The sequence below is a fragment of the Acinonyx jubatus genome, chromosome A2, assembly GCF_027475565.1.
Source record: "Acinonyx jubatus isolate Ajub_Pintada_27869175 chromosome A2, VMU_Ajub_asm_v1.0, whole genome shotgun sequence".
Classification (NCBI taxonomy): domain Eukaryota; kingdom Metazoa; phylum Chordata; class Mammalia; order Carnivora; family Felidae; genus Acinonyx; species Acinonyx jubatus.
In genome coordinates, this window is record NC_069383.1 from 63259560 (window position 1) to 63829430 (window position 569871).

General features: G+C 36.5%; 1 protein-coding gene, 1 long non-coding RNA gene and 2 pseudogenes across 4 annotated transcripts; 2 read left to right on the forward strand and 2 right to left on the reverse strand.

The window, feature by feature from the left end:
- Positions 1–2114: 2114 nt before the first annotated feature.
- On the forward strand, positions 2115–436439 carry THSD7A (thrombospondin type 1 domain containing 7A). 3 transcript variants are annotated; one of them, XM_053218410.1, is made up of 28 exons: positions 2115–2590; positions 173997–174828; positions 219610–219858; positions 221291–221472; positions 225601–225669; positions 263515–263670; positions 264931–265143; positions 329638–329832; positions 337972–338206; positions 342881–342996; positions 351672–351804; positions 353451–353554; positions 368100–368294; positions 369760–370023; positions 390674–390852; positions 394935–395068; positions 400001–400154; positions 401786–401930; positions 403242–403357; positions 407467–407584; positions 407815–407960; positions 408812–408986; positions 413403–413576; positions 423902–423997; positions 427255–427337; positions 427681–427891; positions 430308–430395; positions 431075–436439. In XM_053218410.1, the coding sequence occupies exons 1-28, from the start codon at positions 2413–2415 to the stop codon at positions 431157–431159; spliced, it is 5025 nt and encodes a 1674-aa protein (XP_053074385.1). In that variant the 5' UTR covers positions 2115–2412; the 3' UTR covers positions 431160–436439. The 3 variants fall into 3 exon arrangements, with proteins under 3 accessions (XP_053074385.1, XP_053074387.1, XP_053074386.1); XM_053218412.1 differs by lacking the exon at positions 430308–430395; XM_053218411.1 differs by lacking the exon at positions 225601–225669.
- On the forward strand, positions 352958–353089 carry LOC113603083 (uncharacterized; annotated as a pseudogene).
- Positions 423428–446448, reverse strand: LOC128314784 (uncharacterized). The gene is made up of 4 exons (XR_008296826.1): positions 446274–446448; positions 431172–431239; positions 427646–427777; positions 423428–424034 (listed from the first exon to the last, which is right to left on the reverse strand). It is a non-coding gene; the product is annotated as an uncharacterized LOC128314784 (long non-coding RNA).
- Positions 446449–526650: 80202 nt separating this feature from the next.
- Positions 526651–542588, reverse strand: LOC106983053 (centromere protein V-like; annotated as a pseudogene).
- Positions 542589–569871: the final 27283 nt, after the last annotated feature.

Genomic DNA, 569871 nt, shown 5'->3' on the forward strand with positions numbered 1-569871 from the left:
AATTATTACATAATTATGGATAAATATAAACATCAGATTCTTAACTTTTCTTTTGACCATAAGCTATTATGTATAGCATCCAATGGCTTCTTGTAGGACTAATTACCCTGTACATTAAATTGTACTAACTTGACTGTTTAGAGTCTCTGTCTTCTGTTATAGAATGAGTTTCTACTTGGTGAATTGGTTTGGGACTCCCTAAGAATGCTTAGAATGGACCGTTATTAAAACAGTGCTTCCAGTTCGACATCTTCCCTGTGCCAGAGTTGGAGGAATTCAGGATAAACCTGCAAGGTGCTAACAGTAGCTGAGAAATAAGCACAGTCAGGATAGGAAAGCAGTGCCATTGTAGAGAGATACTTTGTAGAGTTTGCTCTCAGAAGACAGAATGAAGGAAGCAATAGCAGGAGCTATTTTCTTCATTGGTGTAACTGTTGAAACAAGTGTCCTTTAGGCAACCATACATTTGTTAGGATCAGGCTGCCTTTGTATGCCTTATCAGCCTATAATCTTTTGATTGTTGCCTGTGTGTGTGTGTGTGTGTGTGTGTGTGTGTGTGTGTGTGTGTTTATTTATTTATTTATTTTTAACCAGTGAAGGAATAGTAATCCACACTAGTTTATCTCTCCTAATCACAGACTCACAGAGCTAGGTTGCTCTGAGCTTTTAATTCCCTTTTAGAGGCCTAACAGAGTGGAAAGTAAACAAAGAGCAAATTTGCAACCTTAAACATTGCTAATTTCCTCTGATGTCAGAATACTTAAACAGGCAGGACCTCGGAATTATTTGATCAAACCTGCTTTTAATCTAATGCATGCACAAGGGCTGTGTCTGGAATGATCTGCAAAACGGCAGGCGTCCCAAGAGAGCTTTATGGAAGATTTCCTCTGTCAGAAACCGTAGTTTCCTCATTTTAAACTCTGGAGTTGGCTGTGTTTTTGGAGTAAAGTCATAAAGAGTAGTTTTCCTGCCTTTTAAATTTTATTTGGCCAAGTATTGCTGACCGGATGTGGATAGTTTTCTTTGGCTTTCTGTTTGCTGACTTTTTAATTGGCTACATGCCTTATTATTTTAGCTTTACTAGAAAATGAATTAATAAAAGGGTATTATTGAGGGAAAGAAAGAAAGAAAGGGCAAAGCATTATCTGACTTCATACACTTTGTTTCATTGTGTACGGTTTAAGAAAATAAACACAGAACAAAAGACCCCAAAGCATTAGGTTATTTAGACTATGAAGCATTTTTCTACAATAAGATTCAGAGAAATTAATGCCTGGGATTTTTAAGTAAAGAGTGTCCTAATTTGGAGATACCCAAATAGTGGAAACCCAGTTTTCCCTTTCATTTTACTTACAGCTGTGTGGATACTTAAAGGGGGCATACTTTTGACAGAAGTAGATAAAGGGGATAGCACTTTTATTCACTGCGTGTTTGAAATACGGTTTTAAGATGGGTGTTTGTAAAACCTTATCAATGTAACTAGATAGCATTGTGAATGCTTATTAAGTACTAATTCAGTTTTAAAGACTGAAAACACAATGTACTTTGATCTGTCACAGGTCAGTATTGTTGGTATTTCTGTTGAGAACAGATTAAGTTAAAACGAAACATTTAAGAGAGTGTTCAAATGCTTTTCAATGGCAAGTAAACAACTCTGCTCTTTGTGTTTTTTACATCTGATCATAAATACGGCTTCCGACACAAAGTAATTCAGAAGCCACCGCTTAAAAATAAATTATACACACTGATGCTTTGTGTAAATACACACTAAGAATAGCATGCCACGAGATGTAGCATTTGACTCCTTGGGTGCCGATGAATTTCAATGCCTGTTATTTGTCATGCTGAAGCCTGTCGGGTGATGATTCTTTTCATTGGTGTATCCTTCCAAACATATTTCATCGCACCATGTGCACAGGAGTTCTCTGGGCGGGCGTGTTCGATCTGGGTGCCCCCTCTCCCCTTCGCTCCTTCCTTTCTCGCCCTGGCGCTCTCACCGCCTCCTGCCTCCAGCCCCCACCCACCCCCCCTCGCTCCTTTTCGGCTCACGCCCCCCTCCCCTCTCTCCAGCTGGCGGAGGGGGTTGCGCTGCCTCCCAGACCTCGAGGACCTGCTCAGTCAGCTGGGGCCCCCTGCGGCCGGCTGCCTCCCTCGCCGCTAGGACCTGCCACTCTGCGCGGAATGGCAGCCGCAGCAGCATCCCTGCCAGCGGCAGCGGAGGCTGCAGCCACGGCCACCGCGGACGCTATTGTTCCCCGGTGTTAAACGCGCTTTCGCTCCTTTTCATCTGAAACGAACAATAGCAGGGAAGAGCTTTGCTTTCTGTAGTCCTTGGGAAGACAGAGTGAGGGCGCAGAAAAATTCCCTGCCGACCGCGTTCCGGATCCGGACCCTGGAGCGGCTGCGGGCGGCATGGGGCTGCAAGCGAGGCGCTCCGCGTCCCGGAGCCCAGGCGCCGCGGGCCCGCGCCCCGGGGTCCTGCCGCTGCTGCCGCCGCCGCTGCTGCTGCTGCTGCTGCTCTGCCCGGGCACCTGCGGGGCTGCGGCTCCCGGCCAGGCTGAGGCGTCCACTCCGTATCTGTGGAAGACTGGTAAGTGGCACAGAGTTCTCCCTTCTTCTCCTCTCCACCTCTGGTCTGTATTACAAAGCTGCTGGGCTTCAAGAGGGACCCCGGTGCATCTTGAGAGCCCCGGTGTAGCGGGATCCTAAGGTGAAAAGTACGAGTACTAGGAAGCAAATTGGGTCATGCCCGATGCTATTAGGAAAGAACAACCTAGCAACTAAGAGGCATGAGAGAGCCACGGGAATCGTGTTTCTCTCGCAGCTCTGTAGTTAATGAGGACACCCAACACGGTGCTTTCATAATGAAGTGGGTTCTTAACCTCTGGGCTTTCATTCTACCGAGAGTTCCTCAACTATATTTCTGGCAAAGAAGAGGCAAGCAGCTCACACCCGGTCTTCATTCTGTCTTCAGGCACTTTCTCAGTGCCATGAAACGTGTGGGTATAGAGTTGAATTTGTTAAGTATAGCTTTGTGAAATGTGGGACACGTGGAAACAAGCCAGATGAGGGCAGTTCTAACATCCAAAGGCAGATGGGGCTCCAGTGAGCTCAGGGAGAGGGTGCAAAGATCAATTCTTAATGAGTGAATGCTGTGATTTTTCAAGTGTGCAGTCGTAAGGATGTTTAGGTTTAAACTTTTCCTGCCTTGAGAATTCTTCTGCTTTGTTTTCAACCAACTAACAAAAGCAGCAACTAATTGTGCCTCAGAAGCTCCAGGCAAAGTGCTGACTTGATGTCCTGGTGGCACAGTGACAAGCAGGAAAACAATACCAAGTGAGGAATTAACTCCCTTTTCTCCAGTGTCTTTTTTTCTCCTCTAAAGGACGCTGAGAATTCTTTAGCAGACCTGAAACTTGGCATGTGTATACAAATGAAGTAGGAAACATTATTCCTGTTGCTTAGGGGTAGGGGTAAATTAAGAGTTCCTTGGCAATGCCTAAACGTTAAGAGAAGCATGCAGTAGAAGGGAGGGAAAAGATGTATTTGTCATGGGATTGCAAACAAGTTACACAGACTGGGTCTCTTTCCTGGCGGCAACTATCTGTAGCCCCCAGCTGCAAAGAGAGGCTAGTCTACTCTACAATTACACCAATATTCTGAAATTTTAAAGAAGTTGCATCTCTCCGGCAACTTGGGGAGAAGATTGAACAGAAATTTATTTCAAGCCAAAGTACCTAATTTGCTTCAGAATGTTGCAAGAAATAGCACACACTTTTAGGAAAGCCATTTGGATGTCAGTGTTAGCCACTCTTGTTGCCATTTGGAGTTTAAATATTAGTTGTTGACTAGTGGATGCAGATGAAATCATATTAATTTATTTCACATTCAAACAAAGAGTTGAAGATCTTCTCTACTTTAGCTAAAGCCATGGTTTTACTTTTCTGAAGCTTGGTCATAACAAAAAACAATAATCAAACTATAATTTACCATTAAATGGTATTATTTGGAGGTTTGGGAAGAACTTCTCCAGTAGGTAAGTACTAGACAAAATAGTACCTGCCTGCTTGAAATTTGTGCTGTTAAAGTAAGAAAACCCAAGCAGTAATTCAGATAGAATTAGAATCTAGGCAACATTCACTGTGCAGCATCTGAGGTGCCAATATATGTCAACATAAATGTCATGGTGGGAACACAAACCAATAAACCATTTAAAATAGTGGAAACCTCTCAGGAGCAAGGATATGGAGACCTTGGTTCCACTGCCAGTGCCAGCTCTTGCTGGCTAGAAGAATGTTGGCAGGTTCATTTAATTTTGACCCCTCGTTTTCTCAGCTGCATATAAATGCAGTGATACCTTCTTCTGACTATTCATAGTGTTACGAAGAGCAAATGAGTGAGTTATGAGAAAGTAATCTATAAATTTCAACGTGATATGCATGTGAAAATATAAGCTAGTACGATGAGGGTGATAATGTCATCTCTTTTATGGTGGTCCTTGGTTTGGTGGGGAAAAAAGTGAAGTAAACTGGAGAGGAAAATTTTTCCTCTTTATTTTTTTTTTCAAGAGGGAAAGGAGGCTTTGCTATTATCTCTAAAGAAATTGAGAGTTGTTATCAGATGAATTAGGAAATATTTAAAGGAGTGGGATACACTGTAAATGAAAATGTAGAGATGAAAGAATTGTGTTTGTTGATGAAAATAGGAAGAGAATTGGGAGAGAAAATGAGGTGAGGTGAGACTGTCCAGGATGTCTGTTCCAGTTTCTTGGTCTTGGTACAGCAACTAATAGGGAGTTAAATTATTGGTCACATCACTGAATTACAGGGATGTAGTAAAAGGTCCACTGGTTGAGCAGCTGGGACAGGAACTCTTAACACTGTGTTTATCACTAACAAGCCGTAGAGCATTGGCACAGTCATTTAATGACTTTGGGTCTTGGTTTCTGAGTTTGTAATATTCATTGATTAGAAAAAATGATATGTAAGGGCCTTTTTGTGCCTTAACATGCTTCATATGTATGTATGTATATGCACATACATACACCATAAACGCATCTATGTACACATACCCATAGTTTATTAAGGTGTGTATATATATAATACATATACATAATAAATAGGTTTATAATACATTATGTATGATATATAATGTATAATATAGGAAAGTCTAAGGTATATATTATATGAAAGTTTTATTAAGTCAACTCACAACAAAGAGTTATCGAGGGCTCAGTTATGTGAAGTCACTGAGGTAGAGGCTGACTAGAATGTTGACATCCCTTCCCTCAAGAAATTCATAATTGAACAATACTGTAAATACACAACAGCACATGGCGTACCATAGTCATGAACAAAACTGTGAAAACAGGGAAGTTGTGTAGCTGATAAAGGGAGCTGTAGAAAGTTTTAAGGAGGAGTTAATATTGATTGGGGTTTTGGAAGATGAGAACTGGACTGTTTAGTCTGGGAGGAGTGGAAGTCTATTTCAAGCAGTGCAAAGAAAGAAAATAAAAGTAAAAGCATGCCAACATTCTTAGGTCTTGAAAGCACTGCAACTCAAGTGTAGGATGTTTGGTGGGAATGAATGGAGGAATGCCAATTTGATGAATTCGGGCAGGTTGTAAGAAAACCTTCAAACTTTGGTAAAAGATGTTGGAGTTTTAACCTAAAAGCAAGGGGAAGCTATTGGAAGCTTTATGCAGAAGATTGACATATTCTTTTCCCAGAATGGAGAGAGATAAGTGAAGAGGCTGGGAGGTCAATAAGGAGAGGGCCTGAGAGGCAAAGGGGCCCCAAACTAGGACCATAGAAGTGAAGAGGAGAGGAGGGCTAGAGATCACACTGCAGAAGTGTTACCTCAGCTTTAGATTGCAGGGAATGCTGTGCCAAGGAGAGGAGGAATTCATTCCATCAAGATTGCCATCATATCTGCACCTAGTTCCTTGAGGTAGAGGATATGAAAGAAGAAAGAGCCAATTTCCTGGGGTTAGAGAAGAAGAATATCAGTTTACTTTCAATATAGCAAACTTGAGGAGTAATCCATTCAAATGAATGTATCTGATGGGAAAACTAGTGACTGGATGGGCAGTTTAGGAGAAAGGCTGAGAGCATAGACTTGGAACTCAATAAATGTATAATATTTCAAAGCATGGTAGTTGGAGGGATGATTAAAAGAAAAGAAATACTTAAAAGAGGGGCCAGGGCACTTTACAGGGAATATTGATATTGAAAGGGCCATTGTTGAGGAGAGACGTGTGGAAGGGTGAAAGACAGTGTGGTCACAAGAGGTCCAAGGAAAATGGCAGTAGGTGCTAAATGGAAGAAGATGTTTTATGAAGGGGATGATGGCAAAAAATATAAGACATTTCTGGAAGGCTGGAAAAGAATTATGAAATATTTCAGAAATGATTGAATAAAAGGGGGAATTTGTAAGATAATTCTCAGTGTTTTGGGAACGGATGTTTTAACTGGAGTAGTAGAGTTAGAAACTTATTTGAATAATAAACAAGATAATGAAATAGGTATGATATTGATGAAGTCAAATAACCAAGGGGTGTTGACATCACTACACTTGTTTTTTAATAGTGAAAACCTCAGAATATGATACTAAAAATATTTATTAAAATACAAAATTAAACATTTTAACAGTTTTGTGTCAGATTTATTTGAGAGGTAATGTATTTGTGTGAATAATTAAAAAAAATTTCATAAACACAGATAAAGCGCTTTATTATTGGAAGATAAATAATTACTGATATTAGTTTTCACTCTTCAATATTCTATAACATGGAATTTTTCAGTAGTAATTATGACCAATAATATTTACCTGGCATTTCTCAATTAAGAACATGAATACGTTGCGTAAGATATCATTGACTTAACGTGAATAGGACAGAAAACAGTGAACACCTGCAACTTTTATCCACTTCTGTCACAGGTATATTTTCAGAAAGGTCTTAATGAAGTAATTGTATTTCTTGTTTTTAACTGATGTATAGTTGATATACCATGTTACATTGGTTTCAGGTGCACAGTATAGTGATTGGAACAGGTTTGTACATTAGGCTATGCACACCCTAAGTGTAGCAACCATCTGTACCATACAACCCCAAACCTTTGGTTTATTCTCTGTACTTATGGATCTGTTTCTGCTTTCTAAGTTTTGTCTATTCATTTGTTTTGTTATTTAGATTTCGAATAGAAGTAAAATCATATGGTATCTGTCATTTTCTGTCTGACTTATTTTACTTAGTATGTTACTGTCTAGGTCCATCTGTGTTTTGACAAATGGCAGGATCTCATCCTTTTTTGTGACTGAGTAATAGTCTATTGTGTGTGCTGTGCTCTGTGTGTGTGTGTGTGTGTGTGTGTGTGTGTGTGTGCCTTCTTTATTCATAGACACTTGGTGGCTTCCATACTTGGGATATTGTAGATAATGCTGCATTAATATAGGGTCCATATATCTTTTGAATTGATGTTTTCATTTCCTTTCTTCTGGGCATTTACCCAGTAGTGGAATTGCTGGATCATATGGGAGTTCTAGTTTTAATTTTTTGAAGAATCTTCATACTGTTTTCCACAGTGGCTATACCAATTTACATTTCCACCAACAGTGCGTGAGGGCTCCTTTTTTTCCCCACATTCTCACCAATGCTCATTAATTATTTCTTGCCTTTTTGATTTTAACTATTCTGACAGGTATAAAATCATATCTTATTGTAGTTTTGCTTACATTTCCTTGATGATTAGTAATTTTGAGCATCTTTTCTTGTGTCTGTTTACCATCCTGGCATGTCTTCTTTGGAAAAATATTTATTCAGGTGCTCTGCCCGTTTTAATCAAGATGTTTCTTTCTGGTGTTGAGTTATGTAAGTTCGTTATATATTTTGGATATTAACTTCTTATCAGATCTATCATTTGCAGATATCTTTTCCCATTCAGTAAGTTGGCTTTTCATTTTATCGATGATTTCCTTCACTCTGCAAAAGATTTTAATTTTGTTATAGTCCCAAATTGAGTTAATTTTTATATTAATGAAATTACACTGAAATCCAAGAAAAAGGTACACACTAACCATTGTTGAGAATTCAGGGGATTAAGGTATTTATCAGTGTGAGTTTTCTCCCAAGGAAATCACTTCTCACGTTAAACACTTTTGAACTAAGTTGATCCAGTGCAAGGCAATACTATTAACAACAATCACTGTGTCCTTTATGCTGTTAATTGTGTGTAAAATAATTCCTTACTTTTTCAATATAAAATAAAAATAAGGATTATTCTTTTCTTTCATGTACTTGTCCTAATATAAACTATTCTGTAATGCATATGGAAAAATATTAATCCTAATTCTGCCATTCATTAAATAACAAAGGAGGGAGGGATGTCATTCCCGGTAGTAGTAACATGAGGGTGGCATTATCCTAATAAAAGTGTTTTGCATTTCAGCTGTGCTTAATTTGGAATGTGGCATAGTTTGCTCATTAAATGCAAGACGGAGGTAGAGTGGACAGTGTGGGCGTAAAAGTCAATTAATACAGAGTAACATGGATCACAATGCTATATTTTATCTATGTTGTTAAATTATTTCATCTCCAATATGGCTAAATAATATGTATTACATAGAGGTTTTCTGAATTTTAATTAAATACGGTAGCATATGTAATATATTAGTGGAGTGTTTGATATATGTTAGAACTTCAGTGAATGTCATTTTTTTATTATTTTTATTATTCTAATATATAATACAGTGGCTACTTAATTTTATGACCTGGAACAAGTCCAGTAATGTGCATTAGCTTTCTTGAAATCACTTGTTTGGTAAATGCACTGGAAGTTACAAATTGATACAGTGTGAGATACTCCATCAGATTATAAGAAAGGCAGCATTGTGGGGATGGAAAGAACAAGGGCTTTCGGATCAGACAAACCACTATTTAAACCTGCCTCTACCTTACTGGTCAAGTTAGTTGAACTCTCTGATTTTGTTTTCTCACCTTAGCATAGTGACAGAAATTCTGAAGTGAGAGGCCATTTGCAAAGTTTTGACAGGTAGTAAATGGAAAGTGCCTAGCATAGTGCCCTAAATGTGATAGATGTGCAAAAAATGGTTTTTTCCATTCTTGATTTTTGTTCCCCCCAAAATGACATCACAAGCAGGAATTTTACAGATTCAACACATTCATCAGTCTTCTCCAGACAAGTGGCACCGTGAAAAACCAAACAAATCAAGGAAGAGAGGTGGTTTTATTATAGGCTCATCTTTTTTTATTGCTTAGACACTTAGATGTAGACAGTGTGGAGCACAGACCATAAAAATATTTTGAACAGCAAATTCAGGGTGAATTATATAAATAGAAATTTTTATACCTCATTTTGTGCTGTGTTTCAAGGGCTTTCTCAAGAATCTGAAATGTTAGATTCTTGAAAGTGGTCTTGTGACCACTGCTTTCCAAATTAATTGTTTTCACAGAATTGTTTTTATGTATTCGTTAATTATGCTTACTAGATGATCATTTAAATTCTTTTGAAAAATTAAGTTTCTTTCTTTTGTGAGAGAAAGAGAGTGAACACAGCAGGGGATGGGCAGAGAGAAGGAGAGACAGAATCCAGGTCAGCCTCCACACCATCAGTGCAGACCCGATCTGGGGCTTGAACTCAAGAAGTGTAAGATCATGGCCTGAGCGGAGATTAAGAGATGTTTAACCCACCATGACAGCAAGGTGCCCCTAACTACATTTTTAAAAACAAAAGTTTCTATCTTGTTTCCCTACCCTTCTTTCTTAGCGTATGTAACCCTGTTCAAAATTCATTAAGAGCTTATTGATTGCATCAAAAAGTGAAATGCTCAGGTGGTTTTGTGAAACTTTAATATCTTAATGGACTGCGGTAACTCAGGTCCCTCATTATGCAAATTATAGATGGCTACCTGGTTTGCAAAATAATAGAAGCCCCAATCAGGACTGAGGTTGAGTGCTATAGACCAACACAAACCCACATTCTTTCTTGCCTGTTACTGCAACCTAGAAAAACTGGTCTGATGGTGGTGGGATCAGATGCTGACATTCAAGGGGAGAGTGAAAGCCTCTGTCTGGTGAATATATAGAATAGGCTCTCTCGGAATTAAGTGGTCCTAAATGAAAGAAACCTTAGGGAAGTGGCATCAGGAAAATCTATTTTTTCTATCAGAAGAACATCACAGAGTGTGAGTTAGAGGTGCCGATGAGTCATAAGGTAGAGATTTTTTTTCTATTTCTTTGTCATCCACACTTCATACTTGACACTTTAGAGTGCATTAAAATGATGAAAAACAAAGGAATTTGCATTGAATTCTCAGGTATCTGAGCAATAAGAAAAACAGTGTTTAGAGGAAGTGATATAACAATTAAACACATGTTTAGGAAAGAGTGGAGGAAAACAAGGTAGTGCTGAAAACAGGGATACTAACAAGTAATCCATCTACTGCTTCGGATAACCTGGCCTAACCAAAAGGATGTCCTTTCATCTTCCAGAAGTACTGTTGAGCTAATTGATATTTTGCATAGTTTGCCATGTGAAGTTGTAATCTCTAGGGTATTACTTTCAGAGTTAATGCCATGAGAAAATAAATAAGGAGATGTAGGGAAAAGGCACAAATGTACTTCAGGACCATGTATTGGGGTAATGTTGAAGGGGGGACTCTACATCTGAGGAGCCATCAGAGATCATCCACATAGAATTTAGTGAGCCGTCTCCACAAATCCGGGAGAAGCTTTGCATGGCTCTAAAGACTTGGGGAGAAAATAAGACATTACAAGAGAGCAACACACCAAGGAGAGAAAGGTGGAAGCAGGCAAATCTGCCTTCTTTTACAAACTATTTTTAATAGGCTTTATTCTCTGAGCAGTTGTAGGTTTACAAAAAACTAAGCAGAAAGTACAGAGTTCTCACATACCCCCTCATTCTTCTCCCATTTCTCCCTATTATCGACATCTTGAATCAGTGTGGTACATGTGTACATGTGTACCATTGATGAACCAGTATTGTTAGGTTATTACTTAAAATCCATAGTTTATAGTTGGGTCAGTCACTCGGATACATTCTGTGCTTTTAGACAAATAGATAATGACATGTATCTAGTAATACATGTATCCACTGTTAGAGCATTATACAGAGTAGTTTCATTGCCATAAAAATCCTCTGTGCTTCACCTACACATGTCTCAATCCATCCCTCTATTTTTCCAAATCTCTGGTAACCACTGATCCTTTTATCTTCTTATGTCTCCATACATGTGCTTTTCTTGGAATATCATATAGTTGGAACCATAAAGTATGTGACCTTTTCTTTCACTTTGTAATAATGCATTAAGTTTCTTCTATGTCTTTTCATGGCTTGATATCTCATTTCTTTTCATCACTGAGTAATATTCTGCTCTATGGACATAGCACAGTTTGTTTATCTATTTACATATTGAAGGACCTCTTGGTCACTTCCAAGTTTTGGCATTATGAATAAAGCTGCTGTAAACATCTGTGTGTAGGTTTTTGTGTGGATATGTATTTATCTCCGTTATGTGGAGACCAAGGAGCACAATTGGTGGGTCATATGGTAAGGAGCACCTTTAATTTTGTAAGCAGCTGTCTTTCAAAGTGGCTGTACCATTTGCATTCCCGTCAGCAGTGAATGAGGGTTCCTGGTGCTCCACATCCTGGCCAGTGTTGTCAGTATTTTGAATTTAGCTGTTTTAATGTGGGTAGTTGTATGTTGTTGTTTTAATTTTCTATTCTTTGATGTTACATAATGTTGAGCGTACTCTTTTCATCTGCTTGTCATCTGTATGGCTTCTCTGATGAGGGATCTGCAGTCTTTCCAGCATATGAAGAGTAGCAGGAACAGGTGGAACCCTCAGGTGACTGAGTTCAAAGTCTTCGCCTAGCCTGAGTTGCGCATGCTTCCTTTCTTGTTACTCTGATGACTCATACTAACAAGCATTTTATAAAGAGAAAATAAACATGGAAGTTAAGTAAATAAACACCAAATGGAGATGGGCCTACACTTTGTCTTTTGTTCCACCTTGAGGGGAACACCTTGGGAGAGAATTTGGAAGTGATAAACAGTATCTTGAAGTGAAAGAAAAGGGTGTGACATATGAAAGGTTAAATGGAACCTGTAAGCTTGTGAGATTTCCTTTTTTTTAAAGTGGGTTTTTCACTGTTTTTAAAAATGTTTATTTACTTATTTTGGGAGAGAGAGAGAGTGCGTGAGAGAAAGAGCAGGAGAGGAGCAGAGAGGGAAAGAGAGAGAATCCCACACTGGTTCTGAGCTGTCAGCGCAGAGCCCGACGCGGGGCTCAATCCCATGAACTGTGAGATCATGACCTGAGCTGAAATCCAGAGTCAGACACTTAACCCACTAAACCATCCAGGCACCCCAAGCTTGTGAGATTTTCAAGTGCACTATGCACATGCTGGGTCTCTAGCTGACTGTTCTGGTTAATTACATAGTTGCCTATCTATTTTTCCTTGTTCTGGATGGAGGCTGGCAAAAAGTTGATGTGCAGTATCCCCCTGAGCTTCTGGGAAACCGTGAAATCCCTTGTTCTGGTCCCTGGTAAGTTGAGATGTCAAGGCAGCCAGCTGCTTAGCTTGCTCCCACAAACCTTTCCACAGACACAGAATGGGAGCATCTCCAGAATGAGGCTCAGAAGTGATCATGTGTGCCCAAATACAGTACACTACACAGGTAGTTAACTTAGAACTATATAGAGAGCTTGCTGGACAGTTAATTTTCCCAAACATATCATGCATAGGCAATGATTAGGCTGTAGGAATAATTAAACTCATGCTGTATGGCGAAGGCAGGACTTAACAAATTGTGCCATGCTGTCTGGAAAAAAAGTTATCCCTTGGGTTGTAATAGCAGTAGTGATACAGCACATACTGAGTATTGTAGATGGCATCTGAACACAAATATTGCCTATTTGGGTTGCACTATTAAAAGATTATTTTTGTTTTCTCTCTCAAAATGAGCATAACTGTAAGTGTCAGGGGAGTCTATCCCCTGTATTCAGTTACTTCCCCTTGACAGTGAAAGAGGTTAGTTGCAAAGAATTGAAGCCATAGCTTGAAATGAAAGAAGTACTGATTGCTGAGTAGTAAAATACATATTTATGTGCATTTTTGTGTGTAATACACAAAATGTTCAAGAATCAGCTTTTGAGACATAGGAACCTTGGCTTGATTTTGTACTTTATTAAGCATATGAACTTAATCTCTGTGTCTCATTCCTCAGCCACGCCCTAGGTATGATACTAATATCTCCCTCTACAGATTGTTGTAGTGATATCTTGAGACAAAACCGTAGAGCACTTAGATGGTGCCTGGCTCTTGTCTGTACTCAGTAAATCCTTCACTTGTTGTGATTCTGGCGTGAACTAAAATGCCTTCTCACAGCGCTAGAGTTTGTTGCTGGATCTGAGTCTCTTATTCTTCATTTTGATCCTCCTTCGATCTGCATGTGCATTTCAAGTTTCCCTCCATCTGGCATTATTTTGCTTTTACCTGCTGTCAGGGCCACGATAGTTGCAAAGCCCTCAGCTTTGCTAGTAGCAGAGCTGTTCAAAGTATGGCTTTAGAACACAGAGACATTACGCCTCAGTCTATTACTTTTCCCTGTGATTGTGCACATTTTTGCCATGGAGGAAATGCTGGAGGTGGGACTCTTTCGGCGGGACTGTGCATTCCAAAATTCCTTTGTGTGAAAGATTATTTCTGGCAAGACCTTTCTGCTCTGTGATGCTGTGAGTGAAAGGGTGTAGGAAATGTACAGTGAATGCTGATGTATACTCTAAGTCCTCTTTTTCTCTCCTAAAGTACATACCCCCGTATCTATGTATGAATGTACGCATGTCATGTGTATGCTCTGTATATGTATATGCATGTCATATATATCGATATCCTACTTATTTACCTCAAGATTTCAAAGTCCTCTGATAGAAACTGTTTCCATCAGGTGTTGACCTGTTACATGCCCATTACAACCTGTTTTATCTGTACATTCTCTAAAGTTAATGTGTAATTTGTGGGCTTTTGATAGAATTACAATACTAAATGAATACATCATTACAGGCATACTCATGCAAATATATGCACACATACCTAGATGCATAAATACATGCAAGTGCAAATAGTACAGTCATTTATGGCTTTTACCACACAGGACTTCATGATTTATTTGGCTTTATGGAAGTTCTTATACCACCTCGAATGTTATAGTGATTTTAAAGCACTGACGTTTGAAATTGTGCACAATCATGAATATTTTCACTAAAATATTAATTATTCAAAAAGTTATATTAACATTTTATTTTAAAAAATTTTATTTCGAACTTTATGCTCATTAAGACCTTGGTCTAATAAAAGCTTTAAGTGAGTGGAAGGTATATTAAGACCTTTTATCTTAAGATCCTTTTGTGTCTCACCATCTTCCTGTGTTTGCCACTTTGGTGCCTAAAAAAGGTCTTCAATCTGCAGTGCCTGCACAGATTTCCAAGAAGTACTTTTCCTTTCTTTTCTTTTTGTTTTTTTTTAAATGTTTATTTTTGAGAGATAGAGCGCAGGTGGGGGAGGGGAAGAGAAGAGAGGGAAACAATCCGAAGGAGGCTCCAGGCTCTGAGCTGTGCACAGAGCCTGATGTGGGGCTCGAACCCACGAACCCTGAGATCATGACCTGAGCCGAAGTCGGACGTTTGACTGAGCCACCCAGGCACCCCAGAAGTACGTTTCTTCTAATAGCAGCTGCCTGTCACCGTATCCATGAGCATCATTTATATGAAATATTAGTTGTAAGTTGTTTACATTGATTATGGTATCATTGAGTCAGTACTAATAACAGACCCAGGTAGAATATTATATATTAACTTTTTATTTATTTTTTTATATATGTGGGTTCTGTGTATTAAATGTGATTTCAAGTTGTGATATTTTCAACTTAAGATGTGTAAGATGGTTTTTTTGGGCCATAACCCCATCATAAATGTAGAAAGATCTGTATATGTGTGTTTGTGTCTACTTTATGCACACTTATATAAACTATGCGTTTTATGTATAACGTTTATCTTTTTCCTGGGGGAAATATAATTCATTCAGAGTTGCTACGTTACACAACTTCAGGGACTCCAGTCACAGAATTAGGTGACCTTTTTCTTCGTGTTTGTGTCAATCAGTTCATTTAAGTAAAACTAGCAAGCACATAGTGACTTTTTTTTTTTTTTTTTACACCGAACTTGGTGCTGGAGAGCAAATGTGAATGACACATGGAACCGCCACTCCTGAAGCTTCCTGTCACATGTAAATAAGTGATTCCTGTCTGGGAAATTTACAACAAAAATGGAAACATAAATATATGTGGGACAGAGAAAGGAATTATTATCTTGAAGGAGACAGGGAAGGGAAGATGTCATAAAACACAAGTTTGAAAAATACACAGCTTGCCAGAAGGACAAATGGCTAGGTAGAGTGGAGCTCTTGTGAAGAAATTAAATGGAATGTGTGTTCAGGGACAGTAAGAGGTTCTGAGGCATAAAAAATCGGCAATGAATTGGGAAAGGAAGAAGGGTGAGTATGTGTGTGGAAACCTGGTAGGACCATGCTCAGTGGAACACAGTAAGGAGCCAGGCTTTTGTTTGACTTACAGAATCTAGGACCCCAAATCTCTTTAGTTTGATAAAACATTGCCAAGAATGAAATAGTGTATTTGCAAATGTTAAGTGATATGTGAATTTATAAATTCTAGAAGATTGTTAATTGTGTAAATGAACTACTATAATTCTTGCAAACTTTCTATGAGAAACTGTCTTTAGATCAAGATAATTAAACATAGTCATTTCAAAGGTAGAATATCTTTTCCGGTTTATGCGTAAGGGTGATTGGGTATTTTAGTTTCCTGTGTGGTTTTGATTAGACCAATGTGAAAATAAACCTTAAATCTGTGTATTATTTCTCTGGGCGGGTCAGTGACCGAGAACATAAATGAGTGAACTGGGCCAGGCGTGGTGAGGAGGTGGGTGTGCTCACTCTTCTCTGTGTGGACTTGGCTAACGGAACAAGCAGCACCACTCCCTTACCCTATGGTGGGTCTACCATTTACCATCATTTAGAGATGGGGTTCATTTGTTTAAAAAATACCATAAGGGACAACTCTGTTGACCACATACAATACCTAATAAGTCACAGTTGGATTATGGGACCTTAGTTTACACATTTTGCCTCTGGCAATCGTATGAGGTCTTCAAAAGTCTGAAGTTTCAATGCAGGGGTGGAAAAGATATTAAAAAGGGACTTTTTCGAATTACAGAGAATGACCATGTGAGAATATACGGGATGCCAAAATATAATTGAAGTGTCTGGAGTCCTGTTTCCGGCCAACATCACGATTTCCCTCCAGCTCCCTACACGCTCTGCTTCGTTAGTTTTCATTAGTTAGCGAGCCCTGTGGAAGGAGAGACACTAACAGGAAGAAGGCCTCTGCTGTCCCGGGCTGGTGCATGTAATCACAGAAATGCGGCAAAGATCATAGGTTCAGTAGCTCTATAAAACAGCTTCTTCTGACAGTTTGCAGTGGTGACTACACATCTCTAACGGGAGAGTCATCAAAATGGATTTGGATTTATGGAATCAAATAATTCATAGGGAAAGCATTGCTGCTAAGATACATTTCTCTCTGTGTCTCTCACTGTAAGATTTAATGTAATTTCTTCAGTTCCCTTGGCTTGTTTTATAAGAGAACTGGCTTTGAACTGCTTCGGCTGTGAATATTCCACAAGAAGAGAATAAATATTAGCGGTCAAGGTGTTCTTTCCGACTTGGTTGATCAAGCACTACAGCACCATGGACATCATGAGGTCTCAAATGATGATGAAGGTTTTCTGAGCTTTCAAGAACATTCTTCTCTAAGTAATTTTCTATCTTGATAGTATGATCCAGAAGCTAAATTACTTTGATGTAATAAAATATGTGGAAATTAGAGGAGTGATTTCTTGTACTATATTATTATATGTAAGATGAATCTTCTTTGTTGGCAATATGCTGAATATTGGAATTGCTATCATAAAGCTGGTTTTTAAACAACTTGATCAGATATAAGAGTTGTGAATCTGTCATCACAGTCAATTTTAGAATATTTTCATTGCCCCCCAAAAAGTGTGAACCCTTAAATTCTCCATTCTGTCCTATCAGGCCCAATCCTAGGCAGGTACTAATCTACTTACTGTGTCTATAGATTTGCCTGTTCCGAACATGTCTTACAAATGGAATTAAACCTTGTTTGGTTTTTTGTTACTGGTTCATTTTACTTAGCATGTTTTCAGAGTTCATCTGTGTGGTATTGTGTGTCAGTATTTTATTTCCTTTTACTGCTAAATAATATTCCATTGTGTGGATACGCCACGTTTTATTCGTTCGTCGGTTGACAGATATTTGGGCTGTTTCTACTTTGGGGCTGTAATGTAGAATGCTGCTGTGAACAGTCATGTACAAGTTTTTGTGTGGACATATATTTTCATTTCTCCTGAATACATACTTAGCAGTGGGATTGCTGGGTCTTAGGGTAACTTTATATTTTATGATTTGAGGAACTGCTAGACTGGACTTTTTTTTTTTTTTTAATTGACCACAACACTCTACACAATATGTTTTCCAGTAACTTCAATTATGATATAGTTGTCATTCAAACGCACACTTTGAAGTTCCACTTGATTTAGGGGACCCAGTTTTAAGGACAGAAGCACATTTAGGAGGAAAATATGCTGAAGTCATCATGAGCACATTTGATAGGATGCCTGCAAAGAGCTCCTTTGGGGTTTTTGATACGATCATATAGTGAAGCCTTCAGTAAACGGAAAAAAAGTAGTGCGGATAAAGGAACTGTGATGACTCAGGCTGACTTAGTCACAGGTATTTAAAATGCACAGAGAAGTCTAAGTGATACTAATGAAAAATTCAGGTGTTAATGCATTTTAGAAGTTGCCCATTTGGTTTTTACAGCTTAGTGGATGTAATAACACAACCTGCTTGTGCTCTCCTGGTGTTTTACAGTTCTCCGAACATTTGTATCGCATGTTCTTTTACTAATTTCTCACAATTTCTTCCTTATTGTAGGGTAGTCAGTAACACCCTTCGTCTTTAATGAAAGAGTAAACTCAGGTACCTAAAACTAAGGGATTTGACCCAAACCGCCCTCTTATTATAAGACGAGCAGCCAAGACAAGCATCTTGGTGGCCTACATACACTAGTATTTTAACTGAAGATGAAAAATAGGGACACTTTAGGGAAAATCTTCAGTTGTATAGAGTAAGAGTCAAATATTTAAATTAGCATTGTAGTATAATTAATAGGCAATAACATAAATTTTATCTTAATACTTTCAGACAAGCATAGGTAAAGAAGTAATTACAGGTTTGTAATATTTGTAAATGTTTTGACTATTTGGTGTCCCAACTGAGCATTTGACAGTGCTTTTGAGATTTTAATGTTGATTTTTATACCTTTTTTCAGTTTTGTGACATGGAATAATATATATTTTACCTAAACAATTAATTGCCCTATAATCAAATATAAATATTTGTTCTTATTCTATGTTGCAATCAATCTTACCACTGAAAAATTAAAAGAGCTGCTTCAAGTGATAACTCAGTATCTAGTTTCAGTATATTGATGTTCTCCTGTTGTATCCCTTTAAAAAAGAAAGTGATCTATAGACTTAAACTGTGGATTTTCTTGACAGTATAGTACAGGAGTTTATACTGAACACCATATAACAAACATCTGATATAACAAACACACTAAACCCTTCTTTACTTTTCCTGAAATATCCCACAGAGCTTCTTTCTCTTTTCTCCTGCTCATACAGTCTCCTCCTATCTCTCGGTCGCGCACGCACGAATGTGCCCTTAGACGCAATCCCATTTCTCTCTCCTACGTTATCTTAATTTTTTTCACTCCCAAAGTTCTCTTTACTAAGCCCTTTCTTTCCCTTCTCTCCCACCTTCCATGTCTGACCATCTGTGCTGTGTTTTGGTACAGTACTGCAGTTTACCTTTATTTCAGGGAATCATTTTCCAAGTGTATAAACTGACAACATTTCTTGAATAGGAGTGTTATCAACAATAGAAGTGCTGACTTTTGCAATGTCCCGCACAGGGAGACTTGCATTCCAGCTGTAGTTTTCTTTCCCGAAAGAGACCCAGTAAAAACCTGCTGGCATCATTATATTTGTCTACAGGCAGCTAAACTGTGATATATTCAGTGTGGACTGCTCTATGGGATACAGCTGTGAAATGAGCTAAAATTTATTATTGAAAGGAAAAGAACTAGTGTGAATTTATTCTAATGAGATTCTTTGCAAACATTAAAGGAAATAGGCTTTGGAAACATTTTCATTCTGTCTCTTGTTCTTTAAAAATGACTTTTCTGAAGATACAATGTAAGGGCATGTGATAAAAGAAAGGAACATTAAGACTGTCAGTATTTAGAGATTTATGTGGATAGGTTTCTCCTACCACCAATGTGGTAACATTTTTAATTTGAGCTCTAATCTATGTTCATTTCTTCCTAAATATTGGACCAATATTTAGTCTTGACAGAGGGGATGATGACTTACTCCTAGATGCATCATGAACACGTTGTAGAAGCATCTTGTGCCTTAAGGATAAAGTATATTATCAGAAAGCAGTTTTACCCCTGAAGAAAACTTGGAGTATTTTTTCCATTTTGGAGATTTTTCTATAACTTTTGTATAATACATGCCCTTATTTTAAGTTACCCTGTGTGTGTGTGTGTGCGTGCGCGCGCATGTGTGCGCGCGCGCTCAGATGCAACACTTAATGTTTCTCTTGATTAATGTGCACAGGAAATTGGGCGTCTTAATCAAAGTCTGCTTAATGGACAGAAGAGACATTAAGTACAAAGTTTTAAAATATTATAAACGAATAAAATGTACTTAATCCTAGCACGTTGCAGATAATTTAATCTGTAGTTTATCATGATACATAAACGTCTTCAGAAGGTTGAAATGCACCAGAGTCTTGATTAGGGACAAAAATTTATTGCTGTAATAGAAGTATGAGGAAGTTCTGCAAGAAATTTTTATTTGGTGGCATGCTGAATGAAACCACATTTGAGGAGTCTTTGAGTCTTTTTCGTTTAATTTTGAATTACTTTTAAGGCATATTTAAAAGTGTTAGTATTTTCTGAGTGATTTTCTACATTCAAAAATTTAGAGACCCATATATCCTACTTACATCCACACTTTTGAGAGTTCAAATTAAACCATTCTAGGGCTGTGTTAATATCTTCAGAATTTTGCTTGCATGTACATGTATTTGGTTTTTCTTATTTTTTTAATTTTTTTTTTAACATTCATTTTTGAGAGACAGAGAGTGAGCGGGGGATGGGCAGAGAGAGAGGGAGACACAGGGTCGGAAGCAGGCTCCAGGCTCTGAGCTGTCAGCACAGAGCCCGACCCGGGGCTTGAACTCACGGATGGCGAGATCATGACCTGAGCTGAAGTCAGACGTTTAACTGACTGCGCCACCTAGGCGCCCCATCTTATTTTTATGTCATATTAATGGGTCTAGAATGGAAAGATAAATTCGAGGTCGAGACAAAGTACGATCTTATTTTTTGAGCAAAACTATTCTCCGCCCCCCTTTCCCACTTGAAAAGATGAATTAGTGACATCCGCATAAGGTGTCATGGCCTCTGAGCCTCTTTTTATACTGCACAAGTACTCTACTGATCTCAGCCCTAGATCCTCTGCTAGCTATGAGGAAACACAGACACATATGACTGAGTCCCTCAGTCACTGACGAGGTTGTATCTTTGAAAGAAATGCACACATAACTAAATCAACGTGATTGGGGCTACTGAGCAGGGCATGTTTGAAGTGCTCTAAGGACACTGATGGTGGAGGGATCAGTTCTTCTGGGCTGGGGAAGGGCAAGGACCAGGAAAGGCTTGCCAGAGTATGGGCAGTTGAGGTAAGTGTGAAAGGGTGAGTCAAAACCTAAGAGATGAGAGATGATAGGGTACACATGGTTAAGGCACAGAGGTGTGAATTAACAATCTGAATGGCTTTTATATTCTGATGAGCTCTCTCCCTACCTATAAATGCTACAACTTTCCTACTGATATTCTCCCCCATATCAATGATTACTCTCAGTTTTACCTCCCGTCTGCTGTCCTAAACCTGCTAGTTTTGTGCAACAACTACAGTTTCTCCCTCGTTTCTCCTGCCTTTTTCATTCTCTTTTAATGTTTCCATGGCATTGTCCGCTTGAATTCCAAATTCTGACTTTATTCCTCCCCCGTTACCTTCCTGTGTTCCTCAGTTTCATGCTGTTTAACTACATGGTCAGTTCATTTTGACTTCTTTGTCAAGCACTCTATGCTGGAATCCCCACCTTCAACATGAACCCCAAAATAGGAAGTAACTGACATTGGATGTTAGATACCACTTTCTGCTCCATTTACCTTAAATCGTATTTTATACCATTTATGCTTTTGTTACATATGAGACCCATTTTTGGACTTCAGTCAGAAAACCAGCTAGAATTTACATCTGAGTAATATGTTGTTAGTGTCTCTATTAGCCCCAGAAATTAAGCAGGTTCCAAATTTACTTCAAATAGTTCATTAGCGTTTGAACAATGCCTTAGTTCTGTCTTCTTAGTGATATAATAGTGCTTAATATAATACTGTGAATTCCCTTTGCTCCTCTTCACATGAGATACAATTTGATACATTTCCATAAGGCTATGATCATGACTGTGAAAACGTTCCTTCAGATGGCCTGCAATTTTGGTACACTCATAGGCAATGGCACAGAAAAGGAAGAATAGTTGTGCATGGTAACATGCATTATTTTCTTTGAAATTCCTGGTATATAAGCAGTAGATAGCCATGACTCTAAGAGTGGACTTAGGGAATTCAGAAATGGCCTTTGTCAAGACTTAGCCCAAATACCACTTCCTCTATGAAGCTTTTGTAATCTTCGTCTCTGATTTGTGGTAGCACTTTAACAATGCTACCGGATTTCCTTTGCTTATGTTTCTGTTTACGTAATATGTGCCTCCGCCGAAGTACCTGGGACTTTTTTTGTACTTTATTGTTTACATCTTTTGTTTCTCTGAAAAATGTGCACTCATTTAGGCAAGGGCTGTCTTAGTTTTGTTCCTCAGCATCTGCAGTATACTAGGTGTGAATACATGGTTGATTAGTAAATAAATTACCGAAACTTATTTTAGATTACATAATTCTGTATCACTTGGGATCAGGATTTTTGTGTTTAAGTATTTTTAGGAAATATTTTAATGGAGAGTATTTCCCATTAGATAATGCTGGCTGTTTAGGTCGTTTCCTTTTTTATCATGGAAAATGTGTGCATTTTATTCTGGTAGGTATATCATGTATTTCTCTGGATATATTTTGTTTTTATTTTGGTTTTCTAGAAAGGTCATTTTTCTGTTAAAGAGATGAACAGTTTTAAGATTTTTGATGCAGATTTTCAAATTATTACACCTACACCTAGTAGGCAATGGGGGTTGCATATTTGAGGTGACCAAAACTGGGTGTAAAGATTTAAAAACTTGTGCCCATATGGCAAATCTCAAGATATTTATTTCAATATTATTAATTTTTTAAAGCTATAAAAATTTGTAAAAATGATTAAATATATAGTTTTCTACTTTGGTAAATATTTTTTTTTTGTTTTTTGTCTTTATTGTTGTTTCTGGGTTCGTTGTGCTTTTCATGGTTTCTTTTTTCTCTCACTCTAAACCACCATGAAGAGAATGGAAGCAAGACATGAAGTACTCCAGCCTGGCATGATCAGAACAGTTCAGGAAAGAGAAAGAGGCTTCTGGGGAGCTGTGTAGGGGTAGATGGGTAGACAGGTGGGAGGTAGTGAGAAGTCATCTGTGGCACCTGGCACAGGAGGACGGGGGGGGCATCTGGAAGACAGTTATGGGGGTGGGTATCATCAGTAAGGTTCTGACAGTGTTTTCTTTGTTGATTATCATTTATTTTGGTATTACTTTAAAGTTACTGATCCTAGTTGAGTACTGGGAAAACAGGCTTCAAAAGTTAATTCTGCAGGAGACTCATTTTTTTTTCGGCAAAAAGAAAATATTAATTCTTCTATATTGTAGTTGTAGCAATATACTCTTTGATTTAAAACTCATGGCAGGTGAACTTTGATGGAGAGTGAACTGCCAGGACCAACCTGTAGGTGTTAGACATCTTTTCTTGAAAAATGTAAAGCAAACTATATTAATTCCTGTTATAAATCAATGCTGGGAATGATTCAAGTCACATTTAAAATGGTTGTTCAAAAATAAATTTGGGTTTGGGTGTGGCTAAAAATTGCATATTTAATGTTACTCTAATTTGGTTTCTGGTATTATAAATCTTCAAATGTTAAAGATGATAAAATCAATAACTTGCTTTATACTTTTACCTTCTTTTATTATTTCTTTCCATATCATATATATATTAACAAAGCTAGTTTTACTTGATAAAATATATAGCAAATAGTTATGGTCCTCTTGATACCCAGAATAAGTCTTATGTGGGAGTATCTCTCAAACACTTCCTTGAGGCTCTTTTCTTGACCAGAAGCTGACTGCTAAGTTGAAATACTTATGCAGGTAAATCCCTGCTTTGATATTTCCTCAGCTCACTCCCTCACAGGACTTAGACCAAGCTTATGTCATGTGATCCTTGTGGCATCTACCCACTTGGCCACAGTCAACTACCATGTGCAATTTAGAAGGTCTGAAGGTGTAGCAGACAGATTCCCACACATTCAAGTTAGAAAAAATGTGAAAGATACACCTAGGAAACATTGCTTGTATTAAAACATTTCAGAGTAGAAAGTCATTTAGTAGTGGTCACTTGGGTTTATATCATGTTAGCATAAAATCTTGAGGAAAATAAATTAGAAACTCTAAAAAAAGATGTGTTTTTATGTGTGCTAGAATGAGAGAGAGTGTGAGAAGGAGAGAGAACAAGCATGAGCTTACACCTGAGAAAGTGTGAATGAGAGCAAGAGAGAGAGGTTGAGAGGAAGAAGAGGAAGTGGGTGGGGGGGGGAAGGAAGAGGGAGCAAAGGAGGGAGGGAGACTAATTGATTTCACTCTCTAAAAATAACCCTGCCTTGTCGATTCGGTGCTGGTGAAGAATTATGTCAGAGGTCTTTGAAATTAATTTAGGGCTTTATTTCTATTTAGATACTTTAAAATACTTTTCGTGAAATTAAAATGTGTTTGTGGAATTTATTGTATAAATTGAAGTTTGAACATAATTAAAAATAAACATTTTAAAAATGCACAGTACTGCTCCAGCTCATGACCTGCAATAGCTCGGTCTATTGCACTCTAAGGAAGACATATGTGAATATTCAGGTGATCATAGAGCATCATTAGACTCTGTTTTGCTTTAAAAAAAAATTGCATAAATTATCACAAAGAAATCCTGAAATGATCAGTGTTGTGGATCAGAAAAGTGTGACGGTTGGAACTGCTTTTGATTTTTGAGTGAAGGTCAAGGTAAAAATAATGACTGAATAGTTGGCCATTTTGCCCTTGCAACCATCTGAAATCTCCCATGAGGCAAATAAAATTCCTATTATCCTTTCGCAGAATAAATGGTCTATTAGCTATAGTCACAACAAGTGAAATTTTAAGACTTATATATGTTATAACTATACCACATTTTTAAAATAGTAATACATAGATGATGTTAAATGTAAGCAGATTATAACTATTTCTGAATAAAATTGTTGTGGCTTTTGATATTTTAAATCGTTTAAAATTAAATGCGTCTTAAAGTGGAATCACTATGATTTCTTTTGCATTATAAGTTACTAGTTGACTTTTTCAAACCACATAATCAGATGTGAATCCTAAACATTAACAACAAATCATTTACTCTGTACATGATACAAGGAAATTACGTTTTCTAAAGAAGTATTAGAGAGGTGTTCAAAGATTTCTCTATTAGTCACCATATAGAGACCTTTAAAAGTCTATGGAGATACTTGTTTTATAAATATTTTTGTCAGAAAACATTGCATTAATAAGATAAGAGAATTGTAGCAATGACCAAGAATTGAGTAAATGAAGGTAATATTATATCATCACATTATGGTGTTTCTGTTGGTTCTAGAAATGATAAATACAGCATAATGTTTCAATTAATATTTTGATGACTGTGAGTTCACTTAAAGGGATACAGAAAAAAGATCATCTCCATTTCCTTCAAATCCCTTTAGCAATGAGAAGAAATATAAACATACTGTTGAGTTAGGAACATGAATGGAGAAAGTTTCAGTGGTAAATGAGAAGATGTATGGACCAAAGTTTAGGAGACTTGAGGATATGAGTGAAAGTGCACACGATGTAATGACCAAGAGATAGGCCCTGGCAGTCACAGCTCTTCACAGGGCTATAGCGTTTAAACTCTTTACCCAATTCCCAGAACTGAGGAATGGATGAAGGTTTGGAGATAGTGAACAGTGACAAATGCCATTACCAGAATTAATGCTGACTCTTTATGGAGTCACCAAATGTGTGTAGATTCTCTGATTTACTTTTCCACCATCCAAGGCAAATAGTTCTAGAACTAGGGTGGGCTCAGCCTGCAGATGGGACTGAGAGGCCCTAGTGTAGGGACTAACCAGTACCTATCAGTTCATTAAACAAATAGTGGAAGTCTTTAAAATGCAGCCAGAATACTTCAAGCATTAAAGATGCTTGTTTCTATTTCCTATGTTTCTAATCCTTGTTTCTATTTCCTATGAGAATGAGAGATAATAGCCTTAATCATTGACTAGGAATTGGAAGTCACATGGTATCATAGAAGCATAATTTATCAGCTTATAAGCATTCTTTTGGTCAATTTAATCCATGGTTATTGAAACACAATATATAGCATTTTATGTAGCACATTTAGCAAGTTCCAGAAACATTTTAAGTTACGTATATTTCAGTTGGGTTGGGTTTTGTAGTTTATACTTAGGTCTGGTTTTGTTTGTTTGCATTAGCATCCGTGAATGTGAGCAAGTTTGTTCTTCATGTGGTTCTTTACAGAAAACTACTAATTTTCGAATAATGTAAATCTAGTGAATATGTTTTCTGAAAAAGGGGAAAGAAATATTTTTCTTAATACTTAGTATTTAAACCCAAGAACCATATAATATGGTGCCTAAAGATCTTGCTTAAAAGGAAAGAATACCTAAACATATATTTTTAAAACTTAATTTTACTAATTTAAACTAAAAATGGTAGTGAATTTCAAACTTTTTTTTTAAATTTTTTTTAGCGTTTATTTTATTTTGAGACAGAGAGAGACAGAGCATGAACGGGGAGGGTCAGAGTGAGAGGGAGACACAGAATCTGAAACAGGCTCCAGGCTCTGAGCAATCAGCACAGAGCCCGATGCGGGGCTCAAACTCACGGACAGTGAGATCGTGACCTGAGCCGAAGTCGGACGCTTAACCGACTGAGCCACCCAGGTGCCCCGAGTGGTAATGAATTTCAAATAATTGTATTTAATAATAGAACAAACAGTCTTTAGTGGCAAAGAGATATGTTGTAAAACATCATTAAATATTCATTTATATTTTTGAAATAGAAAATGTAAAGCAAAATAATTTTAATATTCAGTTTCTTTAATTGCCTCTGGACTAGATAATTATCCCCCAATTACTCTACATACAATGTCTCTATCTGAACTTGTCATCTTGCCATTGTTGATATTTAAGAGGCCATATCCACTTAGTTCCTTTCTCCTTGTCTCCCCACCCCCAGTGATATGGAATTAGTTCCTTCCTGATGTCTAATTTCCCTTCCATTAATTCTGGAGAGGCCTTTTAGCATCATTTACGCTTTGAAATACATTTAAGCCAAAATGGAGAAAGAAATCATAGTCTTTGAAACCAAATTGATTAGAATTTCCACTTTTAGGTCTGTTACTTGCTACATTTCATGTGACTTTTGTTAAGTAATTAATCTTTCTAAGCTTCACTTTTTGCAACTAAAAAAAATGTGAAGAAGTGTAATGAGTTAAGACACAGTCTCTAGCCAACAGTTTCACCAAAACAAATATACATTTATAGTAGTCCCAATGTCCACTTGACTCCTACAGTGTACCACCTGTGCCTGCCTATAGCTCAGATTTTGAGGAAAACATTTACTCTCTCTATAGATTATTATATATTCTTTTAGCTTCATCTAATTCTCCCTTTCTAGAATTATAATAGTTACTTAATATCTGAGCACTTATTTCATTAAGATACGTGTTTTTCACAATACTCTGAAGTTTCTAAAAGATGCCATGTCTAGATTGTCTGATTACTTTTTAATGGCATAGCACAGAAGGTGGCACATTTTAAGAGGCAGATACTAGTTGAATATTTGGAGGATTGAATGAATGAATGAATGAATACCTACCACTGGAAATATTTAGTAAACATAATCATAGAAAGGTTGACTAACTTACCTAAGGTTAGGTTGATTGGAAAGCGCAGAACTGCAAAAATAAGTTATCTCCCACTCTACTGTTAACTCAGCCTGTTTCCCTCTATCCTTATATTTTATATTCTCAGTCCTCAATCCAAATAAGCTGTCGCAGTGTTAGCACATGCACAGGGTACACAGAACCTTTTTACTGCATCCCTACTTAGCCTCTCCTGCAGTATAGTGATCACATATTCAAGATAGCAGATTCACTAGTGTCGAGACCTCCAACATGCTGATGGTGTTTCTCAAACTTCTGTTTGTATCAGGAAAGCATGAGAAAATGTTGAAAATGCATATCCCTTTTTCCTACTCCAAGATTTTAGTTCAATAATACTGTGGTGAAGTCACGGTATGTACATGTATTTGAAATCCCTGAGTGATGATACTGCAGGTGACATGTTTATATCAATGTTGGAGGAGCTTAAACACAAGAAACTCCAATTTGGAGAAGGAAACAGGTTTGCAGGGGGTGCTTCTTAGGGATAGAGCAAGGAAGTGATACAATTGAGAAGATTCCTGTACTCTAAAAATAAGACATTTCAGCCTTGGGAAAATGAATTGTCATGTTGGAGACTAAAAAGTTTTGTAAAGAGCATAAATATGTCTCTGTGGTTAGAACGACATCATACACAGGAGACAGCAAAGGCAATATTTAAATGACTTTAAAAATCATACTGAAATACTGTCTGTGAAATAAGAAATCTTCATTTTGCAAAAATAACGCTGGAATCATTTATGTGAACTGTCTTAAATGTATTCCTATTAACTATGCAGTATAAAAATATGCATGTATATTCTTAAATGTGTCATTATAATTTTGTAAGTTTTGCCTAATTAAAATAATATACTATGTGCATAATATCACAGACTTTTGAAGTGCTTGCTCTTGAACCACTTAGAAAAGCGTGATTATAACTTATAGATTTTTGTGATTTTCGTCACTGCTTTTGTTGTCATTTGATTTTTTTTTTTGGTCTGGTACAAAAGGAAAACCTTAGAGCTACTCTTGTCCAAATCTTAACAGAATTTACACTTCCCCCCGCCTCCCCGTTTTTTAGGAAAATTTGAAATTATGCGGGTTAATTTCGTATGAATAGACATGACTTTAAAATTATAATTCGTTCAGTAATGTAGACTGAATTAATTTGGAATCTGTGATAATGTGAGGGGTGATGAAAGTTCTGAACTGAAATGCATCTGGTTTAAAATCCGGTTTCTGGCACTTTCTACTGTTGCTACCTTAGACAATTTTCTCAACCTCAGTATGCCTCAATTCACTCATCTGTATATCACGGATTTCCTGTCAGCATTAGGTAAAATATGTATGTGAAAAGCTTATGATGGTCCTTAAAAAGAATAGATCTCTGTAAAAAGGAAAGGGGTGGGGTAACATGATGTCTCACTATGTTCACTTACTATCACTTTCAGCGGCATAATTTTTTGAACTTCTGTGGGACATTGGGCTCCTCTTGAGACTTCTCTAGTCTTTACTTACATGCCAGCATATGCACTCATCACTCTTCGTGCTCGGGGTTCCCAGATATCCTATGTATGATATAATCACTTAGTGGAACCAGTTATCTTAGACTCTTATGGATAATTAGCCCTCTTCAAAAGGTTTTCGTATTTCAATATAAACACATGACAGCTTCATTCAATGTTATTTTTATGTATGTGTAGTGTAGTATCAAAATCTTTAATTCTGCTAATTCCAATGAACTGTATAATCTTCAGCTGCAAACAGTTGTAACAAGTGAAGTGAATTTTTCTCTACACTCATACCCAGCTTTTAAAATCTCTAATTCTGGGGGTGCCTGGGTGGTTTAGTCAGTTAAGCGTCCAACTTCGACTCAGGTCATCATCTCGTGGGTTGTGTGAGTTTAAGCCACACGTCAGGCTCTGTGCTGGTAGCTCAGAGCCTGGAACCTGCTTCAGATTCTGTGTCTCCCCCTCTTTCTGTCTTTCCCATGCTCATGCTCTATCTCTCTCTGTCTCTTAATCATAAATGAACGTTAAAAAAATTAAAATCTCTAATTCTGTAATGTTTCCTCAAGTAACAAACACTCTTCCTATATTGTACCAATTTAGATCTCATTTTGTATATGATAAATAATTAGTAAATGAAAAGTATGTTTTAAATATGCATAGGAACTTATAACATGAGAGATAAAACACATAAGTAGCCTTGTTTCTTCTACAACCAATAAACAATACAGTTGAATGTTTTAGAATGACAATTAGGAATATGATCTAATGTACGAGTGCATTTATACTGTAGGCATACTTATTTAAGAAGATTGGTGAAGCCTATTAGAATTAAAAAAAATCTTTAGTTTTGTAATTAAATACATTATTAGTTTTTCTTGTTATGCAAATGGAACAACTTTGTTGACTGAGCACTAATATTTTCCTAATGCACTATGGAGTAATAAAATTTAGAGCATGATGTAGTCTAAAATCAACATAAATAAAAACAACTTAGTCATGTACCATACTAAGTCATTACAAATGAAAAGAGCATCTGTATTGTAGAATTTTCTCCAAGGAAAACTAGAGAACTTACCTGATCATACCCATATGCCTATTCTAACCATTGTTACTGCTAAAAAAAGTGCTTCTTTTTTAACTATGTTTATAAAAGTTGTTCAATTAGGCTTTCAAATTTAAACCAGAATATAGATGTATGTTAAATGGAGAAACAGAGAGGGTGTTTTTTACATCATTTGCTGGTATGTTTAACATTATTCCTTTCATATAGCACTATTTTCCCAAAATTATGAATGTCATTGTTAATATGTGTGCATGGTGTTACTCTTGATTTGCTAAAATGAATGATTTAAAGAGGACCATCTGATTTGTCACTTTTTATACTGACTTCACATATGGATAACATAAATATATGTTCATATTTGTCAATTCTATCCTTGTGTACATTTAAAAAACATGAAAATATTACTCAAATCACCTAAATAATGGTGACACAGGTGTGCTCAGTGAATATTCAAGAACACATGGTTTGTATATATTTTTGTATGTGCTTTACTTCTACAAAAAGTAAGTAAAAATAATAGGTATTTCTGTTTTAGTAGTAAGAAGATAGTGCTAATACTTATGTCTTTTTCCGTTTATCTTAATAGGACAAAAATGGTTATATTAACATTATTAATATTGTACAAACTTTGTTTTAAAGTTTATTTATTTTTGAGAGATAGACAAGGTGCTAGTGGGGTGAAGGGCAGAGAGGGAGACCCAGAATCCGAAGCAGGCTGATAGCTCAGAGCCCGAGGTGGGGCTTGAACCCACAGCTGTGAGATCATGACCTGAGCTGAAGTTGGATGCTTAACTGACTGAGCCACCCAGGTGCCCCAATATTGTACAAACTTTTAATCATAACTGTGCATTAGTTCTGATAAATGCTTCTGTTATTGCCTCGGCCCCCTTCTGCCTGCACGTTGCTGACACTGTATTTCAGGATGGCTGAAGTAAATTTTCTGATAAGTTTTAAAAATATTAGTCTTTTAAGCAACATTATAAATTAAATACGAGTGGATGATATATTAATTGAGTTAAAATTTAAATCCTGCTAACAGTTATTTCTCAGGGTCATTCAGAAGAATGATACATGCTTGATTATCTGTTGAGATGATGTACTATTTCTATTTGTAATTTAATATTTTAATTAAAGTGAAATTCCACAAGTATCTGCTATTAATAAAGTTGTTACAACACAATGATGTGGAAATTAGGTTGACACATATAACATGTGATTTACATCTGTTTGCATAAATAGTATCAGTATGCATTGTGAAATATGAACCACTTAAATTTCAGAGCAAAATTTTGTGGTTCTCCTGGAGAAAAAAAAAAGTAAGGAAATAAAAATAAAAACACACATGAGGTAAATATTTAACTAGTCAAAGAGTTGTGATTGGCACAAAGTTTCTAACTGAGGTTTCCAGATTGTCTTTGAAGTTTAAAGTTGGCATCAAATAATGTTACCTATTAGTTGTTTCCTTTGAGAGAGAATGTTTCAGACTTTGAAGTTAAAAGAAAATTCTCTGCCACTCATTCAGCTTATTTACATTGAAATAACATCTTGTGTGGAAACTCAGCAGTGTTGTTTTAGTATGCATTTTAAACCATATTACAAATGCTGTGACTATATACCTATATAACCTAACATAGTGTAGCAGAATATTAACATTAATGGGGAAGTTTACTAAGTGGCTAGATGCAAGATAAACATACACAAATTAATAGTTATTTTTAAAGTGACAAGGCAAACCTAGAAAAGGGGAAAAAGTGCCTTTCTCATTATCTATGAAAATCACAATAGCAAACACATCAAATATATTGGGGTAAATTTAACAAGGAGGAAGCAAGACCTTATGAAAAAATAGGATTGTGTGATTGCATTCTATCAAAAACCATAAAACATGACTTGAATAAGTAGGAAAATATGCCATATTTTGAATGGAAAACTTAATAACAAAAATGAAAGTAGTTTCCAAATTAATAGACAAGTAGTGATGTATTTGTAATGACAATACCAATAGATTTTTATAGACACCTGTACAGAATTACTTTGAAGATGATCATAAGGGCTGGTCAGTGCTTGCTAAGTGTTTGCGTCATTACACCTTTTCAGGTATTATAACTGTTTTAAAAAATTTTACTTAATTTCAAAGAAGCACCAAAAATACATGTTTTAGTACAGTTCTTGGAAAGCAGTTGAAACAATTGGGAGTATTACAATTACGATGATATAAATTTTATTTGAAAATAACTGATGGGTTGACCTTATATAAAATTTTGCAGTTGATGAAGTTTTGCTTAGCTATTTGCTGGTTCTTCCTCTCAGGCTTCCTTGAGCTCATATTTTTTGCTGCTCTTTTTTCTGAAATGGCTCTCATATTTCTTAGAGCTGCTTATTCCATCAGTTCAGTGCATACTCTAGTCCATTGTTTCTAAAATTTTTGCTTTCCATCCAGGTCAGGAAAAATCAGGAAGGGGAGTAGAGAACACTCCACCAAATGTGTATTTATTTGTAAATTATATAACAGTTCTTCTGTTATATATTTGACTGATGAATACAACCACATTTTCAATGAAAGCTTCAAAAATATAAACTTACGGACTAATAAAATGTACCACCCAAGGCCTACGAATTGTGTTACATTTATTTATTTATTTTTTATCAAGACATTCCTAGAAGAGTAATGAAGGCCATCTGTGATTTGTAAAGCATGAATTTAATTGTGATTTCTTCTATATAGGGTAGCCTCATTTTCTTACAAGTTGCAAATGACTTGTTAATGGTATTGGGGATTGGGTTTAGGATTTTTAGAATATTACTGTGACTCTTGAACATTTAATATTTTTCTTGCCCTCCTAGAGGCAAGAGTTGTGTGTATGTATGCTTTTGTTTGTGGGTATGCATGTGTGTATATGTATACGTTCAAATATATTTCTAAAATTTAAAGTGTAATTTTCTTGAAAATATTTTAATTCCTTAAAATAAGTATGTTTTTAATGTTTTGCAAAACCCAAGGTTGGGCATTGCAGCCATAAAACAAACAAGAGCAAAAAACCCTTGTGACATTTTTTTGAAGTTTAATCTATTTAAAAAACAGCACACTGCTAAATCCTCTAACTTCTAGATATAAAAATGTTTAATTTATGGTATACATATTTGAAACTGTTCTAGAGGACAAAAAACGCCAAAGACAATGATAGTATTTATGAAGTGTATAATTTATTTCATTGTTCCTGACATTTAGAAAAATAAATCCTGTTTCTATTCCATTTGTGGCGTATTGCCCCTTAATATATCATTTTTTTTAAAGTAAACTTCTAGTGCAGGATTCTCTGACATAAAGAATTTGCTTCTATTTTGAAGAAGCCAAAGATGGCCTGTGTGCTTTTATATGATAGTAGGTAGAGTGGGTGGGATGGATGTTAAAAATGTCTCACTAGCAGAGACTTATGTTTCAAGTGATTTTACGAAGATGAGCCCCTCATTATTGATTCTTAGGTCTTAGGCAGTGATATTAAAGCTTACTGGAAAATTAAGCGAGCTTAAATACTGGTACAGACCCCTCAGCAATACTGCTTTTCTATTCACGCTGAGGATTAGTTAAAAGATTGACCTGAATTAAATCCTTAAATAGTATTGCCTGATACAAAGAAGCAGGCAGGAGAGAAGGAAGTGGGTATTTACAAGAGAAGAGATTTTCACTTTCCTTTATATCTGGTCTGAAAGGCGTCACTAATGATCATTAATTCCTGAGCAAAAGCTTGATGTGGATATGATTCTAGGCCAAGAGGACGCTATTCAGTTTGACTTCATAAGAAATTCTCAACTGAATTAGGCAGGGCAATAATGACAAGTGGTTAGATAAGCTCTGAATTAATGACTATAACTTTTTAGGTTTTGAATAAAATTCGTCTGTATGCATCTGCATAGTATATCCTTTACTTTTATATTAAATAAGAAAATGATAGGAGTTACACCCATGTATCTTGGTCTCACAAACTTCTTTATCTTTTACCCTTTGTGCTTTACTGATTTTTATGGAAGTCAAATATGTTAAAATATATAAATAAATGAAAACCTAACTTAGATCTTCATGCACTTGAAAATTCCTGTTTCTCTCATATGTGGAACTTGAGGAACTTAACAGAAAACCAGGGGGGAAGAGAAGAGGAAAAAATAGTTACAAACAGAGAGGGAGGGAGGCAAATCATAAAAGACTCTTAAATACAGAGAACAACAGGGTGGGGGGGGGACTGATGGTGGGGTGGGGTGGGGGAATGGGAAGATGGATGATGGGCCTGGAGGAGGGCACCTGTTGGGATGAGCACTGAGTGTTGTGTGTAAGCTATGAACCATGGGAATCTACCCAAAAAACCAAGAGCATGCTTTACACACTGTATGTTATCCAACTTGACAATAAATTATATTAAAAAATAATTTAAAAATTAAAAAAGAAAAAAGAAAATTCCTGTTTCTTCCAATTCCCTTCTTCTTTTTCCACATACTTAAATCAGTTTTTGAAAATGGAATCTAAAATTCATTGTGTTTTTCTTCCTGAACTTTCCAAAAATTGAAATCATTGTGCATTGGATAATATCATTACTGGACTGAAAACTTATCTGCACATTTAATTAGCTTTCATTTATTTCTGTTCTTGTCCTTTAAAATTTTTGAAAAAGAAAGGTATACATAAGGAAATAACAACAAATCTGTATTAGATATCCAAGGCAAGGTGGTTAATGAACATTAAGTGTGAGTCTTTTCATTCTGTTTCACTTAGAATGAATAAATAAATAAAAGTAGTTGGAATTTGCTTTTGATGAATTTTTTTAATGTTTATTTTTGAAGAGAGAGAGAGAGACAGAGCATGAATGGGGAAAGAGCAGGGAGAGAGGAAGACACCGAATCTGAAGCAGGCTCTATGGTCTGAGCGGTCAGCACAAAACTCAACTTGGCTGGAACTCATGAACCACGATATCATGACCTCAGCTGAGGCTGGACACTTAACTGAGCCACCGAGGCATCCCTGCTGTTTATAAATTTTTATGTCTGAGTTTTTGTACTTGAAACATGGAATCTAGCTTTTCCACATGACTTTTAAAAAGCCTCAGGGGTTCCTGGGTGGCTCAGCCAGTTAAGTGTCTGACTGTTGGTTTCTGCTCAGGTCATGATCTCCTGGTTCCTGGGGTTTGAGCCCCATCGGGCCCTGGGTTGGCAGCAAGAAGGCTGCTTGGGATTCTCTGTCTCCTCTCTCTGACCCTCCATACCTCGTGCTGTTCTCTGTCTCTCTCAAAATAAATAAATAAATAAATAAATAAATAAATAAATAAATAAATAGCCTCATATTATTTAATGGGTACATAATATTCCCTTTTGATTATTGTTGTAATTTTTGAAAATTATTTTTCTTTATTTTTGATCTTGAAACATTGTATCTTTGGTTTTAGACTATTTCATTAGTTTAAGTTTTTAGAAAGAAAAAAATAGAGTACCTTGTGTTATCATGATTTCCATATTCTTCAGTTTTTACTTATTTTTTTAAATCTAAATTTCATTTCTCTGAAACTTTTTCTGATTGATTCCTCAAAGACCATTTTTTTTTCAAGTTCACTTTTCATTTTGTGTGTTATAGATCTCTTTGTCACTTTACATTACATACTAGAAGGATTCTTTGCAGTTTTTCTCATGGCTGATGGTTTCAGGATCATTAATCATTCTGTTTTAGTGTTTGTTTTGCTTAAGGAGTACATACTTTGCCATTAATTTGGATGACCCGAAATACTTATTCCTCTTCAGTTTCTTCTTTTTTCTTCCTGTTGTCTTTCCATCTTGTCCATTTAGCTTCATTTCTCCCATGGTGGTCCTTTTCTATTGCATAAAGACTGTAATTCTTTTGTTCATTCAGAGACACCAGTTTTATGTCGCTTTTGTCTGTTTTCCAGTGATAATTTCTTAAACACAACAAAATTTTAATTGACCCATAGCTGTCTTACTTTGAAGTCAGGATGCTCTGATAAATTGCAGAGATTCAAAATCTATAGCCCACAGGCCAGACCTTTACCACAATCTGCTTTTGTAAACAAAATTTTACTGGCACGTGGTCATGTCCATTTCTTATTGTCTGTGCTGTCTCTGCACTGTAATGGAGAGGTGAATACTTGTAACAAAGATTGTATAAGCTGAGAACCATAAACTGTTTACTATTTGGCCCTTTACAGTAAATGTTCACTCACCTATGGTATAGTGAAAATTTTTGAAAAATTTTGTTATGTTTGCTTTTGACTCCCTACCCATTTCCGCTCCCTAAGAACTTTCAGTATTTTTTTACTGGAATTATAGCTTCCTCATTAGATACAGTTGGGAGATAAAGCAAGTACTCCACACTGAGCAAATAACCTTGGCTAGTTCATTCAGATGTACCATTCTTGGAATTTGTATTTGAATAGGTTGCATCCTGGTGAGGCTCTGGTTAGATTGTCTCCACCATAAGGCTTGCTACGGATACATTAAGGGAGAGCAGAAGTGGTCATAAACACAGGGAGATAGAGCTTGGAGTTAGGAGTCAGATTATTGAAGACTCATATACCATGAAGAGTAGTTTGCAATGGGCAGCCATCAAAGACTTTTCAGCTGGAAAATGACACCCAGACTTATGATTTAGGGCAGGCAGATTACTTTGCTGACCGTGGAAGAGCTTTGCTGTAAAGTTGAAAAACTCTTCCATTAACAACAGAATGATCAACCATGACTCAGAATAATCCAAACCAGAAAGGATAAGAAACTTCCGTCTAGTGATGATGATGGAGTGATAGCAGAGTGATGTTGAGAGAGTAAAAGCAATGACAGATAAATGGAAAGGGTGAGATCAAGGGAAGGGGAAAGACAGTTGAAAGGGTTCTAGTCTGGGCGACTGTGTTTACAATGGGAAACGCACAAAGAGTGCCTTCGTGACCACGAGTTAATGGTTCACATCAATGGTTAGATATACGGAGCTGAAGGGTCTGAGACACTTAGATGAGGTTATGAGATGGATAGACCACCAATAAGCAATAAAATGAAGAAAAAGCCTCTGGGGAAATGCCCTCCCACCCAAAGCAAGGATTAGGCACCCAAAGCAAGGATTAGGCACCCAAAGCAAGGATTAGGCACCCAAAGCAAGGATTAGGCAAAAAAGGGAAGGCAGCAAACAGGAAGAAGATGAGACACCCAGAGAAAAGAAAGGGTGTAATGCCTTGTTACTTTATAAACTCCATTCATTTCACGTGGTCTCCTTCTGTAAGCTTAGAGTGTAGAAACGATTTTTCATTTGCTTATATGAAAGAACAAAATAACTATTAACACCAACATTTGAGATCTAAAGTACTAGACCAAATAGGTTATGCCCTCTTTTTTCTAAATATATTCTTAAAACAACAGGAAATACCTAGGCTGCTAAATTTACTAAGGATTTTTCTCTGTGAAACTTCTGCCCCTATTAGCAGATAACAGCCTCACCTTGAAGGTTTTCTGTGAAGTACATTACAAGTGTGGCAATCAACTCATCTTTGGGAACTATGTTTCCTCAGTTCTTAACAGAGGATAAACATATCTGATCTTCTTGCTTATACTCCAGAATTTTCTAGGAACAGGCAATGATGTAGTGTATATGGGGGTGGGGTGGGGTGGATAACGTGTCTATTGGTATAAGAGAGAAGCAGTGAAACAATTTCCATAGTTGTCTATAATAAGAGATAACAAATACCGGTTTCCAAGTAAATTGGATGGAGTGCTGTCATTGATAATCAGAATAAGCTGCTGAGACAGGCAAACCTCAACATTTAGGTTGCAATCTAAAACTATACTTACGTATTGACTGATCTGTGCTCCATCAGGTTAATTAAGTACATATTCTTAAAGTCCCAAGAAGTAAAAGGTTCAAATGCAGTTTTATTTTATTTTGAGCTTATACATTTACAGTAGTAAGAAAATTATACAAGTCTTGAGTTGTTTTCAGTGTATGCTTCAGTGTATGTTTCATTCTTTGTAATGAGTATTACTTCAGATTACAGTGGAATATTGAGTTGGAATATAATAGGTTATATTCATTATAAATTATTTCTCAAGTTTTTTCATTTGTTTTGAGAGAATGAGCGAGCAGGGGAGGGGCAGAGAGAGAGGGAGAGAGAATCTCAAGCAAGCCCCATGCTGTTAGCACAGAGCCTGACATGGGGCGATCTCACCAACTTGAGATCAAGGCCTGAGGTTTAACCAATGAGCTACCCAGGCACCCTTAGGTTGTATTCTTTAAAAACAGTCAAAGCAGGGGCCGCCTGAGTGGCTCAGTTGGTTAAGCGTCCAACTCTTGATTTCGGCCTAGGTCGTGGTCACACCCTGTATGGGGCTCTGCACTGCACCCTGCAGTGTGGAGCCTGCTTGGAATTCTCTCTCTCCCTCTCTCTCTGCTCTTCCCCCACTTTCTCTCTCTTTCTCTTAAAATAAAATAAAATAAAATAAAATAAAATAAAATAAAATAAAATAAAAACTTAAAGTGGGAAGAGGTTTGTGAGTAGTCAACCAAGTGAAAAAAAAGTTCATTTAAATGTTTTTTTCTATAAAAATTGCCAAAATTAACAAATCAACTGTCGTTTCACTGACATGTCAGTGACCGTTGTCTACCACTTAGCATATGTATTATATTTTTTCATAAGTTTATAATTTATATTTGAGTCATATGTATGTACAATTGAATCTTAAAATTTTAAAATAAAGGTCTTTCGGTAAAAGCTTTTTCTAGACTATTAAATATGTCCTATTTTTATCAGTATTTGTCAGCCTAATATTCTTCAGCAAAAAGTTTTAAAGTTTTAGGAAAAATTTAAGGAGAAAAAAATCCCATGTTTTTAAATTTAATTTAAAATTTTCTCATACAGCAATGTTCCTTTGTTCTCTGATTAGGGAGATCTTATTTTATAAATTTTAATCCTACTTGCTGTGCTAAAGCAGTTAATGAACCAACATATAAGAATTTGAAGGGCTTGAGTATGAAGCAAAGGAAGGAATTAGTAGTTCTTTTTTGAAATTCTCCCAAATCTGTACAATTGCCTTTACTTCCTTCTCCAAACCAACTGCCTTTACTTCCTTCTTTGTAAATGTTGCCAGTCAGAGGATATCATTTACAACTCAGTTCCCTTAAATAGAGCATGTTATTATTTTATTATATGTTACATATGTGTATATATTTTATTATATGTTATTTGATTTTCTCAACAATATTGGTTACCATATAAGACAGCCCCATCCTTTTCTGTTTTGTTTTTATTTTCTGTACAGTATAACAGTATTTGAGCTGCTCAATTTGATTTTCAACCCCAATTTGGTAGCTTGTATTATAAACTACTCAGCAGTTTTAACTCAATCGTTTTGACTCCGAGGAGTCAATGAATATTTAATTTGCCCCTTTTAGACTTCAGAAACTATCTTTGCTTATAATTTCTCAGTTCACAATTTGTGTCTCCTTGCCTCCTCTCATTGTGTCTCAGTAAGACTTAATTTTCAAATAAATATTGAAGGGAAAATATCAATGCAGTACAAAGATTTTATTCATATTTTAAAGCATTTTAGTATTTGATTCTAGATAGGCAAAATTAGATATACAAAATTACTTAGGCCAGCAAATATTTTTGATGCAAAATTGATCACCCAGAAGTCCATATCACATAAATCCTGCCTGTAAAGAGCTTGGAGAATACTTAGGAAGAAGTGCACACAAATGAATAATTATACACCGCGTGCCATGAGGGAAGTACAGATAAATGGCTGTTTAAAGGAGGATTAGGAGAGTCTCTAAAACAAAGGCATTTTTTGAGATGGTTCTTAAAAGATAAAGATTTATTTATTTGGAAAAGGAGACAGGGGGGTATATTCTCTTTCCTGCTGGACTGCAGTGGCCTCCTAACTGGCCTGTCCTCTTCCATTTCTGTCCTCCATTTAGCAGAGTGATCATACTTGCCCTTGCTTGAAATCCTGTAAAGGTGTCCTTTTCCCCTTATAATAAAAGCAGAAGCCCTTACAGTGGCCTGCAGTGGCTTACATAATTGGTTAATCATTCATCTTTCTGATCTGATGTCTTGTCTCATTCTCCTTTGCTCACCAAAGTTCCAGGCACACTGGCCTTTATGTTCAAACTCATCACTTTGGGCCTTTGCACTTTGTTATTCCCTCTGCTTAGAAAAATGTGCCTTTGGATCTGTGGGGATCTGGCAACGCTTGGTAATCCCTGTCAGTGTTCAAATGTCACCTGTTCCGAGAGGTTTTCCTGACTTCCGATGTGTCTCCTCACCCCAAATTACTGTCTGTTACACAGCTCAGTTTAATATGCCTCATAGCACTCTTGCTATATGAAAATCATTTTGTTTATGTAACTTGTTGGTGCTTGTCTGGTTTTCCTCATCAGGCTATAGTAATAACAGCTGACATTCATTGACAACTTATTATTTTCTGGTACTCAGTTTGTCCTTATTCAGTGCTTAGTATTCACACCTTTAGTTTTCAGAACTACACTAGTAGTTGGTTATATTAGTATCCCCGTTTTACAGATAATTAAATCAAGTCACAGAAAGATTTAGAGACTCACCAAAGTGATAGAGTTGTGACTGTAATAAAGGCAAGTTGACTCCGCAGCCTGTGCATTGATCCACAGCTCCATGTTACCGTCCAGGAATTCTCTACACTGCATGCCCTCTCTGCCAATGTCTAGGAAAAAACATGCCTCATTGTCTGCCCTTAAATAACTAAAAATTTTAAGCTTTCTAGGCCCCGAATAGTATTCATGAGCATACGCAGCTTGTGTAGATGCTGAAGGGAATACATTTCCCCATGGTGGATAATGCCAAGGTGCTCTCAGGAAAGAAAATGAAGGAGTGGGGGGAGGTGTGCACAGGAAATATTGAATTCCTCAGAACTAAAATGTTTTTATGTTACGATGAACCTAGAAATCCAAACAAGTTACATTTCCAATGTTTTAGTATTGGTCATTAACTTGAAATTTATTATATAATCTCTTTAGAACTCAGTGGAGCATTTGATAGTGCTGATACTCACTGAGGGCAACCAGTTTGTGACCACTGCTTTGCGTGAGTGATTCGGTGACAAAATAGGGATAGCAAGCACCTATAGTTTCTTTAAGGGTTTAGTTTCTGTCACTTGGTTTGGAGAAGGGAGACATCAAAGACAGATATACATTAATATCCTATTGGCTTGCAAGTAACAAAAGTCAAACTGCAGTAGTTTTTATTTATTTATTTTTTGTATTTAAATGACAGCTTACTGTTTCATTAGCAAGAACTCTGGAGAATTCTGTACCTGAAAAATATATCACGGTCACAGGTGCCTTCTGCTTTTCCGTGTCACCTTTCTTAGCTTTTTTGTAAGGTCCTGGCTTAGGGTTATAAGCCAGCTCCTGCTGCTCTTATAGACTTCAACTACTACATTCTAGGCAGAAAGAATAGGGGAGGCACAGAGAAGAAGTTTATTTCTCCTGGCAAGTCTGGGCCTTTCTTTTGAATAGGAGATCTCTTTGTCACAGTTTCCTAGCTACATTTATTTGTCCAGACCCATACAGCATGGCTGTCTGTGATGGCATGGGAACATGCACAGTTGAGTAATTTGGTTTGCTTGTCTGTGTTGTAAGAGAGAACAGGGTTAATTATGGCTTCTGTATGGTTGGTCCAGTGTCTATCACAGGAGATGAATTAATGAGTGTAAAAATTAAAATGGTCTAGAACAGAATGAAAGATCTATTGGAGAAGGACCACTTAAAGATTTGGAAGAAAATGAAATAAAAAGTAAAGCAAAATATTCTTTGAGAAGAGAAGGGAGAAGGAAATTAATTAATATGCAGAGATACTCCATAATGGATAAACCAGTTTAAAGGAAATCACTTCAGATTGGAAAGGGAAATGAGATTGAGGGAAAGCAGAGAAATGTTTCAGTGATTTAGTGAAAGATAAATTAGAGATTACAAATTAGCCCTAAGAGCCCATTTAATTTTGAGAGAGTTATTTTGTAGTACAAAATAACTTTCTTCATTAAGGCTTGGCAAACCGGTAGCAACTGCATGTGAAATTCATTTGAGGGTAGGATATCTTCAGTGTTTGTGATTGAAAAAACATATGGCATAAAATATGTGAGTAATTATTCAAGGTGCTTATTAGAAGATGATTTTCATAATAAGTCATGGATTCCATGATATGGAAGAAATAAAGGCACAATTGGACGTGTAACGTGTGAAGGGATTGGAGCTATTTGAGGAACAAGATTAACAGTGAAGATTAAGAAGAATAGGTAAAAATGGGAATGACCAGGGGCACCTGGCTGGCTCAGTCTGTTAAGCGTCTGACTTCCACTCAGGTCATGATCTCACAGTTCGTGAGTTTGTCTGCACGAAGCCCACTTCGGGTCCTCTGAGGTGTCCCTCTGTCTCTGCCCCTCTCTCCCCACCTCTCAAAAATACACAAATATTAAAAAAAAAAAAAAAAGGAATGACCAGATGAAATAAGAGAGTATTTCACACACTGTGAAACACTGTGCTGTGAGAAGCTTCTCTTGACAAAATGTAAACGCTGAATAAAATGTAGTCTAACTTTAAAAGTAGGGGTAAGCTCAAAAGAATGAAAAGGAAATTTGAAGGGTAAAAAATGACATTGAAATTCAGAGTTGTTGCTCTACAGTTGAAGTCCGGATGATCTGAAGTGATTAAAAAAAATAGTAGTAATCCAGGGATTTGAATTTTTGTAAGACACTAAGGATGGGAGAAAAACCTGTGGAAAGTGAGAGGAAGAAGCAGTTGGAATTGAGACCTTCCACATGAAGCCGAGACATGCAAAGAGCTGTAGCCTTGCAGAAAGAGAGGTATGACCACAAACCCAGAATTGACACTATTGCTGCACTATGAATATTTGCTCACAACCTTAAACTGTAGTGCACACAAACAAAAACTCCCTATGACTAACATGTGAATCTGCAGACAGTGTTACTAGAACTCCAAGAATTTCAGTGTATGAAGTTATTGACCCCAGTCTGTAAAATATGCTAGGAATGACTAAAAAATTAAATATGGAATGAAAACTTCTGAGAATAAAAAAAGATACTATGCAAGAAGAACAAACATATTTGAGAAGAAAATAAACCTAGATACAAAAAATCGTAATAATTGAAATTAAGAGTTCAGTGGATATATTAACAGCAGATGAGATACGCAGGAATAGAGAAACTGGAGTTGACTGGAAGAAAATGAAGAAATTAAATTTAATGCATTAAAAAAAGTTGGAAATTATGAAAGAGGTCATCCTTAGATATTATGTACTACAGAACAGGGAAGAACATGGCTGCTGTTGACAAATATATTTTTCCAGTAAATACTTATAAATTACATTACATCCATGTATCTGTAATAGCAGTCCTTAGCCAAGGCTGATTTGGCTCCCTCTCCAGGGAACATATGTTTCTGTCTGCAAACATTTTTTATCACCATGACTTGGAGCAGGGGAAAAAATGGTGCTATTGGCATCTGGTGAGTTGGAGCCAGGGATGCTGCTAAGCGTACTACAGTACAAAGAAAAACCTTATGCAACAAATGTGTAGGGCAGAGTTTGGCAAATTCTGTCAGTGTTAAAAGAACTTGCACATTTAGTTTTAATTTACAGCTACTTAAAGTACTCAGATACAATTTTTGCATTACATTTTTGGAGATAGACATCTTTAACAACGAGATTTCAAACTAGAAAAGACAAATTCTGTTATCCCTGTAAAAGCAAATCCTACCTCACCTTTTGTTGTTTATTTGTTGGTATGTAAACAGATAATAAATATACAAGCAAGAGAAACGTGTGACATGGCATATATTTCTAATTTAGGACCAACCTAGGTCTTGGTACAAATGAAATTTGTAGCAAACACATGAACCATGTATGGAATAAAAAGGACTCTCGGGAAAGGTTGTTAAAATGAATTTTAATATGGGAGTACAGGTTGCAGAATTACCTTCCCTTTCTTTATCCCCTGACCTTGTAGGGGGTTTTATACAACATATGCTTTTCCTATCTCATACATTATATCTGTATTTTGATTCTCTGTCCAAGATTTTTTTATTGTTAAATAACGCTTCACTTAAAGCTCTCATTATATTAAATATACATTGCTGTATTAAAAAATTGTCTAAATTTAGTGGATTAAAGCAATAAACATTTATTATTTCACCCAGTTTCTGTGGGGTCAGGAGTTCCAGGAGTAACTTAACTGGATGATTTTGGCACAAGATCTCATGATGTTGAAATCAAGATTTTGGTAAAAATATAGGCATCTGAAGGCATGACTGGGGAGAGAATCTACTTCCCAAGTGGTTCACTCATATAGCCAGCACATTAGAGCTGACTGTTGGCTAGAGACCTCAGTGTCTCACCACATGGGTTTTTGCATAGGGATGCTTCAGTATCATCAAAACATGGCAGCTGGCTTTTAGCTGTACTAGTGATACAAAAGAGAGCAAGGTGCAGAAACCAGAATGTTTTTTAAGACCTAGCCACAAAAGTCATACTCTATCACATACACAATACTTGATTGGTTCCATAGGTCATCCTTATTCAGTGTGGGGAGTAACTATGCAAGACATGGCTATCTGGGGGTTGTCGACGATTGGGGCATCTGTGACCCTGGTGCCCATACTTTTTATATATTCAACAGAATATTTTATTAATTAGCCAAAGTTTTTATTTCCTTCTGTATGTTATAGAGTATGTTCATAAATTATTTACTTGTGTTTCATATTTATTCTGCAACCCATTGATTGATGACTTGAAAGGAAAGAGACTAGGAGTAGGGGAATCAATAAGCAAGTTAATAAAATGATTCATTCAGAGGAAGGTGAGGACCAGGCCTATGGAATCAGAAATAAACATTGAGTGGTGGGAAAATATTGAGGAGATGTAAGGTTGAATAAATAAACTTTGGATGTAAATTAGAGGTATCAGTAGCAGGTGATTCTGAGAATTTTTGCCTCTGTTTGTAGAAAAAAGAACATGACCTTAAGTAAGATATCAAAACACACAGGTAAAGGCTACTTTTAGATAATGAATCTAGTTTTGATCCTCATGATTTTCATATGTCAGAGAAAGAACTTTAGATAAAGATATCCATAAAGGAGCTGGAAACTTGAATTTGTTGTATGGGAGAAGGTACCTAATTAGAGATCTCATTTGGGAATTAAGCGCTAATAGGAATTGTTAAGGTGGATAAAGTTGAGGTGTTGGATATTAACACTGAGCAGACAAGGACATTTCTGAAAGATGGATGCACTATTTGTTGGTAATACATTATAGAACTGGGTGTGTGAATGCTCTTTTGCAATTGTAACGTGGTATAGTGAAAAGACATCACATCAGGTGTCAAACTGTCTCTGGTACTAAATAGCATATTGATCTTTGGCAAATCATTTAACTTCACTTATCCTTACTTTTAACACCCATTAGACACTTAACCTGGAAAATCTCTACAGTACATCAAGGTCAAAAAGTTAATTATACCAATTAGGTTTATATTTGTTATATGTGAATATTAATATTCTGCTCATAGGATTGGTGTGAGAACAAAAGGAGATAAAGTATGTGAAAGTGCATTATAAATTATTAATGCAGAGTCTGCATGATGTTTAAAAATTAATAAGAATATCATATATTTTGTCTATAGAGTTTATAGAATCATTGGCATATTTCTCAGGGAGCCTATGATTTCAATGTGAAAATTTCTTTTCGGTTGAAAATAGTTTCTAAAAACATATATGCAAGGTATAGGATTGTGATCTCTGGATATAAATGTCATTCTTCACAATTTGAGAAGTATTGTATTAGTTTTTAAAGATAACTGTATTCTAAGCCGGCGAATCTTCTAGGAACCTTCTTTCACTGCTTTTCCATCTGACTTTCTCAGTTTCCATTTGGTTTCATCCCCTCAGAAAGTAGACATCCAGTATGTTGAGCTTTATTTTTGTTGATACTGTTCAGCTGAGTCTGATTCGTTCAAAATAGATGTGAAGCCATAGTTACCCATTAAATAAGTGTTGCATCTTGGTCAAAACTAGAGCATCATCTGGTGAGGAGTGAGGAGTGGCTTTACGTTTGCGTCAGTTGTTAAAATGTGTTTGACTTCAACGCATTGACTTCACCAATGTGTTCCTTACTTCCATGGGATTTAAGTGGTAGGGAATTCTATAATTCGACTGCTTACCATAGATGAACATTGGAAATGTAGAAGACACACAAATAGGTAAAATGGAGGAATCATCTTCTCTGTTACCTCCTTTGAGCCATTATGATGGGGGATGTTTTGCCAAAAATGGGTAGACTTGAAATCATAATAAAATACTCCATACGTGCTGGTCACAGTTGGCTCAAACTGCAAGTTAAAGTGTGTGTGTGTGTGTGTGTGTGTGTGTGTGTGTGTGTGTGTGTGTGTTGAAAGAAGGAGAGAGAGAGAGAGAGAGAGAGAGAGAGAACAGAGAGAGGAAGAGAAAGAGAATTTATATTTGAAACATAGCTTTTGTTACAGCATTATGGCAGAATGGTGGTGGTCTTTCCTGTCTGTTTGTTGGGTCTTTTGGCTCTAAATCATTTCTGTGTTGTTGGACATGTGAGCATTATCTTTATTAAATTTTGGTCTTCTTGTGAAAAAGAGTGCAGTGAACCTCTTAAAAATGTCATTAAATGACACTGAATGTCCCCTTCTCTTGGTAGAGACAACTGTAAAGTTGCATCTTATAAAGGAAATGGGCTTTTCAAAAATTGAGCTGCATCATTTATATTACTTTTTACATTTCTCCTTTGTACATTATCATCTCTGGTGATTTGCTGTCATTCAAAATAAGCATCACTTTCCATTCTTTTCTCGAAAATGATAAAAAATTTTAATGCTCTTGTAACTGCCGAGAATATACACAGAATGAATGCTTAAATGAACAAATGTACAATGGTTAAAGTTTTTGATGTTAAATCTACTGAAAAATCTATAGCAATGTTTCAAAAGCTAATAGTGGTTGCCATGATGGTTACAATGCCTTAAATTTAAACTGGGCCTGATGAGAGAGAGCCAGTGATGATTGGCACTTCACAATTTTAAGTAGCTGTGGAATACTGTTCGATATGAGGACATGAAAACATTTTATTAATTTTCAGTTGTGTCTGGCTCTTTTAGAACACTTCTATAATGTTTCTGCAGTTTATCCAGCAAATACAATGTCTACATTTTCAGAAGCTGATGATTAAAAAGAAATTATAAATGCGGTATGAAGAATGGATTGACAAAATCCCATAGCAAATATTAATACAGAAGAATCCAAAAGAGACAAACATGATACAGTGCTTCATCCACCATAATATAAATTTAAAGTATTTTCTATATAAAGTCATAAAACAGACAACGAGATCTGATTATAATGGACCCACCCTCTCTATTACCAAATGAGGTTGTGAATAGTGACCAGATAATAAAGAAAGGGTTTTTCTTAATTTTCTTTTTGTCTCTAGGGAATCCAAAAAATTATAAAGCCTTCAACATTTTCCTCCCAGGCATTGTATTACAGCATGTGTTCCATTATTGAGACTGATTTTTTCATATGCAGATTCAGTCTCTGGGGCAAAATTTCATATGTGAGGTTACAGCAGTTTCTTCTACAAATTTGTTAGCTGCCCTGGAGGAGAAAATGAAACATATGCCCTAACTTTCATGTTTCAGATCTTTAGTGGTCTGGAAAGAGGCATTTTTCCCCCCAGTAGAAGCTATCTAGAGATTTATTTTCAGTTTACTTCATTGAAGTGACAACCCCCCTGGGCCGGCCATGTCTTAGGAAACATCTGCTTCACTTTCAGGAGAGGTCTACCCAGGAAGCCTCTTCCATGAACACCGTACCGCTTAAAAGTGATCTGATATCATTTATTTTATTACCAGATGTACCTTTATAATCACACTAATGAGAGCATTCTGGGGGAAAATTTAGAAAATATGTTAACTATCTGAATGTTCATAGGTTTTTTAATCTGTGGGACATTGAGTTTGATTCTTGTTTTTTCAAACTATGGTAAAATACGTAATGTAAAATTTACCATTTTCACCATTTCTAAGTGCACATTTCTGGGGCAGTATGTTCACATGTTTGTGCAGCACATATCATCCTCCATCTCCAGAACTTTCTTCATTGTGCATAAATGAAACTCTTTCCCCATTTAATAGGAACCCTCCTCTCCCCAGGCCCTGACAGCCATCATTCTACTTTCTCCATTCGACTACTTTGGATACCTACTAGAAGTGGAATCATACAGTAATTGTCCTTTCATGGCTGCCTTTTCCTACTTAGTATAATGTCTTCAAGAATCATCCATGTTGTAGCATGTGTCAAAATTGCCTTTTCTTGAAGGTTAAAAAACACTCCATTTTGTGTATATACCACATTTTACTTATCTGCTCATCCATTAACAGACCCTTAGGTTGCTTCCACCTTTTGGCTACTGTGAATAATGGTTCCATGAATATGAGCATGCAGGTGTCCCCTCAAGACTCTGCTTTCAATTCTTTAGAGTATATATGCAGAGGTGAAATTGCTGGCCATCTGGTAATTCTGTTTTTAATAGTTTTGAGGACAGACTATACTGTTTTCCACAATGACTGTATCAGTTTACTTTCTTTTTTTCCCTATCATTTGACTTTCTTATCAGCAGTACCCAAGGGTTCCAGTTTTTCCACCTCCTTGCCAACACTTGTTATTTTCTGTTTTGTTTTTTTTTAAGTACCTATCCTAATAGATGTGTTGATTTCATTTTTTATTACAAGTAATAGTGCAGTAAACAATCTTTTACTTATTTTTTCTCAGGTTGCATTTCTAGATAGATATTTGCTGGCATAAAAACAAGGCTATTGTGTGATTCTTAGCAAATAGTTGTACTAATTATATTCTAGTATATACTCTCGCTGGCAGTATGTAAGTGCCTTTTGCACCAAACAGTTGCCAATACTGATGATGATGATGATGATGATGATTACTTACGTCTGGGAAATTTAATTGTTGAAACTGTATTCTTTTAATTTTCAGATTATTATTGGGTAAAAATGGATTATTTATAATTTCTGGCAATTTCCTTCTGTCTTATGAATGGTCTCTTCATGCCGTTTGTTCATTTTTCTGTGTTGTTTATTTTTTTCTGTTAATAATAGGCTTTTTGAGAGCCATCTTATATACAGTTTTTCTTCTTAAAGTACATTTTCATTTTTTCACTAATCTTATCATGTAGAAATTCAGTCTTCTGCATTCAACTATGTTTGACTTTTCCTCCTTGTGTAGTGGTTCATTGTTTTTATGGTTAGAAGGACATTTCCCACTGTCTGTAATGATTGTTAAATATTTCTCCTAATGCTTTTATTGTTTAATATTGATTTACATTTAACTGTTAAATTTATGTGAAATTTATTTTGTGTTAACATGGACTCTACGGGAATGTCTTTGGATATCTCAAAAATAGTTATCCTTTCATTCTTTTAGATGCTTTATTTATTTTGCTAATATTATTGTTGATTTCTCCATGAGTATCAGTATTAATTGTGATTTAAAAACAACATGGATGGAACTAGAGTGTATTATGCCAAGTGAAATAAGTTGATCAGAGAAAGACAAATATCCTATGATTTCACTCATATTTCGAATTTAAGAAATGTAACAGATGAACACAGGAGAAGGAAAGGAAAAAAGATAAAAACACAGAGAAGGCAGACCGTAAGCGACTCTTACATACAGAGAGCAAACTCAGGGTTGCTGGACGGGAGGTAGGTTGGCAGATGGCTTAAATAGGTGATGGGCGTTATGGAGGGCACTTCTTGGGATGAGCACTGGGTGTCACGTGGAAGAAATGAATCACTGGGTTCTACTTCTGAAACCAAGACTACACTGTATGTTAACTAACTTGAATTTAAATTAAAAAAAATGTATTGAAAAGGATGTAGCCTCGTTGCTATACTTCTTCCAAATTGTCTTGGGTGTTGTCAGACTTTTATTGTTCAAGGTGAACTTTGGTTTCTTTCAAGATTCAGGAAAAAATATCCCTGGAATTTTGATTGGATTGCATAGAATGATCTGAGAATAGCTGCTGTCTTTATAGTATCAATTCAATATAGATGGAAATTTTATGACTACCACATCATTTATCAATGTCTTAAATAAACTATTTTGCATTGGTTTTATTTATTTTCTATTTATATATTGGATTATATGTGTGCACTAATTTTTTCACATCAGATTTTTCCGTGTTATAACATCTTCAATGGCTTCATATCCTGTCTTTTTAATATTTTTTTTCTAAAGAGCTTTACGTTAAAGTTCTTTGATTGTTATTCATCTTTATTATTAGAAATGCCTAGAATGCAATTAATATCCAAGTTTTACCAAGTTAAAAATGCCACTGTTGATTTTTATGATTAAAGAGAAATAATTATAAATATATTTATGAGGTTTTAATAAATCATAAAGATGTTTCATAGTATTAACTGTGACGAATAATCTTTTAATGGTCATGTTAATGTAGGTATTTTTTCCAGGCTTGACAAATTAACCTGTAGGAGAAAAATTTGAAAGGTATTATGGAATATGTATTTGAAGAAATTGTTTCCTCTTTTTTAGCTTTTATATCCCAAAAAGAAAAATGCAAAAATTTTAAATGGTCCTGTACTTATTAGGCATACTTATAGATATAAATGGATTTCTTCCTTCCACATAAAATTATTTTCGTTGATTAAAAAAAATACTACAAAGTTGATGTCTTTTACTATACCATAAATAATTTTATCTAGCCAAGAGCTCTTGACATATTTCATTATATTCCCTAGATTTGGTGATAAAGAGTATTAACCTATAAATATTGACCTTGCTCTAGCGTTATTTTTTTGCCAAGTGTACATATTCACTATTTTTTAAAAAGGAAGTGCTGTCATGCACATTTTTCTCAAAATATCAGAAGCTTCTTGAAACACAATATTTAAATCAAACAATCTAGAATTATCTGTGATAATACTATTTAAAATTCATTTTTTTAAAAAAATTAATGTTTATTTGTTACAGAGAGAGACAGAGTGTGAGCAGGAGAGGGGCAGAGAGAGAGCGAGACACAGAATCTGAAGCAGGCTCCAGGCTCTGAACTGTCCGCACAGAGTCCGACATGGGGCTCGAACTCATGAACCGTGAGATCGTGACCTGAGCCGAGGTCAGATGCTTAACTGACTGAGCCACCCAGGCGCCCCTGAAATTCATTTTTAATGTTGTATGTAGTCCTCAGAGTAGAATATAGAAGAAAGATCGGAGTAATGATGAAGTTCAAATGTCAGATTGAAACTATCATTTGTCAATTTCTAACTGATAATATTAGTCCCTTTCCTGGAGAACAGTGGTAAGGTGTGGCTAAGCATCAAGATTAGCCTGTCTCTTTAAAGCACACTCTTGACTTTAGAAAAGCAGAATATGTATTCCATAATTTTATGTATAGAATGATTTCATTAAGATCAGATATTAAGCAAACCTAAGATTAAACCAGATTATTGCATTTGCAGTTAAAATATAGTTCTTGGAATGTTAGTATTTCCACTAGCAAAACAAACATTTAGTTCTGCTTCCGAGTACAACTTTAATTATTTAAACACTAATTACTTAAAATTAACTTTGATCTAACCTTGATCCTTTTATTGATTAAATAAGTCTTTGAGCATGATAAAGTAGGATTCAAATAAGTGATTGAAAATAAAATAATTTTATAAAAATATTTATGATAACAATTTGATGCTATTCTTTCTTCAAGTATTGTTAAATTCTTAATTTTTAAAATACACACAAATAACACAGAATTGTTAATTCAGAATGTAAAAGAAAGAGCACATGTGGATTAGTGGCATGAATGTTTAGCTCACCACTATTTAGTCAACTTCCAACAGATCTTTTGACATCTTGTGTAATATTTCAGATTAGCATGAAGTGCAATAGTGGCAAGAAAGTACAATTTAAGATTAGAATAATACAAATGAGATATTCAGTTTTTAAAAGGTTGTTTATTTACATTATTTTTAAGATGTTTAACATTAATAATGGCCATATATTGTAAGTAGTCGTGAAGATAGTTTTAAAGTTAAGATGAAGAATCACTGAAATTTCTCATTTAGAATGAAGCTGCTAACAAGTAAAACTAAATGTGCAAATAATTATTGGGTATAAATAAATAAATAGAAATATTTGATACAAATAGGAAAGCTGCAGGTAGTACTTTGTAAGTAGTAGGGACTCAAGGTCTATTTCCCAAAATTGAGAAATCCGTTGAGATAAGATTACATAGGAGTAGTAAATGCCTAGATGTAAATACCAGAAGGGTTCTGGCTAATTATATTCAATAGGATTTTGCTTGGACAAGTGAGTTTCCCTAAGGACCATTTCTTAGGAGATAGGATCCTGAACAAAAAAGATAAATGTCTGGTTACACTCATTTATTATCACAAGCTAATGTTAAATGGCAGCCCAGTGATAACCTTATGGACTTGCTTTCTTAAGTTCCAACCAAGGGACCACCATAATTGATTATTTAATAATTAACTATTGTTTGGTTACAAATATATTTGAAATGAGTTCTCCAGAATAGGCTGCTGTATAAGTGATTATTTTAAAACCACTTAAATGTATTATGATAGGCCATGTGTTTGAAAACATAAATGATTGTGTTCTAGAAAATTTGTAAGCCAAGTGATTATAATTGGAAATATATATTTTCATTTAAATATTATGTTCTTAGATAAAGCTTCAAAAGCAAAGTTTTCTATATTATGAATTAATGCACAATAAGTTGTCCTTAATTTTAAAGATGTATATAGTCATCTACAATTTTAAAGTCATATATATATATGTGTATATATATATGTGTATATATATATGTGTGTGTATATATATATACACACACACACACATATATATATATATATATATATATATATAAAATCACTTTTGGTCATAACCTTAATTTTAAAGATGTATAAGACATATATATATATATATATATATATATATATATATATATATATATATATATATATACATACAGTAAATCACCTTTGGTTATAGCCATCACTAATCTAGGTAAGTACCACTAGGACCTAGGAAGAGAAAAGTGATAGTGTAATGCATATTCTGAAAAGAGGCTTTGAGTGTCATGCCTTCAACCTCAGGATTCCTAACCGTCTCTCTCCCATCTCAGTTTGAGTGATTTCACATTGCCAAAAGTGTACATTGCATGTCATTGATTTTATATTTCCCATTGTGTCAAGGTGGCTTGTAATTGCACAGGTGATGCTAGCACTTTTTAATAATATAGAGAACTTATTAGGTTTGCCTCATGGCAAGAATATGGTGTCATTTGCCAAATCCCTTGATATATTGTAGGACACGTAACACTGATAGGGGCCCAGGCTCTTTTGCAGATAAGCTTTGAAGACAGGTGACACATAATATCGACATTAACGTAAGTGTTATCGTTGGATTAGGATGCTAAGTAGTTAGACAAGAGTAGTCTTTTTATTTAAGTTCTGATTGAATATCTCTTGCTCATTACATATGAACTATTTCATGTTCATCTCACTGGCTTATGGTTATGCTAAACTTTCTGATTATAAATGAGCTTTCTCACATTACAGAATATTTAGAGGATATTTAATATATTTACTTCACTCCCTTTTCAACTCCTCATTCCTATTGTAAAAGTGACCAGATACCTATAGGATATCTTGAGGTCGTCTCTCATTCCAACTCCTTATTACTTGGATCTCTTCCCAGATTCTCCCTATGCTGAGCAGTTTTCTCTTTGGGCTTTTATCTTCCCCAACTCATTGAGTTCCACCACATAATTGCGCTCAGATCTTTCATTTTCTGACTTCAAGGAAAACCATCAAAAGTCATTCTTCATTCATTAAGCTTTCAACAAGAATTATTTAAGAATCTGTTATGTGCCACGGACTCTTTGAGGTTTTTCAGTGAATAAAAATCCCAAAGAACCATCCCTTTTGGAATTTACTTTGGGGTAATACATATAATAAAAGTGAAAATATTGTGTAATCAAATTTATAAAAATTTGAGAAATGATATAAAAAATGTACAAGAGGTTACTGTGTGTGCATCTGAGTTACAATTTTAAATAAGATAGGTAGATTATGTTCCATTGAGATGTCTTTAAGGAATTAGGACAGGCTGAGGTTACTGGCTGTGCAAAGTCATGCCTGCTATGTTTGAGAGACAATAGAAATGCGATGTTGCTGGAGTGAATTAACGAAGCGGGGGCAGTTGTGGGTACAATGATCAGAGAAATTAGGGACCACATCATTTTGGGTCTTGCAGCCCACTGTAAAGAATGGCCTAGTTCCAAATAAAACGGTGTACCATCATATGTTTTTGATCATAGGAATGCTTTTGATTTTTTAAAATTAAATCATGTAACCCCTGGCCCCACCCAGAGAAGTTGAAATAATATGTACACCTTTCCCCTCACTCATGAACTCTATTTCTTCCCACAGTTGCTTGGTCTACACATACACGCACACATGCATGCACAGTTCCACTTGGTCAAATTCTCACAAGTTGTCTACAGACATCATGACACTTCCCCCTAAGCATTTTAGTTTCCACTTCCCAGAAACAAAGACCTCTTCCTACAAAGCCACATCACCATTACCACATCTAAGACAATAAATAACAGTTTCAAATTTCTCACATTTTCACATTTCCCCAATTTTCCTTAAAATGTTCTTCTATCTATGTTGTTGTTCATTCCTCCTGAATAAACCAAGGGCCAGGCGCTGCATAGGCTGAGCTGTCTTTTTATTTTCCCTCCGTTGAGTTCTTCTACCTTTCTCTATTCTTCATGGCTTTTAATCTCTACAAGAATTCAGGTCAGTTGTCCTGTAGATCTCCTCTCATTCTGGATCTGTGTGATAGGCTCCTCATTATTAGATTCAGGGCATAATATCATAATATACCTTGCTTCTTTCCTAGATTCATTGCTTGGATAGTTTGGCGGAGAATGTTGACCTTACATTTCAAAGTGCACATGACACTCATTTGTTTAATCTCTATAAGGACAGATGTTGAACCAACAGTAGTATTTCTAAAATTCATATTTGGTTTAAATGATAAATGGGACTCTGGGGAGACTATATTCCTGAGTTCATTACCCTGTGAGTTTCCTTTGGAAAGTTGTGTCTTATTTACCTACTTCATTTTTTTCCCACAGGGCAGGCAGTTGATTTCTAAATTTTGGAACATTCTAGTTAGATGTGTTATTGATGAAATCACTGTTCAGATCTGATGACAATTTAATATAGAACACAACTGGATTGAGTGACCTTTGCTGCAATTGATGTTGACCTTTCTTCCTGTTAAGTGACTGGACAATTTATCTAACTTATAGAAAATATTGTGATTGCTAAATGGAGTGTCATAGATAAAGATATACACCATTCATCTTGAAAAGGTTCACCGGGCAGTAGTAATAAGAGAAGGTCAAGGGGCATGGGGCTTCATAAACCTTGTTTTAAAATTCATTGTCCTTCCACACATAAGTAGTTGCATTTTTTCACTTTTAACTCAGAGTGCAGTATCACTGCATAGACACTGTGCACACCCAGTGGTTAGAATATGTTTTGCTCGGCTATTACAAAGCCAAACTGTTTCGGTTTCCATCTGGGATAAAAATAGTCTTTGTTTATTCTTTGAGATGGGAACTCAGGCTCAGATGATAATTATTTTTCACTTAAGCTGCTCAGGTTCTGGCCTTTTTCTAAGCAAAATTGGATTTATTTCCTTATAGTGCCACACATGTTCAATATACATGCAGACCAGAAGCAACAGCACAGATAAGATGGTAGACTGTTGCTATATCCTTGTATGAATCTGCTCAAGGGTACCCATCTTTCTTTAGGAAAGTCAAAGTAAATGAAACGTGTAGTATCCTCACTTAGTGACAAAATGTATGACTAAAATAAATGAAGAAGATGTAGTTCAAAAGCAAAATTTAGGGTGGCAATAGCTGAAATTCTTTCCCTCGAAATGATGGAGCAGACCATGTGTATTTTAACTATCATTAACCTTTGCATGATTTACCATTCTTAATAGGCAGATGATGACTTCTAGGACTGACAAGAAGTTCTGTTCTTACTGCCATTGACTGGTTTGTCTCACTGACACATGCCAAAGTGGGGCAAGTTTTTTCTCGGTCTTTATACTTTTAAAGGACATTCATAATTCAAAAACAAAGTATCCTAAGGTAAGAAACCAGATTTAGATATGGACATCAAAAGTTCCTGTGTCTGTGGGCTGCGAAATGATGAAATAAGGTTTATCTTTGTCCTTTATATTGAACTTCCAGGGATTAAGTCCATGAACTATTTTCTGTTAATGGATCTATTTTCTTCTACGCCTTATTTACCCATTTTCAAACATGTTTCTCACAAAACTGAGTTTTTGTTTTTGGTGGATTTTTCCTATTATCTGCTTTGGATTAAATGCCTTACATATTATCCCACATATTTCTGTACAGTGTGTTTATACAACGTCTACCATCTCTCACTGTTAACGTTTAGAGTGTCTGTACAGCTAAATACATTAAGCCATTTCTTCCTACATTAGAGTGTGACATCCTAGCCTTTTGAAATCCTTTTTCCACTTTACATATTTTTAACTTTATATTTTGTGAATTATGTAACTAGAGAAACAAGTTTTCTGAAATTTAGCTGCTTCTGAATCACCTAAGATTTTTAATGTATTTGCCAGATGGCTCGAGTTGAATAAATTGAGTTCTTGAATTCTCCTCTAAGTACTATGATCTGTTAGTTTACTCTATTGGTTCACCCATAATTGTTCAACATTATGATGAAATCAAGATTTAGATTTTAATACTATTCAAGATATTGATGTGATTCTCTTTGGTGTTTTCATGAGAAACTACTTAAGATCATTATAATTTAATTCATTTTCCCTTATTTTCTTGTTTATCCATTTTTGAGCATGAATTATTTGTAAATATCATTTAACTTCAAATGATACTTAATAACAAAATAACCATGGTGTCAAATATTGACCCTGTCAGTCCATAACTTTTTTGCTTAGTGTAAATCATTCGATTTCTGTTATTTAAGGTAGGATTGAAAAATCATATTGTACTAAATTAAATCTCTTATAACAATAAATTAGTAATTATGTGTTTGACACAAAGATCTGCAGTTTTCTGATTTTCAGTTGCAAGGAAGAAAGAAAAAAGAGAGAATGGAGGAAAAACTTAATGTAATGAATAACTGATCATACAATTAAGTTGTTTTGAGAGTTTTGTAAAATCTTATTTATCCCTACTTCATCCTAATTTTAGTCTTATTGTAAAAATTCCACAAAGTAAATTTTATGTTATACTTCAACTCATGTTTTTTAAACATATTATCCTTAAATCCTGCTAAAATAAGCAGTAGCTTTGAGAAATAAGCTTTGATAGAAGCGAAAGCAATTATTGAAATATCTTTTTCCTGGAAAGGCAGGAATAATTTTTAATGACCAGCCATAAATAGTGCCATAATCATTAAGATAAATTGTGTTCTAAGGATGAGTCAAGGTGATAAAAACTGATTTTTATTGTTAAGCTAAATTAGAAGAGCTAACAAGACTTATTTATCCATCTACTTAATTTTTTGAGTAGACTGTTTTCACCCACTATATGTTACGTTTTATTTGTATTAGATAGTCATGTACATATGTGTATCTATATGTAAAAATACATATGTATCTGTGTGTATGTGTATATACATATGTACACATACACAAATAACGATGCATTGTAAAATATTTTTAATTCCTATGAGCACAAGGAGGAAGCGTCTTGCTCAGTGTATAGTTGTACATAAGGGCATCCACTAATTACCCCAAGGAGTGACATTTTAGCTGAGACCTGAAAGTTGAATATAGTTGGTCAGATAGAAGAGGATGGAGGTAGGAAAAAGCATCTGAGGTAGAGAAAGCAGCACGTGCATTTATCTGGCTGTAGAATGACTTGGTTGTCAGCAGGGTAGGAATATACAGTTGACCTTTGAACAACATCAGGGTTAAGGATGTTGACCACCCCATCAAAAAATCAGCATACATCCTTTGACTCTCCCAGTACTTAACTTACTGTTGACCAGAAACCTTAGTGATAATGTAGTCAATGAGCACAGATTTTAGTGTTACATGTATTATGTAGTGTATATATATACTTCATATTATATACTATATACTATAGTATATAGTATGTACTATATATAAATTAAGCAAGAGGGATGCCTGGGTAGCTCAATTGGTTAAGGGTCCAAATGTTGATTTTGGCTTAAGTCATGATCTCATGGTTCATGAGATGGGGCCCTGCATCAGGATCTACACTGATAGTGTGGACTGTTCTTGGGACTCTCCCTCTCCCTTCCTCCCTCCCTCCCTCCCTCCCTCCCTCCCTCCCTCCCTCCCTCCCTCTCTCTCTCTCTCTCTCTCCCTCCCTCCCTCCCTCTCTCCCCCCTCCCTCCCTCTCTCTCCCCCCCTCCCTCCCTCCCTCCCCCTCTCCCTCCCTCCCTCTCTCTCTTTCTCTCTCTCTCTCTCTCTCAAAGTACATAAGTAAACTTTAAAAAAATAAGTGAGAGAAAAGAAAATGTTATTAAGAAAATCATAAGGAAGAGAAAATGCATTTCCAGAATAGTACTGGCATAACTGAAAGCAATCTGCATGTTAGTGGACATGTGCAGTTCAAACCTGTGTCATTCAAGGGTCAACTGTAGTTACTTTTGAGGTAACAGTTAAAATGAAGATATTAAAATTATACAGAATGGTCTTATATGTCTATAGTGATTTTTTTTTTATTCACCGGGTTTTGTTGTTGCTGTTGTTTTTTGGTGGGTAATAGGACACAATAAAGAGCAAGGGGATGATACTACTTAGATGATTGTGATATTAATATGGAGAGTGGTTTGAAGGGTGTTTGTGGCAAGATAAGCTCTGAGAAGTTGTCAGTTTGAGACTCTTTTGCAAGGTGTTACTTCCCATAACATGTGAATACAGGCTTTTCAAAAACGTGCTTTGTATATGTAAGGAGATTAATCCTTTTTTGTATTTTGTGTTTTTTAAACATGGTATAAAAATCCTTAAAATAAATGACCCTTATAAAAAAAAATCCATGCTATAAACATCTTTGTGAAGTAAGTTCTAAGAAAATGTGTTTCTATAGAAGTGATTCAAAGATCTGCAAAGATATTATGTATTGACCAGAATTGTAATGCTCAAATGCGTTTTATCTTATTCAACTTTAAACGCACAGATTTTACATTTCTCGTACCCATAAAAAAGTATTGATTTTTATATCTTGTTTAACCACTAATGAAATATGCTTCATTAATGAAAACTCAGGGCAACTTTTGTATTTAGAAATGTGTTTACTTTTTAAAAAATTGAATATAAAGGTTTTAAACCCTGTGTGATGCGATTAAATTTTCCTCAGAATTTAGGAACAGCAATTAAGCCTTCCGGTTCTGCCCAAAGAATTTTCATTTGACATATTTATAAGTTTGTGTTAGACATGTTGATAGCTTACGATCATCTTACGAGTATGACAAGTTCGCATTAGAAACGTAAACGAGAACACTAGTGTACTTTTTGTGTTCCAAAATATGTAAAGTTAGTAGATAATTAGCTTTTAAGTACATCTAAAAAATGATTAGTATTGTTAGAACAAATTTAAGTCTCATAAATTATTACCAGTTAAAAGTAATAATTTTTTATCATCTGGTTTTTAATTGGTTGTTTGCTGTTATTATTAGCACAGTATGTGCTAAAGCCTCTGGTACAACATGAAGGCTGTAATAAAATCTACTGTAAACCAGCCATGAAGGGGACTTTTACAGATGTCGTGATTATGTGAGCCTAGAGGCTACATTGCTGTAATTGGCCTCCTGTGAGGCTGGTGTTCTGCAATTGTTCCTGGAAGCTCAGTGAACAAGAAGATTGTATTTCACAACGTTTACATTTAGTTGACTGATACTTTGAGTTAGCGATCCACAGAATGATGAATAGCAATTCAAGTTTGTCTCACTGTTCTTTGGATATGAAATGCAGAATTTATCATCTCTTTTCTTTCTTTGTTTGCACTTCATATTCAGCTATGTTAATATTTTTTAAGTGATCATTCAGTAAACATCACTGAATGTTTTTATTTTCCAAACCTTATTTTTATCCCTGCCTCTGTTCACATGTACTTACCTTTGCCTATAATCCTCTAATTTCCCCAGCCTCATACTTTGGACCTTCTAATGTGAAAGTTTTATACTTTACAACTATTTAGTGGTTATAATACTTTATCAGAAATACTAAGTTAACAAATTGTAAAATTAATAATTATCCTTTTCTTCCTTCTCCAAAGTGCAAATACCTTAGAATCCTTTAAATCTAATCAATCCTTCCTAATTTTTATGATGCTATCTATCACATTTAGTCTTTGCATTTTTTAATTTCTATATATCAGATGTTTTTAGTAATTCTTTAGTCAATAGTGGCTTAAGCCCACCAATATATGTGTACTGTTTCTCAGATGTTTGGATTTAATAACTTCTTGGTAAGGACCATTCTTTATAAGTTCTATTAGTGAGAATATGTAGTTGATGAATTGTTTCAATTTCTGGGTACCTGAAAATTTGTTTGGTTCGCCATCATCATGAAATAATGCTTTTCATAGTATACAATTATAGGTTGACAAATATTTTATCTTAGAACTTTGAGAAAATTTAATAGGTTCGTTTGTTCTTAAAGAGTTTCTTTTTTTTTAATGTTTATTTTTGAGAGAGAGAGAGAGAGAGAGAGAGAGAGAGAGAGAGAGAGAGAGAGAGAAAGAAAGGAGCAGAGAGAGCAGGAGACACAGAATCCGAAGGAGGCTCCACGCTCCACGCTGTCGGCACAGAGCCTGATGCAGGGCTCAAACTCAAAAACCGTGAGATCATGACCTGAGCTGAAGTCGGATGCTTAACCAACTGAGCCACCCAGGTGCCCCAGTAGATTCCTTTGTTTTTGGTGGTGTGCTTCTCAATGTGATTTTTTTTTAATTGTATTTTTAAGGATTTGCCTGATTTCCTCAACCTAAGAACTGGCATCTTTTATGAAACCTGAAAAATTCTTTGTCGTTATTTCTTCTGATACTTCCTTCCCTCATTCTCAGACCCCTGATTAGATATGTTAGAACTTATTCTCTCCTTTGTGTTCCATGTTTCCTGTCACAATATGAATGTGAATGTTTTCCAAAGATCAGTATCTCTCAGTTCATTAATCCTCTCTTCTGCTATATCTAATCATCTGTTTAACATTCTCACTGAATTTCCCATTTTAAGCATATCTTTTATTGTGATTATTTTATTGGTTTCTTTTCATTCTGCGCGGTCACTTTTATAACCTCTTTTTCTTTCAGCATACTTTTACTACATGCTGTTACCCTTAAATAAACATTCTTACATTGTCCTTTCACTATCTGTATCTTTGCACAGCTTAACTGTAATGTGCTAGTTTTATTGACATTTTGCTTATAGTTATTCCTTTCCTTTTGAACTCGTTCCTTGGAGCATTATTTATGGGAATTCTTTGAAGCCTGGGTTTGAAGCATTTTCTCCAGAAGCAATTTGTGTTTTCTTCTGCCAGGTCTCTGGATTGTTACCAGCGTGGAATCACTTAAAGCTAATTTTTCATTTAAGGTGTCCTTTTGGTTAGGGGTCAGTAAATTATAGCTTGCTGCCTGCTTTTATGAATAAAGTTTTATTAGAACATAGCCATGGTTACTTTTTGTCCTTGACTGATTTTCCTACTACAATGGCAAAATTGAGTGACTCCAACCGAGATCATATGGTCTAAAAGTCTAAAATACTTACTTTCTAGCTTTTTACAGAACAACTTTGCCGACTGTTGTTTTAGAACATACAGGTATAGGAATTCCAGTCCAACCTTTTAATGGCATGTTTGTGGTTGTAATTTCTCATAGGATACTGTTTTCCTTATTCCTTTCCAAACAGAGACAATGATGTGACAGACAGGTATCTTCAAAAACAAAAAAAGGGGGGCACCTCAGTCAGTGGCTAAGTCATTTAAGCATCCTACTTCCACTCAGGTCATGATCTCAGTTTCGTGAGTTCAAGTCTCACATTGGGCTCTCCGCTAATAGCTCAGAGCCAGGAGCCTGCTTAGGATTCTCTCTGCCTCCTCTATACCCCCTCCCCCCACTCACGCTGTCTCTGTTGCTCTCAGAAATAAATAAATAAACTTTTAAAAAATATTAAAAAAAATATTTGCCCCTCTTGATTTCTTGTTTTTGTTATCTTATTTGACAAAATGTCATTGTGACATTTTTCTTGTTCATTATAAGAGACCAAGTACCTGGGCAAGTTTTCGGCATATAAAAGGGGCCCAATTAATATTGTTTGAATAAAGGATTAACTCAAATCCATACTAACACAGACAAAAACACAAGAATTATCCCTTTCTCTTGCACCACACTTTCATCCCGATTCTGTGTTGTCTTTATGTTTAAAGCTTTTCCTAACCTTTCAGTGTGTTAGTAGTTACATGGTTTCACCTGTGTTTTTGTTCCACAAACATGATTTTAAATCTCACCATTGACTCCCTCCCAATGGCTTAGCCTAATATCGTCCTCCCTACTACCCTCCATCATGTTTTTCTTTCCTGGACTCATGAGCACGATCCAGATATCCAATGTATATGAAATCTCAACTTCAGAAGTGGCAATCACTAGTCTCTAGGTTGTCATATCAAAGTGATAGAATCTGAGGGCTGGGTGCCCAAGACAGGAATGGGGTTGACACATAATAAACTAAAGAACCTGTGCCATTAGTTTGAGGGGTAGGTACATAAAAAGTTGTGTTTACACTGCCTTTTCTACAGACTTTTACTCAGAGTCTAATATATGCTCCAGGAACATGGGAATTTTTGACTCTCTATCCCATATACTTAAAACATTACCTACTACATAGTAGGAGCTGGATACTTATCTCAAAAGTATAAATTGATATATTTCGAAGGTTAATCTGACAGCATGTGTGTGTGTGGTTAGGTTGTGATAAAGTGAGAATAGAAGTCAGTGAATGAAAGGATGGAGTTTTTATTTATGAGAGAATGTAGGCCGGAAGAGGAACAGATTTGTGGGTAAAGGGTCATGTTAAATTAGGGTTGTGTATGAGAGATCAAAGTGGAGTTGCCGGGTAGATACATGATTCAGGAATTAAGGAAACATATTGGGGATGGAGATACCAATTTGGAAGACATCCATGTATAGCTGGCTACTGGCTGTGCCATACAGTAAGGGATTCTCTGAAGGGCATTTGTAAGGGATAAAATGTGCTTTCAGATGATCATTTTGGCATTCGTGCAAAGAATGTAAGAGAAATGTAGAACAGACTATTTGAAACAGAAATTAATATTTTATGCAAAACAAATGTAAAAGGTAAAGCGATCCTGAACAAGAAAAGGGACAAGCGGAAAAGAAAGGCAGAAATGACTTTATGAACAATTAAGGATGTGGGAGTGTTTAGTTTTAGTAGCAATCTAGATATAGAGGGGAGAGAAGGGAGGGAATCAAAGCCTAAATGAGTAACCTGGTATACTGACTATGTAAATAAAGAAACTAGCATATGGTGTAAGGGATGATAAAATTGCTTTGAGTAGGTTGAGTAAAGTATCTTTTAATCATAAGTAAGTACATTTTTAGCTGAAATGTGAATATATATTCGTATGTTTAAAATTTTATTTTGAATGTGGCATCTTTCCAAGACTGCTTTCAAAAACATATGTGGCATTTTTTTAGTTCTGTAAAAGTTGTTATAAATACATAATTGCATAGTGACCTTTTCCTTTTTTATTTCAAGTTATTTAAGTAAAAATTCCTGCGTATGTTTCCAAGGAGTATTTCTTTGAAACTTAGATTAAAATGTTTGTCTACCTTGTTATTACAAGTGTGCTACACAACTCATATGCCTTTCATACATGCACTTGTTAACTCAGAAATACTAAATTTACTGATCCAACCTCAAAGTAAATAACACAGCTAGTTTTCTAAATAGGATATTCTCTTTTTATTTTTCTATTAGATAATATTCTTTCAACTGTGTTATTGAAGCTTCTAGACAAGCAAAAAGATTTTCTGTTGAATGATTTTCAAGTAACTATTTTGGTGACTGTAAAGGTATATTGCTCAGATCTCTCTCTCTGAGAGAACTTGCCGTAGGAAGCATGCTTCACTGTCAGCCTTACTTTTGCATCAACTGTGGGGTCAATGCCAAGACCATACTTCTCTTGGGCTATTCCCAGCCACTGCCTGTGCACAGTGTAATGCTAGAGCCAAGAATGCTCCATGTGACATTCTTCTAATTGGTATTTTTGGTCAAGCACTTCCCATTGGCTTAACTGAGACCCCCTCAGAATTGTGTGGGGGTCTAAGGCTTTTTCTGGCTAACTTTCTTCCCTATGTCTGTCTTAGGTGGGAGAATTCCATCAGGGTCTGAAAGTCTCTCCATGACTTTTGCTCCTTCCCTGTTAGCATTAGTAAGCATTTTTCTCCATAAATATCATGAATGTCGATTCTGTGTTGGTATCTGCTTTATGGAGGACCCAAGTTGACATGCCCATACTATGGAGTTCTTGACTTTAGGATTTTTGCCTGTCCTAGATTTGATGTTTATGCTTTTAGTTGGAACTATAATAATTCACTGTGGATGCTTGCTCTTTTCAGAAATATTTTATTATGGATTTGTTTGAACTGTCTACCTATCATATATTATGTGCCTAAACCAGGGTTTCTCGATGTTGGCACTGACAATATTTTTGGCTGGATAATTCTTTGTTTGGGCAGGCTGTCTTTTGCACTATATGAAGTTCAGCAGCATCTCTGGTCCCTCTACTCATTCATGCCAGAAGCACAGTTCTTCAGTTGGCAGACATTGTCAGATGTCTCCACATATTGCCAAATGGCCTTTTATAGGCAAAATCAGTCCAAATTATAGAAATACAATATCTGGTAGAATCAGTCACATCCTAGGAAATTTTGAGAAGCAATGATTATTACGGCTGAAATAGCAAGGAAGGTTTTAGGAGATGCCATTTAGACAAATTTTGAAAAATTACCAGAATTTACCAACTTTTTGAGCAAGATTAATTGCATGACATAAAATATAGAAGCAGAAATAAAAATACATTTGAAAAAGCCCTTTCTAAGAAGACGATCTTGACCAAATCAGAAGAAAAATCCACACTGGTAGAGATACAGTAGCAAATATGTAACTTCTCCAATAGTAATATTCTCTGGATCTTAAAGCTGTGTATTTGTTCTACTTCATTTATTGTGTCAGTTGCTAACTGAACCCTCTATGTGATCCCATCATGTCACTTAAGTGTTTGTTTTCTCCCTTGTGGTACAGGCTACTAAATCCATAATCTTTATACCACCATAACATTCCCTTACCTAGACTTTCTACTCCCAGTTACTTCCTACATTTAGTAAATCCATTCTCCTTACTGAAACTATTTTGTGAGACAATATTTTGATAAATTCCTGCAATCCTTTAGACCTGGTTTCCTTTTTTTCTTTAAACATATTTATAATAGTTGATTTAAAGTCTTTGTCTAGTAAGTTCAACATCAGGGCATCTTTGATGATACTTTTTACTGATTTCTCTTTTCTGTGTATGGGCCACACTTTCCAGTTTCTTTGTATGACTTCTAATTATTTTTGTTCAAAACTGGAAATTTAATGTGACAACTCTGGAAAGTGTATTTTTTCCTCTCCATAGAGTTGCTGCTTGTTGCTGTTGTTGCTGTTATTCCTGTTGTTGTATGTTTGTTTAGTGACCCTCATGAACTAATTCTGGATCTGATTCTTTTAAAATCTGTAGTGATGCCCCTTCTTTATTCTTGTTATTGGTAATTTGCGTTCTGTCTGTCTCGTCACTCTTACTAAGAGTTTATAATCATATTAATCGTTTCAAAGAGCGATTTCCTTTGTAGTCTCACGCCTCAGAGCAGCCTGGAATGCAGCACAGCTCCAAGATGAGCCCCTCTTTAATCTGGAAACCAGACCCAGATTAACAGTGGTGACAGGGGCAGCTACAGCCCAAACAGTGATGGCAGCTCTGGCTGAAGCCTTAACAGAGCAAGGACTCCGTATGCTGGTGGTGCTGAGACTTGCAGTGGGAGGCTGGCTTGTCTGTCCGTGATTCAATTTCATACCTACAGCATCTGTAAATATTAACTCTGTGTCTTGAGGGCTGGAATTGGTGGTTCAGCAGTAAACTTTGTCAATAAGTTAATAAAAAATAATAGTATATAAGTGGACATTGCAATAAAGTATATCAAGGAGTTAACGGGATTGTTCAAAAGTTTAGAATCTCTCATTTTGATAGCACCATATCATTGCAAAACTAATATACACAGGTTTAGAAACATAAATTAAACTTAAAGACCATCACATTTAGTGGAAAAGAACACCGTTTTCATATGGGCTTTGGATGAACCAGTTAAAGAAAAGACAGCTTTTAAAATATTTTTTCTCATAATTGAAGATACAGTGAAAGATTATATAAATAGGCACTTTGAGTTGTGTACAAATTATAAACCCACACCTAGTTTCTTGCACAGACTCCACAAGTTATAAGTTTCAGAGGAAACAATCAAATACTATTGTATAAATTTACCCTTAAATTAAAACTTACACTACACTGATTTCTATGGAGTTAAATCTTTTTAGAATTCTTTTGCATGTTAAATCACCAACTCTAGATGTTCTAAAATTTATATTTCAAAACAATAAATCAGAATTTATCCTAATGTTGCATCTTATAAAATACTCTTAACTCCAGTAACAGTTGCATCAGAAGGAAGATCTTTCTCAGAATTAAAAATTATCAAAACTTACTTGTAATTTTATATTGTCCAAGAGGGACTGACATTGTTATCAGCTTTCTTAATGAATAACAAAGTATAAAAGTACAAATTGTGATGATCTAATAAATGAATTTGCAGAAATATGAGCCAAAAAATGTCATGATCAAGAAAAATATCACATTAATAAAATATTATATAAAATTGTGACATCATTTTTTTTAACTTATGAGTAATTCAAGTGTCATGATTGCCCTAGTTGTATTTTACAAGTAATAAAATGTTTTTAGAGGGAAAGGGTTTCTATTGTAATACTTTTAACATCACTTTAAAAAAAAAGACTATTTTTCAGAACAGTTTCAGGTTTGTAGCATGAACCTGAACCTTCACTGAGATGAAGATTTAGAGATTTCCCATATACCCATGCCCCCACACAGACATAGCCTTTCCCATTATCAACATTACTCACCACAATGGTACAATGGTACATTTGTTACCAAGGATGAACGTATTTACACATCATAATCCTCCAAAGTCCATAGTTAACTTTAGGGTTCACTCTTAATGTACATACCGTGGGTTTGGACAGAAATAGAATGATATGTATCTATCACTATAATTTTGTTACAGAGTGTTTTCACCGCCCTAAAAATGATCTGTGCTCTACCTGTATATCCTTCCCCCAACTCAACCTCTGGCACTGTCTCCATGTTTTTGCCTTTTACAGAATGTCATATAGTTGAAATCACACACTATGTAACTCTTTTGTATTGGCTTCTTTTACTTACTGATATGCAAGTAGCTTCTTCCATGTCTTTTCATGACTTGATGGCTCATCTTTTTTTAGTGTTGAATAATGGTCGATCTTCTGGAAAGAAATAAGAAACCACAGTATCTTTGTTCCCATAAGCTTTTTTTTAAGTTTTTACTTAAAGTTTTATTTACGTTTTTATTTAAACAATCAGTGTAATATTAGTTTCAGGTGTACAATATAGTGATTCAACACTTCCATACATCGTCTGGGGCTCATAACCACAAGTGTGATCCTTAATCCCCATCACCTATTTAACCCATCCCTCCACCCACCTTCCCTGTTGTAACCATCAGTTTGTTCTCTGTAATTAAGGGTCTATTTCTTGGTTTGCCTTTTTCTCTTTTTTTCCCCTTTGCTCATTTGTTTTGTTTCTTAAAATCCACATATGAATGAAATCGTATGGTATTTGTCTTTCTCTGACATTTCACTTAGCTTAACACTCTATTTCCATCCATATTGTTGCAAATAGCAATATTTCATTCTTTTTTATGATTGAGGAATGTTCCTTAGTGTGTGTGTGTGTGTGTGTGTGTGTGTGTGTGTGTGTGTACCACATCTTCTTTATCCATTCATCAGTTGATGGCTACTTGGGCTGTTTCCCTAGTTCGGCTGTTGTAGATAATGCTGCTATAAACCTCAGGGTACATGTTTCCCCTTGAATTAGGATTTTGTATTCTTTGGGTAAATACCTAGTAGTTCAACTGCTGAATCACACAGTAGTTCTCTTTTTAACTTTTTGAGGAACCTTCCTACTGTTTTCCAGAGTGGCTGCACCAGTTTGCATTCATAGCAACAGTATAAGAGTGTTCGTTTTTTTTCCACATCCTCATTAATGCCTGTTATTTCTTGTGTTGTTGATTTTAGCCATTCTGACAGGTGTGAGGTGATTTCATATTGTAGATTTGTTGTGTATTTCCCTGATGATGACCGATATTGAACATCTTTTCATGTGTCTGTTGGCCATCTGTATGTCTTCTTTGGAGAAATATCTTTTCATGTCTTCTGCCCATTTTTTAATTGGATTTTTTGGGGTGTTGAGTTTTAGAGGTTGTTTTTTATATATTTTGGACACTAACCCTTTATGAGATATGTCTTTTGCAAATTTCCTCTTAGATGTTTTGGTTATTTCTTTCACTGTGCAGAAGCTTTTTATTTTGGTGTGGTTCCAATAGTTTATTTTTGCTTTTATTTCCCTTGACCCAAGACACCTATGTAGAAAGAAGTTGCTATGGCTGGTGTCAAAGAAGTTACTTCCCGTTAATCTTGTTCTAGGAATTTTATGGTTTCAAGTATCACATTGAGGTCTTAAATGCATTTTGGTATATTTTTGTGTATAGCATAAAAAAGTAGTCCAGTTTCATTCTTTTGCATGTCACTGTCCAGTTTTCCAACACCATTGGGTGAAGAGACTATCCTTTCACCATTGGAAATTCTTGCCTGCTGTGTTGCAGATTAATTGACCATATAGTTGTGGGTTCATTTCTGGGTTTTCAATTACGTTATATTGATTTATGTATCTATTTGTTGTGCCAGGACAGCTTTGTAATATAGCTTGAATTCCAGAATTGTGATGCCTCCAGCTTTGCCTTTCTTTTTCAAGATTGCTTTAGCTATTTGGGGTCTTTTGTGATTCCACATAAATTTTAAGATCGTTTGTTTTAGCTCTGTGAAAAATATTGGTGGTATTTTATAGGGATTGCTTTAAATGTGTACATTGCTTTTAGTATAGACATTTTAACAATATTTGTCTTTCTAATCCATGAGCATGGAATGCTTTTCTATTCCTTTGTGTCCTCTTCAGTTTCTTTCATCAGTGTTTTACAGTTTTCAGAGTACAGGTCTTTTACCTGTTGGGTTAGGTTGATTCCTAGCTATCTTATTGCTTTTGGTGCACTTGTAAATGTGCTGATTCCTTAATTTCTCTTTTGTTGCTTCCTTATTGGTGTATAGAAATGCAGCAGATGTCTGTACATTGATTTTGTATCCTGTGACTTTACTGAATTGGTGTATCCATTCTAGTAGGTTTTGGGTGGAGTCTTTGGGGTTTTGTCTATAGAGTATCATGTCATCTGCAAATAGTGAAAGTTTGCATCTTTTTTGCCACTTTGGATGCCTTTTATTGCTTTTTGTTGTCTGATTGTAGTAGCTAAGACTTGTAGTACCATGTTAAATAACAGGGTGAGAGTGGACATCCCTGTCTTGTTCCTGACTGTAGAGGAAAAGCTCTCAGTTTTTTTTTTCCCATTGAGGATATTAGCTGTGTGTTTTTCATATATGGCCTTTGTTATGTTGAGGTATATTCCATCTGTTCCTACTTCGTTGAGGGCTGTTATCATGAATGGTTGTTGTACTTTGTCGAATGCTTTATCTGCATCTACTGAGAGGATCATAGGGCTCTCATCCTTTCTTTTATTAATGTAGTGTATCATGTTGATTGGCAAATATTGAACTATGCTTGCATCCCAGGAATAAATCCCACTTGATCATGGTGAATGATTTTTTAATGGAATGTTGGATTCAGGTTGCTAGTATTTTATTGAGAGTTTTTGCATACTTAATCATCAGGGATATTGGCCTATAATTCTTTTTTATTTTTTTAAGTGGAGTCTATCTGGTTTTGGTATTAGGGTAATGCTGGCCTCATAGAAGGCGTTTAGAAGTTCTCATTTTCTATTTTTGGAATAGTTTGAGAAGACTCAGTATTAAATCTTTAAATGTTTGGTAGTATTTGCCTGTGAAGCCATTTGTTCCTAGATTTCTGTTTATTGGGAGTTTTTTGAATACTGATTAATTTTTGTTGTTGATATTGGTCTGTTCAAGTTTTCTATTTATTCCTGTTTCAGTTTTGGTACTGTATATGTTTCTAGGAATTTATCTATTCCAAGTTGTCCAATCTTGTTGGCATATAGTTTTTCATAATATTCTCTTATGACTGTTTGTATTCTGTGGTGGTGTTTGTTCTCCTCTCTCATTTGGAATTTTATTTATTTGGGTACTTTATCCTTTATTTTTGATAAGCCTGGCCACTGGTGTATCAATTTTAGTAATTTTTTCAAAGAACCAGCTCCTGATTTCATTGTTCTGTTGGTTTTTTAGTTTCTATATCATTTTTTTCTGCTCTGATGTTTCATATTTCCTTCCCTCTGCTGGCTTTAGATTTTGTGTGTTGTTCTCTTTTAGCTCCTTTAAGTATAACGTTGGATTGTTTCTTTGAGATTTTTCTTGCTTCTTAGTGTAGGCCTGTATTGCTATCTACTGTCCTATTAGGACCACTTTTGCTACATCCCAAAAGTTTTGGACAGGTGTGTTTTCATTTTCATTTGTTTCCATGTATTTTTTTTTTCATTTATTCTTTGGTTTCCTGGTTGACCCATTCATTGTTTAGTAGAATGTTGTTTAACCTTCATTTGTGATGTTTCCATATTTTTTCTTGTGTTTGATCACCTTCATTATCTGAAACAACCTTCATCTTATTTTCCTCCTACCCAAGCTTTACCTGAAGGAAACTTGATCTTCACAGTGGAAATTTAATCAATTCACCAAGTCCTAACAATTTTGTCTTTTAAACACCTTGGCAAATAACTCATCTTCCTCCATTCTCACTGCTACAATCAAGCCCTTCTACTTTCTTTACTGCAGTTACATTGTATGTGGCCTTTCTGTCTTGACACTATGACAAACTGTTCTTAAAAATCAAATTATAGGGCAACTGGGTGACTCCTGATTTTGGTTCAGGTCATGATCTCATGGTCATGAGAACCCTGCATTGGATTCTGCATTGGGCATGGAGCCTGCTTAAAATTCTCTTTCTCTTCCTCTCCCTCTGCCCCTCCCCCATTTGCGCATGCACACTCTCTCTCAAAAAATAAAAATAAAAATAAAAATTATATAAAACTACCCAGTTAGATTTTCTTAGCCTTTAGGTTAAAGTATAAATTCTTTCACATAGCATAAGTCCATTCATGATTTGGCCCCTGGTGTTTTCCTCAGCCCTCTTATCTGCAATCACCCCTCGCATTCTGTCATATGAAAACTATTTGTATTTCCCTGAAAGTGGCCTGTTCTGCATATATCATTTGCCTTCATGTGTACTTTTCTATACTTTTCTCTGCCAAGAATCTCTACTTGCCCATTGTCCCGCTGGTTAATGCCCCCTCAAGGCTCAGAGTATATGTCATTTTCTCTAAGATGTATTCATTGGCCTGAAAGATGAATTAAACTCTCCTGCTTTGGTGCCACACAAACTCCCCTTTTCTGTTTTTATAGCAGCTTGTATTCACTGTAAGATTATTGTTTGTTTACTGCATCTATCTACGTATACTAGGTAATCACTTTCTTACAGGTAGAGATTGTCTTTTCTATGTATTTTCTGTATAATTTGGTTTCTAATAATAAGTATACTTATGCCCTTTAAGAATTTGAATAAATTTTTCTGTATATCAGTATTCCTAAATTCTGTTTATTTTTAATTTAATCCTGCTTGAGGGAGAGGGAGAGGTTTGGAATCATAAGTAAACTTACCTAGACTTAGAGAGTTGACCAAGTGCACACTAGGCCTACCTCATAGGATATCTTTAGAAAGAACAGTTAATGAAAATGATTGTAAGAATTGCTCAAGTTATAAAACACTGTAAAATGTTTGCTAGTATAATATGATTTTCACATTCCAAGTAATCAAGTCTGCTAAAAGTATTTTAGATTCTCACTTCTGGGTGCAATCTCTTTACATTAAAATATGAAAACTAGGCATTTCAAAAGGGGAAAATGTATTTCCTCTCTCTTATGGAAAGCTAAAGAGACCAATAATTGGTGAGACCATGAAAAAAACTTCCTCTCCAAATTACTGTCTAATTACATACACTTATATATTAGTGAATGATACTCATCTCTGGAAAGCAGACATCATTGACATGAGGCAGTGGTGATAATATCCTATTTTAAATATAAGGGCAGGGGAGAAAGGACAAATCTTTGTGACTTGTTAGATTACCACTCCCCACTTCCAGAATGTAGAGTTTTGCTAACCTTGAGACTATGGGGTGAATTTAATGACTCATTTCCAAATAATGGGGGAAGGAAAAGGAAAAATAGTCCCTTTACAGTGGAGAATCCTGGCAAATGAACATCACCCTAACCAAATGATCACGTTTAACCTCCTTAGTGATGTCATATTGAAATAATCTAATCCTTACATACTGGGATGAGAAGACATTCCATCCCAAGGAATTGTCACAGTCTGGAGTATCCTAAGGAGATGTGACAACTAAATGCAGTGAGGAAATCCTAGATTGGATCTTGAAACAGTAAAAGGATATTAGTGGAAAAACTGGTGAAATCCAAGTGCAATCTGTAATTCAGTTCATAAGAATATACAAATGTTGGTTTCTTAGTTGTAATATATGTGACATTATAAGATGTTAACATCAAGGAAATTTGTGTAAAAAAAAGTCAATACGGTATCATAAAACTTGATACAAACACATATCAGCTACTTATTTTAAATGAAAACAAATACATAACCATCCATGAGACAATCACGATGTTAGGAAAAGAGCTTATAAGTTTGTTGCCACATGTTTTAGTACATGAGTCAACATGAATGTAGGGCTTAATTTTTTTTTTAATTTTTTTTCAACGTTTATTTATTTTTGGGACAGAGAGAGACCGAGCATGAACGGGGGAGGGGCAGAGAGAGAGGGAGACACAGAATCGGAAACAGGCTCCAGGCTCTGAGCCATCAGCCCAGAGCCTGACGCGGGGCTCGAACTCACGGACCGCGAGATCATGACCTGGCTGAAGTCGGACGCTTAACCGACTGCGCCACCCAGGCGCCCCTGTAGGGCTTAATTTTAATGCAACAGGTAAGTTATATTAAGGATAAAAAAGAACTCTCCTTCTAGACTGTTATTAACAGGACATTTATTATATCAAAAACATGAATCTGCAGCTCCCAACATAGAATGTGAAAACTTAGGAGATGTTAAATTTCTGGGAAAGCTGTGTGAATTACTTTTGGGTTCCTTAAAAATCAAGGCATCTCTCAAATGAAATAGCCCTAAGAACCTCCAAAGTGCTATATTAACATCAAGCCATATTTATCTCATCTATATTAAATATCTGACAGTTGGCTTACATTTTAAGTGATTGCATGGGGATGAATGTGGTAGGTGCCATCAAAAGTTAACAATATGGTCAAAGTTTATTTACTTAATAAATATTCTATCATTCGTTACTTTTATCTAAAACTTAACTTTTTTCTAAGTATTTATTTCAATTCCAGTTAGTTGACATACAGTGTTGGTGAACATAGTATAGAATTGGGCAGAGACAGATCTCTCTATTAATAAAACTGAGTGTTTTACAGGTGATAAATGAGTTTTCATATCATTTTGTACTTAGTCTTCTTGTGATCTTGTTGTAGTTTGTCTTGAGTGAAATAACAATTTCCAGGACAAACTATATTTAAAAAAAAAGCCACATTATATACTAAGAGGAATATATTAAAATGCAGTAACTGAAAATAAAATCTGAAACCAGCACGGTAATACAAGATTACAAAAGGGAGGGCCATGTTTATTTTTAATTATTGGTAGTCTCAGAGAAGCATTGCTCTCCTTTGAACCCATCCCCAAATTGATGAGATACTTAGAGAACATGCTGAATATAAATTTGATCTCTCAGACCTAGATGAATATTCCCAGTGGATGATAAATTTATTTCCACTTGCTATAAATTTCAGGTTTAAGAGATAGAGAAACACAGTACCAGTAAAAGTAGGTCTGGGGTTATATTCTGAACACCTCAACTATTTATTATTGAGCTGCCTTGTAAAGATAATGAAAGTCAATAAAGCATTGCTAAGTATCTCATCTATTAGGGCTATAAAATATTTGTATGCTTTCATAAATGTTAATGAAAGAGAATAGGTAAACAAATGTCACTGACTATAAATTAGAATTTGGAAAGGAAATAATATGTGGCACAGTGTTTTAAATCATAAAATTTCTTGACCTTCATCCTTTGAACGAACCTTGACATAGTAGCCAATTTCTTCCATCGAAGAGAGGAATTAGGATTTCTACTGGCAGAAGTACACTCCTAGCCTTAATGGTAATATTATTCAAGAAATATATTAGGAAGTAGCAGTTTGTATTGAAAACCTAAATGAACAAAATCATGACACAAAAGACAGCCATTAATTAAGTAAGAATTATGGTTTTAAAGCCCTGGCTGTGGAAAGAGAAATGCCACCTTTGAATGAATGGTTTCCTCTGTCTGATCTGACCTCCTCCCACTTACATGTGAAGGTGATAAATCATGAAGTGCAGTGACAGCAGGGATCCTTACTAATAGCAGCCTCCAAGTCTTCTGGCAATCATTGCAATACAAGTGACATGCACAAAGGTCTTCCTTTTCAGCTGAAAGGAAATGTGAATTTTCTATGAGAAGAAAAAGACACCAGAGGTAACAAATGCTGGCATGGATGTGGAGAAAAGGGAACACTTCTATACTGTTGGGGAGAGAGTAAATGGGTGGAGCCACGATGGAAAAAGAGTATGAAGGATCCTCAAAAAGTTAAAAATAGAACTACTATTTCATCCAGCAATTCCACCTCTCAGTATATACCCAAAGGTAACAAAAATAAAACTAACTTGGAAAGATACCTGCACCTCCAAATATTCATAGCAGCAGCATTTACAGTAACCAAGACATGGAAGACAACCTAAGTGTCCTCCAGCAGATTGAAGGGATAAAGCACACACACAGTGGAGTATTATTCAGTCATAAAAAAAAAGAAGTCCTAACATTTCCAAAAGTATGTATAGAACTTGAAGTCATTTTGCTAAGTGAAAAAAGACATAAAGACAAATACTATATGATCTCACTGATAAGTGGAATTCAAAAAAAAAAGAATAAACAATTCAGGGGGGAAAAAAAAGGACAGGGGTGGGAGGGGAATGGGAGCAAGGTGGCCAGAAGATGCAAACTTACAGTTATAAGATAAACAAAGGCTAGAGATGTAACATATGACATGATGACTGTAGCTAACACTGCTGTGTGATACATAGGAAAGATGTTAAGGGAGTAAATCATAAGAGTTCTCATCACATGGAGAAAAATGTTTTTCCTTTCTTCTTTTTATTGTATCTATATGAGAAGATGGATGTTAACTGAGCCTATTGTGGTAATAATTTTTCAGTATATGTAAGTCAAGCCATCATGTTGTACATCTTAACTGATACTGTGAGGTATATCACTTGTTTCTCAGTAAAACTGTAAAAAAAAAATAAGTTAAATGAATATAGAATTTCCAGGTCATGCATCTGAGACTTTTATCTATTGGACAGTGTAGGAGTTCTTAGAACATATGCTGTCAACACATCAAGCTATTATAAACAATTTGTATTGAAATTGTTATGTTATCATAATAGATATGTATATTTCTTGAAAAATACACTATTTAATTTACTTTTCTTTAATGGAAATAGTATTGAGGCAGTAGGCAAAGAATCTGATTTTTACTAATGACTTGGAAGAGGAGTCAAATTTTTAAATAACTAAATAACAAAGGAATTTATTTCTCTCTCCCCATCCTACTGTTACACTCAAAGACTGTTGAATATGATCATATTTCTTTTTAATTATATATATTTTTAGCTGTCTTTATGTCACTTGTTCTTATACTGCTTCTGAATTTCACAGCTTCCTCTGAAATCACAAACAGAAGTAGTGAGATTCAATTTTTTATTTTACAGCTTTTGGTACTCCTAAGGTTAAGAGCTAAGGTTTGCTTTGAAGAAATAGAAGGAATATGAACTTAGGAAGCCTACTTTAAGCCTTTTTGACCTTGGGCAAGTTACTGAGAATTAGTACCTAAATCTGTAAAATAAAAATAACTACACCAGCATTATGTAACATAAGAATATTTCTGTGTATCAGAATCATACAAAATAATGTATTCATGTGGAGCTTTGAATGCAGTAAATATGTCTAAATTTAAGGTAATTTTATAAATATTATTGCCAAAGAAAATTAAAATTATTTGAAGCACAAATAGTTTGGAAATAATATGAGAACTTTTGTTTTTGTCATCAACATAATTTTCCAAAAATTGTTTTATAGAGATGCTATATACATTACTTTACATTTTACCTTCCTTTTCCCATCCCAGAGGTCTTAGCCTTTTAATTAAACAAATAATTATTGGTGTCCTTGGTTGGCTCAGTCAGTTAAGTGTCCAACTCTTGGTTTTAGCTCTGGTCATGATTTCACAGCTTCGTGGGTTCTAGCCCTTGCACTGGGTGTCAGACTCTGCCCTGGCAGCACAGAGCCTGCCTGGGATTCTTTCTCTTTCCCGGTCTCTCTCTGTCCCTCCTCTATTCGCGCTATCTCTGTCTCTCTGAATATAGATAAATAAACTTTAAAAAGTCATTAAAAATCATTATTCTTTCAGATTTACTACAGTTAATGAATACTTACAACTTAAAAATTTAATGAAATCAATATTGGATTTCTACCTATCCAATATTTTATTATAAAGATAATATAACATTAGAGAACTTGACTGAAAAATAACGCATGAACTTATTGCCAATATTTATTTTTTCAGGTCGTATATAGCATATATACCCCTATAAAATTAGTCGTAAAGTGTGTTTAAATATTTTACTGGTAGGGGAGAGGTGGGGCGCAAGGTAATGAGTAAAGATTACTTGGCATGGCATGAATGTTTTTAGGTGAAGAGGAATCTGTTTTCCTCTTAGATATCTTAAGCAGGGATTAACTTTAATTCCTGCCAAAGATGAATGAAAATGATCTTTCCTTAGTGAAGACCACAGGCAAGGTAATTGTAAGAGAAAAAAACAAATATCTTTTACATCAGGAGCAAAGCTGTATTTAACACCTGGCAGAGTACTCAGGACACAAGGACAACGATATGACTGCTATTCTAGTGTAATTATTGATAGTACCTTCTTACAGTCTTCCAGTTTGGACAATGAATTATATGATTAATTATATAATAGGTATTTAAGAATTGTTAACGTTCTTGTCAGTCCTGGTTTGAATGATAATTTATATAGTGACCATTTAATAAATGGCAATTCCTTTTCTTCTACTGTTTTTTATTTTATTTTATTTTATTTTATTTTATTTTATTTTATTTTATTTTATTTTTATAAAAACAGTATTCTCTCAGCAAGTATTTGGTGAGTGCTTACTGTGTTCGGGATGATGGTAAAATTGTAGGAAACGACAAATTCTGACTTTATGGACTTTGCATTTGAGTGGAGAAAAGCAGAGTCTAGAGTAGTAAATAATCGAATGCATTCTACACTTTCAGGTATTGAAGAGTGCTATAACATAAGCTAAAGATAGGTAATTGAAAATAAAATGTGGAAAGAGGTGGTACTTGAAATAGGGAAGGCGTCTCTTAGATAACTTTTGGGAAAACACCAAATGAGCTGAGCGGGAGTACCATTCAAGTCCTTAGAGAAGGATGTTTCTGGGAAAGGAAACACCCTTCCTAAGTGTCTAACTGCTGAAAAGGAAAAGAAAGGGCTTGTTTGATTAACAGCAAGAAGACCAGCACAGCTGGAGCAAAGTGGGTAGAGAAAGGATGAGGTTAGAGAGATACCGGGTGTCATGGTAGAGTTTGAATTGTCTTATAAATGCAATGGGGAACTATTGGAGACGGACACAGTCTTAATTTAGCTTCTGAAGCGATCCATGTGCTGTGTGAACACAGCAGAGAAACGTATCACATTCCTCTGATGTGCCTCATCAGGTCCTCTCCGCTGCACCTATCTCAGAGGCCGTTGACCATGAGTTTCACTTTGTCACCGTGGCTTCCACAGTAATGTAGGAATGATGTGCCATTGCCTCTCCCAATGCTTTGTGCTTCTCACCTTCCTTTCTAGGGCTTCAGTGAAGCTATTGAGGTGTAAGATCTTACTGCTGGAAGCATGATCTGGGGTTGTAGTGGGGTTAACAGTCCAGGACTGTTACATTAGGAGAAGAGAGCATGTGGATGTTTTTTTTCTCCCTCCCTTCCTCAGGATAGATTGTCTTGAGACAGAGTTGCTCATGGGGTCTTTTAAATGGTTTTCTTGAAAGAATAGTAATCCATTGTGGTTGATGCCAGTCCATGGCCAGCATTTGTAATGCACCCTGCTATTGGCTCTTTGTCCTTCTCTGCCTCACCTGCCTCTTCCTTCATTTCCCCTTCCTTGGGACTTCGTAATACAAGAGAAACATGGACACTTTTGTTCTACCTCTACTTTTGGGGAAAACAAGGCTAAGATAGGAAGAAGAGGAGAGGTTAAAAGACCTGTTAGGGAGGTATTAAAGTAGTCCATGTAAGAGATAATGGCGGCTTGGAATGTAGTGACTGATAATGGTATTTTGTAATCAAGAATGTGATTTAATTAAAATATCTTCATTCTTTCTTCATCACCGTACTATCTTCTTGATTTTTTTCTTGTCTGAAAGACTGAAATGCTCTCCAAAATGATTTTCATTCTTTTCCTCCCTTTCCCTTCCTCTACCGAGTTTTTCATTTTTTCAATATGTCATTCCAGTGCTCCAGAGCTTTTATCTTTCATTTTATCACCATGTTAAGTTTCAGTTCTTTTGTATTTCAAGGCCCTCCATTTATTGGCCCCATTAAAGTGGTCCAAATTTATATCATATCTCTTGAAACACTATAATCTCCTTACTGTTCAAAGTATGTTTTTAGTCCTAGGATTTTTCTTATATTGTTACATTATCTACTGCCAAATTATGTCCATCTATCGAGGTTCACTTTCTTCATGAAACATTAACTATTTTTAACTTGGGCCGTTCAATAATAACAATGGGTCCAGCCCTGTTATATATGCTTTGCATCTGTTGTTTCTCTCAGAATCCTAATGATGAACCCATTACTACTGCATCATTTTCCTATTGCTACAGTAACAAATTATCAGAAAATCATTTAACACAAATTTATGATCTTAAAATTTTGGAGATCACAAGTCTAAAAAGGGTCTCACAACGCTATAATCAAGGTGAGTGCAGGACTTTGTTCACTGTTGAGGCTCTGGCAAATAATACATTTCTTTGCCTTTTCCAGCTTCTAGAGACCACTCGCATTTCTTAGCTCATGACACCTCTTTTCCTTTTCAAAGGCAGCTGTCTAGCATCTTCAGATCTCTCTGACTTACCTCTATTTCTGTTTCCCTCTTCTGCTTTAAAGATCCTTATCATTACATCAGGTCCTTCTGAATAGTCCAAGATAATCTCCCTACTGGGGACCTTAATTCCCCCTTGCTCTGTAACATCAGATAGTCACAGGTTCCGGGAATTGGGATGTCTTGGGGAGGGGAGGAGTAATTCTGCCTACCATGAATATCATCCACATTTTAGAGTGAGGATGAGGCACAGAGAAGTGAAGCAATTGGGCAAGGATTGCAAAGCTAGTAAGTGGAGAAGACCATCAGTTCCAAAACCTAGATGCTTAATGATTAAGTCATACTGCCATCTCTAAAGAAGAAAAAGGCATTGCTGACGTTTATATCCTTTTGATTATATTGTATTAACAAGTGTTTGTTGAGATACTATTTAGTTATATATATAGAGATATAGATATATATGCCTATATATACACATATATAGATACCCACACACACATATATGTGTAAAAATATGAGTGTTCTTATGGATATTGTGTTAAATGAACACAGATCCAGCATGCACAAAACTGGAAATCTAATGGAGGAGATAAGACATCAAACTATACCATTTGTTATATACATGTGTATAAACACAGTAAGTGAGACACATTTAAAGTGCTATAGGAACTGAGAAAAATGAGGTAGTCATGCAGTTTAGTCCATTTCTTCAGCTCCATTGCTATGGTCTTGTTGAGTCATGGCTTGTATTTTTTCAGTTGTCTGTCTACTGCTAAATACAGAGTCACGCTCTGTGATCATACTGGCTGCCTTGATTGGTACTATATCATTGAAAGTCATGATTATTTCTATTTTATAGGATTTGAAATGTTTGAAATAACTTCTGTGCTTTCATCTGTGGAGACCTTTTGAAATATCTTATTTTTAAACCTAGATTTTAATTTATACATAGAAAATGAAGAAATTATTATACTTACCCAGCGCAAATACTCCTGCAGGACCTTGTTCCTTGGAAAATATGGTACATTTGGCCCAAAGCTCTCATTTCAGGGCCTGTGAAACTTTGGAAGCCCTGTCCTGGATCTGTGAGTTTGTGACTCCTGCCTCACATTTCCTTCTGCTCAGGGCTTACCTATGCATAAAATGGTATCTTTTCACAGATTTTCTGGTAAGTATCTTTTGATGGGAAGTACTGAGTGAGTGTGGTAAATTTAGCTTTGTGAAATCTTGGGAAAGATCACAGGCCAGCACTCATACTCACCTTGCACGGACCACAGCATTATCCCTTACTCTACCCCTCATGCTTGGGGACCTTCCACATGCCCCCATCTGGCCAAACCCCCGATTATGTTTCTAGCAAAGCACTTTCCTTCCTCTTCTGGGTCTTGTCCTGTAACAACAACAACAACAACAAACTGCTCAGGTAATGGATGTTTCCTGTAGGACTGATGCCTTTAATAACCACTGAAAAACAGGAATGACATATCCCAGTTGTGCTATAGGTGTGAGTTACTCATCCCCACTTATGCAGAGCCCCAAAGAAGTGTAACCAGTTCTGTCTCCTAACGCCACTACCTGTAAAACAGCTACAGTCAGAAGCAGCTGCTGCTCTCCATCTGATATTACTTTCCCAGTGTTCTCAGATTCTTACAACATGTTCTCCTCACTATGTCAGCCAAATGAAACAAACACCAAAATATCTTCAAAAGTTTTGTTTTGTTTTTTTTTAACCTTCTTTGAGGGCCAAGAATGCCTTTTTACTTCACCATTTAGTGTTCCTTTGTTTTCGGCTTGTTTATCGCATTGTAAGCATAGTTAGCCCTTTTCTTTTGCATATCAAGAAAAATAGTGACTGTACTTCATGATTTTGGTACTACAAGAATAAAAACAGCATTAAGAGCTGTTTTATTCCAGTCCTACCATAGCTTTGAACAACCTTAGAAATGAAAGCCTAATTGAATTACGTGCTTATTACGTGCTTATTACATGCTTATTATTATGTGTATTAAATATTATGAAAGATGAAGCACTTTGCTCTGACTCCTATCATATGGACCTAGTTTATGGTTATTTTTAAAAAAATTGTAGATGCACCTATGATTTTAGCTAAATGATAGTTTTACTTATTTCCTCCAATTGTTTATCATTAGAAAAGCATTTTCTCAGTGTCTGTAAACACTGTATTTGGCACTTCTTTCCCTTGATTTTAATATAAAAATTTAGTTGTGAATTAGGAATAATAAAAAATGTATCATCAAACAAGAGCTATGCATTTATCATGTGTTTGAAACGTAATATATTTAAATATGCTCAGTATCACGCTTGATGTAATAAATACACGGCCACTTTAGTATGACAAACCAGGTGGTATGGATTCTGTTTTTCTGGTCATATATTTTCTATTTTAATACAGAATATTTTTATGTATATATGCATTTTCCACCTATGGCTAAGCCTGTCAAAACAAGTTGTTTACAGTATAAATAAGGTACTTGGCTCTTCCTGCCTACTCATGAATCAGAAGTGTCATTGACTCCATCCAAAAATGAATTGTAACAATTTCAACATTGTATTACAGTGCTTCAGTGTTTACTTCTTACCTATTCAGGTGAAACAAAAAAGTAATTTTGAGGCTAATCCATAAAACTTGTGCTTGAGAGTCAATTAATTATAATACATTGTTCCCTCCCCTCTTTAATAGAGAGACACAGCTCTGTTACTATAACATTATAGACACCTCAAAACCTCTCACCAACTAATATACTCTTAAATGTGATATAAGTAGTAAATTACCTTGACTATAAAAGAGACAAAAAAGCTGTCCAAAATGATTTAGGGACACTCCAATGGGGTACTAAGAATTTGAGCTGAAAATACACATGACCTGATCAACTGAAGAATGGAAGGCATACAAGATGGAGAATCTGAACGTGTAAGAAGACCTATTTAAAGAAACAGAGGGATTCTTACAGCAAAGTGTTGTTACCCATAAAGGTGGGAAGGTCCAATAAATTTGGTCTTTGGTAAAAATAAGGCAATCGTACCGGTTAAGGTGTCGTTTATGACTTTTAGAGCCATCAAGTAGAAATTCAACATTGGGGGTAAAAACGGGGCTGCTATTGACAGAACATGAAGGGGAGTAATTCACCCCTAGAGTACATGGATATGTCAGTCCTGTTTTTAATTTGCTCCTATAGGCATCAGTCCCATAGGAAACACCAATTCCCTGAGGGTTATTTTAATTAGAGGACAAGGCCCACCAAAGGAAAGAAATGCTTTGTTGAGAACATGAGATGGGATTGGTTTGTTTGTTGATGACCATAGAAATGTCAGAAATTGTCAATATATCCTCATACAAGTTTAAATACAGTTCTGGGTAACATTAGCTAATACTATTTGGATATTTATGTTTGAGGGGCAGTGTTTACTAAAAAAATACAGCTATATAGGATAGTTTGATGTTGTTAAATATGTGCAGGGTCATCCCATTGTACACATGTCTTTGAAATTACATTCTTTGAAGGCATTTTTAAAACTCTGTGTGAGGAGTAGAGGTTACAAACTTTGAAAATGTTTCATCTGAAGAAATAGGGTTTCAGCTGTGGTTCATATGCCCTCACCTCCATTTGATAATCTTACAATAAGGTCACTGCCATAGGCCTCTTACATGTACTTTCAAAGCCATGAAGATAATTAACTCTGGATCTAAGCCTGGGCAGTGTTCTGCAGAAGAAGTCGAAACTACATTTACTACTGTTGTTGTTGTTGCTGCTGCTTTGTAGTAACTGAAAGGTCTTCATTATGTGTGTGTTTTGTGTTTTACACATGAACTGTATAATATAGGCATAGTGTAAAATATCTTTGACTTTAAGATGTGCTGGAAATATTTTGATAGAAGAAAGAATACTGATACACAAGCTTGGAGGAGTAATCCCTTTAGGGTTAAACTCATGAATAAGAATTAATTTTGTTTTTAAAATGGTTTCACTCACTTTGCATTGTGTGTCCTGTAGTATGCCACATGGCTCACTGCACTTGATTTTCGACTTTATATTTCTGGATTGTTGTTCATCTACTTACATTTTAAGATCGCACATTATTATAGTTGAAGTGATGCATGATAAATTTTTCACAATCTCATTTTAAAGAGATTGTCAAAAAATGTGTGGATCTTCTATTAAAATGAAAATATGTGTTTATATTTAAAAATTTTTTAATGTTTATTTATTTTTGAGAGAGAGAGAGAGAGAGAGAGAGAGGGAGGGCGAGGGACAGAGAGAGAGGGAGACACAGAATCAGAAGCAGGCTCCAGGCTCTGAGCTGTCAGCAGGCTGCCTAACCCACTGAGCCACCCAGGAGCCCCTTTATGTGTTTATATTTTTAAAAAATAGTGCCAATGTGTTGCTCAATAAACAACACTATCCCTTTTTTTGTGGCTAAAATTATATCTCTGCAGTGAGGATTTTTTTCCTAGAGGAACACTTTTTGAAATCCTTAAGTAATAGTGCCATTGTTCTTAATATATGCCTAATTGTGTGAATACACATTTATTAATTTTACAAAAGTTCTTGGAATTCATCTTAACATATAAAACATTAGCGTATTGTGGATTCTAATGCTAAAGTAAGCTGGACCAAGGGTGCTATTACTTGTAATAGTAATTAGGGTGATCAAATATATACTTTTTTTTTTTAATTTTTTTATGTTTATTTATTTTTAAGAGATAGAGTGTGAGTGGAGGAGGGGAGATAGAGAGGGAGACACAGAATCCGAAGCAGGTTCCAGGCTCTGAGCTGTCAGCACAGAGCCCGACGCGGGGCTCGAACTCACGGACCGTGAGATCATGACCTGAGCCCAAGTCAGACGCTTAACCGACGGAGCCACCCAGGCGCCCCAAATATATACTTTTTAATAGCAGTTTTGACAAAGGATGGATGCCATGTGTCTTAATTCTTTGATCAACAAGATTTCTCTGTTTCCATGAACATAAATTCGATTCCCTTGCAAAGGCTGTCTGAGATTTAGTTTACAGCTTGATTTCTTCTGTCATTTCATCCACACTACTTTTCTGTTTTATAGGTGCTTTGATTGTTGTCTGGCTCATTGCTTCTGTTATTTGTTTAGATCAGGCAGTTGAACTTACTCTCACTCCACTAATGAAATAAAGTAGACAACTAGATGAAATAGTAATAGAAAAAAATGATCTTGAGGTATTGGAAATAAGACCAATTTCTGAACTCAAGCATTTGACTTTAAAAATTCACCACGAACAAGTTGTTTCTATGAATAACTCTGAGGCATTATGGAAGTTAGTTAGAACTCTTAATTTGATGAGTTATACAAAACATATGCACTCTACATACTTGATGAATCTTTCCCAAGTTAATAAGTTCTTGTTAAGAAGCGTGTGCTCTGTCATCACCATGGTAAGTACTCTCAGCAGTTATCGCTCCTGAAGGAAGTTCAAACCTCATAAATGGTTATTTTTATAAAAGACAACAAAATAATAGTAAAATGCATTATTGTGTATTATGGAGCCACAATACAATATGGCAGTGTGCTCAGCATAAGGTAATAAGTACAATGTCAAATTATCCGCATAGGGAATGAATATAGTAGGATTTCAGGAGAATAAGTAAGTTCAGCATATTGGAAAAGGACAAAGCTAAATATGACTGTCTTGAAGGAAATGTATTGGATATGCCCAGAGGCCAAAGAAAACACTTTTAAGGATGTGTAATGGTCAAAGCAATTTGCAAAATGAGACCATCTATGTACAGTATATCTTAGGGTAGGTGGAGAGACTGTTTGGACTAGCGAGTTCGTAGGAGAAGGAAAGATGAATGAACAACTCAGTTGAGATTGTCTTGGTGGGGGTCAACTAGGTGAACTGCAGTATAAATGTCTGAGGAGCTATCACTGGATTGAGACAATCTCAGGCGACAGAAGAGAAAATATAAAAGAGCGAAAGATACGGCTCAAAAATGGGTGGCCAACAGGCTGCAGGAAATGAGCCTGGATCCAAAGATAAAGTAACTGAATATGAGTTACAACTACCAACCAGTGTACAGGTTAAACATTTACTTAGCTAAAATGTTTGGGTGAGGAGGATAAGTTGAGGGCAGAAACATCCTGTACTTTGTTCATATTTTGAACCAAAGGTGAAGAATTGGGAAAATAAAAATATAATAGTCAATCAGTAACTGTAGAGTATTTGTATGACAATAAAATATTTTGCAATGTATTATACGAAATAAAAAAACATTAACCTTTATAATATAAAAATGTAAGTTAAAAAGAAAACAATGAGATTAAGGAATTTAGAGTACATCTCATATTTTCCAGAAGTTCCCTTAATTTGTATTTTGTTTACTTTATACATGATAAACAAAAAAATAGGAATTAAAAGGATATTACTCAATTTAGTCCCTAATTTCAGTATTTTTCTTTAATTAAAAATAAAACCTTCATTACTTATTTTAATTCCAGTTAAACATTTGGTAATATAAAGTTTCAAAGTGCTGGTTCTGAGTTCAGTTAAATTAATATTTAATAAGTGCAATTTGTCCTTGTGAAATGATTCTGCAACAAAACAGGTGAATCTCAAAGGAAAAGAGTGTATCATTGTTTGCTTTTACTAATAATGATGGTCGTTTCAAATTTACTCAGCAATTATAGAAAGTATGCTGATGTTGGTGTTGAAAATTTCAAAATTCATTAGCTGATTGTATCTCTGTCTTCACTAATGTCAATTAGTTGTGTGACAAACTGGAAGACTTTTTTTGTACTTTCAGAAAACAAGGCTAAAACCTACTAAAATTCTTTATTTCAAACATTTTTAAACAAGTGAGTAATTTTTTTTCCAAATAGATTTTTGCATAGTGTCCTTTGGAATTTAATTTGTTTAAAATATTATCTTAGAAAGATGTTAAAAATGTTTATAAATTTTACAACCCATCTACTAGGTAACATTCTTTTGGAAAGCCCTTATTTAATATATGTATGTAAGTGAGTATGTAGGCTTCTCACCTAATGTGGGGCTTGAACTCATCACCCTGAGACCAAGAGTTGCATACTTTACCCACTCAGCCAGCCAGGCACCCCTGGAAGGCAGTAAATTTAGATTTCTTTCTTTTACAAGATAAGACTGTCAGGGTACATTTGAATCTGATTCTTTTAATTATTTTACATGAGAAAACAGGCATTTTATAGTGTGAATGACATTCATTGTCACTGTCCATGCATCATTACAGAGTATTATTAAGGATTTACTATAGGTCTTGCTGTTTGCTTGCTTCTAAAACATCCTGTGGCACTTTGGGCCTTTGGTGCTTCAATTTTTCTCTTCCATAACATTGTCCAAGAAGGATATAGTAAAAGAAATTTAGTGCAGTATTATTTCTTGATAACCTTATTCTGCAATATATTTCATCACTAGTCCCATTTACAAATAGTAGTCCTTCACCACAAAGCACCACTTTTATTAAATGTCACGTACCACTCAGAGCATAACTTCCTTTATACACCTATTTATTAACTATCTCCCACTATGCTTTTCACAAGCTAACACAGGATAGAAACTTTCATATTTATATCCCACTATGAGCAGCCTTCCAAAATTAACATATCAATTATTTTAACATTTTGTTCTCCAAACGAATTCAGAAGAAGCATAGTAAATGAAGATACCCTTCTAATAGGCATTTTAATAGGCATTTCTACCATTGGATCATTGTTGTGAATTGCTCCTTTCTCATATTGTGGATGTTATCATTTTGAAATTTTATGTTCTCTCATGGTTAAAGAGAGCAGGAGAGGGTGTTAGAGTGACAATATGATGGTGTAGAAAAGAAGGTCAGAGAGGAGGAAAGGCAAGGAAATTTTGGGAAAGGAATGAGTGAGGGTTTGAGAGAATTGAAAATATCAAGTGATGTTGATAGTAATCTCAATGACTCAACTTCACTAATACGGATCCATTGTCTGCCGCATACCTAGCATAATGACAAGGTACAGTCCTCCTCTGGTCAGTTGTCACCTGCATTTTTATTAGACAATGCCTATAATTTGATGTGTAAATAGTGCTGGGGTCTCAAGATTTAATCCAAAAATGATGCCGATGCCTCTGAAGTAAGCCTCGGAGCCCTCGTCATCCAGCCAGTGGTTGATGTATCCTGTAGCTGTGGTCACAGCTCCAGCAGCCTTGTCAAGAGCTTTGTTCCAAACCTCTGGTGTTTATTACAAGAGAGGAAGGCTGAGATGGACGTGAGGAATTATTCTTAGATGACTGAAAAGGTAATCTAGAAAACATGAGACTCACTAGGCATGGGGTATTTTGTTTTATGACTCCCAAGTCAGTGCTGTTTTCTTCAGACTCTGTAGAGGATATGAGGGAAAAATAAGTTAATTTCAGCACTACTCATACAGCGGTCAGGATTCATATGGCACTCACAGACAAAAGAGCCAATGTGGAAAAAAATAATGGTCCAAATTGCATTTCTCTTTGATTCAGGTATGCCATGAGGGAGTCACAATCCATTTAGAATATCAGAACAGTCATTGTCCACCTCAATCAATTTAATGCAAAGAGGGGAAAGGGAATCATTAGGGTGCAGAAAAATCAATTCTGGGCATCTGTCTGCATGCAGACCTCAGGCCAAAACAGATTGAGTACCAAAAAGTAGACAAAAGGGAAATCCCAGATTTCATTGTGCAATTCTTTGGTGCTGCTCCTATTATGTGACTAATGAACCTTTCATTTTGAATCAGTGTGTTTTACAGCTGCACCTAATCATTATTTCTGAGACCTAAAACTATGATGTGTGGCAGAAGCTTTAGATGAGATGAGGCGTGATGGATTGTCATTGTCAAATTATTAATAGGAAGGTTCATTTTATATTAGAAATATAAAATATATTTTATCCATACCTCTTTTTTGAGCTCCGGTTCCAGTATCATTCAAGACTGCACAACTTTGCCAAGAGATATAGGGCATTTGGCAGTACATATAATAAATCCTATTTTACTTAAGTTCTCATGAAAACTGCCTTACATCATCTCATTTCTCCATAAAGCACAAGTAATTTTTTTTTTCTAAGTGAGGTTAAAGTGTGATCAAACCAAAGTGGGATAACCTTTGAGAGAACAATTTAAATTAGTGAGTCTTGTTTCTATGAAATATTCAGATTTTTCTAAGTCACTTTCAATGTATTTATATATGTATTGTAAAATTAAATATTGTAACACTATTAAATCATTATTATCTTCTGTAGATGAAAAGACAGACTCACAGAGGATAAGTAACTCACTTAAGTACTTGTAGCAAATAAGTACTGACCCTACAACTTGAAACATTGTCAATCTAAAAGCTGTGGGGTCAGAGAAAAGAAGAAATTTGGGCCAAAAATAATGCAAATGCTTTTAGATATTTACGTAAATATAATGTGTATATGCATATCTATTTCATGTGTGTATATATATATATATATATATATATATATATATATGGAAAAATACCATAAACTTCTCAACATACACAAGTCTGTTTCAAATATATGATGTAGCTTATTTTAAAAACTAACCACATAAAATTCAATCATAAAAATTACAAATCCTTTTCCAGTTTTATATGGCCCTATTGACATTTTATTTTCCAACCTGGATTCTAAACTAATATAAAATTACTTTACAGAATGAGAAAGTAGTAAATTTTAATAAATCCATTGCCATTCAAACCCAAGCAAGCTAAGGTTGCCTTTCAGAACTTTAACAACAAAACATTCTAGAAAACAATGTATCTAATACTGCTTGGTACAAGACTTTATCATAGAAACTGTGTTCAGTGTAAGCTCAGTTCCTGCCTACAGTTTCTGATGAGAACATACCAGGTTCAAGAATATAAACTCAAGCCTTTTAGTTCTATTTCATTACATGTGTAATCAAGTTAGCAAGTGGTATGAGGCATCCCTGGGAAGTAGAAAGTAGGATTTCTTTTTAATTAATGCTTTTGTATATTAAAACTTCAGCATTTTGTTTTGAAAGACCAAAGGGATGATGTTAAGACTCTAACTTTAAAATATTTTTCCATAAATCTTATTGGAATAGGATTTTAAATTTTACAGAGGTTTTCTGCTGTTTTATTTTGAAGTATTTCTTTCATTGATGCATCATTCTTGTAATAGGCTTTGCACTAAAAAGTTGTCTTTAGGGATTAAAAAGAAGTGTTTCCTTGGTTTCATCTGGGGAAAACATCTCAGCATTTGCTTTTTGATGACTACACTCGTAGCTTACATAGGAGGCTTGATCAGTGTTTTTCACATGTTACGTGTACTTCAGTGTCTTTCTTTTTGTGTTCGTGCACTGATTTGGGTATTCAGATACATATGTGATGAAGGTCTTAAATAAAAGAATTATTTTTCTTTAGCCTAAAAAGAATTACTTTCCCATTTAAAAACTTGTCTTTCTTAAATATCCCCAATAATTTGGAAATAAGTTGAAACGAGTTTTTAATCTACCAGGTATCAAAGTATTACTGTTTAGTCTTAAGTAATATATTGTTATGGAGGAAAAATATATATAAATCCACACAGATACACACACACACACGCACACACAGCAATTTTATTTTTTCTTTATTAAATGTTTTCCCAGCTTTTGATCCACAGTAATATTCCATAGGACCAGTTGTAAACAATGAAATCAGTATAGAGTGCTGCTCTCAATATCTCAGAGTAGGATCAGAGGAGAGTCACTTGAAAGGGTTTAATAAAGAGCTGCTTCTGCTGCCTATACCCAAGCTATCCTGACTCGACTACAGGAAGGCTTTGCATTATATTGAATTCTATGCTAGAAAGTATTCTAGTTTAGCTCCAGAACAGTGCTTAATATTCTGAATAATATCACATCTTATTAAATGGACACTTCATTCTATGTACTTAGGCAAAACACCCTGGTGTCATTAATGACCCCTCTCTTACTCCGATACCCACATTTGATCCATTAGCAAGACGTAGGGATTCAATTATCAGAGTATATCCCAGTCCGAAAACTTATACCATGTTCCCCTCTATTATTTCAATTCAAACCACTGTCATCTTTTATCTAGATATTGCAGTAGTTTCCTTAACTGATCTCCTTGATTCTACCCTTGCTGCTTTTGGATCTATTCTCAATTGAACAGTTAGAGTTGCACACACCTCTCCAGGAACTTCCCACTTCCCACTTCCCACACCTCTCCAGGAACTTCACTCAGAGTAAAATCCAAAGTTGGCATGTCTTTTAATGTCTTATATGGTTTGGCCTAGTTATCTACTATCTGACCTTATTTTCTTCTTAGCTTGCTCATTCTGCTCCAGACCTACCAACCTCCTTGTTAGGACTGAAATATACTAGTAGTCATGATTATGTCTCAGATCCTTTGAAGTTGCTATTCCCTCTACGGGAAATACTCTTCTCCCCTATAGATACATGGCCAGCTCTCTCACTGCCTTCATCTTCAGTGGAATGAAGAGCCTTTGCTCATAGCTTGAAATAAAACTCTGCAAAGCCAATCAGTCAGCCAACAGATAAAAGTGCGACATTTCCAGTTTGCCTTATCTGCTTTGTTTATCTTCTTAGTACTTATTACTGTTTAACATGCCCTCTAATTTACTTACTTTTTGTTTTGTTTTGTTAATCTCAACTAGAGTGCAAGCTCTGTAAGGGCATGGACTTTTCTTCATTGTCATATGCCAAGTATTTTGAATAGCACATAAAATCTAGTAGGCAATCAGTGTTTGTTGAAGGAATGCATTAAGTTATTTCCAGAACATAGTTCACAGGGATGGAAAGTACACAGGTTTCATTGCTGCATTTGTTTTGTACATAATCAGAAATGTTACTAAGATGTTTCAGAAAGGTGATAAAAATAATAATTGTATGGAAATTATAATGAAGGGAGATTTGGCATATGGAAAACATTTTAAAGGTATATATTTGGGTTTTGGGGGCCAGTGTTTTAAATTCACATTATTTGTGTATCTAAATACCAGATGAATAGTAGCTTCAGGTCTTCAAAGTTTTATGGAAAAAACACATCTAAATGGCTGACATAAGAAATAAAGGAAGCAAAGAGACAAAGATATACTACTTGGAAATGTAAATTAGCAAGAAAACAAATAAATTAATTCTATGACCGTGGGCAAATTATTGACCTTTTCTGGTTCAAATCTTACATACTTTCAAACTGGGGATGTTGAAATCAATTTCTTCTTAAACCGTTACAGCTCAAAGATCTTTCATTAATGTATATAGAGTGTAATCTTGTTCTTGTTTAAGATTTAACATACACACAGAAGGTAATAACAATTCACATACTATTTTATCAAAAAATGTATTTATTGAATTTCTGTTGTGTGTGAAATGACAGTTACAAAGAAAATCTGTGAAGAAAAAAGGTTTTCTGTCTTTGGTGAGTTTGCAGTTTGACTCAGAAGACAAATTAGTATGAAAAAGAAAAGTATGTAAATAAACCTGTTAATGGTATGATGAGAGTATACGGTGCCGTGGCTCTCTTTGTGGGAAGACCTAAGTGGATTGCGAGGGTCACGTAAGTTCTTCTGGAACAAAATGAATTTAAGCCATTAGAAGAGCAGGCAAAGAGGATGAGAAAGTTTTGAAGCAGAGGAGAGAGCATGTTAAAGGATCCTAGCAGCCAAAGATAGTAAGAATTTAGTATGTCTGGAGCATAGAGAGCAAAAGCAAGACTCCAAATAAAGTTGAAGAGCTGTAGCAGAGCAAGATATCAGAAGGCTTGGAATAGCTTGTGGATTTTACATTTTTACCTAAGACCATTGGAGAGTCATTGAAGGCTTTAATATAAAAATGCAAAAGTCAGTTTTCCAGTGTAGAAAGATTAGTAGGGCTGCAACTTGGAGAATAAATTAAAGAGGAGGGATAGTAATACAGGTGAGATACCTGTAGCTGCTTTAGGGTAGGGTAGTGGGAATGGAGACATCTGGCCTAATTCAGGATTCTTTAGGACCATTCAAGGAATCAGATTCTTGGGATAAGATGAATTTTGTTTTGTGTATGTTGATTGTAAGTTGAAAGTGGGGTTTTCTAACAGTTTCATATATTTGTCAGAAGCTTAAGATAAATGTCTTAAGAAAAATACTCGCAGTTCATAACCATATGCATGATAATTGAAGGCATGAAATTAGATGTAATCACTCAAAGGGAGAGTGTACAGAACAGGAATGGAGGAGCGCCCTAAATAATGCCATCAGTTAGGAGACGGATGTAGTAGAAGGAGCTAGCAAAGGGGAGGAGGAAGGAGCAGATTGGTAAACCAGCAATCTTACCAGCAATTCTTAGTGAAAGAATCTGAAATACATAAGAAAATATTGTTTACAGAAGAGAAAGTTGTTAAGAATGTCAAACAAATGCTGCTGAGCATCCAACAAATCAGGACTGAGAAGTATGCATTGGATTTTTCAAGGTAGATGTCCAAGATGACCATGACCATGATGCTACAAGCAGTTTCTGGGACATGGGAAATGGTTGGCAGCAGGTCACTTGTAGATAGAGGAGTGAGGAAATGAATAAATAGCAATTTGGGGTGAGTTAAGCTGCAAGAAGTATGTTAGGCAAAGGGCAGATACTGAAATGCAACATGGGATTAAGAGAGTTTTACTGTTTTTCTTTAGTTTAGCCTCCTTAAAATGAGAGAATCTTGAGTATATTTAAAGGCAGTGAAATTAGAATAGTGGAATGGTGATCATCACTAGAACTAAATCTTCAAAAAAAAAAAACAAACAGGGAGGGAATCCAGAAAATAAGACAAATTATTCTTATATAGAACGCATATTGCAGAAAATGAGATTGACAATGACAAACCTGGTTTAAACTATGGCAGGAGGATGGAAGGAATCTAGAAAAGAGGTTGAAGGAGTAAGGAAGTTTGTTAATCCAGGTTTTATATAGGTGACCAAAAGGCTTACTTTTCCTGGAGGATGAAAGATGTGATGTTTTTCCCTATGTGACATTAGGAAGAACAGACATACACAAACACAAAGATAGTATGTTTGTACAGGAAAGATAAAATCCAACTTTTTTTTTTTCAGTGACAGCTACAAAATTCCTTAATGAGTATGAGGTGGTAATACAATGCTACTCTGACACTCTTTTTGCTTTTCATAATTCCCCTATTTCAGTATCAGTCCCTATGTTTAGAACCTGTTCAGACAGAAAAGGAAATTTGCAATGAAATTCAAAGTTGTACATGCGCAAACTTCATCTTAAATTATCTGAACAAAATGAGGATGAAAACACGCCTTCAGGATATGATTGTTTTGTTTGAATTTGCATTAGAGCTATATAAATTACTCTTTAAAAGGACTGTGGATCATGAGAAAATTTCTTATCAGCTAATTCTTTAATCAATTTCTATCCTCAACAAATGCGCTCAATAGACTAATACTGTATCAGGAGCTATTGATTAAAACAACTCAGGCACAAATTGATGACTCATTTAAAAGGAAAGAATGTGGATAATTGTCACTCATTTAAAAGGAAAGAATGTGGATAATTGTCACAATTATGCACGTTATTTCCTTGTAGATCCTGACTGGAATGCTAGCTAGTTCCATGCAACACCATCTTAAATTTTTCATAAAAACTGTAGAATGTATCAGTATTCAAACTGCAAATATTTTAATAGGTTCATGTAAAATATGAGAATGTTTTGAGTATTTTATCAGAGTAGACATAGCGAAACAACTATAGTTCAAATTGTATATGTAATATATATTTTTATATATTTTTATAATATATACATAGTAATATATGTATGGTAAGTTAGTTTTGTTGGAGAGAACAAAGTTTAAATACATAAAGTTGTTTAAAGCATCCCTATAATCAAAAAAGCTCTCATACAAAGAGGCGTACAGATTGTGTTGCACAAACATGCGTTTGCTAATCTGTGCATAATTTTGTATTAGCTAAGCTGTATATCAAAGAAAATTAAAGTACTCTCAAGTGAGGATTCAGAGTGCTGTTTGCAAACTTGCGCTTAGGCTCTGATCCAAAACAATTAAATTTCCTCCATGTAAACTACTTCCATAATGATCACAGATATATTGTTGATAATCTTTGACAATACATAGAGACTAAAATCATGAGAAAGATAGTTGTCTTGAATTTCATAGAGAGAAATTGTGGATTTTGGAAGGTGCACAGTGGGCAAAGATCCTAGAAGAGATTATCCAGAAGGTACTGATTGCATTACAATCACAAAATAAGTAACCATATGAATATATGTATTGAGGGTCATAGGCACATAAGTGCTAGTTAAAGACATGGAAGTTTGGGACAGCTAGGAGACCAAAACATACAATTCATATTCACTTCTTAGATTGGGACCCAATAAGGGACAAGAGTCGGACAGATGGAGATAGAAATTACAGCTCTGTAGATCAAGGGAAATATGGCCACAGTGGGCTCCCTGATACTTTGCTGTGGAATTAAACTAACATATCCTCCTAGTTAACACTCACAGCTGGACAGTGAATAGATTTCTCCATAGAGGCAGACCGAATGTCAGAGAGCAAATCAGAATTTGCTATCCTACTGAAAGGCTGGTTCCAAGAAAGAATAATTGAAAGGGTCTGTGCTGGTATTGTGCAAATCCTTAAATTTGCCCTTCCCTCCATGGAGAAGACGAAATGAGGGGTGACGAGGTACTGGTAGGAGTGGTGGGGAGAGGCAGGAATGTCATTACAGAAGTTTTTCCACATGGAAGCAGGAGAATAGGAAATAAAGACTCGCTGTGATAAAAGTAGAGGAGGTTCCTTAAGAAGAGGAGAAACAAGGATGGCTTAAGAGAATCAGGTGAACGTGGGTATTGAAAGGACAGTCTAGAATATCGCCTCTGCTAGGAAGCCGTCTTTAACTTCTTTACCTCTGCCGGAAAGGTATCACCTTTAGTGCTTTCGTACTGTTCCTACAATCACACCTTTTGATTCAAGTCAAGGTTGTGTCTCAGGTTAGGACAGTTAACACTAGCAAGAGATCAGTGTTTAATAAGTATTAGATTCTAAGGGCGCCTGGGTGGCTCAGTAGGTTAAACGTCCAAACTTCAGCTCACGTCATGATCTCACGGTTCAAGGGGTCGAACCCTTTGTCAGGTTCTGTGCTGAGAGCTCAGAGCCTGGAGCCTGCTTCAGATTCTGTGTCTTCCTCTCTTTCTGCCCCTCCCCCACTAATGCTCTGTCTCTCTCTCTCTCTCTCTTTCTCTCTCTCTCTCTCTCTCAAAAATAAATATTAAAAAAAAAATTTTAAAAACCTCTTAGATTCTACCCTGTCTTTTTCACTTTGAAGAAAAACTATGAGCAAATGGTGGCCATGGAAAGTACACTGTTTCTGCAAGGAAGAGAATTGAAGAGTTCTTGATAAGAGTAGTAGAATATAAAATAAGAAAAGTGTTTCCATTTCATGAATGATCTTCATTGTTACTAAGGTTTTTTTCTGTCTTTTGCTTTTTGAGTTCCTTGTTTATGTGTTTTGGTTTGTATTATAATTTTTATTTTTGTTGTCATTACTATTATAGGAATGATATATGAGGTTTTTCTTTTTTTCAGAAAGAATCTACATAGAATAGATTGGATTGAGAGAAAAAATGTAGACATGTATATAAAAATGAAGAATTGGCTCATGTGATCATGCGATTATGGAGGCTGAGAAGTCCCATGATTTGCCATCTGCAGGCTAGAGATCCAGGAAATCTGGTAGTATAAATTCTAGTCAAGTCTGGAAGCTTGAGAGCCAGGGTTACAGATGATGTAAACTCCAGTCTGAGGACCAGGGAAGACTGATGTTCCATCTCAAGCCTGCAGGCAAGAAGGCAACAAGTCTCCTTTCCTCTGCTCTTTGTTGTATTCCTTAACAGATTGAATGATGCCCACCCTCACTGGGGACAGCACTCTGTTTTACTAAGTCCACAGTTCAAATGCTAATCTTATCCAAAGTACAGACACACCTAGAAATACTGTTTCGCATGGCAACCCCCCACCCCGCCTGTGGCCCAATCAAGTTGACACATAAAATTAACCATCAGAGATAGAAAAACCAGTTTGAAGAATGTTACAGGCAAGCAGCAGTGTAAGCTTTAATATGATTATGAGCAGTGAGTACAAGAAGAATAGCCTGAAGCATATAATGAGTTAGAGGACACCTACTAAATAGTCTGTTGGATTCTATGATTATTTTGTTGAAGAACTTAGAGATTGAAGTTTTACAGAGCCATAGGTGAGTTCCAAGATCTGAAAGCCCAGAAACCAGATACGGGGGAGGAAGTCAGGAGAGCCTGAATCAGTGGCTTAGGAGAGCATGAATGTAGAGGTCTCACAGCAGCTAGCTGCCTCTGTTTTTTTCCCCATAGCATTCTGCATACCTACATCACCTTCCTTGAAACCCAATACTATAATTTTTTATTTACTTCTTAATCCCTACTTCATTATTATCATCTTCTATGAGCTGACTGGGGAGATGAATTTGATATGGCCCTTCAGACCTGGAAGAGTCACCGAGTATTTGAGAAGAGAAAGTTGAGGGAAGGGTATTATAGGAAGCATGAACTACACGTGTAAATCCCTGCATGTGGAAGGGCATGGTATGTTGTAGGATGGCGAGGATTTTAGGGAAGAAATTAGAAAGGCAGCAGGTATGGCTAGAAAGGAAGGTAAGGTGAAATCAGTGTAAGCTGGGCATACTGCTTGAGGGCAATAGGCAGACAGATGTGCCTCACTGGTATTGTTACCACATCCTGATGGGTTCTTCTCTTTCTAGATTCTTAGTAACTCCACTTCAGCCATTCTGGGGTGCATGGATTTCCCCATATATTTCCTACTTTAATGAAAATGTTATTTTCATATGGTTGCAAAACAAACAAATTTGATTTACATATAAATATTTACAGTGTGGCTTCCATGTTATAAAATGTCCATCAGTTACTATCTTTCGTCTGTCTGGAGATTTCAAGGATGAGGAAACAGGAAGTGAATTAGATCCTGTAGAGCACCTTGTGCTATTTTACAGCCAGTGAAATAAGGATGGGTGTTCTAGACTTTGGCAGAAATTTAAATCCAAACATCCTGCATTCATATAACACCACAGCTTGGTTTAGAAACAAAGTAAGACTTTTTATTTTTAGTTGCACTCTGTGTTTTAAGCAAGAGACTATAATATAGCATAATGATTCTCATATTAAAATGTTATTGCTTTGAGAGGGGAAGAGAGAAATCTGAACAGCAGGTTGTATGCACATGAGTTATGCTTTATACACATGTATTTCTAACTAGTTTTTTTTTTTTCTTTTCTCTTCCTCCTAGAATTGGTATTATACTAAATCAGCAAATCCTAAACTGATGATGTTTTGCTTTGGTGTGTCCTTCTAGAATTAACCTTTGTTGTATAAACTGGAAGTCTCTACTTCTTCAAAAATGAAACTTCACTGCAGGGTAACAAGGGGTTTCTTTGCTTTCAAAAGAAAATAATCTGATTTTCCACACATAATTTAATTTGCATAACTTCAGTGTAGTTATACACTTCTTTTATACACAGCTCTTTTTTTTGAATAATGACTATATCCAATTTCTGACCCAATTTTTATTGATTGGGGAGAGCCAAGTTATTCCACCGAATCCTCCTTTGCTATAAAGAATGAGAGAGTGTTAGAAGCACTTGGCCAGACTTGTATACCCTAATATGAAGAAAGAGAATAGTGTGCTTGCTTGGCCCCCGTCTACATGTGATAATTCCTGGATTCTCTCAGCTAAGCTGGATACCTCTCCCAGTGAACTTGCTAAACAATCTTTCGTGGGTTGCAAGTTTGGAATTCTTCAATTTGAGAAGATCCAGTAGGAACAGGGGCATTAAACAGAGTAATGATACAGAGGACTCTATGTACACCATTTTCTGGCAAGTGCCAAATGGTTTTTGTTAGCTCCAGGTATTCCCATAGTTAGACTGTAATTCTGGACAAGCTTTTTTTTCCTGTGACATTTTTTTTTTAATTTTTATTTTTATTAACATTTTTTTAATGTTATTTACTTTTGAGAGATAGAGAGTACGAGCAGGGGAGGGTCAGAGAGAGAGGGAGACACAGAATTCAAAGCAGGCTCCAGGCTCTGAGCTATCAGTGCAGAGCGGATACGGGACCCAAACTCCCCAAGTGTAAATTCATCATCTGAGTCGAAGTTGGACACTTAATCGACTAAGCCACTCAGGTGTTCCTTAAAAATTTTTAATGTTTATTTATTTTTTGAGAGAGAGAGACTGAGCAAGGGAGGGGCAGAGTGGGAGGGAGACACAGAATCTGAAGCAGGATTCAGGCTCTGAGCTGTCAGTACAGAACCCCATGCGGGGCTGGAACCCACAAACCATGAGATCATGACCTGAGCCAGTCAGAGGCTTAAGCGACTGAGACACCCAAGTGCCCTATTTTATTTTATTTTTAAAGTTTATTTATTTATTTTGAGAGACAGAAAGGGAGCATGCACACAAATTGGGGAGGGATACAGAGAGTGGGAGAGAAAATCCCAAGCAGGCTCCACGCTGTCAGAGCCCAGCCCGACACAGGGCTCAATTTCAAACCATGAAACCTGAGCCGAAATCGAAAGTTGGATGCTTAACCCACTGAGCCATCCATGCACCACCCATGCATTTTAAAATTAAGAAAATCCTTTCATGTATTTGCTTAAAAAAGGATGGGGAGAGATATCTTTAATTCTACCATCAGTATTCTCTATTAGAGGAAGAGTCAGAATCTATTATTCACTTATAAAAACATGCATGTATTTGAAATTAATGCAATCAAATGTAATTACAAGAGTCTCTGATGTCTCAGTAACTCAAACTATACAAAGTCAAATATAAAAATGCTCACCTCATGGGGTTAGTGTAAAGATTAACTGAGAAAATATTGTTGACCCTTGAACAATGGAAAGGTTAGGGCACTGATCCCCTGCACCATCAATATCCGCGTATAACTTTCGACTCCCCAAAAACTAATAGCCTGATCTTGATTGGAAATCTTACCAATAACAATTAGTTCACACACATTTTGTATGTTGTGTGTATATATGCTGAACACTTTAAAATATTATACACACTTTAAAATACTTTATTAGAACACACTTTAAAATATTATGCTATTGTTAACACATTTGGAGATTATAATACTGCATAACTTATTACTTCGGTACTTTGCAAACTTTTTTGGTTGTGACTCTCATTAAAAGATACTTTTTTAATTAAAAAAATTTATTCAATATACACACATATGTATAACTTAAGCAAAGTTTCAAGAAATAAAATATTCATTTTATATGATTCATTTTTATTTTCTTCCTTTTTTAAAAATTTTAACTCCAGTATGGTTAGCATACAGTGTTATATTAGCTTCAGGTGTACAACATAGTGATTCACCAATTAGTGTTCATCATAGTAAGTGTATTTATCTATTTATTTATTTTAGAGAGCACATGAGTGGGGGAAAGGGGCAAAGGGAGAGAGAGAAAATCTTAAGCAGGCTCCACACTCAGTGCAGAGCCTGCTACAGGGCTTGATCGCACGACCCTAGGATCATGACCTGAGCTGAAATCAAGAGTCAGACACTCAGCCAACTGAGCCACCCAGGCCCCCCCAATAAGTATACTCTTAATCCCCTTCTCCTATTTCACCTGTTCCTCCACCCACCTCCCCTCTGGTAACCATCAATTTGCTCTTTCTAGTTAAGAGTCAGCTTTTTGGTTTGTCTCTTTTTTCTTTGTTCATTTGTTTCTTAAATTCTACATATGTGTGAAATTATACAGTATTTGTCTTTCTCTGACTTATTTCACTTAGCATTGTACTTTTTAGCTCCATCCACGTTGTTGCAAATGGCAATATATCATTCCTTTTGAAGGCTGAGTAATATTCCAGTGTGTGTGTGTGTGTGTGTGTGTGTGTGTGTGTGTGTGTGTGTGTGTGTGTGTGTGTATGTGTGTGAGAGAGAGAGAGGGAGGGAGGGAGGGAGGGAGGGGGAAGTTGTCTATTTATGTCAGTGGACACTTGGGCTGCTTTCATAATTTGGCTACTTCAAATGCTCCAATAAACATAGGGGTGCACATATCTTTTTCAACTACTGTTTTCATATTCTTTGGATAAATACCCAGTAGTAGAATTCCTGGATAATATGGTAGTTATATCTTTAATTTTTTGAGGAATCTCCATACTGTTTTTTTTATAGAGACTGTGCCAATTTGCAAGAGGGTTCTTTTTGTTCCTCATCATCACAAACACTTGTTATTTCTTACATTTTTATTTTAGCCATTCTGACAGATGTGAGGTGTTATCTCATTATGGTTTTGTGTTATGTTTCCTTGGTGATGAGTGATATTGTACATCATTTCATTTTGTCTGCTGGCCATCTATGTGTCTTTAGAGAAATGTCTATTCATGTCTTCTGCCCATTTTAATTGGATTATTTGTTTTGTTGTTAGTAGGTTGTCTTTTAGTTTCATTGGTTGTTTCTCCTGCTGTGCAGAAGATTTTTTTTTTTTTTTGATAGTTTCTTTTTGTTTTTGTTTCTCTTGCCTCGGGAAATGTATCTAGAAAAGTGTTGCTACAACTGATGTGAGATAAATGGCTGCATGTGCTCCTTCTGGGATTTTTATGGTTTCAGGTTTCATGTTTAGATCTTTAATCCATTTTGAGTTTATTTTCGTGATGGCGTGAGAAAGTGGCCTAGTGTTTTTCTATTACTTGTAGCTGTCCAGTTTTCCCAGCACCGTTTGTTGAAGAGACTATCTTTTTCCCATTGCATATTCTTGCCTCCTTTTTCAAAGATTAATTGACCATATAACAGTGGGTTTATTTCTGGGCTCTGTATTCTGTTCTTTTGACCTGTGTATCTGTTTGGGGCCGGTACCATACTGTTTTCATTACTATAGCTTCATAGTATATCTTGAAGTCTGGGATTATGACACCTCCAGTTTTTTTGTTGTTTTTCAAGAGTACGTTGGCTATTCAGGATCTCTTATGGTTCCATACAAATTTTAGGATTGTTTATTCTAGTTATGTGAAAAATGATGTTAGTGTTTTTATAGGGATCACATTAAATCTATGGATTGCTTTGGATAGTATGGACATTTTAACAGTATATGTTCTCCCAATCCATGAGCATGGCATATCATTCCGTTACTTTGTGTCATCCTCAATTTCTTTCATTAATGTGTTATAGTCTTTAGAGTATAGGTCTTTCATCTCCTTGGTTAAATTTATTCCCAGGTATTATTTTTAGTGCAATTATACATGGGATTGTTTTCTTAATTTCTTTTTCTTGGTCCTTCATTTTAGTGTATAGAATTGCATTAGATTTCTGTACATTGATTTTATATCCTGCGACCTTACTGAAGTCATTTATCAGCTCTAGTAGTTTTTTGGTGGAGTCTTTAGGGTTTTTTATATATAGTATAATGTCATCAAATAGTGAAAGCTTTACTTCTCTTTTACCAGTTTGGATGCCTTTTATTTCTTTTTTTCTTGTCTGGTTGCTTCAGCTGGGAGTTCCAGTACTATATTGAATAAAAGTGGCCAGAGGGACATCCTTGTTTTACTCCTTATCGTAGGGGAAAAGCTCTCAGTTTTGTTTTTTGTTTTTTTTTCCATTGAGTATGACATTAGCCATGGATTTTTCATATATGGCCTTTATTATGTTGAGATATGTTCTCTCTAAACCTACTTTGTTGAGAGTTTTTATCATGAATGGATGTGGTAGTTTGTTAAATGCTTTTTCTGGATCTGTTGAAATGATCATATAGTCCTCATCCTTTTTCTTGTTGGTTTGAGGTAGCACGTTGATGGATTTGCAAATATTGAACCACCCTTACATCCCAGGAATAAATCCCATTTGAGTGTGGCGAATGATTTTTTTAATGTATTATTAGATTTGGTTTGCTAACATTTCAGTGAGGATTTTTGCATTGGTGTTCAGAGATTTTGGCCTTTTTTTCTGGGGTCTTTATCTGGTTTTGGTATCAGGTTAATGCTGTTCTCACAGAATGAATTTGAAAGCTTTCCTTCTCTTTTTTGGAATAGTTTGCAATAGTTTGGGAAGAACAGGTATTTACTTTTCTTTAAATCTTTGTTAGAAATACCTGTGAAGCCATCTGGTCCTGGACACTTGTTTATTGGAAATTTTTTGATGACTGATTCAGTGTCTTTGTTGTAATTGGTCTGTTCAACTTTTCTATTTCTTCCAGGTTTTGAAGGTTATATATTTCTAGGAATGTATCCATTTTATCAAGGTTGTTAAATTTGTTGGCATATAGCTTTTTATGATAATCTCTTATAATTTTTTGTATTTCTGTGGCATCAGTTATTTCTCCTGTTTCAGTTCTGATTTTCTTGAGTCTTCTCTCTCTCTCTCTGATGAGTCTAGCTAAAGGTTTATCAATTTTTTGATCTTTTTATATTGTTTTTATGTTTTTTTAATTTTTGAGAGTGAGCAAGCATGTGAGTGTGGGAGGGGAAGAGAGGGAGACACAGAATCCAAAGCAGGCTCCAAGCTGTCAGCACAGAGCCCTACTCGGGGCTCCAGTGGACGAACCACGAGATCATAACCTGAGCCAAAGTCAGACACTTAACCATCTGAGCACTCAGGCATCCCATTTTGATGTTTTTAAAGAATCAGGTTCTAGTTTCATTGATCTCTTGTATTGTTTGTTTGTTTTTTACTTTTTATTTTATTTCTGCTCTAATCTTTATTATTTCTTTCCTTCTTCTGGTTTTGGGTTTTGTCTTTTTATAGCTCCTTTGGGTGTAAGATTAGATTGTTTATTTGAGATTATTCTTCCTTCTTGAGGTAGGTCCATATTGCTATTAAGTTTCCTCTTAGAACTGGTTTTGTGGCATCCCAAAGAGTTTGGATCGTTTTGTTTTCATTTGTCTGCATGTATTTTTTTATTTCCTCTTTAATTTTTTGGTTGACCCATTCATTGTTTAGTGGCATGTTATTGAACCTCTGTGTATTTATGTTTTTCCATATTTTTTGTGATTGATTTTTTTTTGTGATTTATTTTTAGTTTCATAGTAATATGATCAGAAAAGATACATGGTATGGTTTCAGTCTTTTTGAATTTTCTGAGACTTGTTTTGTGGCCTAATATGTCATGTATTCTGGATAATGTTCCATGTGCACTTGAAAAAATGTGTTTTCGGGGCGCCTGGGTGGCTCAGTCGGTTAAGCGACCGATTTCAGCTCAGGTCATGATCTCGCGGTCCATGAGTTTGAGCCCCGCATCGGGCTCTGTGCTGACAGCTCAGAGCCTGGAGTCTGTTTCAGATTCTGTGTCTCCCTCTCTCTGACCCTCCCCCGTTCATGCTCTGTCTCTCTCTGTCTCAAAAATAAATAAACGTTAAAAAAAATTTTTTTTAATAAAAAAAATTAGAAAAAATGTGTTTTCTGCTCTTTTAGCATGGAGTGTTCTGAATTTATCTATTCAATCCATCTGTCCAATGCGTCATTCAAAGCCACTGTTTTCATGTTGATTTTCCTTTTTTTTTTTAAAGTGTATTTATTTTGACAGAGAGTACAAGGAGGGGAGGGGCAGAGAGAGAGAGAGAGAGAGAGAGAGAGAGAGAAAGAGAGGATCCTAAGCAGGCTCTGTGCTGTTAGTGGGGTCAAACCCCACTAACAAACCATAAGATGATAACCTGACTCAAATCAAGAGTCACATGCTTAACCAACTGAGGCACCACGTGCCCTTGATTTTCTGTTTGGATGATTTGTCCATTCATTTAAGTGGGGGGTTAACGTTCCCTACTGTTACTGTATTATTATCAATTACTTCTGTTATGTTTGCTTTACTTAAGTATTTGAATGCTCCCATATTGAATGCTACGTAATTATAATTGTTATGTCTTCTTGTTCACTTGTCCCCTTTATGGTTATATAGTGTTCTTTGTCTCTTTTTAGAGTCTTTTTTTAAAAAGTCTATTTTGTTTGATATAAGTATTGCTAACTTGGCTTTCTTTTTACTTCTATTTGCAGATAAATGCTTTTCTATCCCTTCTCTTTGAATCAACATGTGTCTTTAGGTCTGAAATGAGTCTCTTGTAGGCAGCATATAGATGGGTCTTGATTTTTTATCTATTCTGTCACCTTATGTCTTTGGAGAGTTTAGGCTATTTATATCAAAGTAATTACTGATAGGTATGTAGTTATTTCCATTTTGTTATTTGTTTTATGTTTGGTTTTGTAGTTCCTCTCTGATGTTTTCCTCTCTCTCTTCTCACATGATTTGCTTCCTTTTTTTTAGTGATATACTTGGATTCCTTTCTCCTTATTTTTTGCATATATATTACTGGGCTTTGATTTATGTGTATTTATGTGATTTATAGTTACTATTAGGTTTGTGTAAAACATCTTATGCATAGAGCAGTCTTTATTAATTGATGGTTGCTTAAGTTTAAACCCATTCTTTATTTCTTCTCCCACAGTTTTGCTATATAGTGTCATACTTTACAACCTTTCATTTTGTGAATCCTTTGACTTTTTACAGATACACATAGTTTTAGTTGTGGAGAGTCTGGTCTGCCAGTCTCTGAGTTGTTTTCTGGGTTATTTACATTGATATAAGTGTTATCTAGTTGTATTTGTGGGACGATGTAAGCTTAGTATACTCCTACTCTGCCATATTCCCTAGAAGTCCATTTTTTTTTCCTTAATTTTTCTGGGTGGTTTTCTGTTCTATTCATTTTTTTTGGGGGGGGGGGCGGTGCGGAGGGCTGACCTTGATCCAGCTAGTGGTTGTCACCATTTGAAAAGACTGTATTACCAGCTTTCCATTTAATATAATGTGAGCCATGTTAAGAGTTCAGGACCCACTGACAAGAATTACAGTGTTTAAGTGACATGGGAATATCTGGCTTCAGTTGAATTTTCAGAAGTTTGCCAACTAGACTGGGAAATATGATCATGTGACCTCTGTAATACATGTTGAGGTCCAATTTTTTTCTTAATCCTTAAGGAGAAAGTTAGAATTTTCCATGCTTAAGATGTATTTAAAATTGCTTCCTGATACTTGTAATAAGATTTTGCCAATTACTTTGTCCAGAAAGTTTCCCTATATTCTGCACATACCTATTTAGGCCCTCATGAGTAATGTACTGAAGAAGCAGAATGACAGTAAATTCAGACCTCATTCTCAGAACTTGGGTGAAGGGAGTCTTACTTATGACAAAGAGATTAGTAATCAAATTATTTAATTTGAAAAAAACCTGGTAGTTAGCACTGTAATATGGCATCTCGTAGCCAAGCTGAAAGAGTCATTTAGAGAGGAAAGGAATGTAAGCATAAACTTGAGTCCTGAAAAGTGAGATAAGTTGTTTTTTTCTCCCTTCCTTCCCCCCACTCTTGAAGGAATGGGGGGGGGACACAAAATGCCACAGTTTCAGAAATTGAGTTTTGCATGACTTTACCTGGCGGCTAACTGGTTCAGGAGCAATGTGCTATGTACACTGTGTTAAGATGAGCCGTAGCTTTGGACTTAAAGATGAAGGCATTCTGTGTTGGGAAGAGATATGAAGATTATCTCTCCACTCAGTCACTCTCCATATGTATGGGCACACAAAGATCAATGATTGGTCAGAGGCAAGTAAAGATGTAATGTTGTGGAAGTTTAAAGAAAGGAGAAATCTGAAACTTATTCCTGGGCTAGGATATTCAAGTTTGAAAGGGACTTAAATTCATATAGGTTTTAGGATTACGGTCTGCTTTGTGTATGAATCATGACCTTTGCTTTGACTTCTCCTTTAAGAGACCTTGTTAGGAATTTGATGATTTTTACATGGGAAACAAAAAAAATGTTTTATTTTTATAATAACTTATTAATCATACACTTATATCACTTATTACCTCTTGGGCAGGAGATTTCATGTTAGGATTAAATAGAAGACACTTGTATATAGTGAATGTAGAGTCTAAATAAAGCTCATGGAATAGATCTGACCCTCAGCTTGGGCCATTGAGGCATCAAGTTCACCTAGCCATGGATACCTAAGATCTGGCCAAATAGCTCTGCTTATTGGAAATGAAAATAACTACTGATATTTCGGAGCGTGGGACATACCTAAAGTATCTAGATTAATGATCGTGTTTGTGCCATATCAAAATATTGACATTTTCAGGAAGTAAATGTTTCAGTAAATGTTAGGACTTCTTTGTAATCTATAAACTATAAAGCAAATGGCATTTTATGTGATGAGAGGAAAAAAACCTCATCCTTTCCTTTGTTCATGATTACATATTAATGGCTTACAAGCCCAAGCACAAACCAATAATGTATGATCTCTAGGTACAGTGGTAGACTGTGGACTGTAATATTAGTGTTTAATACATAAGATCAGCCCATCACCCAGGGACGTAAATGGACCTGTCATTTTGTATGATGCTGTCATCATTCTCTTTGGTTAAATGTACCATTTATAATAGTCCCAGTAATCAGCTGCAAGGTAATGTGAAACATACACCACAGACACAAGTTTTGTAGTTTTTCCCGTCCATAGTTACATGGTTTCCTGCGTAAGGTTTTCTTTTGAACGTTTCTCTTCATATGTTGACTCCTTAGCTGAAAAGAAGGTTCCCGGTGAGCATTTTTATTTCCTTTTGTTCTTTGGTAGGTGGAGGACTTAAAAATAGGCAGTTTCTAGTGACAAAAAAGAAATCCAAATTTCTTTGAGCACCTCAAAGATAATTTTAAGGCTTTTACTGGTATGAATACAAACGTGGCAGGCAACTAATTCTTAACTCAACTAGGGTATTCACATATTAATTGGCCTTTGACCATATTTCTCTTGTTTGCATTGTTACCCTTAGGATGAACTTGGAGCACAGCAGAGTTGTCTTTTGTCATTGGGGTCACAGGCTTCTGCACATTTTTACTATGATAGAACCAGCTAGTATTTTTTTTTTCCTTAACCAAAATTACCATGCTCAGTACCTACACTGTGCTGCATGCTGTAGCTTCACATTCATTATTTCACATAATCCTAATAAAAGTCTTACCTGGTAGCTAATCAGAGTGCCACTTTACCGATGAGGAAATTGAGAGTGTTAAAACACGGAAGTATAAGTGTGAATTTAATGTAAACGAAAAGAAATAGAAGAATAGAGAGATTAATGGAATTTTATAAAGGGGCACCTGGGGGGCTTAGTCAGTTAATAGTACACCTCTTGATTTTGGCTCAGGTGGTGATCTGAGGGTGCATGAGTTTGAGCCTCAGGTTTGGCTCCACAATGACGGTGTAGAGCCTGCTTGGGATTCTCTCTCTCCCTTTCTGTCTGCCTCTCTCTTTCTCTTCCTCTCTCTCTCTCAAAAATAAATAAACCTAAAAATAGAATTTAATAAGCACGTAAATGTCAGATACAAGATTAATGCAGCATTTCAAAACCTTCACTGTGTCACCTGAATGTCACCTGAATGGCATTGACACAACAACTAATAGTAGCATTCATTTGAACTCTGGGGTGTGTGATTCAAGTGTAGGCACTTTATGGTCTTCTACAAGCCCCTTCATTTACAGTACATGGAGTAGAAAACAAACTCATGGTTTGAAATGACTGAAACATAAAATCACCAAAAGTTCTTTGCCTATGTGTTTAGCTAATTACTTAGAGCCCATGTGCTTATCTGATGGATTTATATTCCTTCATCTTTCCAAGACTCTTCAGCAGTCTTTGGAGAATAAAAGAAGACATTATTGAGAATATCCCTAAAACTTTTCTACATAGGAAGTTAAACTGAAGATACTTTGTCAAATTAAAACTATTTAACACACATATTGTTTAATAAATATATTTAAGACCATTTAATACATGCATTTTGTTTGTATGTATTAATTTATTAATATATATAACTTATATATTACTAAGTATATTTAAGACCATTTAATAAATACTTTATTTTATCAATTTAAATAACAAGCACAATTAACATTTAAATAGCCAATTTGAGGCAATTAGATCCTGAAACTTGTGTTCAGCTCTGTATTGTCCTCTCTTCCCATTTTTTACATAACCTGCATAATACCCTGATGATCTAAAGTAGATGATAGTCTACAAATAGGGGCATGTAACAAATAGAAATTTAATAATGCAAATATATATTTTTGGCTTCCTGGGTGAAATAATAAAGCACTTATCCTCCTTAGAGCATTTTGTGAAGCTGATCAATCATGCTTTCTTGAGAAGTAGGTCAGCATGCAGATTTTGTCTTCAATAGAACTGAAGAAGTGCTTTTAATTCTGCACACAGGAATTCAGCAGGGGATATCTATCCTGGATTTTATGGTTACCCTCGAATAATTCTGGCCTCCACCCCCTTGGGACTTGCAGGTTAAAATTTTTGCTGCATGTTTTTGTAGATGAAGACTTACACTACCCATTGCTGAATTTCATCTGTGAGACAGCCTTGATGACTGGATGGCACAAAATCAGAATTACTTGGGAGTCTGATTCATGTTCCCCTAATAGTCTGAGAGAAAGAGGAGTTGCGGGAAGTACATGTATTTGAAATTAAAAAGCCATTGAGCAATAGCTCCATCAAAATTTTCTTTCTTTTTTCTTCTAAAATGTACTTAGGTTATCCCTGATGCACTGGTCCTCAAGTTGTGTTCTATGACCTACCAGCATCAGCATCACCTGGGAATGGATTAGAAATACAAATTCTCAGGCCTCATCCCAGACCTATTGTATCAAAATATCTTGGGGTGGAGCCAACCAATAAATATTTTAACAAGTTTCTATTGGATTCTGATACTTGGCTAAACTTTTTAAACCACTGCTCTAATGTATACAACAGACCCTTCAATTTTCTAAATTGTGCTTACGCATTTTTGTGTGTTTGTGGTAGTCAGATTATAAAACCAAACTTGTAATGAAAAGTCATGACTCTTAGGTACAGTAATATTAAATAAGTTTATAGATTGCACTTATATTTTATTTGCCATTTTAATAATTAGTGGCCAGCAAGCCTGGGTGTATAAAGTTTCATCCAAATAAGAAACCACATTTGCTTTGATCCTGTTGAGAAGCCAGAATACTTTCAGCTTTTATCTCACATGAAAAGGTAGCAGGATATAATTAGCAGAAAATAGTACGTCTCTTGACAAAAGCACTTGCTGTCCTGTCTCTGGCTTTCCAGTCATGGTTACCTTCTCATTCTAAGTGTTTATTTCCCTGTTGATAAGGAAGGACCATTTTCTGCAATCTCCAAGTACTGGTTCCTTCCAGGTATTTAATATACCATCATCACAGTAAAGTTAAATTACTTCATATGTGTGACGGTCTTGTTCTGGGTTTTTTTTTTTTATATGTATAATACGTCAGTTCAGAGTGAATTATAGACCAAAGAGACAGCAGTTGAAGATGGGTAGAGAAGAGAGTTCTTCTTGTTCCTTCCATCCTACCTATGAGTTATAGCCATAAAATTAAACATGAATCATAAGTGATTCAACTCACTGTAACTCACTTACCAGGCCAAACCATGAGATTAATAAGTCAGAAAGCACGCCAACCCTGACACTCATGTTGGTATGTAAGTCATGCCAGCAGATTTTTATTATCTGTGGCTCACCTGACTTTAGTGGGACATTTTAGGGTATAAATTCATGTGGTTAAGAGAATCAGTCAGTTATCCATTGAGTGCCTACTGTGTTCAAGACACTATGGGGAATATAAAGATACATTTCACACTGAACTTATGCAGCTTAAACAGAGAGCCTACCACAAAGGAGGAACTTAAATATTCTGATTAAGGGGCGCCTGGGTGGTTCAGTCAGTTAAGTGTCTAACTCTTGGTTTTGGCTCTGGTTATGATCTCATAGTTCATGTGTTTGAGCCCCCTGTCGGGTTCTGCATTGACAGTGTGTAGCGTGCTTGAAATTCTCTTTCTCCCTCTCTCTCTGACCCCTTCCCTGTTTGTGTTCTCTCTCAAAATAAATAAATGAACCTAAAAAAAAAAACATTGGAACGGGGGCGCTCAGTCAGTTGGGCATCCGACTTAGGTTCAGGTCATGATCTCACAACTTGTGAGTTCAAGCCCCATGTCAGTCTCTGTTCTGACAGCTTAGAGCATGGAGCCTGTTTTGGGTTTTGTGTCTCCCTCTCTGGCCCTCCCCAGCTCTTGCTTTGCCTCTCTCTCTCACAAAAATAAATAAACATTAAAATAAATTGTTTTTAATATTTTGAAAAAATGGTTCAAAGACTGTACAGCCTTTTCTTTGTCATAGACGAGCTAAGGTTACACTGGTGATTTTCATTAGGGCAGGGGTCATATTTTATTCAGTTTTATTTTACAAGACTTAATACAGAGTTTAGTATATAGGAAAGCAAACAGTGTATATTTATAGTTTCTGGCTGTTGGTGGTTATTTTGTTTTTTCAAACCTGTGAAAACATTCTCAAATCTGTGGAAAACATGAGCAAAATCATTTATTTATTTATTTTTTTAAAGTAAGTATGCAGGGGCGCCTGGATGGCTCAGTTGGTTGACTGCCGGACTTCGGCTCAGGTCATGATCTCATGGTCTGTGAGTTCAAGCCCCCCGTCCGGCTCTGTGCTGACATCTTGGAGCCTGGAGCTTGCTTCAGATTCTGTGTCTCCCTCTCTCTCTGACCCTCCTCCCGTTCATGCTCTGTCTCTGTCTGTCTCAAAAATAAACAAACACTAAAATTTTTTTTTAATAAAAAAGTAAGTATGATTTAATGGTACCTATGATTTTAAAGTATCACTGATCTATAGCAAATATTTCTACATGAGTTAAAGTAATGATTATACGTGATTACTTCTGAATACTAAATTATAGTGCTGTCCCTACATTATTTCTGTAATATACCAAATATCTTGTTTTGCTAGGTTAATTCCAGGCTTTAAAGCCAGGATTTTTTTTTTTTGAAAGTGGGCTTTTTTTCGATAGATAGTGCACCAGCATGGGGATAGTCAGAGAGAGAGAGGGGAGACAAAGAATCCCAAGCAGGCTCCGCACTGTCACCACAGAGCCCAATGTGGGGTTCAATCCCATGAACTGTGAGATCATGACCTGAGCCGAAATCAAGAGTCAGATGCTCAGTCGATTGAGCCACACAGGCACTCCTAAAGCCAGGCATTTTGAAGATGAATAAATTGTAATTAGGAAAGAAGTTGAAATTCTTCTCTGCCAGGTTACAGAAATGGGGTGAAAAAGAATATAAAAGGGGAAAATTGCAAGGAATATTTCAGTGACCCCTTGGCATTCTTCAACTTGATTCAGCTACATGCTGTTTTCATAAGCAGTTCATTGGCACTTTTTTTTAGGTATAAGAAATCATGGGTGAGGGGAATAAATAAAATATGCATATTCAAACTTTTGCCAGTCTGTTATGAGAAAAAATAAGTAGAAAACATAAAGAGTTCCTCGAGTAAACTATTTTATTTGTATCAGCTTCTTTAACTTTCAAGAAATATTTTGGCCCAAGCCAAATGAATTTCAAAGAAAACTCAAATAAGCATTGAAGAATGCAGACATAGAAACGAGAGCGCACCAGACACTGCTGAAGGCTTTAGAACAGATTCCTTTGGGTCTCGAAGCTTCTGGTTTCAGTGTGCATTTTATATTAATTAAAAATAAAAATAAGATATCTGTACTGCTGGGGAAGATCTTAGTGTCTCTGATGGGTTTGCCTGCCAGGCACACACAGTCTGAGGTTTTGCAGAAATTATAATGATAGAATGTATTGGTTTTAGCTAACAAATGGCAAAACAAAAATCATTTGGGGCTCCCCTTAAATAAATGCCCAAGATTCTCCGTGAATCCCAAGCCCAACAGACTTAGGTGTCCTGGTTCAGCAAGCAACCGACACACTTGGCATGTGAGGCAGGGTGTGGTGGTAAACAGAAGGTCTGTAAAAAATTAATAGCTCCATAACTGAGAGGCAACATTCAAACCAGGAGGGCAAAAAACTATTGTAAAGACAAACACTGTTATTACCTTCCAACTGTGGCTCCACAGTGACTTACATCTTCTTGGGCATCAATTCAAAGACAAGCAGTGGAAGGAATCAGAAATATTAATAATGTCATGGCTAAAAACGAGACTTCAGAGGTCTCTTTCAAAGTGGTTGCTCTCTTTCAGGGACGAGAAGGAATGACCTCATTTCTAAACTCAGTGTGACCCCCTTAGTTCAATGGTTAAATTAATTTGGAAACTCATTCCATTTTATATTTGAACCAGGTACATGTTTTGTGGACTACGTTTTCTCTAGACTGCACTTCAGTCTCCCTCTTTGGTTCATGTTTTTAAAAATAAAAGGCAATTACACCCATGAGACAGTCTTCTTGCACACAAAGAGCAAGCTGAAAAACCCTGATCAGAGCTGAGTGGATGGCTTGGTATCTGCTGTGTGCAGATAGTGACAAGAAGATGACTGATCACTCATTTACCAATAAGTCATTGGTTCTTTAGGCTCTGATAAATGTATTTTAATGATTTTCTGTTAAGCTTGGGTTTAATCTTTGAGAGTGATTAGAATACATTTCTTCTGTTTTGTCTTGTTTCGCCTGGTTTTTGATGAGCCTTGTTTTAAGAAGCAAATATGTTCCTGGCAACTGCTTAATATTTTTTGTTTTTAAATTGTGTCCTTTAATATGTTAAGGCTATTGTCAAAATCCAAGTGATAGAAATTTTTATAAAGAGTAACCTCAAGAGGCTTTAAGTGAAGATGTTAACATACTACTGAACACGGAATACTCATGTTCTGTCTTAGTAGACCAGCTTTGTAAATAACAGTAGATTGTGTGGCTGCCAGAATATAAATATTTTTGCAGACTAAGGCCATTTTGTTTTGTTTTGTTTTACTTTCTGAGGAACTGTAGCCTCTAAAATCTCATTGTGTGCTTTCCCACTTGCAAGTTCATTGTGCAGTCCCTGCTTTTAAATGGTCATTTGCACTCCACTGGAAGTAGCATTTAATTTTATAAGCATTTAGTTTGCATTCATATTCAAGGCCATGGCATTTGGGTTGACACTGGGACAATACATACTGACTCTGGCAATAATAAAAAGAAATATGTGTATAAATTGCAAAATGGTGCCTTTTTCATAGCATATTTTAATGTAAATATGATGTCTGACAGTACTACCTCTAGATATTATCTACATGGAATAACAAAACTTCTTAGATCAGTTTTCAAGTGCAAAATGTGGTGATTCTGGAACATTTTGTAAGAACCAGATCAGTGTGGTTTCAGAATATGTTACTAAAAAGTATAACCTGAATTGTTTGTTTAGTATGGAGACCGTAATAATAGAAATGCTATTCCTGATAAATGTATGCATGTATATGTTGTACCGTATGATGTGCTCCCTCCTTTCATTCAAGCAGTCTAGAATAAGGGCCAGCTTGAAGCCTTACTATGTGATAGGTTTTTGAAACACTACATAACAATAATACTGGAATAGAGAAGATGAGGTTTTTGAACCATGAAAGATAATTGGATATTTTGGTAAGTCTCACTGCACTCATGTACTAACACAGGAATTAATTTGTCATGGGTGGTTGTATTCCAAAAATACTTTCCCCATAGGAAAAAGGAATTATTTACCCACTAAACCAGGTGAGATGACATGTAGTCCGATGCAGTACAAATTTTATTATAAAACCTAACAAATGAAAATGTAAAAGGTAAAAATCCTCCTACATCTCTCCGTTCCCAACTTGAGGGCATATCTGCTCTTATTTCTTTTTAATGCGGAAAGGATATATGAAAGTGGGGGCACAGTAAGCCCAGGCTGATTAAAAGGGAAGTGAAGAGGAAATCAAAGTCTCATGTGCCTCTGAAAAGGAAATAGGATTGTTGGAGTCACCATAACGCCTAATTAAAGTGGCTGTCACTGGCTTGCCTTTTAGAAATAGAAGATGTACCTAGGCCTGGTTTATTTAAATTTGGAAGCACTTTTACATTAGATTTTTGAAATTTGTAATAGTTACTTTTTGAGCTTTGTATATGATATTTACTCACCTCGGTAGCTTAAACATGCTTTTAGGTTAACTCTTTCGGTGACTCTTATTAAGCCAACATAATCATGATGAGGCTTTTTATTTTACTTACTGCACTATATCTGTAGATTTAAGCAGTTAATTTCCTAATATTTAATGATATCTCAAACTGTCAGCGTGACAATGACAAATACTTATGTGCAGTAACTCAACAGTGCCTTTATTCTTCCACTCCCTGCATGGGGAATTAATCACTTCCTTAAATCAGTCATAGTACTTGAGTATATTTTTCTAAAGTCACTTCGTTCTGAAGTGTCAATTAATGATTAGCATTTAAAATATGGTGCAGCCATTAAACTTAGCTTAGGTAAAGTACCCACTGACAGTGTGTTTTTTCTGTGGAGAGCTATTTTAAATGAAGCATGTTAAATTATTTGACTTTCTTTATGGTGTCACATAATACCGTTGCCAAACCACCACAAATCTTGGCAGATTATGCCTCCACAGGTCTCAGAAGCTATAAAGCAATAGTTTCTTACCCTGTTCTTGGTTCTGAGCCATGAATAGACTGTAAGCTATCAACCTTTTCCCTAGGAAGAGAGTGGAAGGAGAAACAGCACATCCATCCTTTCACATATAATTCATGGACCCAGATTAGCTTCAGGTGACAATCCCACTCTGGGGAGTAGGATTGGCCAAAATGTTTCCAACGGGTGATAAGAAAGGTCCTTTAAGAAGACCTTCCACAGTGATTCCTTAACACTGAACACTACTCGGGGCCCCTGGGTGGCTCAGTGGGTTACGCGTCCCATTTTGGCTCAGGCCATGATCTCATGGTTTGTGAGTTCGAGCCCCGCGTCAGGCTCTGGGCTGACAGCTCGGAGCCCAGAACCCCCTTCAGATTCTATTTCTCCCTCTCTGCCCCTCCCCCACTCATGCTCTGTCTCTGTCCCTCTCTCTCTCTCAAAAATAAACAAAACATTAAAATAAAATTTAACACTATTCACAAAAGGGATAGAAGTGGGTAAAGAGTCAAAATATGTGTGTGGAAACTTTGGTGAGTAAGAAACTCTGTCTACTGAAACAGAAGGTAAGGGAAAGAGAATAGCTTCACAACAACATAATAATAATATAACAATTATTTATTGAAGATTATCATGCGCCAGGCCACACATTAAGCACTTTACATGATTAATGCAATCCTTGCAACAATTCAGGAAAATTGAAACCATTAAATTCTAATTTTGCAGAATAAGGAAGGGAGTCTTAGAGAAAATAACAGGCCTAATGTACCCATTAATAAGTGGAAAAGCCCAGCTTCAAATCCCAGGTTCTTAATCCCTATGCAAAAGTTGAAACAATGGCAGTTTTGTAGGTTGGTAGCAGAAAAATGGAATTCATGCAGTGGTGGTCTATTCTGCTGTGAAGTAAGAGGCAAGTTTATATCCTGGAACTAAAGGGTAAGTTTGATGAGAGTTTGGAGAATATTTAAAATGCTTTCCCTCTTTTGTTGAAGTATTTGTCACGTAGTTGACTGGAGAAAATCTTATTTGCACAATTTCTATGAGGATGATGGTTATGAATTTATAATGGCAACCTGGCTGGTGAGTAGATTTATTTTGCCCCAACAGTTTTGGGGAAGCTCCAGTGTAGGTATGGAGAAAGCATCCAACCAAAAGATATTAGGGACCACTAATTATTAGCAGGACCACTAATGAAATTTTACGGCACTTTGTCAAAGATAGATGTGGGAAGATGTGAGAAAACCAGAGAAGTAGTACTCAGTATTGTCATGAAGTTGAAACAAACTTTGTAGTAAGAAAATTTGAACAATCCACCCGGAGGATAAAGAAATCATATGCAGAAAGCAGAATCCTAGAACTGGTGATATTGTGTGAGAATGGGTTTTTACTCCAGAATGTGACTTTGGGGTGGTTGGATGATAAAAGTGGAATTCTTTCAGGTGCACGTGATGTAAGTACATGCAAGTCAAGTCATCCAAGCAAAATTGGCAAGGTGGTGGAGGATGAGAAAACTAAAGAAAGTTAGAGGTAGAACCAGCCTTGTAGTGACATGCGGATTTAGATACCACCGAGATGCCTAAAGATCTCTGTCTCCTGTCCTCTTCTCCTCGTGTAGCGAAGGCATTCTGCAAAGATAGTATTTAGAGCAGATGGTAGGCATTCTGCTCTAAAATGGATACTCCACCTATATCCCTATTCCTCTCAAGGTTAAGCCACTTTAAATGACATCTTGTGCATTATTTGGGAAGAGAACATTGTAATTCGATTAACAGTAAGCTCTACTTAGGTATATTAAGTTATACTGTTAGCTAAAATTACTTCCTATGTCTCAAAAACGTTGTTATGTCTTCATCGCCATGTTTAACTTGAAAATGCTGAGGATTTTGGATTTTGGGAAGGCTTGTGTTATGAAGGGTAATGGTGTACCATGATTCGTTGCTTACAGTTGTGCGTTAAAGTTTGATTAAAAAAGTTCACAACTTAGTGTAGGTAGAAACTATCTTTTTGCCACTTGCATTAGGGACCCTCATGAGGATTTCCATTGCTTTGTTCTTCTCAATTGAATTTTTGTTCTGTGTATAGAATTAGTGTAAAGATTGGTTTAGAGTTCAAAGATACCACTAATTAAGTGATAATCTAATGTATTCTGCAACCTGTTTTGTTTTCAGCTCAAGTCAGTATCTGTTGCCAATTATACTCCAATTAATTCCAGTTTCAGTGTGAGAAATTCTTCCTTCGCTGAACTAAGTAGAGTGGATGTCTTTAACTGAAGCTTCTCCGATCTGACAGCTTTGCTCTTCTTTCAAAAATGATATGCTCATATGAAGCATGTTAATTTGTTCATTGCATTTCAATAGGGCTTATTGTCCATCAGAGTCTATTTGATCAGAGCATTAGGAAAATGTAATAGGTATATGTGAAACCAAAGGGAAAGAGAAGGTCAAAGTACAGTCAGACACTGCGATGTATATTGAATTTTAATATTCTCTGAACAAAAATTGATTAAATGCCAACTGTATATAAGACATTGGGCCACACGCTATCCTAGTACATAGTAATACATTTTGTGATATTATAAGAAACCTGTATGTATTTCTTCAGATAATGGCAAATGTTAATTCCAGAAGAAGAACAGTGCTCAGTTGTGATTAATGAGAGAGGCAGTGACATGACTGGAAAACCTGTGGACGTTGGGTCTACATTGACCGGGTTTTAATCCTGGTGCTGCCACTTACTGTGTGTAGTGAAGTAAACTTTATTTAATAAAATTAGTTGCATTCTGAAATAAATCTCTTTGATCCTAGGACTTCTAAACTGCAAAGCAGGAATAATAATAGTCACAGGGGTGTATGTGTGTATGTGTGTTCACTTGAAGCCATTTCTCATAGTTTTCAGATGTGCTCCTGTGTCTGTCATTAGGCATTTTAAGACAATTTGGGAAAGGGGCTAGCCTCTTGAGTTCCAGAGTTTGAACAATGCCTGAAAGTGTGAATGATTGTGTGCAGCAACATCCATGCTTGCTCACTTGGGTGAAACTGATACCTGGGCCATTCAGACTGTTTCTTCTTCAGAGTTTCCAGAGGGCTGAGCAGACACAATAGTAAGTTTCCATCTAAAAAAGCTAAGAAAAATTACACTGACCTAGCCTAATACTGGAGATAGGGGTAAGTTTGGATAGGCAAAAGATGTCAATGACCATAATATTGATAGTAATAATTGCAGCTAATAGATATTAGCTAATAGCTAATACCTAGCATGAGCCAACTAATGTTCTAATATTTAATTGTCACAAAGATCTTGTAAGACAGGTATTCATATTATCCTCATTTGCAGAACAAGGAACTGAAAGACAAAAAATTATTTGCTCAGGCAGAATTTTAAGAGAGCTCCCCCAGAATCCCTGTTCTGAGTTATTCAATCAAACAGGTATTGCTTTGAAGAGATTTTACAGATATAATTCAAATTCAACTGACTTTGAAATAAGGAAATTATCTAGATGGGCCTGCTTGACAAATCACATGAGGCTTTTAAAGGCAGAGAGTTTTCTCAGGCTGGTGGCAGAAGTCAGAGATTGAAACCACCAGAAAGGTTTAAGGTGCCATTACTGTCTTGATGATAAAAAGACTGGAAAAGACCTGAGAGTAACCCCCTACTGAGAGCCAGCAAGAAGAGAAGAACCACAGTCATGCGGCAGCAAGGACCTTGATTCTCTAATAACTGGAAAGAACCTGGTAATGGATTTCCCCAGACCCTTGGTTTCAATCTCAGGAGATCTTGAGCAGAGAACCCAGCCATACCATTCTTGAAGATACCATACTTGAAGAAGTGTGAACAGATACATGGGTGTTATTTGAAGGTGCTGTGTTTGTGGTGATTTGTTATGCAGTAGTGGAAGCCTTATATAGTCATATATTTACTGGCTACAGTGATCTTAACTGCTAAGCTCTATAGAGCTAGAACATAGAGGCATGAAACAGAGCTCAGATGTGGGAAATATGTCTACTCTGCAGACAGAATTAAGGCCTGGAGATGACAGGGGGTAACCAAGAGCGTGGCATGAGAAGTCATCCTCTGGGGAGAAAGTGATCTCAGGTGTACCATGTCCTGAGAGGGGAGGGGAGAGATTGAGAGAGAGAGAGAGAGAGAGAGAGAGAGAGATAGGGAGAGGGAGAGATTGGTTCAGAGATTGGATTCCTCTGTAGCTCACTTATCACATGAGTCAACTTTAGGAAATGCAGTCTGAGACAGCTCTTCTGGTTTGTAGGTGTTTGGGAAATAGGCAGAAAGAGCATGTACATGTCACCTGGAGCCTTGCAATTCAAAGTGTGACTTGAGAGCCAACAGCACCTACAGCATCAGAGAGTTTATCGGAAATGCTAAAAGTCTGTTTTAGCCCTAGCCCTAGTAGGTCACAATCCACATTTTGACAAGATCCCAGATGATTTATTTGCACAGTAAAGTCTTAAAGCACTACACTGGAAAACAACCAACAACTAACCAAGCAACCAACAGAAATTCCCAGCAGTTTCTGTATAACAGTTTTGTCAGTTTCCAAGTAGAGTGTAGTGAAGAAAAAGATCTTAATGGAATTTGAACTATTTTCCTTTATTTTCTATTTTTAATATCCTTTTAGTAAATTGTAGTGATGTATATGACTTAGAAAAACTGTTCAGAAAATTCAGAGAATGGAAGCAAATGGATTACAGAACTAAAAGGGTAAATAAATAATTCCTGCCCATGAATCTTCAATGATTTGTTCGTGTCTTTAAAGAAAGAGGTGCATATTGAAAATCTGTATGAATTGTATATAAAAGCCCCGCTAATATACTACGGTATGCTGCATGCATGATCTGACTTACCTGGATATGAAGCATCCTACCTTTAACACATGTTTTTTGTTGTTGTTTTGTTTTGTTTTGTTTTGTTTTTACAATTCACGTGGTGGACACATCTTGACACATGGAACTGGAATCCTGAGAAATTTTAGTACATGTTCAAATTTTAAAGCGAACATCACTATTTTAAATTACATGTACCCATTTTCAACAGTAATAAGTATGAAAACAATTTTTTAAATCAGCATATGAAAAGGGAGGATATTTTTCATGTTCTTGTAAAATAATATTGATGATAAAATTAAAGATTCCATTTTAAAGAGGACAATGCAACAACCTAGGCATATAAATTTAAATACAAGCAGTTCGTTAAAATTGCCAATTTTTTCCAATGAGAAACTAGAATTACTTGTAGATGAAGTTTGTTATTTTTCCCTGGGCTGTGAAGCAATCATGAATACGGTAATATTTTATTAGATAGATAAGGCAGCGAAAGCAAACAGCTGTGAAATCCAGGCCACAACAATCTCAACATGAGATTGCCATTAAGATCAAAATAAATTATTAGTTTTCAGAAGTGGTTGTGAGAGAGAACTTAGTCTTTCATCTACTTTCAGGAAGACTGTGTAAACAGGAACAACATGAAAACACTCCAACTACAGTTTTAGCTGTAAGAAAATTTTTAGGGATTTTACATGTGAAGTTCCTGCCATTTAGGTTATAAATTGAGCTCTTAATTTTTTCCACGGAAGCCAATATATGTATTATTTGCTGATTTGAAATAATAATCTTTGTGTTAGACTTGAATATCTTTAAGTGGATTTTTAAATTTTTTTTAATGTTTATTTTTGAGAGAGAGAGAGTGTGTGGAGCATGAGTGGGGGAGGGGCAGAGACAGCCGGAGACACACACACACAGAGAAGCAGGTTCCAGGCTCTGAGCTGTCAGCACAGAGCCCGACGTGGGGCTTGAACTCACGAGCTGTCAGATCATGACCTGAGCGGAAGCTGGATGCTTACCCTACTGAGCCACCCAGGTGACTGTTTAAGTGGATTTTTAATAGAGAAAAAATAGAATTACACAAAACTCAACTACTTTCCAACAGCTGTGACATTTCCAGTGTCATATGGTGGGTTTGTATTTGAAATGCGTGCTCTTAACTATGTTCTTGTACTATTATTATAGAAAAAGAGAGTACATTATTTTATCAGTTTCCCTTCTGTTATCCCATGAATTGGAATCCTGCCAGAAATTGATCTAACAAATGGTATCTATTTAAACTGATCTCCAACCAAAAGACCTCCTGTAAGATAGAGTCCCTATTTTTAGTATATTGTATACCTTGTGATTTTCAGAAAGTAATTATAAAGAGTAAATCTTTGATAATTACAAATAATTAAAATAAATAGAACTTTTTATAAGATTTTCAACTAATAAATACTATCTCCATATAATGTTAAGAATATTCTTCCTCTTCAGTGTTCTGGCTCTGCTTCTAAGTAAGAATTTGTTGTAGATTTTATCCAGGGAAATACAAGATGTATTTGGTACAAAATAGCCATCTATATGTACACCTCAGTGCCTTTCCTGACATTCTCATTGGTACAAATTATAATCACTTTATAACACATTCTATTTATATGAGATCCAAGAAGTCAGTTACGTGATGATTGTCGCACCTTAGTCACATAGGTGGAAAGCTGAAGCTTTTATCCAGGGGATAAAAAGCAAAAAGCAAAACTAGTGCACTCTACAATTACGTGTGAATTTGAATGGGAATTTAAAAATATGCTACAGGCAACATTTACTTGTTTAGGACACCTTTTATCAACATAAGTAACTTGTGCTCAATTTTAAAGAATGCTTTCTGTCTGTAAGATTCACTTTTACTTTATATTTTACATTTACTTTAAGTGTATCAAACTAAGGATTTATAGTCATCCAGTCAGAAAACTTTTGAAAACAAACTGATAAAATTAATAATCAGTACTAATACCTGGACATTCTGAAATATACAAAGCTTCAATTAGTACTTTTACTGGATTTTTTTCTAGTGGGTTTTCTCCTGGTTTTTCTCAGGAAAGAATAAAAGCTATTATATAAATAGAGCAATATTATCATAATATGGGTTTAATTGTAGTTTATATTCATGTACTTCATTTTCTTTGTGGCTATGGGAAATGATTAAAAAAAAAAGCTAATGCCTTTTCAAGAGTGAGGCTGTAATAGTACTTAGAAGTTGGGATTCCATGCCTCAAGGTCAGCATCTAACTAACCTGAATGCAGAAGTCATGCTATCTTATTTGTATGACAGAGGTTCATTTATTTTCTTGCTGCAAATTTGCTGTATTGGGCTTTTCTGGCTCTTAATTAGCTATCTGCCTCTTAGCAATGTTAAGGTATCTTGGCATTGTAAATGCAAAAGCAAAACGATCAGAGCATTTCAAGGACCTACATACTGATAATGCTTTTTAAAGTCACTTTTTTTATATGTAAAATAAAAAATAAACTTGGGGGGGGGGGAATAGCTAACTCCAAACCTTATCTGATTCTCCAATTTTAGGTGCCTATTTCAAATGATTAGAACTGTTAGTTTCTATAATTAACATTGCTCTCTTTTCACATTACCATTTCTGAAATCAGCAAATTCCTTAATCTTTGTACTTCCTTTCAACGTTGGATGATTTCCAGTGTGAAGTGTTGTTTTGAACGTAAATAGAATCAGCTCGGAACAACTCTGTGATACATTGAGAAATAAAGGTGTCTTTGGAGAGAGAACTTCAAGTGCAAATTAACTTGAAAGAATTTAACCTGAGTGTGGAATAATTTGCATTTTTTCTTCTGTGCAGCTGTGGGAATTGCTTCTGTGGGCCCGGTTAGGGACGTTGCCCAGCTCCTTGTAATTTTGTCACATCTGTCAGCTGTAGCTAAATGGAAAATACAGTAAGAGGTAACATGACATAGATTTGGGACATTCCCTAGAGGGTCGTCTCCTTGCAGAAGTGAATAAATTATGTGAAAACTGAAATGAAATATAGTATTGTTGATTTGCCAACTCATGCAATTTGAAAGAATGAAAAAAAAATCACTTCTTAGATTTGCTGTTTAAATTCTTGACAGCCAGAGGCTCCTATCTATCAAGGTATTTTCTGATCCAAGAATGAGACCAATGTTATCTATGCCAGTTGTTTTTTCTGATTTATAAGTTTTTATGAAAATGTTTTACAGAGAAGTAATCAATATATCGTTATTTAGATACATATGTTTAACAAGTTTTCATTTTTGAAAAAAAGGTGGACATGCCAGACACGCCAGTGTACCTAAATATTAAGCGTCACAGTTCCTCAAAGGCTAATGATTATGATTATACAGTAAAAACAGTCAACAGCTTGTAGATCAACTGGGGGCAGTTCTACAATTAATGTGTGGATGAAATACCAAGGATCGCAGACTCAGTTTACTAAAAGCTGTCAGTGTGCAGTGCCTTTATACATTTAATTGGTGTTATTTTAAGTGGTGCCTAGGTGCCTAGGAAGGCACCTAAGTATAGAAACTAGGTAACCTTCAATTTGGTCTTACTGTACAGGTGTCTGTATTTTCTATACAGAGATCTTCTTCTTCTTTTTTTTTTTTTTCCCTATACAGAGATCTTTAACTAGGTGGGAGGTTAATCACAATAGCTTCTGCTTTCATCTTGAAGAGTTCTTGTGAAGGTTAATGAGAAGACATTGAAAGACATTTGAAAGAAATTTATAAACCATAAAGGATCAATAACAATGATCACTGTTATCTTTGGGCGTTCATTAAACAACTGAAGAATGGGAATTGTACATGCTCCTTGGTTGGCCCCTGACATAAAGTGTTTATCTTGTTAAATAATCTCTCAAGATTTGCCTTGATGTTCATGAAATAAATATACTACCCATTGAATTTATGCAGAAGATATATATAAGATATAAAGTTACATATGTCATCAGTATCCTCAAGGAGTTTGTAGTCCAACAAAAATATGGCTGCATTAGTAAGCATGAAAAAAATTGTCAGTGACTTAAGGAAAATGAAAATTCTGTCCTTTGACTTAAGGAAGATGAAAATTCTGTTTTTAGTTTGTGAAAATTTTGGGGCATGAGTGGGCCTCAAAGAGTTAATGGACAGCCAGCAGTCCAGGCAGAGTGGAGAGGTTGTTCCGGGGAGAGGGAACGCAGTGCGCTAAGGTTTTGGAAGGTTCAATACAAAAGTTAGGTCAGTCAAAGGCAAATAATACAATTATATAAAAAATATAGGAAAACATTAAACTATAATATATTAAAACACTGGAAAGTACTGAAAGAACTCTACATTTCACAGCAGGAAATGTCTTCCAGAATCTTTTTTTTTTTTTTTCACAGAGAAGACAGTTTGGCCTCACCACATTCAACGATATTAAATTCATTACCAGTATTTAAGTTTGATATTTCACACAAAAATCTCATTTCTAGTTTTCTTGAACTTCTGATCCAAACTGTAGTGGTGAGTCCATTTTCTCTTGTGGCTATAATCAGAACAGAATTCATGTTCCACTATATATGGGACACATGCTCTCCATATTATACTGCTGTTGACTGTCTTGAGTTGTTTGTGCCACTTGCCTGGTGCCTGTAGGTATATGAGTTTGCACACCCTTCTCTGCAAGACCCAAGAACTCCCTGTTTGACATTCTTAATAGTTGTTTCTTCCCTCTCTTTGAACACTCCGATTTTCCTTTCTGTGATAGTTTTTTCATGTTTCAGAACGTGTTTTCGAAGTTCTTCCTTGTAATGAATTAAAATTTACTTTCTTGGGGCACCTGGGTTGCTCAGCCAGCTAAGTGCCCGACTCTTGATTTTGGCTCCCATCATGATCTCACAGTCATGAGATCGAGCCCCATCAGGCTCCATGCTTAGTGTGGAGCTTGCTTGGGATTCTTTCTCTCCCCTGCTCATGCTTTCTTTCTCACACAAAATAAAAATAAAAAAAATGTTTTAAAAATAGTTTAAAAAATTACTTTTTTAAAATATCCCAATGATTTGTCTTAAATATGCTTAAAGGAGTAACGTAAGAAGCCTAATCTTTTTGCCTTTGGTAAAATTAAAATATTATTTCTTGACAATTCTACCCTTATTTATGGGTTTAATTACCATTCTTTTACCGGCTCGTTGTTTCAGACTGCCTACTGAACATGTCCACCTAGATCTTAGTCTTATATAGAAATTAAAACATAACGTGTAATTGAGGCTGAACTCATCATCTTCCCCACCAAACCAGGTTCTCCTTGTACATTCCCGACATTAGTAACTGGTCTAAATATTCATCAAATGACTCAGTCTTGAAGACAAGTCTTCCTAAACTCCTTGCATTACTTCATACCCTTTATCTGTTGAACAAGTACCATAACTGCAGTAATTGTTTATTCATTTTCCATTATCATTTACTGTGGACCACTGCCATAGCCCCCTAATTCCCTTGTCCTAAGTCATGCTCACCTTCAATCTGTTTGTCACACAACTACCATAAGGTTTCTCTAATACGTGGATTTTTCTGGGTACTCCCCTAATTTTTAAAATGCTGTTGATTTACCACCATATTCAAGATGAAGCCCAAAGTATTTAGTTTGTTTTCAGAATCTGTTTCCATGTACTTTCCAGTATCATTTACTACTATATCCTAAACATACTGTGATGTTAACATGATGTCAATGTGTGTTCCTTGTATCACAACTTTCTTGAGGGTTTTTATTAAGAAAGGAGGATGCTGTATTTTATCAAATGCTTTTTCTGCATCTATTGACAGGATCATATGGTTCTTACCCTTTCTTCTATTAATTTGATGTATCACAGTGATTGATTTGTGAGTATTGAACCAGCTCTGCAGTCCAGGAATGAATCCCACTTGATCATGGTGAATAATTCTTTTTATATGCTGTTGAATTCGATTTGCTAGTATCTTGTTGAGAATTTTTGCATCCATGTTCATCAGTGATATTGGCCTATAATTTTCCTTTTTTACTGGTGTCTCTGTCTGGTTTGGGAATCAAGGTAATGCTGTCTTCATAGAATGAGTCTGGAAGCTTTCCTTCCATTTCTGTTTTTTTGGAAAAGCTTGAGAAGGATAGGTATTAACTCTGCTTTAAATATCTGTTAGAATTCCCCAGGGAAGCCATCTGGCCCAGGACTCTTATTTGTTGGGAGATTTTTGATAACTGATTCAATTTCTTTGCTGGTTATAGGTGTGTTCAAATTTTCTATTTCTTCCCGTTTGAGTTTTGGTAGTGTGTTGGTTGGTATCTAGGAATTTTTCCATTTCTTCCAGATTGCCAAGTTTGTTCACATGTAAGTTTTCATAGTATTCTCTGATAATTGTTTGTATTTCTGTGGTGTTGGTTGTGACCTCTCCTCTTTCTCTCCCTTTAAATACTAAGTAGGCATTTAAAGATACAGATTATATCTTAATAGTTTTTTGGACCCCTGGCAAATTGTGCAGAGTCTGACTCACATTTGGCACTCGTTAAGTGTTAATTGCATAAGTGAATTAATAACTAAGTTATTAATTCTAGGTTAAATATCTTAAGATTTCATGCTAAGACTCTTCATTATCTTTACTATTCTTGGTATATTCTTTCTTTTGCCAGTACTTTCCTTTAATTGAGGTATATTATGATCAGTGAGAAATGAACAGGAAGACATAATTCTGTGATGAAAGATGTGGGAACTTTAAAGTCACATGTACCCAGTTGAATATCTATGTGATCATGAAAATTTATTCACCTCACTGAGTCTTGGTTTCCTCATCACATAAAATATGAATTATGGTATCTGACATAGGGTTATTACTACAACTAAATGATATAGTCTAGGTAAGGATTCTGGCATGTAGCAAGTTAACACTCAATTCATTACATTAGGTTTGTATTTTAGAACTTATCACATTATTGCAATATGTAACTGTTATGCTAATTTTTTTGAATGGTCCTCCAGAATTAGACTGAATTCCCACTCTTTTGATAGATATGTAAATCAATTTTATTTCTGAGAAATTGAGTATAGGGACACCTGGGTGGCTCAGTAGGTTAAGCATCTGACTCTTGATTTAGACTCAGGTCATGATCTTACTGTTTGTGGGTTCAACCCCCACGTCAGGCTCCATCCTTACATTGCAGAGCCTGCTTGGGATTCTCTCCCTCCCTCTGCCCCTCTCATGCGCGCTCTCTCTCTCTCTCTCTCTCTCTCTCTCTCTCAAAATAAATAAAATAAACTTAAAAAAATAAAATAGAGTATAACAAGTTAATACATTTAGGTGAAAAAATTGAAATGGGAATTATATATTTCAACACAATTATTTTGTCTATGTTCAGAGAAACATTTCTCAAGAGGAAGTCATTTGTCTCTTTTATTGCTATGAACTCTACTTAACAAACTTCAAGAGCAGTGTGATGAACAGTCCCTCAAAATTATGAAAGCTTCACTAGCTCCTTTTCAATTGGTGTGATCACGTCAGCTACTCTCTCTGCAAGGCGATATCTATCATTTAAGTTCTTTCATTGATATTTTACCCTATGTCTAAATACTCAGTTTAACTGGAAAAATAACAATGGAGATAGAATAGAGCTTGAATTTTAGTGGGTGTCAGGGAATAGGCATAAAAATACAGATTACTGTTTTGAAAACTGTTGTTCTCCATTGGATATTGGTCTGGCTGTGGTGTTTCATCACCTGGGAAGAGGACACAGCTGGTCTACTAGCTGCCCTTGCTTGAAATATGTGGCTGGAAATGACGTACCAAGAGTGACACTGTAAAAGTCCAAAATGAAGTCACTTATCAACTGGAGTTAGGCTTAGAAAGATAGTCAAGAGATGCAGTGAAATGAGATCATGGCAAGAGTAAATGATGAAGCTAGTAGTTAAGAGTGGTAAAACTCCCTGGGTATATTCATTTATAATTTTATATGCCTGAATATTTTAAAATCTCAAATGAAAAACTTGAGTACCCTTATAACCTGAATTACTTAGATGTTGGAAAAAATAAGAAGTGAAAGTATTACCTGAGTTTACTCCAGAAAATTTTATTAAACTTTCATGAGAAGTACAATAGAGATGTCTTAATTACTTACAAGTCTTGTGTATTGCAGATTTTTAAAAAAATGCATTAACACTAATTTAAACCATACAACTACTGTATATCATGGTACATGAACCTGACACATGCCAGTATCTGTGCATATGTATTTTGTAATTTTCTCCAACAATCATCCTGTTAAGTAATTCTTTCCTGTTTTCAAGATGAATAGAAACCCAAGATGAATAAAGGTAGTCAGTAGCAAAGCTACTACTCTTTTATTATGGAAACAAGATGGCATCTAATTACTGTTGGCCTTAACTTTAGTATTTGGCTGGGTAGTTCAACAGCACTAATTTTGACCTCATGACTAAATGTTAGTCTCACCTTGACAATTTTTAGCTAACTCTGAGCATGTCACTTTAAACTTTAGGAGTTTATTTTAAAATCATAATATGTGAAGAATATATGTTATTACTTGCTTTACTGAATTATGGTGATCCATCCAGTTAGTATGTAAATATATCCTATAAATCATCAAATGATATGCTTGTTTTTGATAGCACTGTAGATTAATAAATTTACTAAATTTTGATAGTCACATATCTTAAAGATAACAGCATTTTACAGGACTGTTTATGTCCTTTGTTAGAAGTATTTCTTTTTTTTTTAATTTTTTAACATTTATTTATTTTTGGGAGAGAGAGAGACAGAGTGCGATCAGGGGAGGAACAGAGAGAGGGGGAGACAAAGAATCCGAAGCAGGCTCCAGGCTCTGAGCCATCCACCCAGAGTGCAATGTGGGGCTCAAACTCAGAAACGTGAGATCATGGCCTGAGCTAAAGTCAGACACCCAGCCTACTGAGCCACCCAGGCGCCCCTAGAAATATTTCCTGCATGGAAACTTTAAATGTATATCTACATAAAGTACAATTCTATTTTCCCTCCTTTAAATTCTCTTTAAAATGTTTCCTATAGATTTTGACAATTTTACAGTCTTGAAAATTCCCTGGTTTAGGCTTAAGCACAGAGGCCAAGAATTATGATGAATATATTTAATATTTCAATAGCATATTCTCTTAGAAAAATTGTAATAGTTTAACATTTCTTACACTTGCAAGATACAAGTTAATATCTGAGGAAGTGACAAAAACAGAGGTGTAAGGGCTATCTGGGAGGCCATACATTTGATCATAGAATCTTCTCCTGAAGGATTTCAATAATTGGGCTTATATTATTGTTGAAAGCATAATACTATCTTGAGTAAGGTGATAGACATCTCATAGGATCCTTCTTTTCAGAGTTCAGTGTTTATGTCTGGGAATTCATACTGAAAAAATAATTCCAGATTTCACATTTCATAAGTTTAAATGTTCGCATCAAAAACATTTCCTAAAATACTCTTGTTATTTTAAGGAAAGTTGTTGCCCTTAATTTGATTTAAAGCAGTGATTTTAAAAAAAAATTAAATATTTATTTAGTTTTGAGAGAGAGAGAGAGAGAGAGAGAGAGCTAGCACATTAGCAGCGGAGGGACAGAGAGGGAGGGAGACACAGAATCCAAAGCAGGCTCCAGACTTCATGCTGTAGCACAGATCCTGACGCAGGGCTCGAACTCATGAGCTGTGAGATCATGACCTGAGCTGAAATCAGATGCTCAACCGACTGAGCCACCCAGGCACCCCTTAAAGCAGTAACTTTTAAACTGTTTTTGTAAGAATACTTGAGGTACTTGGGTGCAGGGAGGATGGACGGAGATGAGTGCATGCGGCTAGCTGATGTCCATACTCTAATCCTCTTGAAACCAGTCCCGCTTTATTTTTGGTTTGTTATGTGCATTGACCACTCGCTTAATATTTTAGCCTTTAAAAGAAATATTCAGCTGCTAAAACCAAATAGCAGAGTTTTAAAACCAATGGCTTAGAATAAAGTTACCTGTTTTCCCCTGGGAGATAACACAGACTTGCTTTTGAAATAGTACAGTCTTCATTTAACCATGGAGACTCATCACCTTATCCATTCCTTTTACATAAATGATTAGCTTCTTATTTAGGTATTGTCAAAACCACTGTAAGCGCGTGCTTCAGTTAGAAAGGTATGAAGCCATTATGCTAGGTCTGTAATTATGCCCAATCCAAGCATTCCATTGCTTTCAGATTTCAGATTTTGTAACCATCATTTCCACTGCCACCTTCTTGCTCCCACAGATTTTAGTTGTCCTTCTTGATCCCATCGCAGTCTATTGAGCTAGAACCTCCGGATTCATTTTGCCCTACCCAATCAGCCTCTCATAGCCTCAAATGTTTCTCTGCTTGACACTTGTGACTTAATCATTCCCGAGACTATTTTGTGATTGGGTTTTGTTAACAGAAAGTTTTGAATTTTTCTGCCTGTTCATTGATAGAATATTACTGTAGCCATGTGTGATTTTCAAATGTGCAGTTATTTATTTTTGAATTATTTCATATCTGAATGATATATATCATTTCATGAGGGTAGTATTTCCTGTTATATAGTATATACTATATACTTCCTGTTATATAGTATATACTATACTGTTGTATAGTATGCCGCTAAAATTAGAAACGTTTATGTTTTCTCTCTTAATATAATTTTTATGCCAAAATCTTTACTCACATCCAGAATTTAAAAGGCACCAAAATTATCTAAATCATTCAATGTAAATAATATGAGAAATTAAACATATTTGCTTATCCAAATATTTTGCTATTGCTGGTTTTCATGTGTAATGTTATACGTAGGGTATTAAAACATTTGTAAATCACTCTCGCAAAAGGCTTTGTAGGAAAGCAACTTTAGAACGGTTTCAAAGGCAACTGTAATTGATGGGAAGGTTTTTGCCAAGTTTGTCTCCCTTTAGCCTTTATAGAAACTCAGGTTATCTTTCCATGAGGAACCTTCCACTGACCACCCCCCCACCCGCCCCTGGACTGGGTGAAACACCTCTGTTGCACTCTTCTATAGTACCATGTACCTCTCTTTGATAGTATTTGTTGCAATTGCAATTTTCCATACATTTTACTAGGAACATTTGATTAATGTCTCTCTCCCTCTTTGTGAGTTCCTTGAGGGCCAGAACAATCATTATTTTTTTGATCATTGTATCCTCAGTTCCTGCCTTAGTGCTGAACCTACCAGGTTCAAGAAATAGTGTTAAGTAAGTTGAAATAAATGCATGCATGTGAATTGCTTCCTTTGTTTGGAGTTACATTTGCCCTAAACCTTAAAGGATATGAAAATCTTTGGGCGCCTGGGTGGCTCAGTTGGTTGGGCGTCCCAATTCAGCTCAGGTCTTCTGACGGTTCTCTAAGTTTGAGACCTGCACTGGGTTCTCTGCTGTCAGCATGAAGCCCGCTTTGGATCCTCTGTCTCCCTCTCTCTGCATTTCCCCCACTTGCACGAGTGCGTGCGCTTTCACTCTCTCTCATTCTCTCTCTCTCATTCTCTCTCTCTCTCTCTCTCTCAAAAATAAATAAACATTAAAAACAATTTAAAGGATATGAAAACCTAACACATTATGGACATTTTTATTCATATGTAAATCATATCCCTTCCTGTAGTTCTTCCAAAAATTTGATGAAATTGTTACTATTTTTTTAAATGACAAATTGTGTGAAAAGTTTATGACTTTATGACTTCAATATTCCACTTAAATTTATCACTGATGCCTGTTTACTTAGGTAACACTTTGTTATTTAGAAAATACCACTAAGAATTTCAAAGAAAACAAAAGATTGGTAAAAAAAAAAAAGGCATCATTTACGTATCCCAGTATATGAACACATCATACACAATTCAGCTAATATTTTTAAAGGGTGTATTTCCCCAATGTAGGGAGTTTAGTAGTATCCACACAAAACTGCCTTTAGTTTTAGTTCATAGGTATTTTTTTAAAAAAAAAGTTCTTGTAAGGAAATTGTTGACTTGTTTTCCCCAAGGAGAAGATTTGAAAAAGCATAAATTATTTTGCAAGCGGCATAAATCAGCCTTCAGGGTACTAATCTCCAAAAGGACTCTTAGTGTGGGTCGACATACCTACCATGAAGCAAGAGTCCTCATGGGAACAAATTTGACTTAAAAATTTCCACCTTCTGAAATGCTGGGGCAACTTGCTTAAATAATAGAGCTGAAGAGAAGGCCCAAACACCGGGCTTAGTACAGATTTCATGATAGGAAATAAAATAACAGAGAGCCAGGGTAATAAATTGTGGCCACCAGTCAGACCTAAGTTTCCGGAAATAGAGTTTGAGAGAAAGAGAGATAACTGAGCTGTCTTTGTCATATTGAGGACTTACCTCATGCCTTCATTGCAGTATATTTTTACTTTGTATATAGTATCTATCATATAAATTTTATTTTGCGAAAAAGCAAACACTTTCAAAATATATAGCCACTTCCGACACTCTGAACGGAAGCAAATACATGTGCTGCTTCTTGTATATTCACCAAGTTTGGTTACTTTTTGGACCCTTTTTGAAAAGTCAGGTAGAAAATATATAGTAGTCAGTTATAACAGAAAAGCAATTCATCCTTTGAAACAACAGCTCAGGAAATACTTAGGTCTCTAAGAATTTCACAGGAATGTGGAGTGTTGTTTGTTTTCCCCATTCTAAGAAGGCTATATAGTAATGCTGACTATTGAGGTTCATATTTGATATTTAATGTGAGTTCTTTATTTCATATAAGCTAAACAGCCTCATAATATTCTCCTTGAAATAAAATGAAATTTATAATTTGGCAGCATCTTAGTAATAGCCAAAGCTTTGCATTTAATGCAGGCTGATACAAATCTCTGGAGCCTAGCGTGGCGGGAAGCTTGGTGGTCTTTGTCCAAAGCTAACCTTGTTTTTGTTTCCTTTATTTGTTACAAATGGGTGAGAGCTCTTTTAATTGGAGTAGGTTCCATATATAAAAAGCTATCTTCACTCCATTTACTATTGATTTCTAAAGGTTTGACCTCTTACATTTTTCAAAATTGTGGGTTAACCTTTTGCCTGAAGGAGAATGGCACCTGGGAATGACATTTCCATTTTCGAAAGTAATGTGACCATAGAAGCAGGACTAAACATGGCCTATGACATTAACCTATGGCTCTTAAGAGGATAACCTCATTTACTTGGTTTGATAAAAGAAAAAACAACAACAACAACAAAAGCAAAATGATTTTATTTTCAGTTGACTAAAATGGAGTACAGACTCTTTCAAAAAACTTTTCAAAACCCTTTCTCAGTAGAGTATGACGAGGCCAAGGTCACAGAAGTCATGTCTGCTCTCTGCACTGTCAATTGTTCAGTTAGAACCCTGTTCCAATAAAACTTACTTCTTTATTTCAATCAAATTAGGGCAAATGACAGTTATAAGAAAAGCATTTTATTGCTCACTACGATATCAAGGCACTCATTGAACCAGCAAGTGCTTTGACCTTATGTAATAGTTATCATTTTAGCAGCTTTAACCAATTTGATCATAATTGCTGGGCAGATAGTTTGTCAAATAAAGAATTCCTTAGCTCAGGCTCTGTAGCTTAATCTTCTCTGACATAGTCCTATCATGGCCCCAGCTTTATACTGTCATATCTTAAGTGTTTTCTCTATGTTGTATAAAGTTCAATAATTCTGATGTACATTTTAACCCTAAAAAGAAAGAAGGAAACCCTACAGAAGTTTATTCTCACTTGAGAAAACAAATGGAGGAGAAAGGGAAGGGAACTTACTTAAATAAAAATTACCTTTATATTCTGTCTGTATGAATTTCAGTGAGGTCTGTCTTTATTATCTTTATTATGGTTTGAACTGTTACATTTTATTTCCCTTTTTACAAACCTCAAAGGGTTGCTATGTGAATTAACTGGGATAATGCAAAGCAAGTGCAGAGTAGTGGGCTTGATGAAGGGCAGGTACCCCGGACTGTTATTTCCTGATCAGTTTCCTCCTCTGCTCACCCCTTTGTTGCTCTGCAATACTGCACACTCACCTCCTTCTTTCCTATTCAAACATTTGTTCATGTTTTTCTTCTCTGCCTAAAATGTCCTACTCTTATCCCTTCTGTGGTTGCTGCCTCATAATTTCAGTCTCCATTTAATTTTCACCTCCAGAAAGGTCTGTCTGTACATCCTGTATAGGCAGTTTCTCTTCTTTTCTAAAACAGTGTCCTTTTGTTCTCTCGTGGCATCATCTTGCTTTGAAGAAAGGAGTGAACAGTTGTATGCATTGCTGGTCTTCTCTCTGTTGGACTGCAAGTCAGTGAGTTTCAGTCCAGGCTAGGCTTTAAAATACCTGGGGAGCTTGTACACAATACTGATGCTTGGGCTCCAAGAGATTTCTAGTTAATGTCTTTGAGTAAGGCCCAGATAGCAGTACCGTGTACAAGTTCCCCAGGGGATTCCAACTCGCAGCGGAGTTGGGAAGGTCTGCTTTGAGCCACAGAAAGTCACTGGGGGGCTTCATTGGCCACTAGAACAGGGCTTGGCAGGATTGACACCCATTATAACCACTTATGGGATATGAGTGTTTGAATTACTGTCTGGCTTATCACTGGCATTCACTGTTTTCTTTGTTTGCCAAAATACTCCTTGGAGATGATATAAGTATTCTCAAGCACCAATAATCTAAAAGTTGAAACGAAAAAGATACTTGCAAATGTAAGTAACTCTTTGGAATTTCAAAATAAAAACAATTCTGTTCTCCTCTTTCAGTGAATGAAAAGAAGATATGCTCCTTCGTTGTTTTATTTTTTTTCTTGGCAAGAATGTTTTAAGAATATCTGCCACAAATTTGTGATTATAAGCTGTGTTTTTGTATATTTCGTATTTTTCACCAAGAGAATATATCCACAGATCACTGAAGCCCTAAACCAGTATTCCCACCATAGGACAGTCATTTCTACTTATGGCAACCAAAATAATTTTGAAATTAAATATACAAAATCCTTCTTCTCTGCTTATTAGCAAAATGCATTTTTAAATATTTTATCTGTATTTCAGTGCACACTTTTTCACACCTGGTGATTTTATTATATATGAGGCTGGAGCTAGGTTGAGGCAAACAAGGCATTTGTCTCCGTGGAGAATTGAAGTACGGGTGCTGGAAAACCTCAGTAATCAAAATAATAACATTTTAAGTAATCAAAATTAATGCAAAAGGTTAATCATGAACAAAATATCAAAATTTGTAAATGAAGAATACTGCCATGCTGAACCGTATCACAACCTGAGGCAAGAAGAAAAATATACAGCCCTAGATACAGGTTTTTGTGTATTTTTAATGGGTAATTATTTTCAGAATATTATAATTGAGAATGTTTAAGTGATATTTTATGCTAAATATTTGGCACAAAACAATTATATATTTAAAAATTTTTGTTTTGATTTTTATTTATTTTCGAGAGAGAGAGAGAGAGAGAGAGAGACAGCAGGGGAGGGACAGAGAGAGGGAGATGCAGGGGAGGAGTAGAAAGAGAGGGAGACTTGGAATATGAAGCAGGCTTCAGGCTCTGAGCTGTCAGCACAGAGCCTGATGTGGGGCTTGAATCCACGAACCGCGAGATTATGACCTGAGCCGAAGTCAGACACAACTGACTGAGCTACTGACGTGCCCCAATTATATTTTTAATCTGATGAAGCTAATTAAAATTATTTTAGGTGGTCTCTTGGTCAAGAGACATTGTCGAATATGGTAGTTTTCTCAATTCAAAATGTGATAAGCAAAGTAGATTTGAGAAAAATGATGAGCTTGCTTCCATTAAAGCCAGTTTGTGTATTTTCTTATGCCTCAGGCCTAACCCCCAACCTGTTCCGCCCAGAAGTTAATGTGTGGCACTATTATATCAAATTAAAACTGTTCACAAAGGTAAAATTGAGACAGAGATGGTTGTTGTATACTGATAATATTTAACATTTGTGTTTGGACATGTCAAAGAGTACAAATGTAAATATGCAAAATGTGTTCAGATGGAAGAATAATAGAATGATCCATAACTTTAAGATCAAAACCTTAGTATTAATCTAAGATAGAACATAATCCAATGAGAGAACTTAATAATCAAGTGAAAAGTGAATTTAATGGCTAGATAGCAGATCGACCAAAAAAATTTTTAATGCAGTAGACTTTTAAAAGGAAGCAGTTATACTAGCTATCCTCCGATGACAAACAGTAAGAACAAAAGTAATATTTTAAGCAAAAAGAAAAATCAGAAATTACATCCTGAGTTTGCAAAAAAAAAATCCTTTTAAGGATTTTAATGTTTCCCCCCTGGGAATATCTGGGGGGTTGCGGGGGGGGCAGGGGAAGGAGGAAGTCTAATGATTCCCTAATTAGAAATACAGCCAGGAAATGAGCAAAACTTCACAGTGGTTATATCAAGTACGCCAGAAGTTCTGGAACATTTTATAAACACTAACAGTAAGTTGGTAAAAGTTAGGAATTAAAATGTCTCAAATTGTACTGAATTCCATTCTTCATAATGATAATTATTTTATTTTAAAAAGTGAGCGACAAAAAAATGAAGCTAAGGGAGCAAAGAGAAAGAACAGTAAATACTGTTTTCTTAAAATCCTCAGACTCTCAGTCTACTACTGATTATCAACTCTCTTCCTCCTTTAGGAATCTATTTAGGCCTCCTTTAGGACAGCCACAGAATGAGAAAATTGAAGTTACTGTGAAAAATTATAATCATCCTTCTTTGGACTAAATGTATTACAGATGAAACGTACAGGCTGTCTCATTGCCCTAGTGAGATTTCATGATAACCCAATGTGTGTTCTTAATTGAACCTTCTGTAGATGTGCTTCGTGCAATACGTTATGTCCATTGTATCTTTTTAGTCATCTACCTACAAATAAAGCTAAGCATCACAATTGAGGAAATAAAAAACAACAAGGATTTTATGTGACCATCTTTTAAAGGGGTGTGTAAAACTGTAAATGGCCTTCACAGCAATTCAGCAAACTGCAAATTATAATGAATAATAAATGAACACAAAGCCAGTTCCATAGGATATTTCTCACTAACAGGAATGTCTTATAAGCTTCAAGCCTATAAAATCATTTTACTGTTGTTCCTACAATTTAAATAATGAGGTTTTTGATTATTACGAGTAAACAGTTTATTGCTCTGAATCATGGTTGGAACTGAAAAGTAAATTGTTTTATTCTAGGATTTTTTGTAATGTCTTATAAATAAAACCATGTGGAGCAAGGGGCACAACCAGAGGCTATCAGAGGGGCCGGCCATTAAGTTTCTCTCTCGTTTTGAAGATTGATTTCACTAATGCTAGGAGCATCAGAAAAGCAACTAAAAGCATTTGCTACTTTCCATGCCCACTATTCACCATCGAAGGTCTGTTAATGTTTCTTTGTAGCCTTCACATATTCCACAGACATGACAGGAGGGCTCTGCATTATCTCTTATTAGTCTCTAGGAAGACACACACGAAAACTTCTCATCACACTTGAAACATCAGCAATCCTGTTAAATCTTACAGAGAATAGCATTATTTTTACAGAAGTCAGGGAGTCTCACCATCTAAAACCAGATGCTGTGCTGGCTTCCAGTCTATTAAGAAAATGTAAGCATTCAGCAAAAACTGTTTGTTAACCATCATAGCACTAGAGACGTGGAAATATTTAGGGGTAGTTTGAATATCAGGACCCAGTTACCTTAGGATGCTCTGAAAGCATCTTCAAATGATGGGATCAAATCACTGTGAGTAACAGATTCATACCAAGGACTTTGAAATATATAAAGTCTACATTTTTTTGCCGAATAAGGTAAAACTGCCTCTGGCACTTCAATATGAGGCTCCTCCACCCTAGGATCACTTTATTAAACTCTCAGAATTCTGAAAATGTGTATTTTAGCCATCATCTCTTTGGTAAAAGTCCATTTGTTTCCAGATACATGTTAATACAGCATCAGAGTAAAAGATCAACTTATTGTCACTTAGTGACAATGGGTTGCATTTGTTGATCAGTGTATTTAGCTGGCGGGACCCTAAGGAAAACTCTCGAATACAAATATTTGCCATCTTTAGATATATGAAAATTAAGAATTTAGAACCGATATTGGGCCTTGCTGAATGCCTAGATCATCTGTTTTCTTCCAGTTCTGTAACCACAAAGCCTTAAGCTTTTGGCCTCTATCTACTCATTGGAGATTTCTGTGTAGCAAGGGCTCTCTCTGTTTTCTGTCTCACGGAGCGTAAAGATTCAAGTATAATTTCCTTACTAAGGCTCTTTGGATCTGATGAAAACTAGGTTTCCGATCTCTGGCCCACTCCCTATATCCTACATAGTAGCTAAACTGGATTCTTCAGCAACATGTTAAGCCAAAGATTTTCTGCTGTTTGACTCTTTATTAGTCTGTTTGTTCTGCTTAGGGCACTTTCTTCACTTCCTCCTCCCCTCCCCTTTTTTTGGCATGCTCATTGACTGTCACACATTGCAGTTCATGTTGTTGATATTTGTAATACACACACAAGTACCTAGACATAAAAAGTTTGGAGGTGTTGTTGCTAGGAATGAAAATGGCTCATATGTTTCCAATAAGATAACAAAGGTTTGAAAGTCTAAGGAGTCTTTATGGGCAATAGACCAGTAGATGGAAGGTTATATTCATGGCGTGAGACCATGTGTATTTCCTAATTTCTGTGGTGCTGTAATGAGAATAAATAAATTTAAAGGTATTGTCTCTTGGAAGCCTGATCATTAGATTCTGGTTATGACCCAGTTATTTATATTAATTATTAATTAACCTGTTAATAATTAATGAATATTAATCTCCAGGTATAAGACTTTTTAAAATCTTAAGTTTTACTTTTTTAAAAACCAAAAATGTATCTATAATTAGGGAAATTACAACCATAAAAGCAGGTGGTTCCTGATCTTTCTCTAATTTTCTGAACGCTGTTGGTCATTTACTTATTTGGGGTCACTTGACATTTTGTGCAGTTCTTAAATTAGGCATTTCTTCAGTTTGCTGAGGGGTTCAAAGGGCTCCACACTGGCTTGCTGAGTTACTTAAGTGCAGGCCAAGTATCTTACTCTTTGTATCTGTGCGTGTGGTATAGTAACTGAAAGAAAAAAACCTTACATTAACGACTTAAAATAGTGATTTTTGAAAACTGTCTTTTTAAGTGTAATGTTTCTATTATAATAAATATTTCCCATTTGGAGGTGACCAGTGGATTTTCTTCTCTCCTTTGGTAAAGGAGGTTTTCTGTGCATGTTAACTGCATAATTAATTAAGTTACAAATGAATTCATATTTTATTCTGCCTTTTTACATTCTGTGTGATACATTACTATAGCAGACATTGTTTATATACATAATGGTATGTGGGTTAGGAAAATAGAAATATTAAGTGCTAAATGACTTGACCTGGGGGAAATGTCAAACCCTGATGCTAGGCAAAGTTCTGAGAGCTATGCCTTTGACATGGCTATCAGCCGCTCATGTAAAAATATTACCCTAGCCTCTTTTTTTGAAACTTGAGTTTGATTAGGTAGAGAATTCAGTACATTGGGGAAAATCTACATACTTACACTATGTATGTAATAATCAGCAATGCCCAGACTCATTATTTGACCTCAAATTAACTTACCTTGGTGAAATAATTTCAGACCTTTCAAGGTAGAAGGCTAGATTACATATGTCCTGCTCTACATTCCCACTTTCCTCCAGCCTTACCTCTATTTTAGGACTTCAATTTACTGCCTCTTAAAATTCTGAGTCTTTCTAGGGCAGGCACTTTGAACCCTAGTTGTGACTTACAAGCTTTGGCTATTTGTTTGATTTATTTATTATCGTTTAATTATGCTGATGTATTGTGAAGTTGAAAATTATAGTACTTCCATTTCTTATGAGGAAAGTTAGAACACTACACCAACTTCAGAGACCTATATATCTTGGCCCAGATTGTTATCATGGCTCCCAGCTTGACCTTGGAAATAGTGCTTCAACATTCTGTTTTCAACATACACAGAATGAACCATTTGAGCTCAGTGGTTTCTGAATTCTCTTCTAACTCTGAAGGAGTATGCTTTGGTTTAATTATTATTGAAATTGTGCATGTTGTTTTTTGCTAACTCATACTTTTAATGTATGGCTTGGGAATTTTTTCTATGTGCTTTGAATAAAACAGATAAGCAGTTCTTTACAGATTTTTTCAAAGTTGCTTTATACAAATTTTTGTCACTATTGTTCAGTAATTTTTACTTAAAAATACTGTCACATTTGTGGAAAATTTGCAAAGATAGTGGACTTCACAAATGGATCAGATCTGGTTCTTATCTCATGATCTCGTATCATTATAGTACATTATTACATTTAATGATTCACCAATGTTCCATTGTTATTAATTACAGCCCATTCTTTTTCCACATTGTCTTCTGCTATAAGATCCTATTCAGAATACCTAATTACATTTAGCAATCATATCTTCGTAGAATGCTCTTAGTTGTTACAGTTTCTGAAACATTGCTTGTTGATGGCCTTGACGTTTTTCGAGAGTACTTGTCAGGCATTTTGTAGAATCTTCTCTGTGTTTTACCTGATGTTGCTCTTGTGATTAGCCTGGGCTCATGTGTTACCAGGAGGAAGACTATGCATGGCAATGTAGTTTACCACCCTTCATATCAAGAGCACATGCTCTGAAGAGGTCTTACTGCTGTTAATGTTATTAAGTCACAGAGAATTATTAAAATGGCAATTATAGATTTCTCTGCATTTCATAAATTGATATATTGATGGTAACATAACATATCTATATACCTATATAGAGTATAACAAAATATACTTTAGCCATTAACACTTACTGGCATTAAAACTGGGCCCAGTGGGCACCTGGTGGCTCAGTTGGTTAAACGTCTGACTCTTGATTTTGGCTCAGATCATGATCTCTCAGCTCCTGAGTTCGAGCCCTGCATCAGGCTCTGTGCTGATAGTGCAAAGATTGCTTGGGATTCTCCCTGCCCTTCCCTTGCTTGCTCTCTCTGTTTCTCTCTCTCTCTCTCTCTTTCGCTCTCTCAAAATAAAAAACTTAAAAAAAATAAACTATCGGCCCTAAAGGAGCATCTTTTTTTCAGGAGTATGTTCGTTGCAATGCGGCTGTCTATAATGTACAACCCCTGCAGTTGTTCTGCAAAGCAAAAATATTTACTTTTTAGTATGAATTTAATATTTAGTATAATTGTTCCTGTTTGGAGGCTAAGCTTTTGATAGGTAAAACTACATAGTTAATAATGACTATTTAGAAGAAATTGGGAGGATGAGAAAGAATACAAATGTTTGTGATGTAGGTTGAAGTAGTATTGAAAAAGAATTGTTGAAAACACTAAGAATCCTTCCTAGTAATGTTCACTGACTAGACCTAAACCCTATCATACAGTTTACAGTACAAAACCTGTTTAAAAAAAAAACAAAAAACACATTATGGTACTATCTACCTTTTACAGGACGTGAGTAGACATTTTAGTTTTTCTGACTTGTTTTAATATATTTGCATTAAATTAGAAAAAAATTAACGCAGTGATCAGGAATGAACTTGCACATGTTTTAATCCCTGCTTTTCCTAAATTGTTAGCTGATTGCTGCTAATAAACTGAGGGTTGATGGGGGTGGGAAGGAGGGAAAAGTAGGTGATGAGCATTGAGGAGGGTACCTGTTGGCATGAGCCCTGAGTGTTGTATGGAAACCAATTTGATAATAAATTTCATATTTAAAAAATAATAAAATGGAATGTCAGCCTTCATATTTATAAAAATAAATATATATTAACTATGGTATGTTTTAGAAATCATATCCATATTTTATAATAAAATGTTGCACTGTAGATTAGCATAACATTTTAAAGGAATACAAAAAAAAACTATTTCATCACCACCGGACAGTCAGATATACTCTGTGGACCTTGATAATAAAGTTATAGAAGAAAATTATGTAAGGTGTTGGGTAGTCTCCAATAATATATCAGTCGTTGTAGTAGGCAATATGTAATAGAATGTAAATTCTAATTTACTATTTGCCATTTATTAAACACCTACAGGAACTGCCCCAGAGAATTTATAAATGTGTTTTTTAAAAATGTTTTCTTAAAACCTTTTGAGTCTAAATAATTGAGAAGTAATTAAGTAAATATCCTGGTCATCTTTATCTAACTAGAGGAGAGTTTCTCTTGAAGGGAATAAAGCCCCTCATTTGCACAGATACCTTCTAAAGTCCCAAGGCAGGAATAGACTCTGGTGATATGGTGATATGGTCACATATTTTTATATTTGTTGGTTTTTAAAAATTTGCAGTTTGTGATTATTTATTTATCTCATTCTATTTAAAGATTCAGTCTTAGACCTAATTTTTAGTCTGTAACTTTGTATTCTTTTTCCTTAGAGAGGGCCCAAAAATTGTGCAGGCTTCTGATCCCACAAAACTTGAATCTGCCCTGAAACTAAACAGTGTCTGACCTGGGTGGTTCCATCCTTTAAGACTCTCAAGACTGCTTTTTTTCACTGTGCGTCACAATGTTAGAGAGCTTTTACTCTAGTAAACAAAATGTTATGTGTGCACACCTAGAGATTACAAAAGGAGGTGAGTTATCCACATCCTTTATATCCCAATATTGTGAAAGGAATATTGTTATTGTCACAATAGAGAGAACTTTCTTGAGAATGGCTAAGAACAGCTTTTGAATGTGGGATGTATGTGGCCAACAGATCAAAAAAGGTTCAATTAAGGATACAACACAAACCCATTTCACATTTGTTTTATTTATCTCTCTGGCTTTAGGTCTCCACCTTAACCACTTACTAGTTCTACTCATACCATATTTACTGAATCTATATGCCTGCAAAACTGTTGTAGCTGGCAGGGTTTGAAAATTATTGGTAATTTGTTTTATTTATTTATTTATTTATTTATTTATTTATTTATTTATTTATTTATTTATTTTTTAACGTTTATTTATTTTTGAGACAGAGAGAGACACAGCATGAACAGGGGAGGGGCAGAGAGAGAGGCAGACACAGAATCTGAAACAGGCTCCAGGTTCTGAGCTGTCAGCACAGAGCCCGACGCAGGGCTCAAACTCACGGACAGTGAGATCATGACCTGAGCCCAAGTCCGACGCTTAACCGACCGAGCCACCCAGGCACCCCTAAAATTATTGGTAATTAACATTAACGGGCAGGGGCAGTTTCATTGGAAATTAGAAAAACCTTTGGTGTTGTGGCATAATAACTAGTTCAGAGGGTTGGCTCTTCAAACACTCACGTTTCTTCCTAAGAAATAAGCTTTGCCGCAGGACCTTATAAATGCAGAGAGAGCTGGGGAGTTTTCCTTCCTTTATTTGCGTTCTGAACACACTTAAGCCATTAAGAAGCAGCCATGTAAACTCTGCTTGACATCCCAGACAAAGCCTTAGATGCTGCTTTACCTGTGAATTGGTATTTGGTATTGATGGCTCCTGAGTTGTGAAATTCTGCTACAAGTTAACAGACCAGTCAATTTAATACTTAAGACACCCTTCCCCTTTTCTTTGATTTGCATCCATCTTATTTGAAAGTGACACTCCCTTATTGATTCCATTCAGTGCTTGAAAGAGAAGATAAGGAAAATGAAAATGTGACAGAGATAAGAGGCTCTCAAGGTGATCCATGGATAGAGTCTAAAGAGAAAGATTGTTTCCAAGGAAAACTGGAGTCTCAATAAATGCTATTAAGGGGACAGCATTCAGAGGTTAGACAAAACACTTTAAGGTTAGCATCATGTGCTTCAAAACCTGTTCTGCAACTCTGTCCTTGGTAGTAATTTAAGTGTTTTGTAAAGCATGTGTCTCTTATCTTTTATGTTTCTACTCGCACAGCAGTTGACAGTGTTCGAACTGATAGCCGTATACTGCCTTGTATCTGCTTCAGTGGCTATTTGCCACTCATTACTGAGTAACTAAAATGTCAGAACACATTCCTGAACCTTAGGCAAATGTGACTTCTGAGCTCAAGGTATTTCACTTTCAATAATAGTATTACTAAGTATGTGATCTACGTAATACAACATGCCTGTAAGAGGTGTTCTATTATTATCCTCTATAAAAATGAGGAAGTAGATGTAAAAATGTTTACAAATGTTAAATGATCCAAAGAAGTATATGATAAATAAAATACCAGCATCTCCGCAAACTCAACTTCATATGATACCAAGTACACTCTGAGAGTGCTGTTCTTTGAGCTCCCATAGATTGTGTTTTGTTAGAATAAGTACAAAATACATATGCTTTGAGGTACTTCAAAACTCCTCTGTATTGCTCTGACATCTAACTTCTTGACCTTCTTGAAATAACTAATGTTACAAACTTTTATTGAGTCTCTCATAAAAGACTGTGAATGTTGGAGATCGAAAGCAATAAAAGATGAATAATGAGATTTTACACTAGAGATGAAGGCAGAGAGCACCAATATAATAAAAGGTATGGATAAAAAGTCAGTTTTTAGTCCTAATGACATCTAGAAATATGAGTGCAGAAAGTAGGATGACTTCTGTCTTTACTGTAACAGGTTATATTTATTCTTAAAGGAAATTTATCAAAATTGTTTAAAATCAAGCAAAAATATCAAAATGGAAAATAAAATTGAAATCTAGTATCTTATAAGGCAAAAAAAAAAAAAATTCACCATTAGCGTTTTGCAAATGTCATTCCAGTTAATGCTTTTGTTTAACAAAATTGATGTTCTTATATATTTAGTAAACATCCTGTACTCTCCCCTAATAATATATGAGAAATTCCCATTTCATTATACTCACTGATTTACAAACATTAAAAATAATCTGTATTTTTGGAAACATCTCCAGTTGGTAATGATATATTATCCTTTTGATATATTATTGAAATGCCTTTGTGAATTTTTTTTTTAATTTTTATATGTATGTTCACCAGAGATACTGGCCTGTAATTTTCCTTTCCTCTAATGTCCTTATCAGGTGTTAGGATCAAGGTTATTCCAATTCTACAAAATGAGCTGATAATGATTCCCCTTTTCTCTATATTCTGGAATATTTTAGGAGTCAAATTATGACAATGTTTTTTTGTTTGTTTTGGTTTTTTTCTTGGATGTTCAGATGAGTTCAACAGTGAAGCCATTAGGGCCACAAATTTTTTTTGTGGAAACTTTTCCACTGTGGATTGAATAGAACAATATTTACCTGTATCTTTTAATGTCAATTTTTGATAAGTTTTGTGTTTGTCTAGGAATTTATTTCATTTAATATTCATAGTATTCTATTTCTTTTTAATGTCTGAAGAATTTCTAAGGATATCTTCTTTTTTATTTCTTTTTTAAAAAGCTTTTATTTATTTTGACAGACAGACAAAAAGCATGGGGACGGGGTAGACAGAAAGGAAGAGAGAGAATCCCAAGTAGACTTTGTGCTGTCAGAGCAGAGCTCGACGTGGGGCTTGAACCCCCGACCCATGAGATCATGATCTGAGCGGAAACCAAGAGCTGAATGTTTAACTGACAGAGCCACCCAGGCACCCCATATCGTTTTTTATTTCTAATAGTCTTTTGTAAATGCCCTCTTTGAATACATATGTCTTGGTTGAGATTTATCAATATGATCAGCCTTTTTAAAAAAAATGGCGTTTCTCTGTGGGACATTTGATTTACATTTCATTAATGTCTGCCCTTATCCTTATTATCTCCTTCTTTCCACTGTCTTTGAGTTTATTTTATTGCTTTTTTCTAACTTCTTCAAATGCATACTTAACTTTTAGTTTTTAAAACGTTTTCTCCTTACTTATAACCTAAGCACTTAAAGGTATAATTTTTTTTTCTAAGAATTATTTTAGTCTTAGCTCACAAATTTTGATATGTAGCATTTTTGTTTTCATTTTCCACAAAATACTTTTTATTTTTTTATTTTATTTTATTTTATTTTTTAATTTTTTTTTTAATGTTTATTTATTTTTGAGACAGAGAGAGACAGAGCATGAATGGGGGAGGGTCAGAGAGAGGGAGACACAGAATCTGAAACAGGCTCCACGCTCTGAGCTGTCAGCACAGAGCCCGACGCGGGGCTCGAACTCACAGACCGTGAGATCATGACCTGAGCCGAAGTTGGCCACTTAACCGACTGAGCCACCCAGGCGCCCCCACAAAATACTTTTTAAAATATCCATTGTGATTCCTTCATTCACTCATGTTATTTAGTGTGTATCATTAATTCTCAAGTATTCCAGGGATATCTCTTTGTCTTTGTTTTAACTGATTTGTAGCTTAATTCCATTATGGTCAGAGAATATATTGTCTCTGACCTCATTTCTTTGAGATTTGTTGAGACTTGCTTTAAAATGAGCAGAGGATCAGTCTTGGTCTGAATTTTATGTGCATTCATAAGAAAGTATTTATTGTGCAGCTCTGGGTGTAATGGTATGTGATGCCAGTTATGTTGATTTTGTTAATCGTATTTAAATCTTCTGAAATGCTACCAGTAGTTAAATTCTTCTATCACTTATTAAGGGATGTGTCTTAAAGTCTTTTATTATGATTATATTTGTGGATTTCTCCTTGTTTCATCCATTTTCACTTTATACATTTTGAGACCAGATGTTATTATGTACATACAAATTTTAAAATGTTTTATCATTTTGGTAGATTCATATTTTTATTATTATTAAGTGTCTTTAATGCTTCTTTCCTCAAAATACACTGTGTCTGATGTTAATATACCTGTACCAGCGTTCTTTTGATTAATGTTTGCATGCCATAACTTCCTTCATCTTTAAAAATATTTTTTAATTCCAATATAGCTAACATATGCTATTACATTAGTTTCAGACATACAATACAGATATTCAGCAATTCTATACATTACTCAGTGCTCATTACAATAAGTGGTAGTTCAGTCTGTTTTTTTTGTCTCTTTTTTCTTTGTTTTGTTTATTAAATTCCACAGATGAGTGCAATCATATTGTATTTGTCTTTCTCTGACTGCCTTATTTTACTTAGCATTATATACTCTAGATCCGTCATTCATGTTGTTGCAAATGGCAAGATTTCGTTCTTTTTTATGGCTGAGTAATTTTCCACTGTGTGTGTGTGTGTGTGTGTGTGTGTGTGTGTGTATGTGCGCGCGTGCACCCGTGCGCATGTGCATATACGTGTGTGTGCTTTCATCTTCTTTATTTGTTATTGATGGACATGGGTTGCTTCCATAATTTGGTTATTGTAAAGAATACTGCAATAAACATAGAAGTACATATATATTTTCCAAATTGTGCTTTCATTTCTTCGGACAAATACCCAATAGTAGAATAACTGGATCATACGGTAGGTCTATTTTTAATTTTTTGAGGAACCTCCAAATTCTTTACCATAGTAGCTGCACCAATATGCATTCCCACCAACAGTGTATAAGGGTTCTTTTTTCTCTACTTCCTTTGTTGTTTCTTGTGTTTTTGATTTTTAGCCCCTCTCACAGGTTTAAGTGATGTCTCATTGTAGTTTGATTTGCATGTCCCTGATGATGTGTGATGTTGACCATCTTTTTATGTGTCTGTTGGCCATATGGATGTCTTCTTTGGAGAAATGTCTGTTCATGTCTTCTCATTTTTCTATTGGATTATTTAGGGCTTTTTGGTGTGTAGCTGTATACATGTTCTTTATATATTTTGGATACTAACCCTTTATCAGAGATGTGATTTGCAAGTATTCTCTACCATTCAGTAGGTTGTCTTTTAGCTTTGTTGGTTGTTTCTTTTGCTGTGCAGAGCTTTTTATTTTGATACAGTCCCAATAGTTTATTTTTGCTTTTGTTTCTCTTGCCTCAGGAGACCTACCTAGAAAAAGGTTGCTCTGGCTGGTGTCAGAGAAATGACAGCGTGTGCTGTCTTCTGGATTTGTATGGTTTCAGGTCTCACATATAGGTTCCTAATCCGTTTTGAGTCTGTTTTTTGTGTGGTGTAAGAAAGTAGTCCAGTTCATTCTTTTGCTTGTAGTTATCTGGGTTTCCACACCATTTGTTGAAGAGACTTTTCTCATTGCATATTCTTGCCTCCTCTATCAAAGATTAATTGACCATATAATTGTGCGTTCTTCTTTTGGATATAACTCAATTTCCTTTCATCTACAGTGTTACTCTTGTAAACAGCAAGAGTTGGATTTTGGTTTTTATCCCATATGACCACTTTTGTCTTCTACCTGAGTTATTTATTGAATTTACATTGGATGAACACTGTACTTTTGGAAATCATTTCTATAGTTTGTTAATTTATATTTAATTGAAATTTATGCATTTTGAACAAATTTACTTTATATAATTTTATATAATCTTGCTATTTTCTATTTTCCTGTGTTTTGATATATACTTTCCTTTCTTTTATTAGGTATTTCTATTATCACTCTTGTTTCCCTACTAGCTTATTAATTATACATTCTTTGGCTGATCTCTTAGTGGTTCACACTTACTGCTTTATACATTCAGTATTCACTTGGATTTACATTTTCAGTCTTTTTCAATTTCTGAATGTTTTCCTTTTAGATTTTTTTCTGTGTTCTCCTATTAACTCCTATTAAATAAATTTTAAAGATTCCTTTCATGTTCTGTATGTTCTTTTTTCAATCTTTGCATCATTCTATGTATTGTTAATTGAGTTGTCTTCTACTCACTACTCTTCTTGCTGCTAAATTTATTAAGTTCTTAATTCAGTTGCTGTATTTTTCAGTTCTAAATTTTACCTTTGACTATTTAAAAATAGATTTCTGACCTCTGCTGAAATTCTCTGTCGTTTTTCATTTTCCAAAAAATAGTGATCACAGTTACTTTAATGTGCAGATCTAGTGACTCTGATACTTGGATCTCCTGTATTTTGGTATTCTAAACAATTTTGGGGTGAATACCAGCCATTGTGATTTGAGGAAGGGGGCGGGGTGCTCTATGTAATTGACATATTCTTTCAGATAGGATTCTTGTGTATGTAACTGTGCTTAGTTAGGCTACAAAAAGATCACCTTCACCTGATCTGGAATTTAGCTGGTTAGAAGCTGCATTGGAGCCTTCTTAAAAAATTATATATATATATATATTTATTTATTTATTTTACTTTTTCCTTTAGCCATAGGTAGACCCTTTTTGAAATCATAACTAACCCATGGTTGTTATCTTTTTGGTCAACCCTGGACATCTTTTCTTCCTAGATCCATAAAACTGCATAAAGTTCTGCTCATCTTCTTCATCTCTTGGCCACAGTTTAAGAAATGGAAAATAGCCTAAGGGTAGAAGCTCAGACAAATATCAGACTACTTAAGCCACCCTTCATTGTTGTCTCAGATCTTGGTTCTTCAAGTTCTTAGTGTGTGTTAATGTCTTTGATGTCTCCAGACAGATTCTTTAAAAGTTTAGCCAGCTTTTCAACTTGTTCTCATTGAAAGGATTGGTCTGATGCAAGCTATTCTGTCAAGGTCAGATACAGAAGACTTCTTTCTTTGTTTTGAAAATAACACATTTTTTCTTAATTTGGTTATAACAGTTTTTTTTTTTTATATCTACCTCTTTGATACACATGTTATATATTTTGGGGTATCTTACCAGGTAGGGATTTAACTTCTTTTGCCAAGCAGTTAATAATTCAGTGCTATTTACTATTTACTTTAACTTTGGATTCATTTTATTATTAATGTAAAATGCTATTTTTATCATATTATCATATTTTTACTTACATATATGTTTTCAAATATGTTACTATGTTCTTTTGAAGTATTCTATTCTTTGGCCATGATATTTTTATTTCTTATGATACCAAAATATGGCTTAAAATAAAGGTAGAACAAGGCCCAATACCACTGTTTTTATTCATAATGTTTATTATATATATAGTTGATTTTAACAGATGAAATTTGGAATCATTTCTTTCCTCAAATTATTTTATTTGAATATTGATTTTATTTATATTAACCTGTATTTTCTGTTAGAATTTGCTTTGATTATGAATATAATAGTTTTTATTTGCTTTTTTAATGTTAATCTTCTGAGCAGGTAGAACTTTGCATGAGTGCAACCACTGCATTATTTTTAAATATCATGGTCTGTCCAGTGCCTCACACAGTCCTTGGCAGACAGTTGCTATGCATTATCTATTTGTTGAAAGCTTAATTTATAAATTATTCTAGGAGAAATTGGCTTTTTCTCCATATTAATTCCTTACATGTATTAGCATAGGCCTCTGTAATCTACTCTGATATATAGCTGTATTTTAAATTAGTGTCATTTAATTCTCTATGCTTCTCAGATTTTAATACACAAGTAGTCTAAGAGTTCTATAAAAAGGTAGATTCTGAATCATTAGTTTTGGGATCAGGCCTGAGATTCTCCATCTCTAATACGCTCCCAAGCATTGTTAATGTTGCTGTTCCTGTGTAGCACTCTGGATAGAAGGGGTATATATCCTGACATAGGACTTCTGTGAAAATTTATGTTTTCACTTAATTAAGGTATTGTGCTTCTCATCACTAACATATTAGCATTGATAAGTTTTTCTAATTAGGTAGCTGGTATTTTTACTCATTTAAATGTATTCATTAAATAAGTATTGTGTAGTAGCAATTAATATGTGATATGCATTATCCTAATCATCGGGGATAGAAAAATAACAAGGCAGTATCTGCCTACAAGGTAGTAATAGTCTGTAAGAAAGAAAGATAATTACAACCCACTAAGTGCTGTAGTAGGGATCTACTTGAGGGAAAACAGAGTGGACGTAAGTTTGTGGCTAGAAGAGCACGGTATTAAGAGGAAGCAAGATACAAGACAGTCTTGGAGAGGGAGGTACAGGTCAAATCCTAGTGGAATTTATAGATCATGCTAAGAAGTTTTGCTTTAGCCTAAGAACATAGGAAATTATCAAATAGTTCTAAGCAAGATGGCGACATGAACAGATTTGTTGGTTGAAAAGCCCCTTCTGGCTGCTCAGTGAAAGGAACAGATTTGAAGTGGGCAAAAATAGATGAATGGCCTGCAATTTTAGAATTCTAGGTGTGAATATCGATTGCTGTAGTGCCTTTTAGTACATTAGTAACCTATTGTAATCAAATGAATACCTACCATAATCACACGGAACCCACAATAGTCATGATTAAGCATTTGCATAATTAGGAACTCAGTGAGAAGTGGGTAGTAACTAGAAGAGCTGGAGATTAATAAAAGACAAGTTTTGTTTTTAATTTGAATTAGTTCAAAACCTAAAATATGACACACACACAACGTGTGTGTGTGTGTGTGTGTGTGTGTGTGTGTGTGTATTTTGGAAATACCTCCAAAATGTGCAGTTTAAGTGCTAAGAAATATATTCATACTTGATAACTTTCCTTTTTTTTCACTCATCATTTTAAGCATACAGCATTCTATCCAGTTGTGCTAAGAACTTTTTTTTTTAATGTTTATTTATTTTTGAGAGAGAGAGATAGAATGTGAGCCAGGGAGGGGCAGAGAGAGGGATACACAGAAGCCGAAGCAGGCTCCAGAATGTGAACTGTCTGCACAGAGCCTGACATGGGGCTTGAATTCACAAACCTTGAGATTATGACTTCAGCTGAAATCTGATGCTTAACTAACAAAGCCAGCCAAGCACTCCGAATTGTGCTAAGGATCTTAAAATACCTTGTGGTTCATCTTATGTGTGCTTATTTTCTTTTCAAGAGCAGCTTCATGTTTTCTAGGAGCTACAGAAAATTCAGAGATAAAGGAATTCCACCACCAGTAGGCACTGCTTTATAATTCCCTATGTCAGGAAAACTGTAAGATATCAAAGAACTTATCAGAAGAATTTTTTTGTGGCACAAAATTCTGAAAACTGCTTATCTACAGATAAAAATTCAGCCTTTGGCAAAATGGATTAAAAAAAATAACCCTCTAAGAGATTGAGGTTTCCTGGGAGAGCTGTGAATCTCAAATCTTAGGGGCAGTGCTTGTCACTGGAGAATCCAGGATGCTTCAGGATGATAGCAATTATAAAAATGAAACACACCCTCAGAGAGACATGGTGACATGGAAGAAAATGCCACTGAAATAATGAGTCAACCATTAGCATCATCAGAGTGAAAGGAGGCCTGTGTGGGGAAACTAATTTGAATTCCATCACTTCTTGCAGTCATCTTAAACATATTAGCAGGTGACAAAAAAAGGTCTAAAATAAAATATATGTGATAAACGTGCTTCCTTCCAGTGACAACCTCAGGAAAAAAGAAGGTAAATCAGACGGATTATAATACTACAGTTTGTGGAGTTAAATCTTATCTCTAATAATCCTAAGTAGTTTGATCTTATAAAGAAAGAGTCACTTTACACTTTAATGTCTAATGTCCTTTAGCAGCTGGTTGAATCTTGGAGTAGTTTTTATTTACAAATTTCTGTAAACTACAAGCTCATTTTTCTCACCAATTAGCCCTGCAATTGATGCATTTTTGATGTTGGACTCCCTGACTGAGGGTCCCATGTTGATACTGACAGGGTGGCCATGATATCTAGTGCTTGACTTTCATTACTGTCGCTTTTTGAGTATAATATAACCTTGACCTCCATTGCTAGGTACTCTATTTTCTAGTCTCTTGATAATTCATGCAGTATGTCGAACTATTTTATTTTAAATTCACAACCTTTTCCTTTGAAGGTTTCTGGAAACAGCCATCTTTTGCTATCTCTTGCAGCTCACCAAGTATTTATTAAGGAGCAACACCAATTATATCTCAAATGTACTCTGGAAAGGACTTTCCTAATTACTTTTATTGGCAGTCTGGCTCTGCAGTGAGAACTACAAAAGAAACATGACAAAACTCCTGTCTCTGAATGGTTGAAAATCTTATTCAAGAAATAGGTTTGCATACACAAAATATTTGGTGAACAGTGTAGAATGCAGGTTAACAGTAGGTAAAAATATGCAGGTTAGATGCAAGATATCCTCTTAAACCTGCATAACATGAGAAGAAAATTACTGAGCACGATTAAAGCCCGTTATTGAAAGGCTTTGTGTATAGTAAGGTATTAGAACATATATTATGCTAGGATTCCCCTACAGTTTCCATGGCCTTTCCTAACCTATCTCCAAGCCCTTTTTCTTTTTCATATATATGCTCCTTGTGCCTATTCATACATTCATTCTGCATTTCCTGTTTTTGTTCATGCTGTTCCCTGTTCCTCAGATTCTCTACACCCACACTTGTATTTGTCCAACCATAAATCTCTTTGCATTTCCATTTGTAGCCATCCAACTCAAATTCCATTGTTTCCATCAAGCTGTGAGTCCCCCACTAAGACTGTAATGTCTTCCTTCTCTGGGCTCTCATTGCACCTATTGTTCCTCCTCTGACTGGAATTCACAAGGCTAACTCTGCTGCTTGTAATTATTACATGTCAGCTTGTGATATATGGCAAGGAGCTGTGATTTAAAGCATATTATTAAGGCTGCATTGCTCAAGTGTAAGTCTTCTCATCCCTACTCTTCGAAATCATGCTGACAGAATGCAGTATGAAATTTACCACATGGCAGTTTCCACAATTGGGTTACACAGAATTTACCTCAGAATTTATTGTGAATAATCGGTAATTATATTTTTTCTGTCATTTTAAAATGAAGATAATAGTGCTCATCCTTTGTCTACATTAAAAACTTCTTGGATGTTGCAATTACAGTTTTTCAATAATACAGAAGAAAATTCTACTTACCTCTAATTTCAGGTATTTTTCAACTTGAGAAGTTCATGGGTGAATGAAGAGAGATATAATTCTAACTGATTCTCTAGGTTGTCACAGACATCTATGTACTTAAAATTGTAGGCACTCATAATATTTATTAAAATAAGTTTAATGGAATTCTTTAATTAAGCAGATATTGATATGAATGGGGTCATGGGTATTAGATAATTACACAGATTGACACACTCATTTTAAGAAAACAGGTGATCTACACTAATGCCTGGAGCCAAAGTCAATAAATCAGAAATATTATCATTAAAAATGTTCTCTGCTGATATGCCTTTGAGATCCTGATATCACATTTTTTGAATAAATACCCAGAAGTGGGAGTGCTGGATCATGTGGTAATTTTCTTTTAAGTTTTTTGAGGAGCCTCTTTACTGTTTTCCATAGTACCTGACATTTTGGATTCCCACCAACATTGTGTATGGGTTCTGTTTTTTCCACATCCTCACCACATGTATTGTCTTTTTTTTTTTTTTTTTGACATTAGCCTTCCTCTCGAGTGTGAGGTGATATCTCATTGTGGTTTTCATTTGCATTTGCCTGAGGAATAGTGACATTGGACATTTTTTCATATACCTGTTGGCCATCTGTATGTCTTCTTTGGAGAAGTGGCAGCACAACAGCCAAGATGTGGAAAAAACCTAATGTGCATCAACAGAAGAATGGATAAAGAAAATGTGGTATAGAATGGAGATATCTAAAATAGTCAAAGTCATGGAGGCAGAGAGTTGAATGGTGGTTGCCAGGGGTTGGAGGAAGGGGAAAATAGGGAGCTATGAGTCACTGGGCATAAAGTTTCAGTTAGGCAACATGAATAAGTTCTAGAGATTATTGTACAACTTTGTACCTATGGTAAAAAAAAAAATGATGTATTATACATTTAAAATTTGTTAAGAAATTTATCTCACTTTTGGTGTTTTTTATCACAATAAAACACAATTTTAAAAATAAAAATTAAATTCTAGTAGGGAACACAGTCTAGGTAATCCAAATGCAAGTTTTCTCTGTCCCTCTGGTATGTCCTATTTAGCATGGAGACCATCTGTGAACTGTGAGCCCCTATGACCTTTGTACTCTGGCACATAATGAGCATTCAGTATAAAATGCTCAGAACATTTTTAGCACTGGAATTGCTTCAAAATTTATGAGAGTAATTTTGATTTAAATAATTCTCATTTCTGTCTACCAAAAGAATACTAAATTGATGCATATAGATGTAAAAAGCGTGTGCTGTGCATTCACTGTTATCCCTTCATAGCGTTGTATACACATTATGTCAAAGCATACAAATATGTACTAAGAACATTTATCTTCAAATGTAAACTAAAAACTATCAATTCTGGACCATGCAGTGGAACTACAGCCTTCTGAGAGAAAAAGGTTTGGGCGTGATGTCTGAATGCATGGCCCCTCAAAAACCTGAGTCAGTGAAGGTTCCTGAGTAAGGAATCTGGAAGAGCTCAGAGGTGAGAGTTACATATAGTTCCTCCAGTCTGCCTCTGGATAGGATTCATTGAAGAAATAGGTATTTGGGCGTAGGATTTTCAGTCTGTGCCCTTGTCCATATGGGACTGAGTTGGTCAAGCCATTACCAAAAGAGTGGCCCTAGTGAGTAAATGTACTAACTACGTAGCACAGCGTAAATCAGGAAAGTCTGAACCTTGACAGAATGTGTGTGAGAGGAGTTGACAGTATTTAAAAAGCCTTAGTGCGGGTCGCCTGGGTGGTGCAGTCGGTTAAGCGTCCGACTTCAGCCAGGTCACGATCTCGCGGTCCGGGAGTTCGAGCCCCGCGTCAGGCTCTGGGCTGATGGCTCAGAGCCTGGAGCCTGTTTCCGATTCTGTGTCTCCCTCTCTCTCTGCCCCTCCCCCGTTCATGCTCTGTCTCTCTCTGTCCCCCCCCCCCCAAAAAAAAAAAGTTGAAAAAAAAAAAAGCCTTAGTGCGAGACGCATCACGTTGAAATGGATATGAGGTTATTTGCTCTTGTTTTAAATCTCAGTAAGAATAACAGATATGTGGTCAGGTATTTCATTTATTATTTGTCTGCTCTTTTGTTTTCTTGATGAGTTCCCAGATTGTTCTATGATATTGTATCATCTGACAAGTAGCACAGAGAAGCAACAAGTGTAGTGATCAGAGAGAAGTCTTACTAGGAATACGAAAGAAAAATGTTATTACTTAGTATGAAATTTTAAAACATTTGAAAAGCTGTCAGGAAGAAGTCAGACTAGAATTCTTAAGGAGGAAAATTTTCTAGGAATAGAGGGAAGAAAATTCAACTAACGCTGTCCATCACCAGAATGGGCAACTTTGCTAAACGGTGAGCTCTTCTGACTAGAAGTGTTTCCTCTGAGGCTGAAAGAGCGTAAGGTGAAGAAAGACTGCATTACACAATCTCTGTGGATCCTTACACATCACAGATGCCAAGATAATAACAATTTTTGCTTATGATTTCATAATTACTTACAAAGCCAAAGATCGCTTTGATAACTTACTAACTAGACTTTGAGATACACAGTTCCACCCTATGAGCTGTTCATGTGAATCAGTGTCCTGAGGTAGAATGTCAGAGGACTGAGCTGCAAGTTAGGACACCTGGGTTCCTAATGCTGGCTTGGTTAATCACTGTATAGCCTGCGTTTAACTTTTAATGGACTTAGGATCTTGGCTATAAAATGTTACACTCTTTATTGCTAGGTTGTCCTTTGGTTTTAAATTTTACAGTTTCCATGAATATGCAGTTATCAGCTTCCCTATTCCTCATCTAACCATCTGCCTTAGTTGATTCTCTTTCACACTCTTGGAACCAGTTACTCAGTGAAGCTATGTGCATTAATGCCCTGAGTTAATTTCAACTGGTGTATATTATGTTTTTAAAATGCATCCTCACTGTGATTTTTAATCAGGCAAAAGAAATATTACATCAACATGTGTCTTCAAAAAGACTAATGATGTGTCTTGTAGTATGGATTGGCCTCATAAACTGGTATTAATATAATATGATTTTTAAATTATGGCTATTTAATACTTGTGAAATTTGTCAGCCAGGGTAAATTAGTATCCAAGGAGAAATTTATACCCAAACACAGAACAAATGTGCAAAGGCACACAAATCGGAAAATAGATGTTCATTTCTGACTCTCTAATTTTGAATAAGACCTTAGTGTTTCAAACTAGAAATTTTTCCTAAAGATGTAGTATCCACAGTTATTAAAAAACATTTAACAAAATCATATGCATCTTCAACACTGCTGTATTGGTGACATTTCTTTGAAGATAAAACTGATGACCTGATTTTATCACTAGAGGACACGTCTTTTCAGCAGTTAGAAATGCTCCACATTGACTAAATACACTTAGGGCTTTGCATTTTATAACAACTTAAGGCTTTCTTACATATGCCGTATTTCCCACAATAAATTACTATGTGAAAAATGCTGATCAAATAATCTGTGTCTTAAGAAAGTTAGGCATGTTTATGGATTATGTTTTATTATCAATATTAGGAAGATCCTAGTGAAAAATTATATTCCTCAATTCACCTTTTGGGAAATTGAAGCAGTTTACATTTGTCTTTTCAACTGATTGATTACCTACTGATTATTTTTCCTAGCATCTTATAATTTTGAGTTTATGTTTAACTTTACAAAATTCAGCTAATGTTTACCCCTTACGGAAATAACAATCTAAGGTTTAATACACATTTCTAATTCACTAATATTGCTAATGACTACCCTAAGCCATACACGCAAGATCCTTGGACACACTGTTTTGGAAAGATTAACTTGGCTTCAGATGAAGGGTTCATTTTCAGATGAAGTAATTTGGTAGCAAAAACCATTTGTATTTAAAAAGAATATATATACTTCACATTTACATTCATATGCATACCAATTAGTGTGTTGGAAATTTAACATTTGAAGTATTTGAATAGCTTAATTTTCTGACTCTTTGTAATTACATCATTTAGTGGGATAGAAGTTATATGGAGACTGTAAAAATACACAGCAATGCATATGGCTATTGATTTAAGGTAACCATGAAGGAAGGCTTACAGTGTCTTATAAAGAAGTCCTACTTCTCAGTTTCCTAAGTCTGTAACAGTAGTCTTTTTAAGTCTGAAGATTAAAAAACAGTATAAAGATAAAAGGAATTTGTTGTCCTTAGAAATTGTAATGAAACCACTCCACTCCAGTATCAAGAATGGCTTGCTATATGCAAGGAGATACTAAAATGTAATAAATAACATGTAAAACAAGCTTTATAAAAAATAAAAAGTGACAGGTACATATATATTTGTTAACCATATATACATATATATAGATCTATATATATAAGTAGATATAATTTGTTAACTAGAATATGGGTAAAAACGTCCTAAAGAATCAAAGAATAAAATGTCTCTAGACATGTAAAGAAAACCACACAGACACCAAAAGTTTATTACTTCCATTTCATTTTTATTTTCCATTTTTGGTAGACTATATCCACAATTTCACATTATTGGCTAAAACTATATTCCAGTTGAGATATGCAGTTAACAATATAACATCATCAGAAGAAAAAAACTTAGAATATGTTATTTCTAATGATAACTACCTATTTAATATGGGAGGTACTAGACCGAAGATGATAGTGATAGGCATCTCTGAGCCACTTTTTCTTTTTTCAGTGTTTAATAAAATTGTTAATAAAACAAGGAAAAGTCACATCTATAACTGACCCTTCCATTTTTGCCTGAAGATCTCAGATTGCTTCTAAGTCTAAGGAATTTAAGAATTCCCCAAGGCTTTGAACTTGGCAGTAACTTCTTAGAACCTTAGCACCATGTTGTTCTATCCAGAAAGATTTTCTAAGTTTCAGAGGGTTGTAGATGTGAATATAAAAAAATGTTGGCTAGAATTTGTTGGCATGTTATGCGTCTTTTTTTTAAGATGTTTTTTATTTTATTTCTGAGAGAGAGAGAGAGAGAGAGAGAGAGAGAGAGAGAATGAGAATGAGAATGAGAATGAGAATGAATGAATGAGGAGGGGCAGAAAGAGAGTGGACCTAGAATCCGAAAAAGGCTCCAGGCTCTGAGCTGTCAGCACAGAGCCCAATATGGGGCTCGAACTCACGGACCGTGAAATCATGACCTGAGCCAAAGTGGGACACTTAACTGACTGAGCCACCCAGATGTCCTATATGTCTTTTTTATTGTGAAATACACATAACATAAAATTTGTCATGTTACCACTTTCAGATGAACAATTCTGTGGCGTGAAGTACATTCACATTATTGCACAACCATTCCATTATCCATCTCCAGAACTTTTTTGTCATCCTAAACTGAAAGTTTCTACCTTTAAACAGTAATTCCTCCTTCCCAACCCCCCTCAGCCCCTAGTAACTTTCTACCTTTTGTTTCTGTTAAACTGGCCATTCTAGGTACCTCGTATAGTGGATCATATGGTATTTGTCCTTTAGTGTCTGGCATACTTTACTTAGCATAAGTTTTCAGAGCTCATCCATGTTGCACTGTGTGTCAGAATTTCATTTCCTTTTAAGGCTGAGTCATAATATGAATTTACAGCATTTTGTTTACTCATCTACCATTGATGGATATTTGAGTTGTTTCCACCTTTTGTAGTGCTTTCTTACTGTAATACATACCTATCTCGCTTGCCTCCGTCATCATATATCCCATTGTACACCCGTACTAGCTACCTGTTGAATGAATAAATATGATAAAAATTCAGACATTGTCAGCCTTTAGCAATTTTGTCCTGAAGGCATATTGTTCATAGAAAAATAGATGCCTTTGGTCTGGCCTTTTTAGAAGGAAAACAAAAGGAAACCTTTCTTCACCATTTGCTATGCATCGGATGCCATTGTGTGCCATTTCAAATCCTCTGGGCTCCATCTCCAAGTCACTTTTGTGACTTCCAGTTTTACACAGGTTTAACCAGATTGACACAGGTGCAAACTTACTACTGGCTGAGCAGCCTACTTTCCCAGAGCCTCTCTGAGATTGTAGTGCAAGATGCCTGCAGAAACCCACCCAGCTTTCATTCGTGCACACCTTGAAGTTGTGAGGAAGTTAATGTTAATGATCCTGGGGGCATTCATGACTGATGGGGAATAGGGACAAGTGGATAAATCTTTTGCTTTCTCATCTGCTAGGTAGGCATGGAGTAGCTTACTACTGACTGCTAAGACTCTTTTTGATGGCGTGAGGTGAAATGTAGATAGCTACGGAAGCTTTTTCTATTAAGCTCTCACATAACATCCTGGGAGGAATTCCAGAAATTAGTGCCATGTCCAACATTTAAAAGATGCAGGATAAGGGTGCCTGGGTGGTTCAGTTGGTTAAGTGTCTGACTTCGGTTCAGGTCATGATCTCGCAGTTCAGGAGTTCAAGCCCTGTGTCGGGCTCTGTGCTGACAGCTCAGAGCCTGGAGCCTGCTTCTGATTCTGTGCCTCCACCTCTCTCTTTCTGCCCCTCCCTTGCTCATACTCTCTCTCTCATAAATAAATAAAACATTAAAAAAATTTTTTTAAAGATGTGGGAAAGGTGGTTTCACATTACATACCTGTCCAAGTGACCTGTATGGCCCATGAAAAAAAGTAAAACTAAACTGGATAAATCATGAAAGATGACAGCAAGCTCCTGTACACTTAGCCAAGTGTTAGGCCAGATTGCAGCTGCTATGAGGGATGTGGTATCTAAACTAGAACAAATCAGCACAGTTTTTGGCATTTCGTATGGAGATACTGATCTAGCAAGGGCGTTTTTTTTTTTTTTTTCTCAAATTCCATTAGTGAAAAGAACTAAAAGCTGTTTGTTTTTACTTGAGAATGTACAGCAGATGCATTCACTCCCTCACTCCTGAGCCAAATTAACACTTCTGCCTTTTGTCAAAATATAGTTGGCAGGGACCATGAATGTCTTGACATTCCTCAGAATAGCACACTGGTCCACTGCATTCATGACATGCCCCAAGTATTAGAGCTTCCCTAATCAGAAAAAAACAGATGGTACCCTCAATACACTGACTGGAAATCTTAGATCACCCAGTCCATTAGAAATACTTGCTGCTTTATACATTACTGTAGGTGACAGTTTTGCTGGTCTTTCTGCCATGATAAGTTTCCAGTAATACTCTCCTCACTTCTTCTGAAGTCCTTGCTGGCATTCACCATAAGCTGCCTTCTTACAGCCTTTTCAGTGTACCTTTGGCTTTTACTAACACTTTCCTCCTCGTCCTTCCAGCTTCTGCCCTGCACATTTCTAGGATGCCACTCCCATATTTTAGATTTTTGGTGTGGCAGTATACCTATTCCAGGTTCCATAGTCTGAGTTAGGTAACCACTGTACATAGCACATTGCCTGAAAATTCAGATTATAACCAATCAATATTTATTATCTCACATTTGTTGTGTGTTAGAAATTTGGAAGTGGCTTAGCTGGGTAGGTCTTTCTCAAGGTATCTTAGGAGGCTGTGGTCGAGACATTGGCCAGGACTGCAGTCATCTGAGGGCTTTCCTGGTGCTGATGGATCTCCTTCCAGAGAGTTCATGGGTCAGGCCCATGGGTGTTGGCAGGAGATCTCACTTTCTTTTATGAAAGGCTCTTCAAGTATCCTCACGCTATTATAGCTGCCTCTCCCAGAATTAACCAAAAGAAGGCAAGTCAGGAGCCCTAGTAGCTTTTTTGACCTAGACTTTTATACCACATACCAGTGTTTCTGTTACATCTTAGTGGTTCCACAAGTCAACTCTATTCAGGTTTTGAGCGAACTATATAGAAAGGCATGAATACCAAAAGCAGGGATCATTGGGGGCTATTTTGGAGGCTGGCTACACCACAGCCTTTTTGTATTCTGAAAGGAGCATGTGTCATACTTGGGGATATTGCCACTGTCTATTTATTGGTAGGAAGACTGCCAGATTTGAATGGATCCTGCAGTAGAGACCTCTGGATAACAGATCCAGGCTATGGTGCAAGATGCTAAGCTAGCCAGGTCATAATGGCCCAGATGATCTGATGTTATTAGACAGATTTCTGAGAGATAAAATGACTATTTGGAATCTCCGGCTACCTTTAATTGGAGAATTGAAGCACAAACAACTATGTTTTGGGAGCAAAACCATGCTTTCTACAGAGATTTACCTTTAGGAGAAAAAAAATAGTATATAACACCCACATCCAGATCCTGGCTTGCTGTTGTGTCCTAATAGATATTGCACGTTGGACACCAGCTGACCCTGACTGAAGTTTTATATCCAGGGCTGGCTGTTATGAAACTCATCAAATAAAATGGTTGACTACACATAATAAAAATCCAGTGTGCAATGGAAATGGAATATTTGGGAGATAAGGATCAGGCCCATATGGGTCCAGAATATCAAATAAATTATGTAAACACTTTGCCTAGGCTTCCTTTGCATCTAACTCTTTTATATGGGGATCTCTGTGGAATCACTTCTGAAATAAACTACTTTCATACAAGCTTTGCTCTCAAGTTCTACTTTTGGGATAATCCAAGACGAGACAGCAAGCTTTTAATTTGATTGGCTATATGAAGACCTCACTTACTATTTATTTCAGAGTTCTCTGGGATGAAGTAAGAATTATAAATGATAGGATCCCATATCTCCGAAAACCCTATTGACTTAGTTCCTTTAGAGCCATTGAGCTCAGACTGTTGAATATGTACATTCTTCAAAGGTATCTGACTTTGAGACCATTGTAACCAAAGATCTAAGGTATGCTTAGAAATTTTTACGTGTTTCACATTTTTGAAGGAATCATTCTATAACGTTCATTGCCATGCTTTAGTGTCAATGATAAGACAGAACCAATGACAGCATATACTCATAGTAAATTTGATGTTGCTACCTTAAAGCCATTCTCTAGAGCAAGGTAGGAAAGATTAAATTAATGAATTGGCATATCTTCAAGTCTATGAAGTTTACATATTTTTATGATCAACAATTTCTATTTTTATTTTATATATATTTTGTTGCCAGTTACATGTGTAATGGAATCTCATACAAACACCAAGTTTGTTTTTTTGTGATTTGGGGGAAATAGGGGAGTGTAGTTAAATATTGTTTTGTAGAATGGCAGTGCAACTGCTCAAGTAGGTGTTTTTAATGTTGATATACATTAATGCTGTTAGTGCGCCATTTTGTTGTGTTGTAGTTGAAGGTCTAACAAATTTTATAAGCTTGGAAGGGAAACCCTGACTTTGTAGTTTATTATCGTGAAGAATACTTTTCCTTAAGAAATTAGTTTGGGCATCCCAGTACTTGAATGGGACATTATTCAAAAGTTAAGGCATTATGGCAACATGAATTCTCCATCTGGATTCGTCACATATAGCTAATATAACTTTTCTTTTTTTGGATGTTTAACTGCATCCTATGAAACAATAGAAATATTTGGGCCATTTATGGCTTTATATTTTTCTCTAGTCTTAAAAGATTAAACCTACTCTGTAATATAATAATCTATTCATGTCTAACATGATATAAAAATCAAATGAGATTATAGATGTGGAAGTATACTGTATACTGTACAAATAAATAAAATATAGTAATAACAAAGTATGGAAATAAAATGAAATACGGAAATAAAATCTAGGGATGAAGTATTTAAGCCGTTCTCATTTCCATGTTTTGATGCTAGTGAGTACCTTAAAATAATAGTTTTGTGTATTCTTGGTAAAATTACCTAACTATGGAGAAAATAAAATGTTCAAAGTTTGCCTTTAAACATACTCAAAATAAAATCCTGATGGGTTTAATATAGATGTTTTAAATGAATCTATAAAGAGAATGGAAGTTTTGTATAATTTAACGAGTAATGTCTATTTATATCTTTGTACTTGAAGATATTTTTCAGACTAAAAGCAATGGAAGAAGCATAAGATTGTGTTAGTGAAAAGCTTGCATATTGAAAACATAAAAATCATCGTAACCAAAAAAGTAGGAAAGAGAACATACTACATTTTTAAAGGGCATAGAGAATGTTAATAGCACCAACAAACTGTATTAAGATAAAGAGCCATGATATCACTGGAAAATAAACTAATTGAACAAATCACAGAAGAGGAAATAATTATGTTCAAGGTCATATCTAATAAGAATTCAATTAAAACAATAGTGAACTGGGGGGCACCTAGGTGGTTCAGTCAGTTAAGCTTCCGTCTTCAGCTCAGGTCATGATCTCACGGTTTGTGGGTTTGAGCCCTGTATCGGTTCTGTGCTGACAGCTCAGACCCTGAAGCCTCCTTCAGACTCTGTGTTTCTGTCTCTGTCTCTCCCCTCCTTGAGTTCTGTCTCTCTCCCCCTCTCTCAAAAATAAACATTAAAAAAATTTTTTAATGGATTTGTATTTATTAAAGTAACAAAAATATTTATAGTAACAATGCTGATAAGGGTGTCATGATTATATTTCCACAAGTTTCTCAGAAAACTCAGTTAAGCAACGTGTATTTAAAAACTTTAAAATTCTCAATACCCTTTCACCCAGTTATTCACTTTATTGGAATCTAGCCTAAAGAAATCATCACTGATGCATACAGACTTTAAAATACTAAGTCACGTGAAAATGAAAGTCTTTTTTGCCTGAGGAAAAAAAACAACTTTATTATAAATATTTCTCATAATAATTTTTTTTTAATTTTAACATACTCATTTTTGAGAGAGAGAGAGACAGAGTGTGAATGGGGGAGGGGCCGAGAGAGAGAGAGAGAGAGAGAGAGAGAGAGAATCTGAAGCAAGCTCCAGGCTTCACACTGTCAGCACACACCTGATGCAAGGCTTGAACTCAATAACTGTAAGATTATGATCTGAGCCCAAGTTGGTTGCTTAACCCACTAAGCCAGGTGCTCCAATATTTCTCATAATGTTGATAACTCAGTCTTTGTTTCTCATAGCATTACAAGACGATGGAACTTAATGATACGATTTATACTGTATTTTACAAATGGGGGAAACCAAGATCCAGAGAGGCTAAGTAACTTTCTTATGAGACAAAAAACATGATAGGGACATAATATATTTGACAACTATAAAATCATCTCTCCTATCACTGATTCTTCATTCATTGTCTCATCAGATTTAAAGAGCTTGTTCTAATTTTGTACATTTAATTTTATATTCTTATATATTTTTTATTAAAATTTAATTACTTATTGAAGATGAAAGCTCATCTTGACTTACAGTGATCTCTCCTCATTCACCAAACTGATTTGTCATTTGAGAGTTATATTTTAAATTAAAATGAAATGAAATTAAAACTCAAGTCAAAGAAGCTATGAGCTCTCCTTTTGCTTTACTTTTTAAAGAAGTTTCATCTACTTTAGGTGAGTAAGTTAATCAAAATTTTATCTGTTTTGTGCCCATAAATATGTACGGAGGGGTCTCCTAGACAGACAACATGTTCATAATTAAATCAAGTGGTGTGATAACCAATGGCACAGTATGCCGGGCATTTGGATTACCAATCTGTGAAACAGTTTCAAGACCATTTAAGTCAAGGTGTTTGCTTCTACCCACAGTGAAATCCTTTGAAATGATCAAATGAGTTCACAGTAAGCAAAATTATGTTTCAGTGCTGAGAAGGGGAAAGGATAACATCAATTCTCCAAAAGCCTGAGGGCCTTCTGGAGGCCACAGGACTCAAAGGATTGGATTTAAAGGAATAAACACTGTCTTTATAGTTAAAATAGTCAAAGGATGGAAGCTGCAAGGAAAGGGGTACATAAGATTCCCCCAGTGGAAGTCCAAATCTGGAGAAATCACAATCTGTAGATATCAGGGAGAAAATATACTCAGTAATTGCTGGTGGAAGGGAAACCTGGGACATTTTGGTGAGCTCTTCTGCCATACTAGATGTACCAAAGGTTTGAAAATTTGCAAAACTTTGACTGAATTACCTGACCTGTGTACAATAGATGTTCATTGTAGCATTCTTTATAATGTTGGGGAAAACACTTGGGGAAATGATCTAAATAAATACAAATAGACTGTGTTAGATAAATCATGGCAAATTGATACAACATAGTATGCAACCATGTATAGATCTAATTGTACAACTATGAAGAGCAAACAGGATTAACTCTCCAGTGGGTCCAGTCTGTGTGTGTGTGTGTATGTGTATCTGAGGCCTCCCTCACATCTATTAAAATGGAATTCTTTTTATAACATACTGTTAAATAAAAATACAGAATATAAAACAACTTATAGCAAGATCCCAAATTTATTTAAATATATTTTGATTGCCTAATAGGATGGCAGCAAATATATGACTAGTTGCCTTTAGTTGGTGGGATTTGTGAGGAATTTTTCTTCCTGTTAGCCTTGATTTCTTACTTTTCATATGCTGATTTGCTTGAGTAAAAACAAATAGAATTTTTAAAAATTCTGTGAATTGTGGATTTGAAAATAGGATATTGCACAGCATTTATGACATAGAATTCAGTATGTTACTAAGCTGCTTGTACACTTCTTGATCTTGGCAAACTAGGACATGCTGTTCCATAACCAAATCCAGGAGGGAAAATGCACTCTCTCATTTGAAGGATGCAAACACATTTAGTCAAACAAGAAACTAGACCAGTTGAGAGTTTTATGGCAAACAAGGGCAGAAAGTAGTTTGCATAATTTTCTCATGCTTCTTTTATAGTGTTTATCTTTTATAAGGCTCTTTGGAACAGTTGCTGGCCACCTGTCAATAATGTATCCTTTTATAGACTCAAACTTTTATTGTTCTCATGCCCTTGACATACAATAAATAGTCTTGGAAGTAGTCAATATTGAATATGGTGGGCCAAATACTAATTTTAAATTTAGAAGGCCATCTTTTGTGGACTAAAATAGAGACTTTTGAATGGCACAAAGAGAATAAACATGTTTTAAAATCCTGTTTAGCAGGAATAAAAATAAATTAATTATTTTATGAACAATTTTGGGAAGTTAATTAACAATTATATTTGAAGTACTACTGTATGGAAAACTAAGCCAAGTAGCACTCCTTGAAATTTGTTTTTGGGAAATGTAATTCTGCAACAGTTACAAGTAAATATATTTGTATTGTGAGTCTGTCGATTACATAAATATTTGGGGGTGTGTAAATAGTTGCTTTAACTTCTTTTTAGTGACATTTCTCAATTTACATAAAATCTGTCAAGCTAAGTATTCTATGTATATTCATTGACCTAAATCCTAGAAAAGTATTGCATGATACTGAATGAGCACAATCCTACAAATCTGTATGTAGGAATACATTTCCATTCATAAAGAGATATTATCCAAGACCTTAAGCAGAAAGCTGGTTATCCTTTGTTTTTTTTCCGTTAGATTCCAAGTTCCCCCTATGTAATCATGAACAAGAACAATAAATGAAATAAGGAAATATTTCTGTTCTTGTTAAAAAGTGAACATCCGTACACACACACACACCACCTTTCCAACACTGCTACTTCCCATTCCTGGTAATATGAGCTATAAGGGTCCAGTTTAACATTTATGCAGACACATAGGAGGTAAATATCACATTCTCATATTGTACTTGGGAGAGGACTTCATATTTTGCTTGATAGAGTTTGCATATTGTGCTTCCCAATTGCACTTTCAAACATTTGTTTTTCTTGCAACATGGTAGCTAATTGGGTTCACAATTCTTAGCTGTCAAGAACAGTTGTAGATGTGGTCTCCTTCCTGTTCATTGTGTGATTATTTTAAGACTGGAGGACAGAAGTAGACAGTCCTTCGTCGGGTGTACAATGGTAAAGATGTGGGTTTTTTTTGAAGAGGTCTATTAATTGGACACACATGCAATACCCAAGGTGCAGTGAAAAGATAAGACAGCAGTCAAAGTCTGCAAAGCAAATGAGCTTTTTCAGGTTCAACTGTGGTAAAATTGCCACCTCTCCTTTCACTGGTGACTTCATGCATTTTATTTTACCTTACCTAGCGAGTATTTTTGTTGATCTCCAGGGAATTTTCTGGGGATACCCTATCTCCTGGTTCTCAATGTAAATATACTTGGAATAAAATACACCCAAGAGTGTTGTCTGTGAATAGCTGGTTAATAGAATCTATGGTAATAGATTTGGGAAAGAAACTCAGTTGTATTGTATTTAGAATTAATGCCTTTAGTAGTTATCTAAACTTTAGAATTGCCTGCTCATTTTTACTGTATATGAAATAGTATAGAAATTTTCTTGAACTCGATTTCTTTCCTTCTCCTGGCACTGACATCAGTCATGTAAATGCTTTGAATATTATGGTCTGAAAACTTAATTCTCTCTTTTCTGAGCAAAACAGTTGAAATTCATACAAAAGCCAGACCTGAAAATTAAAACATAATCAAACCAAATGTTGCAGAAGACCGGCAAATTCTCTACTGTAGGGGTCATAGAGTCAGTCTAATGCAATAGGCAAACAGTTATTCAATCAATTGATTGAAATTGTGTTAAACATAATGTGAGAAACACATATTCTGAGAATATGTCAAAAGGGAACTCTAATACAGTATTAGTAAACCATGAGTCATTTTCAAAATAACCATCATACACTTTTATTTTTGAATAAATTTAGATGTAAGCCTGGAGTTGTAGCTATAACTTGGCTTGTAAGTTTAATATCTTTGTCATTTCTTTTCTAGGGTATTTTTAAAACTTAATAATTATCTACTGTTACATAGTTCTGCTTCATAACTTTGGAGGTTTTGGTTTTGGTAGGTGTATTTCCTTACTCAGCAATAACTAGCAGACTTGAAATCATTTCACACTTTGTATACTAAGATTTCTGTAATAAAATATTAGTTTTTATCAATTAAAATGCATCCATTAATAGTACCTAAACGTATATTAAAAGTCCAAATAAGTTCTAAATTTATAACTTTGCTATGAATTTTTTGTTTTTGTTTGTACTTTGAGGATAAAGGCCTCACTTCTTGTATTGTTGACTTTAGCTATTCTGACAAATATGAGGTGATACTGCACTGTAGTTGTGATTTGTATTTCCCTGATGATCACTGATGTTGAGCATCTTCTCATGTCTGTTGGCCATCTGGATGTCTTCTTTAGGAAAATGTCCGTTCATGTCTTCTGCCAGTTTTTCATTGGATTATTTTTGGGGGTGTTGAATTTGATAACTTTTTTATAGATTTTGGATACTGTTTATTAGATATACCATTTGCAAATATCTTCTTCCATTCCATAGGTTGCATGTTAGTTTTGTTGATTGTTTCCTTCACTCTACATAAGCTTTTTGTCTTGATGTAGACCAAATAGTTTATTTTTGCTTTTGTTTCCCTTGCCTCAGAAGGCACATCTAGAAAGAAGTTGCTATGGCCATTGACAAAGAAGTAACTGCCTGTGTTCTCCTCTAGTATTTGTATGGTTTCAGGTCTCACATTCAGGTCTTTCATCCATTTTGAAATTATTTTTGTGTATGGTGTAAGAATGTGGTCCAGTTTCATTCTTTCGATGTTGCTGTCCAGTTTTCCTGATGCTGTTTGTTGAAGATAGTCTTTTTCCCATTGGATATTCTTTCCTGCTTTGTTTAAGATCAACTCACCATATAGTTGGGGTTTCATAACTGTATTTTCTTTTTTGTTTCATTGATCTATGTTTGTGTGTGTGTGTGTGTGTGTGTGTGTGTGTGTGTGTGTGTGTGTGTGTGTGCTGGTACCATACTGTTTTGATTGCTACAGCTTTGTAATACAGCTTGAAGCCTGGAATTTTGACACCTCTAGCTTTGCTTTGCTTTTTCTAGATTGCTCTGGCTATTTGGTATCCTTTTGTAATTCCATATGAACTTGAGGATGGTTCTAGCTGTGTGAAAAATGCTGGTGGTATTTTGACAGGGCTTGCATTAAACGTGTAGATTCCTTTGGGTAGTAGAGACATTTTAACAGTTTGTTCTTCCAATCCATGAGCATCAAATGTCTTTCCGTTATTTGTGTCATCTTCAGTTTCTTTCATCAATGTTTTATATTTTTCAGAGCACAGGTCTTTCACCTCTTGGGTTAGGTTGATTCCTGGGTATCTTACTGTTTTTGGTGCAATTGTAAATGGGATTGGTTCCTTAATTTCTCTTTCTGCTGCTTCATTATTGGTATATAGAAATGCAATAGATTTTTGTACGTTGATTTTGTATCCTACAAGTGTTGAATTTGTGTATCACTTCTAGCAGTTTTTTGGTGGAGTCTTTTGCATTTTTTATATAGAGTATCATGTCATTTGCAAACAGGGAAAATTTCACTTTGTCCTTGCTGATTTGGATGCCTTTTATTTTTTTTAATTAAAAAATTTTTTTAAGTTTATTTATTTTTGAGTGAGAGAGAGAGAGACAGAGTGCAAGCAGGGGAGGGGCACAGGGAAGAGGGAGACATAGAATCTGAAGCAGACTCCAGGCTCTGAGCTGTCAGCACAGAGTCCGACACGGGGCTCGAACTCCCAAGCTGTGAGATCATGACCTGAGCCAAAGTCAGGCGCTTAACCAACTGAGCCACCCAGGTGCTCCCCTTTTGCTTCTTTTTTATGTCTGATTGCTGTGGTTAAGACTTCTAGTACTAGGTTAAATAACAGTGGTAAGATTGGGCATCACTGTCTTTTTCCTGACCGTAGAGCAATACCTCTCAGTTTTTCCCCATTGAGGATGACATTAACTCTGGGTATTTAATATATGGCCTTTATTATGTTGAGGTATGTTCTCTCTAACCATACTTCAAGGATGTGGGGAAAGGGAGAACCCTTTTGCACTGCTGTTGGGAATGCAAACTGTGCAACTACTTTGGAAAAGAGTATGAAAGTTTCTCAGAAAGTTAAAAATGGAACTACTCTATGATCCAGCAGTTGTACTACTAAGTATTTAACCAAAGAATACAAAAATACTAATTCAGAGGGATACATACTTCCCTATGTTTATAGCAGCATTATCTATAATAGCCAAATTATGGAAAGAGCCCAAATGTCTCATGAATGAATGAATGAATGATGAATGAATGGATGAATGAGGAAGATGAGTGAATAAGGAAGATGTGACACACACACACATAATAGAATATTAGCCATATAAAAGAATAAAATCTTGCCATTTGTAATGACGTGGATGGAGCTAAAGAGTATTATACTAAGTGAAGCAACTCAGTAGGAAAAAGAGAAATACTATGTGATTTCATTCATATGTGAAATTTAAAAAACAAACAAGCACAGGGAAAAGAGAGATAAAGGCAAACCAAGAAACACACTCTTAACTATAGAGAACAAACTAATAGTTACCAGAAGGAATGTTGGGGGGAGGGTGTGGTGATGGATTACATAGGTGATTAGGATTAAGGAGTGCCACTTGTGATGATGGCTGAGTGTTGTAAGTATTGAATCACTAAATTGCACACCTGAAACTAATATTACACTGTATACCTAAGTGGAATTTAAATTTAAACTTTAAAAAGAGACTAGCTTCTTAATAGTCCTAATCTGATTCATTAGTCTAATCTCATAATTAACATCAAAGATTGGAAAACAATAAAATATCAAGGAATTTTGCTTAATTGCCTCTGGGGTTTAGACTCTGGGTTATTTCAAGACACTTACACTTTGAAATTTATATGTGTATATATGGTTTGCTCCTAAATTGATGGTCCAACATAAATATACCTTTATATTCTTTGTTTAGAGTGGGAAATAGAGATTATTGTTTTGTTTAAGCACAGTAGGAAAGAGGAAAAAATGCCAAAGATGTATGGAATTAAATCTAAAATTTTTTACATATCCCTGTGTTCCTTTGAAAAGCATCTAGGTTTAGATTCCCAAACTGTATAATTAGGAAATTTCTCAGAGCATCAAGACACATGAATGTATAATTCCCTTTGACGAATTAAAAATAAAATTAAGATATCATCAGATATTGCATGATGACAGTTGTAGCAAACTCACTGACTTTCTTAGCTCATAAAGTTTTGACATCACTCTGGGAAGACTATTTCCCTGAATGTATTTTAAGTCCCTTATAACTCTACATGTGAACTTCATAAAGTAGTGAAATGGATATGCCAAATAGCCAATTCATAGTTTCATGCAATAATGATTAGAAAGGATATTGACTGAAAATATTGTCCTGTTTACAACTCCGTTATTCCATTTGTAATGAAGTTGGCATCATCAAATTGTAAACATGTTCCTAGTTAAACAAAATTAAATGTTTACACATAATGAACACATTCTTCTTCTTGCATTCTTTCTAGATTAATCATTTTGCATAGGAATATCTAAGTCTCAAGCTCTGAGATCTAGGCTAAATCATAAAACTATAAGTCAGGACAAGAATCTGAAATCCAGCATATTTTTTTTTTATTCATTCAAGATGTGAACTTGGAAAATCACTTCCCCTTCTTGTCACCTGTTTTTCTCATCAGTGGAGTGAATGTGTTGGCTTCGTTTCATGGTTTTCACTTTCCAGCAGAAGTCTCATGTCTGACAAAATCTTATGCATAATATCAGCATATGTATAAATAAATAATAATAACGGAGCTTTTCTTATTGAACAACAATGATGCAGAAGGGCAGTGGAGTTTGGCTGGGGACCCTAGAGCCCAATCCTTTATGCTGGTCCTCACCTTCTGATACCACCTGTTGAAGATGACTCTAGGCTATGCCAAATAATCCCTCAAATTCCATGGACCATATTTTGAAAATCATGCAATTATATATGATCATTTTGTTTCTTTAAGATTCCAAAATAATTCTCAATTTCACAAATTGAGATGTCTCTCAAAACACTGGAATTCCTTTTGTAATTAAAAAAATGTGCAAATAAGAAGGTTTCAGTTTATGCTAAGAAGGATTCTAAGCTAAAAAGCTCACACTTCATTCTAAAGCCACTGACTTAAGTGTTCCATAAAACAGCTATATAATCCCCAATAGTTTCTATTTAGGAAACAAATAAATTGATTAAAACTCCCAAAAACCCTTTAACATACAGAAAGTCATAAGAGTTCTTTAGTTAAATTTTAATTCTCCTGCCCATCTTTATCCTTCACTGGGAAGATGAGAAAAAATTAATTTGGAGGGGAGTAAATTTAAAGGCAGTATGTGCTTAAATGAAAATTTGTCACTTCCCAGCTTTGGTTACCAGAAAGTTAACACTTCTGTCAGTACACGCATATATACCCGCTAGACTCTTGTAGTCACGGTATGTGCAGAATTAGAAAATGAGAAAGAGGAGAATACGTTCTACAAAATCCTTAACTGCTCTGGAAAAGAGAAGCCTGTAGGAGCTGAAGTTGTTCACAAGGGGCCACCTTCCTTGCCTGTTACTGACGTGGATTTGATAGTTACAAGGCGAGGAGTAATGTTTGCACTGTGACTAATTCCTGATGTCCTTTATGAGCAAGGGTCCTCCACCTAAAATTAAGGAAATGAAGAAAAGCAATCCTAATAATCCCAAAAGGACCCGAAATGAACGTGTCCCAGAAGTTACCGTATATAGACTCTGTGACATACTTCTCCCTTTGCAAAACTACTGAGTGCAGATCATTACCTTCCAGCAGTCATGTGCAGAGACCTACTTTATAACACTTCAGGGAGACTTAACGTACTAGATCTTGACATGTCTTTCCGGAAAGTGAAATAATTTACAGTTTTCTTCCAGAGGCACTGTTAACTCTTGTATCATTTTCAGGTCCGTGGGGCCGATGCATGGGAGATGAATGTGGCCCAGGAGGCATTCAAACCCGGGCTGTGTGGTGTGCTCATGTGGAAGGCTGGACAACGTTACACACAAACTGTAAACAGGCCGAGAGACCCAGTAATCAGCAAAACTGTTTCAAAGTGTGTGACTGGCACAAGGAGTTGTATGACTGGAGGCTGGGACCCTGGAATCACTGTCAGCCTGTGATTTCCAAAAGCCTGGAGAAACCCCTTGAGTGCGTTAAGGGGGAGGAAGGCATTCAGGTGAGAGAGATAACATGCATCCAGAAAGAGAAAGACATTCCGGCAGAGGATATCATTTGTGAGTACTTTGAGCCCAAACCTCTCCTGGAACAGGCCTGTCTCATCCCCTGCCAGCAAGACTGCATCGTGTCTGAGTTTTCTGCCTGGTCAGAATGCTCCAAGACGTGTGGCAGTGGGCTCCAGCACCGGACACGGCATGTGGTAGCGCCACCCCAGTTTGGAGGCTCCGGCTGCCCGAACTTGACAGAGTTTCAGGTGTGCCAGTCCAGCCCGTGTGAGGATGAAGAGACCATGTACAGCTTGCATGTGGGGCCCTGGAGCTCGTGCTCAATGCCTCACTCCAGACAAGTAAGACAGGCAAGGAGACGTGGGAAGAATAAAGAACGGGAAAAGGACCGAGGAAAAGGAGTGAAGGATCCAGAAGCCCGTGAACTTATTAAGAAGAAAAGAAACAGGAACAGACAGAACCGACAAGAGAACAAATATTGGGATATCCAGATTGGATATCAGACCAGAGAGGTTACGTGTACTAACAAGACGGGGAAGGCTGCCAATTTGAGGTAACATTTTATAACCGTTAACTGTGTGTGTGTCTCACTGTCCAAGCCATGGGCTAGAAAGTACTTAAGACTCTGCTGTACTAAGTCCTGAGATTCATATGTATACAACCTAGAATGAGCTACGCTCAAGCATAAGATTTTCTACTTAAGGCATTTGAGCTTTTGTGGGTTTCCTGACATTATTTCATTATTATTTTACTCATGGTTAGGCCCTGTACTACTAGAGTGAATTGAAACTTCGCTGTCCAAAAGCCATAGCATCAGTTAGTCTCGGTGAGATGACACTACTTCTCTGAGTCAGTAGAACTGTTTCCACCTCCAATGGGGGAACAAGAAACTTACCCAGTAGCTGGAGTTTTGGGATTTTGAATTCATATACTTACTTTAGTGAGAGAAAAGCATACTTGTAATCTCTCCAAGTTCATAGCATTTTTAGAATTACCCTATAAACAAAATCTAAATAGCAACCCAGGGAGCTATACCTAAGAATAATTCTCTTTCACATTTTATAAAATGGAATAAATCTCCCCAGAGGGGGAAAAAAAAAGCAAGGACCAGAAAAAATTAAGTAGATGGTATTTAATCACGAGTAGTTTAGAAAACGTGTAATTAATTGGCTGCATGTTCTAGACAGAAATTATTTGTCAAATTATCTCTGGGTAAATAATGACTGTATTATGAAGGACTTTCTCATGTGTGATTTACTTGTTGTGAAAATATTCATTGAGGATTATTCATTGAGGATTATCTAAAGGATATGATGTTCTCTGGATATTCTAAATTTTGCTCTTGGATAAGCCAGACCATCTGGGAGTGTCTTATCTGGATCATTTGCATAATTGCTTTTTCTGAACTATTTATGCAGTTATGACTTGGACTAAACGGAGTGAAATTATGGTAGCATCAGTCAGAATTTTATATCATATTTATTGTAGAAATGACATTGAAAGTGTCATCTCCTCCATCACACAGTCTGTTCTCTTGATTAAAAACACATAAGATAAATTTCACAGAAGTCTCAACCCATGTGCTGCTGGCGAGCAGCTCAATGGCTTTCCTCGTGGCCCTGGAAATCTTATACCAGATCACATGTGCCTGTTTGCTTTGGCTCCTGGGAACATGAATAGGACTGTGCGGCAGGCACGTTGCTTACTACTATAACCCGCTGGCTTCGTCTTTTTCTCACCCCCATTATTTTCCTTCCTTCATTGCTACCTAGTGATTTTGCTATCTGTGGATTTTGAAAGCTGGTTTTAAAGCCTTTTTAGTGCAGGATATAGTTTAAATAAATGAGTAAACAAATGAACACTTGACTTATCTAGACAGTAGTTTCTCTATAGCGTTCCTTTGGTCACCATTTTTAGGATATGTCCAGTCCTTCCCCTGTTTGTACTTAGACAGTTGTATTTTCTCTCAGCCACACCAGTAATCTTTCTTTTCTTCATCTCGTGGTATTGGTCCTGTCTTGGTCAGTCTTGGTCTCGTTAACGGTTGCTTGACATCTTGCCTTGATCCTCCAGGTTCCTACAACTCCTTACATGTATGTGTCTGTATATGTGTTCACTTCTGATTCTGTATCATGGTTTCAGTTCAATCCCTGTTTTATTCTTTTCTGACTATTCTTATCCTAGTGATTTCCTGATCTCTTTTCCTGAAGTATTATAGTTATGTTAGTTACTTGGCCCGCACTAAGTAATTAAATGAGCCTCCAAGGCAACTTGAGGTGTCTCCTGCTGTCACTGAGTTAACGTGCTGTAGACATTTAATTTAATGTTGACCAGTCAATTAAAAGTATAATTAGGAAAGTACCTACCATTGCATAGAGCCTAATATTCCCATTTAGTTGTTTGAAATAAGCAAACACATTTAAAAATCTGTAGATCATTTGTCAGATGCTTAGATTCTATTAGAAATAGCCTATCTAACAACAAAATGGCAATTACCTATATGTTATAACTTATTAGGCCATAGATTAAGCTTTACATTAAATTGGTTATTAATGTCTCTTGCATTTAAGAATTATATATAAGAATATATATGAATAAATATATATGATTAAGAAAGTTAAAGTCTCAGGAAGAAGGGACAAAAATCAGGTATTTTGACCTATGTTTTGCTCAAACTTTCCACCACATCAGTGAAGCTAATGAAATTAAGAGTAAATGGTCAATGCCAACAATTCTGCTTAATTGTAGCAGAATTACTGCCAGCACTTGCAAGTTGAAGATGATAGATCTGCCCTACTTGTTGCTTTCAAACAGACTGATATCAATAAGAATGAAAAATACAAATGAAAGTCTATTCTTTCATGACAATAGGAAACAGTCACAGTCTCAAGTCACAAATGATTTAGAGATTTAGAGAATGTGATAAAATTAACTAACTGAAGGAAGACACTTAGAAGGGTGTTCTGTCTTTGCAACTTCTGTGAACACTGAAAATTTCTGAGTAGCCTGAACTTTGTGAGGGCTAAGCTAATGACACCTCATCACTATGGCATGGTCTGAGTTAAGAGAAAGGGCTGCTGGAACATCTTTGAGTTTGTTTGAAAACAGAATGGCATAATAGGCAAGACTGAATAAGAAGCTCACTATGCCATTACTGCCAAGAAAGGACTACCAGTTTGATGGACTGATGGACTAAAGGTTGGTGGCCAGTGGACAAGAATTCTAAATCACTACACACATACCAGGACACAAGGAGCTTCCCTATTACTAACTAGTTAAGTTTACTATTTACAAGTTATAGTAACTAATACTACGTAGTGAGTTTCAGCCAAGCTTAAGTATAGTACTGCCCCAAGCCTAGAGTTGATACGAAAGTAAGGGCAAACATTTCTCCAAGAAACTAAAAATAGTAAAGGAAATATGATGTTTCCAAACCAAAAACAGAAAGAAGAGTTAAGAATATTGAATAAGCTTAACTCATGAATTGAATGAATGATTTGGCAGAGCTTAAATGGAGGGGAATTGGAAAACAAGAAGAAGTAGCATTAACATTAGAACTAAAAATGGAAAAATATCTTGTGAAGAAGAGGCAGTGATAGAACAGTTTAAGACCATATAGCTGAACTGTAATTTTAAAAAATGATGGTTATGGAAACAAGCAAGGGAGATCCCTGTATGAAACTCTGGTGTTCCTGAAGGTAGGACCACGAGAAGAATTAGAATAGGAAAAAACAAAAACCAAACACCAAATATAACAGGAAAAACAACACAAAGATGTCATAGAAGACATTCCTGAATTTAATCCATAGATTGAAATTGCACATGGGTAATAATTCTTCTGGAAGAGGTTGAAATAACATCCTTATGGAAGAACTGGTATAGAATAAAGAAAAAGAGATATCAGACTCTCAGCCAGCATAATACTCAAATTCTGAAACACTAGAAGTATTTCTGTTGTAGTAAAAAACAAGAAAGGATAGCACATTAACTCCAGTCTTAGTTAACGTTGATCTGTAAGTACTAGTTAATGTAGTTGAAAAGAGAAAGAAGTAAAAATTGGAAAGCAGATGGAAAAATTAAGATTTTTTCCCCCCAGAGATTATGAATATGCCCTGAAAAACTCAAGAGAATCAATTAAAAATATAAAAATAAAGTAACTCTTGGGGGGGGTTGATTGACACAAAATAATATAAAAACAATCAACATATTTCCTAAATACACATAACTATTAAACATGATGGAAACAAAAGATTAAAATATTCCACTTAAAAAAATTAAAAAGACAGAAATAAATCTGTGGATAAACCTAACTATAAAAGTTCTACACAGAACACCAGACTTGGAAACATAAAAAAAGATGTGTGCCTATCCAGAACACTTACTAAATATACCCATGGTCCCCACATTTTTACTTTAAAACTTATAAGGGAAAAATAAGCATTACAAGACAGACCAAGAAAATTTTTAAAAAATAAAAGTAGAGAGAAAAAACTAATGTCCCCAAATAGTTACATGTATTTTATTCTATGAAAATAATAACAACAAATTTATGTAAGTGCATGAATAGATCAAACAGAAAAGAGTCTAGAAAGAAGATCTCCAAAACCCTATAAAACATTTCCTTTGGTGGGAAATTAATTAGTTTGTTTTGTTTGGGGGGCTGGTGCTTAACCATGTAAATGAATAAGAAGAATTAAAAAGAAAAAGAAGAATAATTATATGCCTTTGATACTCATTATACCAAAACAAAGCCCAGGTATTTTCAGTACTTAAAAATTTTCCTTTATAATGCTAGAAGAAAGGGTAAAAATTTTAAAGGAAAAGGAGGATATTTTAGGTGACAGAATGCAGAGATCATGCAAGGAAATATTCAATTAGATTTTTAAAAAGAGAAAATTTTGCTCAAGGAAAATATTAATGAAGTTAAAACCCAGGTAGCAAACTGAGAAAATATATTTGAACATTTACTTGGCAAAGAACTAATTTTCTTAATACTTAAAGAATTCATTAAGAAAAGGGTCAAAACCTAATTGAAAATGAGCTGAAAATTAAGAGACCGAAAAGACAAGTTACAGACTGGTAGAAAATATTTTTGGAAGGCTTTGCTGATAAAGGACTGTTATCAAGAACATACAAAGAACTCTTAAAACTCAACAATAAGAAAACAAATAACCTTATTCAAAAATAGGCCATAGACCTTCCCACCTCACCAAAGAAGATACACAAATGGAAAAGAAGCATATGAAAAGATATATCATAGTAGATCAAGGAAATACACATTAAAACAACACAGAAATACGACTCCACACTTATTAAAATGCCCAAAATCCAGAACACTGGCAACACCAGGTGCTGGTGAAAATGTGACCATTGCTGGTAGGAATGCAAAATGGTTACAGTCATTTTTCAAGACAGCCTGCCAGTTTCTTATAACACTAAACATACTCTTTACCATATGATCTAGCAATTGTGCTCATTGGTATTTACCCAAAGGAACGGAAAACTTATATCCACACAGAAATCTACAGAGAGATGTTTATATAACAACTTTATTCACAGTTGCCAAAACATGAAGGCAACCAAGATGTCCTTGAGAAGATGAATGGATCAAAAGCTGTAACACATTCAGACAATGGAATATTATTCAGTGTTAAAAAGAAAGGAACTATGCATCCATGAAGAGACATGGAAGAAACTAAATGCATAATTACCAAGTGAAAGAAAAGGCTATATTCTGTGTGAATCCAACTATGTGACATTATGGAAAAGGCAAAACTGTGGAGACCATGAAAAGAGCAGCTGTGTTTTCAGGGTTAGGTGAGAGGGAGAGATGAACAGAGGGAGCACAAATGATTTTTAGGGGAATGAAACTATTCTGTATGATAGATATATGCCATTATACTTTTGCCCAAACCCATAAAATGTAGAACACCAAAGGTTAACTGCAGTGTAAACTATGGACTTTGAGTGATTATGATGTATTAATGTAAGTTCCATTCTAGTGAGTGACGTTGATAATGGGGGAGGCTATCCATGTATGAGGGCAGGGGGTTTATTTTTACTTTGCACTTAAGAGTACTTAAGAGTACTTTGCACTCAATTTTGCTGTGAACCTGTAACTGTTCTAAAAATTAAAATCAGCAAAGGACAGGATCAGGGCACAGAAAATATGCTAATCCTCAGTCATCATTAAGAAATTAAAAAAATTAAATCCCATTTTCACCTTTCAGATTAGTAAATAAAATGTTCCATAATATGTCAGGGATCACTAAGACAGCCTCTTGTTTTGGTAATTCACTAGAAGGACTCACAGATTCAGCATATAGTTAAATTTATGTCTGAGATTCATCACAGTGAAAGGATACAAACCAAAATCATAAAGAAAAACGGGCATGGGGAGAAGTCTGTAGGAAACACTCTATAAAGTTCTGTTGGAAATGTTGAGCTTCCAGAGTCTTCTCCCTATGGAAATTAACAGCCTACACTAATTCCTCCAGCAAAGAGTTGCAGCAAAATTGTGTAAGGCATTATCTGCTAGGGAAGTTTATTAGAGACTCAGTGTCCCAGATTTTTATTGGATCATGTAGGCACCCTCTGCCTAGCATATAGGAAAGCCAAATGTTCTCCATAAAGCACATTGTTTATATGAACAAAGTAAGCATAGTGAACAACTTTGTCATTTATCACAATTTTCTCATTTACAGAAAAAATTTTTTAGCAGTGTAAAGAACTGTTTACCAGTTAAGTTTCCATATACCTACCAAGGGCCAACCCTGCTAGCAAGTCTTTTTAAGGATAGAAGTCTGAGACTTGATATTTTATTAATAATCATATTTAACATTAAGGAATTGGGGAAACTAGACATATTCTTGGTGGGGACAAAAATTGGTGCAACCTTTTTGAAAAATACTTTTGCAGTATGTATCAAAATTTAAAAAGGACACTACCTTTGTCAGTGATTCTGTATGATATTCTTCTAAATAGATGTACAACTCTCACTGTAGCATGATTTGTCATAGCAAAACAATCTAAATTCCACCAGTAAAAGGACTAGTTAAATCAAGGTGCTTTCATGTATGGAATATGTAGTTACTACTAAGTGAGGTAGATTATCTCAGTCACGGTTGTTATAACAAAGTAGCATTGGCTAGGTGACTTATAAACAACAGAAATTTATTTTTCATTGTCCTGAAGGCTAAGAAATCCAAGATCAAGGCACCAAGAGATTCACTATCTAGTAAAAGCTCTATTCCGGGTTGTAGATCTCTGGCTTTTTCATTGAATCCTCACATGGGCACAGAAAAGGAGAGAGCACTCTGGGGTCCCTTTTTAAGAGTACTAATCTCATTCATGAGGTCTCCACCTTGTGACCTGATTAGCTCCTAATACTATCACATTAGGGGTTAAGATTTTAAAATATGAATTTTGGTGGACACACACATTCAGTCCATTGCAGTAATTGATTTGTAAATAAAAATGAGGGAGTAAAGGCAGTTTTATTCCACTCCCCTGCCTTTAAATCAACCAGAAACACCATTAAAAGAAATAAACACTTCTATATATAGGAGAAAGAAAAAGAAAGAAAGAAAGAAAGAAAGAAAGAAAGAAAGAAAGAAAGAAAGAAAGAAAGAAAGAAAGAAAGAAAGAAAGAAAAGAAAAGAAGGAAGGAAGAGGGGAGAGAGGGAGAGAGGAAAGTAGAAAGGGAGGGAGGGAGGAAAAGAAAGAGGGGGAGGGAGAGGAAGGAAGGAAAGAAAGGAAAAAAGAAAGAAAATGGAAAGGAATTTAAGACCTGAGGCCTGAAAGAGATTCCTGTAAAGTGATTAGGATACAATCCCAAAAGGCTCATTCAAGACTCCTTTCACTGATTCTCTCAGTTGCGGATGGGTGGGAGGACAGCACAGACAGGCAACTGAGAATATGGAGGAAGTTCCGTTAAGAGCTGATTCTTTACCACAGAATCACAGACATGTAGCTGGAGGAACATCTCAGCCCGAATGTTACTTGCCTGGTCTCCTGGCTAAGAGAAGCTGTCAGTGATGAAGTGGAGAAAGTGAGTAGTGAAGGCGGACATCTCCAGATTATAGCAAGCATACCCTGCGATTTAGGCTTTGCTATGAGCCACCCTCACCTTTGGAGAGTTTAGCTGGTGCACATAGCCTCTTCCTGAAATAAAGACCTGAATCTGTATATCAAAGATATAACATGTTTCAGGAAGGAGTATAAAATCTGCTAAGTAATACGAGAAACATCTAGTGGAAGTAGCAAATATCTTTGAACATGCCTTATTTTGTTGTATTGTCTGGCAAAGGCAGTTAATTATAATTATAAATCCACTGGAAGTGCTGCCAGGAAGTATGGGAAATTCCGTTTGGTAAATTCCTGAGGGAATAAGACAGATTTGGGATCTAAAACAGATTTCTCGTGGCTAAGCCAAAAAAACAAAAACAAAAAGCAAAAGAACCCCCCAAAAAACCAAAAAACAAAATGAGATCTATGCAGTTTCTAGATAACCCAGTAAAGCAGACATTTATTTTAGGCACAAATATATGAGGGCAAAAAATAACTAGGTCTCATAAATATAGTCAGCTAATCTTTGTCAAAGGAGCAGAGGCAGTACACTGGAGCAAGGTCAGTCTCTTCATCATATGGTGCTGGAACATATGAATATATGCAAAAAAAAAAAAAAACCTAGACACAGCCCCTATACCCTCCACAAAAAAAAAATAATTCAAAATGGATCATAGATCTAAGTGCAAAAGGCAAAATTATTATAAAACGTCTAGAAGGTAACATAAGAAAAAACCTAGATGACCTTGGGCGCGGTGATACTTTTTTAGATATAACACGAGAGATGGTCTATGAAAGAAATAATTGGTAAATAGACCTTCATTAAAATTAAATGCTTCTGCTCTGCAGAAGTCATTGTCGAGAAGGACAAGACACAAAGAGAAAATATTTGCAAATGACTCATCTGATAAAAGGATTTATCCAAAATATACAAAGAACTCTTAAAACGGAATAAGAAAACATCCTGATTAAAAAATCGACCAAAGACCATAACGTCACCAAAAAAGAAATTCACTTGGCAAATGAGTGTATGAAATGATGCTCTACAGTATAGGCCATCAGAGAAATGCAAATTAAAGCAATGAGATACTGCAACACACCTGTTAGAATAGCCAAAATCCAGAACACTGGAAATACCAAATGCTGGTGAGGATCTATAAAGCAACAAGAATTCCAGTCGCTGCTGGTGGGAATCCAACATGGTACATCCACTGTGGAAGACGGTTTGGAGGTTTTTTACAAAACTAAACACCCTTCCATATGATCCAGCAACCACACTCCTTGAAATTTACCAAAAGGAACTGAAAACTTACATCCATACAATATCTACATAGTGTTGCCAGGTATTAGGTAGGAAAGAGAAATGAATAGGGAAAGTACATAACTTTTAGGGGAATAAAAATAGTCTCGATGACATTATAATGACAGGTATATGCCATTGTATATTTGTGCAAACCAGTGGAATGTACAACACAAGAGTTAACTATGATGTAAAGCATGGATTTTGAATGATTATGGTATGTCAGTGTAGCTTCGTCCTTTGTAAAAAATACACCATTCTCATGAGTGTTGTGAAATGAGGGAAGCTGTGCATGTGTGGAGATAGAATACAGGAAATCTCTATGCCTTTTTCTTAATTTTGTTGTAAATCTAATACTCACAAAAAATAAAGTCTAAAAAACTGACTAAAGCATGACAAGAATAATCTAGTATCCATGGAAAAATTGACACATTAGAGTATTTTTCCATCATTTTATCAATTATATTTTTCCTTTTAGTCTTTAGATGAAGTCAGTCTTAGTATTTCAGACAGCGATGAATACTATGTGGCTTTGTGAAATTTTGTTCTAAACTCATACTTTTCTGACATACCCTTTCATCTTCAAAATTATATTTGTTAAGATAAAACCGTATTTCTTCGCAACACAGTCATTTTGTGCCTAACTCCAGTTTTACCTTCCAATACTAGTTGTTAACTACTCCCTCCTTCTCTTTAAGGATTGCTGTTGAAAATAGTGACGGAAAAGTTGAATATGAAGTTACTGCCTTCGCAATACCAACAAAACAAAACAAAACAACTGGTTGAATCGATAAGAGAATTTTAAGTAATAGACAGGTAGGGAGAAATAATAAAAATAGAGAAACCTGTATATCCATGGCCACACAATGTTGAGCAAATAATTTAAACTCTCTGGGATTCAGCTTTTTCATGTATAAATATGTGTGAAAGGAGTCAACAATGAGGGCGGGTGGGAGAGAGCTGAAAAAAAATCTGAAAGCCCCCCAAGTCTTGTGATTCCTGTGAACTCTGAACAAAAACTGTACCTGAAATTATAGGTCTAAAATCCCATGTATCTTCCTTGGCAGAAAGCTAATTAATTTGGACATGTTGTAGAAATCAATTTGTAGTGAAACATCAGAATGAATTTATACATAGTGTGTGTGGACCAAGACAACGCTCAATCTAGAAAGTAACTGCACGGTTTTTACTTAGCGGATGTGCTGCTGAGTTCCTGAGGGCCCATTCCTGCAGGATGACTTTGTGAATCAGTGAACTTGAAAATCTAATTCTAACCTTACCAAAAAGAAGGGAGTAAAGTTGCCCACTGTTTAAAGTAATACTGACTACTTTTAGGTTACTCAGAATCCATTTATAAAATTACTACTTCTCATGCATAAATAGCAGGCTTTCAGATTTAAAAACTTTCTGTAATATTCCATGTATTGATTTGCCTGCCATATGCTCACCATCATTTTTCACGAGCTTGCCTCAGCTGCCTGCTGCCCACAGCTGGCTGAAGAAATAGAGTCAATATGCCCACATTCCCTTGTAGATGGTATATAGATAACAGAAGTACATGGCTTACTTGTCTCAAAATGTAGTGCTGACTGGGCAGTATGTATTTACTATCCGCCCTTCTGGATGCTGCTTAAATAGCTGGAAGCTGATCTCTGAGCAGTATCTTTTTTTTTTAAATTTTTTTTCAATGTTTATTTATTTTTGAGACAGAGGGAGACAGCGTGTGAGTGGGAGAGGGGCAGAGAGAGAGGGAGACACAGAATCTGAAACAGGCTCCAGGCTCTGAGCTGTCAGCACAGAGCCTGATGCGGGGCTCGAACCCACGAACCATGAGATCATGACCTGAGCCAAAGTCAGACGGTTAACCGACTGAGCCACCGAGGCACCCCCGAGCAGTATCTTAATAAGCCTTCCTAGTTCTCTTCTTTCTGGTCAGATCCTATCCATAGGAGACAGCAGCAGTATATAAGAAGGTGGTAAGACAGGAATTGAGTATATATTCCTGTCTTTTTGGGCCAACAGTGGCTGAGTTCTAAAAAAAAGCTATAGCCCCTTGCCAACAGCTTTGCCGTACAGCTCTAGGTCCATTTCAGGTTTTGGTAATTTTTTTTCCTTGGTCCCTTTATCACCTTGGAATGACAATCTTCCCATACTTATCAGTCTCAGGGTGCTTCACCATTTTTTGATTATTTCTCTGAACACTACCCACACTTAGGTTAATAATCCTTTTATTAAACTCTTGTCATTAACCCATGTGACTTTGCTATCTGTTTTCTGCTGACCCTGATGGATATAGCAGCTAGAGTACAATGTTAAGAATCAGAAAGCTACTTCTATATTGCTGTTAGTTTATGTATTAATTAATTAACTATGCATTTGTTTCATTATCTTCATCAGAGCATAAGGCATCGACATTCTGGGTGCTGAAATATATAAAAAAACAAACAAACAAAAAAACAAAGACCCTAATCTCAAGGACCTATTCTTTGCTATGGAAAGACTGACACAAAAAGGCAATAAAGTATTAGTACTTTAAGATACTACCAGTACCATAGTACTTTAAGATACTAAGATAGTACCAGTGCTATCTTATGTCTAACTAGAGGGAGTATATGCAGTGACAACTGAGACAGCAAGTTCTTCCTGGTGGGAGGTTGACAGGATCAGAAATAGCTTCGTAGAGGAAATGCTACTAAGGCTAAGGATTAGTAGATATGCCTAAAGTAGGGGAGGATGATGAAAAAAAAAATATGGGAACAGTAAGAGCAAAGGCCCTGAGATTTGCATCAGTAATGATTCATTGAGTGAGGATATGATTTACACAGATCAATCACACATGTAGAGATTTCCTTATAAAGGAATGAGAATCTAGACTATAGGAAAAGTCAGGCAAATCTTGGAGGTCAAGCTTAAATGTTTAGGTTTTCTGTCCTGTGTCAGTCATTTCCACATTTATTAGAAACAGTGTTTTGAGCACACTCCAATATAGGTAGTATTTATTTATAAACTAAATCCATGCACTATTAAAAAATACATACACTACTAAAAATCATAAGAATTAAAACTAAAAGAAATAAGAAAACAGTACTAATGTTTTGCTAATCATTGTTTTTTTTTTGAGAGAGAGAGAGCACACACACGCATGCATGTGAGTGGGGGAGGGGCAGAAGGAGAGAGAGAGAGAGAGAGAGAGAGAGAGAGAATCCTAGAATCCTAGAATCCTAGAATCCTAAGCAGGCTCCATGCCTAGAGCAGAGCTCCAAACAGATCCCACTCTCACTACTGTGAGGTCATGACCTGAGCGGAAATCAAGAGTCTGACGCTTAATCCACTAAGCCACCAGGTGCCCCTATGTTATCTTTACCTAAAATCTTAAGGCAAACCACAAAGAGGTTTATTATTAGTGGTAGAGATTTTTAGTCTAACATAAATTATTTATAAGTATGTATTTTATAAATCTATATAATACATAAATTAAAAATATTTCAATATATACACATATTTAGTTTTATATATATAAATAAAAACTTTTTAAATTTGACAGTGGAAACTCATGATTACCAAGTTATATGGATATTATAATTAACCTAATAAACAATTATTAATTAAGCAAGTACTGTGTGTCCAACATTGACCAGGTACAGAATTAACTTTGCAATTATGTAAAACATGATTTTTTATATTTAAATGTTTTTAGAAGATCACTGGGTATAAATTAAAGCAGGTATTACTATTCCTACATTATAGATAGCAAAAGTTGAGTACGAGAAGTTTTAAGTAACTCGCCTAGGTCACCCAAAAGAGCACAAAAGCAGAGGGGCAGCAAAAAAGCCTTGAGCAGGGCCAAGGTCTGAGTGCTATTCTGGGTATCTAGGTGAAAGGTGCTTCACGTGAAAGCATATCTTTTTTTTTTTTAATGTTTCTTTATTTTTTGAGAGAAAGAGAGAGCATGTGCACACATGAACGAGAGAGGGAGGGGCAGAGAGAGAGGGAGAGATCTCAAGCAGGCTCTGCACTGTCACTGTAGAGCCCCATGCGGGGCAAAATCTCACAACTGTGAGATAATGATGTGAGCTGAAATCAACAGTCAGTTGCTTAAATGACTGAGCTCCCCAGGCACCGCTCACGTGAAAACATTTCTAGGAGGAAGCTTGGTCTCAGTGTCAACAGATGAGAACATATTTCAAGGCTTGAAGTGTATCCTTTTTTGAAATAGGCTTCTTGATACCTTTTGTTTTAGGGGACATATCTCTTCCTTAAATATTGTGAAGTTACTCCACTAGTTTCTGAGCATTAGTCTATTTAGTTTAACCTTTGGTACATTTATAAACATCCTCACTTATGTTGTCTGTTTACTCCTGTTTGTATTCCTTGAAGCCACTCAATTATTCGGTCACAACTATCAAGTAGTTAGCACTGATAATGGCAAATTAAAGGCTAGTATTGTCAACATTCACCTATAAACTAGCAAATTCTTTTGAACATCATACCAGTGTGACTACCAGAGTCACTTCCCACAGCCTCACACGTGATGGTTTCATCATGCCCAAGATAGGTTCACCTTTCCTGTACCTCCCTCTGTCATCTCACAGGAGCATTTTTGGTTTAAATGATGGCCTATTATGGAACAGTTGAATAAAAGGAAGCTCATGAGTAGCATTTAAAACTATTAAAGTATTTGGGACCAGGGACTAACCATAAACTGAATTATAGATGTCACTGTTTAATCGTCCTTCACATAAACTTTTAGTAAAGTCCATTCCAATTTCCTCACTTTTCCTTGGAGCCGTCCTTAATAACATCTTCCATTTGACTGTTCTAAGTTTAACTTTCTTCCTTGAGCTTGTGTGAGAACAAATTTCCTTGAGCTGGCACTATCTTGAGCAGCCTGGCTGCAGTTTGGGGCAATGACCTTGCATCTCCTGAACAACTGTGACCTCACCCATTGTTTTCATCTATTTGCTGGAATTCTACTACTTTTATGTGGGTTGTACTGAGTTTCCCTCTAACTGGAATATAACAAGAAGGGATTTAAATAGGAGGAAATGCTTTCAAAAGGGGAAAAAAAAGTTCACATAGCATAAGGAATTTACTAAATTATTAATGTACTATTTGTATAACCTAATTAAGAATATGCTCACTCTTTTAGAGTTGACTAATATGTTGTATTAGTTATTTTGTGAGTTTTGTTACCTTCTTAAAATTCTTCCTTCTATATTAAGCATAATTTTAAGCCTCTACTTGTACTTTGGCCTTGCTCTGTTCTTTATTTTTCTGATCTTCAGTCATCTTAATATAGCGTGATTAATTTTTTCCCAAAAGTTTATTTGACAGTTATTTTCTTCTCTATTTAGTATGAATATGTGGTCAGTGATACAAGATTTTAAAGGTTGTGACCAGGAAAATTTTGTTTAATAGTATTTACAAGGACAGCAATTGAATTGTGAATGAGAAAAATAACTGTGCTGTGCTTAATACAAGAAACCATTGTACTGAAAAGATCTTGGAATGTTGGTACAGTCACGTACAGTATAAAGTGCTGGGACAGACAAAGCAGAATTTTGCAGAAGAAAAATCAGTTATGACCACTGATAGTTGAGTTTACATTAGTTTTCTTCTTTGGTTTAAATAAAAAGAAAGTTTTCAAAATGCTACTCATGGACATAAACCAGACCACTAACCGCCATATATATGAATACACATGAGCTCCTATTGATGGGTGGATAAAAATAGAGATAGTAAGGATTCCCGGAAGATGGCGGCGTAGGAGGACGCTGGGCTCACCTTGCGTCCTGCTGATCACTTAGATCCCACCTACACCTGCCTAACTAACCCAGAAAACCGCCAGAGGTTTCCTATCCAAAATGACCAAACAGAAGGATTCCCCTCAGAAGAATCTCCAGGAAATAACAACAGCTAATGAGCTGATCAAAAAGGATTTAAATAATATAACAGAAAGTGAATTTAGAATAATAGTCATAAAATTAATCGCTGGGCTTGAAAACAGTATAGAGGACAGCAGAGAATCTCTTGCTACAGAGATCAAGGGACTCAGGAACAGTCATGAGGAGCTGAAAAACGCTTTAAACGAAATGCAAAACAAAATGGAAACCACGACTGCTCGGATTGAAGAGGCAGAGGAGAGAATAGATGAACTAGAAGATAAAGTTATGGAAAAAGAGGAAGCTGAGAGAAAGATTAAAAAAATCCAGGAGTATGAGGGGAAAATTAGAGAACTAAGTGATACACTAAAAAGAAATAATATATGCATAATTGGTATCCCAGAGGAGGAAGAGAGAGGGAAAGGTGCTGAAGGGGTACTTGAAGAAATAATAGCTGAGAACTTCCCTGAACTGGGGAAGGAAAAAGGCATTGAAATCCAAGAGGCACAGAGAACTCCCTTCAGACGTCACTTGAATCGATCTTCTGCACGACATATCATAGTGAAACTGGCAAAATACAAGGATAAAGAGAAAATTCTGAAAGCAGCAAGGGATAAACGTGCCCTCACATATAAATGGAGACCTATAAGACCCGTGACTGATCTCTCTTTGGAAACTTGGCAGGCCAGAAAGAATTGGCACGATATCTTCAGTGTGCTAAACAGAAAAAATATGCAGCCGAGAATCCTTTATCCAGCAAGTCTGTCATTTAGAATAGAAGGAGAGATAAAGGTCTTCCCAAACAAACAAAAACTGAAGGAATTTGTCACCACTAAACCAGCCCTACAAGGCATCCTAAGGGGGATCCTGTGAGACAAAGTACCAGAGACATCACTACAAGCATAAAACATACAGACATCACAATGACTCTAAACTCCTATCTTTCTATAATAACACTGAATGTAAATGGATTAAATGCGCCAACCAAAAGACATAGGGTATCAGAATGGATAAAAAAACAAGACCCATCTATTTGCTGTCTACAAGAGACTCATTTTAGACCTTTAGATTGAGAGTGAGGGGATGGAGAACTATTTATCATGCTACTGGAAGCCAAAAGAAAGCTGGAGTAGCCATACTTATATCAGACAAACTAGACTTTAAATTAAAGGCTGTAACAAGAGATGAAGAAGGGCATTATATAATAATCACAGGGTCTATCCATCAGGAAGAGCTAACAATTATAAATGTCTATGCGCCGAATACCGGAGCCCCCAAATATATAAAACAATTACTCATAAACATAAGCAACCTTATTGATAAGAATGTGGTAATTGCAGGGGACTTTAACACTCCACTTACAGAAATGGATAGATCATCTAGACACACGGTCAATAAAGAAACAAGGGCCCTGAATGATACATTGGATCAGATGGACTTGACAGACCTATTTAGAACTCTGCATCCCAAAGCCACAGAATATACTTTCTTCTCGAGTGCACACGGAACATTCTCCAGATAGATCATATACTGGGTCACAAAACAGCCCTTCATAAGTTTACAAGAATTGAAATTATACCATGCATACTTTCAGACCACAATGTTATGAAGCTTGAAATCAACCACAGGAAAAAGTCTGGAAAACCTCCAAAAGCATGGAGGTTAAAGAACACCCTACTTAACGAATGAGTGGGTCAACCAGGCAATTAGAGAAGAAATTAAAAATATATGGAAACAAACGAAAATGAAAATACAACAATCCAAACGCTTTGGGACGCAGCGAAGGCAGTCCTGAGAGGAAAATACATTGCAATCCAGGCCTATCTCAAGAAACAAGAAAAATCCCCAATACAAAATCTAACAGCACACCTAAAGGAAATAGAAGCAGAACAGCAAAGGCAGCCTAAACCCAGCAGAAGAAGAAAAATAATAAAGATCAGAGCAGAAATAAACAATATAGAATCTAAAAAAACTGTAGAGCAGATCAATGAAACCAAAAGTTGGTTTTTTGAAAAAATAAACAAAATTGATAAACCTCTAGCCAGGCTTCTCAAAAAGAAAAGGGAGATGACCCAAATAGATAAAATCATGAATGAAAATGGGATTATTACAACCAATCCCTCAGAGATACAAACAATTATCAGGGAATACTATGAAAAATTATATGCCAACAAATTGGACAACCTGGAAGAAATGGACAAATTCCTAAACACCCACACGCTTCCAAAACTCAATCAGGAGGAAATAGAGAGCTTGAACAGACCCATAACCAGCGAAGAAATTGAATTGGTTATCAAAAATCTCCCAACAAATAAGAGTCCAGGACCAGATGGCTTCCCAGGGGAGTTCTACCAGATGTTTAAAGCAGAGATAATACCTATCCTTCTCAAGCTATTCCAAGAAATAGAAAGGGAAGGAAAACTTCCAGACTCATCTATGAAGCCAGTATTACTTTGATTCCTAAACCAGACAGAGACCCGGTAAAAAAAGAGAACTACAGGCCAATATCCCTGATGAATATGGATGCAAAAATTCTCAATAAGATACTAGCAAATCGAATTCAACGGCATATAAAAAGAATTATTCACCATGATCAAGTGGGATTCATTCCTGGGATGCAGGGCTGGTTCAACATTCGCAAATCAATCAACGTGATACATCACATTAACAAAAAAAAAAGAGAAGAACCATATGATCCTGTCAATCGATGCAGAAAAGGCCTTTGACAAAATCCAGCACCCTTTCTTAATAAAAACCCTGAGAAAGTCGGGATAGAAGGAACATACTTAAAGATCATAAAAGCCATTTATGAAAAGCCCACAGCTCACATCATCCTCAATGGGGAAAAACTGAGAGCTTTTTCCCTGAGATCAGGAACACGACAGGGATGCCCACTCTCACCGATGTTGTTTAACATAGTGCTGGAAGTTCTCGCATCAGCAATCAGACAACACAAAGGAAATCAAAGGCATCAAAATTGGCAAAGATGAAGTCAAGCTTTCACTTTTTGCAGATGACATGATAGTATACATGGAAAATCCGACAGACTCCACCAAAAGTCTGCTAGAACTGATACATGAATTCAGCAAAGTTGCAGGATACAAAATCAATGTCCAGAAATCAGTTGCATTCTTATACCCTAACAATGAAGCAACAGAAAGACAAATAAAGAAACTGATCCCATTCACAATTGCACCAAGAAGCATAAAATACCTAGGAATAAATCTAACCAAAGATGTACAAGATCTGTATGCTGAAAACTATAGAAAGCTTATGAAGGTAATTGAAGAAGATATAAAGAAATGGAAAGACATTCCCTGCTCATGGATTGGAAGAATAAATATTGTCAAAATGTCAATACTACCCAAAGCTATCTACACATTCAATGCAATCCCAATCAAAATTGCACCAGCATTCTTCTCGAAACTAGAACAAGCCATCCTAAAATTCATATGGAACCACAAAAGGCCCCAAATAGCCAAAGTAATTGTGAAGAAGAAGACCAAAGCAGGAGGCCTCACAATCCCAGACTTTAGCCTCTACTACAAAGCTGTAATCATCAAGACAGCATGGTATTGGCACAAAAACAGACACATAGACCAATGGAATAGAATAGAAACCCCAGAACTAGACCCACAAACGTATTGCCAACTCATCTTTGACAAAGCAGGAAGAACATCCAATGGAAAAAAGACAGTCTCTTTAACAAATGGTGCTGGGAGAACTGGACAGCAACATGCAGAAGATTGAAACTAGACCACTTTCTCACACCATTCACAAAAATAAACCCAAAATGGATAAAGGACCTGAATGTGAGACAGGAAACCATCAAAACCCTAGAGGAGAAAGCAGGAAAAGACCTCTCTGACCTCAGCTGTAGCAGTCTCTTACTCGACACATCCCCAAAGGCAAGGGAAATAAAAGCAAAAATGAATTACTGGGACCTTATGAAGATAAAAAGCTTCTGCACAGCAAAGGAAACAACCAACAAAACTAAAAGGCAACCAACGGAATGGGAAAAGATAGTTGCAAATGACATATCAGACAAAGGGCTAGTATCCAAAATCTATAAAGAGCTCACCAAACTCCACACCCAAAAAACAAATAACCCAGTGAAGAAATGGGCAGAAAACATGAATAGACACTTCTCTAAAGAAGACATCCAGATGGCCAACAGGCACATGAAAAGATGTTCAACGTCGCTCCTTATCAGGGAAATACAAATCAAAACCACACTCAGATATCACCTCACACCAGTCAGAGTGGCCAAAATGAACAAATCAGGAGACTATAGATGCTGGAGAGGATGTGGAGAAATGGGAACCCTCTTGCACTGTTGGTGGGAATGCAAATTGGTGCAGCCGCTCTGGAAAGCAGTGTGGAGGTTCCTCAGAAAATTAAAAATAGACCTACCCTATGACCCAGCAATAGCACTGCTAGGAATTTACCCAAGGGATACAGGAGTACTGATGCATAGGGGCACCTGTACCCCAATGTTTATAGCAGCACTCTCAACAATAGCCAAATTATGGAAAGAGCCTAAATGTCCACCAACTGATGAATGGATAAAGAAATTGTGGTTTATATACAGAATGGAATACTACGTGGCAATGAGGAAGAATGAAATATGGCCTTTTGTAGCAACGTGGATGGAACTGGAGAGTGTGATGCTAAGTGAAATAAGCCATACAGAGAAAGACAGATACCATATGGTTTCACTCTTATGTGGATCCTGAAAAACTTAACAGAAACCCATGGGGGAGGGGAAGGAAAAAAAAAAGAGGTTAGAGTGGGAGAGAGCCAAAGCATAAGAGACTGTTGAAAACTGAGAACAAACTGAGGGTTGATGGGGGGTGGGAGGGAGGGGAGGGTGGGTGATGGGTATAGAGGAGGGCACCTTTTGGGATGAGCACTGGGTGTTGTATGGAAACCAATTTGACAATAAATTTCATATATTGAAAAAAAAATAAAAAAAAATAAAAAAAATAGAGATAGTAAAAGAGATCTTAACTCGAGAATAATAACTATGAATTTCTCAGAAATTATTTTCAGTAGTATGAAATTTGAATACTTTTAAAAGTCATACCAGATGCGGTATACTGATATGTTTTGGATATCATACAGGTTTTAAAACCTTTTTTTTTAAAAATGCAGCTCTCTGGGATGTAAAATTGCAGTGTAAATTAAGAATGACAGAACAAAATGTGAAATATTTTTAGTGTTTTTTAAATTTTTTGTTTTTAATTTTAATTCCAGAATAGTTAATATAGAATGTTATGTAAGTTTGAGGTATACATTATAGCAGTTCAATAATTCTATACACTATTATAGAACTCTATACAATTCTATATTAAAGAACCTTTTAAGGTTCTTTAAATCTCTTTCAGAAGGGCAGTTATATTCCATAGGTGGGAAGAAATCAATGTATATTTGATTTTATAAATGAAAATATGCACCTTTGTTATATCTATGTACTTTTAGTATACTGGGATGACACCAGTGTTAAGAAGATAAGTGTTTACTTTGTAAGTATATACATTTCACTGTGAATATGTCTTTCTACTGAGTTCATTGGGTTCTACTCCCACTAGCCAGAAAAAGTATTTTAAAATCTAGAACAATCCAAAATATCATGAATAGGATATTGTTTTTAGATACTTCCTAGTAAGCACAAAATAAAATTCTCTTTGTGTAAAAGTTTACTATTATGATAAAGATATTTAAAAACAATTTTTGCATAATTTATGATATTCCATAAAGCCAATACAAATATGTGACATTGAATATTTTGATCTTCAAATACATCATAGAGATTCCCTGAATAATTGGTGCATCATAAATTTTTACTGCAAAATTATTTATTACCAGCATTACTTATTTCATTCTTGTAAGATACTGTATTTGAAATAAAGGTGGATATAGAGAGAATTTGTTAATATTTTTGTATCTCTAATTGTCAGAGGCTTATGTCTACAACCACCCATCCCTGACAGAATCCTATGGGGTTTTCTCTGTAATAAAGAAGATAAACCAAAGAAAGGAAAGTAAGATAAACCAAATCTGCAATTCAATAACAAAATATGAAAATGAGGATTATGTTGGAAATTATGAAGAAATTATCGTTAAAGGGATGTCATATACAGATTAACATACAGTTTATAAGATATTTTGGCAGAAAGAAAGGAAAGAGTAGAAAAGAGCTTAAAAAATGGAAGAGTTAAAATGAACTGATAACTGATATTAGTTTTAATTGAATTTGTCATGATTGGGATAATACAGTATTGAGCAAAACACATAATAGATCATGTCATGTAATGTTAATTTTGACAACTGTAAATCAGGCTAGGGAACACTATGAAATAATCATGAATGATGCATATACTCTTAATTTTAGACTTGCAAATTTGATTTCTGAGGCTGTTTGCCTTCGAACAACCAAACAGCAGGGTGTTGTGAAATAAATCAATTTGAAAAGAAAACATTCCCTAATGTGATTTGTGGAGTTCCTTTGTAAGAGTGCACAGGTGACATAACTTTGCGTAGTTTCATTTTACCACCTATTTTCATTATGAAGCTGACTGGAACCCAGGGGAGTCAGAGGATGAAGTGAAGCTGAGAATGTATAGGAACTGGGGTGGTTGTCCTGTCTGGTTGCCAACCATGTCACTGAACAGTCTGTGGTGAGCATTTATTGCCTACCAGGGACATTTTCTGAGAACTGCTGATGGAAAAGTGTAGGTTGAACAAACAGTAATGATGGCAAAGGTCTAGTTCTACCTTCCTGCGCCTAAATGAAGTGCTTTAGTTTTGCTAGATTTATTTGCCTCTGATAATAAGCACAGGTTTTCTCATTCATGTGCAGTATTTTGTCAACTGGACTAATGAACTACTTGGGAATATCTCTGATACTCCCCTGCCCCTCTACTGTGAGAGGACTTTGAGGGGTTGCTCAGTACTTGACGGCTGCCAAAGGATGAGGTGGTTTTGTCATTAACACATAGTAAATATGGCCCCTGAGACTGCATCCATTGTTCTGCACTGATTGCCTCTATTGGAAATGACCGCATTGACAATGTCAGTTTTTAAAGTTACAATTTCAGTTATGTCTTTACATGGATAATTTCTTTACAAATATTGTATTTATTATTTCATTAATATGCAAATATGGGATAGTACTTGTATATGTATATTAAGTAAATTAATCTGTGACAGTAATGTCAGTGCCATAGGTCCACCATTGATTTAAAAAAAAAAAAGGTTCTGGTGTATTTTGACCAGAAATTTTTTATTTTTTTATTATTTTATTCTATTTTATTTTATTTTTTTAACGTTTATTTATTTTTGAGACAGAGAGAGACAGAGCATGAACGGGGAGGGGCAGAGAGAGAGGGAGACACAGAATCTGAAACAGCCTCCAGGCTCTGAGCAGTCAGCACAGAGCCCGATGCGGGGCTCGAACTCACGGACCGTGAGATCATGACCTGAGCCGAAGTTGGACGCTTAACCGACCAAGCCATCCAGGCACCCCGACCAGAAATTTTTTAAATGGCAATATGGATGAAAATATTTTAAAGTTCTTAAAAAAAAAGCTAAAACAAAAAACTAATAATGCACTGTACTTCAACAAAAGAAAATGATTTGTTGAACATTCAGTGGAATTATAATTTAAGAGCACTTTAGGGAGAAAAAAGGTATAAAGTAAGAATTGTCAATTACCTAGATGACTAGTTTTTATTGAGTAAAACTATCACAAGAGTGATCAGGTGTTTGTCAACCTTTTGGTTTGCCATTACCAACTTACTTTCCGGAACTGAGACAGGAGTATAATGGATGGTCAGGAAGGGTTGCTCCAGACTACAGCCTTTTCTAGGTCAGAGATGAGCAACACTTGATAGGGACAAGTTCTTTCAATATGATCCACTTACACACAGGTGGAAATTACATAAGATAGGCACAAATAGAATGATTGTAAAATAGGCACATTATTCTAGGAAGATAACAGAGTTAAATATCAGCTATACAATCAGAAAATCATGAATATGTAAACTGACTCACATATTAGGATCACGTGATACTCGTATTTCTCTGTCTTTCTCCGTATTGCCTATCTTCTTAAAAAGTACAAAAATGAAAGAAATGGTTATTTAGCTGCCTGTTTTAAATTAAAAGTTGAGCTAAAACTCATAAATCATATCAAAATTTACCTCTGAAATTGTCATTTGTGACTAGATATGGCAGCAAAGATCACAGTTGAATCACTTACAAATTTTGTTGTCATCAATATTATAAAATTATACTGCAATTGAGATCTGAAAGCTTTGAAAATCCAGTATATTTCAGGAAAAATAAATGAAACCAGTGTATTTTTTTTTAAATTTCCGATCATATTTCTGTGTCTTGTGTCAAGTTTACATGTAAATATTACATCATATAATTATTTAAAAATATTACTCTTCATGCACAGTGGGAATAGACTTATTTTACTGTTTATATAAATAATATCTTTAAACTGAAAGCACTGTGTTACATCATAAAGCAAAAGGAAAATCCACCTAGAATCCAACCACCCAGAAATAACCTCTATTAATATTTTGGTGGCTGTGCATCATGTTATGTTTCTGTAGTGTATCATATAATTTTACATAAGTTGTATCATACGTAACTAAATTTGCTACCCTCTCCTTTATATCATATTAACACATCAAGCACATCTCCATTTCCCCAAGGGGTATGTTATATTAAGCTATATTCATATAAGCCTATAACATATTGATTGTACATATACATGCAGGCATGCAATTAACTTATTTTGCTCATTTTTTTAATGGATCATACTGAACACATTTCATTTAGCTAAATAAAACCCTGTGGAAACTCTTCCAGTTTATAAGGAATAACTCTAATCCATTCTTCTTAATTTCTTAAACTCCCCACTGATGGAAATTAACCTTATTTCTGGCTTATGACTACCAGGAAACAGCCATATATGAGGAACCATATAAATATCCTCATATATATCGTGTTAATCGGCATTGTTAATTTTATAGCACATATTCCCAGGTATCGGATTGCTGGATCAAATTTAATTTTAACAGATTTTTCTAGATGCTTTCCAAAAAGGTGCTAACACCTAACATTACCATTACCAGTGTTTAAGAGTACCCTTTTTCTCCTGTTACAATCAACAAAAACTCTTAATTGTTACTAGTCTTATTCAAGCTGAAGCGATATGACACTGTTACTTGATTTTTCTTTTCCCCTGGTAGCAAACCTGAGCATTTCATTATTTGTATATGGATTTTTGAGTGTCTGCTGCCATGCATCTATGTGTATAATGAACAGAGTAAGATTTTTTTCTTCTGTTTGTGTTTTGCATATCAATTTATAATAACAAGTGTATTTTTTAGTAATTCAGTCTTTGTAATATTCATTTTAGATTTTACACATTTATAAAGGTAGTGACTAGCACAAATTTTGAATTTTTAAAACTTCAAACATATCTTTTCTTCCATTACAATGTCTGCATTTTCCCATGGGTTTAAGGTGGCCTTCCTAGTTGTAGATTGCAAATTTGGTCTCCTGGATATTTTTGAAATATTTACATTGTCTTGTTTTAATATAAATATACATATTTTCCCTCTGGACTTTGTGTGTGTGTAGGAGATTCAGTTTTGTTTGTTTTTAAATTTACTTTGGATATCCGGTACTGTTTTAAATAGGTCATATCTTCCTCATATATTGAACTATCAATATCTCACTTTGGTTTAAAGTCTGATTCTGAATTCTCTATACTATATGACTGATTTATTTATGTCCTTCTGTAGGATACCATGTGGACTTTTCTACAGTGAATGTTTAATATATTTTGCCATATTTGAAATAGCAAGTACTCCCATTTCTGCTTTTCTTTTTCATGGTTTTTTAGCTATTCTAGCACTGAGCACTTATATCTAATTCTAGGATGAAACGTGATTTTAACTGGAATAATTTATATGTGAACATAACTATGAATTACTATCAAGACTTACAGTTTACTGTTTCTTCTGCTCTTGTATAGTGTGCCATGGTTTTAAATAATATATTACAGTTTTTATAGAGATTTTTGGATATTTCTCATTGTATTTATCTCTAAATATTTTACAGGTTGTTTTTTTCTTGCTAAAATTGAATTTTTTTTTAACATTTCTGTGTCTAGGTGCATTTATAAGGGCAAAACTGTTGATTTTTATGTATTTATATTCATCCACATTGCCAATTTCTCTTTTTTTCTAATGTTTTATTTATTTTTGACTGAGAGAACTAATGTGAGTGGAGGAGAGGCAGAGAGAGAGTGAGAGAGGGAGACACAGAATCTGAAGCAGGCTCCAGACTTTGAGCTGTCAGCACAGAGACTGACATGGTGCTCGAACCTGTGGGTGGCAAGATCATGACCTGAGCCAAAGTCGGACACTTCACCCACTGAGCCACCCAAGTGCCCCAGCCAATTTCTCTTTCTAATTCCAAAATTGATTTATTAGAATCTCTTGAGTTTTTAGAACATATAAGGATAGCATTAACAAGAGAAATTTCACTCTCATCTTTTCCGATGTTCATGCCAATTTTTCACTTGCATTATATTTTTACTTGGATGTACTAAGCATTTGCAATTATGACAGTAATCAATACAATTTTGTTCCTAACAAATTTTGTTCCTAGGGCATGTATTTAATTTCACTGAAATAATTATATTTAAGTTTATTTCTTTGTTTTGAGAGAGAGAGAGCACAACCAGGGGAAGGGCAGAGAGAAAAGAAAGAGAATCTCAAGTAGGCTTAGGGCCATGAGTGCAGAGCCCACTGTGGGGCTCAAATTAATGGATCACAAGATCACGAACTGAGCCAAAACCAAGAGTCAGATGCTTAACTGACTGAGTCACCCAGGGCCCCCCTGAAATAATTATCCTTAATTATTAGTACACAAGGAGAAAATATATAATCAAAATCAAGTCATTTAACAGTAATATAGTATTTGAGTTCTCTTTTAGCTGTAGAAGTTCTGTGAACAGTTAGAAAACAAGTTTATTCTATGCTTTAGACTGAGATTGATCTATTGTAAAAATAATTAAAGATGAGAGACTTTAGAACATTGAGTGTTACGGAATCCACGCAAATTGAATCCTGCTTAAGGAAGTACAAAGTGTTAGTAGTTAAGAGTTTGTATGTGTTAAATCCCACTGAGGCTCAGAGCTGGCAATAAGACCTATAGTCTTCAAATTCAGTAATATGTGTTCTTTTTCTCTGATTGCTAATTGAAGAGAGACTCTTGATAATGGCAATTTTCAATTAACTCTAGATCTCTTAAATAGCCTATTACTTAAAGTAGAGTCATTTAAGCATTGAAACAGAACACAGTGGTTAATTTTCTTTTATCCTAGTTCACTTCCTAATTAGAGCAGACATTAACATCTAACAAAAGGTATTTAATGTAACAACAAAGAAATTGGTGATTGTTGATAGTCTGTAATAAATAGAATGCCAAATAGTGGGAAGTATTGGTGTCATTTGCCAACGATAAAAATGCTAGAAATTTATCTATTTCAGGTCTCTGTTAGGTTTCATATATCGTAATTATAATCTGTCTCCTTCCAAAAAGTATCTGGGGGTGACTTACAATAAAAAAGCTAAATGAATGAACAAATGAGTGGATGAATGATCTGTATATATATACATACATAAATGCAATTATTGAAAGATGGGAAGGAAGATGTTAGATGAAGTTTTAAAATCACATTTGGAAGTTGGTGATAGTGATTGAAAACAAAAGTTAGATTGAGATACCTGAGCAGCTGATTAAAAAAAACGAAACATGATTTGTATCTTAAAATGTGTCTGTGTGCACATGTGCGTGTGTGTGTGTGTGTGTGTGTGTGTGTGTGTGTGTTGTGCATACACTGGTTTCTTCTGTCAGTTGCTCATAAATGTTGAGAGCACAAGTCTATACAATAGTTCTAGAAAGCAGTTTAAGAGCCATCAACATACTATGGACCAGATAGAAAATTTGTTTTGGCTAGAGGAAATCTTGGGCTCATAGAATGTCTTGCTTACAGATAGCTGCACAGACCTCTTCCAGTTATTTTGCAAAGCAGTAATATACCATCACTATGAGATTCTGAATATATTGCTTATGTTATTTATTCAGCAACTTTTCCCTGAGTCTTCTTGATGAATAATGATAATTGCTTTTTAAAAAAATTGATGGTTGAATTAGAGAACAAAAATCAATGATTTGTAAGGATTCACAGCTGCCTTCTGTTCTTTTTTACTATTTAATGTTTTCCCCTTTGTCTTTAGTTTCTCTGAGGGAAATTGAGGAAAAAAAGCTCCAGGGGTGTATTGTCTCAAGAAAAGCAAGTTAGTGGAACAAAAGAACCAGGCCATTGTGGGGTCTGTGGATTGTGGTGAAACAAAACATTGGGGAGAGCTACAAGGGGCTGGCCAAAGCAAGAACAAGAATGCATGAGGAACCAAGAGGGAAAAGTTAAAAAAATTAAGAGCGAGCCCCTTCTTGGGCTTTAAGTGAATAAGAGAAAGAGCAACTTCATCAGCACTGATAGGAACCACATTTTCTAGACTCCCTTTAATGTGTGAGAAAAAGTGAGAAAAAACTGAAATTTCAATTTTGGCGATGCTTGTAAAATATCACCACATTCTTGGATGAGATAAAGCAGTGCTCTCCAAAGTTTACTTCTGCCTTTCTAGATAGCCTTGGATCACAGCAGTCAGACCATATTGTTATTATAGAACATGTGCGTTACTTCTGTTCCCACATGTGTCCTCATGAGTTGACTTTCTTATATGTCTAACTTAGTGGGAAGAGAGAGATGAAATCAGAACACCAGGCTGAATGGAATTCTAGGTGCATCTTGTGATGTTGCATTTTCCTCTTGAAAGCTGAGAAATTGAGAACTGTGACAACTTCATGAAGGAGAGTATAGCAAATGTGCGAAAAGTTACTGAGACTGGCAGTGTGCCTATACTGATGCAGAGAAACATAAGAATTAAGGGATTAATTTTTTTTTCTTTTTTAAAATTTTAGTGTATTACAAAGGAAGTATCACCAATCAGTGGATAAAGGAAACTTTATTCAATAGATCGTACTTGGGCATAAGTAATATATAAGCATTTAGTGGCAAAATTGCTTTTAAAAATAAATTTAGAGCCCTACTGTACCCAGTACAAAAAAATAAATACTAGTGAGATTATTTTTTAATGTTAAATAATAGAAGAAAATAGAGGGAACATAAACATTATCTAATTTGTAGATGATTTCCTCCATTAAAGTAATTAAAATAATGGAGGGAATCACAGACTTCACAATTATATAATGTGGTAGATAAAATACACTGTTTGAGACCAGACAAATCTGGATTAAATCAATGTTCTTCCATTTATTTCAGACAGACTACATTTACTATAATTGCACATTACAATTAGAACTGGCAACTAAAAGATAGCCAAAAGAAAAATATGTAATTTTGGACTAAAGAGGAGATAAAACTAAAGAATCGAGAGCTATTTATAAATAACACAAAATGAGTACACTATATATGAAAAGACATAGTGTGGTATTTGGCTTAAAGTAGCTAATTGCAGACTTGAGTGAATTGATTAGGAAACAAGTATACTGGTCAGTTTTCTTATCTGCAAATAACAGAGTCCAAACAGAAAGTAGAAAGGAGTTTAAAAGCAGAAAGGAGTTTATTATTGGCAACGGGCAGAGTGCATAATTCCTGGGAGAGCCAGGGAAACAAGTTGGGTGCCACATAGCTGGAAGAAGTACAGCTGGGAGGATTATACGGTCCCACCAGGGGACAGCTCCAGCTGTGGTCCCCTGCCTCTGCTCACTGCTCACTGCTCAGCATCTCTGAAGCCAGAAGCTACATTCTAGCTGGTGAAGAATAACCAAATACCCTTGTGACTGTTTGTCTCTGTTTCAGGATGATCACATCCCTTAAATCACCTGCTGTTGTGTCATATCCCTTCCAAATTGCATATACTGCATTTGTCTCTATAAAATCGAGGCCACAATGGCAACCCAACCTTCAAGAGAGGAAGAGACAGGTGATCTTCCTCTCTCAGGCCTCTGATGTGCAGGAAGACATGTTCCAGGGAGATTGCAGTAGAGTGGAATAAAACAGTCTGTGATATTTGCTGTGGTCACTCCTCTACTTTGGATAGTCAGTGTTTATAATATGTTGCTTCCGTCCTAATATTTCAAATATCATAGTAACAACATGTCATTGAAATTGCACTATCCTTTTACAAAGGAAAATATGGTAACCTTCTCATAGTTTTATGAGTCACTAAATTCTACACTTTGGTGATATTTCAGCTACAATCCAACATCTATATAAATCTATATTATGATATCCACTAATATCCACTAATATCCATTAATATTATTAGTATAAATGAATTTTGTTTTAGTAGAACAAAAAAAAAAGTGAGCGCAGCCTTGGTTCCTGTAATTACATACAAGGCCATAATTCTTTCAGTGCAAATTCACTTGTCCTTTCATTTTCAGCTAGAATTGGACCTATTCAGAAACCTTTATCTAGTAGAGTGATAAAGTTCACTCCAGAACTCTAATGCCCTGTTCACTTAAGTTTGGTGAATATGCCTTCATAACACTAAAGATGGCGGTACCAGGATGCACCCCCACTCTAACAGCAGCTCCTTTTGCCCGAGATGATGAGAACCAATCCCCACAACCATCTAAGTAATGCCTGCCCATTTTTGTTGTTGTTAGTTGATTTAGTGGCATGTGGAACCAAACACAGCTTGTGGTTGTATCAGCTTCTGAGTCACTAGAAATAGTGTCTCCTCATGGGAGCATTCGTCATTTAAGGACTAAAACCTGTAACGCAGGATGTCCAAAGTGGTGCAAACCAGAGTTTTTCAAGTGGTCATTAGATGTCACTCCCTAACCTACCTTTTGGCTCCCAGAAATACATATTTGGACTCTGGGAAAAGCCCAATATATTTGCTGCTGGTTCAGGTATAACATCCCAACTTCACCAACTATTATTTCCCAGATGGCACCTCATCCGAAACCTCTTTGAACTATTCTATCTTTCATAGGGCCAATTACTTCTGGATGGTGAGGTACATGTTAAGACTAGTAGACTTCATTACGGTCATTCCATTTCCTTCATTCATTTACTGTAAAACACGTTCTCTGTTCAGAAGTAGCAGGATGCCAGGACTCAGGATAAGGCATTGAGTAAATGTCTCGAAGGTGGTGCTGGCAGAAGCATAGTGAACAAGCATAGACACACCCACAGCCAAAGAATTGTCTGTACCAGTGAGATCAAATGTCACCCCCTTCCAGGATTAAAGGCTTAATCTACAACCAATCACAGATTATCCTGGTGTGGTGCTAGACCAGAGCTCAGGGTTGTTCACTGCTGCTGGCTGGACTCAGGACGGTAGAGTCCATTCAACTTTGGTGAAGGGAAGTGCATGTTTTGAGCTCATGCAAAACCCTCATCTTTGAGGGTTTTCCATGAACAAGTCTACCTTTTCCATGAACAAGTGCTGAGGTTACTGGACAAAGAAAATGACATTTATCAGGGCAGTGTTCAGATATAAAGAAAAAACGTGACTACACAAAACCTGAGAACTTCTTTTGCAATTATTCCATGATTGTTGGTTCCATTGAGCCAAAACAGCCAAGTTCAAAGCTACTGGTGCTAAAGCCTGAATAAGCTGGAAGTGCTTTTTTCTTGTTTTTTTTTTTTTGTTTTTTTTGTTTTTTTGTTTTGTTATTTTTGTTTTTGTTTTTGTTTTGCTTTGGGCCTCTCTTAAGACTGCTAAGTTACTTAGTTTTCCTAGTAAATGCATCAGATCAAAAGAGCTAACTGTTGTATATGTATCCTCTATAATCCAGCAAGTTCCACCAGATGTGTGCCTTTTCCTTAGTGTAAGGAGAAGCAAGGTACAGCAATTTACCTTTGCCTCTGGTTGTCATCTGCCCAGGATTTTGTACACTCTGAAAACTCAGTGGGGTGCATTCTTCTGAATTTATCTGCCTTCTGTTTCCCACTTCTAACACTCACATGTTTTACTAGTGACTCTACAGTACTTGATACTCTCTGATTGTAAGCATTCATGGGCATGTTGTCATCCATCTAGATGTTATGGCACGATTATATGAGCAAAATCCCTGCATAAAAATCTGTGGCAACCCTAAGGTAAGACAGTGAAACTTTGCTGTTCTCCTTACCATGTGAAAGCAAAGAAAAAATACAATAAGCCAGTTGGTTTGTACAAAGTTGTTTGTTCTCATTCAGAGAAATGCAAAGATTTTGATCCTCACTTCAAGAATATAAAAAAAGAATTAAAATGCTGAGAAAGAATGATTTATTTGTAAAGTTACTTATTTGAAAAGAGCAGCTACTCCTTTTTAAAAAAAATTAACATTTATTCATTTTTGAGAGACAGAGACATACAGTGAGTGGGGAAGGGGAAGAGAGAGAGGGACACACAGAATCCAAAGCAGGCTCCAGGCTGTGAGCTGTCAGCACAGAGCCTGACATAGGACTGGAACCTACAAACTGTGAAATCATGACCTGAGCCAAAGTCAGATGGTCAAAGGACTGAACCACCCAAAGTGCCCAGCAGCTATTCTTTTTACCTTATACCTAATGTGAGGCTTTTCCTAGAGACCTCTGCGTTTCCTGGAGTCTGGGAATCTAGTTAGATTGGGCTGATTGACTGCTTTGGAGTGGTAATGCCAACAGAATACTGCTTGCAGTGCCCTTGGCTGCCTATGGGACAGGTTCTAAACTCTCAGAGATAATTATGGCCAAGACAGCTTCCTGCAGACTCCATGAAGACCATGCTAAGGCGAGGGAGAACAATATGAGATCCTCTTGGATGTTGTTTAGTAAAGCCACCTGGGGGAGCATGGAACCCTAGTAACAAGAATCTGGTATATTTCCCTTAGGCAGTTGAGGATATGATGATAGTTTGGGGCTGGGGTGCTATTCTGAAGGACTCAAAGTTTCTCAGCAGGCTCTAAGAGGACAGCACGTATAAAACTAGAGTGGTCAGCGACAGCAATTCTATAAATTTAGCAAATGGCTTACCATTTTGGGGTCACAGTTAACTTATCTGTAAATACTGAATAATCAGTTGGAAATATTATCTTCTAATATCTTGGAAATATTATCAGTTGGAAATAATATCCAATATTATCAGTTGGAAATATATATATATATATATATACACACACACACACACACAAAAACACACATATATATGCTTTATGATACTTTTATGAAACTTGTCACCAGTCACAGCAGTACATCCTGGATTAACCTGCCACCTTCAACACCCTCCTGTGTTTTTACATATTGCTTTGATTCAGGAAGTTTAAAGCCCAGTAAATTATAATATTATTAAATCTATAAATGTATTGTATTTGATTACGAATATAGTATGCATAGTAACTTTTCTGAACAAATAATGAGATATAATGCCTAGCAAACCATTAAATCAATGATGATGGTTATTAATATTAATGAAATTGATCATGAATATTTACCACCTTGTAAACATTTAATGTAAAGCAATTATTTTTGTAAGTAATATAATAGGTCTGCCTGAGTACACAGTTACCTATTAATATTAGAATTAATATACTCTGAAGAATAGCCTTATTAATCAGTTATAGAATATGTAGCAAAATAAAATAACATTGTAGTCAATCCTCCCTTCCATAATGAAAATCTATATATTTAAAAGTGCCATCTGCATATAGTTAATGCATTGCCTTCCTCCTCTAAAATAAAAATTGGATTCATTTCTTTTATTACACATTAAATGTTGATTTAGTTAGATCTTCCCTAATACTTAAAATAGACTTGCAATAAAAAACCCGTTTATTTTAACTGAAAAATATCTTTCCAAACTCTCATAGTTATGACAAATATATACAACTGAGGTTGAAACATGAGATTCTTTCACTGTGGTTATGAGAAGCCAGATCAGACTTTAATTTATAACTTGAACCCTTCTGTGTCTTACAACATGTCAGATAGGTATTTAAACCAGGAATCTGCCTTTTCCTTTTAACTTCTCTCTCATAAGCATCCTCTTCCTTGAACTTTAATTCAACAAAAGAGATTTCTACCATTAAAGAGAAATAACTTTGAGATAGTGAAAAAAAATGAGGTAAAAATGAAGCCAACAATAGGTACTTTTCCATTAATTTGAACAAATACTCTAGCAGAAATTCCCATATACTTGTAATGACTTTTCATTTTTCTTGTTTATTGCAATTTATCCAAAGATGTTGATTTTTAAATCCTATTTCTGAATGTCTTGGTTTTTTTCCCTGAGACTTTTGAAGCCTTTGAGAATGCATTATGGAATGGCAAATAGAATTATCTTCTTTTAAATGATTTAGTGTTTCCATTTCTCTCAGTGTAGAAAGAACTAAGAAAACTGTGTTCTTCATCCCACAGACTTTGTATTTTTAAAGAAGTATTAAAGAGTTTTTGAGTAGTGGATTGGATATTTTAAAGTACTGTTTCTTAAGAACTCTTTATATATTCCAATTTAAAGCATTTTCTCTAGATTTATTACATTTAAAATACTCATCACTTGACCTACTGCATTGACAATGATTTCTTCCTGTTTGGTTACCTACATCATGTAGTTTATCAATGAGTGTGTGTCGCTGTTTCTTCCCAAAATTAAAAAAAAAATGAATAAATAAGCTGCAATATTTGAGGAAGACTAAGGTTCAGTAAAGGAGAAAATAGTATCATACATGCGGAAGTTAGAGATGAACAAGATACAGTAAATAATCAAATGTCTCCTTGTGTGTCAGCAGGAGTAACTGTTTTAGGTTGAGACTTGAGGGAGCTTCCAGAGAAGAAAGTTAATATGGAAGTTAGATTCACATATTTAAGTTTACTTGTCTAATCTTTGCCATCATCTTCATACCTAACAGTTGTAGGAATTAACCATTTTCAAGTAGTTTTCATGTCAGTTACTCATATGATTCTTAGAGCTATGCTGTAAAATGGAAAAGCCAGATGCTGTTGACTCTAATTTGGAGATTTGGAGAGAATCACTCATTTGTTCAAGATCTTGTTACAAAGAAGGACAAGTATGCAGGTCTTTCCACTCTGTCTACACCAGTTCTCTTTTTTTTCTGCCACTAGATAAAAGGAGAAAAAAAATGGCACCCCCCCCTAAAAATGGCACTAGAACATTTAATTAGGCAAAACTTAACATTGGCCCTAATATTAAAAAACATAGACTAAATAGGCATATATGGATGAACCGGGGGTGAGGTTCAGTAGTACCTCTCACTAACGTCCCTTAAGCCTCCCTCCCTGAGGCCACACTGCTCTATCCTAATGGATGTTTGCCTAGACCCTGCTTTCATTTTTCCAGACCTCATCTCTTTTTAGGCAGTTCTTTACATGTTGGACAACAATACTATTTTAAAACTCTTCTCTATGTGAAGCAGAATTCCTGCCCTTATTTAAATGTTACTTGATCTGAACCACTTGACCCTCTTTCTTAATCGTGATGGTCCACTCTTCTTGGAAACTAGCTCCATCTCTTTATCAAACAGATTATTATTAACATAAGTCTCCTCACTTCTGGACCTCTCATTTGCTAATATAAATTCAATATTTTAAATTCACCCCTGTTAAATTCAGTATTCACTAAAAATATCCTGGGCTTGTTTAGGTCTTTGAAAGGTTAAGATAGCCAAAAGAAATGAGAGAGAACCAGGAGCTATAAAGAAATGGACAGATGTAATTGGCTTGGCACATTTCCCTATCAACAAGAGGATGATAGGGATGGTGGGAAGGACCTTGAAAGTTAGAAGGAAGGGTTCCAACGGAATGAAATGAACTCTAAGCCAGCCATTGTGAGTTCTTGAGCAGGTGACAAATTGGATAAATAAAAATTTGTCAGGAAGGTCACTTTGACAGGGTAATGCAAGATAGTGTTTACACAGACAGCTCCTCCTACTTCTGTCACAGGACAAAGAATACATGGCTCAGGACTATGGAAGTGGAAATGGAGACCAGAGATGATTGGGAAGGATGCTCTTTGTAAGGATCTTTGATAACTTGTCGCTAAATTGGCATGGGTGGAGTTGACAATGAAGACTCGGGGGGAATGGGAGAGAGATGCAGCAAGCCAGTTTGAGGGGGAAATGTTGAATTCAGTTTGGGAGCTTTTGTATTTGAAGTAAATAGAAACTTGTCCACAGTTATTTTATTTGAAGTTAAGGTTATGGGTTTTCATCTCAGAGGGTAAAAGTTCAGAGAAAAGAGGAAAAGAGCAGGGGAATATTCTAGACTCAGTGATCAAAAGCAGGAAAAGTTGGCATTGTTTTAGAATAATTGCATTGATTTTCTTACATTTTTATGAATTATTCATTACATTTTATGATTAGGTGCTATCCTAGTTTCAGTAATCACTGGGACCACCAGATTAAGCAACTTAAGAAAGTTGGCCAGGTTAGGTGAAACTTAATGGAATTCACTGTTTCAGTCAACATAGAAAAATTTTCCAGTCATTAATCACTGCCTCCAAAGCTTTCTTGCCTTTAACTTCTGTCCCTTAACTTGGATATATTTGACTTGATTTCTCTCTCTCTTCCATTTGTCATAAAACTTATAACAGTTAATCAATGTTTGAGTTGATACTTGGTAATTCTTATATAGGAAAAATATATATTTAGTCTTCATCAACAGTTATTGGCCTACAGATCCCAAAACACTTGGAATTTCATCACTGTTGACAGTGAGAAAGATGCCTTTATTATGTTAATGAGGTGAGTTTTGGAAATCACCTAAAGATGCAGGCTAGTCTTTATTGAAGGCAACCCAGTGATTAGAGGGTTGGAAATTTCAGTCCCATCCCAACCCTCCTAGGAGGGAAGAGGGACTTGGCATTAAATCAGTCACCAATGGCCAGTGATTTAATCAGGAGTGCCTATGTAATGAGACATTCATAAAAACCGAAAAGAATGCTGTTTGGAAAGCTTTTGGATGTGCTGGGTGGAACAAGAATTTTCGGCCTGGAGAGGGCATGGAAGTTCTGCACTTTTGTTCCATGCCTTGTCCTCTGCAACTCTTGCATCTATTCCTGAGTTGTATCCTTTTATAATAAACTGGTAATCTAGGAAATCAAATGTTTCTCTATGGTCTGTGAAACCCAAGAAGGGAATCTTAGGAACCTCTTGTCTATAGCTGGTTGGTTAGAGGCACAGGTGATAAACTGAACTTGGAACTGCCATCTGCAGGGGACAGGGAGCAATCAAGCAGGATTGAATCCTTAACCTTTGGAATCTGACGCTATCTCCAGGTGGTTAATGTCCACAGTGAGTTGAATTCTAAAACCCCTGCTAGTGTCCAAGAATTGCTCACTGGTGCTGGGAAACCCTTGACTCCACACATCAAAATTGGGTGCAGAACCCAAAATAATACCTAAAATAGCCTTGTGTTTATGTTTTCCTTCTCTTTTTGTTTAGTTTGAGTTTTAAAAAACAGAGGCAAAAATTCCTTCATGTTAAAGAATGACTTTGATGAGAAGAATTGCCAAAATTAATCATGCCACGTAATGCCATTTTAGAAGCCTGGAAGATGGTTTTTACCCTGGCTCAGAAAGCTATATAGAGTTTTCACTTGGGGTGGTTTTGGGACTGTGCCACAAAGCTTCACTGTGGTTTGCCACCTGGAACAGCATGGGTGATAAGGAAGCAGCTGCATGAAAGCATTTGCTGTGTGAGAGGATAGAAAATGTATGTACTGGCCCTTCCAGGGAGGCCTCATTGCTGTAGCAGTTTATCCCATTACTAAATACGTGCTGTGCTGATATCCTCACATTCAGCTGCTGACCAGCAGCGTTGCCCTCAGCTTTAATAGGGAGCATATGATCACTCCAGCTGGCAGGTGACACCATTTGGCAACATTCCCCAGCAGCTCAACAAAAGATTTTCAAACATCAAAGCAAGGGGAAAGACCTCTGCCTTTATAAGGAAAGTGGTTTGACTGTGCATGCATTTTGTTTCCATAAGAATTATTGCCTCTAACTTGCTGAATTTTGTAAAGGAAAGGGCACACTTAGAGAATGAAATTAGCTCGGAAAATTTGTAAACTGTTCATTCAGCTTGATAAATAAGTGGCAAATTAAAGGAAATTTAATTTCGTGTTAAAAAAAGAATGCAGCTTGAATTTAGTTAAAGATAGGAGAAGTCTCTTTTTTAAAGGTTCATTCTGAAAACACGAACCAATATAAATTTAGATTGGTTAGGCTATGAAAACTTGAGTCTTCAGTTTTATTGAAGAAAGAGACCTGAGAGGTCTTTTAGGAAAATGTAATTTCACTATGTGGGAAGTTGTGAAGCAGAGTAATCTCTACCTGATGGGTCATGTCACTCGAAAGTAGCAGTTTAGGAATGTCTTGGGTCTCTTGATAATGAGCACCACATCATTTTCCCTCTTGCTGCAAACTGGGCAGAAAAACTGGGCAATCTCTTGGTCTGTTCATTTTTATCACTGAAAAAGCAAACAGTAAATTAATAGGAAAAAATATATCTGAGAATTATGTTCTTATACTAATATTTGAATATAATTTTAAAATTAAATCATTAAAACATATAAATTATGTTTATATGTAAGCATAAGAGATGGGACTAAAGGCATGACTGTCAATGGGCTGATGGCTATCTTAGTGTATGTGAGAAACATATCAACTTTGAAAAACATGTCCTTTTTTCTTTTTCTCAGTCAGTAGAGTTACAGTAATATTTTATATGTGGTTTAAGTCCCATTACCCTCACATTTTGCTGGCCAGCATTGGGACAACCACTTTCATTCTTGGAAAAAAAAAAATACCTAATCAAATTAAATTCATGCCTATGCTGTTAGAACAGAGTATAAAGCTTACACATATATTTTCCTTTATACAAATAAAGTGATACCTTAAACTACTCTGAACACCAAATTGTAATTTGTTCATATTACCAAATTTGGGGATGCTTGTTAATATTACAAGAAGATTTAGGGTAATATCCTTTATATAGAAAATTCTCCTATGACACGAATAGTTGCTATTTAATGTGTTTGTATCTTTACAGGAAGAAAATGTGTTAATTCAAGGAGAATATTATAATTGCTTATAGACTAATTCTAAAACTAAAAAAGGTATATTGCTATGAATCTTATTTACAAATAATATGTTCTTAAGTGCCAAAATGATTTATGTTTCTGAAAAGTCCTATGAGTTCATCACATTCTATATGCCTGGTGAGGGAGTAGGAATTGAACTGAGTTCAGGATGAGCTAAACTCATCAATCAGATGAGCTGTTTGGGCTGGCTCATCAATCATCCCACTCCTCCAATGTGGTGCTCCTCAAGCTGTCTACAGAAAAGGATCAGATGTTGGCTTCTGGTTTTCATTTTTGTTTGTGTTTGATTTTCCTACTGATCAAATAACACAGTTCTCTTGTACATGTTTAGCATATAGCTCACCACAGAATTCTACATTAACAAAACTGGCCTATACCCTTTTCATCAAATTACATCCACAGATCATGTGCTTGGGTGTTGCAAACTTCAAATTGCTGCAGAATTGCCTGGGTGCTTACTTTTTATCTCTTGTGCTTAGATTATCGCATACCCTAACAAACGCTCACCCTCATCTGTGGACCTTGTTTTGAATAGCACTGCTCTTGTAGGACTTTTCTGTCCTACAAAGGCAGAAAACTAAATCATATTTTTCAAAGTTGCTTGCAGCCTGGATGTGATTTAGACTCTAATAATGTGCTAGAGCTGGGCTTGGAATCTGAACTGAGATCCTTGGGAAGAGACAGAAGTACTCATTTCACAGGGAATTTTTTGCCAGAAAAGTGGCTTCTCATAGCCACAAAAGCAGCTTTATGAATTAGAGAAATGGCAGTGTGATTCTGAGGGCTGGAAGGTGTACTGGGAAGTTGGCTTAGATGCCTTCTCCTCCAGCCTATCCAATTATTTTTATAAACCATCTAATATCTGGTAATGCGTCTCATTGTGTGATCTATTCAGTTTCTGTTATGTAAGAAGTAAGGCTATACTGATAAAGATTTACTTGTCAACTATAAATATGAAATGACTTAAATTTTTGGAGTAGCTGGGAGAGTAAGCTGAAGACCAGTGTTCTCAAACTTTAGTGTAGTTATAGATCAGCTGGGAATGTCATTAATATACTGGTTCTGATTCTGTAGAGCAGCGTGGAGATCTGAGATTCTGCATGTCTAACGAGCTTCCAGTTAATTACAGTGGTTTGTCCACAGACCTAACTTTGAGTAGCAATACACTAGAGTATGCCAAGCTTTCAGGAACAATTTCCATCTCCAGGGCTCCAGACTACAGATGTTAGGCTGCCACAAGACGATGAAAAGCTATTCTGATCACTTTATTACTTTCCCTGGATTGGAAACAATGAGCCACAGTAATACCCAACCATAACTTTTTTTTTCTTTTTTTTTTTTCTGGTTTTTAAATTTTCTTTTTGGCCCTAGTTGAAATGAAAAGGGAAAAAGGTTGTTTCTTCGTTTTTATCTATCTATCAAGAGAGAAAGGGATTAAAAGAGGAATTTAAGCAAAGAGGCTACAAATGGGTTTTACAAGATGCCACTTTTTTGCCACCTCAATGTAGATATTCAGCCTACCTATTTTTAAGGGAAATATATCTCTTGCTCAGAGTTTGTGTCATATTTTCAGTCTATAATTTCATCTGTTTCCCATGAGAAGGAACAATTTTCACATGGCACTGTTTGGGGCAGAGGTGCTTCAAGCCGCATTTGAAGACTGTCTAGACTTTGAGTGAGTTTACATCAGAGAAGCAAAGAAGATGGGAGATGGGAGTCTGAATGGCAAATAGTGTAGATGAAAGTAGTAGAAGAACTGGGCTACTTCTCTCTGGATTCATTGAGGACAGTGGACAGAGCTGTAGGCTCTCAGGGAGCAGGACCAAAAGTTCATTCTGGCTAACTGACAACCCACGGGAGGGCAGTGGAAGTGGTGACAGATTATGGAGAGCTTTGGTTACCAGAAAGGAAGGTTGGGATTTGATTCTGAGAAAATGAGGGTCTTGGGAAGTTTCTAAACAAAGCTAAAAAATGATAGTGGTATTTTAGGAGATGACTATACCTTCAGAAAGAAGGTATATTTTCACAGATGTTATGATTATTAAATAGCCTTCAGAAATAATTTTAGGAAAAAAAGATTTGAAATTCTTTTGAATTCTATTTTTGTGTAACTTGAATAGCTTGAATTATCAAAAATGAAATTTATAGTGGTGCCTGGGTGGCTCATTCGGTTGAGAATTTGACTCTTGGTTTTGGCTCAGGTCATGATTCCAAGGTTATGGGGTCAAGCCCGTCAGGCTCCATGCTAAGCATGAAGTCTGCTTAAGACTCTCTCTCCCCCTCCCCCTCTCTTTTCCTCCCTTGCTCATGCACTATCTTTATAAAATTAAAAAGAAATTTATAACTTATCAGTTTTAATCTTGACATGAAATTAAAGATGTTAAAGATGTGGATAATCGGAGTTTGAAGTAACTATCAGAAATATCTGTGCTCTGTCCTCTTAATGAAGTATCTTTAAAGACAAGTATTGAATTCTCTCCACTTTTTCATTTTTTTCTATATTTATCTGATTACTTTCTATCTGGTACAGGGTGTACTAAATAACATCTGCTTCTATCTCAAAGCCAAGCTTTTGTTCCATTAAGTCCTGGCCATCTGGGCTATCCTGAATGTAAATGAAAAGGAAACTGTCACAGTGACCATCGTTACTTTACCCGGCCATCCTTGCAGAAGCATAGCCCATGCCTTTGACTTTCCCAGAGGAGCATGTTCTCATGAAAACTATAATGAACCAAGGTGTATAGTTCTCCTGAGCACTTAGAGTCAACTCTTTACATGGCCAGAATAAAGGAGAGAATGGTACAAGATAGTAGCTGCATGATTAGGAACCATGGATCATTTGTTACCTACCCTATTTGGTCTCACTAACAATCACAAAATGTGCTTACAAAGGTCTAAAATGAGCCCCCATGTGAGACCCCTTATATACTCCTATTGCCTTGGCTTTCATCTCTTATACCCTCATGATTATTAAAAGTATACAGACCATCCAGAACTTTCAACCAAACCCTGAACTTTAATTCTGAATCTGCCTACTGAACATTTCTGCCTCTTGGATATGTCCTGGAAATCTCCAGATCAAATCAAGACATTAATGTTAAACTCATTTATAAACTGCCAGAAATTTACTTCTCATTCCATGTTCTCCATTTCAAAGAAACACAATGCTGCTTGCTCACCAGATCATCAAAGTTAGAAACTTCCAAGTTATTTAATGACTCCTTCTCTTTTAACCCTTTCAATTATCCATCAGGTTGCATGATTTCTAACTCCTCTTTTCTTACACTTGGTAGCTCCTTTCAATTTCTTTTGCCATTATCTTTATTGTGCCCTTCCTAAACATCGTTAGCAGAAAGATTTAGATGGAATCCCAATTCGGTTATTTTCTAGACCTAGAGGAGACATTTAGATTTCATTTCCTTATCTTAAACAAATAAACAAAAAAATGCTTTACCTTATAGAGTGGTTTTGAGGATTACATTAGATATTTTAGGCAAAGTTAAACACAGGACATAGCTCATAGTAGACATTCAGTGAAGATTAATCTCATGTTCATGATCACACCTATTAGACTGAGCAATGTCTGGCACATAGTAAGCACTCAATATATGTTTCTATTTATTGATATATGCATTATATTATATCAATGACATCATCATCATTATCATGGTCTTCCTGTCTCTTATCTTGTGTCCTAATATTTCACCCTCTACATCACCATCAAAATTTATATAAAAATGCAAATACCATGTCATTTTTCCTGCAAATCTTTCAGTGATGCTCTCGCCCACATAATTACTTTTCTGGTCTACATAACTGCCCTTGATCTGGTCTAGGCTTCCATTCCACTCTTATAACCTCTGTGTAACACAAACTCCTTACATTGAGGCCAAGGAAAAAAATCTGTATTTTCCCCACCAACCAACCAACAAATGGCTCTTTTATTTCACATCTCCATAAATTGTCTTTATTTCAATCTGACAAATTCTAATACATTGTTTAAAATTCACCATAGTAACCTGCTACTTCAGATAGCCTTCTGTGCCTCTCCAAGCAGAATTATATGCTTGCAACTTAATTATTCTAATCTTGAGATTGTATATCCAAAGCCCAGTATTAAGCAGAGTTACTGAATACATGTTTGTTGAAATAATTGTTTGGGGTATTGGAAAATTACAGGAAAGATAATAGATTGATAGATAGGTAATATATTGTCACATATTAACATAAAAGAACTTAAAACTGTTTTTTTTTTGTTTATGCTACTAATTTCTTACATGTTGGACCTGTTCTGAAAATTAACACTTATCAGGGAAATGTATTTGTTGTGGCTTTTTCATAATCACTAATTCCTCCTTAGGATAAGTAGCACATTTACAAAGTGAACGAATGGTACAAATCTTGGGGCAGTGAAACAGTGATACTAGTTGATTCACAGTTAGCCAGTAACTTTGGCATTGGCCTCAGTTTGTCCTAACAAACGGAGATTTACAGTTTAAAATGTGAGAACTAGGAAAAAATGGTTAATAAAATGGGCTCTGATTTTTAAAAATCCAAGCTCAAAATTTAATCTACTAATTGCTAGATATATGATCTTGAACATGTTTCCTAACCTTTTGGAGACTTTTTCCTTATAAAATGAAAATAAGAACGGTAACCACATAAAAGGATTGTTGGGAGTATCAAATGAAGTGTTAAACTTAGGCTGCGTGTATATAAGACTCACAAGACTATACCATAGGCCACATTTGGCATCGGGTCTGTTTTTGTGAAGGATATAGAATAGGAACTTGACATGATTGTAGATCAGACATTCCAAATGAGGAAATTTTCCTAGAAATCTGTAAAGCACAGCTAACATGGAGGAAAAGTTCTACATCAGACAAGCCCAGCAGCTGTTCTGGCTTAAAAGTCTCATGACCCGCAGAAGCTGAGATCTCATGAAGCAGCCCCATTGTCATAGCCTGCAAGGTCGCTATAAAAACACAAGCCCTCTCCCTAGAGTTGCCACATTCAGGGAAGCTCAAAATGGTGGCTGTCTATCAGGTATTTGTAGTTTCTCCAGTGCAGATGGGATTTATCCAAAGGGGTTATTTTATCATAAATAATACAATCTAGTAACATAGCTGACTTGCCAGCTTTATTCAGATTACCAGGACAACTGAAAAAGGCCGTTAACTGATGGTCGAATTCTCTATGAAAGGTTAAAAGGAATTTTTAATCCCTCTGCCTGTACATGAAACATGAAATCACTATTACATAGAGGATAACATATACATGTTAATATGAAAACAATCTCAAGAAAGATAAGAATTGTATCTAAGAGTAAATTACAGAGAAGTTTGTAAAGAGAGGCATTAGAAGTCATGATTTGGTCATTAGTTTGCCTGACTTTTGTGAATGAACTCATAAATGCAAGAATGAAAACTTACTCATTACAGAGGAAGTTTTGCTCTGTTGTTAGTGTTGTACCTAATGTATCATAAATGCCCAATACCTACCATTTGAGTAAAAATTGGGTTTTGGTCTTCTGTGTTGTTAGAAGAAAAACAGAGCTGACTCACAGGGCTCTTTTACCACTATTCTTGGATGATTCTTCTTCCCAGACCTCTCAGCTCAGACAAATTGACTTTGATGCTTTGAGCTCTAATTGTCTCCTAGGAATGCAATTTTCATGCACATGCCAGTAGAATTAAGAAGATTGAATGTGAGTTGTTACATTAAAACGGACCTGCCTCTTGGTATGGTTAATTACCATAGTTAAATATAGCACCTGAATGACAAGACAGAATTATCAGTGCATTCTCCCAGTGGAACAGATGGCTGTATCATGGCGACAGGCTGCCCATGTCTTGTAAACATGCATTATTGGTTATTGAGAATGGGCAAGAGTTCAACTAAGAATCAACACAAGGCCACCCACTTCCAGGAAAACCACTCAAAGTGCATATGCCCGTAGTCATTGGCATTCATAACATCATCTTCATATGTATACATTACAATTTAGAACCCAGCATCCCTCTAATTCAAGTAGGAGTAGAGAGATAACAGTTTGAATACAAATACTTTACTGACAAGTAAATATGAGACATCTACTTAGAGTGTATTCTGTAATATATAAATAGATTTATATTTCTAATGCTTATGATGTATCTAATTAAGATACCCATATGTATATTATATATTAAAGTGTGAACTACAAGAGTTGATGTACTTGAATAATCATAAAATTGTGACAGCTAAAGTTTCAAATGATATTAAAAATAGTGTTAAGCTTATGGGGTGCCTGGGTGGCTCAGTCAGTTGAGCACCCAATTTCAGCTCAGGTCATGATCTCACGATTCGTGGGTTCGAGCCCCACATCAGGCTCTGTGCTGTCCTTCAAAAATAAATAAATGTTTAAAAAAAACTTTTTTAATAATATTAAATTTACATTTAAGGGGTTTTTTGTTAAAACAATATTGTATTAAGTTAGCCAGGCATGTTTATTTAAATCACTAAACAATGAAAATTATATGTTAACTGTTCTTGGTTCCTCATTTTCTGAATTAAAACAAATCTGGAATGAGTGAAATGAACAATATGGTAAGCTTAGTTTCAGTTAATTTTGTTTAGTCCCTTTATTTTCTATTTCCTCTGAACAGCTTAACAACAAAATAGGAAATGCAAATTTCCTTACAAAATAGGAAATGCAAATGTTAGCTTTGAGTCTGACTGCTTTTACAAATCATAAATGTTGATATATTTTCAATGAAATTGGCATTGTACCTCCAAGTAGAAATAAAAATGTCCGAGCTTATTTTACTCTGGAGTGTAGAAGACAAAGTTTGTAACCGCTCATTAGTCTGTGATGAGAATCCTAATGTTCTTTTGCAGCTTCTGCCGACAAGAGAAGCTGCCAATGACCTTCCAGTCCTGTGTGATCACCAAAGAGTGCCAGGTGTCAGAGTGGTCAGAATGGAGTCCCTGCTCAAACACGTGCCGTGATGTGGCATCCCCAAAAGGCACTCGTGTCAGGACACGGATCATTAGGCAGTTTCCTATTGGCAGTGAGAAGGAGTGTCCAGAACTTGAAGAAAGAGAACCCTGTGCATCTCAAGGAGACACAGTTGTCCCCTGTGCCACGTGAGTAAATAAAGGATGGCAGCTTATGCTGTGATGTCTCCCTACCTTGCGTGTTCACATACCCATTTGATTTTAAATGATTAGTGAATTGAGAAATAGTGATTTTTACAAATTCTAAGTGGGGAAAAAATAAAATACCATTTTGCAAACACTGTCCTAAAAATGTTCCGACTTTTGGACTTTATTCTATAAAAAGTGAAATTTTCATTTTAACTCCCCTAAAGAATGATTTGTTTGGTTTCACTTTCCTTGACATCCCCCTCCCGACCCTCTGACTCAAGGCATCATTTATACGTGTTTTCTTTCTTTCTTTCTTTTTTTTTTTTAATTTATCTGAATGCCATTCTTCCTTTATAAATATATATATGTCAGGAGCATTGTTCTGTGATGCCCCAGTCCTGCAGCTGTGTTCACCCCCTTTTAAAAATGAAAAATGAATGTGAAGGTCTAGTTTGCTGTCATGAAACTTTACTATTGACAAAGCGAAGCACCTAGATCAGACATCAGAAGGCCCATTTAACTTTTTTTGTCCATTTGCGATGAACATTAGTACATCCATTTGTACCCATGTTGGCTGTTAATCTGATTACCGAAGAAGCATCTTGGTTAAAGTGACACGAAGTGCTGCATGAGCCATTCTCTTTGTGCTTTCAGAATATCCATTTTCCGTGAGGTGGGGAAATGCCATCACTTCTATCTGTAGTGGCATCAGGAAATGGTTCCTGGCTATTGCCTCAAAGCACATATTGGGCTGACAAGCCCCCAACATTTCTTTCACATCCTAACATTGATTGGAGCTTTAATTTAGAACCACAGATCATCTTTCCTGTGTTTCACTGATTAGAAACGTCAGCTCTTTCAACATTCATCAGGCACTCATCAGGGATTCTCAGTGCTACAGAAAAACACTCATTCTTCACAATAAAGAGAAGACTCTGAACTGTTATATATTTTTTAATCCTCACACACACTTATAATTTTGATCCAGCATGAAGTAGCAATTTTCATGCATTAAAGGCAAAACAAATGTTTGGGTTGATCATCATTTAGAATGTTTTCCATTCTCAGATTCAATCCTCCTTTGTTTATAAGCATCAAGAAAGGGCCAGCCTGAGTTCAGCTTAATTGAACATAAAATTTTATGTTTTCAGCATTATGCTCTCTTTTCATAAAATATTTATAAGCAACTTCCAGTAATTGCAAATAAAACAGGATCATCCTAAATTTAACCCCTCTTTAAATGGAGCACTTTTGAGGATAGAGGAGAAGAAATTGAACCTGAATCTGTACCACAGATGTCGTAGTCTATGGTTGATTTAAGAGGAAAGTGTTTTTTAGACTAATTTTTTTTAAGAAAAAAATATGTAAGAAGAACAGAGCAAAGTTTTATTGAATAAACATGGTTGCCACGGCCAGCATTTTCTTTCTTCAGGTATGGCTGGAGGACTACAGAGTGGACTGAGTGCCGGGTGGACCCTTTGCTCAGTCAGCAGGACAAGAGGCGGGGCAACCAGACTGCCCTCTGCGGAGGAGGGGTGCAGATGCGAGAGGTATACTGCGTGCAGACCAATGAAAACCTCCTCTCGCACTTAAACACCCACAAGGACAGAGAAGGTAAACTATCTTCTTCTTTTCAACTTACACATGCAGACTGAGCCTGGAGTCACCCTGCAGGGAGACAGATACACATATAGATATCCAGAACATGAACAGTCATAACTCTGTTCACATCATGGCTGATATCCACTTTGATGAACAGTAATTTAAATTTTGGTTGTAAAAATAATAGTAATCCAATTCTGTCCCTGGTCAGTTCTGATTTGCTGACAAGTCTTTTAAATATTCTGACTGCAGACTCTGAGTCAAAATTTAGCAGGTGTAACTAATTATAAATACAGAAGAAAACATCTTGTAAGTATACATGTAGAATGGTCATTTATTTTAAAGGCTAGAGTTCCCTTATATAAGATGTAAAATCTGCTTGTAAAATGGCAACCCCTTTTGCTGTTTGTAATATGGTTGACAATAGTAGGTTAAATTATGGTATTGAGTGAAATTTTCATTTTGAATTTAAATGAAATAAATACAGAATAAGTACAAAGTACGACTACAGTAAAAAAAAAAAAATAATAGGTAGCTCAGTCAATTAAGCATCCAACTCTTGATTTTGACTCAGGTCATGATCTCAGGGTTCATGAGTTTTAGCCCCCTGTCTGGCTCTGCACTGACAGCATGGAGCCTGATTGGGATTCTCACTCTCTCTGTCTCTCTCTGCCCCTCCCCCTCACATCTCTCTCTCTCCCTCTCTCTTTCTCAATAAATAAATAAATAAATATTAAAAAATAGTAATGACATGACTTTTTAAAAAACTCTTGATTAAACCCTTTGATTTGGAAAACCTGTCTTAGAACCATTTTTGTTGTTTAAATCTCAATTTGGGGACCAGATGTGCTAAGTGTGTGAAAGGATAAGTGAGTTCAAGATGGTCAAGGCTAAAATTATATATTATTATATATTAATATTACTCTACATTTCTAATAATTATTAGATTAAGTTTGTATTCAATTAATTGCTCTTAACTCCCTACAAATATGAATGTTTTTAAGCAGTGTTATAGGCAGACCTTCTTACCTTCCCTCTACCTGAGAAGAGCAGGATTTCTATCATTAGTCCATTAAATAAATATCTATTAGTTGCCAACAGAGTTTCAAAAATTGTATGAGGTGATATGGATGGAAATATCGATACAAAATTTGTGTCAGGAAAGTGCTCATGGTTATCATGAGGGCACGCAAACCAATAGGTATAATACAGTATGAAATGCATTAAAACTTGAGTTTAGAATATCTGGGGGGGTGGGTAGAACAGAAACAGAAACATAGTAGAAGTGGCACTACAGCTGAGTGATGACACACACCTCCCATTCAGGAAGTGGATCAGGAATGCAAGAAGTTTATTCCAGGCAGAGAAGACAGCATGTATTGAAACCTATGGGTGAAGACAAGCAAAAGCCAATGAGAAATCTTGCCAAAAGAGATGAGTGTGTTGTATTTGGCAAGTTGTAAATAGGATAGGGTAGTATTCCCCAGCAAATATGTTGGTTGGAAAGGGAAAAGAATAAGGATAAAGACCCAAAATAGGAGAATTTTCAGAGAAGAAATCTGGTGAAGGATGCCCAGAAGAGAAGGGAAAGAACCAAGAGAAATGAGTGTTAAAAAAAAAACAGAAGAGAGGACTCCTCTGCCTCCCCCCAAAATTAGTGGCACCAATGACCAGCAATTCATGGAAAATAAGCACTGAAGTTGTGCATTTGCAACTTGCACAATTTAATTGTTTTGTATCCACTAACTTTACATAGTATGTCACCCAACTCATTTAGGAATCTAGCCTAGGGATACATTTTACTACTAATGTTTCTTGAGGTTGTAAGAAAGTAGCGTAAAACATGTAATGTTAGTACATTAATATTTTCTTGGCCATTTTAATGGCCACATTTTTAACACTGTTAGGTGGATTTATTATAGCAGTCCTTTCAGAGTAGTATAATTTCATTGCTATAGGTAGATCAGATTTTAGTTTCTGAATGTCAGTTATGTCCTGTGGGTTATTACTTTCAAAAGATCCTTCAGAATTCTGAATTGCAACTGGGTGGGATTTTTTTTTTAACCATTTTGCCATGGAGTCTCCCTATCACTGCCAAAAGCATGGCAGAGCACCAAAAAGTCACAGAGAAAAAGGGAAACAAAAAGAACATTGTCGTTAAGATGTATGTGTTGGAGTAAAGCAAATGCCAAAGCAATGATCCATGGATATGGAAATAATCAATTTGCCTAAAATTAATATTAATCATATATGTATGTAACATGAATAATTTGGTAATTTGTGTCATTTCATTTCAAATACCAAGAATACTAATAAACCTTATGTAGTCTTTTTAAAGACAGTTAATCCTCCCTAAAAGTTGCAGCTTTTTTTTTTTTCTCAGAACTTAGACTATATGAATTTCTCCCCAGAAGCACTTACCATTTCCCACTGGGAAATTTATTCAATATGCCAGCATCCCAAGGGTGATGTGTAAGACTGTACATGTGTGTAGATGGAGAACAATTAGGCTGTGGGCTGTGAGCATTGTTCACATTCTGTTTTCTTCCAATAAATACCAAAGAATGAAAGCTTACTTTGTAAAAGAGAGGGAAAGTCCTCCAAATCACTCCTTCAATGAGTCCTAAAAAGAAAGTACTGATCTCAAGTAATCCTGATTGTATAACCATGAACAACCTGCCCCAAGAGCAATTTGTATTACGCTTAATACGAAGAACGCAGTCTACACTGTTTGTAGATTTGCACCATGTGTTCTCTGAACAAATGTCTTCTTTCCACATGTAACCAAGTTATTAAAAGATACCTTAACCTAAAGTAAAATACTTTAATTCAAAATGAAATTTCCTGATGTAAAAATACTGAAAACAAGTGATGTGAAGTTCACATAAAATTCCTTTATTACCTTGGCACATCACATTACACACAGGAATGGTAATATCCACCTTACCACAAGGACAGGGCCACATTAAATAACTTTATTCATTGGTGTATTCACTACTATTAATAGACTCACACACACCAGGCTATAAAAAATTCTCCTCCCTTCAGCTAATATATTTAGTTTCCAGAAAATCAAAATGTATCTTATTAAAGTACACACAAAGTATAATGTATTATATTTGCAACTTCGCACCTTATTTGTGCCCATTGAATTATACCATCGGAATATTTATGAAGTTGCTGATAGTACCTATAGATAATTGGGAAAATGTATCTACTTGATATTGGAGACCATCCATATCTTATTCATGTATTGCCGCAGGCCACAGGTAACCCTCCCAATCTTGACAACATTTGTCCTACAGTATTTCAGGTGAGCAAAATTTCCACTTCTTTAGAAGAAAGGTTTGACAAGTTTTGTACTGAGAAGAGTTAGTAGTAACACCCTGGGCAGGTTCTGTTCAGCGGGCTGATCAGAATTCCAGCAGGCTGTGAACAGTGTTCAGCTTATGCTGGCATGAAATTGACCCTTATGAGAATATGACAGGAAGAGGCTTTGCCCATGGGGAGGTTAGCAGTAGCTAGAAAACTGATGAAAATGTTGCTTATCATTGGATACATAAACATGAATTGATTTTTTAAAGAGCTCAGAGTGAAATGAAAGTAGATTTTAACTCTATAATTCAAGACATTCTTTTAATACAGATTGAACATGTTTTTAAATGAAGGAACCCAAGAGTATTGGTTCTAAAGCACCATGAAGCTTTCATGATATATATTATAGGAAACGTTAGAACATTATTTTGTAGAAAATAGATTGAAAAGTCCACAATGAACTCTGGATAAGGTGTGTGGGCTTGGAGGCTATTAAGAAAAACAGCCTGGATAATGAGCCTGTATGATGACATATAATAAGATAAACCAGCAGAAAGTTTGGACGATCGATGGAAAGATGGATGGCAGGAAGGTGGTTGAACTGTGAATGGGTAGACAGAAAGATGAAGAAGGAGTTCATAATTTCCCATGTTCTGCAAAGAAATAAGGAGAATAAAATAGTCACCATCTCTAAATGGGATGCACACTATTTATAATTGTAGTTGTTTATCCACAGTTTCCACAAAGTAGCCCACTTTGGTCAAAGCTGATTTGAAAAAAAAAGAGAAATACAATGCTTATGGTGCCATTTCCCTGTTATTTCAGAAAGTAAATATCAGAGTACGTCGAAGTCTAGTGCTGCACCTTTCCTTTCCATCACTTTTGAAATAACAGGTAGGTGAGAACATTTTACATGCCATTTCGATCAGAAATATGTATCAGACGTTCTCTGTACATTTCCTTATATAATCCTTAAATGATCTTGGAAACACAGTGGTTTACTTTTGCTTTCTCTGTATCTAGAAATGTGTCCAGGCGGACCCCTCAGATAGAAGTGCTTTCATGTTTCTTGACTTTCTATAACATCTTTGTGTAGATGTTAAAATTATAGAAGAACATAAAAAGATGTTAAAATTTACCAACTTTAAATGGTCACTAGGATACCATAATTATATACACAGATATATAAAATTTGGTTATGAATGCTTCTGTTGAGATAAATTGACAGTATGAGCACTTCTCAAAATTTATCCTATTTCTAAGCACACCACTTTGAGCTCTACTCATCTTTTGAAAAAATTTTAATGTTTATTTATTTTTGAGAGAGAAAGAGGGGTGGGTAGGGGCAGAGAGAGGCAGGGGCAGAGGTTACAAAGCTGGCTCTGTGCTGACAACGTAAAGCCTGATGCAGGGGTCAAACCCACAAACCGTGAGGTGACGACCTGAGCTGAAGTCCAACGCTTAACTGACTGAGCCACCCAGGTGCTCCTCTCCTAATCTCAATAAGGTAAATGAAACAGGAACAAAATAACACCATGACTCCCTTTTGAAGACAGCCTTCACAGTTGCAGGGGGATGTAAAAAGCACTGTGGTATAATTATAGAATAATTAAAACATAGGAAATCCTTGAAAAAAGTCAGATATTTTTTGGAAATTACTTCTAGGATATTTTGTGGGAGAGAAGGGCTGTTAAACCTATGAAATTTGTGATGAGTAGATTACAAAATAGAAGTGAGATACCAAGAGATGTCAGCCACTGGAATAGAAGCTAATAAAAACTTACATGCTGGGAACTAGATTAAGTTGGTCAATGGTCTACCCCCAAGGTAATTTTTAGAATTTTTAGTAGAGGAAGAGCTTACTAATGAGATAGCAGGAAGTATCCAACCAAAAACATATATATATATATATATATATATATATATATATATATATACACACACACACACACACACACACACACACACACACACATATATATTTGTTTGTTTGTATACACACACACACACATATACACATATATATACACATATATGTAACAGATTGTAAGCCATGTAAACATGAAAACAGGGCTTATAATGCCTTTAACTTAGTTGTTATTTAATAAACATTTGTTGTTTGATATGTTTACTCTCCCCTTTGTGAATGGCTCTTACAATTTGTCAGAAAATTATTTCTTGAACATTTCAAAAATACTTCTAAAAACTCTTGATTTTAGCAAGGGGCTCTATTCATATACACCCTTCATCCCTGAATAAATAATTATTCATGCCTCTGACTTTGAATAGAGGAAACATGATCTAGTTGTTAGATCAAATGAAAAGAGTCAAAATTCTTGCACTGTGCTTCTTTGTGGGCACTCATTCAAGAGCACATGTTTTATATGTCTTATTCTCTTTTCTAGTTACATACAAAGCTTTACAAACTCTCAATTTCATCTTAAGGCAACTTTCAAAAGAACCCTTTGCAAATAACCAGGAAGCTTCATTTCTTTTCTGCTTGGCCTTATACCCTTATATATATTATTTAATTTTATTTGCCTAAAAATACCTATTATAGAAGATTAGAAAAGCTGAAAATCATCCCTTACAAAACACCTAGACAGGCAGGGTACGATATTGCTTTAAATGCTTTTAAGAGCAGAACTGAGGTCTTGATTAACTAAATGATTTTTCAAAACGAACCAGGAAGACTGAACTGATGCTCTCCGTGTTGCCCTGGGTGGTAATTGTACCTGCAGGAGGAGGGTTACACACTGTGGGAATCGAGAAGGAGTGAAGTCTATAATGGGTATGACATAAAACTTTTAGCCAGAGAAAGAGAGTGAAAATGGAAATACTGCTTTACTTTTTCAACCTCAAAGAGTGATAGCGGCAACGAATGAGTGAACTCAACTTACCTAGAGAGGGAGAGGACAAGGAAGCAGGTCAGCCTGAGCCTTAGTTTGAAGTCAGGGCAAGAACAAACCTTTCCTATGAACTCCACGTAAGGGTCTGTACTCATATTAATTAATTAAGTTTCAAATTTATGGAACGTCCATGAATCCAAAGACCACCAAACTGAGAAACTAATATAAGAAACAGCATCAGGCAGGGGTGCCTGGGTAGCTCAGTGGTCAAGAGTCCGACTTCGGCTCAGGTCATGATCTCATTGATCATGGGTCTAAGCCCCGCGTCGGGCTCTGTGCTTACAGCTTGGAGCCTGGAGCCTTCTTCAGATTCTGTGTCTCCCTCTCTCTCTGCCCCTCCCCCCACTCATACTCTCTCTCTCTGTCTCTCAAAAATAAATATACACTAAAAAAAAGAAAGAAAGAAATAGCATGACAAATGGTACTACTGAGTTGCCTAACATAAGCAAAAGCAAAATCTTTGAAGGAATGAATACCTTAACCTAAGCCACAGAGTTTCCCCAGATAAAATGTGCCATTCAAAGCTGCAAACTACACAAAGAAAAAATAATCCATTTTAAACAGGATTTAAAATACCTAACAAACATTAAGATTAGACTCACAACGTTGGAAATAATGGAGATAGCAGATAGACACCATAAAAGATATATGCTAGAACTTACTAAAGATGTAAAGGGAAAATTAAAACATTAAATATAATGAATCACACACAAAAAAAAGACCAGATGTTTTTTTAAAAGAACAAAAAAGAAATTCTAGAATTTAAAAGTGCTTTTACTGGAAATAAATAGGTAGATTAGACAGATTGAGCTAAACAGTTATTAATAAACTCAAGACAAATGTAAGGAAGTTAATCAAAAAGGAACACTGAAAATAGAAATTAAGAATAAAAGTGAGCTAAGTCATGCAGAATTAAACAAGAAGGTTCAGAATGAAAAAATTAATAGAAGACATGAGAGAATTTTCTAGATTTGTTGAAAGACAAAATGTACAGAATGAATAGAGACAGCTTTCAAACAGGATAGTGATACACTTAAATATAGAGTAGTGAGATTTCAGTTCATCAACTATAAGGTAGTTCTGTAAGGACAAAGTAAAAGGAAGAAAGAAAAGGACAAAAATTAACCAAAAAGGAATTAATATATCAACAGTGAAATTCTCAACAGCTGAAAAATGGCAAAATAACAAAAATGATATTTTAAAAGTACTGAGAGGGAAATAAATGTCAATTTAGAATTATTTATCCTACCATTAAAAACTACCTACCATCAAAAACTATGGGCAAAATTAAGACAGAAGTGAAAAAGTTGACCTCTGTGAAACCGTCACTGAAAAAGTTCCTAAGTGATAATGTTTAAGATGAAGGAAATTGAAATCAGCAAGAGAAGAAGTCAAGATGTGCAAAGAATTTGATAAACATCTGGGTAACTTAAGTATCGATATGATGAAGCAATATTATACATGACTAAAACACTATATTCTTAATGAGCAACAGTTATATATGACAGGAGGAAATGATAAGGAGTATATTGTTCGGGAAAGGGGACAGATTTGATCACCCTTATATATTAAGTCATGCATGTTAAAAATGTAAGAATAATTATCAAAATAAACTATAATTATTAATACTATATTTGTATAATCATATAAGATGTATTTTTTCCAATCCAACAGGAAATAAAAGGTACTAAATAAAAATCAATTCAACACAACTGCTAAATAAGATAAAACTCATTTGCTTCCTAGAGATCTAATTAATACAAGATAAAGAAGACTAAAAATCTACAAATATAACTTCTATATGTCAGAGTCAAAAGCTTTTACAGGAAATTATTTTGTTTTAATTATTACTGTTTCTTTGAGAGCATTGATCAGTATTATGAGTGTTTATAGTTCTCAAACTAAGAGTATAGATTAATCAGTCCACACATTCACCATTTCTGGCAAATATGTAAACACAGAAATGACACATGATGTATTATTTCTCAGGCGGTAATGCCTTCTGTATCTATAAAGTGCAGCTGGAATTTTTATTTTATCAAGGAAATAACATGAGATTTACTTAAATTATATATGTTTGCAGTGTCAAAACTATTCAGAAGATTGGTTTAATCCATCAAATGGCATTTGATGGGAAATTTTCTTGGATAATTAAAAAATGTCCAGAACTTTCTCTAGTATTTTTAGAGTGAAGAATAATCTCCAGTAACATAAAACTCCATAAAAATTACATTGCTAAAGTGGTATTGTTCAATGAAGTATGAATGTGATTGCAAACTTTTAAAATTGAAGGAGAGAAACATTGAAAATTCATGAGTACCTATATGTCAAACCTATCTCCCTTTTTGTCATTCGTTTCTCCCAGTTTGTAATGGGAAAGATGAATGACATGGGCATTATTACCTAGGCAAAGGTAATAATGACAAGGGAATTATTACCTAGAGAAGATAAAATGTATTATTACCTATCTTGGTGTCTTGAACAGAGTCATAGATGGTATGGTGATAAAATATGTGAGTAATATTAAGCTAACAAGGATAAAATATTGGAAAATAAATTTTGACACAAAAAGATGTTAATAGACTAGAAACACTGGAATTTCTAAAAGAGTGTGAAGTCTAATGGAATACTTACACATACCAAAACTTAAGTCCCAAATGCTCAGTCTAAAAGAAAACAATAGTCATAATGATGATATGATGACAGTGACAATATTGATTGAATTTATTAAGACACTGTTAATTATGTGGTTCCTGCAATGATTAAGTGCTTAGTGTGGGGAACAAACAGTTGGAATCAGTGACTTAATGTTAAACTCATCCTGTGTCTGTTCTCCCAAATGTTACTCTTCTGAACATCAATCACAGTCTGATTGATGAAGTGCTACAAATTTGGATATCTTATTTGATATTCCTTCATTCACTCCATAATTACTTATTGAACAATTATTAAATTGCATCACTGAAGATAGACGTTGAAGATAGAATGTTTTAAAACAAAAGCGGACTTGATGCCTGTCCTCAGGGAGCTTATAGCTTCATAGTAAGTAGCCTTGTCTCTATAGTTTTGTTTACTGGATTTTCAGAACTGACGCTTCGTAAGGCTAACATGGAGAAACTTCTACAAATATACCAGTTTGAGACTTCAATTAAGCTCTGAAAGTACATTACAACCATGGTCCATCCTTAATAAAGAACCTTTACCCTTATTCCTTGGGTGAATTATTTTTCCAAGACATATATATTGTCAGAATACAGTTTAAGTATCACCTGGATGTTTTAAGAAAATGCATATTATCACCTGGATATTATCCCCTGAGATAGTGATTCTGTAAGTCTGGAATGAGTTTAGAAATCTCCCTCTATTTTATAAGCACCATTATGATTATAATCAGGAGTTTATTTTACTATAAAGCCAATGAGAGCCCTTTTAAAAGGCTTTCTAAAGCTATATAAGAGGCTAGGATAGGGTCAGGAAAGCTCCTGGTTTTCTAAGCCCCAAAGTTGATATAATTTAAGGGTCGCTTATTATTTTTTTTTAAAAATGCAAAATTCTAAATACAAAATCACTAAGATCTCTGCCAAGGCCCCAGAAAGGGACTGTGCATGAGAAGGACCTGAACCTGAAGCTTTAAGACTTCTGAATAAATCTGTCCCAAATTCTAGCATAAGCTTTTGACCTCTAGTGGAGCCAAAGAGAATCAGTACTTTTAAGATGAGACACAGAAACAAAGGCATATATGTCTAGAAAATGGGTTTTCCACATTTCTGAGGTCAGACTGGCAAGGAAAGAGTGGGAAAAGTCACTGTGCCCTCAGAAGTGAAGTAGAACTTTTAGTTCTAATACTGGTCTTATTTTCACTCATCAAGCCCTAGCTTGGGGTTCCCAAGCTACAGATCTTTAGAAAACCGCTATACCTTGCCAGCAGTTAAGCTAGGAAATTGGAGAGGAAGAGCATCTAAGATACTGTTTTATCTTCATCCCTATAAACCCAGATGGAATGAAACCATAGCTATTAGTAAAGGTCCTTCCGTTAATGAAAGAAAGATGGTGGATAAAATGTCACATAACCTGATAGTGTCAAGTGACTGTAGTACATGTGCTTTTTGTAACCCTTAAGCACTTACTTCCCTGAGAGTCTGTTGTACATGAATGATAGCACCAGAAGGAATTTTGAAACAAGCACTCAGGGATGCGCACTGGTGAATGAATACCATGTTTTCCAAGGCACACTCCTGCTCTCTAAGAATGTAAAAGAAATGGTTTGTGGCTGGCTATTGCCTGCCTTGCTGATGATTGCTCAGTAGGGAGTAGCTACTCTCACCAATGTTAACAGAGGAGTACAAACTACATTGTGGAACTCATTAATATTTATTCCTTCTAAAAGCAATGGGCAATAAAAAGGGAAATAAACCAGGGAGAATAGCAGTGGGAAAAGGAAGCCATGACAACAGATTCATCTTGGAAAGATTTCACCGTTTATTGCACATAAAAATCCACTCGAAATACAGGATCCATATTGTTATATTATTAACCTGGAATCCACTAAAAAGGCCTCTTATTGGGTCCAGAAATCTGTGAAAAAAATTGTATATTGAGCACAATTCAAGAACTCAAAGTAGCCATCCATATTCTTACATGCATTTAATTTACTTTACAGTTTCACATTTTTGCTACTGATCAAACAAAGCTACATGTTCTAAGTGTCAGTCTGTGCTGTATCTGCTTATACACAAGGACTTTCTCAAGGCCAGGGTTTTCCTGTCTGTTGCAGCAGAGACCAGTTGGCATTGTTGCTCCTTGTTTCTTGGTGCTCCTCTATTTTCTCCATTAAAATCCCTTCAGCCATTGTCCCCAAACTCTCCAAATATCTCCTCCTATTTCAGATCATCTTTTTCACACTGTAAGACCTCAGTGATTTTTCTCCACCCAAAGCCTATAGCCTTCTTGTTCTGTATTTATAATTTACCACTTGATTACATATGACTCTATTATTTTACAATCACTTCATGAATATGCCAACTTCCCGAGATTTTAAGCTTCTGAGGAGGGTGTAGTGTTTTTCCCCTCCTAAATTTTAGTATTAAATAAATAATTCTAGCAGAGGTCTGGGTACATTGGCTGATTGTGTCATTTAGAAATATTTTTAAGAAGGGGAAAACCCTCAGAGGATGTTTACTTCCTGGACATCTAATTCATAGAGTTTCATTTCAGATTCATCTCTATGTCTCACCAACTTCATTCTGTTCCTCCTTTGTTTTCCTTTCCTCTGCAAAGGCCTAAGGAGAATATATGTAAAACACATCCTAGCGTGAGACTTTGCCAAAATGAATATTAATTGCTTTTGTTTATGTGTTTACTTTTCTGGTTCAATTGAGGAAAAGGGAGGAATTTTTAAAATAGTTTTACTCTGAACCTTTTACATGTAGTAAAAGCCCAATTGGATACTTGCCTTGCTAGTTGAGAAATGTAGCACAGGATGTGTAATTCGTGCATTCTCTTTATAATACATCCCAAGATCCTGTGGTACTTACATTATAGATTAAATTGCTCCTTTCTTGGAAAGAGAGGGCTTTATTTGCACTAATCCAAACTAAAAAGAAATATAACAAATTTTATTTCTGGAGTTATGAGAGTCGGAATAATTACAGCTGCTCTTGATCTGTGACACTGAATCCTGGAGAAATTTAAACAGCACTCTACTGCTCCAGGATTTTGGAGGAAATGCTTACAAGAACCCAGGAATTTTTTGGTTGCTCTAAAAAGAACACTTTCACCATTGCTCACCCCGAGTATGCCACACTGGTCCAATGGCCCCAAATGTTACCCAGGATTCCAAGGCATCTAAAACCACATTTGATTAGGCAGAATGATGCCCTGGAGAACTTAACTCTTCCCTTCCAAATAATATTAATGATGAGATGGAGAAAAAAAGAATTTTTTTAGAAAAGCCATAGTTTCACATGTTCTCAGGTAGGTCTGATTAAAAAGGCTTGGATCAATTAAGTTCTTTCTTCATGAGGAATTTCTAAAAGTACTTTGAAAATAAAATCATGTTTTTCTTTAAGAAAGCTGTTGATCCATTTCTCTCTTCCAAATATCCATAGCACAGGAGTAAGAAAAGAAACTAACATGTTGTGATAGATAATGTCTTCCCATTAATATATGACTAATTGGATAATTGGAGGTTAATTTTCTTAGGCATACTAAGACAGTAAGTGACAGAAGATGAACTCAAAGCCAATGTTTTGTTTTGTTTTGTTTTGTTTTGTTTTGTTTTGTTTTTACTCCAGTCTAAACTCTATCTAGTAATACTCCCCTGCCCTGTGAATTTGCTTCAGAGTAAATGACTGGGTATAGTCACTGTCTACAACTTTACCAAAATCACAGAAGTAAGTGCATTGTATTATCCGATGATTTCTCTTTCATAAAAGTAAAATAAATAAAAATGCCATAGACATCCGCCTCTAATAACAGAAAACTGAAGGAAAACTAAGCGTAGTTTAAGCCCTTTTTAGGATTCAACTCAAGAAGTTTATTCCTGAGATTGTTCTGTAAGGTCAGTGGGATTCTTGTCAATGGTTATTTGAACCAGTATTATATTGAATCATACGAAATTGCTGTCTTTGTAGGTCAAGATCCGTAGACCAGTGACAATTTCATATGGTCCAACAGAATAGGTACCTTTACTGTTTTGTGTCCAGTCACCTGGTATGATCTATTCTTCATCCCAGACTTTCTCCACTGTCAGAAGCAAGCCTGCAGCTCCTGGCTATGAATTACAGTCAATATTTTCACATGAACAATATGCATTTGTGCTGTGTGTGGTATGCTTTAGAGAGGTAATGATTGTCTTCTATAAAAATATGTAGATTTCCCCATAGTAGATATTCTTTATGGGAAAATAACTCCTATTGATGGCTCGGGAGTGACTTGAATTCATCAAGTAGCTTTTATTTTGTGCACATTTAGAAAAGAAATCTCCTGCATTCAATATGTGGTTTTTAATACTTACCTATGCCCCACGTTGTTTTATCTAAGTACGTACAATAAAAGGAGATAAAGTGACTTTACGGGATAAATGGATAAGTAATGTGGGGCAAAAGAATAATGCTAGTAGAAAGAGAATATCAAGCCAATCATGAATATAATGAAGATAATGTACAAAATACATGCCATAAGATGCAGTGATTCTCTTAATGTAGGACCACACGTTTTGGCTCTAAGCTCATAAGAATCCATGCAAAGAGGAATGCTACATTAATTCTGAGCTTCTCAGTGTCCAGTAGACAATAGAAAGCATTTGTAAAGGAAAAACTCAACAATCTCTGGTTTGAGAGTCAGAAAGAAAATTCACCAGTAGACCTTCATAAAGAGGACATTGTAACTGTATTAAATTATACCCTCATTAGCATTTTTATAATAAATACCACAATGAATTTTATACGGAAGCTTTTTCTTAAAGCAGTTTTCCTCAACATAGGCCATTAACTTAAGTATGAGAGTGTAACTCGGGAAAGGCGAATCAGTGGGGGTTGATGTGCTATGGTACAGATTTATAGGTCTCTGCTATATATAAGTGAGATAACCCAGGGATAGAGTTGAGAATATCTAAATGAATGGATACACAGCTTTTTCCTCAGGCAACCATCTTCAGAGCTGTGATAGATATTGAGAGGCAGAGTTCCCTTATATCCCCTGACGCAAGGATCTGGAGTTCTGATATTCTAGTTTCTATTTAGGTGCAGTTAAATGCAGGGACACATTTTCCAGCCATCATCTAGGTAAGGATAGGATTAGCATCCTTAAAAGAAAATCGAAAGGCTTGACAAGGGCATAAACTTGAATAAAATATTATACCACTTCGAACAGAGAGATTAGTCAACGCTTAACTAGATGCAGGGCAAAGAAAAACTTTAGGCACAGATAAAGGAAAATCAAAGGCCATAAATCTTTTCCCTAGTTTGTAAGCCATAGCAAAAATCTGAAACACATGCCAGGTTGTCGACCTTCAACAGTAATGCCATCTCTTGGCAGGCACTATTTACCTTTCCAGTATCTTCTTCAAGATAAAATGACTCCCCAAAATAAAATTAATTAGATGAGTTAACCTGAAGTAATAATAATAATGTCATATGAGAATTGATATGAGACATTGTTCTGTTTTACACTTATTTGCTTATTAGACCCTCACTGCAAGTACTATATTTATATAATGTTGAGGAACAGAGAAGTTAAATGATTTTACCAAGGCTTTTGGCTGGTAAATATGATAACCATGATTGTGAATCAAAATGTCTGGCTTCTGAACTTGTGACCTTAACCATTGTGCCATTGAGTTAGGTTTGTTAATTGTAAGCTAGTTTAATGTTGGGCACAAAGTTACCTCCTCTCTAAACGATACTGGTTTTAGAATGTATGCCTTCTTTTAAATACCAGTTAGGTCTCAGAGCCAGTGATCTATTAAGGTTATTCCTATTTAATGATAATAAAGCTATACATGTATGAAAATGCACATGTTTCTATTTTGTATGGCAGGAAATCATTCATTTATTAAACCAGTATTTACTGAGAGTCTTCTATATGTAGACACTGTTTAAATGCTAAAAATAGAGAAATGAGTGCACAAAGAAGATTCTTTCTGTCGCAGAGGTCACATTTTCTGGAAAGAGACTATAAGCAAGAAATAAATAAGAAATTATCAGGTAGCAATAAGTGCTGTTCAGAGTATTAAAATAGGATGGTGTGAGAAACAATGACTGAGGAGTCATATTTAGATCACCAAGGTATTATTTACCTTCCCAAATTTATATATCTAGCCCAAAATTCTCCTCTGAGGAATAAACTCATATATTGATCTTTCTATTTGACATCTTGAATCATAACAGTCAGGCATGCTTGTCTCCCCTGCACACACTCTTGGAAATGGCAAAATAAATAAAAGTTTCAAAACAATGTCAAAGTGCATATATCTGAATAGTTCAAGCTGCATGATCTGTTGAATACATGTGTTAATATAAATCCCTTAAAACTACTTACGGGAACAATATCACTCACAGAATGGACAACATACAACAAGTGTTCACTGAATAAATGAATAAATAGACTTAGTAATGACCCTCAAGAGTTGATACGTATGATTACCAACTAGTGTTACTCTAGCAAAACTTCTTCTTCTAATAGTCGGAGAGATGAAATTTCTAAGACATGTGTATTTAGAAATATATTACATCTCCCAGTAAGTAAATACTTTAAATCTTCAGAAAAGCAAACATAGTGTTAGGCCTCTGCTTGCAGCCATAGTCAAGTAACTGAAACTCTCTCAATAAGAATAACTGTCAAATTGGGCAAAATATACAAAGCAACTGTTTTTAGACATGAACCAGCAAGCAGCAGTAGACTGTGATCACAGTTGTGAGGTCATCAGTCATCTCTGTCTTCCACTGGAGTGTCTTTCCTGACACAGAGCAGGAAAAGTGAAAGCAAGCGTGGTGTCAAGTCTTGCTGAACCAGAGTCCAGCATCTAAGTTCTGCTCCAGCGACTGGAAATTTCAGGGTAAGGTAGATAGAAGAGTGTTCTGCGCTGGGGGGTGGAGTCTGGGAGTCTTTGTGGGGAATGTATCATAGGTCCTTGGTCCAGGGCTGGGCTGCTCATGTGCCAGATTGGACTCTGTGAAGTCTGGCTGAGGATGTGTGCTGCGAGGCTGGGGGCTGAAAGGTGATGACATAGGTAGTGCTGTGCTGGCAGATATCAGAGTTCCAGCTCCATGAGGATGAAGAATATACCTAAGTACCTCAGGCCCTCAAAGACCATGGCTTAGGAGTAAGAATCATGCTGTTACAGCCAAGTTCAAACCTGAACCAAACAGGCTTTAATCCAAGTGAAGCCAAACTTGAGAGGATTTTCTAGCAATTTAACTGTTTGCAAGAACAAAATTTATAAATGAAGATGTAAAAGTTACAGATTTAAGAAGCTCAGCACACCCCAAGCAGGATAAATACAAAGACAACAACAAGAAAAATACATTATGCTAAAATTGTTATCAACTAAAGATAGAGTATTTTTAAGGCAGCAAAAGGAAAAAACACATGATATGTACATGGGAATAAAGATAACAAACGAGGGTTGCAATCTTATTGGAGATAATGATTAGGCCCTAAAACAATAAAAGAGTGTCTTCACTGGAAAACAATTGTCAGTTTTGTATAGCTGGTGAAAGTATTCTTCAACACTAGGCGTGAAAAACTGAAATCTTCAGAAAAATAAAAGTTGAAAGAATTTATTACCCAGCATTTTAGAGTATAGATTGTGAAGATAGAATGCCTGAGCCATGTGATATTGAACACGTTATCTCACCTCTATGTGAACCTGTTTCTTTCTCTATAAACTGGATATAATAAGATTTGTCAAAATTTTAAATGAAAAAAATCCATGTACTGCACTTAGAATTGTGCCAGGCATATACTAAGGTCTCAACGAATATGATCTATAAAATAAGGCCTATCATTTAGAATAAATTTTCCTTCAACAAGAACTGTGTAATTAAACAATAGTTCTGGAGGGGAAAAACATCCCCACAATTATAGTTTAGACGTTGAGAACTGAGTAAGTGCCTTCAGTTGAAAGTAGATCTCTCTTGCATGTGTTTCAGATTTTTGCTATGGTTTACAAACTAGGGAATAGATTTATGACTTTTGATTTTCCTTTATCTGTGCCTAAACTTTTTCTTTGCCTGCACCTAGTTAAGTGCCAATTCATGTCTCTGTTTGAAGTGGTATAATATTTTATTCAAGTTTATGTCCTTGTCAAGCCTTTTGATTTTGTTTTAAGAATGCTCTAGAGTAACATCCTTCATAATAACATCCCTGTTTCCATTTGGGTGATAAATTAAGGATCTGTGGAGCCTCCACCATTTCCTCAGTTCCAAAGAGCTTTAGCCACTAGAACCAAACCCATAGCCTTGAGGAAAGACCAGCTTCTTCCTTTCTTATATTTGTGACTTTTCAGATGTATTATGTACCAGCTGATCTCATACCAGTCTTCACAAATTAATGTGGCCTCCTAACTGGAATGCAGCTGAGCCCATAAGAAAATTCTTCTCTGACCAGAGACTGGAGCTGAGAAAAGCTGCAGCCAAGAGGGTCCTTTGATGAATCCATCAAGAACAGAGACAGAAATTATTTTGACATGAGAACACAAGGACCAAGCTGAATACACGTGAGACCAGATACCTAGTTTTGGATTTGGTCCCAAATATCCTCTCCAAAGTTCTTTTGAGATTGTATGTCACCTGCCTCGCATGAAGGTGAAGCCAGAAGCTTAAAGCCCTCCCCCACCCCTTTGCCTACAATCCCTCCTTGCGTGGGTTGTAATGCTGATATGGTTTTTCCTCCACATTCAGTGATTCTCTCTGTCAGACCCAATGGATTTTAAAACATATAGCTCTTCATGTAAACTTTGGATGACATGTAATATGAAAAACCAAGTCCATTCCGTTTTTTGAAAACAGAGATGCTTTGGGAATAAACAGAAAGTCAGCAAAGTAAAAGATGAAGACCTTATCCCACATAAATAGCTCTAGGTTCTCTCATTTTTTGCTCTCCAGAGGGGAAAAATCTGAAATATATGAGAACAAGGAACTTAAAAATAATAGTAGGAGAGATTAGAGTTTTTAAATTGCAAAAAAAGATTTAGAGAAAAAGTAATGAGGTAATAAATACAATACTTAAAATTCCATTAAGATAAAAAATGAAAATGAAAAAGTAAAATGAGTAAGATTTGGGGTGACTGTAGTAGGCTAGAAATTGGAAAAAACGTAAATGTAAAAGACCTAAAGCTGAGATTAAAAAGTTAAAACCCATAAGATAAAATGTAAGAAGGGTTCATTAATAACTAATAAAAATTCAGCTCAAAATGAATTAAAGACCTTAATGATAAGACCTGAAACCATAAAACTCTTACAACAAAACAGGATAAACTCTTTGATATTAGTTGTGGTGATGATTTTTTGGATTTGACACTAAAAGCAGGGGGAACTACATCAAACTAAAAAACATCTGCACAGCAAAATAAATCATCAGCAAAATGAAAAGCCAATCTACTGAACGGGAGCAAGTCTTTGCAAACCACATACTTGTAAGGGGTTAATACGTAAAATATACAAGCTAACCTGTTTTAAGGATCTTTCTCAGTCAATCCCCTTTCTTTTTCCTACAGTTTAATCCTTCTCCCAAAGACGCAGTTTTATCAGACCACAAAAGTGAGACAGGAAGATCACCAATATCAAACCTCCAGATGGATTTCCTAGTGGGGTTTGAGATCTGCAACGGCAGGTGTTTTTGAATCTCCAGTATCTTTGTTCTAAGCAGTTTTATTTTAAAAGAATATAATGTATGCTTGGGGAAAGTATCCAAACTCAGTTTATAGGCTGCCATAAATAAAAATGTGGATTTAGGCTTAGAAAAATGTTCAAGAAGAAATATGTCACCAATAGGAAAAATAAAATACCACTAGAGAAATAATTCTTAATATTCTTATGGCCCAAAAGCAATAGCAAGCAATTCTTTACCAAAGCGTGTGCAGCTCTGTTCTGATACGTGCATAACATTTTCTAAAAGGTAAGCATTTAGTGCCACAGTGCTATGGCATTTTGTGATTGGCTTCGGCTCCAATCCTGCTTAGCTGTGTCTCTTGAAGGATGGTTTGAGCATTGCTTGCATCAGAATCAGCTCAAGTGTTTATGGAAAATGTATATTCCTAGGTTATTCCTAGGTTTCAATCCAAGTATGGTGAATTGGAATTTACAAGGATGGTACCCAGGAGTCCACTTCCTTAAAACAACCCTTGTCCTTATCCCCCATCACCACCAGTAATTGTTACATGCCCTGAAAATCAGAAAGTCACTGTTGCAAGGTTAAGCATGGATCACGAAAATCATGATTTCTGCTCCGCTGACTCAGAAACAAGTAAATTTGTTACATTCCAGAAAGTTCTAAGGCTACATTGATGATGGTCTCCAACAGGTAATGTTGTGACTCATTCACGTTTGACCTTTTATGTTTGTTTTTAAGAAATACATGCTATGGGGCACCTGGGTGGCTCAGTCGGTTGAGCGTCTGACTTCGGCTCAGGTCATGAGCTCGTGGTCTGTGAGTTTGAGCCCCGCGTCGGGCTCTGTGCTGACAGCTTAGAGCCTGGAGCCTGCTTTGGATTCTGTGTCGCCCTCTTTCTCTGCCCCTGCCCTGCTCATGCTCTGTCTTTCTCTGTCAAAAATAAATAAACATTTTTAAAAATTAAAAAAAAAAAGAAATACATGCTAGAATTCAATCTCAGAAATGTTACTGCTATTTTTTTTAAGAATTCTTTTTCAAAGAATCTTACCATCACTTTCACACATCTTACCATGAGTAAGGTAGGTTAGTGTTAACAGCCCTCATGCTATAGCAGACCCTAGAAGCGTCACAAACTCTATTGTTTGAATGTTAAATGCAGACATTTAGTCCACATCTGCTGATTCAGCTGGCATCTTCAGGAATGGGTAGATTAATTGGAGGTGGAGCAGTGCAGGGCAACAATGGAGGTGCAGGGAGAAGGAATGGAGAGAAGTTCTGGCAATTGAAATGTATAGAGCACAGGACCCTGATCTTCTGAGTGAGCCTTATGAGAGAATAGAGTGATCACGGTCTAAGTGCTCAAGGACAAGGAGAAACAACACAGTGACAGCAAAGGGCTAGGCATTGGTTGCTTTGACCAAAATCTTTGGGGTCATTTTTGGTTCTTCTCTCTTTGACTCCCACAACTGATTCCTCAGGACGTTCTTCTGGCTGTCCCTTCAACATTTTTTTAACTTGATTGCCTCTTTTTTTTTTTTTTTTAATTTTTAAATTTTATTTAGATCCAAGTTAACATGTAGTGCAATAATGATTTCAGGAGTAGAATTTAGTGATTCATCACTTGCGAGGGCTCATCCTAAGAAGTGACCTCCTTAATGACCATCACCCATTTAGCCCACCCCCCCTACCCAACACCCCCCCCCCAGCCACCCCCAGTTTGCTCTCTATATTTACGAGTCTTTTATGGTTTCCCTCCCTGTCTCTTTTTGCCTTACTTTTTTCCCTTTCCTTATGCTCATCTGTTTTATTCCTTAAATTCCACAAACGAGTGAAGTCATATGATACTTATCTTTCTCTGACTGACTTATTTCACTTCATTAGCATAATGCGCTTTAGTTCCATCCATGTAGTTGCAAATGGCAAGATTTCATTCTTTTTGACTGCCAAGTAATACTCCATTGTGTGTACGTGTGTGTGTGTGTGTGTACACATAAGTCGATGGACATTTAGGCTCCCTCCATACTTTGGCTAATGTTGATAGTGCTGCTATAAACATTGGGGTACATGTGCCCCTTTGAATCAGAATTGTTATATCTTTTGGATAAATACCTCATAGTGTAATTGCTGGGTCTTAGGGTAGTTCTATTTTTTATTTTTTGAGGAACCTCCATACTGTTTTCCAGAATGACTGCACCAGTTTGCATTCCTGCCAGCGGTGCAAAACTGTTCCTCTTTCTCCACATCCTGTCCACCATCTTTTGTTTCCTGAGTTGTTCATTTTACCATTCTGGCAGGTGTGGTTTTGATTTGTATTTCCCTGAGGATCTTGAGCATCTTTTCATGTTCATCCTTCAATATTTATCTGACAGCTTCATCTCCACTTCCACCCCCTGGCCTGGACCGGGATCTCTTGCCTGACTTATTTATCGCAATAGCTTCCTAATAGGTATTCCTGTGTCCCATGTCACCCCCACACTTGATTCTGCATATGGCCGCAGAGCAGTCTTTTACATCTGAAGGCAGGCTGTGTCATTCTTCTGCAAGCCCTGCATCAATGCTGGGCTTCACTCCTGATAAAAGTCAGCCTCCCTGTCCTCTCTCCCATCTCCGACTCCTCTGCCTCTTGCTCCTTCCACTGCAGTCACACCAGCTTCCTTTGCTGTCCTGGAATGCTTTTTCCACAGAGATTTGCTTGGCTAGCTCTGTCCTCTCCTTCCAGCCTGGTCTCAAATGTTTCTCTCTCAAAGAGACTAGATGTGACCCTCCCGTTTAAAATTGTATCCGACCTCCCACACACATACTCCCACACCCCCTTCTTCTGCTCTTTTTTTTTTTTCTTTTTTCATAGGACTTTTTGTCTTATACCATTCTATGTCAGTTGTTAGTTATAAAGCTTCTGGTTCATCTACTCTTTCCCTACTCCCTTTATGAGAATGCCAGTTACAAGACAGCGGGCACTTTTCTCTGTTTTATTGTCTACTAAATCCTAAGCACCCCATGTGTACAGTATGCTCCTTGTGCATAGTAGATGCTCAGTAAACATTTGTTGGTGAGTTAATTAAGTAAATATTCATGAGACAGACCAGATCCTGACAAAGTATAAGAAGAAATTGAAGAATAATTACAAAGGATTAAATAGAGAACATTAACTAGATTTGGAATCAGAACTGACATAGGTAAAAATAACTAGATGGACCAGAAAACCTGGTTGGGCCTGGAACCAAGTAGCTCATTACAACAATGGTTCATTTGTTGGAGTAAACAGTGTTGATGTTACAGCTCAGGGCTCCCCACAAATCATGCTTTTAGTCATTACCTGCTTGTTCCAGGTTGTATTTTATTTTTTAACTCCAAGACATTAGAAGGAGAAGTCTTAAAACTTCTCTAAAAACTTTTGGAAAGTTCATCTGTCTACACAACGATTGGGAAATCGGGTTCTATACTTAGAATTCTATACATGGAGATTTTGAGAATATAATGGAAATTTCCAGGAAAAACAAAGTCTCAGACTGGAGATATTTACCTTGGTCTGCTTCTAAGTAAGGTGTGGTCAGATAGTAATAGCAGCAGCAATCTGCTGTGGAAAAACTTGAATGAGTGCAAGTTCAGTGTAGATTTTTCCTCCAGAAGAACAGGGAAGAGTGGATAAGATACGGCAGTGAATATGGTCTCACACTGGACTTCATTTAAGTCATTATTTGCAAATTATTCCTCTCTTTAATATTCCATCAAGCTTGATGTTATGGACTGAACTGTGCCCCCCCCCCCCAATCACATGCTGAGGTCCTAACCCCCATTGTGACTTTTTTTGGAGACAGGGCCTGTAAAGAGGTAATTAAGGTTAAATGAAGTCAAATGAGTGGAACCTGAATCCACTAGGAGTGTGTCCTTGCAAGAAGAGGAAGACACACCAGAGATGTGTGCACACAGAGAAAGGGCCAGGTGAGGACACAACAAGAAGGCAGTTGTTTGCAATTCTTGCCACACCTCTACTCTTCACTACCTTGATCTTAGACTTCAAGCCTCTAGAATTGTCAGAATATAAACTTCTGCTACTTAAGCCACTTAGGCTGTGGTATTTTGTTACGGCCTCCCTAGCTGACCAATACATTTGGTCATCAGAATAATATTTATAGCAAATATGTGGAGCTGGTTACAGACCTTATATGATTGGATATTTCAATTCTTTTCATTACTCGCTTTGAAACAAATGTTGCAATTCTTTGAAATTCTAACTGCTAAGATTCTCTGTCATTGTATTTTGATAACATACAAGTACCAAACTGCTTTTTTTAATTTATACTATCCATTAATGTTACTTTCCAAGTTAAGGACATTGTAAGTGGGGATTTAAGTCAGCAATAACGTTTTGTTGGGAGATTTCAGGGTGAGTTTTACATAGACAGTGCTACAACGTGTCCTGTTTTAAAAAGGGGAGAACCTGACTGCATATTTGCAATGTTGGAGCAGATGGTACATCTTTGTAGTAGGAGAGTGAGGTCTTTGTCAAGCTGTTGATACAGTTTGTGAAATTTAAATCTTAACATGATTGGCACTGCTATGAAGATGCATATTTTGAACAATCTCATGTATTTTTAAATATTCTTATCTTATATGAATCAGGGTCACTCAGAGAAATTAGGTGACATATGTTTGTTCCTATAAATACTTAAAAAGATAGCACTGTTCTGTTTTATTGGAGTCAAGACATGACAGTAGTTTTTTTCCAGGAAATATGGCATTGTGAGCATAGGCATGTGGACCTCTTTTTCTAAGTCCCTAAAATGACCAATGGAACATACAAATAGAGAAAAATGGCATCAGCTCTGGAAACAAGGAGAGAGCCCATCTAGAAGCTAAATCCTTAAAGGAGTTTGTATTTGCTAAGATGATATCAATAGAAGATTGGAGGAACAGGGGCCTCAAGGCAAAGGAACAACCCCTATGTCAATGAGTGGAGTCTCTGAAAAAGGTAGGCGGAGACGCTGACCCCAACCCAGCAGAGCAAAGGCTGGAGACAAGAGCAGTAATAGGTCCATCACTCAGTGCCCTCCTGACTCTGCTAATAGGTAGCATTGGAGAGCAAACCAGCTGCAGTGTGTGTTGAGCTCTTTACAGAGAAAGTGGTTTCTGAGAGGTCTGTCCATACCTTTTACAGCACAGCGTGTTCATGTGCTAGCTCCTTCCCCACCATCAGTCTCCTCAACACCCATAATTGACAAGATAAAATCAGAATATTCAACTGAGAAACAAGAAAGAGAGATACTCTCCTCTTATTTTTAATCAGGACCTAAATACCTTTCATTGGAATATTTTGGAAGAACCTCATCTAAATTTATGAAATGAACCCCCTGTAACTTCCACTTGACTAGAAACCAAAATGGAGCAAGCCTAGACCTTCTTTACCTCCCCAATAATAACCAAACAGAAAAAGTCAAGAGGCCTCTGTAAAAGTACTACAATTCCAAATACAGGGACCTCTGAAATAGTCTAATGTAAGAAAAAAAATTTAATGCTTTATGACCTCAGTCAGATATTGTGATTTGTGATCTAAACATAATTCAAGAGATTATCCAAGCAGCAGACACAAGCACAAAGAAGAAGCAAGCTATCCATTTATGAATTGCACAGGAGAGGTGATGAGTCTGTTGGTTACTGTAGAATTAATTATGATGCAGAAAATGATCTCAAGAACTATCACGTTAGCTTTATAAAACTGTACAGATGGTCCTTGACTCAGTATGGTTCAACCTAGGATTTTTCAGATCTGTGGTGCTGCGAAGTGATATATACTCAGTAGAAAATGGACTTGGAATTTAGAATTTTTATTTTTTTTTCACGGATAGCAGTATGTGCTATGATATTCTCTCATGATGCTAGGCAGTAGCAGCAAGCTGCAGCTCCCAGTCAGCCACATGATCATGAAGGTCAACAGCCAATACACCTACAACCATTCTGTGTTTCACTTTTAGTATTCAGTAAAATGAATGAGATATTCAACACTTTATTATAAAATAAACTGTAGGCTAATATAAATGTTCTAAGCATGTTTCAGGTAGGCTAGGCTGAGTAAGCTATGATGCTTGATAGGTTAGATGTATTAAATGCTTTCTTGGCTTATTGGTATTTTCAACTTACGTTGGATTCATTGAGAACATAACAGGGTACATCAGGGAAGATCTGTGTAATGTCTTGGTTTAATATAAGAAAAGATTTATCAAAAACAATAGCCCAATCTGACTTAACCATAGCCAGAAAGGACTGGCAGTGAGCTTTGAAGCACATTAAATGCTGAGACATAATTGTCAACCATTGTTTTAAATATAGTTTCAAAATTGATCAAAGAATAAAGGTATTATCTTAAAAACAGTGCCCTATATTATTAAAAAGAAATTGATGGAATTTATGTCCCCATAAATATATCAGTCTGAAAAAGATAAAAGAAATGTCTGTGAATAATATACAAGAATATCTTCAAAAAACTTTAAGCATAATCACTGTTACATGTAGAACTTGATTAATTTTCAAAATAGAAGCTTTCTTTATTTGTTTGACATCAGTTCTTGAGAGTATAGTGCTTGTAGGTGACAGGGAGGTGGGTTCAATCAACCTTCTTGGAACTAAAACTGCTTTGGTTAAATATACCTTAAATTACTACAACACATTTATAATACTTAAGAAAAATTTAAAAAATCACTGTTGACACTGTTGTTGGCCCTACAGCACCCTTTGGTATGTGGTTCCTAACACAGTTGTAGGGCGATACACAGAGAAGGCATTTAATACTTATTTTAACTGACTGAACAACAGAATAACAACGAAAAGGAAAGCATCTTGTAACTGATTTTATTTTTAAGTCTTCGGAGTCTCTTGTCAGTTCCTATACAGAAATTAAGACTTAAATCCAAGAGAATTTCTTTGTAATTGTGACCTAGCACTCAAATAAGGTTGTTCAAAGAAGCAATGCTATTTCAAGAAAAAGGTGGGTTTTCAGGGAAGACAATGGGTAATAAATGCAACATCAGGAGATTTTGAATGCCTAAAATGCTCCGCTGTTTTCCTACATGAATAAATGAATTATTAAACTATTGCGTGTTTTTTCAACCGTTGAACTCTAATATATCTTTTGAATGACTACATAAAAGGCATATTATTTTACAAATAGGTCTTAAGTAGACTAAGTATGAGATCTCTTATTTAAAATATTTTGAGAATCCAATTATGTATTTCCACGGTGAAAAACAGTTAAAAACACACATGTGGCATATATTTTGGCATTAGAACAAAAATTATTTAGTTTAAAAAAATTCACTGTTAGAAATGGATAACAATCTAAACTGTTTCTTATTAAAATACTGAGGATTCATTTTCCAGATGAGTATTACCAGTATTCCCAATTCCTTCAGTTACCCCTCACAACAATAACAAAATAGGCTGTTTAAGAACTCACTGCATTTTCTAGTCAAGGCACCCTTCATATTAGACTTCTGGAAGTTGAGGTAAGAAATGGGGGAAGAACATGGCTTCTAGTAATTGCCATGTCATAGTATAGCAGAGAGGATAAGAGCACAGCCTCTGAAATCAAATGTCAAATGCCATTAACTAGCTGTGTGATCTTAGGCAAAGTACTTAATCTGTTCCTCAGTTTCCTCATCTTAGAATTTTGAGATTACAATTGTACCTATGTCATGATATTGCTGTGAGGATTAAAAAATTAATTTGGTACATTCAGTAGAAGTATCTGTTCTTGTTATCAGTATAAATGCAGAACATTTCATTTTAATAGTAATTTAATTGGACAGGATGTTCTTGATAGAAATTTAGTTTTTATTCCCAACTGACACACAAAAGTCAGAATAATTTTCACTGCTAGGCTACCAGAGTTGATGCTGTATTACTTTGGTAGCTTTATTATATTATTATGTTAAAATGACACACACTATTTCATAATCTCCATTAACTATATTTCTAATTCATTCCAGTCTGTTTCAAATATATTAGCAAGCGTGTGTCTGTATTTATATAGATATATATATAATCGAAACTCCCTCCTGCATCCTTCCAAGATGATAGGGAGTAGTAGTTTGAGATACACACCGAAGGCGCCCAACTTCCTGGATATAAATACAAAATCTACAATTTCCTAACTTAGTGACTTTGGGGAAAGTTCCTTAACCTCTCCTCTCCATACTTAGTTTCCCCATTTAGGGGATAATTATTCCTTCCCCCACATGGGGATAATTGAAATTCTCCCATAGAGTTTTGTAAGAATTAAAGAAGTTAGTCTTTGTTAAGTACGTTTTAAGACTTTTTAAGTTCATGGCTTAGCACTTGTAAAAACCAGTAAGCATTTGTTATTAAATAAATACATCCCATTCTATCCACAACTAGAACTCCTATTCTAATTTGATGTTTAATATTCTTTGTTTTTCTTTATGTATTGCCTTGTCTACACTCTTTAGCCATAGACTACCAGGGACACACCTGTATTTGAACAAGTTGGATTTATTACTCCCTGAGTGATAAAGAACCCATACCACGGGCATCTCAGTAAGAGTGTCAGAAAGCAGTTATTATAGGATTTAGGTCACTTAAGTGATTTTTTTTTCTTTTTCTTTTTTCTTTTTTTTAATTTACATCCAAATTAGTTAGCATATAGTGCAACAATGATTTCAGGGTAGATTCCTTAATGCCCCTTACCCATTTAGCCCATCCCCCCTCCCACAACCCTTAAAGTAACTAACCCTCTGTTTGTTCTCCATAGTTAAGTGATTTTTAAGAGAAATAAGCGAACTTTGCTCTGGATTAAATGCTATAAGGAAGCAAGGATAATTCTGTGACAGGTTATCTTGATAAATGTTATTTGGAAAGAGGAAAATCGGGAGGGAGGCTAAAGCTATAACTGACTTTAAAAAAAAAGGCAGAACTCACTCATACTAGCTCAGAGAAGGGAATGTTTGATATTTTTTATGGTTATCATAGTGACCTTGTTTTTACTTAGACAAATTAAGTAGTCTTATTTTTTGTCTTACTCCATCATAGTCTGGAATGACCACATAAGTTGATGCTGTGTGAAATTCTTTATGTCCAAGAGAACACCATGGCATAGCTCTGAGTGCCAGGCTAGCTCCAAAAAAAATAAAGACCCACCTAAAAGTACCAGATGGACCATAGTGGTTTTTCTCCTATTTCCCAGACTTATGTATTTATCTCAACACATGATGATATTGCTTGTTTTTTTTTTAAATCTTATACGGATGGTATCATTTAGTATATATTCTTAAACTTTCTTTCTTCACTTTTTTGATATATTTGTTAAATCATATTGATGATTGTGTTCTAGTTCATTTGTTTCCACTTCTGTATAGTGTTATATAGTGTGGGCAAGCCTAATTTACTGTTTGTTCCCTTGGTGGACACTTGAGTTATTTCTGCAATAATAAATATTTGCAATTATAAACAGTGTTTCAATGATAATTCTTATCAATATTTATTCAGATAAATGCATGATATTTTCCAGGGTATATAACTAGTAGTATGCTCATCTTCAGCCATAGTTAAAACTTCCAAGTTATTTTCTAAAATGGTTAAATAACTTAGATTTCTTCCGGCAGTGTTTAACTATTCTGGCTGCTTTACATCTCCTCCAGCACTTGATATTGTCAGACTTTGAAATTTTTGACAAACTAGTGGATATAAATGTCATTTCAGATTTAACTTTTCTGTTCAGTCTGATAGTCTTTGGCTTTTACTGGTTAAAATTTTAGTCTTTTGCATTCATTTCCTCCATCTTACTCTGTTCCACTTTTTCTGTGACTGGCTTTGTTTTTCCTTTCTTGGCTTCTTTTGAATTTATTGCAATACTTTTCTTGTTATTACATTGTTTCCCTAGGTTTGGAAGTTATACATCCTTATCCTATTTATATAAAGAGATTACTTTAAAATATCAAGGTACAGACTCAAATGAATACAGTCTATATAATGTATTTACCTTTCTAAAGGCTACACCAACCTACATGTTATGTAGCCTTGTATTTTAGTTCTGTCTTGTGCCTTATAACTCTCTTTATTAGTTTTGTATTGCTACCATAATAGATTACCACAAACTTAACACCTTATCTTAAAGTTCTGTAGATCGCAAGTCTTTCATGGGTCTCTCCAAGCCAAAGTTCAAGGGCTTACGGGAGATACATTTCTTTCTAGGTGCTCTAGGGGAGGATCTTTTTCCTTCTTCATCTTGGGTTGTTGGCAGAATTTAGTGCCATGCCGTTGGAATACCAAATTCTCCATTTCCTTGCTGGTTGTCCATCTGGGAACTGTTCTTCTAGAGGCCACTCATATCCCTTGGCTCTTCCCCACTCCCTTCAGAGTCATCAGTGGCAACTCAGGTACCTCCCTTCATTTGAATTTCTTCTCTTTCTTCCATCTCATCTTTCTGACCCATTTGGGAAAGGGTCTCTGCTTTTAAGGACTCCTGTGGCTAGATTGGGCCTGCCTGGATAATCCAGAATGATTTCCTCATCCCAAGGTTTGAAACCTGAATCATATCTATGAAGTCCTTTTTTTCCATCAGGATAATTATATTCACGAATTCCAAAGACTAAGGCATTGAATCTTTGGGGGACCATTATTCTACTACATTCCCCTATTTAATCATTATAATTATGTTTTTACATTCAACATATACTTTTACTCGCATGTAATATTTTCTTTGATTGCCATTCCATCTGGCATCTAAGACCCTATTTCTGTATTCATGTTCCTTTTTATGAGAAATAAGTCCTTTGGAAATTTCTTTAATGATGGTCTATAATAGTTAAATTTTCATTTCTGTCTGAAAATGTCTCCTTTTTTCCTGATAATTAAAGAACTGTAGATATGCAATTCTAGGCCTCCTGCAAGGCCATTAAACCAAAAGTTATGTGACCTGGGATCAATAATGCCCCACAGAAGACCCCAGCTTTAGGACTCTAGTACCATATTGAGTTCATGCTATGGATTTGGAGAATCTTTTGAGAATTTTCCTTTCTTGTGATCCCAGTTGTAAAATTGAAATGTTTTATTTTTAAATAACATATAGGCTTCTGCTTCCAGGAAAGTAGAGGAAATGTCATTTTTTCCTAATACATAGTAAACAAATCATAAGACAACTCTGAAAGTTGGAGGGGAAAGGGCAGACAAGCTAGAAATCTTAAGACCCAAGAAGCAGCAAGGTGATACTTTCTGCCTCTCATATCTCAGACTTGGAGAGAAGGAAGCCAGCAATCTAGAAATACCAGTGGGTACAAATTTTTAAAATTCTTTAACAAATCTCTGCTCTAATGCAATATAATTGTTACAATTTGCTATATTATAAATTGTTTCTAATGCAATATAAAGGTTAAAATTATTCTGTATCTAGGAAAAAAAAATAACATGTAATGGGAAAAAAGATACCAGTTGGTAGAGTGGATTAAAAAATATGACCCAACTATACATGTTCTGCAAGAAATGCACCTCAACTCTGACAGTATACCCAGATTAAAATTAAAAGATAGAGAGACCTGGGGAAGATGGCGGCGTAGGAGGACGCTGGGCTTACCACGCGTCCTGCTGATCACTTAGATTCCACCTACACCTGCCTAACTGACCCAGAAAACCACCAGAAGACTAGCAGAACGGAGTCTCCGGAGCCAAGCGCAGACGAGAGGCCCATGGAAGAGGGTAGGAAGGGCGGAGAGGCGGTGCGCGCTGCACGGACTGGCGGGAGGGAGCTGGGGCAGAGGGGCAGCCCCCGGCCAAGCAGAGCCCCCGAGTCTGGCTTGCAAAAGCAGAGGGGCCGGATGGAGTGTGTTCTGACAGCAAGCGGGACTTAACATCTGGAAGGTTATAAGCTAACAGCTCTGCTCAGAGAATGGGAGGGCTGGAGGACAACGGGAGGGAGAGTTGGTGGGCCCCAGACGACAGAGCGCAGCTTGGCGGGGAACATAGGCGCTCGCCAGCGCCATCTCCCTCGCCCATTCCCCAGCCAAAATCCCAAAGGGAACCAGTTCCTGCCAGGGAACTTGCTTGTACCACGAAAACACCCAACACTGTGCTTCTGCGGATCCATTGCTCCGGAGGGTCTGACCCCCTCCTGGTGCCACAGGGCCCCTCCCGAAGCGGATCTCCCAAGGAAAAGCCAGCTGAGCCTGCCCCTCCCAACCCTGTGCACCTTGCCGATCCACCCCAGCTAATATGCCAGATCCCCAGCACCACAAGCCTGGCAGTGTGGAAGTAGCCCAGAGGGCCACGCCACCCCACAGTGAATCCAGCCCCTAGGAGAAGGGAATAGAAGGCACACACCAGTCTGACTGTGGCCCCAGCGGTGGGCTGGGGGCAGACATCAGGTCTGACTGCGGCTCCACCCACCTATGCAAGTTATTCAAGACAGCACAGGGGAAGTGCCCCGCAGTCCCGCACCACTCGAGAGACTATCCAAAATGATGAAACAGAAGAATTCCCCTCAGAAAAACGTCCAGGAAATAAGGACAGCTAATGAACTGATCAAAAATGATTTAAACAATATAACAGAAAGTGAATTTAGAATAATAGTCATAAAATTAATCGCTGGGCTTGAAAACAGTATAAAGGACAGCAGAGAATCTCTTGCCACAGAGATCAAGGGACTCAGGAACAGCCAGGAGGAGCTAAAAAACACTATCAATGAGCTGCAAAATAAAATGGAGACAACCACGGCTCGGATTGAAGAGGCAGAGGAGAGAATAGGTGAATTAGAAGATAAAATTATGGAAAAAGAAGAAGTTGAGAAAAAGAGATAAAAAACTCCAGGAGTATGAGGGGAAAATTAGAGAGCTAAGTGATGCACTAAAGAGAAATAATATACACATAATTGGTATTCCAGAGGAGGAAGAGAGAGGGAAAGGTGCTGAAGGGGTACTTGAAGAAATAATAGCTGAGAACTTCCCTGATCTGGGGAAGGAAAAGGGCATTGAAATCCAAGAGGCACAGAGAACTCCCTTCAGACGTCACTTGAATCGATCTTCTGCACAACATATAGTGAAACTGGCAAAATACAAGGATAAAGAGAAAATTCTGAAAGCAGCTAGAGATAAACGTGCTCTAACATATAAAGGGAGACCTATAAGACTTGTGGCCGATCTCTCTACTGAAACTTGGCAGGCCAGAAAGGAATGGCAGGAGATTTTCAATGTGATGAACAGAAAAAATATGCAGCTGAGAATCCTTTATCCAGCAAGTCTGTCATTTAGAATACAAGGAGACATAAAGGTCTTCCCAAACAAACAAAAACTGAAGGAATTCGTCACCACTAAACCAGCCCTACAAGAGATCCTAAGGGGGATCCTGTGAGACAAAGTACCAGAGACATCGCTACAAGCATGAAACCTATGGACATCACAATGACTCTAAACCCGTATCTTTCTATAATAACACTGAATGTAAATGGATTAAATGCGCCAACCAAAAGACATAGGGTATCAGAATGGATAAAAAAACAAGACCCATCTATTTGTTGTCTACAAGAGACTCATTTCAGACCTGAGGACACCTTCAGATTGAGAGTGAGGGGATGGAGAACTATTTATCATGCCACTGGAAGTCAAAAAGCTGGAGTAGCCATACTTATATCAGACAAACTAGACTTTAAATTAAAGGCTGTAACAAGAGATGAAGAAGGGCATTATATAATAATCACAGGGTCTATCCATCAGGAAGAGCTAACAATTATAAATGTCTATGCACCGAATACGGGAGCCCCCAAATATATAAAACAGTTACTCACAAACATAAGCAACCTTATTGATAAGAATGTGGTCATTGCAGGGGACTTTAACACTCCACTTACAGAAATGGATAGATCATCTAGACACACGGTCAATAAAGAAACAAGGGCCCTGAATGATACATTGGATCAGATGGACTTGACGGATATATTTAGAACTCTGCATCCCAAAGCCACAGAATATACTTTCTTCTCGAGTGCACATGGAACATTCTCCAAGATAGATCACTTACTGGGTCACAAAACAGCCCTTCATAAGTTTACAAGAATTGCAATCATACCATGCATACTTTCAGACCACAATGCTATGAAGCTTGAAATCAACTACAGGAAAATGTCTGGAAAACCTCTAAAAGCATGGAGGTTAAAGAACACCCTACTAAAGAATGAGTGGGTCAACCAGGCAATTAGAGAAGAAATTAAAAAATATATGAACAAACGAAAATGAAAATACAACAATCCAAATGCTTTGGGACGCAGCGAAGGCAGTCCTGAGAGGAAAATACATTGCAATCCAGGCCTATCTCAAGAAACAAGAAAAATCCCCAATACAAAATCTAACAGCACACCTAAAGGAAATAGAAGCAGAACAGCAAAGGCAGCCTAAACCCAGCAGAAGAAGAGAAATAATAAAGATCAGAAATAAACAATATAGAATCTAAAAAAACTGTAGAGCAGATCAACAAAACCAAGAGTTGGTTTTTTGAAAAAAATAAACAAAATTGATAAACCTCTAGCCAGGCTTCTCAAAAAGAAAAGGGATATGACCCAAATAGATAAAATCATGAATGAAAATGGAATGATTACAACCAATCCCTCAGAGATACAAGCAATTATCAGGGAATACTATGAAAAATTATATGCCAACTGGACAATCTGGAAGAAATGGACAAATTCCTAAACACCCACACCCTTCCAAAACTCAATCAGGAGGAAATTGAAAGCTTGAACAGACCCATAACCAGCAAAGAAATTGAATCAGTCATCAAAAATCTCCCAACAAATAAGAGTCCAGGACCAGATGGCTTCCCAGGGGAGTTCTACCAGACGTTTAAAGCAGAGATATTACCTATCCTTCTCAAGCTATTCCAAGAAATAGAAAGGGAAGGAAAACTTCCAGACTCATCTATGAAGCCAGTATTACTTTGATTCCCAAACCAGACAGAGACCCAGTAAAAAAAGAGAACTACAGGCCAATATCCCTGATGAATATGGATGCAAAAATTCTCACTAAGATACTAGCAAATTGAATTCAACAGCATATAAAAAGAATTATTCACCATGATCAAGTGGGATTCATTCCTGGGATGCAGGAATTCACAAATCAATCAACGTGATACATCACATTAATAAAGGAAAAGGTCAGAACCATATGATCCTGTCAATCGATGCAGAAAAGGCCTTTGACAAAATTCAGCACCCTTTCTAAATAACCTTCAGAAAGTCAGGATAGAAGGAACATACTTAAAGATCATAAAAGCCATTTATGAAAAGCCCACAGCTCACATCATCCTCAATGGGGAAAAACTGAGAGCTTTTTCCCTGAGATCAGGAACACGACAGGGATGTCCACTCTCACCGCTGTTGTTTAACATAGTGTTGGAAGTTCTAGCGTCAGCAATCAGACAACAAAAGGAAATCAAAGGCATCAAAATTGGCAAAGATGAAGTCAAGCTTTCACTTTTTGCAGATGACATGATATTATACATGGGAAATCCGATAGACTCCACCAAAAGTCTGCTAGAACTGATACATGAATTTAGCAAAGTTGCGGGGTACAAAATCAATGTACAGAAATCAGTTGCATTCTTATACACTAATAATGAAGCAAGAGAAAGACAAATAAAGAAACTGATCCCATTCACAATTGCACCAAGAAGCATAAAATACCTAGGAATAAATCTAACCAAAGATGTAAAAGATCTGTGTGCTGAAAACTCTAGAAAGCTTATGAAGGAAATTGAAGAAGATATAAAGAAATTGAAAAACATTCCGTGCTCATGGATTGGAAGAATAAATATTGTCAAAATGTCAATACTACCCAAAGCTATCTACACATTCAATGCAATCCCATCAAAATTGCACCAGCATTCTTCTCAAAGCTAGAACAAGCAATCCTAAAATTCATATGGAACCACAAGAGTCCCCAAATAGCCAAAGTAATTGTGAAGAAGAAGACCAAAGCAGGAGGCATCACAATCCCAGACCTCTACTACAAAGCTGTAATCATCAAGACAGCATGGTATTGGCACAAAAATAGACACATAGACCAATGGAATAGAATAGAAACCCCAGAACTAGACCCACAAACGTATGGCCAACTAATCTTTGACAAAGCAGAAAACATCCAATGGAAAAAAGACAGTCTCTTTAACAAATGGTGCTGGGAGAATTGGACAGCAACATGCAGAAGATTGAAACTAGACCACTTTCTCACACCATTCATAAAAATAAACTCAAAATGTATAAAGGACCTGAATGTGAGACAGGAAACCATCAAAACCCTAGAGGAGGAAGCAGGAAAAGACCTCTCTGACCTCAGCCGTAGCAATTTCTTAATTGACACATCCCCAAAGGCAAGGGAATTAAAAGCAAAAATTAACTGCTGGGACTTTATGAAGATAAAAAGCATCTGCACAGCAAAGGAAACAACCAACAAAACTAAAAGGCAGCCAACGGAATGGGAACAGATATTTGTAAATGACATATCGGACAAAGGGCTAGTATCCAAAATCTATAAAGAGATCACCAAACTCCACACCCGAAAAACAAATAACCCAGTGGAGAAATGGGCAGAAAACATGAATAGACACTTCTCTAAAGAAGATATCTGGATGGCCAACAGGCACATGAAAAGATGCTCAACGTCGCTCCTCATCAGGGAAATACAAATCAAAACCACACTCAGATATCACCTCACACCAGTCAGAGTGGCCAAAATGAACAAATCAGGAGACTCTAGATGCTGGAGAGGATGTGGAGAAACGGGAACCCTCTTGCACTGTTGGTGTGAATGCAAACTGGTGCAGCCACTCTGGAAAACAATGTGGAGGTTCCTCAAAAAATTAAAAATAGACCTACCCTATGACCCAGCAATAGCACTGCTAGGAATTTACCCAAGGGATACAGGAGTATTGATGCATAGGGTCACTTGTACCCCAATGTTTATAGCAGCACTCTCAACAATAGCCAAATTATGGAAATAGCCTAAATGTCCATCAACTGATGAACGGATAAAGAAATTGTGGTTTATATACACAATGGAGTACTACATGGCAATGAGAAAGAATGAAATACGGCCCTTTGTAGCAATGTGGATAGAACTGGAGAGTGTGATGCTAAGTGAAATAAGCCATACAGAGAAAGATACCATATGGTTTCACTCTTATGTGGATCCTGAGAAACTTAACAGAAACCCATGGGGAAGGGGAAGGAAAAAAAATAAAAAAGAGGTTAGAGTGGGAGAGAGCCAAAGCATGAGAGACTCTTAAAAACTGAGAACAAACTGAGGGTTGATGGGGGGAGGGAGGGAGGGGAGGGTGGGTGATGGGTATAGAGGAGGGCACCTTTTGGGATGAGCACAGGGTGTTGTATGGAAACCAATTTGACAATAATTTTCATATATTGGAAAATAAATAAATACTGAAAAAAATTAAAAGATAGAAATTAATATATCATGAAAATATTATCCAAAGAAAAGCAGGAGTGCTATATTAGTATTAGATCAATCAGGCATAAAAAGAAAAATAATAGAGAAGGACATTATATAATGATAAAAAGGTCAGTACACCAAGAAGACAAACACTAAATGTGTATTCACTAAACAATATACTATAAAATATGTGACAAAAAACTGATAGAACTATAAAACATACACAAAATTCAAAATTAAAATCAGGGATGACAATATCCTAATCCCAATATTTAATAGAAAACTGGGCAGAAAATCATTAAGCATTTAGGAGAAGTGAATAACACCATCTTCCAACAGAATCCAATGGACATCTATAGAACACTCCATCCTATAGGAGCAGAATACATCTTCAGGTGTCTGCAGAATACATACCAAGATAGACCATATTCTGAGTCATAAAACCTCAACAAATTTAAAAGCATTTAAATCATACAAGAATGTATTCTCTGAGCACAACTAGAATCAAATTAGAATTCTGTCACAGGAAGATAATAGTAAAATCTTCAAACAGTTGGAAAATAAATGACCCACTTCACCCATATGTGGAAAAGGAATCTCAGGAAAAATCAAAATACTTTGAACTGAATGAAAATGAAAGTATATCAAAATCTGTGTGATACAGCTAAAGCAGTGCTGAGCTAGTAATTCATAAAAGTAAATGCTTACATTAGAAAAGAGGATAAGACATAAATCAATATTATCTGAGCTCCCACTTCAAAAACCAAGGAAAAAGAAAAAAAAGTTGAAAGCCAGCAGAAGGAAAGAAAGAATAAAAATAACAGAGATCAATGAAATTGCAAACAAAAGTAATAAAGAAAAATCAATGAAACAAATAGCTGATTCTTTGAACAGACCATTAAAATGGAAGCTTCCAGCAAGGTTGATAACATAAAAAGAAAAGACAAAAATCAAAAACATTAGGAATTTAACATGGGATATCACCATAGACCTTACAGCCAGCAAAAGAATAACAGGGGAAACACCACAACTTTATACACATAAATTTGACAGTGTAGACTAAATGGAAGGGATCAAAAATTCAAAATGAGAAAAACACAACCTACCATAATTTGCTCATTATAAAATGGATTATATTTATCTAGAAAATAGAAAAAGAGGGGTCAAAGTACAACTTCGGCTCAGGGCATAATCTTGCGGTTTGTGAGTTCGAGCCCCACATCGGGCTCTGTGCTGGCAGCTCAGAGCCTGGAGCCTGCTTCAGATTCTGTCTCCTCTCTCTGCCCCTACCCCGCTTGTGCTCTGTCTCTCTCTATCAAAAATAAATAAATGTAAAAAAAATTTTAAAAACCCAACAAAACCTGTAACCAAGGAGTTCCTGGTTGGCTCAGTCATTTAAGTATCCGACTTCAGGTCATGATCTCACAGCTCATGAGTTCAACCTTCGCTTAGGGCTCTGTGCTGACCGTTCAGAGCCTGGAGCCTGCTTCGGATTCTCTGTCTCCCTCTCTCTGCTCCTCCCCTGCTCATACTCTATCTCTCTTTTTCTCTTTCAAAAATAAATCTACATTAAAAAAATTGTTTTAAAGAAAACACATAGACAACATTGTACTTAGTAGTGAAAGACTGAATATATTTTTTCCCTAAGAGTAGAAACAAAGGGACTGTAGGCAGTCCTTGGCTTGCTTATACCTGCGTTACTGGAATCTCTCCATGGTTTTCCTGGTTGTATCGATGTCAATATCCTGGTTGTGATATTATACTGTAGGTTTGTAATGTCTGACGATTGTGGTAACTAGCAAAGGATACATAGGATTTCTGTGATGTTACAATGTCACGTGAATCTGTAATTACCTCAGAATGAAATATTTAGCTGAAAAAAAATTTTTTTTACATTTATAGTTTTTGAGAGACAGAGCATGAGTGGAGGAAGGGTGGAGAGAGGAGACACAGAATCTGAAGCAGGTTACAGGCTCTGAGCAAGCATTCAGCACAGAGCCCAATGCAGGGCTCGAACCCACAAACTGTGAAATCATGACCTGAGCCAAAGTTGGACACAACCGAATGGGCCACCCAGGTGCCCCTGAAATACTTAGCTTTAAAAATCATATTTGCTGAGGCAAATACCTGGTAGCTCAGTAGGGTAAGCATCTGACTCTTGATTTTGGCTCAGGTCATGATGTCATGGTTCGTGAGCTCAAGCCCCATGTCTGGCTCCGCACTCTTAGCCTGGAGCCTGCTTGGGATTCTCTCTGCCCCTCCCCTGCTCATGCTCTCTGTCTCAAAATAAATAAATAAAACTTAAAAAATATTTTAAGTCATATTTGCTATTCTTAAGGGTTATACAGTGGATGTATCTTCAGAATGCTTCATTGGGCCCATTGCTGAAAACAAATATCTTAAATTGACTTCCTATAATATTTTTTCCATTGTAATGCTCTAAACATAAAAATACAAAAATGTTTCAGACCTATAAAAATGTACTGGTCTCATTTTTTTTTGTTTTGTTTTATTAAGTCCAGAAAAGTTTGGACATTCTTTTATGACCTCTTGAAGAATGCAAGGTACATATAATTGAATACCCTTTAAATCATATGAAAACAATAAAGTGTCTCCTTTATTTTCAAGAGATCAACAATAAGACTTAAAAAAGATTTTTTTGTAATGTTTGTTTATTTTTGAGAGAGAGAGAGACAGACAGACAGAGTGTGAGCAGGGGAGGGGCAGAGAGAGAGGGAGATACAGAATCCAAAGCAAGCTCCAGGCTCTTAGCTGTCACCACAGAGCCCGATGCAGGATTTAAACTCACAAACTGTGCGAGATCGTGACCTGAGCTGAAGTCGGATACTTAACTGACTGAGCCACCCAGGTGCCTCAGCAATAAGACTTTTTAAAAAAAAATTAATAAAGGTTCTTTGAAACTTACACTGCATGAACAATATTTTAAGTGATAAAATTATACAAGAGTAATGACGGAACCATTCTAAGAAATTTAAATTTCAAAATTTGAGAATATGGGATGAGCAGTAAATACTGAATTAATGTAATACAGAACTATATGAATTATATCTCACAGATTAAACTAGAATTCAGTACATTCTACTGGGTCTGTCTGTCCTTTACTTCATTTATTGAATCACATTAATTCCAAATAATTCATAGGCAAAAATAGAATTGACTTACAGTTTTGGGAGCTTAGCTCTTATCTCTGATTAACATTAAATATACTCTACTTACCACAAAAAAAAAACCTGTGATGAAAATCATCAAAGGAATAGAATCATATACACAACAAATATATATAGGCTTAAAATATCTTAATTTCTCTGTGAGCGTCTATATGTGAACCATGTGATATATGTATAAATATTTATATTCACACAGGCATCTATAAAATTGAGGTTATTTTTCAATAACTCTATCTCAGTATAGATTTGGTTAGCTTATAAATCTGAAGACTATGTTGCTTTAAGCAATACTTTCTCAAGCCTGTATTCATCATATTTCTAACAGCCCAAGAACATTATTATTCCTGATTATTCTGTTTGATTCATTCAAAATACACCAAAAGCTAAAATAAAAAAACAAACAAACAGGTATTAGAAACACAATGTTTCATACTGTTTTCTTGATAAAACCTGTTTCCCTTCTAAAGTGTTCAACCTTATATATAAAATATACTTCTTCAGGCCCTAGTAGTCCTCACAATTGCATAGTTAAGGAAGACTTTGCAAAAAAAGTAGACTTCCCTTTGTAATAACCATAATTTTCTTTTTTTAATACATGAAGTTTATTGTCAAATTGGTTTCCATAGTAGTAACCATAATTTTCAAAACAATATCATAACACTAAATTCTAAAGTTACTTTTAGTCAATTGAAAGAAAAAAATGGAGTCTTTTCAGTTAATTATATACACAATAGCTAATTTAAATGATAGTCTGAAAGATTCCACACCTGAAGAAATTGCTTATGTTAATTTGCAGTTACAGGAGTTTTTGTACATACTGTAGCCTTGTATCAGCCAAGGTTCTCTAGAGAAACAGACCAATAAGATATATGTATAGATATATGAGGAGATTTGTTATAGGAAATGGCTCCCACAATTATGGGAATGAGGTCACTGGTATAATTCCTCATTTTCCAGAACCAGTAACTCTGATGTCCAAGAGCAGGGGAAGATGCATTCCACAGCTGAGAAAGAAAGAAAGTGATTTCACCATTGTCCACCTTTTTGTTCTGTTGGGCTTTCAATGGTTTGAATAATGCTCCACCCACATCAGTTAGGGCTGTCTTCTTCACTGGGTCTACTGATTCAAATGCTAATCTCTTCCACCAACATCCTCACAGATACACCTAGAAACAATGTTTTTTCAGCTCTATGGGCATCCCTTTCTCCAGACAAGTTGACACATAAAATTAAGTCTTATGCCTGTGAGGATATTAATTTTTTTTTCATTTTATGTGAAATATGTATCATTGATGTCAAGTTTTTTTTTATGTTCAAAGAAGTGAAGCATTTATTTCTGTATTTTCTGTCATTAACATGCCTGGTACGTTCACTGTTGGAAAGCAATAAAAGTAATCATTTTTGGCTTTGGCTGATGTTACGATACATAGTAGCAATGGTTCTGATAAACTTCAGTGAGAATGTTCATTGTGCTCCATACTAAGCAAATTAGGAGTACCCCAATCATTTATTTTCACTCAAGTGGGTGGCGTCCGGGAGGAGTAAGAGGAGGGAGGAGAGAGAGGTGAGCACTCTTAGGAGGAAAAAGAAAAATTAAAATCTATGAGTAATTTTCAGTACTGAAAAACTATTTTAGAAAGAAGAGTTACTATAATGGCCTTCAGGTAGCATTTATGATCATGTGTGTTTGTGCTTGCAGAAAGTTGAGGAATGTACAATGCCTACAGTTAGCCTTAGAGTTTAAACTACAAGCAAATATATTTACGTTTATTTAAAAGTTAGGATAATATAGCTTACAATATCTTAATTTCTCTATGAGCTTCTAAATGTAACCCATGTGATTGGAATTTGATAGTTCTTCACATAAAGAGAATAAGAATTGTCTAAGACCTCCCTTATTTCAGTCCTTTGTGAAAGGGTTGGCATTCCAAATTATCAGACATAAGCAGCAACTAGCTTTTATTAAAGGGAATGTCTAAGACATTTACTTCTTAAAATTTATAACACAAAAGCAACTACAGCTATATATTATATACTGCTAAACTTGATTTTCTTCTGCTGTCCATATAGCTTCAAATATGTTTCTTTCTTAGTCATTTTTAACCAGAAGTATGGACACATCTTGACATTAACTGTCAAATGTGTCCTATACAAAATAGCCAAACTCCAGGCATCAAAACAGAAGAGAAGCAAGGGTAAGCAAAAAAGATATAGGGTTCATTGGTCAACTTATGAACAGACATGGTCAGTTATAAATTAGTTGTCTTAAGAGTTCTGTGGTTTGGATCACATAGGTAGATAATATAAACTGTAAAAGTTCTGAGAAGTATCTGGTGAGTCCTCTAGCTGGAGGGGGAGGGAGACACCACATTGGTTTCATGAGCTCTTTATTATATCTACTGGTTAGCTCTCTGTGGACCAAAATGGAAAGGAGACTGATCCAGAAGAAGCCATGCGGTGGAGACTTTTTCCATATATATTATTGTCATTGGCCCTCTCCCACTTTCCTAAGTCCTCTGAAGCAGATGCCACTTAATTAGAATCTAAATATACAATTTAAGAGATACAGTTAACCTTAAGGATTATTTTACTGATGTGGAAAGTTAGTCTTGACATTATTAATCACATGGCTAATAAGTGGTAAAGCTGGAGATCAACCAGTCTCCAAGGCGTCTAGTCCAGTTTCCGGGGATCACACTATACTGCCTTTTCCCCCCATTCCTTCTCCTTTTTTTCTAGGATGTAGCTAAGAAGCAGTGGAATAATGTCTTGGTGGCACTTGTCCTTCTCCTTACACACACATAGAAAAATCATTTTGCTGACCGTAATAATTTGTTTAATTCTTAAGTGATCTCTGTATTTTTCTCCAAACAGCCTCAAAACCAGTGGACTTGAAATCATGCACTGGCCCTGTTCCTAATACTACACAGCTGTGTCACATTCCCTGTCCTATTGAATGTGAGGTGTCACCTTGGTCAGCTTGGGGACCTTGTACTTACGAAAACTGTAATGACCAGCAAGGCAAAAAAGGTATGTCCTATTAACATGACATGCTTAAAACTCCTATCAGTTGAGTCAAATGTGAATTATTTTAAAATGCTCCTCTGTGTTACTTGTGATTATTCATTTGTGATATTTTCCAGAATGGCTAAAGCGTATTGATTGCAAAAAGATGAATAAACCTACTCTGATGTTGGTACCAGAACATTAAAACTGAAGTTAATTATCTAAATCTTTGTCCACTTATCTGTAAAAGGGATGTAATATCTGCTACCCATGTTTTCTTTAAAGAATCGATGGGGTAATAAACATAAAGCACTTACTTCAATGCCTGATCCATAGCTAGTTCTCAATAGACAGAAGTCCTTATTACTTTGAAGGTAAAGAAAAAAAAACTCTATTGCTTTTATGAGGCAAATCACGTATTTATGAGGATTAGAATAAATGCAGCGGTTTCTTATATGGTGGACACGATGGGGTAATTTTCACATGATCTGGTAATGGAAAACATTTTCTTATTTCCTTTCAAAGACAGTCTTCCAGTGATTCTAATATGTTCACATAGTAATAAACAGACTTATTAATTTTGCTGGTGATTTTAATATGTTTACATGGCAATAAACAGACATTAATTTTGTTATGCACTGTCCAGAAGGACTATAGTTAGGTACTGTTAAAGCACAGGGCACAATTCTGAAGACTTCTCCTTAGAGCCCAGTTGCTTTATATCACTAGTTCATATTTCCAGAGCATCTAAAATCAACTAAGTCTCAAAGAGACAATTTATCTGGAACCATCCAACTTCTCAGAGGTATCTTTTTAGATTTAATTATGCAATAGTGTTGAAGAATTCAAAGTCATAGCACGTTAGTCATGAATACTTCCAAATAGCTTGAGATTTCATTGTTTCTTTGAATATTTTATAACTATAGACTTTCCAAAAAAACCAAATTCATTCTGTGTATGTGTATGTGTGTTTTCTCTATCTGTGTGTCTGTCTGTCTCTCTCTTCTGCCTCTCTACCTCTCTCCCGTCCTATGAAGGAGATAGATGACAGTTATATGGCTTTACTTGCTTTCCCTCTTTGGCCCTTCTGTTAATTTATTTATTCATTTAATAAATGATTAAAGAGCTCACATTAAGCTAGAGTTTGAGGATGCACTAGTGATTAAAGCAGATCTGACTTCTACCTTCTACCCTCATCCAGCTTTCACTCCAGTTTTCGTTCAGCCTTCTGAAATATTCAACCATGACAGAAGCAATAAATATCTTCCTTCCCCAACAATTCAGGTTTCAAACTGAGGAAGCGGCGAATTACCAATGAGCCCACTGGAGGCTCTGGGGGCACTGGGAACTGCCCTCACTTACTGGAAGCCATTCCATGTGAAGAGCCATCCTGCTATGAATGGAAAGCAGTGAGGCTCGGAGACTGTGAACCAGACAATGGAAAGGAATGTGGCCCAGGCACTCAGGTTCAGGAGGTTGTGTGCATCAACAGTGACGGTGAGTCAGGCAGGCGTATCTACCCTGCTTTTACAAATGTCTCTTTAACCCTGGAGATTATGCCTTACTTTATGTTAAAATCTCACACCCCTTTATTATAATGGGCTCTATTTACAAACACAGAAATAGCTGTTTCTTCCTTGTTTCTTCCCCTCCCTCCCATCTTCCCTTCTCTCTCTCCCTTCTCCTCTTTGTTTCCTTCCAACCTTCTTCCTTCCTTCCTTCCTTCCTTCCTTTTCCTTTCCTTTCCTTGTCTTTTCTTTCTCCCCCTTTTCTCATTCTCTCAGTTAATCTCTGTCTGTCTCTCCCTCTCTCTGTCTCTCTAATGGAGGCAATGAGGAGGTTCTTTGAACAATCACGGTATTTTTTAAATTTGGAAGCCAGTAACAGAATAAGAATTATATCATCATCAAGGCAATAAAGTATTAAATTGCCATTTAAAAACAGGGGCACCTGGGTGGCTCCGTTGGTTAAGCGGCTGACTTTGGCTCAGGTCATGATCTCAGGGTTTGTGAATTCCAGCCCAGGCCAGGCTGTGTGCTGATAGCTCAGAGCCTGGAGCCTGCTTAGGATCTGTGGCTCCCTCTTCCTCTCTATCCCTCCCCTGCTCGTGCTCGCTTGCTTGTGTCCTCCTGCTTGCTCGCTCATGCTCTCTCTCTCGCTCGCTCGCTCTCTCTCTCTCTCTCAAAAATAAGTAAACATTAAAATTTTTTTTAAAGCATAGAAAGGTAACTTTTTCTAAGTGGTATTTTTTTATTCGCCATAGATATGTACATAAAGGATTATAAGAATTGGTTGACTTGAATCGAGAAGCCTTTATTTCCTGCCTTGATGTTGAATCTTAGGGGAATAATTTAATTTACAGACTCCTGAACCACATGGCCTTTTGCAACCTAGATTTCCGGAAACAACCCCTGGTTTCTGGGGACTTCACCTCTAGGAATGTCATAGAGCGACTGGGATGGTGATTTTCCACAAGTTTCCTTTCTCAAAGTACAGGAATTACCGTAGACTTTCATACCTGATTTTTTGTTTGATAAAATATCCTGTCTTGTTGTTATCCTACTACAAGATTTTTACATTCTCTCCATGAACACTGCTACTGTTCTGGGGAGACCCCCTTAATCTTCAGTAATCTCTGAGCCACACTGAGGAAACCTAGAACTCCTTGCGCCATAGTTTAAAACCTTTGACTAAAATCGTCTCTAAGGGTCCCTCCAACTCTCGAGTGCTATGACTCTGCACATCAGAGCAGCATGAGCACCAAGCCCCAGGGCCCCATGATCTGACAGTTTATGCTGTTTACAGCACATGCGGAAACATTCTGGTACCCCCTCAGGGGCAGTGGAACATCTGGTAAGCATCATAATTCCTTCCATCCTATTTTCTTCCAGCAAGCAGAATTGTTTCCTCCTGTGACTCAGTCACTGTTCAGTAGAGAAAGATACTCTCTGGGGTAAGACACTGACAGACACTGCTAGTACTGAGAAATTAGCCTTTCGACTTTGAAACGCATAGTGTTGTCTTTGTCCAGGGTCCAGCATGGTCATGTGGGGCAGCCTTAGGTAAAATTCAAACCAGCACTTGAGGTTGAAGGCAGAGGAAGGGGATTATTGCTGCAGAAATTTTATGATGCATCTTATGCATTCTGCTTTTTTCTAGATTTTCTGCCTTTCATAGATATAATTACCTATGATACATCCTCTCTTTAGCTTTTACCCAGTTCCACTCTAAAGGCAAAGAAAAGATTGACATCTAATGGGGAGAAGAAGCAAAAGAAATGTGTTCTGTTGCACTTACCCACAACTTCAGATGTTTATTTGGATTAGATGGCAATCTGTATTATCTTCTTTCTGAGTTGCTGTAAAAACAGTACGGGTCATATTTATTTCAGTATCACTGGTAACTCCCTTACTGATACTGCTTATTTTTTTGCCTAAATTCAAATAATTTTTCTTATCCCCCTATACACCTTGGGAGGAACTGTGATCCCACACATTGTAAAAGGTGTATTTGAGTGAACAAAGATGACAAAAACATTAAAATAAAAAGTTAATTGTGCATGGCACTTCTGTCTAAATATTATCAAATGAAAAATCAGATCTTAATGCATTGATCTTCCTGGATGTTTGTATGAATTCAGTATATTTTAAATATACTGGAGGAACTGGCTATTTTAAACATATCAGTGATTAATTTTAATTTTGTCAGGTAAAAAATATTTTGTAGCACAAGTAATAACCCCCTAAATTGTCTTATGGAACACTAAAAAGCAAGCAGAAGAATGAGTTATGTATGTCTAGTTATATTGAATAAAAGTAATGTACATTATAACCCAAAAAGCACATTGGTAGCTCACAGTATACATACGCTGATTTCACTTTTCCTGTCTCCCCAAAAAAAATCAATTAAGAAAAAAAACATACTATTGACATTCAATCTGTTATTACTGTCCTTTATCAGGACATCTGTTTCATCATTCAAGTTTACTTGCTGACATGAATTGGTCATGGTGCAACTCAGTATTTTAACTGGCTCAACTAGTATAAGAAAATTCTTTATTATTATAAGCCCTACAGGCTGCTCAAATTTATATATTGCTGAAACCTAATTGTGCTGGTAGAATAGAGCAAAAGCTGGAGACTTGTAAATACTCTTCCAGTATTATCATGTGGTCACCTGGTAAGTGTTTAGCAGCTGCACCAAATGTTGTTTTGTAATTAAATCGAACCCAGGGAATTAAAGTTGATTAGTTGTACAGACTCTACCTCTAGGCCTGGCTGTGGCTATAGATTTTGTTTTATAATTAAGTTAAAGCTCAACTAGGGAAATGAAGAATTAGAGCCTGTGAATGTTAGCAAATAATAAAAAGACCTTTTTTCTCCCACGTTCCTCGCAAATTTCACAACTTTGTTAATGACCTCAAAGCATTGAAAGGCTCCATTTTTTTGCCCTGGAATATTCTTTGTCCAGGCTTCCAAAAGTCATTAGGGTTTGCTGCTGATTATTGTTCATCTTTCCAGTTGTCTTCCAAGGAGCAGAATTGGGGAGGGTTTTTCAGAGCACTCAGGAGGAATTTTACATAGATTTTCTAACAGACAGAGGGCGTAAGCAGAAATGGGAGATGAAAGAGAACTCAGAAGACAGATTTTACAGAAAAAGATAAACACTTGATGTGTAATAGAAAAAAATTACCACTCATAATTTAAAGATCATCAGAAAAGCAATTCCTAATCTCTCAGCACAAATACAGGAACTATTCAAAAGGTCTGATGGTGAGATTTGGGGTTGGAAGGGAGAGAAATCCTAGAGTTTGTTGGGCCTTTAAGAAAAAGCAAAATCTGCCCTATTTCAGGTTTTGTGAAATTTGCATGTTTTATTTAAAGGTATAAATTTGGTGTGGCAAGAGTACTCTTGGTAGTCTTGGTTGGTACAACAACAGATTGGTTGGTTAGAGACAGAAAAGAACAAGACTGTTAGGCTGAAAGTGGAAAAGAAGAAGATCCGTTGTCTTTTTTTTTTTTTTGTCTTTACTTTAAAAAAATTTTTTTTTAATTTACCTCCAAGTTAACATATAGTGTAATAATGATTTCAGGAATAGAATTTAGTGGTTCATCACTTATGTATAACACCCAGTGCTCATCCCAACAAGCATCCTCCTTAATGCCCCTTGCCCACTTAGCCCATCCCCTCACCCAAAACCCTTCCAGCAACCCTCACTTTGTTTTCTGTATGTAAGAGTCTCATATGTTTTGTCTCTCTCCCTGTTTTCATATTATTTTCACTTCCCTTCCCTTATGTTCATCTGTTGTTTCTTAAATTCCACATATGAGTGAAGTCATATGATATTTGTCTTTGTCTGACCAATTTATTTTGCTTAGCCTAAATACACTGTAGTTCCATCCACATTGTGGCAAACGGCAGGAGTTCATTCTTTGGATCACTGAGTAATACTCCATTATGTATATATACCACATCTTCTTTATCCATTCATCCATTGATGGACACTTGGGCTCTTTCCATACTTTGGCTATTGTCGATAGCACTGCTATAAACATTGGGGTACAAGTGTGCCTATGAAATAGCACTCCCATATTCTTAGGATAGACACTTAGTAGTGCAATTGCTGAGTCTTAGGGTAGTTCTATTTTTAATTTTTTGAGGAATCTCCATACCGTTTTCCAGAGTGGCTGCACGAGTTCACATTCCCGCCACCAGTACAAAAGTTTACCTCTTTCCCCCCATCCTCACCAACATCTGTCATTCCCCGAGTTAATTTTAGCCATTCTCACAGGCGTGAGGTAGTATTTCATTGTGGTTTTGTTTTCTATTTCCCTGATTATGAGTGATGAGCAATTTTTTAATGTGTCTGTTAGCCATCTGGATGTCTTCTTCAGAAAATTGGCTATTCATGTCTTTTGCCCATTTCTTCACTGAATTATTTGTTTTTGGGTGTTGAGTTCAATAATTTCTGTATAGATGTTGGATACTAACCCTTTATCTGCTATGTCATTTACAAATATCTCCTCCCATTCTGTTGGTTGCCTTTTAGTTTTGGTGATTGTTTCCTTTGCCATACAGAAGCTTTTTATCTTGGTGAGCTCCCACTAGTTCATTTTTGCTTTTATTTCCCTTGCCTCCGGAAACTTGTCAAGTAAGAAGTTGCTCTGGCCAAGGTCAAAGAGGTTGTTGTCTGTTTTCCTCTCTAGGATTTTGATGACTTCTGTGTTATGTTTAGGTCTTCCATTCATTTTGAGTTTATTTTTACATAGGGTGTAAGAAAGTGGTCCAGGTTCATTCTTCTGCATGTCTCTGTCCAGTTTTCCCAACACCGTTTGCCAAAGAGATTTTTTTCCATTGGATATTCTTTCCTGCTTTGTCAAAGATTAGTTGGCCATACATTTTTGGGTCCATGTCTGGTTTTCTGTTCTGTTCCATTGATCATTGTGTCTGTTTTTGTGCCAGTACCATACTGTCTTGATGATTACAGCCCGTAATACAGCCTGAAGTCTGGAACTGTGATTCCTCCAGCCTTGGTCTTCTTTTTCAGGATTACTTTGGCTTTTTGGGGTCTTTTGTGGTGCCATACAAATTTTAGGATTGTTTGCTCTAGTTCTGTGAAGAATGCTGGTGCTATTTTGATACGGATTGCAGTGAATGTGTAGATTGGTTTGGGTAATACAGACATTTTAACAAATTTGTTCTTCCAACCCATGAGCATGGAATATTTTTCCATTATTTTTGTATAAGAAGATCCATTGTCATATTAATTACTTAAGGAGACTGTAAAGCCAATATTGTTTCCACATATCCCTCCCCTCTATTGAAAAAAAAAGTAGTGCCATCCATATTTCTTTACTATGTGCTCTATTTCAGATATCAGAATTTCAAAGCCACAGTTTGTATTTTGTTATTGGTATTGCTTTGTAAAGCAGTGAATCTCAACAGTTTCAAAATGCCTACAACTCCTGTGCTACATTTCTTATTCTTCTCCGCATCATTAACAGTTAATATATAACTAGTGACATTGACATTTATGACTCACATTCATACTTGACTCAGATTTTCATGAAACCAAAAACCAATATTTTTGTGGAAGGAAATCAATAGAATTCATCATTACATAGCTCCTAAGGGTACAGTTGAAAAAGCAGTGACCAGCCAAGGCCCTAAAAGTATATTATGCTATTCTTGAAGCAGTATGCCTCTGGCTCAACTTCTTCCTCTTCCATTGGGTAAAGCCTGTCAAAACGTAAATAAATGAAAATGTAATTATTATATGAATAACCTTTAATCACTCTACTTTATTTATTAAAACCAACTGAGTTTAAATGTCATTAACAACAAATGTTTTCCATCCATCCAAAACTTGACTAGAACACACCATTATATCATGCCATTATGGTTAAAACCTATTGGGTTATTAAGAACATCTGCCAACAAATGCCTCATATACAAATGAGGCATATAACTACATCAGTTATATTAGATATTTACCAGTCTTTATAAGTGGATATAAGATATATGGACATATGTATGTATTCATTTTATCCAAATTTTTTTTAGTTTACTCTTTGAAATTCTAGATCAATTTTTTCAGTGTTCTAGATCCCCCAGTACCAGAATCCCCTTAAGTATACTATAAAATCAGATTCCTAAGTCGTCTTCTCTACAGACCCAATGAATTTCAGTCTGTGGAGGCAAATGCCAGAAAGCTGCATTTGTTTTATTTTATAGAGAGAGACCACACAAATGGGGTAGAGAGGTAAGGTCAAGGCGGGGGGGGGGGGGGCGGGGGGGAGAGGGAGAGACAGAAAGGGAGAGAAAGAGAAAGAATTTTAAGAAAGCTCCACGCTCAATGAGCTTGAAATGGGGCTTCATCTCATGACCCTGGGATCATAACCTGAGCCAAAATCAAGAATCAGATGCTCAAGTGACTGAGCCACCTAGGTGCATCCTGCCCCTTATTTTTAGAAAGAAAGCTGCTTTTTTATGAAGCTCCCTAGATCATTCTGATGTGCAATGAAGTTTATGAACCAATGTAGTAAAATGAGAAAGGGATTGTTTTGGTGGAGCCTAACACCCAAATCTGTTACCCCAGCACAGCACCAAAGCAAACTGAATGGATTTGGATAATGCTAAAAAAAGACCTGTGATTAAGAATACGTTGAGATTAGTTTCAAAGAAAGCCTTTATAGTTAAGTTTTTCTACGTCTTTTGGAACACTTTTACATATCATCAGAAATGCCAAAGGAACCTACTGTCAAAGATGGGAAACGATGATATTAATGTCCAGAGGGCTGGCTTGTCATGTGACTGCTTACTCTTTCTGAAATTTTTCTTTCTTCTGGAACAAGATATGCATCCAAATATGAGTAGAGGAAAGGGATACTTGCATACTATTTATTTCCCGAGTACTTTATGTCATACTTCTTTTTTCCAATGTATTCAGTAGTAAGACTAATGTAAGGGTTATCATTTCAATATCTTGAGGTAAATGCAGGAATAAATATCTAGAAAATATTGAAAATTCTGACCTCTGGAAGGCAAGACTCGGTGTTGGGAGAGATGGTGTGAGGTACTGCTCTATTTTATTTTAAACCATGAAGTACAATCTGTGTCCAGTTTATAAATTGTATAAACATTGAATTAATTTGTCCAAATATATGTTTATTATGAATAAAAGTCTGGGGACACCTGGGTGGCTCAGTCAGTTGAGTGCTGACTCCAGATTTTGGCTCAGGTCATGATCCCAGAGACATGGGATCCATCCCCACATGGGGCTCCATACTCCATACTCCATGTTGAGTGTGGAGTCTGCTTAAGATTCTCTCTGTCTCCCTCTGTCCCTTTTCCCTACTTGTACATGCATTCTCTCTCTAAAGTAAGAAAAGGGGGGCACCTGGGTGGGCTCATTTGGTTAGGTGTCCAACTCTTGATTTCAGTTCAGGTGATGATCTTACTGTTTGTGGGATTGAGCCCCCATCGGGCTTTGTGCTGACAGCATGGAGCCTGTCTTGGACTCTCTCTCTGCCCCTCCCCTGCTCGCACACTGTCACATGCGCATGTGCACACACTGTCTCTTTCTCAAAATGAATAAACATTTTTTTTTAAAGAATAACAATCTGAAGAGCGACAGAGGTATGTAGGATGAGGAGTTAAAGGATGGGGAGCAGAGCAATCCAAGAATAGAGAGAAAAGTTATAAAGGTTATAGTTGAGACTAATATTTTGACTAATTAAAAGTATTCATAAATCCTCCTCGGAGCATAAGCCAGGTCAAGGAATTTGATGCACACAGTTTATTAAGGATGTGCTCCCAGGAGAAACCAGTGAGAGGAGAGGGAATAAAGAAGCAAAATAGAGAAGAGGTAATGTGTCTTGGGTTCCCAAGACTGCTCCCACTAAAGGGACTCACAGAACTCAACACAGAGACATACCCACAGCTTTGATCTATTACAGTGACAGAATACAAAGCAAAAACTGTGAAGAGAATAGGCATATGGGGCAAAAGTCTGGAAGAAACCAGGCATAGGCTTCCAAGATTCCTCTCCCCATGGAGTCAAACAGGATGTGCGTAATTTTTTCACCAATGCGTTGTGTCAGCACTTGTGAAGCACTGTGTTCAGGTAACCTCTTCTGAGCCTACGTAGGTATTCAGAGTTTACGTCAGGAACCAGCCATATAGTCATCTTCTGGAGTCATCCATACTCCAAAAGGAAAGCACATGTTCAACCTAAACCACATTGTGCAAATACTTTCAGTACAGTGATCAACACTTCTCATTTAGAAAATAATGGAGACCTCCAGAAATTGAAGTTCTCAGATATAAGCCAAGGGTCAACCTAGTGAATAAGGCCATCTTAGGATAACACTGTTGGGCCTGCTATGTTAACTCTTCTGCACAGGAAAACAACAAAGCTAGAGACTCAGTTTGATTAGGGGAGATACTCTGGAGTTTAAACCCCAAAGGTTGTGGCTTTAGGGGGAAAAAAGTGGGGCTTTTAATACTCACACCACTCAACTGTTGGCTCACAACTGCTAGAGGACGGAGGAAGGTGGGTCCCAGAACCTTCTAGCTCTCTGTATGAGCCAGACAGTGCTAGTGCCCAAGATCATTCAACTGAAAGTCAGGAATGAGATATTGGCAGCAGAATTGTGAGAGATGGGAGCAAAGGTCCAGTAAAAGGGATCGTAGGAGTTCCAAGCTGTGCAACAATATTGTCGAGGAAGAGATTGAATTAAAGTGGGAAGGGTTGTACATGTTGTATGTACTAAAACCTAACACCTGGTAATTGTGTCTTTTACACTAGAGAAGGACGGCCCTAAAAGATACAGGTTTTCCAGTTTAGGGAAATGATTTGATGGAACCTTTTTGGTTGACGAATGGGCAGTACTCTTTACATTGCCTTAACGATAAGAGTTGAGTTCTGCAAAATAAATAGAATTTTTAAGCTACCTGTGGCAGAATGGAGAGAGAGGCACAGAGTTTGGGGGTTATAAAAAAAAAAGGATGTGAGAAGGGTCTGGAAGAAATGAGAGTAAGGATCTCAAGGAAGAAAAAGCTTGAGGATGGCCACAGCTAACTAGAAATACCCTTTGGCATGAAATAGGTAATTCCATCTTACTGGTTTGTTCAGGACAGTACCATTTTCTTAAGGTCATTAATTTTTTTTAGGTTTATTTTGAGAGAGAGAGAGTCCACACGTGAGTGAGAACAACCGGGGAGGGGCAGAGAGAGAGAGAGAGAGAGAGAGAGAGAGAGAGAGAGAAAGAATCCCAAGCAGGCCCCATGCTGTCAGCACAGACTCTGACCCAGGGCTCAATCCCAGGAACTTTGAGATCATGATGTGATCTGAAATCAAGAGTAGGATTCTTAACCGACTGAGCCACCCAGGCTCTGCTTTTGAGGTCATTATTAATGCCACCCCTTTGTTCTAATAAGTGTCCTGCTTTGTAGAGCAAGTGGTATGATCACCCTAGGAATGACTGATAAATTTTGAGACAGAGGAGGCAGAATTTGGAACCAAAAGTTTTAAGAGAAGTATTAGCCCCATGAAAATTCTAACAGAAAAATAATGAGAGGGAGGATTCACAGTCTCTTAAGAGGTTGTTGAATTTCCCAGTGAAATTCAAGTAATTCTACTTGAGTTTTAATGGAACTTCAGAAGGCTGAAAAATCTGAAAACAATCAAGAAGCAGACATTGAGATTGTTTCATATTTGAAAATGTTAGAATACCTTTTTAAGAACTTGAAGAGGGTGTTCATAAATATTTTTGGTTCTTTCTACCAGGAGAATAACTTTTGTGCTATATTTTGTCGTAATTATTTATCAATGATGGACAAGAACATCATAATAAACAAATGGGAGGAGTTATGAAAACAAGTTAAAATTTGTATAAATTTAGAATGGAAGCTAACCTAAATAAGATTGACTTCTAAAATTTTGGGCAAAACTCTGAGTTCAGGTCACTTCAAACGTCTGTCGTGCTAGATAAGAACACAGTTGCAAAAGCATGATCACTCTGTAGAATTGGCATCTACTTTTTAACACAAATTATACAGCCATTACATGGAAAAGCTGATCTTTTAAATGCAAGAATATGTCCTATAACTGAATTGTTTTTCTATAATTTAAGCAATAAGTCAACTAAGAAGTTGCTTTCCTGGAGAATGCTATGCCATTTAATGTGTTTGAAATATAATTAGGTTGGATGTTATGCTTAAATCTAAGGTCTGTCACTTTACAACTAGGATAATCTAATACTGTTGATAGGAGTTTTTTTTCCTATAATTGCATTGAGGTTCTCTAATTTGTTGTAAAGGAGAAAGTTGCTATAGCTTTTTAGAAAATTTAAGGCAAGAGGCTATTCTTTACTGTTGGTTTGTAGTAATCACAGTTTTATTTTGGCCTTAAAAAATCTAGCATAAGATAACCTGATCTGTGGTGTTGTGTGTGTGTGTGTGTGTGTGTGTGTGTATTTTGATATATTGTTAGTAAAAATTATTTTTTGTTTGTAAGGAAACCATCTGGATTGAGCCAGTGTTCTTTTGCATAGAAATTTCTTGGCGAAGAGTAGGGTTTTATAAAGAATTTTCTTTTTCAAAGGGAGAATCAGCACAAGACTCTGATGAAATTTAAATAAGCCTAGTTTACTTACCACTTCATGAGATGTGATATAAATTTCCCACGGAGTGTTAGCTATTACCTGTAATGGCAAATATAAGAAAAAAAAAACACAACAGCCCTTTCACTTTACCATAGGTAGCCAGGTGCCTTAAAAACCTCACGGCACTCACCTTATTCAAAGGTGGGTCAATAAAAGCCACTATGGATGGAAAGGACACCTTTCAGTCAAATTAGACAGGAGTTGAATTATTAAACCCAACAGATACCTCTCTTCCCTTACATTATCCCTTGTTTGCTTCTTCAACTCTGCTTTTATCTCCTCTGTCAGACTTTATTGTCATGTGACTTCATTGATTTCACTTTCCTCTGGTTCCCTTCCTACTTCTCAGGCCGTTGTCATAAATTCTCTTCTGTGCACCGCAAAATAATTCATTATTGCCCTTTAATCATAGATTTTTTAAAAAGGAAAAAAGAAAATAAATTATACAAAGTAATATATATGTATATATAACAGTCTTATATATATAAGTCATGCATAGTATTGTTTGATGAACTCAGAATTCTAGAACTTGCCATCTTAAACAGAATTGTAGTTTGTATTTTCCACATAGTACCATACTACATATACACTAAAATACATTATTATTTTGGATAATAGGATTAGAGTATTTTTAAAATGTTTTTGGTAAAGGTTTAAGTGCTTTTGTCCCTAACTTGTATATTTCCAATCCTTTCTGTTTTCTAAAAAAGTATTTTATTGCGATGCTTAAGTTTTCTTCTGACTAGTTAAATCCTGTATCCAGGAACCTTGTTTTGAGTTTACAAACTTCTTTTGATTATTGTGGGGTTTTTTTTGTTTGTTTCTTTCATTTCTTTTTTTTTTTAATTTTTTAAATGTTTATTTATTATTGAGAGACAGAGAGACACAGAGAGTGAGCAGGGGAGGGGTAGAGAGAGGGGGAGACACAGAATCTAAAGTAGGCTCCAAGCTCTCAGCTGTCAGCACAGAGCCTGACGCAGGGCTTAAACTCACAAACTTGAGATCATGACCTGAGCTGAAGTTGGTCGCCCAACCAACTGAGCCACCAAGGCGCCCCTTGTTTCTTTCATTTCTTTTTCTTTCTTTCTTTTTTTTTTTTTGAAAATAATATTATCCTACAGAATCTTTCAGTTTAGCTGAACGTCTGCAGAATTTTTTAAGGTGTCAAAACGTAGAAAATAGGACCTTCATGTTGAAAGACATTTTAATTTCTGGACACAATGCAAATTTGAATCATTCGGGTAATTTATTTTCAAAAAATAGGGCCCTTTTTCCCTTAACCAAAAATATACATGTTTTTTTTAAGATTTCATTCTATACTAATATGTTGCTTTGTACTAAGTGATTTCTGAAAAAATAGTTCCCTTTAAGATAGTGGGTTTATGTTACTTATCACAAAGAACCTGATTTCATATTGAAACTGGAATTCTGTTGTTTCTAGGGTGTGGCTAGTCTTGAATCAAGGCCTGTTAACGAGAAAGACAAGCTATCTCCCACTAATTCTCTCCACACATACAACATATAATGATGTAACAAAGACCAAAAATCAAAATAGATTTCTCCCACTCGAAAATGAGAAAAATAGGAAGTGTCCAGCAGTGTCTCGTCTTCATCAGTTCTGAAATCCAGAGTATCCTCCCTTTACCAGGGACAGGGAAAATTCCTTGATCTCAGCCTACTTCTGTTCTCTGAAAGTAGTTCCTTAGTCCATTATTCTCCTTGGCTTCTTGTTCTTCACTCTGGGTTCTTCTTTACAACAAATTTCCATAGATGTCTTTCCCTTTTTATAAGAAATGGCTTGTATTTGTAGCTAGGGAGCTGTCTGAATCTGCCTCCCGCCCATACACATCACAGAGCCCAGGGGCCTTTCTTTCATTTTGAACTGTTTCAGTTTCTCTAAGACCAAGTTGGCAGTGTTTTTTAGCAATACAACACTTAATGTTTGGGTTTCTTACAGATCTCATTAGAGATCACTCTGTACCCCAGAAGCAATATCCATAATTTATATAATTTGTTTTTGAGAAAAGCCTGTCTTTACTTTGGACCATGTATGAGACTGCTGTGGAAAATGCCTTTAAGATTTTAGAAGCCCTTTTATCTGACTGAGGGAATCTTCTAGGAATCACTTAACTATTTCTGAGGTATTATCGAAGAATTTTTAGCTACATCCTTAAATTGATTTTTACCTTAGGCCATTTATTACTCTGAAAATCTTCTGCCAGAGAATGAAGGGTGAGAAACCATTCTGTTTTCCATTTCAACACATCAAGGCATTATCTAAATTCTACTTGCACACTCTTACCTCTCTTTCGTTTATTTCTGTCCCTATAGCATCTCATCCTCAAGAGGAAAATTGAATTGACATTTTTAACATTTTTCCTGAAAATATCCTTATCTGTATCCACAGGTTCTTTAGATACATTTTCTATTTTGTAAGTTTTCATAAGTACCTGTTTTCCCAACTTTTCCATCAGTATGTAATATGAGATTCTTTCTCCAGCTTCCATTAAATGTCATCTCACCTCCTCTCATCTTTTACCCACCACAAGTCTCACAGTCGTCCCTCCATGTTTTAGGTTTTTGTTCAAGTGACACCCCATTTCTAGGTACTAAGTTCTGTGCCAGATATGTATGCTACATAACAAACCATTAATGATTAAAAGTTTTTTTTTTCTCAATTCTGTTGGTTGGCTGGGCAGTTTTGAGATCACTGGTGCAGCTGCATTCAGCCAGAGAGCAGGCGTAAGTGACTGGGATGTCCATGTTGGCCTCATTAATTTCAATGAAGTTACCATGTTTTTCCTCCATGTATCCGTTCATAGTCCAGTAGACTACACTGGCTTATTTTCAAGGTCATCTTAGGACATTGTCCCAAAAAGGCAAAACAGATGAATGATCTCTTCATGTCTGGGTTCTGGAACAATCAAAAGGTCACTTAGACCAAATTCTTTGGTCACAGCAAGTTGCAAGGCCAGCCAGATTCAAGGGATAGTAGAATCAGTTATACCTTTTGATGGGAGGTACTCATCAGAATTTGTAGATGTATTTAATCTACACAGGCTACTTGTTCTGTTTCCTATATGGTATATAGATTTTTTTTCTTTGCTTCTTAAGTGTTAACATTCCCTTTCAACCTTCTGCTATAGAACTACACCTGGAAACCTCAACTGCATCCTGCTGACATTTCAAAATCACCATGTAACAAAGCCAGACTCATCATCTTTCCTCCAAAGTTAGTTTTTCCAGTGTTTCTCACCTCATTCATAGCCCCACAGTTTGTTCAGTCCTGTTAGAGTGACATTTGTGAAGAGACATAAAAGAAGTGGAAAAGTAAGTCCTTTGAGAATCTGGGAATATAATATTCTTTCCAGAAGGAACACCAAATGCAAGATCCTGAGGTAGGAACTGCCTTTGAATCTGGGGAACAACAGGGCAGCCAGTGTGGTTGGAGAAGAGTGAATCACGGGAAGAATAATCTGGATGAGGTCAGAGAGTTTATGAAGAAGTGAGACCATCTAGGGACTTTGTCTTTTACTCTAAGATGAGAATCCATTGAAGGGTTTGAGCTGACAAGTGACCATAAGTTACTTGTTTTTAAAGAGATAACTCATGTTTTTGCATAAGATTTTCCTTATTCTGGAATTGTAGGTCTACCACCATAAATCCTGTCTTTATTTTGTCATTTGGCTGCTTAAAATCTTTTGTTGACTTTCTGTTTGCTGCTTTTCTACATAAAGTTCAAAGTCATTTGCGAGTCACGGAATGTCTCCCCAATTTCATCCAGCCCTTTTAGCAATTGCCTTTTCTTTCCTTCTGTTTATTATACCATTATACATTTTACAGAATTTGATTATTTACACTTTACTGTTGCCTACTATCCTCTGTATACTTTACTATGGGGCAAGGATCATGCCTAATTTAGCTTTGTATACCTATTTCTTAGTGCTGTGTTTCACATAACAGATTGTCAGTAAGTCTCTGATTCATGGCAGATTTCTTGCTTTCTTTTATCCCTAAATGTCACATCTTTTCAGAAAATGACTCTCAGTTTCTCCTTAAGTAAATTTTTGTTATTGCTCTCACTGCAAATTCAAACTTTGCCTGCCAGATGTCAGACAAAGTATGACACCAAATTGCACACTCTATTACCATCTCAATATGGCTTCAAATTCTATTACGCTGAAGTCCCAGAACACCAGAGCAAAACAGCTACTGCATTTGCATAAAAAGAAAAAAATAAATAGAATGTTCATAAAATCCTATAATCTGGAGGATTCTTCTCACAGTATTTTATCATTAGACTGTTATTTGTTGAGATTCAATTTTCTGGAGCCCAGTCATTGAAACAGTGAGTATAGGTTCAGATGCTAACTTTGCCACTCTTTTTGGCAAGTTAGTTAAATCCCCTGTGACTAAGTTTCCTCATCTGTGAAATACAAATAGTACAATTACCTACTCATAATATTGTTGTAGAGTAAACATGAGTTAATAGATGTTAAGCAGTAAGAACTGTGCCTGACACATGATAAAAACTCTTTTAAGTATTTGCTGTTATGATCATTCATCTCAGATGACTTCAATAGTGAAAAAGTTAACGCAGCACAAAGATTGTTCTTTTTTCTTTGTTTGGCTAAGGATAGGAATTTTATTACTTACCTATACCGATTAAATGATTTAGTCTATTTTCATAATATCCTCACTAAATAAGTATACTTATTTTCACAGCATATGTTTGTATGTATCTATATTGCCTTAAAGGAATATGTGCCTATTTATTCTTCTAGATATCAGAAAATAATAAGTATATAATAGTAAATTCCATAATAGAAAAACATATCACCAGTTTCACTTGTTAAATTCCATAATTGCAAATCTTTTACCTGTTTCTTAGATCAAGGAAATATATCTCTGAATTGATGTTTCTTTTTTCCACTTGACACATACTATTGATTCAAACTTGTATTGAGCTAGTAATGTCTTGTGACGAGAGCTAAGATTATTTCAGTGTGACGAAAGTTTGAAAATTGATTCTTGTGACAATTTACTATTAATTTTAAAGTAGATTTTAAGTGTGCATTTTTTATTAGTATGGTGTAAGAATTGCACTAAATATGTCATGCAAAGAAAATTATAGTCTTTCTTTCCTTAGCAAGATAACAAGTTACTGACTAGAGTCAGAAATTGGACTTACATAAAATCGGACAAAGTTTCATGGAATGGCAATTAAATATAATGAGAAAAGAAATTTGTAGTAATATTTGAACCTCAAAACCACTGATACTTATCACTGCATTACATGGGAGCTGGAGAAAATATATCTTCCCCCCACCCCCAAATCACCAAAACTCCACACTAGGAAGTAAAAGAGGAGATGCCGCTTAGCTGTGATCCTCAATCTGAGATTTATTATTTCAGGGGTACCTGTTGTTGAAACAGAGAATGAGGTATGAAAAGCCATAACATACAGTGCTTTTTCTTAACTTTCAATTTTGTCAATAGGCTGGAGGGGATAAAGAAGTTTAAGCAAATCAGTAAAATATTTAAATCTTTGATCTTATATCTTAAAATTTTACAACTTTGATCGAAAGAAATTGCTAAATTGGTATAAAATCTTAAGACATATGTTAATCACGTGTTACTTGCCTCCTCAACATTCATTCATTCTCTTCGATCATCAGCTGTGCCTCTGATTTTTCTTTGAGGAATTCATCCATCCCCTAAACCTATTCATAAGGCTTGCTAGGATTATTCCCATCTCCCAAAGCTGTATCCCTTCTACCCGGCTGTAATGATAGTTTTAAGGCTGAACGTATGACCCAATCCGGGCTAGCAAGAAAGAAAACACCCAAGAACTTGTGCAGAAATAACTGAAACACTGGAGCAGTCCAGCATCACTACCTAACGTTGATCACCTAAAAGGTAGAAGAAAGCAGAGATGGAGGTGTTTATTGGTGTCTTTTGAGCTATTGAATCTACCCTCACCTGAGCCATTTTTAATATTTACCAAAGACATCTTTTTAAGGCACTAAAGTCTCTTTGTTATTTTTATCCCCAAAGAGATCTAACTGATACAGAAGGAGACTAGAAAGTCCCTGCTTTGGCTGAGTGGCTCCCTGGGTTGTACTCCCAGATGCATCCAGAATTCACCACTAAACAAGTTTTCACTCTCCATTTTCCTTATGAACATGTCTATGAAAATATTTGCAAAATCCCTAGATTATATTTAAAAAGGGTGTAATGAAGCTTTTCCACATGAATTGATTTCTACGGGCTTCTCAGTTGAAAGAATGCAGGGTGACATTCTGGGTGGAGGAAGAGAAAATTGTTTTGTCTCTGCAGAGCACTTGATGTTAGATTAAGAAAACATTTGTCCTTAACAAAGCACAAGTAGGCCAACAGGAATGTTGGAGTGTCTAAAGTGCCTCCACCACTGTTTGTTTGTTTCTTTCTTTCTTTGGACACTACTGTTACAAAATCTTTTTTTCATTCCTATTCTCTTCTACCTTTTTTTTATTTAGTTGATAGTAAAACATTTTTAATTGACTTACAGCTGATACAATGTTACGTTAGTTTCAGGTATACAACATAGCGCTTCTGTAACTGTTTGTGCTTCTATACTCACTACCACCATCTGTCAACAAACAACACTGTTAACAATACCATTCGCTGTATTTCTCATGCTGCACCATTTATCCCCATAACTTAATTCCTTCCATAACTAGAGTCCTGTATCTCCTACTCCCCTTCACCTATCTTATCCATCCCCCACTATGCTTCCCTCTGGCAACCATCAGTTTGTTCTATTTATGGATACATTTCTGTTTGTTTGCTTGCTTGCTTGTTTGTTTTCTTTTGGGTTTTTTTTTTAGATTCTTTATATCCATGAAGTCATATTTATTTTTCTTTCTTTGGCTCATATCACTTAGCTTAATACCCTCTCGGTCCATCCATGTTATTGCAAATGGCAAGATTTCATTCTTTTTAATAGCTGAGTAATATTCGTGTGGGTGTGTGTGTGTGTGTGTGTGTGTGTGTATCAATAATACCTTCTTGATCCCTTCATTTTTGATGGATACTCTAGTGCTTCTATATCTTGGCTATTGTGAATAATACTGTAATACGTATATGGGTACATATGTATTTTGAAATTAGTGTTTTCAGTTTTGGGCGGGGGGGGGGGCGGTGGGGTGGTAAATACCCAGTAGTGGAATTACTGCATCATATGGTAGTCCTGTTTTAAAGTTTTTGAGAATTCTCCTTTCTGTTTTCCACAGTGACAGCACCAATTTGCTTTTCCACCAACAGTGCACAAAGTTTGCCTTTTCTCCACATCCTAAGCAACACATGATATTTCTTGTCTTTTTGATACTAGCCATGCTAACAAGTGTAAGGTGATAGATCATTGTGGTTTTGATTTGAATTTCTCTGATAATTAGTGATGAGCATTTTTTCAGGTATCTCTTGGTCATCTATATGTCTTCTTTAGAAACATGTATTTTTAGATCCTCTGTCCACTTTTAATTAGAATCTTTGTATTGGGGATGTTGTTTCATAAGTTCTTTATATATTTTGGATATTAACCCCTAATCAGTTATATTATTTGCAAATATCTCTTCCTATTCAGTAGGTTGCCTTGTTAGTTTGTTGATGGTTTCCTTCACTGTGTGAAAGCTTTTTATTTTTGTGTCATCCCAGTAGTTTATTTTTGCTTTCATTTCTCTTGCCTGAGGAGACTATCTAGAAAAATACTGCTAAGGTCAACATTTAAGAGATTACTGCCTATGTTTTCTTTAAGGAGTTTTATGGCTTTAAGTCTCACATTTAAGTGTTTAATCCATTTTTAGTTTATTTTGTGTATGGTGTAATACACCAGTTTCATTCTTTTGCATGTCGCTGTCCAGTTTTCCCAACACCATTTGTTGAAGGGAATTTTCCCAGTGTATATTTTTGACTTCTTTGTTGAAGATTAATTGGGCATATGATCATGGGTTTATTTCCGGACTTTCTGTTCTTCTCCACTGATTTATATGTCTGTTTTTGTTCTAGTACCATATTGTTTTGACTGCTGTAGCTTTGTAATATATCTTGAAATTTGGGATTGTGATACTTCAGTTTTGTTCTTGTTTTTCAAGATTGTTTTGGCTATAGGGTCTTTTGTGGCACCATACAGATTTTAGGATTACTTTCTAGTTCTGTGAAAAATGCTATTGACATTGGTTTTGGTAAGGATTGCATTGAATCTGGTGATTGCTTTGGACAATATGGACATTTAAGCAGTATTAATTTTTTGAATCCTTGAGTATGATATATCTTTCCAGTTGTTTGTGTCATCTTCAGTTTCTTTTATCAGTGTTTTTTAGTTTGCAGAGTACAGGTGTTCACCTCCATGGTTAAGTTTATTCCTTAGTATTTAACTCTTTTTGTTGCATTTATAAATGGGATTATTTTCTCATCTAACTTTTGACATTGCAGGGAATTGTTGCTGAGATCGTGATAGAAATGACATGATGTCACAAAATGTCTTCATGATTTTTTAACTTAAGATTCCAAAGTGCCAACTTTGATTCAGAGCTACATCAGGATTTTTAAGTGAGAAATTTATGCCTTATGAATATTTAGTCTGGGCTTTTCTAGGAGCTATAACCGAGGAAATGGCTGTATTTGATGAGAGAGCTGGAACCCTCTAGAGAAGTTCTGATCTCATAAACAACAGTTTGACTTGGTTTGAACATAGATTTTCATGTCTGCCACCTGGATCGATCCATTCATTCCTTTCACAACATTTACTGTATCTGCTCCCTTTCAGGCATTGTAGTATATGCTGATGATAGTCATATTAATAATGGCAGCTAGCTGGAGATGGGAAAATGTGTAATCAAATTGTTTAAACAATGCAATAATTTTTAAACTAGAAATATATTCAGGTGCTCACTTCAGCAGCACATATGCTAAAATTGAAATATATTGAGGGTGCTAAGGGGCAGAGCAGGTAGAGTTTACTTTCTACCTTGGAGGGTCACTGAAGGCTTTAGAAAAAAGATGACTTATGTGTTAACTCAAAGGATAAATAAAGATTCTGAAGAAGGTCAGTATATTTTCAGTTCAGAGCAGCCTTACAGGAACATAGAAGTGTGAAGAAACTTAAGATATCTGGGAGCTTGTAAACATTTGTACTTTTCACTGCAGAATTTGTATTTGGAAAGTTGGAGAAGATGAGTCTCTGTGGATGGTACAAAACATGAAAGAAGCTTGAAGAGACTCTGTTTCATCCATTGGAATTAAAAGTGTTCTGCTAGGGAAGTGGTATAATCAGATCATTTAGAAATAGAACTCTAACTACAGAAGGGAGGAAGGGTGAGACGGACACTCTTGTTCTTTTTTAAACTAATCCAAAATTTTGTTTGTCTATAAAATAAAATTTGATCTAAGCATAACCCTGCAAATTTTACTGCCATGAAATTTGTTTTTAATCAGTGATGTTGATGTTCTGTTGTTCCCCTGTCACACATTAAATTTAGAAAGTGGAGAAATATATCCATATGTTGTAGAATTTATGTTTTATGTGAAGGTCTTTTTACGGGCTGTCATAATGCTAATGAAAGAAGGAATGTTCCAAATGAGTATAATCTAGCAAGTGAATGAATAAAGACGTTATATTGAATATTTTTGTTTTAAAGACCCCTGAAAATGTACCTATAAGAATATCTTTCATAATTATTGGGGAAATCCCTATTTGAGCTTAACACATACACTCTTCTGACATCTACATAAGAGTATGAAAGATTGATATAATAATATCGGTGAAAGCTGTAATTTTATAATATATTTTATGTGTCAGGAATACTTGAAACAATAATAGTATAATTATATTAATTCTGTTACTTAGACATAGTAAGTTTCTTAAGCTTCCTATTGCTAAAATTGATCTATGACATTATTAAAAATGGTTAAAATTTGATAGTTCTTATCTTTTTTATTTAAAAAGCTATTTTTGTATATTTTCATTTGACACGCACACAGTGTCATTTCTTATCAGATCGATTTAAATTAAGTAACTTTACTGTTGTTTAGATGCCATGCATTCTGTTTACATGGCTATTTAGATGGCTGTATTCTGGCATGATATACTGACTGCAGTTAAGGGAAAATAAAAAATAAAGTTGCATGTCAGTCATAAAAGAATCCTTTACCATTGTTCACAGAGTAATATCCTCTTGTTCTAATTTGGTAAAAGCATTTTAAAATGGGTTTACTGATGGTTTAAAGTGTAGCTTTTGTCAATAGAAAGACTAAATGTGAAAAACACAATCATGTGTCTGAGGAACGTGTCTTGTATCCCCAGAAAATGGAAGTGTATATCTCCCACTAAAATTAAGAAAGGCAAGACTGGTTCCCTGCTGTTTTATAAAAATAATTCCATAGTCTTTTAGTTAAATTCAGGAAAAAGAACATTTCTTTTTTTGAACTCTTCTTCTACAAAATTATTTCATGTTGATTTAGAGTATGCATTAACCATACATTCCGAATCAAATATATTTTGATTTCTTTACACATTCACCCTTCCTCATAGAAGAGAATGGCAGTAATTGTTTTGACGTAGAGTGGTTCCTGTTATTATGATATGTAAAAGGAGGAAAATAGAGTTCTGGGGCCATTCAGAGAACCCTAGAGAGCTCAGACTGTATGGAACTGTGTTTCTGGCTGGGTAGGTGTGTGTAACATTAAGATTTAAAACGCTTTCACAACAAATCACCGTTCTACTTACCTTAAATACGCATTTATCTTGTAAAGTTCCTACATCCGGTCAAAGAGTATTCATCTTAACTGAATTAGGTTCAGCTTAAGTTTCAATGAAACACTCAAAAGGGTTATTCTAAATGAGTGGGGTTCCTGCCTTTTGTAAAACAGTACATGTCGTATCTGCTGCAGCTGAGCAGTCAAGACCAGAAGCCCTCTTGTACTAGGAATGGACAACATGGCACAAGAGTAGGAGCCCCATCTCCTTCTGGGAACTTGTGGAGCCAGACTGTCATTTATCTACAATATGAGTTGCAAGATGCCTCTCTGGAGTCCTCCACCACACAGGCTTTCAGCTTCATTAGGGGTAGGTTATGATCACCACCACAAAACCAGGAACCAATCTATGTAAACACCACAACAAAAAGATGCAAATGGGTGAGACAATATCTATCTTCCCCTATGTGTCAAGTCAGTAAAACAGCACCCAGTCCCATGAAATAAAAACTCATACGCAGAACTATTATGATATTTGGAATGTTGTTTAACAATGCATCCCATAAACCTCAAATAGGTTTGTCTATGTCACTTCTAGTAATCTGTTCTAAGGACTGATACCCACAGTGTGGATTCTTAAAGAAAAGTTGTCTACAACATTTACTAAAGAAGTAAGCAATCAAGAACACCTAAAAGACTGCAAGAAAGAGTAGAGAATGATACAGATCTCTTTGTGTAAATAAAATGTATTAGTTTTACTAATCCCTATGTAGTAGGACTATGCAGTATGTTCTGGTCTGTTGATCTTCCTGTGTATTATTTTTATCTATTCCATTCTTTTACCAGGACTAGACTAGTTTTTTTTTCTATAGTTTGATCATTTAAACATTCAGGAAAGCCATTCTTCCTTCCCTTTCCTAAAGTTTTAAAAATTCACTGATTAGTCATTTTCCAAAATGGAAATTCATCTTTTTTATAATATTTTGACTGGGATTCTGGACATCTTGAATGAATTTAGGAAAAACTGATTTCTTTATCATGTGTTTCCACTCCATCCAGAAACTTGGTGTATTCCTCCATTAGTTTTCAAGTTTTTCTTTATTTTTCCTGGTAGAGATTTGAGTTTTGTTACATAGAACAAAAATACTCTCAAAGGAAGAGATGGAGTTGTATGATTATTGCTATTACTTTCATTTCATACTCCCTATGTCTCTCACTTTCTAAAAGCAAAAGTCAATATAGTAAAGACTTAAGCCATATTTTTTAGAGACCAAAGATCTTTGGGAACTTTCCAATCACCAAAGTGCAAAATCAACACACAGCTAAAAATGATGTGTTACGTATTTTCAAATCTTAAGAAAGTATCTTTATATTAAAATTTGCATTACTATAAGAGTGCCATTTATCTGTAACTTTTCTTTGTAATTTGGGCAATTTCTTTGTAATTTTCTTTATGATCTGGGTTTGTCCACCATAATAAACCTTTTATTTCCTTGGCTTTCACATTCTACAGAAATATATAAATTAATAGACCTAGTGCAGATTATCCTAAAAGAGACAGTGAATGTTTAACAAAAGAAAAATACAGTTAACTCTTGAATGACACTTTTGACCCTTGAATAACACAGTTGACCCTTGAACAACATGGGTTTGAACTGAGCAGGTTCATATATGAGGATTTTTCAATAAATGTACTGGAAAATTTGTTAGAGATTTGCAGATAAATTAGCCTAGAAGTACCAAAAATGGTAAACAAAAGTTAGGTATTTTGTAAGAATACAGTGTGTAATACATATACAAAATATGTGTTGAACAATGTTTTTTATTGGTAAGGCTCCTTTCTGGTCAACAGTAGGATATTAGTGGTTAAGTTTTAGGGGAGTCAAAAGTTATGTGTAGATTTTCAACTTTGCAGGAGGTCAGTACCCCTAAAGCCTGTGTTGTTCAAGGCTCAGCAGTATTGTGTGTACATCTTGATAGTTTTGACTAAATGTGTGCTATACATTGTTATTTTTGTTTTCCAAGTACTTACATTTTATGGTGAAAACCAGACAAACATTATCACAATAAGTATCTTCCCATAAGAAAAGTGAAAGCAATAGGCTGATAAAATTTTAAAGAACCCTTATCTTATTGTTTTCACAGCCTTGATGTGGTTCTTATATCAGTATTGTAGCATTGAACTGATCACTATTTTATCTTTATAATAATTTATAATGATGCAAGATGCCGTAATAGGAATAAAATTATTCTTTAACTGTCAACAAGAAGTTTTATCTCAGATTGTCTGATATGGTAGTAACCAAAAATTAAACGATCCAAGAAAAAAGAAGAAAAAGCCCATAGATAAATGAGAAAAATACTAGAAAACAGTATATAAGTGTTAAGTGTTATCTATAAATGTGAGAGTATGTGGAAGAAAACTGGGGTAAATCAATATGATGAAATGAAGTGTATTATTTTTACTATACTCTGAACATTTAAGAAAGAAAAAGTATTGATTTCTACTAGTTCCTATTTAGGGAAAGTGACCTACTTCAACTGGGCATTTGCCTAGTGGCCTGTGGGGAAACATGCACTTTTGAAAGGAAATGGGAAAGCAGGTTTGGGTCTTGAGCTTCTTTTTTTTTTTTTTTTTTTTAATTTTTTTTTCCACGTTTATTTTTATTTTTGGGACAGAGAGAGACAGAGCATGAACGGGGGAGGGGCAGAGAGAGAGGGAGACACAGAATCGGAAACAGGCTCCAGGCTCTGAGCCATCAGCCCAGAGCCCGACGCGGGGCTCAAACTCACGGATCGCGAGATCATGACCTGGCTGAAGTCGGACACTTAACCGACTGCGCCACCCAGGCGCCCCTTGAGTCTTGAGCTTCTAAATCGTAACAATATTGTCCTAGGAATAACAGGGGATTTTGAATGTCCTCACTCTGGCAAATAGTGCCATTTCCTTACCATTCTCTTTCAACTGAATTTTTCCCTGGCAATATCATGGAAGACTCTATTATCAAAATCTTTATGAAGTCCTAATTCTTGTTTCCCTAATTTCAGTCACACCTTACCTGGATTCAGGAGCTAAAGAGCTTAGAAATTCTAAAGTTTCAGGACTAACCTCAGAAATCTAACACAATCCTACATCAGAAAGGATTTATAGAATTCTTTTGGAAAATAATGATTAGATGTAAAGTTTTTTCCCTGGAATATATATTGTAACTTCTCTATACAGTTGCCTTTCATTATTTTTTTTCTTTTACATATCACTGTGTATATTGAAGGCGCTATCGCAAAACCCATGTTCAAGTTACTGTAATATGTATTAAATTAGGTAATATCTCCTTTATAAAAATTGTAGGAAGAAATTTACTTGTTTTAAAATCAAGGACAATTTTACATCTCTTGAAAACTCTGGATGAATTCTGTAATTAATCCCCCTTTGTGTGGACTGCTAAAAAAGATTATGAAGAACCTATAACCAATGTATGGGGTTTCATATACACAAACATTTCTATTAACCTCATTTCTCTAGTGTGTCTCTCTCTACTTTCTAAATAAATTTCCCATTTTTTAAAAAAATTACCATTAGCTAACTCTTAGGTGATGTAAACCACATTAAAACTTGGGGGGAGGACAAGAACACAAAAATAATGTATTGAATTCCCATTTCTAGACATCTGCCTTAAAATTCTTAAAGTAAACCACTCAGAGGGTAGTGACTGCCTATACCTACTATGTGGCAATCCTCTTTTTCTCCCACATCCCAGTCATCTGAAAGCAAAGTCATACAATAAAAACATTGAGCTATGCAAACTTTTAAGAATGTGGCTCTATCTCACTGTCCTGAGCTTATAACTTCAGTGTCTCTAGAGAGTTCTATCTCAGAAATCACCTTTGCCAGTTAGTTAGCAAATGAATTTTTCAGAGTAGTGAATACATCTACACAGTTTTATGAAAATATGAGGCTATGCATATGTAGTTGGCATGTTTAGCTCCTTAAATGTCAAAGAGAATAAAAGGTGACCTAGATGACATTTTGTGATTGGAAAGTATTATAATGGCACAGCCCAGGTTGGGTACTTTTTCTTTATTTGTCTTTGTGTATATGTGTGTAGGGGTGTGTTATGATTTATGAAATGGTTGAGTGTGTAGTGTGTGTTCCTTAAGTGATCACCAATCATGATTGGTGATGTTCTAAAATTCCCTAATAAAAGTACAGAAATTCTAAATGGTTACATATTAGAGAGCAGTACTTGCGGGCTTTTTAGAAAGAAATAGTAGTCATCATCACTACAATTTCCTTTAAAAACTTAAGTGTATTTGAAGACTGGTGGTCTACATATTGATTCCCCTGCATCCATGACTAAAATTGATTTTCCCCTCCCCATTTGAGATCTTTGCCTGTCATCACACTTGCTTTTTTCTTGCGCCAAATCACGTTTGATTGGATTACTCAACAGAAGACAGCTTACGTTGTTGAGGAAAATCAATATGTTGAGCAAAATCAATATGTTCACTGAAATTATAGACTTTTCAGGGACTACCTTCAGAAATGAAACCTGGACTGGTTCAGGTTCTAGTCAGACTATACCAGACCCTGAAGATCTTTTACAACTGTAACATGTTTTATCAACCCAAAATAATATTCATCAAGTCTATTCCTAAAAACATTATGTAACTCGTATGTAAACATATCAGTCAACAAACATTTTCAAGTACTTCTTATATGCCAGATATGCAAAAGCATATATGTGGTTCTTACTCCAAAGAACTTTACATTCCAGTGGCATATATGGAATATCTACTTAAACGGTAATTGAGAATAAAAAGGACATAATTAATTTTCTGTCATACTATCAATACTATCAATAATGATGGAAGTAACATCTACCACTTATGTTAACAACTGTTACTTACTAGATTCTTTACACTGTGTTCAGCTTATAACATTCCTATGTAATTTTTATAAAAGCTCTCCAAAAGAGTTAGTATTAACTCCATTTTGCAGACAAGTCATAAGTTAAGATTGTGCAGTTGGAAAAGAGTTTAAAATTCAGCTTCATTTGACTCTAATGTGCGCATTCTCTCAAAGCACCACATTGCATTCCCATAGATGTTACAGATTTTCCGAGGAAGTTAGCGATTGCCTACAGTCATGAAGATTTGACAGAGATGGTACAAAGTGATTTAGCATTTTGTGGTATGAAGCATTCAAAACAGTTGAGAGAAGGAAGAAAGGGTTTTAAGTTGGTGATTACAGGCAAAAAGAGGAGGAGCTCCTACATCCTGAAGAATTGAATATATTGATAGGTACCAAGCGAAAACTTCATCTGAAGGTAGTTTGGAAATAAATTTGAAGGGAGAGTCAATTAACATAAAATCATAGAAGGGCTTGTATGCCACCTAATGGCTTAGAATTAATTCTTGAGTGTACCAGACTTCCTGGAAGGCTTTTGGGGAAAAGTATAATACTATCAAATGGTATATTAAGACTACTATATTGGGGCAGCTGGGTGGCTCACTTGGTTGAGCAATTTGATTTCATCTCAGGTCATAATCCCAGGGTTGTGGGGTTGAGTCCTTTGTCAGGCTCTGCTGAGCATAGGGCCTGCTTAAGATTCTCTCTCTCTCCCTCTGCCCCTCTCCCCGACTTGCACTCTCTCTCTCTAAAATAAAAAAAAAATTAAAAATTAAAAAAGAGACCTCTGTATTAACTGACCTGACTACAGGATAGAAGCAATGCATGAGCATCTGGAAGTAAAGGGAAGAATTAGGAAATGTTTAAACTAGTCCAAAGATATGGGGCTAAGTTTCACAACATTCATGCATTGGAACTAAGAGTATGGTGAGAGACATTTTTAAGAACTGATCAGGTTTTTGAGACTGAATAATTCAATGAAGTTGATGCAAATATTGTCTTCAAGATTTGAGGCCTGAGTAACTCGAAAAACTATGTTACCATGAAGAGATTTATCTAAATTTATGGGAGCAAATGACTGAGAAAAAGGCTGATTTAGATGAATTTGTTTTATGTGTGAGATATTGGCAGTACAAACAAGTTGAAAACAACCAGCAAATGATGAATACAGGATAGAATATCAAAAGAGATGTCAGGAAACAAAATATGGCTTGTCAAATGTATGTAGATATATAAAGCCACCAGACTAGATCAGATCTCTCAATAAATAAAGTATGGATAAAGCCAAATATAATTCTAGTCTGAGTTACTATTATATGCCAAGTGTACCCTAGAAAATTTTAAAGGTAGTAATATATTTCCGTTTTGTAGAAAAGTGAACTGAGACTTAGGTTAAGCATCTTACTAAAGTCATCCTTACCAGCACTTCTGCTACTGGTGATGGAAGAGTAATAATTAGGACTAGTGATACTTTAAAAAAAAAAACAATTAGGCAGGAAAAGTATGTTTATAGAATATATGAAAGCCCTGGGGGAGCCAACAAGGCATTAAAGAATTACAGTCAAAGATCTGAGAGAAGAATGGCCAAAATAGAAGTTTGATAGTTGGATAGTTTTAGCTGTGTGGGTATCTGCACCTCCAGAAGGCAGTGGCTGAGAAGATTTGCAGAGCTTTTAATAGTCTCATCATGCTGTGGAGACAAAAATTAGAATTCAGGGCCACTAAACAAGGAGGGTCTTAGTAAATTCATCTGTCTTTGGTTGGGACCCTCACCACGCCATTTATCATAGCTCTACCCTATGATAAATAAAAAGAATAAATTAAAAAATAGACCAATACGCAAAGAGTCTGAAGGCCACTTCAGTTATGAAAATTGGATTAAGTTGTCCAGGACTGCAAGACGTATGTACATAAATATTATATAAGATTTTAATAGACCATTGTCAATAACCGATAGAACAATCACTCAAAAATCAGTAAAGATAACAAAGATTTGAAAAACACGATTAACAAATTTGAACTAAAAGCATACTACATCCAACAATTACAGAGTACTCTTCTCAATAGATGTGATATCTTTAAGTATTAGGAGACATAAAAAAAGTCTCAGTATATTTAAAAGATTTCAAATCTTCTGGATTATGTTTTCTAATCATAGTACTATGAAGCTAGAGATGAGTATAAAAAAAGATTAATTCTTCATGTGTGCGGAAACTAAGAAATCATTTTCCAAGTAACACACAGAAAAAGTCAAAATTAAAAGTAGATTATATTTTGAATGGGTTTATAATGTAAACGCTATCTGTCAAACTTTATGAGATTCAGCTAAAGCCATGTGTAGAGAGAACTTTATAGTCATAAAGGCATATATGTTAAAAGTAAAAATAATACTGAAAAAAATCAATGAGTTAAGTATCCTTCCCATACACTTAAATAAAATAGAAATATAAACTCAAAATAATAGGAAGGAAGAAATTTTAAAGAGCAAAAATTTTCATGAAGAAAAGAATAAACTGGATAGGATAAATGAACAAAACTTTGTTTTTCTAAATCTATGCGGAGACAAATGAAGAAAAAGAAATGGTAGCACATAATACTAGTTTCAGAATGAAAGAGGGGGCATCATTACAGATCCTAGGCATCACATAATAGTAAAAAAAAGGATATGATAAACAATTTCATGCTGATAGATTTTAAAATTTAGATGAACAGATTCCCCAAAAAATATAACTCACTCAGACTCTATCCAAAATACCCAGATGGCTTTACTGGTAAATACTGCCAAGATATTAAGGAAAAAACATTGCTAATCTTATAAAAATTTTTGAGAGAATGATGAACATTTCCAAACTTATTTAATGGTACCAAACATAGTATTAATACCAAAGTTAAAGCCAAAAATAGATTCCAAAATTATACACAAAAACCCTAAATAAGATTAGCAAATAATATCCAATTACACATAAAAAGGATAATACATAGTAACTATATGTCTTTTCCAGGATTGTGAAATCCATTTATCATTCAAAAATTAAACAGTTGATTCAACTAATTAACACAGCAGAAGAAAAAAAAATTGTCTCAATAGACTCAGGAAAGATATTTATTTGATCAAATTTAACTTTCATTCATGTTTTAATAAAACCCTGTAACAGTCTAGTCATGAAAGGAAACATCTTTAGCTTCATAAGTATATGATAAAAATACAAAACATACATCATATATAATGGTGAAATATTAAAGCTTTCCCTCATATAAACAACGGAGAAGGATGTACATTATCACCGTTCCCATTATCAACTTAAATTGATTTGCACATTTAACATATCTAGCAACTATAAGATTGTAATAAAAATTATAATGTATTTATTTAGTCACTCTTCAGTAGGAAACCTAGAGCTTGTCTAAAATTCATATGGACATTCAAAGACCAGGAATAAACAATGCACTCTGGAAACAAAGATGGAAAAACATGCTATATCAGAGAGCAAGACATAGTTGTCTTGGGACAACATACGCAATTAGGCCACTTGAACAGAATACACGGTCCAGAAAGAGAAAAATGCATTTATGGGTACAATGTATGATAAAGTTTGCAAAACATAGGGAAAAACATTTTTAAAGCCTATCTATTCAGTTTTATATATACTTTTTTTTTAATGTTTATTTGAGAAAGAGAGACAGTGCAAGTGGGGGAAGGGCAGAGAGACAGGGTGAGAGAGAGAATCGCAAGCAGGCTGTGCACCATCAGCAAAGAGCCTGATGCAGTGCTCGAACCCATGAACTGTGAGATCATGACCTGAGCCGAAATTAAGAGTCACACACTTACCTGACTGAGCCACCCAGGTGTCCCCCCAATTTTTTCAATAAATGATAACAGGTCAAAGGGATAACAGTAAGAAAAAAAAAGAAACTTGATCCTTCTCACATGCAATAGACGTAAATCAATTCCAAATCAAAATATAAAACATAAAACAATAAAGTTTCTAATCTGGAAGATAATGTAGGAAATTATCTTTATAAACTGATATAGAGAAACTTGTCCTTAACAGCATATAAAGATTCATAAGCTAGAGCCAATAGATGCTATTAATCAAAACATGATCATAGAAACACAAGGAAAAGAATGAGAGAACATATTTGCTGACAAAGCTTTTGTATTCAGAATATATAAAGAACTGCTACAATTCAGTAAGAAAAACAGAATCATGCCAGTAGAAAAAAGAAGTCACGAGACTTGAACAGATTTTTTAAAAATATAATTTATTGTCACATTGGTTTCCATACAACACACAGTGCTCATCCCAACAAGTGCCCTCCTCCATGCCCATCACCCACTTTCCCCTCTCCGCCACCTCCCATCAACCCTCAAGCCTTGTTCTCAAGCCTTAAGAGTCTCTTTTAAAAGACACACCCTAAGCCAATAAATATATTAAAACTTACTCTTATTAGTAACTGGGAAATGCCAGTTAAAACTAACATCCTATACTACCAAACAGTCACCAGAAGAGCTAAAATTAAAGTTAGACAATACCAGGGCACCTGGGTGGCTCAGTCACTTAAGCATCCAACTCTTGATATTGGCTCAGGTCGTGAGCTCATGGTAGTGTCATAGAGCCCCAATTTGGGCTCCATGGTGATTGTGGAGCCTGGTTAGGATTCTCTCTCTTCCCTCCCCCACTCGTGCTCTCTCTCAAAATAAGTAAACATTTTTTTAAAAGTTAGACAATACCAACAGTTAGTGAAGATACAGAGCAAAAGAGTTCTGAAATACAGTTGGAGAAAAGTGACAGTTTTCCCATTACCTAGGCAAAAAGAATACATTCCTCACTGGTGACTTAGGAAACCCACAGCTAAGTATATACCAAAAAGAAATGTATGCATAAATTCACAATAATATGTAAAGAATGTTAAAAACTTATGACTTTCAAAACCAGGCAAAACTAAAAGACTGAGTTAAAAATAACACTAGTGGGCACTTTTAAGGAGGAAGGGAGGGGAAATAGTTGGAAAGGTCATGACATGGTACAGGTTCTTCAGGGCTGCTGGCAAAGTTCTATTTTGTGCTCTGAGGGATGACTATCCAGGTGTTTGCTTTGTGATAACTATTGAGCCATACATTTTTGAGAATGTTATATGTATGTTTCAATAGAAATATAAGTAAAACCATAATACGAAAAACAAAAAAAATATTCTAGCTGGAAAATTAAAGCAAAAGATTCAAATTCAGGTCTACCTAACTTCAAAGCCTTTGAATGAATTATCCTCATTCAGGAGAACAGATAAAAGTATTAACCCTGGTATATATTCAGATTTGGTATACAGAGTTGTCAGGAAGCCTATTTTAATGAACAGTGAAAATGGAAACATCATAAAATACGGTGACTGAAACATTTTCCTCCGTCCTCTCCTATTCTTAACTCTGATTTCATTTATAGTGCTACAAAGTTGCTTATGATTGCAAATGAGTTCACTTTATTCCGTGGACTAGACTATATTTCTAGAAACCACAAGTCATATACACTTGGCTTTTTTTTTTGAGAGAGCACGTGAAGTGTGTGTGAGCCAGGAGGAGCGGAGGGAGAGTGAATTCTAAGCAGTCTCCACGCTCAGCCCAGAACCTGAGCACTTACGGCTTAATGAGGGGCTTGTGGGGCTCAATCCAATGACCCTGGGGTCATGACCTGAACAAAAATCATGAGTCGGATGCTCAACCGACTGGGTCACCCTGGTGCCCCTGTATTTGGCTTTTAATTTTCCACAACATGTAGTTCTCAGTGCATAGCACAGATATGGCCAATATTTCTTGTGTAATACAGTTTCGGAAAAAAATACCTGATACATGCTTGTGTGGTTGTTTTCTACTTTCTCTTCCTTGCTTCTACAAGGATAATTAACTGATTTCACTTTGTCAGGAAAAGAATATCTTATCCTCTTCACTAATGTGACCGTTGTACCTAGAGTGGTGCCAGCACGCTCAGGAGTGCAGCTTGGTCCCAACCAAATCGTTTAGTCATAAATACACTGTTGTGCTTCTCCATCAACTTAGAATACACTCTCTTAGCAATCTCTTTCCTTTGGAATTCTACTCCTTCTCATAAGCCAAGACAATCTCCAGAGCTTCCTTTACTCTTCCCAGTCAGAGCCAAATGCTTTCCCCCTGTCTTCCAGTAGTGATTTCTTTGTACCTCTGTCGTGACTTGCATGACACTTAGGTGGGTATTTGTCTGCCTCTCCAGCTTAAACTGTAAGAAGGTAGATTAAAAACAAAAGGCAAACAGGACCTAGCATTTTTAAATAGCTGTGTTCTAGATTCTGAGCAGAGTGACACTTTGGCTCCGAGAAGTTAGATGTCGTGGCCAAGGTGACACATCTAGCAATCAGGCTTTTATTTATACACAGGTCCTTGTGTTCCGAAGTCATTTCTCTTTTCACTTCTCTGTGCTGCCTCCACAGCACTCTGTCCTATCCATCTGGGTGGGAAGTATGCAGATTAGCATATAGAAATAATATATCTGTCAGTTTTCATAAAGCATCAGAAAAATAAACCAACTACAAGATTTTCTTCTATGTATTTCATTCTATGCATCTTTAAAATGTGCTTTATAGAAAGCATTTATGAAGTTGTGTTTCAAATAGTGTCGTCGTTGACAGCTCAGATCAATAAAATTCCCTTAAAATGGACTTGAGATAAAATGGCAATCAAAAGCTCACTCCAAAATATTTTAATATGTTGAGACTTTCTTCTTTTTCTCTTATCTGATTCCCTGTGTTTTTTTGTTTTTTTTTTTTTTTTTTTTTACTTTATAGCCTGTACTTGTTATATTCCATGCATCTATTTTTAATGACATAGCTGTTTCAGGAAGGAAAACATTCTTTTTACTATCTCAGTATAAGTAGATGTTGATATGTGGTTTTCTGCCTATTTTAATTATATGGAAATATGTCTACCTTGTCCTGCTCAAACTATTGACTCTATGAATGTGACAGATGATGTTACATTTTACATTTAAAAATAATCATTCGGATGGGGGAAAAATAATATTGCTTTCTCTCTTTTATCCCTTGGCATCACGTAAAGTCTTCATGTGACCATGACTATAATTCTGATAGATAACAGTAATATAAATAAAGATGCTTATGCCCTCCTCTTACCAGAGTGCTGAGATTACAGAACATTTGGTACCATATCCAAAAATTCAATTTCATTATAAACATACATGGTGTCTCCTAATGAATTACTTAAATGTATCCTGATTTTCAACTAAAAATTCATGTGTAATCTTTCAAATATGCTACTTAAATTCTGCTTGCTTATCTCTCCTGTAAAGAGTGGTTATTATGTAGAGATTTATATTGTCAGTAAATATCCTTTTTCTTGAGAAAAAGAGAAAAAAAAGTTTTGCAGATAATTAAGAATTTAAAACCAAAATATTATTTTTAGCATTTTTACCCTGAAGCCAGACATTGGCCTTAGCACCTAGACAAAGTCATTTCTGCACACCAGCAAGGTCACCTGGCTTGTGGAAGCTTCTTTTTACAGGAAGGTGGGGATGGGCAGCTATATTACATCAGCAAAGTACAATTGAGTAATTTTTCTTCTGGCAGAGCTAGCAAATCCCCAACAGGTCATCTGGAGTCATGAATCAATGCTCACAGAGTCATTTCTAGGGTACAGGAACAATATTGAGGCTTAATCAACTACTTTACTTATCTTGATTCTACCTTTCAGTTTCAAGAAATGAGTCTATGCATTAGTTTAAAATTTCTTATTTTATGAGTATATTTTATGTATATATGTATTTTAGGAGTGAAATTACCATAACTCTTGGGTTTGAATTTATTTTCAGTAAGTTTACTAAATAACTAATTAGATATTAGACTTTACTGTAGCTAGATTACAGCTTAAAATAAAAATGCAAAGATATAGTAGCTCTTAGAAATCTTTAATTTAGGAAGGAGAATTGACCAATAACTTTTTAAAAAAATGGCCACAACCAAAATTTCTCATATTTATATAGTTTAAGCAGTTTCCATCCATTACTTACTCACTAACAGTGACTGATTCTGCTACTTGAAGTATTTTGATAGGCTTTTAATGACATTTGGTCAGTCACAGTTCTCAAGATCCGGCTCAGCCAAAGCAATATTCCTTCTTTCTTCTCAGCAACTTGTGAAAGTCTCTCCTTGGATCCAGGGTGCTATGCATACAAACCATTGCCAGAGGTGTACTGGAAAGACTACTGAAATGTAAATAAAGAGACCTGAATTCTAGTCCTTACTCTGGTACTTACTGTAAAACACTGGACAAATCTTTTCTCTCATCCCAAATTCAGTTTATTAATCTCTAAAACCAAAATATATATATATGGAAAAGATCCCTAATGGTCTGTAACAGTAACTCAGTATGTGGTAATGAATCCAGCTAAATGCAATGGCCTTTTGTTGCTTTCATGATCAGTAGATAATGGGTGCAATTTTATTAAGAAGGTACATCATATTTGATGATATTTATGCTAATTTATGACTTAAACTGTCTGCCTTGAACATTTACAAGATCAGAGAGGAATTGTCTTCTTTCAGCTAAAAGATAGAAATGCACAGTGTGTAAAGTCAAATAGAAATTGTCAGAGGTCAACCAGAGATACATCATAAATAACAGGTAGTAAAATAAGATCAACTTGCCGTCATCATTTCCTGTGATTATTCATTGCCAATCATGGTGGAATTATGAATATTAAGTTAAAACAGTGCATGCCCAGCAACTAACCGTAATGTTCTAAGGCCAGCTGGGGCTGATCCAGAGTAAATTCCAGCAAGTAAATTCCATTGTTAGAACAGGGACTAAAATTATGGCAACACTTTTCCATTTTCAGTTGAAAACATTTTAATATTTGTAATATTAAAGTAATTTTAATATTAAAATACTTTTATTTTTATTTATCTAAAAATAATTTTTAGTATTAAAAGTTTTAATGTTTTCTGATGGGCTTTCTGATGTGATTCCTGATTGTATGTAAATGTTTTTCTCTAGCTGGTGTTTCTACAAATTCATTTATCACCTTTTTTTTTTTGCCATTCAAAGCAGAAGAAAACAATTTTAATTTTATTTATTTATTTTTTAGATTCACATCCAAATTAGTTAGCATATAGTGAAACAATGATTTCAGGAGTAGATTCCTTAGTGCCCCTTACCCATTTAGCCCATCCCCCCTCCCACAGCCCCTCCCGTAACCCTCAGTTTGTTCTCCGTATTTATGAGTCTCTTCTGTTTTGTCCCCCTCCCTGTTTTTATATTATTTTTATTTCCCTTCCCTTATGTTCATCTGTTTTGTCTCTTAAAGTCCTCATATGAGTGAGGCCGTGATATTTGTCTTTCTCTGACTAATTTCACTTAGCATAATACCCTCCAGTTCCATCCACGTAGTTGCAAATGGCAAGATTTCATTCTTTTTGATTGCTGAGTAATACTCCATTGTATATACATAGCATATCTTCTTTATCCACTCATCTGTCAATGGACACTTGGGCTCTTTCCATACTTTAGCTATTGTTGGTAGTGATGCTATAAACATTGGGGTGCATGTGTCCCTTCAAAACAGCACACCTGTATCCCTTGGATAAATGCCTAGTAGTGCAATTACAGGGTTGTAGGGTAGTTCTATTTTTAGTTTTTTGAGGAACCTCCGTACTGCTTTTCAAAGTGGCTGCACCAGCTTGCATTCCCACAAACAATGCAAAAGAGATCCTCTTTTCTCTGTATCCTCACCAACATCTGTTGTTGCCTGAGTTGTTCATGTTAGCCATTCTGACAGGTATAAGGTGGTATAGAAGAAAACAATTTTAAATGAATATAAATATGAAGCAGCTGGTAAGGTGTTCAGGATTGGATGAAAACCTCCTTCCTTGTCAGTTAGGATGTACTAACAATACTAAAGGTTTAGTTTCTCCCACAAATGTTAGTGATTATTAGTTTTGGATCCTCCATGTGGTCCTAGCCAAACTGTCTCTATATTCTTCTAAAGGGTAAGATAATATTCTTGAAAGGAGAAAGCAAGTAACTTCTTTGTTTTAAGTACACTTAGTATTTTTTAGATGTTACCAAATAATTATACTACTAACCTGTTTAAAGTTTTCTAAAGTATTTGAATGTATATAAAAGATCACAAGCAGTGTTATATGTCATGAATCATAGACACCTCATTAAAACATTATCCAATTAAATAAATAGAGCATTACTAATAAAATTAAAGTTCCCTGGACCCCTCATGACCTCATCCCCCTGGCTTCTACTCAACCCCTCCCCAGAGTGAATTTCTAAATAAATTTTTTGTTTATCATATGGTTTTGCCTTATCATATGGTTTTACCGCAGGTGAATGTGTCCTTGGGCATTTTATGTTTACTTATTCTGGAACTTTATATAAATGATATTATTTTCAGTAAACATTAACTGATGGCCTACTCTGTGTTAGGCACTGTTTTAGATATAAAGGATCATAACAGGATTAAGATAATGTCCCTGACTTCATTTTAGGGCGATGGGGACAGATAACAGATGAGTAAATAAGTAAAATATAATGAGTCAGATATAATCAATTCGGTGGGGAAAAAGAACACAGGATGAGAGGGATGGGAGAATGTATTATTGTTTTATTTTGAGTGGTCACAGTCAAGGTGGAACGTTTATGTTTATTTATTTATTTTAAGAGAGAGAGAATTCCGAGCAGGCTCCATGCTGTCAGTGCAGAGCCCGACACAGGGTTGACTGCACAAACCATGAGATTATGACCTGTGCCAAAATCAAGAGTCATATGCTTAACTGAGCCACCCAGGCTCCCCTCAAGGTGAAACATTTAAGCAGAGCCAGAAGGAAAGTCAGAAATAAGCCTTGGCAGCTGCTGTGGGAATTGTCAAGTGAGGGGAGAGTAAGTGTGAACCTACTCCCAACATGGAACATACTTAGCAGGTGTGAGGAATAGCAGGGGGCACAGCGTCTGGAGCTGAGGGTGTATGTGTGTGTGTGTGTGTGTGTGTGTGTGTGTGTGTGTGAGAGAGAGAGAGTGTGTAAGAGACTGTGTGTGTGTGAGAGACACAGTGTGTGTGTGTGTGTGTGTGTGTGTGTGTGAGAGAGAGAGAGAGAGAAAGGGAGAAAGAGAGTTTGTGAGAGAGACTGTGTGTTTGTGTGTGTGTGTGTGGTTGTGTGTGTGTACATATAGGGGAGGTAAATTGAGGCAGGGTGGTGAGTAATAGAAACATAGTAAGGACCAGATCCTACGGGCCTTGTAGACTGTTATAAACCATAGCATTTTTTAAAATTGAAGTAAATGCACATAACATGAGAGTAATCATTTCAGAATGTACAGATCAGTGGCATTTAGTACATTCACAATGTTGTACAACTACCATTTCTATTTCTAAAATACTTCATCACCCCCAACAAATACCCTATAGCCATTAAGCAGTCACTCCCTGTGTCCTTATCACCCCCAGCCCATGATGACCACCGATCTGCCTTCTGTCTCTATCGATTTACCTATTCCGAATATTTCCAAAAATGGAATCATATGATAGGATCGTATGGTTCTTTGGCTTAGCATGATGTTTTTGGAATTCATCTACATTACAGCATGTATTAGTACTTCATCCCTTTTTAATGTGTGAGTAATATTCCATATCCCCCCACTCATTTCTTCATGGACATTTATTTAGATGTTTCCACCTGACTACTGTGAACAGTGCTGCTGTGAACTTGCTGTATGCAAGTTTTTATGTACATATATGCTCTCAATTCTCTTGAGCATATACCAAGGAGTAGAATTTCAGGGCCATATGGTAGTTCTATTTTAACCTTTTGAGGGATAGCTAAACTGTTTTGCTCAGTTTTATGGAGTTTCCACAGGCTGCACAATTTTATGTGCCTACCTGCAGTGTGTGAAGGTTTCTGTGCATCTACCTCCTCAAAGACACCTGTTCTTGTCCCCTTTTTGTATCATGACTATCATTGTGAGTGTGAAGTGGTATCTCATCGTGGGCTTATTTGCATTTCCCTATGCCAATGCTGTTAAATTAAGCATCTTTTTCATGTGCTTGTTGGAAATTTGTATATTTTTTTGGAGAAATGCCTCTACAGTCCTTTGACCATTTTTTAATTGGGCTGTCTTTTTCTTGTTCCTCACTAAGTGCCTTGTCAGGTACATTCATTTATTTACACAGCATATGTTTAATAAGCTTGTACCTTCTGCCCAATCCTTTTTTGATCCTTAGAGGTATTGCAGTGAGAGGTGAACAGGTAATATCCCTAATTTGGTAGTCCATGCATTCTAGAGGAAAGAGACAGAACAGAAACACACAAAAAGGTACAGTGCATCAACGGAAAAAATTGTAACAGGTACCTTGAAGCGAAAACAAAGAAGGTGTAGTGATGGAGGCTATGAGTGGGGAGAAAAGTATTTTAGTGAGAATGGTCAGGCAAGGCCTGTCTCAGGGAAAGATCAGAGACTTGTCACGAGGGACCAAGCAAAGCACATACCAGAGAGAAAAGTAACACATCCAGAAGAAGAGCCTGGTCAGGAGAAGCTGTCCAGGAGCATGGATCACAAAGGCCAGTGTGGCTGAAACAGAGTGAGGCAGCAGAAAAAGGGTCGAGGCAGCCAAGAACCAGATTGTAGAGGCCTTTTGGGAGTTGGGAAAGAATCCCGTGTTAATCGGAAGCCAGTGGGAAATTTCGGCAAATGAATGATGGAACCTGAATTCTGTTTTAAGAGGATTGTTCCAGCTGCTGAGTGGAAAAGAACAAGAATAGAAGCTGGCACCTAGAACAGAGCCAAATCAGTAATGAAATAATCCGGTTATAGGTGAGACAAATGTAATTAATAGCCGTATGAATCCAGGGGAGTCCTTATAATTAGTAGTAAAATGCGTTCTCTCTGCTAAGAAAATATCTACTTAACGGAAAAACTTGAAAAAGTCAAAACATCGAAACACTTGTGCTTCGTAGTGCCTCTTCACAAACTTAAATTATCTGTATGCGCTGATATCTCTGCTTTAATCCTTCCGGACCTGTGCCTGTGCTCGAGGACCTTCTTTTTTTTTTCTTTTTTTTTTTTAACTTTTTTTTAATGTTTATTTGTTTTTGAGACAGACAGAGCATGAGCAGGGGAGGGGCAGAGAGAGGAGGAGACACAGACTCTGAAGCAGGCTCCAGGCTCTGAGCTGCCAGCACAGAGCCCGATGTGGGGCTCAAACCCATGAACCATGAGATCATGACCTAAGCTGAAATCAAGAGATGCTTAACCAACTGAGCCACCTAGTTGCCCCTGAATCCTTAGCTCACTTTTAACCATGTAAAATTTCCCATAACCCTATTCACTGAACATGCCAGTGTTATATAAATTCCTGGGTTTTTTTTACTCTGATGGGAAAAGATGATTCTCCCTCAGTTGTAAGGCTTTTTATTTTATAAATGGCCTAGTGCATTTGATTTTTTTGCCTCAAATGTATGTTCGAAATGCCCACTTTTAATTTGGGTGCTTCGATCCATGGCCAAGCTTTTCTCCCCAATTCAAGTGCAAGAACTACTTTGCCTTCTTTTTTTAAATTTTTAAAAATTTTTTTCTAATGTTTATTTATTTTTGAGAGAGAGAGACACAATGAGAGTGGAGGAGGGACAGAGAGAGAGACAGGCAGAATCCGAAACAGGCCCCAGACTCTGAGCTGTCAGCACAGAGCCCCACATGGGGCTCGAACCCACAAACTGTGAGATCATGACCTGAGCTGAAGTTGGACATTTAACCGACTGAGCCACCCAGGTGCCCCAAACTACCTTGCCTTCTATCCTTGAAGTATCCTACTCAAATCTTTGAATTGAAAAAAAAAAAAAAGTTCCTTTAAAATGTAATGTTAGTTTTCAAAAAATGTAAGTTTTAGCTGAATTCTTTTGAATACCTAAATTATTACTACTTTAAATTGAAAAGGAAAAAGGAAATTAGACTCTCATATCAAATATTAGAAATGGATGTTTGGAATTAGTGACCATTTATTTGAAAGACAATTTAAGGAGAAGAATTAGGATAGCTGATGAAATGAGCCTCAGAATTTTAATTATTTCTTTTTATCAATGTATTTTAATCCTCTGGTATTGAGGGTACTCAGTTCTACTTTCTTTCAAAGTGTAATTGAATTTTGTTATCCTCTAAAGTTTCATAAATTCAAGACTTTTCCTAGGCAATGATATCCCTATCAAACCCACTTAACTGCCCATTGAACCAAATGGGCATGTGATGCCCACAGTTGAGTTGACAGTCAGGGGCTCTGAAACATGCCTGCATCAGTAGCAGTCTGACTAGGTCCCTCCTACATGAAACAAAGATAAACATTTTCTGAACAGAAGGTGCTCATAAGTATTGAAGATTTTTGACATCACCTGGTACTACAAAAGATGTGTTTACCAGAAGGATGATCAGTGTTGTCCATGCTAATTTTGAAACAGTTGTGGATTAGGAAAACTTACTTTGTTTGAACTGCTTTCTTAGGAAGTACCTTATTTCTAATGTCTCCTAGTGAAGTGGAATTGGTGATTTATTATCAATACCATTTATTTTTAAACCTTGGGAGATGTACTTAGAACATCTTGCCTATGTCAGCAGATCTATATCCATTAAAATTACCTTATTAATTTATTGTGGATATTTAATTTCTGGGCTCATGGCACCTCTGTTGTGTTCTGTCTTGAAGTCTCACTACTGTTTAGCTTAGGTACCTTTATTTACATAGATTCAGTGACTGTTATTATAAGGCCTATAGCATTGTTATCTTTTCCGCCCCCAAGCTGTTGACTTCAGCTTTGCACTGGGCTGGCCGAACGTCTTGGTTTGTTTGGTTTCGCTTTCAAGAAAAATCCCATTGTATGTTTTTAACATTGTGCATGTTTGAGTGAGATTTCCTGCTTTTATATTTGATCTGTACAGTTTCCTTGTAAAAACGAGACAATTTTCAGTGCTTCTCAAGATGACTGTAAGCAGTTTACATAGCATAAGTATCTGGGCCCTTGAGAGAAGTGTAATTTATTTGTGTTTTCTTGGTACATCAGATAATTGAGCACGATGCTGTGAGGTAGTCTCTGTGATGGCCTTATACATGAGAAAATAACAAATGTTCCATCCCTAAACTGCAAGTCCATTTGGTCCCTGGATTAGTCTTGGAAACCCAACTCTGTTGTTAATTTACAGTGTGACCTTGAGCAAGTCTTGTCTTTTCTGCGGGCTTCATTTCCTAATCTTTACACTAGATCTCCACACATCTGTACTTTCCACATCTCTCTGATGATAGGCACAGAAGAGTGTTCTGTCGGAGAATCGCACAATAGGGTAGTTAAATCAGTCAGGTCACTCACACTAGTAAGAAACACAGCCTAGTGTAACCTTAGCTGCATTACTCAGCTTCCTTGCCTTAGTTTCCTTCTCTGGAATGTGGGTATAGTAATTGTGTCCATCTCATAGGATTGTTGGAGAATTACATCAGTTAAAACCTGTAAAGCAGTGCCTAACACATAGCAATGCTCATAAATGGCAGCAATTATCAGTTCCAGACTGTGATTTTTATGTTTATGTTTTGTAGACTGGAAAGCAGAAGCATGATATTCACATAAGAATGTAGCCATTTCTTCATCCTTCTGACTCACTAGAATTTTATCACTTAAAAAATTTATGATCTTCAAGAAAAGCTGACATGAGTCTCCTCTTTGGGTCTCTATTGTTATTCTTTGCACTGATTTTCTACTAACTTAACTTGTCTAAAAATCTTAACTCCCCAAATCCCCTATTATTTCGATTCTGTCTATTCCATCTCATCCATTTTCCCTCTGGCTTTGTAAGTCCATCCAAACCCAAGCAGAGTAGCTTATTATTCCTGCCCTCAGGGTAAAGACTTCAAAAGTCTCAGCACATTAGCTATGGAATTCATTCTGCCTGCGTCTTCTCTCCTTGTTTGATCAAATAGACAGCCTCCGTTCCATCTTTCGAATGTACACATAAGCCAAGCACTTTTTAAGATTTCTCTAATTCAGTAATGGTTTTGATTTTTTTTAATGGCTTCTAGAGAACATTATCTTGGCATACAATGCTTGAAGATATGGTTTCACAATAGATAGTATTCAAATTGATTTTATGTTGTCTTCAATAATACAGTTTAGCAGCTACTATAGAATTGGGGAGTAAGAGAGCTGCCAGTTTATAAGTGAATGTGAGCATGGTTTCCCTAGTATTCAAGCTGATTTTTAGCAAAGGAGTTCACATGTGTAGGTGCTATCTTTTCCTCTTCTTTATTTATTTGCCTTTTTTTAACATATATCCTCATGAGCATACAGGGCCAATGCCTCCCAGAAGCTTACTTACCCTAAGTATTGCATATATTCTGAACCACAGATTATGAAGGTACAATGTAAAACAGCATATATATATGGAGGGCGTTAAAAATAAATCAAAATAAAATCAAAGTAAAAAAATCAAATATAATTTCATCTGAAAAAGCATTGTTTTGTAACCCAGAGTTATTTTGGTTGTTTTGTTTTACTTTTTTCAACTCTCCTGAGTGTAATGTTTCTGGAAATTTATCAAGCTATAAGTTTGAAAAGAAAAATGTATCAAAGGTCAAGTTGCTCATAAATGCGTTGCTGAAATGCCAGAAACAATTATACTGCATAGAAGAGTAATCCCCCAAAGAAATTAAATATCCAGTTATGAAAAAGTTTTATCTGTACTGTGTAAATTTCTCAAGTGTATACTATTTATGATTTCCAGAATATAATATTCTGCATACAATTGGTACATTTTAGGAGTAGGTTATGTTCCAAAAGGAAAGAGAAAAGTGTGTTTTGGAAGGTGTTGTAGTACATAGATGAAGCTAAAATGTACACCCACTTATTTTGCCAGGGTTTAATCAAGTACCTGCCAGATGCTTGTGCCTGAAATGTATCATGTTATGATGGAGAGAATATGAGCTTTGGAATCTAGGAATCTGGGCTTGAAATCCTGCATCTACCATTAAGTAGCAGATGACTTGGGGCAACGGGTGGAAAGCTATTTGATTCTCTATTTCAAATGTGCAAGATGTGATTTAAAAAAATATTCACTTCTTGACTTGCTATGATGATCATTTGCTTGGCACATAGTTGGTATTTAAAAGTATTTCCTTTCTTTTTATGTAATAGCATAAAACTGTCATAGATTTTTAAACAGAAAAGGAACATCAAAGGGACATCTGGGTAGCTCAGTCAGTTAAGCCTCCAACTCCTGATTTCGGCTTAGGTCATGATCTTACAGTGTGAGGTCCAGCTGAGAGCCCGCTTGGAATTCTCTCTCTGTCTCTCTCTGTCTCTCTGTCTCTCTCTCCGTCTCTCTCTCCGTCTCTCTCCGTCTCTCTCTCCGTCCCTCTCCCTCTCCCTCTCCCTCTCCCCCCTCTCCCCCCTCTCCCTCTCCCTGTCTCCCTTTCTCTCTACCTCTCCCTGCCTTCTCTCAAAAATAAATAAATAGGGGCGCCTGGGTGGCGCAGTCGGTTAAGCGTCGGACTTCAGCCAGGTCACGAACTCGCGGTCCGTGAGTTCCAGCCCCGCGTCAGGCTCTGGGCTGATGGCTCAGAGCCTGGAGCCTGTTTCCGATTCTGTGTCTCCCTCTCTCTCTGCCCCTCCCCCGTTCATGCTCTGTCTCTCTCTGTCCCAAAAATAAATAAACGTAGAATAAATAAATAAATAAATAAATAAATAAATAAATAAAGTTAAAAAGAGAGAGAGAGAGAGAAAAGAAACATTGAAGAAAAATGTTAGGTTATCTTACCTTGAATTACATGTGTAAGTAGATCCGTATTGGGAAGAAGTTTAAGACTCAATTGCATTGGGTTTTTTGTTTGTTTGTTTTACTTTATCTACTTTTGAATTATGATGAGAACACTGAAAATTAAGAGGACAGGACTTGTAAGTCAGTTGTTGATTGCACCCAGGGATTTTATTCATAGTATTTAACAAAATGTTCACAAACACAAGGCACTCACACTGACCCACCCATCTTCACAGATGCAATTGTTTTCTTTTTAAAAATCAGCATCCCTGCCAAAGGAACAGCACCACCATAGTTACATGAGAAAATTGTACAGTATCTTTAGCCTAATCTAGTTACTTTTCAATTTTAGAATATATTTACTCCTGTAAGAGCCCAATTCCCACAAATGTACATTCCACGATGTATTATTGCTTTTAGATTTTGGATCAAATTATATTATGTGTGTATTGATTTAAGGGTGTGTGTGTGTGTGTATGTATTCTTCAGAGCAGCAATTGTATTGTATTGATTCATGATTAAATAATCCCCCTAACATAAACTAGAAGATATTACCTCCAAATGTCTCTGTTAGGAAACCTCTACTATAAAACTTCATTACTTTGTTCATAGAAGACTATGAAGTAAAAATGATCCCACTCTGATTTACTTATGTCTCCTTAAAATACATAAATCATTGATTCAATCATTGCTTGAGATAAACAACAAAGAGTTATTTGAGATAAGTTAAGATGGTATAATGGGCCAACACTTTTTATTTTTAATTAAATACGTTTATATAAATTCTAGTCACAAATAAGATTTTGAGAATTTGGTTCCATTAACCCTTTCTTCCAACATATTGGAATTTAATCAGGAATAAGTAGATCAAATACCTTCTACACACTGATGTATCAGAATCATTCAGGGATTTTTTTTTTTTTACCTCCAACTATGTTGATATATAATTGACACACAACATTTTGTAACTTTAAGATGTACAAGATATTTATTTGATGCACTTACATATTGCAATATGAGTCACCATGGTGTTAGCATTATGTTAAGTGAAATTAGAAAGACAAATGCTGTATGATCTCACTTATATGTGGAATCTAAAGAAGCTGAACTTGAAGAAACAAATAAAATGGTGGTTCCCCAAAACTGGGGGTGGAGGAAATGGGAAGATATTGGTCAAAAAATACAAACTTCCAGTTAGAAGGTGAATATGTTCTGGGGACCTAATGCACAGCATTGTGACTATAAACATTACTGTGCTATATATGTGAAAATTGTTAATAGAGTAAATCTTAAATGTTTTCACCAGAGAGAGAGAGAGAGAGAGAGAGAGAGAGAGAGAAAGATGGTATTATGTGATGGGATAGAGGTGTTAAGATATGTAATGGAGGTGTTTAGAATTTTTTTTTGTAACTGAGGGGAGAATTGACATATAACACTATATTAGTTTCAGTTATATAACATAATGATATAATATTTATATACACTGTGAAACAATCACCACAACAAGTCTAGATCCCATCCATCACATACATAGTTATAAAATTTCTTTTTCCTCTGAAGAGAAATTTTAAGATTTATTCTTTTAGCAATGTTCAAATATACAATATACAATATAGTATATACAATATAGTACAATATACAATATAGTATATACTATATTGTATACAATATACAATATAGTATATACAATATAGTCTATTGTATATTGTATACAATATAGTATATACAATATTATATACAATATACAATATAGTATATACAATATAGTACAATATAGTACTATTGTATACAAATAGACAATTTGTTCATCACATGCTCTAATTACATTCCCATGACTTATTTATTTTATAACTGAATTTATATCCTTTAACCTCCTTCAACCATTTCGCCCACCTCACAACGCTTTCCCCTTTGGCAACCACAAATATTGTTTCTCTGTATTGTTGAGTTTGGTTTTGTTTCATTTTGATTTGTTTATTTGTTTTGTTTTTACATTCCGCATGTAAGTGAAATCATATGGTATTTGTTTTTCTCTGGCTTATTTCACTTAGTATAATGTCTTCAAGTTCCACTTATGTTGTTGCATATGACAAAGTGCCACGCTATGTTGTGGTTGAATAATATTATGTTGTTATATTCTTTATATTATATTATATTATCATATATTATATATATATGAATATGTTATATTCTTTATATTATATTATATTATCATATATTATCATATATATATATGATAATATATATATATATATATATTCTTTATGCATTTGTCCATCAATGGGCACTTAGGTTGTTTCCATATCTTGGTTATTGTGTATAATGCTGCAGTGAACATGAAAATGCATATGTCTTTTTGAATTAGTATTTTAATTTGGGGGTGGGGGGGAGCATATATACCAGTAGTGGAATTATTTCATCATATAGTGGCTCTATTTTTAATTTTTTGAGGAATCTCCATACTGTTTTTCACATTGGCTAAACCAATTTACGTTCACCTCAAGAGGGCAAGAGGGTTCCTTTTTCTCCACATCCTTGTCAACACTTATTATTTCTTGTCTTTTAGATTCTAGCCATTCTGACTGGTGCAAGGTGATAATCTCATTGTGGTTTTGATTTGCATTTCCTTGATGAGTGATGTTGAGTATCTTTTCATGTGTCTGTTGGCCATGTGTATGTCTTCTTTGGAAAATGAAGTCTGATCTAAAAATATCACTGTCAGTAAAATATCAAAAAGCTTACCACTTATGTTTTCTTCTGGGAGTTTTATGGTTTTAGTTCTTACACTGCAGTCTTCAATCCATTTTGAGTTAAGATTTGTATAGGATATTGGGGCGCCTGGGTGGCGCAGTCGGTTAAGCGTCCGACTTCAGCCAGGTCATGATCTCACGGTTTGTGAGTTCGAGCCTGCGTCGGGCTCTGGGCTGATGGCCCAGAGCCTGGAGCCTGTTTCCGATTCTGTGTCTCCCTCTCTCTCTGCCCCTCCCCCGTTCATGCTCTGTCTCTCTCTGTCCCAAAAATAAATAAACGTTGAAAAAAAAAATTAAAAAAAAAAAGATTTGTATAGGATATAAGACAATAGTTTTATTCTTTGTATGTGGCTGTCCAGTTTTCCCAACAAGATTTATTGAAAAAAACTATCCTTCCCAATTTTGTTGTAAATTAATCGACCATATATGTGTGAGTTTATTTCTAGGGTCTCTATTCTATCACATTCATCTATATGTCTGTTTTCATGCCAATACCTCCTATTTTGGTTACTATAGCTTTGAACACAGTTTGCAATCAGGGAACATCAGACCTCCAACTTTGTTCTTCTTTCTCAAGATTGCTTTGGCGATTCAGCGTCTTTTGTGTTTACGTACAAATTTTAGGATTGTTAGTTCTGTTTCTGTGAGAAATGTCATTGGAATTTTCATAGGGATTGCATTAAATCTGTAGATTTCTTTGGCCTATATGCACATTTTAACAATATTGATTCTTCCAATCCTTTAGCATGGAACATCTTTCATTTATATGTGTCTCCTTCAGTTTCTTCCATCCCAGTCTATTATAGTTTTCACAGTACAGGTTTTTCACGTCCTTGATTAACTGTTTACCTAGATAGTATATTCTTTTTGATGTAATTATAAATGGGATTGCTTTCTTAATTTCTCTTTCTGACAGTTTTATGCTATTGTGTAGAAATGCAATAGATTTTTGTATATTGATCTTGTATCTTGCAACTTTACTGAACTTATTTAGTAGCTCTAACAATTTTTGGTGGACTTTTTTGGGTTTTCCATATATAAAATCATGTAATCCATGAATACTGACAGTTTTACTTATTCCTTTCCAATTTTGATGGTTTTTCTTTATTTTTATCGCCTTATTGGTCTGGCTAGGGCTTCCAATACTGTGTTGAATAAAAGTGGCAAGAGTGGCACTTGTCTAGTTCCTGATCTTAGAGGAACTAGTGACTTTTAGCTTTTCACTATTGAGTATGATGTTAGCTGTGGCTTATCATATATGGCCTTTATTATGCTGATGTTTGTTTTCTTTATACACACTTTGTTGAGAGTTTTTATCATAAATGAATTTTGAATTTTGTCAAATGCTTTTCCTGCATCTGTTGAGATGATCATGTGTTTTTTTTCCCCCTTTATTTTGTTAATGTGGTATATCATGTTGATTGATTTACAGATGTTGAACCATCTTTTCATCTCCAGAATAAATTCCACTTGATCGTGGTGTATGATCTTTTTAATGTATTGTTGAATTTGGTTTGTTCGGGATTTTTTCATCTATGCTCATCAGGGATACTGGCCTGTAATTTTCTTTTTCGTGTGTGGTGGCCTTTCTGGTTTTGATATCAGTAATGCTGGCCTCATAAAATGAGTTTGAAGGCATTTCCATCTCTGCAATTTTTAGAAGACTTTGACAAAAATTAGCATTAATTTTTTAAATGTTTGGTAGAACTCACCTGTGAATCATCTGGTCCTGGACTTTTGCTTATAGAGTGGTTTTTGATTACTCATTCAGTCTCCTTACTAGTAATTGGTCTATTCATATTTTCTATTTCTTCATGGTCAGTCTTAGAAGGTTGTGTGTGTCTACGAACTTATCCATGTTGTTGGCATATAATTTTTCATAATAGTCTCTTGTGATTCTTCATATTTCTGTGATGTCAGTTGTAACACCTCTTTCATTTCTGATTTTATTTTATTTTGTTTTTTTCTTGGTCAGTCTAGCTAAAGACTTGTGAACTTTGTTATTTTCAAACAACCAGCACTTAGTTTCATTAATTTTTTTCTATTTCGTTTTTAGTCTCTTTTTCATTTATTTCCTCTCTGATCTTTGTCATTTCCTTCCTTCTACTTACTTTGTGCTTCATTATAGTTGCTTGAGGTATATAGTTAGACTGAGATTTATCTTCTTTCTTGGGTATAGACTTTACTGCTGTGAAGGTCCCTATTAGAACTGCTTTTGCTGCAAGCCATACGTTTTGATATATTGCTTTTCACTTTCATTTTCTCATGATATTTTTCGATTTCTCATTTGATTTCTTCATTGACCCATTGGCTGTTCAGCAGCATGTTGTTTAATCTCCACCTATTCGTAATTCTTCCAGGTTTCTTCTTGTAGTTCTTTTCTAATTTAATACCATTGTAGTCAGGAAATCTTAAATTTATTGAGACTCAAGGAAAATTCCATATGTTCTTATACCTACTCACTTCGCCCTGCAGCTATGGCCCCTCACCACCACCTCATGGCAGACAGTCTCTTCTTTACTGTCCTGTTTGCTGCTTCCTTGGAATCTATTCAATAAACTTCTTTCTCCTTTAAAAAAAATATTAAGAACTATTCTTTGTCCTAACAGGTCATCTGTCCTTGAGAATGTTCTATGTGCACATGACAAGAATGTATATTCTGCTGGTTTGGGAAGGAATGTTCTGTATATATTAAGTCCATGTAGTCTAATGTGTCATTTAAGGCCAGTATTTCCTTATTTATTTTTTGTGTGGATGATTTATCTGTTGATGTAAGTGGGGTATTAAGGTCCCTTACTATTACTGTATTGCTGTCTATCTCTTCCTTTAGGTATGTGAATATTTATTTTATATATCAGGTGCTCCTATGTGCACTGCATAAGTATTTATAAATTTTATATCTTCTTGGATTGACAACTTTATCATTATGTAATGCTTTTCTTTGCTTTTTGTACAGTCTTTGTTTTAAAGTCTATTTTGTCTGTTACAAGTATAGCTACCCCAGCTTTTCTTTGGCTCTGTTTGTATGGAACATCTTTTTCCATCCTTCACTTTTAGTCTGTATGCGTCCTTACATCTGATTGGGTCTCCTATAGACAGCATATAGCTGGCCAGCTTTAGCAAGGCAGAAGAAGAGTACAAGACATCTCCTGCCAGCTTTAGTGAGGCACAAGGAGAGTACAAAAATGGTGTTGGCAAAACCTCCATCTCTGGAGAGAATCCACCAGGCCCCTACTCCTCCAGTAGATGCTTTAACATTAGTAAGTGAATCTCCTTCACATATAGGCTGAGGGCTTTACAAACTGCTGATTCTGCCCTGGGCCCTGGGACGAGTGAGACTGCATGAAAGCCCTTCAAGAGCAGTCTTGCTGTTCACAGCAACCTTACCCAAGTGTCATGGACACAAACCCTATTGGTTTTCAAAGCCAGATGTTTTGGGGGCTGTCTTAAGGATTGGGGTATCTGATATAAAGGTGTAGGACTTAAGGGTTGGGGTTTCTGATATGGAATACAAATTCTGCTCCCCAGGGAGAAGTTTCAGATTTGTGAAATCCCTCCTGATTGTGTGTTGCTGTGTCAGAGGCAGAATGTTTGATGAGACTCTACCTCTCCTGCCTGCTTTGATGTGGCCCTTTTCTTGCTTGATGCGAAGCATGTCTTCAATTAGTTTTCAAGTCATTTTCAGAGTTTTTTCTACATGTAGCTGTAGATACAGCGTATCTGTGGAAGGAAGTCAGTTCAGGATCCTCTTATATTGCATCTAGCACTGCCCCACACCTACCTGAAGGATCTTTTTTTTAAATGAAAATTTCTGAGACCTCGCTTGGTAGATCCAGCTGAGTAGTTCTCTAACAGGACCTAAAGACAGGTTTATTCAGAAAGTCCTCTACCAGATGTGGAGCTAGAGTAATTTCTCTATCTTTTGCCAGTCCCTGTTCTCACTGTCCTTTAATTTTGACATATGTTGACTGCTTCCTGAGTTCCATTTTGACCCATCTCAGACTAATCACCTCCTTCTTTATCATTACAGTATGAATCCTTTAATGGAACTCTCAGATTTTCTTTTGGCAGATATTCATTAGTCATGGTTTGCTTTTTTTTTTTTTTTTATTACTTTAACAGGGACTTTCTATCTCAGGTATTGAACTGATGATGCTCTTTCTGTATCAGGTGCATACACTTTTACTACAAACTCTTAAAATTGCTGTTAACTCCAGGATGGCCCTGAACAGCTTTTTATAAATATTAACTGTTGATGAAATAAGCTAGGGGTTCCTAACATGTTTGTGGTTTTCAGCACAAAAGCAAATAGCTTTCAGACCAATTAACAGCATAACACTTTCTCCATCATTGAAACTTCATTTTCCCTGAGATTATTTTCTTGTGATTTGGTGGCAGATATTCCACTGTAACTATGAAGAAAAAAAGGGAAATTATCACTTAATATCCTATGGCTCTCAACCTAGTGTTTGTTTATGGTCCAAAGTTACAGTGTTTCTATATGGATTCATCAGAGAACAGAGGGGAAGATCTTGGAAAAGTTTAACGGTGACAATTCTTTCTTTGAATTCGTTTCTGCTTCAGAGTCTTCCCACATAGTCCAAACTCCTACCTTTTTTACTGCCTCGTTTCTTCAGTTCCAATTCAGCTTTCATTTCCTCAAAACGGTTCAAATTTCAGTGTTCAAAATGTGCCCTTGTATAAACTGTGCCATATCTCATCATCTCATCAATCCAGTCTCTATTGGTAACCAAAATTTTATGCTATGATTATTGGTGCATATTTTTATGGGGTAAATATAATATGTCTAAGTGATTTGGTCTTCTTAATCCTCGCATGATTACAAAGGCCACATATATGTCTGTCTACCTTTTTTTTCTTTATACTTTTGCCATTACTCTGTAGACTTGCTTGCATACCATGATCTTTGAACAACTATCTATAGAATAACTATGCTTTCTTTTTATTTATGTGAGTATGTAAGAGATCCCAAAATGTAGGAGTACAGACAGACAGGTGGTAAAAGTTGATATATGTAGAGAATCATCCTTTTCTAGGCAATACGGTCTCCTGGGCCTCGTCTGGTTGCAACTTTCCCCAGAACATGGCAAATGGACTTGTTAGATAAGATATGCCAAGTGAGGGCAGTTGGTGGAATGTCTTAAAACACCACAGACACAAACGCATGCTTGATTTGGAGAACTACAGGTAGTCATTTGAGGGTGTAATGTAATCACAGCAGTGTGGCTGGCAGACTCTTTGGTTGATAATTTGCAGGACAGATTGTAAATATGAGACTCCCTCAGAGAAAGACCTGAAACCAAGACCTGGGGAATAAAAAAAAAGAGAACAAAACAAAGGGAAAGCCATTCCAAGGGCGCTCATTCAAAGAGAGCCCTGCAAGCTTCCGTGAGGAACTGACTGGGATAGAACCCACAAGATGCATTGGTGTGAGGGAGGAAGAGGCTGGAGAGATCAAAACAGGAGTTGTACTTCATCAAAGAGGCAAATGGAATACTGTTGCAATACTTGATGTGGAACTCTCTTTTTACATAAGCTTTTAAAGGTAATTAAATCAATAGATTATAATAAATGTGGTTATTTTGTTGATTGTATTGATAACTTCAAAATAAGCCTGCTACATAACTCGTTTAGTACTGTAATGTAGTTCACTGTACTACATAACACTTCTGAAAGTAGCTTTTTTTTTTCTTGTCTAGAAGATGCTGAAGCCTTGAAGACTGAAAGTAATTGTGTGCAGCTATTTAGCTTATACTGTTTAAGTCACTGTATGGGCACCTGGGTGACTCAGTCAGCTAAGTGTCTGACTTCAGCTCAGGTCATGATCTCATGGTTCCTGAGATCGAGCCCCGCATCAGCCTTTGCACTGACAGTGTGGACCCTGCTTGGGATTCTCTCTCCCTATCTCTCTCTTTCTCTCTGTCCCTCCCCTGCTTGGGCTGTCTCTTTCAAAACAAGTAAAAAACAAAATTTAAAAAGAAAAGTCAATGTAAATGATTTAATCCATCAAGAGAAAGGGCACTAAAAGAGCATTATAAGATGCCACATGTCTTGGTACTTCTGCTTATCGCTGTGAGCACAATATTCTGTAGTTTAACTTTTAATTAAAAATTTTACTGAGGGCCTGGGAATGCAAGCTGGTGCAGTCACTCTGGAAAACAGTATAGAGGTTCTTCAAAAAACTAACAATAGAACTACCCTACTACCCAGCAATTGCACTACTAGGCATTTATCCACGGGATACGGGTGTGCTGTTTTGAAGGGACACATGCACCCCCATGTTTATAGCAGCACTATCAATAATAGCCAAAGTATGGAAAGAGCCCAAATGTCCATCTATGTATGAATGGATAAAGAAGATGTGGTATACATATACAATGGAGTATTACTCGGCAATCAAAAAGAATGAAATCTTGCCATTGCAACTACTTGGATGGAACTAGAGGGTATTATGCTAAGTGAAATTACTCAGAGAAAGACAAAAATCATATGACTTCACTCATATGAGGACTTTAAGAGACAAAACAGATGAACATAAGGGAAGGGAAACAAAAATAATACAAAAACAGGATGGGGGGGGAGAAAAAGAAGAGACTCATAAATATGGAGAACAAACTGAGGGTTGCTGGAGGAGTTGTGGGAGGGGGGATGGGCTAAATGGGTAAGGGGCATTAAGGAATCTATTCCTGAAATCATTGTTTCACTATATACTAACTAATTTGGATGTAAATTTAAAAAATAAAAAATTAAATTAAAAATTATTGAGGGCCAAAAGTATCTCTAACTCAACTATAAATAATTTTCAAAATATGAACTATAACATTTAATACTCATAATTACACACATTGGCTTTTCCTGAGTTTTCTGTATTTCCTCACAATCTTAGCACTTTAACAAATTGTTAAGTCAGATCGGTAAAATTGTTCTTACTTATACCTTATAAGGTATGGTAAGCAAGTCCACTTATAAGCAGAATTAGGGGAAAATAATAAAGCACATTAATTCAAGTTGACTGAAACACAGTGGAGCACCTCCATTCTTATCATGGTGTGGAAGGAATGGTCAGCTACTCCACTGAAAGGAGGTGAGGAAAGTGGGCATGGTATTGTTAAAATAGAGAACATTTTTCAACTATGTACCAGACACTGAGCTAGGAACTTAATTTTTTAAAAACTCATTTATTATGCATAATAATACTGATGAGGTTTGGGAGTGGTGGTAGGATTCAGAGCCAGTGATCAAGAAAGAATTCTTGAGAACATCTTTGGTGCAAAAAGGTGATTTTATTAAAGCACGGGGAAGAACCCATGGGCAGAAAGAGCTGCCCCAGGACCCTGAGGAGAGACTGGTTATATACTATGGAGTTGGAGAAGGTAAAGTCTAGGGAAAGTTTCCAAAGGGATTTTCATATGCTAAAGAAGACTCACAGGATGCTGGAGGCCTAGCTATTGTCAAGCTAAGGTGGTTTTTCCTTCTGGCAAAGTATTAACATTAAGACAGTAGGGAGTTCCTTTTCTGTCTGCCTCAACTGTTTTTCATTAAACTGCAGATTATAAGGAAACTTAATTTAGCTGCCATTTCCTTCTTACCTTTGTTCCCCACATCACTATGGAGGAGAGGGTGATACTAGGGACTCTAGGAAACTGAATCTGTAGGTTTCTGGAGATTAGGCTATTGATAAGATTGCCATTTTCTTATAATTTACTAAGACATTTGTAAACCAGTGGAGACCCATGGCCTGTATGACTTTGATCTATCAGTTAATCATTTGTTTTCTTTCCTTTCCTTTGTTCTTGGGCGGTCATGAGTGCTTGAGGAATATCACACCATATCCCCCCTGATGGGAAGTGGGGGTGCTAGCTTGTGCTTGGCCTTCAGCTTTCCTTATGGTCCCTCATCTGTACCATAAAATAAGTACTATTATTAGCCTCCATCTGTAGATTATGAAACTGAATCTTAGAAAAAATTAAATCATTTGCTCCAGGGTACATAGTTAATAGGTGGTAAAGCTAGAATTTGAACCAGGGAAGTTTGACTTCTCATTACTAAAAGGGTAAATTTGGAGGAGGTGAAATTAACATTGTAGATAATTTCAAACTCAAAAATAATTAAGAATAATGAAGCTGCAAGAAAGAACTAGTCTAGAATCTCTAGAATAAAAATATGCAATGAACAAATCTGGGAGAAATAAGAACAAATAAAACTGTTTAATTTAAAATCATGCCAGAGATAAAGTTATTATTTGAATTTTCTGGAGTTTCCATAGTGCTTTTAAAAACATGAGTCTCAGTTCACTTTTTAGTCACTGAAAATAAACAAGGCTGGGTAGTCTGGGGCTTTCAGGCAGACACACAAATAGATAACAGGAAAGTCATAAAAATGAAGTATTAGTTTCAGTTAAATGAAATTAAGTAAACACGTCTCACATTTTTATTTCAAAACACATGTGCTTTCAGTTATATGCTTAATATATTACACACATAGAGAGCATGCATAAAAAAATGTGTCACGATAGTTGATACTAAGCCATGTGCCTGATGTCAGATTTTGCAAAGTATAAACACGCCCTTTTTCCTTTTTTTCAGCCCAATCCCAAGTGAAGTCCTCAACCTGAATTATTAGGAAAGTAAATCATGGATGTAGTGATAGTTGTTTGCCTACATGTACGGTTTAAACTAGGAGTACCTAAAATTCAGTGAAGCATAAAAATGCAGAGTTGTGTATGGATTTAGCACAAAATTTTCATCATTTATTTCTAACAAATGTTAGTTACTATACTTTGTTAGAATGGGCTTCATCTCAAAAATGAAGTTAAAGGTTGTGTTAATGACCATATCAGGACATAGATTTGGAAAGTGGATGCTGCTGGGGAAAGGAAGGCAGCTTTTTTTTTTTTTTTTTTTACGTCAGGGTCACCTGATTCATTTTGCAGTACCATGAAGGAATGAAAACAGACAGAGACTTCAAGTAACACAACAAAGATGAAAGGGAAGAAAACATAATGAGAATATAAAAGATACACTTATTGGAAATGGAAAGGTTTTGAAGAAGATGATGAAAGAGCAGGAAAATCCTAAAAATAATTATAGTATAAAGATTCTAGATTGCTTAAAGGTATTTAAAAGTTAGTAGGTGAATACATAGAATTTTTTTAAGATGAAAAGAGAAGAATAAGCTTATGGTAATAAATTGGATGTGAATTAGTTTCAAAAACTGCACCAAACAGAGTTGCACACGAAGACTTTATTCTAAACTATTACAATAGAACTGAAATCAACTGCAAAGAAACAAAAGGCAGGAATGTTTTTAAGTATTGGGTGAATTAGTGAGAAAGCAGTTGAGGACCACAGGGAAGAAACTGATGAATGGGATGTGTTTGTTGAGTACATTCAGTTACTCCTGAGTTTGCAAATATTATTCTCAGTAGGCCAAGTCTGTTTGCTAACTGCCACCCATTGAAGAAGTCTGAGACCTACTATCCTACAAAGACTGAGGTAACAGGGCATTACCTCCTTTGATGTTTCCATGTCTAAGAGATGGTTCCCAAATCCTAGAGAAAGATATTTCCTGGGCTGTGAGACTGAGAAGAGATTAGAATAAATTTACATAAATTTCAAAGGGGCAGAAAAAGAATTTAAAATTGCAAGGTTTTTTTTTTTTTTTTTTTTTTTTTAATAAATGTCTTAAGAAAGGGAAGGTCGGGGACCTAGAGACAGGAAGGAACCTGTCAGGCTCAGACAAGCTAAGGGTAATGTTAAGCCCATCTTGATCAGGGTCTAATAGACTAAAAGTTGAAAATCTATAAACACAAGTGGCCTTTTCAGAAGAGAAAAGCATGTCCTGAGATTTCTAATCCTTTTTTCCCCCCTCATCCAGCAAACATTTGCTGCAAACCTCTTTAGTTTTGATAGTAACTGAACCAAAGACTTCAGATATAAATATATTGAATAAGACAAAATCCCTGACCAGAAGGTTCTCATAGGCTAATTGGAGGTAAAGGTGAGTGAGTAAAAAATTATCAAACTTCTTTAAAATGATATGTTTACAGTGTTGTGCGAACAGAAAGTGTAGAGCACAACTCCCTCTGGGGAACTTGAGAAGGTTCACAGTCCTAAAAAGTGACTTAGCAAGAGGGTGGGGCAAGCAGACATGGAGAACAGTGTCCAACAAATAGCAGAGGAATGAGAGAGCAGCATTTCAGTTCCTAGAGAATCAAATGGCTTTCTCTGGATAGGATGTAGGGAGAATGTGAGGCAGTGACAGAAGATGAGGATTTCCTGTATCCCACTAAGGAATTTGACCCTCAGCTAATAGGTTGGCCTATGTTTGCATTTTAGAAACATATTTTGGGGGTCAGAATGGGTGATGGGCTGCAGGGGAAATGGGAGACAGCAGGAGGTTGGAGGAAAGTACATAATTGCCTAGAAGAAAACATGGGGTAAGGTGATGCTTAGTATATTGAATAAATCAGATTCACTACCTGGATGTGATAGGTGAGGGAAAGCAGGGTTTAAAAATTATTTGGAAACTTCCCATGAAAGATGAAGAGATAGGAAGCTTCTTTTCAACAAGAGGAACAAAGAAAGAGTTATAAGACTCCATTCACTGGTCTTTTACTTGAGTAAGCTGAGAGTGATTCCAGACTTATATATCCTACAGTTGTTATAAAGTTCAGATAAGATGGTTATATGAAAATGCTCTCTGAAAAGATCCAAGCAAATACAAGACTTCATTCTTTTCCCATCTCATTTCTTTTGTGAATTTATACTGGCTATCAATAAATAAGTAAATATACAAATAATGAATGCCACTATCAGAAGTCAACATGAATTTTTAAGACAATTTCTGAAGAATACAAAAGACATCAACAACTCAATAATAATTCTCAGAATTGCTATAGAGTTTGTGTAAGTCTGGCAAGGAAAATCTATCCCAAAAATATGGTACTAGAGGCTTTCTAAATAGTGTGCTTTTTAAAAACCTTGGCTCTGTGTCTGGTTTCTCTCTGCTTTAATGTCTCCTTTCTGTTTATGCCCCTCTCAGGTCCATTACATTGGTAAGTTTCAATTCGTCAATGCCTTCTGGAGGTACATTGCACATAGTACTACCATGACTGTTGAAAGTCAGCTATCACAATCTGAACATTTCTATGATTAAAACGAAATGAGAATAATGCAAGGAACATTAAGGAATAGTGCTGAACATGTATATGCCTTACATTAAAATATAATTAATTATATTTTTACTGTATTAATGTTGTGTTCTTTGCTCATCTCCTAAGCTATAAAAACCTTGAAACTATAAAAACCTTCATAAACCAAGATTTATCTTTTATATAACGTTTAAGCTCCAGTACAATGAATCTAATAAACTTTCAGTATATACTTTTACTAAGAAAAAGAAGTGTATCGTCTGATCATTCTTCTCATTTTGTTTTATTTTTATGGAAATTGTCATGAATTTTTAGTGTAATTACTTCAAACAGATGTTCAATTCTCTTATCCTGATAATGGGAACACAGTAGAATGAAAGGAGATATTTCAGAAGAGTTCATGAGTTTGGTGAATTTCATGAAATAGACCAAACAAGGGGAAAATTTGGAGGTTACTTTAAAGATGTCAAAATACATGTTTAAATTGATTAAATGATGAATTATTTTAAAAAATATTCTTAAAACTGTATTTGTGAAGAGATAGGAAGGCACCCACTTAAACACTGAAGTCTTGTTTTGAGTTCATAAAAATAGCTAAACCCAAGTGTATTCATTTTATTTCTCAACCTTTTATATAAGTTTAAATAAGTTTAAGCCAGATATGCTTACTTAAGCTTAGTTAAGGCTTCAAAATAAAGCAGAAGTTTTAATATGTAGACAATGGTTCATTCACTTCTTTCTGTGTTATATAATTCATATGAAATATACATTTTTGTAGGTTTAGTTAAGGTATATAGAGCTTCATAGGTGGAAAATACAAGTCTCATAAATATAAACCAATCCTTTAAAACTTTTATGTTGGTAAATGCATGGCAAAAACAATATATAGTATATTTAATATACAAAGGCAAGTGTGAGGATTCTAAAAGTTTATGACTTCATGTTTAGTGCCTAGCTAAGAAATCATCCCCAGAAAGACTACAGAAAGCAAACCAGGTTGCACTGGTCTTCACCTCCATGAAATGTAGAACCACATCATTCACTATTATGATCATTAGATCTGTCTGCCCAGATTTATTTGGATGCACACTCAGATAATCAAAATCTCGAAAGGTTCTATAATGGGGACATATGGTAGTCAAAAATGTGATAAGAGTAGGGTAGTAGATATGGAAAAATAGAATTTCCCAATTTTCCCAGTAAAAGTTTCCCAGTAAAATTTTCCCAGTAAAATTTTCATTCTTCTGTATGGAAAGAATTTACATGAACCTGATATTTGGATATGTACATAGATTCTCTGAAATAATGTCATGCAAAACAGTTCTTATCTAATTAAAATAGTGTTTATCCATCAAAAACAAGTTTTAATGTGAAGAGGAGGGATGAAGTTATTTTCTGCAGCACTAATAAATAGTGACTTTATTTTCCGGGTCGCTTTTCATATGAACAATAAAATAGAAGTTACACTCATAGAAAGTGACTGGAAAGACAAATTATGGAATTACCTGTGATAGCCATAAACCCAACTTTTCTTTCCTCCGTAATGTTTCCCTGATGACTTGTGCCTGGAGTGCTCCTGGAGATTGAGCTTAAAAGAGCACACTTCAGGGGTGCCTGGGTGGCTCAGTAGTTTAAGCATCCAACTTTGGCTCAGGTCACGATCTCGTGGTTTGTGGGTTCTAGTCCCACATCGGGCTCTGTGCTGACAGCTCAGAGCCTGGAGCCTGCTTCACATTCTGTGTCTCCCTCTCTCTCTGCCTCTCCTGCTTGTACTCTGACTTTCTCTCTCTCTCTCTCAAAAATAAACAAACATTAAAAGAGACAGAGCACACTTCCTAAGGGTTCCAGTTAGTGGTCAGTTAATTGAGTTGATTAAAGCACCTGTCAAAACCAAAGTCAAGGATCTAAATAATTTCATATTTTCACAGATCCATTGCCATTTTTTCAATGGCTATAAACCAAAATAGGTAACCTTGGACATGTCAACATGCATACTCTTTGTATTTGACACAGTATACCGCCACCCCTATGCTTCACTTTGCCCTGAGAAACAATTTAGAGTGCCCGTTTCTTGACATCTTTGTAGATAAAGACTCATCCATTAGTAACTCTCTTGGCATGTCAAGTTCTCCATACTACCATGCCACTTAAAAAAGTTGATTGGCACGGTGTCTGGGTGTCTTAGTCAGCTGAGCTCTTGTTTTAGGTTCAGGTCATGATCCTAGGGTCGTGGGATCAAGCCCCATGTTGGACTTTTCGCTGTGCATGGAACCTGCTTAGGATTCTCTCTCCACCCCCCTCTCTTTCTCTTTCTCTCTCTCTCTTTCTCTCTCTCTCTCTCTCTCTCTCTCTCTCTCTCCCTCTCCCTCTCCCTCTCCCCCCTTCCACACCCCCACCCCCTGCAGCTCACATGCACACATGCACTCTCTCTAAAAAAACTGTAGATTAGAAGTTGACTAGAAAACATTTAAGATCTCTGCTTCTTTAGTTAAACTTCTGTTCTTTGAAACAGTGAGCTTAAACTTTCTGATCTTCATTTTTTTCCCTTTAAAGTAAAAATTAGATGTTAATATCGGTATCAGAAGGTCATTGTAGGGATGACTGGGCAGCTCAGTCTGTTAGGCATCTGACTCTTATTTTCAGCTCAGGTCATGATCTCATAGTTTGTGGGGTTGGGCTCTCAGCTGACAGCGTGGGATTCTGTCTCCCTCTCTCTCTGCCTCTCCCTCTCTCAGTAAAATAAAATAAGCATAAAAAAAGAAGGTTGTTGTGAATGGTCGAAATCCAGTTACATAATAAATGAATCATGGGGGTGTAATGTACAACATGGTGACTATAGTTGATAATTCAGTAATGCATATGTGAAAGTTGCTAAGAAAGTAGATTTTAAAAGTCTTTATCTCTTGAGAAAATTGTAACTGTATGTAGAAACAGATGTTAATTAGACTTATTGTGGTGATTATTTCACAATATATACAAATATTGAAGCATTATGTTGTGCTCCTGAAACTAATACAATATTATATGTCAATTATACCTCAAAAAAAGCTCATTGTGACAATTAGCTGAGATGATGTATATAATATTCATAGTACGGTGCTTGACAAAAGATGGGCAATCAGTAAGTATTCACAGAATGAATGTTTTCCTCTAAGTATACCTTATATGAAGAGAAGTATAAAAGGAAGTTCCACAGAGAAACAATTGATGTTAGGTATGTAATCCAGATGAATTTGTAGCTGTCCCTTTCAAGAGGCAGTATGGTGCTATTCAAAACACAAGAGGAGTAAGGCAGAAAAATCCTAGAATAGTGCTTCTCAGATTTTATGTACATGCACATCACCTGGGGATCTTTAGAAAATGCAAATAATGATTCAGTGGATGGGGTCTGAGAGACTGCATCTCTAGCAAACGGCAGCTGGTGCATATGCTGCCTACCCACTGAATACACTTTAACCAAGTCCTAGAGCACTTGAATGTTTGGCAAGTTAAGAAATACTTTACTTAAATCCATGTTATTATAGTCCAGCATTCTGTTTCCTGATAACAACAGGTTAAAATTAATTCATTTGTTCATTTAAGGGAAGATTATTTTGTGCCTGTTTTGTACTAGGCACTGTTTTAGTTTCTGAGTATAAAATAACTCAGATAAAGATCCTGCCCTCATTGGGCTTTTAATCTAGTGGTAGGGTCAGAGAATAAACTTGTAAACAATTAATTAAAAGTTTCCCATGGTGATTAAAGCTGTAAGAAAAGTAAAATGAAGTCACTGTGAGTTTGTGTATGATCAATTAAGCCTCCTCTAGGAAGGAGACAATTGAACTAAAACCCGAATATTGAGAAGTAATCTCTGAGGAAGTCTGAAATTTTCATACAAAATGAAGAGACAATGCCAAGGCCCTGAGGCAGTGATGAGATTGATCTGTAGGAGACGAGAGGAAAAAGCCATAATGGCTAGAACATAATGTAATTATTTGGATGCAAGACAATGATAAGCGATTGGGAGCAATCAGGGTCAGGGGCTTACCTGGCAAAGCTGGGGAGAGTGAAGTAAGGGCTGAAATCTAAGGAAATCTTGGAGGTTGGATCCAAGGTGAGTCTTAATAGCTTTGCAGAGGATTAAAATGTACTCTAAAAGGGGGGTTGTCTAGGTGGCTCAGTCACTTGAGCATCCAGCTTTGGCTTAGGTGATGGTCTCAGGGTTTGTGAGTTGGAGTCCCGCATCAGGCTCTCAGATCCTCTGTCCCCTTCTCTCTCTGCCCCTCCCCTCTCCTATGTCAGCATGTGCACTCTCAAGCACTCTCCTCTCTCACTCTCAAAAATAAACAAACAAAAAAGAGACATACTCTAGAAGGATTGTGCCTGGCCAGAAATACACCTGGCTAAGCAAAACAAGGTGAATGAAAATGAGCTAACATAAGGTATCGGACACAGGTTGTAAAAAAAAAAAAAAAGAAAAGAAAAGAATAACTTGTAAAGTAAGAAGCATTCAAATTGTGCATCCCTTAAGTTTATGCTATGAGAAAGAGAAATATATCATTTATGCTAATGCAAATTAACCTTATAACACACATGTAGCACAGTTCAATTGTTGCAGAATGAGTTAAATTTTTCTGAGTAGAAATCATTAAGTAACTATTAGAGAAGAAATAAAACTGTAATTCCTGGCTGACTGTAGGCTGTAGCCCCAAACTTGCCTGACTTTTCACAGGATACTAGAAATGAAAGTAAAAGAGAGTAGATGGAACATTAAAAGTGGCAATGAAGAAAATAAGACATGCAAGTCCCCTCTTGCACTCAGAAAAAAGTCTACTAGGAAAAAGAGTCATCATTATTATGTAAATTGAAGAATATTAAATGGCTTGTACTATAATGATTTTTGTACTGAACCTTCAGTACCTATAAATCTACAGTCTATCTTCATAGTGTTTTACTGGGAGATAGGCCAAACCCTAAAGCCAATAAAAGCAGAATTAAAAGAGATCACACAGATCATAGTAACTAAAGAAAAATGAACGATATAATGATGAGTCCAATTGTCGTTTCAGTGAGTCTTACTAGTGAGCAAATCTAATAACTTAAAACCTTGCAAAGTAATGGCTGTTAACATTCCACTTGACTTCTGATTGTGTCTAATGATTTAAAGCCCTGCAAACTAGTAGCTATTAACATGTTAGGGCCTTTCCAATTGATGTTTGATTTTTTGTCTTGTTTTTCAAATATATGAATAAAAGGCTGTACATTAACACGATGCTCCTGACCTTCCATTAGTGAGAAACAGCTCTGAGTTGTTTTTCTAACAGCAAAGAAGAATAGCACAATCAGTCACTCTTTCTCCCCTGAAAGCATAATGGCCCAAGGCACACGTTCTGAGAGGCACACGTTCATCTAGAATTATGGTCATATTTTGTGGCAAAATAGTAGATGAAATTTTGGTTGTGTTTCGTTTCACTCTGTTCCGTTGATGTCATTAGCACCTGACATTAACCAACTAAGCCATAGAGTTCATTTCATCTTATATTTTGGTCATTTTTTGTAATTCTTTTGGTTATCTTTGGCATTTATTAACCTCAACAACATTTTTTTTTCTCATTGGCCTTTTGTATATCTCATTGTATTCATTCAACAAATACTAAATGAGTGCCAATCTGTAGAGCTCCCAGGGTAAGGGAGAGAGTGGAGTGAGATAAAGCTGGGAAGAGAAACCACAGCCAGGTCATTTGAGGTCTTATAAAGTATTAAATTGCTCATCTCTATCTTAAGAGCAACAAGAAACTTCTGAAGAGTTTTCAGCACAGGAGTGATAACCATCTTCTGCCGTTTGCTTACTCTGTCGTGTTTCTCCTTCCCACCAGGCCCACCTTAAGTAGTGGGCTTATAGTGTTATCCTATTATTCACATTTCCTGGCTATTTCCAACTAACAAAATATTTTTTTATGAAAGAAAAAGGTTGCCAATCATACAAAAATAAATTCCCTGTGAAACAGAGAGTTTGCAAATAGAGATACCTGAGTTGGTTCATGAGAACATATGGTACATGTTATGGATAGAGTTGTTATCTGTAAATGACGACTCATTTCTAGCAATGCCATAAAGAGGGGAACATAATTCATTGATGCTCCTTATTGCAAGGTTAATATTATAAATATAAAAATCACTTACCAGGTTGGTATCTGTAGTATAAAAACACTTTCAGCACTGTGCTTGATTGACACACCTAAGCTTCTGATAATAAAAGAAGATCCACTGAAGGATATATATTTACTCCTAGTGTTCTTTTAACATCTGGCTCTAGTACGCTTTGTTTTAGCTTTGTTTTTAACTAAGAACAAAATAACCTAATTTATCTTGGTGCCCATCTGGTTGCAATTGCTCATTTTACATATATTTAAAAAATGATAGATTGTTCGTGGTGATGTCTTCCCCAGGAGAAGAAGTTGACAGACAGCTGTGTAGAGATGCCATCTTCCCCATCCCTGTGGCCTGTTATGCCCCATGCCCAAAGGACTGTGTGCTCAGCATGTGGTCTGCGTGGTCCTCCTGCTCACACACCTGCTCGGGGAAAACCACAGAAGGGAAACAGATACGAGCACGATCTATTCTGGCCTATGCCGGTGATGAAGGTAAGGTTGGCCACCAGCTTCACGAGGGATTTGGATTCCTTCCAAAAGTTGGAGTGCCCCCCCCCCCACCCTTTTTTTTGTCTTCCCTGGTTGAGGTGATGCTCTACAAAAATCTGCCGGAGATCTACTTCCAGAATCCCAGAAATCAAGGAAATTTAATCTCTGTTAACATATTTAGCAACTTACTCCCATTCCCCAAAGTTAATCTTGAAAATAGATCCTTAATAAAAGAAGAAAGACTCTTAAAAGTAAACTCACATTGCCTTTCTACCCTCCTAGTAATTGCTTTCCAGTTTAAATGGTAAACCTGGGAAGAAGTCTGAAAGAGGCTCCCCAAATTCCAGATGTCAGGTTTGATTATTTTTCTCTATTTCAGTAGTCAGTTTTTGCTTTTGAAATCTCATTCTACCTTCTCATAAATAGGCATATATGTTCAATAGTAAAGGTGGGATTTTTATTATTTGGTTTTTATGTTTGTTTGTTTTTAGAGAAACACTAGCACAGCTATTGGTTGACTAAAAATTACATGTATTATCTGCCATTCAGGTTACTGAACATAGGTTCTAAGATCCAGAAGTCTCATATATGTAGACTGCGTTCATTTAAAAAACAATTTTTTAATGTTTATTTTATTTTTGAGAGAGAAAGAGAGAAAGCACAAGTGGGTGAGGGGCAGAGAGAGAGAGGGAGACAGGATGGAAGCAGGCAGCCTCCAGGCTCTGAACTGTCAGCACAGAGACTGACACGGGGCTCGAACTCACAAACCGTGAGATCATGACCTGAGGCAAAGTCAGACGCTTAACTGACTGAACAACCCAGGTCCCCCTGACTGTGTTCATTTTTAAAATATGCTGCTCCTTAATCACCTCATCCTACTGGGGAAATAAAACATGCTGTGTCATAAATTCATACGTGACTTGTATAAGCTTTATTGTAGAGAAATACAAGGCTCTTGGTAATTGTCTCTCAGGCTTACATCCAAATGCTAATTCGGCCTCTGTGTGACTGGGTGATATGTTATACTTAATGTTGCCATTCTTGAGAATATCATAGGAGTAAGGAAAACATAGAAGTCATCAAGTTCTATCACATTAAGGCATGTTCTGTCTCAAGAATATAGGCACATATTATTGAAACATTATCAAGCTGAATGAGTCTTCTCCTCTTTCCCATTTAGCACATGTAAATAATGATTTCTCTTTGTAGCATGCATGTGTTTCTCTGTGTGTATATCCCCAAATAATAGATTGGGGAGGAATTTTTATGCTGCCAGTTTTATTTTTGTATTCGTGAAACATTTTCGTGATGGAAACCTGACGGTGTTTTCCTTTGGCCAAACTTGCTGTCTGTGAATATAATAGCTATGCAAAAATATAACTATCTTGGTCTTAAGACATGAGAGAAAAATTTAGCATGTTTAACACAGTCAACCCGTAGCAAAATTTATAATTGTCTTTAAAGTGTCCAAAAACCTTTTCCAGTTACCTTAATATAAATTTAACTGTTTGCAACCCCCTAAAATAGTGTATCATGGAACCAAACAAAAAGATAGAACCTTTTAGAAAGTCATATTCCTTGTCTTGTCAAACAATAACTCTAACCTTGTATAGATTATATTCGGACTTCAAACTCTATCAGCTCAGATTATGTCTTGGACTTCATTAGAATTAGATCTGTGGTCACTGTGCTTCCTATAAATCTATTATACTCTGCAGACACTTGCTGTGTGACTAGTAATGAGTGACTTTTTGCCCCGTGAGTCACATGGCAGAGATTTTGCCATGCTTGCAGAACTCACCAGATCATTATTTCTATAGACATGATGCTTCACACTGAAAGGTCATGAAATGCTTTAAAGGCAGAAATTTATGATTGCTCTTTGGTATGTATCATCTTCTTAGTTTGAAAGGGTGAGACTTCGATAATTTTTAATTAAGTCTGGTAGCTGTGTCATAAGCAAGCTGTGCTGGAAAATTATAGATGTTTATAGAGTAAATCATAAAGGCATGAATTCAAAACATAATTTTACGTGGAAACCATAGAGGAAACTGTCAGTAGGGAATCTGCTGATGTTTGTCTCTGCTAATAACAGCTACAGAAACTTGTATAATTATATGAGGTATTTAATGAATCTGTCCTTCAAAAACTATTTAGTACCGATTATTTGCTAGATACTGAAACATATTTTCTCTTTCACAAAAAGTCTCATAATTTTGAGCTATTTTTGAAATTATTTAAGAACTTTGTTTGCACGAAGTTTTAAAATGTGTTTCCCTGCTAAGTAGGAAACCCTTTATAATTTTACACAAAAGTAGGTCTTTCTGTTATTCCCCAAGAATTAATGTTTTGTAAGTGTCATGAATTTTCTTCATTTTCTAAATCAGAAAATTACTATGATAACAATAAGGGAAAAGTCACATTATTAGAATTATATATTGCATGCTTAGACATATAGTTTTCTAGTGAAATAACTTCTATGCAAATCCATGTGCAAAGTATCTATCCAGATTTACACACAAATCTGTGTGCAAAGTATTTATCTGGATTTACAAAATAAATGCTGCTTCACAAAATAAAAGATACATTTTTATTTACCTCAGTCATAACTTCACTGTTAAACATTATATGCTGAAGACTACACAACCTCTTGTATTAATTAGAGCAGCCCAACTTGTGTTGCAGTAACAAACAGCTGAGAAGCTCAAAATCTTCAAAGAGAAATTATTTTTCCCTTATGGGAATTTTGCTGTGGTGCTGGGTAAGTTGCTAAGACAGTCTGCATTGGAGTGTTGAACCTCCATATGAAGACCTACGTCTTCGTCCCCATGCCAGTGGAAGAAGAGTTGAAGAGTCTCTCTGCTGCTTTCAGAACATCAGCATTAAATTCTTCCATCCAGAAGTGACATATCATTTCTACTGCTATTTGATTGGCAAAGCAAATCATATAATCACAGCTTGAAGTTGAACCTCATTTCAATCATGGCAGGGTGGGCCGGGAATATAATCCTGTGTGCTAGAAAAAGGAGTGCTAGCTCCTGGTCTTACCCTTGATTTACTTCGTCTTCTTATGGTGTGTGCATGTCTTGAGGAACACTTTGTAACCTATTATCGGCAATACACAAAAATTGTCATAAAATGATTCTTATCCAAATGTCATTTGGAAAGCAAATACAAATGGTAGCAACTAGAGGTAGGTAGTTAATATACTGAAGAAAATAAAAATATTTTTTTCAACTTAAAAAAATAAGTGTGTGTGTGTGTGTGTGTGTGTGTGTAGCTTCCTAAGCCTTGACTTCTGGTTAAATAAAATTGGAATTTCTCTTTTTAGATTTGTATGATACCTTGAGGTAAAAATCTTCCTTATATTGGATAAACTGTATATTTGGGTGGGTCCCAAAGCTTCTTTAAAATTATGCAAGGAAAAGGATGCAGAGATCATGCCACGATTTTTCTGGAGTTTTCCATTGCCTCTTTGGCTCACAAGGCCATCCAGGCCCTCAACATGCGCTGGTTTGCTGACCACAAGGTGGTAGCCAAAGTGTACAACCAGGGTTGTTTTGATAGCAGTGACCATTCGATGTGACCTTGACCCTTTTCCCTGGACTTGCACTAGCTCCTGGTTTCCTCTGAGTTTTATAGAGTCATTCGTTGGTGTCTCAGGCCTAGCCACCCAGTGAGGGGATAAAAGTGCTGATGCTCTTAGCCCTGAAAAAAAAATGATGTGGAAAGATCTAAAAGGAAGCAATGTTTTAACACTTCATCCTGGCATATTTTTAATATAACTAACAGTATGTTGAATTGGAATAATAAATTAAAAATTGATGTTAGATTTGTAGCCTTCCGAATTTTTTGAACCCATGTTGCAGATCTCTTAATAAACTTAGCTTAAAAGAAAACATGATTTTCAAAATGTTTTCCACTGAGTATGATAACAACTTAAGTCTCATTATATAGTTAATTATCCTTACACAGCAAGAAATGAGCTTTTTTTTTTTTGCAAAGTTCAAAATGACCTGATACGATAATTTCATCAGCCAAATTTTAGTGTGTATTTACACCTGCTTTAAACATACAGAGAATAGATGCAAATTAAAATAGAGTTGTGCCAATTTTTTTCACAAATAATTAGCAGTCTTCAAAAATTGTATTTTAAAGTATAAAACATTGGGTAGAGGAATGTTTATATTTTAACTTGGGGTTTTCACAGTTAAAAGCTTTTAATCCTAAGGGCCAGGGAGCGTTTTTATTCCTGAACAAATCTGAAGAACTCAGGATCCATTATCTAGGTATATCCACACATAATTCTGCCTTCTAGGTAAAAGTGCTGTCGCTTCCTCACCCTCCCATTCTAGACTTTGAAACAGGAGTGCTGTGTCGGTCTGTCCCTCCATAACCACCAAACAAGATTTATGCAGACTCCATGGTGGGAAGTCTTCTATCTCTTTTCTGCAAGGAAAAACAAAGGGGAAAAGGAGTAGAGATGGTGTGCTACAGCAGAATCTTCTGAGGTTCTCTCTGGCTAACATTCTTCCATTTCAGTTCCCCGAAATCATGCTACTGCCAATGTGCTTTTCACTTAGAGGTGGTCGGCTGTCAAAGGGTTTTGGGCTGCAATAAGCAGTAAAAACTACGAGCACTTTAAAGCTATAATTCATAGTACACTAATAGCCACTTAGCAGGAACCCGGTCCATTTCCTTATCCTGACTGCCAGTTCCTTCTCTGTGTGAACTTTGCACCCTAATGGACGGTATCAATATTGCAAATTCCCAAAATCATATCTGCCTGTATGCCTTGCCTTTTATTTTTTCTTCTGCCTCAATAAAATTTTCCCTTTTTTCTCTCCCTTCCCAGAACTCTGCTTGTCAAAATCCCACTCCTTCAAAACTCATCTCATTGCCTTCTACCTGAGGCATTTTTTAGTCACCCCAAAACTAATGGAATCTATACTTTTGAATCCCAATTATACTACCTCTTTTAACATTATTACTATATTCTGACTAAAATTATACCCATTTGTGTGTTTGCCTATGCCTACTACTTTCCCCCACTGCATTATAAGATCCTTGAGAGCAGCAAAAACTATTTATAACCCTGCTAGGTATCTCTTGAAGCGCTGGACATAAACATTGCCTACTATAACACTCAATACACTTGTATTAATGTTTCGAACACGGTTCCTTTATCTTTTCAGTCTTTTCAGCCATTTAAATTGTAAGAACTTCAGTGTCAGAGCCAGAAACCCAGGAACACCATAGCTCTGTTCAAATGTATGTTACACAGCTTTTAGGGACTTGATGTGGGGAGGAAAAGTTACTTTTTCATTTGTTAGAGACGTTTCGCATATAGTAGTTGGTGTTTTTATATGAGCATGGACATTTCTTTATACAGTAGAATTTCATCAGAGTAATATAGTCTGTCCACTTGCCAGAATGATAAAAAGCCTAAATAGTCACATTAGTATGAAGCATATATTTTTATGTATAAGAGGATTTTTTTAAGAATACCATTTATCACTAATTTTGTCATGGGTGACATTTTATAATTTCCCCAGTACTATGGAAATATTCCCACGTGTCTGGAATTAGATCTTCCCATAAATAATAAATAAATTCAATATTATATCTATCAATTTTTCTACCGTAAAATTATTCCCAAAACAACAGAACGGATGCTGCAATGACTGATTACCCCAAGCCATGCTTTCAAAATTCCCGCATCGTCATTCTAATTAAGAACACATTGGGACTTATCTGTGCGAGTATCCTGACACCAGTCCAAAGCTGCTGATGTGGCTTTAATGTGGACTGGGGCAAGAAAATAAATAGCCTTTATGTCTGTAAACTTAACAACCATCTTGCAGTTCCTCAACACGTTACACTGATGTTGTAGAAGTTTTTTTCTTATCATTTGTTCCAAAGCCAGCCAGTCAATTCCAATGTCAAAAACAACTGAGGAGTTTTAGAATCACAGTTTAAACAGTATACATACACTCACAGTAAAAATGAGGTAAGTAAAGAAACACTTTTTTTGTAGATCAATAATTTCACTATTAAATTTAAGGTATGGTTAAAATGGTTGCCTAAAATGTGCATATGAATGTTTATAATTAGCATGTGTTTGTCTGAGAGAGAAGATTGGATAAATCTAGAGCCTCAGGGAATGGGTAATAAGAGTGCTCATTTACTTCTCCCGGATCCAATTAGTATGTTTTAGAATCCATTCCTATTCAAATCCTAAACTTCTTTTCAGAGGCTGCCAGGGTCACTGAGCTGTGTGATGGAGGATAGGCTATGATCTGTGACAGATGTTTTCACCATCATGAAGCAGGGACATTAACGAAATGCTACTTCATTCTGATGTTGATCCCATGTTCACCACTGTATAAATGATTCTGAATTGCAGTTAAATTCTCATATAAACTGCCTACCGATTTATCTGCTGAATTAGAGGGATGCCCTTAATTATAAGTGAAGTGATAACTGAAGATCATCTCGGAGTGTGGTTTTGTTTATGACTTTTACCCACATCTCAAATTTTGGAGTTGTCTTCCCTGTTAGGATCACTAGCTATTGAATCACCTTTTCTTATTTAACAACCAGGTATTTTCTGCCCATAAAATAAAATTCAGAGGCTACATAAGTTCAAATTGATTAAACTGTCAATAAAGTAAGCAATAAATTGCTCCCCAACTCTGCTTTTAACGATACAAAGCTTTTTATTTTTATAATTGGCATTATAAATAGCATAGTGGTAAGACACTGAGCTCCATAAATTCTTAACTGTTACTGTTACATCATTTAAGTTGCATTAGTTCATTTGCCTTATAATTTTTAACTTGTCAGGCAGTTTGGGGTATAAAATAATGTCCCACATACAGAGTACTTATAACAAGGCTAGCACATAAAAAATGGTTCTAAAATGATAACTTCACACCATATTCTATTGATTAAAAGACGTATCCCTTTTACCTTTTATTATCTCTGTAATTATTACATCTTACAATGGATGCGTTTTAAAACCACTATAGCCAGACAGAAGTTATAACATAGTTGTCATTGCTAGTACATGTGAATTGTGTTGTTATTCCTGGTGACAATAGCAATTCCATGGTATGTCTGCTAAAAATAAAAACAGCAAAGAACCATTCTTCGTTGCTTGCTTAAATCTTTTGTTGACAACTTCTGGTGCAGTTAAGAATGCAACAGCATCAAAACTTAGAGATGGGAAGAAAGACCTGGAAACAACAGGGGGTACTCTTTTTAAAGAAATCCTACATCATCAACACTTTTGAAACAGGATGATGGTTCTGTTTAGGAGAACAAACTTTGATTCGTGTGAGTTAAAAAGTGACTCGAGATTTGGACTCTGAAAATGAGATTGAGGAATGTCTTCCCTTTTAATGTATGCAATCAAGTGATATATTTTTTTAAATGTAAATAAATCATACAAATGGATTTCAATAAGCATCAGTAAAAAATAGGATTGAAAAGAAAGCAATGTATCATAGTTTAACTTGTAGCCATTGCTCTTTCTTTGAGGAATATATCTCTCAGCCAGTGACATCTTAGATTTGAATAAATATGGTACTATCATTACTACATGGCTTTCCCAGTAATGCTGTAGAAGATCAGACAGCATCAACTGATAAAAAAAAAAGACACAAAAACACACACAAAAAAACCTGTTTCTAATTGCCCAAATGCCTAATGTATTAAAAGAAGCAATACTTCAAAACACATATTTAAGATTTTCAATTTGGAATATAACATTTGAGAACACATTGGGTTTTCACCATGCACAGAGTCTCAGTGCCCACATTTCCCTGGGCCAGCATTCTATAGGGTCCATTTGTACCTCATTTTCAGCTTCTCTGGAGAACAATGGCCTCTCTCTTTAAGGTGCTCCATAGTCCTCCCCCCTCCCAGGCAAATACCATGTATACTGTATAGCTTAAATTTTAACCTGGAGGATGCCAAATGACGTAAGATTAATATGTCATTTGCCTTCCTAGCAGCATGCTGGTCACATGCTATGTGCTAATAAATGGCGGGTATCATTGTTATCGTTAATTCCAAAAGAGAGAGAACAGTAAGTTTCCTGTTAGCACCATATCTAATCCTCTTTGTTCATTTTTATAGGTGGAGTTCACTGTCCAAATAGCAGTGCTCTGCAAGAGGTACGCAGTTGTAATGAGCATCCCTGTACTGTGTACCACTGGCAGACTGGCCCCTGGGGCCAGTGCATCGAGGACACTTCCGTATCGTCCTTCAACACAACTACAACTTGGAATGGGGAGGCCTCTTGCTCCGTGGGCATGCAGACAAGAAAAGTCATCTGTGTGCGGGTCAATGTGGGCCAAGTGGGACCAAAAAAGTAAGGGCTTCAGAATGACAGCAGTAAATACTGTGGTCAACCATGCAGGGGATTGGGTCAGGCTTCACTTGCTTCATGAAATGGAGCATTTTAATGCTTGTCACACCTGTCCTCAAGAGTAAGATTTGTTTTGAACGTCAGCCACTAACAAAGTTCTAACGGCTCCGGAATCTTGTGCCTGGGATCTATGAATTCCGTAGAAGTATTTCTCTGTGCTATCTACTTTCATTTTTCTAGTAGCGCTTTCTCCTTTTATGAAGCTAGTGAGGCAGTGAGGGAAGTGCTTGCTCTGGGCCTGGCTGATCGATAATGACCGTATATGAAGTCCTAACAGTGCAGATGATCCATGACCTCCCATGTACCCGTAGGCTGTGGAGTCTGCCGATCTAGTTTAATTGGGCTGTAGCATTCTATGATCTGCCTTTCATTTCCCCTGGAAAATACTATATCAAAAATACTGAGGCCAAACTTATTACATCTTTTAATGGTTAAATGAATAAGCCATTTACTTCTAAGAGAGAGCCTTGGGATAGGATGAGTGTTATGATAAGTAGAAAACCATCCGTTTCTCACTGTGGTTACAAGTAGTATAATAACCAGGCAAGCAATTTGCTAGAGAGAGAGGACAAAGAACTAGAGAGTTGACATAGTATACCTACCTTGTGCAAAATGTAAAATGAAGAAACGTGTCATGGCATAACTGAGCTAATCAATTTGAGAAAATTAATAAGTCAGTTCTAAAAACGTATCCCTTTAAGGGGAAAAAAACACTTTTATCTGTTGAGACTTAGCATAAATCTTTTAGAATTCATATCTTCTTAGCCATATGAAACACACAAAGTAAAACCAGTCAATTTTGCATTGGTATTAAAATGTCCATAATTTCCAAATACTTGTCCAGGTGCATAACTGTGATGTGTCACCTTCAGCATGCTACTTAACTGATTCTGGCCTTAGTTTTCAATGTTTATTGAAAGGATTTAATGCAAAAAATAGTCATGTGAGCACTCAATAAATCTTAGAAATTATTATTTTCTCTTAAAAATTTGAGATCCTTCCTAGTGTTTTTTAAGGAAATGATAATAATGTACCTGATGTATGAAAAACTTCAGGGCATAAATAATATTCCTATTAGGAGTTGTTTTTACCTGGCCAGGATTCCAGACATTAAGGATATTTTTGCCCCATACTTTATTTGACTATGTAATTTGATATTCTGAAATATTAGAAAAGATATGCCAGGAAGACTTGAATAAATTGAGAAACTGTTCCGCATCCTTAATTGGTAGCCCCAAACCAATATTTTAATAGAAATAACGCTAAAGTTGTGATGAATCTAACCCAGAAAGTTAACGTGCAGCATATTAAAATTATCTGGCAGTAACAGTAGGGGCAGAAGCGCCAAATCCTGAGGATTCCAGGTCTTTCTGGGACAAGTATGGAGGTAGAAATATTCCCTGCCCAGGGTTATAACCTGAGCAACTGGGCACAGGATTGAGGGCTATCATGCCAATCTGCTATGAGTAAGCTCACTCTGTTCCTGTTCTACTGTTAATCACTTTGCAAACATTGCTGTTGATATTTTCCTCACTTATACAAGTTCCAAACTGTTTTTGCCAAGCACTAATATACATGCATATAAACTTACGTGTGAAAGAGCCTGATGGATTAATGTCATTAAATCATTCAATAGGAAGGGTATCCTGTAGCCCATGTCAAACCACCACAATAATCCATTAAAAATTTGCTTTGCCCTTGCAGCCTTTATTCAATGACCTGGATACATGTATAGATTTGTTAAATTAAATGCACTTACTTTGCCATTAAAGTTCTGAAAAATTAAGCAAATGCTGTGAATTCGAAAGAAAATGTTATTACCTTTATCCCTAAAAGCTAGATTAAATTCAATGAATGCTTTTCAGTGCAAGGCATTTGAAACAAAAATGCAAATAAAAACATTGTTTTAAACTCCTCTTAATAAAACAGATTACTCTGCAATGGTAAAATCAATGTTATTGATCTTATCTATCCTCAGAGTAACAAACTTCAACTCCTATCACATCTGTTTAATTTGACCTTGAATAAGATTTGGGGGGAAATCAATTCCTTGATTTAAACCACAAACACTAAATACAAACAGTACAAAGGAGAAAAGAAGCATTGGTTCTGAACCAATTGCTTCACCAAAGGAAGTCTGAATTCATTTTATTGGATGTAATCTAGGCTGTATAATTTATCTTTGTGTGTTCATTTAACAGCTTTGTTGTTAGTAATTTTGTTCTCCACAGTTAGCCAAGTATCTTGCTGTGGATATTTCTAAACTAAAACAGAATTTTGGAGGTTGTCAACGATAACACTGTAAATTCCATTGATTTATAAAAGGGCTAAAATTTGAAGAGCTCACAACTGAGTAATGCTCTCCCATTATTTTTTTTAATGTTTATTTTTGAGGAGAGAGAGGGAGAGGGAGAGAGAGAGCATGCATGCAAGTGGGGGAGGGGCAGAGAGAGAGGGAGAGAGAGGATCCAAGAGGGGCTAGAACTCACAAACCACACCACAAGATCATGACCTGAGCTGAAATCAAGAGTCAGCAGCTTAACTGACTGAGCCATCCAGACGCCCCTGTTCTCTTACTATTAGAGTTGTAAAATTGCTTCATTGCAAAGGAGTGCTCCCAAAAATACTAATCAATAATTGCATAATTTCAAAAGAATTAACAGTATCATAGGTGGGGTTTTGCCATATACTGTTTCCTAAGAACGCAGGTTAAATTAAAATTCTAGTGATTTATAATCTCAATTGTAACAATTCATTAACTTCTATGACTCCCATCTAAACTTCTTTATTGTCCATGACTTTGAGTAGTCATAGCAATTAGGAAAATCCAAGGTTGGGGCTTCTGGGTGGCTCAGTCAGTTAAGCATCTAACTCTTGATTTTGCTCAGGTCATCATCTCATGACTCACAAGTTCAAGTCCCACATCAGGCTCTGTACTGGATTCTCTGTCTCCCTCTCTCTCTGCATCTCCTTGCTTATGCTCTCTCTGTCTCTCTGTCTCAAAAATAAATAAATAAATAGACATTTTTTTAAATGAAAATTCAAGGTTATCCTCAACAAGGAGATTATTTTTTTTAAATGTGGAGTCATATATAATTTTTAAATCCACTTCCAAATAAACCCTAGTGTTACAGAGTGAAAGGGGAAAGCATATATCTGTATAATTGAATAGAACATAATATTTATGTATGAGATGGGATATGTAGATAAATTATTATAATACAGTGATATAAAAAGTGAACTGTCAGCAAAGTGCAATAAAGAAATTATGGGAAGGAGATTAATGATGTTGGTATTTTTTCACTCATACTTCAGTTCTGAAATCCTGATTAACTTACTTGTTAAAAGATAATTTATCCTGACCTACAGAAAATTTGGCTTCTCCCATAGGGAGTATTTTTAAATCCCATTTTTCACTGATTTGCCAAGTTATTCCAGCAACAGTAATACTAGTTGTTCAGTTTATTTCTTCTCTGCCTCTTAGCTTCTTTGTCAAAGATTTATATGACATCAAAAGATAACTTCTTAGGAATCAGAGCAGGAAGTTACTTTTATTCATACGATTTATGCTATTATGTTGTGTTGTCCTTAATTTACCTCTTCTTCTAGTGTTAATGCTAGTGATCAACATTTGACCACCAATAGTAGAATCAGATCTTGAAGATACAGAGAAGAATTGGGAAATTGAAAAATCATTTAAGTATACATAAAAGTATACTTAAAACTCTTACATCACCTTCCTAAAGTTATCTTATAAAAAGTGCAAAAGCTTATATAAAGTAAGACATTTCAAAAAAAAAAGACATTTTAGTATATTGGATCATCATCTTTCTCATGTCCCTAATAAATATTTTTACTGTATTTTTTAAGAAGATTAATTTTACTATAATTTGTCAAGAATGGTGTTTTATTTTTCTTTAAATTGATCGGCTATCTTTGATTTATTTATATTTACTCTTTTGGTCCAAAACATATTGTAACTTATAAAAATATTTAAAATTCCATAATTCTTTAGAATAGAGATACTAAATGAAACCAGGACTAAAGGAAAAAACTGCCTATCCTAATGATCTGTACACTTTTATTATTTTGTTATTATTATGAAATATATAGCTGTAAATATAGTATCATTTTTGAGCATGCACTATGTATTGAATATACTCCATTATAAATTTATGCTACACATATTTTGTGAAAATAAAACATAGAATAACCTGGAAACATAATCAGCAATAAGCTTCTTTACCTATACAAAGATGTAGAATTAGTTCTTAAATTGGTAATTTGAATTCCCATAAATTTCTTATAGAGCACGTTAGAAAATATTTTTTAATAGAAAGATTATTATAAGGGGATAAGGTAAATTATATTTTGTTCTAATAGCACGATTACTATTATTAAATTTATATATCCTGCCTTGAGAACTTTTTAAGGTCTAGTTTGGAAGAAATAATCTAGTTATATAGTTCTTATCAAAAGCAGACTGGCTCCTGGAATTTAAATAATATAGATTAGTGACTCTTTAGCAATTTTAGCAATGAAAGACTTAAAAACATCAAATTACGTAGTTTTCTGGGTTACTAAAGAGGCCTAGTAATTTCCCTCTGCATTTTCTAGGTGTCCTGAAAGCCTTCGACCTGAAACAGTGAGACCCTGTCTGCTTCCTTGTAGGAAGGACTGTATTGTGACACCATATAGTGACTGGACATCGTGCCCCTCCTCATGTAAAGAAGGTATGATGAGCTAGAGTTGTGAAGTCTACCTACCTAGAAAACCCACTCACCAGGCAGGACCTCCAAGTTCTTCTAGATGAGCAATATTTATAATTCTTATATGAGGCCATGTAATCCTGGTTTGTCATGAATGTCATAAAATTCTAGTTTCCTTCTAGAAGATAATACAACTTTAAAGAATCAAACAAATGAATTTTATAACAAAAACCGATTTAAGACTCTTCGATGTAAGTCACAATAAGAGATGCTTTTGAGAGGAGGGTTAAGATGGCGGCGGAGTAGGGAGACCCTAACCTTGACTCCTCCCTCAAGCACAGCTAGATAAATATAAAATTTTTCTGAACACCCAAGAAATCGATCAGAAGTCTTAGAGAGCAAAACTGCACATCTATGATCTGCATCAAAATGAAAGAATTATAGGCTTTATCATATTAATAAGATTTCCTTTAACATTAATTCCAAAAAATGTGTAGTGTCCCTCCATATTTCTTTCTTTCTTTCTTTCTTTATTTTAACATCCAAGTTACTTAGCATATAGTGCAATAATGATTTCAGGACTAGATTCCAGTGATTCATCTCCTATGTATAACACCCACTGCTCCTCCCAACCAATGTCTTCCTCAATGTCCCTTGCCCATTTGGCCATCCACCCCCACCCAAAACTCTCCAGTAACCTTTAGTTTGTTCTCTGTGTTTAAGAGTCTCTTATTTTTTGTCCCCCTCCCTTATTTTTATATTATTTTTGCTTCCCTTCCCCTATGTTCATCTGTTTTGTATCGTGGGTCTGGGCCCCTGGCTACCTATTTCTTGTCAGTAAGAGGGTTGGAAATCTTATCAGTACTGATACAGATTCAATTATGTGACACCCTCCCCCCCTTCCAGGATGGGAATAAAGGAAAGAGAAAAAGGGCCAGATTGTACCTCTTCCAATACTTACCATAGTACGAGGCATTTTTACAAGATGAGGATTTGTTCCCAGTTCAGTTAGGTTTTGCTTTTATTACTTACAGAGACTCTTTCAGTATCATGGCAGACACTTTGATCATTCTTTACTCTCCAGGATGGGGTCCTTTCTTGTTGCTGCTGAGAAAGATTTCATTATCCTCCAGTTGACTTATGCAATACTTGAGCAAATTTTCTCTCAGTGTCACAAGTGACACTGTCTCCTATTTAAAAAAAAACTTTTTTTCAAATGTTTATTTTTGAGAAAGGGAGAGACAGAACATGAGCAGGGAAGGGGCAAAGAGAGAGAAAGAGACAAAGGCACTGAATTCAGAGCAGTCACCAGGCTCTGAGCTGTCAGCATAGAACCTGACACAGGGCTCAAACTCATATGAGATCATGACTTCAGTTGAAGTCAGATGCTCAACCATCTGAGCCACCCAGGCACTGAAACGGTCTCCTATTGTTTTATTTTACTCTCCCAACAAATAGATAGATTTTCTTAAATTTCTTTCATGCTTTTATTTATTTATGCTTCTTGACTCTTACTAAAGAGATTGAGTCAACTTCTAGATTAACAACTACTGTAAATTGTTGAAAATTATTTAAATTGTAAGAAATTATATGAGATTATAAATTTAATAATGGATTATTTTTACAGTGTGATTGTCATTTTATACAGTTAAAACGTAAGTTCCATTTTATGCTTTTAAAAAAGTTTTTGGTACCCTTGAAAATATCAAATAAAATTAAACCATAAAGTGAGAAAGAATACAAAATTTTTATTTTAAGTCTTTTAAGACATCTAAACAGTTTTTGATGCAAAAAGTTATAAGCATTAATGTTTTTAAAAAAATTTTTAATGTTTGTTTATTTTTGAGAGAGTGTGAGCGGTGGAGGGGCAGAGAAAGTGAGACACAGAATGTGAAGCAGGCTCCAGGCTCTGAGTTGTCACCACAGAGCCTGATGTGGGGCCCGACATGGGGTTCAAACTCACAAAACTGAGATCATGACCTGAGCTGAAGTCAGACGCTTAACTGACTGAGCCACCCAGGCACCCCCAAGCATTAATGTTTTTAAAATAATGTTAATGGTATTCAACTTAGTAGTAAACCAGTGTCACTGACAGTTTTTCCGGATTTTCTTCTCTTATTTTCTTAAACTCTAAATAAGATGAAATCATTTGGTTTGGTCATAAGCAGCAACAGAATTGTGCTTTCTTATCAGTCAGTATTTCTTTGGTAATTATTTGTTTACCATTAAATAATTTATTACTTGCTATTCATCCCTACAATAAAAAAGTTTATTTATTACATGAAATTCATGTACTTTCAAATTCTATGCTTAATGTTGTTATACTTAAAGTTCATGTTAGTATGAAATAAAGCCATTTAATAATAATCCCAAAATATTTTTGGTTACATTTATAATCGTATAATTAATAACCTAACACAAATCTCACATTTTTAAATGAAATATCTGAAGATGGAAAAACCTTTGCCTTTTGCATATATGAAATATTTCCTTATATTAAGTATTTTAAAATAAAAGTTGAAATGCTCTAAAGTATTTCAAGAAAATAAAGTTGAAAAAATGAAATATTCCATTAAATTGATTCTAGGCAACACGTAACACCCATTTAGTTATGTCTTTAAAAGGGGATTGCTCAACACAGTTGGCATTGTTTCTCCAGCCGTGTTAGTGCAGAAAAAGTGTGACAAAATATTTGCTTTTGATTAGAGTTGGGGCTTTCCCAGGAGAGAACAAGAAAAAAAGAGAGGAACAGGGAGTCAAGGATGTTTTCAAGGGAGGATTTCTTGTAATAGTGGAGTATAGAATCTAAGTTGGTTTGGGATGGAAGTGAGGTCATGAAGGGAATGGTAGATAATGAAAGAGTGAGAAGGAAAGTGGACTGGCAGTCTCAATTGCGTTTGAGGAATTTGAGTAAGATGAGACCTGAAGCCATTTAACTGGAAGATTAGGAGGAGTGTCCAGAAAGTGTCCAGAAAGTAAGATGTTTAATGATGAGAGTGCGTAAGTACTAATAATAATAGCATCAAGGGATGAACAGAAGGAGCTAGTGTTTGATTTGAAATGGAGGAAAAGGCCACTGAAGGTGAGGAGGTACAGTGATTCAGAGCGCAGTGCCTTGCATGGAATAACCATGTGAATACCAAAGCCACCCAAGTGGTGCCAGGAGTAGGAAGAGAAAATATTACAACATTATAAAGTTGTTAACTAGTGAGATGTTGGTAGCTGGCTGCTACCAGGTGGATAGCTGATGGTCAAGTTGATGACAGAAGAGTTGGAGATTTTTAAAGATCAACGGAGAAGGAAAGATGGAAATGACTAGAATCAGCTTCCAGTGGCAAAAACTATGAAGGAAAATTTCCAAGAGATAGAAGATGAAAGACCGTGTATTCTATGGGTGTCAAGGTGGAAGGATTAGAGAGAGGATGGAACAAAATGAGAAACTGAAAATCGGGTTATAGGGAGTACTGTGGGTTCAGTTGATGATGGAAGGCATGCAGGGGTGGCAGGAGCAGGTGCTGGCAGGGATGCTAGTTTCTGTGGTGAGTGACAGGTGACATATAATGAGTTTAGTTGGGCTGGTCTCTTGAAGGGTTTAGTAGCTGCTGTAAATAAAATGCACGGTGCCACTGGGATGCTCTTCTCCCCTGGAGCTCCTGGGTAGTGATTGCCAAGGAGTACACGAATGCCAGCTCAGAAATCTACTGTCCTGTGAGGAGCAAGAGGCTCTCTGAGAGGCAGGGCTGTGTTTGGTTGAGCATAGGTCATCTCAGCAGGAGCAGGAGATCAGCCCTGTTTGTTCTCTTTGGAAGCTCTGTATTGAATCTCCTCTAACAAAAGACTTACAGAAACCCTGAACTTAGGCACTCAGACTTAAAAAGAATAGCTCTAATTGTGTAATGAGGAAATAAAGGCTAGGGTGTGGGAGAGGGGTTGCTGTTGGACAACACTGCCAAGATGCTTTGTGCTCCTGGAGAAGCCTTTTCTTTTCTTTTTTTTTTTTTTTTTTTTTTTGCCTGTGGACTGCTGTAACAACTGATAATAATGATACAATGGTGTTATAGAAAAGTAGCCTTTTGTTCTAAGGACAATAAAAAAAAGCAATGACATGTGGTTAGTTTATTTTTTCATTATTTGGTATGAAATGGGAACAATCTCAGCTTCATTGAAGTAACACCGACTTCTGCACACAATTAAAACTGGTAAACAGAGTTGGGGTGCCTGGGTGGCTCAGTTGGTTAAGTGTCTGATTTCAGCTCAGGTCCTGATCTCAGGGCTGGTGAGTTCAAGCCCAGCCGTGACAGCTCAGAGCCTGGATCCTGCTTTGTTTGGATTCTGTGTCTCCTTCCCTCTCTCTCCGCCCCTCCCTCTCCCCCAAAATGAATAAACATTAAATTTTTTTAATAAATAAATAATGGTAAACAAAGGTCAGTGTCCAAGGATACATCATAGCAATAGAAAACTAATTCAAGATAGAGTGGTTCTTTTAAATTTAATTCTTCAGGTAAAGTCTAAATCTTATTAGAGTTTTGAACTTATGAAAATGGAGAGCTCCTCCTTTAAAAAATCACTGTAAAGAGGTAAAATTACACTATAGTCTTGCAAAAGACAGAATAGAAAAGCCTAGTATTACAGGAAGAACAAGAAGAATTATTTCAAATGTTATTCAGCCCTCTCTCAAGATATGTGTTGAAAAATCAATGCTGATAAAGATCAGTATTGAGTAGAGAGTAATTTTAATCCTCAAACCCATGCCCTTGTAAACTTGTCCCAGATTTTTACAAATTTTTACAAAGGACTTTCCTAAAAAAATAGGAAACATTTATGCATATAAATTGTTGACAACTATAATCTTAAAAGTATCATTACTTTTGATGAAATAATACATTTCACTGTTCAAATCCTTGGTTTCTAACTGCATTTATTGACTTGAGAGAGAGAAGGGATATTGCAGAAGTATCTATCCCATCTTGATGCCCTTAAGCAGTACAGCACTAGAATTATCCCAAAGATGTGAAAACTACTGTTATATTTTGCTTCTTGCATGAAACCTTTCCCTTTCAATTTCCTAGCACTGTGCTGCTCAGCCTGCCATCCATCTCACTTCCAGTTTAAATCTTAGTTTTACCTGCCCTTTAAGTCCTCCCATCAAGTAATTTCTCTGGTGAAATGTATCTTGACTGTCTTAAAATCTGTAAAATGACGTAACTACATGAGAGATTGCATGCCCTTTGAGTCTGTGTCCCTCATTACCATCATTATCACATAATTGTTTTCTGAAGGTATAATCTTTTTTTCCTATTCCTATCCTAGATATATATTTTCAAGTATAAACACTACAGGAATATTTCTTTGTTTTCCCCATGTTTATCACTTCCAGTAAACAAAACGATCCCTTATATTTTATTAATCCTCAGTGCACAGACTTCATACCCATGTGTGTCCTACTATGAGGAAGTGGGTGAAAAGAAATAGAGGACACTAACTTATACTCCAGTCGAGAAGTGAAATAAATGTGTTTGCTCATTCAGCAAATATTTATTAAAATATAAATGGAAACAATACATGTCTGTCAACCACATATAATAAATTGGGTGTAAAGATGTGCAGGGAACTATGAAGGTTGTAAAATTCCGAGTTTGTCGGTTCAAGTTATCAGTGAGAAACCTTCCACTTTTCTTTTAAACATGTGCTGTAGCTCTTCTTTTGTCTGCATTCTGATCTGAGGACTCTGTAACCTGGCTGAGTTCCACAGTGCTGTTTCTTTGAGTATACAAGTAATCTCCTAACTGACATCTAAGAAGAAGTGAACCTCCCAGTGGATAGAAACATGGATGTCATGACACTTCCTGTGTAAACCCATTAAACTTCCTCCGCAGGTGTTACAGCTTTGGAATGTTCTGCTTTCATCAGCTCACAGTCTGTTCTGTGGGTTGCACAAGGTTAAGGTATTTGAACTTCTTTAAAGAATAAACGGATTGCCATTGTGGAATCAATTGTGGAAGTGGAAAGAGTTACCGTGATCTTATATATCAAATACAAGCCAGTGGATGTTGTGATGAAAAGGCAGTAGAATGTTTCAGAGTTGTACCTGGAGTGAAAAATTTCCTTTCAAGTCAAAAAATGAAGTAGGATTGAAACAGTAACTGCTGCTTCTCAAATCTGAACAGCCCTGCCTATGTCCCCTGTGATATCTAGACAAATAGTGACCAGGAGCTTTACTGTATAAAGTGCCAGTGATGCTGAACTCGTCATCTCCTCCAGGCTCCAGATCCCTGGGTCTCAATTCCATGTCTGTTGTCTACCTGCAGGCAGGGAAGGGCTGGTGAGTTATTGACTCTAAGAATCTTGACCACCTGGGAAACGAAGACCTGCTCCTCTGTGTTCTCTCCCTTTTTTCCTTGTTCAACAAACACCTCCCTTCTTCCCCCAATGCTAAACAAATGATAAGAATGGTTATTTAGTTTATATGACAGATCATAACACTAAAAAAAAAAAAAAAGAAAAATAATAGAAAGTGTAAAAGAAGGTAGTAAATGGAGTTGGAGAGGGGAGAGGAAGAGAAAAATTGTACTATAAAGTCAAAGTTAAGGTGAGCTCCTGCAATTGAGAAGAAAAGTAGCCCTGAGATTCTGGTGAACAAAGCAAAAAGTTGAAGCATGTAAGATTCTTAATAGATTGTCAAAGGAAACAAAATTTTTCCTAGCTCTGTATTATTAGAAGAATTTATTACCTGGACCTTAAAATAGGGGCCACTGGACAACATAATGGATGGAGGCAGCATTAGCAATTTTATTAAAACTCCGTCCCATTGGCATTTCTTAGATCTTTCCTAGATAAATTATATTTAATATGTAAAAGTTGCAACTGACACTCAAACTGCTATTATTATGTTAAAAAGTCTATGACAATTTTTTCAAATACTTCAGTTCTCTACTACCCACTACCTCCAGCCCCTAATTCCCTGCTTTATTACCTGTAGTATTCTGATTATTCATAGTACAGGTTTCCCCCCACAATGGGAATAATCCTAAAAAGGCACATGTGAACCCTAGAATCTTAAATTGGTATGTGACATACAGGGTCATCTATTCTAGTAGATCTCAAACCTGGCTCTTCATCATAATTCCCTGGAAAGCTTTGTAAAAATCAGATCCCCAAACCCAGCTCACAAAGATTCTGGTTTAGTAGTTCTGGGTTTTGGCTGAGAAATCTGTTTTGGTTTTCCTTTTTAATGTTTTGAAAGAAACTATTCTACATAGACATTTAGGAATCATTAATCTGATTCATCCTCCCATCTAATATGGAAATTTTCAGTCCACACTGCTGAGAGTCCCATGTTCAGGGATACCCCAGCTTCATGAGAAAAGATGTCCCTTATAGGAAAGTTCTGATTGTCACATCATATTTTTCTACTGACTCAGTTACTTTAAGAATGTTTCATTTAACGTCTTGAAAGATTTTTTAAAGTTTGTCTTTGAGAGAGAGAGAGAAAGAGAGAGAGACACTGAGAGAGCCAGGTAGGGGCAGTGAGAGGAGAGAGAGAATCCCAAGCAGGCTCCATACTGTCAGCCCATCGTGGGGTTCAGTCTCATGAAACATGAGATCATGACCTGAGCCAAAATCAAGAGTCTGACACTTAACCAACCAGGTGCCCCTCATTTAATTTTTTTACTAACCATCCATTGTTAGGGACTGCTAACCTTTCTAAATTTTTCTGTTCCTATAACTGCATATGAAATATTTAACGATCTTGCAAAAAATGTAAATGCATCGGGGAACTCTATTAACATAATTCTTTAGGGAATTCTTTTAAGTAATTTACAATTTACTTAAGAATTTACAATTCTAAGTAAAATTGTGCCATGTGGCCATCCATCCTTAAAGGGTATATATTGTAAATTGGAATATCTTTTATTAAAGTTGACAAGTCTTATACCTTATCTGTTTCAAATACAAAAATATTTGGACATCTTTATATCAGTAATACTGTCAAGCTGATATCTTCATTGAAGGTAAATCTTAATTATTTCCATTGGTTTTTTAAAATGTAATTTGGATTTATTTACTTACAGTAATTACTATTTTGAATGCTTGTGTAAAAATTCTGCTTCTAAGAAACCACTTTCATTTCACTAGTTACAGTCCTGATGTTTAGAATGTGACCTGAATTGAAGATCTTAGACTGTTTAACATGAATAATAAATGACTAGAATAATTTATGAGGTATGCATTTCAAATTAAGTGAATAACAAAGAAATAAAATTTCACATTAAAACATTGAATATAGTCTCCTAAGAAAGATTCACCAGGACTGTATGAGTCCCATGTGGTAATCAGGACTATGTGAAATGGCATAAAAATAAACTTTAGGTAGAGGAAAATAAATTAATTAGATCTGTCATATTTCTCAAGGGGAAGGAAATATATAAAAGAGCATTTACTTTGTGTCTGCACATTAGGAAGGCTAGTTGACTATGCAACTGTTTTCTCTCTTCTTCACATTTTGGGGATATAAATTGATCAGGTGTTCAGCTTAAGAGTCTGGAGAAGTTAGGAAATAATTAGAGTGGATGAGGCCGCTCATTCACAGATGCCAAAGCATATATAGCTGGAATCCATGTAATGTCTTCACACAGGCTGCTATTTGGATATTGTTTGTCAGTGCAGAGTACAGCAGTTAAAAAGCTGCTTCCTTCCAGGGGACTCCGGAGTCAAGAAGCAGGCTAGGCACCGGGTCATCATTCAGCTGCCAGCCAATGGAGGCAGGGACTGCACGGACCCACTCTACGAAGAGAGAGCCTGTGAGGCCCCTCAAGTGTGCCAGAGCTACAGGTAATAGAGTTCTAAACAAAACCGTTGTAAGCTGTGCACTGAGCACACACTACAAGACCATTTTCTGTTCGACGATGAGAGAAGGAAGCCAGCTCTGTTCCCCAGGCTCAGTGGAGTCTGTATGATGTATGGCTGTGCGTGCCATCTCTTGCCTCTTTAAAGTTGCTGCTCCACCACTGGAATTATCTCCAGGGAGACAAACACTTGTGTACGTTTCCAAACTGTATCACTAGCTCCGGGGAATTGGGGAAGTTCCTTATGTTGATATAAACTATAAGAAATTCAGAAAAGTGGGGGCACCTGGGTGGCTCAGTCTGTTGAGAGTCCGACTTTGGCTCAGCTCATGATCTCATAGCATGTGAGTTCAAGCCCCGCGTGGGGCTCTGTGCTGACAGCTCAGAGCCGGGAGCCTGCTTCGGATTCTGTGTCTCCCTTTCTCTCTGCCCTTCCCCTACTTGTGCTCTGTCTCTCTCTCCCTCTCTCACATATAAATAATAAACATTTTTAAAAATTTTTAAAGAAATTCAGAAAATGGTTAATAATTATGAAACACAAAAGCAGTTCCATTCCAGATAGAGGAATAAATAGTCTAAGCATGCTTCCCCTGGCTCGAAAGAGCACCTGTTCCTCATATGTGCTGGCATTCTGGCTTACAAAATGACATATTTATTTCAGTGATGCTAACAAGATGTCTGTTCTGTTCATTTGTGGCCACCTCAAGGAAAACTAAGGTGATTCAAGCTGTTTATCATCATGTTGATAATTATTAGGGAAAATTTTCCCCATAACTATGAAAAGAAGGCACCTAATTGAAACTTTAAGCGGTATATCGTTGCAATCTGATGACAAATGAAGCATTAGGGCATTAATTGATAGAAGGTGTGATCAAAACTAACTTAAGGTGTATCTGATGGCAAGTCTGCCATCTTAATTTACCTGTATTTAATGCTGATATGACAGACGGTATAATCACATGTTTACTATGAACACTGCCTGACAACTCTCAGCCCAAACTTATTTCTTTGGGGGATTTGTTTTTGTAAAATGTATTGTAATCGCAGTTTCTGATTTACACCTACATTGTTAACCAAATGATAAAAGGCTCCTGACCTGAATACAGTTTCATAACTTGAATATAAAATAAACATAACCTAGCTTTGCGCAGTGGTAGTATCGTAGCCAATGAGGTTTACCCGAGGCGCGATTATTGCTAATTGAAAACTTTTCCTAAAATAAACATAACTTATTTAAATGGGATGCATCACTTCTAGTACTGTAGCTTACACTGATGCCAGTCCTAATCAATAAAAAGGCTAAATGCGGTTGTACTTGAAACTAATGTAAGAAGTATTAACTGTACTTCACTTTTTTAACAAAAGGCTAATAAGCGCATGGATAGAGTTTATTTCTGTAGAAAGCGACCATGACGGACTCTTGTCTCCACTGCCATAGAAAGTACTTTTATAGTTAATGCTCCTTTTTTCTGTGTCTTGATAGAGATCTAAACTACACTTACATAGGACTGAACATATTCAAATAAATTCCCCTTTGCAGCGCTCAGAGTCATGTTTCCGTGCCACCATAGGTCTCTCGTTCGCCTTGTGTGTTTGCTTCCTCTGTGTGAGGCTTCTGTTCTCCTCTCGTAGGTGGAAGACTCACAAATGGCGCAGGTGCCAGTTAGTCCCTTGGAGTGTGCAACAGGACAGCCCTGGAGCCCAGGAGGGCTGTGGGCCCGGACGACAGGCAAGAGGTGAGAGGCCCCATCCCACAGCCGATCGATTTGCTTTTCATTCTTCAACGTCGCTAACTTAACCACTAGCTTAATGAGTTTGCCACTTTGATGCTATGCTTAGCAAACAGAGCAGATGTCAGTCTCTTACCACCCATTCTACCTAACACAGGAACATGGAAAATCATCGTTTTAAATTTGTCCCTTGTTGTTTCACATTAGACTATAACTCCTCTGGTTCAAGTTTTCTTTCATTCCTATTTAAGATAAAATGAGCTCTTGAGAAGCTCATGACTATTGTACCCTGCAACTTGTTTGGGGTTTTTTGGTTAGTTTTTGGATCTTGGTATTCCATAACAGTTTGTCACCTTAAGCGTCAATAAGATCCTTGGAGTGCCTGGGTGGCTCAGTCGGTTAAGCGTTCAGCTCAGGTCATGATCTCACAGTTCGTGAGTTCAAGGCCCACGTCGGGCTTATGCTGACAGCTCGCTACCTGGAGTCTGCTTTGGATTCTGTGTCTCCCTCTCTCTGCCCCTCCCTTGCTCACATTCTGTGTGTGTGTCTCTCTCTCAAAAATAAGTAAAAAACATTTTAAAAAAAAAGAGTCAATATGATCCTTATATCCTTGCCTTTATGTACTATACGGGTGCATGCATGTAATATAATTGGTTAACTTAGCAGAAATTTTCAGCAATAACATCCCTAATGTTGTCATGGCTATGCCCAATTCTATTCATATTCAGTACTGATTTTTAAATGGCAGATTTATTTACTCAAAATCTGCCATATGTGGACTGCAATCTGTCTGCACTACTAGATAATACCGAATCTTGCAGAAATGAGAGATGGAATTATTTCCAACATTTACTGGATAGTATGATTATTTACTAGATACTGTGGGTAATACATTTCAAGCTCTGGAACATGTTGTTTATACTTGTAGCAAGTTCAGTCTTTAGATAGCATGATTGTTTTTACTCATATTGACTTATAGCCGTGTAGTTCCTGATACATATTGAAAATGTAGCTGAATACATAATTGAATACCCAGCCACCTTTTTTTTAAATTCATACAAATATGTTTTGCCCCTCATTTGTAGTTACATATGTGATAGTGATGCAAAAGTCTGGGCACACAGAATTCCAGTTTTTGTTGATAGTGATCCTTTACAGTGAAAGGATTGCTTCTTTTTAAGTTTTGTTTTGTTTTGTTTTGTTTTTTTTACTTAGAAGGAAGGGCAGAGAAAAAGGGACAGAGAGAGAATCCCAAGAAGACTCCACACTGTCACTGCAGAGCTAGACACAGGGCTTAAACTCATGAACGTTGAGATCATGAGCTGAGCTGAAATCAAGAGTCAGGTGCTTGGATGATTGAGCCACTCAGGCGCCCTGGATTGCTTTTTAAATTTGAGATAAAAAGCTCCTTTTTGATAAAATCTTCTATTTTTATCATCATCCTTTTAGAAATCTTTATTTGAAACATAAAATTTAGCTTATAAATAATACTAACTACCTAGTGATTTTTAGAACTTTATTTCACATGCTTAATTTTCCTTATTTATCCTCCACCATCAGCAGTGGCTCAAACATAACTGTCTCTGTTATAGTTATAGAGCCTTAGGTATTTAGAATTGAAAGTCGTTCTCCCCATTTCAAACCATTCATCGAGAAATTGAGTGATACAAGGCCTTCTTGTTCTACCTTGCTCATTCCTTCTGAGTCAGGCATACAACTGCATGCAACTCAGGCCCCACATAGAGTTTATAATATAACAGACTTGAGTAGGGAAATCAGGAATCTTGAGTTTTAGTCTCGTTCTTTCACGAACACAGGATAAGGCTTGCTCAGCCCTTCACCTTCCTGGGTCTCAGTTAATTTAAATGAGGAAAAGAAAAAGAAAAGAGGGTTGGACCAAATGACCTTTCAGGGTTTTTCCACTTTTGATATTCTATAATCTATGCACACGTAATGCACAAGGATCGAAGTGTGAAATTAAGTTAGGCAAAACAGATGAATTTCTATAGAACACCACTGGAGGAAATCCAAGATAGGGTAAAAGCAGCACAAGTGTGAAAACAGCTCCAGTTCCAAGCTCTTCCTTAACCACTACACAACTGTGGTTCATTCATTTCCTCCCCCAGAGGCTGAGGGCATAACGTTCCCCACAGCACTTTGTACATAGTAAGTCTTCCTTCAGTGTTAACTCTTTACCCTTCCTGCTAGGTCATGGCCCCAGGGAATGTGCACAGAGGTCATTGTTGGCATAAATGCAACCATTTTAACATGGGCCTTTTGGTTTTTGACACACAATCTGCATAAAGACTGTTCTTTCTGTGATTACTGGCAATCATCTCATATCCATATCTGAAAACCTCTGTTCATTCTTCCTCCTGGGTAATGGGGCCTTCAGCTTCCTCAGTGCTACTCTCTCCTGCCTTTCTGGTCATTCCATTGTTGCTTTCCCATTACTGGTGCCTCTTCGTCTGCCTATACTTATATAATGTTTTCTAATCTCGGTGTACTCGTCAGACTTCTTACTCTACGTCGACGATCTTTTCTATTTCCAGGATATCTGGGTACAGAAAGTTGCATTGTAACAAATCATTTCTGCATCAATACATTCAGAAGAAACCCTTTAACTTCCATGTGAAGATAGCCTTTTTCTTTGTTGCCTTGGTAGATTAAAGATTGTTAGAGTCTATATTCCTACAGAAACTTGAAATGAGGAGAATTAGGAGTAGAGAAATACCTTTTGCTAGTGGCAAAAAGGCAGAATTTTCCTCCTTTGATGGTCAAGGCTGTTTTCAGAACTCTGCGTGATCAACCTATCAGTTTCTTGCTATTTTCCTTTTTGTTTTTACCTGATCAGAGACCTAAATGCCAACTGGTGCTGTCTTTTGATGATTCAAATAATTGTATGGTCAGGATTAGCATCAATCAGCAAGGACTATAGAGAAGCTACCCCATCCTGTCCTGTACAGCAGACTTTCTAGTTGGTCATTCATTCAACCATGATTGAATTCAGAAGACTGTATAGAAAGAGCCACATGTGTCAGGAAGGAATGCATATGTTTAAGCCAGCGAGTTTCCATTTGGTTAGGGAAATGGTATCACTGGTGAAAGACTGAAACTTAACCCATTGCAAAAGCAGCCATTTGAAACTAAAGGGCTTAAGAAAGACCTAAAGAAGGCTGAGACTTGTCTTGTACCATAGCATTAGAATAAATAGAAAGGAGAGGAGATAAGATCAATTATACAAGCTAAGCATTTGGGGAAAGAAAAAGCAAAACCATTAAATGTGTTCACAGAAAAAGTAGGTAGGTGGAAGCTCCAGAGATGTGAGCTACAACCTGGGGTGATTTTGTAGGAGGCTGTAAATGTCAAAATCTTGTTTAGTATTTTAGACCTTGTTCAATAAGTGGTAGACGCAAGGACCTGATGAAAGCACTGTTTAATCTGTCAGCATGTACAGACTAAGCTAGAAAGATAAGACATGTGGGTCTGGATGCCAGCTGGACACTGTCGTATAATGTGAGGCTGAAGTAATAGGGGCTTAGACTGGAATCAGTAGTGGGAATGGACAAAAGTAAGTAGATTTCAACACACAGTAGAGGAAAATAACTTTAGCACTTAGTGGCAGACTGTAGAAGCAGAGATAGAAATAAATGAGTCAAAGATGATCATGTGGAGGGGCACTGGGGTGGCTCGGTCAGTTAAGCATCCAACTCTTGATTTCGGCTCAGGTAATGATCTCATGGTTCGTGAGATTGAGCCCTGGGTAAGGTTCTGCACTGACAGCATGGAGCCTGCTTAGGATTCTCTCTCTCCCTCTCTCTCTCCCCTCCCCAAGCTTGCTCTCTCTTTCTCTTAAAATAAATGAATAGACTTAAAAAATATATGATCATATGGATATTTTATATTGTGCATTAGAGATGATGGCAGGGGAACCAACTGGAAATATCAGAGTATGTATTAAAATGTTCAAAAGTCTCTATAGAGATTGCTTAGGACAGCCAGTAGAAATTTGAGTGACATTTCCATAAAAGAATTTGATGAAGCCCAAGGAGAAGCTAAGATTTCTACAATATTTTATATACAGAAGGTAAAAGGGTTATTGTATTTTCCGTTTCTCTAATCTGTTTGCATTTGTATCCTCTTTAAGCATTTCTTCTTACCTAAAGAACTTTAATGATATTAGCTTCAACTTACTGTTCCCTTGCTTGGCTTAGAAATGACAACATATGAACTAAAATATGAGATTGCTAACTTTACTACTCTATGATTCTAAAGATAGAAATTTTTATCTCATGGCTTTTATCAAACTGTTGGTCTAGACCAGTTGTCAGCAATCAGTGGTCTGTGCATCTAATCTACCCCATGGCCTGGTTTTTGTTGTTGCTGTTTTGTTTTGTTTTGGCATTTAAGGGTTTATTGGAACACAGCTGCACCTATTTCTTTATCTATGGTCTAGGCTGCTACCGTGGAAATGAGACAAAGTTGAGCAGTTTGACATGAACCATATGGTCCACAAAGCCAAAAATATTTACTAGCAAGCCCTTTACAGAAAGTTTGCTGACCTAAACTCTGAAGCCATGTAATCAGTAATATAGTCACAACTTCTAATAGTACAGTCATTACTCAAGATCAGAAAATCCCTGAAGTTTTTCTGGTCACTTGGGAAGAAGTTTTTTCATTCAATTCAACAACGAGAGTCGTAGACTTTAAACACTATCACAGTGGTAAAATACATTTAGAATGAAATTATAGCATTCTTTGTAGGGGGGTAGGAATAAAAACTTGACTCTAAAACTGTATTAGTAAAAGGTTTTTTTAAAAAAAGAGTTAAAACCAGATTATACATGAGATATGGAAGACAAATGAGAAATCCCTCATAATTCCCCTGTCTAGATGGTCAGTCATATCCAAGAACTGGACATTAATAGTTAATTTACTGGGGGCACCTGGGTGGCTCAGTCAGTTGAATGTCCAACTTTGTGTCAGGTCATGATCTTGCAGTTTATGAGTTCCAGCCCCGTGTCGGGCTCTATGCTGACAGCTCGGAGCCTGGAGTCTGCTTCAGATTCTGTGTTTTCCTCTGTCTCTCTCTCTGTCTCTCTGTCTCTCTCTCTCTCTCTCTCTCTCTCTCTGCCCCTCCCCTGCTCATACTCTCTCTGTCAAAAATAAATAAACATTAAAAAATTTTTTAAAAAGTTAATTTATTAAGTATACATAGAAAGGAAAAAATGTGTGTCTCGTATGTATCACTCAGCAGAACACTTACAAAATCACCTATTATGATTCAGATTTTCTCAAATGATTTGAACCTTGCACAGTAGTAGAAAAATAAAACTCTAAATTCTATTTTGCCAGCTTACAAGCCAACCGTCCAAGGTTTCCTCTGTACCAGTCACCTACTCCTATCTTTTAGCCAACTGTTAAGAATAAAGCAGCCATTATGGACAGAGTTTCATTTTTGCTATTAATAGCATAGTTGTTCTCATTGTAGGAACTATCTGTGTTGATGCATTGCAAAAGATTTGGGCAGCAGTTATGTTCCCAGAGTCTCTTGAACAAGTAACTAACTATAACTGCTTACCATCCCAGCTTCAACACTCACTGTAAAGCAAATTAGTCAAAATCAGCCTTAGTCAGAAATGACTTAGCATGACACAGATGGAAGAGTATAGGAGAATTCTATTCCAACCACATAAATGTAGTCTTGACAAAAGCTACATTCTATATATTTCAGAACCATTACATCAGAACATAAAGTGCTTTCAAAGAAAATTGATATGCTCTGAAAATTTGAAAAGTACATTGGAATTTATGTGCCTATTTATGACCCAATCCCATTACATTTGAAAGGAAAAGTGAAATAATGGTGAAGGAAAATTTTGTATCAAGCATTCCCACAATCACATAATTTTCACCCAGTCTTCTCTAAATTGAATTTGCTACTCTGTTACGAACAGAATATTTGCCTTTGTTTATCAAGTGTATCTATAAACACATTAGAAATCCCCTATAAAATAAATGCTTAAAACTTTGTGTTTCAGTCTTCCTAGGCTGCTGTAACAAAACACCATAGACTGGGTGGCTTAAACATAAAAATTTATATCTCACAGTCTGCAGGCCGGAAAGTACAAAATCAAGTTGCTAGCCCATTCACCTCCTGGTGAGGTCTCTCTTTCTAACTTGGAGACGATCATTTTCTTGCTATGTCCTCACATGACAGAGGGAGAGAGCAAGCTCTCTGGTCTTTCCTTACAATGGCACTAATCTCATCATATGGACCCAGACCTCATTTATGCCTAATTATTTCCCCAAAGCTACGTCTCCAAGTGCTATCACATTGGGGAGTGGGGCCTCAACATATGAATTTCTGGAGGACACTTGTTAAGTCCACAGCAATAATGAGGGGCATTGTCTTTAAATAAAATGTCTATCCCACTGTACACAAGTGTCAGTTTGTTGATATAGCTGTCTCACAAAGCTGTGAAAACAGGTTAACACCAGTCCCTAAAAGCCAGTTCAAACTTCCTGAATATCGTTCAGTGCAATTTATTCTTTCATAAAACTAGTGTTTGTTGAGTACCTGCTACATGTTGCTTGTTGCCTATGTGGTAGTGGGCCCAGGCTGTCAAGAGAATAAAAGTATATGATAAATATTTTGTGTTTATTTCTTAATGATGGGAAATATACTAAGGGTATATGTGATTTTGGTTCTAAGCATATTAGTAATACATTAATAATGTGTATACACAATAACCAGTAAAGAAGTAAGAAAACATAAAAAGAGGTAAACACTGATAGGGTATAGTGACAGAGGAAATGACATTTGAATCTAGGATGACATAAGCAAAAAAAAAAAGGCATGAAATAAAATCTGTATTTGTGGGGAATAGTGCATTGAGCAGTTTATCTATTGTTCCTATGAATGAGTTAGAGGCCAAGGGCCACACTCAGGAGGATTTGAATATCAGGAGAGGGCTGAGGAGAGGAAGAAGGAATATTTTTGCAATAGGAAATTAGACGTAGTGACGAATTTTAGCAAAGCTTTAAATATTGGGAATGATGAAATCCAAGAAATTTTATCTAATGGTATGAGAAATAGAGGAGAAAGAGATATTTTGAAGGAGGAATAGACCATATTTGTCTACCTTAAAAATTAAATCATTCTTAAATGTTATAGGGAAATTAGAGGGTCTTTGAAATGGGCATCTTTCCTATAATATTGTCAATATAGAAAATAGAAGTAACATGAAATTATGTTCACATTCTAATCTTTAAGTGAATAGACAGCTTATCCTTGCTTTATACTATTTGAGTCACTTGTGTATAAACATTTAATAGAACAGTAGCTTTTACTCTCTTCTCTCTACTCGTATGTTGGCCATTTGGATGACCTTTAGAAGGCTTTTACCAGTTGGTCAGTGACTATATCATTGAAACGTAGCCATAATAGCTGTAGCTAGAGTTACTATTAGACTTGCATTCAAAATTAAATACATGGCTCATAATAATGACAATTTTGGACAATTTATTTTTTTCTCTAAACTGCCCTAAGGGGATATGTTAATTAGTACTATTTAAAATGCATATGTATTATTCCAGTGTTTATTATCTTATGACACATTTATACCAAGAGTATGATGCAAATGTATCATAGGTTAGATGCTGAGATTTCATAAAAATAACCTCAGATTTGCTCTTGTTCAAACTCCTTGTTGATCTTCATGCTGTCTCCTACCAAGTGTACTTCCTATGGAACTATGGTTAGATGGAAATATGGTTAATAATTCCCAGGGTTGAACCTGCCTATCCTAATCCCCCACCCCCTCTGCATCCTTGCCTGCCAAGGAATGTTCATTATAATGTTGATCTGTCACTAAGATCTGATGTCACTCCCTTTATTGTGGAAGCCAGTAGGATTCCAGATGTATTCTCAAATGGATCACAAAAAAAAAAAAAACTCTTTAGTAATATGCCTTATATGGCAGAGACCCTGCTGGTCCTCAATCATCTGTTGCTTAAAAAGTTTATAAAGGGAAAATCAGGGTGGGGGTGGGGGAGGAAGTTCTAATTCTCCCTCTACCAGAATTAAATCTAAATGATTTTGTAGAATGTGAAATGTAAGTATTTAACTAAAGTCTAATGAAGTTATTTTTTATGAACAAATATGCTAAATATTGTGCTTAAATCAAGTGGCTTAAGCTATATTGATGCCCTGGGCATTACCCCTTTACTTCAACTCTGGCCCACTTTATTCTTTTTAAAAGATTACATATTAGAGGCGTTATCAAGGTTAGGCCCAGAATATCTGGGTTAATTTATCTCAGATTACATTACACATTAATGTCTTGATTTTCAGAGATTGTTATGCAATGAGAAAAAACAGAATGAAAGTGGAAAAAGAACTAGGTAGGAAAAAGGAAAGCTCAACCTAATTCAAAGAGCAAAGGAACTTGCTTTAAAGATATTTTGCAGATGGGGTGCCTGGGCTGCTCAGTCAGTTAAATGTCCAACTCTTAATTTTGTCTCAGGTCATGATGTCACAGGTTCATGAATTCAAGGCCCACATTGGGCTCCCCAAGCTGACAATGCAGAGCCTGCTTGTGATTCCTGCTGTCTCCCTCTCTGTGCCCCTCCTACACGCATACTCTCTCTCAAAATAAATAAATTTTTTTTGAAAGAAATTTTGAGGAGATATGATTTAAAAAATCTATTTCTGGTTGATATACATATTAGTTACCACCCAATATTTTTATGCACTTAGAGTGCTTTTTATTTACAAAACTATTTTTTTTAATTCTAGAATTATTTCTATATTTAAATGCTTTGCTTTAATTTCTTATGAATATTAGCATCCTAGTTGATTTGGGGATTTGGGTTTTGTTTTATATCTCAGCAAGAGCCCCATCATAAAATTATTATTAGCATGTGTATTTTTTTTAAATAGCTCATAAAATAAGCTTGATACTGTGATGTGTCTACAATGGTTGCTCAGTGCTGCATTTGTTGCGATGCAGTTAGTTAGCCCCTCTCAGGTCCCTCTCCTGACCTACTCCATTGGGAGCTGATTATTACTTCGAGTAAGTCCTCATTCAAGGACTTTCACGTACATTCACATGTATTATTAGCCTCAATGAGACAGAGGAATCATTGGTAACTATTTGGGATCAATACCAAAAAAAGTACATTTCTTTCCATTCTGCTGGAGTTCTATTCACGAGTTGTAATTAGAAAATATTTTGGCAGACTTGTCAGTGAAACTCTCTTCTACACAGAGAAAGCCCAGGATCATTACAGCCACCTAGTAAACAACTGGAGCCCTCTTGCATTATTTATGGGTTTGGTCTTATTTCTAAGCACAATTAGGTCTCTCGGTAACCAGCTTTCACTCACATTAAGCTTTTTCTTTTACATTTCTACATGATTCGTTCTCACTTTGGCCATTTTTTTTTTCATTAACACTATAGAAAAAAAAAAAATCACTTTTCTAATCATTCAATCAGCTGAACACGTTCTGTCTCTAATGCTGCCCAGACGCCGCTGTTGTGAGGTAAACCATGTTAATATTACTCAATTTACGAAATAACATCTCATAGCTCCTTGAACTCTTTGTTTACATATAATCCAGCAGCTTTCACTGCACCAGGGCATTGATCTTCTTCTGTTTCCTGTAATGAACTTCTATGTGCACATTTTAGATCTAGTAATTTATTTCACTCTGATGATTCAAATGAAATGACATGGTCTTGCCTGCTGAAGGGTAATCCACAGACCAAGAGAACTCCTTTTTATTTTGTGCATCCTGAATAATAAGGGAGTTTCATTCCTCTTCAACGAAATGAAGATGAGCAACTACATTCAGAATTCTATTAGATTTATTCACAGCTGCATCGGTAACATCCCATTTACATAGTCATATATGCATAACACAGGTATCCGTGTCCTTTTAGCTCAAACCAATGTTATGTATTCCCTTTCATTCCAGGAACCTTGATTATTCTCCTCTTTAAAGCATGGCTCAAAATTCAGCCTACATGAAAACATTCTAAAATTGACTTTACTTATTCAACTGATTAATTTTTTTTATTTAAATTTATGAGAAGTTTCAAAGAGACACAAAAATAGTAAGACTAAATATAATGAGCACTGCTAGTGTAGTCTTCACTCACTCCACTTCAGTAGTTTCTAACATGTTGCCATTCTTGGTCATCTGCCATTTCTCACGCACTTACAAAGATTTTGCTGGAATATTTTATAGCAACTCCCAGATAAGATATAGATCATCCATAAATCATTTTTAACATAACAATAGTATTATTGTAACACTAAACAAAGTTAACAATAGTTTTTTAATATCATCTATATTAAGGCCATGTCTGATTTTTCCCCCTTGTCTCAAAAATGTTCACAGTTTGTTCAAACCAGGGTTCATAAAGGTCTCCACCTTGCATTTGGTTGTTGAATCGCTTTTAATCTAACAGTTCTAGCTCCTTTTTCCAGAGCATTTATTTGTTGAAGAAACTCTTACTTACCTTTCCATCACTCCCTCATTATTGATGGGCTGAGCTTGCCTGGCCTAAGGCAGGCACACAGATGTCTCCCAGGCTTTCAGCCTGCTGGAAGCAGCCTGTCCATGACACTTAAGTAAAAATTGCTGTGCTTCATATAAAGAAAATAAAATTATAAATAAAATAAATGGGTATAATCAACATAGAGTTAAATATAGAATTTTACCTTAAAATAATCATTTTTATATTTACTGAACTCACTGAGAAGCTTTCATGGGAATTAGCATGGACTTTGGCCCATCTTTGCTAACAAGACCTCAGCCCAAAGGAGAACTTGCATAATCATTATACACAAGATACACACCCTACACCTGTAAATTCGGATACAACTGTCTGGGTGTATGCAGCTTCTTGGTATGCTAGGAAACCATGTTTAATGTGATACATCTTTTTCTACAGTTAAAACCACCCTGGTTTCAGTATCTTAGAAATGAGTTTTAAGGTTTATAAAACTGAGAGACCAGATGGTTTCCTTTCCAAACACTTGTATTTTCCTCACCCTAATAGCAGGAAGTTCATTTCAGATTGCATTTCTGTGCTTGAATTGTTGTGTTTCCTCTAAGTTAGAATAGAAGCAAGTTGAGATGTATGATAAATTTTCAATATATTGTACAAATATTGCTGTTGCTACTTGTTTAGATAACATTACATGAGTAATTCATTCAAATTACACTGTCTAAAATCTCAGATAAGGGAAGCAGAATGCTGAATGGGTTTCTGAGAACAGATATGGAAATTTTACATTTTTTTTTCTTTCAACTGATTGAAATAATTAAGGTATATGGGGAAAAGGACTTCAGATTTATGCAAATAGTGTAGATCTGCACAAAAACTAGTTTGTTTCTGGAGTTGTGTTGGTAATGGTTTTATTTGAGGGGTACTTTTTTGGTGATAATAGAGCAATTCTGAAATAAAATTTCTGGGAGAACCTTAGAAGGAGATGTTTAATGGAGAACCTAAGGCAGTTTAGTTTCTCAAAAGATTTTTATTCAAGTCTTTGTTTCAGAGGGTCAAATTGGGTAAGTAGATAAAAGTCGTGTTATTTCAAAGAATCCAAATTTAGTTTTGTAATTTTCTTTTATCATAAACAGTGTGAACCCCTTTCCAGCTTAGAGTTCTGATATGGTCAAATCTCTTATGTTCCAAATTAATCATTTTTGAGATTCCTGCATATCCTGATAAGTAAAATGTCTACTATCGTCCTCTTTGTCAGTCCTTCCTCTTAAGCATCATTGGAACAAACTGTCAGAGATTACTAAATTTACAGCATTTAAGGAATCAACTCTGCATTCACGTGGCAGCAAACTACCAAGTCACATCATTAATATACCACTTCACGGGGACTCCTCCAGTGCCAATCCACAGATAACATTCTTCCAAACTATGTAGATGCTGTTTTGGTTCACTCCTTGTGCAAGTCTCCTTGAACTCCACTCCCTTAGTTCTTTTGCTCATGCTAGGCCATTGTTTCCCAACCTTGGCACAGTACCAGGGTGATTGAGTACCAAAGCACTTTCAGTCTTAGCCCCAAATCTCAGCCAGACCCTTTCCTTGTGCCTTTACTACTCAAGCTAGTGGGTCTTAAATTTAAATATGCAGAAGAAACATCCAAGCGACCTGGAGAAAAAAAAAATACATGTTCCTTGACCCCATACAAAGAAATCTCATTCAGGACCTCTGGGATGAATCTGAGAATCTTCAACTTTTATAGTATTCTGGGTGTTTCTGACACACATGGAAATACATCACCTGCTAGAATGGCAGTCTTGATCCACTGCATATTTGAATCATCAAGGAGCTTTTAAAAAGATGCTCATGGGGCACCTGGGCGGCTCAATTGGTTAAGCATGTAACTTTGGCTCAGGTCATGATCTCACAGCTCGTAAGTTCAAGCCCCACATCGAGCTCTGTGCTGACAGTTCAGAAACTAGAGCCTGCTTCAGATTCGGTGTCTCCCTCTCTCTCTACTCCTCCCCTGCCCTTCAAAAAGAAATAAACATTAACGTTTTTTTTTTAAAGATAAAAAGATGCTCATGCCCAGGACCCTGTCCTCAACCAATTAATCAGAATGTTTGAGTTTGGGAAGGGCATGGACATTTCTCAGAAGCTATCCAGGTGATTATAATCTTCAGCCTGACTTGAGAACTGCTGAGGCCAGTATGAAAAACACAGAGCACCAGACAACTCCTTGCCTCATTGGTGAGAGTCTCTTAGGGGCACTTGTTGCCTTCTCCTGTCACATAACTTTCATAACTGCCACTACTGTTTACTCTACCAAGTTTTCATGTATTTAAAGTTCAGGGACCCCTGTCCTCTTCATACAAATTGGCCCTTTCAGTGTTGTGCACATTACATGAAGAGGTATCTATGCTAAGAAATAGATGAGTGTTCACCTACTTTTGAACAATTATGTAAATTTTCCTGCACCAGTTGTGACAACTTGTATTCACCTACACAGAGAAAATCTTCCCTTGCTAACCGTTCTATCCTTGTAGACACGCCATCACACTACTAGGTGTTAAGTTTCACAATACAGATTTGGAGGGTGTTGTCGAACCTGGGACGCTCTGTGCCCTAACTATAATTTAGGGTCAAAATGTCAGGCTTATTTACCTTAGTAATGAATAGAGTCCTGAGCAGGGCAGAGATCAAGTTCCAGCCTAATCCATAAACCCGAAAGGGCCACCAAATCAGTTTGGGGCCATGTAAGCTTGTTCAAGGAGGTCACCTGTAGGACCATCTAAATGTTTTGTCTACTTGCTCAATAAATGAATAAAATATTTTTAAAACCAATGGGAGAAAATGACAGAGAAAGGGGACTTTTTTTTTTTTAATTTTTTTTTCAACGTTTATTTATTTTTTGGGACAGAGAGAGACAGAGCATGAACAGGGGAGGGGCAGAGAGAGAGGGAGACACAGAATCGGAAACAGGCTCCAGGGTCTGAGCCATCAGCCCAGAGCCTGACGCGGGGCTCAAACTCACGGACCGCGAGATCATGACCTGGCTGAAGTCGGCCGCTTAACCGACTGCGCCACCCAGGCACCCCGAGAAAGGGGACTTTAAAACATCACTTGGTCTTTTTCCTTAAGAACTTGTTACCTTAAAGCTATTTTACAGCTATGTTCAATAAACAATAAAATATGGTGTGATTTTAAAAATCCAGTAGGACAGTACCTTGGAGGAAATAATACATATGAATTAAAATTATTTGACCATTTTTAGGGCATATATGTAATTGTAGACATGTCAGTTATGACTTGAGAGATTAAGATTGCCAAAAGTTTTTGTTTTATTTTTGAATCCGTGGTTGATATTCATGCATGTGAAGAACTTGTAGACTGAGGAGATGAGGGACTGGGACACTGCTCCCTCTCCCTATTAACCACTCCAGAGCCATCCAAGCAAACTTCCAGTGTCGTAAAAGTACATGATTTCCATGCAAATGCAGCTACAGGATGAGTTCCATAAGCATCCACTCCTCACCCAAACCTTCCAATTTGCTGCTACTAAGACCCTTCTATATAGAAATCCTAGAGAAACCAATGATATAAAAACAATTATTGGAGTTACATGGTGTCTCCCTGTACCTCTGTGAATAGCCTGTGTTTAACATAAACTATTATGAGGACCCATTTGTCTCTTAAATAATTAAGTTCTAAATATAAGGACTCGAAATCCTTAATAGCATCTAATAAAGACTGCTAAATGTCTGTGTGTGTGTGTGTGCGTGCACACACACACACACATGCTTTTTTGTGTCACAGAAACCACTGAGGGCTGTTATTTAAACAACAACAACAGCAACAATAGCAACAAAAAACCTAAAGGATCAATTTAATGACTACTGCGATTATTAGAAACACCACTACCAGAATTAAAAGAGGATTCCTCTGACTGCATGAGGAAATGTCAGGTTAACTCTTAAATTGTAGGATAATTAAACATATTCAGACTTATTTTAAACAGCTTTATGCTTTTCCTTTAGCTATTACTTGTCGAAAGCAAGATGGAGGACAAGCTGGCATCCATGAATGCCTCTGGTATGCGGGACCCGTGCCAGCTCTCACCCAAGCCTGCCAGATCCCCTGCCAAGATGACTGTCAGTTTACCAGCTGGTCCAAGTTTTCCTCATGCAATGGAGACTGCGGTGCAGTTAGGACCAGAAAGCGTGCTATTGTTGGTAAGAATAATTGGGATGCAAAAGCCAACATGTGTTAAGTTAGAAAACACATTAAAAGTTAGACCAAGAGAGTTCTGACAATGTATTTGGAAAATGCATGGCTGTGCCTTACTGCTGGAATACGGATACTTAATATGCCAGTGGATTCGTGTGTGTATTTTAATGTAAGTTGGCAGTGACAGACATGCTGTGTACTTTTAGTGGAAAGAAAAGGTAACCTTGGAAATTGAACTGTCTTCCTATACAATAGGGAGATTATTTTTTTGGTTTAAACGGTACTTTTGGTGGATTGCCTACAGATTGTGAAGTGCTTGGAGAACAAAAGGAAAGGTTGCCACTTCGTTTTCTTTACCCATTCTCACTGTCAGAGCCTGATTATCTTTCTTATCCTAGAAGAGGAATATGACATTAATTCTGTATCTGAAAACTGCATCTTAAAAGGCAGTCACAATGACAAAAAGCAGTAATATAATGAGGAAGAACAGGAGCTATCATACTGAGCTAAACCTGGTGCATTCCAAAATACTGTCAGTGGCAAAAAGAAACCTGAAAATATTGGTGCCAGTAAACTGTTCAGAATTTAAAAGTTATAAAGTGAACCACCTGCCCTAATGAAGACTGTTGAAAACTACATAAGACTCCTTATGAAAGTTAGAGATAAATGTATGTATGACATAGGCAATTATGTGTGATATAATTAAATAGTATTATGATATATGATGTGATATATGATGTGATATGTCATATGATATATGACATAATGTAATAAATATTTAATAGAAATGTGATTATGTTAAAATAATATGCCATTTCTCAAGCTCATATTTTTTTTTATTTTAAAAGGGAATTTATTTAGACTTACATGCAAACCATTTCTAGTATTTTTATTCTGACACTAAATATCTTCACTGTGAATATTATTGAATATTATTTACTACAGTGATCACCAAGTATGCGAAAATGATTACTCTTCAGTAATAATGAAAGATGCAAGGTAATGACTAGAAAAGTAAATATCAAAATCTCATTTTCTGAATTGTAATCCTACATAACCATAGTATCTATTTGGAATTAACAAAAAAGCTGTGCAGTCCAGTGCAGTGACTCTCTCTCCATTTCATATTTTGGCACATAACATAAAGGAGTGATTTATGCAATTACCTTCACTGAAAGCACATGAGCATTTGAAAGGATTTTAATCAAAGAGTATAAAATTCAGCACAACAGTTAATGCCTTTTGCGAAATGGCTATTTTGAAATGAGAAAATAAGAAAAAATTTACTATGCAAAGCACTCAGGACTAATAACAGGCTACAGAGCAAGCACTGTGGAGTGAGAAAATAGCTTTCATTAATAGGCTACTGTTGAATATGGTGAAAAATGGAGAAAGGAACTTTAGGGAAGGAGGAAAATTAGGGATGCTTGAAATTAATAATGATATTTTCCAACTTAAATTTATTCACAGGAAAAAGTAAAAAGAAGGAAAAATGTAAAAATTCTCATTTGTACCCCCTGATTGAGACTCAGTATTGTCCTTGTGACAAGTATAATGCACAGCCTGTGGGGAACTGGTCAGACTGCATTTTACCAGAGGGGAAAGTGGAAGTGTTGCTGGGAATGAAAGCACAAGGAGATGTCAAGGAATGTGGTCAAGGATATCGTTACCAAGCAATGGCATGCTACGACCAAAATGGCAGGCTCGTGGAAACGTCCAGATGTAACAGTCATGGTAATCCAATTTTTCTTTGGTGTTACGTGTTTGCTGTCTGTCTTGGGGGGTGGAGGTAAAATGAACATGGATGAGAATGGAGGGACATAAAGGTTTACAGAAGTGTACTGTAAATGGAATATTTGGGGGGCACCATGCTGTATGTATATTATTTACGTGTAACAGGACATTCAAAGGCATTTGTCTTGTTGTCCAGAAGTTGGCAACTAAATCCCCAAAGTTGGTGTCAAGGAAGCCTTACAGTGCCAAAAACCTCTCTTGGTACTGATCACGAGTCCTTGAATAGGCCCAATGACCCACCACAAGTCTGTGTGTGGAAAAAGAGGGAGGAAGAGAGGAGATTTGACTTTATTCTGACAAAGTTATAAACTAGACAGGCTTCTAATAACCAAACTGGAGAAATTTACAATATGCCTGAAATGTCATTAAGTGGCAGAAAAGAAAGACTGAAAGCCATAATTAGTGAAAACTCAAATTGCTGTTGTTTATTCCTCATTGTGTTGAAATTAGCCAAAAAGTGGGGGGTGGGGAAGACAGAAAAGAAAAAGAAGAAAAGAAAAATGCACCTACTCTTAATTAAGTGTGCCCACTTTAGTTTTCTAAATCAAACACAGCGATAATACTTGAGTTGCCAAAGGTTGTGAAGAGTGGCCATCTTTGACCAGAGTATGTAGTAAATTCTTTGGTTCTAAGTCTTAATATAGTAGTCCTTGAGCATTATTTCTCCATTATTCCTTTATTTTAATACATCTGTCTTTTTATATTGGACTGAGACTAGTTTACAGTGGGTCAGCCTGAATCACAGATGCCATATATTTGCAAACACTGGACAATGATCTTCCCACCTTCCTCCTGGAGGTGACCTGAGAAAGAGGAGTTGCTAGGAGATAGGGACAAGGCAGTTACCTTCCAACCCTGCTGAAATAGCTTCTATTAGAACAGCACTCTTCCAGTTTTATTATATGGTTTAGAAAACAACATGATCTAATAGGATTATCTCCATTCCATCAAAGTATCATTGGTGACACATTTATTGGAATCTCTTAAACTTCTCCCCACAGAGAAGTTTCCAAAAACTGTTTCCTTTTATTTTCCATCTGATCTGATAATTCCTCCTTCATTTACCAAAGTCTAGTGATAATTGGTCCAAAGACTCCATAACACTGAAGCCCTAGGCATAAGTATTTTTTAGGTTAATGTACTCAGGTTAATGCATCCCTAACCTTAATATATTCAATGCATTTAGAAAAACAACTGCAAAAGGAAAAAGAATTTATTATTTATAATAGGTACACTTTGAGAGACATGTGTAAGAGTGACTGAATATTTTATTCTCTGTATCAGTAACATAGGTACTGTAAATTAGATACCAGGAAAAATGTAAATGCACGGGCCATTCTGAGATGATATGATAATGTAAAAGATCATAATTAGTCATTAAAATGTAAAATTGAAGACAACTTTTAAAAATACATTTCTCCTGGAATGTAGCTTATAAGTGTTTGCTCACACTTTAAATTATCATGCCTAGTGAATCACCAAGATAATCATTTGTTTTTAACATAACCTTTGAGTTTTCAGAATGACTTTTATATATTCTCACTTTTATCCAGATCTGTTAATTAGATTCAGGAGAGTGTCAGTAAGCCAGTTAACAGTTGACCTAATTTTTAGAAAAAAACCTTATGAATTCATATCTTATGAATCTCACGGAAATGATCACTTAAAAAAGTACAGGTACAAAAATAATAGAAATTGTCCAAAGGCAATAGACTTCCTACCTTAGCATCATTGTCAATTCAAAGCATGAAGAATGTAGTACTGTATTCTAGAAGGAAAGCACATGTAGGAAAAAGATTCCAGACAACACTGAACTTTATGGGGATTGTGGGAGAATCTAAGACCCTTAACTAAGTAAAAGGCTCCAGTTTAGTTCCTTGTGTCCGTCCAACATCATGTCTTTCTCATTAAACCTGATCTGTGATAGATGTCCACTGAGATACTTTAGTATTTACCAATATATTTACTCAGAGTGAAGTCCAGGGAAATTGAATCTCTGTCGCCTGATTTCTTTGCAAATTACTACTTTGCTTCTGTATGTTCTATCCGTTCTGATGGTGTTGGTGGAATACTCTAACTTGGTGTTCTCTTTGAGGCACACTCTAAATTATAGTCTCTATGACCACTGCCTTCCCTCAGCTAACCTGGCTTTCTAGATGGATGGTAGAAAAATGGCTTTCAAGAAAAAGTCTCTTTCTGCCTTCAGTTTAAACATAGAATTGACCCCCCACATGTATGCAGTGCAAAGACACTAATCTCCTGTTCAATAGTGGCCTGGGGGCATTTCTGTTTTATCTGTGCTGTCCATCTGTGGAGCACGTTATCAGTTATACTGATAAAACAGTTTGACTTTCCCCAGTTTAATTATATTATTGTAGGCCATTTCCCATGTGGTCACCATTTTTTAATGTCTTAATAACCTTAAGGCACAGTTCTTTTATGTCTGGAAGTCTTTGCAGTAGCAAACTTTGTACTGAAAAATGATAGACCTGTTATACCAGGCTTGGGTTCTTGGACCCAGCGACGGTAGAAACAAGGCTGGACCCAAAATTTAAAGGCACAGGCATGGATTTATTGGGGCAGCAGCTGCAGCCAAAGGGGAGACACAATCTCTGCAGGTGTCAGACATGCAAAGGTCTCAGAACAACAGCCAGGGAAAGTTTTAAAGGAGTTGAGGTGGGAAAGCAGTAATATACTTAACCATGTAGGGGCCACGAATCCCAGGAAAGCAGATACGCAGGTGCAGTTGACAGAACTTGCTTCTTCGTACATTGTGTGTTTCATTTGCAAGTTAAGTCTCCACCTCTGGGCAAGTTTTTTTCACATTAAGAAGAGTGGAAAAGCTGAAAGAAGGTTGAATTTGGGGGCTATTCCATCTCAGGTGAGTTTAAACCAATCTGGACTTTCTCCTTGGTCCCTGCTTGCTCTGCAGGGAAAACTGTCACATGCCACAGGGAGTGTCCCAGGTGCATATGGGCTTGTTCCCAAGGTCCCTGACTGTCTCATAACCATATTCAAAAATCAGATCTTAGTGTATACCTTGGGAGTCACATAAATATTAACCCATCTGATACATGCTATGAGATATAATTCCTAGTGATATATCAATATGTTTGGGGGCATTTGTCCTAAGAGCATGATATGAAATATGTATATTTATTTTTTGTGTGAAATCTTAGATGGTGTCAATGTAGCAACAGATTTTTTTAAATTTATTTATTTTAATAGAGAAAGGGAAAGAGCAGAGAGCACACATGCACGTGGGAGGGGAAGAGAGAAAGGGAGAGAGAATCCCAAATAAGCTCAGCATTGTCAGCGCAGAGCCCAATGTGGGGCTCAAACTCACAAACCATGAGATCATGACCTGAGCTGAAATCAAGAGTCAGACACTTAATCGACTGAGCATCCAGGCACCCTGAGATTTTAAATCATTCAAAAACCAAATCATACATTTTCTATTCACTGCCAGAACACTCTTGATAATTTTAATTGATCAGGGGCGGGGGGCGGTGCCCGGGTGGCTCAGTCTTGGTTAAGCGTCTGCCTTCAGCTCAAGTCATGATTTCGCGGTTTGTGGATTGAAGCCCTGCATCAGGTTGTCTCTGTTGTCCACAGGGATCCTGCTTGGAATCCTCTGTACCCCTATCTCTCTGCCGCTCTCCCGCTCCCTCTCTCTCTTCTTCCTCTCTCTCTCTCCCTCTCTGCCTCTCTCTCTCTCTCTCTCTCTCAAAAATAAATCAAAAATTTTAAAAAATATCTTAACTGATTGGTTCATTAGAAATTTGAGTGACTACATAGTACCAGGCACTTCTCAAGTTAATCACTTAAAGTTTCACAGAACAAGAGTTAGAATTTCTGGAACTTTTAAACATCATTATATTACTTAGTCTTAATATTTTAAAGAACCTTAAAGATAAACTAACTTATGTAAAATGCATGTATACATGACTTCCATTTATATGTAAATGATAGAGTTTTATCATGGGCCCCTCAACCATACTCCTCTTTCCCCAAACCCTTTATCCTGTTCTACATTCTGTATTTCTAAAGCGTGTATCATTGTATAACCATATCATATAATTTACTTGTTGTGTTTATTTATGTTGTATCTCCTGAACAAGAATGGAGATTGATGAGGGTATCATAGACTGTTTTATTCACTGATGTGTCCCAACCCCCTGGAACAGTAAGGGCTCAATATTTGTAGAGTGGATGAATGAGTGAACTAGAGAGAATTTTTGCAGTTGTAGTTGATCCACAGTCAGGCTTCAGTTGTTTCTTTTTTCCGGACAGTATTCTTCCCTCTGTGTCACATTTCTGGGAAATAATCAAACAGATTTTTGAGAATAGCTAAGATCTTTAGAATAAGAGTGATACATGCCACAAACTTTCTATGTGGTATTCATCAAATATTTGTGCTTCTATCTACCTACTAAATAAGAGAGGAAATAATAATCACATACCTATTCTACTGAATTAGCCCTGTGATATCAATATTAAAATCTCTTTATTTCCATTCAAAGCTTATCAAGAGTTGCCTGATTTGTACAACACTAGATTTGGACAACACCTTCACCTCCTGGTTTATATTAGTAATTGTAGCAACTTACATTTTCCCAACCCTTGTTTACAACTTTAATTGGTAGTGTGGGATGTTTATTGAACTCTCTTTGTTTCTAAAACTCATATTTTTCCTTAAAAAGTAGAAACAGCATTTCTGTTTGAGTTATGTGGAAGGGATACTTTGAAGGTGAATTGGATAAAATATTAAAATGCCAAATGTTCAAATCTTGAGCTCTAAGAGCTACATAATTCCTTCCAGACACTTCGCTTCAGTCTTTATCTTCAGAAAGTTTATCTTTGCTATATCTCATAGGCAGTTTAAGCCATTTCTTCATAGTTGCCCTGAGATCCAATTTAGCTCTTACAAGAAATTTTAGTTAATTTGGATAAAAACAAAGTTGATTCTTCTTATGGTCTTTTTAAACTGCCATAAAAAAGCCCTTAAAATATTTATTCACATTACAGTTTCCAATACATATTCTACCAATACATATTCTACCAATACATATTGGTACAATTCTACCAATACATATTCTAAAACTCAATTATATTTGTGATGTTTTATCATCTCTTAATATCAAGTTAACAGAAAGGCACATCTGATCTGATTGTTCTTTCTCAGCCCAGGACATTTAATATATGTTGCTCTCCTATTGCGTAAAAGTAATATATTGCTATAAATACCTATCAAATACTTGATAACATGTAGAAACTATGAAGAAACTTAACAATAAGCTGTTAGGTTAAATTACCTTATCACCAAATGTTTTCCTAAAGCTCCAGATAGCAACTATTTTAGGCTTTGTGGACCAAAATGTCTCTGACACAAGTATTCAACTCTGCAGTTACAGCATGAAAGCAGCCATAGACAGTATGTGAGTGAATGCCATGAGTGCATGGCATGACTCTGTTCCAGTAAAACTTTATGTACAAAAACAGGCTGTCAGGGGCACCTGGGTGGCTTGGTCGGTTAAGCGTCCGACTTCGGCTCAGGTCACGATCTCACGGTCCTTGAGTTCGAGCCCCGTGTTGGACTCTGTGCTGACAGCTCAGAGCTTGGAGCCTGTTTCAGATTCTGTGTCTCCCTCTCTCTCTGCCCCTCCCCTGTTCATGCTCTGTCTCTCTCTGTCTCAAAAATAAATAAACATTAAAAAAAATTAAATTCAAAAACAGGCTGTCAACCTGGGCTGTCATTTGCCAACTGGCATCTAATCCTTTGCTGCTCAAAATGTGGTCTACAGACCAGCAGCGTAGACCTCACAAAGAAACCATTGGAAATGCAGAAATTCAACCCACATTACAGACCTACTGAGTCAGAATCTGCATTTTGACAGGATCCCCAGGGAGCTCTACTACACATTTTTTTAATTTACCATTTTTTATTTTACTTTTTTATTTTTTAAAAAAGTAAGCTCTACACCCATCTTAGGACATAAATTCACAACCCCAGGATCAAGAGTATCATGCTCTACCAACTGAGCCAGCCAGGTGCCTTACACGTTTCAAGTTCAAGGATTACTTTACTGGATCATGCAGACCCTTCCAAGGTTTGGTAGCAATGTGAGCCTAAATCTTTGTAAGATTGTTTGCATTGAGCAAAACAACCCACACCTCCCATGTGATAGTTCACTTGATTACCAGTTGTGGGGAAGAGAACATTAGGAGATCTATCTATCTATCTATCTGTCAATTTATAAGGATGGCTCTTCATAAAGTGAATGTCTACTTAGGTATGATTTTGAAAACCAAATTAGTCTATAGGACCCTCTGTGGAACACATATTGGCAATTTGATCATTGCCAGTACTCAATGTACAAATAAATTTTAGTTCAAGAGCATGTACTTCTAAGACATTGTGTGGAACTCAGGGTATATCTGATAAAAAATGATTATGAATATGGGGAAAGTAGATTCTGAGGATAACCTACATAAGCAGTCAACCATAATATAACTAGAATGGATTACTTTTGCAATGGGATTCTATTAGAACGTTATGTAAGTTCAAAATTAGAGGTTAATTTTAAAGAAACAAATTTTAATGAGAATTTTTTCGTATCATGGTGGATGATTTGAGGAAGAGCATGTTTAATTAAACCAGGCATAAAAGGCAATAAATAGCGTCCTTTAAACAAGCTGAAATGGAGTGCTAAGTTCTCTGAAAAGCTTTTTTCGTTGGTCGTATTTATTTAGTGTCTAATTCATATCAGAATTCTTTCATTTGACCGTACAGGTACTGCTAGTATTACTTTCACAGTTATCATTCTCAATGGAGATCTTTTTCCTTTTAAATGTAAAAGAGAGGCAGGGTTTGAGGGACAGACTTTTCCTGAGGTAATAGTTGCAAGTTTGAAAGAGCCAGGGGAAGAAGGAAAGGGTTACTGTGGATACTGAGTACAAAAATAAAGTGATTGCCTAGGGTCAAATTTAAATAAGGTGTGGATACCAGCGTCCTTCTCCACCAGGCTCCCTGAAGGAGGACTGTGGAAGTGTTGAAGGAGAGACTTTCATTGGAAAATTTCCTGCAGCTACCATTCATGTCATGTGTGACAGAAAAACATCTGGTGTTATTTAGTTCTCTGGGCTCCATGTCCCAGAGACCTCATCTCATCTATTACCTCATAACATGGTTTTCAAACTGGGCTCCATGGAGTCCCTCAGGCCACGCTGTCACACATCGCCTCCAATAAATTCCATACACTTATTGGGCTTTCTTTTCAGCGTTTTGGAAAGAAAATGCTCTGCTTAAAATAAATTTAGCTGCCAAAAATAGTTCATTATTTGCAATACTTTTAAAAAAGGAATTTTGATCTTTGCCTTAATCAACAACTTCTGCCATTATATTTTACTCCACACCCTTTCTCTAGGCTTCTGACCCCTTGTTCTCCTAATGCATTAGAGAAGTCATAACATTAGTCTTCAACAAAATGATTAAAGTGGTAATCTTGCCGATATCTGTGGCAGTTTTATTGATTTAACTGTAGAGCTGTTCATTCCTTATGTTATAAGGTTTCATAATTCATAAAGATACTGAATGACCTGTGTGAATCCGCATAAAGATTCTTGTTGTTTTAGTAAAACCCTACAAATCCAAAATAGTTTTAAAGTTCCGTATCCCATTAATTGAGTTTAGTCTCATTCCTACGATGTAGGTCTTTTACGACTTGAAAGCATCATAAAAATAGTCATATAGTGAACAAGGTTTATGCACAAGGAATTTTTCATAAGTTCATAAGATATGTATATATCAGATTATATATATATATAATAACTATAATAATAATATATATAATAATATATTAATAATATAATAATAATTATTATTATAATTATCTGTGGGCTCAGAAAACTACCTGAAAACACATGAAAACATTTATGGGGATTTTAAATTTAAATTTTGAAGAAAAATCTTTACTTACAGTTACTCTCCCTATTTATCCCATTTCTTCATAGTTGCCCTGAAATCCAATTTAGCTCTTACAAGAAATTTTAGTTCATTTGGATAAAAACAAAGTTGATTCTTCTTATGGTTTTTAAACTGCCATAAAAAAGCCCTTAAAATATTTATTCACATAACAGTTTCTCCTCCCTTTGCTGTAAGCTTGACCTTTTAAGCTTTAAAACTTTAAATATAAGTTAAGAAAAAACAATTTTTTTAAGTTCAGGAGATTTGATTTTTTTTTGTTTGTTTATTCACTTTTGCTTTTTTTCTGTATCTGGAAATGGACCTGGAATGTCCTACTTTTTACATATTAAAACTCAGTACAGCTTAAAACATGAATCCAAGTTTAATGCATTATAATTATAACCTATCTGAATTATCTATCTCTTACTGGTTCAGGGAGATGCTATAGAAGAAAGTCAGTATAGAAATGCAGTATCTGTGGCTTTCTCCTAGAGATTCACAGCTCATATCAGCAAAAAAGGAAAACCCAGGGTAAAAAGAACTGTTTAATTTAAATGCAGCAATTTTCCAACTTGACCACTGAAATGTTTTTTTGTTAAAATTCTGTTTAACACTTATTAGAATCCAACAAACTAATGTTTAAAAGATCATCCTTTGGAACTACTTCTCTGGCAGTATATAGTTTTCATTTGTTGGAAGAAAAATGCCCTGCATTGGATCACATTAAAAATAAACCATCTAATAAGTTTCCGAGTTAATTTATTTCTCATTACTTCGTGATCTCAACACTTCATCAAATATGTTTATGTCGCTGACAAAGCCTTATTCCAAAAGTGAGCTTTTTAATACTTATCTCTCACTTTTAATACAGTATTAGTTAAAATTATAAATGTTAAATCTGTGGAGAAGGTCCATAAATGCTTTAATGCATATAATTATTCCCAAGGCTTTTATTTTGGTTGAATAAGTAAACTATAGGTACAGGTTCTTATATAAATAAGTTTATTTACTTTTTAAATAGAATGTATGTCTGAAAGTACAATGAAATTCTGGCACCAACTACTTGGAGTTAGGCCCAACTCCTCCAGTTAAAGGCTTAGTCCTTCACAAGACTGCTCTCATTTCAGACATCAGCTGCAAGTTCAGGGGTCCCCAGTTACTACTGACAAGCTGGCTACAATTTTGGAGGTTCCTACAACTCCCAGGTTCTACTGGAACAGCTCAGAGAACTTAGGGAAAGCACTATATAGTTGACCTTTGAGCAACATGAGTTTAACTGTGTGGGTCCACTTATACACGGATTTGTTTCAATAAATATAGTATAGTACTGTAAGCATATTTTTCTTCCTTATGATTTTCTTAGAATTTTCCTTTGTTTAGCTTACTTTATTGTAAGAATATACAATATAATATACACAGGGTACAAAATGTGTGTTAATCAACTGTTTATGTTATCTGTAAGACTTCTAGTCAACAGTAGGCTATTAGTAGTTAAGTTTTGGGGAAGTCAACATTATACACGTATTTTCAACTGCACTGGGAGTCACCATCCCTACCTCCCATGCTGTTCAGGGTCAACTGGACTTATAAGTAGAATTTTATTATAGCAAAATGATATAGATCAGAAGTAGCCAAAATAAGAGACACATAGGCAAGCTCTGGGAGGGTCCCAATCATAAGGCTTCCATGTTCTGTCCCCAAGAAGCCAGGAGGCACCACCCTGTCTACACATCAGTGTGTACTTATCTGCCAGAAAGCTCATGTGAGTTTTGTACCCAGAGTTTTTATTGGGGCTTAATAATGTAGGCATGATTAATCAATTCTTTGGCACATGGTTAAGCTCAATCTACCCACCAAGAGATTGGGTGGATATCATGTGGCTTAAAACCCTGACTCTCTAAACTTGTTTTGTCTTTGTGGTGTAACCAGCACCACGTCCTGAGTCATCTCTTTAACATAAACTCACCTATAGTCCAAGAAGCCACCATGAATAAGAAAGATTCAGAAAATGTCAGGACTTGAAGGCTACCTCCCAGGAATCAAAGACAAAGAACAGCCACATCCCTTATTATACAGCAGAAAGCTTTAGAGTTGGCAATAAGAAATGGTCTTGATAAAAAACTTGTGTGTAGCTGTACCTAAATGAATCTGAATGTGCCTAGTCATTGGGTAACTCCCAGTATTAGAATAAAAACAGCAACAGAACCCCACAACTATTAACACTGATGTTGAAACTTCCTGAGAAAATCTATAAGCACCTAGCAGATATGAAGACACCTTCATATGTATATAAGTAAATACAAATAAAATTAAAGGAGCATTCCATTGTAGTTATATAAATTTTCCTGAACACTTCATCATGAAAATTTTAATTACCCAATGTAGATTTATAACTTTACATCTACTGGATGTATGAGCTTGAATGGAACATTTGATTAGGGGAGTTTGGCTATAGATAATAATTTGGTTTTTCCATGTTACTGAGTTATCAGTCCTCAATATATAATTGCAAAAGAATGTTATTTGAGAACTTTCAATGATTTTTTCAATATTTTTAAACCCACAAGGATAATAAAGTCCTAGCTAATTTTTTCTCATTCCTAACTGCAATCATGTACATATAATATACATTAAAGTAGCAGAGATTTTTGAGGTTGCTTTTGAGATTGATTCAGAAGTTTTAGAGTGCCAGAGTTGCTCATTCACACAACTGTAAATCAAAACCAACCAGTATCTTCCATGTGCTTTTAAAGGGAATTCTTTATCAGCAGTACACCTTTCAGCAACACAATATAGTAATTGTGAAGGTTGTTGAAAGCTATTTTATCTGCTCATTCATAATTCAAATGAAAGAGGTGATTGGATATATCTCAAAGGCAATATGTCCTACGGCTGCCACTTTAAGACTGCTGGTGTTTTGTATTTATTTCAGTCTGAAAGAGCAATCAGAACAGATATAGGATACAAAAAATATGATCAAAAGTCAGGAGTTTGATTTTCCATGTGTCAAATGCAGTGTTGAAGTGCTGAAAGTTTTAATACCATAATTATGAAGTCATTTATTTTATTCTAGCATTCCTCAGAAGGCATCAATTGCTACAAGATGCTATCAGTTTATTTAGTCTTAAAATGCATCAAATGTTTCTGTCTTTCCATCCCCTATGATTGTTTGGTGTTAATTGCCCTCAAAAATGATCTTAGCAGAGAAGGCAAGGGAATGCTTATCTAGCAATTTACTAGTAGCATTAAGGATTTTAATTGTGCTAGATAAACATGACAGGCAATTATTGAGTGTTGTTTCATACTAGAAAATAAAAATGGAATGCTAGGCATTATAGTCTTTTGCAGTTTTGTCTTTATGTCAATGCCTAATTTATATCTGTTAACAATTTAATAGGTTGAATTTTATTTGGGAGATGTTTTCTAGAATATGCTATTGGAAGATCAGACATAAAAGTTTTATATCTGCTTACTTCATAATACAATGTGAATCAGTCAGAAGTCATACATGTTAAGTCTCACTAATGCCATAATACTTCAACAGATAAAATGGAAAGAAAGAATTTCCATTTATCTGTTACTTTGTGAAGTAGTGACATGAACAATCATGTGATTCTCTTTTCAACTCTGAGTACTAAATAACAAAAGGTTAAAAGTTTACTTTTGTAGTCATTTTGAAGGTGGGGAAATGCAAGTCTTCTCGAAATATTTCAATAATTTATTACCTTTATAACAAGAAATAAAGAAGGGTACTATATCATAATAAAGGGGACAGTCTGAGAATCATATCTAACAATCATAAATATTTATGCCCCTGACATGATAGCACCCAAATATATAAAACAACTACAAACATAAAGTAACTCATTGATAATAATACACTGATAGTAGCACACTTTACCATCCCATTACATCAATGGACATATCATCTAAACATAAACAGGAAGACAATGGCTTCGAATGACACACTGGACCACATGAACTTAACAGATGTTTTCAGAAAATTCCATCTAAAACAGCAGAATACACATTCTTTTCAAGTTCACATAGGTCATTCTCTAGAACAGATCAGATATCTGTATATGCTAATATACAGATATACTAATATCTGATTAGTTTACAAAGCAAGCCTTAACAAATACAAAAAGATTGATGTCATACCATGCACGTTTTCTGACCACAGCACCTTCTACCTACCGTGAGTGGGTAGAAGTCCACCCAAGAAAAAAATCTGAAATACCACAAATATATGGAGGTTAAACAATGTTCTACTAAACAATGAATGGGTCAACCAGGAAATCAAAGAAGAAATTTTTAAAAATACATGTAAACAAATGAAAATGAAAACACAATGGTCCAAAGCCTTTGGGATGCAGCAAAAGTGGTCCTAACAGGGAAGTATATAGTAGTACAGACCTACCTTAAGAAGCAAGAAAAATCTCAAATAAACAACCTAACCTTATAGTTAAAAGGGTTAGAAAAAGAACAAACACAAAGCCTAAACCAAGCAGAAGGAAGGAAATAATAAATATTAGAGTAGAATTAAATGATAAAAATAACAACAATAACAACAACAACAGTAGAACAGATTAATGAAACTAGGAGTGGGTCTTTGAAAAAACTTACTAAAATTGATACACCTGTATCAAAAAGGAAAGACTTATCAAAAAGAGAAAGTACCCAAGTCAATAAAATCACAAATGAGAGAAGATAACTAACAATGCCACAGAAATACAAATAATTATACGAAATGCTATGAAAAATTATATGCCAACGGATTGGACAACCTTGAATAAATGGATAAATTCCTAGAAATATATGAACAACCAAAATGAAAACAGGAAGAAATAGAAAACTTGAACATACCAATAACCAGCCAAATAATTGAATCAGTAACCAAAAAACTCCCAATAAACAAAGTCCAGGAGCATGGACTCACAGGCAAATTCTTCCAGACATTTAAAGAAGAGTTGATACCTATTCTTTTCAAACTATTCCCAAAAACAGAAAAGGAAGGAAAACTTCCAGACTCCTTCTTTGAGGTCAACATTACCCTGATACCAAAACCAGATAAAGACTCCACTAAAAAAGAGAACAGTAAGCCAATATCCCTGATGAACAGGGATGCAGAAATTCTCAATACCAGACCAGTCAGCCAAATTCAACACTCAGCATTATATACTACATTAATAAAAGAAAGGATAAAAGCCATATGATTCTCTCGATAGATGCAGAAAAAGCATTTGACAAAGAACAACATCCATTCATGATAAAAACTCTCAACAAAGTTGGGATACAGGGAACATAATATAATAAAGGCCATATATGAAAAACCCACAGGTAATATCATCCTAAATGGGGAAAAACTGAGAGCTTTTTCTCTACAGTCAGGAACACTGGGGATGTCCACTCTCCTCACTGTTACTTAACATACTACTGGAAATCTTAACCATAGCAATCAGACAACAAAAATAAATAAAAAGCATCCAAATCAGTAAGGAAGACGTAAAACTTACACTATTTGCAGATGGCATGGTACTCTATATAGAAAACCAGAAAGACTCCACCAAAAATTGCTAGAACTGATACAAGAATTCAGTAAAGTCGCAGGATACAAAATTAATGTGCAGAAATCTGTTGCATTTCTGTACACCAATAATGAAGCAGAAGAGAGAAAAATTAAGGAATCATTCCCATTTACAAGTGCACCAAAAACAACATGATACCTAGGAATAAACCTAACCAAAGAAGTTAAAGACCTATACTCTGAAAAATATAAAACACCAATGAAAGGAATTCATGAGGACACAAAGCAGTGAAAAAACAGTCCATGCTCATGGATTGGAGGAACAAATATTATTAAAATGTCTATACTACCCAAAGCAATCTACTCATTCAATGAAATCCCTATCAAAATAGCATCAACATTTGTCACAGAGCTAGAACAAACAATCCTAAAACTTGTATGGAACCACAATAGACCCTGAATAGCCAAAGCAATCTTGAAAATCAAATCTGGAGGCATCACAAAAACAGATTTCAAGTTATATTACACAGCTTTAGTGATCAAAGCAGTATGGTACTGGTACAAAAACAGACACATAAATCAATGGAACAGAAAAGAAAACCCAGAAATGAACCTACAACTATATGGTCAACTAATCTTCAACAAAGCAGGAAAGAATATCCAATGGGAAAAAGACAGTCTTTTCTTTTTTTTATTATTTTTTTTAATGTTTATTTTTGAGACAGAGACAGAGCATGAATAGGGGAGGGGCAGAGAGAGAGGGAGACACAGAATCTGAAATGGGCTCCAGGCTCTGAGCTGTCAGCACAGAGCCCGACACGGGGCTCGAACTCACGGACCGTGAGATCATGACCTGAGCCGAAGTCGGACGCTTAACCAACTGAGCCACCCAGGCGCCCCAAGACGCCAGGCGCCCCTTTTGTCTTTTCAACAAATGGCATTGGGAAAACTGGACCATTTTCTTATACCATACACAAAAATAAATTCAAAGTGGATTAAAAACATAAATGTGAGACATAAAACCATAAAAATCTTCAAGGAAAACATAGGCAGCTATTTCTTTGACATCAGCCATAGCAACGTCTTTATGGATATGTCTCCTGAGACAAGGGAAACAAAAGCCAAAATAAACTATTGGAACTACACCAAAATAAAAAGCTTCTGTACAGTGAAGGAAACAACAATTCTAAAAGGCAACCTGTGGAATGAGAGAAGATATTTGCAAATGGCATATCTGATAAAGGGTTAGTATCCAAAATCTATAAAAACTTATCAAACTCAACACCTAAAAAATGAATAATCCAGTTAAAAATGGGCAGGAGATGTGAATAGACATTTTTCCAAAGAAGACATACAGATGACCAACAGACACATGAGAAGATGCTCAACATCACTGATCATCAGGGAAATACAGATCAAAACTATAATAAGATATTACCTCACACCTGTCAGAATCGTTAAAATCAACAACACAACAAACCAACAAGTATTGGTGAGGATATGGAGAAAAAAAAGAATCCTCTTGCCTTGTTGGTGGGAATGCAAACTGGTGCAGCCACTCTGGAAAACAGTATGGAGGTTCCTCAAAAAAGTGAAAAATAGAACTGTAAAATCCAGCAGTTGCACTACTATGTGTTTACACAAGGAATACAAAAATACGAATTCACAGGGATACATGCACCCCAATGTTTATAGCAACATTATTTACAATAGCCAAATTATGAATGAGTATAGGGGGAAAAAAGAGAGGCAAACCAAGAAGCAGACCCTTAACTATAGAGAACAAACTGATGGTTACCAGTAGGGAGATAGGTTAAATTGCTGGTGGGGATTAAGGAGGGCACTTGTGTTGAGCACTGGGTATTGTATGAAAGTGTTGAATCACTGTATTTTATACCTGAATCAATATTAGATTGTATGTTAATTAACTGAAACTTAAATAAAAACTTTAAAAGTATAAAATAATTTATTACCTTTGAAATACTAGCATGCTTTGCCAAAGCTATTGATAACATTTAGAAATATTTGGTATTTTAAAAAATTGTGCTTTTACAAGCATTAAACAATTTGGTCACAGAATACCATTGATTTGGAAATGACTTTAGGCATTTCTACAGTTTGATTTTATTTCATAAACTATTACTTTGAAATATAAAATGAATTATTACTGGCCCTTTTGAGAGTTCCATTTTTAAGCATCTCCTACTGGTTTAGATAAATTTAATTTCTAAGCTATGCTATATGAAAGGCAGAATGAGATTTAAAATTTGTTTCAGTTCAAAATAGTGAGATGGGCTTGTTTCCCTACCTCAAACCATAATCAAAGTCAAAGATTTAAGTAGACACTGCAATCTATTTGAAGAATAGTTACACTTTTCAAAATTTTGGTAAACACTGTCATAAGGTACTTTCATTTTTTATTAAACTTTCCTCTATATCATTATCAATAGTCCAGATGCCTTTTTCAGTATCAGAAGTACATTCAAAACTTAGCATTGGTGTCTTTTTTCTGTCTTTAGTGTTTCACAGCTGACAAAGCCCCAGCTGCCTCATCTGCCCTCTTGAAGGCTAGCTGAGACTAATACCTACACTTTTGAAAATTCTTTCATTGCACCCTGCTCTTCATGCCAAATTTGTGATCCTATCTTTAAAAAGATTTTTTTTATACTTTACTTACAATTAGGTGGTACCTTCTGACGCATCAAATTCTCTCCTAGGAATAGTCCCCCCAAAAATACATATGTTCACAAAAAGACATATTCTAGAAGGCTCATAGCAATCTTGTTAACAATAGCTTCACATTGAAAAATATCCATTCATGTCTTCTGCCTCAAAAAATTATAGATAGAACTACCCTATGACCCAGCAATAGCCCTGCTAGGAATTTACCCAAGGGATACAGGAGTGCTGGTGCACAGGGGCACATATACGCCAATGTTTATAGCAGCACTTTCAACAGTAGCCAAATTATGGAAAGAGCCTAAATGTCCATCAACTGACAAATAGATAAATAAGATGTAGTTTATATATACAATGGAATACTACTTGGCAATGAGAAAGAATGAAATCTGGCCATTTGCAGCAATGTGGATGGAACTGGAGGTTATTATGCTAAGTGAAATAAGTCAGGTAGAGAAAGATACCATATGTTTTCATTCATATGTGGATCTTGAGAAACTTAACAGAAGACCATGGGGAGGGGAAGGGGGGGGGAGAAAAGTTAAAAGGAGAGAGGCAAACCATAAGAGACTCTTAAGGACTGAGAACAAAGTGAGGGTTGTTGGGGGTGGGGAAGAAGGGAAAGTGGGTGATGGGCATGGAGGAGGGCACTTGTTGGGATGAGCACTGGGTGTTGTATGGAAACCAATTTGATAATAAATTATATTTTAAAAAAATATCCACTCACCATCATTAGAATGTATGAATAAGCCATAATATTATAAACACAATAGAATATTATATATCAATTAAAATGAATAGCCTTATGGGGCGCCTGCCTGGGTGGCTCAGTCGGTTGAGCTTCCGACTTCAGCTCAGGTCATGATCTCAGTCTGTGAGTTCAAGCCCTGCATCAGGCTCTGTGCTGACAGCTCAGAGCCTGGAGACTGCTTCAGATTCTGTGTCTCCCTCTCTCTCTGCCCCTCCCCCAGTCATGCTTTGTCTCTGTCTCAAAAATAAATAAACATTAAAAAATAAATAAATAGCCTTCAACAACATGCAAAAATATGGATCAATCTCATGCCACATTATAGAATGAAAGAAAGCTTGCACACATGGTTATTCACTGTATGACTCCATTTACGTAACATTTTTTAAAAGTACAATTCTGCATTGTGAGAAATTAGGGTAGCTGCCATGTGAGAAGGGATAGTGATTGGAAGGGAGCACCAAAGAGGTTTCTGGATACATGTGTGTGTTCAATGAACTTCGTACTTATGAAATTGTACAAAAGATGCACATTTGTGTATGGAGACTAAGTTTAAAACAGCTAATGTGTAACTTCGGCAAAAATACAGGGACTGTATGTAGAAAGATATGTACAAATCTGCCTCTCCTCCAGATTCAACTGGTTCTGACTTGTCTGACAACAGCATTCCCTAATTTCAGTCCCACACACTCACACATTTATAAATGAGTACAAGGATGACTGGTGAAACTTAGATAAGCTCAATGGATTGTATCAGTCTCAGTATCTTGGTTGAAATTATACTATAGTTACTGTTGTAAGTAACTAGGAAAAGTAGACAAGGGACCTCTTGATATTATTTCTCACATTTCTTGCAATTGTATGTGAATCCACAATTACCTTGATAAAAGGATTTCAATAAAAAAACAATGGTGAGTAAACGCAAGAAAATACATTAAATTTCTAAAAGTGAGACCCTATCCCAACTGAACTGTATCATAATGTTGGGGATTGCTAGAAACCTGCAATTTTAGCATGTGTTCCACATAATTTGTGATAAAGCTAGGAAATACTGTGTAGTAACTGGCTAGCTTTTTAACACTGTCTCAACTGTAACTTTGGTTACAAGCTTCTAGATGAAATTTATCATATTGGTTTTTAGGTGGTCTTGTTTCGCTATAATGAAAGGTTCTCTTTTAACTCTACCTACAATAAAAAGAATGAAATACTTAGGAATAAATTTAACAAATGAAGTGTTAAGATGTGTACACTAAAAATTAGAAACCATCAGTGAAAGAAATGAAAGACCTAAATAAATGGAAAGAAATTCCATGTATCTGGATTATTAAGATGGCAATACTCCCAAATTGATCAAGCTATTCAGCATAATTCCCATCAAAAACTTAGCTGCCATTTTGGGTAAGACTTGACAAGCTGATTCTAAGATGCATATGGAAATGCAAAGCACCCAAAAGCTGAAACTATTTTACAAAATAAGAGCAAAGTAGGAGGACTCACGCATTCTGACTTCAAAACTTCAAAACAAAGTTACAGTAATCAAGACAGTGTGGTATTGGCATAGAGATCAATAGAATGGCATTTAGAATTGAGATATAAACCCTTATATTTATGGTCAATTGATTTTCAACAAGGGTACCAAAATAATTCAATGTAGAAAAAATAGCCTTTTCAACAAATGGGCCTGGAATAACATGATAACCACATATAAAAGAATGAAGTTGGACCCCCCCACACACACACAGCTTTTCATAACATATACAAAAATTAAGTGAACCATATTCCTAAATATGAGAGCTAAAACTATAAAACTCTTAGAAGAAAACCTAGGTGTAAATCTTTATTACCTCAGATTAGGTAATAGTTTTCTAGATGTGACCTCAGAGCCCAACAACCAAAGAAAAAAATAGGTAAATTAGACTCATTGACATTTAAAATTTCATTCTTCAAAGGACCCTAAAATTAAAAAGACAAGTTTTGACAAATGTAGAATTTGGAACACGCATACCTTGCTAGTGGTATTATAAAATGGTACACTTTTGGAAAACAGTTTGACAATTGCCTCAAAAAGTTAAATATAGAGTTACCATATGAGCCAGCATTCCACTTGTAGATATACACCCATGAGAATTAAAAACATGTTCAAACAGAAATTTATACACAAATGTTCATAGCATTATCCATAATATACAAAATAGGAAAATAACTAAAATATCAATCAACTGATGAATGGATAAGCAAAATATGTCTATACAATGGATCATTATTCAGTCACAAAAAGGAATGGCGTACTAACATATGCTATAACCTAGAGGAACCCTGAAAACACTATACTAAGTGAAATAAGCCAATCAGAAAGACCACATAATGTTTGCTTTCATTTTATGAGATGTCCAGAATTGGTGCATTCTTAGGGATAGAAAATAGATGAGTGGTAGCCAGGGTGTCGAGGGAAAGGAAAATAGGAGATGGCTGCTAATGGGTATAGGGTTTCTCTTCGTGGTGATGAAAATGTTCTAAAATTAGATAGTCGTGACAGTTGTATGACCCACTGAATAATAAAATCCAAAACGTGAGCTGACTTTTATGGTATGTGAATTTTCTCCATAAAAAATGTATAAACCTACCTAGAGTTCCCTTGTACAAGTTGTTTATATTATTATCATTTTCAAAATCAAATCCTTGAAGTTGATGTAAAATGTTACAAGAACAATCCCTCTGCACATCAGAGTATTACACAGAACAGCCATGCATTTGACTCTCGACCAAGGGAAATTTTGCTTTCTCCACATTTTGGCCTGGAGAATACTAGTGATAAATTGATACTGTGAAATGCCAAGCTGGTAATAAGAGACTGTTCCAGGAAAATGCACCCATTTCTCAAATCACATCTGTAGATGATTAAGTTAATTGGCTGTGTGATTTGATGGAGCGAGTAATGGACTAGACCCCATCTCTTACTGTGTGCCCCCACACTTGTCAATTACCTTTCTGCATTTGTTAGAATATCTATCCAGTAGAAAATCAATACCTACCTGCCCAATACATTTATAAGATTTTTGAGACAATCAAATGAAAACAAGATGTAAAGTTGTTTTGAAATTGACAGCACTATAAAAATATGAGACATTATTTATTTAACATTCTTCACTCTCCTTCTCCGGATTTGATTTTCAAAGAAGGGAAAGCATAAGGTGCTAAGTTAAACGCTCCCTTTCAGATATTGATTGAGAGGCTCTGGCTTTCTTCTTGAGGAAGAACATTGCATGGACTCAAAAACTTGAACTTGCGTGACATTAACAGAGCATTTTATAGAAAACCGTTATAATTTTTTTAATGTATCATTCTGACAGCATGAGAATGATATAGCAGCAGACAGGTTATTGTCAATTAAACACGAGCTGTCAGAAAGTCAGAAATGTTGAGGTATGGTGAGCATGAATCCTAAGCAGATCATATGGCAGCTGCTCAGCTGTTATTTTAACAGAGTCTCTGTACGTGTGTGTCATTTTCCTGCAGAATTTAATTTGAGTCCCTAACAACGGAGACATCTTTGCATTTGCATGTTGCTGTCAAGTCGAACTTGGACCTTCTAAGTGAGCTAGCATGGTGGGTGGTAGTGTGCAAGTGACATGTGGAGGAGATGGCTCTCATCTCATTTTCTTCCATTTAGGTTACATCGAAGAGGCTTGCATCATCCCTTGTCCCTCTGACTGCAAGCTTAGTGAGTGGTCCAACTGGTCACGGTGCAGCAAGTCCTGTGGGAGCGGTGTGAAGGTTCGGTCTAAATGGTTGCGTGAAAAACCATATAATGGAGGGAGGCCTTGCCCTAAATTGGACCATGTCAACCAGGTATTTTCTCCCATTGATTCTTATATTGAGAACACTGCATATTGTTTACAATCACTGTGATCTATTTTTTTCTTCAAATGGAGAAGAGTAAATAATAGCCCCTTTCAAATAAGAAATTTGACCCATTTTACCTTTAGAATGCCTGAGTTAATGTATGTATGCTATTAAAATACCAAATCAGATATATCTTTGCATCACATTTAGTACCCAGCATGTATATGCATATGAATATAATTAAATGGAAATTAAAACGACACCTACCTTTAAGATAATATCATAAAATTGTATCTAGCTGTGTGCTGAGAGCAAGATTGTCTCATTATTATACTTCCCTAGAATGTCAGAAAAGATATCTCAATTACCAACTACTTAAAATGAAAGCAAGTATATGGGTTGGGTCTAAAACTAGGAAATAGGTTTTGGATGTTCATTTAAATTTGTTTGATATAAAGTATGTTAAGAAAAAAGAAATATAAAGATGACCTCAAAGTCAGTGTTACTATGTTATCTACCAATTTAGTCATTGACCTGTTCAATTTTATCTGGAACTTTATTTGATTTTGTATGCTCACTTCGTTGTCTGCTGTTCATAGTTGTTACTTGTGTTCTACTGGAGATATGAAGTAAAAAGGCTAATAGAGGGAATGGTGACAAATTCAAATGTAATATAAGATGTAGGCAGTTATTATCTTGTTTGACCTACATGTGAGTTAAAAAAGAATAAATTTAATATAGTATATGTAGATATTAAGGTATGAATTTATATTGTCAGAGTCAAATGAACTAAGTCATATATATGAACCAACCTTAAATATGTAGATAGGTTTCACGCATACACAGACCATCTAATTTTAATCTCCAAACACACTGCTTTCCAATACACGTACTTTACTTCCTAAATTAACTTAAATTATTAATGATAATAAAGGTATACTATAGGGTGCTCCCTTCAACTTGCTAAATGGAATGCTGCCCAATTCATGAATCAGATAATAAAGCCAATTAGATCTTCAAAAATAATAATGATGAAGTAAAAATAAATGTACACCCTAGAGAAAATAAATTTTGAATAAAGAAATTAAAGATGAACAAAATGGAGAATTACATGCTACAGGAAGTACTGCTCTGAAAAAAATGTTGGTTTTTCCCTTGAGTGAATTTGCTGCACGTTCCCTTAAAGGCATCCAAAGGCAAATAATACACTGCACTGCTGCCATCTACTGGTAATTGAGTTTCCCTGCCAGAGTGAATATTTGCAAAGAAGAAAATTCAGTTACCTGACCCTAATGAAACAGAATAACTGAAATGTAAGGTTCATAATGCAAAAGAATATTTTTTACAAGTTTTGAAATCTTAAATTTTCAATGGTAAATTTAAATTGTAATAACTTTTAATCCATGATTCTAATAAAGAGAAATTTGACATATGCACATAGGTTCAGTGTGTGTGTGTGTGTGTGTGTGTGTGTGTGTGTACAGCCAGTCAGCCCTTCAATAAAATAAGCCATGCTTGCCTCAGCATCTTTTTACTAGTAAATTTTTAAAGGTTCAAGACCTTCTGCCAAGTTGTCTTCGCTATGAAAATTCTTTTACCTAAATCATGTCTCTGTCACTCTCCAACTCTGATAAAATTTAATTTTGATGGTGACATTTGCATACTTGTTAATCAGCTTACTGGTGTAAATTACAACATTAACAACTGAAAAATTCCAGCTAAAACGAGAAATACTAGATTGCTGACTATTTGAGTATAAATGTCCTACATTTAAAAAAATGGAATTTTCTAGGATTTATCAGTAACATGTTAGTAAAGAATATGCCAAGGTTTGTGTTAATTTTGAAAATTATAAGTCACATGCATTTTTTGCTATAATTCTACATTCCTCAATAAAATAATCAGTGGTCCATTGACTTGAAAATGGTCTTTGATTTTCCACTTTCTAATTAAGGAAGCAAATTCTCATTTCCTTGTAGATGGATTGATTAAATGTAGATGGATTGATTAAAATCAATAGATTAATCAATCAATCTATAGATAGATTTCATTCCCAATTTGGATCACAAAATATTTGCAGTCATTTATCAATCCCGCATGATATGTATTTTTAGGTCTAGTCAGTTTCTTAAGATTTCTTCATCCTGTTCATCTAATCTTTACCTTGACTGTGCTGTTTGTAATACTCATTTGTGTATCTTCACTTTCAACAATAATTAGGAGTTGCTTTTTCTCTTTTAGGGCTTAATAAAAATATTCTAATCATTTACCAAAAAAGAAAAGTAGACTTTTATGTGTGGATAACATAATATTTAAAACTTAGAACATGAATTTTTTTGCTCAATATACTGACATTTTTTCCTTATTTTTTTTTTCTTTCTTTTCCTCATTCCTGTTGAACACTACTCCAGGCACAGGTAAGAATTTTTAAACCTCCTGATTCGTGGTAGAGTGCTGCTTGTTTTCTTTTTCACTCCTGACTTCAGAGAATGGATTTCTTTTTCTGCTGTTGTCTTTTATCTTTTACAGGGAGAAAATAGCACATTTTCCATACAATTTTTGTTTTGCATCTGTTTCTCTCTCTCTCTCTCTCTGTCCTTCTAGCTTGCTACCTGTGTTTTCTCATTTTAATATCAGGGCCTGAGATACAGGAGTGGGGGGAACAAGTTTCACTTCACCAGCCTTGAAAAGGCAAGGACACCTCTTGTTAACGATGTCATGCTTCTTGGAGGGAGGGGTAAAGGTGCAGGTAGGCTGAGGATGGGCAGCAGGAAGTTGCTCTGAACTGATTTGTATTCAGTCCAGTGTAGGAGATTAAAATGAAAACCATTGAAAGATTAGGAAAAATGGCATTTCTCTTTCAGTGTTTTCCTTCCCCACAAGTTGTAGGGTAATGTTTTACCTGGTAGTATTTAGTCCCATTTAAATACAGTACCCAATGTGAAGGTGATCATTTATAACAGTAATTGTGGATTCTTATGCCAACAGCGCATATGATTTATTCTCACTTGGAATGGGTCTCCTTTACTCACTCACTGAAATTTGCACAAAAGAATAGCTCCAAGGGGCTATTTATATCTATATTTTCTGGATTTTTCTGGAATTAAGTAGTTACAAAAAAACAAACATATACTTGTGTGTGTGTGTGTGTGTGTGTGTGTGTGTGTTGTGAAATAGGAAATAGAGTTGAATGACCATAGATTTTGAAATCATTTTAAAAGACATTTTTCTTTAACAGTTGAGTCAGCTGTGTTGCAGTAGATTATGGTTTATTTATTTCCTTGATTTAGTCATTGTTCTCCTTGAGAAAAGAGGAAAATTGGTTCATTGTTCTAAAATCCTGAGACCAACACCCCACCCTAAATGTGGGGCTTTCAGCCTTCATGGACACCGGAGGACAGACAAGTTTGCTTTGTGTTATGTGGCTCTCCCTGCTTTGGGCTGTAGCTGTATAATACGAGACCAATTTCAGACCTTGCTTCCAAGCCCTGAATGATTGAGGGTTAGTTTTAAAGAGGCGTATTTCCTTATTTTTTACCGTTTAACTCAGTTTCACATATGGAATGCAAAAAAAGAGTATAAATTCTTATTATTACATACATTTATTTGAAAAACAGGCCAAGTCATATTTAAAAAAAAAAACAACTAGTTTTATATGCTTATTTACTTTATTAATTCATCTATTCATTCATTCATCTATTCAACAAACCTCTGTGGAATGCCTAACATCTGAGCACTCTGGCCTAAGCATTGGAGACACACAGGCCTGTGAACAAGACAGATGGCCCATGAAATCACAGTGCTGTGTGGTGTGGGTCAGTATGGGACAGTGTGTAATGGGTCTCATGTGCTCCACCTGATCAGATCTGCACCTGTGATGTCAAACCGGATCAAGAGAACACAGCACCGCTAGCCCTGCCCATCACTACTCTAACTCTCAGATTTCCTATATTCCTAGTTTAGAATAATGAACAAGAAAGGAGAGGAGTGAAAAGAATGTAATGATTGTTGTGATGTGAAGTGTCCCCACATATCCTCATCAGGTTCCCTGAGGAGAAATCCCTGAGAATTCATTGTGTGTGTTTCAGGTGTATGAGGTCGTTCCTTGCCACAGTCAGTGCAACCAGTACGTATGGGTCACAGAGCCATGGAGCATCTGCAAAGTGACCTTTGTCAACATGCGAGATAACTGTGGAGAGGGTGTGCAAACCCGAAAAGTGAGGTAAGGCCAAGCCTGGTTACGTGGACAAGGAACGTGCAATCTCCTACCGATCTCACGTGTGCCACTCTCACTCCTCCCCAGTCTCCTGACTAAAACTGTCTTTAGTTTTATTTCTAGGGAATCTGAGTGCATGGAAAACTCTAAGGGGATCTGCTTCAAGCAACAGTTTGTCACACTGGGTCTTCTGACATCAGGAGCCTCACTTCAAGGTGCTCCTGTGAAAAGAAAGGTTCACATATTGAATACAAGCTGAACTCATGCAGATTTTCTCAACCCCAATACTTTTTTCTTGAAGGCCAAAAATACTTCTTACTGCTTTTTAACGATAATCTATTATAAATCCTTGCTCCTTTACATAAAACTGGCTAAGTTTTGAATATTCTCTTCTCCTCCAGGAAGCCTTCTCTGGCCGCACTGCCCAGTAGGGTAGCCACTAGCCATATGTGGCTATTTAACTTTAAATTTTTTTAATGTTTATTTATTTTTGGGAGACAGAGTAAGGGAGGGACAGAGAGAGAGGGAGACACAGAATCTGAAGCAGGCTCCAGGCTCTGAGCCATCAGCACAGAGCCCCACACAGGGCTTGAGATCATGACCTGGGCTGAAATCAGACGCTCAACTGACTGAACCACCCAGGTACCCCTATTTCACTTTAAATTTAAACTGATTAAGGGTCACCTGGGTGGATCAGTCAATTAAGTGACAGACTCTTGGTTTCGCCTCAGGTCATGATCTCACAGTTTGTGAGTTTGAGCCCCACATTGAGCTCTGCACTGACAGTACTGAGCCTGCTTGGGATTCCTCTCTCTCTCTATCCTTCCCGTTCCCTGTCTCCCTCTCTCTCTCTCAAAATAAATAAATAAACTTTAAAAAATACATTTAAACTAGTTACAATTAAATTAAGAATGCATTTCCTCAGCCACACTAGACACATTTCAAGTGCTCAATAGCCAGAGGTGGCTAACAGCTGTTCTGTCAGACTGCAGAGATATAGAGTATTTCCATCATCACAGAAAGTTCTATTGAGCAGTGTTGCCCTATAGTACCCCGTATACCCCTCTTTGTTTTGAAAGGATCCATTTACTGGTCTGTCATTTTTATTAAACTCCATCATTTTCTCCAAACTGAGATCCTGTCATATTCATACAAATTCCCTAATGCTTAATACAAGTTTTATACTCATTAAGCTGCCCCTACAGTATCTGCATATGCCTCTTAGGGGTTCTAGAACCCTACCAAACAAGCGTATTTGGTTTTATTATCTCCACTTTGTAGAGTAGACTCAGAATTACTAAGTGATTTACCTAAAACACACATCTAGAAAAGTGACAGAATTGGCATTCAATCCACAGTCTCTTGTCACTCTTTTTTTCTATACTGAATTTTTTTAATGTTTATTTTTGAGAGCGAGAGAGAGTGAGTGAGAGGGGGAAGGGCAGAACGAGAGGGAGACAGGGAATCTGAAGCAAGCTCCAGGCTCTGAGCTGTCAGCACAGATCCCGATGCGGGGCTCGAACCCACAAACCGTGAGATGATGACCCGAGTTGAAGTTGGATGCTCAACCAACTGAGCCACCTAGGTGCCCTGTTTTATCACTTTTTATACCAGTTTCTTCCAACCCTTCTGAGTGACACACAGTATAGACAAATGTAAAAACATCCAGAACTTGACTACTTATGTTATGAGGAAGGCCACTGTCACCCATGATCTAACTTTTCATGAATAAGATTTATATTTCTCAACAGAAAAGTAGAGCAAATTAACATTCGTATCATAAAACTTTGGCACACTATGTGTAACTTTGCTTCCAGCAATAATAATTTCTATCTGTTTTTCCCAAGCCCTCTGAACTCTCAAGGTATTTTTCTCAGGAACTTAATAAAGGTGGAAGAGGGCCTGTGAGGTAATATGATAGGGAAATGTAAGGAAAAGACAGAGATTCCATTTTCTACCATTCCCTTCCAAATTTAAAATTTCTCCTTCAAATTTAAAAATACTTTCCTTATAAAAGTTTTTTTGATCAAGTTGGGCTTTTAGTTAGTAAGAAAAAGCGTAATAAAGAACAAGTGGCACACCTGAGTGACTCAATCGGTTGAGCCTCCGACTCTTGCTTTCAGCTCAGGTCATGATCCCAGGGTCATGGGATGGAGCCCTGTGTTGGGCTCTGCGCTGAGCATGGAGCCTGCTTAAGATTCTCCCTCTCCCTCTGCCCCTCTCCTGACTTATGCTCTCTTTCTCTCTAAAAACAAATGTTTTTAATTAAAAAAAAGAAACTATTCTTTCAGCTTTCCCTTCAACTATCTGTGTACATGTTGCTTTTTCTTGGTTGATAAATACATATTCTCACCATTTCCAAATACCTCTTAATCAAAGTAACTTTTGAGATCAATTTATGTTTTTAGTAAACATCTTTAATGTAAATAGAGAAAATAGAAGGTCAGTATTGATTATGATCTCTGATCACATAATAATGTTCCTTTTTGTTACTGACTTGAGTAGTAAACCTCTCTAACCTTATCCTCTGCTAATAATTAAGGTCAAAATGTACTGCTTATATGCAAGCATTGGGCAACATTTCAGGATAGATGAGTCTGCGAGACAGCATATTCCAATTTATCCAATCCCATTCTTTCTCTTTTAGGATGGTATGGCATAGCATACACTAAGTGGCCGAAGTGATTTTCCATGGTCAGAAGGGATATTTGCTCGCGGACATTATTTTTAGAATTGCCAGCACATGGTGACAATTAAAATTAATAATAATAATAAAAAGCAACAGATTTGGTTACTTTCATGGTTGCTTTTGAATTCTCTGCAATGTAGCCCCTTATTGTCACAGCCGTGGTGGGCCTCTGGCTCCACCCTTTGCCTTCAGCTTGGTTCTGCATGATGTTATTTCTAATACAGTTCAGTTTTCTCACATCATAATTCTGTCTCCTGTGGAAAGGAGAAAGGCCAAGAATGTGAATAAAGCAAATGCACTCAAAGTGCCTTCCGTTGTGCTTAAAACTTGATCCAAATATTTAGTCTGTACTCTAGAGTGATTTTAAAAGCTGGTTAATACCAAATGAAGTAAGTAAAACATAAAGAATCTGAATGTCAACAATAAAGGTCTTTTTAGCAATTGTGGCACCTTGAAATGAGGCTATTTGAATATAGTCACTAAAAGTTACATCCATAATGTATTTTTAATTTTTTTTCTTAAATGGCACAAAATAGTCAAGTTTGTTCCTATTTTGTGAGTCTGTTAAGAATGCTTTTCTCTGAGTGATAGACTCATGTGATTTTTTTTCTTCTGACTTTCCTAAACTGAATAAATTACCTATGTAATAAAAAATTAAAGAAGAAAAGCCTGTGAAAATGTAGTTTTATGTATATAAGTACTTAATCGAGTATTGAACATCTGTCCTTAACTCTGGATCAATAGGTAATTTTGCAAGTTAATCCTTGTTCGCTGTGTCAGTGCCCACCATGAATTCAATCTTTTCTTAGCAGCAAATCCAACTTTTGAGCATTAAACTCCGCTTCATGTCCTCTCAAAGCTCCTGTCAACAGAACATTTTTCAGTGCCATTGAAGATAGAACTTTTTCCTGGGAAACTAAAATTCTCCCAAAGAAATGTATAATTTTTTCTTCAGTGATGAAATCAAATATCTACCTCTGCATGTTTTTGTGGTGGTTTTCTATTTTTATCCGATATACCAAAAAAAAAAAGATGTGTAGGTGGTATTGTATGGGCATATTTTCAGACTAAAAATCCAACTAAGACATGACCAATAGCAGTTTTCTAGCCATTAAATGCATCCCACAGGAAAACGACGTTTCTCTTAAATTGGGCAGTACTGGATAGAAAGGCGTTTCTGCAGAGTAGGTTTGTGAAAATGCCATGTCCCCACTGATTGTAAATCCCTGGGAAAGGTGAAATTCCAGGTATAATTGATAATGTAATTTAACCAACAGTGTAAAACACTGCAGTGGGTTTGAGAGGCTGAAGAACTCAAGCCTGCCTTTTTAGTTCCAGCAATGCATTCTCTTCCCCAGCCTATTAAGCTGACTGACCCTCTCTGAGTTATAGATGAGGGATAAAGTTTTTCTCGTCTACTAGAACAGTGCTTGGGGAGATTATTAACGTCTGTAAAAGTCAAGTCTGATACTAGCCACGTTAATTAGCTCCTCAAGAGATGAGTAAACAAGACTACCACGACTGCTTACAAAACAGTGAAACATAATAAAATGTTTGAATTGGTTCTGTTAAAAAGAAAACTAACACTAAAAAAGGTGAAGATACAGGAAGATTGAAACAACCACATTTAGAGAATGTGTGCTATTATTATTACTACTATAATTGTTTTCACTTCTGGCTTTCTTTTAAAGTTATCAGCATATAGGAGGCTAAAATTACAAAACAACTTGATAAGTGCCATCAGTTAGTTTTGAAAATACCTAATGAAACCTCTCACTAGGAAAGTTCAGGATGCCTCATCTTTCATCATATAAAAATCTACCTTCTCTATGGACTATACCATTTTCTTCTGAAGAAAAAAGTGCATTATATTCCAAAATTACAACCCCTCTATGAATCTCTGTGGACCATTCCCCATTAGGTGCTACATCATATATGAGTGTAAAAGGCCCTCTCCTCTCAGAGGAAGACTGTATACTGAGTTTATAATACACACAGTGGCTATAATTATAAAAGATTATGATGACAGTCAAGTGTGGATTTTATATCATACTGAAGCTCTGCACGTATTTATGGGAGGCAGAGATCCTTTCATGTCTTCATGTTTGGAGAATTCAATTTATAAAATGCAAACTTTCCCACCTTCCAACACCTAAATGATGTCTTAGAAAGAACCATCTGTCCTATGGGTTGGCCACTGTTCTAATTGTCCTGGTTCTTTCACTGAATAGGTATATGTTTTCTTGTAGATGCATGCAGAATACAGCGGATGGCCCTTCTGACCATGTAGAAGATTACCTCTGTGATCCAGAAGAGATGCCCCTGGGCTCCAGAGAGTGCAAATTACCGTGTCCTGAGGATTGTGTGATATCTGAATGGGGTCCTTGGACCCGATGCACTTTGGTAAGATGATGAACCATTTATCAATATAGAGTTTACCCAGTTTTTTACCATGAAAGCTTCAGAGCTATTACTAAGAAAATAATAATTACTAAACCAAATTGCTTATGAAAGCAAGGGTGTTTTCTTCGCTACTTCATTTATGCCATTTAAAGTCAGCAGTGTTTTGTCTCACACTAGAACAGCTCAACTTCTTGCAACCTTTATGCCTTCCGCCATCCTCCTAGACCCGCACAAAATACCTTCAGATTAGTTTATAACTACACAGCATGTTAAAAACTGCCATGGTGATAATGATTCCTTCCAGGTAAAGGGGAAAAGAATGAAGCTCTAGTAAAGGTACTTTAATGGTGTCAGGTTATTGTCATCCCTTGCTTTTTGCCCAATCCATTTTATTTAAATTGTTGGAATAATCTTTCACACAGTGGGGATACTGCAGCAGGGGTATTGACACTGAAACGCAGAAGATCCTGGCAAGAAAGGGAATCGAAAGAAGGAAGCTGTGTGTCAGTGAATCTCTTTCCACACACTGACTCCGTGTCTCTGTGGGCCTGGAAAGCCAGCTGAGACTTTCAAATCACACAAAGCTTCTAGATTTCAACAGCCCGTAGGGGCTCTTCCACAGGACCCTGGGAAGAGTCATTTGAAACAGAACTGGCTGAGCATGTAGGAAATGTGGCTTAGCGCAGGCACCTCTGCAAAGCTGTACGTTTCAAAATGGCATCAAAAACACGGGAAGAATACATCTAATGTGGAATTAATTTGCTGAAATACAACATAAGACAGTTTCAAAGAATTTACGATGCGTGTTTTCAAAGTGAGATTAATTTTCTATCTCAGGGTTAACATTATTAAAGGTGCTGATTAACAGCCAACTGATAGAGCAGGGGCAAAACAGGGCTGCCGGTGGACTTGGATACAGGTTAAATAGTGACAAAGAATCAGCTCTTTAATAAGGGTATGCAAATGATTTTCTGTTCTAATTCCATAGCATCATATCTGAAGTTCCTGTTCTTAGAAACCAGATGTTTTCAGAACAAGACTGTGCCAGTAACAGAATGGCAAGCTAGTCTTTTTTAACTGCTGAATTGTGTTTGTGGGCATGTATATGTGCCCATTAGGAAAAGAAAGGTCACTAAAACTAGTTATTTAAAGCCACCCTTAAAATGGTCTTTCAGGTCTAAGAAACTTGGATGGATGGATGGATGGATGGACAGACGGACGGACAGATAGATAGATAGATAGATGACAGATTTCTGTATTCATGATCTATAATAACTAATATGTTAAAATCACCCTTAAAATGGTTTTTCAGGTCCAAGAAACTATATTAGATAGAAAGATTGTTTACAAATTCTGTATTAGTGATCTACAATAATTAATATGATCATATGTGTGTGTTTACATATGTGTGATGGGATGTATTGATTGGTATTTGACACAAAGACTCTTAAGCATATAGCTAGATGGGACATCGGAAACTCATCTAACACTTGATTTTATAGATGGCGACACTGAGGTGTAATGAGAATGGCCCAAAAATTCTAACTCCTGCTCCAGTGCTCTCCCTCATATATTAGCTCTTGTGTGCCTGGGGATTCACCATTCTGAGGAGTTGTATTATTCTTTGTCAGCCTTGCAATCAAAGCAGTTTCCGGCAAAGGTCAGCTGATCCCATCAGACAACCTGCTGATGAAGGAAGAGCCTGCCCTAATGCCGTTGAAAAGGAACCTTGTAACCTAAACAAAAACTGCTTCCACTATGATTATAATGTAACAGGTATGTGCATAGTCATCTCATCACAGAGTTAAAGGCCAAATCCTGTGCCTTTCATCTCAGCAGTATTCCCGTAAGTATTGTTCTTCTCCATCTGGGTCCCTTTTGGACATGCTTCTTACTTTCCCGGAGATAATTCTTTATTTAATGACAGAAATATTTATCTATTTCTCAGTAAACATCAGGATAGAGAATGAAAATATCACACAAACATTGAGCCCGTAAGGTAGATTGTGAATAGCCTAAATGATCCTATTGAAGACATCCTCCCACTTTGGGAAGGTGCAAATAAAAGATACATATCTTTCCCATAAGTATCAGGTTTATTGAAAGATGTCTTTCTTCTTCAGAAGATGTTTAATACCTATAACATACTGGGACAAAGTTCTTGGTGTGGGGGCAGTTTATAAGCATGATGAGTCTGATGTAAAAATGTCAGCAATCTTAAGCTACCAAAAAACCGTATGAAGAAGAGACAAACATTTCCGCATTATCAAAGGTACAGATGAAAAAGGATGAATGTTTTTTTCAGAAGAAAAGACTTATTATGACTTCATTTTTTCCCATAACCCTCCTCTCATACCATAAAGGCTCAAATTCTAAGAAAGAAGAGAATGCGTTGGTTTATATGATGTAAGGCAACACTGAAGCTTATTTTGGAATTTTTCCCAAGTAATTTTCCCGCTGAAACAAACTCTAAACATTGTGCACTAACACACAGCAGTCAGATTGGCTTTTTGTCTCCTTAGGTTTTTCTCTTCCATTTCCTTTGATGATACAAAGAAGTCACAGTTCTCTGGGACATGCTATGCTACCCTGGAAGGAAAGATTGAAAGAATTACTTTGCAAAAGACATGAAATAAAAGAATTAAATAGATATGGCCAAAGTGATTTTGAAAGAAATAAGTGTATATTTTAAAACATTCTAAGTATGGACAGTAAGTGAAATAGTGTTTTGTTTGAAATAATGTTAAAATTTAAATTTCTACTTTTATTAGGAAAAAAACGTTTTTAAGTGACATTCGATCTGCAGGCCAAAGCCAGTTTCACACTGTCACCAAAAGGCTAGCTGTCAAGATTGTCAGGTAGACATCTGCCTTCAAGAATAATCCCCATAGCTATGTGCAACCCCAGCAATTCCATTTGACTCTTGATATGTTCAAAGCCGGGACCCATATGCTCTGCATGTGGGATGATTGATTGTGGGGCTTAGGAAGCAGTTGTGAATTAAATATGGGATTCAGGTCATCAGAGTTTCATTTGAAATCTGTTTCATACATAGCCTTCTGTTCTGATGGGCTCCCTTCCTTTCAGACTGGAGCACGTGTCAGCTCAGTGAGAAGGCAGTTTGTGGAAATGGCATTAAAACAAGGATGTTGGATTGTGTTCGAAGTGATGGCAAGTCGGTTGACCTGAAATACTGTGAAGAGGTGAGGGGATACTGTGTTATATCTTTGTGAGTAAATTCTTCCCTAATAATTTCAATTCATGCTGAGCCAAGTGACCTGTGCTCAGTGCAGCTCATTGCCAGCAGATGGTTTTCTATACTACTCAGAGGCTGTTAAGCACCCTCTTGAAAAGAAACACTGTCCAACTACTGACTTCTACACATAATTTCCTGTATTTTGTTCTGCTTGGAGCCCAAAGGTATGCTAATTAGCCTATTTGGAAAGAAATGCTTGGGGAACAATAAGTAATCAAGGTGAATAAAGGCAATAAATCTTAATCAGACTACTCATCATCTTTTGTAATGTCATGTGAATTTTGTGTTGCCTGGGACACCTGCCAAGAGCCATCATTTATTCTCTCTGTTGCTAAACATTGATCGCATGTGGTTTGGTAGCAGATTTTGATATTAGGATCTAATATCCAGCTGTGAGAGTCTAAGTACTCAGGTCTGGGTAAGAGAGAGCTTGAAATTCAAACAAAGGAATGAAGTCTGCCATTATATCTTTGAGGTGCAGAGAATTGTAACTGTTAATTTTCCAATTTATAAAAGTAATGTCATCATTTCTAGGTATGACCTTATGAAATGTGAGGAAACATAGTTGTTGGCCTTTCTCTTCCTGAAGCTACACTTCATGTTGTAATTATTTTGTCCGACTTCCAGACCAAAAGGGTCCCCACATTCCTGACAGGTTTTAACTCCTCCTGCATCTAAACCCCACTGGGTTAAACATGAACCAAGATAAACAGGAGCCTCAATAGATCTTGAACACATAGAGAGGAGCTTATGACTTCATTAGGGTTCAGCAGACATGGTGACCATGACTTCTACCTACACATCTTGGGGGCTATATAAGCCCATGGGAAATTATTCCAGCTACTAAGAGAAAACTCCAGATGGAGATAATATCAATCCATTTGATATCTTTATCATGTAGACCTAACAACTTCCTTATATCTGTCCATGGGAATGGAGCTGCTAAGTGTTCTGAAAACAAGTTGTTTAGTTAGTAAATTCCTCCCACTACCATCTTATTACATAATTTAGTGTATTCATACTTTAGTTATAAATTTTATACCTGAATTAATTTGGTTTTGAAACTAGTAACATCAAAGTAATGTAACCATTATAAAAAATAACATTAGTATTAATGAACATTACTATAGTCATATGCTGGCTGGAGAGCTGTCATCTACTTCCAGTTGATTAATATATCGCCTTTTCTGCAAACGTACATGTAAATGTCCTCCTGGATCAGAATGAAATATACATTAAATAGCTGAGAGCTTTGTGAAAGCTAACCCCAAATCATACAAACCCAATTAAAAAATAAGTGACTACAGGACAGAGGTATAAATAGCGTCCTTTATTTCTTAAATAAAATGTGAGTAAAACCTTGAGAAATAACTGTTATTTTAATTATCCAGGAGCCTAGATAAATTTACTTTTATGCATTAATGTTACATTGTTTGAATACTGTGGTAACAATTAGGGATTCAAATCATAACATTGGAGTAATCACTGTCTTTAGGAAGTACAGTGCTACTCTCAACAGGAATTGGAATAAACAACTCCTATCCTGTTTATGCATCCCCGTGGATGCGGTAGTATTAACTAATATCCCTGAGAAAAGCTGGCTATCTTTTTAAATAATGGATTGATTGCCTACCTACTAATACATGTGCAAACCCTGCATTCAGAACAACAGCAGTAGCTAACTCTTGCTGTTTCCCTAAGAACCAGAAAGAAATAATGCCATTCCCCCACAGCAAAGGGGACAATTAGGGTTAAACCTATCTAGCATTTATATAGCATTTTTTTCTTTGATGTTTTTCAGACATTTATTCATCCAATCCTAGTAATTGCTTTCTCCTTTCCTCTTCTTTGATCCCTGAACAGGTTTCTTTTCATTTAGTTAGACACATATGTTTAGATAGATGAGAGAGTAAGAGAAGAAGAAAAAAAGAGGAACAATAAATGTAAGAAAAAACCATAGTAGACTGTTAAAATGTCTTACCACTGGATACCAGAAAGATCTATAAACAGACCTCCTTTTCAACTCTGCAGTGAAATAAGTCATAGTAGCTGAATTCTGTGATTCAAACCCTCTCTCCATGAAACTATTATCTGCCTTAAATGTTACACATCCTTATTAGCATATAATTGCCTTAAGTCTCCTTTCTCCAACCTCCCATGATTTAAGTGACTTTTTGAGACCTTAATTAAGTGATATGGTAAAAATGTTCATACCAAATCCTCAGCTTTGTCAAGTATTACTGGTGAAGAATATAATAGGAATGCCTGGAGAGATGTGTACCATACAGTCACTGATCTGATCCTCTCTCAGTGGACAACTTAGAGCTGAGAGCTGTACTTGAACCACAATATAACATTTCTTTGGCCATCTTTTACTATATACCATAGACACTATAAACTTCTCTTTCATGCAAAAATTTTAAAAACCATTTTAAAAATCCCAAGGATTAAAAACAAAACAAAACCTGTAGTCTCCTAACAAGCTCTTAAGCACTACTATTTTCATACTACTTTGTACCTTGGGCTTTTTAACTGTTTGCATATAAAAGTAGATGAGTTTGAAATCTCATATTTTAAAAGCAGGATGCTTAAACAAGGAAGGAACTCAATGCTAATAAAATGTCACAGTATCAGAATCTAGTGAGAGGCTAACCAAAATAAGTGAATTATACCTCAGTTAGCTGCTGAGATCAGTTTTAGAAAAGAAAATCTTTGTAAAAAATAAATGCGTATAAAATATTTGTAATCAAAAAATTCTGGCAACCCATATTTCCTTTTGAGAGAGATAACATACTTAACTATTATCGAATATTATTTCAATGTTATATTATTAGTTTTTGAGTGATAATTTGTCTTTTAAACCTTTTGTTTTTCAGTGTTAACATGACACATAAAAAGAAATAATATCCCAAAGATACAATTATAAATCTAGATATTGGTGATATTCTTGGTTTTTAACTAATGGGAAGCAATCATGCTTACACCTATCTCGTTACTCCTTTAGGGAAAGTAAACCAATTTAGAGACTAAATCTACATTTTTTTCATTCCTTATTTAAAAAGTTCAACAACGGGAATGCCTGAGTGGCTCAACATCAAGCCCTGCACTGGGCTCTGTGCTGGGCATGAAGGCTGCTTAAGATTCTCTCTCTCCTTCTACCTCAGCCCCTCCCCAACTAGCTGTCTATCTCAAAAAAAATTATTTTTTAAATTTAGGAGGTCAAGCGTAGCTCAGTCAGTTAACAGTCTGACTTGGTTTCAACTCAGGTTATGATCTCACAGTCTGTGAGCTCGAGCCCCACGGAGGGCTCCACACTGACAGCATGGAGCCTGCTTGGGATTCTCTCTCTCTCTCTCTCTCTCTCTCTCTCTCTCTCTCTCTCTCTCCCTCTCTCTCTCTCTCTCTCCCTCCCTCTCCCTCTCCCTTTCCCTCTCTCCCTCTCTCTCTGCCTCTCCCCCAATTATATATGCTCTCTCTCTCAAAATAAGTAAACTTAAGGGGTGCCTGGGTGGCTCAGTCAGTTAAGCCTCTGACTTCAGCTCAGGTTATGATCTCATGATCCATGAGGTCTAGCCCCACATCAGGCTCTGTACTGACAGCTCAGAGCCTGGAGTCTGCTTTGGATTCTGTGTCTCCCTCTCTCTCTGCCACTCCCCCTCTTGCCCTCTGTCTCTCTCTCTCTCTCTCAAAATATAAACAAACATTTAAAAAAATTAAAAAAAAAATAACTAACTTAAAAAAATGATGATAGCATTAGCTAAAATTTAAAAACTTTTTTTTTAATTTGAAAGTTCAACAATGTATATGGAGTAAATGGACTCCTCCGTTCATCCTGTGCCCTTTGTTCCCACTCTCGTGGGTTGAACAACTTTATAGTTTTAAGTTTGGGTGTTTGTCCTCCAGATACCATTTTATTTTATTATGCATCTTGCTTATTCTTCCTCTCCTCTCCTCCCCACTACTATTTTTTTTCTTCCTCCCATCCTCCCTCTAATAATAAGACACATCATGGCATCCTTCCAGGTCAGTAAAACAGATCTACCTCTTTCCTTTCAGCTTGGCCTGGAGAAGAACTGGCAGATGAACACATCCTGCATGGTGGAATGTCCTATAAACTGTCAGCTTTCTGACTGGTCTCCTTGGTCAGAATGCTCTCAAACATGTGGCCTCACAGGTTTGTTTGTACCTTCATTAGCATTAGATTAATAGTCAAGGAATATGAAATATCACTCTTGCTTTAATGCTTACCAGATAATTTTCATAAAGGTTGAATCAGTGTCTTTCCTTTCAAAATGTCTGAGACTTGTCCCTTGGATCTCCTCAGGAGAAATGTCTGTGATGCCTTCTTTCAAGATAGATGCTTACACAAATATATCACTTTGCATCACTTTGTATCTCTTAAAGGAAAAATGATCCGAAGACGAACAGTGACTCAGCCCTTTCAGGGTGATGGACGACCATGCCCTGCCCTGATGGAACAGTCTAAGCCTTGCCCAGTGAAGCCCTGTTATCAATGGCAATATGGCCAGTGGTCTCTATGCCAAGTACAGGTAATCAAATCTCAAGAAGTTGTATAGAGGGTCGCCTGGATGGCTCAGGCAATTAAGCGTCTGTCTCTTGATCTCAGATCAGGTCTTGATCTCAGGGTCATGAGTTCAAGCCCCTCATTGGGCTCCATGGAGCACGGAGCCTACTTAAAAAAGGTGTGGGGGGCCACCTTGGTGGCTCAGTCATTTGAGCATCCGACTCTTGATTTCAGCTCAGGTCATGATCCCAGGGTCATACAAAAGAGCCCTGTGTCTGACTTCCCTCTGAGTGCAGAACCTGCTTAGGATTCTCTCTCTCTCTTTGCCCCTCTTCACATTCACTCTCTTTAAAAAAAAAAAAAATATATATATATATATATATATATATAGAGAGAGAGAGAGAGAGAGAGAGACAGAGACAGAGAGACAGAGAGACAGAGACAGAGACAGAGTGAGAGACAGAGAGAGAGACAGAGAGACAGGTGTGTTCTTTATCTGCAGAGATTTAGTTTCAGAAATATTTTTCAGAACTTACAGATGACATGTTTCCTCTTAAAGATTTTAGGTGCCTTGCTATTTCCTAACTGTTTAATTAGTTTTGATAACCAGCAGTCCCTGTCCTGTGTGTTTAAAATCATTTGGAGACAGATTCATTTTAATGAAAATTTATTTGCCTGTCTTCGGCTACAAAAAAAATAAATTGTTCATTGTATACTTTATGGCTAGTGTGCTACAGGACTTCTTCTCTAGGGTTTCAAATGCTTCTTTAACTGCTCATAAATCAAGATCAGTGGTGCAGAAGATGACTGTAAGTGATGAGCTTGCTAATGAATTATTTTTCTTTTCCTAATTAGTTATTTCTTCCTGCATTCTAGGATGCCCAGTGTGGTGAAGGGACCAGAACGAGGAACATTTCTTGTGTAGTGAGTGATGGGTCAGGTGATGATTTCGGCAAAGTGGTGGATGAAGAATTCTGTACTGACATTGAACCTATTATAGAGGGTAATAAAAAAATGGTTCTCGAGGAGACCTGCACCCAGCCTTGCCCAGGTAACAATAACAAAATGTTATTCATAGTTTGGTCATTTCTTACTAGACCTAGGATAGAGAAGAGCTTGCACTTGCTAGTCTAAGTTAAGGCATGTCAGCAAGTCTTCTCATTCAGTAGTATCTGTGTCAACAACTGGATACATAGCATGGATGCAGGGGTTACTGCCTTGTTACTGCCAACTCAGGGTGAAGTCCAGGTCTCCCGTGTGGCCTCTGCTGCCACCCTGGGGTTCTAACACCCGCAGAGGAGGGCAGTTAAGGCCTTAGGCTCCTGCTTGACAGGGAACGTATGAAAGGGAATTTGTATCTATTTAGGATTTCCAGGAGAGAGAGAAGCAGGGTTTTAACACAAATGGCTAACAAAAGATTTAAGTCCTATAATTAATGAAAACTTACTTTGGGTCCTGAAAAGAATCAAAAACAAAATCACACCTAGATACACTGTAGTTAAAACACAAAATGTAGAAAACTAGTAAAGCATGCAGAAAGAAAAAAAAGAGTACTTACAACTGGAAGGCAATCAGTTAGAATCATAAAAAATTCTTCTTAGTTACAATGAAAGTCTGAAGACAATGGAATATATGCACAGTGTGATGGAAAATAGTCATGAGCCTAAAATCCTTTCCCCAGCAAAATCATTCGAGAGTGAGAAAAAAATATTATGGAAGAAAATATTGAAAGAAATTACCACAATTCAGAGTTGGACACATGGGTTCATGCAGTAAAATGTGGAAAGCAAATATCGTATATTAAATAGTTTAGAAATAATTGGAAGAGAGTGATAAGCTAATATTTAGGAAGTTGGGCTTGGTTCAGAGAACTGTAGGGTAGACAGAAGATCAAAATAAGCTCAACATCAAGCATGAGCCTAAGGCTTTGAGAAAGATGGGGGCAACAATTTATTAGTAGACGAGAGAGAAGTAAGACTGGAAGTAAATGGCCTGTATTTCACCCTCAGTGGAAAGTTTTTATTCTCCACTTTGCTTATAATTATGAGAAGGAAAAAATAGATCTCTTTAAGGAATGTGTTATTTTGAATAAGATCCCCAAAAAATAAAAATAAGGATTTGGCAAACAAATTTTGACTGGAGACAAAAATAGACTACCTAAATAAAAAAGTTATGGTTTAAGGAAATTTTAAAGATGGAGGACATATTTTCAAAAGTTTATTTTAATGGATTGAGGTCTCTAAATGCTGTAAAAAGCTTACGATATGGGTTGCTCATTCTCTCATCAGTTTATTCATTCTTAAGTAAATTGAGATGATAATATTGGCACTTTTCTATAGTTTATTAAGATGAACTGAATAAAATTAAAACAGAGCAGTAAAGTAAAATAATCCCTGATATTTTGAACTATATGCTAGATTTTGAGGGCATTCCTCACAACCGTAACAACAGCCTTTGTACGTACTTATAGTTTCATCTGCTTCAAATGAAGAAAGATCTTTTTAAAAATCTTACGTTCAAGACCTCGATTAAGTGTTGCTTCTTAGACATTCCTGCACCTGCTAATAATAACCTATTCCTGATCCAGCAATTCCCCTACTCCATTTCCTGCCCTCCCCCCACCCCCCAAAAAACTGGCCTGATTGCAGTCCACATTCTCACATACAATTCAGTAAAATCATTTTGCTTCACAGCTGACCAAGGTTGAGGCTGTGGCAGCAGGTAAGGGCTCTGGGCAGAGCCAAGGACTGAACCTTTGGGCTTTGATGTGCTAAATGGCCACATAGTCAAAAGGCACCAGAACTAAAAGTTGGAAGGCCTATCCATTCCAGAGCCAAATCTCCAGCGCCATGAATAGGATTATCGTGATAACCACAACACGGAGCAGCACTAGCAGCCTTGCCAGGAATTCGTGTCTGCTTTCCTGTGGAGTTTGTCTACTTGTTTTCTTATACTTCCTACAGCACAATCACCCACTCATTTTATTATTATTATCAGGTGTTACTGGGGGCTAGACACAGGGCTCAATACATTGAGAGACATATATACCCTGTCCTCATTGAGTTTACCTTCTAATGGAAGAGACTGGTGCTAATCTAATAGTAACATAAATAAACACAAGATTGAAATTTGTCTTAAGTTACCCAAAGGAAAACAAGATCCCACAATAACATAAAACAGAACAAACACACTATTCTAATTAAATTAATTACAAACCCATAAGGAGGCTGCTCTTCTAAGTTACCATCTCTTCATCCCAGTTGCCAGTTTTCTCCAATAATGGGTTTTGAAAACGAGCGACATATGAGCTAATAAGCTTTAAAGTAAGTAAAATACTGAAGGAGGAAGTGCATTTTATATACTTGTCCTATCTTTTGCAGGCATAGTGTGGTTTATGATTATAATGGTTTATATGGTCAAAACATAAAAATATGTTTAGTACAAGCCCAATGTCTCACTGTCATTTGCTGTTATTCAGCCTTTAAAGCCTGACATGGATTCTTTCGGGGTGACAATTATATAATTCACAGACAAATATTAAAAGATTTATTGAGTTTTGTTGTAAAATACACTATGTCAAGTGATATAATCACAGAGATAAAGCCTACCAGTAAAAAAAAAAAAAAAAAAAAAAAAAAAAGATATGTTTTATTTCCATGTAGTTTGCAATCACTGGGGTGTAGTTACATTACCTTTATCTTGAGAGGACTATTTAAAAATGTAATAGTTTTTCCTATGTATTTAAAAACTGAGTAACCCCAAAGTATTTAAACATGCTTCGTAGTTTCTTTTTCCATAACACTTCTAAAATTTAGTAGAATTTTCTGCACTTCAGGATGACATTGACTATTAATGACATACTATAATAAAGGTCTACAAAAATCACTCCACTTTACTGTTATACATATACCTATTAGCCAGTTATTCACGTCTGGCCAATATTTCTTAATTATAACACAAGACATGTTTTCATTAATCAGATCTCCAGGCAAATTTGTGCTAATATTAGGCATCTTCAGCATAATATAAGGCAATATGAATTATGCATATGGTATGGCTGGAATAATTAAAATGATAAGAATCCCTGTGGATTCGTGTCTATCATAATTTACTATAGCCTGTGTACAGTATCACCAGTCAGTCCTGAAGAATGGATGGCTATACAGGAAAGGTATATTTCATCAAATCCTCCTTGTTCTCCAAGTAGTTGAAGATGTTGAACACAGGATACACCAGGGCCCAGCAATTCCACTCCTAAGTATACACCCAGTAGAAATGCATATATAAGTTCAAAGACTCACACTAAGATGTTCACAATAGCAGTATTCATTATAGAAATAATGTAGAACTCTCCACCTGCCCATCAAAAGAATGGTATCTAACTTATGATACAGTCATATAATGGAGTAAAATACAGCACTAACAATCACAGTGAAACTACATAAATACATGTGGATCCTGCAAACATAAATGAGTGAAGTATTTTTTACACATACAGATGGTACGATTCCATATATCACACAAGAAAGGTTTCTGAAATTCTGAGAATGTCCTGTTGCTTGATTTGGGCATTGGCCGCAAAGTTATAAAATCAGACTGTGAAAATTTGAACATTTATAATATGTGATCATTTTTCATGCATATTCTTCTTCAATAAATAATTGAAAAAAATAATTCGATTGAAGATGTAGGTCAGATAAAGTCACAAGGATTATTACTACTACTGCAGTTGCTGCTCAGTTGACTGTCTCACCTCACACCTCTGGCAAGAAATAGGAAAAACTAAAGTATAAATGCCAGTTTTCTCAGCCTTGGAGTTCAAGTGTTTTTGAAATTATGCATATCTACAAGACAAATTTCATGTATATTTAGATTTTCATTGGTACTACCAAGTGCTTAATAAACCTCTTCACCATGTCAAGAATGGTGGTAGGTTTTTTTTGTTTTGTTTTGTTTTTTAATATATAAAGTTTATTTTAGAGGGAGAGCACATGCACGAAAGAGAAAGAGGGAGAAGGGCAGAGAGAGAGAGGAAGAATCCCAAGCAGGCTTCTCACTAACAGTGCAGGGCTTGACGCGGGACTCAAACTCACCAACCACCCTGAGATCATGACCTGAACCAAAATCTAGAGTCAGATCCTTAACCGACTGAGCCACGCAGGCGTCCCTGGAGTGGTGGTAGGTTTTAATCAACTGTTTGTTGTCTCTTAAGAGGAGGTGAATAATAAGACACAAGATCCTGGAAGCTGTAGTTTCTATTCAGCAACATCCACTCCAAAACTAACATTAATATACACTTGTAAACCACATTTAAACTTGCCAAAAGTTTAAATTTATTTATCCTATAAATATCATGTATGACTAGCATACCAAAAAACATTTCCCAGTGAGGTGAAGAAATATAATTACTAGCTGGACGGCTGCTATTTATGGGTATGTGTATGAACTACCAACCGGTGTTTTACAGGTGACTGTTATCTGAAGGACTGGTCTTCGTGGAGCCTGTGTCAGATAACCTGCGTGAATGGTGAGGACCTAGGCTTTGGTGGAATACAGGTCCGTTCCAGAGCTGTGATCATACAAGAACTAGAAAATCAACATCTATGCCCAGAGCAAATGTTAGAAACAAAATCATGTGATGGTGAGTGCTGCAATTCATGAAATCTTTTCAATTTAGTTTTAAGAGACAAAAGCGTAAGATACAGAATTTTCTGTTCAATAAGTAAATTTGCTAAGATCTCTTAAGACTGAGAATTAAGAGTAGGATTCTGAATTCTAAAAAGTTACAGGAAGAAAAATCTCTCACCCTTCAAAAATTAGATAAAAAATGTAAAAAATGGTTCACAGTTTTATTAGCTACAGAAGGCCCAGATAATTAAGAGCACATTATTTGGACACTCAGACAATCCTGATCATGTATGACTCTAACAATATCCTTTATTTAAGTTAAAGGAAACAAAGAAAAACTACAAATCCGCATCAAAATGAGAGATTTTTATTATATTCTTATAAATTGATAAAGTATTGGTAAGAACTAATATGACATAACACATGAACATACATGTTTATATGTCTCTGTGTGAATGTATACACACATATAGAGCCATGCACCCAATATAAACAGTACATGACATTTTCAAAAACAACAGAGCATTAAAATGTCATACTTTGGGAACACAGAGGCAGTCTAAGTGAAAACAAAAGACTTTATATCTAGTATAGAACATAGGTCCTCTCCTTCCTGCTTGTCTTTGGAAACAATTAAAGAGTATGACAATTAATAGCAAATAGGAGTCAAAATACTACTTTTTTTTACTGAAAAGTTGGAGACAAAAGCTTGGAATGTTAGTGAAGAAGGCTTAGAATAAAAGCCAAATGGGCTAGATGACTTAACCCAAGAATTAGGTATAATTATGCACCTTGTCAGTTGAATCTTCCCTAATTTACCAAACAGATGAACCATTCCCTACGTCCTAGGAGGGTGTAGGTAATGAAGTAGAGAAAAGCCAGGGGTTACAATAAATGAAACAGACCCAAGGAAAAATTTGTTAACCCTCAAATGACAACGAAATAAAATTAGAAATCAGTAACACAGCAATTGCGAAAGAAATGTCACCATGCACACAGCAGTAAAAACTGGAAACGACACTTCTAGAGCATTACACATCAAATGGTATGTGGGATTTAGCACAAAAGTACTTACAAGAAAACTTAAAGCCTGAAATGCCTAAATAGGGGAGTAGAAAAGATTAAAATGAGCTAAGCATTAAACTCAAGTAGAATGTAACTAATACAGATAAATATAAATTCAGTGAGATAGAAAACAAACAAAATAATCAACAACCAATAGTTGACCAAACTAACTAAATAGACCACCTCATGGAAAAAATCAGGAAAAAAGAGCAAAATAACTACTACATCATATACAGTTTTAAAAATTATGACTAGAGGTGCCTCGCTGGCTCAGTCAGTTAAGCATCTGATTCTTGATCTTGGCTCAGGTCATGATCTCCGGGGCTTGTGAATTCAAGCCCTATGTAGGGCTGTGCACTGATGGTGTAGAGCCTACTTGGGATTCTGTCTCTCCTTCTCTCTGCCCCCCCCCCAAAATGGATAAACTTAAAAAATAAAAATTATCAATAAATTTTCCTAATAAATATAGAAACTTCAAGATAATCTAAATTTTATAATTTATCAAGAATGATACAGAATCTAAACTATGGATTATGTAACTATTAGAAACTCAAGTGTATCAAATATTTACTTATACATGAAACAAACTAAAACATAAATGGCTTTGAGTTTTACCAAACTTTTTTTTGTATTTTTATTTAATTTTTTAAAATTTACATCCAAGTTAGCATGTCATGCAACAATTTCAGGAGTAGATTCTTAATGCCCCTTACCCTTTTAGCTGATTCCCCCTCCCACAACCCCTCCAGTAGCCCTGTGTTTGTTCTCCATATTTAAGGGTCTCTTATGTTTTGTCCCCACCCTGTTTTTATACTATTTTTGCTTCCTTTCCCTTATGTTCATCTGTTTTGTATCTTGCAGTCCTCATGAGTGAAGTCATACGATATTTGTCTTTCTCTAATTTCACTTAGCATAGTACCCTCTAGTTCCATCCACGTAGTTGCAAATGGCAAGATTTCATTCTTTTTGATTGCCGAGTAATACTCCAGTGTGTGTGTGTGTGTGTGTGTGTGTGTGTGTGTGTACCACATCTTCTTTATCCATTCATCCATTGATGGACATTTGGGCTCTTTCCATACTTTGGCTATTGTTGATAGTGATGCTATAAACATTGGGGTGCATGTGCCTCTTTGAAATAGCATACCTGTATCCTTCGGATAAATACCTAGTAGGGCAATTGCTGGTTCATAGGATAGTTCCATTTTTAATTTTTTGAGGAATCTCCATACTGCTTTCCAGAGTGCATTCCCACCAGCAGTGCAAAAGAGATCCCTTTTCTCCGCATCCTTGCCGACATCTCTTGTTGCCTGAGTTGTTTATTTTAGCCATTATAGTTATTCTGACTAGCCTGAGGTGGTATCTCTTTGTGGTTTTAATTTGTATCTCCCTGATGATGAGTGATGTTGAGCATTTTTTCATGTGTCGGTTGGCCATCTGCATGTCCTCTTTGGAGAAATGTCTATTCATGTCTTTTGCCCATTTCTTCACTGGATTATTGTTTTTTTGGGTGTGGAGTTTGAGAAGTTCTTTATAGATTTTGGATACCAACCCTTTATCTGATATGTCGTTTGCAGATATCTTCTCCCATTCTGTCAGTTGCCTTTTAGTTTTGCTGATTGTTTCCTTTGCTGTGCAGAAGCTTTTAATTTTGATGAGGTCCCAATAGTTCATTTTTGCTTTTGTTTCTCTTGCCTCCGGAGATGTGTTGAGTAAGAAGTTGCTGAGGCCAAGGTCAAAGAGGTTTTTGGCTGCTTTCTTCATGAGGATTTTGATGGCTTCCTGTCTTACATTTAGGTCTTTCACCCATTTTGAGTCTATTTTTGTGTATGGTGTAAGAAAGTGGTTCAGGTTTATTCTTCTGCATGTCGCTGTTCAGTTTTCCCAGCACCACTTGCTGAAGAGACTGTCTTTATTCCATTGGATATTCTTTCCTGCTTTGTCAAAGATTAGTTGGCCATACACTGTGGGTCCATTTCTGGGTTCTCTATCCTGTTCCATTGATCTGAGTGTCTGCTCTTGTGCCAGTACCATACCGTCTTGATGATTACAGCTTTGTAATACAGCTTGACATGTGGGATTGTGATGCCTCCTGCTTTGGTTTTCTTTTTCAAGATCTCTTTGGCTATGCGGAGTCATTTCTGGTTCCATACACATTTTAGGATTGTTTGTTATAGCTCTGTGAAGAATGCTCATATTATTGTGATAGGGATTGCGTTGAATATGTAGATTGCTTTGGGTAGTATCGACATTTTAACAATATTTGTTCTTCCTATGCAGAAGCATGGAATCTTTTTCCATTTCTTTGTGTCTTCTTCAATTTCTTTCATAAGCTTTCTATAGTTTTCAGTGTATAGATTTTTCACCTCTTTGGTTAGATTTATTCCTAGGTATTTTATGGTTTTTGGTGCAATTGTAAATGAGATCGATTCTTTGATTTCTCTTTCTGTTGCTTCATTGTTGGTGCATAGGAATGCAACCGATTTCTGTGCATTGATTTTATATCCTGCAACTTTGCTGAATTCATGAATCGATTCTAGCAGTTTTTTGGTGGAATATTTTGGGTTTTCCATATAGAGTATCATGTCATCTGTGAAGAGTTAAAGTTTGACCTCCTCCTGGCCAATTTAGATGCCTTTGGTTTGTGTTGTCTGATTGCTGAGGCTAAGACCTCCAATACTATGTTGAATAACAGTGGTGAGAGTGGACATCCCTGTCTTGTTCCTGACCTTAGGGTAAAAGCTTTCAGTTTTTCCCCATTGAGGATGATATTAGCATTGGGTCTTTCATGTATGGCTTTTATGATCTTGAGGTATGATCCTTCTATCCCTGCTTTCTTGAGGGTTTTTATCAAGAAAGGATGCTGTATTTTGTCAAATGCTTTCTCTGCATCTATTGAGAGGATCATGTGGTTCTTGTCCTTTATTTTATTGATGTGAAGAATCACATTGATTGTTTTGCAGATGCTGAACCAGCCCTGCATCCCAGGTAAATCCCCCTTGGTCATGGTGAATAATTGTTCTAATGTATTGTTGGATCTGATTGGCTAATATCTTATTGGGGATTTTTGCATCCATGTTTATCAGGGAAATGGGTCTATAGTTCTCCTTTTTAGTGGGGTCTCTGGTTTTGGAATCAAGGTAATGCTGGCCTCATAGAAAGCGTTTGGAGGTTTTCCTTCCATTTCTATTTTTTGGAACAGCTTCAAGAGAATAGGTATTAACTCTTCCTTAAACGTTTGGTAGAATTCCCCTGGAAAGCCATCTGGCCCTGGACTCTTGTTTTTTGGGTGATTTTTGATTACTAATTTGATTTCTTTACTGGGTATGGCTCTGTTCAAATTGTCTATTTATTCCTGTTTCAGTTTTGGTACTTTATATGGAGTTTTACCAAAATTTAAAGGAATAAACAACTCCATTTTATGTGAAATCTTAAAAAAAATTGTGTGGGAAAAAAAGATAAGGAAAATCCTCCCTGCTCCATGAGAGTCTAGCAGTAAAATTAGTCAATAATGTCACCAATGAAAACAGATGTCAAAATCATAAAAGATTACTATCTAACCAAATCCTTAATACCATAATTAATCATGATGTAAGTCATACCAACAGAAAAAAAGTCATAGGATTTTTAAATGTGTTGAAACAATGTTTGTAGAATGCAACCTTAATTCACAATGAAAACTTCCAATTTAACTTGAACTAGAAGGAAATCACCTAATAAATGATATCTACAAAAACTAACAGCATACATGATAATATCAGGGAAAACATTAGAGACGTTCCCTTGCAATTGCTAACAAAGCAAGGATGCTCACTATTGCCAACCTGGTAAAGAAGGTTCCAGCCCAAGTGTAATCCGAAGCTTAATAGTTGAAAGCAAAGAAATAATTGGGCACATTACTATGATTTTCACATTAAAAATTTTAACAAACAAAATAGAAAAAAATCATGATCATCTCAATAAAGAAAAGGTATTTGACAAAATACAACACCCATTCATGATGAAAACTCAACAAAGTGAGTCTCAACAAAGGCCATTGATGACAAACCCACAGCTAACATCATCCTCAGACAAGCTCTTAGTTGTTCACCATCAAGAACAGAAGTACAACAAGGATGTTATCCATTCTTACCACTTTTAGTCAGTGTAGTACTCAAAATCCTAGATGTTGCAATCATACAATAAAAAGAAAAGCATGCAAGTTGGTAAGGAAGAAATAAAACTGTCACTGCTTGCAGATGATGTGGTATTATACATAGAAAACCCTCCCCCAAAAAACTATTACAATAAATGAATTCAGTTAAGTTGCAGGATACAAAATCGGTATGTAGACACCTGTTGCATTTCTATACACTAATTACAAAGTAGCAGAAAGAAAAAAAAAACTCCACTTATAATTGCACCAAAAAGAACAAAATACCTAGGAAGAAACTTAACCAAGGAAGTGAAAACCTGTACACTAAAAACAATAAGGCATTGATGAGACATTGAAGACTACACAAATAAAAAGATCTATCATGCTCATGGATTAGGAAAATATTGTTAAAATGTTCATACTACCCAAAGCAATCTACTGAGTAAATATAATCCCTATCAAAGTACCAATGGTATTTTACACTGAACTAGAACAAATGCTCCTAAGATTTATATGGAATCACAAAGACCCTGAATAGCCAAAGCAATCCTGAGAAAGAGCAACAAAGCTGGAAGCAGCACAATCTCAGATTTCAAACTATACTACAAAGCTATAGTAATCAAAAACATGTGGAACTGGCACAAAATTAGACACCTATATCAATGGAACTGAATAGAGAGCCCATACTTACATGATCAATTAATCTGGTACACAAGAGGCAAGACGATACAATAGGGAAAAGACAGTTTCTTCAATAAATGGTACCGGTAAAACTGCACAGCTACATACAAAAGAATAAAACTGGACCACTTTCTTACACCACATACAAAAATAAACTCAAATGGGTTAAAGACATATACATAAAACCATAAAACTCCTAGAATAAAAGTAGGCAGTAATTTGACATTGGCCTTAGCAACATTTTTCTAGATGTCCAGAAAGAGAAACAAAAGCAAAAATAAACTATTGGGACTACACTAAAATGAAAAGCTTTTGCACAGAGAAAGAAGCTGTCAACAAAACAACAAAGGAACCTATTGAATGGGAGAAGATATTTGCAAATCATAAATCCAAAAAGGGGTTAATATCCAGAATATATAAAGAAGTTATACAAAACACCAAAAACAATCTAAAAAATGTGCAAGGACCTGAATAGACATTTTCCCCCCAAGAAAGAGACACAGATAGATAGCCAACATGAAAAGATGCTCAACTAATCATCAGGGAAATGTAAACCCAAACCACAATGAGGTATCTCCTCACACCAGTCAGAATGGCTAAGAAATAAATGTTGGCAAAGATGTGGAGAATAGGAACTCTCATGCATCCTTGATGGGAATGTAAATTGGTACAGTTAGTGTGGTCAACAGTATGTTGGTTACTCAAAAAATTAAAATTACCATAACCCAGTAATTCCACTTCTGGGTATTTACCCAAATAAAAGAAAAACACTAACTCAAAAAGACCTATGCACCCCATGTTTATTGCAGCATTATTTACAAGAGCAAAACAAGCTAAATGTCCATCAGTAAATGAATGGATAAATATATGGTATAATACACACACACACACGTGTGTGTGTGCAATATTCCATTACTCAGCCATACAAAAGAATATGATCTTGCCTTTTGAGACAATGTGGGTGGACCTAGAGGGTATAATTAAAGAAAGTCAGACAAAGGTAAATACCATATGATTACTCTTATATGTGGAACCTAGAAAACAAAACGAATGAACAAAACAAGAAAACAGATACAGATTCATAAATACAGGGAGCAAACTAGTAGTTGCCAGGGTAAGTGATAGGTGAAGGAGATTAAGAGTTACAAATTTCCAGTTACAACGTAAAGAAGTCAGAGGGATAAGAGGGAATACAGTAAGATTTTAATAACTTTGTATTGTGACAGATGATAACTACACTCACCGTGCTGAGCATTTCCTAATGTGAACAGATTTGTTTTTTTAGTATTTATTTATTTTTGAGTGACAAGGCACAGTGAGGGAAGGGCAAAGAGAGGGAGGGGAAACAAAGAATCCAAAGCAGGCTCCAGGCTCTGAGCTGTCAGCACAGCCCCAGCCGGGGCTTGAATTCATGAACCATGGTATCATTTTTGAACCAAAATGGGGAGGCTTAACTGACTGAGCCACCCAAGCACCCTGGCAATTTGAACAGATTTTTAATGTGTTATGAGATATTGACCAAAAATTAATACAAAGAGGTCGAAGACCAATAAGATCCCAGAATTTCAAGAAGGAAAAAGTGGGAGAGATTAGGGGACTTACATGGCTTTTTTCAAAATTTATTCTACAGCATTAATAATTTAAAGAGTGACAAGTCAACAATAAAGCAATTAAACTAATGAAAGAATCTCAGGAACAAATTGTCATATATGGATACATGACAGAAATGAGTGTCAGCAGGGTAGTAGGTGGGTAAATAATGTTGCAATAACTTGTTACCCGTTTAATGTTTTTAAAATTATCTTTATCTCACACCATACATAAAATTGTGCTTTAGATAAATTATAGACCTGAAAGTGAAACAGAACTATACAATATTTAATATATAGGAAATATAGAATATATAGGAAAATATAGGAGAATATCATTATAAACTCAAGGTAGGGAATAATTTCCTACATAGGACACAAAAAGAACAAAAATGGGAAGGAAGAAAAATTATTTTAAATTAAAATTTCAATCTTCTACATAGTAAATGATCATAAACAAGGCTAAGAAAGAAACTACAGACTTAGAAAATATATTTGTGAGGGCAATTAATTTCCAAGGATTAGTATCTACAACGACTGATCCAAATTTTCTTTTGTGAATTTTAGATACATAAAAGTTTGTATTAAAAATGAAAAGATTTAAAATAATCATAAACCAATTTTGTGTAACCGTAAATAACATACTTGCTGAAAAATAATTATTTTGCAAAACAAAAACAGTAACTTTCACAAGTATGGCCTTGTTTTACATTTTTGCAAATCTCTAATATCTGGCTTAAAGGAAGACAGGTGGATTCTCTACTTCTGCATTCACTCTGTTGCAGTCTTATTTTGGTTTATGTATATGAAGAAAACCCAGCTCTACTCACATGAATGTGTACTTGAAAAAGTACACACACACACACGCACCTGGGAGAATGTCAAAGTCTCCCAGGTTCTCTACAGGATACTTTGAGAACTGCTATCCTAGAATAAATATTTCCCACAATTCAATAAGAAAAGGCACAGATTTCAGTAGGATAAAAAAATGGCCACAAGATATAAAGAAGCAATTCTCATAAAAGGAAGTCTAAATGCCCCCAAAACATTTGTTACTCTTTAATAGCTTTAGTAATTAGAGAACTACAATTTAAAATGACAATATAGGGGCACCTGGCTGGCTCAGTCAGTTGAGCATCCGACTTTAGCTCAGGTGATGATCTCGCAGTTCACTAGTTTGAGCCTCCTGTCTGGCTCTGTGCTGACAGCTCATAGCCTGGACCCTGCTTCGGATTCTGTGTCTTCCTCTCTCTCTGCCCTCCCCTGCTCACACTCTGTCTGTCTCTCACACACACACACACACAAAAGTAAGTAAACATTAAAAATTTTTGAATGACAATACAGCTTCCACACCCACCAGACAAACCAGAAGTTTTAAATCTGGCAATTATCAATGTTATTAAAGGCTTAAGCAATGATAACCCTTATTCACTGCTGGTGGGTGTGTGGATTGTTGTTTTGGGGAGGGAAAAAGTTATATTTAGGAAGGTTGCAGCCATCCATATGGCGATACACGGCAATTTCTCTTCTTGATGTTTACTCTAAAGAAACACAAGGAGACTTGCAGAAGGTGGACCAGTGAGGCATTGTACTAATAGCAAAAATTGAAAACAACCTAAAAGGCCATCCAGAGAAGAAATAGCTAAAAACAAACACAAAACTGTGGCATTTAGTACAGTGGAATTTTATATAGCAGTTAAGACCAGAGCTACATTATAAAAAAATCACATAGAAATATTTCTTCTACAATACTGAATGTTTCAGATTGACACATACAGTATACTTTTAGGATTTTTAATAATCCAGTTGACCTCTGAACAACATGGTTTGAATCCTGCAGGTCTACTTACATGTGGATTTTTTTAATAGAAATGCAATAACTATACTTTCTCTTCCTTATGTACATATAACATAACACATATAATACAAAGTATGTGTTAACTGACTATCAGTAAGGCTTCCGGTCAGCAGTAGGCTGTTTATAGTTAAATTTTGGGGAGTCAAAGTTCTACACAGACTTTAGACTGCATAGGGGTACATGCCCCTAACCTCCATGTTGTTTGAGGACCAGATGTGCTGTGTTTTATGGATATATACATACCTCATATAACGTATTATATTAAAAGAATAAAAAACATGGGAAAGGAATCCATGTATCTACTTTAAAATAGTGTCTTTTGGGGCGCCTGGGTGGCGCAGTCGGTTAAGCGTTCGACTTCAGCCAGGTCACGATCTCGCGGTCCGTGAGTTCGAGCCCCGCGTCAGGCTCTGGGCTGATGGCTCGGAGCCTGGAGCCTGTTTCCGATTCTGTGTCTCCCTCTCTCTCTGCCCCTCCCCCGTTCATGCTCTGTCTCTCTCTGTCCCAAAAATAAATAAACGTTGAAAAAAAATTTTTAAATAGTGGCTTTTGCTGGATAGATATGGAGGAATATCACAACAGGAAGAGGACCTAATAATAGGACATCACGTTCATCTTATTTTTCACTCCCCAACAGACAAAAGAAAACTAAAGCAAACATGTCTAAATGGTAGTATTTGTTAAAACTGCATAAGTAATTGAACATTTTTTTGTTATTATTTGCCCCTGTATGTAAATTTGATATTTTATAATACTTTGAACGTTACGTTATATTAAAAATCCAAGTTCACATCAGATATGACAGTGGACATAAAACATTAGTTGGGATTTAGGAATGTATAGGGAATTTTATAACATTTCTATGGTAATTTTAGGACAGTAACATTCGAATCATTTTTGAGATGGATTCACCACTTTTCAGTTGTTTATAAATATCTTCCTAATATACTTTCCCCACGATTGCCCTTCTAGACAGCAGAATGCTTCTGTTCATGTTTATTGTGTCCCTGCAGATGGACAGTGTTATGAATACAAATGGATGGCCAGTGCTTGGAAAGGTTCTTCCCGAACAGTCTGGTGTCAAAGGTCAGATGGTATAAACGTAACAGGTAAACCTCCAAATTTCTTTGGTTTTTGAAAGTCTTCCTGTAACACACATGCAGTTGGTTAAACAATTAAGGAAACAAAGATACTCAAGGTATCCAAAACATGTTTTGAATTCAGTAACTAGGCTATATATAACTGGTGACCAATGACTATTTTTTAATGTTTCAATTAAATTCTCCCTCATCTAGCCATTTTAGACATTGCTGCATGAGTTTGGTTAAAATAGTCTAATTCCAATAAATTATCATAATTCTCAGATTATCTTTTCTAACAATTTTTATATGTGAATAACTTACCACATGCTAAATATATAGATATATATTTTGTTTCTGGATCTTAGAGACCATATACATGCAGACCAAAAGTATTACAAAGGGAGTATGGTTTTACAAATCTAAGTACCTTGATACTTAGATAATTCAGAAATCTATGTTTTAGTTTTCTATTTATTAAATAGGTAAAATCTGTTGGCAAATCTCAAGCCCAGACTATCTGGGCAGCTAACCCACTCTGTCTCCACTCAAAAATTCTATACTCAAAGAAGAAATTCAAATGAAAAATCTTTCTGAAATGTCCCTTGACCCAAATAGACCCCCAAAGAGCTTCTCTAATCTGCAATTACTTCAAGTCTCCTTATCTAAACTCAGTAAATGCAAGGGATCTTAATGTCCCTATGAAGTAGCAAGAAACTTGGCTCCAGGTATGTACTGAACCACCTTGCAAATTTCCTAGGAAAAAAAAAACAAGGTTGGAGCCAGAACCTCAACCTTAAACATATGACCCAAAGATCTAAGATCTCTCCTTCAACAATTTATTTGTGTAAGTCTCATCTATAGAGATCTTCATAGTGCAGCAGTAGCATGAGTTTGACAGTTAACTGCTTAGGGGAACCTACTGACTTACTGCCATCGTTTTGACCCTCTGGCAGGGAGAGAAAGTAATGTGCATTTGGGTGTCTGTGAGTAATGTCCATTTATAAATTTAGCTGTAATATATACATCAAGATAACAGGAACAGGAATCAATATGCTCTTTGGAAAGCATCAATTTTTATATTAAATTTTAAATTACCTGCATTTATTTAAACGTAATTACTTATTTCCTCCCTATGAAAGCTGGAACAGGATATCAAATTATGTTTTTGTGAAGGTAAGATTTTATACATGACAAATCTGTATCAAGAAACCATTGATAATAGCAACCCCCAGTGGACACATATATAACAAAGAAGAGACCCCTGCCAGGAAACTCTTTGCTCTTTCTCAGTATTAGGCAGAAAAGGTTCCAACCACACCACTGTTAAGAGGCATATAGGGAGAAAGAGTCCTGGGAAGGGAAGCATAGATTTTCTAAATTTGAAGGCATTTATAGAGGTGGTACATTCGACTCAAGTGTTGAAAATGAAGGTCTGCATTCTTTAAACTATTCAGAGGGGCTGTTGCAGCTTCCCCAGAGGGTCCTATTACTTCTCAGGGCTTTTTTCCAAATATGGATGCAAATAATATTTGTTTGCCTTTTCTTCTACATATTAAAAGCTCTTTTCTCACTAAAATTGGGGATAGTCCCCAATGTCAAGGTAAGTCAAATTTTAAAAGACTTACTGTAGAAATCATATGTTCACCTTCTTTTTAATTCGTTAAATATTCCATGTATTTCTTTCTAATACTCTTTGATACCAAAAAGCCAACATGTAAATGATTTGTGATAAACTCTGTATGCATTCTTCTTCCATCTTTTAGGAGTGGTAAGATTTCTTTATGAGAAATAGACAAGCATGTGAAGTATATTACCTACCTTGACCCCCTGCTTCTGTTTTATGAAGTTGTCCTTATTAGAAATCAAGATGTTATTTTCCTTTTTCTTCATGTGTTTAATGATAATAACTCAAACATGGACATTTAACTGCAATTGCCTTGCAATGACTAACTGCTTTCCCATCACAATTTTTTTTTTGATGAATAGTGTATTTACATTATTGAGAGATAAGGCAAAGAATTAACAATAGTTATCTTTGATTAAATCCCAGGGGATGATCAGTTCCATAAATAAAGGAAAAAACTTTGCTTTCCTAAAATTCTGTTCAAGTGAGCAAGTATGGTTTGAAACTCTAAGTTCCTTCCATATCAGCAATATGGTTTCTCTAGGACATCTGTTCCCATCTTAAAACCTCACTTTTAACAATTTATGCAGGCACACTCTACTTGAAAAGAAAGAGAAGGAAGAAAAAACAGAGCTGCCATGTCAAGTTTAAACAATAACATAAATATACCTCCTAGTAGCTACAAGTGTTTTCTTTCCTCTACCCCCACAACTCCTGAATTAGCAGGAATTGTAAATTTTCTCAAAGAAATATGCATTATTAAAGAAGAACATGTATGTGGTAGTCACGTAAATTAAAGAGACATCTCAAAGAATATGACAACTATTTATTTGAATAGCCAAGAAAAAAGTTAACTTTGAAGGAAAATTAAATCTGTTTTGTAATGTTAAACTGGGCCAACAGGGGGAACTAGGATAGAAATAGCCCTTGTGCAATTAGTGTTTTCAAAGTAGCAACTAAAAAACAAGCGCTTACTGAGCACCTGCTGAGTTCCAGGCTCTGTGCCATCTGTTCTGAAGAAGAACAAGAGTCTCTGGGGTGCCTGGGTGGCTCAGTGAGTTAAGCATCCAATTTCAGCTCAAGTCATGATCTCACAGTTCTTGAATTTGAGCCCCACGTTGGGCTCTGTGCTGACAGCTCAGAGCCTGGAACCTGCTTCAGAATCTGTAACTCCCTCTCGCTTTGTGCTTCCCCTGCTCACGCTCTCTCTCAAAAAATAAGTAAATGTTGGGGCGCCTGGGTGGCTCAGTCGGTTGAGCACTGGATTCAGCTTAGGTCACGATCTCACGGTCCGTGAGTTTGAGCCCCGCGTCGGGCTCTGTGCTGACAGCTCAGAGCCTGGAGCCTGTTTCAGATTCTGTGTCTCCCTCTCTCTCTGACCCTCCCCCGTTCATGCTCTGTCTCTCTCTGTCTCAAAAATAAATAAACGTTAAAAAATTTTTTTTAAATAAGTAAGTGTTAAGAAAAATAAAAAAGAAGAGCCTCAAGTTCCTGTATAAAGTGGTCAAGGTTAACCAACTATCTCACAATCAGTTGCTCTCGGAAAAATCCATGGATTCCCAAAGTGGTTCAGGATTCAAAGAATAGACGTCTATACAATAGTGTATTTCTATCATTGCAAGAGATGCTGCTTGTCAATGTATGATTTTCTGTTCTGCAGGGGGCTGCTTGGTGGTGCGCCAGCCTGATGCTGACAGGTCTTGTAACCCACCGTGTAGTCAACCCCACTCTTACTGTAGTGAGGTATGTGTGAATTCATTAGGATAAATAAACTAGCTTCATTATTTCTCCCCCCACTGACTCTTGTACAGTCCATCTCCCCCCGCCAAAACGCACGTCTTGAGGCCTGCAACTTAATTTCTGGACCTCTCCGTTTATCAATGTAAATAATTCTGAACGTACTTGTTTCTGTTAGAATAATTTGTGTACAGTAAAAAATGTATGTCCTTTTTTATATAGTTAAGACAGAAACTACATGTGGTAAACTTCCAAAACAATACTTCTTGAAAGCCTTCTCTTCAAGTCCTATCTGTCATGCTTTCAAAGATCACCTTATATGTGTAGAAATCCTCTTGTTCTCCTGCAGATGAGGACATGCAGTTGTGAAGAAGGATACACTGAAGTCATGTCTTCTAATGGTACACTTGAGCAATGCACACTTATCCCCGTGGTGGTGATACCCACTGTGGAGGACAAAAGAGGAGATGTGAAAACGAGTCGCGCAGTACATCCAACCCCATCCTCCAATAACCCAACAGGACGGGGAAGGACCTGGTTTCTACAGCCATTTGGGCCAGGTGAAGTGACAAGACAGTGTTGATGTAGAATCTCTTACTTACACATTTAACCATGTCAAAGGATTAAAAGAATGAGCAAGCATTTTCATATGAGCTATTATTTCATCTGTACTCATTTATTCTGATACTGCCATATATTATGTTTTTACTATTATAAAAAAAGCACTCATGCTCAAAGTTAAGAGAAATGACTTTCTTCTATGGAAAAAAAATTTAGGATATTAGTTATTTTGATCTCAGACCTACATTTACAAGTATAATTACGATCATATTGAATAAAGAAATCTAACAGTGAAAATATTAATGAGGAAAAAAGTATATTGTCATTCAGAACTGGAACAAATAAAACTGTGAAGACATTCAAGAATTTTTCATTTGACCACAGACGGGTAATAATTTGAACCTAAAATAGGAACATCAGTAATGCAGTGCTGTGCCAAGGGGCACTTGGTGGCCAGCCCAATTTCTATCAGCTCTTCCGTTTGATAAACTGAAGTAATCAGAACCCGTACTAGCATCAGATACAGAAGGGCAGGGATGGAGCCTTCCTGTCTAGATGGGATGATCTAAATTTGAAGACTGACCAGACCCCTGTCATATTAAGCAGACATTCTTAATGTGTCTAGTAATGGACTTGAAGCCAACACAGGCAAAAGCTTGAGGGTCTAATAAAATGCTATCCCTACTCTGTATACTTTCTCTCCCCAGTTGAAATCAACTATATGCTTATTCCTGGAACTAACGCTGGTGCTTAAAATTGTACTATGAAGGCTATATGGTAGGTAAGATCATGATGGTGTTTCTTACACCAAGAGGAATTGCTAGTTAGTGACCAAAGGAAATCTCCAGGCACAGCCAGGTGCAGTCTACCTTATACTTGTTAGAAACATGAGAAAAGAAAGAATCCTCATAGCTAGCACATCTCTCTTTGGAATGTATTAAGTCAAAACACTTTCCCTTACTGGAGAAACATTATTAGGATTTTAAGTATTTGCAGTTTTGGAGTGAGATAGCTCAAATACTGTGATTTAACCACATTATCCCTGCCTTGGTAAGGTTCTTAGCTGAAATACAATATATTTTGCAAAGCTGACTTGTCTTTGCAAACATGGGAAACTCTTCTCTCAGTATTCAAGATCGTGGACCAGCAAATGGCTGTTAGCAATTGTGACCTTGAATAAGAATCCATGCACATCTCCTCAAATCAAAACTGGTTTTTAAAAAGAGTGTTTTAAGTTTAATATATAGCTTCCCTAAAGTGAGTATTTTAGTATATTAAAAAAGGTTTATGTTCTTAAAAAGTACATTTAGGCCTTGTTCTTGGTTTTTGAGGAACTCAAAGATTATTTGTTGAAGAACTCTCAGGGCAGATTTTAAACCAGTGTCTAATTTTTTAAGTCTTTAGAATTGAAAAAAAGGCTATTTAGAATATTAACAGATTGTTTCCAACTAATGGACCCCCTGGGTTGATCCAGCTTCAGGCAGAAAAAACATTTGGTTTTGATGCCTTCCAAATATTAAATAAACCAGAGTGTCTCTGAAGTCCATTTGCCCAATCTATAATTTTTGCACCAATAGCACCTGTAATTTTATGTATGCAACAGAAAATATATGTTGATGTGAGTTTCAGATTAAGTTAGGTAAGGTTATTAATACTATCTTCTAGTTGAAGTTTATTCTCAACACAAAACTAAGAAGTTCAAAGAAAATAAGACCAGAAAACCAAATTAGGGAAGTTCCTGTCTTGCCTAATTCCATATAATAGAAAAGTTAGAAAAAAATTATTCAGAGTTAAAAAGTTATATGTTATAATCAAACTTGGCTATTTTCGCAAATGATGTTGTCAAATGAACCTTAAAATACAGTGTAAGTGTAAATTAGATAAAAGATTAATTCTAAAAAAAATGTTGAATAGATTCACTTTCAATTCATCTAGGAAAAAAAAAGGCTAAAGTGACAATTTATGTTCAAATACCTGTCTGCATCAACCCTAAGCTATTAGACTTTCTTGAAATTGCATTATTTTTCTTCTTGTAATTGCCATTCTTAGAGTGAAAATCAGAACAAAATGTTTATTTAGCATTACACACATATTTGATTTGAACTAAAATTTAGTTAAGCAGCAGCAAAAATTTAGGCATATAAACTTGAAATCTGAACACAAATTTAATTGAAAACATTATTTCTTTGCCTTTCAAGTCTCCTTGATAATTTACCTTTAATGAAGCAGCATCTAACTCATAGTAGCAGCATTGCATTCATCATTAACTGTGCCTAAGCAATAATTCATTTTGTTTTGAAACAATGTGGTCATATGTGGCTGGTCATTGGTCATAGTTAAAGACTGTCTCATATATATATATATAATCACACACCAAACTAATGTAAATTAATGACTAATATCCATTCTTCTTAGATGGGAGACTAAAGACCTGGGTTTACGGTGTAGCAGCTGGGGCATTTGTGTTACTCATCTTTATTGTCTCCATGATTTATCTAGCTTGGTGAGTAACTATTTCACAATCTAAGGGGGCACAACAATCTATTTCAGCAAAAATACTGTCGGTTGACCATAACACAGGAACAGCAAACTATATCAAATAAGTATTCCACATTGAGTGTTCGTCTGCAATTCTAAATAAAAATGGCTTCTGTCATAGTTGGTCTAAAACCTACCAAATCTGAGCCGTTTGAAATCTGAAAATGAGCCAGAGCTGCGCCAGGTCATCTTAAGTGTGTTCTCCTTGGTTCTGCAAGAGAATACTGCTTCATATGCTTACGGTGAACTCCAGACTGATCCTCAGTTACCACTGGAGGAAGAGATTATGGTCATACCTAATCCGATTCAACTACCTTTTTAAACATATATTATAAATTATGTATTATTTACGAAGATTTCTGCTCAAATATAAATGACTATACTACAGTATTTCCATTGTTAGTACCAGAGGAATTCCATTTGATAATTCACTTTTATAAGATAATAAAATACGGGAGGAGTTCTTTTTCCATTTTATTCAGACCATACCTAAGAAATTCAAAGATACCAGAGTATCCAATTCTAAGATTGAATTTGGTCATACAGGCAATTAGCAACTTTATCAATACATTTCAAAGTTTGTCATTTGAAACAGTAAAATTTACAAATGATTCTCTCTCCTACTGTTGTTGTGTTGTTTACAGCAAAAAGCCAAAGAAACCCCAAAGAAGGCAAAACAACCGACTGAAACCTTTAACCTTAGCCTATGATGGAGACGCAGACATGTAAAATATAACTTACCCTGGCAACAACCAGTTTCAGATTTCTGACTTTGCAGTAGACATCCAGAAGCCACAAAGCTCTTCATACTGTGTGAATTAAAATGCAATGTAACTTTTTAAAAGAACATCAAAGAAAGGAGTGAAAATCACAGTGCCATTGGAGATATTAAGACAGTACCACTTACAAAAAAACAAAAAAAAAAAAAAAAAAACAGCCCTGAGAATTCTAGGAGTTTTAGTTGAATACATGCTGCATTCTAAGTTTTCTGTGATCTTTTCTGAAATCTACCAACTGACAATTCACATTCATCTCTAAAATATGGTTGTGGAATTGTTCAGTTAGGATGCCTGATCCAAGCCTCTGTCGGCAGTGTTAACCCGTAACAACATTTTAGCATGAAGAGTTTATACCAAGATCTCTACAATACTATAGTGAAGCCTAACAACATGTATACGCAATTGAATGATACACATTACTACGTCAGACTACGTACTTGTTAATAAGCAATTTTAATGGTGAATAAAAGATAAGCGAATAAAAGATAAGCTCTAAGCGGAGCAGAAAACCCATTGAGTAAATTCAGCATCTTGGTCGTTGATGATAGCTTTCATTAACCTGCATTTCAGAGGCAAAGACTTCCTTCTAGGAATTAGTTCGTGTCTTCCTCCACAATACGAATGCTGGACATGTACTAGGATCTTAGAGAAAAAAAAAAAAAGTCCTCAAGTTCAGTATTTTATAGTGGTTATTGTCTGGAAAACTTATTTGCTTGTGTTAATATATTTCTACTTTCCCTAATTTTCAAACTGGTTGCCTGCATCTCTTTTGCTATATGGAAGGCACATTTTTGCACTATATTAGTGCAGCATGATAGGCACTTAACCAGTATTGCCATAGAAACTGCCTCTTTTCATATGGGATGAAGACATATGTGCTCAGAGTGTCATGGAGACATTTGCAAGTTCTTGTATTCTAAAGAGTACAAAGTTCAGTTTGGATGGCAACAGGATGGAATTCGCTATTACATCTGCTGTATACACTCTTCCTCATTGCTGCAGCCATTGCGAAATCAACCACATGGCAGGGATTTAAATGTTCAAATCCCGAACTCATTAACCTTTCAAAAGATGGATCTCTCTAGTTGGTTTTTAATTGTACTTTGAAGGCTGTTTATGACTAGATTTTTATATTTGTTATCTTTGTTAAAAAAAGAAAAGAAAAGAAAAAAAGGAGCTGGGTGTCTTTTTAATTTTGAGCAGACGGAGAAAATAAGGTCTTGATAATTTTTGTAACTAAAAGGAATCAAAATTGTGTGGTGACTCTTCTTTTTCCTGATTCACATTCTTCGTTTCATGTCAAATGTATCCATGGTTGTGTCTTTCTTACTACTAAAATTTGAAGGAGTCTTTGTATGATTTCAAAAGCTAAAATTTTCAAGAGAGAGTAAGTGTTTTGCCCAGGGCTTTGTTAAATATCTAGACCAAGGGTCGCAAAATTTTCTGTCAAGGCCCAGATAGTAGAAATTTTCAGCCAGGTCTTTGTCACAGCTTCTCAATTCTGTCATCAGAAGAATGCAGGTGTAGACAATACACAGTACATAGAAGAATGAACACGGCAGTTTCCCAGTAAACCTCCCATTATAAAGACAGTCATCAGGTCACATTCATTTGCAGGTTGTAGTTTGCTGACCACTGGTCTAGAAGTTTTTTCAGTGCTTACCTCTTAATTGTGTCTTTTGTTTTCATTCATTTACCTTAGAGTATGAGAACTGTTTAATTTCAAAAGTGAAAAGGAGCCATTCAACTTTTTCACTGGTTTGGAAGTAGTTGTATTTTTCACAGAAGTAGCCCTGGGAAAGACACAGTGAAGTACTATCTATCTGATTTGGTAGACTTCTTGTGTGTGAAAAGAAAATTCAAAAGGTGCCATTAAAAAGCAATTCCATTTTTCAGGCAACATTTACTGCAACAACATTTTGTAGAGGGGAGGACATTAGGTTTTCAGGTCTTTTAAAAATAGTATAATAAGCTATTTTATCTTAAACATAGCTGTGTTGCTATAAAAGTGGTTTAGACTAGGTGTTTTACATTCATAGTAGAGTTTGAGCTCCCCCTGCTGTTCATTGGATTATTTGCAAAGATTACAAAAAACATCAGATTACCAGATGTTGTTGCCTCAAAAATTAACAAATTTCTACCTATTTCACCAAGAATTAAATGTAGAAAGCACTAATTCCTTATTAAACATTCACTGTATTAGGCAAAGCAAATCATTTAAAAGCAAATAGGTGGTCACAAAGATGAGAATTTTACTGTAAATCAAAGATTTAAACAAAAAAACTCATAAAAACAAATTCCATTGCATCTGTCTTATTGAAGAGAAGGAATAAAAATCATATGATTGTTCTAAAACTGTGATCGTCAGTGTATGCACTCAGGGGTCTTCCAGATAATCCTCAAGTTGATCTCTTTGAATAAAATGAACTCCATTTGTACAAAATGGTTGAGAAATAATCTGCAGTTACTTGAAGAATTTAGCTAACAGCCTTATAAAACGCATGCAGCACCTACTAACTTTGAAGTTACTGAATAGAATAAAATAGCATTGCACAAAAGCTATACTTCTGATATTGTAAAAGGTCACTAATTCAGAAGGCAGATCAGTATCGTGTAACCCATATATTAAGAATTAATGAACTGATCAAAATTAATTTTATGAAAATACATTATTTTATTCTTAAATTAGTTACATTTGACAACACTATATATATGAAGGAGACTGGGTTCAATGTGACCTAACACTAGGGAACGTATTGGAAGTTCACTGTTAGGATAAATACTGGGTGGCCTCTTGTTACAAAGATGGAAGGCAGGACATGTAGCCAGCTGGCTATTTTGGACAAATGAAGGTTACTATATTCATGTTTACAACATGAAAATAGCCTTAGTTTTGTTCCTGGCATGAGGCAATAATGAGTGAAGTACATTACTGGAATGTCATAAATATTTTATTCCTCCTGTTCAATTCTAGCAGTTCAGGAGGGGGATATACTAGTAACTGGTCCGTTGACACTTTTGCCTTACCAAAATGACCTTTGAGCCCATAAAAGATTTAGAACTACGGCTCTATAAACATGAAGGTCTGTTTGGTTTAAAAAAAAAAAAAAAGAAAAAAAGAATGACACAGTATTATACTATTTTGTTGGATTGTTTCAATAGAAACCACACAAAATTGGCACAACTGATCTCTCTTTAGAGGGTGATTTGCTTCTTTATCACTATCTCATCTAGGATATGGACCAGAATTCTTATTTGAAAGCCTTTTTGAAGACACTATAGTGTAGCTTCAAGCTAATTTAGAAAGGAGTGCATAAAAGTATGTTCTTAATTATAACAAAGCACAAATCACTTATGACAAAACAAATACTTCTTGAATTATCACATGTAAGATACTCTGCTAGACACTGTAAAACAATTAGTCATGACTTTTGTATGGAAGACATTCAAAAAAAGGAATTATGTTTAATGAGTGAAGAAGTTACTTAAATCACCCTTTACTCGATTTGTCTCTAGTGTGAGATTTTTACCTTGTGTAATGTCCATGTCTCAGGCCATGCTGTTAGGCTTTTTCTGTAACCCTCCTTTGCCCTCAGGTAGGTGGCAATGCTCATTGTGGCTTAATCAGAACACTGTTAAGTTCCTGGACATTCCAAGATAAAGCCACATATGCAGAACTTCTTACAGGAAGTAATATCTCTCAGTAACCCCCTCTAAATCTCTGTACCCATTGCTCCTTTATGATCATTTTCTCTGGTGTCTCTCTGCTCTCTTAACAATGTTGTCTACTTTTCTCAGAACTGCCATCTACCAGTGCATGCTCAAAGTGTTAAGTAAGGGGGGGAAAGGTGAAGCTATTTCTTACCTATTACAGTCCAAGTGTCACTTAGAGTGTGAACATCTTGATTCAAACAAAATGTAAGATGTAGAAGACATACCCCCCTCAAAAAAAAAAAAAAAAAAGACTTTCTGTAAAAATGTCAATTTCTATCCTCTTAAGTATGACCCAGTTATCTCTCCCTCCTCCTCACCTCTGTGCTCATGTCCCACCCTGTTAAGAGAGGAAGGCAGGCCTGTACCTTACAGAAAGGAGAGCCCCTTCTTGGGCTTAGTGGGAGTTTGAATAGATTTGTAAGAATCATGCTTCCAAAATCATCTGAGATGTATGTGTAAATGTATTGCCAAATTCAAACGTGTTTCTTGTTCTATTTCCCACCAAGTCCGAAGGTGTTGAAAGGGAGAGCCTTACGGGAAAGAATTTGTGAAGAATCTTGTCAGCAAGTGAGCTTTCTTAGGTCTAGTTTACATGTGAGAATACAACATCTGCCTGTCCCACCTGGTCCCATCTTCAGGTAGCCGTGACTACAGAAGAGGATTTCGGCCTCTTAAACTGGAGTGTGGGCCTAGCAAGCATGACTCTTCATAAAAAGGATGTTTTGCAGTGTGATGATGGTAATTCTCTGTCTAGCAGGGACACTGAAAATGGTTATGTCTACTTTATTGAGTAAAACATGCTAAGTGGATAGAGTTAACGTTGTAGTTTTATGTTTTCATGCTTCTACCCAGCCAGATCTGAAAACGAACAGTATACACAAGCTTTTAGTTCGTGGCAGTCATGTTTTCAGCAATCAAAATCTCTAGTCTATTTAGAATGTAAAACTGTCAGTCTTGTGTTTCGTAGACTTTTTTTTCTTAAAAGCAATAGTTTCTAGAGCATCTACTTTGAAACTTCAATGAAATTTTCACAACTATTTTTCAGCAATCTATGTGTGTTTGTTTTTAAAAAGTAAACATTAAGATCCCCTCTCTGGTACTTTTTCCTGCCTATTTGTAGCACAGAGATTTGAAGAGATCAGTATCTGTCATTGTAAAATATAACTTTATTAAATTTGCAATATGTCTTTATATAAATTATAATCCCCTAAGTGTTTTTTTGTTAATTTAATTACCTGAATATTTATTTTGTTTAAGTAAGGAGGCAGCTGTCTAAGAAGTTTTTGTTAATATTACTTTGTAAATCGTGTAATGTAATTTATTTTAAATTATGTACATTTCTTTTTTAATGCACAAGATGTCTATGTACAATTACAGATTTGAAAATAATGTCACTAGCTTTATTCAGTTAATACAGATGGCATGTGAAGATGTAATATGCTTTTTTACATTTTCATATGGGTTATTTGTAAATACGTTGCCGACAAACATAAACATGGAAATCATTTTCATTCTACTCAAGTGTACTTTTTAATTTGCATCATTTGCTGCTCATAGGTGGGTTAAAATATATATATATTTCAGTGAATATCCAAACACTTTTACTGCTCTATTGCCTGTTCCTGAATCTTTTTTTTTTTTTTTTTAATAACTCTAGTGGAGAAAGTTCAAGAGACACAAACCTTAACTTTAAAAGTCTGCTGAGGCCACCACATTCATCATTGTGGACAAATGACCTGTTGGTGTCCAGTCAATTAAAAGAGCACCAGCAGAGGATAATAAGACACTCTCGAACAGAGTGCAACACTAACTGCCCCCTCAGTTGGAAGGCAAATCCCTCCCTATGCCTTTCTCCTTATGTCTACTAATAAAAGACCAAACCTATCAAACAAGGTAGGAGGTCACACATTGTTTCCAAATTAAGATGCGCACATTCACAAAATCAGAAAGGGATGTGTAAATTACTGCCAGTGCAGCTAGGAGTTAAAACGTTTTCTGAAATAGCTGTTTGCCGCAATATAATTAAGAAGGGAACCCTTAAACTTCATATATGATACCCCTCAAAATATGCAGCTAGCCTCAAGTACTTGATGAAAACTCATTTTCAGTCTCCTTATATTCCATATTGTTCATGACAATTGAATCTAGATGAAAACATGTTTCAATCACCCAGATAATTCTTTTTTATGTGTCTAGATATGCAGTGTCAAATTACTAACTTCAGGTTTTATGTTTCAACTCCAGTTTATGTCCTGCAAACACAAACATGAACATGACTGGTCTATATTCCATATTTGCTTCTTCTAAGTACCTAGTGATTTCTGTCATTAAACTCCGAACATACTCCAAAGAAAAGCCAACACACACTTCAAAGTGCAGTTCACATCAGTGTCCATTACTCTCCAAAGATACTAAGTACATACAAAATGTTTAAATGCAGTCATGCTTTCTATTATTGCAGGTTTTTTTTTTCCAGATGACCTTCCCTTCCCCTTTCCACCTTACTCCATAGCATCTCCCTGCTAAGGCAGCCTGATTTAACAATCTGATGTGGGTCCTGCCCATGTTTTTCTTCTTGATCATATAGTCTTCTAAGTATGATGCGAACAGGGGAAGGAAGAGAGAAAGAGAAAAATGGGCTGAATTTAGTAGATACAATAGAAATCGGTTTCCTTTTTTTATGTATTACTGTTTTCAAACAAGTAAAATGGCCTTTGCCTCCTCCCAAATTTCATCAACACCTAAGGCAAATCTCACCATTTTTTGGTCACAATTTGAGTTATGACAAGACCCAAACCCATAGAAAATACTAAAGACTCCACAAAAAATTATTAGAAATAATAAATGAAGTCAGTAAAGTTGCAGTATAATACACAAAAATCAGTTGTGTCTATATACAAAATAGCAGAAAGAGAAAGAAAACAATTCCATTTACAATTTCACCACCAAAAATAAAATACCTAAAAATAAACCAAGGAAACAAAAAAACCTACATTCTGAAAACCAAAACAACATTCACTGAAGATGACACAAATAGGAAGATATTCAATGCTCATGGCCTGGAAGAACGAATATAGATAAAATGTCCATACTACCCAAAGAAGTCTACGGATTGAATACAATCTCTATGAAAATACCAACAGCATTTTTCACAGAATAATTTGTATGGAAACATAAAAGACCTCAAATAGCCCAAGAAATCTTGAGAAAGAACAAAGTTAGAGGGGGTCACAATCCCAGATTTCAAGATACACTATAAAGTTGTGGTAATCAAAATAACATGGTACTGGCACAAAAACACACCCATAAGTCAATGAAACAGAGCCCCCCACCCCCCCAAAAAACCCACACTTATAGGATCAATTGATCTAGGACAAAGGAGGCAAGACGATACAATGGGGGAAAGACAGTCTCTTCAGTACATGGTATTAAGGAAACTGGAAAGCTACATGCAAAAGAATGAAACTGGACCACTTCCTTACATCATCCACAAAAATAAACTCAAAATGGATTAAAGACCTAAATGTGAGACCTGTAATCATGAGACTCCTAAAACATAGGTAGTAATTTCCTTGACACTGACCTTAATAATATTTTTCTAGATAGGTCTCCTGAGGCAAGGTAAACAAAAGCAAAAATGAACTTTTGAGACTATACCAAAATAAAAAGCTTTGGCGCAGAGAAGGAAATTCTCAAGAAAACAAGACAGCCTATTGAATGGGTGAAGATATTTGCAAATGTTATATTCAATAAGGGGTTAATGTTGAAAATATATAAATAACTTATACAACTCAACACCAAATAATAATAGTATGATTAAAATGCACAAAAGGCATGAAAAGACACTTTTCCAAAGAAGACATCCAGATGGGTAACAGACACATGAAAAGATGCTCAATACAACTAATCATCAGGAAAATTCAAATTGAAACCACAATGAGATTATCACCTTAACACTGGTCAAAATGGCTAGACTCAAAAAATAACAAGTGTTGGTGAGGAGGGGAGAAAAAGGAACCTTCATGCACTGTTGGTGGGAATATAAATTGGTTCAGTCAGGATGATAAACACTAGAGAGTCCTCAAAAATTAAAAATAGAAATATGACAAGTGCCTGGTGGCTCAGTTGGTTAAGTGCCCAACTGTTGACTCTTGATTTCGGCTGAGGTCATGATCTCACAGTTTGTGAGATTGAGCCTTACATCAGGGTCTGCACTGACAGCACAGAGCCTGCTTCAGATTCTCTCCCTCTCTCTCTGCCCCTCCCCCACTCTCACACACATACATTCTCTCACTCTCTCTCTCAAAATGAATAAACATTTTTTAAAATAGAAATACCATACAACCTGGTAATTCCACTACTAGATATTTACCCAGAGAAAAAGTACTAATTCAGGATATATGCACTCTATTTTATTGTAGCATTATTTACAGTAGCCAAGATATGGAAGCAACCCCTGTCCATCTATAGATGAATGAATAATGATAATATGGTGTGTGTGTATATATACACACACACATTTATATACATTATATATATATATACACACACACATTTATATACATTATACACACACACACACACACACACACACACACACACACACACAGTGGAACAGTACTCAGTCATAGAAAAGGAGATCTTGCCATTTACAACAATAGGGATGGACCTACAGAGTATAAAGCTAAGTGAAATAAGACAAATATAGTATGATTTCATTTCTATGTGAAATCTAAAAAAAAAAAAAAAATTAGTAACAGACCAATAAATACAAAGAACCAACTGGTGGTTGCCAGAGATAGGAGAGAGAAGAAGGATGGGCAAAATGGGTGAAGGGAAGTGGGAGGTATATGCTTCTAGTTATGGAATGAATAAGTCTGAATAAGTCAGCAGGATAAAAGGTAAAGCATAGGAAATCTAGTCAATGACATTGTAACAGTGTTCCATGGGGAGAGATGGTATCTACACTTGTGGTGAACACAGCACATGTATAGACCTGTCAAATCACTATGTTGTACACCTGAAACTAATGTAAACTTGTGTGTCAACTATACGTCATTTAAAAAAAAAAGTCCCCATCAAGCTATAATAAAACATCACTCTCTCTCATTTCCATTTCCTTGACAACTAGCAAATTTGAGCAACCTTTCATCTTTTAATATTGGATTCAGTTATCTAGTACATATGATTTTTAAATGACAATTCTGTTGATGCCATGTGGTTATTAATGCCTTCAATAGTTTTAACCTTTCAGTAAAGAGAGCTTTCTAGATTTTATTCCTCCAAAATTTATTACTATTATTTTTGAATCTCAGACAGAGATGCTTTTACAATGGCCTCTGCCACCTCACTCTTTGCTCTTTGCTCTCTCCTGGGCATGCTCACCGCCATCTCATGCTATTGAGGACAGTGTCACATGGGAGTGCTGAAGCTGGGTCCCAATGTTCTGTTAAAACCACCCTTTTCTCAAAGCTGTGCCTTTTCTCTTACTTCCACCGGGGACATTCTTTACTTCCATGTAGGCCTGGCCACTCTCTCACTTTATACAGGTGTGCGCTCAAATGCCACCTTCCTTGACTATCCTTGTCATTTTTATCCTCCTGCCCTTTTTTAGTTTTTTTTTTTTTTTTTTTTTTTTATGGCACTTGATACTACATATCTTTTTAGGTGTGTGTGTGTGTTTGTGTGTGTGTGTGTGTGTGTGTGTGTGTGTGTAGTTTTTTACACTTTCTCACACACAGGAGAGGCCAGGTCATCATTGGTTTTTCTCCTTGCCTGGAATGAAGCCCAGCACATAGTAAGAATAATGAATTCTTGTTGGATGAATAAATTAACAAAGTAATTAGTGAACTGCAAGGTTTATGGGCAAAGAGTGGTTAAGATCACATAGCAGATCAAATACAAGGAGGCCAGCAGAGTTAAACAATTCATCTAAAGGTGAAAGATGTTAGTATTCCATCATGAATACATTTCATTTTAATTTAACTTTCCAGAAGTATGTTAACCTACACTCTTCAGAAGGCACACTGTTGACATAGACAGAACCCTAAAAGAAGTGGAAGAAATAAAAACAGTAGTGACAAAGCCTAACATCACAGGGGAGTGACCACTGAGAATATGCCAGTTATAAGAGGGAGCTGAGAAAATGGCAAATGAGGTAGGGAAGCTGATTAAGAACAGAACAATTGCAAATTTCTAGAAGCCCTTGTTCCAGGATAGAAAAGGAACCTGACTATATTATTTTATGGTATCAATAACAACCAAGTGAAATGCTATTTGCTTTAAAGCAGAAATAGAACAGTATAAAGTTACAATTCAGAGTGCTTCCTAAATCCCCATAACTCACTTTGGAACAATAGAGGGGGACTGTCAACAACCAAGCACATACATTAATAAATCATTTAAAATTCATTCCCTATAGAAAATAATGTTTTGATTTCCTGGAAAAGTAACATGAATTTCAAAATCGGAGTCAGCCAGTAAGTCTGGAAAGTAACATGGAGGAGAAAGTGAACAGCTTATGGAAAGGCATAGGCTCATAGCCCAGTCTTTAATAAACAGTGATCGGAGTGAAGACTCTGTCAAACCACGTCCCCAGGGACCCTCCAGCTGCTAGTCTGACAGCTGACATATAACCATACCCTTCCAAAATTTATCTTCATAAAAGGTTCACTCACTTATATTTGTCTGCTGGGGAATTTTTTTTTATGTTTATCACTTCTTATTATCTTTGCCAAAGGGCTACTAGCCTTTTCTTCTCATGGCACTACCTTACCACCTACGGGAAAAGTTATTTATAAAAAAAAAAAAAAAAAAAATCAAGAAAAAGTATCCTGGACATAGAAGGAGTCATTAAGTACAGAATTTTGATCTGCAATTGTATAAAAGACACTTGAAATATTTTTAACTTTTTAATGTTTATTTATTTTTTGAGAGAGAGAGAGAGAGAGAGAGAAACAGTGAGTGAGAGAGGGAGACACAGAATCCAAAACAGGCTCCAGGCTTCAAGCTGTTAGCACGGGGCTCAAACCCAGCAACCATGAGATTATGACTGAGCCAAAGTTAGAGGATTAACTGAGTCACCCAGGCACCCCACAAGAGTTAATTTTTGTGTGCATGCCTATTCTAATATCTATATGTAACAATCTACAGGAAAATCAAATTAAAAGGTGTCCTATAATGGAGTAAAAAAAAAATGATCAAGTGAGGCCATGCCTGGTAGTAATCATGATATAACGCACTTTGTATTATGCATTAAGGATTATGGCAATGTTTGACCAGTGATTAAAAAAAAAAAAAAAACTAGAGAAGACTTTGAGGGGCACCTGGGTAGCTCAGGCAGTTGAGCATCTGACTCTTGACTTTGGCTCAGGTCATGGGATCCTGGGATCAAGCCTCTTGTCTGGCTCCAGCTGAGTGTGAAGCTTGCTTAGGATTCTCTCTCTCTCTCTCTCTCTAAAATTTAAGAATAAATAAACAGTTATTTGACACAATTCCCTTCAGAATTAGCACCATAGTGGCTTTCAAAAATCAGCAATTGCTGGCCAGAAACATTTAAATCTAATTATGGATCCATAATCAAAGCAGATGTGGCAATAAATTGGTACATTATCTCACTTTAGACTACAATGCCATGCATCAGCACAGTCCTTTGGGTATGTAAGTATTAAGAATAGTTCCTACCACTGATAATAATCAGTTCCTGCATATTTCATAGGATCTGTTTTACTAAGGAAGGATCAAAAGCCTTGGTTAAAGGTTCCATTTTACTTTCTGGTAGGACAAATGAGCAGGGCTGGAACAGAGAAGGAAAATAAATGACTTTTGAACTTAGCAAAAAGATTCCCATCAACATTCATAGTCAAAGATATGCCACTTAAAACAATGACCCAAAGATGGAGAAAATAAAGTTTGGCAATACATAATCTTATCAAATATGAGGCAAAAAAAAAAGATTTTTTTTTAATCTTAGGAAAATATTAATTGATTCTAGTCACTGAAGGGCAATGGGGACACTATCTTTTTAATTACAAATAAACATATCCTTTGACCCAGTATCTCAACTTCTGAGAAATAATCGTCAAGTCTACAGACAGATAGAGGGAGACAGAAAATGTATGGTGCATGTGCAAAAAGATATAAAGCATGTGTGCAAGGATATAAGGATATTTAGCACATTTGTAGTTAAAAACATGGAAGCAACGACAAAGAATATAAATAATGAAAGTTTAAGTAATGGTGCATATGTAACACAAGACACTATGCAAGATTGTATCTTTATGATTTTTTTTAAATGTTTGTTCATTTAATTTTGAGAGAAAGAGAGAGAAAGGGCATGAGCAAGGGAGAGGCAGACAGACAGAAGGAGAAAGAGAATCCCAAGCAGGATCCACACTGTCAGCTCAGAGCACTATGCAGGGCTTGAAATCATGAACTGTGACATCATGACCTAAGCCGAAATCAAGAGTTGGACACTTAACCAACTGAGCCACCCAGGCACCCTTGTATGATTTTCTCATTGCTGTCTTTAATTTTTCACAACTCAGTAATGGCAAAAATTAGTGAGAAATCACAGTACACACACATATTCACAAAATATTTCTTAATTATGGTTTAAAAATGGTCTTCAAGCCATTTAATTTTTTTGATATTTACTTTATTTTTTTAATATGAAATTTCTTGTCAAATTGGTTTCCATACAACACCCAGTGCTCATCCCAACAGGTGCCCTCCTCAATGCCCATCACCCACTCTCCCCTCCCTCCCACCCCCCATCAACCCTCAGTTTATTCTGTTTTTAAGAGTCTCGTACGGTTTGGCTCCCTCCCTCTCTAGCTTTTTTTCTTCCCTTCCCCTCCCCCATGGTCTTCTGTTGAGTTTCTCAGGATCCACATAAGAGTGAAAACATATGGTATCTGTCTTTCTCTGTATGACTTATTTCACTTAGCTTAACACTCTCCAGTTCCATCCACGTTGCTACAAAGGGCCATATTTCATTCTTTCTCATTGCCAAGTAGTATTCCATTGTGTATATAAACCACAATTTCTTTATCCATTCATCAGTTGATGGGCATTTAGGCTCTTTCTATAATTTGGCTATTGTTGAGAGTGCTGCTATAAACATTGGGATACAAGTGCCCCTATGCATCAGCGCTCCTGTATCCTTTGGGTAAATTCCTATCAGTGCTATTGCTGGGCCCTAGGGTAAATCTATTTTCAATTTTTTGAGGAACCTCCACACTGTTTTCCAGAGGGGCTGAACCACTTTGCATTCCCACAAACAGTGCAAGAGGGTTCCCGTTTCTCCACCTCCTCTCCAGCATCTATAGTCTCCTGATTTGTTCATTTTAGCCACTGTAACTGGCGTGAGGTGATATATCAGTGTGGTTTTGATCAAGCCATTTATTTTAAATGTTACAAATGATTGAAAATTGAGAGTCAAGATTTTTGAGTACAGTATGAACCTCATTTCCTCTTAATCATGCATTTGTAAAGCCAACTTAAAAATCAGTTACAGACCAACCAAAAAACAGGCTCTTCACTAAAGAGAACAGATAGTTACCAGAGGGGAGGGAAGGAGAGTGGAGGTGATGGGTGAAACAGGCGAATGGGACAAAGAGTACATTTGTCATGAGCACTGAGTAATGTGAAGAATTGTTGAACCACTGTATTGTACACTCGAAACTAATATAACATATGGTAAGTATACTGAACTTTTTAAACGAATAATAAATATTTTAAAAAGCAATTGTGAACAAGAGCCCTTCAGTATAAATAAAAGAAAAAATAATTCTAAATAGTGGTCATTCGGAATCAATCTTTTTTCCTGCCTAAAACCCCCTATCCTCCAAAATAAAAAAAAAAAAAATTAAAAAAATAAAGACAAAAAACTTTGAAACCCTTTGGCTCATTGTTGCTAATGTAAGACTGAACTTTGGAAATGCCAAAGAAATAACAAATAAGAATTATCTTGTTTTAGCTATTGCTAAACAAGTTAAGTTTAATGGACTGAAAAGAAAGGTTTCTGCAGCTGGAAAAAGCAGCCCCGTTTCTGTCTGTAGTGGTCGGTGCTTACCAGATAATGAGCAAAATGTGTGCGGCTCATCTGGCCTTCGGAAAACATCAAACACCAACTAGGAAGCACAGAGAACTGATCATTGTCTTTCTGATTAGATATTCAGCCTCAATTGTTGAAGCTAATAAAGTAGATAGTGAGGGGGGAAAATGTGTTTCAGAGGCCTCTGGGTAAAAATATTGGAACAAATGTTTATCTAATTGGATTATCACTATACATCTTCTGAAACACTGTATTAGAAGGCTATGAAGAACAAAAACAAAAAACACATGAGAAGCTTTTATCTTCCACCCTAAGCTTGTTAGAAAAATTTGAAAACACTGGAACAAAACGTCAGTGGTCAATCCAAAGGCAGGTGTAATGAGACTATTATTTTGCCAAATGGGAAGACTTAGTCCTAGCATCCCCCAATTGCTTAGGTAATATAACTGCTGGCAAACTATATTTATATACTACATCGAGAGGAAATTACAGACAACGCTGATAGCCTGAGAAGGGCACTTGGTTAGTGAGCAATCCAAAACCTCTCAAACAGAAGGAGAGGTGATATAAGTATTCCCCAAATACAGGCAGTGATAAGTATTTCTCTACCAATTCAGTGAAAATTATGGGAAACACTATGTACTGAGCACCATTCTAGGCTCTCAATGGTAGGAAGTGGCAAAAAAAAAAAAAAAAAAAAAAAAGACAAAACTTGCCCTCACTGATCATACATCCAAATGAGGGGAGAGAGACAATAAAAACAAAAATAAGGAAATATAATGCACTGGTTGGCAAAAATTGCCATGGAGAAAATAAAGTAGAATACAGGTGACAGGGAAAGCCAGAGCATTAAAGGAGAGACCCATATGGTAAGAATATTACTTTGGATTCCTGGACCCAATCCCAGGGGTGGATCTGGGAAAGATTCACCATGTCAACAAGCAATGTTCTGGACACCAGCTGGGTGTCCTACAATTCAACTCAATTCTGACACTCTCTACCCAGAGGTAACATCAGGTTCCACAGCTTAAGGATTCAGTCCTGCAACAATACCCATCCCCCACTTCAGACGCTAATCACAACCCGTGTTGTTACCCGAGCTTCTGACCAACTTGCTACAAATTGGAGGTTCCCAAATGTCATTTCTTGGACTTCAGATGCGAGTCCCAAATCCAGGCCCTGATCTTTACTTCTGACCAGACCGGCTATAAATCAAAGAGCTCACAACCCACTCCTTAGTTTCGATTAATTTGCTAGAGCAGCTCAGAGAACTCAGAGAAACATTTTACTTACTCAATTACGGATGTATTATAAAAGGATAAAACTCAGAAACCGCTGATTTGCATGGGGCAAGGCATGGGAAAAGGGCACGGAATTTCATTTCCATGCCATCTCCAGGACATCATGCTCCAGCACACGCGCGAGATCACCAAAGCTTTCCTAAAACCCTCGTTTTCCGTTTTTATGGAGGTTTTGTTACACAGGCATGATTGATTAAACCTTTGACCATTGAGGACTGAACTCAGTCTCCAGCCCCTCCCCATGCCCCCAGAATCAGGGGGTGGGACCAATCACATGGTTGGTTCTCCTAGCAAACAACACCTACCCTTAGGTGGGGTCCAAAACTCACCTCATTAACATAATGAAAGACACCGGTGTTGCTCTCCATCCCAGGAAATTCCAAGGCTTTTAGGAGCTGTGAGCCAGGAAACTTGGACTAAGACCAAATAAATATTTCTTATTATAAATCACAATATCACAATCTACTTAGAAAAGTTGAGCCTTGAAAGAAATAGAAAGGGGTCTCTTTCTTGTAGCCTACCCACCAGGAGAAATGACATAGCAATTCTTGCGGGAAAGTTCTTTTGTTTTATAGAAAATTATGCACATTCGAGTGGAGTTCACTTTTCTACTTTCAAGATTCTAGTGATTTTGGGCATTTCTTTTCCTTTTTGTATTTGGTTTAACAAAGTTTATTCAAACTGTTTCTAAAAATGTCATTACGAAGTCTTTAGCCTGATAATTAAATTGGCCTCTTAACACCAAAATTGTAACTAAATGTTGCTTGTATAAACAGCAAGATTCTAACCAAACACAAATCCATATTTTCAATATCGGGGAAAATTTTTAACATTTCTGTGGGCCAATTTATCCTCACATTTTGATGCCTTGTGGCTATTTATCCTCTGTGTGGTTTACTCTGTTCTTTTCATTTCCAGCCATGGTGGACCCCGTATTATCACAGTGGACTCCAGGATAATATTTGCAGAATTCCTGGCATGAAATAGCTATTCAGTCAAGGTTGATTTCCTTTCTTCCTTTTTCATTCCCTCCGCTCAGAGCTACCATACCTGTCAATGGTTTTAGGGCAAGGTTTGTTCCCTATACCAGGGTCTTAGCCTCACTCTCTGCTCATGACTTTTCACAATTTCCACTTGAAATATTGCCTTTATGTTTTTAACAGAAATCTGTTCTTTCAATATACTCCATAAATCACAGAATGATTTGCTGTATCTGTGTGGCTCACCCAGAAGGTTGTCTTTATTGAAATTGAGTGTGCTTGTTTCTATCCAATGGGTGGGGATTGTATCTGTGTGGGGGTGAAACAGGTGTGGGTGTTTAGTTCTAATCCCTTCAACTCAAAGAACCAACTTCATGGCTGAGGTCAAGCTGAGAATAGATCCCTCCCCACTGGGCAAAGACCTAGCTACCAGGACACTTTCTGTCTGGCATCATTAAAGCCCACCCCTGACAGCAGAAGCCCACGGGTGTCCTTTTTCCACCTCATGCCCCCTGTGGTGTGTGCAGGCTAACTATCACACTTAATCACTGCAGGAAATCTGACATATGGGGACAAAGATCTTTATTTTGTAGAGGGAAAACCATTCTCAAAGAGATTAGCTGAGCCTTCCCAAGGTCATATGGCTAGTGAGTGAAGGAGGAAGCTCCCCACGCCAGCTGACTGTCCAGTCCCTATCTCAGTGCACATTTCTGTACCTGCAATGCCTGGCATGTGGCCACAGACGTTGCTCTACAAGGTACAGGCTGCAGACCAGCTGCACCAGCACCTCCAGGAACCCGTCAGCAATACAGATGCTCAGGCACCACCACACAATATGAACCAGAATCTTCATTTACACTAAGATCCCCAGGTGACTTGTATGCACATGGAAGTTTGAGAGGCACAGAGAGAGGGCTTCATATGCGGTTACTAAATAAAGTCATAAAGAGAATGAAAGAACTTCTTAAATATGTGGGATAGGTCAAGAAGTTATGGTGTCAGTCACAGAGGAGATCGAGAAGACACCAGAGGGAATGGATGGAAGGCAACGTACAAAGGACAGCAGAGAAGAATTTCTCTGCAGTAAATATCACACTGAATGGGCTCAGTATGAGTACTCAATAAGACACAGGGAAAAACAACATCAATTCATACCTATGAATGAAAGACACACTTCAGAACACTTAGGATAAGGAAAAAACTCACAAAACTTCCAGAGAGAAGAAACAGATTTACCAGGGAATGAGAAGCAGAGATACAAGTTGCAAGAAGAAAATGGAATAATAAAAATAAAAGTCTGAGGGAAAATATACTCGAACCCAGAATTTCACACCCAGTGAATTACTCAAAGATGAGCAAAGAACATTGATTCAGTCAGGATTCTTAGTGGCAGATCACAGAATTGTCTCCCTCAAGTTCAAGCAGAAAGGGACATGTTATAGGCTCTTAGGTAGCTCACAGAACCTCTGGAAGGCCAGAGAACCAGGCCAGTGGGACACACAGCCAGGAACAAGGCAGCCAGAGGCAGAACACTGACTTAGATCTTGGGGCGGAGCTGTGGACAGGATCCTGGAGACACCATTCCAAGCAATCCCTCACTCCTCCCACCACACTGTCCTTTGAAAGCTGGCTCCCACTCTGCTTTTAGGTTAATCTTTCAGCCCTGGGGACTAAGAGGCCTTCAGAAGTCCTCCATTCAGTGCCACCTGCTGGCAGGTGGGACTGGGTGGCTGCCAGAAGGGAATCACATGTCAGCTGGCTTTATGAGGGAGGAGCAATCTGTTCCAGCACTACTTGGACGCAAAAAGAGCTGTTCTACAGCATGCCAGATTTTCAAGGAGCTGGGGAAGCCCACAGAATGCCAGTTTACTGCAGGGTCAGGATTGTGCCATTTATCTAACAGCAGGCACAAGAGTAATCATTTTCTCAGCATTAAGGGTAAGATTTTCTGAAGAATACCTCCTGCATAAAAAAAAATGCAGGAAACATGTATGTGTAGAAAACTCAGTGGTAGGAATTGAGTCAAAATTCATAGCCTCTGGGTTTTGGTACCAACCTAAGAGGTTACTGGAAAATAACCAGTAGATTCCTTAGACTCTTTATTTTGGATTACCTTTTAAGCCTTGAAGATTGTAATTTCTTTGTAAATCACAGTTTCAATGGTAGTATTTTTTTAAAAAATGAAAACTTTTTGGGGGGAATATGTGAATAAAATACGTTCGTATATAAATAGATAGGCAGTAACATAATTTAAGATAAAAATGATAAATCAATCATAGTCCACCATACAGTAAATTTATCCCTAGCTTTACTTTATGGTGTTTCAGGATGATCATATATAGGTACAGAGAAAGGGAAAGAAATTTAAAAATGTATTTGTGTACGCATTTTTCTCTATTTATAAAATGAGGTCATACTATATATGTTGCATTGAAACATGTCTTTTTTCATCTCACTATATGATGGTATCTTTCCTTGCTAATATATATGCGTGTAGTTATATACATATACATTCCATTGTATGAACGTATAGGAATGTATTTAGTTAATTTCCTATTGGTGGTAATTGGATTATTTCTAATGTGCAGCTATTGTAAACAATGAGATTGTTATAAATTGAATTATGTGTCACCCCTCACCTCCAACAAATTCATATATTAAAGACTTACCTCCCAATGTGACTGTTTTGAAGTGTGTGGGGGGGACTTGAAGGATATAACTAAAGTTATAACTAAGGAGGTCATGAGGGTAGAGTCCTAATCCTGTAGGACTAATGTCCTTAAAAGGAGAGGAGAAAGTACAGAGATCTTTCTGTTTCCATGCACACACAGAGGAAAGGCCATGTGAAGACACACTAAAGAAGCAACCATCTGCAAGCAAAGGAGAAAGGCCTAAGAAGAAACCACATGGCCAACACCTTGTCTTGAATTTCTAGCCTTCAGAATGGTGAGAAATATATTTCTGTTGTTTAACCACCTAGCATGTAGTATTTTGTTATAGCAGCCCTAGCAGGCAGAGACCACAGCCAACCTAGTGGGTGTGAGGTAGTATCTCATTGTGGTCTTTATGTGCACTCACTTGCACTGTCCTAATCATTGGCGATGTTGAGCAGGAAACAGAAAACACAGAAAAACACAAATTTTTCAAGCTTTCAACATCTACTGTTAGTCTTGCTTCACAAATATTTTACCAACTAAAGCTCTTAACAATAGTGGCTTCTTTGCCCTCTCCAGCATCCACAGGTAATATTTATCGTATAACTTTTGAACAGCACTGATCACATACAAGAGAAATGTTGCTGTAAGCTCCTTTGATTGCAGTTATACGGTGCTACATTTCTTCAGTATTACACATGGATTTAGCAGGCTTTGGCACTAAAAATATACTTATTGAATTGAAAGCCACATTTTCAAACAAAGAATTGATCTTTAGAAAGATTACATGGGATGAAATACCTGATTTGACTCTTTTAATCTGCATTTTTTCTGCCTCTCCTAACCCTGCGCCTCTAATTCGCAAGTATTCCTGTGGTTTCCCATCTCCCTGCAGACTCCTTGATGACAGCTAAGTTTACTTGTTGAATCCCTAGTTCATTTCACTTTCCTTCTATTGACATAGTCAGTAAACAGCAGTTATCCTTTTATAAATAAGAAAGGAGAGGAGAGCTGGAAAGCATACTCTTCCTAAGTGAGGAAGCTCACATGTCTTGAATGATGGCCCAAGAACTCATGGACATGTTGTGCTGCACCCTTTCATCACAAGTAACACTTCCCTTTCTCTATCCTATTAACTTTCAGGTGTCAAATCTAGTAGTCAATCTTCTATTAATATCATGCCCTTCGGTTAGGAGGTGGATGCAGCCAAGTAGCTTCTGCTCATGCTTTGTGCCTTGAATCTCAGATTTAGTGACTCTCGCTTTATCTGTGAATTTTGACAATACAATTGACAGAAAGAAGAACTTCTAGTTTAGACCTTATCTGACAAAATTCCCTGTCTTGTGTGGAAACTGCGTGGAGATTTCCTTCTCACTGAACCTTGTACCCCACCCTGACTTTTTGTGCCTTTCTAAACAAAACAAGGAAGAGACATTTGGTTTCTTTCTTAGAAATATAAAATAGATAAATAGAAACACATATATTCTACTAGAACACACAGGAAGCCATAAAATGGCTCAGCCTTTACACATGCTTTAAAAAATGCATATATAGGGGTGCCTGGGTGGCTCAGTCGGTTAAGCGTCCGACTTCAGCTCAGGTCATGATCTCGCGGTCCGTGAGTTCGAGCCCCGCGTCGGGCTCTGGGCTGATGGCTCAGAGCCTGGAGCCTGCTTCCGATTCTGTGTCTTCCTCTCTCTCTGCCCCTCCCCCATTCATGCTCTGTCTCTCTCTGTCTCAAAAATAAATAAAACGTTAAAAAAAATTTTTTAATGTATATATATATGTGTGTGTGTATATATATATATATATATATATATATATATATATATATACACATACATACATACATATAAACAATCATTATATTTGGGGGGGGGGCATTTAAAGAAAAATCACCACCCACCTTTCCAGAGTGAAGAAAAGGAATACATAGCTCATATAAGTGGAATCATGCAGTATTTGTCTTTCTATGACTGGCTCATTTCACTTGGCATGTCTTCAAGGTTCACTAATGTTGTCACATATTGCAAAAATTTCCTTTTATTAAAAGGCTCAATTCCATGGTATGTATGAATCACCTTTTCTCTATCCATTCATCTATCTATGGACATTATTTGTTTCCACATGTGGCTGTTGTGAATGATACTACAAATGGCAAACAAGTATGTGGGGAAAAAATGCTCACTGTCACTAATCATTAGGGAAATTCAAATCAAAACTATAATGAGATATCACCTCATATCTGTCAGGATAATTAATATAGAAAAGGGAGTCAGCAGGTGTTGGTGAGAATGTGGATAAACTGAAACATTTGCACACTGCCTGTAGGGTTGTAAAATGGTGCAACTACTAAGGAAAAAAATACGGAAGTTCCACAAAAAGTTAAAAAATAGAACTACCTATGATCCTTCAATCCCACTTCTGTGCATTTATCCAAAAGAATTGAAACCAGGATCTCAAACACATAATAGCACTCCCATGTTTAGAGGTGCATCTTAAGATATGAAGAGATGAGATGAGGTCAGCCAGAGGCCCAGGAAAAGTAAAAGTCTCACGCACAAGAGTGTCTGCAGTTTGGTACTGTCCACTGGTTAAGCAAAGAATGAAGTAAGCAGAGGCTAAAGCACTGATGTGTGTACAGGGGCTTCTGTATCACATTATGGAACTTGGCTTCTGTAACATAAGGCTGGGTGTTCACCAAAGCCATTTCAAGAGTACATGAAGGAGTTAAGATATTGGAGTATGTGGAGACTCTGAGCTTATCTCATCCCCGAAACACAGCTAGATCAAAATCAAACCCTTTTGAACACCTTGGAAATTGATCTGAGGATTAACACAACAATCTGCACAATTTGACTGAGATATCTTGGCAGGTATACAGTGCAGAGAGGTGAACTGGGGGAGAGAAAAGCCACGGTGCCAGGGAGGGTAGGGAGTTGTTTCCGTGGAGAGAGGATGGAGAGAGAAAGACAAAGGGGGAGAGAGTGCAGAGTGTTGGGATCATGCAAGAAAATACTCCCCCTGAAAGTAGCTGGAGCGAAAGAAAGAGAGAAGGAGTGAAAACACTCACAGGTGACTAGACAAGAAATCTGTTCCCCAAAACCATAGAGGGGGGAAAAGGAGAGGGTTTCAATACCACCAGTTTTTTTTTAAATTTTTTTAACGTTTATTTATTTTTGAGACAGAGAGAGAGCATGAACGGGGGAGGGTCAGAGAGAGAGGGAGACACAGAATCTGAAACAGGCCCCGGGCCCTGAGCTGCCAGCACAGAGCCCGACGTAGGGCTCGAACTCACAGACTGTGAGATCATGACCTGAGCTGAAGTCAGACGCTCAACCGACTGAGCCACCCAGGTGCCCCTCTGCCAGTTTTTTATAATAAACAGCAGAAGGCAGAGTCTGAGTTTCAGAGCTCAGTGCCTGGCAGTGCTCCAGTAAGGAAGAAGGACGAATCCCCAATCCCCGGGAGTGGGCAGCAGCGCTGTCTGAGAGGCCCCTGTGCGGCAAGGGGAGAAGAGGTATTCCTGCTTGGAGTGTATTTGATAGAGACAATACGACCTCTCCCAAGGCAAAAGCCCCAGTGGGCCACAGAGAGCTGCCAAGTTTACTGGTATAGGAACAAAGATATCGACTGAGGGCAAGCAAACCCTGGCACCTGCTGTGTGCTGTGATTTACCATAAACTCTGAGTCTCTGTCTCTGTGTGGTCACACAAGTGCTTTTTGGGGAAAATTGGCACTTGGCCATTGCTTGTCGAGACCCTTCTCCCAGAGGATCAGCATGGGTCTGAGCCTTGGGGATCTCTGAATTGTGGATTTTAGAAGGGAAAGTCAAACTTCCAAACTCATTCTATGAGGCTAGCATTACCTTGATTCCAAAACCAGTCAAAGACCCCTAAAAGGACAATTATAGACCAATTCTCCTAATGAAATTGGATGTGAAAATTCTCAAGTAGATACTAGCAAATCGAATCCAACAATACATTAAAAGCATTATTCACTGTGCTCAAGTGGAACTTATTCCTGGGATGCAGGGTGGTTGAATACCTGCAAATCAATCAACATGATACACCGCACTAATAAAAGAAAGCCTAAGAACCACATGATCCTCTCAATAAATGAAGAAAAAGCATTTGACAAAATACAGCATCCTTTCTTGATAAAAACCTTCAAGAAAGTAGGGATAGAAGGAACATATCTCAACATTATAAGGGCCATACATGCAAGCCCCATAGTTAATATAGGGAAAAACTGAAAACTTTCCCTCTAATGTCAGGAAGACAACAGGGATGTCCACTTTCACCATTATTATTTAACATTATACTGGAACTCCCAGCTTCAGCAATCAGACGAAAAAAGAAAGAAAGAAAGAGAGAAAGAAATAAAAGGCATTCAAATTGGCAAGGAAAAAGTCAAACTTCCACTCTTTGCAGACAGCATGATACTCTATGTGGACAACCCAAAAGACTCCACCAAAAAATTTCCAGAACTGATACATTAACTCAGCAAAGTCACAGAATATAAAATCAATGCACAGAAATCAGTTGCATTTCTATACACCAATGATGAAGCAGTAGAAAGAGAAATCAAGAAATTTATCCCATTTACATTTGTGCCAAAAACTATAAAATACGTAGGAATAAACCTAATCAAAGAGGTAAAAGATCTGTGCAATGAAAATTATAGAATGCTTATAAAAGAACCTGAAGAAGAGACAAAGAAATGGAAAACATTCGATGCTCATGGATTGGAAGAACAAATATTGTTAAAATGTTGATACTACCCAAAGGAATCTAAACATTCAATGCAATTGCCCTCAAAATAATATCAGTATTTTTCACAGAGCTATAACAAACAATTGTAAAATTTATATGGAACCAGAAAGACCCCCCAATAGCCAAAGTAATATTGAAGAAGAAAACAAAAGCTGGAGGCATCACAATTCTGGACTTAAACTGTATTACAAAGCTATAATGATCAAGACAGTGATTGTACGGGCACAAATACAGACACATAGATCAATGGAACAGAATAGAGAACCCAGAAATGGACCCCAAAATGTTTGGCCAACTAATCTTTGGCAAAGCAGGTAAGACTATCCAATGGAAAAAAGGCAGTCTCTTCAACAAATGGTGCTGGGAAAACTGGACAGTGACATGCAGAAGAATGAACCACTTTCTTACACCATATACAAAATTAAAAATAGATGAATGACCTAAATATAAGACAGGAAACCACCAAAATCCTAGAGGAGAAAACAGGAAGCAACCTCTCTGACTTTGGCTGCAGCAACTTCTTACTAGACATGTCTCTGGAGGCAAGGGAAACAAAAGCAAAAATGAATTATTGGGATTTCATCAAGACAAAAGTCTTCTGCACAGTGAAGGAAACAATCAACAAATCTAAAAGGCAGAATGGAAGAAGACATTTGCAAATGACATAGTGGATAAAAGGTTAGTATCTAAAATCTATACGAAACTTACCAAACTCAACCCCCACCCCAAAATATAACCCAGTGAAGAAATGGGCAAAAGACATGAACATGAATAGATGCTTTTCCAAAGAAGTCATGTGGCTAAGAGACACATGAAATGATGCTCAATATCACTCATCATCAGGGAAATGCAAATCAAAACCACAATGAGACACCACCTCATATCTATCAGATTGGCTAAAATTAACAACCTAGGAAACAAGAGATGTTGGCAAGGATGTGGAGAAAGGAGAACACTTTTGCACTGTTGGTGGGAACGCAAACTGCTATAGCCAGTCTGGAAAACAGTGTTGAGTTTCCCCAAAAAGTTAAAAATAGAACTACCCTACAACACGCAATTGCACTACTAGGTGTTTATCCAAAGGAAACAATGCTTATTCTGAGGGGCACATGCACCCCAATGTTTATAGAAGCTCTATCTATAATAGCCAAATTATGGAAAGATGCCAAATATCCATAACTGATGAATGGATAAAGAAGATTTGGTATATTATTCAGTGATCAAAAAGAATGAAATCTTGTCATTTGCAACAACATGGATGATAGTAGAGTATGTTAGGCTAAGTGAAATAAAACAGTCAGTGGAAAACAAATATCAAATGATTTCACTTATATGGACTATAAGAAACAAAATAGATGAACATATGGAAAAGGAAGAAAAAATAAAAACAGAGAGGGAGGCAAACCATGAGAAGCTCTTTTTTTTTTAGTTTTTTTTAACATTTATTTATTTTTGAGAGACAGAGAGAGACAGAGCATGAGCAGGGGAGGGGCAGAGAGAGAGGGAGACATAGAATCTGAAGCAGGCTCCAAGCTGTCAGCACAGAGCCTGATGCGGGGCTCAAACTCACAAATAGCGAGTTTATGACCTGAGCCAAAGTCAGACACTTAACTGACTGAGCCATGAGTCATAAGGCGCCCCATGAGGGACTCTTAAAGCAGAGAACAGGGTTGCTGGTGGGGAGGTGGGTGGAGGGATGGGCTAAATGGGTGAAGGGCATTAAGGAGGGCACTTGTGTTGAGTACTGGGTATTATATGTAAGTGATAATCACTAAATTCTAGTTTTGCTACACTATATTCTAACTAACTTGAATTTAAATAAAAAAAAAAATAAAAAGTGCAATGACACAGCCAATTCTGGGATCACACACTTGACCTGCTGAACTTTGAGAAATGGATTTGGGGGGATGGAGTAAGAGCTAGAGGCAGGTATCCAACAAGCAGTCCATAGCAATGATTCAGGAGGGAGAATGTGAGGGCATGAAGTGAGACCATGCAAGGAAAGGTGGGGAGAATGGAGAATTTTTTAGGTAGATTGAGTATGAGGGAGAAGATAGAGGAGGGGAGGAATCACTGTGGGCATCTGGGTTTTTCGTTGAGGAGATTGTGTGGTTGGCAGGTACTCTAAACTGGGCAATAACTCAAGAGGATGGACCCATTCAGGTCTGTACATAACAAGTTCCATTTTGATGTCCAATTTGTTGTTTTAAGTTTTTATTTAAATTCCAGTTAGTTAACATATAATGTAGTATCAGTTTCAGTATACAGTATAGTGATACAACACTTCCATACATCACCTGGTGCTCATCACAACAAGTGCACCCCTTAATTCCCATCACCTATTTCACCCATCCCCCCACTCACCTGGTAACCATCAGTTTGTCTTCTATAGTAAAGAGTCTGTTTCTTGGTTTGCCCCTGTCTCTCTTCTACCTTTTACTCATTTATTTTATTCTTAAATTCCACATATGAATGAAATCCTATAATATGTGTCTTTCTCTGACTTATTTTCCTTAGCATCATACTCTCTAGCTCCATCCATGTAGTTGCAAATGGCAAGACTTCATTCTTTTTATGGCTGAGTAATACTCCATTGATGTCCAATTTGAAGATTCCTTGAAACTATAGGAAGAACAGCTCTTGACCAGTGCTTCTTAGACTGTCTGTGACAAAGTTTTTTAAATTTCCATTCCATCATGAACAAAAAAAATAAATAACTAGGAAACATGAAAAAATGAGTAAGTAGGAAAAGTTAAAAAAAAGCATACAAAATACAAACCCAAATAAAAATAAAATGACTCTGTCAATTAGAAGTTAGAAAATTTCTAACTTCTTACTCTCAGTTTCTTTACTTATATTGTCATGAACCTATAACAGTTTGTCTTTCAACAGGGACCACACTTTCAGTAACACTGGCTATAGGCTATAATTAAAGATTTGAGGATCAACATAGATTTACCCTATATTTGTTTAGCATATACTGGCTTAATTTTGTTTTTTGTTTTGTTTTGTTTTGTTTTGTTTTGTTTTGTTTTCTCCCTATTGCCATCAGGATAAAATCAAAATATCTTATTAAGACTTACCAATTAAATTGTTTTTTAGTTCAGAGCTCCTCAAACTTTACAGTATATAGTAATCTCCTGGGAATCTTGTTAAAATGCAAAATCACATTCAGTAGGTCCAAGACAATGAGATTCTACATTTCCGTCAGCTCCTAGGTGATGTTGATGCTTCTGGTCTATGGACCACACCTTAATAGCAAGGTCAATCAATTGCTTCTCAACCCTCAATATGTGCTTCCCAATCACGTGGGGTGGTTAGGCTGGCACCTCAACCACAGACATTCTGATTTTGTTGGGCTGGAGAGTTTTCAAAAGTTCCCTGGGTAATTGGGGCAGTCATGGTTGATAGCTACCAACCTGTAGCACTCCTTGCCCATTTTAACCCTCCTGTGAAAGGTAGGATGCCTAGCTTCTCCTTAGCAACCCACACTAGCATGGAGCCCCCAGAAGCCATGGGTAAAACTTACGATTGGCAAAACACTGCACATAATTAATGCATGCAACTAAGGTACACAATTTTATGACTTTGAAAATATGTCTAAACTTGTACCATCATATTATTGGTAAATTTTTTTATGGATAACATGTATAAGGACCTAGAAAAAATGGGATTTTAGAAACCAGAAATTCTAGGGTCTCAAATATCAGGTTAACAAATGTTCTGGTTTGTACAATTTATGGCCTGCTATCATCCTAATTTATAGTTCCCCCTCTCACTCTTAAAAATGTCCTCTTGTGAGTAATAAATAACATTGTCGATCTACTTATAAAAGAGCAAAATATGATCACACGTAGATGCTCTGGCACTTGCTCCTATAGGGTTTCTTTGTGTATTGATGGCAGAAGAGCGCTCTGGGGAGCATCAGGGAGCTACACAAACTTGATTTACCTTAGCTTTGGTAGGTCAGGTTTGTGGGAGAGTTGACAGGCAGGACCTGGCAGTTGCCCTTGAGCTCATGGGCTCAAAGATTTCCTTTTGATATACATAACATTTTCCTTCCCATATGATCTCAGTCATTGTTCTCATCAGAAACTATGCCCTAATTACAGGTCCCCTGTGGACAAAGACATTTTTTGCTTTGTGAATCACTTTTGTCTAGATGTAACCATTCTGCTTCATGGTAGAGCAGAATCTCTCACAACATACTGTTCACCCTAAATTTCTCCCTTATTATAAGATGGTAAGTTTTCCTACCAGTAGAACTGCCTATCCTTTCCTCATCATGTGTTACATGATCAAAATTTTTATCTCTTTATATGTGGGGCTAACATCTGGATTTTTCATATACTTCTCCCCTGATTGGTATAACCCAACATTGGGCTTGCCATTATAAGCTCAATTCAAATACTGACAGCCCATTACATGGATTGCTGGTTACTATTGTTCACAGTTGACATCATTTACATTTTTCACTGTGTTAACATTTTCTTGCAAGATGTCTCTCTGAGAAATTAAGAAGAAAAAAGTGGAAACATATTTTAGACAGTGGGTGTTGGGAGAGCATTACAGGGGTCGAAGAGGAACACCTGGATGGCTCAGTCAGTTGAGCATCCAACCCTTGATTTTCACTCAGGTCATGATCCCAGGGTTGTGGGATTGAGGTCCACATTAGGCTCTGCACTGAGCCTAGAACCTGCTTGGGATTCTCTCTCTCTCTCTTTCTCTCCCTCTCTCTCTCTCTCTTTCCTCCACCCTACCCCACCCCATTCCTCTTACCTACTTGAGGTCTCTCTCTTTCTAAAATAAAAAAAATAAAGAGGTACCTAGGTGTCTCACTCAGTTAAGCATCTGACTTCAGCTCAGGTCATGATCTCGTGGTTTGGGGGTTCAAACCCCACATCAGGCTCACTGTCAGTGTAGAGACTGTTTGGGATTCTCTCTCTCACTCTCCCTCTGCCTCTCATCTGCTAGAGCTTTCTCTCTCTCCCTCAAAATAAATAAATAAATTTTAAAAATAAATAACTTTTTAAAAATAATATAATAAATGGGACCAAAGAGTCTAAGCTTTTTTGATATAATAGTTCTAACCAGCAAAACACCAAATTCAAAAACTGACATGTAAGTATTGGGGGTGTTTAGGAGAAGAATGAGGCCAAGAAAGCAAATCTCAAAGAAAACTTTGTGAGGGACAAGGTAGACCCAGGTGAGTCAGGACAAGTAAGTAAAGCTTAGTTTACCAACAGTGACAGTAGCTATAAGAGGACAGTCGATAGATTTTAAAAAAGAAAAATGACCATTGTAGGTATTTTGTGTGGTTATGCACAGTTGCTTACAGTACTGGTTTATTTTACCTAATAGTCAAGTTTTATGAAATATCATTAAAATGAAGATGTTTGAACTAAAAAAGATTTCACCATGCAACACATTCATGGAGTGTCAGGACACAATTATTTGTAGTGAGATATATTTAAGTATATTATTGGAAACAGTATCATTATTGGATTATTGGCTGTTATATAGGGATGTTCAGAATGAGTTGAAGCCGCTGGCAGCATTTAATGAGATTCCCTATTTTTCCTTCATTCATTCAGCTTTTAATAACACCAGTAGGCCTTGTCTCTTATCTCAGGGGCTGGCAACAGATAGCTGCTGGAGAAGAACCGCCCACAAGGCAGCTCAGGACCTCGAGTGCTGCTGCAAATGGTCTTAAGCATTTTAGGACCATCTCTTTATTCAGACCAAATCCTCTTTATTATGTGGTGTGCTCTGTCATAAATGATAACACTGAATTTCTTTTTGTTTGCTGACAACATGCCAGCTAAGCTCTGTGCAGTGTTGCAGGGAAAACATATTTTCTTTGAAGTATTTGCTTTATGGCTTTTCACAGGTTTGTCCTGTTGCTAGCTACCTCTTTTGTATCTCACATTTATATATATAGTCTAGAATTGGAGAATTACACAAACAAACAAACAATAAAACCACAGCAAAACCCTGATTACTATTTGGGCACCGATTGAGTTTCATGTGTCCTTCTATCCTGGTAGGTAATGAACTAAGCTCATTAAACATTTTCATTACGTTTCACCATTCCTTGAAAATGTCTAAGCTGTTTGTGTGCGAGCATGTATAGGCTCTCAGTTATTCATTGCATTAAGCAGGGGGTAAAGAAAATGGTATGGGGTCCTTTTGGACACACAGGATTTTAACATCACAAGAATTTATATGCAAGCCTGATATATATAAAGCAATACTCTGAGTAAAATGTGTAATTATTGCAAAATAATTTTGAGAACTCTGCTATCGTTTGCTGGGGTTAGCACCATAAAGTCTATTACCCTATCTTTTTTTTTTTTCTTACATAGTTCATATCACAAATTGTAAGGTAACTGCAAGCTATATTCTTCTACTAAATAATTAATGTAACCATTAGTAGAGGCAGTTTACATGGCTGGAAGCGTCTCCATCTTTTACAGAGTTCTTCCTCATTAAGTGTTTTGATGATGACATGACAGACTGCCTCCATTTGTTGGGGATGTCTGGAAATTTGACAGTTTCTTTTTCAGCAGTCCTTAGAGCCCTAGGGATTTGGTGTTTCCTACTATGTTGAAGATGTGTTTTTCATTTTAAATTCTGTGATTTGCTTGTAAAATTCTTCCCATCTCTGCCCCTTGTGAATTTTGCAGTTGGCATGAAATGAGAAAATTGAGGTAAATGCTACCAGTAGAATATTTATAAGTACTTTTTTTTGCCTCGCTGTAAACCTGTCTTGAAGTCCTCTCTGTCCTCACAACAATGCATCTGCCAACACACCAGCAGTGTCCTTGGTTTTTCTACCAGGGCCATGGCAACTGCCTCCTCTTTGGTTTTTCTCCTGTTTCCTTCTCCTTTGTTCAAGTTTCTTTTCACATGCCACTTCCTCAAAGAATGCCCTGGTCTCCCAGTGGAAAACAACACCCTATCACTCTCTTTTCTATTGCCTTGCCTTATGTCTCTTGGAAACATGTACCTGCCATTACTTGAAAATATGTTTATTGACTCTTTCCCCTTTAGAATGTAAATTCCAATGGTTAATGGACATTGTTCCCTGTCCCTACAGCAGCTAGACAACTCCCTAGCCTACAGTAGATAGTTGATAAACATTTGTAATAAAGTAATAAATATCACTACGTCTCAACAGCTTAACACAGTAAGAATTTCTAAAACACACTGGTTCTAATCACACACACAGCCACAAAACTATGGTTAGGTTCCTGTTCAAGATGGTGACATAAAAAGTGAACTCACTTCCCAGGAACACACGAAGTGTAGGGCTACACACAAAACAATTCCCTCTGAAAAAAATATTAAAAAGAGGCTAAATGACTTTAGTGTACTGAGGCTAAATGAAGGTCCATACTGAAGTCAGTAGGACAAGCTGGTGCACAATCAGTCTCGCCAAAAACCCCACCCCTGGCCCAGTGACAGAGACAGAACTCAAGACCCAGAACTTCTCCCTGGAAACTGAAGGGTTCAAACCCCTCATCAGGCATCCCCCCTTTTAGAAATGAACCTGAGAAATAAGCCCCCCAAAACATTCAGCTTTGAAAAACAATGGGGTTCCTGGCCACGAGATCCACAAGACTACAGAGACCTGAGAAATAACTCTTAAAGGGCTTGTACCCTCAGACTCACCTTTTGCAGGTCCCAGAGCATAAGCAGATGATCCAAGGGTGCCAGACTTTGGAGAGGCCCATTTACTTGTCTTGGAGCCTTGGCTCTAAGGATAAGCATCTGATTTGACACATACTAAGGGGCTGCTATGGTGCTATCTGGGCATGGAAACTGGTAGATGCCATCTTTGTGCTCACCCTCCACCTTGCTTCAGCTGGAGACCTTGTCCATCAGCCCCTTAGGAATTTTGTCATACATAAAGGTCAAAAACATAGAGTTTCTCGTTTGGGAATCATCCCCGACTCCAGTCCTTGCACTTACAAACCTAATCTTGACCACTGCACCAAGAAAGAAAAAAAACATGAGATAACATAGACAAAAAAAGAATACCAGCACCTTTCTCACTCCCTCTTCCCCAGATCCACCAGAAAAAGCAAGAACTCTATCTCATGGGGACACTCCTTTAGCCCCATTCATGTTCATGCTGCATGTGAGCACACACTTGTGAAGCCGTGTAAGCCAGCCTTTCATGCTTTTATCATCACCCCTGCTTTACACAACCAATTTTTTAATTACTATTCTAATTCTCTATCAATCTAGTAGGGTGAGGATGATATCGGTCTGTCCATTATTGGATGTTATTGGCCATAAAATGAATTCTTTCTGAAGAAATGATAGTCAACCATCCAAATTGGTGGAGTATCTTCTGTTCTGGTTTTTTAAAAGTAATCTAAGCACGTGCATCTACCCACCAGGTAGTAAAACCTAGTCTAGAGTCAGTGTCTATCCCTTTCAGGACCCATTTGTAGACCCCCAGGGATACCAGCATCAGTCTCACTTGCCGGCTCTGTTTAGGGGTTTCCCACCAGGGAATCTGCCACATAGCCATCTGTAGTTTCTGTCTCTTTTGAGACAAATAAGGCAGATGGAATAGCTCTTAATGGCATTGTGTGCCTCAGAGGATACATGTTTAACATGTCTAGACCTAGCCCATCTCTGCATTGCTGCATTGCCCCCAGGTCTACTCATTTTATGGACCCAGGTGGCCATTTCAGTGGAGCACATGGGGATATCTTCTTGCCAATTTATCACCTTCAAAACCTGCAAAGGAACTCTTTTGATGGGATTTGACATGTCCTACTTAATGCACCCTCAAATTCCCATCGTGATTTCCTTAGCACCATGTCCCCTATGGTCATCCCTTTTAGAGGCCAGGTTCCATTGTCTTTCTACCTGACTGTATGGACAGGCAACTGGCCACTCTGGCAGCCATGCAAGCAGTGGATTGAAGACCAGGTCGAAGACTACTGCATTGGTCCAGAAAAAAACAAAATGAAAGCTGAATGAAGGAAGGAGTAGTAGATGTGAGAAGATTTCTCCAAGATGTATGAAGATTTCTCTTCATATTAATGAAATTGAATTGATAGTACTTTGTTAACCATTGGATGAAGAAATAAATGGAAAATAATTCCCAGGAGCTAGCTTAATTGCCATTTACTAAAAGTGGTAATGCAGAATAAAGTTGAGATTTGGGGTCAATTGTTGAGTTTCAGACAACTCTAAGACATCCAAGTAGAGATACTCAGGAAGAAGATGTATCTACTTTTAAACTGTGGATTCAAATTTGTAAGTCATCAGCTCTCACCTGGATAAGATGCGAAGGGCCAACACTAAGAAACACCAATATTTAATGAGTAGAAAGATGAAGATGAGTCTACAAAGGATACTGTTTATATAGAAATGAGAGAACAAGGAGAGAGAGATATAGTCAAGAAGAAGAAAAGAACTTGTCAAAGTAGTGTAATAAGGCAATAATTTATATTTTGTAATACAAAATATTGTAATATTGAAAACTGGAGTTTATTATACTTGGTAGTTTGACATTGGTCAGAGCAGGGTCAGTGGAGTAGTGGGAACAGCAGTTGGTGGAAGGAAAAATTGGAGGTCAGGACATGGAGACATTTTATGGATTGTTCTGTTGAGGTTTTTGGCAAGTAGGACACAGAGGAAATTTCTCTAAATAAATGAAATACATGATAGACCAATACAAATTGGGTGATACAAAAAGTAAAAAAAAAAAGGCAGTTATTATTAAAGATAATATCTATTTTGAATTTACTGTATGAACTGTACTAAGAGTTTAGCATGCATAACTATTTTATTAGAATAAAGGTTTAATGAGGTAAGTAACATCATGTCACTTTAAAAGTCATAATAATTGGGACTCAGGTGATAAAGCAGGCATGTAAACCCCAACAGTCAGCTTCCAGAGTCCATCTTCCTAGCCACTGGACTATGCCTCATGTATGTTTATTGAGTTGAAATATGCAGCCTAAAAATGTTTAAGTGTGAGACTCTCTTCTGGAACTACGGAGAATAAGCATTATTCTTTTTCTATATTGTTCATTTTTAAATGTTTAAAGAAAGCCCTCACATTATTCCACAACTCTTTTTCAAGGAAAACACCCCCAATTCTATCATTGTTCTTCAAATAAAATTCACTTCTCTTTAGGCTTACAAATCTTTTGTACAAAAGGATTTGAAGTTTACAAACTTTCTATCATACCAGTCATTTTACTCCAACATTCTCCATCATTCTTCTTCAGATAAAATGCCTACAACTGAAAACAACATGCAAAATGATGTCAAACCATCCTTGTTCTGACACCAAGCAACGATAAGCACATACTAAGATTATACTTACATTTCTTGGTTCATAGTGTCCTTTAAAATAACTAACACTTTTCAACTGTCAAATTCCAATAAGAAATAGTAGTAAATCCTTCCCAGTTGTGCCCAAGATTCACTGATAAACTTCTTAAGAAACAGATTACCCTAGACAAAGTAAAAAATGCATCTCTGCCAAAATGTTATTTGATGTCAAAAATAAAGGAAATTGATGGAATTCTCATTTCTTATAAATTGGTAATACCAAAAGGGTTCAAAATTTGCGATTTTTTCCACTTTCGGCAGATAGTAGAAAAAGTAATAAATAACAGCAACAACAAAAAGCATAATTCCCTTAAGTCAGGTCAATTATAAAATTGATATTTGCCCAAGATAACGGAAATACAAAGACTTCCTCCATGTACCAGTCATGCTCTCTGTTATCGTGACCTCAGAAAATAAAGGCAGCTCTCTTCCTTTAATCATTTCCTATGGACTCCAACCACTCCTATCCATTAGTCAGGACTACTCCAAAGGATGCCCACATACCCAAACCTATCCATTCAAGAGCAAGGGGAATAACGAAATACACCTTCAAACTCTCACCTCATCCTAGACACCTAACCAAGAGTCTACAAACAAGAACACTCCATTTTAAACAGTAGGTCATTTCCTGGATGAATGGGGTACTTCAGAGCTTCTGCTAGGCTCTGTGTAGCTGTGGCACAATCCTTAAAAGGCTTATGGCATCCAGACCAAAGTGCAAAGTGGTGAGGGCACAGTCAAGCTGTGGAGCCTGGGCCCATGCTCAACTAGCTGAAAGCATGAGCATTTAGTAGGCAAACGTCCAAGGTGTACACCAGAGATTGCAGACTCCAGGCACAAAGGGAGAGTCAGGCCTGCGTGTGGGGTGCATTTGGCCTGCAGGGTTTTTGTTTTTACATGAGAAGTAGCGGGGGGTCCATATGATATTTCAATTAAATGAGAAAATGATGAATTGTTTAATCAATCATACTGATACAACTGGATATATATCTAGAAGAAAATAAAAGTGGACCTTCATCTTTTAATATTTACCACAGTGAACACAAAATTATTTATCATTTTGAATATATCATAACATAATAAATGCATGTATATATACATTTGCATGCATACATATGTATACTTTCTAGAAGACTTCGTGTTAAAAATGGGGATGGGTAGGACCTTCTAAACTAGAACTGTTATATAACTTCCCTTTTCTATTTTTCTCTGGAAATCATCTCAAATCTTCCCTTTCTCCTTTATCCTTCTCAAGCTCACCACACTACCTCCAAACAGCATCCTGTTCCATTCAACTGGTTAGAAATTCTTACCATTTTCCTCTTTTATTTATATCAGGTGCTTTGCCTTTTATGTGTCTCATTCATGCAAATAGATTTCCTCTTTGATTTTTCAATTGAAAAAAAAGTATTTAAGCCAAAAAAAAGTATTTGGTAGTTTAAACTATTCATTTGGTTTAGAAATTAATTTTGCTAAATTAGAAAATGTCCATGGTAAATTGGCTTCAGTACTTTGGCTAACCCAGCAGAATAGCCTGTCAGAAATTATGTTGACTGAAAAGTTAACTTTTTCTCTCTTACCAGGTTCAAGCAAAATAAAAATAATGGGAATTTAAAGTTCGTTAAAATTTGTTAAATTTTAAATTTATTAAAGCAAAATTTGTTTAATAATTATGAAAATTTAAATTGTTAAAATCTGTTATAACACCAGACTGAAAGTCTTTACTGATTAATTGGAGTGCTTTCCTATATTTGTACACTGAGACTTGGTTCCCTTCAGCCCTTGATTGGTCAATTTAGTCATAGTGGTCAGTTGTAAAAGGCTTTCCTTTGTCAAATTTTCTCATAAACATATACTTGTAAAGAGCTAGTACTGTGTAACCATACTGCCTACATTAAAATCTTAGATACACCACTTACAAGCCATTTGAATTTAAAGAAATTGACTTTCATGTGTTCCTATTTTCTTGTTTTTAAAATCTAGATAAAACTAATACCCTCTCCTTGGTAATAATGGTTGTGAGTTCTTTGTTGCTTCTGTTGCATCTGACCCTTTTGAATTGGACAAACTGTACCTGCTTGATCAATAGAATACAGTAGAAATAATGCTGTGTTTAAGAGATTGATAGCTTTCTCTTCTCTCTTAGAGCACTTGTTCTTGGAATACTGCTACCACACTGTGCAAGAGCTCAAGTAGCTACAGGGAAAAGCCATTCTAGAAAGGAATCACCCCCAGCCACCATCATTGGCTGGGCTGCCAGTCATTAGCCAGCACCAATTTGGCAGATGAGATGAGTAAGTTATCTTAAAAATTGAGATATCTCACCTATACCACTTAGCACTTACAGCACAGGTCAGCTAGTCCTACCAAACTATGCCCACATCAGAGATTTGTGAGTCAAATGAATTATTGTTTTTTTAAGCCAATAAGCTGTATATCATTTGTTACTCAGAAACCCGTAACACAACAGTATTCGTTCCCTAGAAGTGACAAAAATCTAAGACATGTGACATTGGCTTTGCGACCAGGTAGAAGGTAAAAGCTGGAAGTGTCTCCAGAGGGTTGCTTCTAAGAGCTGGAAGGGCCTTTCCTAAATTAGGGCAGGTGTAGGTTTGAGAAGACATATTAGAATAACTATTCACTCTCAAGTTTTTGAAGCTTATGCTCAAAGTTTTAAAGTATAAAACAATTTAAGAAAGAAAAAGAGATCAATTAGTCTAGAATGTAATTAGCTGCTTTGGATCCAATTTAAGGGGTTGTAAAATAAGCTCTATCAAGAAAGCCTTAAAGTTCTAGAGATTAATTAATACTGGAATAGAAGTGGCTGGGAAGATTTGCCAAACAATACTCAGTATATCACCTGGAGTTTTTCTCCACTGACAGGACAATAAAATATGTGCTTAAACAACAGCAGGAAGGAGACAGGCTAAATTAAAAATACACTTGGCAAAAGAGTTAATCTTGTAAGTCCTGAGAAGGTATAAATCAGTCACTTTTCCTCCGGGGGACATCCTGACAAGAAGCTGGGAGATGAACTAGTTGGCCTCAGTTTTCATTTGCATGCTTCCAGCTGCAAGTAATCCTTGTTCCAACTGCTCCAGCAGTGAAGCCCTGTATTCTCTTCAACACAGCAGGAGACCAAGACCCCTACCAGATTGATTGGAATACTGGCTCAGTTACATTATCAAGGGTCCAGATTCTTGGGTACCTGAGTCTTTGGTGAGGCTCATATCCTATCAGTGAGAACTTACATAACTACACCCAGTCACAAGGCTGAAGTTAGTCAGCCATATCTCAGAAAGAAGGGAAAAATAGATACGGAGGATAACCACAATCTGGAGCAAAGAGTTAGTGGCAAACAATACTGAGATTAGCTTGCATTGCTTTGCAGGCTGATTGGAAATAGTTTTCACTTATGTTAAATAGAGTCCAAAATAAGAGACAATGGAGCCACTGTAGTAAATAATACAGAATTGTGTATTTCAAAGTTACTAAGAGAATAGATCTTAAAAGTTGTCATCCTAAAGAAAAAATTCTGTAACTATGCAGGGTGACAGATGTTAACCAGACTTATTGTGCTGATCAATGTGCAATACATAAAAATATTGAATCATTGTGTTTTACACCTGAAACTAACATACTGTATGTCAACTATACCTCAATAAAAAAGAAAAAAAAAACAGCAAGCAGTGAAGACTTGCAGATAAATCCTGTGCCCAAAAGGGTAGAGACAGAACCACTGGAATTATCTTTTTAATAGATACAATCAATAAGACTAAGAATTCAGGACTAGTGCCCAGCCAGGAATCTTTCACACGGTAGTAGGTAGATGCATAAATGCCATGATGACACATCCTCAGCCTCCTGCTATAAAAGCAGTATGCTCCTGCTCTGAGCTGCTCTGACTTGGAGACTTCCCCATTCTACGTGAGTCACATGGAAGAAACTTTAGGTGGATATTGTTGGAGAACCAGGGAGCCAAGATGAAGCTGTGTCCACTTCTTTTTTAACTCAACTAGTTATTTGCACTGCTTCGGGGAATAACTTATGGCAGAAATAACTTAGGCTGACAAAGAATGGCCATTCTTAGACCCAAAACTAGGCCTTGGTGGTTTGGCCTTTCTCATCAATACGATGTTCTCCATCCCATGAAGAGTCGGTGTTGCCCATTCTCTGCCAGGTGCAACACAGCACGAGGCATTTGGTGAAAAGGAGGAAAGCAGATTATGTCCGACACCTGCAGGTCTTCACAGCCCAGCTTCTGAATGAGTTAACTTACTGTCTTAGAACAAGTACACAGAGCTGCTACTTTGCATTCCATCACCAAATATAAGCCTATTTTGAAATAGCTTACATTTTGGATGATTTGTACTATCAGTCCTTTCTAAATCAATGATTGAGTGCAAAATGCAAAATGTAAAATGCAAGATGTTATCTACATCCAAAAACTTTAATAGCCACGAAAACCCAATGTGTATTTTCCAAAAGAAATATTTAAAAGTCATGCTTTAATTTCCTAACAAAAATTGGGGTCATAAAACCACTTATTGCACTCATCCCCAAAAGAGCCATAGTTAGCACCTTCTGATTGTTAACTTTTGGGCCTGGTCCTTGTTGAAGGCAAGAGGATTGAGACAACCCTGCAGATTATACATGCATTTATTACCCTTTTATCTTTGTTTGAATCCTAGGAAACAGAACTTCCCTCAAACACAGCTAATCGTGCTGTAACACACACACACACACACACACACACACACACACACTTCCACAGATGACTCAACTTTAAACAGATTCACATCAAACGTCTTTTAAGACTATGGCAAACACCTGAGGGTTTTAATACTGAAGTATGTGACAGCTAATGTCAGACAACCCTAAGCAAATTAATTATTATACAACACTGAACTTCAAATACCTGAATACACAGAAGTCAGATGACAGGGCAGCTGCACTGTAAGGCTCCAGGGAATATCATGTACATGAAAGACTGATATGGTGCAGAGTGAACCCTAGACAGCTATACACGTTATCCCAGAAGGTTTCTTCTTGCTGCCTCTAAACTTTGAGCTGTACATGACACAAGGATTTCCCACTGCTGCTCTTTTGGATGACAACTCTTTTGGATGACAGCTCGTATGAAAAGCGAGCTCCCCAACTTCCAGATTCTATCACATACACATGGTGCCAAATGAATGTGCTCGAGCTACTACCAACCTGTCAGAAGTTCATCCCCACTCACCATGAACTCCAGCTACTTCTAAACCTTCACGATGCTGTCTCACATGTTCTAGAAACAGGTGCCTCATGTTCTTCACCTCCAGCTTCATTGGATCACTTTGCTGCTGCCTCCTCAGCTTCTGGCCACCACAAGTATGGGTTAGACAGGGTATACCTGGGGGGCTGGCAAGTATCTCTGGACTGCCTACCACACATGCACTGCTCCCCTGATGAGATGGAAGACAAGGTATTTATCAGACTCCCTTCTGCCTCTGTCTCCTGGGTGAAGGAGCAGAGGAAAGAGATAGTCTTGTGTAATGTCACAGCAGAAAATTCAAGAAAGGATGTAATTTGGGTCTCTAATTTGGATACTGGGGTCCAGGTGGCATCCAGTCATTCCCTTATTGTATTTGCCTCTGTGATCTTATGTTGAGCAAACAGGGGGCCTTTCTAATGCTGGACAGTCCCTGAAGTTCATATCAAGAGGACTCTGGGGACTGTTCCCCTGGCAGATAAGTATGTGTAAGGAGAGACTTTACAGTGCTTCACTGGTGCTTTGTTGGTGAGGGAACTTGGTGCTTCTGCAGCAGCAAGAGAGAATTTCACAGCATTAGAAGCCACTGAACACTAAGTGACTCTTCCTTGGACTGCTAGTAACACCCAAACTTCTGGGGAGATGAAAAATGTGCTTACCTCTATGACTCCATCCCAAGGGCAGAATTTCAATTAATTCCCTAAAGCAAAACAGAGACTAGCCCATACATTTCACCTAAACTTTATGGAAGGATCTGGGGCAAAGGGAGGAAAGGGCAGTGTTTCTGAGCAGCATTATCTGTGGCTACACAGAGAGGGCATAAGCCTAGCTGTATCCTCAGGGCTCCTTGTCAGAGTCCTCTGAGCCCATGGCTCACGAGGACAACTTGAGGCTTTTCTACTAGGCTAAACATCACACAGATCCTTGACATTCATTAATGTTACTTTTCTCATTTCCCAAACTCGCCCTCTGGTCCAGAGCACACTTCTGGAGCCCTCATATTCTGATGAACAACTGGACAAACACATATGCCTTTCAGGGAAAATTCCACGAGATAATCACATTGACATCAGAACATCTCAAAGCTATGGCAGGATTGCAGACAACTTTAACTTTCTTATTTATATCTTTTTATTTCCTGGAGTGTTCACAGCATAAATATTATTTTCATAACAAGAAAACATAATAAATCATTTCCTTTAAAAAAATAAATCCACTTCTGAATAATGTTTGCTCAGGGGGCCTACTTTCCTCCAATGAAAATGAAATGTTCCTTTGAAAAGATTCATTTCAATTAAACAAAAATTGAAAATGAGCATGTAATTCAGATGTTACAAATCTATATGAAACAATCTAATTAAAGAGTATGTTGTCTTTAATAAAATAGATATCCTTTTGTAACGTTTATGTATTTATTTTCAGAGAGAGAGAGAGAGAGAGACAGCATGAGCTGGGGAGGGACAGAGAGAGAGGAAGAAAGAGAATGCTAAGCAGGCTTCGTGCTATCAGCACAGAGCCCAACACAGGGCTCAATCCCACCAACTGTGAGATCATGACCTAAACCAAACCCAAGAGTTGGAGGCTTAACCAACTGAGCCACCCAGGTGCCCCTAAAATAGATGTTCTTTTGCTTGGCTAAGATGCTCTAAATCAAAGGAGAAAACACTAAGATAAATTCCCACTGTTTTACTTTCCTGTTGCTGCTGTAACAAATTACCCTGGAGTTAGAGGCTTATAACAATACGAAACAATTATCTTATAGTACTAGAGATCAGAAGTCTAAAATTAAGGTGTCTACAGGTCTATGTTCCTTCTAGAGGTTTTAAGGGAGAATCTGTTTCCTTCCCTCTTTCAACTTCCAAATGCCACCTACATTCCTCCCCTGGCTTACCTCATGGCTCTTCCTCAAGTGGCTCAAACCTCTCACTTCTCCCATCACATCTCACTAACTGTGACCCGATTGCCTCCCTTTTATAAGGACCCTTGTGATTACATTGGGCCAGCTTGGATATTCCAAAATAAACTCCCCATCTCAAGATCCTTAGCTTAATCACATTTGCAATATCCTTTTTTCCATGGAAGGTAATATCCTCACAGGTGCCATGGATTAAGACCTAGATATCTTTTGGGTGAAGGGGAGAGCATTATTTAGCCTAACATACCCACCTATATTAAAATATATTCTTAGAAAGTAGCTATCGTGATATTATCAACATGTCTACAAATTTCAAAATGGGAAACTCGACAGTAATTATCTATTTTTAAAATTCTCAAACCTCTTGCCTTGCCTATATCATTTTTTAAATTTTTCTCTAATTTTATTGAGATATAATTGACATACAGCACTGTATAAGTTTAAGGTACACAGCATAATGACTTACATATATAGTGAAATGATTACCATAAGTGTAGATAACATCCATTATCTCATATAGACACACATACAAAAAAAGAAATGTTTTTTCCCTCATGATGAGAACTCTTAGGATGTTACCCTTGTGATGAGAACTTTCAAATATACCATACAGCTGTGTTAACTATAGTCATTGTGTTGTACACTACATCCCCAGCACTTATTTAACTTATAACTGGAGGTTTGTACCTTTGACCACTTTCCTCCAATTCCCTCTCCCCCTGTATCCCAGTCTGATCTCTTTTTCTGTTTGAAATTTTTATTTTAAATTCCACATGTAAATGAGATCATAGAGTATTCGTCTTTCTATGACCTATTTCACTTAGCATAGTGCCCTCATATTCATACGTCAATTTTTAATAAATTAGCTGGATAATCTCATTTTAAACCAGTTAAACTGTAAGTATTCTCATGTGCGAACACAGCTTATTAGTAACAATAGTTGCAAACAGTTTTATGATCACTTTTTGGTAATGTAATAATTCCCAATTATTCACATATTATATCCATATATAATCCATTTAGTCCAGATGTTTTATAACATCTTCAGTGAACATGTGGACCTGTTCATTTCCTAGGAGGAAAAAAGGAAATGTCTGGAGTGGGGAAGGGTGGGGCGAAGGTGTAGAGAAAGAAATAACTGAAGTTCAGGAGAGATAAAATACACAACTCTCGGTGAGACTGTTGCTTTTGTCACTCATTAATCATATGACTTTAAGCAACTCACCTTACCATGCCCTCCAAAGAAAACTGGGGATGCTAATTCCTGCCTTGCCTACCTCACAGGTTGGGGCAAGAATAACATGAGATAATTGCAAACATAGGCTATTATTATCCTGCAGGGTGAAGCATTTAAACACCTCTATTTCATTTTCTGTTTGTAATTAGGATCACAGGAAGAAGTATTTCAGTTTGGAGCTCATTAAGCTATATCCCTGGAATTCAGACCATGGTGCACTGAATCTGAAATTTCTTCTATCTTCACATAAAACCTACCAGAAGGAAAAAGAAAGGGATTATTTTTTTTTAAGTGTTCTTTAAGAACCAAAGACATGGGTGCCTAACTGGCTTGGTCAGTGGAGCGTGCAACTCTTGATCATGGGGGGTTGTAAATTCGAGCCTCCTGTTGGGTGTAGAAATTACCTAAAAATAAAATCTTAAAAAAAAAAAAAAAAGAACCAAAGGTTTCTGTGTCATTTTCGGCATTGAGTATTTCTTTTACTTAGTGAAAACTCAGTACATTTGTAAACTACTCTAGCTTTTATTTTTTCTACCTCCAAAAGATCTTCCAAAAGTTGTCACAGAACAGTGGAAAGCTATCCATAAAAGAAGGAGGAGGAGGAGGTGGAGGAGGTAAAGGAGGAGAAGAAACTCTTTCCGTATCAGGATGGCCTGACATGTATATTTTGAGCTCTCTCCTATTCTCTGGGAGAACCAGTGCATCATCAAACATGTTCATTCATATAACAGAATCACTTGGTTTAAACAATGTTAAACCTCAGTTGCCTACGTTTCCCAAAATTATGTTTTGCACACAAATCTTCAAGAGCTTCTTTCATAAACCATTGGCATTATCTTCCCCCAAGTACTGTATGAGGACATGTTCCAGATTCCATCCTGTTAAGAGCTACATGATTCAGCAATTCAAGGAGGGCTTCTGAGGGCGAGGCTGGCAGTCAAACGTAGAAATCAAAGCTAGCTTTGTGTACCTTAAAGAAAACCTGCTTCAACCTCTCTTTAATATTACTGAGAGCCGTCACATTTTTCTTTGACAAGATTGTTTGCATAAAGTTTTCTCTAGAGAGAAAGCCATGGGATTAATTTACTTCTGCCATCATGATTGACTACAGAGCAGCTGTCAGGCAACGGAAGTGTCTCCAATCTCCATCACAAATTACTTTAAATGGGTTTTTAGATGAACTTGCCAAGCCTGTTATGCCTAGCAGTTCTGACAGGAAAATGTGCAATTGACTTAAATGGAAAACAAGAGGATCTGTTTGGGGTCCTCATAATAAAATTGCCATGGCGCCTTTGTTTGCTGATGCTTAGGAGGCCACAGATGTCTCATGTATCTCTAGAAAATAAGAAACCTGTTGTATACACATTTGTATGTAGTTCATGATCTAGCATGATAAAGTTGAGCTTGTCCAAAGCAACAGATTACAAAGTAAGGCAACATAAGACTTCAGAAAATGTTAATTAAAACATTAGTCACATAATGTTGAGATTCCATTGTTTCTATCGATTGTTCTTAAGGCAAACAAATCCCAAAGGAGAGTAATGTATTTCTTGGCTCCACTTTTTCAGAGAGGTAAGTCATGTCCTGCAGTGTGGAAATAAGTGTGTTAACTATGGTGGACAAATGTCTATATCATGAGGAGGTGGTTTAATGAGTACTCTGAAGTAGGAACAAAAGGCATAGGTTTTGAGGGAAAAAACATCAATGAGATAAACCTGTTTAAATTCAGATTTGCCTTTTATTTTTAATTTATACAGCTCTGGGTGTTTTCTTATTTTTTTTTTCTTATCAAAGATTAGAAAGGGATCTTGGGTATCTTATCTGCTATGATTAACAGTGCAAAGGTAGAATGAGAATGTCCTGAATAACTGACAGGACATGAGCTAGAAGTAACCTAGGCTTTCAGTGCATACAGAGGACTTTATATGCTACTGAAGAATAAAATGGCCCCTTGGCAAAGCAACTATCAGAAGGATCCTGTTAGCAGAGAATAAGGTAAGAAAGCGGCAAAGAAATATTCTTATTATAAGAGTTATTATAAGAGTTATTGAGTATTACTATCACGTGCTGCAGTAGGTGCTGAGGATATACTAAGTAAGACAGGGTCTCTCTTCCCATAGAGCTCAGACTACACCATGGGAAGAAATAAAGTTATCTGATCATGTCAAAACGCTTGGAACTTAACTAAAGGAGAGCTTTAGAGAAAATTTTATGGTTTAAATGCTAATATTAGGAAATAAAAAAGGTAACAAATAATGTTCTAACCTATAACCATAAAAAGCTAAAAATAATAATGAAGAGTAAACTAAATCCCAAGTAAATAGAAAAAAATAAAGAATAGAGCAGAAATCAATAATAGAAAACAAACAATAGAGAAAAACAGTACAATCTAAAGCAAATTATTTAAAAAGACTAATAAAATCAATAAAAGCCTAATCCAAATGATCAAAACACAAATTTTTAACACAAAGAATACACAGATTATCCATATCATGAATGATGAACAAACTTACTACACAGCCTCTAGACATTGAAAAAATAGTCAGGAGATATTATGAACATGATATCAATAAATGTGACAACTTAAATAAAATGAGTAAGATTCTTGAAGGATATTATCAAAACTGATGTAAGAAGAAATATAAAATCCAAGTATCTCCCCACACATTAAAGAAATTGAGTTTATAGTTTAAATCATTCCCAGAAAGAAAACTTGAGGTTCAGGTGCCTTCACTGGTGAACGCTTTTAAATATTTCAGGAAGAAATAGAACCAATCTTACATTAACTTAAAAAAATACATGATGACAGGACATACCCAAAAAATTTTTACCAAACCAACCAGTCTAAACCAATATAAAAACTTAAGAATAACATGAAAGGAAGTTGAAGATCAGTATAAATAACCCTCATAATATAGATATAAAAATCCTTTTAAAAATTTGCAAACACAGAAATACATAAGAAGAACATACGATGACAAAATCAAGTTTATCCCATGAATATAGGTGTTGGTGAAGCAATACTATTAATTAACCAATCTAAGTCACCAAATTAACATACAAAAGAAGCAAAAGAAAATGTACATGATCATATCCACATATGCAGAAAAAAGAATTAAACACAATTCAAAACCTGCTTTTGATAGAAACTCTCATTAAAGTAGGAATACAAGGAAACTTCCTCAAAGTAATAAAAGACATCTATAAAAAAACCTACATTTAACATCATACTTAACGATAAATCATTTCTCCCTAAGATCAGGTGCAAAGCAAGGATGTCTGAGTTCATCACTTCATTCAACATTATGTTGGACACGAACAATGCAATTAGGCAAAAAAATAAAATAAAATATATAAAGATCAGAAAGGAAGAATTAAAACTCTTTCTATTTTCAGATGATACAATTGTTCACATAGTAGTTTGCAGGGAATTTAGGAAAACAACTATGAGAATTAATAGATGAATTCAACAAGATCACAGGATACAATGTCAATTATAAAATTTGATTGCATTTCTATATACAAGCAACAAACAAATAGAAAATGAAATGTACAAACTATATGATTGATAATAGCATCAAAAAAAGTAAAATACTGGAGATAAATTTAATGAAAGATGTACAAGATCTTTATATTGAAAACTGCAAAATATTACTGAGAGAAACTTTAAAGATCAACTATATGAAGAGATATATAATATTTGTGAATTGGAAAAATCACTATTACTTATTAAGATATAAATTCTTTTTAAATTAATTTGTAAAATCAATGCAGTAGCAATTAAAATCCCAGCAGGCTTTTTTGAGGAAACTGACTTGGAGGGGTGCCTGGGTAGCTCAGTCAGTTAAGCGTCCAACTCTTGATTTGAGCTTGGGTCATAGTCTCATGGTTTGTGAGATCAAACCCCACATGGAGTTCCACACTAACAGGCACTAACAGTGCAGAGCCTGCTTGGAGTTCTCTCCTCCCCTCTCTTTCTGCCCCTCTCCCTCTCCCTCTCTCTATCTCAAAATAAATAAATAATTTTAAAAATTAAATAAAAAAAACTCATGTGGAAATGCAAAGAACCTAGCAACATCAAAAAAAATCCTGAAAAATAAAAATATCAAAAATTTAGACTGCATAATTTCCAGTGTTGCTACAAGAATTTCTACGTAAATAATTCTGTCATCTGAAAACAGAAACGCTTTTGCTTTTTCCTTTCTATCTTTATATCACAAAATTCTGGTTTCCAGAATATAAAAATAAATACATAGCAGCTATAATTCAATATTAAAAAGAGAACAATGCAATTAAAAGTAAATGGGCTTATGGATTGCAAGAATCGATATTGTTAAAATGTGATACTACCCAAAGCAATCTACAGATTTAATACAATCCCTATCAAAATACCAACTTTTTCAAAGGACTAGAAAAAATGACACTAAAACTTATACAGAACCATAAAAAAACCTCAAAGAGCCAAAGCAATCTTTAGAAAGAACAAAGCTGGAGATATCACAATCCCACATTCAAAATATACTACAAAGCTGTGGTAATCAAAATGATATGGTATTGGTACAGAAATAGACACATAGATCAACAGAATAGAGAGCCTAGAAATAAGCCCATGATTTTATGGTCAATTACTATGAAAAAGGAGGCAAGAAAATACAATAGAGAAAAGACAATCACTTCAACAAATGGTGCTGGTAAAACTGGACAGCTACATGTGGAAGAATGAAACTGGACCCCTTTCTTACACCAAATACAAAAATAAACTCAAAATGTACTCAAGACCTAATGTGAGACCTGAAGTCATAAAATGCCAAAAGGAAACAGACAGTAATTTCTTTGACATGAGCCATAGAAACATTTTTCTAGATGTCTTTTCAGGCAAGGGAAACAAAAGAAAAAATTAAACTATTGGTATTACACCAAACTAAAAATCTTCTGCACATCAAAGGAAAGCATCAACAAAATGAAAAGGCAACCTACAGAATGGGAAAAAGATATTTTCAAATGATAGATCTATAAGGGGTTAATATACAAAATGTATAAACAATGCATACAACTCAACACCAAAAAACAAACAAGCAAACAAGCAAATAATCCAATTAAAAAATGGGCAGAGGACCTGAAGAGACATTTTTCCAAAGAAAACATGCAGGTAGCCAACAAACACATGAAAAGATGCTCAACATCACTGATCATCAGGGAAATGCAAATCAAAGCCACAATGAGATACCATCTCACACCAGTCAAAATGGCTAGAATCAAAATGACAAGAAATAACAAGTGCTGCAAGGATGTGGAGAAAAAGGAACACTTGTGCACTGTTAGTGGGAATGCAAACTGGTGCAGCCACTGTGGAAAACAGTATGGAGATTCCTCAAAAAGTTAAAAACAGAATTACCATATGACCTATGTCATATGGTAATTCCACTAGTGGGCATTTACCCTAAGAAAACAAAAACACTAATTTGAAAAGATATATGAACTGATGCTTATTGCACCATTATTTAAAACAGTTAAGACAGGGAAGCAACCCAATAGATGAATGGGTAAGAAAGCATACTATGTGTGTGTGTGTGTGTGTGTGTGTGTATATATATATATATACATACACACATACATATATATAATGTAATATTATTCAGTTATAAAAACAATTCATTCTTGCCATTTGAGACAACATGGATGGGCCTAGATGGTAAAATGTTAAGTGAAATAAGTCAGAGAAAGACAAATACCATATGATTTCACTCATATGTGGAGTTTAAGAAACAAAATAAACAAACAAAAAAGAGACAAAATAACAACAAAAAAAACCAGACTCATAAATGCAGAGAACCAACTGGTCGTTGCCACAGGGGAGGCGGGTGAGGATGAGTAAAATAGATAAAGGGAATTAAGAGTACATTATCGTGATGAGCACTGAGTAATGTATAGAATTACTGAATCATTATATAGTACACCTAAAACTAATGTAACATCATATGTTAATTATACTTCAATAAAATAAATAAATACACAAAAATAAACAAATGGTAACAATCCAAAAAAATGGGCAAAGACAGGAATAAACCTTCACAAAGGAAGATGTAAAAATGCCAATAAGCACATGAAAAGTTACTCAAAATAACACATTAGGGAAATCCAAATGAAAACCATAGTGAGATTCCATTATACATACACTGAAAGGCTACAATTGTAAAGGTTTAAAAATCGATAGCCCCCTTACCTTGGTGGAGATGCAAAACAACTCGAGCTCTCGCATATTACTGGTCAGATTATAAACCAGTTCATCAACTATGGATGGAAACTATGAGTTTCTTATCATGTTACAAATACCCCTACTATATAATCCAGACATTTTTCTAGGAATTCTACCCAGAGAAATGAAAGAACATGCCCACAAAAAGTAATGTACAAGAATGTTCATGGTAGCTTTATTCATAATTGCTAAAAACTAAAACAACCTAAATGTTCACCAATAGGAGAATGAATAAACAAACTCTGGGAGGCGCGCCTGGGTGGCTAAATCGGTTGAGTGTCCAACTCGTGATTTCGGCACAAATAGTGATCCCAGAGTCATGGAATTGAGCCTCACATAGGGCTCCATGCTGAGTATGGAACCTGCTTAATATTCTCTCTCTCTTTTGGGGTGCCTGGGTGGCTCAGTCAGTTGAGCATCTGACTTCGGCTCAGGTCATGATCTCACGGTTTGAGTTTGAGCCCCGTGTCGGGCTCTGTGCTGACAGCTCGGAGCCTGGAGCCTGCTTCAGATGCTGTGTCTCCCCCTCTCTCTGCCTCTCCCATGCTCATGTTCTGTCTTTCTCTGTCTCTCAATAATAAATAAACGTTAAAAATTCAAAAAAAAAAAGATTCTCTCTTTCTCTCTGGTCTCTCATCTTTCATTCTGTCTTTCTCCCTCCCTCCAATAAAATATAAGCAAACAAACATTGGAATATTTCTACAATGAAATACTACTTGCAATTTTTTTAAGGAATATTCTATTAATGCATGGCAAATATGGAAGAATCGCAAAAACATTATTCTAAGCCATAGAATCCTTATAGTAAGATTTCAACTATACAGAATTCTAGAACAACTAATGACACTGATAGAAATCAGAATTACCTCTGGGGGTCTAGGACAGTCATTAATTAGGAAGGGGCATAACAGATCTTTCTAGAGTAATGGGAAAACACTGTCTCTTCATAGCAGTGTGGCTTTCATGGAAATAAGTATTTACCAAACCTCATTCAACGTTAGACTTCATATATGTGCATTTCTCTGCATGTAAATTTTATATCAGTTTAGAAAATAAAATTCTCAAGCAAAACTGTAAAACGTTAATGCTTGTTAAATGTAAGTGGTGAATAAGTGGCTTTTGTTAATTTCTATTTTTCTGTAATTGAAATAAAACCTAACTTTTGAAAATGAAGGAAACATATATTTTCAACAACAACTCTATAAACTAGTTTTCTAGGAAATCCCAACAGCCCCAAGGAGGCACAAGAGAACATTGGGTACCTATGGGTTGGCAGAGGGAGAAGCAGGGAGTGAGAAGGGGAGTTTGGGGGGGGGGGGGGGGGAAACATACTTTGTTATTTAATCTGATTACCGGGACAGAGAACTTTATATTTATTTTAGATCTTATATGATGAGAATAGATATTCATCTTTGACTGTGGTAAACATACATCTTATTTTAGGTTTTCTAAATCCCACAGTCAGTGGTTGTAGGATAAATTAAATCTATTAAAAAAATAATTTGCTGAATATCAGCTACAAGGAGTGTAGTCTCTTAAAAGATTCAGTTTTAAATGCTATATTAATAATTCATAAATACTGATTTTAAGAACAGTCAAATGTAAATGTGATTTGACATAAACCACAGCTATGCATGCCATTTTGCTTTACTAATGGGTGTATCCCCCCAAAAAAATTATTTGATAAAATAAAATTCTGTAAATCAAGCCATTTATCTATCCACATCAGTTTTGTGGACAGAATTAAGGTATAAAGTTATCAGTCCTAACTTAACAACATTTTGGTTATATTGTTATTTCAGAGTTCTCGTCATTTCCTCTGAACTGGCTTTATTACCTGTAGTTTCTAGCACTTCTAGTTTCTCTGTCCCAACAGAGATTTATAAACCAACATTTAGTGGACACCCTCTGGGTTAACTCCTAACCCCTCCTTTCTGGGCCTTCTCACTTCCCTCCAAGCACACATTGTGTGGAGCATTCCCAGGGGACACTTTTACTAGAGAGTCACAGCTGATGGGACCAGGGTGGGAAGCCTACTCACCAAAGAGGGTCACATGAGTTAATTCAATCTATGGATCTGGGGGGATGGGTAGAACTGGAACTGGAATCAGAATTGATTCATTCTGTTGCTCTAATGACTGAAGCACTAACATAGAAACTTAGAATTGTTGGGAGTAGTATTTCTGACCATGTGGCCTAGGAAGCAGAGAGCCAGCCAACAGAGAAGTGAAAGAGTAAAGCCAGAAACAAGGGAGAAAGAAATCCTCAGAGTGTGCAAGGCTTTAACTCTCTTGGTTCATAAAGTTCATCTGCAGCTCTGTTAACCTTCCCCCACCCCCCCAGCCCCAATTTAATTCTACTAGTTCAAAGAGGCCACCGTGATTGCACTCCCAAAATTCCTAGATCTGTACTGTTAGGGAGACAAGGTATGTATCTCTGATCTCCAGTTATCTTTAATTTCTAACACCTGAAGTTCAGCTTCCCCTCCCCCCCAACACAAATTAACATTTGAATGCAGTAACAGAGACCCGTAGCAGGAAGGGTATAAAATTATCATCCCTTAGATTATCTCTGATGTAATGAAGCTCCACTTAGATATGTAGAGTATTTCATTTAAAAGAGATCAAATCTGTAACCTACTGATAACATTCTAGAGCCCTTAACATGTGTCAGGCTTTCTTCTAAATATGTTAGATGCATAATCTCAGTCAATCCTCACAACCACTCAGTGAAGTAGGTACGGTTATAACCAGTCATGAGAAAAGGGAGGCAACAGCACGAATTTACACACTTGCCCACAGGTAGCAGTAGTGGTGGGTCAGGCACTCAAACCTAGGGGTCTGACCAAGGCTTTTTTTTCCAACCAGCAAATTTCTCCCTTTTATGTATTTGTTTTTAATTGAAGTACAGTTGACATATAATGTTATATTAGTTTCTGATGTATAACATAGCAATTCCACAATTATATGCATTATCAAACGTTCACCACAGTAAGCATAGTTACCATCTGTCACCATACAAAGTTATTACAATCCTCTTGACTATATTCCCTGTGCTGTACTTGTCACCCCCAAGGCTTTTTATTTTATAACTGAAAGTTTGTACGTCTTAATCCCTTTCACCTAATTTACCTATCCCTCCTCTGGCAACTACTAGTTTGTTCTATTTATGAGTCTGTTTCTGTTTCATTTGCTTATCCATTTGTTTTTCAGATTCCACATGTAAGTGAAATATAGATTGTATTTGTCTTTCTCTAACTTATTTCACTTAGCCTAATACCTTCTAGGTCCAATGATGTTGTCACGAATGGTAAGACTTCATTGTTGTTTATGACTCAGTAATATTACATTATATATATATATATATATATATATGCCACACCTTCTTTTATCCATCCATCCATCGGAGGATACTTGGATTGCTTCCACATCTTGGCTGCTATAAATAATGTTACAATAAGCATCGGTGCATATATCTTTTTAAATTAGTGTTTCTGGGGTTTTGGGGGTAAATGTCCATTAGTGGAATTTTAAGTTTATATGGTATTTCTATTTTTAATTTTCTGCGGAAACTCCATACTGTTTTCCACAGTGGCTGTGCCAATTTACATTCTTACTAAGGCACTTGTTATTTTTGATACTAGTCATTTTGACTTGTGTAAGGTGATACCTCATGGCGGTTTTGATCTGCATTTCCCTGATAATTAGCAATGTTGAACACCTTTTCATGTCTCTGTTGGCCATCTGTAGGTCTTCTTTGGAAGAATGTCTCTTCAGGTCTTCTGCCAATTTTTTAATTTTTTATTTGGTTTTTTGATGTATGAGCTCTATGTACATTTTGGATATTAGCCCCTTATTGGAGGTATCGTTTGCAAATATCTCTTCTATTCACTAGGTTACTTTTTCATTTTGTTGACAGTTTGCTTTGCTGTGCAGAAGCTTTATAGGTTGGTGTCGTCCCAATGGTTTCTTTTTCCTTTTGTTTTCCTTACCCAAGAAAAATCCAGAAAAATTTTATTAAGGCTGATATTTAAGAGTTTATTGCCTCTGTTTTCTTTTAGGAGTTTTATGGTTTCAGGTCTCACATTTAGGTCTTGAATCCAGTTTGAGTTTATTTTTGTGTATGGTGTAAGAAAAATGATCCAGTTTCATTCTTTTGCAGGTAGCTGTCCAGTTTTCCCAACACCATTTATTTAGATGCTTATAAACTTTAGATTGTGGTGTTATGAGAGAAGCTGGAGGAGGGAAGAAAAGAAAAGAAAAGAAAAGAAAAGAAAAGAAAAGAAAAGAAAAGAAAAGGAAAGGAAAGGAAAGGAAAGGAAAGGAAAGGAAAGGAAAGGAAAGGAAAGGAAAGGAAAGGAAAGGAAAGGAAAGAAAAGAAAAGAGAAGGAACAAAAAATAACTGATGGCACTACCTTCATTTGCCTTCATTTTGAATGAGGATATAAAACCACAAAGTGTGCTGTGCCGTAATGCTATTCAAGGTGACTTCCTACCACAAAGGGCAAAAAAATCAGGTTATCAGATGGACAACAGAGGAAGGGCACACTGTGGCTCAAAATGTCACACTGCTCAATTTCATTTACTTGTCTCTTTAGTAAGCAGGGGTTGGAGAAAAATGAGATGCCCCCGTTCCGTAATTGCTGAGCAGAGTGTAGGTGGGAGAAATATTTTATGACAAAAATACCAGTCATTCAGACTGTCTAAATTTCCTCAGAACTCCATATTTTCGATTAAAGGAATTAACCTGACCCACAACCCCAGAAGGGAGGTAAGCATATCTCTGTCATCAGCATCAGACATGAATTTGTCAGTGTCATTTAGGATTACCTTAATTTTCCACGACTCCCAGCCTTCACTCATCTCTCCTTGTCTCCTGATCCTTACTCAATAAAAGATATAAAATAGATGTATGATTTATGATGGCAAGGAATTCATGTCCCAGAGTCTCCCAGTGTCCTATTAAAATTTTAATTAAAAAAAAGAAAAAAAACCCTCCCATCAGTACTGAAAATTAACTCTAATAATAAAAACTTTTCTATAATTAGGGAGAAATTTTCACTAATTATGACCTATAGAAGGTGGTGCTGCATTAATCCCAAAGACTAAAGGGAAAAAACTATATTGGGAAATGGCTGACAAAAAAAAAAAAAGAAAAAAGAGAAAATGATTTTCATTTCTAAAAGATATCTTCAAAAAGATGTAAACAGGCATGGCCTCTATGAAGTGAAAATGGGAAAGCATAAGCAAAAGATAGAAATGAAGGTGGAAAATGAAAGGTACATTTCTGAACATAAAAGCTGAAAATGGAGTGTGAAGGAAAAGACCAGTGAATTTTACTACATGCAAAAAAAGTTAAAACTTCACAAATCAAAAAAGCCACATACAACAAGCTGGGGGAGTGATTGGCAGCATATATGATGAAAAATGATTAATAGCCTAACTTTATAAACAGCTCTAGCAAATCAACAAGAAAAAATGCCACAGGAGGAAAAAAGCACAAATAATTGGGAAAGAAATGTGATTTCTGGTAAACATAAAAGAATCCAGTGTGTTTAATAATCAAAGAAATGCAAATTATTCTTCAACGAGATATTCTTTATATCTCTATTTAGTCAAATAAAAATAATGTTGTCAAGGGTGACATGAAATGATCCTCTGATACAGTGCTAGCCTAAACAAAATTATTCTAACTGTGAAAGGTAACTTTGTGATCTAAATCAAAAGCCTTAAAATGTTTTATAATCTTGAACACTTAAACTTCAAGAGAATTTGTCCTCAGGAAAAAAATTTTCACTAATATATACACGTTAGATCAAGGTGGCAGTATTTCTAAGAGCAAAATATTTTGAAAAAAAAACCCTATAATTTTAATAATTAGAATTGGTTAAATAACTTTCACATATAAATATAAAAAATACTTTACAGACATTAAAAGTTGTATTCTTGAATTGCATGAATGAAGATGTTCACCTTGTAATGTTAGTTAAGATAATTGGAACCATATTGATTAAAGTTTCTTTTCTTTTCAAAGAAAAATTATAAATACATTATAGTATGAAATTACAAAGGCTGAAAGGAAATACATCAAAATGATAAAATGTGGTTATGTCTGGGGGCTCCTGGGTGGCTCAGTTGGTTGAGCAATCACCTCTTGATTCTCATGGTCCGTGGGATCAAGTCCCACGTCAGGATCTGTGCTGACAGCACAGAGCCTGCTTGGGATTCTCTTTCTACCGCTCCCCTGCTTGTGCTCTCTCTCTCTTTTTCTCAAAATTAAATAAGTAACCATAGTTTTAAAAAGTAGTTATGCCTGGGGCACCTGGGAGGCTCAGTTGGTTGAGCGACCAACTTTAGCTCAGGTCATGATCTCACAGTTTGTGAGTTTGAACCCCGCGTCAGGCTCTGTGCTGACAGCTCAGAGCCTGAAGCCTGCTTCGGATTTTGTCTCCTTCTCTCTCGCCCCTCCCCCACTTGTGCTCTGTCTGTCTCTCAAAAATAAATAAATGTAAAAAAAAAATTTTTTTTAAGTGGTTATGCCTGGAAAGCAAAGTTACAGGTGTCTTTTTTATTCTTTATTTCTTTTATTAATATTTCTGAATTTTTAAAAATTAGCTATAATGAAACTGCACCGTTTTATAAGGAAAATATTTTTAAAATTACAAATTGATAAAAATAAATACATCTTCACTCATCTATGAAGAAAAATATGAGTGAATGATGTAAGTAAAGTCATTTGACATGGTATGGTTCCACAGAACAGCTATAAGCTCCCTTTGTCCTTTGAAGTGCATTGGGTGGAGCCTAAAATTTCCCATGGCATACAGTTACTATAAGGAGGTTAGTGACATATTTTTATAATTTTCTTTCCCTAGGACAAAATGGCTGTGGTATTTGATGGTCCCCAGATGCTCTTAAATTTCAGCCTTTCTTCTAAAATCGTTTCTGTCATTAGTGTCACCATCCCACTTTTCCCAACAAATACAATGGATCTACCTCTGGTTACTCAACTCTTCAGAGGCTCTGCAAAATTTAATAAAAAATAACAAACCTAGTAAAATATCCAACAACCATTTTAGACAATTAAATGCAACTTTCAGTTTCACTACAGAACTTTTATAAATTGGAGTCTAGGCATTGCTTTGAAGTCTGATGAAAGGAGTAATTTCTATTCCAAGCAACAGCGCCACAGATTCAGACTTTTTCAAGGATCATGATTAAAAGTTGTGTTGACCATTCTATTCCACTAGATGGCAGACGTGGGATGCTACAAGTAACAAATTGAGTCATTTCTGAACAATAACTGAAAGACTAAGAAGAAAAAAGACCATGAGAAGGTAAAATAAGGTTGAAAATGCTAAAATGAAGGAATACAAACAAGCAAGGGGGAAATATTGAATAACCACAGCTGAGACGAATACTGGGAAATAAAAGTGATAAATCTCTATTTTTATTAAGTGTACAATTTCAGTATATAGTTCACTCCCATTCATACTTTGCTTTCTTTGATTAGAAAATGTTTTTCAGAAAAACATATATTCCACAAAGAAAGAGAGGTAACTAAGCAACCTTGAAAAATAATGTTGGAATGTCTTCAAGTATGAATCACAGACATGCTGATGCAAAAATAATTCTTTGCTACCAGTGGTTATCTTAATAACATTATCTTTGTCCCTACTAATAACGATCCATTCACTTTTCTTCCATTCAGCAAACACTGGTGACTGTCTCTGTGCAGGCACTGTGCAATCCAGATTTTCAGTGACACTAAAATGTATGCATTCCACAATCCTGTCCTACCAGTGATTAACTGTGCCTGCATCCAGCCCCAAAGAGACTCATTAGGTCGCCCAGTGAGTCAGTAACTGAGTGAAGACTCCACTACCAAGCTCCTTGTGATCTATACTCACCACCCTGCTGCAGTTTCTCTGTGTGATGTAACAAAGAACACACTATTCCCAGGCTGACATTTTCTAATATCCACCATCACTATACTATAGCTCACCAAGCAGCTATTTAGGGGGTAAACATACTCGTTTGTTAAAAGTTAAGATCTTACAATTACTACTTCATTTCTTTTACAAATATTTCTTGAATCTCTACTACACCCTAGACACTCAATTGGGTTAAAAGGAAAAAGTTCCAGTAATGCCCTCTAGAACTATTACCTGGTAAAAGGGGAGAGGTGGTGTGAGAAGGGGAAGTGCTGACACAGAGTAATGGAGGGAGGGCTGGGACACCACATATCACGATTTCACAAGTGGAACCCAGGGCCCATAACAAAGGGGTGCGACATACACAAAACCATTTATCGCATGTGAAATGGAACAAATACCTAATCCACGGTCGTCTGACTGCAAAGCCTGTGGCTTTAAGCTCTGGTCTACTTTACATATACTATATGCAAAGCAGTATATTCAGTTTCTGATATCATAACATTCTAATAAGGTATATGTCTTCCCAGGGTGCTTGGGTGGTTCCGTCGGTTAAGCATCTGACTCTTGATTTCGACTTAGGTCATGGTCTCACGGTCCACGGTTTCAAGCCCCACGTAAAGCCTGCTTGGGATTCTCTCTCCTTCTCTCTCTCTGCCCTCTCTTTCTCTCTCAAAAATAAATAAACATTAAAAAAAAAGAAATACATCTTCCCTTTAAACCACTTATAGTCTAATAATAGGGATAAATAAGTATATATACTATTTAGAAGGTGCTACTTTCATTAAAGTTCTAGAAGGCCAGACAGGTGGCATTATTTGTAACTGGGAAGAATCAATAGACATTCTATGAACGAGGTGACACTGAGCAAACCTTGATGGGTGGGTAGGACTTGGACTGTGATACTGGGCACAAGTGATGGCTCATAAATCATGAACTGGGCAGAGGGAGCAGAGAGTAGTCTGGGCTGATTAGTGTGTCTACTTCGTAATTTAAAATAAACAATATAGTTTAAAAATCCCTGTTTCTGTGGCATATAATAAATGAGTCAAATATACATATATCAGATGATGGTAAATGAACAAAGAACGTCTAACCAGAGATAGAGCTGTGCTGGAGGGGACCACAGCCATCAAGGAAGAGAAAATGAAGGACAAGTGTTCCAGGAGAGGGAACAGGATGTGCCAAAGTCCTGAGACAGGAACACACAAAAAGGATAAAAAGAAATAAAATTAGAAAGATAAATTGGAGCATAATAAAGAAAGGCCATCGTATTGGCATAGATCATGATTCTGAGGACAGCTAAGACAGTTCCCAGATTTAACTGTGGCTGGAATCCAGAGATCACTTCTCCTAAAGGCTTTTGGACTCCAAAGCTAAAAAGTAGACTGTATTGTGTGCATTCCATTTGGTGACCCAAAAAGGGCAATTCTCCTCTTAAGGGTTATCTGTTCTGACATCCCACAACCTAGGTGGAAAGCAGTTGAATTCTTGAACACGTTCACTGGAAGGAGAGATATAGCTAATAAAATGTGAATGTAAGGTGCTTTATAGTGCAGCAAAGATGACCCTGGCCTTCCATGCAGACTGTGTGGAGAAGTTCCAGAAGGCTGCCATCACTGTGCTTAGTAACAGGGTATCTGGTCAGAAAGAACAAGGATTATCCCTTGGTCAGTTTCCACATCTCAATAGTCTGCACTTGCGTTGTGAAGGTGCCAATGTTTGACCATGCTCATGTCATGGGTCTGAATTGTGCCAGCAATGTCCCTTCACAGTGTTTATCATCCCATAATCATGTCCTCACTGGACTAGTCCCATCAATGGGTGGACCAGATTCAGTGTGGCCTTCCAGGGGCCATCTTTCTCCGGCTTTGGAATCATCCTCATTTGGTGATGGCTCCCACACATGGCAAGTAAAATTAGGGGCACACAAGGACACGAACAAAACACACAAAGACACAAATCTGCAACTCAGAATGGCAGCCTGATCATATACCTTCATCTCTCCTCTCTTCCCAAGATATCACCTTAACTAATGCTAATTAAATGATTCACCTCTATTCCAAAGATAATTACTTTGAATTTAAATTAGGCCATTTCTGAACCCCCAACAGTTGGAACAATTTCACTGATTCCTTTTGGCTGCAGTCAAAACTAGAAGCAAAGTTTGGCCCTACCAGGCCTTCAAATTGAGTAACTCTTCTTTCTGAGAATAGAGAGGATGTGCAACAGTGCCCCACACTGTCGTCAGCCTTCAGATTGCAGGTCACTTTTACGTGGCTTTCTATGCTTTTCCTCTGGATCCTTACTTTTTTCTCATTTTGGGAATGGGATTAAGTCTCCGGTTATTTCAATAAGTTCAAAAGATGAACTTACCAACGACACTAAACTACCTGGACAAAGAAATATTTCTGAGGCTCTGATAATTGGTCCTTACCCTTCCACTAAAATCATCATTAATTGAGACCAAATTGCTAGTGCAAAACCTCTGTAGAAATCACCTAATGGCATTCATTTGCTGGGTCAAGAAGGATAGTGACTCTATTTCACTCTTCTACAAAACACTAATCCTTTAGTCTGCCCCTTCCAGAATTTAGCAGCACAATATTTGTCTGCAATTCTTAACAGTAAAACAGGGAGATTTCATGAATACAGAAAAAAAAAAAAAAAAAAGAAAGAAGAATGTCAGGCAACTGCCAGTTACATCTTCAAGAATGTTGGACTGAATTTCAGGACATGAATTTTAAATTCTAACATAGTCAACCAGAACAATCAAAACTTAGATAAACTTCAACTGCCAAAATTAAAAATAATGCTATCAAGCAATGCAACATTACCAATAACGTGGAATACAATAACATAAGCATAAGTGCCTAGCCTATTTCAAAAATGTGGTGACTAGATATCTTTCTATCTAACCAAATATTCTTCATTTGAAAGAAAAATAAAGATGTTCTTTCTCATCCAAATTGTCCTCTGTATGTACCCAAATGTGCACCTGAAAGTCTTCAAGCCTTTTTAAAAATTATTTTTTTTTAAGTAACCTCTATACCCAACATGGGGCTGGAACTTACAACCCTGAGATCAAGAGTTACAGACTCCACTGACTGAGCCAGCCAGGTGCCCCTCAACACTTTCCATGCATTATGTTTTAAAATTAACTACAGGGGTGCCCGGGTGGCTCAGTCAGTTAAGCATCCTACTCTTGATTTCAGTTCAGGTCATGATCTCACAGTTTGTGAGTTCAAGTCCCACATCAGGCTTCATGATGACAATGTGAAGCCTGCTTGGAATTCTCCCTCCCTCTCCCTCCCTCTCCCTCCCTCTCCCTCCCTCTCCCTCCTCTCTCTCTCTCCCCTTGCTTGCATGCAGTCTCTCTCAAAAATAAATTAATACGCTTAAAGAAATTGCTTTAAATAAAATTCACCATAAAATAAATCTATAGAAACACATGTATTTACTTGAACAAATGTGCCAAGACAAGTTGATACTGAGATAATATCAATAGACTGAATGAAAATGTTGAATTAAGAAGTTTGATATAGAAAACATAAGACAATACACATTTTTTCCTTAGGGACAGGGAAGTCTTTTTAAAACATAGGAAAGGAAATACTAATAATTTTGACAATGTCAAAACTTAAAACTTTGCAAAGGGCATTTTTTTAAGTTGCAAAAGGCACCATAAAAATTAAAACATAAGTAACAAATTGAGTAAAAAAAAAAAATGTTCCCATTATACATAAAAGACAAAAGACCAGAATCCAGAATATATATAAAGAATAAAAATCATCCCCCCAAAATCAAATCATATATACAGCAACTCACAGATAAGGGGAAAACACATAAATATACCTCTACTTCATTAAAAACCGGATAATTAGATATTAAAGCTCAATATTTCCTTTTTTGCCCATCAAATTAAAAAAAAACTGATAACACCACGGTCTGAGCACGGGGTGAGCAAACAGATCACTGCATACCATGGGCAATACAAGCCGGCATGGCGGCCATTGGAGGGCAGTCTTTCTGACTGTATCTAAGACTCCTTGCATTCCTCCTCTGAATGCCACCTAGAAGAAGACTCGCACACCTCCACAAGAAGAATCTTCAAGGATACGTCAAGAATTGTTTGTATGATAAAAAATCTGTGCAGAGAAACACTATCTCTCCAGACGCTTAACTGGTATTAAGCAAAAAAAAAAAAAAAAAAAAAAAAAAGGATTTCTCAGTCAGGTAGGTTGAGGAAACTCTTAAGTTAAATTAAACTGACCTGACTTTGTTGCCATGGGATTTCTTAGAGCATCAGATGTGCTTCCTGCACTCTGAGTCTATGAAGACCAATAGCAGGCAGCACTTAAAAAATTACTGAATTACCAAAATCTTTCACAGATACAAGGAACTAGTGGTTTAGAGAAAGAACTTGGAGAGTATGCTGAGCTACTTGGTGGTGAGAAAATGGCTGAGACCTCTTTCCACAGAAGAGCCAACAGCATGGTAGTCTCTGAGAAGGTAGTGGGCAGGCAGATTGAGCAATGAGTGGACAATAAAGAAGTAAGACAGTGTAGCCTCTTCTTTTAGCAAAATTCAAAGAAGTAGGATCAGAGAGAGAGGGCAGTATAGGATTGGGGGCAGGTGTGTTTTGTACTGCTTTGTTTGTGGGTTCTCGTTCTGTTTCTGTTTGTAATGTGGAAGACACATGTATATGTTTGTAAGTAGTAACTGGTAATGGGTGAGTAGAGGGGCAGAATTTCAAAATGCAAACACACCTTAGAAGTGTATATTACAAAAGAGGAACAGATTAGCCATGCCTTGGAACAAAGCTTGAAATGTCCAGATTTCTCTAGTTTACTTCACACAGAAAGCTGCAAAGTTTATTCATGATATGATTGGTGAGGACAGTGAAGATGAGAAAGAGAAGGTGGTTAAAGGAAAAGGATGGATATTCTCTTTCAGGGGAAGGAACATCAATGATTTTATGTATGTATGTATGTATGTATGTATGTATTTATAACAACTGTTAAGCCTAGCCTTTGGGTCTAGATTTGAACTTCTGCATCAGAAGGGTAGGTGAAAGAATAAATATAGTATATGGATGCCACTAGAAATGTTCAAGTGTTGTTCTGGGCAATGAATTAAGTGCCACCTTAAAACAATTTCTTCAGGAAAATAAAAAGCACTCAATTCAGGCTGCACACGTTAGCACGACAGTTTTCCACAAGAGGGCAGCATGTCCTCATTTTTGAATAGGGCTTGGCTTACGGTTGGTTTCCATTCTCTTCTCCAATCAAAATTCTTTTTTTCCCCCCTAGCAGACCACTGCTAAACATAAACGTGTTTGGTTTCATCTGGGAACGCTGATGTGAACATAATACATTCCTTCCCGATGCAGACACAGGTGAGATTTTATTGGACACATGTTCGCCATTTTCAGGAACACAGACCTGACATGGCATAAAAAGCATGTTAAATGACAACGGTTGACAGTGGAGAAGCTGTTTGAGATCCTGTAATTTCATTCTACACAAGTTGGCAGAAATTTTCTTTTTAATAAGCATTGTTGACTTTCAGAAAAATCTACCCTTCTCTCTTGGGTGAGTATATATTCACCAAAATCTTATAGCAACATATACTCCTTAGTGTAAAAATATGACGGATAAGGGTACTGTCTCTCAAGTTTCAAAAATATCTATACAATTTCGCCAGGACCTTGCTTCCAATATAAATATTATATTACAATGTTTTAATCTTCTAAGTACCAAAAAGGCGCTAGGTACTATAGTTCATATAGTTATAGAAAATAAAGTTAAATGGAGGGTATTAATAATGTAAGAGTCCAGATTTTATTAATTTTTTAATTTTAATTTGTAGGAAGACAATGCTATAGTAGATGTATTTTCCAAAATGGTAGAAATTATTTTAATCCCACACCATTAATGTGAAAGTCAAGTTAACCACATAAACTACTTGGGCATTTTGCCATTTAAGTAACTGTAACTCAATGAAACATAATAGAATTTAAAATAAAATTCTGGTTTATTTTACCCTCATTAACTATGAAACAGGTTTGTTTGATTGGGTTTTGTTTTTGTTTTAAAGTCTCTGAAGCTTGAGTTGCTTTCCCAGAGTGAATTCTTTACTAATACATATCACCCTTCAAACAGAAGATTTCCCATCAAACTATTGGCATCCACTAAACACTAATAACCTAAGAATTCAGCCGTGCAGAAAAGCAATCTGAAGTGTCCAGGAATGAATTATTTGTTCTGCAGATAATCCTGCCTTTGCACAAAAGAAACAGGGGGAAGAGGAGTGCATTGTTCTTTTGATAACAAATAACAGAGACCCTCCCTGAATTTCACCTTTGCCTACTCCAGGAATGAAGATGGAAATGTTACCCAAAGCATCCCAGTCCTTGCTCATTATGATTCTGCAAAGTCCTGCCATTTAGGAATTGTGTCTCAATTTCTGTACAGATGAAGCAGGAAGGTCAGACCGAGCTTTAATCAAAGGTATCTCCCTGTTGGGCCGAGAGGCTTCCCTCTCTCATATATGTGGCTTTAATTCGGTTGCTCTTTTTCTTTTTTTTAAGGTGCCTAAAGCCATGTCGGGGCCTGGCCAGGCTGTTGTTCACTTAATCCCTGAAGCCGAGTGAGGACTCTGATATTGTCATTGACAATTTACTCTTGCACTGTTTCTCTGCTTAACTGAGAGGGGTTGTGTCACCGGTGCACCACCAAAAATACACGAAGGACTCACCCCTTATTAAGATATGTCGTGTCAGTCGCGCTAACATTTGTAACACAACCCTAGCAGTGAGCAGTCCTCATCCCTCACAGGAAGCAAGTGGGCACACTGATTTGAGAGGGATTATCTCCTCCAGGAGAGAGTGTACTATACTGTTATTCCATTTCCTTCAGAGGCTTTTCACTTTTTTCTGAACTCACAATAGTATCTTCCCTCACCTATGCCTCAACAGGATCCAGCATCCCCACTGCCACGTGTACGTACCCCAGGTCCCTGACTCTCTCTTTCCCCCTACCCACCTCTATTGCTGGAAAGACCTTGATCATCTCCAACCCTTTTGTTTCACAAGAGAGAGAATCCTTTTTATTTTTCCAATGTCCTAGATGCCATAATTCATTCATTCTGCATTAGGTGGGAATTGTTGATTTCCTCTTGGGAAACCTGGCTAGTTAGAATTGATAAATCAAGTCATTTGGGGGCTTATAATGGTGTCATAGCACTACATGGCAGGGCATCTCTCCTCCCAGGCCCCATATTGCATATCCCACCTGAGTTTTCCTCTTCAATTCACAAGTTTCTCAACCCTCACTAAAATGTGAGACTATATGTGTTACAGTGACTATAGGACTATAATATAGTATATATTAGTATATATAATAGCCATATAATATAGCATATAATAAAGAAAACTTGATTTCCAGTCATCAAGCTCAAAAAAGCATGGGTTTCCATCCCTGTACTGTAGATATAGGAGATGACTGGGAGGTGGCACAGCCCACCTGGGGCAAAACTACCTCCACCTTTATCAGCCCACTTTTCCCAGGCACCTCTTCCCCATTTTTCCTTCTGGCTGGCTGTCTGCTGCCAGCTAAAAGATCATTAAAACCAGCTTAGTTTGGGGCCATTTCCAGGGAGGGAGAAGCAAGGAAGGCCTGCTGTATGACCTTGGAAGGCTGCTTTTCCGTGATCTAAATAAAGTCTTTGAAGTGACTCCAAGGATGTTATCCAGGATTAGAGACTTTCAAGAGAGCAAGGACCTTCACCGTGTCCTCCCCTTCCTTCATCTTAATAGCCTTTCTCTAATAAAATGCCTGTCCTTTGGCTTGAACACCTTGAACTATAGAATCTTCAAGAGAGTAAGTAATAGTGCTTCAGGGAATCAAAAGAACTATTCTGTTAAGGCCACAAATACCTCCCTCCCTACTCTTTGGTTGCACATATTATCTGCTTTCACTACACAGTGCCCAGACATTTGAAAGCTAGTTACCACAGCCAGAATATTACACTGATAGAGCATCCTAGTAGCTCTGTCTCCAGTCCCAGTCATTACCCTCCTGCTGCCCAATATCAAGGGAATCAAAGTCAGGTTCTTACCTACAGGTCTTGTGTTCTCTACCCCATGAACAGCGACATTCTCTCTCTGTCTTTCTAATCTTGCAATTGTTAAGACTCTTGGTTGAGAGTGGCAAAAGTGGACTCACAGGAAAGAAAAGAATTTGTGGTTCAGAGAAGAAGGCATCTCACAGAAATCAAGAAAGGGTTGACCAGCAGACCACAGCAAGGGGAGAGACTCAGATGGGGTTCATGAATGGAAGCAGGACCAAGGCAAGGCTCCACACCCCATGTCTGCAGAGTGTTCTTCAGTCTTTCTCACTTTGCTCTCACCAATGCTAGTATCATTTTCTCTGTTCCTAAGGCAGAAACACACAACAGAATTATCTTTCCCAGAACAAATTTTAAAATGCAGGCTAAAACTTTGATTTTCCTATGAAGGCACCTTAATCTTGGGATGTACACTGTGTTCAGGTGTATGTAGATGTCAGTACCCAATGCAACCAAATGGCCAGATAAAAGTCAAAACGAGAGAGGATGGTTGTGGTAAGATGAATAATGGTCCCCAAAGACATCCAGGCTCTAATCTCTGGAAACTGAATATTACCTATGTGGCCAAAGTGACTTTGAAAATGTGATTGAGTTAAGGGTCCTGAGATAGGAAGGTTACCCATGATGATCAAGTGAACCCTAATGGAAGCAAGTGTTCTTAAAAGAGACAGGTGGAGGGAAATTCCACTGAAAGGAGATGGAAGCTGAGAGTGGAGTGATATGCTTTGAAAATGAAAGGAGGGGCCACAGACCAAGGAAGACAAGCAGGCATTAGACACCAGAGAAGGCAAAGACAAGATTCTCTCTTGGAGTCTCAGAAGAGTGCACATTCCTGCCGGCACCTTGATTTCAACCCAGTGAAAACCATTTCAGATTTCTGGCATCCAGAACTGTAAGAAAATAAGTTTGTGCTGTTTTAAGCCAACATTGTGGCATTTTATTACAGCAGCCATAGGGAACTAATGTAGAAGTTCTTAAAATACAAGGAGGGGTGGAAATGCCTAGGATGAGAATTCTTGGTAAAGCTCTGAGCTGTCACTACAAAAGAAGCCTCCACAATCCCGCCTCAGGAGGGGAGTGTCCCAGTGTTAGCCAGTGTCTGACTTCTAGGTAGCAACTTCAGACACATGCAAAGAAAGTACCTTATGACTGAACAACTAGATACAAATGCTTTCTGCTTTAAGGGGGAAAGGTTCAAAAGAAGTAGGAATAGCAATGAATGGTGACTTGGGAGGAAGTTCAAAGAGAAACCAAGTATGAGGTTTCTCAACCTGAACAGAGAAGGAAAGAGAGGTGTAAGGCCCTAGAAAGAACTCTACATCAGAAATTAGGGTTCCGTTGTTCCTGATTCTACTTACAGAGTAGGGTAGGTCCTCTCACCTTCTTAGCTTTTGTCTAGGCATCTTTGACATCGGGACTTAAGTGACATGATCCTGAAGACCTCCTCCAGCTCTAGGATACTGTGATACTCAAATTTCTGTCTAGATTTTGGCCCAGATATTTCAGTGTTCAACCCTGGGGCTCTTGAAGTTTACCTTCCTGTGCTCTGGCATGGTAGATACAGTGACATAAAATCCTGCATTTTATGCAGGAAACCCACAGATGGTCATGTATAAAACCTCAAAGATTATTTAGTAAGAAAGAGAACCAGAGAAGCTAAAGACAAGGCCCTTAAATTAGCCATGCAAAAAATCTTCACAATGGACTGCTTATTGAGGCAAATGTGAATATTTCTCAAGGAAATCTGGAGAAAGTTCTGCAGAGCTGAAGGTAAAACACAAAGCCATCAGCACCACTAAAGGGAAGAGCACATTCCCTGGTGGTGGTAGAATTCAATGGTAACAGGGAAAAAATAGCACCTTTTAAGAAATAAGGTAATTTCTGTGTTTGGGAAATAAATTGAAGATAAGCAGATGTGCCTGAAATTGGCACATCAAACCATATTCCTCTCCTACATTCCTCATCTATGTTCCTTTTGTCAGCTAAAATCATAGCAATCTTAACAAAAGTTATTAGTTATTTCAATCACTAAAAAAGAAAAAAAAATGGCCATAAATTGTTCTTTCAACAGCCTCAAATAATCTGCACAGCTCTGTCATCTATATGGAAATAAAAAGGTTTTTTTTGTTCTGTCCTGAAACTCCAATAAAAAGGCAAGTTATGTGTGCCAATTCAATGTTGCCTTCATTTAAATGTAACAGAACCCAAAATACAGTGGTTTAATCAAAAAGGTCTCAGCTCTTCTCTCATTAGAGTAAGTTCAGAGGTTGGCAATCTGTGGTTAGTCCAAGGACTTCACAATGACATCAGTGTCTCAGCTCCTATCTTCTGCCCCGTCATCCTCAGCAGGTGGCTTTGCATTACATTGTTAATCCATGGGATACAAGATAGATGCTCCAACTTCAACTCACTCTGAATTCTAGGCAAAAGAAAAGAAGGAAATGCTGAGGGCAAAAGGTGAAAGACTTACTTGTTCCCTTTCAAATGCTTTTCCGAAAGCAGCATCTACTTAGAGCTATGTCTCTCTTTAGTCATCCCCAGCAGAAGAGACTGGGCAATTCATGTTTTAAAAGTGGGCACCTTTCTTTCTTAAAGAATATCAGGATTTCTTTTAGGAATAAAGTAAAGAAGAATGGATACTGGGTGTACAACTAAAATGTCCACCATATTTTTGAAAAATTGTCAACTATTTTATTTGCTTCAATGAAAATGATCATTATGGCTTCTCTTATAGCTATTTAAAAGAAGAAGAAGAAACATACTTTAGTAGTAGGGTGTATTCATTAAGAATCCTTGGGTGCATTTGCAACAACATGGATGGAACATGAGGGTATTATGCTAAGTGAAATAAGTCAGAGAAAGACAGATATCGTATGATTTCACTCATATGTGGAATCTGAGAAACATAACAGAAGACCATCAGAGAAGGGAAGGGGAAAATAATTTCAAACAGAGAGGGAAGCAAACCATAAGAGACTCTTAAATACAGAGAACAAACAGAGGGTTGATGGGAAGGTGAGGGGGAGAGGGGAAAGTGGGTGATGGGCATTGAGGAGGGCACTTGTTGAGATGAGCACTGGGTGTTGTATGTAAGCGATGAATCATGGGAATCTACTCCCAAGGCCAACAGCACACTGTATACATTGTATGTTAGCTAACTTGACAATAAATTATATTTAAAAAAAAAAGAATCCTTGGTTGCAAGCAACTGAAACCAACTGACAAACTAAGGCAAAAAAGGGGAAGGTGGCTTGTTGGACATGTACCAAGTTATTTCATAAAAGTGAAGAAAAGTTTGAATAACTTACTCTCAGAAAGAAAAAAAAATAAGAATGTTCCAAGGATGTCTTGGAGTTTTCCTCTACAAATCTGCCAATAACAGATATAGACCAAATAGTGCATCTTACAAAATAGCACCCTAAAATTGCAAGGTGATAACCGCCAGCTCATGTCACAGCTGGGTTTTTATTAGGTCATTGAATCATCCTATAAGGCCAGTATTTTCTGAATGACAGGGCATATGATAGGGTCCAGTAATCCCTTGGGTATCATCCCATTGTTTACTACTTTTGCTGTGAATTTAGGGGTCACATGTTTACTCTGACAGAGTATATGACCTTCAATAAACTCAAAAACGACGAGTATAGGAAGAAAAAGAAATATAAGTCCAGAACATGCATATCTATTCTTACAGGAAAAGAAAGAAAGAAGAAAGAAAGAAAGAAAGAAAGAAAGAAAGAAAGAAAGAAAGAAAGAAAGAAAGAAAGAAAGAAAGAAAGAAAGAAAAGAAAGAATCTGATTTATTCACTGATGACAGGTGCCCAATTTAGTTGATCTAATTACTGGGTATCCAGGAAGCACCCCTGAGGTTTGGTGCTAGATTGTGGTTCAGGATTTGAAGCCATTGCTTGAAAAATTGGTCACCCAGCAATGATACTAACTAAGCAAGTCATATCTAGTGAGGTGAAATTCACAAAGTTAAGCCTATAGCAAGTATAGCATCTATCTCTGCCACCATGCCTGCTTCATTCATAAGCCGTCTGATTAAAACCTGTACTGCCTAATAACAGAAAAAGACTGGTAGCTGTGGGCCATCCTGTCTACCTGACAACTAAGAGTCTCTTCCACAGTGAAAGTCTTCTGAAAGGTATAAATGAGACACAACTGTTTTCATGCTCCAAGCTCATTCTGTGAGATCCAGTCAAACCATTCCTTAACTATCTTGTCAACACTATTTTAATCTTGCTCTTTCCCAACAAGGGTCAGACAAAAACAATCGCCTAAAAATCAATACAAATCCTGATTTTAAGCCAAATTTCCTTCTAGGCAAAGTAAATAGCAAATTGTTATGTTTGGTTTTCTGGCCAGAGAGAGGTTTAATTTTCTCCACCATCTTTCAGGGCCACTCCTATCTGGAGCTGTAATACAACAGGCTACTTCCAATTCATATCAGTATTTTACAGAGAGCCAAGGAGAATGTTTTATCTTTAGCCACGTGGTTATGGGAAACCACCCATGAAACTATCTATAGGTATAAACTGAGGAACTCATGGCAATGTGAACGATGGGAACGTGTGCAACCTGATTGTACAAACTATTTGTGCCTTTGGTATCTGATTTGATGATGGAATAGTACTAGCTATACCCAGCTTTCAAGCTAAGTATATCAAATAGCATTAGTTGCTTATAAATAGTTCAAAGCCTGTAGTTGTCCAAGAGCAGGGATTCTGTCTTCACCAGAGTCCCTTTAAAAAGGAGGAGTTACCTAGAAAGAAGAGCATGGCTCTGCTCTCAAATTCTAGAGATCATGACTGGATTGTCCCATGAGGGCTTATCACAGACTCCATTGTGCATCCTGGTCTCCAAACAGTACCTTTGGAACTGCTGGGTAATTAGGGTTGAGTAAAAAACAACATGAACTTTACTATGAAAGAGCCAAATCTCTTGGTCTGGGAGATTTTCAGATAAATTTATAATTCTTTCTCCGTCTTATCTTGCCTTGTTTTACTCTGTTTCCTTCTCTCACAGACTGTGGGTTTCGCCACCATATGACTTGCTTTGATCAATGGAATATGGGTGAATATGAAGTATTCCAGTTCCTAAAAGAGACTTTAAGATGTGACGTGTATGAATTGTTCTCTTGTGCCCCCACCCTGTACCAGGAGAACATCCCAAGTAGGTGGCACTCTTTCAGCTTTGGGCCTACAATGAAAAGACATAGAGCACACCTGAGCCCTCCCTGCTACCTGTAGGACAGCTGCCATGGCAATGTGTGATCAAAGAAAGGAAAAGTAAATGCTTATTTTTGCAAGCCATTCAGATTCTCAAGGCTTTTGTTACACAGTAAAACATACGAAAGCTGACTCAAATTAACAAATAAATAGGTCACAGACAATACACAACATGTTCTTTCAAATAATCATAAACTATCTTCAGAATATGTAGAAAACCACCGTGCCCCGTGTTGTGCCTCCTTCTCCATGGTAGGAGACACCAGGTACATACACTTGCCCTTTACTTTAGAAATAATATCCCAGGGGTGCCCTCAGTGGCTCAGTCAGTTAAGCCTCTGACTTTGGCTCAGGTCATGATCCCATAGTTCATGAGTTCGAGCCCCACATCAGGCTCTGTGCTGACAGCTCAGAGCCTGGGGCCTGCTTCAGATTCTGTGTCTCCCTCTCTCTCTCTGCCCCTCTCCCCTGCTCATGCTCTCTCTGTCTCTCTCTCAAAAAAAAAATTAAAACGAAATAAAAAAATAAAATAGAAATAATATCCCAGAATACTCTAAATCTTTAATGCCATAGAAATGTCAAAGTATCAAACCCCAGAAATTTTGTGGGCATTATCTCCTAGCCCTTGAACCCAAACATCTGAGGTATCCCCCATTTCCTGTTCTCCGAGGCCCATCACTTTAACATCATCAGTGTAATGAACCCATATAGAAGCTATTGTTGATGGCTTACCCAAACCTCCATGTCCAAGCCAGTGCACCAATCCCTCAGCTCCTTTGAGTATTACAAGCTAATGACTTCTAGCTGCAACCTTTTGCCCAATGGCTACAGGCAGGAAGATACTTTTTGAACAGTGTCCCTCATGGCTGACTGTGTATCACAGACTTGTAGTTTTCTATCCCAGAATATACTGGGGTGCTTCCCCCTCACACACACAATCCAATGACCAATTCCAAATACCTGACTTTATAGGTTTCCTGAGAGTCTACCTCAATGTCTCCCCTATATGATGGCTATTTGGGTTGAGGTTATTAAGGTTGTAAGCAACAGAAATGGGTTCTGGCTAGCTTAGTTGAAAACGTTATTGGAAGAGTATAGAAGTGGCCCCCAAATTAAAATAGGGGTTGAGCAATGAAGATTTGAGATGTGAAGAAACCATGGAAACTCCAGACATTTTCAGTTGAGTTTGAAGACCCTCTGTCTTTGGTGGTGGTTTTCGAGTTTTCCTGCACATGATAATTACAAGAGAATTATAAAATTCTGGTGTTGATACTCAGTCCATACCCTAAATGAGTTAAAATCAGAATCTTTTGGAATAAGACCCAAGTATCAATATTCTTTAAAATCCCAAAGGTGATTCCAATCCTCAGCCATTGTTGAAGGTATCTGTATCAAAATCACCTAGAAGGCTTATTAAAACAGATTGTTGGGCTCCAATCCGAGTTTCTGATATACATAAAAATCAATTAGAGACAATTTGCATTTACAGCAACTTCCTAGGTGATGCTGAACCTGGGTCTGGGGTGGGTTTAAGATTCTGTATTCCTAACAAACTCTCATATTATCTGAGGCTGTGGACACTCCAATCACACCTGGGATAACAAAGTATGGAGCAGTGGTTCTCAAAATTTAGTAAGCACAAAAGTCATTGCAAACCTTGTGAAATGTATCGTCTGGTACTCTACCACTGGATTCTGATTCATTGGTTCTGATGTGAGAGACAATATTTTCTATGCGTAAGTAGCTCCCAGATGATGCTGACGCTGTCTGTCCTTAGGCCACACTTTTCTAGCACTGCTCTAGAGTGATGGTTCTGAGCCTGAAGTGCTTTTTCCTCCCAAAGGGACATTTGGCAAGATCTGGATACATTTTTTATTGTCACACTGATGGGGAGAGAGGGGTACGGAGAGTGTGCTACCAACATCTAGTGGGTAGAAGCCAGGGATACAGCTAAACATCCCATAATGCTCAGATAGGACAGCCCCCACAACAAATTTTCCAGCTTAAGATGTCAAAGTGCCAGAGTTGAGAAACCCTGCTCTAGGGGGTGGCTGTTAACAACACTCAGCTGCTCCTCCCTACCTATCCATCCTGAGTTTGCAATTCCTGTGAGAAAGAATAACATTGTCTCAGCTTAGGCGTCCATCCTTGGATCACTCAACTATGCCAAGGAGGCAAGTTCTTGGAGTACATACAAGACAACTGGAGACTCGGTCCTCAGAGAGAAGCAATAGAAGGCAGACAATGAGTTGTTCTGAAAGTCAAGAGAAGGAGGGTAAGGTACAACTTTAGCCAAGACAATTGTGCTCACTAAAGCACGGGGGCAGTGGGTAATGGGCATCTTTCTGAGGAATGATGAATGTTTGAGTCTTCACACACACAGCAGTCACTGGAGCTGCTGCTGTAGCCTAAACAGCTGGGAACCTCATTCCAGGCTCTTGACGCCCAAGGTAGCTGCAAAGAGCTCCCAATATTTCTTTACTTCCTATGTGTCCTTGAGACAGATCTCCATCCCTCAGGTACAGAGCCTATTTCTTTTCCTTGAAGCATGTACACACAGAAACAGGCACATGCATGTGTACATGCACCCCCCCACGCACACACACATACACACAGAGTGTTCAATATTAATTCGGTCTGAACAATCTACCCCATAAGAACTGATGAAACACATAAGGAATTGAGGGATAAAGGAAATGATCTTGCCCTAGTCTTTATTTTCACTTTGGTTGTTCAATTCTGTCTGACACTAACTTTACTCTATCAGAGTTTGTCCTGGAATTATCACTTTCTTGAATGGGAGTAATAATAGCTACCCACTATTGAGTACTCATTTGGGTATACATATATATATATATATATATATATATATATATGCATATTTTAATCCTCATAACATTCTTATGAGGTAGTATTATTATTATCAATGAAGAAAATTAGCCATAGAGAGGTTATATAACTTGTCCAACATCATGTATTTCCTAAGCAGTAGAACTGGAATGCAAACCCAAGTCTGTAAAACACCAAAATCTTTCGCTTATCCACTGTCTTCTTCTTTTCTCTCCCACTCTGGACTTTTCCCTACTTCCCAGTCCCAAGCATGAGACATAAGATAGCCCAACATCCTCAGTAGCTAAAACAAGTCAATAAAATCTCACAGGACCATCATGAAAAACAAATTTAAACCAAAATGATCATCAAGGTTGGTTAACACTCATAGTACTTACTGCTTATTGAAGACCATCTGAATACTTACCAGAGACACATAACACCACTTAATAACAATAGAATTTTCATGTCAATCAAGATAGGTATACACCACATGAGTAACTTCAGGCCAGATGGTGAAGTAAACTTAGGACAAGAGAACCTCCATTGGAACCGTTTCCTCCACAAAGATACTACTTATGAGCCTGTTACTGCAAGTTGTTCCCTACAGATCACCCAGAAACATGCTGTCAGATCAGCCCAGCTGGAATGAACCCTGGGTGTTAAAGTAGGAATTTCCCAATGCTTTGTGGATTTCAGGCCCAGTCCTTCACTAGCTGTTACAACAGAGGGTAAATGAGTGGAGCATGCATGTGCCATGCCAGCTCCTCGGAAGGTTGTGTCTCACTTAGATCATCAGAGCCATCGGCCAGCTGTCCTGCTATCCCTTATGCTTTGCACAATGCCAAGTATTCTGCAGATGGCTCCCCAAGTGCTAAATAATAACGGTGTCTAGATTTCAAGGGCTGTTTGCAGTACAGTCATTCTTTATACTCATTCTATTAACTGCCGTTGTCTTCACTCTTGGTGCGAAACAGTATTACGAGTGACAAGACGGACACCTGGTTAAAAGACATCTTCAGAAATACAACTCATCGCTCCCAATCATTTCGAACTCTTACAACATTTGACTGGAGCAAAGCATAAAAAATGTTAGTGGCTTGTCCTTTATGCTAGTTGCAAAATTTACAACCACTCCTCCACCTGCATCTTCTCTGAGATCCTATCTGCCTTTGAGGGCTAACATGACATAATTCTACTCCACTATATCATGCAATTGTGAAGAGGAATTTTCTGCTTGGAAGAGACTGTCTCATTTCAATATGCTGTGACATCTTTTGGAAACCAATATCCTCTATAATGGGGAATGGCTGCAGATCAAGGGCAATCATTTCTGTGATTTATGAGCAGTGCAAGCAGATGGTTTTTTGAATATTTGGCTTTTTCCCAAAAACCTCATGCAAGCTAAGCTGTTGTATCTTATTGCATGAAAAGCCTCTGATTCCAGGTACAGGGATGGGCTGACTCAGAATCTGACTTTGTACTTGAAAACCGGGACAGGCTGTAACCTGCAGAAAGCCAAGGAACTTTTTTTAATTTCTCCTACAGCTAGCAGCACTCATAACCACAGACCACTTTGTAAGCCAAAAAAGAGAAAGCCAGATACCTGGTCTGGAAGGTGAAGATGTCTCACTTTGCTATGGTTATTAGATTATCAATTTTCTCCCCTTAAGACCTGTGTGAATCACAGGGAACACTATTAGCCTGGCAAGAATTAATTATAGCCCTGATAAAGGTGACCTTCCAAACAAAAGCAAAACGGCAAACCAGTCTTTTGTGTGAAGCACCTGAGAAGTTAGAGGGGTTGACTAGGAGTCTAAACAGGATCTTGAAAAATACTATCTAATTCAAAAGGAGTATGTTGGGCTCTTTTAAGTGGGAGGCCAGGCTATGATAGGAAATTTTAATTATCTATATTATTCAATATTTTGAAATTTGAAGACTTTCATTTCAATTTGGCTGATTTTTTTCACAGGTAAAAGGAATGGGATTTTTTTGAGAGCTAAGGATTGATAATGGATAAAAATATATCATTTCCCCTCAACAGCAGAAGACTTGGGGATGTTGCACATAGAAGTGAAATCAGCCAGTCAGAGTGACTTGAAACAGGAAACTGTGAAAAGTGACTTTCTCTACAGTTAATATATCTCACAATGTGTCATTAGCTTGGGATACTATTTGTTGCTCTTTCTTTTCTGGAAGGAAGTGAGTAATCAAAATGAGTCTTTAATGATTCTACATTCTTTCCTGTAGCAATGAAAACCCTCCCTCTCCTTCCATTTCTCAGGCCCAGCAGTATAACAACCTTCTCCTATTTAAAACTGTGTGTTCAGGAGAGGTTCTAAGACAAACCTCCCACTGTAACAGATTTCCCCCTAGAAGGTGCCGAACATTCCAGAAATGAACCATGAGGCCTCTAGCACCCCCACCCATACATCTGAGACCACACTTGGCTCAGCTCACCTGTTTGCCCTAGAAACAGGTACTTGTACCTTTCTGTCCATTATCACAGCTTCCCAGAGCAAAGGGTGGAGTCCTCTTCAAGAATGCAGCCTGATGGAGCACTTGGGTGGCTCAGTTGGTTGAGCGTCCAGCCCTTGGTTTTGCCTCAGGTCATGATCTTAGGTTCGTGGGTTCAAGACCCACGTCGGGCCCTGTGCTGACAGCTTGGAGTCTGGTTGGGATTCTCTCTGTCCCTCTCTCTCTCTGCCCCTCTCTCTCTCTGCCCCTTTCTCTCTCTCAGGAAAAATAAATAAACTTTTTTTTTTTTTAAGAAGAATGCAGACTGAGCCTATTTAGGAAGTCATAGATTTTCAGTTCTATTAATATTCTTTTTATTCCACAAATTCTATTTTTATTCGCTTAATCACTCATTCACATATCAACTTAACAAATGTTTATAGAGCACATGTCCTAGCTTCAGGACACAGGCCTGCGCCCCCAGCTCTGAACAGAACACACAAGGTCCTGCTTAACTTCCTGTTATTTGGTTTTACCTTAAGAATTTACTGAGTTAATTGCTTTATTTTTTCTTGTTTAATAATGAAAAAATGTAAAACTATGAATTTGCTTCTGATTGCAGGCTTGATAAGATGCCATTAATGTTTTTACTTAACGACTTCCTTGCCATTGTTTTTTCTAATAACTGATTTGAACTTCTCTTTGAGTTTGCAGAACACCAGTTTGTATTAATGTTTGTTTAATCTTAACAAACAAAAAATTGGAGATATTTTGCTTCCTTATTATTAATTTCTGGTTTATTTTCATTAGAGCCAAAAATGTACCCATTATATTCTGCTTTCTAGAACTTATGGTTTCTTTGTGCACTAATAAGTTCTCAATTTTTTTGTAAATGTTTGATTGTGGGTTGACAAAAATGTATACTCTGTTAGTAATAAATAGAGTTTGAATGAAATATATTATAAATTATTTAATTCAGACACTATTATTTTATTTTATATACCATATTATTATATTATAATACTACATAGGATATTTATTATATATTATAAATATAAATGTTATAAATTATACTATTAAATGCTACGATAAATTGATTAAAATGTTCTTTTCCTTATGTGTGACTGATCTGTTCAAAACTCAGAGGTATGGGGGCACCTGGGTGGCTCAGTTGGTTGGGCAGCCAACTTCAGCTCAGGTCATGATCTCACAGCTCTAAGGCTCGTGGGTCAAGCCCACATCGGTCTCTGTACTGACAGCTCAGAGCCTGGAGCCTGCTTCGGATTCTGTGTCTCCCTCTCTCTCTGCCCCTCCCCTACTCACTCTCTCTCTCTCTCAACAATAAATAAACATTAAAAAAAACTGAGAGGTGTGTTCAAAATCTCATATTTTTAGTGTTTTCTTATATATTTTGATTTTATTCAGTACATTCAAATTAATAACTATTACATCTATACAAAAAAAAAAAAAACCTTCCTGGTCCCCTTTAATGGTTTTTGCCATGAATTGTATATTCTTTGATGTTAATATTACTATCTGTGCTTTATATCTGTTTGTGGTTGCCTAATGTATCTTCTTACTAGCTTTTACTTTGAAATACTCCTTCTTCATATATCTCTTCTTTAGCATTTACCTTTTTAGAATTTTTTCTTGCAATTTTATTTGATATGTGTTTGTTAACTATACTTGAACATCTTTGTTTTCTTATTAGAAAGGTCAACCCACTTATATGTATTATCATAATTTATATATTGGGTCTTACTCTATTCCTTTTACATATATAACATGTTTTATGCCCCCTACTTGCTAGACTTATTCTTTTATGTCTACTCTTTTTTCTCCCATGTTTTGCTATATTGGTCATACTTTTTGTTTTACTTCTATTTTTAACTAGTAGATTACTTTTGGTTTTCCAAAGGTTTATATATCTGGTTTTCTATCGATATCCACTTTACTCCAGCACCATTTGTTGAAAAGACTAGTTTCCCTCCATTGGACTGCTTTTGTACCTTTGTAAAAAATCAAGTAGGCATATTTGTGTGGGCCTATTTCTCAATTCTGTATTCTGTTCATTGATCTATGTATCTATCCTGCCAATAACATACAGTCAGGATGCTGTAGAAATTGGGTACACTGATTCCTCCTAATTTATTGTTTTTCAAGTTGTTCTAGCTATTCTGGTTCTTTGACTTAACCATTTAAAAGGTAGAGTAAGCTTGGAGTGCCTGGGTGGCTCAGCTGGTTGACCATTCGACTCTTGATTTTGGCTTAGGTCATGATCTCATGGTTCGTGTAATCGAGTCCTGTGCAAGACTCTGCCTTGGGTGTAAAATCTGCTTGAGATTCTCTCTGCCCCTCCCCCACTTGTGTACATGCAAGCACACACTCTCTCTCTCTCACACACATACACACACACACACACACACACACACACACTCTGCCTCTCTCTCTTTTTTATGTTTATTTATTTTTGAGAGAGAGACAGCGAGTGGGGGAGGGCCAGAGAGAGAGAGGGAGACACAGAATCTGAAGCAAGCTCCAGGCTCTGAGCTGTCAGCACAGAGCCCATCTTGGGTCTCCAACCTGCAAACCATGACATCATGACATGAGCCAAACTCAGAGGCCTAACAGACTGAGCCACACAGGCATCTCTCTCTTTCTTTCTCTCTCTCTTAAAAATAAAATTTGGGGCACCTGAGTGGCTCAGTCAGTTGCGTGTCCGATTCTTGGTTTCGGCTCAGGTCGTAATCTCTGGTTTATGTGTTTGAGCCCCACGTCAGGCTCTACACTGACAGTGTGGAGCCTGCTTGGGATTCTCTCTCTCCTTCTCTCTCCCTTCCCCCACTCATGCTGTCTCTCTCTCAAAATAAATAATTAAAAATAATAATATAAATAAAAAGTCTAATAACCTTGCGCGTATCTACAAAATATATGTCTGGGATTATGAAAGGAATTGACTAAACCTGTATATCAAGGGACACCTGGGTGGCTCAGTTGGTTGAGCATCCAACTTTGGCTCAGGTCATGATCTTTGGTTCATAAGTTCAAGCCCCACATCCGTTCGTGGCTGTCAGTGCAGAGCCTGCTTTGGATCCTCTGTCCTCCTCTCTCTGCCCCTCTTGCCACTTTCACTCTCTCAAAAATAAAGATATTAAAGAAAACCTTGTACATCAATCTGTGGAGAACTGACATTTTTACTATGTTGAGTCTTCCAATTCATGAACACAGTACATCTCTTCAGTTATTTAGGTAATCTTTGATTTCTTTCATCAGCATTCTTATGAAAGCATTGAATGTTTGGATTTAGAATGTAGTTTTTAGTATTCAAGTCTTGTTCACATTTTGATAGATTTGATAGTTTTACACCTAAGTATTTTTCGCTGGGGTTTTTTGAGCAAATTTAAATGGTATTTTATTTTTAAGTTTGATTTCTACATGGTCATTGCTAGTATATAGAAATAAAATAGATTTTTCTATGCCTCTCTAGTGACTCTATTAAACTCACTTATTCTATGAGTTTTTTTTAATGCTTATTTTATTTATTTATTTTTGAGAGAGAGAGAGAGAGAGAGAGAGAGAGAGAGAGAGAGAGAGAGGGAGCGCGCGAGTAGTAGAGGGGAACACAGAATCTGAAGCAGGCTCCAGGCTCTGAGCTGTCAGCACACAGCCCGACGTGGGGCTGGAACCCACGAGCTGCAAAATCATGACCTGAGCTGAAGTCAGACGCTTAACTGACTGAGCCACCCAGGTGCCCCATTAATTTCATGAGTTCTTATGTAGATTCTCTGAGATTTCTTTGTAGATGATTATGTCTTCTGAAAACAGAAACAGGCTTTTTCCTCCATTCTAATTCCATTTCCATTTCTTCCATTCTAATCTAATACTTTTTAGTTCCTTTTCTTGCCTTCTTGCTTTAGGTAGAACTTCTAGCACTATATTGAATAAAATTGTTGAGAGTAGATATCTCCTTACCTTCTTCCCAATATTAGAGGAGTGTATTCAGTCTTTCACAAGTAAAATATTACCTGTAGGATTTTTGTACATGATTTTTATCAAATTTAAGAAGCTCCATTCTATTCCTATTTATTATGAAAGTCTTTGTGGTAAATATGTATTGAATTATGTAAAGTGCTTTTTGACATAATAGGTACTAAATTATGACAAATGCTTTTTCAGCATTGCTTGCTATAGGCATGTAATTTCTTCTGTCTATTCTGTTAATATGGTGGATTACACTGGTTAATTTTCAAATATTAAACCAGCCTTGCACTATTGGAACAAATCCCACTTATTCATGATGCATAATTTTTTTATATTTAGCTGAATTCTGCTTGCTAATATTTTGCTAAGAATTTTGCCTCTAAATTCATGAAGGATATTGGTCTATAGTTCTTTTTTTTGTACTGTCTTTGACTAATTTTTTAAGCTTATTTATTTATTTTTGAGAGTGGGAATTAGGGACAGAGAGAGGAGAGAATCCCAAGCAGGCTCCACACTGTCAGCACAGAGCCTGACTCAGGACTCAATTTCATGAACTGTGAGATCATGTCCTGAGCCAAAACCAAGAGTCAGATGCTTAGCTGACTGAGCCACCCAGGCACCCCTTGACTAATTTTTTTTTTTTTATCAGAGTAATACTAGTGTCATAAAATGAGTTGGGATATACTTTCCTCTTGTCTCATTTCTGGAAGAGATTGTATACAACTGCTGTGAATTCTTCCTTGAATGTTTGGTAGAATTCTCCAGGATAACCATCTAGGCTTGGAGATTTCTGTTTAGGATGTTTTAAAATAATGAATTCAATGTTTTCATAGTTACAGAGCTATTCAAATTATCTATTTTGTACTGGGTGAATTATGGTAATTTGCTTTTTTGAGGAATTCGTCCATTCATATAAACTATCAAATTTATGTGTATAAAATTGTTCATTGTGGTCTCAACTGACGTCATGGGAAATATGAGTGGCCTTCTTAACCTGGGAAGTGATGAGACCCTTGACTCCATTCTAGATGTCCTCTGATACTACTCCAGAAGGAGGAGTAGAAGTGCTTCATTACTGCACTGGGTTGGAAGTCCAAGATTTCTATGTGGTTTCCACTGGCACAGCTGAGTGTGTGAGGCCTCCTTACTACTGCCCAACAGATATGGAAGTTTGGGCCCTTACTCAGCCTTCTCTGACACCACCCTGACCTAAAGAATGAAAACCTTGTCCCATTCTGGCAAGGACAGAAGTCTAGGATCCCCACTCAAACTTTGGTGTCATGGGTGAGAGAGAGGTCAGAGAATTTCTGAGTTTTTTTGTTATAATAGAATGCTTATTGTCTAAAAGTTTTCAGTATTTTTAGGCTTCCCCTTACCTGGTCCTTTGACTAGAAGGAAGAAGCTTTTGGTGGGATTTTTAAATCTGTATCCATTGGTTTTTCTGGGTTGCTGGCTTCTTTAGTTCCAAATCTGGGATGTATGAGGCAAAGAGGAAATCCAAGGGAATTTAGCACTGTGTTATTTCTTAGGTCCCAAGATCGTCAGTTAGTGACTTCTCTCTACCTTTCAAAGTCTTCTTATAGTTGTTTTATATGTAATGTGCAGGAAGTTTGTACTTAGCAGGAAGAATAAAGAAAACATGTCTACTTCATCCTTTCAGGAGCAGAAAGGATGAAAAACATTTATTTTCTTTAAAAATAAAATTATTTTTAAAATCTTGTCTGGTTTAAATGTATCTTAATGTAATCTTTTTTCATCAGGAGTAATATGTGGGGTATATTTTCTAAAGTTCATAATAAGTACATCAATATATACTAAATAAAAAGTCTCTATACATGATAGTTACCATGACTAAACAGGAAATTCAGGGTTAGATCTCAAATTATTTTTACTTACTTTAAAATGCTGTAGACATTACTCCACTGACATCTAATGTTCATTATTATGCTGGATTAAGATCAGCTTCACTACATTTTCAGTTCTCACTACATTTTCCTTCTTCGTTGAAGATTCTTTATTTCCTGTTAAAATTCAGAAATTTCACTAGAATATGTCTAAATGTTGTTTTTCTTTTGCCCAATTTTTATGTGCTGCTGCAGGATGTTCTTCACCTCAAGAAGGTTTTACGCCATTATTTCCTGATGTTGCTCTGTTCAATTTTTTTCTCGTCTCTTGGAAGAACAATTTTCTGTAGGTTGAACTTCTCTTCTTTGCCTTATACACCTGTCCTCTTCTTTCTTGTTAATATCTTCTCCTTTTTTCTTATTCTTATCTTATGAATTCCGGGAAATTGTTGAAAGAAGTCTTTCAAGTCACCATTATTTCTCTTAAGAAATGATTTTTATCTGTACTCTAACATATGCTTTAATTTCCTCATTACATTTTAAATTTCTTTCCAATTTAAACTTTTCTTGTCAGTTCCCTTTTTACTTACAACTGTGTAGAAACCCCTTTCTACTTTTTTTATGTCCTCTTTCTTCTCTCATTTTCAGAGATTCTGTGCCTTCTGAAAGTTAATTGAGTGCACAATTAAAATGTGATTTTGTTCCCTCAAGTAATCTCCTCCAGTTGAATAAGTAATATGTGAACAGAAAAAGCAATCAAACATGACAAAAATATATATAATTAAAAGCAAATCTCTCATCCCAAATATTTACCCCTTTCCTAAAATCAAAAATTGTTAATAATTTTTCATTTCCTTCCAGAAATATTTTATGTATACAAAAGCATGTAAATGCATATTTATGTTTTCTGTGCTTTTTTTTTAAGTTTATTTATTTAGAGAGAGAGATCAAGGAAGGGGCAGAGAGACAGGGAAAGAGAGAATTACAAACAGGCTCTGCCTGACACAGACTAAAATCCGACACAGGACTAAATCCGACACAGGACTAAAACTCATGAACCATGAAATCATGACCTGAGCCAAAATCTAGAGTTGGATGTTTGACCAACTGAGCCACCCAGGTGCCCCTATGTTTTCTGGTTTTAATACAAATGGGATCATTTTATGTTAGCCTTGATTTTTTCACTTAATACATCTTGAAGATCATTTCATATTATCATATAGTAGTCTACCTCATTCTATTAACGTATGACATATAACACTGTTCTCAAAGTAGTGCACAAATAGCATTTGAACAAATACTTTTAACATGCTTATAAACACTTCATATGCATCACAGAATGGCTATCATATCCATTCATTGAAATAACATTGTTCTCAAAAATTTAACACTGTTCTCAAAGTAATGAGCAAGCACAACTGAATTAACCCACCATAATTCATTTATCCATATCCCCATGATGGCATTTAAGTTGCCACAAGTATTTAACCATAGAAAATGTTCTTGAAAAGCATGGTCTTCCTTTGATTGTTGACTTATGTTTTGGGGGGGGGAAACTATAAATATTTACTGCTTTTTTTTCTTTTTTTTTCCTTCTGTTTTCTTTTTTCTTGTTTGTGCATCCTTGAATAATAAGAGATACTTAAACTTGGTGCTTGCCCAGCAACAAAGTGACTTAATTCTCCTTTACTCTCCCCCCATCTACATATTTTCTGTGTCCTCCTTCCACACATAAAATGGAAGTGCGGACTTATTTTATAGTTCCATTCAGGAATGTTTGAAGGAAAACATACCAATATATTAATATTTCTCTGTGGGAGGTTGAATTAAAGGAGATTTTCAGTTTCATCTTTAAACCTTTTTGCATTACTTTAATCCTTTACACTGAAAAAAACAGTAATGTTATAAGAAGAAAAAATAATGCAATGAAAATTTAAAATACAGCATTTAAAATATAGCATTTGCCTCAGTTCAATAATCCAAAATGTGGAAATAGGGGCCATTGAAGATGAAAACTGTCCCAGAATAGGAATTTAGTCGCTGTGCTATTTTTCAAAGTGTACTGAAGTCATTACATTGGTGGCAAGCTTTCTGTTGATCTTGGCCCTTATAACAGGAATAATGGATGCTCTTTAATGCCAACCCCAAAAACACTTCTCCCTTCTTTACTGCTAACAGAATCTCAATTTTATTTAGATTGAAAACAAAGCACAAAGGATTAAACAGATGAAAGTTTAATGAAAAGACTGTTTAGAGTGGTTGGGCAGGGTCCAAGGATCAGCAGCAGCAGAAAACTAAAAACCTACTCTAGGCCTGAAGAAAAAAAAGGACAAGAGGTTATTGTACCCAAGGGAGAGCAACAGCTGTGGGAGAAGGCCTCCTGGAAGTATCTGTGGCTTTTGGTATAAAGAGAATGGCAATACCAAAACTGAAAGAGAGCTGGAGCCTCAGAAGCAGCACTACCCAGTTGGATTTGCATCCAGTGGCAGTACAGGGAGGGAAGAAGCAGGGGAAATAAATACCCAACCATTCTATTCTCCTGCCTTCAGATCTCTGGTCATGTCTCCTAGTACCAAGACTCAATGAGAAGTCAAATTGGCAAGGGAGCTCAGATGATCTAGGCCACAGAGATCAGCCCTCTGAGGCATAGAGCAGGTTAAGAAGGGCAGTGAGACATACATCTTTTATGTTCTGTCTCACATTCCTCTGGCCCACTATTCTCTTCTGGCCATTTCTATGTCAACCAGCTGCAGCAATAGCCCCTGGACTTAGCTATCTCTTATTCCTCGCAATCTTTTGCCTTCACTGGGTGAGACCCCTACACGAAACTAGACTGCCTATCCATGCTGCAGCATACTCAAAAGTGTACATGCAAGGTAGTTAGTGGCTGCTGGGGCAACCCTTAACCTATCAGGATTGGAAGCCAGTCAATAAATATATCCTCTTCCATGTCTTGAGCAAACCATTCTGGGAGTGGAACTACATAGTTCTTCAGACCATTTTTAGCTAGATGAGCCCCAGTTGTTCATAACAGTAACTAACACTCAACTTCAATAATTCCATTCTTGGATTAGCTTCACCTCCTTCTCGGTGTTACTAATCTCAGTCCCCAGTTAGTGTTCCCTAACATCATATCCCAAAATAACTACCTTCATGTATTCCTTTTCTCAAGTTCTGCTTTTGGAAGAATTCGAGATAAAATAGACGAAGAATGGGTAGTTCTGGAGGGGCCAAAGGAGAATAAGCATTCTCAGTGTCCCTCCATCTCCCAAGTGATGCAGGGATAAGTAAGCCTATTCCAAAATGCAGGTATCAATTCTGATCAAGTCTATAGTAATGTTTTAGAAAAGGACGTGTGACCAGCTTGGTCCAACGATAAAAGAGAAGTATGTTTTTCTACTTTATAATGTAACTAATTGTAGCACAAGGGTAGTTCTAAACAGGCCACCTAAAATGTGAAGCTGCTACAAAACACGTGTTTTCATTGGGTTCAAAACATAACTCCAATGATTTGGGTAAAAATACACACCATCAGTCCAACAATAGTTTATCAACTCCAAATTACTGGTGCCACAATTACAAATGAAAGCTAGGGTCCAGTACCTTGAGAAAGAGGAAAGACAAAGGGAAGCCTACAGTTGCCATCAATGTCTAACCAGAGTCCAAGGGAAGGGAAAGTCCTAGGTTATACTGTTTGTCAAATATGTGGTTTGATTCTCCCATAGTTTGGAGGATGTGCACACTCAATTCTGATTCAACAAGATAAAGTTAATGGTATAACCAGGGGTTGGCAAACTTTTTTTTTTTAATATTTATTTACTTTTGAAAAAGAGAGAGGCAGAGTGGGAGAGGGGGAGGGGCAGTGTGAAGATGATGCAGAATCTGAAGCAGGCTTCAGGCTCTCAGCTGTCAGCACAGAGCCCAATACAGGGTTCGAACTCACAGACCATGAGATCATGACCTGAGCTGAAGTTGGACGCTCAACCGACTGACCCACCCAGGCACCTTGGCAAACTTTTTCTAGAAACAGCCAGCTATAAATATTTTAGGCCATACAGTCTCTATAAAAGCAGACATAGGAAATACATAAATAAATGGGTGTGGCCATACTCCATTGAAACTTTGATTACAAAAAGAGTTGGTGGGCTTGATTTTGCCTGTGGGCTGTAGTTTGCTGATCCTGGTGTTAACCAAGCAGCCCTTTGTTGCCCCCTCACAAAGAATCCAACTGCACCTCAATTAATACTTTCTTCAAAATGTGACTTCATCAGTAGGTAAAATATTAGACTATCCAGCAGCTACCCTCCAAAAATTTTATTTTCTCTTAAGAATACCAGTTTTCTAACATTTGTATTTCCAGAAAAAATCAGATCAGCAAAATATTGTCTAATTGATATTTTAATTTATTCATCTCACAAAACACTTAGTATCTCACTCCGAAACTTCTACCCCCTAAAAATGATATTGAAAGCACAAGATCTGAAAACCTATCGTGAAAGTCCATCGATTTAAAAAACACTGAGTAGAAGTGAAGAAAAATACATTTGTTCAAATATAATCACATAACTAAACCAAAAAGTAGTCTCCTGGAGATAACCTTATGTTAAAAGATTTTCATGTTTTCTTGAGATCCTTTCATGCTGAAATCTTTAAAAGCCCACTGGCTACACACAGTGTCAGAATGCAACAGTGATTTAACAACCCCAGGCAAAATTATATAACAAAGCTAGGCTATGACGGAGTGTATTTCTTATCCAGTGGTAAGTAATCTGCAATTGCACACATTAGAATTTGGTCAGGCCGCAGAAGCTAATTGCAATACCAGGCAGAGTGTACTCAAGGCTTAATTTACATCAAATAGAGAGGAGGCTTCCAGAACCAGGCATTGAATCTCATGTTGGAATGCTATAGCTTTTCCTAAAGCAAAACAACACACTACCAACATCATTGTTCAGCAGCACCATGGGTATCTCTGTGGGACTTTTCTAACAAATTACTGACAAGAGTTGGCCCTGTTTAATCCATAATCATGAATGCCATCAGTGCCTATGGTTAGAGGACTATAAAGCCAAAGAATAGCACACACTCGGGTCTTGTTCAGACTAAATTAGTACAGAACAAGGGCCAGCTACCAAAGTAACTGCGACTGCATCTTTAGACAGTCCTCTCAAAATAGTTATTTTTTTATCCTGAGGATTTAATGAAAAAATAAGCAATTCCTTTGAACTTAGGAATTTCTTTTTTTTTCTGATAAGCAAATGTTTAATTTACTCATCAAACAATGATTTTTTTTTTATCAACACCCACATTTTCTATCAAAGATTACACACTTTTCCTTGGCATCTTCTTTAGATGTTCTTTAAACTGGATCATTGATCATAATAGATAATGATATCCAACAGCTTATGGCTACATAGTGTACTTTGGACAGATTCCAGCAGATGCATAAAGAACATAAAAACCACTAACAAAACACCAAAACACTGACAAGCAAATAGCGACATGTGTGTTCAGGTGGGAGCATATGGGGCAAGATTCTTTCTGACTTACATTTTCTTAAAGGCCCTCCTGTGAGATGGATTATGTAGACACGAAGGAAGCCCAAGTCCAACACTTGGTAAGCTGGGAGATAGATAAAGCATGGCAGATGAAATAGGGAAAAAAAAAAACTATTTAAAACATGCATGTGCTGCTGAAATTAATGGGAACTGGAATAAATTTGCATAAACAAAGAATAGAAGAAGTGATCTGATTATGAAAAGCTACAATAGTCCTACTTAGGGTCACATTAAGGCTGTGTTTAAGTCATGCATGCAACATTAGAGGTCAAAAGAAAGGCATCTTACTGAAGGCATACACTGATTTCATCCTGATAACAACCATATGAAGTAGATATATTATAACCAATTTCTTGATAAAGAAGTAAAAGAAATATGAGTGACTCATACAAGCTCATTTAGCTGATAAAAGGTAGAATAAAAAATAAAAGCAAAAAACAAAACAAAACAAAAACTCAGATCTTTTAGCTGTCTATCAATGCCACTTCTGCTCTCCCAGAGCATTCAGATAATGAAGGACAGAGAAGCACTCCAGTACTGAAGGGTATAGTAATTTTAAAATCAATCTGAAATGTTTTATTTCAGTAATCAGTATTTCTTCAGGCCTTGCCAGTTATTGGCAATCTGTAGGATGCTTTTAATGGTAATAACTCAGATTTCACTGGTCTTGCCTCCTACCATTGTTACACATACTCTCAGCCCTTTGCAAACCCCTCCACATGCATCCAGGAGTTTCGAGAGTGTCTCACAAGTTATCACAAGCTGTTCTCTCACTGTCTTCAAGCTCTGTCTTTTCAGTGATGCCCACTCTCTTGAAACCACCTGAAGGCAGTGCCTCTCAGGACCACTCCTATAGCTGTTTCCCATGACAATGTGGATGTCTGACCAAATTGGCCTTACCAGCCCCTCAGCTTGACTAAACTTCAGACAGGCTTCTTCTTGACTCTAGCCCCCCACCCTCTCTTTCCCTTTTCTTAGAGCCTTCACTTTAGAAGACTTGTAATTATAAATTCTTTCCTGCCCCTTTGAGATGTAAATCTTCTCCCAGCCTCTTGCCAGTTTTACAACCCAGGAAAGTCTTTCTATAGGACTTGGGAGCCATCTCTTTGAAATATAATCATCCCAAAAGATAGGGCACCTGTTTCCCTGTCTGTGGGAGTGTAGGAGCCTGACCTTGATAAGTGCCAATTAACAAAAACAGATGGACTCACCACTATTATAGACTAACCTCCCCACTAACATCCTCTAGCTACTTTCCACAAGTTCACCCCAGGGTTTAAAAACTCTCCCATCTTTTGTCTCAGTGCAGTTGAGTTTCAGTCTTGCTCCCCTATTACGATGGTCTTGAATCACTCACTTTGCCTGTTTAACTCCATCAGTGCCATTTTTCCAGAGCAAAAGTGCCACTGCCAAAAACTCTCAGACCAGTAAACCTCCAGGGACTCAAAGGGATACAGTGATAACACCTCTCTCCCTGACTCACACTTTGTAACTCATTGTGAAGCCAAAGGCACTATCAGGTTTCATAGAGTCCCAGATGGAGTCCCATATTTCATGGAGTCCTTTATGCAAAGAGTTCCTCTACCTCTGGTTGCAGCTCCATAGACTCATGTAGGAACAGACTGACAGGCAAATGCCATTCTTGCTCTCTATGTCTCAATACCTAAATCAACTGCACAAGCAAAGCAAACCACTTTTTTCATAAACGCCCCCCCCTTCACACCACCTCACTTTTGAAATACAAATGACCTTCTCATAGACTCACCTACCAGATGGCAATCATGCCCATTCATGTTTGAATTCCACTTTAGTCCAAAACTGAGATCTCTATTTCACACAGATGAGTAAAACAATGTGTTGGGAGTGCTTAAAAACATAACAAATGAGGGGCGAAGGGAATGAAATATTTTCACTTTTTTCCTTACCCTCTTTGCATTGTTTGAAAGACCCAGTTCAAATGATCATTCACATAGCACATTTAAGCACTCATATGCCTTACACCACACACTGACTTCTCAATTAAACTTTAAATGCCAGACCAGTAAGTTTAGAGCCATTCTACAAGCAAGGAAGGAAGGAAGGAAGGAAGGAAGGAAGGAAGGAAGGAAGGAAAACAGGAAGGAAGGAAGGAAGGAAGGAAAACAGGAAGGAAGGAAGGAAGGAAGGAAGGAAGGAAGGAAGGAAGGAAGGAAGGAAGGAAGGAAGGAAGGAAGTGAGAGGAATGGGGAAGAAAGAAAAGGAAACAGGAAAAAAAAGTCCAGCAGGGTGGAAATCAAAGGAAGTTGATTTTAGTTCAGTATTAGAAAAGGCTAAAAACAATTACAGCAATCCAACACTCAAATCAACTGTTGTAAGAAAATAATTTTGTCCATGCTGGGAGCTAGGTAGAGGCTGGAGATAGTGCACTCAGCATGCTGTGGAGGAAATTCATGCATAAGGTAAGACTCTCAACTTATCCAAGGACACTTCCAACTCTGAGATGATGCTATGTGATGGGATTACTATTTATAAAATATTAATCTTTTGGATTCTTTAATGAGATTTTAATTTTTTTATATATTAGCACTTCATTAATAAAATGGAAAATATCACCCAAATATAAAGCATTTCCTTCTGAAATGAACACCTAATAACAGAAAGTTATTTTAATCAACATATCAACTTCACGTCATGGAAGTAAAAACATTGAATGGTGCATTTAACTGGATATTATATAGGTGCTGTTATCTTTGTTCTTCAGCATCATGTGTGAATTGATTTAGTTATTCCTCATGACAATCTCCATGCAATTAGGCATTGCTTACTCACAGCAGGATGATCTAAGAACTACAGAGAGAGGCAAATAGTTCTTTCTCTTTTTCTACAGGTATTTCATAAGAATACTTTCCAGAACTCTATGCCAGACATAAAACTACCACAGAAGACAGAATCCATACTTTTAATGGCCAATGTTAAGATGGGGGGGGGGTGGTCAGGGGGAAGGCTTCAGAAAGGAATCTGATATTTGTCTTTCAGTTGATCTCCCTCACTCTCAGGTTGGGGAGTGAGCAGCTGGGCTCCACCAATGCTGGAAATCAAGCCAATTGGCCTGACATCTTGGGCACTGGCTCAGATGAATTTCTGGAGGTCACCCAATCTTACTGTTGTGGAAAACCATAGAATATTAACATCAAGAAGAAACTATAGACTCTAGGACACCCTAGTCTTAGCTCTAGGATGTTCTAAGCTTGTGGGTAAGTCACCTAACCTTTTCAAACCTTAAGCTCTCACACATATCTGCAAGAGGGAATATCCATATTCTGATTATCATAAGGTATTGTTGTAAAACAAAAGATAAAAATGACACATATATGTATGTATTATTTAAGTGGTTATTATTTGGGGGAAAAAAATGAAGAGCCATTCCCATGCTCATTTGGAAGGACCTAGACTGTATGATTTCTATATGCCTGGTGCTGGAGTCACAGAGAGAAAAGGTAACAGGCTGCAGCAGCATTTTCAGATAGACTCTAGCAAAGCAGAATAGAATTGGAGATTCTACTTTCTTATCCTTCAGCAATAATGTCAACTACTAACCAAGACTCTAAATATAGAATACAAAGAATTCTGCTTGTGCTGAACACAAAACGTTTCCTCCCTATTCACAGCTTTGTATGTATTTAAAGCTTATGAATATAAGGTTACTATGAAAGTTATCCCCCAAATGGTGCCCGTTTTTGTTAGTGGAAAAATTTTTAACGATTTGTAAAAAGCATTTATTACAAAGCTTTTCAGCGCTAGAGGGATAGAGTCCTAAGAGTAATAGTGGGTTCTCCCCTTGACTACATTGTTTCCTTCTGCTCTGTTATTATTTACTTCTCTGATTTTGTTACCAAAGAGAGTAAAAGCCCATTACACAAAACCATTTAAAGAATTTATCGGTATTGTGTGAAATGCTCTGCTCATCAAAACAAATGGAGAGCAGACTTGTCTGTGATGGTTGGAATTCAGCACCCTTGGAATTGTGTCAAGAAGAATATCAACAGGCAAACTCCCCATCCACTAAAAGCCCTTATGTACTCCTGGCTCAGACAAGGTTCTCAGATCTTAAAACTTGCAGTAACTAATCAGAATCACAATATTCAATCTCCAGTTAAAAATAAAGCATCTAACCACTGTTTCCTGAAAATATAATGCTATTTTTTCTGAAGGTTGGAGAAAATAATTTAATACCAAAAATGAAAATATAAACCATACTCTTTTCAAAATACAACTCCAAAAGGGAACAAGTCTGTTTCTTTTTCCCTTCCCTAATCGCTGTCTTCCTTTTACTTTTACCAACAATATTTTAGGTAGGCTTCTCTTTATCAAATTTTACTTTGAAGAAACTGAGTTTAAATTCTGTTGGCATTCTGGACTGCTCTAGTCAGAGCACACAAAAATACAGCCAAAGCATTACCTTTAAAGTCAATGCATTGGCTTAGACACTAACCAGCTTTCTTACAAAGATGCTTTATGAATCATGGATCAAGTGAATAGCATAATAAAAGCACACACTTCTGGAAGTATCCATCTAATGCATTTTAGGGGGACCAAAAGCATCTCATTTCTGAAACTATGGAAGTAAAATTTTAAAAAGGCTTATATTTATCCAAATCTACACTTTCTTTGGTCCCTTCTTCTTTTAGGGTGCATTACTTATTTACAATGCATTCTCCCTATGAGAGTCTGTGAAAGACATCATCTTGTTTGCCCAACACTCTTTTAAAAAATGATAAGCACATGAACATCCATTACTGAAAGTCCCCATAATAGAAGTAAAACAACTTTGGCAGCAAAGGTAATGGGAAGTGCACATACAGACACAAAGGCTAAAAACAATGATGAAGGTCATTCCCTAAGTGCATTTATAGTTAGAATAGTTGGTGAAGGTCTCTTGAATTTATTGTAGTATTAAGCTCAGATACAGTTTTATTTGAAATTTCCTCTTGGGTTTTTCCTATTTCTTTTCCAAATTTGTTCATGACTGATATTTTCTTAAAATTGAAATTGGAGCTACAAGGAATTTAACAAAACATGTTAGGGGTTCCTGGGTGGCTCATTCGTTTAAGCATCTGACTCTTGCTTTCAGCTCAGGTCGTGATCTCCTGGGCATCAGATCAAGCCCCATTTTGGGCTCAGCACTAAGCATGGAGCCTGCTTGGGATCCTCTCTCTCCCTCTCTCTGTGCCCCTCTCCCCAACCTGCATGCTTTCTCTCTCTCTCAAAATAAGTAAATACACTTAAGAAAAAAGAAGCACACAGGTTAAATCACAGAAGAGATATTGTGTATAAATTATTAGCAGAGCAGTGAACAGGAGATTTTGTTCCTACCCAGTCCAGTTTGCGAGTAAGAGCTAGCATTTTTCCCTTTTATCCTGGCTTGCATCTTTAAGCATCATGAAACCCACCCTTTATTTCTGAGGCTCTGAGTTTGTAACCATTAAAAAGGTCAGTTTCAAAGGAGGGAATTCAAGTACATCTTATAAAAGCTTTGGGCAAGTGTCAGTAGAAAACCCTCCCTATTCCTCCACCCCAAAAATTAATGGTTTTTTGTTTGTTTGTTTTGGTTCTTTTTTTTTTTTTTTTTTTTTTTTTTTTTTTTGCACAAACTGCATGAAGCACAAGGCATTGGCACAATGACATTCATTCAGCTTGTCTCCACATGGTATCCCCAAGGAGGGCCTTTGTCTCAGGTCTCACCAAATCCCCTAATGTATTTCCCATCCAACTCTTCATTTTTCCACCCCTAACCCAATGTAATTCTTTCCCCGGGGAAATTCTATTTTAAAAATGTATATTTTCCAGACTCCTTTGCAACTAAGTATAGCAGAACCAACTTTGGCCTTTAATACTTTATTTTTTTTTCTTATGTTTATTTATTTTTGAGAGAGACAGGCAGACAGAGTGTGAGGAGGGGGGCAGAGAGGGAGGGAGACACAGAATCCAAAGCAGGCTCCAGCCTCTGAGTTGTCAGCACAGAGTGCAACACAGGGCTTAAACTCATGAACCAAGAGATCATGACCTGCACCAAAGTCAGATGCTTAACCGACTGAGACACCCAGGTGCCCCTGGCCTATAATACTTCAGCATACTTCTGGGAGTGTTTTCCTTTTCCTCTTCCCTCATTGCTTGCCTCCGCTTCTTTCTGCCTACCTAGGTAGGACACAGATGTAGGGCTGAAAGAGCACTATTGTGACCATGAAATCACCATGTAAATGAGAACCAGAGATAACTGGGTAACAGAGCAAAAAGCCAGAGCCTTGATATCATGGAACTGCCTTGCCAGGCTTTTCTGGATTTCTTTTACTGTTACAGTCTTTTTTATTAATTTATTTTATTTTATTTTTTAGAGAAAGAGAGTGAGCATGTGCATGAGTGGGGAGGAGGAGAGAGAGGGAGAGAGAGAATTGGCGCTGACAGTGTGGAGCCTGACTTGGGGGTCAATCTTACTACCCTGAGAACATGACCTGAGCTGAAATCAAGGGTTGGACACTTAATCGACTGAGCCATCCAGGCGCCCCTATTATTATAGTCCTAATGCCTGTGTGTCTGCCTCTTTCAAAGTCTTTCCTTTTGATTCTCAAGAGACTGTTTTGCTTCCAATTCAATTCAGGTTTTTATAAAACAAAATCTTCAGCTTTTGAAAATATTGATTTTGATGTGGATTTCAAGAGCCTGTTTTGGAAGTCAAAAACTGAACAGCCATTGATTCTCTCTCTTTGCTTTCCAATTGTAACAATATTGACTCTCTTCAAGACAATGTGGAAATCTTTGACTACTGAAGGAATGATCATACTTAGAACTATGAACAGGAAAATACAAATTGATTTAAGATATTATATTAAGTAATATTTTAAAAAAGAAAATAGGCTTATGAATTTTTTCTGAGCCCTTTTAAATGCCCAAGATTTTCTTGTTATAATCAATAAGCTAGGTTTCCCTTTGATCCTGTAATTCAGATTTGTAGGTTTGTCCTTGAGAGCAATAGGAAGCTGAAGCTTAGTCCTTACTCTCAATACACACATATTCCTCTAGTGCATGAAAACTATCCTGTAGTGGATGCCAAACCAATCGAATACCAAACCCAGAAGACTTCTGGAAAATAAGAGTAGGTTATCCCCCGTAAACCCTAGAAAGACTATGGAAAGTTTGTGGTCCAGAGTTCTGACAAAAAGAAAAACATATAGAACATATGAAACATACAGAACTTTATTTCTCTGGAGAATCCAAGAGAGCTCATTAAATCTTATCAAACCAGAGCCATAGAGAGTGATTAATTCTAGTGCGACTACAGTGATAGCCCTCTAGAGACAAAAGAATAAAAAGGAAGTAGATGTCAAGAGTATGTATCAGCATTTCAGAGAAGATGACAGACCTAGAACATCAAGCTTTCTAGCATGTCAGACCAAAGCCACTGATTTGCAAATCATAAGAAGTGTGAAGAATCAGTAGGGGCCATGTTAGGCTAAAAACTAAGGAACCCTTCCTAATACATGGCTTTCAGGATTAACAAAATCTCAACATCTGTCTCTTCAAATGAGAAGGAAACATACCAACTCTTAATGCCTTTATTTCTCTTGAGGAGCAATTTTCCATGACATACTTGGTGGAGAGTGAGATAATAACCTAACAGATCATCTAATATCATAGGAGTTTCAGATACTTTGAGTAAGAGTTCAAACTTCTAGCACCAATCTTAAAGCCCGCTGATCCTTAGGAGGAAGTAAGCATAAAAATTTATGGGAAATAGGGACGCCTGGGTGTCTCATTTGGTTGAGTGACAAACTCTAGATTTCAGCTTGGGTCATGATCCCAGGATAGTGGGATCAACCCCTGCTAGGGCTCTGCATTGAGTGTGGAGCCTGCTTAAGATTCTCTTCCTCTCTCTCTCTCTGCCCTTCACCCACTCAAAAGTGCATGCACATGTACTTTCTCTCACTCTCCCTCTCTCTACAATAAAAAAATTAAGGGGCACCTAGGTGGCTCAGCCAGTTAAGTCCCCACTCTTGACTTCAGCTCAGGTCATGATATCACGGTTGGTGAGGACGAGCCCTGTGTTGGGCTCTGTGCTGGCGGTGTGGAGTCTATTTGGGATTCTCTGTCTCTTTTCCTCTCTCTCTGCCCCTCTGCATCTTGTGCTCTCTCTCTCTCTCTCTCTCTCTCTCTCTCTCTCAAAATAAATTTAAAAACATTAAAAAAAAGAATGCTTTAAAAAATTAATCAAAAAATAAAATTTAATTTTTTTTAATTTAAAAATAATCAAGATCATGTATTTGCTAAGTAATATTTTAAAACACAGTTTAACTCATATGCCTAATTATGTTTTTAGAACAATGGAACATTTATAAACACTGGGTGTCACAATATCTTTATTACTACAATGAGTTTTAGGACCTTTTCTTTCTATTAAACATCATTTAAACATGCTAGCAAACTTTAATATAGGATTATTCATTATTCAGTCTCAAGGATTTGGCAAAATAATAAAGAAATATACTATATTGAATTTTTACCTGGATAATTGGCCTATAATACATTTTTATTAACTTATTTAATAAATGTTTTTATGAAGGTATAACATATACAGTACACAAATGTTAAATTCAATCACTGCCAAGATCAAGATCTAGAATATAACTGACAAGATTAAAATGAGAAATAGACAAATTCACAATCACGATTAATTTTGTCCATTTTTATATGTATTTTAAAGCTATGTCATTAAATACATACAGGTTTAAGATTATTTGGACTTCTTTTTTAATTGACCTTTTTTCATTATTATCTTTTTATATCTTTCAATATTTCTTATAGAAAAGTCTTCTGTGCCTTACATTATTATAGCCACCTTAAATTTCTTTGTCCATATGATCTATCTTCTTACATCCCTTTGTTTTGTTTTAATGCTAAAAATATTTTGTAAAAAATCATACAAAAGTTGGGAAGAGAAAGGAGGACGTCAACCAGCCAACATCAAAGTTTGGGCAGCACAAAGTGCTGCCTAGAGAGACTGGTAGTTAGAGCAGTCTGCAGAGATCAAGATGGCCACCAGCCAACAGAACCAGCAACCTGGGTCAGCCATATTCATGAGCACCACGGACAGCAAAGCTATTTTTCCCAATCATTCCTCCTTTTCAGGAAGGAAGAAGCAGGAGCTCACCCTTCAGACATGTTCTTGATGGTCTTATGTTCTATTATGGCTTTCTCCCAATAGATGTCATTGGATTTCTCAACGACCACATCCCTGGCAGTGCCCTCAATCCAGGCAGTGTGGGGGCAATTCTGGAGCCTCCGGGATTTGAACAGGGAGTGTAAAAGCTCTGAATACCACTTCTCTTACAGAAGGCGTGTTGTGCTTTGTGCTTGTTGAATGTGCATTTGGTTAGGGCCCTTCTTGAGCCTGAAGCAAGAAGCCAGAACAAAAAAGTGTTTATTCTTCTTCTTGCAAATGCTGCCATTGCAGTCAAAGATGTACAAGTTGCTGAGGCCCAAACTTCAAAGCTCCACAGTAGCAGTCCCCTGTGTGCTTCACCAGGCTCTGATATTGGAAGGTATCCAGCAGCAGCTTGGTTGTGCCCTGGAAGATGAGCCTCTTCTGGGACATCTCCCAGTGCTCCTGCTGGCTGCCCAGGTCCAGCATGGCCACTGAGGCCATTGGGGTTGCTGGGGCTGGCTATGGCTATGACAATGGAGGGGACAGCATCATGACCAGTGCCAGCTCTGGCTACATCTGCCCATGGCCTGGCCACCTCCTGGGCTTATAGCATCAACTACCGCTGGGCTCCTCTCCCCTTGCCTGGCATGTGAGGTGCCTTGGGGTGAACTGTGGGGCCTCTGGAAGACCCAGGCTGCTTCTCTTATCCTTTTCTTTTCTTTTGACTCTTATCCTTTTCTTTTCAATCTATATCTATATTTAAAATGGATCTCTTTACAGAGCACATACTCAGATTTGGTTTTTAATCAATTTGCTTTCTAGTGCCTAATCCATTTATATGTAATAACTTATGTAGTTGCATTTAACAACATCTCAACAGTCATTTCTCTTTGCTCCATATGGTCTTTGTTCCTTTTTTCATTTTTTCCTGCCTCCTTTAGAATTAATCAATTTTTAAAATTTCCTTTTATTTCTTCTTTTAGCTAGTTTGTTTACATTTTTATTACTTTTCAGAAGTTTCCCTAGAAATTACAATATTCATCTTTGCCTCCACACAATCATCCTAACATAAGTACTTTCATCACTTTCAAACAATAAAATCACCTGGCAACAACTTAACTCCATTTACATGCATCTTGACATTTATGCCTTTATAGGCATGTACTTTATATTTCCATTTTTATAAACCACAAAGATATTATTTCTCTTGTTTTAAATACCAGTATCTTTTCATATTTACCCCTACATTTACACTTTCCATTGCCCTTTATTTCTTCCTGCCATTTTATGCATCCATCTGGAATCACTAACTTTTACTGTGAAGAATTTCCTTTAGCATATTGTAGAGTCTGCTTCACCTCGTGACAAATATTCTCAGATTTTATATGAGAACTTCTTTATTTTATCTTAACTTTTTTTTTACAATTTATTTTGAATGATTTTATATTTACATAAAAATTGCAGAGGTAGTACTGTTTATAGCCTTCACCCAGATCCCCCTTAATGTTACCATGTGACATAACCATGGCACACTTCAAAAGTAAAATACAAACACTACTATTAATTAAACTACATACTTTATTCATATTTCACCATATTTTCCACTAATGTTCTTCTGTCCTAGAATACAATCTGAGATAACGTGTAACATCTAGCATCTTTATTTTCAAGAATATTTTTACTGTGTATGAAATTCTGTATTGGTCATTATTTTCCTTTTGGCTCTTTAAAGATGTCATTAGACTATTTTATTACACAGTTTTTACAAAAAAAGTTAGCCATTACCCTTATTGCTGTTACTTTAAAGATAAGGTGTGTTTATTTTGCCTCTGGCTGATTTTAAGCTTTTTATTATATATTGGCTTTCACCTATTTAATATCATGTGACTAGATATAGACTTCTTTGTACATGATTAAAGTCCACTGAAGTCTCTTGTACCTTTGTGTTGATACTTTCTTTTAATTTTGGAAAATTCCCAGACGTTATCTCTACAAATATTGCTTATTCCCAATTTTCCAATTCTCTCTCAATTTTCCTTCTGAAATTCCAACATATGTATGCTAGAGTTTCTTTGTGCCTTGTGTCCCCTGTACTTTGATTTATTATCTTCATTATTTTTGCTCTCTTTGGTTTAAATAGTTTCTATTAATGTGTCTTCAAGTTCCTAACACTATCTTCCACTATATTCAGTTTGGTGTTAAGCCACCAAACTATTCTGATTTTCAGATATTATATTTTTACTCCTAAATGTCAATTTTATTCTTTTTATAATTTCTAATCTTATATTAAAATCCTCAGTCTTGAGGAAAGCAGAGTGGGGCAGGAGGTAGACTATAAGGAGTTGAGGGAATGTGGAGGGGTAATGAAAATGTTTTAAAACTTGACTGTAGTGATAGCTGTATAATGCTATAAAATTACTAAAAACTAATTTAATTGTACACTCACAATTATACCTCAATAAAGATGTTAAAAATGAAAAATATTTCATTTTTTCATTCATTTTTGTCCATCTTTTCCTCTATTTCTTAATGTATTTAAAATAATTATTTTAAAGTCTTTGTTAGCAATATTTGATATGTTAATAGCTGGGAGAATCTGCTTTTATTGTCTATTTTTGCTCTTGCTTATTGGTCATACTATCCTACTTTGTTATAGTCTCATAATTTTTATTGTATGCTTGACATTGTGTGTGTGGGGGGGGGGGAGGGGTGGGGGGAGGGGCGGGTAACTTGCAGCACTTGCTGATGATATTACTTCCCCCAAAGGATAGTTATTCTTTTCCCCTCTTTGGCAGATAAGTTGAAAAGTTGGCTACCTAAATCCAAAAAGGGATTTAACTTACTCAGGCTTAGGTTTCAGTGTTAGTAAAATGCAGTATACCATTACTTCAAAAGTGTTTTTTGGGCCTGGATGTTCTGTACTATTTCTGTAGACTCTGGCAGGTCTTTGTTTAGCCCTGAAAAACTATAGGAGATTCTATTCTATCCTTTCCAGATTTTGAGCTTAACTTTATAGTTTCCTGTTTTACACTATTTCAAATACATATCAAATATAGTGATGTGTTAAATATTTTGATGTGGAGACTGGCCATGCCAATCCCCCTTGTTCCAGCTGGGCTGTGTCTGTACACATGAGGAAACTGAAAGAAATTTTACCTGTGTTTTAGAAGTCTTGACCTTGTCCTTAATCTACGTTTCATGGGAAAAAGGAAGTATACTTTTGAGTCCAATCTGAATTCAATCAATCATACTATCTTATACAATTGCCAAAAGAATCAAACTTGAAAAAAATAAAAAGAAGAACCAAAATCAAAAAGCAGTGGAATGGTAGTTACCAGGGGCTGGAAATGGGAAAATAGGAGTGATGTTGTTTAAGAGTATATACTAGTATCCAATACACATTAAAGTGATTATAGGTAACAATACTGTAGTATAAACATTAAGCTTGCTAAAAGACTAAATCTTAACTGTTCCTACCACTAGAAGAAATGATAATTATATGGCACAACAGAGATGTTTAACTAATACTACAATGGCAATCTTACTGCAATATAAATGTATCAAATCAATACATCATACACCTTAAACTTAGCATAATGTTATATGTCAATTATATCTCAATTTTTAAAAAATCCTCAGTTTTCCCCTCAGCATGATTACCCTCTGTTTAGACTAAGGCCCATATACTTGTACCAAGTAAGCAAATGCCCCCAAAGAAGAAAATGACTGGCAATTGTGAACTCATCTAGGAAAAGTCTCTTCCCTCTCTGGAATTTCAGTTCATCTATTCTCCTTACTGATATACAGTCTAATATTTTGTAAACATAATTTTGCAATTTATCTTCTTTTTAAGATTTGTTATAGTGGAATTGTTGTCTTCCCATACTCCATTATATCATACGTGTAATCATAATCTCAATCTTATTACACTTAAATGAACAAACATGTTTAATTATTTGAGATCCACGTTAAGAAATATAATTGCATACGGTCTCAAAAACAAGTCTTTTGCATATAATGTTGAACAGTATCTGGAAATAGTAATGATACTCTAGATAATATAAAATAATTGTGTTTGCCCCACCTAACCAGGTCTAAAGTGGCAAAGATGTGACCACTTTCCAAAACATGCCAATTAGAAAGCAGTAGATTCTTTTATCATGGCACTAATTGTGTATACCTGGGAGAGACAGATAGATAGATAGATAGATAGATAGATAGATAGATAGATAGATATGGATAGATATAGATAGATAGATAGATAGATAGATAGATAGATAGACAGACAGACAGACAGACCAATTTTTCCCTGGACAGTCCCAGTTTATGTTTACAATGATTAAGTAACTACAAGCAGTTTCCCTTTTACTCAAAAACATATCACAGGTTAATGATAAATTATGTGGTCCCACTTTAGTACATATATAGATATCAGGCATGAAAAAAGACAATATTCCAATTTTCACTGTACCTCCTACCTCCCATGTTTATATATGTCATTAGATCTTACTATCAACATACCACTATGTTGGGTTTTTGAACCATGGTCCTGTTACAGTACCATGTGCCAAAACCAGAGCAAAATAAATGACTTACATTCTTATACTTATATTCTAAGTATTCCTTAATAATTTATATCTGTAGCTTCAGAACTTTTTTCTGTTATGTTCATATATCTACAGCTTTAAGAAAAGCACTAACAAAAGGTTCACTAGTAACATAACCTTACACCCCCATAGGTAAAATGTAGCTCAGATCTATTAAAATATTTTTTATATTTGAGTATAAATTGTTTATAGTTTTAAGACACTTAGATATGTACTTTTTTTCTTTTAGCATAACATAATGGATACTTCAAAAACACAGCCAGAAAACAACTTCAGAATTTTCATCATTTTTATAGTTAGCATATAAAACAGGTTGCATTCAATTCTCCATGGAGTGAAGTTTGGAAATGAGGCTGAATTATTTGCAGATGACAAATTTTAGACCCTAAAACATGCTTGGTACATTGAAGAAAATCCTGTTGGTTAAATCACTTGAGCCATCAAGTTTTTCTTAAAGTGTCTCGATATGCTTTTGACTGATACCATCTGTTATCTACTGAAAAAATTATTTTCCTTTGGAAGATATTCATCAAATTATAGGTGACATATTTGTTTGAGAATATACTAGACCATCTGGTTCTATAAAAACGTGTTTCTAAAAAATACTGCCATCCTATCTCAGCTACACCATCCGTATTTTTCAGAAGCTCTTTTTGTTACACTCCCAAAACAGAAACACATGATATTTTTGGCTCCTGGCTAAAGAAAGCAAGAAAAACATTTACAAAGAGATTTTTCTAAGCACCATGATATTTTACAGCTATTCACTAAAAGAATAAGTAGGTGACCAGCAGAATGGAGTGTGGAGAAGAATGGGAGAAGGCATGGTGGGCTCAATATTTCATATCCTGAATAGAAAGCCACTAAAACAAAGGCTTGACAAAACCCTCCCTGCATATATGAGCTTTGTAGAACACCCAGTATATTATCCTATTTATAATCAAGAAAACTAAATTTTCTGTTTATAGATATACTCCCATTCCTATTAGCATTTTGCAGTCGCTACTTGGCAATGTAAAAAGTTATTTTCTTTTCCTAAGGGTGCTTTTTTTGTTTATTAAAGTAATAGATGAAAAACCTAAGAATATAATCTCACTTCTGATTTTCTATTTGATTTCAGTAAACTTGTTAAAGGCCAAATTTTCTTTAACTACAAAAGGGTCCAATTTCTCATCAGAGTTTATCTAAACCCGACCAAAATTTCTTTTTTGACACAGTGAACTAAAGCAATTGCTCTCATACATTCATACTGTACCTCTTACTGGTCTTCACAAGTGATGGTGAACCACTGTGAAAGATAAAAGTTCAATATTCCTATTAAGGATATTCATATATATGACCTCATTTAAATGGTATAGTATTCATTTATTCATTTAAATCTATGTACTAAGCCTTTCCTATGTGGACAGCACTACTGAGCACTGAAGATCTAATGATAAACAAGAATAGTCATAGCCCCTGCCCATTGGGAGTTTAAAGTCCAGTAAGTGAAAGAGGCTTTGTTTACATAATGGATGGCGCAATTGTAAAATTGCCTGTGTAAGGAGAGTTTTGGAGGCATGAAGTACATTATGGGTGCAAAGAGGGATCTAGGAATTAGAAAGGTCATGACAGGTGTCTGTGAGGAAGTAATACATGATATGACCTAAGAAATGTGAATAGAAGTTAATTCAGTCAAGAGGGAAGTAAAGAGCATTGCAGAAGAAAAATCAGTCCCACACTTGACTTGGACAGCACCTTCAGTGCAATATAATCCAGTTTATATCTGGAATATGTATATTCCCGTTGACTGTCATTTGACCTTTAACCAGATACCTGCTTCCCTTTCTGTCTGTTACATCCATGATTATTGAACCATCCTTTGTTTTTTTTCTATAAATATCACTACTGAAGTAAATCTCTGAGCTGCTTGCTAGAGATCTTTTCAGTTGTTGCAAAATTGTAATAAAATGTTGACATGAGCTCGTAACTATCATCAAAAGTATTTATAACAGTCTTGGAGAACCCATTAAGATCAGCTTTTCTCAAAAGGACCCACCAGAGTTAAAGGGATTAAGGAACAGTACAAGCATGCTGGTGAGATCCTTTCTATTGTCCCAACCTTCTAGATTCTGAGCTTCAACTGGAAGGTGCTGCTGAGCTGTGAAAAACTGGGCTCATTTTCAGAATGCTCATACGTCAAAGTCCAATGGGTACTATATCCATTTTCTATTGCCACAATAACAAATTACTACAAATTAGCATCTTAAAACAACACCAGTCTATTATCTTATGATTCTTTAGGTCAGAAGTCCAGGTACTGGGTGGCTTGGTTCCTCTGTTTAAGAGTCTCACAGGCTGAAATCAAGGTGTCAGCTGGCTGTGTTCCATTCTAGAGGCTCTGAGGCTGAATCTTATGAATTCATTCAGGTTGCTAAACAAAGTCAGTTTGTGTGATTATAGGACTGAAATAACCTTTTTCAGGTTATTAGTTAACCCCAATTAATTAAAAAAAATTCTGCCTCCTTCCCTTGTCATGTGTGCCCCCTCCATCTTCAGACTAGCAACAATGCATCAGGTCCTTCTCATACTTCAAATTGTTCTGACTTTTCTTTCAGCCCCATCTCTTCGATCTGCAGCCAGAGCAAGTCTCTACTTTTACAAACTCATAGATTCTATCACCCAGATAATCCAGGATAATGTCTCTCTTAATGTCTTAATTATATCTGCAAAGTCTCTTTTGCCAGAACATATTCATAGATTTCAGGGATTAGAGCACTGGCATATTTGGAGGCCTATTACTCAGCCATTTTAAAAGATGATTACTTTTGAGACATCTTGCCATCTGAGGTAAGAGCTTAGAAAGGTAATTTGGGACTGTAGTGTGGGTCCTATCAGTGACTTCCTCCAGAGCAAGAGCACATGATTTGGCATATAGGGAATATCAGGTTCCCTCAGACAGGGGAACTAGATAGATGTTTACCAAAATCTTAAGGTTTTGGTTCAGGAATTCTAGAGATATGTGAGGAATTCATGATGATATATTGTCTTTTTCCTGCCAAGATTGAGATTGTTCTTGGACACATTTGTGTCTGTCTTTTGGCTAGAATATTATATTTCACTCAGGAGTCTCTATATGTTTGCCTACATATCTAGTAAGTTACTTGTAAGCCCTTGTGTTTATGGTCAGCGAAATTCTCTGAAAACCTTTTAGATATATAACTCCCCATTTGCTGAGAGCAGCTATTCTCAAACTTTTGGTCTTAGGATTCCTTTATACTTTTAAAAAGAATTGAGGTTTCCAAACAGCTTTTTTTATAGGAGTTTCATCCACTGATTTTTTAATATATTGTAAATAAAAACTAAGAAAAATTATAAATATTTATTTATTATTTTACAAACTAATAAAACAATTTCATATTAGCCTAAATAGCATATTTTATGAAAAAGAACTAACATTTTCCAGAATGTATATACATATACAAATATATATGCATATATATATATGCATATATATGAAATGTTTATTTCTTTTTGAGAGAGAGAGAGAGACCATGAATCAGGGAGGGCCAGAGAGAAAGGGAGAGAATCCCAAGCTGGCTCTGGTCTGTCAGTGCAGAGCTGGCTGTGGGTCTTGAACTCATGAACTATGAGATCATGAGCTGAGCCAAAATCAAGAGGTGGTTGGTTCCTCAACCAACTGAGGCACGGGGCACCCTACAACAAAAATATACTGAAGGAGAAGACTAGCATTGTTTTATTTTCTTGGAAAACTCTTTATTGTTGGATTTAATAGAAGATAAGCCATATTCTCATACCTGCTTCTATGTTCAGCCTATTGTAATATGTTATTTTGGTTTAAGTAACGAAGAAAATCCAGACTTATATGGATAAATAGTTGGAAAGGAGAGAATTCTTTAATAACTTTTCAGACAATTGTGAATATTCTTTGACACTAAAACTCTGTAACTGGCAGTTTTTAAAATGTTAGTTGGTATGTGGAACCTGATACCATATGAATGAACTTCTTATATGTCATTACATTAAAATCTATTGTTCTACTTTGCTTAAGTGGATCTTTTTGACACATAATGATTTTATAATATCATGCATTTGTCATTTGGACAATGTGTATTCACTGAATTATGCAGACCTTCCAAATGCTGACAAATTTTATTATAAAATAAAACAAAAGAATCATTTCAATTGATATCATCACCAAACTTAAAAAAGATTGTTAAGTTATGAAGCTCTTAATAACAGATACAAGTTTTCTAAAATTCAAAAATTTTACTTGAAATTTCATCAGTGGCAACAAATACTATCAGATATTTTTTTCTGTTTTCTTTTTTTTTTTAAGATTTTATTTTTAAGTAATCTCTACACCCAACATGGGGCTCAAACTCACAATCCCAAGATTAAGAGTCGCTCTACTGAATGATCCAGCCAGGCACTCCTCAGATGTTTTTCTTGAAGTGATACTTAATTCATTTTCAGAGAAATGTCTGCCAATTGCCCAAGTCTGAATAACCTGAGTTTTTCTTTTAAGTAAAAATAATACTCCATGAAAAATGTCATTAGTTGCAGGGTTCATCATTTGTGTAACCATGGGGTTATCTAACTCAAAACAAATAGATCTCCAGTCAAGTCCCCCCCCAAGGGGACTCAAGAGGACTTTTTATCTATGTATGCATATAGAGAAAAGGTCTAAGATAATTAAGAACATGTAATTATTAGAGATCATTTGAATTTACAATGGTATATTAACTATTGCTATGTAACAAACAATCCCAATATTTGAAAGATTTTTTTAGAGTTTATTATTCTTTACAATACTGTGGTTTGGCCAAATGTTTCTGCTGGTTTTTCCTGAGTTCACTCATGCAGCCAATACAGTTGGAGGGTCATGTGTGCTAGAACATACATGATGGCCTCACTTGCATGTCAGATGTTGGTCCTTGTTCTCACTGAGAGCTTTTGTTTTCCTTTGGGTAGCCTTTCATCCTCCAATAGGCTAGACTAACTTTACTGCATGGTGATCTCAGAGCAAAATTTCAAGAAGGTGAAAGTAGAAATTGCCACATATTATTAGTCAAAGCAAGTCACAAAGCTTGATGGAAGGGCCTGCAAGACTCTATGGCCATTTTTAATCTATCAATATGACCACTGAAGGTCGCTTTTAATATGACTATAACAAAGCTGAGAAGCTTCAAATAAAATAGTGACAAAATTTCTTGAAGTCAGGGTCTGCCCTAGAACATGGAGGCAATGTATTCTCAAAAAGACAACACAAGTCTCAAGTGTGAAGTCCTCTTAAATACTGTTTGATTGCTTTGTAGAGCAGTGCTCAGAGAATGATGGGGACATGGCAAAAGGGCACAAAGGTTCACACTGGCAAGAGGAAGAACAATTTCAGTATAAAAATAAATAATAACAATAATAATAATGGATTATATCCCATTAAATGAGTCCATGAGTCCATTAATTTATACTAAGAAATAGAGGGAAAGAAGACTGTTCTTCCTTACAGTAGTTGTCCAAGTAATAAATAAAGAAGGAATACTGGAATTGGACAAATCACCATCTAACAACCACTTAATAATTTCTCTAGGCAAATATCATCAATAGATACTAAAACTAGTGGATATAAGTTTGATGAGAAAAGGGGTATTGACAAGGTCTTAGAGTAAATCCCCATGAAGGCATTTTAGCTACAGCAAAGAGAAACCTGGCAAACATGACCTTAACCAAGTGATCCAAGTTAAGTTCACCAGTAATAGGAAAAACAAATGTCATGTGCCTCATGATAGTATGTACTGAGAAGAACAAAACATCACTTCTGTGATATTCTTGTCAAAACTATAGAGTTTGAATTTAATCAAGATGAAAAACCTCAGATAATACTAAGGTGAAGAAGATTTTACCAAAATAAATGAACTTCACTACTCAAAAATATCAAGGGAATAAAAGAAAAAGAATGATTTAGAAACTGTTGCAGACTCAAGGAAACTAAAAAGACATGAAAGTTAAATGCAACATATGTTCCTTGATTGGATCCAGTAATCTCATGTGTGCCCTAAAGGATATTAGCGAGACAATGAAATCTGAATGAGATTTTTTGGATTAGACAATAGTATTGTATTGGTGTTAACTTCCTGATTTTGATAATTGTGCAATGGTGATATAAGAAAATGTATCCCTTAATAAGGAATATACACTGAAGTGTTGATGGTGCTTTAAAGTATTATAGATCTGCAACTTATTCTTAAATGTTTCAAAATTTTTAATACTTATATGCATATTTACATAGAAAATAACAAAGCAAGTGTGATTAAAATGTTAACATTTGCAGCATCTATAGGAAGGGTAATTCATATGAAAGTTTTTGTAGAATCTTTATAACTTTTCCTGAAATAATTAAAAGATTAAATAAATAAACAAAATCAATTTTAAAACTACTCTTCCAAATAAAGAACCTAAATTATCTCTGTATGAACCAAAATATAAAAATGTATACAAAACTCTGGAAAGCCAGTATCAAATTACTAAGTCTGCTACTATTAGTTATTTTTAGAACATTCTGATGTCTCATATCCTAAAATAAGATAGGAACATTTTGACTGATAGTTTTTAAGGCTAAGTTCTAAAATTCAAAGCCTAGTGAAGAGCAAAAGTTCAATTATTAAAAAGCCACTGTGGATGAGATTGAAAGTGCATCAGAACATTGCCAACAACAAAAACAAAAAGAACACTGCCAATATAACATCTTAGAAGGCAATAAGAAATCTACAAAAAATAAGTGTTAGAGAAATGTAACAATTAAGAAAATCCATGCAAGTACAGAGATCTCAGAGATGCCTGAATTAGTCCAAATCCATTTCAAAATCCCCAGTAAATGTCAAGCCCTTTTGATTCACCTCTATATTTGTAAAGAAATAGATGACTGAAAAAATGAAACCTAAGTAGAAACAATAACCTACACATTAATTGTGTTGCAATAAAGTTTTCCATGGTTGGTTCTAAAAATAATTATGTTCCAGCGCCTGGATGGCTCAGTCAGTTAAGGGTCAGACACTTAATTTAGGCTCAGGTCATGACTGATTTTGGCTCAGGTCATGATTTCACGGTCCATTTGTGAGTTCAAGCCTCGCCTTGGACTCCATGCTGACTGTGCAGAGCCTGCTTGTGGTTCTCTTTTTCTCCCTCTTTCTCTGCCCCTTCCCCCTAGAAATAAATAAATAACATTTTTTAAAAGCATAAAAATAGTTATGTTCCCCTTACCAGAAAGGGACAAAAATCTCTGAAAAGGAAACCCCTGAATTATATTTAATGGTAAGGATCCTGGTAGGGCACCTTTTGGACTTGGGCTGGGGTTATGATCTCCCAGTTTGTGAGTTCAAGCCCTGCTTTAGGCTCTGTGCTGACAGCTCAGAGCCTGGAGCCTGCTTCAGATTCTGTGCCTCCCTCTCTCTTTACCCCTCCCCTGATTATGCTCTCTCTCTCTCTCTCTCAAAAATAAATAAACATTAAAGAAAATATATTTTAATTAAAAAAAGGATCCTGGTGACTAAGACCAAAAAAATGAAAGATAAACAGTCATCAGGTCATCCTTAATAAACATTTTTTTTTAAGTTTATTTATTTACTTTGAGAGAGAGAGAGAGAGCACATGTGTGTGCGAGCAAAGACGGAACAGAGAGAAAGGGAGAGAGAATCCCAAGCAGGCTCTGCACTATCACCCCAGAGCCCAATGCAGGGATGGTGCTCAGTCTCACCAACCATCATGACTTGAGATGAAATCAAGAGTCATAGGCTTAACTGACTAAGCCATCCAAACGCCCGACAAAACATTTCTGTATTGAGTTTTTATCATTACTCAAAGAAAATTTTTAAAAATATTAGTACAGAAATGTTTTAATTATTGATAAATGTTTTATAAATACTTTACATAAAATTACATTATTTAATACTCCTAATTATGGTAATACATGTACAAATTAAATATTATTACAGTGAAGGATAAAATGCAAACAACATTTTAGTTCATCTATGATTCTAATTTATTTTCTGACAGGAGCCTAATTTATTGGCAACAACTTGCATTTGTCATATAGATCAGATAAGTAATCACTAATTACAGTGAGATTTTAAGATTGCAAAGATGTAAATATGTATATAAAACCATGTTGAGTTAAAATAATGAACATCTTAAACATTGTTTTTATAGAGTTCAAGCAATGCTAAAAATTACCTGACTCCACAATTACCTTATTTGTATTATCTGAGTAAAATTTTAGGGATAAGCATTTAAGAGCAAGTAGATTTATTGTTCTTTAATGTCAGCTTAAATTGTAATTCTAAAACCCTTAATTAACTCTAAGACTTCAGACTTAATTAACTTTAAGACCTAAGGCTTAGAAATGTTTAAGTAATTAAAATAAATAGAAACTTCTTACAACAGAGGATGTGATACTTGGGAAGTAGGGACACTAGCAACAGTATAGTCACCACACAATAATTTTTACCTATATACTCTTATTTGTTATTCTTAATATTTTTAAGAGGATAAAACTAGTGGAGTGAAAATACTGTCTTAAATTATGCTTATAGGAATAATTATATTTTAAAACTAATGATTTAAACTTAAGTAGTATCATTTATTATTGTATCATATATGTATATATATTTAAAATAAAAACATTTGGAGGGAGTAAGATTAAATTTTAAAAGAAGCTATGTATAACAGAGCAGCTGAGCACTGGTGGCTCACAAAGAAAATTGGTCTTTCAGTGTACAACCTGTTTTAAATATAAGGCTGCAAAAATATTTTTGTTTTCTTCATATTCTACCCAGATGTCAGGATTTTTGCTTAAACAGTGCATATGTGTACTATTAAAAAGGTTTATTGAATTTGACCTGCTTTGCCATATTTCATAACTATAAACAATTATAAGCAAACAAATAGGAAAATAAGGGATTTCTTGCTTCTATAAAGCAAACATTCCTTTGGTAGTTATAATGTATTGCTATTCTGGTTAGTAACACAGCCAACATTGTGGCTATTTCTTGTTCTTTGGAACTGTGATTTTATCCAACAACAATTTCATTGTTGATCCAGGATAAGGCCCTAAATTACAAATAATAAAACTGACTAGGAGTTTCTTATGTCAAAATCATCTCTGGTACTCTCTTGAAGAAAAGACTCCCTCTCCTTTTAAGAAAGAATTGGTCTTGGAAAGGAGGGATACTACCAATAGTGAGTTAATAGAGACTTCTCCAAATTTTATTAGTTAAATGAGGACAAGAAGCCCAATCCAATTAATCTCATTTAGGGAAAGTGTTATTAATATGAATATAATTTAGTAAGTACATAACTCCTCAGAATAGATGGAAGTGGACTCAAGTTCATGAATGTGGGCTGGCACAGTGACTCCCAACAAACTGACTTCTAAGAAACTTTTTATTCTATTTAAAATTTTAATTTTAAAATAGTTGGGCCCCTTCCTCTGTATCTGATCAAAATGGAGAAACAAGAACTGAATTTTCTCTCCTGCCTGAAAAAACAAAAGACATACAAAATACATGAAGTTTTTAAGACATTGGATATTAGGCAATAAAAGAAAATGATCCTTGAGAGATGGAAAATAAATGAGATAAATCCCTTGATTGTTCCAACCAACTATTTTGATAGAGTTTCCACAGAATTGAGAACCAATAAATTGAATAAATTTAACAACTCAGAATTTCTTGAAAGCCACAAACTACCAAAGCTCACTCAAAAAGAAATAGATAACTTGGATATTCCCCTACATATTAAAGAAACTAAATTTTTAGTTAAAAAATGTTCTGAAAAAGAACACTCCAAGCCCAGGTGGCTTCACTGGTGAATTCTTCCAAATATCTAGAAGGAAACATCAATTACTCAGAAACTCTTCTAGAAAACAGAAAAAGAGAGAACAGTTTGTAATTTATTATAAAAGAAAGAACACTACTGTGATACTAAAACTAGACAAAGATATTACAAATAAAGACCACAAATCACTATTTCTCAGGAACATAGATGCAAATATTCAAATTTTTTAAAATGTTTTATTTTTGAGAGAGCAGGGGAGGGACAGAGAGAGAGGCGAACAGAAGATCAGAAGTGGGCTCCATGCTGACAGCAGCAAGCCCTATGCGGAGCTCTATCTCAGAAACCGCAAGATCATGACCTGAGCTGAAGTTGGATGCTCCACCAACTAAGCCACCCAGGCGCCCCTTAAAACAAAATTTTAGCAAACCAAATCCAGGGATATATAAAATTAATAATAGATCATGGATAAGTAATGTTTATTCTAGGAATGTGAGATTGGTTTATCATTTGAAAGTCAATCAGTGTAAGTTACCATGTGGTAAGTTCCTCTCCCTAAGGAGAAAAAAACAAAACAAAACCTCAAGGCAACCTGGCTGTACACAGAGTGACGGCCTTGTAACATGAGACCACGTAATGAGACTGCATGTTTGTGTGTTACCGTATATTGGAGACAAAAAAATAGAGAATGTATAAAAAAAACTATGCCACATGGCGTTTGGGCCTCAGTTCTTCAGGTACAAACCCAACTGAGCAGCACAAATAAACTTGCTTCCTGGAAAGTAAGCCTCAGTGTCACAGAGAATCCTGCTACGTTATTTGGGAACTTGCCATGGTGTGTTTCCACCTCCTTTGCCCCCAGGGTATGAACCTGTGAGCGCTAGGAGAAGCAACCTCGCCTGGTGCCAGTGGACCATTTGTTGCTTAAGAGATTAGCCTATACCAGTGCACAGGGGCAAAGGCCCTGTGTGTGCACAAAGGAACCCATGAGGCCCAGGAACCAGCTTGCGGAATGCTGCCCATCAGACTGGTAAGAACCCAGGTTGGTTTTGGCAGACCTGCCGCTAAGAGGCAGAAGGGGAGCCTGATCATCCCCCCAGGTTGCCCTAGTAGTTCCACAAGGGAAAAGGAACAAAGCCACAACTCTAAGGCGCTGAATGTAGGGCAATGGGTTGGAGTCCTTCTGTGAATGTGTTTGAATGAGACCGACAACAGAAAGGTTCCCACCTGACCAAAGGCTGAAGCGAGAGCGGAGTCCTGACAAGTCCTGATCCGAGGTTCTGTGGCAACCTCATACGGCTTAAGGCAGCGTCAGACTTCCCTAAGAGTCTGATCCAGGTCACGGATTGAAACTGAACCCACCAATGCTAAGAGGTGCCTGAAATATCTCTGAGATGAGAGTGGCCAGAAACAGACAAAGCAACTGTGTGTCCTCTCCAAAATAGTACCCCCTCCTTCCTCTTTTTTTCCCCTCACGTGTATCAAAGTTGTCTGTTAGGGGAAGGAAATGGGTGAAAAACAGAGTAAACTGACTCCCCTAGAGTGTATGATGAGGAATTTCAAAAAGGGACATTCAGGAAATTATGGTGTGAAATTAACTCCCAGAAAGCCCAGGACATTCTGTGAAATTGATTGGCCGTCATTTGGGGTGGGCTGGCCCTCTGAGGGCTCACTTGATAAGGAACTAGTTGGCCCAGTGATCAGGGTCATTGCAGGGGACCCAGGCCACTCTGACCAGTTTCCTTACATTGAATGTTGTCAAGACCTGGTCCTATCCCGGCCACCTTGGCTAAAAGTCTCTATTTGAAGAAAGCTGTAAAGTTATGATGTCTCGCGTCACGGCTTCTTCCAAATACTGGCCAGAAATTAAAAAGCCCATACTGTCAGGAGAACCTAAAGAAATCCCACCACCATATGCCCCACTGTACCCCTCACTGCCACCTGTGCCCCCCAGCAGCCCTCACTGCTGAAACCCTGTCAGAGTCTGCCCTTAGTCCTGAGGCCTCACCACCTCTAGCACCACCAGCCTCCCTGACCATGACTGAACCACCCGGACCACCAGTCTTAACCCCGCATATGCCCCCTGGACTGCACTAGAGAATCAGGCCAGCAGAGGCAGCCACTCCCTGCAGCAGTACCGGGGAGCCCTACAGATGTCACTGAGGGAAACCAGGGGACCCATCTATTATGATCAGGAAGGCCAGACCCAAGGAGGCCAGCGTGTTTTTGTGTCTGTCACTACAGAACTCTTAAATTGGAAGCAACATACCCCCTCCTATATGGAGAAACTCCAGGCTATGATCAACCTAATTCAGTCCATAATTCACACCCAAAAACCTACCTGGATGGACTGCCGACAACTTCTTCTGACCCTCTTCGATACAGAGGAGCATCACCGCATTACCTATGCAGCCCTAAAATGGTTAGAGAATGCCCCAGGTGGGACACTAGGCCCGCAGGCCTACACTTGGGCTCACTTCCCTGGGGAGGACCCCAAATGGGATACAAATGACGCCAGTATAGATGGAGGGTTTGCAAGGACTGAAAGGTATTAATAAGCCCTTCTAAATGGCATGAGGATGGGGTGGGGAGGGCCATAAATATAAGTAAAACATCAGAAGTGCTCCAAGGACTCGAGAAAAACCTGAGCCAGTTTTATGAGACACTATGTGAGGCATTTCGTCTCCACACCCCCTTTGATCCCGAAGCACCTGCTAACCAGGAGATAGTGAAGCTTTTGTAGGTGAGGCCCAGGGGAACATTCGGCACAAGCTGCAAAAACCAGAGGGTTTCACCAGCATGCCAGTCAGTTGCTAGAAGTAGCAACCTAGGTGTTTGTTAACTGTGACCAGGTAGCACCAAAGGAAGAACGCCAAAAGATGCAAAAACAGGCAGACTTGTTAGCTGCTGCCTTGGTGGAGTGGTCGGAATGCTCCTGAAAGGTGCCCCATGGGGAAAGGGCCAGAAGGTGGAACGACAGGGAGGGTCTCACCCTGAACCAAAATTAGGACAGAATCAGTGTGCTTTCTGCCATCAGGAGGGCCCTGGAAAAGTGAACGCCCCCAGCGACTGGACAATTCTCAGCAAGGCCCCAAGCAGAAAGAGGACATGTGGTCCAGGGTCGGTACCAACTGGCCCCAAGCCTCATAGGGTCCCCAAAGATGATTCTGTGGGGATAACCGCCATGGAGGACTATGAGGAGGACTAGGACAGGTCAGGCTCTATTTTGTTAGGCCCTCAGGGGCCCATGGTCTGAATGAATGTGGCAGGTTGGGGGGCGGGCAACCCACTGACTTTATGGTGGATGCTGGAGCAGAACACTCAGTAGTGACCCAACCCATGGGCCCCCTCTCACAGAGACAAGTGGGGCCACAGGCAGTCAGATGTGCTATCCTTTCTTGCTGACGGTGATACAATTTAGGTGGCCGTGAAGTCATCCATGAATTCCTGTACCTCCCCAACTGCCCCACAGCTTTAATGAGCCATGACCTGTTGGAGAAGCACAGGCTTGGATAACTTTCAGCTCTTGGGGGCAGGCTGCTCTGACCCTATGGAAACCAGAAGCAAAGATTATGACTCTCACGATTCCCCAAGGAAAAGAGTGGCGTCTCTATAGTCTCAACGAAGAAGCCCGGGCAGAGCCCACCCTCCAGAGACAATACTTTATCCCTCACAAGGCACAGAAAGAAATCCAAAAGCACCTGGAGAAACTTTTAAAGTATGGGATCCTCCTGCCGTGCCAGTCACCTTGGAACACACCCATCTTGCCTGTCCAAAAACTGGGCACAGATGACTATTGGCCAGTTCAGGACCTGTGAGCAGTAATCCAGGTAACTGTCACCACACACCCAGTGGTCCCGAACCCCTATACACTTTTGGGTCTCATTCTTGCTGAAGCTACCTTCTTCACCTGTTTGGACCTTAAGGATGCCTTTCTCTGCACCCACCTGGCCCCCCAGAACCAATTGATCTTTGCCTTCCAATGGGAGGATTCTAAAAATGGTAACAAGAGCCAGTTAACTTGGACCAGGTTGCCTCAGGGGTTCAAAAACTCCCCAACCATTTTCGGCACTGCATTAGCCCCTGACTTAAAAGGCTTCCCAGCAGATCAATATTGCTGTGTCCTGCTTCAGTATGTAAATGATTTACTGCTGGCTGGAAGGTCCCAGGAGGGCTGCATGGAAGGGACTCAGCAGCTCCTTACCCTCCTGTGGAAAACCGGTTACAATTCTCTAGGAAAAAGGCTCAAATCTGTCAGGAAAAGGTTAAATATCTCGGCTTCCACCTGTCCCAGGGGCAGCACTAACTCTGCCCAGAGAGAAAGCAGGCTATTTGCTTGATCCCGGCCCCAACAACCCAATGCCAGGCTCGGGAGTTTCTCAGGGCTGCAGGTTTCTTTAGAATCTGGATACCTAACTTTTCAGTCCTGGCAAAACCCCTCAATGAGGCTACAAAGGCAGGGAGAGAGGGAACCCTGATATGGGAATCAGTACAGCAAAAGGCCTTCGAGGAAATAAAAGGAGCCCTTACTAATGCGCCTGGTTTAGGACTGCCAGACACAACCAAGCCTTTTTTTCCGTATGTCCAGGAGCACACTAGTATTGCAGTGGGAGTCCTAACTCAGATGTTGGGGTCGTGGCATCACCTGGTGGCATATCCCTCCAAGCAACTTGACTCCGCAGCCCTCTTAGTGTCTGAGGCTGATGAGTTAACCAATGGACAAGGATTGACAGTCCCAGTGCCACATTCAGTATTGACATTAATGGAATACAAAGGACAATACTGGCTAACCCATGCCAGGATGGTCAGATATCAGGGAATGCTTTGTCAGAACTCACGCATTCACCTAGAAGTAGTGTGGACCCTGAACCCTGCAACCCTACTTCCTGTTGGGCCAGGCCAGCCAGACCATGACTGCATTGAAGTCATGGATGAGGTATTCTCCAGCCGACCAGACTTAAGGGACCAGCCCCTCAAGGACCTCGAGGCTGAATATTTCACTGATACTAGCAGTTTCCTAAAGAAGGGAGAGTACCTTGCAGGTTATTCCATAGTGACCCTGAATTCTGTCATTGAAACCAGGCCCCTGACAAAGGGGACTTCAGCACAAAACCAGAGCTCATTGTACTAATCCGAGCCCTCCAACTGGCGGCAGGGATATGTGTTAATATATACACAGACTCTAAGTATGCCTTCACCATCCTCCATGTACATGGGGCCTTATACAAAGAGAAGGGTCTAATAAACTCAGGAGGGAAGGACATAAAATATGCTAAGGAAATCCTTGAACTCTTAGACACTGTACGGGCCCCTAAAAGAGTGGCAGTCATGCATTGCCAGGGACATCAAAGGGGAGACACCACGGCTCCATGGGGAAACCATAAGGCAGACCAAGAGGTAAAGCTCATGGCCTCCAAAGAAACAGTGAATCAGTGGCTTTAACCACTGCACTGTCCCCTAGTCCATTGGGCAGAAGGGGACCCTAATTACTCACAACATGAAAGTACTTGGTTTAAGACTGAAAATGGAAGCTACCTCCCATGTGAATGGTGGAATTTGAAGATGGCTGAGTAGCAATTTCTGAGGCTCTGATCCAACCTTTGTCAAGCAGTTCCATCAGGAAACTGACACTTGGCCAGACAGCCCTTGAGCCGATTTTAAGCCAATATTTCTACATCCCTCGACCCTCTAGCATAGCCTGCGCGGTATGTGAGTAATGTGAAAACTGCACCCAAAATAACCCACGTCAGGGACCCCAGGCCGCTCCTGGGTGCAGTGTCGGTGGAGCCCCATTTGAAAATGTGATGATGGACAGGGCACCTGAGTGGCTCAGTTGGTTAAATGTCTGACTTCGGCTCAGGTCATGATCTTGTGGTCCGTGAGTTGGAGCCCCATGTCTGGCTCTGTGCTGACAGCCCAGAACCTGGAGCCTGCTTCTCATTCTGTGTCTCTCATTCTCTCTGCCCCTCCCCCACTCATGCTCTGCCTCTCTCACTCTCAAAAACGAATAAATATTTTAAAAAATTTAAAAAAAAAAGAAAGAAAATGTGATGGTGGACTTCACTGAGCTCCCCTGGGCTCAGGGCTGTAAATATCTGTTGGTCTTTGCATGTACTTTCTCAGGATGAGTGGAAGCTTCCCCAGCTCAAACAGAAAAGGGGCATGAAGTGGCCTGACTTCTAAGAGAAATTATTCCATGATCTGGGATCCCTATCACTATGGATTCAGATCATGGGCCAGCATTCATGGCTAAGGTGGTGCAGTTGGTGGCAGAAGGACTAAAGATAACCGGGAAGTTACACACGGCATACCCACCTAGAGCTCTGGGAAGGTGGAATGAATGAACCGAACCCTGAGGCTGCAATTAAGTAAACTGTGCCAGGTGGGTACCTGCACTGGAACCAGATGTCACCTGGTCACACAAGAAAAGTGGGCACTTATCATGGAAGGCCCAAGGACTTTTGATATACCATGCAGAGGCTTAGATTTGGAGTCAGAATACTGACTCAGTGACAAATACACGTGTGAGAAAAACGGTTTATGTGCCTATACACCTGAGTTTTTATGCTCCAGTTGGAGCTGTGTTTCATGGGCTACTAGGAAAAAAGAAGTCACAATAGCACTCCTTCATAAGGGGGCTGCTACATCAGGTTGTCAATCAAAGGCCTGTAACCCTGTTAATTTTACCATCATTAACCCAGGAGACTACAAGTGGCAATGGGGCACCCGAACTGGCATCCGGATCTACGGGCGGGGCAGAGACACAGAGACTGTGCTGTATTTCAATAGGGTTACTACCACCCATCCAACCACATCCCATCAAGTCTTCTTCTCATTCTATGAAGAAATAAAAAGTAGTCCCCCTCCCATTTCGGTCACAGCAAGGCATTTGTTTCTAAGCCCTGACACAGACTATAGCCCAGACCCTAAAGATCTCTTCATGCTAGGTATTTGGGGCAACTAACACGGGGGATCAATGGCCATGGGAGGCCAGAGAATTAGATCCCCTCAAGCCTTCTAATGGAACAAAATACCCCAGTTCCACTACCGGGGTTTGGCTCCTCAAAACCTCAATCATTGGGAAGAACTGCCTTTCCCAATGGGGGAGAAAGTTCACCGTCCCTGTTGTAAACTTAACATGCCTATGCCAAAGGTTTTATAATTCAACCACTTGGGAAAGCCAATGGTGGGTGTCCCTGGGCCACCTTGAGCCAGATCCTCACCCCTTGTCTAACTTCTCCCATCTCCAGGAGGCTTAGAACAACATCAACGCAGCCGTAGAATGGTGGGCCCCAGGTGGACTATACTGGATATGTGGAAAAACAGCCTATACATGTACTTCCTTCAGTCTGGTCAGGGTCATGTGTGCTGGGGACTATCCATCCATCTTTCTTCCTACTCCCACTTGACAGGGGGGAACATCTGGGAGTTCAAGCATATGGAGATAGGGAGACTCAAAAGAATCAGTGTCACTTACAAATTGGCAATTGGAAAGATGATGAGTGGCCTCCAGAGCATATAATACAATATTATGACCCTGCCACCTGGGCAGAGGATGGGTCTGCACGCCCATTTACATGCTAAACTACATAACCAGAATATAAGCAGTTGTAGAAACTATAACCAATGAAACTGCCAGAGCTCTTAACTTACTAGCCAAGCAGCAAACCAAAATGAGCAATGCCATCTATCAAAATCGCTTGGTGTTAGATTACCTGCTTGCTTCTAAGAGAGGAGTTTGTGGAAAGTTTAACCTGAGCAACTGCTGTCTACAGATAGATGATGAGGGAAAAGTCATAGAGGAGATCACAGATCAAATGGGAAGGAATGCTCATGTCCCCATCCAGACCTGGAATAGTTGGAACCCTGGGGAGTTATTTGCAGGGTGGTTTTCAACTCTCATGGGATTCAAAACCCCCATAGGAATTACCCTCCTAATTTTGGGAGGGTGCTTAATCTTACCTTGCTTAGCTCTCCTGGTTGTACAGTCTGTCTCCAGTCTCATTGAGGCCATGGTTGAAAGAAAGACAGCCACTCATATAATGATGTTATGGAAATACAAACCTCTAAACCAAGATGATGCTCTTTGATCCAAAATAGAGGGGTCCAAGTCCAAAGGGGGTAATGTGGCAGGGTCTCCTCCCTAAGGAGAGAGGAAAAAACAAAACAAAACAAAACAAAACAAAAACCTCAAGACAACCTGGCTATATGTGTATGTGACAACCTTCACAACCCTGTAACGTGAGACCACTTAATCAGACTGCATGTTTGTGTGTTACCATATATGGGAGACAAATCGAAAATGCATAAAAACTATGCCACGTGGCATTCAGGGCTCAGTTCTTCGGGTATGAACCCAACTAAGCAATGCTGGCAAGAATAAAGTTGCTTCCTGGAAAGAAAAGCCTTGGTGTCATGACTCTCTATGCAAGAATCCTGCTACAACCATATTAAACAACTAGAAAAGAAAAAGCATATAATATCTCAATGGATGTGAAGAAGGGCATTTGGCAAAATCCAACAGCCTTTCCTGATAAAAACTCTCTCAACAAACTAAGAATAGAAGGAAACCTCTTCAACAGATAAATGAAATTTATGAAAAACCTATAGGTAACATTATACTTAGTGGTGAATGTTTCCCCCTTAATATCAAAAGACAGGGGTGTCTGCTCACACTCTTGTATCCAACATTGTACCAGAGGTTTTAGCCAGAACAATAAGCTGATAGCAAAAAAATAAATCTATATTGGAAAGGAAGAAGTAAAATTGTCATTATTATAGATGATGCAATTGCCTATATAGAAATTCAATGGAATCTACAAAAAAAAAAAGCTATGAGTTTATACGAATTCTTAATATGAGAACTATACATATAACCACTGTATTTTCAAAAGTTTTTTAGTATAATGCCTCTAATGCTTAGATTTCAGAACTGATTTTAAAATGGGTTGAGCTCAGAAAAAAAAAGTATAATTGTTTTTATTAAAAGATGTTGAGATAGGGACGCCTGGGTGGCTCAGGCGGTTAAGCCTCCAACTTTTGTTTTTGGCTCAGGTCATGATCTCACAGTTGGTGAGTTCAAGCCCCTCATTGGGCTCTGAACTGACAGCATGGAGCTTGTTTGGGATTCTCTCTCTCCTTTCTCTCTGCCCCTTCCTCTCTCTCTCTCTCTTTCTCTCCCCCTCTCTCAAAATAAATAAACATTTTTTAAAAAGATGGTGAGATAAAGTTCACTTATTCTAACTAAAAAATATCAGTAGATAACCAAACCTCTGATGGTATTTATGATTCTTTAAAAACAGCATATACATGGATCAATCTAGCTGTAAAACTACTTGTAAAATAGGTAAAATATTACATACAATGCCTTTAGGGATTCCCTGTACTGTTCATTGCAATGTAGTTATTTACACGGTTTCAAAATAATTAGGTAAACCTAATGTATAACCACAACTGCACCAGAAATGTCAGACTGAAAGCAAAGCTTATTTAATTAAGTATGACAAGCCTACTCTGAAGGAATAAGGGCTGCACTTCATATATGGAATTTGGTGTGGTGCCTACTCTAACAGAGTTCCAGACTTACAGGACATATCACCACTCCTGGCAGGCCAGTTACAGTGAAGGATTTGGGGTCTTCAGAGGTTAACAAAATAATAATAATAATCCTACATTTTTAGGAATAGTGGGTAATCCTAGAAGAAAATTGCCACTTGTTCTTTGGTCCTTTGGCCTCGGAGTAGACAAGGTGACAAAAGCAGCTGAAGGAAGGAAGGAAGGAAGGAAGGAAGGAAGGAAGGAAGGAAGGAGGGAAAGGATGAAGGAAGAAAAACTAAAGGAAGAAGAAGGGAAGTGGAAAGTAGAGGACTGAGGAGAGAAAAGAGAAGAAAAAGTTGAGGAAGGAAGAGATGAATGAGGAGGGGAATGAGAAGAGAAGAGGGCATGGTGGGAAAAAGAGAAAAGGAAATTCTGGAACAATAATGTAGCCTGGAATTTTTTTTTTAAATCAAATCTCTGCACAGAAGTTGGGGTGCCTGGATGGCTCAGTCAGAAGAATATCATTTTAATCTTGGGGTCATGAGTTCAAGCCCCACGTTGGGTACAAAGATTATTAAAAAGATTATTAAAATTTTAAATAAACTTTAAAAAATATCTCTGGACAGAAGTTAATTCTCTGTCCTTAGTATGAAATAGCTCTAGTTTTTTTTTTTTTAATCAAACAGCAAGAGTTCTAATCAACATCTTTAACTGAACTTAGGTAAATAAAGTAGGCCATGTTGAAAACAAAATAGATAAAAACTTTACTCCACAGACTATGTAAAACATTTAATATTGATTTTGAGCTGCCATGGGATTTTGCTTGGAAATATTCCTATTATAGAGGAAAAAGAATATTAATATGTAATGAAACACTGTGGATGACCTGATTAGCATGAACTCCATATATATTGCATCAATTAAGCCTATGTCTAATTTTTGTCATTTATAAAAAATGTAAAAAAGATTGACTGGACAAAAAAAAAATCCAGTAAATGATCTTAGCACAAATATCCAATGAGAATTTGCTTTTTGACTGAGACAGACCTTAGAAGATTGAGCCAAAAGTAGAACTTTAAATTAAAAACTGTCCCAAATCTGCTCTGCAAATTGTTTTTGTAATGTAATACAAAATGTAATTCCTCATCCCAAGGGAAAAAAAAATTGGTATTCCTGAGGAATTGTTTAAGCATTTTCTGATGGATGTTAACTGGATTAAAAACCCCTTTGGATAAAATGGTAACCCATCCACTGAGTTGACTGTCATTGTTCTGAAACTAAATTTATTTTTGAATCTCGCCCTCTCTTCCCTATAAATGTCTCTACCAAAACAGAAATCCTTGAAGTGGCATACTATTTTACAAGTCTGTAAAATTCTTGGCATGTGTACGTAACTAATTAGTCAATATTATTTAATAACATTTTGTGCAAAAGGAAGGGCAAATTTTCAATTATTAACAGAGGTTTAAAAATGACAATGTTGAAGATAAATTACATTGCTACAGCTTAAGAAAAAACACATCAAAATAATCATTACCATAGCCACCAGTTTGAGGGGAAAATAATTCGAAGATTATCAGTACCAATATGTTATCTGTGACATGACAGCTACTCCTGGGGTGATACAGGGCATATATCCAAACAGGGGGGATAAGAAAAATGAATAATTTCTGGTGAGACCGAGGAAATTAGGAAAACAAGCCCATGAATAGGACTAAATATCAAGGATTAAATGTCACAAATGGGTTATGGGTATCAGAGAAAGTAGTCAGAAGATAGCATGTTACATAAACATAGTGATTGAGAGGAAAGAAAAAATACATAGTAAGAGGGAAAGAAAGCAGTATATCCATTGCCATCCCCTCTTCTACAGCATAGAGATTATGGTTTGCTTCAAAGGACCAACATGTACAAAGATATTCATAAAGTATTCAGCAATCATGGCCCTACTTAGGGCACATAAAAATCTACTTAGACTGTCAGTAACTAAAATTACCCCAAATTTATTTTCAATTACTACAAAAAATTGACATAAACACCTAGATATTTACTCCTCAGGATGTTTTTAACCCTAGGCTCCCCAAGAACACACAAATCATATCATGTGAAAAAATTAGAGTGGGAGAGTTCATAATAGAATGTTTAACTCCAAGTTACAAAAAATAAGCTAAGTACTATTTAAGGGCACAGATAAGAGATACTAAGACAATAGATGAAAACTTATATCCACGTCCAAGAAGGTTGAGGGGGTGGGTACAGCTTTTCCAACATGTGTACCATATCTTCATTCTCTTTGTCTCTTGCAAACCAGGGAGGGAAGAGTAGCAAAAGCATCTTTATAGGTATCTGGAGAGCCAGGTAATAAAAAGGGAGAGTCAAAAGTAGGAGAATATGGTAAATCAGGTTTTCCCAATAATGTATATTTATCAGCTGTTTATAACTTGAGCAAAGGATAAGAAAATATATTACATTTTGGTTGCCAGCCCCAAATCACATCATGTAATCCTTTAATTAGGATGGTTGTCTTTAGTGTGTTAATATTCTCAGTGATCATCCCAGAGTTCTGAGCTAATATAGGAAATAGTGACTTGGGTACTGTAGATATGAGGTCATTCAGGGACCCATCTTGCACCAGGTGTGATCAGGGAATTCAAATTTTCTTTGACACTAGGATATTAAAACTGTAAGAACTTCTTCAGATCCTAGTTCTTTGCCTGAACTACAATTCTCAGCCTTAAGCACCTAGAGGTCCTGCTCTGAAAAGTATCCTACTTCCGCTAGCCCCTTTCCAGCTGCCCTCAGAAGAATAGGGTTCAGATAATAAGGCAGAGAATAATAAGAACCTATGGTGAAGTCAATACATCCCAGTGATGCTGCTCTATGGTTCGCTTCCCTATCCAGATTTCATTCTACATCTCATCCTTTTGAAATGCATGCCAGACCTTTCAGGCCCCTTTTGAAAACTTAGACCATTTTTCTCATCTTAGATTTTCCCTTTGGTCTAAATTTCTTGCAACTAACTTTACCAGCTTCATTTGGAAATTTCTCCTTGCCTCTCACAGATTGATCAATTATCTATTGTTTTCACTCTTATAAATTAATGGAGTGTTTCCTCTCATTTCCTTGTACTCTTTCCCTTTTCCCATCAACCAGGATAGGGAACTCTACAGACTCATGGTTATCATGGAAATAATACAGAACAGAATTGAGTCAAATTCCCGGGTTTTAAAATCTATAACAAATACAAACATCTAAAGGCCAGGACTCTTAATTATAAGAGTCACTGCAAACATGTCACAAAGGTGTTTTCTTATTTTCTTCTTATTTTTACCCCCCAAAACTAAGTTCTTAATGTTTAAATTATATAGAACAGAATACAGAAGTATGCAAGTTAATGTAAAGGCTGACTTTTCCATCAATAAGAGATAAAGTTCAAAGATTTGCTGCAGGAACAAATAGCAGGTGAAGAAAAGAGCAATGGGATAAACTTCTAGTATTAATTTCAGAAGAGGGACTTCACACACACACACACACACACACACACACACATACACACACCAATCAGGGAGTACCTAGAAATACCTTTTATATTTAGAATGATTTGAAAGCAGACCACAAGACACCCTGAGTTCTTTCCTGCACCAACACAGCACCAGAGTCAGAAAAAGGTCCCTTAAAAAAGCAACTGAGGCAGCCCATGGCCACAGGATATAGGAGAGCATCCGGTGTTTCCTGAGTACCCAAGTAAAACGCAGCAATGACTCAGAGAAGGAAGAAAAATATAAGGGGTCACGTGATTTTGACTGTCAGCAGAAGTAGTGTGGACAGAGTCAGAAACCATGGGAGGAATGCAGACATCAGCAGCAGATGATGGTGGGACAGAGGCCAACTTCCAATAACCAAACAGAAGCCAGAATGAACAGAAGAGCACAAACCAGATACCCCTCTCCAAAGAGGTGATGATGATGAAATCCAAGCTTCTTAAAGTATAAAGTATATACTCTTGGAGATGGGAGATAGAAACCCAAAATACTGAACACCAAAAATGATATAAACATCACTGAACAATACTCAGTGACAGTATTGTTACCTGTTACCAGACTGGTATTGTTACCAGTCTCAGTTACCTGAGAATGATAGATTAAATTTAATATTTTCAGACAGAGAGTGGGCTCAAGACAGATGCTAATAAGTCCGGTTATAAGACAATTAAGAAAATGATACATTTCTGTACATCAGAGTTTGTGAAATTATTTTTACAATATAAGACATTATTTCTCTTCTCTCCTACTTCCTAGACTAATTGAACTTCCTTTACTTCTCCTACTTAGCCCATGTTTTGGCACATGTTACTTTCAGACTCCAGAAGTTCAGTCCCACTTCCCAGCTTAACTAGATGTCTGGGCTACCACAGACATTCAGCAAATGGCATTGGACAAAGTCATTAGCTAAGTAAGTCAGCTAGATATATACTGCTCACAAACATCTACTTTTAAGTCTATCAATTTTTTAAATGTTTATCTATATTTAGTATTATTTGGTTTTATTAAATAGTGTAAAACTAATGCGTACTTCCAAGATCAAAGAGTAGAGGAGAATGTGAAGAGTTCGTTGTGGTGATGCTACTCATTACTTTGAACTGTTTCTAAGTTATATGTCAAACAAAAAGAAAGTCATATATGAGTCTATCATTTTTTTAATTGCAACTAGTCTTCCCTTTGGTTGAAAACAATCGGTTGGAAACCACCGGCATCATGACACTATTTGTTATCTGAATTTCTCAATTTGGACACATCTGTTTCCAGTTGAATCATTTTTTGGTATATCAGAAGTTTTGTGGGTTTTGTTTGGTTTTGGTTTTGGTTTGGGTTTGGGTTTGGGTTTGGGTTTGGGTTTGAGTTTGAGAGAGAGAGAGAGAGAAAGCATGAGCAGGTGAAGGGCAGAGAGGGAGGGAGAGAGAAAAGCTCCATGCTAGGCATGGAGCCCAATGCAGTGCTCAGTCTCATGGCCATGAGATCATGACCTGAGCAGAAATCAAGAGTTGGACACTTAATTGACTGACCCACCCAGGTGCCCCACAAGTTTTTACATCTTAGAGCAATACATTATGGTAAGTTAGGCAGGAAATAGACTTGTTGTTGTTGTTTTTAAGTAGTCTAGAGACTATTGTTAAAGGGAGAGTTGGCAAAAACCTGAATGATGGATGCTCAAGACCAATTTTAGAAAGAATACATATGGAAGCTGGACTACAAGTGGATTTCTCTTAAGACTGTCAATTGTTGTGTTCCTCTGAGAGTATTTGTACTCCAGTTTGAAGACCAGAACTATATATCATTCTAGAGCCGGAAATAGAGCGTGAATAAGATGAAGTCCCTGACCTCAAGGAAATGCTATTCTAGTCTGAGGACACAGATTTCTTAAAAGGCAAGTAAAAACATAATCAAGCAAGACAATCTCAGATAGCAGTTAGTGCTACAAAGCATTTAAAAAAGGGTGACAGTGTGGCCAATGAAAAATTCTCTGAAGGGATGACTTTAAACTGAGACCTAAAGGATGAAAAGGGACAGATCTAAATAGAACCAGAAGGAGAAATTTCCAGGCAGAAAGAAAACGAATCAGAAACTAACATAATCAGAGATGAGGGAAGAAGCCATATGCAATGAAGTGTGAGAAGTAAGCAACTGGAATGGACCTCTAGGTCATATGGAAGAGACATCGCTTCATTCTAAGAGCCCTGGGAGGCACTGAAGGTTTTGAGCATGAAAGTGGCATACTCTTTTATATTCCTTAAAGACTGACTTGTAAAGAAGGTATTATGGAGAGCCCAATTAGGATACTTTTGTCATATTCCTGGTAAGAGATAGTAGTAGCTTAGAATACAGTGAGAAAAATAGAAGTAGATGGCTTTCAGATGTATTACAGAAAAATTAAGAATAATTCCCTGTGGTGTGTGTATGGGAGATGAAAGAAAAAGGGAAATAAAAATAATTTCCTCAATATTGTTTTATTTGAGTCACTAGGAGGATGATTGATCTGAGATAGACTAAGAGAAGAATATGTCTGAGAGGGAAACCAAGAGTTCAGATTTGAATATGTAGAGTTTGATGAGCTTATTAGTCCTCCAATTAAAGGTGTCAATTAAATATTTGTTTATGTAAGATTCTCAAAGAAGAGGTCAGGGTTGGATAATAAATTTAAGAATCATCAGTACATAAGTTGATTGTTAAAAATAGGCCTAGATTAAAATATATAAATTATATGTTAAAAATAAGTCTAGATTAACTCAATTGTGGAGGGAATGAAATAGGTAGAGAAAGATATATCAAGAACAATTTCTGAAGTAATCCAACAATTAGTACTCTATTGAATTTTGGAAAATAGAGATTCACTCGTGACTTTGACAAGGACAGTTTCATTGAAGTGGAGTAGGATTAAGAGTAAGCAGGAGGTATGAAAATGGGGGCAAGCAGTGGAAATGGTATGGTAGTCAGACAAGGATAATGAGTCAAGATAAGGTTTGGTTTCATTGTTTTCTTATAAAAAGATGGCCCTGGAATATTTATGCCTCCTTAAATGCCTACTTGAAATTTATGAAATTTATGCCTACTTGTGGTCCAGTCAATAATGAGAAATTGATGCTATAGGACAGCACTGAAGAGTCCAGCAATGGTGGGAGAAAGTACTTCTAGGCTCAGGCAGGAAAGGGACACATCTGAACACACTGTGCAAGGAAAGAATGGGATCCATATTTAAAAGATAACTTGGGACCACAGGATGAAAACACTTCTACCTAAAATAACTCTTCTGGTCAGTAAATTGAAGCAGCCATACATCACTGTGAAGAGACTGATTACAGAACTGCCATCAGGGCAGATGACCCACTTGATGCCAACCCAGCTTATCCCAAGGAACATGTATCAGCAGCCTTCCCAGTGGTGTGCTGGTAAACTGGGTCTCCAGAGTAAAAAAAAAAAAAGTGGCGGGGAGTGGGGTGGGGGAAGAGTGTGGGAGAAAGCTGGAAAGAAAGTGAGAACGAAAGGAGGGAAGGAAGGTGGGAGGAAGGGAGGGAGGAAAAAAGGAACGAATGAACGAACAAATGAAGGAAGGGAGAACTGGAAGCCCCAAGAATCTGTCTCCCTACCTAGACAACAATTACACTGGCAGAATCTTTCTGGAATAACTGTTTTGGAACTCTGGAGTCTATAGAAGGCTTGTGCCTACAGGCGAAGGCTTGGACAGTAAATTGCAGTCAATTTTGGTCAACCTGAGCACTTGGCACAGTAGCACTACCCATCTCCCACCTCCATAGCAGGCAGCTGTGCACGTGTTCTGGAGCAACCTGTGCCACAGCTGGCAGGAAACAGGGTAAGCAAAAAGAATCTATGCTCTGATTGCTGAATGCTGCTTCTGATCACAGTTCAGAGACGTGGTTGGCCGTTGTTATTGCACCTCCCTTTAATATTGCAATCCCCTCCTTCTCAAGCAGAAGTGACTTCCAGGGGATTTAAAGGTCTAGCTCATTTCCTCCTGTCACCATTTCATTCTTATCTTTCCCCTTTTAGGAGCCAGAAATCAAAAATTAGGTCATTCTAAAGCAACTGTAAATATGGGGCAAATTAGAAAATGACTATGCACAACCAGGGAAAGGTACAGACTCACAAAAGATGTGAGAAGACCTTAAGCATACCTCTCAGGCTGATCCTTTTCTCATCAAATTTCATTTCTCTGATGGAAAGAAATAATTTCTTTATACTTGCTTAGAGTCATTCTGTTTTTTAAAAAAAGATGACAGATATATTTTTTAATAAATCTAGATTCACTAGTCAGCATAATACAAAGGATGAAGTAGCTTCTAAGTTGCCAATAACCTTAAGATTACAGTATTAAGAGGTTGAATCGTACAGCATGGAGCAAAGGGTGAATATGAAAAGGAAAGCAAAATCATTCTGTGTTTTTAAGCATGTCAAACTCTTTTACTGATATGTCCTATTCTTAACTTATCTGTGCTGAATAAATATAATGTAGAAACCAAATTCCACAAACAGCAAATAATAATAAAGAAGTGAAAGTATTTTTTGTCATCATGAATCTACAATTTCCGGATATAACAGATTCAGAAAGTACTAAGCAAACTGAATAGAGTTCTGAGAATGCTATGCAAATTTTCCAAGCAATCAAAACACTTCCAACAGAGGAGGTGGAGGAGGGGGTAGTGTGTGAAAAGCAGATCTATTGAAAAACATTTTCATGACATAGAACCACTGAATTAAATGACTTGCAAATAAACATGTGACCCTTGCAATAATTTCAAGTAACATTCAATATGAAGAAAAGATGTACATGAAAAACTTCCTTTAGGTGTATGAGCATTCAGATGAAAAAAAATATGCTCAGTGAAGTAGAGAACCCAAAATGCTTTGCAAAAGCCTGTTCATAGCTCGAGCATGATGACTTCAAAAGGGGCTACAGAAGGAAATGAAAAATTGGAATAAATACTGATCAAGCAATAAAAGGGCAAAATAAAAATGAGTTTTTATATTGATATATCCAAGTCCAGATATTATTTCTCGATGGAAAATCCAGAGATGATTAAGTCACAGTACATCAAAACCTGAATTCATCTCAAGTCTGTTGCCACATTTTCTTTCTCCAGATCTTGTTTGAAAACAGCCCATCTACCCAGGTCCCCAACAACAAACTTCAGTCATCTTTGAATCCTTGCTCTTTTTCATTTTTCCCATTTTTTACCAATTCTATTGATTTCATTACTAGTATACAGATACTCCTTTCCATCTGTATGTTAATGATATGAGTCAGAGCTTCATCAGTCTCTTGCCCAGGTCACTGTAACAATGGCTTAATTGATTCCCCTGTCCCCAGTGTTTCCCCTTCCAATCTATTATCCACATTGCTGCCAAAGTAAGCATTCTAAAGTGTAAATCTTATCACATCACTTCCTTGATAAATATCCTCCAAAATTTCCCTGATACCAACTGGGATAAAACCCAGACTCCTTAGCAGGACATAAAAAGCCCTTGATAGAGACTAACTGCTTTTCTACCCATTCTTTCCCTAGATATTTCCTGACTGTCCTTCCAGATCCAATTCAAGAATTATCTCCTCTGAACATTCATTTGTGACACCCTTATCTGAATCAGGTTCCCTAACTCAGTAGTTGTTATTCCTTTTGTCTTAGAATTTACCTTAGTTTGTTGTAAGTGTCTGACCATGTCTCTTCATTCCTATGATCCTGTCAGCAACTTAAGGAAAGAAGCTCTTGCCTTTCACTTTTGGATCCCCAGCATGAAACATAAACACAGTAAGCAATTAAAGTCTTTGAGGGAGAAAAGAAATAGAGAAGGAAAAAAAGAAGGGTTCAACTAGATAACTCTAGGAACTTTATAGCTCTAATATTCTGCCTCCATAATTCCATTTATTTGGCCAGACCCTCATGTTATGCACATAGAATCTACACGCAGTGAGGCATAAACTATCAAAACCAATAAGCTATTCTTCTTTCCCCCAACTCCCAGAAAAAGCAGTCCCTTAATCACATAAGTAACAGCAAGGAAACTTTTAAACAAGAGGAAATTGAAGTACTGTAAATTCTTAGGATTACCAAGAGAAATAGGTCCCCAAGTGAAATACCAAAGACCTGGATTTTACCTCCAAAGCAAATGCCCCTTAGAAATGTTGCATCACCACCCCCCACCCACCCCCATGACTGCAGAAAGTCATTATCAAAGCCCAAAGTCACAGAGGTGAAGCTTTCTATACACTAGAGGGCAGTCTTGGAGCAGCACTGGGTGTTTTCCATGCTGATGAAGTTCCTTTGTCTCGTTCCTTTTCTCCCCTTCATAGCAAGTTAAAATGTATCTTCCTTTATTCCTAGACTCAGCTAGGTTGTGCCCTCCTATGTAGAATACCCATAATTCTTTTACAGAATATATCACACTGTTGTTATTATAGTTGTTATGTAAATGTTGAGAGGCATTTCTCCATGGGGATCTTGCATTTCTGCTCATTTGAGCAAAGAAACTGACAGATTTTATTTCCAACTATCTTTTCAAGGATGTGTGTATGGCAAACTGGCTTGCAAGACAAAGACAGTGTATCTTCTTGAAGGGGAAGAAGGCAGGTTTTTTCCTTACCTGTCTTGATAATAAAAGTAATGTCTCCCACCAAAGTAAAGGTTAGGCAAGTTTGCCAGTAGCCTCCTTCATAAGATGGAGAACTTCCTAAACTTACTGTTCCTCAACTGTGTTACAAACCTACTGTATACACATTTACCTGGGCCATTTCACATCACCCTATGGAACTTGGTGAGGGTGGGAAAGGAATCCATGAGAACATGAAGTTCATCATGCTTATTGTACTGTGAGCAATAAAGTCCTTTCCTCTGACCAATCTTATGTCTTATGGCAGCATCTATGAAACTGTAGCTGGTCCACTTGTTAAGCATTTAACTACAGTAAAATTTCCGACCCTTTTTGAGTTCCTGATAATGTGCAGTGTGTGTGTGTGTGTGTGTGTGTGTGTGTGTAACCTGAGTTTCTTCTGACCATGAACTCTTTAAGAGTAAGAATTGTATCTAATTCATCCTGATAATTCTAAGACCTAACTACTTAAAATTAAAATAGATGTTAGTTGAATAAAAATCTAATGATAATATGAGTAGTGAAGATAAAAACAGGTCAGGGAAAACCAGCTCATAACTTACAAATCTCTTCATTACTTAAATGCTTTTCATTAAGTTAAATTAATGATATTGTTCCAAGTTAGAAAAATACTAGACTGGGGTGCCTGAGTGGCTTAGTCAGTTGGACATCTGACTCTTGATCTCAGCTCAGGTCTTGAACTCAGGTCGTGAATTTGGGCCCCACACTGGGCTCCACACTGGGTGTGAAGCCTACCTTTAAAAAAGGAAAAAGAAAAATCCTAGACTGTTGTTCATATATATATATATATATATATTTTACATGACAATTACTACCTTCACACCAACTCTCACACTATCATTCTATTCTTTTAATTTTTTTGCCCTACTTCAGCAAAATAAATGCATTCACTCTAAGTATCTAAAACATTTTATCACAGATAATATAAAAATTTACAAAGAGTTTTGCTTAAGTAAAAATGTGTACTTAGATGTAATCAATTATAGAAATGAGATGTCATTCTCTCTCCAATGGCTTGTCTTGAGAGGACATGGGGAAAAAATCCCTTCCACAACATATATATTTAATGCCACAAATTTATATAGAAGAATATGAGTCTCATGGAAGATAAAGAACTTGGGACCATGATTATTTTTCTCCCCACTCTCCAAGTCACCATCAACATTACAGTTCAAAAGATCAAATCATGCTTTTTTGCAATAAAGGACAATGAGAACTTCTGACTAAAAATGAACCATAAGAAAGAAGGGGTGTATACCTGTGTTCTACATAATAATGTTGCTTTTGGATTCCATGTTTGGTTAACTGTGGAACTCATCCTTATTCATTTACTCTTGTACTATTGGTATGTCTGGAAAAATGACTCCATGGATGTGCATTCAAAAAGTTAAAGCATTATGAGGCACCTGGATGGCTCAGTCCGTTAAGCGTCCGACTTTAGCTCAGGTCATGATCTCACAGTCCATGGGTTCAAGACCCACATTGGGCTCTGTGCTGCAGCTCACAGCCTGGAGCTTGCTTCAAATTCTGTGTCTCCCTCTCTCTCTGTCCCTCCCCTGCTCACACTCTCTCTCTCCTTCAAAATTAAGTAAACATTAAAAAAATGTTTTTAAAGTTAAAGCATTATGACTAATGAAAATTGGTGGCCAAGCAATTTGTTGTGGGTCTCTCTTCTGAGTGTAATAGTGAGGGAAAAAATGCCCCCTTCCTCCCTAAGAGGAAACCTCACAACTGGAAAAAACATCCAAACAAGTGGGAGGTTCAGTGGTGATAGCAATGGGATCAGCAAGTGAGATATAAGAATCAGGAGGAACAGAAAATTTACCCAAGCCATATCTCTGTGAATCTCCTGGGTCCTTATGGCTTTTCTCTTTGCATTGAGAACAGTGGACTTCAATGAAACTGGAGTCACCTGGTTGATTGGATGTACCTTACACATCAAGTTTCTAGGTGTCAGCCACAGTAGGGTCCAGACAAAAGGTCTGACTTTCTATTTATTCTAAAACAACTGATACATGGGCATGTGTAGGCGTCCCTGGAGAGTCTTAGAAATGTTTGGGAAGGGGAACCTTGCTAGTAAACTGGGTAAAGTTTTAAAGCCATTGAAATTTGGTCGTAAATACAAATGCAATTTAATTTTATCCACAAGCTTGTGAAGCACAGGGGACATTTGGTAACAAAAATATCAAAGTACAAAAGATAAATTTCAAACGAAAAGTTTACAGCTTGTCCTCTGCAGAACAGACTATCTATGACGCTCTTTCATCACAGTTAGTTAAATGAGGGTTCTGGCAGCGCAATGACTCAGAGATAACAAAATAAAGTTGTAACATCAGTATCCTCAAATGTTTGGGGATATATTTGAGAACATAAATATTAAATGTTGAAAAAGGGATTCAACCTGCCCTTCAAGCCCAGCCAGCTGGCTTTCCTCCATCATGCAGTGTCCTCTAAGATTATCCAAGTGAAAAACAAAACTCTCAAGGAGCAATGGACTATGGTACTTTGTAAAGAGGTGCCGAATTAATGGTTTTGTTGTTGTTATTGTTTTATTTTATGTTTATAAATAAAAAATTGAATTGTTCTAACTCCACAGGAACAGATACTTCATTTGAGGGCTGATGCTACAGTATAAGGGGCTCTGAGTACTTCTAACCAAATAAAGCCTTCTCTTATCTGTCCAACATTGCCAATGATAGATAAGTTTCAGCAACTCACTTCTTTTTTTTTTTAATTTTTTTAATGTTTATTTTATTTTTGAGAGAGAGAGAGACAGACAGTGTGAGCGGGGGGAGGGGCAGAAAGAAAGGGAGACAGAATCAGAAGCAGACTCCAGGCACTGAGCGGTCAACACAGAGACCAATGCAGGGCTTGAACCCACGGACCATGAGATCATGACCTGAGCTAAAGTCAGATGCTTAGCCAACTGAGCCACCCAGGCACTCCACAACTCATTTTTTTAAAGGGAGGCCTTGTTAACATTCAAGGTCTATTGGTTAATAATGCAAGTTAAAGTAATTTCCCAATAGGGCAGTTATGTAGAGCCATTTAGAATCATGAAAAAAAGTGCAGAACAAGTTAAAAACATGATGCAAACCTCATTACCTAGATTACCATAAAAGAGGAAGGAAAAAGGAGAAAACAGTAAAGAAGGAGGTGAGTAAGCTCCAGAAGCAAATTTCACAGAAATGACCTGAGTCCTGACAATTTGCTAAATATCAAAATTCTTTTCTGAAGTATGGAACTTGCTACTTTTTCTTGGAAGAGCACCTCTCAAAATTCTGTTAAATGACAGCCACTTAGGGGAATCTGTAAACCCTGCTTGGCTGTACATTATAGATAGAAGTACAATGTCATCTTAACTTAATACACTAAAATGTAACTCCCATCAAGAAGTAAAAGGATGATAGAAGCAAATGTTCCCCTAGAATGTATGATTAACACCTCTCACTATTTTTCTTAAGTTCAAAGAGCTATTATTAGAAAATTGTAGCACTGTGCAGTTAAGTGTGGCAGATGGCATATAGGAGTGAGTGGTGTGCAATTTACAGTAAACAAATTCTTTATCTTTGACGGGTCATGGGGAGAACTAAAATGATATCCAATTCAATCAGGGAATATGCTAGAAAACACTGACATGCAGATTCACTAATTATAGTGAAATGTGTTAAAAAGCTACAATTATCCCAATGGATGGAATCTTTTCCCATGAAGATTAAAAAAAACAACTAGGCATCATGGGCTGACAGCAGGATGCCATTTGTAAATGTGCCCCAGATTGGTTGACACCTGTTCAGAGAAGAGATTCAAGTCTTCAGGGCCTTCCACTTGGTCTCCTCTCAAGATAGGTACACTTTTTGATACTATATGTGAGTGTGCTCTCATCAGTTGCTCTTGTAACAAATATAAGAGAAAAAACTGCAGCTGACATTTCGCTTTGTCTCAAAAAGAAAAGGATCGTAAGTCAGTAGGGAGTGATTCCTATAATAACCATTAGGTTGGTTATTGTCAAAATAATATTCCAGAGTTTGACTTCCTCTGCTATAAAAAGGGGAAAGGGAAATAACACAAATATTATAAAATGTATTTTTAAAAAATTGTTGTTTGATCACACAGTGAACCATGACCATGAAAATATACCACATGATGAAATAAAAGTACAACAATTAAGAACCATCCAAATGATCTAGAACATGTTCTACATCAAAGCACTCCACAGAGTTTACTAGTGGTCAAGGGCATATGAACCTGCACAGGGATGCTCTTAATGATTCCATGTGGGACTTTGGTCCAAAGGGATGAGATCACTGCACTGGATGAAGAGTTGAGTTGCATAATCCCTTTAATTTGATGATAAATACTGGGAGTTATAAAAGAACAGCTAGGATTTAAGGAGAGTGTCTTCTAAAATATCCTCCAGACATCTGGAGGCCTAGAAAATTTTGCTGGGTTTGTACCATTTTTGTGTGTGTATTATTACCTGTAACATAACCATTATCTAAAGAAGCTCAGGCTAGAATTTCTATTTGTCAACTGCTATCTGGTGTGCCAATTGTACCTGAGTATCCCAGGCAAATTCTGGAACATAAGGCTGCAGACTCTGACCTGGAATAGTGGCCATGCCCATTTTAAAAATGAGAGATTGATTTCTCATTCTAACTAGGAACAGAAGATTCCCTGCTCCTTACAAAATGTAACAACATGTCATCTAAAAGAGTCATCTATATGGAGTGCCTGGGAATTGTTTGTTCCCACTCAATGTTTATTGATTTTCCCCTAAAAGAGATATGTGACTTTACGTTGGGAACTGTAGGATAGGCCAGTGTTTCTGGACCTGGGACAGATGTATGAAGAGATAACCACCAGGCTTCAGGGTCATGTTTTTAAAAGATTCCTATTATATAAGAAGTGGTAGAAGAAGAAAAAAACTGAACTTTAATTCATTGGGTTTGTAATTCACAAGAACAAAGAGAATTTGATTTGGGACTTTAATTGTTTTGGAATCGAACTTAAGAATTCTGGAATTTAATTTCTTTGTGTTTTTAACCTTTGAACTTTAGTTTCTCCCAGGCAATTTGCTAATAGCATAGCACAGATATTCACATATAGGTCTCCTCTATATTAATAACATGTTATTATTGGAATATCTTTATGTGGTTTTATAATCTCATTACATATCTGGTGACGTCTGGTAGACCATGTGTCTAAATATAATATGGGAGGAGAAACAGAGGGAGGTGATCTCTAAGCAACAGGGAAACCAAGGTCCTGGAATTAATTTAAATAACATACCATTCTTACTCATTTTTAGAACCTTCTGGACCAAAGTCTACACTGTTCACCAGTGGTCCCAGGAAGCTGCATGGCTTGGAATTAAGAGAATGACTTTAAAAGTTCAAAGTACTAATATGAATAAGAGGTGATCTCCCCGGGGGGGGGGGGGGGGGGCGGGTCATAGTCACATCCCTGGGGAATTATAGGCTAATTGCTAAGTCAAACGATTTAAAAGAGCAAAAAGTTGGAAATGGTTGGAAATGTTATGGGGACTATCTATACTTCGCTCTTCAGGATTCCCTATGGAGAGATTTCAAGTAGAGTAAGGCTTCTAAACCTTTGCACTAGCACTTTCTCACTGTTCACCCTGTATCTAGTGGGGAGAAATCAGTAGATCAGGTTTCTAAATCAAATGGAGGCTCCTACCATGTCTCTTAAACATTGAGGATTTGTCTCCTTTTCTTCTCTGGCCATCATTTACTCATTTAGAGTAAGTGGGTGGCAGTGCTATTGCACAGGTCTCCATCTGGGAAGCACTAACAACCTCATTTGTTCCTCTCATTTAAGCCACATTCTTCAAACTAGCATTAAAAGTAATGATATTTGACTGACTTTAGTAACTATCTCCAATAGTTCTGCACTCAGGCAAAGAATAAGGGTATTACTTATTAGTCTATTCAGATTACTAAACATTCTAATTATCTTAAGTATTTCAATTATTTTCAATATCAAAATGAGCACATTCACTCCTATGTATTTGCTCTGGAAATATCCTCTGATTTCTAAATACTTAGAACTTCATCTTTCCAGAAAAAAAAAAAAGTCAAGTGAATATACTTTTATAGATTTTATAAATCCCCTCATATTACATTTTTGGCAAAAAATAAAGTCCCAAATTTCATTGGTATTGCATTCATATTACGAAGAAAAGTTTTCATGTATAAAAATTTTTTTACATTATTTTTTCTAAAATTTTTTAATCTTCAGAAGCCCTCATCCTATGCCACTGGGTCAGAAAACCCAAGTTTATAAGGCAGACAATGTCTTCCTTTTGGACCATAATGGCCCCATCCCACCCCACTCTATATATGGGGAATTCCCTCCTCCTTGAATCTTGATGAGATTCTTGAGCCCATTCTAGGAACTGAAAGCTTTTTTTCCCCAGCTTTCCTGGTAGCTAGGTCACATGACCCAAATTCTCCCAATAGCACACAGAGTAGACTTTGGCTTAGAAGCTGGGATGCAAAGAAGCAGGGAGTGTGCAGAATCCACTGTGTTAATGTTGGCTGTAAACACAATAGTTGAATCCATTTCCCAAAGGCAGCAGCAGTGAAAGTGGTTCTACCATTATCTCTATTGTCCAGCATTGATCAAGGAGACAATTCTATTGGAGACATGCGTTCTCAGCAATGTTGTCTTGATGGACCAGTTCTGCAGAGTATTTGGACTTTGTCTCTATGTCTAGAGACGTCTTCCAGGTCTAGTTTTCTAGCAGTCACAGAGATTGTTAACCATCTACTAGCCTTAATAAGTCTGATTTTCTACTTAAATTAGCCAGGGCTGGATCCATCACCTGAAAGTAAGAATCCTAATGGATAACCCTGTCCCATTAACACTATCTCAGTTTCTGTTCGTATGAATGATCTGTCTTTTAAAACAATCTGTCTCAGGGTTAAGTCCTAAGTTTTGCAGAGTTCTGCCTGCTTCCCTTCTTCTTCCACAAAAAGTTCCTAGTTCTGCATATTCCAATAGAGCAGAACTAGTCACAAGTGGCTACTGAGCACCTGAAGTGTGCTACACTGGGTTTCAAAGACTTGGTACAAAAAAATGTAGAGTATCTCCTTAAAAAAATGTTTCATATTAATTACATACTGGAATGGTATTTTGGAAATATTAGGTTAAATAAAATATATTATTAAAATTAATTTCCCCCATTTCTTTTTGCTTTTTAAATACAGCTACTAAAAACTTTAAAATTATATTTGTGGCTCACATTATATTTCTATTGGATAAGCATATGAGGGAGCGAATGTCATATATTTATATATTATATCATTATTCCATTAACAATAATCCAAATACCCAGTACTTAAAAATAACAAAATCCTTATTTTCCACAATATAATTTTATAACTAGATCATTTTTATTACCAAGGGTAAGGAAAGGAGCTAATATAATAAAACTGCCCAGGTGCCTGGCATAGTGCTATGTAATTTGCATACATTATTTCATTTAATCCTCATTATCACACTATGAAGGAGATATTAGAATCCTCAGTTTACAAATGAGGATATATACTAAGAAGTTAGGTATTTTTCCCAAGTACATGTATCTATTACATGGAAAAGCAAGGTCTGAAATGCAGATCACTTTGTCTTCCAAGAACTATCTCCTCATCCTATGGGTGACACTCCCTCCCTCCCACTCTCACCCCATGAAACACTCAGAGGAAAGATTCCAAAATAAATCTACAGACCATGGATCAACAGAAATTCTTTATTTTAGCCTACACATCATATTGCTCTATATTTCTATTTCAGAAAATTATACTATTTCCCCTGAGTTACATTATGACTTACTGTTTCAGATTGTCAAATGCTATAACTAATGGGGATTTAAGCTTATTGGAATGAGACGTTTTTACTCAATACATATTCTGAACCTAAAGCAATTCTCAGTTTCTTCTCTTTTACGTCTAGGTATTCAAGTCTAGTTTAACTTAAATCTATTCTGTAACACAGCTACTTTTGAATTATCTGTTTCAATCTACTGACTTTCTAGTCCATTTGGGACCCTTTGAGACAATGTGGACAATGACTGTATTTCCTGTACCTATGTACAGGTGGTCAAATAATTTACTATGTGCAAGAGATTGTTTAGGAAATGTATTTTTAATTTATGGAAAACTGAAAATTTCTGAGACATTTTGATAATTTATGGGGACATCTGGAAAGACTATTTTTTTTTAGTAGGTGTCAGACTATTTGGGGCATTTGAAACTATACACAAAAGTTTAAGAAAAAATTTGATACCACTATTTACAAGTTCAAAATAAATACCAAAGTAAGTTTAAGCTCATTAATTTAGACTTTATGACAGATTTTTTCAAAATCTCATTCTTTTTTTGCCTCTGAACTTTCATTAATTGTACATTAATTTGTCCCACATACATATTCATCAAAAACAAACTAAACTTGCTGTTCATTCTGTGATGGCCATAGAAGTAATAATGAGCTTGTAGAACCAAGGGCTCTATTGAAATGTTCCATTAACAAAAATCTTTACAACTTCTGAGTGCCAAAATCCACAAAGCTCAGAGCCTAAGTGATATGTTTCTGTATTAGTATGGAACTGGGATCTGAGAAAGGTATAAAAGGTGTCACAGCATGTCTTTTGGAATAATAAAATTCACATATTGAATTAACCTAAGTAGCTTCATGTGGGCACTTTAAAAAATAAGTTAGATAATATCTAAAGGGCCCTAAAATATGCCCAAAGGAGAGACACACAGAAATATATGTGTGGTTCTATCCTAAAGAAGTACACAGAATAACAGTGGAGATTAACAGACTCTCTGACTTCAAATGC

Coding starts and splice junctions, on each gene's coding strand:
- THSD7A (XM_053218410.1), top strand. CDS start 2,413: ATGGGGCTGCAAGCGAGGCGCTCCGCGTCCCGGAGCCCAGGCGCCGCG. Junction 395,069..400,000: donor GTGCAAACCCGAAAAGTGAG/GTAAGGCCAAGC, acceptor GTTTTCTTGTAG/ATGCATGCAGAATACAGCGG. Junction 403,358..407,466: donor ACCTGAAATACTGTGAAGAG/GTGAGGGGATAC, acceptor CTTTCCTTTCAG/CTTGGCCTGGAGAAGAACTG.